Below are 572159 nucleotides of genomic sequence, written 5' to 3'. Positions count from 1 at the left end.
CATTTCAAAATTTGTTGGGATGAGAGAGTTGTAGTCCGTTTTATAAAGAGTGTGCGAAACGTCATCCAAAATTAAAACCTCTGTAACTCTCTGACTTTAAGTTCAAAAGGGGTGAAATTTCTACCAATCTTCAAATTCTCTTTCCGGAAAAAGAAATCTTCTTTTAAAAATCGTTGGGGTGAGAGAGTTGTTATCCGTTTTAGAAACAGTGTGTGAAACGTCACCCAAAATTAAAACCTCTATAACTCTCTCACTTTAAGTCCAAAAGTGGGGAAATTTCTACCAATCGGAGGTCTTCTAATTCTCTTTCATGGGAAAGAAATCTCGTTTCAAAATCCGTTGGGGTTACAGAGTTATAGTCCGTTTCATAAAGAGTGTGTTAAACGTCACCCAAAATTAAAACCTCCATAACTCTCTCATTTCAAGTCAAAAAGTGAGGAAATTTCTACCAATCGGAGGTCCTAAGATTCTTTTTCTTGGGAAAGAAATCTCATTTCAAAATTTGTTGGGATGAGAGAGTTGTAGTCCGTTTTATAAAGAGTGTGCGAAACGTCATCCAAAATTAAAACCTCTGTAACTCTCTGACTTTCAGTTCAAAAGGGGTGAAATATCTACCAATCTTCAAATTCTCTTTCCGAAAAAAGAAATCTTCTTTTAAAAATCGTTGGGGTGAGAGAGTTGTTATCCGTTTTAGAAACAGTGTGTGAAACGTCACCCAAAATTAAAACCTCTATAACTCTCAAACTTTAAGTCCAAAAGTGGTGAAATTTCTACCAATCGGAGGTCTTCTAATTCTCTTTCATGGGAAAGAAATCTCGTTTCAAAATTCGTTGGCGTGACAGAGTTATAGTCCGTTTCATAAAGAGTGTGTTAAACGTCACCCAAAATTAAAACCTCCATAACTCTCTCATTTTAAGTCAAAAAGTGAGGAAATTTCTACCAATCGGAGGTCCTAAGATTCTTTTTCTTGGGAAAGAAATCTCATTTCAAAATTTGTTGGGATGAGAGAGTTGTAGTCCGTTTTATAAAGAGTGTGCGAAACGTCATCCAAAATTAAAACCTCTGTAACTCTCTGACTTTAAGTTCAAAAGGGGTGAAATTTCTACCAATCTTCAAATTCTCTTTCCGGAAAAAGAAATCTTCTTTTAAAAATCGTTGGGGTGAGAGAGTTGTTATCCGTTTTAGAAACAGTGTGTGAAACGTCTCCCAAAATTAAAACCTCTATAACTCTCTCACTTTAAGTCCAAAAGTGGGGAAATTTCTACCAATCGGAGGTCTTCTAATTCTCTTTCATGGGAAAGAAATCTCGTTTCAAAATCCGTTGGGGTTACAGAGTTATAGTCCGTTTCATAAAGAATGTGTTAAACGTCACCCAAAATTAAAACCTCCATAACTCTCTCATTTTAAGTCAAAAAGTGAGGAAATTTCTACCAATCGGAGGTCCTAAGATTCTTTTTCTTGGGAAAGAAATCTCATTTCAAAATTTGTTGAGATGAGAGAGTTGTAGTCCGTTTTATAAAGAGTGTGCGAAACGTCATCCAAAATTAAAACCTCTGTAACTCTCTGACTTTAAGTTCAAAGGGGTGAAATATCTACCAATCTTCAAATTCTCTTTCCGAAAAAAGAAATCTTCTTTTAAAAATCGTTGGGGTGAGAGAGTTGTTATCCGTTTTAGAAACAGTGTGTGAAACGTCACCCAAAATTAAAACCTCTATAACTCTCAAACTTTAAGTCCAAAAGTGGTGAAATTTCTACCAATCGGAGGTCTTCTAATTCTCTTTCATGGGAAAGAAATCTCGTTTCAAAATTCGTTGGCGTGACAGAGTTATAGTCCGTTTCATAAAGAGTGTGTTAAACGTCACCCAAAATTAAAACATCCATAACTCTCTCATTTTAAGTCAAAAAGTGAGGAAATTTCTACCAATCGGAGGTCCTAAGATTCTTTTTCTTGGGAAAGAAATCTCATTTCAAAATTTGTTGGGATGAGAGAGTTGTAGTCCGTTTTATAAAGAGTGTGCGAAACGTCATCCAAAATTAAAACCTCTGTAACTCTCTGACTTTAAGTTCAAAAGGGGTGAAATTTCTACCAATCTTCAAATTCTCTTTCCGGAAAAAGAAATCTTCTTTTAAAAATCGTTGGGGTGAGAGAGTTGTTATCCGTTTTAGAAACAGTGTGTGAAACGTCACCCAAAATTAAAACCTCTATAACTCTCTCACTTTAAGTCCAAAAGTGGGGAAATTTCTACCAATCGGAGGTCTTCTAATCCTCTTTCATGGGAAAGAAATCTCGTTTCAAAATTCGTTGGGGTGACAGAGTTATAGTCCGTTTCATAAAGAGTGTGTTAAACGTCACCCAAAATTAAAACCTCCATAACTCTCTCATTTTAAGTCAAAAAGTGAGGAAATTTCTACCAATCGGAGGTCCTAAGATTCTTTTTCTTGGGAAAGAAATCTCATTTCAAAATTTGTTGGGATGAGAGAGTTGTAGTCCGTTTTATAAGGAGTGTGCGAAACGTCATCCAAAATTAAAACCTCTGTAACTCTCTGACTTTAAGTTCAAAAGGGGTGAAATTTCTACCAATCTTCAAATTCTCTTTCCGGAAAAAGAAATCTTCTTTTAAAAATCGTTGGGGTGAGAGAGTTGTTATCCGTTTTAGAAACAGTGTGTGTAACGTCACCCAAAATTAAAACCTCTATAACTCTCTCACTTTAAGTCCAAAAGTGGTGAAATTTCTACCAATCGGAGGTCTTCTAATTCTCTTTCATGGGAAAGAAATCTCATTTCAAAATCCGTTGGGGTTACAGAGTTATAGTCCGTTTCATAAAGAGTGTGTTAAACGTCACCCAAAATTAAAACCTCCATAACTCTCTCATTTTAAGTCAAAAAGTGAGGAAATTTCTACCAATCGGAGGTCCTAAGATTCTTTTTCTTGGGAAAGAAATCTCATTTCAAAATTTGTTGGGATGAGAGAGTTGTAGTCCGTTTTATAAAGAGTGTGCGAAACGTCATCCAAAATTAAAACCTCTGTAACTCTCTGACTTTAAGTTCAAAAGGGGTGAAATATCTACCAATCTTCAAATTCTCTTTCCGAAAAAAGAAATCTTCTTTTAAAAATCGTTGGGGTGAGAGAGTTGTTATCCGTTTTAGAAACAGTGTGTGAAACGTCACCCAAAATTAAAACCTCTATAACTCTCAAACTTTAAGTCCAAAAGTGGTGAAATTTCTACCAATCGGAGGTCTTCTAATTCTCTTTCATGGGAAAGAAATCTCGTTTCAAAATTCGTTGGCGTGACAGAGTTATAGTCCGTTTCATAAAGAGTGTGTTAAACGTCACCCAAAATTAAAACCTCCATAACTCTCTCATTTTAAGTCAAAAAGTGAGGAAATTTCTACCAATCGGAGGTCCTAAGATTCTTTTTCTTGGGAAAGAAATCTCATTTCAAAATTTGTTGGGATGAGAGAGTTGTAGTCCGTTTTATAAAGAGTGTGCGAAACGTCATCCAAAATTAAAACCTCTGTAACTCTCTGACTTTAAGTTCAAAAGGGGTGAAATTTCTACCAATCTTCAAATTCTCTTTCCGGAAAAAGAAATCTTCTTTTAAAAATCGTTGGGGTGAGAGAGTTGTTATCCGTTTTAGAAACAGTGTGTGAAACGTCACCCAAAATTAAAACCTCTATAACTCTCTCACTTTAAGTCCAAAAGTGGTGAAATTTCTACCAATCGGAGGTCTTCTAATTCTCTTTCATGGGAAAGAAATCTCGTTTCAAAATTCGTTGGGGTGACAGAGTTATAGTCCGTTTCATAAAGAGTGTGTTAAACGTCACCCAAAATTAAAACCTCCATAACTCTCTCATTTTAAGTCAAAAAGTGAGGAAATTTCTACCAATCGGAGGTCCTAAGATTCTTTTTCTTGGGAAAGAAATCTCATTTCAAAATTTGTTGGGATGAGAGAGTTGTAGTCCGTTTTATAAAGAGTGTGCGAAACGTCATCCAAAATTAAAACCTCTGTAACTCTCTGACTTTAAGTTCAAAAGGGGTGAAATTTCTACCAATCTTCAAATTCTCTTTCCGGAAAAAGAAATCTTCTTTTAAAAATCGTTGAGGTGAGAGAGTTGTTATCCGTTTTAGAAACAGTGTGTGAAACGTCACCCAAAATTAAAACCTCTATAACTCTCTCACTTTAAGTCCAAAAGTGGGGAAATTTCTACCAATCGGAGGTCTTCTAATTCTCTTTCATGGGAAAGAAATCTCGTTTCAAAATTCGTTGGGGTGACAGAGTTATAGTCCGTTTCATAAAGAGTGTGTTAAACGTCACCCAAAATTAAAACCTCCATAACTCTCTCATTTTAAGTCAAAAAGTGAGGAAATTTCTACCAATCGGAGGTCCTAAGATTCTTTTTCTTGGGAAAGAAATCTCATTTCAAAATTTGTTGGGATGAGAGAGTTGTAGTCCGTTTTATAAGGAGTGTGCGAAACGTCATCCAAAATTAAAACCTCTGTAACTCTCTGACTTTAAGTTCAAAAGGGGTGAAATTTCTACCAATCTTCAAATTCTCTTTCCGGAAAAAGAAATCTTCTTTTAAAAATCGTTGGGGTGAGAGAGTTGTTATCCGTTTTAGAAACAGTGTGTTAAACGTCACCCAAAATTAAAACCTCTATAACTCTCTCACTTTAAGTCCAAAAGTGGTGAAATTTCTACCAATCGGAGGTCTTCTAATTCTCTTTCATGGGAAAGAAATCTCGTTTCAAAATTCGTTGGGGTGACAGAGTTATAGTCCGTTTCATAAAGAGTGTGTTAAACGTCACCCAAAATTAAAACCTCCATAACTCTCTCATTTTAAGTCAAAAAGTGAGGAAATTTCTACCAATCGGAGGTCCTAAGATTCTTTTTCTTGGGAAAGAAATCTCATTTCAAAATTTGTTGGGATGAGAGAGTTGTAGTCCGTTTTATAAAGAGTGTGCGAAACGTCATCCAAAATTAAAACCTCTGTAACTCTCTGACTTTAAGTTCAAAAGGGGTGAAATTTCTACCAATCTTCAAATTCTCTTTCCGGAAAAAGAAATCTTCTTTTAAAAATCGTTGGGGTGAGAGAGTTGTTATCCGTTTTAGAAACAGTGTGTGAAACGTCACCCAAAATTAAAACCTCTATAACTCTCTCACTTTAAGTCCAAAAGTGGGGAAATTTCTACCAATCGGAGGTCTTCTAATTCTCTTTCATGGGAAAGAAATCTCGTTTCAAAATCCGTTGGGGTTACAGAGTTATAGTCCGTTTCATAAAGAGTGTGTTAAACGTCACCCAAAATTAAAACCTCCATAACTCTCTCATTTTAAGTCAAAAAGTGAGGAAATTTCTACCAATCGGAGGTCCTAAGATTCTTTTTCTTGGGAAAGAAATCTCATTTCAAAATTTGTTAGGATGAGAGAGTTGTAGTCCGTTTTATAAAGAGTGTGCGAAACGTCATCCAAAATTAAAACCTCTGTAACTCTCTGACTTTAAGTTCAAAAGGGGTGAAATATCTACCAATCTTCAAATTCTCTTTCCGAAAAAAGAAATCTTCTTTTAAAAATCGTTGGGGTGAGAGAGTTGTTATCCGTTTTAGAAACAGTGTGTGAAACGTCACCCAAAATTAAAACCTCTATAACTCTCAAACTTTAAGTCCAAAAGTGGTGAAATTTCTACCAATCGGAGGTCTTCTAATTCTCTTTCATGGGAAAGAAATCTCGTTTCAAAATTCGTTGGCGTGACAGAGTTATAGTCCGTTTCATAAAGAGTGTGTTAAACGTCACCCAAAATTAAAACCTCCATAACTCTCTCATTTTAAGTCAAAAAGTGAGGAAATTTCTACCAATCGGAGGTCCTAAGATTCTTTTTCTTGGGAAAGAAATCTCATTTCAAAATTTGTTGGGATGAGAGAGTTGTAGTCCGTTTTATAAAGAGTGTGCGAAACGTCATCCAAAATTAAAACCTCTGTAACTCTCTGACTTTAAGTTCAAAAGGGGTGAAATTTCTACCAATCTTCAAATTCTCTTTCCGGAAAAAGAAATCTTCTTTTAAAAATCGTTGGGGTGAGAGAGTTGTTATCCGTTTTAGAAACAGTGTGTGAAACGTCACCCAAAATTAAAACCTCTATAACTCTCTCACTTTAAGTCCAAAAGTGGGGAAATTTCTACCAATCGGAGGTCTTCTAATTCTCTTTCATGGGAAAGAAATCTCGTTTCAAAATCCGTTGGGGTTACAGAGTTATAGTCCGTTTCATAAAGAGTGTGTTAAACGTCACCCAAAATTAAAACCTCCATAACTCTCTCATTTTAAGTCAAAAAGTGAGGAAATTTCTACCAATCGGAGGTCCTAAGATTCTTTTTCTTGGGAAAGAAATCTCATTTCAAAATTTGTTGGGATGAGAGAGTTGTAGTCCGTTTTATAAAGAGTGTGCGAAACGTCATCCAAAATTAAAACCTCTGTAACTCTCTGACTTTAAGTTCAAAAGGGGTGAAATATCTACCAATCTTCAAATTCTCTTTCCGAAAAAAGAAATCTTCTTTTAAAAATCGTTGGGGTGAGAGAGTTGTTATCCGTTTTAGAAACAGTGTGTGAAACGTCACCCAAAATTAAAACCTCTATAACTCTCAAACTTTAAGTCCAAAAGTGGTGAAATTTCTACCAATCGGAGGTCTTCTAATTCTCTTTCATGGGAAAGAAATCTCGTTTCAAAATTCGTTGGCGTGACAGAGTTATAGTCCGTTTCATAAAGAGTGTGTTAAACGTCACCCAAAATTAAAACCTCCATAACTCTCTCATTTTAAGTCAAAAAGTGAGGAAATTTCTACCAATCGGAGGTCCTAAGATTCTTTTTCTTGGGAAAGAAATCTCATTTCAAAATTTGTTGGGATGAGAGAGTTGTAGTCCGTTTTATAAAGAGTGTGCGAAACGTCATCCAAAATTAAAACCTCTGTAACTCTCTGACTTTAAGTTCAAAAGGGGTGAAATTTCTACCAATCTTCAAATTCTCTTTCCGGAAAAAGAAATCTTCTTTTAAAAATCGTTGGGGTGAGAGAGTTGTTATCCGTTTTAGAAACAGTGTGTGAAACGTCACCCAAAATTAAAACCTCTATAACTCTCTCACTTTAAGTCCAAAAGTGGGGAAATTTCTACCAATCGGAGGTCTTCTAATTCTCTTTCATGGGAAAGAAATCTCGTTTCAAAATCCGTTGGGGTTACAGAGTTATAGTCCGTTTCATAAAGAGTGTGTTAAACGTCACCCAAAATTAAAACCTCCATAACTCTCTCATTTTAAGTCAAAAAGTGAGGAAATTTCTACCAATCGGAGGTCCTAAGATTCTTTTTCTTGGGAAAGAAATCTCATTTCAAAATTTGTTGGGATGAGAGAGTTGTAGTCCGTTTTATAAAGAGTGTGCGAAACGTCATCCAAAATTAAAACCTCTGTAACTCTCTGACTTTAAGTTCAAAAGGGGTGAAATATCTACCAATCTTCAAATTCTCTTTCCGAAAAAAGAAATCTTCTTTTAAAAATCGTTGGGGTGAGAGAGTTGTTATCCGTTTTAGAAACAGTGTGTGAAACGTCACCCAAAATTAAAACCTCTATAACTCTCAAACTTTAAGTCCAAAAGTGGTGAAATTTCTACCAATCGGAGGTCTTCTAATTCTCTTTCATGGGAAAGAAATCTCGTTTCAAAATTCGTTGGCGTGACAGAGTTATAGTCCGTTTAATAAAGAGTGTGTTACCCCAAAATTAAAACATCCATAACTCTCTCATTTTAAGTCAAAAAGTGAGGAAATTTCTACCAATCGGAGGTCCTAAGATTCTTTTTCTTGGGAAAGAAATCTCATTTCAAAATTTGTTGGGATGAGAGAGTTGTAGTCCGTTTTATAAAGAGTGTGCGAAACGTCATCCAAAATTAAAACCTCTGTAACTCTCTGACTTTAAGTTCAAAAGGGGTGAAATTTCTACCAATCTTCAAATTCTCTTTCCGGAAAAAGAAATCTTCTTTTAAAAATCGTTGGGGTGAGAGAGTTGTTATCCGTTTTAGAAACAGTGTGTGAAACGTCACCCAAAATTAAAACCTCTATAACTCTCTCACTTTAAGTCCAAAAGTGGGGAAATTTCTACCAATCGGAGGTCTTCTAATTCTCTTTCATGGGAAAGAAATCTCGTTTCAAAATCCGTTGGGGTTACAGAGTTATAGTCCGTTTCATAAAGAGTGTGTTAAACGTCACCCAAAATTAAAACCTCCATAACTCTCTCATTTTAAGTCAAAAAGTGAGGAAATTTCTACCAATCGGAGGTCCTAAGATTCTTTTTCTTGGGAAAGAAATCTCATTTCAAAATTTGTTGGGATGAGAGAGTTGTAGTCCGTTTTATAAAGAGTGTGCGAAACGTCATCCAAAATTAAAACCTCTGTAACTCTCTGACTTTAAGTTCAAAAGGGGTGAAATATCTACCAATCTTCAAATTCTCTTTCCGAAAAAGAAATCTTCTTTTAAAAATCGTTGGGGTGAGAGAGTTGTTATCCGTTTTAGAAACAGTGTGTGAAACGTCACCCAAAATTAAAACCTCTATAACTCTCAAACTTTAAGTCCAAAAGTGGTGAAATTTCTACCAATCGGAGGTCTTCTAATTCTCTTTCATGGGAAAGAAATCTCGTTTCAAAATTCGTTGGCGTGACAGAGTTATAGTCCGTTTCATAAAGAGTGTGTTACCCCAAAATTAAAACATCCATAACTCTCTCATTTTAAGTCAAAAAGTGAGGAAATTTCTACCAATCGGAGGTCCTAAGATTCTTTTTCTTGGGAAAGAAATCTCATTTCAAAATTTGTTGGGATGAGAGAGTTGTAGTCCGTTTTATAAAGAGTGTGCGAAACGTCATCCAAAATTAAAACCTCTGTAACTCTCTGACTTTAAGTTCAAAAGGGGTGAAATTTCTACCAATCTTCAAATTCTCTTTCCGGAAAAAGAAATCTTCTTTTAAAAATCGTTGGGGTGAGAGAGTTGTTATCCATTTTAGAAACAGTGTGTGAAACGTCACCCAAAATTAAAACCTCTATAACTCTCTCACTTTAAGTCCAAAAGTGGTGAAATTTCTACCAATCGGAGGTCTTCTAATTCTCTTTCATGGGAAAGAAATCTCGTTTCAAAATCCGTTGGGGTTACAGAGTTATAGTCCGTTTCATAAAGAGTGTGTTAAACGTCACCCAAAATTAAAACCTCCATAACTCTCTCATTTTAAGTCAAAAAGTGAGGAAATTTCTACCAATCGGAGGTCCTAAGATTCTTTTTCTTGGGAAAGAAATCTCATTTCAAAATTTGTTGGGATGAGAGAGTTGTAGTCCGTTTTATAAAGAGTGTGCGAAACGTCATCCAAAATTAAAACCTCTGTAACTCTCTGACTTTAAGTTCAAAAGGGGTGAAATATCTACCAATCTTCAAATTCTCTTTCCGAAAAAGAAATCTTCTTTTAAAAATCGTTGGGGTGAGAGAGTTGTTATCCGTTTTAGAAACAGTGTGTGAAACGTCACCCAAAATTAAAACCTCTATAACTCTCTCACTTTAAGTCCAAAAGTGGGGAAATTTCTACCAATCGGAGGTCTTCTAATTCTCTTTCATGGGAAAGAAATCTCGTTTCAAAATCCGTTGGGGTTACAGAGTTATAGTCCGTTTCATAAAGAGTGTGTTAAACGTCACCCAAAATTAAAACCTCCATAACTCTCTCATTTTAAGTCAAAAAGTGAGGAAATTTCTACCAATCGGAGGTCCTAAGATTCTTTTTCTTTGGAAAGAAATCTCATTTCAAAATTTGTTGGGATGAGAGAGTTGTAGTCCGTTTTATAAAGAGTGTGCGAAACGTCATCCAAAATTAAAACCTCTGTAACTCTCTGACTTTAAGTTCAAAAGGGGTGAAATTTCTACCAATCTTCAAATTCTCTTTCCGGAAAAAGAAATCTTCTTTTAAAAATCGTTGGGGTGAGAGAGTTGTTATCCGTTTTAGAAACAGTGTGTGAAACGTCACCCAAAATTAAAACCTCTATAACTCTCTCACTTTAAGTCCAAAAGTGGTGAAATTTCTACCAATCGGAGGTCTTCTAATTCTCTTTCATGGGAAAGAAATCTCGTTTCAAAATTCGTTGGGGTGACAGAGTTATAGTCCGTTTCATAAAGAGTGTGTTAAACGTCACCCAAAATTAAAACCTCCATAACTCTCTCATTTTAAGTCAAAAAGTGAGGAAATTTCTACCAATCGAAGGTCCTAAGATTCTTTTTCTTGGGAAAGAAATCTCATTTCAAAATTTGTTGGGATGAGAGAGTTGTAGTCCGTTTTATAAAGAGTGTGCGAAACGTCATCCAAAATTAAAACCTCTGTAACTCTCTGACTTTAAGTTCAAAAGGGGTGAAATATCTACCAATCTTCAAATTCTCTTTCCGAAAAAAGAAATCTTCTTTTAAAAATCGTTGGGGTGAGAGAGTTGTTATCCGTTTTAGAAACAGTGTGTGAAACGTCACCCAAAATTAAAACCTCTATAACTCTCAAACTTTAAGTCCAAAAGTGGTGAAATTTCTACCAATCGGAGGTCTTCTAATTCTCTTTCATGGGAAAGAAATCTCGTTTCAAAATTCGTTGGCGTGACAGAGTTATAGTCCGTTTCATAAAGAGTGTGTTAAACGTCACCCAAAATTAAAACCTCCATAACTCTCTCATTTTAAGTCAAAAAGTGAGGAAATTTCTACCAATCGGAGGTCCTAAGATTCTTTTTCTTGGGAAAGAAATCTCATTTCAAAATTTGTTGGGATGAGAGAGTTGTAGTCCGTTTTATAAAGAGTGTGCGAAACGTCATCCAAAATTAAAACCTCTGTAACTCTCTGACTTTAAGTTCAAAAGGGGTGAAATATCTACCAATCTTCAAATTCTCTTTCCGAAAAAAGAAATCTTCTTTTAAAAATCGTTGGGGTGAGAGAGTTGTTATCCGTTTTAGAAACAGTGTGTGAAACGTCACCCAAAATTAAAACCTCTATAACTCTCTCACTTTAAGTCCAAAAGTGGGGAAATTTCTACCAATCGGAGGTCTTCTAATTCTCTTTCATGGGAAAGAAATCTCGTTTCAAAATCCGTTGGGGTTACAGAGTTATAGTCCGTTTCATAAAGAGTGTGTTAAACGTCACCCAAAATTAAAACCTCCATAACTCTCTCATTTTAAGTCAAAAAGTGAGGAAATTTCTACCAATCGGAGGTCCTAAGATTCTTTTTCTTGGGAAAGAAATCTCATTTCAAAATTTGTTGAGATGAGAGAGTTGTAGTCCGTTTTATAAAGAGTGTGCGAAACGTCATCCAAAATTAAAACCTCTGTAACTCTCTGACTTTAAGTTCAAAAGGGGTGAAATATCTACCAATCTTCAAATTCTCTTTCCGAAAAAAGAAATCTTCTTTTAAAAATCGTTGGGGTGAGAGAGTTGTTATCCGTTTTAGAAACAGTGTGTGAAACGTCACCCAAAATTAAAACCTCTATAACTCTCAAACTTTAAGTCCAAAAGTGGTGAAATTTCTACCAATCGGAGGTCTTCTAATTCTATTTCATGGGAAAGAAATCTCGTTTCAAAATTCGTTGGCGTGACAGAGTTATAGTCCGTTTCATAAAGAGTGTGTTAAACGTCACCCAAAATTAAAACATCCATAACTCTCTCATTTTAAGTCAAAAAGTGAGGAAATTTCTACCAATCGGAGGTCCTAAGATTCTTTTTCTTGGGAAAGAAATCTCATTTCAAAATTTGTTGGGATGAGAGAGTTGTAGTCCGTTTTATAAAGAGTGTGCGAAACGTCATCCAAAATTAAAACCTCTGTAACTCTCTGACTTTAAGTTCAAAAGGGGTGAAATTTCTACCAATCTTCAAATTCTCTTTCCGGAAAAAGAAATCTTCTTTTAAAAATCGTTGGGGTGAGAGAGTTGTTATCCGTTTTAGAAACAGTGTGTGAAACGTCACCCAAAATTAAAACCTCTATAACTCTCTCACTTTAAGTCCAAAAGTGGTGAAATTTCTACCAATCGGAGGTCTTCTAATTCTCTTTCATGTGAAAGAAATCTCGTTTCAAAATTCGTTGGGGTGACAGAGTTATAGTCCGTTTCATAAAGAGTGTGTTAAACGTCACCCAAAATTAAAACCTCCATAACTCTCTCATTTTAAGTCAAAAAGTGAGGAAATTTCTACCAATCGGAGGTCCTAAGATTCTTTTTCTTGGGAAAGAAATCTCATTTCAAAATTTGTTGGGATGAGAGAGTTGTAGTCCGTTTTATAAAGAGTGTGGGAAACGTCATCCAAAATTAAAACCTCTGTAACTCTCTGACTTTAAGTTCAAAAGGGGTGAAATTTCTACCAATCTTCAAATTCTCTTTCCGGAAAAAGAAATCTTCTTTTAAAAATCGTTGGGGTGAGAGAGTTGTTATCCGTTTTAGAAACACTGTGTGAAACGTCACCCAAAATTAAAACCTCTATAACTCTCTCACTTTAAGTCCAAAAGTGGTGAAATTTCTACCAATCGGAGGTCTTCTAATTCTCTTTCATGGGAAAGAAATCTCGTTTCAAAATCCGTTGGGGTTACAGAGTTATAGTCCGTTTCATAAAGAGTGTGTTAAACGTCACCCAAAATTAAAACCTCCATAACTCTCTCATTTTAAGTCAAAAAGTGAGGAAATTTCTACCAATCGGAGGTCCTAAGATTCTTTTTCTTGGGAAAGAAATCTCATTTCAAAATTTGTTGGGATGAGAGAGTTGTAGTCCGTTTTATAAAGAGTGTGCGAAACGTCATCCAAAATTAAAACCTCTGTAACTCTCTGACTTTAAGTTCAAAAGGGGTGAAATATCTACCAATCTTCAAATTCTCTTTCCGAAAAAGAAATCTTCTTTTAAAAATCGTTGGGGTGAGAGAGTTGTTATCCGTTTTAGAAACAGTGTGTGAAACGTCACCCAAAATTAAAACCTCTATAACTCTCTCACTTTAAGTCCAAAAGTGGTGAAATTTCTACCAATCGGAGGTCTTCTAATTCTCTTTCATGGGAAAGAAATCTCGTTTCAAAATCCGTTGGGGTTACAGAGTTATAGTCCGTTTCATAAAGAGTGAGTTAAACGTCACCCAAAATTAAAACCTCCATAACTCTCTCATTTTAAGTCAAAAAGTGAGGAAATTTCTACCAATCGGAGGTCCTAAGATTCTTTTTCTTGGGAAAGAAATCTCATTTCAAAATTTGTTGGGATGAGAGAGTTGTAGTCCGTTTTATAAAGAGTGTGCGAAACGTCATCCAAAATTAAAACCTCTGTAACTCTCTGACTTTAAGTTCAAAAGGGGTGAAATATCTACCAATCTTCAAATTCTCTTTCCGAAAAAAGAAATCTTCTTTTAAAAATCGTTGGGGTGAGAGAGTTGTTATCCGTTTTAGAAACAGTGTGTGAAACGTCACCCAAAATTAAAACCTCTATAACTCTCAAACTTTAAGTCCAAAAGTGGTGAAATTTCTACCAATCGGAGGTCTTCTAATTCTCTTTCATGGGAAAGAAATCTCGTTTCAAAATTCGTTGGCGTGACAGAGTTATAGTCCGTTTCATAAAGAGTGTGTTAAACGTCACCCAAAATTAAAACCTCCATAACTCTCTCATTTTAAGTCAAAAAGTGAGGAAATTTCTACCAATCGGAGGTCCTAAGATTCTTTTTCTTGGGAAAGAAATCTCATTTCAAAATTTGTTGGGATGAGAGAGTTGTAGTCCGTTTTATAAAGAGTATGCGAAACGTCATCCAAAATTAAAACCTCTGTAACTCTCTGACTTTAAGTTCAAAAGGGGTGAAATTTCTACCAATCTTCAAATTCTCTTTCCGGAAAAAGAAATCTTCTTTTAAAAATCGTTGGGGTGAGAGAGTTGTTATCCGTTTTAGAAACAGTGTGTGAAACGTCACCCAAAATTAAAACCTCTATAACTCTCTCACTTTAAGTCCAAAAGTGGTGAAATTTCTACCAATCGGAGGTCTTCTAATTCTCTTTCATGGGAAAGAAATCTCGTTTCAAAATTCGTTGGCGTGACAGAGTTATAGTCCGTTTCATAAAGAGTGTGTTAAACGTCACCCAAAATTAAAACCTCCATAACTCTCTCATTTTAAGTCAAAAAGTGAGGAAATTTCTACCAATCGGAGGTCCTAAGATTCTTTTTCTTGGGAAAGAAATCTCATTTCAAAATTTGTTGGGATGAGAGAGTTGTAGTCCGTTTTATAAAGAGTGTGCGAAACGTCATCCAAAATTAAAACCTCTGTAACTCTCTGACTTTAAGTTCAAAAGGGGTGAAATTTCTACCAATCTTCAAATTCTCTTTCCGGAAAAAGAAATCTTCTTTTAAAAATCGTTGGGGTGAGAGAGTTGTTATCCGTTTTAGAAACAGTGTGTGAAACGTCACCCAAAATTAAAACCTCTATAACTCTCTCACTTTAAGTCCAAAAGTGGTGAAATTTCTACCAATCGGAGGTCTTCTAATTCTCTTTCATGGGAAAGAAATCTCGTTTCAAAATCCGTTGGGGTTACAGAGTTATAGTCCGTTTCATAAAGAGTGTGTTAAACGTCACCCAAAATTAAAACCTCCATAACTCTCTCATTTTAAGTCAAAAAGTGAGGAAATTTCTACCAATCGGAGGTCCTAAGATTCTTTTTCTTGGGAAAGAAATCTCATTTCAAAATTTGTTGGGATGAGAGAGTTGTAGTCCGTTTTATAAAGAGTGTGCGAAACGTCATCCAAAATTAAAACCTCTGTAACTCTCTGACTTTAAGTTCAAAAGGGGTGAAATATCTACCAATCTTCAAATTCTCTTTCCGAAAAAGAAATCTTCTTTTAAAAATCGTTGGGGTGAGAGAGTTGTTATCCGTTTTAGAAACAGTGTGTGAAACGTCACCCAAAATTAAAACCTCTATAACTCTCTCACTTTAAGTCCAAAAGTGGGGAAATTTCTACCAATCGGAGGTCTTCTAATTCTCTTTCATGGGAAGGAAATCTCGTTTCAAAATCCGTTGGGGTTACAGAGTTATAGTCCGTTTCATAAAGAGTGTGTTAAACGTCACCCAAAATTAAAACCTCCATAACTCTCTCATTTTAAGTCAAAAAGTGAGGAAATTTCTACCAATCGGAGGTCCTAAGATTCTTTTTCTTGGGAAAGAAATCTCATTTCAAAATTTGTTGGGATGAGAGAGTTGTAGTCCGTTTTATAAAGAGTGTGCGAAACGTCATCCAAAATTAAAACCTCTGTAACTCTCTGACTTTAAGTTCAAAAGGGGTGAAATATCTACCAATCTTCAAATTCTCTTTCCGAAAAAGAAATCTTCTTTTAAAAATCGTTGGGGTGAGAGAGTTGTTATCCGTTTTAGAAACAGTGTGTGAAACGTCACCCAAAATTAAAACCTCTATAACTCTCTCACTTTAAGTCCAAAAGTGGTGAAATTTCTACCAATCGGAGGTCTTCTAATTCTCTTTCATGGGAAAGAAATCTCGTTTCAAAATCCGTTGGGGTTACAGAGTTATAGTCCGTTTCATAAAGAGTGAGTTAAACGTCACCCAAAATTAAAACCTCCATAACTCTCTCATTTTAAGTCAAAAAGTGAGGAAATTTCTACCAATCGGAGGTCCTAAGATTCTTTTTCTTGGGAAAGAAATCTCATTTCAAAATTTGTTGGGATGAGAGAGTTGTAGTCCGTTTTATAAAGAGTGTGCGAAACGTCATCCAAAATTAAAACCTCTGTAACTCTCTGACTTTAAGTTCAAAAGGGGTGAAATATCTACCAATCTTCAAATTCTCTTTCCGAAAAAAGAAATCTTCTTTTAAAAATCGTTGGGGTGAGAGAGTTGTTATCCGTTTTAGAAACAGTGTGTGAAACGTCACCCAAAATTAAAACCTCTATAACTCTCAAACTTTAAGTCCAAAAGTGGTGAAATTTCTACCAATCGGAGGTCTTCTAATTCTCTTTCATGGGAAAGAAATCTCGTTTCAAAATTCGTTGGCGAGACAGAGTTATAGTCCGTTTCATAAAGAGTGTGTTAAACGTCACCCAAAATTAAAACCTCCATAACTCTCTCATTTTAAGTCAAAAAGTGAGGAAATTTCTACCAATCGGAGGTCCTAAGATTCTTTTTCTTGGGAAAGAAATCTCATTTCAAAATTTGTTGGGATGAGAGAGTTGTAGTCCGTTTTATAAAGAGTATGCGAAACGTCATCCAAAATTAAAACCTCTGTAACTCTCTGACTTTAAGTTCAAAAGGGGTGAAATTTCTACCAATCTTCAAATTCTCTTTCCGGAAAAAGAAATCTTCTTTTAAAAATCGTTGGGGTGAGAGAGTTGTTATCCGTTTTAGAAACAGTGTGTGAAACGTCACCCAAAATTAAAACCTCTATAACTCTCTCACTTTAAGTCCAAAAGTGGTGAAATTTCTACCAATCGGAGGTCTTCTAATTCTCTTTCATGGGAAAGAAATCTCGTTTCAAAATTCGTTGGCGTGACAGAGTTATAGTCCGTTTCATAAAGAGTGTGTTAAACGTCACCCAAAATTAAAACCTCCATAACTCTCTCATTTTAAGTCAAAAAGTGAGGAAATTTCTACCAATCGGAGGTCCTAAGATTCTTTTTCTTGGGAAAGAAATCTCATTTCAAAATTTGTTGGGATGAGAGAGTTGTAGTCCGTTTTATAAAGAGTGTGCGAAACGTCATCCAAAATTAAAACCTCTGTAACTCTCTGACTTTAAGTTCAAAAGGGGTGAAATTTCTACCAATCTTCAAATTCTCTTTCCGGAAAAAGAAATCTTCTTTTAAAAATCGTTGGGGTGAGAGAGTTGTTATCCGTTTTAGAAACAGTGTGTGAAACGTCACCCAAAATTAAAACCTCTATAACTCTCTCACTTTAAGTCCAAAAGTGGTGAAATTTCTACCAATCGGAGGTCTTCTAATTCTCTTTCATGGGAAAGAAATCTCGTTTCAAAATCCGTTGGGGTTACAGAGTTATAGTCCGTTTCATAAAGAGTGTGTTAAACGTCACCCAAAATTAAAACCTCCATAACTCTCTCATTTTAAGTCAAAAAGTGAGGAAATTTCTACCAATCGGAGGTCCTAAGATTCTTTTTCTTGGGAAAGAAATCTCATTTCAAAATTTGTTGGGATGAGAGAGTTGTAGTCCGTTTTATAAAGAGTGTGCGAAACGTCATCCAAAATTAAAACCTCTGTAACTCTCTGACTTTAAGTTCAAAAGGGGTGAAATATCTACCAATCTTCAAATTCTCTTTCCGGAAAAGAAATCTTCTTTTAAAAATCGTTGGGGTGAGAGAGTTGTTATCCGTTTTAGAAACAGTGTGTGAAACGTCACCCAAAATTAAAACCTCTATAACTCTCTCACTTTAAGTCCAAAAGTGGGGAAATTTCTACCAATCGGAGGTCTTCTAATTCTCTTTCATGGGAAGGAAATCTCGTTTCAAAATCCGTTGGGGTTACAGAGTTATAGTCCGTTTCATAAAGAGTGTGTTAAACGTCACCCAAAATTAAAACCTCCATAACTCTCTCATTTTAAGTCAAAAAGTGAGGAAATTTCTACCAATCGGAGGTCCTAAGATTCTTTTTCTTGGGAAAGAAATCTCATTTCAAAATTTGTTGGGATGAGAGAGTTGTAGTCCGTTTTATAAAGAGTGTGCGAAACGTCATCCAAAATTAAAACCTCTGTAACTCTCTGACTTTAAGTTCAAAAGGGGTGAAATATCTACCAATCTTCAAATTCTCTTTCCGAAAAAAGAAATCTTCTTTTAAAAATTGTTGGGGTGAGAGAGTTGTTATCCGTTTTAGAAACAGTGTGTGAAACGTCACCCAAAATTAAAACCTCTATAACTCTCAAACTTTAAGTCCAAAAGTGGTGAAATTTCTACCAATCGGAGGTCTTCTAATTCTCTTTCATGGGAAAGAAATCTCGTTTCAAAATTCGTTGGCGTGACAGAGTTATAGTCTGTTTCATAAAGAGTGTGTTAAACGTCACCCAAAATTAAAACCTCCATAACTCTCTCATTTTAAGTCAAAAAGTGAGGAAATTTCTACCAATCGGAGGTCCTAAGATTCTTTTTCTTGGGAAAGAAATCTCATTTCAAAATTTGTTGGGATGAGAGAGTTGTAGTCCGTTTTATAAAGAGTGTGCGAAACGTCATCCAAAATTAAAACCTCTGTAACTCTCTGACTTTAAGTTCAAAAGGGGTGAAATTTCTACCAATCTTCAAATTCTCTTTCCGGAAAAAGAAATCTTCTTTTAAAAATCGTTGGGGTGAGAGAGTTGTTATCCGTTTTAGAAACAGTGTGTGAAACGTCACCCAAAATTAAAACCTCTATAACTCTCTCACTTTAAGTCCAAAAGTGGTGAAATTTCTACCAATCGGAGGTCTTCTAATTCTCTTTCATGGGAAAGAAATCTCGTTTCAAAATCCGTTGGAGTTACAGAGTTATAGTCCGTTTCATAAAGAGTGTGTTAAACGTCACCCAAAATTAAAACCTCCATAACTCTCTCATTTTAAGTCAAAAAGTGAGGAAATTTCTACCAATCGGAGGTCCTAAGATTCTTTTTCTTGGGAAAGAAATCTCATTTCAAAATTTGTTGGGATGAGAGAGTTGTAGTCCGTTTTATAAAGAGTGTGCGAAACGTCATCCAAAATTAAAACCTCTGTAACTCTCTGACTTTAAGTTCAAAAGGGGTGAAATATCTACCAATCTTCAAATTCTCTTTCCGAAAAAGAAATCTTCTTTTAAAAATCGTTGGGGTGAGAGAGTTGTTATCCGTTTTAGAAACAGTGTGTGAAACGTCACCCAAAATTAAAACCTCTATAACTCTCTCACTTTAAGTCCAAAAGTGGGGAAATTTCTACCAATCGGAGGTCTTCTAATTCTCTTTCATGGGAAGGAAATCTCGTTTCAAAATCCGTTGGGGTTACAGAGTTATAGTCCGTTTCATAAAGAGTGTGTTAAACGTCACCCAAAATTAAAACCTCCATAACTCTCTCATTTTAAGTCAAAAAGTGAGGAAATTTCTACCAATCGGAGGTCCTAAGATTCTTTTTCTTGGGAAAGAAATCTCATTTCAAAATTTGTTGGGATGAGAGAGTTGTAGTCCGTTTTATAAAGAGTGTGCGAAACGTCATCCAAAATTAAAACCTCTGTAACTCTCTGACTTTAAGTTCAAAAGGGGTGAAATATCTACCAATCTTCAAATTCTCTTTCCGAAAAAGAAATCTTCTTTTAAAAATCGTTGGGGTGAGAGAGTTGTTATCCGTTTTAGAAACAATGTGTGAAACGTCACCCAAAATTAAAACCTCTATAACTCTCTCACTTTAAGTCCAAAAGTGGTGAAATTTCTACCAATCGGAGGTCTTCTAATTCTCTTTCATGGGAAAGAAATCTCGTTTCAAAATCCGTTGGGGTTACAGAGTTATAGTCCGTTTCATAAAGAGTGAGTTAAACGTCACCCAAAATTAAAACCTCCATAACTCTCTCATTTTAAGTCAAAAAGTGAGGAAATTTCTACCAATCGGAGGTCCTAAGATTCTTTTTCTTGGGAAAGAAATCTCATTTCAAAATTTGTTGGGATGAGAGAGTTGTAGTCCGTTTTATAAAGAGTGTGCGAAACGTCATCCAAAATTAAAACCTCTGTAACTCTCTGACTTTAAGTTCAAAAGGGGTGAAATATCTACCAATCTTCAAATTCTCTTTCCGAAAAAAGAAATCTTCTTTTAAAAATCGTTGGGGTGAGAGAGTTGTTATCCGTTTTAGAAACAGTGTGTGAAACGTCACCCAAAATTAAAACCTCTATAACTCTCAAACTTTAAGTCCAAAAGTGGTGAAATTTCTACCAATCGGAGGTCTTCTAATTCTCTTTCATGGGAAAGAAATCTCGTTTCAAAATTCGTTGGCGTGACAGAGTTATAGTCCGTTTCATAAAGAGTGTGTTAAACGTCACCCAAAATTAAAACCTCCATAACTCTCTCATTTTAAGTCAAAAAGTGAGGAAATTTCTACCAATCGGAGGTCCTAAGATTCTTTTTCTTGGGAAAGAAATCTCATTTCAAAATTTGTTGGGATGAGAGAGTTGTAGTCCGTTTTATAAAGAGTATGCGAAACGTCATCCAAAATTAAAACCTCTGTAACTCTCTGACTTTAAGTTCAAAAGGGGTGAAATTTCTACCAATCTTCAAATTCTCTTTCCGGAAAAAGAAATCTTCTTTTAAAAATCGTTGGGGTGAGAGAGTTGTTATCCGTTTTAGAAACAGTGTGTGAAACGTCACCCAAAATTAAAACCTCTATAACTCTCTCACTTTAAGTCCAAAAGTGGTGAAATTTCTACCAATCGGAGGTCTTCTAATTCTCTTTCATGGGAAAGAAATCTCGTTTCAAAATTCGTTGGCGTGACAGAGTTATAGTCCGTTTCATAAAGAGTGTGTTAAACGTCACCCAAAATTAAAACCTCCATAACTCTCTCATTTTAAGTCAAAAAGTGAGGAAATTTCTACCAATCGGAGGTCCTAAGATTCTTTTTCTTGGGAAAGAAATCTCATTTCAAAATTTGTTGGGATGAGAGAGTTGTAGTCCGTTTTATAAAGAGTGTGCGAAACGTCATCCAAAATTAAAACCTCTGTAACTCTCTGACTTTAAGTTCAAAAGGGGTGAAATTTCTACCAATCTTCAAATTCTCTTTCCGGAAAAAGAAATCTTCTTTTAAAAATCGTTGGGGTGAGAGAGTTGTTATCCGTTTTAGAAACAGTGTGTAAAACGTCACCCAAAATTAAAACCTCTATAACTCTCTCACTTTAAGTCCAAAAGTGGTGAAATTTCTACCAATCGGAGGTCTTCTAATTCTCTTTCATGGGAAAGAAATCTCGTTTCAAAATCCGTTGGGGTTACAGAGTTATAGTCCGTTTCATAAAGAGTGTGTTAAACGTCACCCAAAATTAAAACCTCCATAACTCTCTCATTTTAAGTCAAAAAGTGAGGAAATTTCTACCAATCGGAGGTCCTAAGATTCTTTTTCTTGGGAAAGAAATCTCATTTCAAAATTTGTTGGGATGAGAGAGTTGTAGTCCGTTTTATAAAGAGTGTGCGAAACGTCATCCAAAATTAAAACCTCTGTAACTCTCTGACTTTAAGTTCAAAAGGGGTGAAATATCTACCAATCTTCAAATTCTCTTTCCGAAAAAGAAATCTTCTTTTAAAAATCGTTGGGGTGAGAGAGTTGTTATCCGTTTTAGAAACAGTGTGTGAAACGTCACCCAAAATTAAAACCTCTATAACTCTCTCACTTTAAGTCCAAAAGTGGGGAAATTTCTACCAATCGGAGGTCTTCTAATTCTCTTTCATGGGAAGGAAATCTCGTTTCAAAATCCGTTGGGGTTACAGAGTTATAGTCCGTTTCATAAAGAGTGTGTTAAACGTCACCCAAAATTAAAACCTCCATAACTCTCTCATTTTAAGTCAAAAAGTGAGGAAATTTCTACCAATCGGAGTTCCTAAGATTCTTTTTCTTGGGAAAGAAATCTCATTTCAAAATTTGTTGGGATGAGAGAGTTGTAGTCCGTTTTATAAAGAGTGTGCGAAACGTCATCCAAAATTAAAACCTCTGTAACTCTCTGACTTTAAGTTCAAAAGGGGTGAAATATCTACCAATCTTCAAATTCTCTTTCCGAAAAAAGAAATCTTCTTTTAAAAATCGTTGGGGTGAGAGAGTTGTTATCCGTTTTAGAAACAGTGTGTGAAACGTCACCCAAAATTAAAACCTCTATAACTCTCAAACTTTAAGTCCAAAAGTGGTGAAATTTCTACCAATCGGAGGTCTTCTAATTCTCTTTCATGGGAAAGAAATCTCGTTTCAAAATTCGTTGGCGTGACAGAGTTATAGTCCGTTTCATAAAGAGTGTGTTAAACGTCACCCAAAATTAAAACCTCCATAACTCTCTCATTTTAAGTCAAAAAGTGAGGAAATTTCTACCAATCGGAGGTCCTAAGATTCTTTTTCTTGGGAAAGAAATCTCATTTCAAAATTTGTTGGGATGAGAGAGTTGTAGTCCGTTTTATAAAGAGTATGCGAAACCTCATCCAAAATTAAAACCTCTGTAACTCTCTGACTTTAAGTTCAAAAGGGGTGAAATTTCTACCAATCTTCAAATTCTCTTTCCGGAAAAAGAAATCTTCTTTTAAAAATCGTTGGGGTGAGAGAGTTGTTATCCGTTTTAGAAACAGTGTGTGAAACGTCACCCAAAATTAAAACCTCTATAACTCTCTCACTTTAAGTCCAAAAGTGGGGAAATTTCTACCAATCGGAGGTCTTCTAATTCTCTTTCATGGGAAAGAAATCTCGTTTCAAAATCCGTTGGGGTTACAGAGTTATAGTCCGTTTCATAAAGAGTGTGTTAAACGTCACCCAAAATTAAAACCTCCATAACTCTCTCATTTTAAGTCAAAAAGTGAGGAAATTTCTACCAATCGGAGGTCCTAAGATTCTTTTTCTTGGGAAAGAAATCTCATTTCAAAATTTGTTGAGATGAGAGAGTTGTAGTCCGTTTTATAAAGAGTGTGCGAAACGTCATCCAAAATTAAAACCTCTGTAACTCTCTGACTTTAAGTTCAAAAGGGGTGAAATATCTACCAATCTTCAAATTCTCTTTCCGAAAAAAGAAATCTTCTTTTAAAAATCGTTGGGGTGAGAGAGTTGTTATCCGTTTTAGAAACAGTGTGTGAAACGTCACCCAAAATTAAAACCTCTATAACTCTCTCACTTTAAGTCCAAAAGTGGTGAAATTTCTACCAATCGGAGGTCTTCTAATTCTCTTTCATGTGAAAGAAATCTCGTTTCAAAATTCGTTGGGGTGACAGAGTTATAGTCCGTTTCATAAAGAATGTGTTAAACGTCACCCAAAATTAAAACCTCCATAACTCTCTCATTTTAAGTCAAAAAGTGAGGAAATTTCTACCAATCGGAGGTCCTAAGATTCTTTTTCTTGGGAAAGAAATCTCATTTCAAAATTTGTTGGGATGAGAGAGTTGTAGTCCGTTTTATAAAGAGTGTGCGAAACGTCATCCAAAATTAAAACCTCTGTAACTCTCTGACTTTAAGTTCAAAAGGGGTGAAATTTCTACCAATCTTCAAATTCTCTTTCCGGAAAAAGAAATCTTCTTTTAAAAATCGTTGGGGTGAGAGAGTTGTTATCCGTTTTAGAAACAGTGTGTGAAACGTCACCCAAAATTAAAACCTCTATAACTCTCTCACTTTAAGTCCAAAAGTGGTGAAATTTCTACCAATCGGAGGTCTTCTAATTCTCTTTCATGGGAAAGAAATCTCGTTTCAAAATCCGTTGGGGTTACAGAGTTATAGTCCGTTTCATAAAGAGTGTGTTAAACGTCACCCAAAATTAAAACCTCCATAACTCTCTCATTTTAAGTCAAAAAGTGAGGAAATTTCTACCAATCGGAGGTCCTAAGATTCTTTTTCTTGGGAAAGAAATCTCATTTCAAAATTTGTTGGGATGAGAGAGTTGTAGTCCGTTTTATAAAGAGTGTGCGAAACGTCATCCAAAATTAAAACCTCTGTAACTCTCTGACTTTAAGTTCAAAAGGGGTGAAATATCTACCAATCTTCAAATTCTCTTTCCGAAAAAGAAATCTTCTTTTAAAAATCGTTGGGGTGAGAGAGTTGTTATCCGTTTTAGAAACAGTGTGTGAAACGTCACCCAAAATTAAAACCTCTATAACTCTCTCACTTTAAGTCCAAAAGTGGGGAAATTTCTACCAATCGGAGGTCTTCTAATTCTCTTTCATGGGAAAGAAATCTCGTTTCAAAATCCGTTGGGGTTACAGAGTTATAGTCCGTTTCATAAAGAGTGTGTTAAACGTCACCCAAAATTAAAACCTCCATAACTCTCTCATTTTAAGTCAAAAAGTGAGGAAATTTCTACCAATCGGAGGTCCTAAGATTCTTTTTCTTGGGAAAGAAATCTCATTTCAAAATTTGTTGGGATGAGAGAGTTGTAGTCCGTTTTATAAAGAGTGTGCGAAACGTCATCCAAAATTAAAACCTCTGTAACTCTCTGACTTTAAGTTCAAAAGGGGTGAAATTTCTACCAATCTTCAAATTCTCTTTCCGGAAAAAGAAATCTTCTTTTAAAAATCGTTGGGGTGAGAGAGTTGTTATCCGTTTTAGAAACAGTGTGTGAAACGTCACCCAAAATTAAAACCTCTATAACTCTCTCACTTTAAGTCCAAAAGTGGTGAAATTTCTACCAATCGGAGGTCTTCTAATTCTCTTTCATGGGAAAGAAATCTCGTTTCAAAATTCGTTGGGGTGACAGAGTTATAGTCCGTTTCATAAAGAGTGTGTTAAACGTCACCCAAAATTAAAACCTCCATAACTCTCTCATTTTAAGTCAAAAAGTGAGGAAATTTCTACCAATCGAAGGTCCTAAGATTCTTTTTCTTGGGAAAGAAATCTCATTTCAAAATTTGTTGGGATGAGAGAGTTGTAGTCCGTTTTATAAGGAGTGTGCGAAACGTCATCCAAAATTAAAACCTCTGTAACTCTCTGACTTTAAGTTCAAAAGGGGTGAAATTTCTACCAATCTTCAAATTCTCTTTCCGGAAAAAGAAATCTTCTTTTAAAAATCGTTGGGGTGAGAGAGTTGTTATCCGTTTTAGAAACAGTGTGTGAAACGTCACCCAAAATTAAAACCTCTATAACTCTCTCACTTTAAGTCCAAAAGTGGTGAAATTTCTACCAATCGGAGGTCTTCTAATTCTCTTTCATGGGAAAGAAATCTCGTTTCAAAATCCGTTGGGGTTACAGAGTTATAGTCCGTTTCATAAAGAGTGTGTTAAACGTCACCCAAAATTAAAACCTCCATAACTCTCTCATTTTAAGTCAAAAAGTGAGGAAATTTCTACCAATCGGAGGTCCTAAGATTCTTTTTCTTGGGAAAGAAATCTCATTTCAAAATTTGTTGGGATGAGAGAGTTGTAGTCCGTTTTATAAAGAGTGTGCGAAACGTCATCCAAAATTAAAACCTCTGTAACTCTCTGACTTTAAGTTCAAAAGGGGTGAAATATCTACCAATCTTCAAATTCTCTTTCCGAAAAAAGAAATCTTCTTTTAAAAATCGTTGGGGTGAGAGAGTTGTTATCCGTTTTAGAAACAGTGTGTGAAACGTCACCCAAAATTAAAACCTCTATAACTCTCAAACTTTAAGTCCAAAAGTGGTGAAATTTCTACCAATCGGAGGTCTTCTAATTCTCTTTCATGGGAAAGAAATCTCGTTTCAAAATTCGTTGGCGTGACAGAGTTATAGTCCGTTTCATAAAGAGTGTGTTAAACGTCACCCAAAATTAAAACCTCCATAACTCTCTCATTTTAAGTCAAAAAGTGAGGAAATTTCTACCAATCGGAGGTCCTAAGATTCTTTTTCTTGGGAAAGAAATCTCATTTCAAAATTTGTTGGGATGAGAGAGTTGTAGTCCGTTTTATAAAGAGTGTGCGAAACGTCATCCAAAATTAAAACCTCTGTAACTCTCTGACTTTAAGTTCAAAAGGGGTGAAATTTCTACCAATCTTCAAATTCTCTTTCCGGAAAAAGAAATTAAAACCTCTATAACTCTCTCACTTTAAGTCCAAAAGTTGTGAAATTTCTACCAATCGGAGGTCTTTTAATTCTCTTTCATGTGAAAGAAATCTTGTTTCAAAATTCGTTGGGGTGACAGAGTTATAGTCCGTTTCATAAAGAGTGTGTTAAACGTCACCCAAAATTAAAACCTCCATAACTCTCTCATTTTAAGTCAAAAAGTGAGGAAATTTCTACCAATCGGAGGTCCTAAGATTCTTTTTCTTGGGAAAGAAATCTCATTTCAAAATTTGTTGGGATGAGAGAGTTGTAGTCCGTTTTATAAAGAGTGTGCGAAACGTCATCCAAAATTAAAACCTCTGTAACTCTCGGACTTTAAGTTCAAAAGGGGTGAAATTTCTACCAATCTTCAAATTCTCTTTCCGGAAAAAGAAATCTTCTTTTAAAAATCGTTGGGGTGAGAGAGTTGTTATCCGTTTTAGAAACAGTGTGTGAAACGTCACCCAAAATTAAAACCTCTATAACTCTCTCACTTTAAGTCCAAAAGTGGTGAAATTTCTACCAATCGGAGGTCTTCTAATTCTCTTTCATGGGAAAGAAATCTCGTTTCAAAATCCGTTGGGGTTACAGAGTTATAGTCCGTTTCATAAAGAGTGTGTTAAACGTCACCCAAAATTAAAACCTCCATAACTCTCTCATTTTAAGTAAAAAAGTGAGGAAATTTCTACCAATCGGAGGTCCTAAGATTCTTTTTCTTGGGAAAGAAATCTCATTTCAAAATTTGTTGGGATGAGAGAGTTGTAGTCCGTTTTATAAGGAGTGTGCGAAACGTCATCCAAAATTAAAACCTCTGTAACACTCTGACTTTAAGTTCAAAAGGGGTGAAATTTCTACCAATCTTCAAATTCTCTTTCCGGAAAAAGAAATCTTCTTTTAAAAATCGTTGGGGTGAGAGAGTTGTTATCCGTTTTAGAAACAGTGTGTGAAACGTCACCCAAAATTAAAACCTCTATAACTCTCTCACTTTAAGTCCAAAAGTGGTGAAATTTCTACCAATCGGAGGTCTTCTAATTCTCTTTCATGGGAAAGAAATCTCGTTTCAAAATCCGTTGGGGCTACAGAGTTATAGTCCGTTTCATAAAGAGTGTGTTAAACGTCACCCAAAATTAAAACCTCCCTAACTCTCTCATTTTAAGTCAAAAAGTGAGGAAATTTCTACCAATCGGAGGTCCTAAGATTCTTTTTCTTGGGAAAGAAATCTCATTTCAAAATTTGTTGGGATGAGAGAGTTGTAGTCCGTTTTATAAGGAGTGTGCGAAACGTCATCCAAAATTAAAACCTCTGTAACTCTCTGACTTTAAGTTCAAAAGGGGTGAAATTTCTACCAATCTTCAAATTCTCTTTCCGGAAAAAGAAATCTTCTTTTAAAAATCGTTGGGGTGAGAGAGTTGTTATCCGTTTTAGAAACAGTGTGTGAAACGTCACCCAAAATTAAAACCTCTATAACTCTCTCACTTTAAGTCCAAAAGTGGTGAAATTTCTACCAATCGGAGGTCTTCTAATTCTCTTTCATGGGAAAGAAATCTCGTTTCAAAATCCGTTGGGGTTACAGAGTTATAGTCTGTTTCATAAAGACTGTGTTAAACGTCACCCAAAATTAAAACCTCCATAACTCTCTCATTTTAAGTCAAAAAGTGAGGAAATTTCTACCAATCGGAGGTCCTAAGATTCTTTTTCTTGGGAAAGAAATCTCATTTCAAAATTTGTTGGGATGAGAGAGTTGTAGTCCGTTTTATAAGGAGTGTGCGAAACGTCATCCAAAATTAAAACCTCTGTAACTCTCTGACTTTAAGTTCAAAAGGGGTGAAATTTCTACCAATCTTCAAATTCTCTTTCCGGAAAAAGAAATCTTCTTTTAAAAATCGTTGGGGTGAGAGAGTTGTTATCCGTTTTAGAAACAGTGTGTGAAACGTCACCCAAAATTAAAACCTCTATAACTCTCTCACTTTAAGTCCAAAAGTGGTGAAATTTCTACCAATCGGAGGTCTTCTAATTCTCTTTCATGGGAAAGAAATCTCGTTTCAAAATCCGTTGGGGTTACAGAGTTATAGTCTGTTTCATAAAGACTGTGTTAAACGTCACCCAAAATTAAAACCTCCATAACTCTCTCATTTTAAGTCAAAAAGTGAGGAAATTTCTACCAATCGGAGGTCCTAAGATTCTTTTTCTTGGGAAAGAAATCTCATTTCAAAATTTGTTGGGATGAGAGAGTTGTAGTCCGTTTTATAAAGAGTGTGCGAAACGTCATCCAAAATTAAAACCTCTGTAACTCTCTGACTTTAAGTTCAATAGGGGTGAAATTTCTACCAATCTTCAAATTCTCTTTCCGGAAAAAGAAATCTTCTTTTAGAAATCGTTGGGGTGAGAGAGTTGTTATCCGTTTTAGAAACAGTGTGTGAAACGTCACCCAAAATTAAAACCTCTATAACTCTCTCACTTTAAGTCCAAAAGTGGTGAAATTTCTACCAATCGGAGGTCTTCTAATTCTCTTTCATGGGAAAGAAATCTCGTTTCAAAATTCGTTGGGGTGACAGAGTTATAGTCCGTTTCATAAAGAGTGTGTTAAACGTCACCCAAAATTAAAACCTCAATAACTCTCTCATTTTAAGTCAAAAAGTGAGGAAATTTCTACCAATCGGAGGTCCTAAGATTCTTTTTCTTGGGAAAGAAATCTCATTTCAAAATTTGTTGGGATGAGAGAGTTGTAGTCCGTTTTATAAAGAGTGTGCGAAACGTCATCCAAAATTAAAACCTCTGTAACTCTCTGACTTTAAGTTCAAAAGGGGTGAAATTTCTACCAATCTTCAAATTCTCTTTCCGGAAAAAGAAATCTTCTTTTAAAAATCGTTGGGGTGAGAGAGTTGTTATCCGTTTTAGAAACAGTGTGTGAAACGTCACCCAAAATTAAAACCTCTATAACTCTCTCACTTTAAGTCCAAAAGTGGGGAAATTTCTACCAATCGGAGGTCTTCTAATTCTCTTTCATGGGAAAGAAATCTCGTTTCAAAATTCGTTGGGGTGACAGAGTTATAGTCCGTTTCATAAAGAGTGTGTTAAACGTCACCCAAAATTAAAACCTCCATAACTCTCTCATTTTAAGTCAAAAAGTGAGGAAATTTCTACCAATCGGAGGTCCTAAGATTCTTTTCTTGGGAAAGAAATCTCATTTCAAAATTTGTTGGGATGAGAGAGTTGTAGTCCGTTTTATAAAGAGTGTGCGAAACGTCATCCAAAATTAAAACCTCTGTAACTCTCTGACTTTAAGTTCAATAGGGGTGAAATTTCTACCAATCTTCAAATTCTCTTTCCGGAAAAAGAAATCTTCTTTTAGAAATCGTTGGGGTGAGAGAGTTGTTATCCGTTTTAGAAACAGTGTGTGAAACGTCACCCAAAATTAAAACCTCTATAACTCTCTCACTTTAAGTCCAAAAGTGGTGAAATTTCAACCAATCGGAGGCCTTCTAATTCTCTTTCATGTGAAAGAAATCTCGTTTCAAAATTCGTTGGGGTGACAGAGTTATAGTCCGTTTCATAAAGAGTGTGTTAAACGTCACCCAAAATTAAAACCTCCATAACTCTCTCATTTTAAGTCAAAAAGTGAGGAAATTTCTACCAATCGGAGGTCCTAAGATTCTTTTTCTTGGGAAAGAAATCTCATTTCAAAATTTGTTGGGATGAGAGAGTTGTAGTCCGTTTTATAAAGAGTGTGCGAAACGTCATCCAAAATTAAAACCTCTGTAACTCTCTGACTTTAAGTTCAAAAGGGGTGAAATTTCTACCAATCTTCAAATTCTCTTTCCGGAAAAAGAAATCTTCTTTTAAAAATCGTTGGGGTGAGAGAGTTGTTATCCGTTTTAGAAACAGTGTGTGAAACGTCACCCAAAATTAAAACCTCTATAACTCTCTCACTGTAAGTCCAAAAGTGGGGAAATTTCTACCAATCGGAGGTCTTCTAATTCTCTTTCATGGGAAAGAAATCTCGTTTCAAAATTCGTTGGGGTGACAGAGTTATAGTCCGTTTCATAAAGAGTGTGTTAAACGTCACCCAAAATTAAAACCTCCATAACTCTCTCATTTTAAGTCAAAAAGTGAGGAAATTTCTACCAATCGGAGGTCCTAAGATTCTTTTTCTTGGGAAAGAAATCTCATTTCAAAATTTGTTGGGATGAGAGAGTTGTAGTCCGTTTTATAAGGAGTGTGCGAAACGTCATCAAAAATTAAAACCTCTGTAACTCTCTGACTTTAAGTTCAAAAGGGGTGAAATTTCTACCAATCTTCAAATTCTCTTTCCGGAAAAAGAAATCTTCTTTTAAAAATCGTTGGGGTGAGAGAGTTGTTATCCGTTTTAGAAACAGTGTGTGAAACGTCACCCAAAATTAAAACCTCTATAACTCTCTCACTTTAAGTCCAAAAGTGGTGAAATTTCTACCAATCGGAGGTCTTCTAATTCTCTTTCATGGGAAAGAAATCTCGTTTCAAAATCCGTTGGGGCTACAGAGTTATAGTCCGTTTCATAAAGAGTGTGTTAAACGTCACCCAAAATTAAAACCTCCATAACTCTCTCATTTTAAGTAAAAAAGTGAGGAAATTTCTACCAATCGGAGGTCCTAAGATTCTTTTTCTTGGGAAAGAAATCTCATTTCAAAATTTGTTGGGATGAGAGAGTTGTAGTCCGTTTTATAAAGAGTGTGCGAAACGTCATCCAAAATTAAAACCTCTGTAACTCTCTGACTTTAAGTTCAATAGGGGTGAAATTTCTACCAATCTTCAAATTCTCTTTCCGGAAAAAGAAATCTTCTTTTAAAAATCGTTGGGGTGAGAGAGTTGTTATCCGTTTTAGAAACAGTGTGTGAAACGTCACCCAAAATTAAAACCTCTATAACTCTCTCACTTTAAGTCCAAAAGTGGGGAAATTTCTACCAATCGGAGGTCTTCTAATTCTCTTTCATGGGAAAGAAATCTCGTTTCAAAATTCGTTGGGGTGACAGAGTTATAGTCCGTTTCATAAAGAGTGTGTTAAACGTCACCCAAAATTAAAACCTCCATAACTCTCTCATTTTAAGTCAAAAAGTGAGGAAATTTCTACCAATCGGAGGTCCTAAGATTCTTTTTCTTGGGAAAGAAATCTCATTTCAAAATTTGTTGGGATGAGAGAGTTGTAGTCCGTTTTATAAGGAGTGTGCGAAACGTCATCCAAAATTAAAACCCCTGTAACTCTCTGACTTTAAGTTCAAAAGGGGTAAAATTTCTACCAATCTTCAAATTCTCTTTCCGGAAAAAGAAATCTTCTTTTAAAAATCGTTGGGGTGAGAGAGTTGTTATCCGTTTTAGAAACAGTGTGTGAAACGTCACCCAAAATTAAAACCTCTATAACTCTCTCACTTTAAGTCCAAAAGTGGTGAAATTTCTACCAATCGGAGGTCTTCTAATTCTCTTTCATGGGAAAGAAATCTCGTTTCAAAATTCGTTGGGGTGACAGAGTTATAGTCCGTTTCATAAAGAGTGTGTTAAACGTCACCCAAAATTAAAACCTCCATAACTCTCTCATTTTAAGTCAAAAAGTGAAAAAATTTCTACCAATCGGAGGTCCTAAGATTCATTTTCTTGGGAAAGAAATCTCATTTCAAAATTTGTTGGGATGAGAGAGTTGTAGTCCGTTTTATAAAGAGTGTGCGAAACGTCATCCAAAATTAAAACCTCTGTAACTCTCTGACTTTAAGTTCAATTGGGGTGAAATTTCTACCAATCTTCAAATTCTCTTTCCGGAAAAAGAAATCTTCTTTTAAAAATTGTTGGGGTGAGAGAGTTGTTATCCGTTTTAGAAACAGTGTGTGAAACGTCACCCAAAATTAAAACCTCTATAACTCTCTCACTTTAAGTCCAAAAGTGGGGAAATTTCTACCAATCGGAGGTCTTCTAATTCTCTTTCATGGGAAAGAAATCTCGTTTCAAAATTCGTTGGGGTGACAGAGTTATAGTCCGTTTCATAAAGAGTGTGTTAAACGTCACCCAAAATTAAAACCTCCATAACTCTCTCATTTTAAGTCAAAAAGTGAGGAAATTTCTACCAATCGGAGGTCCTAAGATTCTTTTTCTTGGGAAAGAAATCTCATTTCAAAATTTGTTGGGATGAGAGAGTTGTAGTCCGTTTTATAAGGAGTGTGCGAAACGTCATCCAAAATTAAAACCTCTGTAACACTCTGACTTTAAGTTCAAAAGGGGTGAAATTTCTACCAATCTTCAAATTCTCTTTCCGGAAAAAGAAATCTTCTTTTAAAAATCGTTGGGGTGAGAGAGTTGTTATCCGTTTTAGAAACAGTGTGTGAAACGTCACCCAAAATTAAAACCTCTATAACTCTCTCACTTTAAGTCCAAAAGTGGTGAAATTTCTACCAATCGGAGGTCTTCTAATTCTCTTTCATGGGAAAGAAATCTCGTTTCAAAATCCGTTGGGGCTACAGAGTTATAGTCCGTTTCATAAAGAGTGTGTTAAACGTCACCCAAAATTAAAACCTCCATAACTCTCTCATTTTAAGTAAAAAAGTGAGGAAATTTCTACCAATCGGAGGTCCTAAGATTCTTTTTCTTGGGAAAGAAATCTCATTTCAAAATTTGTTGGGATGAGAGAGTTGTAGTCCGTTTTATAAAGAGTGTGCGAAACGTCATCCAAAATTAAAACCTCTGTAACTCTCTGACTTTAAGTTCAATAGGGGTGAAATTTCTACCAATCTTCAAATTCTCTTTCCGGAAAAAGAAATCTTCTTTTAAAAATCGTTGGGGTGAGAGAGTTGTTATCCGTTTTAGAAACAGTGTGTGAAACGTCACCCAAAATTAAAACCTCTATAACTCTCTCACTTTAAGTCCAAAAGTGGTGAAATTTCTACCAATCGGAGGTCTTTTAATTCTCTTTCATGTGAAAGAAATCTTGTTTCAAAATTCGTTGGGGTGACAGAGTTATAGTCCGTTTCATAAAGAGTGTGTTAAACGTCACCCAAAATTAAAACCTCCATAACTCTCTCATTTTAAGTCAAAAAGTGAGGAAATTTCTACCAATCGGAGGTCCTAAGATTCTTTTTCTTGGGAAAGAAATCTCATTTCAAAATTTGTTGGGATGAGAGAGTTGTAGTCCGTTTTATAAAGAGTGTGCGAAACGTCATCCAAAATTAAAACCTCTGTATCTCTCTGACTTTAAGTTCAAAAGGGGTGAAATTTCTACCAATCTTCAAATTCTCTTTCCGGAAAAAGAAATCTTCTTTTAAAAATCGTTGGGGTGAGAGAGTTGTTATCCGTTTTAGAAACAGTGTGTGAAACGTCACCCAAAATTAAAACCTCTATAACTCTCTCACTTTAAGTCCAAAAGTGGGGAAATTTCTACCAATCGGAGGTCTTCTAATTCTCTTTCATGGGAAAGAAATCTCGTTTCAAAATTCGTTGGGGTGACAGAGTTATAGTCCGTTTCATAAAGAGTGTGTTAAACGTCACCAAAAATTAAAACCTCCATAACTCTCTCATTTTAAGTCAAAAAGTGAGGAAATTACTACCAATCGGAGGTCCTAAGATTCTTTTTCTTGGGAAAGAAATCTCATTTCAAAATTTGTTGGGATGAGAGAGTTGTAGTCCGTTTTATAAGGAGTGTGCGAAACGTCATCCAAAATTAAAACCTCTGTAACTCTCTGACTTTAAGTTCAAAAGGGGTGAAATTTCTACCAATCTTCAAATTCTCTTTCCGGAAAAAGAAATCTTCTTTTAAAAATCGTTGGGGTGAGAGAGTTGTTATCCGTTTTAGAAACAGTGTGTGAAACGTCACCCAAAATTAAAACCTCTATAACTCTCTCACTTTAAGTCTAAAAGTGGGGAAATTTCTACCAATCGGAGGTCTTCTAATTCTCTTTCATGGGAAAGAAATCTCGTTTCAAAATTCGTTGGGGTGACAGAGTTATAGTCCGTTTCATAAAGAGTGTGTTAAACGTCACCCAAAATTAAAACCTCCATAACTCTCTCATTTTAAGTCAAAAAGTGAGGAAATTTCTACCAATCGGAGGTCCTAAGATTCTTTTTCTTGGGAAAGAAATCTCATTTCAAAATTTGTTGGGATGAGAGACTTGTAGTCCGTTTTATAAGGAGTGTGCGAAACGTCATCCAAAATTAAAACCTCTGTAACACTCTGACTTTAAGTTCAAAAGGGGTGAAATTTCTACCAATCTTCAAATTCTCTTTCCGGAAAAAGAAATCTTCTTTTAAAAATCGTTGGGGTGAGAGAGTTGTTATCCGTTTTAGAAACAGTGTGTGAAACGTCACCCAAAATTAAAACCTCTATAACTCTCTCACTTTAAGTCCAAAAGTGGTGAAATTTCTACCAATTGGAGGTCTTCTAATTCTCTTTCATGGGAAAGAAATCTCGTTTCAAAATCCGTTGGGGCTACAGAGTTATAGTCCGTTTCATAAAGAGTGTGTTAAACGTCACCCAAAATTAAAACCTCCATAACTCTCTCATTTTAAGTAAAAAAGTGAGGAAATTTCTACCAATCGGAGGTCTTAAGATTCTTTTTCTTGGGAAAGAAATCTCATTTTAAAATTTGTTGGGATGAGAGAGTTGTAGTCCGTTTTATAAAGAGTGTGCGAAACGTCATCCAAAATTAAAACCTCTGTAACTCTCTGACTTTAAGTTCAAAAGGGGTGAAATTTCTACCAATCTTCAAATTCTCTTTCCGGAAAAAGAAATCTTCTTTTAAAAATCGTTGGGGTGAGAGAGTTGTTATCCGTTTTAGAAACAGTGTGTGAAACGTCACCCAAAATTAAAACCTCTATAACTCTCTCACTTTAAGTCCAAAAGTGGGGAAATTTCTACCAATCGGAGGTCTTCTAATTCTCTTTCATGGGAAAGAAATCTCGTTTCAAAATTCGTTGGGGTGACAGAGTTATAGTCCGTTTCATAAAGAGTGTGTTAAACGTCACCCAAAATTAAAACCTCCATAACTCTCTCATTTTAAGTCAAAAAGTGAGGAAATTTCTACCAATCGGAGGTCCTAAGATTCTTTTTCTTGGGAAAGAAATCTCATTTCAAAATTTGTTGGGATGAGAGAGTTGTAGTCCGTTTTATAAAGAGTGTGCGAAACGTCATCCAAAATTAAAACCTCTGTAACTCTCTGACTTTAAGTTCAAAAGGGGTGAAATTTCTACCAATCTTCAAATTCTCTTTCCGGAAAAAGAAATCTTCTTTTAAAAATCGTTGGGGTGAGAGAGTTGTTATCCGTTTTAGAAACAGTGTGTGAAACGTCACCCAAAATTAAAACCTCTTTAACTCTCTCACTTTAAGTCCAAAAGTGGTGAAATTTCTACCAATCGGAGGTCTTCTAATTCTCTTTCATGGGAAAGAAATCTCGTTTCAAAATTCGTTGGGGTGACAGAGTTATAGTCCGTTTCATAAAGAGTGTGTTAAACGTCACCCAAAATTAAAACCTCCATAACTCTCTCATTTTAAGTCAAAAAGTGAGGAAATTTCTACCAATCGGAGGTCCTAAGATTCTTTTTCTTGGGAAAGAAATCTCATTTCAAAATTTGTTGGGATGAGAGAGTTGTAGTCCGTTTTATAAGGAGTGTGCGAAACGTCATCCAAAATTAAAACCTCTGTAACTCTCTGACTTTAAGTTCAAAAGGGGTGAAATTTCTACCAATCTTCAAATTCTCTTTCCGGAAAAAGAAATCTTCTTTTAAAAATCGTTGGGGTGAGAGAGTTGTTATCCGTTTTAGAAACAGTGTGTGAAACGTCACCCAAAATTAAAACCTCTATAACTCTCTCACTTTAAGTCTAAAAGTGGGGAAATTTCTACCAATCGGAGGTCTTCTAATTCTCTTTCATGGGAAAGAAATCTCGTTTCAAAATTCGTTAGGGTGACAGAGTTATAGTCCGTTTCATAAAGAGTGTGTTAAACGTCACCCAAAATTAAAACCTCCATAACTCTCTCATTTTAAGTCAAAAAGTGAGGAAATTTCTACCAATCGGAGGTCCTAAGATTCTTTTTCTTGGGAAAGAAATCTCATTTCAAAATTTGTTGGGATGAGAGACTTGTAGTCCGTTTTATAAGGAGTGTGCGAAACGTCATCCAAAATTAAAACCTCTGTAACACTCTGACTTTAAGTTCAAAAGGGGTGAAATTTCTACCAATCTTCAAATTCTCTTTCCGGAAAAAGAAATCTTCTTTTAAAAATCGTTGGGGTGAGAGAGTTGTTATCCGTTTTAGAAACAGTGTGTGAAACGTCACCCAAAATTAAAACCTCTATAACTCTCTCACTTTAAGTCCAAAAGTGGTGAAATTTCTACCAATTGGAGGTCTTCTAATTCTCTTTCATGGGAAAGAAATCTCGTTTCAAAATCCGTTGGGGCTACAGAGTTATAGTCCGTTTCATAAAGAGTGTGTTAAACGTCACCCAAAATTAAAACCTCCATAACTCTCTCATTTTAAGTAAAAAAGTGAGGAAATTTCTACCAATCGGAGGTCTTAAGATTCTTTTTCTTGGGAAAGAAATCTCATTTTAAAATTTGTTGGGATGAGAGAGTTGTAGTCCGTTTTATAAAGAGTGTGCGAAACGTCATCCAAAATTAAAACCTCTGTAACTCTCTGACTTTAAGTTCAAAAGGGGTGAAATTTCTACCAATCTTCAAATTCTCTTTCCGGAAAAAGAAATCTTCTTTTAAAAATCGTTGGGGTGAGAGAGTTGTTATCCGTTTTAGAAACAGTGTGTGAAACGTCACCCAAAATTAAAACCTCTATAACTCTCTCACTTTAAGTCCAAAAGTGGGGAAATTTCTACCAATCGGAGGTCTTCTAATTCTCTTTCATGGGAAAGAAATCTCGTTTCAAAATTCGTTGGGGTGACAGAGTTATAGTCCGTTTCATAAAGAGTGTGTTAAACGTCACCCAAAATTAAAACCTCCATAACTCTCTCATTTTAAGTCAAAAAGTGAGGAAATTTCTACCAATCGGAGGTCCTAAGATTCTTTTTCTTGGGAAAGAAATCTCATTTCAAAATTTGTTGGGATGAGAGAGTTGTAGTCCGTTTTATAAAGAGTGTGCGAAACGTCATCCAAAATTAAAACCTCTGTAACTCTCTGACTTTAAGTTCAAAAGGGGTGAAATTTCTACCAATCTTCAAATTCTCTTTCCGGAAAAAGAAATCTTCTTTTAAAAATCGTTGGGGTGAGAGAGTTGTTATCCGTTTTAGAAACAGTGTGTGAAACGTCACCCAAAATTAAAACCTCTTTAACTCTCTCACTTTAAGTCCAAAAGTGGTGAAATTTCTACCAATCGGAGGTCTTCTAATTCTCTTTCATGGGAAAGAAATCTCGTTTCAAAATTCGTTGGGGTGACAGAGTTATAGTCCGTTTCATAAAGAGTGTGTTAAACGTCACCCAAAATTAAAACCTCCATAACTCTCTCATTTTAAGTCAAAAAGTGAAAAAATTTCTACCAATCGGAGGTCCTAAGATTCATTTTCTTGGGAAAGAAATCTCATTTCAAAATTTGTTGGGATGAGAGAGTTGTAGTCCGTTTTATAAAGAGTGTGCGAAACGTCATCCAAAATTAAAACCTCTGTAACTCTCTGACTTTAAGTTCAATTGGGGTGAAATTTCTACCAATCTTCAAATTCTCTTTCCGGAAAAAGAAATCTTCTTTTAAAAATTGTTGGGGTGAGAGAGTTGTTATCCGTTTTAGAAACAGTGTGTGAAACGTCACCCAAAATTAAAACCTCTATAACTCTCTCACTTTAAGTCCAAAAGTGGGGAAATTTCTACCAATCGGAGGTCTTCTAATTCTCTTTCATGGGAAAGAAATCTCGTTTCAAAATTCGTTGGGGTGACAGAGTTATAGTCCGTTTCATAAAGAGTGTGTTAAACGTCACCCAAAATTAAAACCTCCATAACTCTCTCATTTTAAGTCAAAAAGTGAGGAAATTTCTACCAATCGGAGGTCCTAAGATTCTTTTTCTTGGGAAAGAAATCTCATTTCAAAATTTGTTGGGATGAGAGAGTTGTAGTCCGTTTTATAAGGAGTGTGCGAAACGTCATCCAAAATTAAAACCTCTGTAACACTCTGACTTTAAGTTCAAAAGGGGTGAAATTTCTACCAATCTTCAAATTCTCTTTCCGGAAAAAGAAATCTTCTTTTAAAAATCGTTGGGGTGAGAGAGTTGTTATCCGTTTTAGAAACAGTGTGTGAAACGTCACCCAAAATTAAAACCTCTATAACTCTCTCACTTTAAGTCCAAAAGTGGTGAAATTTCTACCAATCGGAGGTCTTCTAATTCTCTTTCATGGGAAAGAAATCTCGTTTCAAAATCCGTTGGGGCTACAGAGTTATAGTCCGTTTCATAAAGAGTGTGTTAAACGTCACCCAAAATTAAAACCTCCATAACTCTCTCATTTTAAGTAAAAAAGTGAGGAAATTTCTACCAATCGGAGGTCCTAAGATTCTTTTTCTTGGGAAAGAAATCTCATTTCAAAATTTGTTGGGATGAGAGAGTTGTAGTCCGTTTTATAAAGAGTGTGCGAAACGTCATCCAAAATTAAAACCTCTGTAACTCTCTGACTTTAAGTTCAATAGGGGTGAAATTTCTACCAATCTTCAAATTCTCTTTCCGGAAAAAGAAATCTTCTTTTAAAAATCGTTGGGGTGAGAGAGTTGTTATCCGTTTTAGAAACAGTGTGTGAAACGTCACCCAAAATTAAAACCTCTATAACTCTCTCACTTTAAGTCCAAAAGTGGTGAAATTTCTACCAATCGGAGGTCTTTTAATTCTCTTTCATGTGAAAGAAATCTTGTTTCAAAATTCGTTGGGGTGACAGAGTTATAGTCCGTTTCATAAAGAGTGTGTTAAACGTCACCCAAAATTAAAACCTCAATAACTCTCTCATTTTAAGTCAAAAAGTGAGGAAATTTCTACCAATCGGAGGTCCTAAGATTCTTTTTCTTGGGAAAGAAATCTCATTTCAAAATTTGTTGGGATGAGAGAGTTGTAGTCCGTTTTATAAAGAGTGTGCGAAACGTCATCCAAAATTAAAACCTCTGTATCTCTCTGACTTTAAGTTCAAAAGGGGTGAAATTTCTACCAATCTTCAAATTCTCTTTCCGGAAAAAGAAATCTTCTTTTAAAAATCGTTGGGGTGAGAGAGTTGTTATCCGTTTTAGAAACAGTGTGTGAAACGTCACCCAAAATTAAAACCTCTATAACTCTCTCACTTTAAGTCCAAAAGTGGGGAAATTTCTACCAATCGGAGGTCTTCTAATTCTCTTTCATGGGAAAGAAATCTCGTTTCAAAATTCGTTGGGGTGACAGAGTTATAGTCCGTTTCATAAAGAGTGTGTTAAACGTCACCAAAAATTAAAACCTCCATAACTCTCTCATTTTAAGTCAAAAAGTGAGGAAATTTCTACCAATCGGAGGTCCTAAGATTCTTTTTCTTGGGAAAGAAATCTCATTTCAAAATTTGTTGGGATGAGAGAGTTGTAGTCCGTTTTATAAGGAGTGTGCGAAACGTCATCCAAAATTAAAACCTCTGTAACTCTCTGACTTTAAGTTCAAAAGGGGTGAAATTTCTACCAATCTTCAAATTCTCTTTCCGGAAAAAGAAATCTTCTTTTAAAAATCGTTGGGGTGAGAGAGTTGTTATCCGTTTTAGAAACAGTGTGTGAAACGTCACCCAAAATTAAAACCTCTATAACTCTCTCACTTTAAGTCTAAAAGTGGGGAAATTTCTACCAATCGGAGGTCTTCTAATTCTCTTTCATGGGAAAGAAATCTCGTTTCAAAATTCGTTGGGGTGACAGAGTTATAGTCCGTTTCATAAAGAGTGTGTTAAACGTCACCCAAAATTAAAACCTCCATAACTCTCTCATTTTAAGTCAAAAAGTGAGGAAATTTCTACCAATCGGAGGTCCTAAGATTCTTTTTCTTGGGAAAGAAATCTCATTTCAAAATTTGTTGGGATGAGAGACTTGTAGTCCGTTTTATAAGGAGTGTGCGAAACGTCATCCAAAATTAAAACCTCTGTAACACTCTGACTTTAAGTTCAAAAGGGGTGAAATTTCTACCAATCTTCAAATTCTCTTTCCGGAAAAAGAAATCTTCTTTTAAAAATCGTTGGGGTGAGAGAGTTGTTATCCGTTTTAGAAACAGTGTGTGAAACGTCACCCAAAATTAAAACCTCTATAACTCTCTCACTTTAAGTCCAAAAGTGGTGAAATTTCTACCAATTGGAGGTCTTCTAATTCTCTTTCATGGGAAAGAAATCTCGTTTCAAAATCCGTTGGGGCTACAGAGTTATAGTCCGTTTCATAAAGAGTGTGTTAAACGTCACCCAAAATTAAAACCTCCATAACTCTCTCATTTTAAGTAAAAAAGTGAGGAAATTTCTACCAATCGGAGGTCTTAAGATTCTTTTTCTTGGGAAAGAAATCTCATTTTAAAATTTGTTGGGATGAGAGAGTTGTAGTCCGTTTTATAAAGAGTGTGCGAAACGTCATCCAAAATTAAAACCTCTGTAACTCTCTGACTTTAAGTTCAAAAGGGGTGAAATTTCTACCAATCTTCAAATTCTCTTTCCGGAAAAAGAAATCTTCTTTTAAAAATCGTTGGGGTGAGAGAGTTGTTATCCGTTTTAGAAACAGTGTGTGAAACGTCACCCAAAATTAAAACCTCTATAACTCTCTCACTTTAAGTCCAAAAGTGGGGAAATTTCTACCAATCGGAGGTCTTCTAATTCTCTTTCATGGGAAAGAAATCTCGTTTCAAAATTCGTTGGGGTGACAGAGTTATAGTCCGTTTCATAAAGAGTGTGTTAAACGTCACCCAAAATTAAAACCTCCATAACTCTCTCATTTTAAGTCAAAAAGTGAGGAAATTTCTACCAATCGGAGGTCCTAAGATTCTTTTTCTTGGGAAAGAAATCTCATTTCAAAATTTGTTGGGATGAGAGAGTTGTAGTCCGTTTTATAAAGAGTGTGCGAAACGTCATCCAAAATTAAAACCTCTGTAACTCTCTGACTTTAAGTTCAAAAGGGGTGAAATTTCTACCAATCTTCAAATTCTCTTTCCGGAAAAAGAAATCTTCTTTTAAAAATCGTTGGGGTGAGAGAGTTGTTATCCGTTTTAGAAACAGTGTGTGAAACGTCACCCAAAATTAAAACCTCTTTAACTCTCTCACTTTAAGTCCAAAAGTGGTGAAATTTCTACCAATCGGAGGTCTTCTAATTCTCTTTCATGGGAAAGAAATCTCGTTTCAAAATTCGTTGGGGTGACAGAGTTATAGTCCGTTTCATAAAGAGTGTGTTAAACGTCACCCAAAATTAAAACCTCCATAACTCTCTCATTTTAAGTCAAAAAGTGAGGAAATTTCTACCAATCGGAAGTCCTAAGATTCTTTTTCTTGGGAAAGAAATCTCATTTCAAAATTTGTTGGGATGAGAGAGTTGTAGTCCGTTTTATAAGGAGTGTGCGAAACGTCATCCAAAATTAAAACCTCTGTAACTCTCTGACTTTAAGTTCAAAAGGGGTGAAATTTCTACCAATCTTCAAATTCTCTTTCCGGAAAAAGAAATCTTCTTTTATAAATCGTTGGGGTGAGAGAGTTGTTATCCGTTTTAGAAACAGTGTGTGAAACGTCACCCAAAATTAAAACCTCTATAACTCTCTCACTTTAAGTCCAAAAGTGGGGAAATTTCTACCAATCGGAGGTCTTCTAATTCTCTTTCATGGGAAAGAAATCTCGTTTCAAAATTCGTTGGGGTGACAGAGTTATAGTCCGTTTCATAAAGAGTGTGTTAAACGTCACCCAAAATTAAAACCTCCATAACTCTCTCATTTTAAGTCAAAAAGTGAGGAAATTTCTACCAATCGGAGGTCCTAAGATTCTTTTTCTTCGGAAAGAAATCTCATTTCAAAATTTGTTGGGATGAGAGAGTTGTAGTCCGTTTTATAAGGAGTGTGCGAAACGTCATCCAAAATTAAAACCTCTGTAACACTCTGACTTTAAGTTCAAAAGGGGTGAAATTTCTACCAATCTTCAAATTCTCTTTCCGGAAAAAGAAATCTTCTTTTAAAAATCGTTGGGGTGAGAGAGTTGTTATCCGTTTTAGAAACAGTGTGTGAAACGTCACCCAAAATTAAAACCTCTATAACTCTCTCACTTTAAGTCCAAAAGTGGTGAAATTTCTACCAATCGGAGGTCTTCTAATTCTCTTTCATGCGAAAGAAATCTCGTTTCAAAATCCGTTGGGGCTACAGAGTTATAGTCCGTTTCATAAAGAGTGTGTTAAACGTCACCCAAAATTAAAACCTCCATAACTCTCTCATTTTAAGTAAAAAAGTGAGGAAATTTCTACCAATCGGAGGTCTTAAGATTCTTTTTCTTGGGAAAGAAATCTCATTTCAAAATTTGTTGGGATGAGAGAGTTGTAGTCCGTTTTATAAAGAGTGTGCGAAACGTCATCCAAAATTAAAACCTCTGTAACTCTCTGACTTTAAGTTCAAAAGGGGTGAAATTTCTACCAATCTTCAAATTCTCTTTCCGGAAAAAGAAATCTTCTTTTAAAAATCGTTGGGGTGAGAGAGTTGTTATCCGTTTTAGAAACAGTGTGTGAAACGTCACCCAAAATTAAAACCTCTATAACTCTCTCACTTTAAGTCCAAAAGTGGGGAAATTTCTACCAATCGGAGGTCTTCTAATTCTCTTTCATGGGAAAGAAATCTCGTTTCAAAATTCGTTGGGGTGACAGAGTTATAGTCCATTTCATAAAGAGTGTGTTAAACGTCACCCAAAATTAAAACCTCCATAACTCTCTCATTTTAAGTCAAAAAGTGAGGAAATTTCTACCAATCGGAGGTCCTAAGATTCTTTTTCTTGGGAAAGAAATCTCATTTCAAAATTTGTTGGGATGAGAGAGTTGTAGTCCGTTTTATAAGGAGTGTGCGAAACGTCATCCAAAATTAAAACCCCTGTAACTCTCTGACTTTAAGTTCAAAAGGGGTAAAATTTCTACCAATCTTCAAATTCTCTTTCCGGAAAAAGAAATCTTCTTTTAAAAATCGTTGGGGTGAGAGAGTTGTTATCCGTTTTAGAAACAGTGTGTGAAACGTCACCCAAAATTAAAACCTCTATAACTCTCTCACTTTAAGTCCAAAAGTGGTGAAATTTCTACCAATCGGAGGTCTTCTAATTCTCTTTCATGGGAAAGAAATCTCGTTTCAAAATTCGTTGGGGTGACAGAGTTATAGTCCGTTTCATTAAGAGTGTGTTAAACGTCACTTAAAATTAAAACCTCCATAACTCTCTCATTTTAAGTCAAAAAGTGAGGAAATTTCTACCAATCGGAGGTCCTAAGATTCTTTTTCTTGGGAAAGAAATCTCATTTCAAAATTTGTTGGGATGAGAGAGTTGTAGTCCGTTTTATAAAGAGTGTGCGAAACGTCATCCAAAATTAAAACCTCTGTAACTCTCTGACTTTAAGTTCAATAGGGGTGAAATTTCTACCAATCTTCAAATTCTCTTTCCGGAAAAAGAAATCTTCTTTTAAAAATTGTTGGGGTGAGAGAGTTGTTATCCGTTTTAGAAACAGTGTGTGAAACGTCACCCAAAATTAAAACCTCTATAACTCTCTCACTTTAAGTCCAAAAGTGGGGAAATTTCTACCAATCGGAGGTCTTCTAATTCTCTTTCATGGGAAAGAAATCTCGTTTCAAAATTCGTTGGGGTGACAGAGTTATAGTCCGTTTCATAAAGAGTGTGTTAAACGTCACCCAAAATTAAAACCTCCATAACTCTCTCATTTTAAGTCAAAAAGTGAGGAAATTTCTACCAATCGGAGGTCCTAAGATTCTTTTTCTTGGGAAAGAAATCTCATTTCAAAATTTGTTGGGATGAGAGAGTTGTAGTCCGTTTTATAAAGAGTGTGCGAAACGTCATCCAAAATTAAAACCTCTGTAACTCTCTGACTTTAAGTTCAAAAGGGGTGAAATATCTACCAATCTTCAAATTCTCTTTCCGAAAAAAGAAATCTTCTTTTAAAAATCGTTGGGGTGAGAGAGTTGTTATCCGTTTTAGAAACAGTGTGTGAAACGTCACCCAAAATTAAAACCTCTATAACTCTCAAACTTTAAGTCCAAAAGTGGTGAAATTTCTACCAATCGGAGGTCTTCTAATTCTCTTTCATGGGAAAGAAATCTCGTTTCAAAATTCGTTGGCGTGACAGAGTTATAGTCCGTTTCATAAAGAGTGTGTTAAACGTCACCCAAAATTAAAACCTCCATAACTCTCTCATTTTAAGTCAAAAAGTGAGGAAATTTCTACCAATCGGAGGTCCTAAGATTCTTTTTCTTGGGAAAGAAATCTCATTTCAAAATTTGTTGGGATGAGAGAGTTGTAGTCCGTTTTATAAAGAGTGTGCGAAACGTCATCCAAAATTAAAACCTCTGTAACTCTCTGACTTTAAGTTCAAAAGGGGTGAAATTTCTACCAATCTTCAAATTCTCTTTCCGGAAAAAGAAATTAAAACCTCTATAACTCTCTCACTTTAAGTCCAAAAGTTGTGAAATTTCTACCAATCGGAGGTCTTTTAATTCTCTTTCATGTGAAAGAAATCTTGTTTCAAAATTCGTTGGGGTGACAGAGTTATAGTCCGTTTCATAAAGAGTGTGTTAAACGTCACCCAAAATTAAAACCTCCATAACTCTCTCATTTTAAGTCAAAAAGTGAGGAAATTTCTACCAATCGGAGGTCCTAAGATTCTTTTTCTTGGGAAAGAAATCTCATTTCAAAATTTGTTGGGATGAGAGAGTTGTAGTCCGTTTTATAAAGAGTGTGCGAAACGTCATCCAAAATTAAAACCTCTGTAACTCTCTGACTTTAAGTTCAAAAGGGGTGAAATTTCTACCAATCTTCAAATTCTCTTTCCGGAAAAAGAAATCTTCTTTTAAAAATCGTTGGGGTAAGAGAGTTGTTATCCGTTTTAGAAACAGTGTGTGAAACGTCACCCAAAATTAAAACCTCTATAACTCTCTCACTTTAAGTCCAAAAGTGGTGAAATTTCTACCAATCGGAGGTCTTCTAATTCTCTTTCATGGGAAAGAAATCTCGTTTCAAAATCCGTTGGGGTTACAGAGTTATAGTCCGTTTCATAAAGAGTGTGTTAAACGTCACCCAAAATTAAAACCTCCATAACTCTCTCATTTTAAGTCAAAAAGTGAGGAAATTTCTACCAATCGGAGGTCCTAAGATTCTTTTTCTTGGGAAAGAAATCTCATTTCAAAATTTGTTAGGATGAGAGAGTTGTAGTCTGTTTTATAAGGAGTGTGCGAAACGTCATCCAAAATTAAAACCTCTGTAACTCTCTGACTTTAAGTTCAAAAGGGGTGAAATTTCTACCAATCTTCAAATTCTCTTTCCGGAAAAAGAAATCTTCTTTTAAAAATCGTTGGGGTGAGAGAGTTGTTATCCGTTTTAGAAACAGTGTGTGAAACGTCACCCAAAATTAAAACCTCTATAACTCTCTCACTTTAATTCCAAAAGTGGGGAAATTTCTACCAATCGGAGGTCTTCTAATTCTCTTTCATGGGAAAGAAATCTCGTTTCAAAATTCGTTGGGGTGACAGAGTTATAGTCCGTTTCATAAAGAGTGTGTTAAACGTCACCCAAAATTAAAACCTCCATAACTCTCTCATTTTAAGTAAAAAAGTGAGGAAATTTCTACCAATCGGAGGTCCTAAGATTCTTTTTCTTGGGAAAGAAATCTCATTTCAAAATTTGTTGGGATGAGAGAGTTGTAGTCCGTTTTATAAGGAGTGTGCGAAACGTCATCCAAAATTAAAACCTCTGTAACACTCTGACTTTAAGTTCAAAAGGGGTGAAATTTCTACCAATCTTCAAATTCTCTTTCCGGAAAAAGAAATCTTCTTTTAAAAATCGTTGGGGTGAGAGAGTTGTTATCCGTTTTAGAAACAGTGTGTGAAACGTCACCCAAAATTAAAACCTCTATAACTCTCTCACTTTAAGTCCAAAAGTGGTGAAATTTCTACCAATCGGAGGTCTTCTAATTCTCTTTCATGGGAAAGAAATCTAGTTTCAAAATCCGTTGGGGCTACAGAGTTATAGTCCGTTTCATAAAGAGTGTGTTAAACGTCACCCAAAATTAAAACCTCCATAACTCTCTCATTTTAAGTCAAAAAGTGAGGAAATTTCTACCAATCGGAGGTCCTAAGATTCTTTTTCTTGGGAAAGAAATCTCATTTCAAAATTTGTTGGGATGAGAGAGTTGTAGTCCGTTTTATAAGGAGTGTGCGAAACGTCATCCAAAATTAAAACCTCTGTAACTCTCTGACTTTAAGTTCAAAAGGGGTGAAATTTCTACCAATCTTCAAATTCTCTTTCCGGAAAAAGAAATCTTCTTTTAAAAATCGTTGGGGTGAGAGAGTTGTTATCCGTTTTAGAAACAGTGTGTGAAACGTCACCCAAAATTAAAACCTCTATAACTCTCTCACTTTAAGTCCAAAAGTGGGGAAATTTCTACCAATCGGAGGTCTTCTAATTCTCTTTCATGGGAAAGAAATCTCGTTTCAAAATTCGTTGGGGTGACAGAGTTATAGTCCGTTTCATAAAGAGTGTGTTAAACGTCACCCAAAATTAAAACCTCCATAACTCTCTCATTTTAAGTCAAAAAGTGAGGAAATTTCTACCAATCGGAGGTCCTAAGATTCTTTTTCTTGGGAAAGAAATCTCATTTCAAAATTTGTTGGGATGAGAGAGTTGTAGTCCGTTTTATAAAGAGTGTGCGAAACGTCATCCAAAATTAAAACCTCTGTAACTCTCTGACTTTAAGTTCAAAAGGGGTGAAATTTCTACCAATCTTCAAATTCTCTTTCCGGAAAAAGAAATCTTCTTTTAAAAATCGTTGGGGTGAGAGAGTTGTTATCCGTTTTAGAAACAGTGTGTGAAACGTCACCCAAAATTAAAACCTCTATAACTCTCTCACTTTAAGTCCAAAAGTGGGGAAATTTCTACCAATCGGAGGTCTTCTAATTCTCTTTCATGGCAAAGAAATCTCGTTTCAAAATCCGTTGGGGTGACAGAGTTATAGTCCGTTTCATAAAGAGTGTGTTAAACGTCACCCAAAATTAAAACCTCCATAACTCTCTCATTTTAAGTAAAAAAGTGAGGAAATTTCTACCAATCGGAGGTCCTAAGATTCTTTTTCTTGGGAAAGAAATCTCATTTCAAAATTTGTTGGGATGAGAGAGTTGTAGTCCGTTTTATAAGGAGTGTGCGAAACGTCATCCAAAATTAAAACCTCTGTAACACTCTGACTTTAAGTTCAAAAGGGGTGAAATTTCTACCAATCTTCAAATTCTCTTTCCGGAAAAAGAAATCTTCTTTTAAAAATCGTTGGGGTGAGAGAGTTGTTATCCGTTTTAGAAACAGTGTGTGAAACGTCACCCAAAATTAAAACCTCTATAACTCTCTCACTTTAAGTCCAAAAGTGGTGAAATTTCTACCAATCGGAGGTCTTCTAATTCTCTTTCATGGGAAAGAAATCTAGTTTCAAAATCCGTTGGGGCTACAGAGTTATAGTCCGTTTCATAAAGAGTGTGTTAAACGTCACCCAAAATTAAAACCTCCATAACTCTCTCATTTTAAGTCAAAAAGTGAGGAAATTTCTACCAATCGGAGGTCCTAAGATTCTTTTTCTTGGGAAAGAAATCTCATTTCAAAATTTGTTGGGATGAGAGAGTTGTAGTCCGTTTTATAAGGAGTGTGCGAAACGTCATCCAAAATTAAAACCTCTGTAACTCTCTGACTTTAAGTTCAAAAGGGGTGAAATTTCTACCAATCTTCAAATTCTCTTTCCGGAAAAAGAAATCTTCTTTTAAAAATCGTTGGGGTGAGAGAGTTGTTATCCGTTTTAGAAACAGTGTGTGAAACGTCACCCAAAATTAAAACCTCTATAACTCTCTCACTTTAAGTCCAAAAGTGGGGAAATTTCTACCAATCGGAGGTCTTCTAATTCTCTTTCATGGGAAAGAAATCTCGTTTCAAAATTCGTTGGGGTGACAGAGTTATAGTCCGTTTCATAAAGAGTGTGTTAAACGTCACCCAAAATTAAAACCTCCATAACTCTCTCATTTTAAGTCAAAAAGTGAGGAAATTTCTACCAATCGGAGGTCCTAAGATTCTTTTTCTTGGGAAAGAAATCTCATTTCAAAATTTGTTGGGATGAGAGAGTTGTAGTCCGTTTTATAAAGAGTGTGCGAAACGTCATCCAAAATTAAAACCTCTGTAACTCTCTGACTTTAAGTTCAAAAGGGGTGAAATTTCTACCAATCTTCAAATTCTCTTTCCGAAAAAAGAAATCTTCTTTTAAAAATCGTTGGGGTGAGAGAGTTGTTATCCGTTTTAGAAACAGTGTGTGAAACGTCACCCAAAATTAAAACCTCTATAACTCTCTCACTTTAAGTCCAAAAGTGGGGAAATTTCTACCAATCGGAGGTCTTCTAATTCTCTTTCATGGCAAAGAAATCTCGTTTCAAAATCCGTTGGGGTGACAGAGTTATAGTCCGTTTCATAAAGAGTGTGTTAAACGTCACCCAAAATTAAAACCTCCATAACTCTCTCATTTTAAGTAAAAAAGTGAGGAAATTTCTACCAATCGGAGGTCCTAAGATTCTTTTTCTTGGGAAAGAAATCTCATTTCAAAATTTGTTGGGATGAGAGAGTTGTAGTCCGTTTTATAAGGAGTGTGCGAAACGTCATCCAAAATTAAAACCTCTGTAACTCTCTGACTTTAAGTTCAAAAGGGGTGAAATTTCTACCAATCTTCAAATTCTCTTTCCGGAAAAAGAAATCTTCTTTTAAAAATCGTTGGGGTGAGAGAGTTGTTATCCGTTTTAGAAACAGTGTGTGAAACGTCACCCAAAATTAAAACCTCTATAACTCTCTCACTTTAAGTCCAAAAGTGGTGAAATTTCTACCAATCGGAGGTCTTCTAATTCTCTTTCATGGGAAAGAAATCTCGTTTCAAAATTCGTTGGGGTGACAGAGTTATAGTCCGTTTCATAAAGAGTGTGTTAAACGTCACCCAAAATTAAAACCTCCATAACTCTCTCATTTTAAGTCAAAAAGTGAGGAAATTTCTACCAATCGGAGGTCCTAAGATTCTTTTTCTTGGGAAAGAAATCTCATTTCAAAATTTGTTGGGATGAGAGAGTTCTAGTCCGTTTTATAAGGAGTGTGCGAAACGTCATCCAAAATTAAAACCTCTGTAACTCTCTGACTTTAAGTTCAAAAGGGGTGAAATTTCTACCAATCTTCAAATTCTCTTTCCGGAAAAAGAAATCTTCTTTTAAAAATCGTTGGGGTGAGAGAGTTGTTATCCGTTTTAGAAACAGTGTGTGAAACGTCACCCAAAATTAAAACCTCTATAACTCTCTCACTTTAAGTCCAAAAGTGGTGAAATTTCTACCAATCGGAGGTCTTCTAATTCTCTTTCATGGGAAAGAAATCTCGTTTCAAAATCCGTTGGGGTTACAGAGTTATAGTCTGTTTCATAAAGACTGTGTTAAACGTCACCCAAAATTAAAACCTCCATAACTCTCTCATTTTAAGTCAAAAAGTGAGGAAATTTCTACCAATCGGAGGTCCTAAGATTCTTTTTCTTGGGAAAGAAATCTCATTTCAAAATTTGTTGGGATGAGAGAGTTGTAGTCCGTTTTATAAAGAGTGTGCGAAACGTCATCCAAAATTAAAACCTCTGTAACTCTCTGACTTTAAGTTCAATAGGGGTGAAATTTCTACCAATCTTCAAATTCTCTTTCCGGAAAAAGAAATCTTCTTTTAGAAATCGTTGGGGTGAGAGAGTTGTTATCCGTTTTAGAAACAGTGTGTGAAACGTCACCCAAAATTAAAACCTCTATAACTCTCTCACTTTAAGTCCAAAAGTGGTGAAATTTCTACCAATCGGAGGTCTTCTAATTCTCTTTCATGGGAAAGAAATCTCGTTTCAAAATTCGTTGGGGTGACAGAGTTATAGTCCGTTTCATAAAGAGTGTGTTAAACGTCACCCAAAATTAAAACCTCCATAACTCTCTCATTTTAAGTCAAAAAGTGAGGAAATTTCTACCAATCGGAGGTCCTAAGATTCTTTTTCTTGGGAAAGAAATCTCATTTCAAAATTTGTTGGGATGAGAGAGTTGTAGTCCGTTTTATAAAGAGTGTGCGAAACGTCACCCAAAATTAAAACCTCTATAACTCTCTCACTTTAAGTCCAAAAGTGGGGAAATTTCTACCAATCGGAGGTCTTCTAATTCTCTTTCATGGGAAAGAAATCTCGTTTCAAAATTCGTTGGGGTGACAGAGTTATAGTCCGTTTCATAAAGAGTGTGTTAAACGTCACCCAAAATTAAAACCTCCATAACTCTCTCATTTTAAGTCAAAAAGTGAGGAAATTTCTACCAATCGGAGGTCCTAAGATTCTTTTCTTGGGAAAGAAATCTCATTTCAAAATTTGTTGGGATGAGAGAGTTGTAGTCCGTTTTATAAAGAGTGTGCGAAACGTCATCCGAAATTAAAACCTCTGTAACTCTCTGACTTTAAGTTCAAAAGGGGTGAAATTTCTACCAATCTTCAAATTCTCTTTCCGGAAAAAGAAATCTTCTTTTAAAAATCGTTGGGGTGAGAGAGTTGTTATCCGTTTTAGAAACAGTGTGTGAAACGTCACCCAAAATTAAAACCTCTATAACTCTCTCACTTTAAGTCCAAAAGTGGGGAAATTTCTACCAATCGGAGGTCTTCTAATTCTCTTTCATGGGAAAGAAATCTCGTTTCAAAATTCGTTGGGGTGACAGAGTTATAGTCCGTTTCATAAAGAGTGTGTTAAACGTCACCCAAAATTAAAACCTCCATAACTCTCTCATTTTAAGTCAAAAAGTGAGGAAATTTCTACCAATCGGAGGTCCTAAGATTCTTTTTCTTGGGAAAGAAATCTCATTTCAAAATTTGTTGGGATGAGAGAGTTGTAGTCCGTTTTATAAGGAGTGTGCGAAACGTCATCCAAAATTAAAACCTCTGTAACTCTCTGACTTTAAGTTCAAAAGGGGTGAAATTTCTACCAATCTTCAAATTCTCTTTCCGGAAAAAGAAATCTTCTTTTAAAAATCGTTGGGGTGAGAGAGTTGTTATCCGTTTTAGAAACAGTGTGTGAAACGTCACCCAAAATTAAAACCTCTATAACTCTCTCACTTTAAGTCCAAAAGTGGTGAAATTTCTACCAATCGGAGGTCTTCTAATTCTCTTTCATGGGAAAGAAATCTCGTTTCAAAATCCGTTGGGGTTACAGAGTTATAGTCTGTTTCATAAAGACTGTGTTAAACGTCACCCAAAATTAAAACCTCCATAACTCTCTCATTTTAAGTCAAAAAGTGAGGAAATTTCTACCAATCGGAGGTCCTAAGATTCTTTTTCTTGGGAAAGAAATCTCATTTCAAAATTTGTTGGGATGAGAGAGTTGTAGTCCGTTTTATAAAGAGTGTGCGAAACGTCATCCAAAATTAAAACCTCTGTAACTCTCTGACTTTAAGTTCAATAGGGGTGAAATTTCTACCAATCTTCAAATTCTCTTTCCGGAAAAAGAAATCTTCTTTTAGAAATCGTTGGGGTGAGAGAGTTGTTATCCGTTTTAGAAACAGTGTGTGAAACGTCACCCAAAATTAAAACCTCTATAACTCTCTCACTTTAAGTCCAAAAGTGGTGAAATTTCTACCAATCGGAGGTCTTCTAATTCTCTTTCATGGGAAAGAAATCTCGTTTCAAAATTCGTTGGGGTGACAGAGTTATAGTCCGTTTCATAAAGAGTGTGTTAAACGTCACCCAAAATTAAAACCTCCATAACTCTCTCATTTTAAGTCAAAAAGTGAGGAAATTTCTACCAATCGGAGGTCCTAAGATTCTTTTTCTTGGGAAAGAAATCTCATTTCAAAATTTGTTGGGATGAGAGAGTTGTAGTCCGTTTTATAAAGAGTGTGCGAAACGTCATCCAAAATTAAAACCTCTGTAACTCTCTGACTTTAAGTTCAAAAGGGGTGAAATTTCTACCAATCTTCAAATTCTCTTTCCGGAAAAAGAAATCTTCTTTTAAAAATCGTTGGGGTGAGAGAGTTGTTATCCGTTTTAGAAACAGTGTGTGAAACGTCACCCAAAATTAAAACCTCTATAACTCTCTCACTTTAAGTCCAAAAGTGGGGAAATTTCTACCAATCGGAGGTCTTCTAATTCTCTTTCATGGGAAAGAAATCTCGTTTCAAAATTCGTTGGGGTGACAGAGTTATAGTCCGTTTCATAAAGAGTGTGTTAAACGTCACCCAAAATTAAAACCTCCATAACTCTCTCATTTTAAGTCAAAAAGTGAGGAAATTTCTACCAATCGGAGGTCCTAAGATTCTTTTCTTGGGAAAGAAATCTCATTTCAAAATTTGTTGGGATGAGAGAGTTGTAGTCCGTTTTATAAAGAGTGTGCGAAACGTCATCCAAAATTAAAACCTCTGTAACTCTCTGACTTTAAGTTCAATAGGGGTGAAATTTCTACCAATCTTCAAATTCTCTTTCCGGAAAAAGAAATCTTCTTTTAGAAATCGTTGGGGTGAGAGAGTTGTTATCCGTTTTAGAAACAGTGTGTGAAACGTCACCCAAAATTAAAACCTCTATAACTCTCTCACTTTAAGTCCAAAAGTGGTGAAATTTCAACCAATCGGAGGTCTTCTAATTCTCTTTCATGTGAAAGAAATCTCGTTTCAAAATTCGTTGGGGTGACAGAGTTATAGTCCGTTTCATAAAGAGTGTGTTAAACGTCACCCAAAATTAAAACCTCCATAACTCTCTCATTTTAAGTCAAAAAGTGAGGAAATTTCTACCAATCGGAGGTCCTAAGATTCTTTTTCTTGGGAAAGAAATCTCATTTCAAAATTTGTTGGGATGAGAGAGTTGTAGTCCGTTTTATAAAGAGTGTGCGAAACGTCATCCAAAATTAAAACCTCTGTAACTCTCTGACTTTAAGTTCAAAAGGGGTGAAATTTCTACCAATCTTCAAATTCTCTTTCCGGAAAAAGAAATCTTCTTTTAAAAATCGTTGGGGTGAGAGAGTTGTTATCCGTTTTAGAAACAGTGTGTGAAACGTCACCCAAAATTAAAACCTCTATAACTCTCTCACTTTAAGTCCAAAAGTGGGGAAATTTCTACCAATCGGAGGTCTTCTAATTCTCTTTCATGGGAAAGAAATCTCGTTTCAAAATTCGTTGGGGTGACAGAGTTATAGTCCGTTTCATAAAGAGTGTGTTAAACGTCACCCAAAATTAAAACCTCCATAACTCTCTCATTTTAAGTCAAAAAGTGAGGAAATTTCTACCAATCGGAGGTCCTAAGATTCTTTTTCTTGGGAAAGAAATCTCATTTCAAAATTTGTTGGGATGAGAGAGTTGTAGTCCGTTTTATAAGGAGTGTGCGAAACGTCATCCAAAATTAAAACCTCTGTAACTCTCTGACTTTAAGTTCAAAAGGGGTGAAATTTCTACCAATCTTCAAATTCTCTTTCCGGAAAAAGAAATCTTCTTTTAAAAATCGTTGGGGTGAGAGAGTTGTTATCCGTTTTAGAAACAGTGTGTGAAACGTCACCCAAAATTAAAACCTCTATAACTCTCTCACTTTAAGTCCAAAAGTGGGGAAATTTCTACCAATCGGAGGTCTTCTAATTCTCTTTCATGGGAAAGAAATCTCGTTTCAAAATTCGTTGGGGTGACAGAGTTATAGTCCGTTTCATAAAGAGTGTGTTAAACGTCACCCAAAATTAAAACCTCCATAACTCTCTCATTTTAAGTCAAAAAGTGAGGAAATTTCTACCAATCGGAGGTCCTAAGATTCTTTTTCTTGGGAAAGAAATCTCATTTCAAAATTTGTTGGGATGAGAGAGTTGTAGTCCGTTTTATAAGGAGTGTGCGAAACGTCATCCAAAATTAAAACCTCTGTAACACTCTGACTTTAAGTTCAAAAGGGGTGAAATTTCTACCAATCTTCAAATTCTCTTTCCGGAAAAAGAAATCTTCTTTTAAAAATCGTTGGGGTGAGAGAGTTGTTATCCGTTTTAGAAACAGTGTGTGAAACGTCACCCAAAATTAAAACCTCTATAACTCTCTCACTTTAAGTCCAAAAGTGGTGAAATTTCTACCAATCGGAGGTCTTCTAATTCTCTTTCATGGGAAAGAAATCTCGTTTCAAAATCCGTTGGGGCTACAGAGTTATAGTCCGTTTCATAAAGAGTGTGTTAAACGTCACCCAAAATTAAAACCTCCATAACTCTCTCATTTTAAGTAAAAAAGTGAGGAAATTTCTACCAATCGGAGGTCCTAAGATTCTTTTTCTTGGGAAAGAAATCTCATTTCAAAATTTGTTGGGATGAGAGAGTTGTAGTCCGTTTTATAAAGAGTGTGCGAAACGTCATCCAAAATTAAAACCTCTGTAACTCTCTGACTTTAAGTTCAATAGGGGTGAAATTTCTACCAATCTTCAAATTCTCTTTCCGGAAAAAGAAATCTTCTTCTAAAAATCGTTGGCGTGAGAGAGTTGTTATCCGTTTTAGAAACAGTGTGTGAAACGTCACCCAAAATTAAAACCTCTATAACTCTCTCACTTTAAGTCCAAAAGTGGTGAAATTTCTACCAATCGGAGGTCTTTTAATTCTCTTTCATGTGAAAGAAATCTTGTTTCAAAATTCGTTGGGGTGACAGAGTTATAGTCCGTTTCATAAAGAGTGTGTTAAACGTCAGCCAAAATTAAAACCTCCATAACTCTCTCATTTTAAGTCAAAAAGTGAGGAAATTTCTACCAATCGGAGGTCCTAAGATTCTTTTTCTTGGGAAAGAAATCCCATTTCAAAATTTGTTGGGATGAGAGAGTTGTAGTCCGTTTTATAAAGAGTGTGCGAAACGTCATCCAAAATTAAAACCTCTGTAACTCTCTGACTTTAAGTTCAAAAGGGGTGAAATTTCTACCAATCTTCAAATTCTCTTTCCGGAAAAAGAAATCTTCTTTTAAAAATCGTTGGGGTGAGAGAGTTGTTATCCGTTTTAGAAACAGTGTGTGAAACGTCACCCAAAATTAAAACCTCTATAACTCTCTCACTTTAAGTCCAAAAGTGGGGAAATTTCTACCAATCGGAGGTCTTCTAATTCTCTTTCATGGGAAAGAAATCTCGTTTCAAAATTCGTTGGGGTGACAGAGTTATAGTCCGTTTCATAAAGAGTGTGTTAAACGTCACCCAAAATTAAAACCTCCATAACTCTCTCATTTTAAGTCAAAAACTGAGGAAATTTCTACCAATCGGAGGTCCTAAGATTCTTTTTCTTGGGAAAGAAATCTCATTTCAAAATTTGTTGGGATGAGAGAGTTGTAGTCCGTTTTATAAGGAGTGTGCGAAACGTCATCAAAAATTAAAACCTCTGTAACTCTCTGACTTTAAGTTCAAAAGGGGTGAAATTTCTACCAATCTTCAAATTCTCTTTCCGGAAAAAGAAATCTTCTTTTAAAAATCGTTGGGGTGAGAGAGTTGTTATCCGTTTTAGAAACAGTGTGTGAAACGTCACCCAAAATTAAAACCTCTATAACTCTCTCACTTTAAGTCCAAAAGTGGGGAAATTTCTACCAATCGGAGGTCTTCTAATTCTCTTTCATGGGAAAGAAATCTCGTTTCAAAATTCGTTGGGGTGACAGAGCTATAGTCCGTTTCATAAAGAGTGTGTTAAACGTCACCCAAAATTAAAACCTCCATAACTCTCTCATTTTAAGTCAAAAAGTGAGGAAATTTCTACCAATCGGAGGTCCTAAGATTCTTTTTCTTGGGAAAGAAATCTCATTTCAAAATTTGTTGGGATGAGAGAGTTGTAGTCCGTTTTATAAGGAGTGTGCGAAACGTCATCCAAAATTAAAACCTCTGTAACACTCTGACTTTAAGTTCAAAAGGGGTGAAATTTCTACCAATCTTCAAATTCTCTTTCCGGAAAAAGAAATCTTCTTTTAAAAATCGTTGGGGTGAGAGAGTTGTTATCCGTTTTAGAAACAGTGTGTGAAACGTCACCCAAAATTAAAACCTCTATAACTCTCTCACTTTAAGTCCAAAAGTGGTGAAATTTCTACCAATCGGAGGTCTTCTAATTCTCTTTCATGGGAAAGAAATCTCGTTTCAAAATCCGTTGGGGCTACAGAGTTATAGTCCGTTTCATAAAGAGTGTGTTAAACGTCACCCAAAATTAAAACCTCCATAACTCTCTCATTTTAAGTAAAAAAGTGAGGAAATTTCTACCAATCGGAGGTCCTAAGATTCTTTTTCTTGGGAAAGAAACCTCATTTCAAAATTTGTTGGGATGAGAGAGTTGTAGTCCGTTTTATAAAGAGTGTGCGAAACGTCATCCAAAATTAAAACCTCTGTAACTCTCTGACTTTAAGTTCAATAGGGGTGAAATTTCTTCCAATCTTCAAATTCTCTTTCCGGAAAAAGAAATCTTCTTTTAAAAATCGTTGGGGTGAGAGAGTTGTTATCCGTTTTAGAAACAGTGTGTGAAACGTCACCCAAAATTAAAACCTCTATAACTCTCTCACTTTAAGTCCAAAAGTGGTGAAATTTCTACCAATCGGAGGTCTTTTAATTCTCTTTCATGTGAAAGAAATCTTGTTTCAAAATTCGTTGGGGTGACAGAGTTATAGTCCGTTTCATAAAGAGTGTGTTAAACGTCACCCAAAATTAAAACCTCCATAACTCTCTCATTTTAAGTCAAAAAGTGAGGAAATTTCTACCAATCGGAGGTCCTAAGATTCTTTTTCTTGGGAAAGAAATCTCATTTCAAAATTTGTTGGGATGAGAGAGTTGTAGTCCGTTTTATAAAGAGTGTGCGAAACGTCATCCAAAATTAAAACCTCTGTAACTCTCTGACTTTAAGTTCAAAAGGGGTGAAATTTCTACCAATCTTCAAATTCTCTTTCCGGAAAAAGAAATCTTCTTTTAAAAATCGTTGGGGTGAGAGAGTTGTTATCCGTTTTAGAAACAGTGTGTGAAACGTCACCCAAAATTAAAACCTCTATAACTCTCTCACTTTAAGTCCAAAAGTGGGGAAATTTCTACCAATCGGAGGTCTTCTAATTCTCTTTCATGGGAAAGAAATCTCGTTTCAAAATTCGTTGGGGTGACAGAGTTATAGTCCGTTTCATAAAGAGTGTGTTAAACGTCACCCAAAATTAAAACCTCCATAACTCTCTCATTTTAAGTCAAAAAGTGAGGAAATTTCTACCAATCGGAGGTCCTAAGATTCTTTTTCTTGGGAAAGAAATCTCATTTCAAAATTTGTTGGGATGAGAGAGTTGTAGTCCGTTTTATAAGGAGTGTGCGAAACGTCATCCAAAATTAAAACCTCTGTAACTCTCTGACTTTAAGTTCAAAAGGGGTGAAATTTCTACCAATCTTCAAATTCTCTTTCCGGAAAAAGAAATCTTCTTTTAAAAATCGTTGGGGTGAGAGAGTTGTTATCCGTTTTAGAAACAGTGTGTGAAACGTCACCCAAAATTAAAACCTCTATAACTCTCTCACTTTAAGTCCAAAAGTGGGGAAATTTCTACCAATCGGAGGTCTTCTAATTCTCTTTCATGGGAAAGAAATCTCGTTTCAAAATTCGTTGGGGTGACAGAGTTATAGTCCGTTTCATAAAGAGTGTGTTAAACGTCACCCAAAATTAAAACCTCCATAACTCTCTCATTTTAAGTCAAAAAGTGAGGAAATTTCTACCAATCGGAGGTCCTAAGATTCTTTTTCTTGGGAAAGAAATCTCATTTCAAAATTTGTTGGGATGAGAGAGTTGTAGTCCGTTTTATAAGGAGTGTGCGAAACGTCATCCAAAATTAAAACCTCTGTAACACTCTGACTTTAAGTTCAAAAGGGGTGAAATTTCTACCAATCTTCAAATTCTCTTTCCGGAAAAAGAAATCTTCTTTTAAAAATCGTTGGGGTGAGAGAGTTGTTATCCGTTTTAGAAACAGTGTGTGAAACGTCACCCAAAATTAAAACCTCTATAACTCTCTCACTTTAAGTCCAAAAGTGGTGAAATTTCTACCAATCGGAGGTCTTCTAATTCTCTTTCATGGGAAAGAAATCTCGTTTCAAAATCCGTTGGGGCTACAGAGTTATAGTCCGTTTCATAAAGAGTGTGTTAAACGTCACCCAAAATTAAAACCTCCATAACTCTCTCATTTTAAGTAAAAAAGTGAGGAAATTTCTACCAATCGGAGGTCCTAAGATTCTTTTTCTTGGGAAAGAAATCTCATTTCAAAATTTGTTGGGATGAGAGAGTTGTAGTCCGTTTTATAAAGAGTGTGCGAAACGTCATCCAAAATTAAAACCTCTGTAACTCTCTGACTTTAAGTTCAATAGGGGTGAAATTTCTACCAATCTTCAAATTCTCTTTCCGGAAAAAGAAATCTTCTTTTAAAAATCGTTGGGGTGAGAGAGTTGTTATCCGTTTTAGAAACAGTGTGTGAAACGTCACCCAAAATTAAAACCTCTATAACTCTCTCACTTTAAGTCCAAAAGTGGTGAAATTTCTACCAATCGGAGGTCTTTTAATTCTCTTTCATGTGAAAGAAATCTTGTTTCAAAATTCGTTGGGGTGACAGAGTTATAGTCCGTTTCATAAAGAGTGTGTTAAACGTCACCCAAAATTAAAACCTCCATAACTCTCTCATTTTAAGTCAAAAAGTGAGGAAATTTCTACCAATCGGAGGTCCTAAGATTCTTTTTCTTGGGAAAGAAATCTCATTTCAAAATTTGTTGGGATGAGAGAGTTGTAGTCCGTTTTATAAAGAGTGTGCGAAACGTCATCCAAAATTAAAACCTCTGTAACTCTCTGACTTTAAGTTCAAAAGGGGTGAAATTTCTACCAATCTTCAAATTCTCTTTCCGGAAAAAGAAATCTTCTTTTAAAAATCGTTGGGGTGAGAGAGTTGTTATCCGTTTTAGAAACAGTGTGTGAAACGTCACCCAAAATTAAAACCTCTATAACTCTCTCACTTTAAGTCCAAAAGTGGGGAAATTTCTACCAATCGGAGGTCTTCTAATTCTCTTTCATGGGAAAGAAATCTCGTTTCAAAATTCGTTGGGGTGACAGAGTTATAGTCCGTTTCATAAAGAGTGTGTTAAACGTCACCCAAAATTAAAACCTCCATAACTCTCTCATTTTAAGTCAAAAAGTGAGGAAATTTCTACCAATCGGAGGTCCTAAGATTCTTTTTCTTGGGAAAGAAATCTCATTTCAAAATTTGTTGGGATGAGAGAGTTGTAGTCCGTTTTATAAGGAGTGTGCGAAACGTCATCCAAAATTAAAACCTCTGTAACTCTCTGACTTTAAGTTCAAAAGGGGTGAAATTTCTACCAATCTTCAAATTCTCTTTCCGGAAAAAGAAATCTTCTTTTAAAAATCGTTGGGGTGAGAGAGTTGTTATCCGTTTTAGAAACAGTGTGTGAAACGTCACCCAAAATTAAAACCTCTATAACTCTCTCACTTTAAGTCCAAAAGTGGGGAAATTTCTACCAATCGGAGGTCTTCTAATTCTCTTTCATGGGAAAGAAATCTCGTTTCAAAATTCGTTGGGGTGACAGAGTTATAGTCCGTTTCATAAAGAGTGTGTTAAACGTCACCCAAAATTAAAACCTCCATAACTCTCTCATTTTAAGTCAAAAAGTGAGGAAATTTCTACCAATCGGAGGTCCTAAGATTCTTTTTCTTGGGAAAGAAATCTCATTTCAAAATTTGTTGGGATGAGAGAGTTGTAGTCCGTTTTATAAGGAGTGTGCGAAACGTCATCCAAATTTAAAACCTCTGTAACACTCTGACTTTAAGTTCAAAAGGGGTGAAATTTCTACCAATCTTCAAATTCTCTTTCCGGAAAAAGAAATCTTCTTTTAAAAATCGTTGGGGTGAGAGAGTTGTTATCCGTTTTAGAAACAGTGTGTGAAACGTCACCCAAAATTAAAACCTCTATAACTCTCTCACTTTAAGTCCAAAAGTGGGGAAATTTCTACCAATCGGAGGTCTTCTAATTCTCTTTCATGGGAAAGAAATCTCGTTTCAAAATTCGTTGGGGTGACAGAGTTATAGTCCGTTTCATAAAGAGTGTGTTAAACGTCACCCAAAATTAAAACCTCCATAACTCTCTCATTTTAAGTCAAAAACTGAGGAAATTTCTACCAATCGGAGGTCCTAAGATTCTTTTTCTTGGGAAAGAAATCTCATTTCAAAATTTGTTGGGATGAGAGAGTTGTAGTCCGTTTTATAAGGAGTGTGCGAAACGTCATCAAAAATTAAAACCTCTGTAACTCTCTGACTTTAAGTTCAAAAGGGGTGAAATTTCTACCAATCTTCAAATTCTCTTTCCGGAAAAAGAAATCTTCTTTTAAAAATCGTTGGGGTGAGAGAGTTGTTATCCGTTTTAGAAACAGTGTGTGAAACGTCACCCAAAATTAAAACCTCTATAACTCTCTCACTTTAAGTCCAAAAGTGGGGAAATTTCTACCAATCGGAGGTCTTCTAATTCTCTTTCATGGGAAAGAAATCTCGTTTCAAAATTCGTTGGGGTGACAGAGCTATAGTCCGTTTCATAAAGAGTGTGTTAAACGTCACCCAAAATTAAAACCTCCATAACTCTCTCATTTTAAGTCAAAAAGTGAGGAAATTTCTACCAATCGGAGGTCCTAAGATTCTTTTTCTTGGGAAAGAAATCTCATTTCAAAATTTGTTGGGATGAGAGAGTTGTAGTCCGTTTTATAAGGAGTGTGCGAAACGTCATCCAAAATTAAAACCTCTGTAACACTCTGACTTTAAGTTCAAAAGGGGTGAAATTTCTACCAATCTTCAAATTCTCTTTCCGGAAAAAGAAATCTTCTTTTAAAAATCGTTGGGGTGAGAGAGTTGTTATCCGTTTTAGAAACAGTGTGTGAAACGTCACCCAAAATTAAAACCTCTATAACTCTCTCACTTTAAGTCCAAAAGTGGTGAAATTTCTACCAATCGGAGGTCTTCTAATTCTCTTTCATGGGAAAGAAATCTCGTTTCAAAATCCGTTGGGGCTACAGAGTTATAGTCCGTTTCATAAAGAGTGTGTTAAACGTCACCCAAAATTAAAACCTCCATAACTCTCTCATTTTAAGTAAAAAAGTGAGGAAATTTCTACCAATCGGAGGTCCTAAGATTCTTTTTCTTGGGAAAGAAACCTCATTTCAAAATTTGTTGGGATGAGAGAGTTGTAGTCCGTTTTATAAAGAGTGTGCGAAACGTCATCCAAAATTAAAACCTCTGTAACTCTCTGACTTTAAGTTCAATAGGGGTGAAATTTCTACCAATCTTCAAATTCTCTTTCCGGAAAAAGAAATCTTCTTTTAAAAATCGTTGGGGTGAGAGAGTTGTTATCCGTTTTAGAAACAGTGTGTGAAACGTCACCCAAAATTAAAACCTCTATAACTCTCTCACTTTAAGTCCAAAAGTGGTGAAATTTCTACCAATCGGAGGTCTTTTAATTCTCTTTCATGTGAAAGAAATCTTGTTTCAAAATTCGTTGGGGTGACAGAGTTATAGTCCGTTTCATAAAGAGTGTGTTAAACGTCACCCAAAATTAAAACCTCCATAACTCTCTCATTTTAAGTCAAAAAGTGAGGAAATTTCTACCAATCGGAGGTCCTAAGATTCTTTTTCTTGGGAAAGAAATCTCATTTCAAAATTTGTTGGGATGAGAGAGTTGTAGTCCGTTTTATAAAGAGTGTGCGAAACGTCATCCAAAATTAAAACCTCTGTAACTCTCTGACTTTAAGTTCAAAAGGGGTGAAATTTCTACCAATCTTCAAATTCTCTTTCCGGAAAAAGAAATCTTCTTTTAAAAATCGTTGGGGTGAGAGAGTTGTTATCCGTTTTAGAAACAGTGTGTGAAACGTCACCCAAAATTAAAACCTCTATAACTCTCTCACTTTAAGTCCAAAAGTGGGGAAATTTCTACCAATCGGAGGTCTTCTAATTCTCTTTCATGGGAAAGAAATCTCGTTTCAAAATTCGTTGGGGTGACAGAGTTATAGTCCGTTTCAAAAAGAGTGTGTTAAACGTCACCCAAAATTAAAACCTCCATAACTCTCTCATTTTAAGTCAAAAAGTGAGGAAATTTCTACCAATCGGAGGTCCTAAGATTCTTTTTCTTGGGAAAGAAATCTCATTTCAAAATTTGTTGGGATGAGAGAGTTGTAGTCCGTTTTATAAGGAGTGTGCGAAACGTCATCCAAAATTAAAACCTCTGTAACTCTCTGACTTTAAGTTCAAAAGGGGTGAAATTTCTACCAATCTTCAAATTCTCTTTCCGGAAAAAGAAATCTTCTTTTAAAAATCGTTGGGGTGAGAGAGTTGTTATCCGTTTTAGAAACAGTGTGTGAAACGTCACCCAAAATTAAAACCTCTATAACTCTCTCACTTTAAGTCCAAAAGTGGGGAAATTTCTACCAATCGGAGGTCTTCTAATTCTCTTTCATGGGAAAGAAATCTCGTTTCAAAATTCGTTGGGGTGACAGAGTTATAGTCCGTTTCATAAAGAGTGTGTTAAACGTCACCCAAAATTAAAACCTCCATAACTCTCTCATTTTAAGTCAAAAAGTGAGGAAATTTCTACCAATCGGAGGTCCTAAGATTCTTTTTCTTGGGAAAGAAATCTCATTTCAAAATTTGTTGGGATGAGAGAGTTGTAGTCCGTTTTATAAGGAGTGTGCGAAACGTCATCCAAAATTAAAACCTCTGTAACACTCTGACTTTAAGTTCAAAAGGGGTGAAATTTCTACCAATCTTCAAATTCTCTTTCCGGAAAAAGAAATCTTCTTTTAAAAATCGTTGGGGTGAGAGAGTTGTTATCCGTTTTAGAAACAGTGTGTGAAACGTCACCCAAAATTAAAACCTCTATAACTCTCTCACTTTAAGTCCAAAAGTGGTGAAATTTCTACCAATCGGAGGTCTTCTAATTCTCTTTCATGGGAAAGAAATCTCGTTTCAAAATCCGTTGGGGCTACAGAGTTATAGTCCGTTTCATAAAGAGTGTGTTAAACGTCACCCAAAATTAAAACCTCCATAACTCTCTCATTTTAAGTAAAAAAGTGAGGAAATTTCTACCAATCGGAGGTCCTAAGATTCTTTTTCTTGGGAAAGAAATCTCATTTCAAAATTTGTTGGGATGAGAGAGTTGTAGTCCGTTTTATAAAGAGTGTGCGAAACGTCATCCAAAATTAAAACCTCTGTAACTCTCTGACTTTAAGTTCAATAGGGGTGAAATTTCTACCAATCTTCAAATTCTCTTTCCGGAAAAAGAAATCTTCTTTTAAAAATCGTTGGGGTGAGAGAGTTGTTATCCGTTTTAGAAACAGTGTGTGAAACGTCACCCAAAATTAAAACCTCTATAACTCTCTCACTTTAAGTCCAAAAGTGGTGAAATTTCTACCAATCGGAGGTCTTTTAATTCTCTTTCATGTGAAAGAAATCTTGTTTCAAAATTCGTTGGGGTGACAGAGTTATAGTCCGTTTCATAAAGAGTGTGTTAAACGTCACCCAAAATTAAAACCTCCATAACTCTCTCATTTTAAGTCAAAAAGTGAGGAAATTTCTACCAATCGGAGGTCCTAAGATTCTTTTTCTTGGGAAAGAAATCTCATTTCAAAATTTGTTGGGATGAGAGAGTTGTAGTCCGTTTTATAAAGAGTGTGCGAAACGTCATCCAAAATTAAAACCTCTGTAACTCTCTGACTTTAAGTTCAAAAGGGGTGAAATTTCTACCAATCTTCAAATTCTCTTTCCGGAAAAAGAAATCTTCTTTTAAAAATCGTTGGGGTGAGAGAGTTGTTATCCGTTTTAGAAACAGTGTGTGAAACGTCACCCAAAATTAAAACCTCTATAACTCTCTCACTTTAAGTCCAAAAGTGGGGAAATTTCTACCAATCGGAGGTCTTCTAATTCTCTTTCATGGGAAAGAAATCTCGTTTCAAAATTCGTTGGGGTGACAGAGTTATAGTCCGTTTCATAAAGAGTGTGTTAAACGTCACCCAAAATTAAAACCTCCATAACTCTCTCATTTTAAGTCAAAAAGTGAGGAAATTTCTACCAATCGGAGGTCCTAAGATTCTTTTTCTTGGGAAAGAAATCTCATTTCAAAATTTGTTGGGATGAGAGAGTTGTAGTCCGTTTTATAAGGAGTGTGCGAAACGTCATCCAAAATTAAAACCTCTGTAACTCTCTGACTTTAAGTTCAAAAGGGGTGAAATTTCTACCAATCTTCAAATTCTCTTTCCGGAAAAAGAAATCTTCTTTTAAAAATCGTTGGGGTGAGAGAGTTGTTATCCGTTTTAGAAACAGTGTGTGAAACGTCACCCAAAATTAAAACCTCTATAACTCTCTCACTTTAAGTCCAAAAGTGGGGAAATTTCTACCAATCGGAGGTCTTCTAATTCTCTTTCATGGGAAAGAAATCTCGTTTCAAAATTCGTTGGGGTGACAGAGTTATAGTCCGTTTCATAAAGAGTGTGTTAAACGTCACCCAAAATTAAAACCTCCATAACTCTCTCATTTTAAGTCAAAAAGTGAGGAAATTTCTACCAATCGGAGGTCCTAAGATTCTTTTTCTTGGGAAAGAAATCTCATTTCAAAATTTGTTGGGATGAGAGAGTTGTAGTCCGTTTTATAAGGAGTGTGCGAAACGTCATCCAAATTTAAAACCTCTGTAACACTCTGACTTTAAGTTCAAAAGGGGTGAAATTTCTACCAATCTTCAAATTCTCTTTCCGGAAAAAGAAATCTTCTTTTAAAAATCGTTGGGGTGAGAGAGTTGTTATCCGTTTTAGAAACAGTGTGTGAAACGTCACCCAAAATTAAAACATCTATAACTCTCTCACTTTAAGTCCAAAAGTGGTGAAATTTCTACCAATCGGAGGTCTTCTAATTCTCTTTCATGGGAAAGAAATCTCGTTTCAAAATCCGTTGGGGCTACAGAGTTATAGTCCGTTTCATAAAGAGTGTGTTAAACGTCACCCAAAATTAAAACCTCCATAACTCTCTCATTTTAAGTAAAAAAGTGAGGAAATTTCTACCAATCGGAGGTCTTAAGATTCTTTTTCTTGGGAAAGAAATCTCATTTCAAAATTTGTTGGGATGAGAGAGTTGTAGTCCGTTTTATAAAGAGTGTGCGAAACGTCATCCAAAATTAAAACCTCTGTAACTCTCTGACTTTAAGTTCAAAAGGGGTGAAATTTCTACCAATCTTCAAATTCTCTTTCCGGAAAAAGAAATCTTCTTTTAAAAATCGTTGGGGTGAGAGAGTTGTTATCCGTTTTAGAAACAGTGTGTGAAACGTCACCCAAAATTAAAACCTCTATAACTCTCTCACTTTAAGTCCAAAAGTGGGGAAATTTCTACCAATCGGAGGTCTTCTAATTCTCTTTCATGGGAAAGAAATCTCGTTTCAAAATTCGTTGGGGTGACAGAGTTATAGTCCGTTTCATAAAGAGTGTGTTAAACGTCACCCAAAATTAAAACCTCCATAACTCTCTCATTTTAAGTCAAAAAGTGAGGAAATTTCTACCAATCGGAGGTCTTAAGATTCTTTTTCTTGGGAAAGAAATCTCATTTCAAAATTTGTTGGGATGAGAGAGTTGTAGTCCGTTTTATAAGGAGTGTGCGAAACGTCATCCAAAATTAAAACCCCTGTAACTCTCTGACTTTAAGTTCAAAAGGGGTAAAATTTCTACCAATCTTCAAATTCTCTTTCCGGAAAAAGAAATCTTCTTTTAAAAATCGTTGGGGTGAGAGAGTTGTTATCCGTTTTAGAAACAGTGTGTGAAACGTCACCCAAAATTAAAACCTCTATAACTCTCTCACTTTAAGTCCAAAAGTGGTGAAATTTCTACCAATCGGAGGTCTTCTAATTCTCTTTCATGGGAAAGAAATCTCGTTTCAAAATTCGTTGGGGTGACAGAGTTATAGTCCGTTTCATAAAGAGTGTGTTAAACGTCACCCAAAATTAAAACCTCCATAACTCTCTCATTTTAAGTCAAAAAGTGAAAAAATTTCTACCAATCGGAGGTCCTAAGATTCTTTTTCTTGGGAAAGAAATCTCATTTCAAAATTTGTTGGGATGAGAGAGTTGTAGTCCGTTTTATAAAGAGTGTGCGAAACGTCATCCAAAATTAAAACCTCTGTAACTCTCTGACTTTAAGTTCAATTGGGGTGAAATTTCTACCAATCTTCAAATTCTCTTTCCGGAAAAAGAAATCTTCTTTTAAAAATTGTTGGGGTGAGAGAGTTGTTATCTGTTTTAGAAACAGTGTGTGAAACGTCACCCAAAATTAAAACCTCTATAACTCTCTCACTTTAAGTCCAAAAGTGGGGAAATTTCTACCAATCGGAGGTCTTCTAATTCTCTTTCATGGGAAAGAAATCTCGTTTCAAAATTCGTTGGGGTGACAGAGTTATAGTCCGTTTCATAAAGAGTGTGTTAAACGTCACCCAAAATTAAAACCTCCATAACTCTCTCATTTTAAGTCAAAAAGTGAGGAAATTTCTACCAATCGGAGGTCCTAAGATTCTTTTTCTTGGGAAAGAAATCTCATTTCAAAATTTGTTGGGATGAGAGAGTTGTAGTCCGTTTTATAAGGAGTGTGCGAAACGTCATCCAAAATTAAAACCTCTGTAACACTCTGACTTTAAGTTCAAAAGGGGTGAAATTTCTACCAATCTTCAAATTCTCTTTCCGGAAAAAGAAATCTTCTTTTAAAAATCGTTGGGGTGAGAGAGTTGTTATCCGTTTTAGAAACAGTGTGTGAAACGTCACCCAAAATTAAAACCTCTATAACTCTCTCACTTTAAGTCCAAAAGTGGTGAAATTTCTACCAATCGGAGGTCTTCTAATTCTCTTTCATGGGAAAGAAATCTCGTTTCAAAATCCGTTGGGGCTACAGAGTTATAGTCCGTTTCATAAAGAGTGTGTTAAACGTCACCCAAAATTAAAACCTCCATAACTCTCTCATTTTAAGTAAAAAAGTGAGGAAATTTCTACCAATCGGAGGTCCTAAGATTCTTTTTCTTGGGAAAGAAATCTCATTTCAAAATTTGTTGGGATGAGAGAGTTGTAGTCCGTTTTATAAAGAGTGTGCGAAACGTCATCCAAAATTAAAACCTCTGTAACTCTCTGACTTTAAGTTCAATAGGGGTGAAATTTCTACCAATCTTCAAATTCTCTTTCCGGAAAAAGAAATCTTCTTTTAAAAATCGTTGGGGTGAGAGAGTTGTTATCCGTTTTAGAAACAGTGTGTGAAACGTCACCCAAAATTAAAACCTCTATAACTCTCTCACTTTAAGTCCAAAAGTGGTGAAATTTCTACCAATCGGAGGTCTTTTAATTCTCTTTCATGTGAAAGAAATCTTGTTTCAAAATTCGTTGGGGTGACAGAGTTATAGTCCGTTTCATAAAGAGTGTGTTAAACGTCACCCAAAATTAAAACCTCCATAACTCTCTCATTTTAAGTCAAAAAGTGAGGAAATTTCTACCAATCGGAGGTCCTAAGATTCTTTTTCTTGGGAAAGAAATCTCATTTCAAAATTTGTTGGGATGAGAGAGTTGTAGTCCGTTTTATAAAGAGTGTGCGAAACGTCATCCAAAATTAAAACCTCTGTAACTCTCTGACTTTAAGTTCAAAAGGGGTGAAATTTCTACCAATCTTCAAATTCTCTTTCCGGAAAAAGAAATCTTCTTTTAAAAATCGTTGGGGTGAGAGAGTTGTTATCCGTTTTAGAAACAGTGTGTGAAACGTCACCCAAAATTAAAACCACTTTAACTCTCTCACTTTAAGTCCAAAAGTGGTGAAATTTCTACCAATCGGAGGTCTTCTAATTCTCTTTCATGGGAAAGAAATCTCGTTTCAAAATTCGTTGGGGTGACAGAGTTATAGTCCGTTTCATAAAGAGTGTGTTAAACGTCACCCAAAATTAAAACCTCCATAACTCTCTCATTTTAAGTCAAAAAGTGAGGAAATTTCTACCAATCGGAAGTCCTAAGATTCTTTTTCTTGGGAAAGAAATCTCATTTCAAAATTTGTTGGGATGAGAGAGTTGTAGTCCGTTTTATAAGTAGTGTGCGAAACGTCATCCAAAATTAAAACCTCTGTAACTCTCTGACTTTAAGTTCAAAAGGGGTGAAATTTCTACCAATCTTCAAATTCTCTTTCCGGAAAAAGAAATCTTCTTTTAAAAATCGTTGGGGTGAGAGAGTTGTTATCCGTTTTAGAAACAGTGTGTGAAACGTCACCCAAAATTAAAACCTCTATAACTCTCTCACTTTAAGTCCAAAAGTGGGGAAATTTCTACCAATCGGAGGTCTTCTAATTCTCTTTCATGGGAAAGAAATCTCGTTTCAAAATTCGTTGGGGTGACAGAGTTATAGTCCGTTTCATAAAGAGTGTGTTAAACGTCACCCAAAATTAAAACCTCCATAACTCTCTCATTTTAAGTCAAAAAGTGAGGAAATTTCTACCAATCGGAGGTCCTAAGATTCTTTTTCTTGGGAAAGAAATCTCATTTCAAAATTTGTTGGGATGAGAGAGTTGTAGTCCGTTTTATAAGGAGTGTGCGAAACGTCATCCAAAATTAAAACCTCTGTAACACTCTGACTTTAAGTTCAAAAGGGGTGAAATTTCTACCAATCTTCAAATTCTCTTTCCGGAAAAAGAAATCTTCTTTTAAAAATCGTTGGGGTGAGAGAGTTGTTATCCGTTTTAGAAACAGTGTGTGAAACGTCACCCAAAATTAAAACCTCTATAACTCTCTCACTTTAAGTCCAAAAGTGGTGAAATTTCTACCAATCGGAGGTCTTCTAATTCTCTTTCATGCGAAAGAAATCTCGTTTCAAAATCCGTTGGGGCTACAGAGTTATAGTCCGTTTCATAAAGAGTGTGTTAAACGTCACCCAAAATTAAAACCTCCATAACTCTCTCATTTTAAGTAAAAAAGTGAGGAAATTTCTACCAATCGGAGGTCTTAAGATTCTTTTTCTTGGGAAAGAAATCTCATTTCAAAATTTGTTGGGATGAGAGAGTTGTAGTCCGTTTTATAAAGAGTGTGCGAAACGTCATCCAAAATTAAAACCTCTGTAACTCTCTGACTTTAAGTTCAAAAGGGGTGAAATTTCTACCAATCTTCAAATTCTCTTTCCGGAAAAAGAAATCTTCTTTTAAAAATCGTTGGGGTGAGAGAGTTGTTATCCGTTTTAGAAACAGTGTGTGAAACGTCACCCAAAATTAAAACCTCTATAACTCTCTCACTTTAAGTCCAAAAGTGGGGAAATTTCTACCAATCGGAGGTCTTCTAATTCTCTTTCATGGGAAAGAAATCTCGTTTCAAAATTCGTTGGGGTGACAGAGTTATAGTCCATTTCATAAAGAGTGTGTTAAACGTCACCCAAAATTAAAACCTCCATAACTCTCTCATTTTAAGTCAAAAAGTGAGGAAATTTCTACCAATCGGAGGTCCTAAGATTCTTTTTCTTGGGAAAGAAATCTCATTTCAAAATTTGTTGGGATGAGAGAGTTGTAGTCCGTTTTATAAGGAGTGTGCGAAACGTCATCCAAAATTAAAACCCCTGTAACTCTCTGACTTTAAGTTCAAAAGGGGTAAAATTTCTACCAATCTTCAAATTCTCTTTCCGGAAAAAGAAATCTTCTTTTAAAAATCGTTGGGGTGAGAGAGTTGTTATCCGTTTTAGAAACAGTGTGTGAAACGTCACCCAAAATTAAAACCTCTATAACTCTCTCACTTTAAGTCCAAAAGTGGGGAAATTTCTACCAATCGGAGGTCTTCTAATTCTCTTTCATGGGAAAGAAATCTCGTTTCAAAATTCGTTGGGGTGACAGAGTTATAGTCCGTTTCATAAAGAGTGTGTTAAACGTCACCCAAAATTAAAACCTCCATAACTCTCTCATTTTAAGTCAAAAAGTGAGGAAATTTCTACCAATCGGAGGTCCTAAGATTCTTTTTCTTGGGAAAGAAATCTCATTTCAAAATTTGTTGGGATGAGAGAGTTGTAGTCCGTTTTATAAGGAGTGTGCGAAACGTCATCCAAAATTAAAACCTCTGTAACACTCTGACTTTAAGTTCAAAAGGGGTGAAATTTCTACCAATCTTCAAATTCTCTTTCCGGAAAAAGAAATCTTCTTTTAAAAATCGTTGGGGTGAGAGAGTTGTTATCCGTTTTAGAAACAGTGTGTGAAACGTCACCCAAAATTAAAACCTCTATAACTCTCTCACTTTAAGTCCAAAAGTGGTGAAATTTCTACCAATCGGAGGTCTTCTAATTCTCTTTCATGGGAAAGAAATCTTGTTTCAAAATTCGTTGGGGTGACAGAGTTATAGTCCGTTTCATAAAGAGTGTGTTAAACGTCACCCAAAATTAAAACCTCCATAACTCTCTCATTTTAAGTCAAAAAGTGAGGAAATTTCTACCAATCGGAGGTCCTAAGATTCTTTTTCTTGGGAAAGAAATCTCATTTCAAAATTTGTTGGGATGAGAGAGTTGTAGTCCGTTTTATAAAGAGTGTGCGAAACGTCATCCAAAATTAAAACCTCCATAACTCTCTCATTTTAAGTCAAAAAGTGAGGAAATTTCTACCAATCGGAGGTCCTAAGATTCTTTTTCTTGGGAAAGAAATCTCATTTCAAAATTTGTTGGGATGAGAGAGTTGTAGTCCGTTTTATAAAGAGTGTGCGAAACGTCATCCAAAATTAAAACCTCTGTAACTCTCTGACTTTAAGTTCAAAAGGGGTGAAATTTCTACCAATCTTCAAATTCTCTTTCCGGAAAAAGAAATCTTCTTTTAAAAATCGTTGGGGTGAGAGAGTTGTTATCCGTTTTAGAAACAGTGTGTGAAACGTCACCCAAAATTAAAACCTCTATAACTCTCTCACTTTAAGTCCAAAAGTGGTGAAATTTCTACCAATCGGAGGTCTTCTAATTCTCTTTCATGGGAAAGAAATCTCGTTTCAAAATTCGTTGGGGTGACAGAGTTATAGTCCGTTTCATAAAGAGTGTGTTAAACGTCACCCAAAATTAAAACCTCCATAACTCTCTCATTTTAAGTCAAAAAGTGAAAAAATTTCTACCAATCGGAGGTCCTAAGATTCTTTTTCTTGGGAAAGAAATCTCATTTCAAAATTTGTTGGGATGAGAGAGTTGTAGTCCGTTTTATAAAGAGTGTGCGAAACGTCATCCAAAATTAAAACCTCTGTAACTCTCTGACTTTAAGTTCAATTGGGGTGAAATTTCTACCAATCTTCAAATTCTCTTTCCGGAAAAAGAAATCTTCTTTTAAAAATTGTTGGGGTGAGAGAGTTGTTATCCGTTTTAGAAACAGTGTGTGAAACGTCACCCAAAATTAAAACCTCTATAACTCTCTCACTTTAAGTCCAAAAGTGGGGAAATTTCTACCAATCGGAGGTCTTCTAATTCTCTTTCATGGGAAAGAAATCTCGTTTCAAAATTCGTTGGGGTGACAGAGTTATAGTCCGTTTCATAAAGAGTGTGTTAAACGTCACCCAAAATTAAAACCTCCATAACTCTCTCATTTTAAGTCAAAAAGTGAGGAAATTTCTACCAATCGGAGGTCTTAAGATTCTTTTTCTTGGGAAAGAAATCTCATTTCAAAATTTGTTGGGATGAGAGAGTTGTAGTCCGTTTTATAAGGAGTGTGCGAAACGTCATCCAAAATTAAAACCCCTGTAACTCTCTGACTTTAAGTTCAAAAGGGGTAAAATTTCTACCAATCTTCAAATTCTCTTTCCGGAAAAAGAAATCTTCTTTTAAAAATCGTTGGGGTGAGAGAGTTGTTATCCGTTTTAGAAACAGTGTGTGAAACGTCACCCAAAATTAAAACCTCTATAACTCTCTCACTTTAAGTCCAAAAGTGGTGAAATTTCTACCAATCGGAGGTCTTCTAATTCTCTTTCATGGGAAAGAAATCTCGTTTCAAAATTCGTTGGGGTGACAGAGTTATAGTCCGTTTCATAAAGAGTGTGTTAAACGTCACCCAAAATTAAAACCTCCATAACTCTCTCATTTTAAGTCAAAAAGTGAAAAAATTTCTACCAATCGGAGGTCCTAAGATTCTTTTTCTTGGGAAAGAAATCTCATTTCAAAATTTGTTGGGATGAGAGAGTTGTAGTCCGTTTTATAAAGAGTGTGCGAAACGTCATCCAAAATTAAAACCTCTGTAACTCTCTGACTTTAAGTTCAATTGGGGTGAAATTTCTACCAATCTTCAAATTCTCTTTCCGGAAAAAGAAATCTTCTTTTAAAAATTGTTGGGGTGAGAGAGTTGTTATCTGTTTTAGAAACAGTGTGTGAAACGTCACCCAAAATTAAAACCTCTATAACTCTCTCACTTTAAGTCCAAAAGTGGGGAAATTTCTACCAATCGGAGGTCTTCTAATTCTCTTTCATGGGAAAGAAATCTCGTTTCAAAATTCGTTGGGGTGACAGAGTTATAGTCCGTTTCATAAAGAGTGTGTTAAACGTCACCCAAAATTAAAACCTCCATAACTCTCTCATTTTAAGTCAAAAAGTGAGGAAATTTCTACCAATCGGAGGTCCTAAGATTCTTTTTCTTGGGAAAGAAATCTCATTTCAAAATTTGTTGGGATGAGAGAGTTGTAGTCCGTTTTATAAGGAGTGTGCGAAACGTCATCCAAAATTAAAACCTCTGTAACACTCTGACTTTAAGTTCAAAAGGGGTGAAATTTCTACCAATCTTCAAATTCTCTTTCCGGAAAAAGAAATCTTCTTTTAAAAATCGTTGGGGTGAGAGAGTTGTTATCCGTTTTAGAAACAGTGTGTGAAACGTCACCCAAAATTAAAACCTCTATAACTCTCTCACTTTAAGTCCAAAAGTGGTGAAATTTCTACCAATCGGAGGTCTTCTAATTCTCTTTCATGGGAAAGAAATCTCGTTTCAAAATCCGTTGGGGCTACAGAGTTATAGTCCGTTTCATAAAGAGTGTGTTAAACGTCACCCAAAATTAAAACCTCCATAACTCTCTCATTTTAAGTAAAAAAGTGAGGAAATTTCTACCAATCGGAGGTCCTAAGATTCTTTTTCTTGGGAAAGAAATCTCATTTCAAAATTTGTTGGGATGAGAGAGTTGTAGTCCGTTTTATAAAGAGTGTGCGAAACGTCATCCAAAATTAAAACCTCTGTAACTCTCTGACTTTAAGTTCAATAGGGGTGAAATTTCTACCAATCTTCAAATTCTCTTTCCGGAAAAAGAAATCTTCTTTTAAAAATCGTTGGGGTGAGAGAGTTGTTATCCGTTTTAGAAACAGTGTGTGAAACGTCACCCAAAATTAAAACCTCTATAACTCTCTCACTTTAAGTCCAAAAGTGGTGAAATTTCTACCAATCGGAGGTCTTTTAATTCTCTTTCATGTGAAAGAAATCTTGTTTCAAAATTCGTTGGGGTGACAGAGTTATAGTCCGTTTCATAAAGAGTGTGTTAAACGTCACCCAAAATTAAAACCTCCATAACTCTCTCATTTTAAGTCAAAAAGTGAGGAAATTTCTACCAATCGGAGGTCCTAAGATTCTTTTTCTTGGGAAAGAAATCTCATTTCAAAATTTGTTGGGATGAGAGAGTTGTAGTCCGTTTTATAAAGAGTGTGCGAAACGTCATCCAAAATTAAAACCTCTGTAACTCTCTGACTTTAAGTTCAAAAGGGGTGAAATTTCTACCAATCTTCAAATTCTCTTTCCGGAAAAAGAAATCTTCTTTTAAAAATCGTTGGGGTGAGAGAGTTGTTATCCGTTTTAGAAACAGTGTGTGAAACGTCACCCAAAATTAAAACCACTTTAACTCTCTCACTTTAAGTCCAAAAGTGGTGAAATTTCTACCAATCGGAGGTCTTCTAATTCTCTTTCATGGGAAAGAAATCTCGTTTCAAAATTCGTTGGGGTGACAGAGTTATAGTCCGTTTCATAAAGAGTGTGTTAAACGTCACCCAAAATTAAAACCTCCATAACTCTCTCATTTTAAGTCAAAAAGTGAGGAAATTTCTACCAATCGGAAGTCCTAAGATTCTTTTTCTTGGGAAAGAAATCTCATTTCAAAATTTGTTGGGATGAGAGAGTTGTAGTCCGTTTTATAAGTAGTGTGCGAAACGTCATCCAAAATTAAAACCTCTGTAACTCTCTGACTTTAAGTTCAAAAGGGGTGAAATTTCTACCAATCTTCAAATTCTCTTTCCGGAAAAAGAAATCTTCTTTTAAAAATCGTTGGGGTGAGAGAGTTGTTATCCGTTTTAGAAACAGTGTGTGAAACGTCACCCAAAATTAAAACCTCTATAACTCTCTCACTTTAAGTCCAAAAGTGGGGAAATTTCTACCAATCGGAGGTCTTCTAATTCTCTTTCATGGGAAAGAAATCTCGTTTCAAAATTCGTTGGGGTGACAGAGTTATAGTCCGTTTCATAAAGAGTGTGTTAAACGTCACCCAAAATTAAAACCTCCATAACTCTCTCATTTTAAGTCAAAAAGTGAGGAAATTTCTACCAATCGGAGGTCCTAAGATTCTTTTTCTTGGGAAAGAAATCTCATTTCAAAATTTGTTGGGATGAGAGAGTTGTAGTCCGTTTTATAAGGAGTGTGCGAAACGTCATCCAAAATTAAAACCTCTGTAACACTCTGACTTTAAGTTCAAAAGGGGTGAAATTTCTACCAATCTTCAAATTCTCTTTCCGGAAAAAGAAATCTTCTTTTAAAAATCGTTGGGGTGAGAGAGTTGTTATCCGTTTTAGAAACAGTGTGTGAAACGTCACCCAAAATTAAAACCTCTATAACTCTCTCACTTTAAGTCCAAAAGTGGTGAAATTTCTACCAATCGGAGGTCTTCTAATTCTCTTTCATGCGAAAGAAATCTCGTTTCAAAATCCGTTGGGGCTACAGAGTTATAGTCCGTTTCATAAAGAGTGTGTTAAACGTCACCCAAAATTAAAACCTCCATAACTCTCTCATTTTAAGTAAAAAAGTGAGGAAATTTCTACCAATCGGAGGTCTTAAGATTCTTTTTCTTGGGAAAGAAATCTCATTTCAAAATTTGTTGGGATGAGAGAGTTGTAGTCCGTTTTATAAAGAGTGTGCGAAACGTCATCCAAAATTAAAACCTCTGTAACTCTCTGACTTTAAGTTCAAAAGGGGTGAAATTTCTACCAATCTTCAAATTCTCTTTCCGGAAAAAGAAATCTTCTTTTAAAAATCGTTGGGGTGAGAGAGTTGTTATCCGTTTTAGAAACAGTGTGTGAAACGTCACCCAAAATTAAAACCTCTATAACTCTCTCACTTTAAGTCCAAAAGTGGGGAAATTTCTACCAATCGGAGGTCTTCTAATTCTCTTTCATGGGAAAGAAATCTCGTTTCAAAATTCGTTGGGGTGACAGAGTTATAGTCCATTTCATAAAGAGTGTGTTAAACGTCACCCAAAATTAAAACCTCCATAACTCTCTCATTTTAAGTCAAAAAGTGAGGAAATTTCTACCAATCGGAGGTCCTAAGATTCTTTTTCTTGGGAAAGAAATCTCATTTCAAAATTTGTTGGGATGAGAGAGTTGTAGTCCGTTTTATAAGGAGTGTGCGAAACGTCATCCAAAATTAAAACCCCTGTAACTCTCTGACTTTAAGTTCAAAAGGGGTAAAATTTCTACCAATCTTCAAATTCTCTTTCCGGAAAAAGAAATCTTCTTTTAAAAATCGTTGGGGTGAGAGAGTTGTTATCCGTTTTAGAAACAGTGTGTGAAACGTCACCCAAAATTAAAACCTCTATAACTCTCTCACTTTAAGTCCAAAAGTGGGGAAATTTCTACCAATCGGAGGTCTTCTAATTCTCTTTCATGGGAAAGAAATCTCGTTTCAAAATTCGTTGGGGTGACAGAGTTATAGTCCGTTTCATAAAGAGTGTGTTAAACGTCACCCAAAATTAAAACCTCCATAACTCTCTCATTTTAAGTCAAAAAGTGAGGAAATTTCTACCAATCGGAGGTCCTAAGATTCTTTTTCTTGGGAAAGAAATCTCATTTCAAAATTTGTTGGGATGAGAGAGTTGTAGTCCGTTTTATAAGGAGTGTGCGAAACGTCATCCAAAATTAAAACCTCTGTAACACTCTGACTTTAAGTTCAAAAGGGGTGAAATTTCTACCAATCTTCAAATTCTCTTTCCGGAAAAAGAAATCTTCTTTTAAAAATCGTTGGGGTGAGAGAGTTGTTATCCGTTTTAGAAACAGTGTGTGAAACGTCACCCAAAATTAAAACCTCTATAACTCTCTCACTTTAAGTCCAAAAGTGGTGAAATTTCTACCAATCGGAGGTCTTCTAATTCTCTTTCATGGGAAAGAAATCTTGTTTCAAAATTCGTTGGGGTGACAGAGTTATAGTCCGTTTCATAAAGAGTGTGTTAAACGTCACCCAAAATTAAAACCTCCATAACTCTCTCATTTTAAGTCAAAAAGTGAGGAAATTTCTACCAATCGGAGGTCCTAAGATTCTTTTTCTTGGGAAAGAAATCTCATTTCAAAATTTGTTGGGATGAGAGAGTTGTAGTCCGTTTTATAAAGAGTGTGCGAAACGTCATCCAAAATTAAAACCTCCATAACTCTCTCATTTTAAGTCAAAAAGTGAGGAAATTTCTACCAATCGGAGGTCTTAAGATTCTTTTTCTTGGGAAAGAAATCTCATTTCAAAATTTGTTGGGATGAGAGAGTTGTAGTCCGTTTTATAAAGAGTGTGCGAAACGTCATCCAAAATTAAAACCTCTGTAACTCTCTGACTTTAAGTTCAAAAGGGGTGAAATTTCTACCAATCTTCAAATTCTCTTTCCGGAAAAAGAAATCTTCTTTTAAAAATCGTTGGGGTGAGAGAGTTGTTATCCGTTTTAGAAACAGTGTGTGAAACGTCACCCAAAATTAAAACCTCTATAACTCTCTCACTTTAAGTCCAAAAGTGGTGAAATTTCTACCAATCGGAGGTCTTCTAATTCTCTTTCATGGGAAAGAAATCTCGTTTCAAAATTCGTTGGGGTGACAGAGTTATAGTCCGTTTCATAAAGAGTGTGTTAAACGTCACCCAAAATTAAAACCTCCATAACTCTCTCATTTTAAGTCAAAAAGTGAAAAAATTTCTACCAATCGGAGGTCCTAAGATTCTTTTTCTTGGGAAAGAAATCTCATTTCAAAATTTGTTGGGATGAGAGAGTTGTAGTCCGTTTTATAAAGAGTGTGCGAAACGTCATCCAAAATTAAAACCTCTGTAACTCTCTGACTTTAAGTTCAATTGGGGTGAAATTTCTACCAATCTTCAAATTCTCTTTCCGGAAAAAGAAATCTTCTTTTAAAAATTGTTGGGGTGAGAGAGTTGTTATCCGTTTTAGAAACAGTGTGTGAAACGTCACCCAAAATTAAAACCTCTATAACTCTCTCACTTTAAGTCCAAAAGTGGGGAAATTTCTACCAATCGGAGGTCTTCTAATTCTCTTTAATGGGAAAGAAATCTCGTTTCAAAATTCGTTGGGGTGACAGAGTTATAGTCCGTTTCATAAAGAGTGTGTTAAACGTCACCCAAAATTAAAACCTCCATAACTCTCTCATTTTAAGTCAAAAAGTGAGGAAATTTCTACCAATCGGAGGTCCTAAGATTCTTTTTCTTGGGAAAGAAATCTCATTTCAAAATTTGTTGGGATGAGAGAGTTGTAGTCCGTTTTATAAGGAGTGTGCGAAACGTCATCCAAAATTAAAACCTCTGTAACACTCTGACTTTAAGTTCAAAAGGGGTGAAATTTCTACCAATCTTCAAATTCTCTTTCCGGAAAAAGAAATCTTCTTTTAAAAATCGTTGGGGTGAGAGAGTTGTTATCCGTTTTAGAAACAGTGTGTGAAACGTCACCCAAAATTAAAACCTCTATAACTCTCTCACTTTAAGTCCAAAAGTGGTGAAATTTCTACCAATCCGTTGGGGCTAAGAAATCTCGTTTCAAAATCCGTTGGGGCTACAGAGTTATAGTCCGTTTCATAAAGAGTGTGTTAAACGTCACCCAAAATTAAAACCTCCATAACTCTCTCATTTTAAGTAAAAAAGTGAGGAAATTTCTACCAATCGGAGGTCCTAAGATTCTTTTTCTTGGGAAAGAAATCTCATTTCAAAATTTGTTGGGATGAGAGAGTTGTAGTCCGTTTTATAAAGAGTGTGCGAAACGTCATCCAAAATTAAAACCTCTGTAACTCTCTGACTTTAAGTTCAATAGGGGTGAAATTTCTACCAATCTTCAAATTCTCTTTCCGGAAAAAGAAATCTTCTTTTAAAAATCGTTGGGGTGAGAGAGTTGTTATCCGTTTTAGAAACAGTGTGTGAAACGTCACCCAAAATTAAAACCTCTATAACTCTCTCACTTTAAGTCCAAAAGTGGTGAAATTTCTACCAATCGGAGGTCTTTTAATTCTCTTTCATGTGAAAGAAATCTTGTTTCAAAATTCGTTGGGGTGACAGAGTTATAGTCCGTTTCATAAAGAGTGTGTTAAACGTCACCCAAAATTAAAACCTCCATAACTCTCTCATTTTAAGTCAAAAAGTGAGGAAATTTCTACCAATCGGAGGTCCTAAGATTCTTTTTCTTGGGAAAGAAATCTCATTTCAAAATTTGTTGGGATGAGAGAGTTGTAGTCCGTTTTATAAAGAGTGTGCGAAACGTCATCCAAAATTAAAACCTCTGTAACTCTCTGACTTTAAGTTCAAAAGGGGTGAAATTTCTACCAATCTTCAAATTCTCTTTCCGGAAAAAGAAATCTTCTTTTAAAAATCGTTGGGGTGAGAGAGTTGTTATCCGTTTTAGAAACAGTGTGTGAAACGTCACCCAAAATTAAAACCTCTTTAACTCTCTCACTTTAAGTCCAAAAGTGGTGAAATTTCTACCAATCGGAGGTCTTCTAATTCTCTTTCATGGGAAAGAAATCTCGTTTCAAAATTCGTTGGGGTGACAGAGTTATAGTCCGTTTCATAAAGAGTGTGTTAAACGTCACCCAAAATTAAAACCTCCATAACTCTCTCATTTTAAGTCAAAAAGTGAGGAAATTTCTACCAATCGGAAGTCCTAAGATTCTTTTTCTTGGGAAAGAAATCTCATTTCAAAATTTGTTGGGATGAGAGAGTTGTAGTCCGTTTTATAAGTAGTGTGCGAAACGTCATCCAAAATTAAAACCTCTGTAACTCTCTGACTTTAAGTTCAAAAGGGGTGAAATTTCTACCAATCTTCAAATTCTCTTTCCGGAAAAAGAAATCTTCTTTTAAAAATCGTTGGGGTGAGAGAGTTGTTATCCGTTTTAGAAACAGTGTGTGAAACGTCACCCAAAATTAAAACCTCTATAACTCTCTCACTTTAAGTCCAAAAGTGGGGAAATTTCTACCAATCGGAGGTCTTCTAATTCTCTTTCATGGGAAAGAAATCTCGTTTCAAAATTCGTTGGGGTGACAGAGTTATAGTCCGTTTCATAAAGAGTGTGTTAAACGTCACCCAAAATTAAAACCTCCATAACTCTCTCATTTAAAGTCAAAAAGTGAGGAAATTTCTACCAATCGGAGGTCCTAAGATTCTTTTTCTTGGGAAAGAAATCTCATTTCAAAATTTGTTGGGATGAGAGAGTTGTAGTCCGTTTTATAAGGAGTGTGCGAAACGTCATCCAAAATTAAAACCTCTGTAACACTCTGACTTTAAGTTCAAAAGGGGTGAAATTTCTACCAATCTTCAAATTCTCTTTCCGGAAAAAGAAATCTTCTTTTAAAAATCGTTGGGGTGAGAGAGTTGTTATCCGTTTTAGAAACAGTGTGTGAAACGTCACCCAAAATTAAAACCTCTATAACTCTCTCACTTTAAGTCCAAAAGTGGTGAAATTTCTACCAATCGGAGGTCTTCTAATTCTCTTTCATGCGAAAGAAATCTCGTTTCAAAATCCGTTGGGGCTACAGAGTTATAGTCCGTTTCATAAAGAGTGTGTTAAACGTCACCCAAAATTAAAACCTCCATAACTCTCTCATTTTAAGTAAAAAAGTGAGGAAATTTCTACCAATCGGAGGTCTTAAGATTCTTTTTCTTGGGAAAGAAATCTCATTTCAAAATTTGTTGGGATGAGAGAGTTGTAGTCCGTTTTATAAAGAGTGTGCGAAACGTCATCCAAAATTAAAACCTCTGTAACTCTCTGACTTTAAGTTCAAAAGGGGTGAAATTTCTACCAATCTTCAAATTCTCTTTCCGGAAAAAGAAATCTTCTTTTAAAAATCGTTGGGGTGAGAGAGTTGTTATCCGTTTTAGAAACAGTGTGTGAAACGTCACCCAAAATTAAAACCTCTATAACTCTCTCACTTTAAGTCCAAAAGTGGGGAAATTTCTACCAATCGGAGGTCTTCTAATTCTCTTTCATGGGAAAGAAATCTCGTTTCAAAATTCGTTGGGGTGACAGAGTTATAGTCCATTTCATAAAGAGTGTGTTAAACGTCACCCAAAATTAAAACCTCCATAACTCTCTCATTTTAAGTCAAAAAGTGAGGAAATTTCTACCAATCGGAGGTCCTAAGATTCTTTTTCTTGGGAAAGAAATCTCATTTCAAAATTTGTTGGGATGAGAGAGTTGTAGTCCGTTTTATAAGGAGTGTGCGAAACGTCATCCAAAATTAAAACCCCTGTAACTCTCTGACTTTAAGTTCAAAAGGGGTAAAATTTCTACCAATCTTCAAATTCTCTTTCCGGAAAAAGAAATCTTCTTTTAAAAATCGTTGGGGTGAGAGAGTTGTTATCCGTTTTAGAAACAGTGTGTGAAACGTCACCCAAAATTAAAACCTCTATAACTCTCTCACTTTAAGTCCAAAAGTGGTGAAATTTCTACCAATCGGAGGTCTTCTAATTCTCTTTCATGGGAAAGAAATCTCGTTTCAAAATTCGTTGGGGTGACAGAGTTATAGTCCGTTTCATAAAGAGTGTGTTAAACGTCACTTAAAATTAAAACCTCCATAACTCTCTCATTTTAAGTCAAAAAGTGAGGAAATTTCTACCAATCGGAGGTCCTAAGATTCTTTTTCTTGGGAAAGAAATCTCATTTCAAAATTTGTTGGGATGAGAGAGTTGTAGTCCGTTTTATAAAGAGTGTGCGAAACGTCATCCAAAATTAAAACCTCTGTAACTCTCTGACTTTAAGTTCAATAGGGGTGAAATTTCTACCAATCTTCAAATTCTCTTTCCGGAAAAAGAAATCTTCTTTTAAAAATTGTTGGGGTGAGAGAGTTGTTATCCGTTTTAGAAACAGTGTGTGAAACGTCACCCAAAATTAAAACCTCTATAACTCTCTCACTTTAAGTCCAAAAGTGGGGAAATTTCTACCAATCGGAGGTCTTCTAATTCTCTTTCATGGGAAAGAAATCTCGTTTCAAAATTCGTTGGGGTGACAGAGTTATAGTCCGTTTCATAAAGAGTGTGTTAAACGTCACCCAAAATTAAAACCTCCATAACTCTCTCGTTTTAAGTCAAAAAGTGAGGAAATTTCTACCAATCGGAGGTCCTAAGATTCTTTTTCTTGGGAAAGAAATCTCATTTCAAAATTTGTTGTGATGAGAGAGTTGTAGTCCGTTTTATAAGGAGTGTGCGAAACGTCATCCAAAATTAAAACCTCTGTAACACTCTGACTTTAAGTTCAAAAGGGGTGAAATTTCTACCAATCTTCAAATTCTCTTTCCGGAAAAAGAAATCTTCTTTTAAAAATCGTTGGGGTGAGAGAGTTGTTATCCGTTTTAGAAACAGTGTGTGAAACGTCACCCAAAATTAAAACCTCTATAACTCTCTCACTTTAAGTCCAAAAGTGGTGAAATTTCTACCAATCGGAGGTCTTCTAATTCTCTTTCATGGGAAAGAAATCTCGTTTCAAAATCCGTTGGGGCTACAGAGTTATAGTCCGTTTCATAAAGAGTGTGTTAAACGTCACCCAAAATTAAAACCTCCATAACTCTCTCATTTTAAGTAAAAAAGTGAGGAAATTTCTACCAATCGGAGGTCCTAAGATTCTTTTTCTTGGGAAAGAAATCTCATTTGAAAATTTGTTGGGATGAGAGAGTTGTAGTCCGTTTTATAAAGAGTGTGCGAAACGTCATCCAAAATTAAAACCTCTGTAACTCTCTGACTTTAAGTTCAATAGGGGTGAAATTTCTACCAATCTTCAAATTCTCTTTCCGGAAAAAGAAATCTTCTTTTAAAAATCGTTGGGGTGAGAGAGTTGTTATCCGTTTTAGAAACAGTGTGTGAAACGTCACCCAAAATTAAAACCTCTATAACTCTCTCACTTTAAGTCCAAAAGTTGTGAAATTTCTACCAATCGGAGGTCTTGTAATTCTCTTTCATGTGAAAGAAATCTTGTTTCAAAATTCGTTGGGGTGACAGAGTTATAGTCCGTTTCATAAAGAGTGTGTTAAACGTCACCCAAAATTAAAACCTCCATAACTCTCTCATTTTAAGTCAAAAAGTGAGGAAATTTCTACCAATCGGAGGTCCTAAGATTCTTTTTCTTGGGAAAGAAATCTCATTTCAAAATTTGTTGGGATGAGAGAGTTGTAGTCCGTTTTATAAAGAGTGTGCGAAACGTCATCCAAAATTAAAACCTCTGTAACTCTCTGACTTTAAGTTCAAAAGGGGTGAAATTTCTACCAATCTTCAAATTCTCTTTCCGGAAAAAGAAATCTTCTTTTAAAAATCGTTGGGGTGAGAGAGTTGTTATCCGTTTTAGAAACAGTGTGTGAAACGTCACCCAAAATTAAAACCTCTATAACTCTCTCACTTTAAGTCCAAAAGTGGGGAAATTTCTACCAATCGGAGGTCTTCTAATTCTCTTTCATGGGAAAGAAATCTCGTTTCAAAATTCGTTGGGGTGACAGAGTTATAGTCCGTTTCATAAAGAGTGTGTTAAACGTCACCCAAAATTAAAACCTCCATAACTCTCTCATTTTAAGTCAAAAAGTGAGGAAATTTCTACCAATCGGAGGTCCTAAGATTCTTTTTCTTGGGAAAGAAATCTCATTTCAAAATTTGTTGGGATGAGAGAGTTGTAGTCCGTTTTATAAGGAGTGTGCGAAACGTCATCCAAAATTAAAACCTCTGTAACTCTCTGACTTTAAGTTCAAAAGGGGTGAAATTTCTACCAATCTTCAAATTCTCTTTCCGGAAAAAGAAATCTTCTTTTAAAAATCGTTGGGGTGAGAGAGTTGTTATCCGTTTTAGAAACAGTGTGTGAAACGTCACCCAAAATTAAAACCTCTATAACTCTCTCACTTTAAGTCCAAAAGTGGGGAAATTTCTACCAATCGGAGGTCTTCTAATTCTCTTTCATGGGAAAGAAATCTCGTTTCAAAATTCGTTGGGGTGACAGAGTTATAGTCCGTTTCATAAAGAGTGTGTTAAACGTCACCCAAAATTAAAACCTCCATAACTCTCTCATTTTAAGTCAAAAAGTGAGGAAATTTCTACCAATCGGAGGTCCTAAGATTCTTTTTCTTGGGAAAGAAATCTCATTTCAAAATTTGTTGGGATGAGAGAGTTGTAGTCCGTTTTATAAGGAGTGTGCGAAACGTCATCCAAAATTAAAACCTCTGTAACACTCTGACTTTAAGTTCAAAAGGGGTGAAATTTCTACCAATCTTCAAATTCTCTTTCCGGAAAAAGAAATCTTCTTTTAAAAATCGTTGGGGTGAGAGAGTTGTTATCCGTTTTAGAAACAGTGTGTGAAACGTCACCCAAAATTAAAACCTCTATAACTCTCTCACTTTAAGTCCAAAAGTGGTGAAATTTCTACCAATCGGAGGTCTTCTAATTCTCTTTCATGGGAAAGAAATCTCGTTTCAAAATCCGTTGGGGCTACAGAGTTATAGTCCGTTTCATAAAGAGTGTGTTAAACGTCACCCAAAATTAAAACCTCCATAACTCTCTCATTTTAAGTAAAAAAGTGAGGAAATTTCTACCAATCGGAGGTCCTAAGATTCTTTTTCTTGGGAAAGAAATCTCATTTCAAAATTTGTTGCGATGAGAGAGTTGTAGTCCGTTTTATAAAGAGTGTGCGAAACGTCATCCAAAATTAAAACCTCTGTAACTCTCTGACTTTAAGTTCAATAGGGGTGAAATTTCTACCAATCTTCAAATTCTCTTTCCGGAAAAAGAAATCTTCTTTTAAAAATCGTTGGGGTGAGAGAGTTGTTATCCGTTTTAGAAACAGTGTGTAAAACGTCACCCAAAATTAAAACCTCTATAACTCTCTCACTTTAAGTCCAAAAGTGGTGAAATTTCTACCAATCGGAGGTCTTCTAATTCTCTTTCATGGGAAAGAAATCTCGTTTCAAAATCCGTTGGGGCTACAGAGTTATAATCCGTTTCATAAAGAGTGTGTTAAACGTCACCCAAAATTAAAACCTCCATAACTCTCTCATTTAAAGTAAAAAAGTGAGGAAATTTCTACCAATCGGAGGTCTTAAGATTCTTTTTCTTGGGAAAGAAATCTCATTTCAAAATTTGTTGGGATGAGAGAGTTGTAGTCCGTTTTATAATGAGTGTGCGAAACGTCATCCAAAATTAAAACCTCTGTAACTCTCTGACTTTAAGTTCAAAAGGGGTGAAATTTCTACCAATCTTCAAATTCTCTTTCCGGAAAAAGAAATCTTCTTTTAAAAATCGTTGGGGTGAGAGAGTTGTTATCCGTTTTAGAAACAGTGTGTGAAACGTCACCCAAAATTAAAACCTCTATAACTCTCTCACTTTAAGTCCAAAAGTGGGGAAATTTCTACCAATCGGAGGTCTTCTAATTCTCTTTCATGGGAAAGAAATCTCGTTTCAAAATTCGTTGGGGTGACAGAGTTATAGTCCGTTTCATAAAGAGTGTGTTAAACGTCACCCAAAATTAAAACCTCCATAACTCTCTCATTTTAAGTCAAAAAGTGAGGAAATTTCTACCAATCGGAGGTCCTAAGATTCTTTTTCTTGGGAAAGAAATCTCATTTCAAAATTTGTTGGGATGAGAGAGTTGTAGTCCGTTTTATAAGGAGTGTGCGAAACGTCATCCAAAATTAAAACCCCTGTAACTCTCTGACTTTAAGTTCAAAAGGGGTGAAATTTCTACCAATCTTCAAATTCTCTTTCCGGAAAAAGAAATCTTCTTTTAAAAATCGTTGGGGTGAGAGAGTTGTTATCCGTTTTAGAAACAGTGTGTGAAACGTCACCCAAAATTAAAACCTCTATAACTCTCTCACTTTAAGTCCAAAAGTGGTGAAATTTCTACCAATCGGAGGTCTTCTAATTCTCTTTCATGGGAAAGAAATCTCGTTTCAAAATTCATTGGGGTGACAGAGTTATAGTCCGTTTCATAAAGAGTGTGTTAAACGTCACCCAAAATTAAAACCTCCATAACTCTCTCATTTTAAGTCAAAAAGTGAGGAAATTTCTACCAATCGGAGGTCCTAAGATTCTTTTTCTTGGGAAAGAAATCTCATTTCAAAATTTGTTGGGATGAGAGAGTTGTAGTCCGTTTTATAAAGAGTGTGCGAAACGTCATCCAAAATTAAAACCTCTGTAACTCTCTGACTTTAAGTTCAATAGGGGTGAAATTTCTACCAATCTTCAAATTCTCTTTCCGGAAAAAGAAATCTTCTTTTAAAAATTGTTGGGGTGAGAGAGTTGTTATCCGTTTTAGAAACAGTGTGTGAAACGTCACCCAAAATTAAAACCTCTATAACTCTCTCACTTTAAGTCTAAAAGTGGTGAAATTTCTACCAATCGGAGGTCTTCTAATTCTCTTTCATGGGAAAGAAATCTCGTTTTAAAATTCGTTGGGGTGACAGAGTTATAGTCCGTTTCATAAAGAGTGTGTTAAACGTCACCCAAAATTAAAACCTCCATAACTCTCTCATTTTAAGTCAAAAAGTGAGGAAATTTCTACCAATCGGAGATCCTAAGATTCTTTTTCTTGGGAAAGAAATCTCATTTCAAAATTTGTTGGGATGAGAGAGTTGTAGTCCGTTTTATAAAGAGTGTGCGAAACGTCATCCAAAATTAAAACCTCTGTAACTCTCTGACTTTAAGTTCAAAAGGGGTGAAATTTCTACCAATCTTCAAATTCTCTTTCCGGAAAAAGAAATCTTCTTTTCAAAATCGTTGGGGTGAGAGAGTTGTTATCCGTTTTAGAAACAGTGTGTGAAACGTCACCCAAAATTAAAACCTCTATAACTCTCTCACTTTAAGTCCAAAAGTGGGGAAATTTCTACCAATCGGAGGTCTTCTAATTCTCTTTCATGGGAAAGAAATCTCGTTTCAAAATTCGTTGGGGTGACAGAGTTATAGTCCGTTTCATAAAGAGTGTGTTAAACGTCACCCAAAATTAAAACCTCCATAACTCTCTCATTTTAAGTCAAAAAGTGAGGAAATTTCTACCAATCGGAGGTCCTAAGATTCTTTTTCTTGGGAAAGAAATCTCATTTCAAAATTTGTTGGGATGAGAGAGTTGTAGTCCGTTTTATAAGGAGTGTGCGAAACGTCATCCAAAATTAAAACCTCTGTAACTCTCTGACTTTAAATTCAAAAGGGGTGAAATTTCTACCAATCTTCAAATTCTCTTTCCGGAAAAAGAAATCTTCTTTTAAAAATCGTTGGGGTGAGAGTTGTTATCCGTTTTAGAAACAGTGTGTGAAACGTCACCCAAAATTAAAACCTCTATAACTCTCTCACTTTAAGCCCAAAAGTGGGGAAATTTCTACCAATCGGAGGTCCTAAGATTCTTTTTCTTGGGAAAGAAATCTCATTTCAAAATTTGTTGGAATGAGAGAGTTGTAGTCCGTTTTATAAAGAGTGTGCAAAACGTCATCCAAAATTAAAACCTCTGCAACTCTCTGACTTTAAGTTCAAAAGGGGTGAAATTTCTACCAGTCTTCAAATTCTCTTTGCGGGGAAAGAAATCTTGTTTTAAAAATCGTTGGGGTGAGAGAGTTGTTGTCCGTCTTATAAAGAGTGTGCGAAACGTCACTCAAAATTAAAACCTCATAAATCTCTCACTTTAAGTCCAAAAGTGGTGAAATTTCTACCAATCGGAGGTCTTCTAATTCTCTTTCATGGGAAAGAAATCTCGTTTCAAAATTCGTTGGGGTGACAGAGTTATAGTCCGTTTCATAAAGAGTGTGTTAAACGTCACCCAAAATTAAAACCTCCATAACTCTCTCATTTTAAGTCAAAAAGTGAGGAAATTTCTACCAATCGGAGGTCCTAAGATTCTTTTTCTTGGGAAAGAAATCTCATTTCAAAATTTGTTGGGATGAGAGAGTTGTAGTCCGTTTTATAAAGAGTGTGCGAAACGTCATCCAAAATTAAAACCTCTGTAACTCTCTGACTTTAAGTTCAAAAGGGGTGAAATTTCTACCAATCTTCAAATTCTCTTTCCGGAAAAAGAAATCTTCTTTTAAAAATCGTTGGGGTGAGAGAGTTGTTATCCGTTTTAGAAACAGTGTGTGAAACGTCACCCAAAATTAAAACCTCTATAACTCTCTCACTTTAAGTCCAAAAGTGGTGAAATTTCTACCAATCGGAGGTCTTCTAATTCTCTTTCATGGGAAAGAAATCTCGTTTCAAAATTCGTTGGGGTGACAGAGTTATAGTCCGTTTCATAAAGAGTGTGTTAAACGTCACCCAAAATTAAAACCTCCATAACTCTCTCATTTTAAGTCAAAAAGTGAGGAAATTTCTACCAATCGGAGGTCCTAAGATTCTTTTTCTTGGGAAAGAAATCTCATTTCAAAATTTGTTGGGATGAGAGAGTTGTAGTCCGTTTTATAAGGAGTGTGCGAAACGTCATCCAAAATTAAAACCTCTGTAACTCTCTGACTTTAAGTTCAAAAGGGGTGAAATTTCTACCAATCTTCAAATTCTCTTTCCGGAAAAAGAAATCTTCTTTTAAAAATCGTTGGGGTGAGAGAGTTGTTATCCGTTTTAGAAACAGTGTGTGAAACGTCACCCAAAATTAAAACCTCTATAACTCTCTCACTTTAAGTCCAAAAGTGGGGAAATTTCTACCAATCGGAGGTCTTCTAATTCTCTTTCATGGGAAAGAAATCTCGTTTCAAAATTCGTTGGGGTGACAGAGTTATAGTCCGTTTCATAAAGAGTGTGTTAAACGTCACCCAAAATTAAAACGTCCATAACTCTCTCATTTTAAGTCAAAAAGTGAGGAAATTTCTACCAATCGGAGGTCCTAAGATTCTTTTTCTTGGGAAAGAAATCTCATTTCAAAATTTGTTGGGATAAGAGAGTTGTAGTCCGTTTTATAAGGAGTGTGCGAAACGTCATCCAAAATTAAAACCTCTGTAACTCTCTGACTTTAAATTCAAAAGGGGTGAAATTTCTACCAATCTTCAAATTCTCTTTCCGGAAAAAGAAATCTTCTTCTAAAAATCGTTGGGGTGAGAGTTGTTATCCGTTTTAGAAACAGTGTGTGAAACGTCACCCAAAATTAAAACCTCTATAACTCTCTCACTTTAAGCCCAAAAGTGGGGAAATTTCTACCAATCGGAGGTCCTAAGATTCTTTTTCTTGGGAAAGAAATCTCATTTCAAAATTTGTTGGAATGAGAGAGTTGTAGTCCGTTTTATAAAGAGTGTGCAAAACGTCATCCAAAATTGAAACCTCTGCAACTCTCTGACTTTAAGTTCAAAAGGGGTGAAATTTCTACCAGTCTTCAAATTCTCTTTCCGGGGAAAGAAATCTTGTTTTAAAAATCGTTGGGGTGAGAGAGTTGTTGTCCGTCTTATAAAGAGTGTGCGAAACGTCACTCAAAATTAAAACCTCATAAATCTCTCACTTTAAGTCCAAAAGTGGTGAAATTTCTACCAATCGGAGGTCTTCTAATTCTCTTTCATGGGAAAGAAATCTCGTTTCAAAATTCGTTGGGGTGACAGAGTTATAGTCCGTTTCATAAAGAGTGTGTTAAACGTCACCCAAAATTAAAACCTCCATAACTCTCTCATTTTAAGTCAAAAAGTGAGGAAATTTCTACCAATCGGAGGTCCTAAGATTCTTTTTCTTGGGAAAGAAATCTCATTTCAAAATTTGTTGGGATGAGAGAGTTGTAGTCCGTTTTATAAAGAGTGGGCGAAACGTCATCCAAAATTAAAACCTCTGTAACTCTCTGACTTTAAGTTCAAAAGGGGTGAAATTTCTACCAATCTTCAAATTCTCTTTCCGGAAAAGAAATCTTCTTTTAAAAATCGTTGGTGTGAGAGAGTTGTTGTCCGTTTTAGAAACAGTGTGCGAAACGTCACCCAAAATTAAAACCTCTATAACTCTCTCACTTTAAGCCCAAAAGTGGGGAAATTTCTACCAATCGGAGGTCCTAAGATTCTTTTTCTTGGGAAAGAAATCTCATTTCAAAATTTGTTGGAATGAGAGAGTTGTAGTCCGTTTTATAAAGAGTGTGCGAAACGTCATCCAAAATTAAAACCTCTGTAACTCTCTGACTTTAAGTTCAAAAGGGGTAAAATATTTACCAATCTTCAAATTCTCTTTCCGGAAAAATAAATCTTCTTTTAAAAATCGTTGGGGTGAGAGAGTTGTTATCCGTTTTAGGAACAGTGTGTGAAACGTCACCCAAAATTAAAACCTCTATAACTCTCTCACTTTAAGTCCAAAAGTGGTGAAATTTCTACCAATCGGAGGTCTTCTAATTCTCTTTCATGGGAAAGAAATCTCGTTTCAAAATTCGTTGGGGTGACAGAGTTATAGTCCGTTTCATAAAGAGTGTGTTAAACGTCACCCAAAATTAAAACCTCCATAACTCTCTCATTTTAAGTCAAAAAGTGAGGAAATTTCTACCAATCGGAGGTCCTAAGATTCTTTTTCTTGGGAAAGAAATCTCATTTCAAAATTTGTTGGGATGAGAGAGTTGTAGTCCGTTTTATAAGGAGTGTGCGAAACGTCATCCAAAATTAAAACCTCTGTAACTCTCTGACTTTAAGTTCAAAAGGGGTGAAATTTCTACCAATCTTCAAATTCTCTTTCCGGAAAAAGAAATCTTCTTTTAAAAATCGTTGGGGTGAGAGAGTTGTTATCCGTTTTAGAAACAGTGTGTGAAACGTCACCCAAAATTAAAACCTCTATAACTCTCTCACTTTAAGTCTAAAAGTGGTGAAATTTCTACCAATCGGAGGTCTTCTAATTCTCTTTCATGGGAAAGAAATCTCGTTTCAAAATTCGTTGGGGTGACAGAGTTATAGTCCGTTTCATAAAGAGTGTGTTAAACGTCACCCAAAATTAAAACCTCCATAACTCTCTCATTTTAAGTCAAAAAGTGAGGAAATTTCTACCAATCGGAGGTCCTAAGATTCTTTTTCTTGGGAAAGAAATCTCATTTCAAAATTTGTTGGGATGAGAGAGTTGTAGTCCGTTTTATAAGGAGTGTGCGAAACGTCATCCAAAATTAAAACCTCTGTAACTCTCTGACTTTAAATTCAAAAGGGGTGAAATTTCTACCAATCTTCAAATTCTCTTTCCGGAAAAAGAAATCTTCTTTTAAAAATCGTTGGGGTGAGAGTTGTTATCCGTTTTAGAAACAGTGTGTGAAACGTCACCCAAAATTAAAACCTCTATAACTCTCTCACTTTAAGCCCAAAAGTGGGGAAATTTCTACCAATCGGAGGTCCTAAGATTCTTTTTCTTGGGAAAGAAATCTCATTTCAAAATTTGTTGGAATGAGAGAGTTGTAGTCCGTTTTATAAAGAGTGTGCAAAACGTCATCCAAAATTAAAACCTCTGCAACTCTCTGACTTTAAGTTCAAAAGGGGTGAAATTTCTACCAGTCTTCAAATTCTCTTTGCGGGGAAAGAAATCTTGTTTTAAAAATCGTTGGGGTGAGAGAGTTGTTGTCCGTCTTATAAAGAGTGTGCGAAACGTCACTCAAAATTAAAACCTCATAAATCTCTCACTTTAAGTCCAAAAGTGGTGAAATTTCTACCAATCGGAGGTCTTCTAATTCTCTTTCATGGGAAAGAAATCTCGTTTCAAAATTCGTTGGGGTGACAGAGTTATAGTCCGTTTCATAAAGAGTGTGTTAAACGTCACCCAAAATTAAAACCTCCATAACTCTCTCATTTTAAGTCAAAAAGTGAGGAAATTTCTACCAATCGGAGGTCCTAAGATTCTTTTTCTTGGGAAAGAAATCTCATTTCAAAATTTGTTGGGATGAGAGAGTTGTAGTCCGTTTTATAAAGAGTGTGCGAAACGTCATCCAAAATTAAAACCTCTGTAACTCTCTGACTTTAAGTTCAAAAGGGGTGAAATTTCTACCAATCTTCAAATTCTCTTTCCGGAAAAAGAAATCTTCTTTTAAAAATCGTTGGGGTGAGAGAGTTGTTATCCGTTTTAGAAACAGTGTGTGAAACGTCACCCAAAATTAAAACCTCTATAACTCTCTCACTTTAAGTCCAAAAGTAGGGAAATTTCTACCAATCGGAGGTCTTCTAATTCTCTTTCATGGGAAAGAAATCTCGTTTCAAAATTCGTTGGGGTGACAGAGTTATAGTCCGTTTCATAAAGAGTGTGTTAAACGTCACCCAAAATTAAAACCTCCATAACTCTCTCATTTTAAGTCAAAAAGTGAGGAAATTTCTACCAATCGGAGGTCCTAAGATTCTTTTTCTTGGGAAAGAAATCTCATTTCAAAATTTGTTGGGATGAGAGAGTTGTAGTCCGTTTTATAAGGAGTGTGCGAAACGTCATCCAAAATTAAAACCTCTGTAACTCTCTGACTTTAAATTCAAAAGGGGTGAAATTTCTACCAATCTTCAAATTCTCTTTCCGGAAAAAGAAATCTTCTTTTAAAAATCGTTGGGGTGAGAGTTGTTATCCGTTTTAGAAACAGTGTGTGAAACGTCACCCAAAATTAAAACCTCTATAACTCTCTCACTTTAAGCCCAAAAGTGGGGAAATTTCTACCAATCGGAGGTCCTAAGATTCTTTTTCTTGGGAAAGAAATCTCATTTCAAAATTTGTTGGAATGAGAGAGTTGTAGTCCGTTTTATAAAGAGTGTGCAAAACGTCATCCAAAATTAAAACCTCTGCAACTCTCTGACTTTAAGTTCAAAAGGGGTGAAATTTCTACCAGTCTTCAAATTCTCTTTGCGGGGAAAGAAATCTTGTTTTAAAAATCGTTGGGGTGAGAGAGTTGTTGTCCGTCTTATAAAGAGTGTGCGAAACGTCACTCAAAATTAAAACCTCATAAATCTCTCACTTTAAGTCCAAAAGTGGTGAAATTTCTACCAATCGGAGGTCTTCTAATTCTCTTTCATGGGAAAGAAATCTCGTTTCAAAATTCGTTGGGGTGACAGAGTTATAGTCCGTTTCATAAAGAGTGTGTTAAACGTCACCCAAAATTAAAACCTCCATAACTCTCTCATTTTAAGTCAAAAAGTGAGGAAATTTCTACCAATCGGAGGTCCTAAGATTCTTTTTCTTGGGAAAGAAATCTCATTTCAAAATTTGTTGGGATGAGAGAGTTGTAGTCCGTTTTATAAAGAGTGTGCGAAACGTCATCAAAAATTAAAACCTCTGTAACTCTCTGACTTTAAGTTCAAAAGGGGTGAAATTTCTACCAATCTTCAAATTCTCTTTCCGGAAAAAGAAATCTTCTTTTAAAAATCGTTGGGGTGAGAGAGTTGTTATCCGTTTTAGAAACAGTGTGTGAAACGTCACCCAAAATTAAAACCTCTATAACTCTCTCACTTTAAGTCCAAAAGTGGTGAAATTTCTACCAATCGGAGGTCTTCTAATTCTCTTTCATGGGAAAGAAATCTCGTTTCAAAATTCGTTGGGGTGACAGAGTTATAGTCCGTTTCATAAAGAGTGTGTTAAACGTCACCCAAAATTAAAACCTCCATAACTCTCTCATTTTAAGTCAAAAAGTGAGGAAATTTCTACCAATCGGAGGTCCTAAGATTCTTTTTCTTGGGAAAGAAATCTCATTTCAAAATTTGTTGGGATGAGAGAGTTGTAGTCCGTTTTATAAAGAGTGGGCGAAACGTCATCCAAAATTAAAACCTCTGTAACTCTCTGACTTTAAGTTCAAAAGGGGTGAAATTTCTACCAATCTTCAAATTCTCTTTCCGGAAAAGAAATCTTCTTTTAAAAATCGTTGGGGTGAGAGAGTTGTTGTCCGTTTTAGAAACAGTGTGCGAAACGTCACCCAAAATTAAAACCTCTATAACTCTCTCACTTTAAGCCCAAAAGTGGGGAAATTTCTACCAATCGGAGGTCCTAAGATTCTTTTTCTTGGGAAAGAAATCTCATTTCAAAATTTGTTGGAATGAGAGAGTTGTAGTCCGTTTTATAAAGAGTGTGCAAAACGTCATCCAAAATTAAAACCTCTGCAACTCTCTGACTTTAAGTTCAAAAGGCGTGAAATTTCTACCAGTCTTCAAATTCTCTTTCCGGGGAAAGAAATCTTGTTTTAAAAATCGTTGGGGTGAGAGAGTTGTTGTCCGTCTTATAAAGAGTGTGCGAAACGTCACTCAAAATTAAAACCTCATAACTCTCTCACTTTAAGTCCAAAAGTGGTGAAATTTCTACCAATCGGAGGTCTTCTAATTCTCTTTCATGGGAAAGAAATCTCGTTTCAAAATTTGATGGGGTGAGAGAGATGTAGTCCATTTCATAAAGAGTGTGTTAAACGTCACCCAAATTAAAACCTCAATAACTCCCTCATATTAAGTGCGAAAGTGGTGAGATTTCTACCAATTGGAGGTCTTCATCAAATTTTCTTTCAACGGAAAAAATTTCATTTAACATTAGGTGGGGTGAGAGCGTTTTGGTCCATTTTGTAAAGAGTGGGCGAAACGTCACCCAAAATTAAAACCTCCATAACTCTCTCATTTAAGGTCCAAAAGTTTGAGATTTCTACCAATTGAAGGTCTTCAAATTCTCCTTTAACGGAAAAAATCTCATTTAAAAATTCGGTGGGATGAGAGAGTTTTGGTCCATTTTATAAAGAGTGTGTGAAACGTCACCCAAAAATAAAACTTCCATAACCCTCTCATTTTAAGTCAAAACGTTGTAAAATTTCTACCAATCGGAGGTCCTAAGCTTCTTTTTCTTGGGAAGAAATCTCAATTCAAAATTTGTTGGGATGAGAGAGTTGTAGTCCGTTTTATAAAGAGTGTGCGAAACGTCATCCAAAATTAAAACCTCTGCAACTCTCTCACCTTAAGTTCAAAAGTGGTGAAATTTCTACCAATCTTCATATTATCTTTACGGGGAAAAAAATCTTGTTTTAAAAATCGTTGGGGTGAGAGAGTTGTTGTCCGTCTTAAAAAGAGTGTGCGAAACGTCATCCAAAATTAAAACCTCTGTAACTCTCTGACTTTAAGTTCAATAGGGGTGAAATTTCTACCAATCTTCAAATTCTCTTTCCGGAAAAAGAAATCTTCTTTTAAAAATCGTTGGGGTGAGAGAGTTGTTATCCGTTTTAGAAACAGTGTGTGAAACGTCACCCAAAATTAAAATCTCTATAACTCTCTCACTTTAAGTCCAAAAGTGGTGAAATTTCTACCAATCGGAGGTCTTCTAATTCTCTTTCATGGGAAAGAAATCTCGTTTCAAAATTCGTTGGGGTGACAGAGTTATAGTCCGTTTCATAAAGAGTGTGTTAAACGTCGCCCAAAATTAAAACCTCCATAACTCTCTCATTTTAAGTCAAAAAGTGAGGAAATTTCTACCAATCAGAGGTCCTAAGATTCTTTTTCTTGGGAAAGAAATCTCATTTCAAAATTTGTTGGGATGAGAGAGTTGTAGTCCGTTTTATAAGGAGTGTGCGAAACGTCATCCAAAATTAAAACCTCTGTAACTCTCTGACTTTAAGTTCAAAAGGGGTGAAATTTCAACCAATCTTCAAATTCTCTTTCCGGAAAAAGAAATCTTCTTTTAAAAATCGTTGGGGTGAGAGAGTTGTTATCCGTTTTAGAAACAGTGCGAGAAACGTCACCCAAAATTAAAACCTCTATAACTCTCTCACTTTAAGCTCAAAAGTGGGGAAATTTCTACCAATCGGAGGTCCTAAGATTCTTTTTCTTGGGAAAGAAATCTCATTTCAAAATTTGTTGGAAAGAGAGAGTTGTAGTCCGTTTTATAAAGAGTGTGCAAAATGTCATCCAAAATTATAACCTCTGCAACTCTCTGACTTTAAGTTCAAAAGGGGTGAAATTTCTACCAGTCTTCAAATTCTCTTTCCGGGGAAAGAAATCTTGTTTTAAAAATCGTTGGGGTGAGAGAGTTGTTGTCCGTCTTAGAAACAGTGTGCGAAACGTCACCCAAAATTAAAACCTCTATAACTCTCTCACTTTAAGCCCAAAAGTGGGGAAATTTCTACCAATCGGAGGTCCTAAGATTCTTTTTCTTGAGAAAGAAATCTCATTTCAAAATTTGTTGGAATGAGAGAGTTGTCGTCCGTTTTATAAAGAGTGTGCAAAACGTCATCCAAAATTAAAACCTCTGCAACTCTCTGACTTTAAGTTCAAAAGGGGTGAAATTTCTACCAGTCTTCAAATTCTCTTTCCGGGGAAAGAAATCTTGTTTTAAAAATCGTTGGGGTGAGAGAGTTGTTGTCCGTCTTATAAAGAGTGTGCGAAACGTCACTCAAAATTAAAACCTCATAAATCTCTCACTTTAAGTCCAAAAGTGGTGAAATTTCTACCAATCGGAGGTCTTCTAATTCTATTTCATGTGAAAGAAATCTCGTTTCAAAATTCGTTGGGGTGACAGAGTTATAGTCCGTTTCATAAAGAGTGTGTTAAACGTCACCCAAAATTAAAACCTCCATAACTCTCTCATTTTAAGTCAAAAAGTGAGGAAATTTCTACCAATCGGAGGTCCTAAGATTCTTTTTCTTGGGAAAGAAATCTCATTTCAAAATTTGTTGGGATGAGAGAGTTGTAGTCCGTTTTATAAAGAGTGTGCGAAACGTCATCCAAAATTAAAACCTCTGTTACTCTCTGACTTTAAGTTCAAAAGGGGTGAAATTTCTACCAATCTTCAAATTCTCTTTCCGGAAAAAGAAATCTTCTTTTAAAAATCGTTGGGGTAAGAGAGTTGTTGTCCGTTTTAGAAATAGTGTGCGAAACGTCACCCAAAATTAAAACCTCTATAACTCTCTCACTTTAAGCCCAAAAGTGGGGAAATTTCTACCAATCGGAGGTCCTAAGATTCTTTTTCTTGGGAAAGAAATCTCATTTCAAAACTTGTTGGAATGAGAGAGTTGTAGTCCGTTTTATAAAGAGTGTGCAAAACGTCATCCAAAATTAAAACCTCTGCAACTCTCTGACTTTAAGTTCAAAAGGGGTGAAATTTCTACCAGTCTTCAAATTCTTTTTCCGGGAAAATAAATCTTGTTTTAAAAATCGTTGGGGTGAGAGAGTTGTTGTCCGTCTTATAAAGAGTGTGCGAAACGTCACTCAAAATTAAAACCTCATAACTCTCTCACTTTAAGTCCAAAAGTGGTGAAATTTCTACCAATCGGAGGTCTTCTAATTCTCTTTAATGGGAAAGAAATCTCGTTTCAAAATTTGATGGGGTGAGAGAGATGTAGTCCGTTTCATAAAGAGTGTGTTAAACGTCACCCAAATTAAAACCTCAATAACTCCCTCATATTAAGTGCGAAAGTGGTGAGATTTCTACCAATTGGAGGTCTTCATCAAATTTTCTTTCAACGGAAAAAATTTCAATTAACATTAGGTGGGGTGAGAGCGTTTTGGTCCATTTTGTAAAGAGTGGGCGAAACGTCACCCAAAATTAAAACCTCCATAACTCTCTCATTTAAGGTCCAAAAGTTTGAGATTTCTACCAATTGAAGGTCTTCAAATTCTCCTTTAACGGAAAAAATCTCATTTAAAAATTCGGTGGGATGAGAGAGTTTTGGTCCATTTTATAAAGAGTGTGTGAAACGTCACCCAAAATTAAAACTTCCATAACCCTCTCATTTTAAGTCAAAAAGTTGTGAAATTTCTACCAATCGGAGGTCCTAAGCTTCTTTTTCTTGGGAAAGAAATCTCAATTCAAAATTTGTTGGGATGAGAGAGTTGTAGTCCGTTTTATAAAGAGTGTGCGAAACGTCATCCAAAATTAAAACCTCTGTAACTCTCTGACTTTAAGTTCAAAAGGGGTGAAATTTCTACCAATCTTCAAATTCTCTTTCCGGAAAAAGAAATCATCTTTTAAAAATCGTTGGGGTGAGAGAGTTGTTATCCGTTTTAGAAACAGTGTGTGAAACGTCACCCAAAATTAAAACCTCTATAACTCTCTCACTTTAAGTCCAAAAGTAGGGAAATTTCTACCAATCGGAGGTCTTCTAATTCTCTTTCATGGGAAAGAAATCTCGTTTCAAAATTCGTTGGGGTGACAGAGTTATAGTCCGTTTCATAAAGAGTGTGTTAAACGTCACCCAAAATTAAAATCTCCATAACTCTCTCATTTTAAGTCAAAAAGTGAGGAAATTTCTACCAATCGGAGGTCCTAAGATTCTTTTTCTTGGGAAAGAAATCTCATTTCAAAATTTGTTGGAATGAGAGAGTTGTAGTCCGTTTTATAAAGAGTGTGCAAAACGTCATCCAAAATTAAAACCTCTGCAACTCTCTGACTTTAAGTTCAAAAGAGGTGAAATTTCTACCAGTCTTCAAATTCTCTTTCCGGGGAAAGAAATCTTGTTTTAAAAATCGTTGGGGTGAGAGAGTTGTTGTCCGTCTTATAAAGAGTGTGCGAAACGTCACTCAAAATTAAAACCTCATAAATCTCTCACTTTAAGTCCAAAAGTGGTGAAATTTCTACCAATCGGAGGTCTTCTAATTCTCTTTCATGGGAAAGAAATCTCGTTTCAAAATTCGTTGGGGTGACAGAGTTATAGTCCTTTTCATAAAGAGTGTGTTAAACGTCACCCAAAATTAAAACCTCCATAACTCTCTCATTTTAAGTCAAAAAGTGAGGAAATTTCTACCAATCAGAGGTCCTAAGATTCTTTTTCTTGGGAAAGAAATCTCATTTTAAAATTTGTTGGGATGAGAGAGTTGTAGTCCGTTTTATAAAGAGTGGGCGAAACGTCATCCAAAATTAAAACCTCTGTAACTCTCTGACTTTAAGTTCAAAAGGGCTGAAATTTCTACCAATCTTCAAATTCTCTTTCCGGAAAAAGAAATGTTCTTTTAAAAATCGTTAAGGTGAGAGAGTTGTTGTCCGTTTTAGAAACAGTGTGCGAAACGTCACCCAAAATTAAAACCTCTATAACTCTCTCACTTTAAGCCCAAAAGTGGGGAAATTTCTACCAATCGGAGGTCTTAAGATTCTTTTTCTTGGGAAAGAAATCTCATTTCAAAATTTGTTGGAATGAGAGAGTTGTAGTCCGTTTTATAAAGAGTGTGCAAAACGTCATCCAAAATTAAAACCTCTGCAACTCTCTGACTTTAAGTTCAAAAGGGGTGAAATTTCTACCAGTCTTCAAATTCTCTTTCCGGGGAAAGAAATCTTGTTTTAAAAATTGTTGGGGTGAGAGAGAAGTTGTCCGTCTTATAAAGAGTGTGCGAAACGTCACTCAAAATTAAAACCTCATAACTCTCTCACTTTAAGTCCAAAAGTGGTGAAATTTCTACCAATCGGAGGTCTTCTAATTCTCTTTAATGGGAAAGAAATCTCGTTTCAAAATTCGTTGGGGTGACAGAGTTATAGTCCGTTTCATAAAGAGTGTGTTAAACGTCACCCAAAATTAAAACCTCCATAACTCTCTCATTTTAAGTCAAAAAGTGAGGAAATTTCTACCAATCGGAGGTCCTAAGATTCTTTTTCTTGGGAAAGAAATCTCATTTCAAAATTTGTTGGGATGAGAGAGAGTTGTAGTCCGTTTTATAAGGAGTGTGCGAAACGTCATCCAAAATTAAAACCTCTGTAACTCTCTGACTTTAACTTCAAAAGGGGTGAAATTTCTACCAATCTTCAAATTCTCTTTCCGGAAAAAGAAATCTTCTTTTAAAAATCGTTGGGGTGAGAGTTGTTATCCGTTTTAGAGTCAGTGTGTGAAACGTCATCCAAAATTAAAACCTCCATAACTCTCTCACTTTAAGCCCAAAAGTGGGGAAATTTCTACCAATCGGAGGTCCTAAGATTCTTTTTCTTGGGAAAGAAATCTCATTTCAAAATTTGTTGGAATGAGAGAGTTGTAGTCCGTTTTATAAAGAGTGTGCAAAACGTCATCCAAAATTAAAACCTCTGCAACTCTCTGACTTTAAGTTCAAAAGGGGTGAAATTTCTACCAGTCTTCAAATTCTCTTTCCGGGGAAAGAAATCTTGTTTTAAAAATCGTTGGGGTGAGAGAGTTGTTGTCCGTCTTATAAAGAGTGTGCGAAACGTCACTCAAAATTAAAACCTCATAACTCTCTCACTTTAAGTCCAAAAGTGGTGAAATTTCTACCAATCGGAGGTCTTCTAATTCTCTTTAATGGGAAAGAAATCTCGTTTCAAAATTCGTTGGGGTGACAGAGTTATAGTCCGTTTCGTAAAGAATGTGTTAAACGTCACCCAAAATTAAAACCTCCATAACTCTCTCATTTTAAGTCAAAAAGTGAGGAAATTTCTACCAATCGGAGGTCCTAAGATTCTTTTTCTTGGGAAAGAAATCTCATTTCAAAATTTGTTGGGATGAGAGAGTTGTAGTCCGTTTTATAAAGAGTGTGCGAAACGTCATCCAAAATTAAAACCTCTGTAACTCTCTGACTTTAAGTTCAATAGGGGTGAAATTTCTACCAATCTTCAAATTCTCTTTCCGGAAAAAGAAATCTTCTTTTAAAAATCGTTGGGGTGAGAGAGTTGTTATCCGTTTTAGAAACAGTGTGTGAAACGTCACCCAAAATTAAAACCTCTATAACTCTCTCACTTTAAGTCCAAAAGTGGTGAAATTTCTACCAATCGGAGGTCTTCTAATTCTCTTTCATGGGAAAGAAATCTCGTTTCAAAATTCGTTGGGGTGACAGAGTTATAGTCCGTTTCATAAAGAGTGTGTTAAACGTCACCCAAAATTAAAACCTCCATAACTCTCTCATTTTAAGTCAAAAAGTGAGGAAATTTCTACCAATCGGAGGTCCTAAGATTCTTTTTCTTGGGAAAGAAATCTCATTTCAAAATTTGTTGGAATGAGAGAGTTGTAGTCCGTTTTATAAAGAGTGTGCAAAACGTCATCCAAAATTAAAACCTCTGCAACTCTCTGACTTTAAGTTCAAAAGGGGTGAAATTTCTACCAGTCTTCAAATTCTCTTTCCGGGGAAAGAAATCTTGTTTTAAAAATCGTTGGGGTGAGAGAGTTGTTGTCCGTCTTATAAAGAGTGTGCGAAACGTCACTCAAAATTAAAACCTCATAACTCTCTCACTTTAAGTCCAAAAGTGGTGAAATTTCTACCAATCGGAGGTCTTCTAATTCTCTTTCATGGGAAAGAAATCTCGTTTCAAAATTTGATGGGGTGAGAGAGATGTAGTCCGTTTCATAAAGAGTGTGTTAAACGTCACCCAAATTAAAACCTCAATAACTCCCCCATATTTAGTGCGAAAGTGGTGAGATTTCTACCAATTGGAGGTCTTCATCAAATTTTCTTTCAACGGAAAAAATTTCATTTAACATTAGGTGGGGTGAGAGCGTTTTGGTCCATTTTGTAAAGAGTGGGCGGTACGTCACCCAAAATTAAAACCTCCATAACTCTCTCATTTAAGGTCCAAAAGTTTGAGATTTCTACCAATTGAAGGTCTTCAAATTCTCCTTTAACGGAAAAAATCTCATTTAAAAATTCGGTAGGATGAGAGAGTTTTGGTCCATTTTATAAAGAGTGTGTGAAACGTCACCCAAAATTAAAACTTCCATAACCCTCTCATTTTAAGTCAAAAAGTTGTGAAATTTCTATCAATCGGAGGTCCTAAGATTCTTTTTCCTGGGAAAGAAATCTCAATTCAAAATTTGTTGGGATGAGAGAGTTGTAGTCCGTTTTATAAAGAGTGTGCGAAACGTCATCCAAAATTAAAACATCTGCAACTCTCTCACTTTAAGTTCAAAAGTGGTGAAATTTCTACCAATCTTCAAATTCTCTTTCCGGGGAAAAAAATCTCGTTTTAAAAATCGTTGGGGTGAGAGAGTTGTTGTCCGTCTTAAAAAGAGTGTGCGAAACGTCACCCAAAATTAAAACCACCATAAGTCTCTCTTTTCAAGTCCAAATGTGGTGAAATTTCTAACAAATTAGTGGACTTCAAATTCTCTTTCAACGAAAAAAATCCCATTTAAAAAGTGGTGAAATTTCTACCAATCGGAGGTCTTCTAATTCTCTTTCATGGGAAAGAAATCTCGTTTCAAAATTTGATGGGGTGAGAGAGATGTAGTCCGTTTCATAAAGAGTGTGTTAAACGTCACCCAAATTAAAACCTCCATAACTCTCTCATTTTAAGTCAAAAAGTGAGGAAATTTCTACCAATCGGAGGTCCTAAGATTCTTTTTCTTAGGAAAGAAATCTCATTTCAAAATTTGTTGGGATGAGAGAGTTGTAGTCCGTTTTATAAAGAGTGTGCGAAACGTCATCCAAAATTAAAACCTCTGTAACTCTTTGACTTTAAGTTCAAAAGGGGTGAAATTTCTACCAATCTTCAAATTCTCTTTCCGGAAAAAGAAATCTTCTTTTAAAAATCGTTGGGGTGAGAGAGTTGTTATCCGTTTTAGAAACAGTGTGTGAAACGTCACCCAAAATTAAAACCTCTATAAGTCTCTCACTTTAAGTCCAAAAGTGGTGAAATTTCTACCAATCGGTCTTCTAATTCTCTTTCATGGGAAAGAAATCTCGTTTCAAAATTCGTTGGGGTGACAGAGTTATAGTCCGTTTCATAAAGAGTGTGTTAAACGTCACCCAAAATTAAAACCTCCATAACTCTCTCATTTTAAGTCAAAAAGTGAGGAAATTTCTACCAATCGGAGGTCCTAAGATTCTTTTTCTTGGGAAAGAAATCTCATTTCAAAATTTGTTGGAATGAGAGAGTTGTAGTCCGTTTTATAAAGAGTGTGCAAAACGTCATCCAAAATTAAAACCTCTGCAACTCTCTGACTTTAAGTTCAAAAGGGGTGAAATTTCTACCAGTCTTCAAATTCTCTTTCCGGGGAAAGAAATCTTGTTTTAAAAATCGTTGGGGTGAGAGAGTTGTTGTCCGTCTTATAAAGAGTGTGCGAAACGTCACTCAAAATTAAAACCTCATAACTCTCTCACTTTAAGTCCAAAAGTGGTGAAATTTCTACCAATCGGAGGTCTTCTAATTCTCTTTCATGGGAAAGAAATCTCGTTTCAAAATTCGTTGGGGTGACAGAGTTATAGTCCGTTTCATAAAGAGTGTGTTAAACGTCACCCAAAATTAAAACCTCCATAACTCTCTCATTTTAAGTCAAAAAGTGAGGAAATTTCTACCAATCGGAGGTCCTAAGATTCTTTTTCTTGGGAAAGAAATCTCATTTTAAAATTTGTTGGGATGAGAGAGTTGTAGTCCGTTTTATAAAGAGTGGGCGAAACGTCATCCAAAATTAAAACCTCTGTAACTCTCTGACTTTAAGTTCAAAAGGGCTGAAATTTCTACCAATCTTCAAATTCTCTTTCCGGAAAAAGAAATGTTCTTTTAAAAATCGTTGGGGTGAGAGAGTTGTTGTCCGTTTTAGAAACAGTGTGCGAAACGTCACCCAAAATTAAAACCTCTATAACTCTCTCACTTTAAGCCCAAAAGTGGGGAAATTTCTACCAATCGGAGGTCCTAAGATTCTTTTTCTTGGGAAAGAAATCTCATTTCAAAATTTGTTGGAATGAGAGAGTTGTAGTCCGTTTTATAAAGAGTGTGCAAAACGTCATCCAAAATTAAAACCTCTGCAACTCTCTGACTTTAAGTTCAAAAGGGGTGAAATTTCTACCAGTCTTCAAATTCTCTTTCCGGGGAAAGAAATCTTGTTTTAAAAATCGTTGGGGTGAGAGAGTTGTTGTCCGTCTTATAAAGAGTGTGCGAAACGTCACTCAAAATTAAAACCTCATAACTCTCTCACTTTAAGTCCAAAAGTGGTGAAATTTCTACCAATCGGAGGTCTTCTAATTCTCTTTCATGGGAAAGAAATCTCGTTTCAAAATTTGATGGGGTGAGAGAGATGTAGTCCGTTTCATAAAGAGTGTGTTAAACGTCACCCAAATTAAAACCTCAATAACTCCCCCATATTTAGTGCGAAAGTGGTGAGATTTCTACCAATTGGAGGTCTTCATCAAATTTTCTTTCAACGGAAAAAATTTCATTTAACATTAGGTGGGGTGAGAGCGTTTTGGTCCATTTTGTAAAGAGTGGGCGAAACGTCACCCAAAATTAAAACCTCCATAACTCTCTCATTTAAGGTCCAAAAGTTTGAGATTTCTACCAATTGAAGGTCTTCAAATTCTCCTTTAACGGAAAAAATCTCATTTAAAAATTCGGTAGGATGAGAGAGTTTTGGTCCATTTTATAAAGAGTGTGTGAAACGTCACCCAAAATTAAAACTTCCATAACCCTCTCATTTTAAGTCAAAAAGTTGTGAAATTTCTATCAATCGGAGGTCCTAAGATTCTTTTTCCTGGGAAAGAAATCTCAATTCAAAATTTGTTGGGATGAGAGAGTTGTAGTCCGTTTTATAAAGAGTGTGCGAAACGTAATCCAAAATTAAAACATCTGCAACTCTCTCACTTTAAGTTCAAAAGTGGTGAAATTTCTACCAATCTTCAAATTCTCTTTCCGGGGAAAAAAATCTCGTTTTAAAAATCGTTGGGGTGAGAGAGTTGTTGTCCGTCTTAAAAAGAGTGTGCGAAACGTCACCCAAAATTAAAACCACCATAAGTCTCTCTTTTCAAGTCCAAATGTGGTGAAATTTCTAACAAATTAGTGGACTTCAAATTCTCTTTCAACGAAAAAAATCCCATTTAAAAAGTGGTGAAATTTCTACCAATCGGAGGTCTTCTAATTCTCTTTCATGGGAAAGAAATCTCGTTTCAAAATTTGATGGGGTGAGAGAGATGTAGTCCGTTTCATAAAGAGTGTGTTAAACGTCACCCAAATTAAAACCTCCATAACTCTCTCATTTTAAGTCAAAAAGTGAGGAAATTTCTACCAATCGGAGGTCCTAAGATTCTTTTTCTTAGGAAAGAAATCTCATTTCAAAATTTGTTGGGATGAGAGAGTTGTAGTCCGTTTTATAAAGAGTGTGCGAAACGTCATCCAAAATTAAAACCTCTGTAACTCTTTGACTTTAAGTTCAAAAGGGGTGAAATTTCTACCAATCTTCAAATTCTCTTTCCGGAAAAAGAAATCTTCTTTTAAAAATCGTTGGGGTGAGAGAGTTGTTATCCGTTTTAGAAACAGTGTGTGAAACGTCACCCAAAATTAAAACCTCTATAAGTCTCTCACTTTAAGTCCAAAAGTGGTGAAATTTCTACCAATCGGTCTTCTAATTCTCTTTCATGGGAAAGAAATCTCGTTTCAAAATTCGTTGGGGTGACAGAGTTATAGTCCGTTTCATAAAGAGTGTGTTAAACGTCACCCAAAATTAAAACCTCCATAACTCTCTCATTTTAAGTCAAAAAGTGAGGAAATTTCTACCAATCGGAGGTCCTAAGATTCTTTTTCTTGGGAAAGAAATCTCATTTCAAAATTTGTTGGAATGAGAGAGTTGTAGTCCGTTTTATAAAGAGTGTGCAAAACGTCATCCAAAATTAAAACCTCTGCAACTCTCTGACTTTAAGTTCAAAAGGGGTGAAATTTCTACCAGTCTTCAAATTCTCTTTCCGGGGAAAGAAATCTTGTTTTAAAAATCGTTAGGGTGAGAGAGTTGTTGTCCGTCTTATAAAGAGTGTGCGAAACGTCACTCAAAATTAAAACCTCATAACTCTCTCACTTTAAGTCCAAAAGTGGTGAAATTTCTACCAATCGGAGGTCTTCTAATTCTCTTTCATGGGAAAGAAATCTCGTTTCAAAATTCGTTGGGGTGACAGAGTTATAGTCCGTTTCATAAAGAGTGTGTTAAACGTCACCCAAAATTAAAACCTCCATAACTCTCTCATTTTAAGTCAAAAAGTGAGGAAATTTCTACCAATCGGAGGTCCTAAGATTCTTTTTCTTGGGAAAGAAATCTCATTTTAAAATTTGTTGGGATGAGAGAGTTGTAGTCCGTTTTATAAAGAGTGGGCGAAACGTCATCCAAAATTAAAACCTCTGTAACTCTCTGACTTTAAGTTCAGAAGGGCTGAAATTTCTACCAATCTTCAAATTCTCTTTCCGGAAAAAGAAATGTTCTTTTAAAAATCGTTGGGGTGAGAGAGTTGTTGTCCGTTTTAGAAACAGTGTGCGAAACGTCACCCAAAATTAAAACCTCTATAACTCTCTCACTTTAAGCCCAAAAGTGGGGAAATTTCTACCAATCGGAGGTCCTAAGATTCTTTTTCTTGGGAAAGAAATCTCATTTCAAAATTTGTTGGAATGAGAGAGTTGTAGTCCGTTTTATAAAGAGTGTGCAAAACGTCATCCAAAATTAAAACCTCTGCAACTCTCTGACTTTAAGTTCAAAAGGGGTGAAATTTCTACCAGTCTTCAAATTCTCTTTCCGGGGAAAGAAATCTTGTTTTAAAAATCGTTGGGGTGAGAGAGTTGTTGTCCGTCTTATAAAGAGTGTGCGAAACGTCACTCAAAATTAAAACCTCATAACTCTCTCACTTTAAGTCCAAAAGTGGTGAAATTTCTACCAATCGGAGGTCTTCTAATTCTCTTTCATGGGAAAGAAATCTCGTTTCAAAATTTGATGGGGTGAGAGAGATGTAGTCCGTTTCATAAAGAGTGTGTTAAACGTCACCCAAATTAAAACCTCAATAACTCCCCCATATTTAGTGCGAAAGTGGTGAGATTTCTACCAATTGGAGGTTTTCATCAAATTTTCTTTCAACGGAAAAAATTTCATTTAACATTAGGTGGGGTGAGAGCGTTTTGGTCCATTTTGTAAAGAGTAGGCGAAACGTCACCCAAAATTAAAACCTCCATAACTCTCTCATTTAAGGTCCAAAAGTTTGAGATTTCTACCAATTGAAGGTCTTCAAATTCTCCTTTAACGGAAAAAATCTCATTTAAAAATTCGGTAGGATGAGAGAGTTTTGGTCCATTTTATAAAGAGTGTGTGAAACGTCACCCAAAATTAAAACTTCCATAACCCTCTCATTTTAAGTCAAAAAGTTGTGAAATTTCTATCAATCGGAGGTCCTAAGATTCTTTTTCCTGGGAAAGAAATCTCAATTCAAAATTTGTTGGGATGAGAGAGTTGTAGTCCGTTTTATAAAGAGTGTGCGAAACGTCATCCAAAATTAAAACATCTGCAACTCTCTCACTTTAAGTTCAAAAGTGGTGAAATTTCTACCAATCTTCAAATTCTCTTTCCGGGGAAAAAAATCTCGTTTTAAAAATCGTTGGGGTGAGAGAGTTGTTGTCCGTCTTAAAAAGAGTGTGCGAAACGTCACCCAAAATTAAAACCACCATAAGTCTCTCTTTTCAAGTCCAAATGTGGTGAAATTTCTAACAAATTAGTGGACTTCAAATTCTCTTTCAACGAAAAAAATCCCATTTAAAAAGTGGTGAAATTTCTACCAATCGGAGGTCTTCTAATTCTCTTTCATGGGAAAGAAATCTCGTTTCAAAATTTGATGGGGTGAGAGAGATGTAGTCCGTTTCATAAAGAGTGTGTTAAACGTCACCCAAATTAAAACCTCCATAACTCTCTCATTTTAAGTCAAAAAGTGAGGAAATTTCTACCAATCGGAGGTCCTAAGATTCTTTTTCTTAGGAAAGAAATCTCATTTCAAAATTTGTTGGGATGAGAGAGTTGTAGTCCGTTTTATAAAGAGTGTGCGAAACGTCATCCAAAATTAAAACCTCTGTAACTCTTTGACTTTAAGTTCAAAAGGGGTGAAATTTCTACCAATCTTCAAATTCTCTTTCCGGAAAAAGAAATCTTCTTTTAAAAATCGTTGGGGTGAGAGAGTTGTTATCCGTTTTAGAAACAGTGTTTGAAACGTCACCCAAAATTAAAACCTCTATAAGTCTCTCACTTTAAGTCCAAAAGTGGTGAAATTTCTACCAATCGGTCTTCTAATTCTCTTTCATGGGAAAGAAATCTCGTTTCAAAATTCGTTGGGGTGACAGAGTTATAGTCCGTTTCATAAAGAGTGTGTTAAATGTCACCCAAAATTAAAACCTCCATAACTCTCTCATTTTAAGTCAAAAAGTGAGGAAATTTCTACCAATCGGAGGTCCTAAGATTCTTTTTCTTGGGAAAGAAATCTCATTTCAAAATTTGTTGGAATGAGAGAGTTGTAGTCCGTTTTATAAAGAGTGTGCAAAACGTCATCCAAAATTAAAACCTCTGCAACTCTCTGACTTTAAGTTCAAAAGGGGTGAAATTTCTACCAGTCTTCAAATTCTCTTTCCGGGGAAAGAAATCTTGTTTTAAAAATCGTTAGGGTGAGAGAGTTGTTGTCCGTCTTATAAAGAGTGTGCGAAACGTTACTCAAAATTAAAACCTCATAACTCTCTCACTTTAAGTCCAAAAGTGGTGAAATTTCTACCAATCGGAGGTCTTCTAATTCTCTTTCATGGGAAAGAAATCTCGTTTCAAAATTCGTTGGGGTGACAGAGTTATAGTCCGTTTCATAAAGAGTGTGTTAAACGTCACCCAAAATTAAAACCTCCATAACTCTCTCATTTTAAGTCAAAAAGTGAGGAAATTTCTACCAATCGGAGGTCCTAAGATTCTTTTTCTTGGGAAAGAAATCTCATTTTAAAATTTGTTGGGATGAGAGAGTTGTAGTCCGTTTTATAAAGAGTGGGCGAAACGTCATCCAAAATTAAAACCTCTGTAACTCTCTGACTTTAAGTTCAGAAGGGCTGAAATTTCTACCAATCTTCAAATTCTCTTTCCGGAAAAAGAAATGTTCTTTTAAAAATCGTTGGGGTGAGAGAGTTGTTGTCCGTTTTAGAAACAGTGTGCGAAACGTCACCCAAAATTAAAACCTCTATAACTCTCTCACTTTAAGCCCAAAAGTGGGGAAATTTCTACCAATCGGAGGTCCTAAGATTCTTTTTCTTGGGAAAGAAATCTCATTTCAAAATTTGTTGGAATGAGAGAGTTGTAGTCCGTTTTATAAAGAGTGTGCAAAACGTCATCCAAAATTAAAACCTCTGCAACTCTCTGACTTTAAGTTCAAAAGGGGTGAAATTTCTACCAGTCTTCAAATTCTCTTTCCGGGGAAAGAAATCTTGTTTTAAAAATCGTTGGGGTGAGAGAGTTGTTGTCCGTCTTATAAAGAGTGTGCGAAACGTCACTCAAAATTAAAACCTCATAACTCTCTCACTTTAAGTCCAAAAGTGGTGAAATTTCTACCAATCGGAGGTCTTCTAATTCTCTTTCATGGGAAAGAAATCTCGTTTCAAAATTTGATGGGGTGAGAGAGATGTAGTCCGTTTCATAAAGAGTGTGTTAAACGTCACCCAAATTAAAACCTCAATAACTCCCCCATATTTAGTGCGAAAGTGGTGAGATTTCTACCAATTGGAGGTCTTCATCAAATTTTCTTTCAACGGAAAAAATTTCATTTAACATTAGGTGGGGTGAGAGCGTTTTGGTCCATTTTGTAAAGAGTAGGCGAAACGTCACCCAAAATTAAAACCTCCATAACTCTCTCATTTAAGGTCCAAAAGTTTGAGATTTCTACCAATTGAAGGTCTTCAAATTCTCCTTTAACGGAAAAAATCTCATTTAAAAATTCGGTAGGATGAGAGAGTTTTGGTCCATTTTATAAAGAGTGTGTGAAACGTCACCCAAAATTAAAACTTCCATAACCCTCTCATTTTAAGTCAAAAAGTTGTGAAATTTCTATCAATCGGAGGTCCTAAGATTCTTTTTCCTGGGAAAGAAATCTCAATTCAAAATTTGTTGGGATGAGAGAGTTGTAGTCCGTTTTATAAAGAGTGTGCGAAACGTCATCCAAAATTAAAACATCTGCAACTCTCTCACTTTAAGTTCAAAAGTGGTGAAATTTCTACCAATCTTCAAATTCTCTTTCCGGGTAAAAAAATCTCGTTTTAAAAATCGTTGGGGTGAGAGAGTTGTTGTCCGTCTTAAAAAGAGTGTGCGAAACGTCACCCAAAATTAAAACCACCATAAGTCTCTCTTTTCAAGTCCAAATGTGGTGAAATTTCTAACAAATTAGTGGACTTCAAATTCTCTTTCAACGAAAAAAATCCCATTTAAAAAGTGGTGAAATTTCTACCAATCGGAGGTCTTCTTATTCTCTTTCATGGGAAAGAAATCTCGTTTCAAAATTTGATGGGGTGAGAGAGATGTAGTCCGTTTCATAAAGAGTGTGTTAAACGTCACCCAAATTAAAACCTCCATAACTCTCTCATTTTAAGTCAAAAAGTGAGGAAATTTCTACCAATCGGAGGTCCTAAGATTCTTTTTCTTAGGAAAGAAATCTCATTTCAAAATTTGTTGGGATGAGAGAGTTGTAGTCCGTTTTATAAAGAGTGTGCGAAACGTCATCCAAAATTAAAACCTCTGTAACTCTTTGACTTTAAGTTCAAAAGGGGTGAAATTTCTACCAATCTTCAAATTCTCTTTCCGGAAAAAGAAATCTTCTTTTAAAAATCGTTGGGGTGAGAGAGTTGTTATCCGTTTTAGAAACAGTGTGTGAAACGTCACCCAAAATTAAAACCTCTATAAGTCTCTCACTTTAAGTCCAAAAGTGGTGAAATTTCTTCCAATCGGAGGTCTTCTAATTCTCTTTCATGGGAAAGAAATCTCGTTTCAAAATTCGTTGGGGTGACAGAGTTATAGTCCGTTTCATAAAGAGTGTGTTAAACGTCACCCAAAATTAAAACCTCCATAACTCTCTCATTTTAAGTCAAAAAGTGAGGAAATTTCTACCAATCGGAGGTCCTAAGATTCTTTTTCTTGGGAAAGAAATCTCATTTCAAAATTTGTTGGGATGAGAGAGTTGTAGTCCGTTTTATAAAGAGTGTGCGAAACGTCATCCAAAATTAAAACCTCTGTAACTCTCTGACTTTAAGTTCAAAAGGGGTGAAATTTCTACCAATCTTCAAATTCTCTTTCCGGAAAAAGAAATCTTCTTTTAAAAATCGTTGGGGTGAGAGAGTTGTTGTCCGTTTTAGAAACAGTGTGCGAAACGTCACCCAAAATTAAAACCTCTATAACTCTCTCACTTTATGCCCAAAAGTGGGGAAATTTCTACCAATCGGAGGTCCTAAGATTCTTTTTCTTGGGAAAGAAATCTCATTTCAAAATTTGTTGGAATGAGAGAGTTGTAGTCCGTTTTATAAAGAGTGTGCAAAACGTCATCCAAAATTAAAACCTCTGCAACTCTCTGACTTTAAGTTCAAAAGGGGTGAAATTTCTACCAGTCTTCAAATTCTCTTTCCGGGGAAAGAAATCTTGTTTTAAAAATCGTTAGGGTAAGAGAGTTGTTGTCCGTCTTATAAAGAGTGTGCGAAACGTCACTCAAAATTAAAACCTCATAACTCTCTCACTTTAAGTCCAAGAGTGAGGAAATTTCTACCAATCGGAGGTCCTAAGATTCTTTTTCTTAGGAAAGAAATCTCATTTCAAAATTTGTTGGGATGAGAGAGTTGTAGTCCGTTTTATAAAGAGTGTGCGAAACGTCATCCAAAATTAAAACCTCTGTAACTCTTTGACTTTAAGTTCAAAAGGGGTGAAATTTCTACCAATCTTCAAATTCTCTTTCCGGAAAAAGAAATCTTCTTTTAAAAATCGTTGGGGTGAGAGAGTTGTTGTCCGTTTTAGAAACAGTGTGCGAAACGTCACCCAAAATTAAAACCTCTATAACTCTCTCACTTTAAGCCCAAAAGTGGGGAAATTTCTACCAATCGGAGGTCCTAAGATTCTTTTTCTTGGGAAAGAAATCTCATTTCAAAATTTGTTGGAATGAGAGAGTTGTAGTCCGTTTTATAAAGAGTGTGCAAAACGTCATCCAAAATTAAAACCTCTGCAACTCTCTGACTTTAAGTTCAAAAGGGGTGAAATTTCTACCAGTCTTCAAATTCTCTTTCCGGGGAAAGAAATCTTGTTTTAAAAATCGTTAGGGTGAGAGAGTTGTTGTCCGTCTTATAAAGAGTGTGCGAAACGTCACTAAAAATTAAAACCTCATAACTCTCTCACTTTAAGTCCAAAAGTGGTGAAATTTCTACCAATCGGAGGTCTTCTAATTCTCTTTCATGGGAAAGAAATCTCGTTTCAAAATTCGTTGGGGTGACAGAGTTATAGTCCGTTTCATAAAGAGTGTGTTAAACGTCACCCAAAATTAAAACCTCCATAACTCTCTCATTTTAAGTCAAAAAGTGAGGAAATTTCTACCAATCGGAGGTCCTAAGATTCTTTTTCTTGGGAAAGAAATCTCATTTTAAAATTTGTTGGGATGAGAGAGTTGTAGTCCGTTTTATAAAGAGTGGGCGAAACGTCATCCAAAATTAAAACCTCTGTAACTCTCTGACTTTAAGTTCAAAAGGGCTGAAATTTCTACCAATCTTCAAATTCTCTTTCCGGAAAAAGAAATGTTCTTTTAAAAATCGTTGGGGTGAGAGAGTTGTTGTCCGTTTTAGAAACAGTGTGCGAAACGTCACCCAAAATTAAAACCTCTATAACTCTCTCACTTTAAGCCCAAAAGTGGGGAAATTTCTACCAATCGGAGGTCCTAAGATTCTTTTTCTTGGGAAAGAAATCTCATTTTAAAATTTGTTGGAATGAGAGAGTTGTAGTCCGTTTTATAAAGAGTGTGCAAAACGTCATCCAAAATTAAAACCTCTGCAACTCTCTGACTTTAAGTTCAAAAGGGGTGAAATTTCTACCAGTCTTCAAATTCTCTTTCCGGGGAAAGAAATCTTGTTTTAAAAATCGTTGGGGTGAGAGAGTTGTTGTCCGTCTTATAAAGAGTGTGCGAAACGTCACTCAAAATTAAAACCTCATAACTCTCTCACTTTAAGTCCAAAAGTGGTGAAATTTCTACCAATCGGAGGTCTTCTAATTCTCTTTCATGGGAAAGAAATCTCGTTTCAAAATTTGATGGGGTGAGAGAGATGTAGTCCGTTTCATAAAGAGTGTGTTAAACGTCACCCAAATTAAAACCTCAATAACTCCCCCATATTTAGTGCGAAAGTGGTGAGATTTCTACCAATTGGAGGTCTTCATCAAATTTTCTTTCAACGGAAAAAATTTCATTTAACATTAGGTGGGGTGAGAGCGTTTTGGTCCATTTTGTAAAGAGTGGGCGAAACGTCACCCAAAATTAAAACCTCCATAACTCTCTCATTTAAGGTCCAAAAGTTTGAGATTTCTACCAATTGAAGGTCTTCAAATTCTCCTTTAACGAAAAAAATCTCATTTAAAAATTCGGTAGGATAAGAGAGTTTTGGTCCATTTTATAAAGAGTGTGTGAAACGTCACCCAAAATTAAAACTTCCATAACCCTCTCATTTTAAGTCAAAAAGTTGTGAAATTTCTATCAATCGGAGGTCCTAAGATTCTTTTTCCTGGGAAAGAAATCTCAATTCAAAATTTGTTGGGATGAGAGAGTTGTAGTCCGTTTTATAAAGAGTGTGCGAAACGTCATCCAAAATTAAAACATCTGCAACTCTCTCACTTTAAGTTCAAAAGTGGTGAAATTTCTACCAATCTTCAAATTCTCTTTCCGGGGAAAAAAATCTCGTTTTAAAAATCGTTGGGGTGAGAGAGTTGTTGTCCGTCTTAAAAAGAGTGTGCGAAACGTCACCCAAAATTAAAACCACCATAAGTCTCTCTTTTCAAGTCCAAATGTGGTGAAATTTCTAACAAATTAGTGGACTTCAAATTCTCTTTCAACGAAAAAAATCCAATTTAAAAAGTGGTGAAATTTCTACCAATCGGAGGTCTTCTAATTCTCTTTCATGGGAAAGAAATCTCGTTTCAAAATTTGATGGGGTGAGAGAGATGTAGTCCGTTTCATAAAGAGTGTGTTAAACGTCACCCAAATTAAAACCTCCATAACTCTCTCATTTTAAGTCAAAAAGTGAGGAAATTTCTACCAATCGGAGGTCCTAAGATTCTTTTTCTTAGGAAAGAAATCTCATTTCAAAATTTGTTGGGATGAGAGAGTTGTAGTCCGTTTTATAAAGAGTGTGCGAAACGTCATCCAAAATTAAAACCTCTGTAACTCTTTGACTTTAAGTTCAAAAGGGGTGAAATTTCTACCAATCTTCAAATTCTCTTTCCGGAAAAAGAAATCTTCTTTTAAAAATCGTTGGGGTGAGAGAGTTGTTATCCGTTTTAGAAACAGTGTGTGAAACGTCACCCAAAATTAAAACCTCTATAAGTCTCTCACTTTAAGTCCAAAAGTGGTGAAATTTCTACCAATCGGTCTTCTAATTCTCTTTCATGGGAAAGAAATCTCGTTTCAAAATTCGTTGGGGTGACAGAGTTATAGTCCGTTTCATAAAGAGTGTGTTAAACGTCACCCAAAATTAAAACCTCCATAACTCTCTCATTTTAAGTCAAAAAGTGAGGAAATTTCTACCAATCGGAGGTCCTAAGATTCTTTTTCTTGGGAAAGAAATCTCATTTCAAAATTTGTTGGAATGAGAGAGTTGTAGTCCGTTTTATAAAGAGTGTGCAAAACGTCATCCAAAATTAAAACCTCTGCAACTCTCTGACTTTAAGTTCAAAAGGGGTGAAATTTCTACCAGTCTTCAAATTCTCTTTCCGGGGAAAGAAATCTTGTTTTAAAAATCGTTAGGGTGAGAGAGTTGTTGTCCGTCTTATAAAGAGTGTGCGAAACGTCACTCAAAATTAAAACCTCATAACTCTCTCACTTTAAGTCCAAAAGTGGTGAAATTTCTACCAATCGGAGGTCTTCTAATTCTCTTTCATGGGAAAGAAATCTCGTTTCAAAATTCGTTGGGGTGACAGAGTTATAGTCCGTTTCATAAAGAGTGTGTTAAACGTCACCCAAAATTAAAACCTCCATAACTCTCTCATTTTAAGTCAAAAAGTGAGGAAATTTCTACCAATCGGAGGTCCTAAGATTCTTTTTCTTGGGAAAGAAATCTCATTTTAAAATTTGTTGGGATGAGAGAGTTGTAGTCCGTTTTATAAAGAGTGGGCGAAACGTCATCCAAAATTAAAACCTCTGTAACTCTCTGACTTTAAGTTCAAAAGGGCTGAAATTTCTACCAATCTTCAAATTCTCTTTCCGGAAAAAGAAATGTTCTTTTAAAAATCGTTGGGGTGAGAGAGTTGTTGTCCGTTTTAGAAACAGTGTGCGAAACGTCACCCAAAATTAAAACCTCTATAACTCTCTCACTTTAAGCCCAAAAGTGGGGAAATTTCTACCAATCGGAGGTCCTAAGATTCTTTTTCTTGGGAAAGAAATCTCATTTCAAAATTTGTTGGAATGAGAGAGTTGTAGTCCGTTTTATAAAGAGTGTGCAAAACGTCATCCAAAATTAAAACCTCTGCAACTCTCTGACTTTAAGTTCAAAAGGGGTGAAATTTCTACCAGTCTTCAAATTCTCTTTCCGGGGAAAGAAATCTTGTTTTAAAAATCGTTGGGGTGAGAGAGTTGTTGTCCGTCTTATAAAGAGTGTGCGAAACGTCACTCAAAATTAAAACCTCATAACTCTCTCACTTTAAGTCCAAAAGTGGTGAAATTTCTACCAATCGGAGGTCTTCTAATTCTCTTTCATGGGAAAGAAATCTCGTTTCAAAATTTGATGGGGTGAGAGAGATGTAGTCCGTTTCATAAAGAGTGTGTTAAACGTCACCCAAATTAAAACCTCAATAACTCCCCCATATTTAGTGCGAAAGTGGTGAGATTTCTACCAATTGGAGGTCTTCATCAAATTTTCTTTCAACGGAAAAAATTTCATTTAACATTAGGTGGGGTGAGAGCGTTTTGGTCCATTTTGTAAAGAGTAGGCGAAACGTCACCCAAAATTAAAACCTCCATAACTCTCTCATTTAAGGTCCAAAAGTTTGAGATTTCTACCAATTGAAGGTCTTCAAATTCTCCTTTAACGGAAAAAATCTCATTTAAAAATTCGGTAGGATGAGAGAGTTTTGGTCCATTTTATAAAGAGTGTGTGAAACGTCACCCAAAATTAAAACTTCCATAACCCTCTCATTTTAAGTCAAAAAGTTGTGAAATTTCTATCAATTGGAGGTCCTAAGATTCTTTTTCCTGGGAAAGAAATCTCAATTCAAAATTTGTTGGGATGAGAGAGTTGTAGTCCGTTTTATAAAGAGTGTGCGAAACGTCATCCAAAATTAAAACATCTGCAACTCTCTCACTTTAAGTTCAAAAGTGGTGAAATTTCTACCAATCTTCAAATTCTCTTTCCGGGGAAAAAAATCTCGTTTTAAAAATCGTTGGGGTGAGAGAGTTGTTGTCCGTCTTAAAAAGAGTGTGCGAAACGTCACCCAAAATTAAAACCACCATAAGTCTCTCTTTTCAAGTCCAAATGTGGTGAAATTTCTAACAAATTAGTGGACTTCAAATTCTCTTTCAACGAAAAAAATCCCATTTAAAAAGTGGTGAAATTTCTACCAATCGGAGGTCTTCTAATTCTCTTTCATGGGAAAGAAATCTCGTTTCAAAATTTGATGGGGTGAGAGAGATGTAGTCCGTTTCATAAAGAGTGTGTTAAACGTCACCCAAATTAAAACCTCCATAACTCTCTCATTTTAAGTCAAAAAGTGAGGAAATTTCTACCAATCGGAGGTCCTAAGATTCTTTTTCTTAGGAAAGAAATCTCATTTCAAAATTTGTTGGGATGAGAGAGTTGTAGTCCGTTTTATAAATAGTGTGCGAAACGTCATCCAAAATTAAAACCTCTGTAACTCTTTGACTTTAAGTTCAAAAGGGGTGAAATTTCTACCAATCTTCAAATTCTCTTTCCGGAAAAAGAAATCTTCTTTTAAAAATCGTTGGGGTGAGAGAGTTGTTATCCGTTTTAGAAACAGTGTGTGAAACGTCACCCAAAATTAAAACCTCTATAAGTCTCTCACTTTAAGTCCAAAAGTGGTGAAATTTCTTCCAATCGGAGGTCTTCTAATTCTCTTTCATGGGAAAGAAATCTCGTTTCAAAATTCGTTGGGGTGACAGAGTTATAGTCCGTTTCATAAAGAGTGTGTTAAACGTCACCCAAAATTAAAACCTCCATAACTCTCTCATTTTAAGTCAAAAAGTGAGGAAATTTCTACCAATCGGAGGTCCTAAGATTCTTTTTCTTGGGAAAGAAATCTCATTTCAAAATTTGTTGGGATGAGAGAGTTGTAGTCCGTTTTATAAAGAGTGTGCGAAACGTCATCTAAAATTAAAACCTCTGTAACTCTCTGACTTTAAGTTCAAAAGGGGTGAAATTTCTACCAATCTTCAAATTCTCTTTCCGGAAAAAGAAATCTTCTTTTAAAAATCGTTGGGGTGAGAGAGTTGTTGTCCGTTTTAGAAACAGTGTGCGAAACGTCACCCAAAATTAAAACCTCTATAACTCTCTCACTTTATGCCCAAAAGTGGGGAAATTTCTACCAATCGGAGGTCCTAAGATTCTTTTTCTTGGGAAAGAAATCTCATTTCAAAATTTGTTGGAATGAGAGAGTTGTAGTCCGTTTTATAAAGAGTGTGCAAAACGTCATCCAAAATTAAAACCTCTGCAACTCTCTGACTTTAAGTTCAAAAGGGGTGAAATTTCTACCAGTCTTCAAATTCTCTTTCCGGGGAAAGAAATCTTGTTTTAAAAATCGTTAGGGTAAGAGAGTTGTTGTCCGTCTTATAAAGAGTGTGCGAAACGTCACTCAAAATTAAAACCTCATAACTCTCTCACTTTAAGTCCAAGAGTGAGGAAATTTCTACCAATCGGAGGTCCTAAGATTCTTTTTCTTAGGAAAGAAATCTCATTTCAAAATTTGTTGGGATGAGAGAGTTGTAGTCCGTTTTATAAAGAGTGTGCGAAACGTCATCCAAAATTAAAACCTCTGTAACTCTTTGACTTTAAGTTCAAAAGGGGTGAAATTTCTACCAATCTTCAAATTCTCTTTCCGGAAAAAGAAATCTTCTTTTAAAAATCGTTGGGGTGAGAAAGTTGTTGTCCGTTTTAGAAACAGTGTGCGAAACGTCACCCAAAATTAAAACCTCTATAACTCTCTCACTTTAAGCCCAAAAGTGGGGAAATTTCTACCAATCGGAGGTCCTAAGATTCTTTTTCTTGGGAAAGAAATCTCATTTCAAAATTTGTTGGAATGAGAGAGTTGTAGTCCGTTTTATAAAGAGTGTGCAAAACGTCATCCAAAATTAAAACCTCTGCAACTCTCTGACTTTAAGTTCAAAAGGGGTGAAATTTCTACCAGTCTTCAAATTCTCTTTCCGGGAAAGAAATCTTGTTTTAAAAATCGTTAGGGTGAGAGAGTTGTTGTCCGTCTTATAAAGAGTGTGCGAAACGTCACTAAAAATTAAAACCTCATAACTCTCTCACTTTAAGTCCAAAAGTGGTGAAATTTCTACCAATCGGAGGTCTTCTAATTCTCTTTCATGGGAAAGAAATCTCGTTTCAAAATTCGTTGGGGTGACAGAGTTATAGTCCGTTTCATAAAGAGTGTGTTAAACGTCACCCAAAATTAAAACCTCCATAACTCTCTCATTTTAAGTCAAAAAGTGAGGAAATTTCTACCAATCGGAGGTCCTAAGATTCTTTTTCTTGGGAAAGAAATCTCATTTTAAAATTTGTTGGGATGAGAGAGTTGTAGTCCGTTTTATAAAGAGTGGGCGAAACGTCATCCAAAATTAAAACCTCTGTAACTCTCTGACTTTAAGTTCAAAAGGGCTGAAATTTCTACCAATCTTCAAATTCTCTTTCCGGAAAAAGAAATGTTCTTTTAAAAATCGTTGGGGTGAGAGAGTTGTTGTCCGTTTTAGAAACAGTGTGCGAAACGTCACCCAAAATTAAAACCTCTATAACTCTCTCACTTTAAGCCCAAAAGTGGGGAAATTTCTACCAATCGGAGGTCCTAAGATTCTTTTTCTTGGGAAAGAAATCTCATTTCAAAATTTGTTGGGATGAGAGAGTTGTAGTCCGTTTTATAAAGAGTGTGCGAAACGTCATCCAAAATTAAAACCTCTGTAACTCTTTGACTTTAAGTTCAAAAGGGGTGAAATTTCTACCAATCTTCAAATTCTCTTTCCGGAAAAAGAAATCTTCTTTTAAAAATCGTTGGGGTGAGAGAGTTGTTATCCGTTTTAGAAACAGTGTGTGAAACGTCACCCAAAATTAAAACCTCTATAAGTCTCTCACTTTAAGTCCAAAAGTGGTTAAATTTCTACCAATCGGTCTTCTAATTCTCTTTCATGGGAAAGAAATCTCGTTTCAAAATTCGTTGGGGTGACAGAGTTATAGTCCGTTTCATAAAGAGTGTGTTAAACGTCACCCAAAATTAAAACCTCCATAACTCTCTCATTTTAAGTCAAAAAGTGAGGAAATTTCTACCAATCGGAGGTCCTAAGATTCTTTTTCTTGGGAAAGAAATCTCATTTCAAAATTTGTTGGAATGAGAGAGTTGTAGTCCGTTTTATAAAGAGTGTGCAAAACGTCATCCAAAATTAAAACCTCTGCAACTCTCTGACTTTAAGTTCAAAAGGGGTGAAATTTCTACCAGTCTTCAAATTCTCTTTCCGGGGAAAGAAATCTTGTTTTAAAAATCGTTAGGGTGAGAGAGTTGTTGTCCGTCTTATAAAGAGTGTGCGAAACGTCACTCAAAATTAAAACCTCATAACTCTCTCACTTTAAGTCCAAAAGTGGTGAAATTTCTACCAATCGGAGGTCTTCTAATTCTCTTTCATGGGAAAGAAATCTCGTTTCAAAATTCGTTGGGGTGACAGAGTTATAGTCCGTTTCATAAAGAGTGTGTTAAACGTCACCCAAAATTAAAACCTCCATAACTCTCTCATTTTAAGTCAAAAAGTGAGGAAATTTCTACCAATCGGAGGTCCTAAGATTCTTTTTCTTGGGAAAGAAATCTCATTTTAAAATTTGTTGGGATGAGAGAGTTGTAGTCCGTTTTATAAAGAGTGGGCGAAACGTCATCCAAAATTAAAACCTCTGTAACTCTCTGACTTTAAGTTCAAAAGGGCTGAAATTTCTACCAATCTTCAAATTCTCTTTCCGGAAAAAGAAATGTTCTTTTAAAAATCGTTGGGGTGAGAGAGTTGTTGTCCGTTTTAGAAACAGTGTGCGAAACGTCACCCAAAATTAAAACCTCTATAACTCTCTCACTTTAAGCCCAAAAGTGGGGAAATTTCTACCAATCGGAGGTCCTAAGATTCTTTTTCTTGGGAAAGAAATCTCATTTCAAAATTTGTTGGAATGAGAGAGTTGTAGTCCGTTTTATAAAGAGTGTACAAAACGTCATCCAAAATTAAAACCTCTGCAACTCTCTGACTTTAAGTTCAAAAGGGGTGAAATTTCTACCAGTCTTCAAATTCTCTTTCCGGGGAAAGAAATCTTGTTTTAAAAATCGTTGGGGTGAGAGAGTTGTTGTCCGTCTTATAAAGAGTGTGCGAAACGTCACTCAAAATTAAAACCTCATAACTCTCTCACTTTAAGTCCAAAAGTGGTGAAATTTCTACCAATCGGAGGTCTTCTAATTCTCTTTCATGGGAAAGAAATCTCGTTTCAAAATTTGATGGGGTGAGAGAGATGTAGTCCGTTTCATAAAGAGTGTGTTAAACGTCACCCAAATTAAAACCTCAATAACTCCCCCATATTTAGTGCGAAAGTGGTGAGATTTCTACCAATTGGAGGTCTTCATCAAATTTTCTTTCAACGGAAAAAATTTCATTTAACATTAGGTGGGGTGAGAGCGTTTTGGTCCATTTTGTAAAGAGTGGGCGAAACGTCACCCAAAATTAAAACCTCCATAACTCTCTCATTTAAGGTCCAAAAGTTTGAGATTTCTACCAATTGAAGGTCTTCAAATTCTCCTTTAACGAAAAAAATCTCATTTAAAAATTCGGTAGGATAAGAGAGTTTTGGTCCATTTTATAAAGAGTGTGTGAAACGTCACCCAAAATTAAAACTTCCATAACCCTCTCATTTTAAGTCAAAAAGTTGTGAAATTTCTATCAATCGGAGGTCCTAAGATTCTTTTTCCTGGGAAAGAAATCTCAATTCAAAATTTGTTGGGATGAGAGAGTTGTAGTCCGTTTTATAAAGAGTGTGCGAAACGTCATCCAAAATTAAAACATCTGCAACTCTCTCACTTTAAGTTCAAAAGTGGTGAAATTTCTACCAATCTTCAAATTCTCTTTCCGGGGAAAAAAATCTCGTTTTAAAAATCGTTGGGGTGAGAGAGTTGTTGTCCGTCTTAAAAAGAGTGTGCGAAACGTCACCCAAAATTAAAACCACCATAAGTCTCTCTTTTCAAGTCCAAATGTGGTGAAATTTCTAACAAATTAGTGGACTTCAAATTCTCTTTCAACGAAAAAAATCCAATTTAAAAAGTGGTGAAATTTCTACCAATCGGAGGTCTTCTAATTCTATTTCATTTGAAAGAAATCTCGTTTCAAAATTTGATGGGGTGAGAGAGATGTAGTCCGTTTCATAAAGAGTGTGTTAAACGTCACTCAAATTAAAACCTCCATAACTCTCTCATTTTAAGTCAAAAAGTGAGGAAATTTCTACCAATCGGAGGTCATAAGATTCTTTTTCTTAGGAAAGAAATCTCATTTCAAAATTTGTTGGGATGAGAGAGTTGTAGTCCGTTTTATAAAGAGTGTGCGAAACGTCATCCAAAATTAAAACCTCTGTAACTCTTTGACTTTAAGTTCAAAAGGGGTGAAATTTCTACCAATCTTCAAATTCTCTTTCCGGAAAAAGAAATCTTCTTTTAAAAATCGTTGGGGTGAGAGAGTTGTTATCCGTTTTAGAAACAGTGTGTGAAACGTCACCCAAAATTAAAACCTCTATAAGTCTCTCACTTTAAGTCCAAAAGTGCTGAAATTTCTACCAATCGGAGGTCTTCTAATTCTCTTTCATGAGAAAGAAATCTCGTTTCAAAATTCGTTGGGGTGACAGAGTTATAGTCCGTTTCATAAAGAGTGTGTTAAACGTCACCCAAAATTAAAACCTCCATAACTCTCTCATTTTAAGTCAAAAAGTGAGGAAATTTCTACCAATCGGAGGTCCTAAGATTCTTTTTCTTGGGAAAGAAATCTCATTTTAAAATTTGTTGGGATGAGAGAGTTGTAGTCCGTTTTATAAAGAGTGGGCGAAACGTCATCCAAAATTAAAACCTCTGTAACTCTCTGACTTTAAGTTCAAAAGGGCTGAAATTTCTACCAATCTTCAAATTCTCTTTCCGGAAAAAGAAATGTTCTTTTAAAAATCGTTGGGGTGAGAGAGTTGTTGTCCGTTTTAGAAACAGTGTGCGAAACGTCACCCAAAATTAAAACCTCTATAACTCTCTCACTTTAAGCCCAAAAGTGGGGAAATTTCTACCAATCGGAGGTCCTAAGATTCTTTTTCTTGGGAAAGAAATCTCATTTCAAAATTTGTTGGAATGAGAGAGTTGTAGTCCGTTTTATAAAGAGTGTGCAAAACGTCATCCAAAATTAAAACCTCTGCAACTCTCTGACTTTAAGTTCAAAAGGGGTGAAATTTCTACCAGTCTTCAAATTCTCTTTCCGGGGAAAGAAATCTTGTTTTAAAAATCGTTAGGGTAAGAGAGTTGTTGTCCGTCTTATAAAGAGTGTGCGAAACGTCACTCAAAATTAAAACCTCATAACTCTCTCACTTTAAGTCCAAGAGTGAGGAAATTTCTACCAATCGGAGGTCCTAAGATTCTTTTTCTTAGGAAAGAAATCTCATTTCAAAATTTGTTGGGATGAGAGAGTTGTAGTCCGTTTTATAAAGAGTGTGCGAAACGTCATCCAAAATTAAAACCTCTGTAACTCTTTGACTTTAAGTTCAAAAGGGGTGAAATTTCTACCAATCTTCAAATTCTCTTTCCGGAAAAAGAAATCTTCTTTTAAAAATCGTTGGGGTGAGAGAGTTGTTGTCCGTTTTAGAAACAGTGTGCGAAACGTCACCCAAAATTAAAACCTCTATAACTCTCTCACTTTAAGCCCAAAAGTGGGGAAATTTCTACCAATCGGAGGTCCTAAGATTCTTTTTCTTGGGAAAGAAATCTCATTTCAAAATTTGTTGGAATGAGAGAGTTGTAGTCCGTTTTATAAAGAGTGTGCAAAACGTCATCCAAAATTAAAACCTCTGCAACTCTCTGACTTTAAGTTCAAAAGGGGTGAAATTTCTACCAGTCTTCAAATTCTCTTTCCGGGGAAAGAAATCTTGTTTTAAAAATCGTTAGGGTGAGAGAGTTGTTGTCCGTCTTATAAAGAGTGTGCGAAACGTCACTAAAAATTAAAACCTCATAACTCTCTCACTTTAAGTCCAAAAGTGGTGAAATTTCTACCAATCGGAGGTCTTCTAATTCTCTTTCATGGGAAAGAAATCTCGTTTCAAAATTCGTTGGGGTGACAGAGTTATAGTCCGTTTCATAAAGAGTGTGTTAAACGTCACCCAAAATTAAAACCTCCATAACTCTCTCATTTTAAGTCAAAAAGTGAGGAAATTTCTACCAATCGGAGGTCCTAAGATTCTTTTTCTTGGGAAAGAAATCTCATTTTAAAATTTGTTGGGATGAGAGAGTTGGAGTCCGTTTTATAAAGAGTGGGCGAAACGTCATCCAAAATTAAAACCTCTGTAACTCTCTGACTTTAAGTTCAAAAGGGCTGAAATTTCTACCAATCTTCAAATTCTCTTTCCGGAAAAAGAAATGTTCTTTTAAAAATCGTTGGGGTGAGAGAGTTGTTGTCCGTTTTAGAAACAGTGTGCGAAACGTCACCCAAAATTAAAACCTCTATAACTCTCTCACTTTAAGCCCAAAAGTGGGGAAATTTCTACCAATCGGAGGTCCTAAGATTCTTTTTCTTGGGAAAGAAATCTCATTTCAAAATTTGTTGGAATGAGAGAGTTGTAGTCCGTTTTATAAAGAGTGTGCAAAACGTCATCCAAAATTAAAACCTCTGCAACTCTCTGACTTTAAGTTCAAAAGGGGTGAAATTTCTACCAGTCTTCAAATTCTCTTTCCGGGGAAAGAAATCTTGTTTTAAAAATCGTTAGGGTAAGAGAGTTGTTGTCCGTCTTATAAAGAGTGTGCGAAACGTCACTCAAAATTAAAACCTCATAACTCTCTCACTTTAAGTCCAAGAGTGAGGAAATTTCTACCAATCGGAGGTCCTAAGATTCTTTTTCTTAGGAAAGAAATCTCATTTCAAAATTTGTTGGGATGAGAGAGTTGTAGTCCGTTTTATAAAGAGTGTGCGAAACGTCATCCAAAATTAAAACCTCTGTAACTCTTTGACTTTAAGTTCAAAAGGGGTGAAATTTCTACCAATCTTCAAATTCTCTTTCCGGAAAAAGAAATCTTCTTTTAAAAATCGTTGGGGTGAGAGAGTTGTTGTCCGTTTTAGAAACAGTGTGCGAAACGTCACCCAAAATTAAAACCTCTATAACTCTCTCACTTTAAGCCCAAAAGTGGGGAAATTTCTACCAATCGGAGGTCCTAAGATTCTTTTTCTTGGGAAAGAAATCTCATTTCAAAATTTGTTGGAATGAGAGAGTTGTAGTCCGTTTTATAAAGAGTGTGCAAAACGTCATCCAAAATTAAAACCTCTGCAACTCTCTGACTTTAAGTTCAAAAGGGGTGAAATTTCTACCAGTCTTCAAATTCTCTTTCCGGGGAAAGAAATCTTGTTTTAAAAATCGTTAGGGTGAGAGAGTTGTTGTCCGTCTTATAAAGAGTGTGCGAAACGTCACTAAAAATTAAAACCTCATAACTCTCTCACTTTAAGTCCAAAAGTGGTGAAATTTCTACCAATCGGAGGTCTTCTAATTCTCTTTCATGGGAAAGAAATCTCGTTTCAAAATTCGTTGGGGTGACAGAGTTATAGTCCGTTTCATAAAGAGTGTGTTAAACGTCACCCAAAATTAAAACCTCCATAACTCTCTCATTTTAAGTCAAAAAGTGAGGAAATTTCTACCAATCGGAGGTCCTAAGATTCTTTTTCTTGGGAAAGAAATCTCATTTTAAAATTTGTTGGGATGAGAGAGTTGTAGTCCGTTTTATAAAGAGTGGGCGAAACGTCATCCAAAATTAAAACCTCTGTAACTCTCTGACTTTAAGTTCAAAAGGGCTGAAATTTCTACCAATCTTCAAATTCTCTTTCCGGAAAAAGAAATGTTCTTTTAAAAATCGTTGGGGTGAGAGAGTTGTTGTCCGTTTTAGAAACAGTGTGCGAAACGTCACCCAAAATTAAAACCTCTATAACTCTCTCACTTTAAGCCCAAAAGTGGGGAAATTTCTACCAATCGGAGGTCCTAAGATTCTTTTTCTTGGGAAAGAAATCTCATTTCAAAATTTGTTGGAATGAGAGAGTTGTAGTCCGTTTTATAAAGAGTGTGCAAAACGTCATCCAAAATTAAAACCTCTGCAACTCTCTGACTTTAAGTTCAAAAGGGGTGAAATTTCTACCAGTCTTCAAATTCTCTTTCCGGGGAAAGAAATCTTGTTTTAAAAATCGTTGGGGTGAGAGAGTTGTTGTCCGTCTTATAAAGAGTGTGCGAAACGTCACTCAAAATTAAAACCTCATAACTCTCTCACTTTAAGTCCAAAAGTGGTGAAATTTCTACCAATCGGAGGTCTTCTAATTCTCTTTCATGGGAAAGAAATCTCGTTTCAAAATTTGATGGGGTGAGAGAGATGTAGTCCGTTTCATAAAGAGTGTGTTAAACGTCACCCAAATTAAAACCTCAATAACTCCCCCATATTTAGTGCGAAAGTGGTGAGATTTCTACCAATTGGAGGTCTTCATCAAATTTTCTTTCAACGGAAAAAATTTCATTTAACATTAGGTGGGGTGAGAGCGTTTTGGTCCATTTTGTAAAGAGTGGGCGAAACGTCACCCAAAATTAAAACCTCCATAACTCTCTCATTTAAGGTCCAAAAGTTTGAGATTTCTACCAATTGAAGGTCTTCAAATTCTCCTTTAACGAAAAAAATCTCATTTAAAAATTCGGTAGGATAAGAGAGTTTTGGTCCATTTTATAAAGAGTGTGTGAAACGTCACCCAAAATTAAAACTTCCATAACCCTCTCATTTTAAGTCAAAAAGTTGTGAAATTTCTATCAATCGGAGGTCCTAAGATTCTTTTTCCTGGGAAAGAAATCTCAATTCAAAATTTGTTGGGATGAGAGAGTTGTAGTCCGTTTTATAAAGAGTGTGCGAAACGTCATCCAAAATTAAAACATCTGCAACTCTCTCACTTTAAGTTCAAAAGTGGTGAAATTTCTACCAATCTTCAAATTCTCTTTCCGGGGAAAAAAATCTCGTTTTAAAAATCGTTGGGGTGAGAGAGTTGTTGTCCGTCTTAAAAAGAGTGTGCGAAACGTCACCCAAAATTAAAACCACCATAAGTCTCTCTTTTCAAGTCCAAATGTGGTGAAATTTCTAACAAATTAGTGGACTTCAAATTCTCTTTCAACGAAAAAAATCCCATTTAAAAAGTGGTGAAATTTCTACCAATCGGAGGTCTTCTAATTCTCTTTCATGGGAAAGAAATCTCGTTTCAAAATTTGATGGGGTGAGAGAGATGTAGTCCGTTTCATAAAGAGTGTGTTAAACGTCACCCAAATTAAAACCTCCATAACTCTCTCATTTTAAGTCAAAAAGTGAGGAAATTTCTACCAATCGGAGGTCCTAAGATTCTTTTTCTTAGGAAAGAAATCTCATTTCAAAATTTGTTGGGATGAGAGAGTTGTAGTCCGTTTTATAAAGAGTGTGCGAAACGTCATCCAAAATTAAAACCTCTGTAACTCTTTGACTTTAAGTTCAAAAGGGGTGAAATTTCTACCAATCTTCAAATTCTCTTTCCGGAAAAAGAAATCTTCTTTTAAAAATCGTTGGGGTGAGAGAGTTGTTATCCGTTTTAGAAACAGTGTGTGAAACGTCACCCAAAATTAAAACCTCTATAAGTCTCTCACTTTAAGTCCAAAAGTGGTGAAATTTCTACCAATCGAAGGTCTTCTAATTCTCTTTCATGGGAAAGAAATCTCGTTTCAAAATTCGTTGGGGTGACAGAGTTATAGTCCGTTTCATAAAGAGTGTGTTAAACGTCACCCAAAATTAAAACCTCCATAACTCTCTCATTTTAAGTCAAAAAGTGAGGAAATTTCTACCAATCGGAGGTCCTAAGATTCTTTTTCTTGGGAAAGAAATCTCATTTCAAAATTTGTTGGGATGAGAGAGTTGTAGTCCGTTTTATAAAGAGTGTGCGAAACGTCATCCAAAATTAAAACCTCTGTAACTCTCTGACTTTAAGTTCAAAAGGGGTGAAATTTCTACCAATCTTCAAATTGTCTTTCCGGAAAAAGAAATCTTCTTTTAAAAATCGTTGGGGTGAGAGAGTTGTTGGCCGTTTTAGAAACAGTGTGCGAAACGTCACCCAAAATTAAAACCTCTATAACTCTCTCACTTTAAGCCCAAAAGTGGGGAAATTTCTACCAATCGGAGGTCCTAAGATTCTTTTTCTTGGGAAAGAAATCTCATTTCAAAATTTGTTGGAATGAGAGAGTTGTAGTCCATTTTATAAAGAGTGTGCAAAACGTCATCCAAAATTAAAACCTCTGCAACTCTCTGACTTTAAGTTCAAAAGGGGTGAAATTTCTACTAGTCTTCAAATTCTCTTTCCGGGGAAAGAAATCTTGTTTTAAAAATCGTTAGGGTGAGAGAGTTGTTGTCCGTCTAATAAAGAGTGTGCGAAACGTCACTCTAAATTAAAACCTCATAACTCTCTCACTTTAAGTCCAAAAGTGGTGAAATTTCTACCAATCGGAGGTCTTCTAATTCTCTTTCATGGGAAAGAAATCTCGTTTCAAAATTCGTTGGGGTGACAGAGTTATAGTCCTTTTCATAAAGAGTGTGTTAAACGTCACCCAAAATTAAAACCTCCATAACTCTCTCATTTTAAGTCAAAAAGTGAGGAAATTTCTACCAATCGGAGGTCCTAAGATTCTTTTTCTTGGGAAAGAAATCTCATTTTAAAATTTGTTGGGATGAGAGAGTTGTAGTCCGTTTTATAAAGAGTGGGCGAAACGTCATCCAAAATTAAAACCTCTGTAACTCTCTGACTTTAAGTTCAAAAGGGCTGAAATTTCTACCAATCTTCAAATTCTTTTTCCGGAAAAAGAAATGTTCTTTTAAAAATCGTTGGGGTGAGAGAGTTGTTGTCCGTTTTAGAAACAGTGTGCGAAACGTCACCCAAAATTAAAACCTCTATAACTCTCTCACTTTAAGCCCAAAAGTGGGGAAATTTCTACCAATCGGAGGTCCTAAGATTCTTTTTCTTGGGAAAGAAATCTCATTTCAAAATTTGTTGGAATGAGAGAGTTGTAGTCCGTTTTATAATGAGTGTGCAAAACGTCATCCAAAATTAAAACCTCTGCAACTCTCTGACTTTAAGTTCAAAAGGGGTGAAATTTCTACCAGTCTTCAAATTCTCTTTCCGGGGAAAGAAATCTTGTTTTAAAAATCGTTGGGGTGAGAGAGTTGTTGTCCGTCTTATAAAGAGTGTGCGAAACGTCACTCAAAATTAAAACCTCATAACTCTCTCACTTTAAGTCCAAAAGTGGTGAAATTTCTACCAATCGGAGGTCTTCTAATTCTCTTTCATGGGAAAGAAATCCCGTTTCAAAATTTGATGGGGTGAGAGAGATGTAGTCCGTTTCATAAAGAGTGTGTTAAACGTCACCCAAATTAAAACCTCAATAACTCCCCCATATTAAGTGCGAAAGTGGTGAGATTTCTACCAATTGGAGGTCTTCATCAAATTTTCTTTCAACGGAAAAAATTTCATTTAACATTAGGTGGGGTGAGAGCGTTTTGGTCCATTTTGTAAAGAGTGGGCGAAACGTCACCCAAAATTAAAACCTCCATAACTCTCTCATTTAAGGTCCAAAAGTTTGAGATTTCTACCAATTGAAGGTCTTCAAATTCTCCTTTAACGGAAAAAATCTCATTTAAAAATTCGGTGGGATGAGAGAGTTTTGGTCCATTTTATAAAGAGTGTGTGAAACGTCACCCAAAATTAAAACTTCCATAACCCTCTTATTTTAAGTCAAAAAGTTGTGAAATTTCTATCAATCGGAGGTCCTAAGATTCTTTTTCCTGGGAAAGAAATCTCAATTCAAAATTTGTTGGGATGAGAGAGTTGTAGTCCGTTTTATAAAGAGTGTGCGAAACGTCATCCAAAATTAAAACATCTGCAACTCTCTCACTTTAAGTTCAAAAGTGGTGAAATTTCTACCAATCTTCAAATTCTCTTTCCGGGGAAAAAAATCTCGTTTTAAAAATCGTTGGGGTGAGAGAGTTGTTGTCCGTCTTAAAAAGAGTGTGCGAAACGTCACCCAAAATTAAAACCACCATAAGTCTCTCTTTTCAAGTCCAAATGTGGTGAAATTTCTAACAAATTAGTGGAATTCAAATTCTCTTTCAACGAAAAAAATCCAATTTAAAAAGTGGTGAAATTTCTACCAATCGGAGGTCTTCTAATTCTCTTTCATGGGAAAGAAATCTCGTTTCAAAATTCGTTGGGGTGACAGAGTTATAGTCCGTTTCATAAAGAGTGTGTTAAACGTCACCCAAAATTAAAACCTCCATAACTCTCTCATTTTAAGTCAAAAAGTGAGGAAATTTCTACCAATCGGAGGTCCTAAGATTCTTTTTCTTGGGAAAGAAATCTCATTTCAAAATTTGTTGGGATGAGAGAGTTGTAGTCCGTTTTATAAAGAGTGTGCGAAACGTCATCCAAAATTAAAACCTCTGTAACTCTCTGACTTTAAGTTCAAAAGGGGTGAAATTTCTACCAATCTTCAAATTCTCTTTCCGGAAAAAGAAATCTTCTTTTAAAAATCGTTGGGGTGAGAGAGTTGTTGTCCGTTTTAGAAACAGTGTGCGAAACGTCACCCAAAATTAAAACCTCTATAACTCTCTCACTTTAAGCCCAAAAGTGGGGAAATTTCTACCAATCGGAAGTCCTAAGATTCTTTTTATTGGGAAAGAAATCTCATTTCAAAATTTGTTGGAATGAGAGAGTTGTAGTCCGTTTTATAAAGAGTGTGCAAAACGTCATCCAAAATTAAAACCTCTGCAACTCTCTGACTTTAAGTTCAAAAGGGGTGAAATTTCTACCAGTCTTCAAATTCTCTTTCCGGGGAAAGAAATCTTGTTTTAAAAATCGTTAGGGTGAGAGAGTTGTTGTACGTCTTATAAAGAGTGTGCGAAACGTCACTCAAAATTAAAACCTCATAACTCTCTCACTTTAAGTCCAAAAGTGAGGAAATTTCTACCAATCGGAGGTCCTAAGATTCTTTTTCTTAGGAAAGAAATCTCATTTCAAAATTTGTTGGGATGAGAGAGTTGTAGTCCGTTTTATAAAGAGTGTGGGAAACGTCATCCAAAATTAAAACCTCTGTAACTCTCTGACTTTAAGTTCAAAAGGGGTGAAATTTCTACCAATCTTCAAATTCTCTTTCCGGAAAAAGAAATCTTCTTTTAAAAATCGTTGGGGTGAGAGAGTTGTTATCCGTTTTAGAAACAGTGTGTGAAACGTCACCCAAAATTAAAACCTCTATAAGTCTCTCACTTTAAGTCCAAAAGTGGTTAAATTTCTAACAATCGGAGGTCTTCTAATTCTCTTTCATGGGAAAGAAATCTCGTTTCAAAATTCGTTGGGGTGACAGAGTTATAGTCCGTTTCATAAAAAGTGTGTTAAACGTCACCCAAAATTAAAACCTCCATAACTCTCTCATTTTAAGTCAAAAAGTGAGGAAATTTCTACCAATCGGAGGTCCTAAGATTCTTTTTCTTGGGAAAGAAATCTCATTTCAAAATTTGTTGGAATGAGAGAGTTGTAGTCCGTTTTATAAAGAGTGTGCAAAACGTCATCCAAAATTAAAACCTCTGCAACTCTCTGACTTTAAGTTCAAAAGGGGTGAAATTTCTACCAGTCTTCAAATTCTCTTTCCGGGGAAAGAAATCTTGTTTTAAAAATCGTTAGGGTGAGAGAGTTGTTGTCCGTCTTATAAAGAGTGTGCGAAACGTCACTAAAAATTAAAACCTCATAACTCTCTCACTTTAAGTCCAAAAGTGGTGAAATTTCTACCAATCGGAGGTCTTCTAATTCTCTTTCATGGGAAAGAAATCTCGTTTCAAAATTCGTTGGGGTGACAGAGTTATAGTCCGTTTCATAAAGAGTGTGTTAAACGTCACCCAAAATTAAAACCTCCATAACTCTCTCATTTTAAGTCAAAAAGTGAGGAAATTTCTACCAATCGGAGGTCCTAAGATTCTTTTTCTTGGGAAAGAAATCTCATTTTAAAATTTGTTGGGATGAGAGAGTTGGAGTCCGTTTTATAAAGAGTGGGCGAAACGTCATCCAAAATTAAAACCTCTGTAACTCTCTCATTTAAGGTCCAAAAGTTTGAGATTTCTACCAATTGAAGGTCTTCAAATTCTCCTTTAACGAAAAAAATCTCATTTAAAAATTCGGTAGGATAAGAGAGTTTTGGTCCATTTTATAAAGAGTGTGTGAAACGTCACCCAAAATTAAAACTTCCATAACCCTCTCATTTTAAGTCAAAAAGTTGTGAAATTTCTATCAATCGGAGGTCCTAAGATTCTTTTTCCTGGGAAAGAAATCTCAATTCAAAATTTGTTGGGATGAGAGAGTTGTAGTCCGTTTTATAAAGAGTGTGCGAAACGTCATCCAAAATTAAAACATCTGCAACTCTCTCACTTTAAGTTCAAAAGTGGTGAAATTTCTACCAATCTTCAAATTCTCTTTCCGGGGAAAAAAATCTCGTTTTAAAAATCGTTGGGGTGAGAGAGTTGTTGTCCGTCTTAAAAAGAGTGTGCGAAACGTCACCCAAAATTAAAACCACCATAAGTCTCTCTTTTCAAGTCCAAATGTGGTGAAATTTCTAACAAATTAGTGGACTTCAAATTCTCTTTCAACGAAAAAAATCCCATTTAAAAAGTGGTGAAATTTCTACCAATCGGAGGTCTTCTAATTCTCTTTCATGGGAAAGAAATCTCGTTTCAAAATTTGATGGGGTGAGAGAGATGTAGTCCGTTTCATAAAGAGTGTGTTAAACGTCACCCAAATTAAAACCTCCATAACTCTCTCATTTTAAGTCAAAAAGTGAGGAAATTTCTACCAATCGGAGGTCCTAAGATTCTTTTTCTTAGGAAAGAAATCTCATTTCAAAATTTGTTGGGATGAGAGAGTTGTAGTCCGTTTTATAAAGAGTGTGCGAAACGTCATCCAAAATTAAAACCTCTGTAACTCTTTGACTTTAAGTTCAAAAGGGGTGAAATTTCTACCAATCTTCAAATTCTCTTTCCGGAAAAAGAAATCTTCTTTTAAAAATCGTTGGGGTGAGAGAGTTGTTATCCGTTTTAGAAACAGTGTGTGAAACGTCACCCAAAATTAAAACCTCTATAAGTCTCTCACTTTAAGTCCAAAAGTGGTGAAATTTCTACCAATCGAAGGTCTTCTAATTCTCTTTCATGGGAAAGAAATCTCGTTTCAAAATTCGTTGGGGTGACAGAGTTATAGTCCGTTTCATAAAGAGTGTGTTAAACGTCACCCAAAATTAAAACCTCCATAACTCTCTCATTTTAAGTCAAAAAGTGAGGAAATTTCTACCAATCGGAGGTCCTAAGATTCTTTTTCTTGGGAAAGAAATCTCATTTCAAAATTTGTTGGGATGAGAGAGTTGTAGTCCGTTTTATAAAGAGTGTGCGAAACGTCATCCAAAATTAAAACCTCTGTAACTCTCTGACTTTAAGTTCAAAAGGGGTGAAATTTCTACCAATCTTCAAATTGTCTTTCCGGAAAAAGAAATCTTCTTTTAAAAATCGTTGGGGTGAGAGAGTTGTTGTCCGTTTTAGAAACAGTGTGCGAAACGTCACCCAAAATTAAAACCTCTATAACTCTCTCACTTTAAGCCCAAAAGTGGGGAAATTTCTACCAATCGGAGGTCCTAAGATTCTTTTTCTTGGGAAAGAAATCTCATTTCAAAATTTGTTGGAATGAGAGAGTTGTAGTCCATTTTATAAAGAGTGTGCAAAACGTCATCCAAAATTAAAACCTCTGCAACTCTCTGACTTTAAGTTCAAAAGGGGTGAAATTTCTACCAGTCTTCAAATTCTCTTTCCGGGGAAAGAAATCTTGTTTTAAAAATCGTTAGGGTGAGAGAGTTGTTGTCCGTCTAATAAAGAGTGTGCGAAACGTCACTCTAAATTAAAACCTCATAACTCTCTCACTTTAAGTCCAAAAGTGGTGAAATTTCTACCAATCGGAGGTCTTCTAATTCTCTTTCATGGGAAAGAAATCTCGTTTCAAAATTTGTTGGGGTGACAGAGTTATAGTCCTTTTCATAAAGAGTGTGTTAAACGTCACCCAAAATTAAAACCTCCATAACTCTCTCATTTTAAGTCAAAAAGTGAGGAAATTTCTACCAATCGGAGGTCCTAAGATTCTTTTTCTTGGGAAAGAAATCTCATTTTAAAATTTGTTGGGATGAGAGAGTTGTAGTCCGTTTTATAAAGAGTGGGCGAAACGTCATCCAAAATTAAAACCTCTGTAACTCTCTGACTTTAAGTTCAAAAGGGCTGAAATTTCTACCAATCTTCAAATTCTTTTTCCGGAAAAAGAAATGTTCTTTTAAAAATCGTTGGGGTGAGAGAGTTGTTGTCCGTTTTAGAAACAGTGTGCGAAACGTCACCCAAAATTAAAACCTCTATAACTCTCTCACTTTAAGCCCAAAAGTGGGGAAATTTCTACCAATCGGAGGTCCTAAGATTCTTTTTCTTGGGAAAGAAATCTCATTTCAAAATTTGTTGGAATGAGAGAGTTGTAGTCCGTTTTATAATGAGTGTGCAAAACGTCATCCAAAATTAAAACCTCTGCAACTCTCTGACTTTAAGTTCAAAAGGGGTGAAATTTCTACCAGTCTTCAAATTCTCTTTCCGGGGAAAGAAATCTTGTTTTAAAAATCGTTGGGGTGAGAGAGTTGTTGTCCGTCTTATAAAGAGTGTGCGAAACGTCACTCAAAATTAAAACCTCATAACTCTCTCACTTTAAGTCCAAAAGTGGTGAAATTTCTACCAATCGGAGGTCTTCTAATTCTCTTTCATGGGAAAGAAATCCCGTTTCAAAATTTGATGGGGTGAGAGAGATGTAGTCCGTTTCATAAAGAGTGTGTTAAACGTCACCCAAATTAAAACCTCAATAACTCCCCCATATTAAGTGCGAAAGTGGTGAGATTTCTACCAATTGGAGGTCTTCATCAAATTTTCTTTCAACGGAAAAAATTTCATTTAACATTAGGTGGGGTGAGAGCGTTTTGGTCCATTTTGTAAAGAGTGGGCGAAACGTCACCCAAAATTAAAATCTCCATAACTCTCTCATTTAAGGTCCAAAAGTTTGAGATTTCTACCAATTGAAGGTCTTCAAATTCTCCTTTAACGGAAAAAATCTCATTTAAAAATTCGGTGGGATGAGAGAGTTTTGGTCCATTTTATAAAGAGTGTGTGAAACGTCACCCAAAATTAAAACTTCCATAACCCTCTTATTTTAAGTCAAAAAGTTGTGAAATTTCTATCAATCGGAGGTCCTAAGATTCTTTTTCCTGGGAAAGAAATCTCAATTCAAAATTTGTTGGGATGAGAGAGTTGTAGTCCGTTTTATAAAGAGTGTGCGAAACGTCATCCAAAATTAAAACATCTGCAACTCTCTCACTTTAAGTTCAAAAGTGGTGAAATTTCTACCAATCTTCAAATTCTCTTTCCGGGGAAAAAAATCTCGTTTTAAAAATCGTTGGGGTGAGAGAGTTGTTGTCCGTCTTAAAAAGAGTGTGCGAAACGTCACCCAAAATTAAAACCACCATAAGTCTCTCTTTTCAAGTCCAAATGTGGTGAAATTTCTAACAAATTAGTGGAATTCAAATTCTCTTTCAACGAAAAAAATCCAATTTAAAAAGTGGTGAAATTTCTACCAATCGGAGGTCTTCTAATTCTCTTTCATGGGAAAGAAATCTCGTTTCAAAATTCGTTGGGGTGACAGAGTTATAGTCCGTTTCATAAAGAGTGTGTTAAACGTCACCCAAAATTAAAACCTCCATAACTCTCTCATTTTAAGTCAAAAAGTGAGGAAATTTCTACCAATCGGAGGTCCTAAGATTCTTTTTCTTGGGAAAGAAATCTCATTTCAAAATTTGTTGGGATGAGAGAGTTGTAGTCCGTTTTATAAAGAGTGTGCGAAACGTCATCCAAAATTAAAACCTCTGTAACTCTCTGACTTTAAGTTCAAAAGGGGTGAAATTTCTACCAATCTTCAAATTCTCTTTCCGGAAAAAGAAATCTTCTTTTAAAAATCGTTGGGGTGAGAGAGTTGTTGTCCGTTTTAGAAACAGTGTGCGAAACGTCACCCAAAATTAAAACCTCTATAACTCTCTCACTTTAAGCCCAAAAGTGGGGAAATTTCTACCAATCGGAAGTCGTAAGATTCTTTTTCTTGGGAAAGAAATCTCATTTCAAAATTTGTTGGAATGAGAGAGTTGTAGTCCGTTTTATAAAGAGTGTGCAAAACGTCATCCAAAATTAAAACCTCTGCAACTCTCTGACTTTAAGTTCAAAAGGGGTGAAATTTCTACCAGTCTTCAAATTCTCTTTCCGGGGAAAGAAATCTTGTTTTAAAAATCGTTAGGGTGAGAGAGTTGTTGTACGTCTTATAAAGAGTGTGCGAAACGTCACTCAAAATTAAAACCTCATAACTCTCTCACTTTAAGTCCAAAAGTGAGGAAATTTCTACCAATCGGAGGTCCTAAGATTCTTTTTCTTAGGAAAGAAATCTCATTTCAAAATTTGTTGGGATGAGAGAGTTGTAGTCCGTTTTATAAAGAGTGTGGGAAACGTCATCCAAAATTAAAACCTCTGTAACTCTCTGACTTTAAGTTCAAAAGGGGTGAAATTTCTACCAATCTTCAAATTCTCTTTCCGGAAAAAGAAATCTTCTTTTAAAAATCGTTGGGGTGAGAGAGTTGTTATCCGTTTTAGAAACAGTGTGTGAAACGTCACCCAAAATTAAAACCTCTATAAGTCTCTCACTTTAAGTCCAAAAGTGGTTAAATTTCTAACAATCGGAGGTCTTATAATTCTCTTTCATGGGAAAGAAATCTCGTTTCAAAATTCGTTGGGGTGACAGAGTTATAGTCCGTTTCATAAAGAGTGTGTTAAACGTCACCCAAAATTAAAACCTCCATAACTCTCTCATTTTAAGTCAAAAAGTGAGGAAATTTCTACCAATCGGAGGTCCTAAGATTCTTTTTCTTGGGAAAGAAATCTCATTTCAAAATTTGTTGGAATGAGAGAGTTGTAGTCCGTTTTATAAAGAGTGTGCAAAACGTCATCCAAAATTAAAACCTCTGCAACTCTCTGACTTTAAGTTCAAAAGGGGTGAAATTTCTACCAGTCTTCAAATTCTCTTTCCGGGGAAAGAAATCTTGTTTTAAAAATCGTTAGGGTGAGAGAGTTGTTGTCCGTCTTATAAAGAGTGTGCGAAACGTCACTAAAAATTAAAACCTCATAACTCTCTCACTTTAAGTCCAAAAGTGGTGAAATTTCTACCAATCGGAGGTCTTCTAATTCTCTTTCATGGGAAAGAAATCTCGTTTCAAAATTCGTTGGGGTGACAGAGTTATAGTCCGTTTCATAAAGAGTGTGTTAAACGTCACCCAAAATTAAAACCTCCATAACTCTCTCATTTTAAGTCAAAAAGTGAGGAAATTTCTACCAATCGGAGGTCCTAAGATTCTTTTTCTTGGGAAAGAAATCTCATTTTAAAATTTGTTGGGATGAGAGAGTTGTAGTCCGTTTTATAAAGAGTGGGCGAAACGTCATCCAAAATTAAAACCTCTGTAACTCTCTGACTTTATGTTCAAAAGGGCTGAAATTTCTACCAATCTTCAAATTCTCTTTCCGGAAAAAGAAATGTTCTTTTAAAAATCGTTGGGGTGAGAGAGTTGTTGTCCGTTTTAGAAACAGTGTGCGAAACGTCACCCAAAATTAAAACCTCTATAACTCTCTCACTTTAAGCCCAAAAGTGGGGAAATTTCTACCAATCGGAGGTCCTAAGATTCTTTTTCTTGGGAAAGAAATCTCATTTCAAAATTTGTTGGAATGAGAGAGTTGTAGTCCGTTTTATAAAGAGTGTGCAAAACGTCATCCAAAATTAAAACCTCTGCAACTCTCTGACTTTAAGTTCAAAAGGGGTGAAATTTCTACCAGTCTTCAAATTCTCTTTCCGGGGAAAGAAATCTTGTTTTAAAAATCGTTGGGGTGAGAGAGTTGTTGTCCGTCTTATAAAGAGTGTGCGAAACGTCACTCAAAATTAAAACCTCATAACTCTCTCACTTTAAGTCCAAAAGTGGTGAAATTTCTACCAATCGGAGGTCTTCTAATTCTCTTTCATGGGAAAGAAATCTCGTTTCAAAATTTGATGGGGTGAGAGAGATGTAGTCCGTTTCATAAAGAGTGTGTTAAACGTCACCCAAATTAAAACCTCAATAACTCCCCCATATTTAGTGCGAAAGTGGTGAGATTTTTACCAATTGGAGGTCTTCATCAAATTTTCTTTCAACGGAAAAAATTTCATTTAACATTAGGTGGGGTGAGAGCGTTTTGGTCCATTTTGTAAAGAGTTGGCGAAACGTCACCCAAAATTAAAACCTCCATAACTCTCTCATTTAAGGTCCAAAAGTTTGAGATTTCTACCAATTGAAGGTCTTCAAATTCTCCTTTAACGAAAAAAATCTCATTTAAAAATTCGGTAGGATAAGAGAGTTTTGGTCCATTTTATAAAGAGTGTGTGAAACGTCACCCAAAATTAAAACTTCCATAACCCTCTCATTTTAAGTCAAAAAGTTGTGAAATTTCTATCAATCGGAGGTCCTAAGATTCTTTTTCCTGGGAAAGAAATCTCAATTCAAAATTTGTTGGGATGAGAGAGTTGTAGTCCGTTTTATAAAGAGTGTGCGAAACGTCATCCAAAATTAAAACATCTGCAACTCTCTCACTTTAAGTTCAAAAGTGGTGAAATTTCTACCAATCTTCAAATTCTCTTTTCGGGGAAAAAAATCTCGTTTTAAAAATCGTTGGGGTGAGAGAGTTGTTGTCCGTCTTAAAAAGAGTGTGCGAAACGTCACCCAAAATTAAAACCACCATAAGTCTCTCTTTTCAAGTCCAAATGTGGTGAAATTTCTAACAAATTAGTGGACTTCAAATTCTCTTTCAACGAAAAAAATCCAATTTAAAAAGTGGTGAAATTTCTACCAATCGGAGGTCTTCTAATTCTATTTCATTTGAAAGAAATCTCGTTTCAAAATTTGATGGGGTGAGAGAGATGTAGTCCGTTTCATAAAGAGTGTGTTAAACGTCACCCAAATTAAAACCTCCATAACTCTCTCATTTTAAGTCAAAAAGTGAGGAAATTTCTACCAATCGGAGGTCATAAGATTCTTTTTCTTAGGAAAGAAATCTCATTTCAAAATTTGTTGGGATGAGAGAGTTGTAGTCCGTTTTATAAAGAGTGTGCGAAACGTCATCCAAAATTAAAACCTCTGTAACTCTTTGACTTTAAGTTCAAAAGGGGTGAAATTTCTACCAATCTTCAAATTCTCTTTCCGGAAAAAGAAATCTTCTTTTAAAAATCGTTGGGGTGAGAGAGTTGTTATCCGTTTTAGAAACAGTGTGTGAAACGTCACCCAAAATTAAAACCTCTATAAGTCTCTCACTTTAAGTCCAAAAGTGCTGAAATTTCTACCAATCGGAGGTCTTCTAATTCTCTTTCATGGGAAAGAAATCTCGTTTCAAAATTCGTTGGGGTGACAGAGTTATAGTCCGTTTCATAAAGAGTGTGTTAAACGTCACCCAAAATTAAAACCTCCATAACTCTCTCATTTTAAGTCAAAAAGTGAGGAAATTTCTACCAATCGGAGGTCCTAAGATTCTTTTTCTTGGGAAAGAAATCTCATTTCAAAATTTGTTGGAATGAGAGAGTTGTAGTCCGTTTTATAAAGAGTGTGCAAAACGTCATCCAAAATTAAAACCTCTGCAACTCTCTGACTTTAAGTTCAAAAGGGGTGAAATTTCTACCAGTCTTCAAATTCTCTTTCCGGGGAAAGAAATCTTGTTTTAAAAATCGTTAGGGTGAGAGAGTTGTTGTCCGTCTTATAAAGAGTGTGCGAAACGTCACTAAAAATTAAAACCTCATAACTCTCTCACTTTAAGTCCAAAAGTGGTGAAATTTCTACCAATCGGAGGTCTTCTAATTCTCTTTCATGGGAAAGAAATCTCGTTTCAAAATTCGTTGGGGTGACAGAGTTATAGTCCGTTTCATAAAGAGTGTGTTAAACGTCACCCAAAATTAAAACCTCCATAACTCTCTCATTTTAAGTCAAAAAGTGAGGAAATTTCTACCAATCGGAGGTCCTAAGATTCTTTTTCTTGGGAAAGAAATCTCATTTTAAAATTTGTTGGGATGAGAGAGTTGGAGTCCGTTTTATAAAGAGTGGGCGAAACGTCATCCAAAATTAAAACCTCTGTAACTCTCTCATTTAAGGTCCAAAAGTTTGAGATTTCTACCAATTGAAGGTCTTCAAATTCTCCTTTAACGAAAAAAATCTCATTTAAAAATTCGGTAGGATAAGAGAGTTTTGGTCCATTTGTAGACACCCCATTTTGTTTTGTTTTAATCAACAAATAAATTAGTGTGTTAAATCCATGTGAGAACCCCCTCTATCATTGATTTATATGTTTTAGGTCATTAATATCTTGATCTGACTTTACGGATCATCAATCGGGACAAAATAAGCTAGGGTCACTTCATAGCCCGGACCCTGATTCCATTCCGAGACCCGATTTCCGTAAATCGTTAGATCAATGGCAGATCATGACCTGGGTCTAACCATCCAAAACCACCTAACCTCTCCTCTCATCCTAACCATTCAAACCTCACCTAACCTCACCTAACCTCTCCTCCCATCATAACCATCCAAACCTCACCTAACCTCACCTAACCTCACCTAACATCACCTAACCTCACCTAACCTTACCTAACCTCACCTAACCTCACCTAACCTCCTATCCCATTCTCCTATAAATACCCTCTCATCTCACCAAAGAAAAGAAGGAAAAAAAAAAGAAGAAAAAGAACCCCTCTCTTAGAAAATTCATCCCTCTCCCTCATCTCTTCAAGGGTTCGGCCATCCTTGCCGGATCGGGTGATTTTATACGTTGGGTGATATATATCAAAAGCAGTCATTATCAAGCAAGGAATCATCTTCAAGGAATTACCATCAAAGAAAAATCAAACACAAAGTGGGTTTCCAAAGAGGTAGGCATTTATTTCAATTCTATGTAGGGTCTGTTTTCATGCATATCTTTTACTTTAAAAGAAAAACCATGTTAGGAAGCATGTAGGGTCTGTTTTCCCCCTGGTTAGCCTCTGGTTAGACCCTGGTTGCACCCAGGTTCGCTGCTGGTTGCACCCAGGTTCGATGCTGGTTGCACCCTGGTTCCCTACTGATTCGCACCCTGGTTCCCTGCTGGTTGCACCCTGGTTCCCTACTGGTTCGCACCCTGGTTCCCTACTGGTTCGCACCCTGCTTCCCTGCTGGTTGCACCCTGGTTCCCTACTGGTTCGCACCCTGGTTCGATATTGGTTCGCACCCTGGTTCCCTGCTGGTTCGCACTCTGGTTAGACCCTGGTTGCACCCAGGTTCGCTGCTGGTTGCACCCAGGTTCCCTGCTGGTTGCACCCTGGTTCCCCTGCTGGTTCGCACCCTGGTTCCCTGCTGGTTCGCACCCTGGTTCCCTGCTGGTTCGCACCCTGGTGCACCCTGGTCCGCACCCTGGTTTGTACCCTGCTTCCTCCTAGTTAGACCATGGCTAGTCTCGGGTTTGCTCCTAACTTAGACCCGACTCACTTGACCCTAACCATTAACCCAATCCAACCAAGTCATATCCCAACACAATCCGAGTCGCATGTCTGAATCCATTTGGCCGAATCTCATAAGCCCGCCCACTTTGAATTCCGAAAATTCAAACCCTTGATGATTCCAATATGCTCAATTCTTTGATGCAAATTCCCAATTCCAAAATCCCATTGCTATATCAATGTTTTTGAATCTCAAGTCCAATGCTCAAATACAAACCCGATTCCTGATCCAAATACCAAACCTGTTTTCCAAAATCCAAGCAACCTCCCCAGCGGAACTACGTGTGGCTTGATCCCCATCGCGGGGTACGTAGGCAATTTGGCACTCCCAAGTTCAGTCGCACCTTTCTCTATCTTTCTCATTCCCTCACACTATTTCATCATCTCTTCCATCCCTTTTTTCACTAACCTCAAGAACTGAAATCGATTCACCTCGTGTCTCTCGGAACCGTTGGATTACGGTTTCCGTCGTAAGGACCCTTAGAGCCCAATTTAGGAACACCGGTGTCGTGTCGTGTCCTAAGTTTTAGGGAGTCTTAGGTTTTAGGGAGTCCTAGAGTTAGGAGTCCAGCCTCATCACGGACGTTTGCTATGTATAGCAACCGTGCCATAGGTCTAGTTACACTAGTCACCCAATCTTTCCCTAGGACAAGCCTAGTAAACTAGGATGTAGGCAAACCTGCATTAGTCTAAGGGACCATTTGCATTTAGATGAGAATCATATAGCATCTTAGATGAAATCTTAAGATAATAAAATCCTCAACTTGAATTAAATAACTTCTCCTAAAACTGTTGAAACAGTCAATCCCGTCTAGGTCGGTGTCCTAGTTGAGTTAGGCATAAGTAGCTTAGCTTAGGTGCACCGAACTACGTCGACTCTGATCCCAGTGAGGCTTGGGTACGTAGGCAGCTTGGATGTCTGACGGCATACCACCCGCGAGTCGGCACCACAACAAATTGTGGTGTTTTGTATATTAATTTTCTTGTAAATACTTAATCAAATCAGTTAGGGTTTTCCATGAAATTAGAATTCTAGGAGAACTTTCACTTAGAATGAATCCAGACAAATTAATAAATCAAGATACACATCTAGGATTCACATTGAAATTAGATTCTAGGATGCATGTCACTTAATTCGCACATTAACATAGAGTTGAATGAGCCATTTAAAATAAATTTAAAAGAGTTAGCTTTTGGAATCGAAGACCGATTATCGGACAAGAATGGTGCATGTGGTGGATAACTCCCCATACCTTCCATTCTCGTAACCAGGTAGCGAGTCTAGATTTCTGGTTAATTATGGGTCCTAGATCCCACATCTAGGTGGCGACTCTGTCAGTCTCTTTCGTGTGGAATTCGGATTGCCTTAGTGATCCCAAGTCCACAGGAAAGACGAATTCAAATCAATATTAAAATGCACACGCCAATCGCGTGGGAACGAGAGACCAAAGGAGAGCGCGCGGCGGCTCGCGCCCCACGCCCCTCTCGCGGGATCATGTCCCACACCATTTTATAAAGAGTGTGTGAAACGTCACCCAAAATTAAAACTTCCATAACCCTCTCATTTTAAGTCAAAAAGTTGTGAAATTTCTATCAATCGGAGGTCCTAAGATTCTTTTTCCTGGGAAAGAAATCTCAATTCAAAATTTGTTGGGATGAGAGAGTTGTAGTCCGTTTTATAAAGAGTGTGCGAAACGTCATCCAAAATTAAAACATCTGCAACTCTCTCACTTTAAGTTCAAAAGTGGTGAAATTTCTACCAATCTTCAAATTCTCTTTCCGGGGAAAAAAATCTCGTTTTAAAAATCGTTGGGGTGAGAGAGTTGTTGTCCGTCTTAAAAAGAGTGTGCGAAACGTCACCCAAAATTAAAACCACCATAAGTCTCTCTTTTCAAGTCCAAATGTGGTGAAATTTCTAACAAATTAGTGGACTTCAAATTCTCTTTCAACGAAAAAAATCCCATTTAAAAAGTGGTGAAATTTCTACCAATCGGAGGTCTTCTAATTCTCTTTCATGGGAAAGAAATCTCGTTTCAAAATTTGATGGGGTGAGAGAGATGTAGTCCGTTTCATAAAGAGTGTGTTAAACGTCACCCAAATTAAAACCTCCATAACTCTCTCATTTTAAGTCAAAAAGTGAGGAAATTTCTACCAATCGGAGGTCCTAAGATTCTTTTTCTTAGGAAAGAAATCTCATTTCAAAATTTGTTGGGATGAGAGAGTTGTAGTCCGTTTTATAAAGAGTGTGCGAAACGTCATCCAAAATTAAAACCTCTGTAACTCTTTGACTTTAAGTTCAAAAGGGGTGAAATTTCTACCAATCTTCAAATTCTCTTTCCGGAAAAAGAAATCTTCTTTTAAAAATCGTTGGGGTGAGAGAGTTGTTATCCGTTTTAGAAACAGTGTGTGAAACGTCACCCAAAATTAAAACCTCTATAAGTCTCTCACTTTAAGTCCAAAAGTGGTGAAATTTCTACCAATCGAAGGTCTTCTAATTCTCTTTCATGGGAAAGAAATCTCGTTTCAAAATTCGTTGGGGTGACAGAGTTATAGTCCGTTTCATAAAGAGTGTGTTAAACGTCACCCAAAATTAAAACCTCCATAACTCTCTCATTTTAAGTCAAAAAGTGAGGAAATTTCTACCAATCGGAGGTCCTAAGATTCTTTTTCTTGGGAAAGAAATCTCATTTCAAAATTTGTTGGGATGAGAGAGTTGTAGTCCGTTTTATAAAGAGTGTGCGAAACGTCATCCAAAATTAAAACCTCTGTAACTCTCTGACTTTAAGTTCAAAAGGGGTGAAATTTCTACCAATCTTCAAATTGTCTTTCCGGAAAAAGAAATCTTCTTTTAAAAATCGTTGGGGTGAGAGAGTTGTTGTCCGTTTTAGAAACAGTGTGCGAAACGTCACCCAAAATTAAAACCTCTATAACTCTCTCACTTTAAGCCCAAAAGTGGGGAAATTTCTACCAATCGGAGGTCCTAAGATTCTTTTTCTTGGGAAAGAAATCTCATTTCAAAATTTGTTGGAATGAGAGAGTTGTAGTCCATTTTATAAAGAGTGTGCAAAACGTCATCCAAAATTAAAACCTCTGCAACTCTCTGACTTTAAGTTCAAAAGGGGTGAAATTTCTACCAGTCTTCAAATTCTCTTTCCGGGGAAAGAAATCTTGTTTTAAAAATCGTTAGGGTGAGAGAGTTGTTGTCCGTCTAATAAAGAGTGTGCGAAACGTCACTCTAAATTAAAACCTCATAACTCTCTCACTTTAAGTCCAAAAGTGGTGAAATTTCTACCAATCGGAGGTCTTCTAATTCTCTTTCATGGGAAAGAAATCTCGTTTCAAAATTCGTTGGGGTGACAGAGTTATAGTCCTTTTCATAAAGAGTGTGTTAAACGTCACCCAAAATTAAAACCTCCATAACTCTCTCATTTTAAGTCAAAAAGTGAGGAAATTTCTACCAATCGGAGGTCCTAAGATTCTTTTTCTTGGGAAAGAAATCTCATTTTAAAATTTGTTGGGATGAGAGAGTTGTAGTCCGTTTTATAAAGAGTGGGCGAAACGTCATCCAAAATTAAAACCTCTGTAACTCTCTGACTTTAAGTTCAAAAGGGCTGAAATTTCTACCAATCTTCAAATTCTTTTTCCGGAAAAAGAAATGTTCTTTTAAAAATCGTTGGGGTGAGAGAGTTGTTGTCCGTTTTAGAAACAGTGTGCGAAACGTCACCCAAAATTAAAACCTCTATAACTCTCTCACTTTAAGCCCAAAAGTGGGGAAATTTCTACCAATCGGAGGTCCTAAGATTCTTTTTCTTGGGAAAGAAATCTCATTTCAAAATTTGTTGGAATGAGAGAGTTGTAGTCCGTTTTATAATGAGTGTGCAAAACGTCATCCAAAATTAAAACCTCTGCAACTCTCTGACTTTAAGTTCAAAAGGGGTGAAATTTCTACCAGTCTTCAAATTCTCTTTCCGGGGAAAGAAATCTTGTTTTAAAAATCGTTGGGGTGAGAGAGTTGTTGTCCGTCTTATAAAGAGTGTGCGAAACGTCACTCAAAATTAAAACCTCATAACTCTCTCACTTTAAGTCCAAAAGTGGTGAAATTTCTACCAATCGGAGGTCTTCTAATTCTCTTTCATGGGAAAGAAATCCCGTTTCAAAATTTGATGGGGTGAGAGAGATGTAGTCCGTTTCATAAAGAGTGTGTTAAACGTCACCCAAATTAAAACCTCAATAACTCCCCCATATTAAGTGCGAAAGTGGTGAGATTTCTACCAATTGGAGGTCTTCATCAAATTTTCTTTCAACGGAAAAAATTTCATTTAACATTAGGTGGGGTGAGAGCGTTTTGGTCCATTTTGTAAAGAGTGGGCGAAACGTCACCCAAAATTAAAACCTCCATAACTCTCTCATTTAAGGTCCAAAAGTTTGAGATTTCTACCAATTGAAGGTCTTCAAATTCTCCTTTAACGGAAAAAATCTCATTTAAAAATTCGGTGGGATGAGAGAGTTTTGGTCCATTTTATAAAGAGTGTGTGAAACGTCACCCAAAATTAAAACTTCCATAACCCTCTTATTTTAAGTCAAAAAGTTGTGAAATTTCTATCAATCGGAGGTCCTAAGATTCTTTTTCCTGGGAAAGAAATCTCAATTCAAAATTTGTTGGGATGAGAGAGTTGTAGTCCGTTTTATAAAGAGTGTGCGAAACGTCATCCAAAATTAAAACATCTGCAACTCTCTCACTTTAAGTTCAAAAGTGGTGAAATTTCTACCAATCTTCAAATTCTCTTTCCGGGGAAAAAAATCTCGTTTTAAAAATCGTTGGGGTGAGAGAGTTGTTGTCCGTCTTAAAAAGAGTGTGCGAAACGTCACCCAAAATTAAAACCACCATAAGTCTCTCTTTTCAAGTCCAAATGTGGTGAAATTTCTAACAAATTAGTGGAATTCAAATTCTCTTTCAACGAAAAAAATCCAATTTAAAAAGTGGTGAAATTTCTACCAATCGGAGGTCTTCTAATTCTCTTTCATGGGAAAGAAATCTCGTTTCAAAATTCGTTGGGGTGACAGAGTTATAGTCCGTTTCATAAAGAGTGTGTTAAACGTCACCCAAAATTAAAACCTCCATAACTCTCTCATTTTAAGTCAAAAAGTGAGGAAATTTCTACCAATCGGAGGTCCTAAGATTCTTTTTCTTGGGAAAGAAATCTCATTTCAAAATTTGTTGGGATGAGAGAGTTGTAGTCCGTTTTATAAAGAGTGTGCGAAACGTCATCCAAAATTAAAACCTCTGTAACTCTCTGACTTTAAGTTCAAAAGGGGTGAAATTTCTACCAATCTTCAAATTCTCTTTCCGGAAAAAGAAATCTTCTTTTAAAAATCGTTGGGGTGAGAGAGTTGTTGTCCGTTTTAGAAACAGTGTGCGAAACGTCACCCAAAATTAAAACCTCTATAACTCTCTCACTTTAAGCCCAAAAGTGGGGAAATTTCTACCAATCGGAAGTCGTAAGATTCTTTTTCTTGGGAAAGAAATCTCATTTCAAAATTTGTTGGAATGAGAGAGTTGTAGTCCGTTTTATAAAGAGTGTGCAAAACGTCATCCAAAATTAAAACCTCTGCAACTCTCTGACTTTAAGTTCAAAAGGGGTGAAATTTCTACCAGTCTTCAAATTCTCTTTCCGGGGAAAGAAATCTTGTTTTAAAAATCGTTAGGGTGAGAGAGTTGTTGTACGTCTTATAAAGAGTGTGCGAAACGTCACTCAAAATTAAAACCTCATAACTCTCTCACTTTAAGTCCAAAAGTGAGGAAATTTCTACCAATCGGAGGTCCTAAGATTCTTTTTCTTAGGAAAGAAATCTCATTTCAAAATTTGTTGGGATGAGAGAGTTGTAGTCCGTTTTATAAAGAGTGTGGGAAACGTCATCCAAAATTAAAACCTCTGTAACTCTCTGACTTTAAGTTCAAAAGGGGTGAAATTTCTACCAATCTTCAAATTCTCTTTCCGGAAAAAGAAATCTTCTTTTAAAAATCGTTGGGGTGAGAGAGTTGTTATCCGTTTTAGAAACAGTGTGTGAAACGTCACCCAAAATTAAAACCTCTATAAGTCTCTCACTTTAAGTCCAAAAGTGGTTAAATTTCTAACAATCGGAGGTCTTATAATTCTCTTTCATGGGAAAGAAATCTCGTTTCAAAATTCGTTGGGGTGACAGAGTTATAGTCCGTTTCATAAAGAGTGTGTTAAACGTCACCCAAAATTAAAACCTCCATAACTCTCTCATTTTAAGTCAAAAAGTGAGGAAATTTCTACCAATCGGAGGTCCTAAGATTCTTTTTCTTGGGAAAGAAATCTCATTTCAAAATTTGTTGGAATGAGAGAGTTGTAGTCCGTTTTATAAAGAGTGTGCAAAACGTCATCCAAAATTAAAACCTCTGCAACTCTCTGACTTTAAGTTCAAAAGGGGTGAAATTTCTACCAGTCTTCAAATTCTCTTTCCGGGGAAAGAAATCTTGTTTTAAAAATCGTTAGGGTGAGAGAGTTGTTGTCCGTCTTATAAAGAGTGTGCGAAACGTCACTAAAAATTAAAACCTCATAACTCTCTCACTTTAAGTCCAAAAGTGGTGAAATTTCTACCAATCGGAGGTCTTCTAATTCTCTTTCATGGGAAAGAAATCTCGTTTCAAAATTCGTTGGGGTGACAGAGTTATAGTCCGTTTCATAAAGAGTGTGTTAAACGTCACCCAAAATTAAAACCTCCATAACTCTCTCATTTTAAGTCAAAAAGTGAGGAAATTTCTACCAATCGGAGGTCCTAAGATTGTTTTTCTTGGGAAAGAAATCTCATTTTAAAATTTGTTGGGATGAGAGAGTTGTAGTCCGTTTTATAAAGAGTGGGCGAAACGTCATCCAAAATTAAAACCTCTGTAACTCTCTGACTTTATGTTCAAAAGGGCTGAAATTTCTACCAATCTTCAAATTCTCTTTCCGGAAAAAGAAATGTTCTTTTAAAAATCGTTGGGGTGAGAGAGTTGTTGTCCGTTTTAGAAACAGTGTGCGAAACGTCACCCAAAATTAAAACCTCTATAACTCTCTCACTTTAAGCCCAAAAGTGGGGAAATTTCTACCAATCGGAGGTCCTAAGATTCTTTTTCTTGGGAAAGAAATCTCATTTCAAAATTTGTTGGAATGAGAGAGTTGTAGTCCGTTTTATAAAGAGTGTGCAAAACGTCATCCAAAATTAAAACCTCTGCAACTCTCTGACTTTAAGTTCAAAAGGGGTGAAATTTCTACCAGTCTTCAAATTCTCTTTCCGGGGAAAGAAATCTTGTTTTAAAAATCGTTGGGGTGAGAGAGTTGTTGTCCGTCTTATAAAGAGTGTGCGAAACGTCACTCAAAATTAAAACCTCATAACTCTCTCACTTTAAGTCCAAAAGTGGTGAAATTTCTACCAATCGGAGGTCTTCTAATTCTCTTTCATGGGAAAGAAATCTCGTTTCAAAATTTGATGGGGTGAGAGAGATGTAGTCCGTTTCATAAAGAGTGTGTTAAACGTCACCCAAATTAAAACCTCAATAACTCCCCCATATTTAGTGCGAAAGTGGTGAGATTTTTACCAATTGGAGGTCTTCATCAAATTTTCTTTCAACGGAAAAAATTTCATTTAACATTAGGTGGGGTGAGAGCGTTTTGGTCCATTTTGTAAAGAGTTGGCGAAACGTCACCCAAAATTAAAACCTCCATAACTCTCTCATTTAAGGTCCAAAAGTTTGAGATTTCTACCAATTGAAGGTCTTCAAATTCTCCTTTAACGAAAAAAATCTCATTTAAAAATTCGGTAGGATAAGAGAGTTTTGGTCCATTTTATAAAGAGTGTGTGAAACGTCACCCAAAATTAAAACTTCCATAACCCTCTCATTTTAAGTCAAAAAGTTGTGAAATTTCTATCAATCGGAGGTCCTAAGATTCTTTTTCCTGGGAAAGAAATCTCAATTCAAAATTTGTTGGGATGAGAGAGTTGTAGTCCGTTTTATAAAGAGTGTGCGAAACGTCATCCAAAATTAAAACATCTGCAACTCTCTCACTTTAAGTTCAAAAGTGGTGAAATTTCTACCAATCTTCAAATTCTCTTTTCGGGGAAAAAAATCTCGTTTTAAAAATCGTTGGGGTGAGAGAGTTGTTGTCCGTCTTAAAAAGAGTGTGCGAAACGTCACCCAAAATTAAAACCACCATAAGTCTCTCTTTTCAAGTCCAAATGTGGTGAAATTTCTAACAAATTAGTGGACTTCAAATTCTCTTTCAACGAAAAAAATCCAATTTAAAAAGTGGTGAAATTTCTACCAATCGGAGGTCTTCTAATTCTATTTCATTTGAAAGAAATCTCGTTTCAAAATTTGATGGGGTGAGAGAGATGTAGTCCGTTTCATAAAGAGTGTGTTAAACGTCACCCAAATTAAAACCTCCATAACTCTCTCATTTTAAGTCAAAAAGTGAGGAAATTTCTACCAATCGGAGGTCATAAGATTCTTTTTCTTAGGAAAGAAATCTCATTTCAAAATTTGTTGGGATGAGAGAGTTGTAGTCCGTTTTATAAAGAGTGTGCGAAACGTCATCCAAAATTAAAACCTCTGTAACTCTTTGACTTTAAGTTCAAAAGGGGTGAAATTTCTACCAATCTTCAAATTCTCTTTCCGGAAAAAGAAATCTTCTTTTAAAAATCGTTGGGGTGAGAGAGTTGTTATCCGTTTTAGAAACAGTGTGTGAAACGTCACCCAAAATTAAAACCTCTATAAGTCTCTCACTTTAAGTCCAAAAGTGCTGAAATTTCTACCAATCGGAGGTCTTCTAATTCTCTTTCATGGGAAAGAAATCTCGTTTCAAAATTCGTTGGGGTGACAGAGTTATAGTCCGTTTCATAAAGAGTGTGTTAAACGTCACCCAAAATTAAAACCTCCATAACTCTCTCATTTTAAGTCAAAAAGTGAGGAAATTTCTACCAATCGGAGGTCCTAAGATTCTTTTTCTTGGGAAAGAAATCTCATTTTAAAATTTGTTGGGATGAGAGAGTTGTAGTCCGTTTTATAAAGAGTGGGCGAAACGTCATCCAAAATTAAAACCTCTGCAACTCTCTGACTTTAAGTTCAAAAGGGGTGAAATTTCTACCAGTCTTCAAATTCTCTTTCCGGGGAAAGAAATCTTGTTTTAAAAATCGTTAGGGTGAGAGAGTTGTTGTCCGTCTTATAAAGAGTGTGCGAAACGTCACTAAAAATTAAAACCTCATAACTCTCTCACTTTAAGTCCAAAAGTGGTGAAATTTCTACCAATCGGAGGTCTTCTAATTCTCTTTCATGGGAAAGAAATCTCGTTTCAAAATTCGTTGGGGTGACAGAGTTATAGTCCGTTTCATAAAGAGTGTGTTAAACGTCACCCAAAATTAAAACCTCCATAACTCTCTCATTTTAAGTCAAAAAGTGAGGAAATTTCTACCAATCGGAGGTCCTAAGATTCTTTTTCTTGGGAAAGAAATCTCATTTTAAAATTTGTTGGGATGAGAGAGTTGTAGTCCGTTTTATAAAGAGTGGGCGAAACGTCATCCAAAATTAAAACCTCTGTAACTCTCTGACTTTAAGTTCAAAAGGGCTGAAATTTCTACCAATCTTCAAATTCTCTTTCCGAAAAAAGAAATCTTCTTTTAAAAATCGTTGGGGTGAGAGAGTTGTTATCCGTTTTAGAAACAGTGTGTGAAACGTCACCCAAAATTAAAACATCTATAACTCTCAAACTTTAAGTCCAAAAGTGGTGAAATTTCTACCAATCGGAGGTCTTCTAATTCTCTTTCATGGGAAAGAAATCTCGTTTCAAAATTTGATGGGGTGAGAGAGATGTAGTCCGTTTCATAAAGAGTGTGTTAAACGTCACCCAAATTAAAACCTCAATAACTCCCCCATATTTAGTGCGAAAGTGGTGAGATTTTTACCAATTGGAGGTCTTCATCAAATTTTCTTTCAACGGAAAAAATTTCATTTAACATTAGGTGGGGTGAGAGCGTTTTGGTCCATTTTGTAAAGAGTTGGCGAAACGTCACCCAAAATTAAAACCTCCATAACTCTCTCATTTAAGGTCCAAAAGTTTGAGATTTCTACCAATTGAAGGTCTTCAAATTCTCCTTTAACGAAAAAAATCTCATTTAAAAATTCGGTAGGATAAGAGAGTTTTGGTCCATTTTATAAAGAGTGTGTGAAACGTCACCCAAAATTAAAACTTCCATAACCCTCTCATTTTAAGTCAAAAAGTTGTGAAATTTCTATCAATCGGAGGTCCTAAGATTCTTTTTCCTGGGAAAGAAATCTCAATTCAAAATTTGTTGGGATGAGAGAGTTGTAGTCCGTTTTATAAAGAGTGTGCGAAACGTCATCCAAAATTAAAACATCTGCAACTCTCTCACTTTAAGTTCAAAAGTGGTGAAATTTCTACCAATCTTCAAATTCTCTTTTCGGGGAAAAAAATCTCGTTTTAAAAATCGTTGGGGTGAGAGAGTTGTTGTCCGTCTTAAAAAGAGTGTGCGAAACGTCACCCAAAATTAAAACCACCATAAGTCTCTCTTTTCAAGTCCAAATGTGGTGAAATTTCTAACAAATTAGTGGACTTCAAATTCTCTTTCAACGAAAAAAATCCAATTTAAAAAGTGGTGAAATTTCTACCAATCGGAGGTCTTCTAATTCTATTTCATTTGAAAGAAATCTCGTTTCAAAATTTGATGGGGTGAGAGAGATGTAGTCCGTTTCATAAAGAGTGTGTTAAACGTCACCCAAATTAAAACCTCCATAACTCTCTCATTTTAAGTCAAAAAGTGAGGAAATTTCTACCAATCGGAGGTCATAAGATTCTTTTTCTTAGGAAAGAAATCTCATTTCAAAATTTGTTGGGATGAGAGAGTTGTAGTCCGTTTTATAAAGAGTGTGCGAAACGTCATCCAAAATTAAAACCTCTGTAACTCTTTGACTTTAAGTTCAAAAGGGGTGAAATTTCTACCAATCTTCAAATTCTCTTTCCGGAAAAAGAAATCTTCTTTTAAAAATCGTTGGGGTGAGAGAGTTGTTATCCGTTTTAGAAACAGTGTGTGAAACGTCACCCAAAATTAAAACCTCTATAAGTCTCTCACTTTAAGTCCAAAAGTGCTGAAATTTCTACCAATCGGAGGTCTTCTAATTCTCTTTCATGGGAAAGAAATCTCGTTTCAAAATTCGTTGGGGTGACAGAGTTATAGTCCGTTTCATAAAGAGTGTGTTAAACGTCACCCAAAATTAAAACCTCCATAACTCTCTCATTTTAAGTCAAAAAGTGAGGAAATTTCTACCAATCGGAGGTCCTAAGATTCTTTTTCTTGGGAAAGAAATCTCATTTTAAAATTTGTTGGGATGAGAGAGTTGTAGTCCGTTTTATAAAGAGTGGGCGAAACGTCATCCAAAATTAAAACCTCTGCAACTCTCTGACTTTAAGTTCAAAAGGGGTGAAATTTCTACCAGTCTTCAAATTCTCTTTCCGGGGAAAGAAATCTTGTTTTAAAAATCGTTAGGGTGAGAGAGTTGTTGTCCGTCTTATAAAGAGTGTGCGAAACGTCACTAAAAATTAAAACCTCATAACTCTCTCACTTTAAGTCCAAAAGTGGTGAAATTTCTACCAATCGGAGGTCTTCTAATTCTCTTTCATGGGAAAGAAATCTCGTTTCAAAATTCGTTGGGGTGACAGAGTTATAGTCCGTTTCATAAAGAGTGTGTTAAACGTCACCCAAAATTAAAACCTCCATAACTCTCTCATTTTAAGTCAAAAAGTGAGGAAATTTCTACCAATCGGAGGTCCTAAGATTCTTTTTCTTGGGAAAGAAATCTCATTTTAAAATTTGTTGGGATGAGAGAGTTGTAGTCCGTTTTATAAAGAGTGGGCGAAACGTCATCCAAAATTAAAACCTCTGTAACTCTCTGACTTTAAGTTCAAAAGGGCTGAAATTTCTACCAATCTTCAAATTCTCTTTCCGGAAAAAGAAATGTTCTTTTAAAAATCGTTGGGGTGAGAGAGTTGTTGTCCGTTTTAGAAACAGTGTGCGAAACGTCACCCAAAATTAAAACCTCTATAACTCTCTCACTTTAAGCCCAAAAGTGGGGAAATTTCTACCAATCGGAGGTCCTAAGATTCTTTTTCTTGGGAAAGAAATCTCATTTCAAAATTTGTTGGAATGAGAGAGTTGTAGTCCGTTTTATAAAGAGTGTGCAAAACGTCATCCAAAATTAAAACCTCTGCAACTCTCTGACTTTAAGTTCAAAAGGGGTGAAATTTCTACCAGTCTTCAAATTCTCTTTCCGGGGAAAGAAATCTTGTTTTAAAAATCGTTGGGGTGAGAGAGTTGTTGTCCGTCTTATAAAGAGTGTGCGAAACGTCACTCAAAATTAAAACCTCATAACTCTCTCACTTTAAGTCCAAAAGTGGTGAAATTTCTACCAATCGGAGGTCTTCTAATTCTCTTTCATGGGAAAGAAATCTCGTTTCAAAATTTGATGGGGTGAGAGAGATGTAGTCCGTTTCATAAAGAGTGTGTTAAACGTCACCCAAATTAAAACCTCAATAACTCCCCCATATTTAGTGCGAAAGTGGTGAGATTTCTACCAATTGGAGGTCTTCATCAAATTTTCTTTCAACGGAAAAAATTTCATTTAACATTAGGTGGGGTGAGAGCGTTTTGGTCCATTTTGTAAAGAGTGGGCGAAACGTCACCCAAAATTAAAACCTCCATAACTCTCTCATTTAAGGTCCAAAAGTTTGAGATTTCTACCAATTGAAGGTCTTCAAATTCTCCTTTAACGAAAAAAATCTCATTTAAAAATCGTTGGGGTGAGAGAGTTGTTGTCCGTTTTAGAAACAGTGTGCGAAACGTCACCCAAAATTAAAACCTCTATAACTCTCTCACTTTAAGCCCAAAAGTGGGGAAATTTCTACCAATCGGAGGTCCTAAGATTCTTTTTCTTGGGAAAGAAATCTCATTTCAAAATTTGTTGGGATGAGAGAGTTGGAGTCCGTTTTATAAAGAGTGGGCGAAACGTCATCCAAAATTAAAACCTCTGTAACTCTCTGACTTTAAGTTCAAAAGGGCTGAAATTTCTACCAATCTTCAAATTCTCTTTCCGGAAAAAGAAATGTTCTTTTAAAAATCGTTGGGGTGAGAGAGTTGTTGTCCGTTTTAGAAACAGTGTGCGAAACGTCACCCAAAATTAAAACCTCTATAACTCTCTCACTTTAAGCCCAAAAGTGGGGAAATTTCTACCAATCGGAGGTCCTAAGATTCTTTTTCTTGGGAAAGAAATCTCATTTCAAAATTTGTTGGAATGAGAGAGTTGTAGTCCGTTTTATAAAGAGTGTGCAAAACGTCATCCAAAATTAAAACCTCTGCAACTCTCTGACTTTAAGTTCAAAAGGGGTGAAATTTCTACCAGTCTTCAAATTCTCTTTCCGGGGAAAGAAATCTTGTTTTAAAAATCGTTAGGGTAAGAGAGTTGTTGTCCGTCTTATAAAGAGTGTGCGAAACGTCACTCAAAATTAAAACCTCATAACTCTCTCACTTTAAGTCCAAGAGTGAGGAAATTTCTACCAATCGGAGGTCCTAAGATTCTTTTTCTTAGGAAAGAAATCTCATTTCAAAATTTGTTGGGATGAGAGAGTTGTAGTCCGTTTTATAAAGAGTGTGCGAAACGTCATCCAAAATTAAAACCTCTGTAACTCTTTGACTTTAAGTTCAAAAGGGGTGAAATTTCTACCAATCTCCAAATTCTCTTTCCGGAAAAAGAAATCTTCTTTTAAAAATCGTTGGGGTGAGAGAGTTGTTGTCCGTTTTAGAAACAGTGTGCGAAACGTCACCCAAAATTAAAACCTCTATAACTCTCTCACTTTAAGCCCAAAAGTGGGGAAATTTCTACCAATCGGAGGTCCTAAGATTCTTTTTCTTGGGAAAGAAATCTCATTTCAAAATTTGTTGGAATGAGAGAGTTGTAGTCCGTTTTATAAAGAGTGTGCAAAACGTCATCCAAAATTAAAACCTCTGCAACTCTCTGACTTTAAGTTCAAAAGGGGTGAAATTTCTACCAGTCTTCAAATTCTCTTTCCGGGGAAAGAAATCTTGTTTTAAAAATCGTTAGGGTGAGAGAGTTGTTGTCCGTCTTATAAAGAGTGTGCGAAACGTCACTAAAAATTAAAACCTCATAACTCTCTCACTTTAAGTCCAAAAGTGGTGAAATTTCTACCAATCGGAGGTCTTCTAATTCTCTTTCATGGGAAAGAAATCTCGTTTCAAAATTCGTTGGGGTGACAGAGTTATAGTCCGTTTCATAAAGAGTGTGTTAAACGTCACCCAAAATTAAAACCTCCATAACTCTCTCATTTTAAGTCAAAAAGTGAGGAAATTTCTACCAATCGGAGGTCCTAAGATTCTTTTTCTTGGGAAAGAAATCTCATTTTAAAATTTGTTGGGATGAGAGAGTTGTAGTCCGTTTTATAAAGAGTGGGCGAAACGTCATCCAAAATTAAAACCTCTGTAACTCTCTGACTTTAAGTTCAAAAGGGCTGAAATTTCTACCAATCTTCAAATTCTCTTTCCGGAAAAAGAAATGTTCTTTTAAAAATCGTTGGGGTGAGAGAGTTGTTGTCCGTTTTAGAAACAGTGTGCGAAACGTCACCCAAAATTAAAACCTCTATAACTCTCTCACTTTAAGCCCAAAAGTGGGGAAATTTCTACCAATCGGAGGTCCTAAGATTCTTTTTCTTGGGAAAGAAATCTCATTTCAAAATTTGTTGGAATGAGAGAGTTGTAGTCCGTTTTATAAAGAGTGTGCAAAACGTCATCCAAAATTAAAACCTCTGCAACTCTCTGACTTTAAGTTCAAAAGGGGTGAAATTTCTACCAGTCTTCAAATTCTCTTTCCGGGGAAAGAAATCTTGTTTTAAAAATCGTTGGGGTGAGAGAGTTGTTGTCCGTCTTATAAAGAGTGTGCGAAACGTCACTCAAAATTAAAACCTCATAACTCTCTCACTTTAAGTCCAAAAGTGGTGAAATTTCTACCAATCGGAGGTCTTCTAATTCTCTTTCATGGGAAAGAAATCTCGTTTCAAAATTTGATGGGGTGAGAGAGATGTAGTCCGTTTCATAAAGAGTGTGTTAAACGTCACCCAAATTAAAACCTCAATAACTCCCCCATATTTAGTGCGAAAGTGGTGAGATTTCTACCAATTGGAGGTCTTCATCAAATTTTCTTTCAACGGAAAAAATTTCATTTAACATTAGGTGGGGTGAGAGCGTTTTGGTCCATTTTGTAAAGAGTGGGCGAAACGTCACCCAAAATTAAAACCTCCATAACTCTCTCATTTAAGGTCCAAAAGTTTGAGATTTCTACCAATTGAAGGTCTTCAAATTCTCCTTTAACGAAAAAAATCTCATTTAAAAATCGTTGGGGTGAGAGAGTTGTTGTCCGTTTTAGAAACAGTGTGCGAAACGTCACCCAAAATTAAAACCTCTATAACTCTCTCACTTTAAGCCCAAAAGTGGGGAAATTTCTACCAATCGGAGGTCCTAAGATTCTTTTTCTTGGGAAAGAAATCTCATTTCAAAATTTGTTGGAATGAGAGAGTTGTAGTCCGTTTTATAAAGAGTGTGCAAAACGTCATCCAAAATTAAAACCTCTGCAACTCTCTGACTTTAAGTTCAAAAGGGGTGAAATTTCTACCAGTCTTCAAATTCTCTTTCCGGGAAAAGAAATCTTGTTTTAAAAATCGTTGGGGTGAGAGAGTTGTTGTCCGTCTTATAAAGAGTGTGCGAAACGTCACTCAAAATTAAAACCTCATAACTCTCTCACTTTAAGTCCAAAAGTGGTGAAATTTCTACCAATCGGAGGTCTTCTAATTCTCTTTCATGGGAAAGAAATCTCGTTTCAAAATTTGATGGGGTGAGAGAGATGTAGTCCGTTTCATAAAGAGTGTGTTAAACGTCACCCAAATTAAAACCTCAATAACTCCCCCATATTTAGTGCGAAAGTGGTGAGATTTCTACCAATTGGAGGTCTTCATCAAATTTTCTTTCAACGGAAAAAATTTCATTTAACATTAGGTGGGGTGAGAGCGTTTTGGTCCATTTTGTAAAGAGTGGGCGAAACGTCACCCAAAATTAAAACCTCCATAACTCTCTCATTTAAGGTCCAAAAGTTTGAGATTTCTACCAATTGAAGGTCTTCAAATTCTCCTTTAACGAAAAAAATCTCATTTAAAAATTCGGTAGGATAAGAGAGTTTTGGTCCATTTTATAAAGAGTGTGTGAAACGTCACCCAAAATTAAAACTTCCATAACCCTCTCATTTTAAGTCAAAAAGTTGTGAAATTTCTATCAATCGGAGGTCCTAAGATTCTTTTTCCTGGGAAAGAAATCTCAATTCAAAATTTGTTGGGATGAGAGAGTTGTAGTCCGTTTTATAAAGAGTGTGCGAAACGTCATCCAAAATTAAAACATCTGCAACTCTCTCACTTTAAGTTCAAAAGTGGTGAAATTTCTACCAATCTTCAAATTCTCTTTCCGGGGAAAAAAATCTCGTTTTAAAAATCGTTGGGGTGAGAGAGTTGTTGTCCGTCTTAAAAAGAGTGTGCGAAACGTCACCCAAAATTAAAACCACCATAAGTCTCTCTTTTCAAGTCCAAATGTGGTGAAATTTCTAACAAATTAGTGGACTTCAAATTCTCTTTCAACGAAAAAAATCCCATTTAAAAAGTGGTGAAATTTCTACCAATCGGAGGTCTTCTAATTCTCTTTCATGGGAAAGAAATCTCGTTTCAAAATTTGATGGGGTGAGAGAGATGTAGTCCGTTTCATAAAGAGTGTGTTAAACGTCACCCAAATTAAAACCTCCATAACTCTCTCATTTTAAGTCAAAAAGTGAGGAAATTTCTACCAATCGGAGGTCCTAAGATTCTTTTTCTTAGGAAAGAAATCTCATTTCAAAATTTGTTGGGATGAGAGAGTTGTAGTCCGTTTTATAAAGAGTGTGCGAAACGTCATCCAAAATTAAAACCTCTGTAACTCTTTGACTTTAAGTTCAAAAGGGGTGAAATTTCTACCAATCTTCAAATTCTCTTTCCGGAAAAAGAAATCTTCTTTTAAAAATCGTTGGGGTGAGAGAGTTGTTATCCGTTTTAGAAACAGTGTGTGAAACGTCACCCAAAATTAAAACCTCTATAAGTCTCTCACTTTAAGTCCAAAAGTGGTGAAATTTCTACCAATCGAAGGTCTTCTAATTCTCTTTCATGGGAAAGAAATCTCGTTTCAAAATTCGTTGGGGTGACAGAGTTATAGTCCGTTTCATAAAGAGTGTGTTAAACGTCACCCAAAATTAAAACCTCCATAACTCTCTCATTTTAAGTCAAAAAGTGAGGAAATTTCTACCAATCGGAGGTCCTAAGATTCTTTTTCTTGGGAAAGAAATCTCATTTCAAAATTTGTTGGGATGAGAGAGTTGTAGTCCGTTTTATAAAGAGTGTGCGAAACGTCATCCAAAATTAAAACCTCTGTAACTCTCTGACTTTAAGTTCAAAAGGGGTGAAATTTCTACCAATCTTCAAATTGTCTTTCCGGAAAAAGAAATCTTCTTTTAAAAATCGTTGGGGTGAGAGAGTTGTTGTCCGTTTTAGAAACAGTGTGCGAAACGTCACCCAAAATTAAAACCTCTATAACTCTCTCACTTTAAGCCCAAAAGTGGGGAAATTTCTACCAATCGGAGGTCCTAAGATTCTTTTTCTTGGGAAAGAAATCTCATTTCAAAATTTGTTGGAATGAGAGAGTTGTAGTCCATTTTATAAAGAGTGTGCAAAACGTCATCCAAAATTAAAACCTCTGCAACTCTCTGACTTTAAGTTCAAAAGGGGTGAAATTTCTACCAGTCTTCAAATTCTCTTTCCGGGGAAAGAAATCTTGTTTTAAAAATCGTTAGGGTGAGAGAGTTGTTGTCCGTCTAATAAAGAGTGTGCGAAACGTCACTCTAAATTAAAACCTCATAACTCTCTCACTTTAAGTCCAAAAGTGGTGAAATTTCTACCAATCGGAGGTCTTCTAATTCTCTTTCATGGGAAAGAAATCTCGTTTCAAAATTCGTTGGGGTGACAGAGTTATAGTCCTTTTCATAAAGAGTGTGTTAAACGTCACCCAAAATTAAAACCTCCATAACTCTCTCATTTTAAGTCAAAAAGTGAGGAAATTTCTACCAATCGGAGGTCCTAAGATTCTTTTTCTTGGGAAAGAAATCTCATTTTAAAATTTGTTGGGATGAGAGAGTTGTAGTCCGTTTTATAAAGAGTGGGCGAAACGTCATCCAAAATTAAAACCTCTGTAACTCTCTGACTTTAAGTTCAAAAGGGCTGAAATTTCTACCAATCTTCAAATTCTTTTTCCGGAAAAAGAAATGTTCTTTTAAAAATCGTTGGGGTGAGAGAGTTGTTGTCCGTTTTAGAAACAGTGTGCGAAACGTCACCCAAAATTAAAACCTCTATAACTCTCTCACTTTAAGCCCAAAAGTGGGGAAATTTCTACCAATCGGAGGTCCTAAGATTCTTTTTCTTGGGAAAGAAATCTCATTTCAAAATTTGTTGGAATGAGAGAGTTGTAGTCCGTTTTATAATGAGTGTGCAAAACGTCATCCAAAATTAAAACCTCTGCAACTCTCTGACTTTAAGTTCAAAAGGGGTGAAATTTCTACCAGTCTTCAAATTCTCTTTCCGGGGAAAGAAATCTTGTTTTAAAAATCGTTGGGGTGAGAGAGTTGTTGTCCGTCTTATAAAGAGTGTGCGAAACGTCACTCAAAATTAAAACCTCATAACTCTCTCACTTTAAGTCCAAAAGTGGTGAAATTTCTACCAATCGGAGGTCTTCTAATTCTCTTTCATGGGAAAGAAATCCCGTTTCAAAATTTGATGGGGTGAGAGAGATGTAGTCCGTTTCATAAAGAGTGTGTTAAACGTCACCCAAATTAAAACCTCAATAACTCCCCCATATTAAGTGCGAAAGTGGTGAGATTTCTACCAATTGGAGGTCTTCATCAAATTTTCTTTCAACGGAAAAAATTTCATTTAACATTAGGTGGGGTGAGAGCGTTTTGGTCCATTTTGTAAAGAGTGGGCGAAACGTCACCCAAAATTAAAACCTCCATAACTCTCTCATTTAAGGTCCAAAAGTTTGAGATTTCTACCAATTGAAGGTCTTCAAATTCTCCTTTAACGGAAAAAATCTCATTTAAAAATTCGGTGGGATGAGAGAGTTTTGGTCCATTTTATAAAGAGTGTGTGAAACGTCACCCAAAATTAAAACTTCCATAACCCTCTTATTTTAAGTCAAAAAGTTGTGAAATTTCTATCAATCGGAGGTCCTAAGATTCTTTTTCCTGGGAAAGAAATCTCAATTCAAAATTTGTTGGGATGAGAGAGTTGTAGTCCGTTTTATAAAGAGTGTGCGAAACGTCATCCAAAATTAAAACATCTGCAACTCTCTCACTTTAAGTTCAAAAGTGGTGAAATTTCTACCAATCTTCAAATTCTCTTTCCGGGGAAAAAAATCTCGTTTTAAAAATCGTTGGGGTGAGAGAGTTGTTGTCCGTCTTAAAAAGAGTGTGCGAAACGTCACCCAAAATTAAAACCACCATAAGTCTCTCTTTTCAAGTCCAAATGTGGTGAAATTTCTAACAAATTAGTGGAATTCAAATTCTCTTTCAACGAAAAAAATCCAATTTAAAAAGTGGTGAAATTTCTACCAATCGGAGGTCTTCTAATTCTCTTTCATGGGAAAGAAATCTCGTTTCAAAATTCGTTGGGGTGACAGAGTTATAGTCCGTTTCATAAAGAGTGTGTTAAACGTCACCCAAAATTAAAACCTCCATAACTCTCTCATTTTAAGTCAAAAAGTGAGGAAATTTCTACCAATCGGAGGTCCTAAGATTCTTTTTCTTGGGAAAGAAATCTCATTTCAAAATTTGTTGGGATGAGAGAGTTGTAGTCCGTTTTATAAAGAGTGTGCGAAACGTCATCCAAAATTAAAACCTCTGTAACTCTCTGACTTTAAGTTCAAAAGGGGTGAAATTTCTACCAATCTTCAAATTCTCTTTCCGGAAAAAGAAATCTTCTTTTAAAAATCGTTGGGGTGAGAGAGTTGTTGTCCGTTTTAGAAACAGTGTGCGAAACGTCACCCAAAATTAAAACCTCTATAACTCTCTCACTTTAAGCCCAAAAGTGGGGAAATTTCTACCAATCGGAAGTCGTAAGATTCTTTTTCTTGGGAAAGAAATCTCATTTCAAAATTTGTTGGAATGAGAGAGTTGTAGTCCGTTTTATAAAGAGTGTGCAAAACGTCATCCAAAATTAAAACCTCTGCAACTCTCTGACTTTAAGTTCAAAAGGGGTGAAATTTCTACCAGTCTTCAAATTCTCTTTCCGGGGAAAGAAATCTTGTTTTAAAAATCGTTAGGGTGAGAGAGTTGTTGTACGTCTTATAAAGAGTGTGCGAAACGTCACTCAAAATTAAAACCTCATAACTCTCTCACTTTAAGTCCAAAAGTGAGGAAATTTCTACCAATCGGAGGTCCTAAGATTCTTTTTCTTAGGAAAGAAATCTCATTTCAAAATTTGTTGGGATGAGAGAGTTGTAGTCCGTTTTATAAAGAGTGTGGGAAACGTCATCCAAAATTAAAACCTCTGTAACTCTCTGACTTTAAGTTCAAAAGGGGTGAAATTTCTACCAATCTTCAAATTCTCTTTCCGGAAAAAGAAATCTTCTTTTAAAAATCGTTGGGGTGAGAGAGTTGTTATCCGTTTTAGAAACAGTGTGTGAAACGTCACCCAAAATTAAAACCTCTATAAGTCTCTCACTTTAAGTCCAAAAGTGGTTAAATTTCTAACAATCGGAGGTCTTCTAATTCTCTTTCATGGGAAAGAAATCTCGTTTCAAAATTCGTTGGGGTGACAGAGTTATAGTCCGTTTCATAAAGAGTGTGTTAAACGTCACCCAAAATTAAAACCTCCATAACTCTCTCACTTTAAGCCCAAAAGTGGGGAGATTTCTACCAATCGGAGCTCCTAAGATTCTTTTTCTTGGGAAAGAAATCTCATTTCAAAATTTGTTGGAATGAGAGAGTTGTAGTCCGTTTTATAAAGAGTGTGCAAAACGTCATCCAAAATTAAAACCTCTGCAACTCTCTGACTTTAAGTTCAAAAGGGCTGAAATTTCTACCAATCTTCAAATTCTCTTTCCGGAAAAGAAATCTTCTTTTAAAAATCGTTGGGGTGAGAGAGTTGTTGTCCGTTTTAGAAACAGTGTGCGAAACGTCACCCAAAATTAAAACCTCTATAACTCTCTCACTTTAAGCCCAAAAGTGGGGAAATTTCTACCAATCGGAGGTCCTAAGATTCTTTTTCTTGGGAAAGAAATCTCATTTCAAAATTTGTTGGAATGAGAGAGTTGTAGTCCGTTTTATAAAGAGTGTGCAAAACGTCATCCAAAATTAAAACCTCTGCAACCCTTTAAGTTCAAAAGGGGTGAAATTTCTACCAGTCTTCAAATTCTCTTTCCGGGGAAAGAAATCTTGTTTTAAAAATCGTTGGGGTGAGAGAGTTGTTGTCCGTCTTATAAAGAGTGTGCGAAACGTCACTCAAAATTAAAACCTCATAACTGTCTCACTTTAAGTCCAAAAGTGGTGAAATTTCTACCAATCGGAGGTCTTCTAATTTCTTTCATGGGAAAGAAATCTCGTTTCAAAATTCGTTGGGGTGACAGAGTTATAGTCCGTTTCATAAAGAGTGTGTTAAACGTCATCCAAAATTAAAACCTCCATAACTCTCTCATTTTAAGTCAAAAAGTGAGGAAATTTCTACCAATCGGAGGTCCTAAGATTCTTTTTCTTAGGAAAGAAATCTCATTTCAAAATTTGTTGGGATGAGAGAGTTGTAGTCCGTTTTATAAAGAGTGTGCGAAACGTCATCCAAAATTAAAACCTCTGTAACTCTCTGACTTTAAGTTCAAAAGGGGTGAAATTTCTACCAATCTTCAAATTCGCTTTCCGGAAAAAGAAATCTTCTTTTAAAAATCGTTGGGGTGAGAGAGTTGTTGTCCGTTTTAGAAACAGTGTGCGAAACGTCACCCAAAATTAAAACCTCTATAACTCTCTCACTTTAAGTCCAAAAGTGGTGAAATTTCTACCAATCGGAGGTCTTCTAATTCTCTTTCATGGGAAAGAAATCTCGTTTCAAAATTCGTTGGGGTGACAGAGTTATAGTCCGTTTCATAAAGAGTGTGTTAAACGTCACCCAAAATTAAAACCTCCATAACTCTCTCATTTTAAGTCAAAAAGTGAGGAAATTTCTACCAATCGGAGGTCCTAAGATTCTTTTTCTTGGGAAAGAAATCTCATTTCAAAATTTGTTGGAATGAGAGAGTTGTAGTCCGTTTTATAAAGAGTGTGCGAAACGTCATCCAAAATTAAAACCTCTGTAACTCTTTGACTTTAAGTTCAAAAGGGGTGAAATTTCTACCAATCTTCAAATTCTCTTTCCGGAAAAAGAAATCTTCTTTTAAAAATCGTTGGGGTGAGAGAGTTGTTATCCGTTTTAGAAACAGTGTGTGAAACGTCACCCAAAATTAAAACCTCTATAAGTCTCTCACTTTAAGTCCAAAAGTGGTGAAATTTCTACCAATCGGAGGTCTTCTAATTCTCTTTCATGGGAAAGAAATCTCGTTTCAAAATTCGTTGGGGTGACAGAGTTATAGTCCGTTTCATAAAGAGTGTGTTAAACGTCACCCAAAATGAAAACCTCAATAACTCTCTCATTTTAAGTCAAAAAGTGAGGAAATTTCTACCAATCGGAGGTCCTAAGATTCTTTTTCTTAGGAAAGAAATCTCATTTCAAAATTTGTTGGGATGAGAGAGTTGTAGTCCGTTTTACAAAGAGTGTGCGAAACGTCATCCAAAATTAAAACCTCTGTAACTCTTTGACTTTAAGTTCAAAAGTGGTGAAATTTCTACCAATCTTCAAATTCTCTTTCCGGAAAAAGAAATCTTCTTTTAAAAATCGTTGGGGTGAGAGAGTTGTTATCCGTTTTAGAAACAGTGTGTGAAACGTCACCCAAAATTAAAACCTCTATAAGTCTCTCACTTTAAGTCCAAAAGTGGTGAAATTTCTACCAATCGGAGGTCTTCTAATTCTCTTTCATGGGAAAGAAATCTCGTTTCAAAATTCGTTGGGGTGACAGAGTTATAGTCCGTTTCATAAAGAGTGTGTTAAACGTCACCCAAAATTAAAACCTCCATAACTCTCTCATTTTAAGTCAAAAAGTGAGGAAATTTCTACCAATCGGAGGTCCTAAGATTCTTTTTCTTGGGAAAGAAATCTCATTTCAAAATTTGTTGGGATGAGAGAGTTGTAGTCCGTTTTATAAGGAGTGTGCGAAACGTCATCCAAAATTAAAACCTCTGTAACTCTCTGACTTTAAGTTCAAAAGGGGTGAAATTTCTACCAATCTTCAAATTCTCTTTCCGGAAAAAGAAATCTTCTTTTAAAAATCGTTGGGGTGAGAGAGTTGTTTTCCGTTTTAGAAACAGTGTGTGAAACGTCACCCAAAATTAAAACCTCTATAACTCTCTCACTTTAAACCCAAAAGTGGGGAAATTTCTACCAATCGGAGGTCCTAAGATTCTTTTTCTTGGGAAAGAAATCTCATTTCAAAATTTGTTGGAATGAGAGAGTTGTAGTCCGTTTTATAAAGAGTGTGCAAAACGTCATCCAAAATTAAAACCTCTGCAACTCTTTAAGTTCAAAAGGGGTGAAATTTCTACCAGTCTTCAAATTCTCTTTCCGGGGAAAGAAATCTTGTTTTAAAAATCGTTGGGGTGAGAGAGTTGTTGTCCGTCTTATAAAGAGTGTGCGAAACGTCACTCAAAATTAAAACCTCATAACTCTCTCACTTTAAGTCCAAAAGTGGTGAAATTTCTACGAATCGGAGGTCTTCTAATTCTCTTTCATGGGAAAGAAATCTCGTTTCAAAATTCGTTGGGGTGACAGAGTTATAGTCCGTTTCATAAAGAGTGTGTTAAACGTCACCCAAAATTAAAACCTCCATAACTCTCTCATTTTAAGTCAAAAAGTGATGAAATTTCTACCAATCGGAGGTCCTAAGATTCTTTTTCTTGGGAAAGAAATCTCATTTCAAACTTTGTTGGGATGAGAGAGTTGTAGTCCGTTTTATAAAGAGTGTGCGAAACGTCATCCAAAATTAAAACCTCTGTAACTCTCTGACTTTAAGTTCAATAGGGGTGAAATTTCTACCAATCTTCAAATTCTCTTTCCGGAAAAAGAAATCTTCTTTTAAAAATCGTTGGGGTGAGAGAGTTGTTATCCGTTTTAGAAACAGTGTGTGAAACGTCACCCAAAATTAAAACCTCTATAACTCTCTCACTTTAAGTCCAAAAGTGGTGAAATTTCTACCAATCGGAGGTCTTCTAATTCTCTTTCATGGGAAAGAAATCTCGTTTCAGAATTCGTTGGGGTGACAGAGTTATAGTCCGTTTCATGAAGAGTGTGTTAAACGTCACCCAAAATTAAAACCTCCATAACTCTCTCATTTTAAGTCAAAAAGTGAGGAAATTTCTATCAATCGGAGGTCCTAAGATTCTTTTTCTTAGGAAAGAAATCTCATTTCAAAATTTGTTGGGATGAGAGAGTTGTAGTCCGTTTTATAAAGAGTGTGCGAGACGTCATCCAAAATTAAAACCTGTGTAACTCTCTGACTTTAAGTTCAAAAGTGGTAAAATTTCTACCAATCTTCAAATTCTCTTTCCGGGAAAAGAAATCTTGTTTTAAAAATCATTGGGGTGAGAGAGTTGTTGTCCGTTTTTCAAAGAGTATGCGAAACGTCACCCAAAATTAAAACCTCTATAACTATCTCACTTTAAGTCCAAAAGTGGTGAAATTTCTACCAATCGGAGGTCTTCTAATTCTCTTTCATGGGAAAGAAATCTCGTTTCAAAATTCGTTGGGGTGACAGAGTTATAGTCCGTTTCATAAAGAGTGTGTTAAACGTCACCCAAAATTAAAACCTCCATAACTCTCTCATTTTAAGTCAAAAAGTGAGGAAATTTCTACCAATCGGAGGTCCTAAGATTCTTTTTCTTAGGAAAGAAATCTCATTTCAAAATTTGTTGGGATGAGAGAGTTGTAGTCCGTTTTATAAAGAGTGTGCGAGACGTCATCCAAAATTAAAACCTGTGTAACTCTCTGACTTTAAGTTCAAAAGTGGTAAAATTTCTACCAATTTTCAAATTCTCTTTCCGGGAAAAGAAATCTTGTTTTAAAAATCATTGGGGTGAGAGAGTTGTTGTCCGTTTTTCAAAGAGTATGCGAAACGTCACCCAAAATTAAAACCTCTATAACTATCTCACTTTAAGTCCAAAAGTGGTGAAATTTCTACCAATCGGAGGTCTTCTAATTCTCTTTCATGGGAAAGAAATCTCGTTTCAAAATTCGTTGGGGTGACAGAGTTATAGTCCGTTTCATAAAGAGTGTGTTAAACGTCACCCAAAATTAAAACCTCCATAACTCTCTCATTTTAAGTCAAAAAGTGAGGAAATTTCTACCAATCGGAGGTCCTAAGATTCTTTTTCTTGGGAAAGAAATCTCATTTCAAACTTTGTTGGGATGAGAGAGTTGTAGTCCGTTTTATAAAGAGTGTGCGAAACGTCATCCAAAATTAAAACCTCTGTAACTCTCTGACTTTAAGTTCAAAAGGGGTGAAATTTCTACCAGTCTTCAAATTCTCTTTCCGGGGAAAGAAATCTTGTTTTAAAAATCGTTGGGGTGAGAGAGTTGTTGTCCGTCTTATAAAGAGTGTGCGAAACGTCACTCAAAATTAAAACCTCATAAATCTCTCACTTTAAGTCCAAAAGTGGTGAAATTTCTACCAATCGGAGGTCTTCTAATTTTCTTTCATGGGAAGGAAATCTCGTTTCAAAATTCGTTGGGGTGACAGAGTTATAGTCCGTTTCATAAAGAGTGTGTTAAACGTCACCCAAAATTAAAACCTCCATAACTCTCTCATTTTAAGTCAAAAAGTGAGGAAATTTCTACCAATCGGAGGTCCTAAGATTCTTTTTCTTGGGAAAGAAATCTCATTTCAAAATTTGTTGGGATGAGAGAGTTGTAGTCCGTTTTATAAAGAGTGTGCGAAACGTCATCCAAATTTAAAACCTCTGTAACTCTCTGACTTTAAGTTCAAAAGGGGTGAAATTTCTACCAATCTTCAAATTCTCTTTCCGGAAAAAGAAATCTTCTTTTAAAAATCGTTGGGGTGAGAGAGTTGTTGTCCGTTTTAGAAACAGTGTGCGAAACGTCACCCAAAATTAAAACCTCTATAAATCTCTAACTTTAAGCCCAAAAGTGGGGAAATTTCTACCAATCGGAGGTCCTAAGATTCTTTTTCTTGGGAAAGAAATCTCATTTCAAAATTTGTTGGAATGAGAGAGTTGTAGTCCGTTTTATAAAGAGTGTGCAAAACGTCATCCAAAATTAAAACCTCTGCAACTCTTTAAGTTCAAAAGGGGTGAAATTTCTACCAGTCTTCAAATTCTCTTTCCGGGGAAAGAAATCTTGTTTTAAAAATCGTTGGGGTGAGAGAGTTGTTGTCCATCTTATAAAGAGTGTGTGAAACGTCACTCAAAATTAAAACCTCATAACTCTCTCACTTTAAGTCCAAAAGTGGTGAAATTTCTACCAATCGGAGGTCTTCTAATTCTCTTTCATGGGAAAGAAATCTCGTTTCAAAATTCGTTGGGGTGACAGAGTTATAGTCCGTTTCATGAAGAGTGTGTTAAACGTCACCCAAAATTAAAACCTCCATAACTCTCTCATTTTAAGTCAAAAAGTGAGGAAATTTCAATCAATCGAAGGTCCTAAGATTCTTTTTCTTAAGAAAGAAATCTCATTTCAAAATTTGTTGGGATGAGAGAGTTGTAGTCCGTTTTATAAAGAGTGTGCGAGACGTCATCCAAAATTAAAACCTCTGTAACTCTCTGACTTTAAGTTCAATAGGGGTGAAATTTCTACCAATCTTCAAATTCTCTTTCCGGAAAAAGAAATCTTCTTTTAAAAATCGTTGGGGTGAGAGAGTTGTTATCCGTTTTAGAAACAGTGTGTGAAACGTCACCCAAAATTAAAACCTCTATAACTCTCTCACTTTAAGTCCAAAAGTGGTGAAATTTCTACCAATCGGAGGTCTTCTAATTCTCTTTCATGGGAAAGAAATCTCGTTTCAAAATTCGTTGGGGTGACAGAGTTATAGTCCGTTTCATAAAAAGTGTGTTAAACGTCACCCAAAATTAAAACCTCCATAACTCTCTCATTTTAAGTCAAAAAGTGAGGAAATTTCTACCAATCGGAGGTCCTAAGATTCTTTTTCTTGGGAAAGAAATCTCATTTCAAAATTTGTTGGGATGAGAGAGTTGTAGTCCGTTTTATAAAGAGTGTGCGAAACGTCATCCAAAATTAAAACCTCTGTAACTCTCTGACTTTAAGTTCAAAAGGGGTGAAATTTCTACCAATCTTCAAATTCTCTTTCCGGAAAAAGAAATCTTCTTTTAAAAATCGTTGGGGTGAGAGAGTTGTTATCCGTTTTAGAAACAGTGTGTGAAACGTCACCCAAAATTAAAACCTCTATAACTCTCTCACTTTAAGTCCAAAAGTGGGGAAATTTCTACCAATCGGAGGTCTTCTAATTCTCTTTCATGGGAAAGAAATCTCGTTTCAAAATTCGTTGGGGTGACAGAGTTATAGTCCGTTTCATAAAGAGTGTGTTAAACATCACCCAAAATTAAAACCTCCATAACTCTCTCATTTTAAGTCAAAAAGTGAGGAAATTTCTACCAATCGGAGGTCCTAAGATTCTTTTTCTTGGGAAAGAAATCTCATTTCAAAATTTGTTGGGATGAGAGAGTTGTAGTCCGTTTTATAAAGAGTGTGGGAAACGTCATCCAAAATTAAAACCTCTGTAACTCTCTGACTTTAAGTTCAAAAGGGGTGAAATTTCTACCAATCTTCAAATTCTCTTTCCGGAAAAAGAAATCTTCTTTTAAAAATCGTTGGGGTGAGAGAGTTGTTGTCCGTTTTAGAAACAGTGTGCGAAACGTCACCCAAAATTAAAACCTCTATAACTCTCTAACTTTAAGCCCAAAAGTGGGGAAATTTCAACCAATCGGAGGTCCTAAGATTCTTTTTCTTGGGAAAGAAATCTCATTTCAAAATTTGTTAGAATGAGAGAGTTGTAGTCCGTTTTATAAAGAGTGTGCAAAACGTCATCCAAAATTAAAACCTCTGCAACTCTCTGACTTTAAGTTCAAAAGGGGTGAAATTTCTACCAGTCTTCAAATTCTCTTTCCGGGGAAAGAAATCTTGTTTTAAAAATCGTTGGGGTGAGAGAGTTGTTGTCCATCTTATAAAGAGTGTGCGAGACGTCATCCAAAATTAAAACCTGTGTAACTCTCTGACTTTAAGTTCAAAAGTGGTAAAATTTCTACCAATCTTCAAATTCTCTTTCCGGGAAAAGAAATCTTGTTTTAAAAATCATTGGGGTGAGAGAGTTGTTGTCCGTTTTTCAAAGAGTATGCGAAACGTCAGCCAAAATTAAAACCTCTATAACTATCTCACTTTAAGTCCAAAAGTGGTGAAATTTCTACCAATCGGAGGTCTTCTAATTCTCTTTCATGGGAAAGAAATCTCGTTTCAAAATTCGTTGGGGTGACAGAGTTATAGTCCGTTTCATAAAGAGTGTGTTAAACGTCACCCAAAATTAAAACCTCCATAACTCTCTCATTTTAAGTCAAAAAGTGGGGAAATTTCTACCAATCGGAGGTCCTAAGATTCTTTTTCTTGGGAAAGAAATCTCATTTCAAACTTTGTTGGGATGAGAGAGTTGTAAGCCGTTTTATAAAGAGTGTGCGAAACGTCATCCAAAATTAAAACCTCTGTAACTCTCTGACTTTAAGTTCAATAGGGGTGAAATTTCTACCAATCTTCAAATTCTCTTTCCGGAAAAAGAAATCTTCTTTTAAAAATCGTTGGGGTGAGAGAGTTGTTATCCGTTTTAGAAACAGTGTGTGAAACGTCACCCAAAATTAAAACCTCTATAACTCTCTCACTTTAAGTCCAAAAGTGGTGAAATTTCTACCAATCGGAGGTCTTCTAATTCTCTTTCATGGGAAAGAAATCTCGTTTCAAAATTCGTTGGGGTGACAGAGTTATAGTCCGTTTCATAAAGAGTGTGTTAAACGTCACCCAAAATTAAAACCTCCATAACTCTCTCATTTTAAGTCAAAAAGTGAGGAAATTTCTACCAATCGGAGGTCCTAAGATTCTTTTTCTTGGGAAAGAAATCTCATTTCAAAATTTGTTGGGATGAGAGAGTTGTAGTCCGTTTTATAAAGAGTGTGCGAAACGTCATCCAAAATTAAAACCTCTGTAACTCTCTGACTTTAAGTTCAAAAGGGGTGAAATTTCTACCAATATTCAAATTCTCTTTCCGGAAAAAGAAATCTTGTTTTAAAAATCGTTGGGGTGAGAGAGTTGTTGTCCGTCTTATAAAGAGTGTGCGAAACGTCACTCAAAATTAAAACCTCATAAATCTCTCACTTTAAGTCCAAAAGTGGTGAAATTTCTACCAATCGGAGGTCTTCTAATTCTCTTTTATGGGAAAGAAATCTCGTTTCAAAATTCGTTGGGGTGACAGAGTTATAGTCCGTTTCATAAAGAGTGTGTTAAACGTCACCCAAAATTAAAACCTCCATAACTCTCTCATTTTAAGTCAAAAAGTGAGGAAATTTCTACCAATCGGAGGTCCTAAGATTCTTTTTCTTGGGAAAGAAATCTCATTTCAAAATTTGTTGGGATGAGAGAGTTGTAGTCCGTTTTATAAAGAGGGTGCGAAACGTCATCCAAAATTAAAACCTCTGTAACTCTCTGACTTTAAGTTCAAAAGGGGTGAAATTTCTACCAATCTTCAAATTCTCTTTCCGGAAAAAGAAATCTTCTTTTAAAAATCGTTGGGGTGAGAGAGTTGTTGTCCGTTTTAGAAACAGTGTGCGAAACGTCACCCAAAATTAAAACCTCTATAACTCTCTCACTTTAAGCCCAAAAGTTGGGAAATTTCAACCAATCGGAGGTCCTAAGATTCTTTTTCTTGGGAAAGAAATCTCATTTCAAAATTTGTTAGAATGAGAGAGTTGTAGTCCGTTTTATAAAGAGTGTGCAAAACGTCATCCAAAATTAAAACCTCTGCAACTCTCTGACTTTAAGTTCAAAAGTGGTAAAATTTCTACCAATCTTCAAATTCTCTTTCCGGGGAAAGAAATCTTGTTTTAAAAATCGTTGGGGTGAGAGAGTTGTTGTCCGTCTTATAAAGAGTGTGCGAAACGTCACTCAAAATTAAAACCTCATAACTCTCTCACTTTAAGTCCAAAAGTTGTGAAATTTCTACCAATCGGAGGTCTTCTAATTCTCTTTCATGGGAAAGAAATCTCGTTTCAAAATTCGTTGGGGTGACAGAGTTATAGTCCGTTTCATGAAGAGTGTGTTAAACGTCACCCAAAATTAAAACCTCCATAACTCTCTCATTTTAAGTCAAAAAGTGAGGAAATTTCTATCAATCGGAGGTCCTAAGATTCTTTTTCTTAGGAAAGAAATCTCATTTCAAAATTTGTTGGGATGAGAGAGTTGTAGTCCGTTTTATAAAGAGTGTGCGAGACGTCATCCAAAATTAAAACCTGTGTAACTCTCTGACTTTAAGTTCAAAAGTGGTAAAATTTCTACCAATCTTCAAATTCTCTTTCCGGGAAAAGAAATCTTGTTTTAAAAATCATTGGGGTGAGAGAGTTGTTGTCCGTTTTTCAAAGAGTATGCGAAACGTCAGCCAAAATTAAAACCTCTATAACTATCTCACTTTAAGCCCAAAAGTGGGGAAATTTCAACCAATCGGAGGTCCTAAGATTCTTTTTCTTGGGAAAGAAATCTCATTTCAAAATTTGTTAGAATGAGAGAGTTGTAGTCCGTTTTATAAAGAGTGTGCAAAACGTCATCCAAAATTAAAACCTCTGCAACTCTCTGACTTTAAGTTCAAAAGTGGTAAAATTTCTACCAATCTTCAAATTCTCTTTCCGGGGAAAGAAATCTTGTTTTAAAAATCGTTGGGGTGAGAGAGTTGTTGTCCGTCTTATAAAGAGTGTGCGAAACGTCACTCAAAATTAAAACCTCATAACTCTCTCACTTTAAGTCCAAAAGTTGTGAAATTTCTACCAATCGGAGGTCTTCTAATTCTCTTTCATGGGAAAGAAATCTCGTTTCAAAATTCGTTGGGGTGACAGAGTTATAGTCCGTTTCATAAAGAGTGTGTTAAACGTCACCCAAAATTAAAACCTCCATAACTCTCTCATTTTAAGTCAAAAAGTGGGGAAATTTCTACCAATCGGAGGTCCTAAGATTCTTTTTCTTGGGAAAGAAATCTCATTTCAAACTTTGTTGGGATGAGAGAGTTGTAGTCCGTTTTATAAAGAGTGTGCGAAACGTCATCCAAAATTAAAACCTCTGTAACTCTCTGACTTTAAGTTCAATAGGGGTGAAATTTCTACCAATCTTCAAATTCTCTTTCCGGAAAAAGAAATCTTCTTTTAAAAATCGTTGGGGTGAGAGAGTTGTTATCCGTTTTAGAAACAGTGTGTGAAACGTCACCCAAAATTAAAACCTCTATAACTCTCTCACTTTAAGTCCAAAAGTGGTGAAATTTCTACCAATCGGAGGTCTTCTAATTCTCTTTCATGGGAAAGAAATCTCGTTTCAAAATTCGTTGGGGTGACAGAGTTATAGTCCGTTTCATAAAGAGTGTGTTAAACGTCACCCAAAATTAAAACCTCCATAACTCTCTCATTTTAAGTCAAAAAGTGAGGAAATTTCTACCAATCGGAGGTCCTAAGAGTCTTTTTCTTGGGAAAGAAATCTCATTTCAAAATTTGTTGGGATGAGAGAGTTGTAGTCCGTTTTATAAAGAGTGTGCGAAACGTCATCCAAAATTAAAACCTCTGTAACTCTCTGACTTTAAGTTCAAAAGGGGTGAAATTTCTACCAATATTCAAATTCTCTTTCCGGAAAAAGAAATCTTCTTTTAAAAATCGTTGGGGTGAGAGAGTTGTTATCCGTTTTAGAAACAGTGTGTGAAACGTCACCCAAAATTAAAACCTCTATAACTCTCTCACTTTAAGTCCAAAAGTGGGGAAATTTCTACCAATCGGAGGTCTTCTAATTCTCTTTCATGGGAAAGAAATCTCGTTTCAAAATTCGTTGGGGTGACAGAGTTATAGTCCGTTTCATAAAGAGTGTGTTAAACGTCACCCAAAATTAAAACCTCCATAACTCTCTCATTTTAAGTCAAAAAGTGAGGAAATTTCTACCAATCAGAGGTCCTAAGATTCTTTTTCTTGGGAAAGAAATCTCATTTCAAAATTTGTTGGGATGAGAGAGAGTTGTAGTCCGTTTTATAAGGAGTGTGCGAAACGTCATCCAAAATTAAAACCTCTGTAACTCTCTGACTTTAACTTCAAAAGGGGTGAAATTTCTACCAATCTTCAAATTCTCTTTCCGGAAAAAGAAATCTTCTTTTAAAAATCGTTGGGGTGAGAGTTGTTATCCGTTTTAGAGTCAGTGTGTGAAACGTCACCCAAAATTAAAACCTCTATAACTCTCTCACTTTAAGCCCAAAAGTGGGGAAATTTCTACCAATCGGAGGTCCTAAGATTCTTTTTCTTGGGAAAGAAATCTCATTTCAAAATTTGTTAGAATGAGAGAGTTGTAGTCCGTTTTATAAAGAGTGTGCAAAACGTCATCCAAAATTAAAACCTCTGCAACTCTCTGACTTTAAGTTCAAAAGGGGTGAAATTTCTACCAGTCTTCAAATTCTCTTTCCGGGGAAAGAAATCTTGTTTTAAAAATCGTTGGGGTGAGAGAGTTGTTGTCCGTCTTATAAAGAGTGTGCAAAACGTCACTCAAAATTAAAACCTCATAAATCTCTCACTTTAAGTCCAAAAGTGGTGAAATTTCTACCAATCGGAGGTCTTCTAATTCTCTTTTATGGGAAAGAAATCTCGTTACAAAATTCGTTGGGGTGACAGAGTTATAGTCCGTTTCATAAAGAGTGTGTTAAACGTCACCCAAAATTAAAACCTCCATAACTCTCTCATTTTAAGTCAAAAATTGAGGAAATTTCTACCAATCGGAGGTCCTAAGATTCTTTTTCTTGGGAAAGAAATCTCATTTCAAAATTTGTTGGGATGAGAGAGTTGTAGTCCGTTTTATAAAGAGGGTGCGAAACGTCATCCAAAATTAAAACCTCTGTAACTCTCTGACTTTAAGTTCAAAAGGGGTGAAATTTCTACCAATCTTCAAATTCTCTTTCCGGAAAAAGAAATCTTCTTTTAAAAATCGTTGGGGTGAGAGAGTTGTTGTCCGTTTTAGAAACAGTGTGCGAAACGTCACCCAAAATTAAAACCTCTATAACTCTCTAACTTTAAGCCCAAAAGTGGGGAAATTTCAACCAATCGGAGGTCCTAAGATTCTTTTTCTTGGGAAAGAAATCTCATTTCAAAATTTGTTAGAATGAGAGAGTTGTAGTCCGTTTTATAAAGAGTGTGCAAAACGTCATCCAAAATTAAAACCTCTGCAACTCTCTGACTTTAAGTTCAAAAGGGCTGAAATTTCTACCAATCTTCAAATTCTCTTTCCGGAAAAAAAATCTTCTTTTAAAAATCGTTGGGGTGAGAGAGTTGTTGTCCGTTTTAGAAACAGTGTGCGAAACGTCACCCAAAATTAAAACCTCTATAACTCTCTCACTTTAAGCCCAAAAGTGGGGAAATTTCTACTAATCGGAGGTCCTAAGATTCTTTTTCTTGGGAAAGAAATCTCATTTCAAAATTTGTTAGAATGAGAGAGTTGTAGTCCGTTTTATAAAGAGTGTCCAAAACGTCATCCAAAATTAAAACCTCTGCAACTCTTTAAGTTCAAAAGGGGTGAAATTTCTACCAGTCTTCAAATTCTCTTTCCGGGGAAAGAAATCTTGTTTTAAAAATCGTTGGGGTGAGAGAGTTGTTGTCCGTCTTATAAAGAGTGTGTGAAACGTCACTCAAAATTAAAACCTCATAACTCTCTCACTTTAAGTCCAAAAGTGGTGAAATTTCTACCAATCGGAGGTCTTCTAATTCTCTTTCATGGGAAAGAAATCTCGTTTCAAAATTCGTTGGGTTGACAGAGTTATAGTCCGTTTCATAAAGAGTGTGTTAAACGTCACCCAAAATTAAAACCTCCATAACTCTCTCATTTTAAGTCAAAAAGTGAGGAAATTTCTACCAATCGGAGGTCCTAAGATTCTTTTTCTTAGGAAAGAAATCTCATTTCAAAATTTATTGGGATGAGAGAGTTGTAGTCCGTTTTATAAAGAGTGTGCGAAATGTCATCCAAAATTAAAACCTCTGTAACTCTCTGACTTTAAGTTCAAAAGGGGTGAAATTTCTACCAATCTTCAAATTCTCTTTCCGGAAAAAGAAATCTTCTTTTAAAAATCGTTGGGGTGAGAGAGTTGTTTTCAGTTTTAGAAACAGTGTGTGAAACGTCACCCAAAATTAAAACCTCTATAACTCTCTCACTTTAAGTCCAAAAGTGGTGAAATTTCTACCAATCGGAGGTCTTCTAATTCTCTTTCATGGGAAAGAAATCTCGTTTCAAAATTCGTTGGGGTGACAGAGTTATAGTCCGTTTCATAAAGAGTGTGTTAAACGTCACCCAAAATTAAAACCTCCATAACTCTCTCATTTTAAGTCAAAAAGTGAGGAAATTTCTACCAATCGGAGGTCTTAAGATTCTTTTTCTTGGGAAAGAAATCTCATTTCAAAATTTGTTGGGATGAGAGAGAGTTGTAGTCCGTTTTATAAGGAGTGTGCGGAACGTCATCCAAAATTAAAACCTCTGTAACTCTCTGACTTTAACTTCAAAAGGGGTGAAATTTCTACCAATCTTCAAATTCTCTTTCCGGAAAAAGAAATCTTCTTTTAAAAATCGTTGGGGTGAGAGTTGTTATCCGTTTTAGAGTCAGTGTGTGAAACGTCACCCAAAATTAAAACCTCTATAACTCTCTCACTTTAAGCCCAAAAGTGGGGAAATTTCTACCAATCGGAGGTCTTAAGATTCTTTTTCTTGGGAAAGAAATCTCATTTCAAAATTTGTTGGAATGAGAGAGTTGTAGTCCGTTTTATAAAGAGTGTGCAAAACGTCATCCAAAATTAAAACCTCTGCAACTCTCTGACTTTAAGTTCAAAAGGGGTGAAATTTCTACCAGTCTTCAAATTCTCTTTCCGAGGAAAGAAATCTTGTTTTAAAAATCATTGGGGTGAGAGAGTTGTTGTCCGTCTTATAAAGAGTGTGCGAAACGTCACTCAAAATTAAAACCTCATAAATCTCTCACTTTAAGTCCAAAAGTGGTGAAATTTCTACCAATCGGAGGTCTTCTAATTCTCTTTTATGGGAAAGAAATCTCGTTTCAAAATTCGTTGGGGTGACAGAGTTATAGTCCGTTTCATAAAGAGTGTGTTAAACGTCACCCAAAATTAAAGCCTCCATAACTCTCTCATTTTAAGTCAAAAAGTGAGGAAATTTCTACCAATCGGAGGTCTTAAGATTCTTTTTCTTGGGAAAGAAATCTCATATCAAAATTTGTTGGGATGAGAGAGTTGTAGTCCGTTTTGTAAAGAGGGTGCGAAACGTCATCCAAAATTAAAACCTCTGTAACTCTCTGACTTTAAGTTCAAAAGGGGTGAAATTTCTACCAATCTTCAAATTATCTTTCCGGAAAAAGAAATCTTCTTTTAAAAATCGTTGGGGTGAGAGAGTTGTTGTCCGTTTTAGAAACAGTGTGCGAAACGTCACCCAAAATTAAAACCTCTATAACTCTCTCACTTTAAGCCCAAAGGTGGGGAAATTTCTACCAATCGGAGGTCCTAAGATTCTTTTTCTTGGGAAAGAAATCTCATTTCAAAATTTGTTAGAATGAGAGAGTTGTAGTCCGTTTTATAAAGAGTGTGCAAAATGTCATCCAAAATTAAAACCTCTGCAACTCTCTGACTTTAAGTTCAAAAGGGCTGAAATTTCTACCAATCTTCAAATTCTCTTTCCGGAAAAAAAATCTTCTTTTAAAAATCGTTGGGGTGAGAGAGTTGTTGTCCGTTTTAGAAACAGTGTGCGAAACGTCACCCAAAATTAAAACCTCTATAACTCTCTCACATTAAGCCCAAAAGTGGGGAAATTTCTACCAATCGGAGGTCCTAAGATTCTTTTTCTTGGGAAAGAAATCTCATTTCAAAATTTGTTGGAATGAGAGAGTTGTAGTCCGTTTTATAAAGAGTGTGCAAAACGTCATCCAAAATTAAAACCTCTGCAACTCTTTAAGTTCAAAAGGGGTGAAATTTCTACCAGTCTTCAAATTCTCTTTCCAGGGAAAGAAATCTTGTTTTAAAAATCGTTGGGGTGAGAGAGTTGTTGTCCGTCTTATAAAGAGTGTGTGAAACGTCACTCAAAATTAAAACCTCATAACTCTCTCACTTTAAGTCCAAAAGTGGTGAAATTTCTACCAATCGGAGGTCTTCTAATTCTCTTTCATGGGAAAGAAATCTCGTTTCAAAATTCGTTGGGGTGACAGAGTTATAGTCCGTTTCATAAAGAGTGTGTTAAACGTCACCCAAAATTAAAACCTCCATAACTCTCTCATTTTAAGTCAAAAAGTGAGGAAATTTCTACCAATCGGAGGTCCTAAGATTCTTTTTCTTGGGAAAGAAATCTCATATCAAAATTTGTTGGGATGAGAGAGTTGTAGTCCGTTTTGTAAAGAGGGTGCGAAACGTCATCCAAAATTAAAACCTCTGTAACTCTCTGACTTTAAGTTCAAAAGGGGTGAAATTTCTACCAATCTTCAAATTATCTTTCCGGAAAAAGAAATCTTCTTTTAAAAATCGTTGGGGTGAGAGAGTTGTTGTCCGTTTTAGAAACAGTGTGCGAAACGTCACCCAAAATTAAAACCTCTATAACTCTCTCACTTTAAGCCCAAAAGTGGGGAAATTTGTACCAATCGGAGGTCCTAAGATTCTTTTTCTTGGGAAAGAAATCTCATTTCAAAATTTGTTGGAATGAGAGAGTTGTAGTCCGTTTTATAAAGAGTGTGGGAAACGTCATCCAAAATTAAAACCTCTGTAACTCTCTGACTTTAAGTTCAAAAGGGGTGAAATTTCTACCAATCTTCAAATTCTCTTTCCGGAAAAAGAAATCTTCTTTTAAAAATCGTTGGGGTGAGAGAGTTGTTTTCAGTTTTAGAAACAGTGTGTGAAACGTCACCCAAAATTAAAACCTCTATAACTCTCTCACTTTAAGTCCAAAAGTGGTGAAATTTCTACCAATCGGAGGTCTTCTAATTCTCTTTCATGGGAAAGAAATCTCGTTTCAAAATTCGTTGGGGTGACAGAGTTATAGTCCGTTTCATAAAGAGTGTGTTAAACGTCACCCAAAATTAAAACCTCCATAACTCTCTCATTTTAAGTCAAAAAGTGAGGAAATTTCTACCAATCGGAGGTCCTAAGATTCTTTTTCTTGGGAAAGAAATCTCATTTCAAAATTTGTTGGGATGAGAGAGTTGTAGTCCGTTTTATAAAGAGTGTGGGAAACGTCATCCAAAATTAAAACCTCTGTAACTCTCTGACTTTAAGTTCAAAAGGGGTGAAATTTCTACCAATCTTCAAATTATCTTTCCGGAAAAAGAAATCTTCTTTTAAAAATCGTTGGGGTGAGAGAGTTGTTGGCCGTTTTAGAAACAGTGTGCGAAACGTCACCCAAAATTAAAACCTCTATAACTCTCTCACTTTAAGCCCAAAGGTGGGGAAATTTCTACCAATCGGAGGTCCAAAGATTCTTTTTCTTGGGAAAGAAATCTCATTTCAAAATTTGTTAGAATGAGAGAGTTGTAGTCCGTTTTATAAAGAGTGTGCAAAACGTCATCCAAAATTAAAACCTCTGCAACTCTCTGACTTTAAGTTCAAAAGGGCTGAAATTTCTACCAATCTTCAAATTCTCTTTCCGGAAAAAGAAATCTTCTTTTAAAAATCGTTGGGGTGAGAGAGTTGTTGTCCGTTTTAGAAACAGTGTGCGAAACGTCACCCAAAATTAAAACCTCTATAACTCTCTCACTTTAAGCCCAAAAGTGGGGAAATTTCTACCAATCGGAGGTCCTAAGATTCTTTTTCTTGGGAAAGAAATCTCATTTCAAAATTTGTTGGAATGAGAGAGTTGTAGTCCGTTTTATAAAGAGTGTGGGAAACGTCATCCAAAATTAAAACCTCTGTAACTCTCTGACTTTAAGTTCAAAAGGGGTGAAATTTCTACCAATCTTCAAATTCTCTTTCCGGAAAAAGAAATCTTCTTTTAAAAATCGTTGGGGTGAGAGAGTTGTTTTCAGTTTTAGAAACAGTGTGTGAAACGTCACCCAAAATTAAAACCTCTATAACTCTCTCACTTTAAGTCCAAAAGTGGTGAAATTTCTACCAATCGGAAGTCTTCTAATTCTCTTTCATGGGAAAGAAATCTCGTTTCAAAATTCGTTGGGGTGACAGAGTTATAGTCCGTTTCATAAAGAGTGTGTTAAACGTCACCCAAAATTAAAACCTCCATAACTCTCTCATTTTAAGTCAAAAAGTGAGGAAATTTCTACCAATCGGAGGTCCTAAGATTCTTTTTCTTGGGAAAGAAATCTCATTTCAAAATTTGTTGGGATGAGAGAGTTGTAGTCCGTTTTATAAAGAGTGTGGGAAACGTCATCCAAAATTAAAACCTCTGTAACTCTCTGACTTTAAGTTCAAAAGGGGTGAAATTTCTACCAATCTTCAAATTATCTTTCCGGAAAAAGAAATCTTCTTTTAAAAATCGTTGGGGTGAGAGAGTTGTTGTCCGTTTTAGAAACAGTGTGCGAAACGTCACCCAAAATTAAAACCTCTATAACTCTCTCACTTTAAGCCCAAAGGTGGGGAAATTTCTACCAATCGGAGGTCCTAAGATTCTTTTTCTTGGGAAAGAAATCTCATTTCAAAATTTGTTAGAATGAGAGAGTTGTAGTCCGTTTTATAAAGAGTGTGCAATACGTCATCCAAAATTAAAACCTCTGCAACTCTCTGACTTTAAGTTCAAAAGGGCTGAAATTTCTACCAATCTTCAAATTCTCTTTCCGGAAAAAAAATCTTCTTTTAAAAATCGTTGGGGTGAGAGAGTTGTTGTCCGTTTTAGAAACAGTGTGCGAAACGTCACCCAAAATTAAAACCTCTATAACTCTCTCACTTTAAGCCCAAAAGTGGGGAAATTTCTACCAATCGGAGGTCCTAAGATTCTTTTTCTTGGGAAAGAAATCTCATTTCAAAATTTGTTGGAATGAGAGAGTTGTAGTCCGTTTTATAAAGAGTGTGGGAAACGTCATCCAAAATTAAAACCTCTGTAACTCTCTGACTTTAAGTTCAAAAGGGGTGAAATTTCTACCAATCTTCAAATTCTCTTTCCGGAAAAAGAAATCTTCTTTTAAAAATCGTTGGGGTGAGAGAGTTGTTTTCAGTTTTAGAAACAATGTGTGAAACGTCACCCAAAATTAAAACCTCTATAACTCTCTCACTTTAAGTCCAAAAGTGGTGAAATTTCTACCAATCGGAGATCTTCTAATTCTCTTTCATGGGAAAGAAATCTCGTTTCAAAATTCGTTGGAGTGACAGAGTTATAGTCCGTTTCATAAAGAGTGTGTTAAACGTCACCCAAAATTAAAACCTCCATAACTCTCTCATTTTAAGTCAAAAAGTAAGGAAATTTCTACCAATCGGAGGTCCTAAGATTCTTTTTCTTGGGAAAGAAATCTCATTTCAAAATTTGTTGGGATGAGAGAGTTGTAGTCCGTTTTATAAAGAGTGTGGGAAACGTCATCCAAAATTAAAACCTCTGTAACTCTCTGACTTTAAGTTCAAAAGGGGTGAAATTTCTACCAATCTTCAAATTATCTTTCCGGAAAAAGAAATCTTCTTTTAAAAATCGTTGGGGTGAGAGAGTTGTTGGCCGTTTTAGAAACAGTGTGCGAAACGTCACCCAAAATTAAAACCTCTATAACTCTCTCACTTTAAGCCCAAAGGTGGGGAAATTTCTACCAATCGGAGGTCCTAAGATTCTTTTTCTTGGGAAAGAAATCTCATTTCAAAATTTGTTAGAATGAGAGAGTTGTAGTCCGTTTTATAAAGAGTGTGCAAAACGTCATCCAAAATTAAAACCTCTGCAACTCTCTGACTTTAAGTTCAAAAGGGCTGAAATTTCTACCAATCTTCAAATTCTCTTTCCGGAAAAAAAATCTTCTTTTAAAAATCGTTGGGGTGAGAGAGTTGTTGTCCGTTTTAGAAACAGTGTGCGAAACGTCACCCAAAATTAAAACCTCTATAACTCTCTCACTTTAAGCCCAAAAGTGGGGAAATTTCTACCAATCGGAGGTCTTAAGATTCTTTTTCTTGGGAAAGAAATCTCATTTCAAAATTTGTTGGAATGAGAGAGTTGTAGTCCGTTTTATAAAGAGTGTGCAAAACGTCATCCAAAATTAAAACCTCTGCAACTCTCTGACTTTAAGTTCAAAAGGGGTGAAATTTCTACCAGTCTTCAAATTCTCTTTCCGAGGAAAGAAATCTTGTTTTAAAAATCATTGGGGTGAGAGAGTTGTTGTCCGTCTTATAAAGAGTGTGCGAAACGTCACTCAAAATTAAAACCTCATAAATCTCTCACTTTAAGTCCAAAAGTGGTGAAATTTCTACCAATCGGAGGTCTTCTAATTCTCTTTTATGGGAAAGAAATCTCGTTTCAAAATTCGTTGGGGTGACAGAGTTATAGTCCGTTTCATAAAGAGTGTGTTAAACGTCACCCAAAATTAAAGCCTCCATAACTCTCTCATTTTAAGTCAAAAAGTGAGGAAATTTCTACCAATCGGAGGTCTTAAGATTCTTTTTCTTGGGAAAGAAATCTCATATCAAAATTTGTTGGGATGAGAGAGTTGTAGTCCGTTTTGTAAAGAGGGTGCGAAACGTCATCCAAAATTAAAACCTCTGTAACTCTCTGACTTTAAGTTCAAAAGGGGTGAAATTTCTACCAATCTTCAAATTATCTTTCCGGAAAAAGAAATCTTCTTTTAAAAATCGTTGGGGTGAGAGAGTTGTTGTCCGTTTTAGAAACAGTGTGCGAAACGTCACCCAAAATTAAAACCTCTATAACTCTCTCACTTTAAGCCCAAAGGTGGGGAAATTTCTACCAATCGGAGGTCCTAAGATTCTTTTTCTTGGGAAAGAAATCTCATTTCAAAATTTGTTAGAATGAGAGAGTTGTAGTCCGTTTTATAAAGAGTGTGCAAAACGTCATCCAAAATTAAAACCTCTGCAACTCTCTGACTTTAAGTTCAAAAGGGCTGAAATTTCTACCAATCTTCAAATTCTCTTTCCGGAAAAAAAATCTTCTTTTAAAAATCGTTGGGGTGAGAGAGTTGTTGTCCGTTTTAGAAACAGTGTGCGAAACGTCACCCAAAATTAAAACCTCTATAACTCTCTCACTTTAAGCCCAAAAGTGGGAAAATTTCTACCAATCGGAGGTCCTAAGATTCTTTTTCTTGGGAAAGAAATCTCATTTCAAAATTTGTTGGAATGAGAGAGTTGTAGTCCGTTTTATAAAGAGTGTGCAAAACGTCATCCAAAATTAAAACCTCTGCAACTCTTTAAGTTCAAAAGGGGTGAAATTTCTACCAGTCTTCAAATTCTCTTTCCAGGGAAAGAAATCTTGTTTTAAAAATCGTTGGGGTGAGAGAGTTGTTGTCCGTCTTATAAAGAGTGTGTGAAACGTCACTCAAAATTAAAACCTCATAACTCTCTCACTTTAAGTCCAAAAGTGGTGAAATTTCTACCAATCGGAGGTCTTCTAATTCTCTTTCATGGGAAAGAAATCTCGTTTCAAAATTCGTTGGGGTGACAGAGTTATAGTCCGTTTCATAAAGAGTGTGTTAAACGTCACCCAAAATTAAAACCTCCATAACTCTCTCATTTTAAGTCAAAAAGTGAGGAAATTTCTACCAATCGGAGGTCCTAAGATTCTTTTTCTTGGGAAAGAAATCTCATATCAAAATTTGTTGGGATGAGAGAGTTGTAGTCCGTTTTGTAAAGAGGGTGCGAAACGTCATCCAAAATTAAAACCTCTGTAACTCTCTGACTTTAAGTTCAAAAGGGGTGAAATTTCTACCAATCTTCAAATTATCTTTCCGGAAAAAGAAATCTTCTTTTAAAAATCGTTGGGGTGAGAGAGTTGTTGTCCGTTTTAGAAACAGTGTGCGAAACGTCACCCAAAATTAAAACCTCTATAACTCTCTCACTTTAAGCCCAAAAGTGGGGAAATTTCTACCAATCGGAGGTCCTAAGATTCTTTTTCTTGGGAAAGAAATCTCATTTCAAAATTTGTTGGAATGAGAGAGTTGTAGTCCGTTTTATAAAGAGTGTGGGAAACGTCATCCAAAATTAAAACCTCTGTAACTCTCTGACTTTAAGTTCAAAAGGGGTGAAATTTCTACCAATCTTCAAATTCTCTTTCCGGAAAAAGAAATCTTCTTTTAAAAATCGTTGGGGTGAGAGAGTTGTTTTCAGTTTTAGAAACAGTGTGTGAAACGTCACCCAAAATTAAAACCTCTATAACTCTCTCACTTTAAGTCCAAAAGTGGTGAAATTTCTACCAATCGGAGGTCTTCTAATTCTCTTTCATGGGAAAGAAATCTCGTTTCAAAATTCGTTGGGGTGACAGAGTTATAGTCCGTTTCATAAAGAGTGTGTTAAACGTCACCCAAAATTAAAACCTCCATAACTCTCTCATTTTAAGTCAAAAAGTGAGGAAATTTCTACCAATCGGAGGTCCTAAGATTCTTTTTCTTGGGAAAGAAATCTCATTTCAAAATTTGTTGGGATGAGAGAGTTGTAGTCCGTTTTATAAAGAGTGTGGGAAACGTCATCCAAAATTAAAACCTCTGTAACTCTCTGACTTTAAGTTCAAAAGGGGTGAAATTTCTACCAATCTTCAAATTATCTTTCCGGAAAAAGAAATCTTCTTTTAAAAATCGTTGGGGTGAGAGAGTTGTTGGCCGTTTTAGAAACAGTGTGCGAAACGTCACCCAAAATTAAAACCTCTATAACTCTCTCACTTTAAGCCCAAAGGTGGGGAAATTTCTACCAATCGGAGGTCCAAAGATTCTTTTTCTTGGGAAAGAAATCTCATTTCAAAATTTGTTAGAATGAGAGAGTTGTAGTCCGTTTTATAAAGAGTGTGCAAAACGTCATCCAAAATTAAAACCTCTGCAACTCTCTGACTTTAAGTTCAAAAGGGCTGAAATTTCTACCAATCTTCAAATTCTCTTTCCGGAAAAAGAAATCTTCTTTTAAAAATCGTTGGGGTGAGAGAGTTGTTGTCCGTTTTAGAAACAGTGTGCGAAACGTCACCCAAAATTAAAACCTCTATAACTCTCTCACTTTAAGCCCAAAAGTGGGGAAATTTCTACCAATCGGAGGTCCTAAGATTCTTTTTCTTGGGAAAGAAATCTCATTTCAAAATTTGTTGGAATGAGAGAGTTGTAGTCCGTTTTATAAAGAGTGTGGGAAACGTCATCCAAAATTAAAACCTCTGTAACTCTCTGACTTTAAGTTCAAAAGGGGTGAAATTTCTACCAATCTTCAAATTCTCTTTCCGGAAAAAGAAATCTTCTTTTAAAAATCGTTGGGGTGAGAGAGTTGTTTTCAGTTTTAGAAACAGTGTGTGAAACGTCACCCAAAATTAAAACCTCTATAACTCTCTCACTTTAAGTCCAAAAGTGGTGAAATTTCTACCAATCGGAGGTCTTCTAATTCTCTTTCATGGGAAAGAAATCTCGTTTCAAAATTCGTTGGGGTGACAGAGTTATAGTCCGTTTCATAAAGAGTGTGTTAAACGTCACCCAAAATTAAAACCTCCATAACTCTCTCATTTTAAGTTAAAAAGTGAGGAAATTTCTACCAATCGGAGGTCCTAAGATTCTTTTTCTTGGGAAAGAAATCTCATTTCAAAATTTGTTGGGATGAGAGAGTTGTAGTCCGTTTTATAAAGAGTGTGGGAAACGTCATCCAAAATTAAAACCTCTGTAACTCTCTGACTTTAAGTTCAAAAGGGGTGAAATTTCTACCAATCTTCAAATTATCTTTCCGGAAAAAGAAATCTTCTTTTAAAAATCGTTGGGGTGAGAGAGTTGTTGTCCGTTTTAGAAACAGTGTGCGAAACGTCACCCAAAATTAAAACCTCTATAACTCTCTCACTTTAAGCCCAAAGGTGGGGAAATTTCTACCAATCGGAGGTCCTAAGATTCTTTTTCTTGGGAAAGAAATCTCATTTCAAAATTTGTTAGAATGAGAGAGTTGTAGTCCGTTTTATAAAGAGTGTGCAAAACGTCATCCAAAATTAAAACCTCTGCAACTCTCTGACTTTAAGTTCAAAAGTGCTGAAATTTCTACCAATCTTCAAATTCTCTTTCCGGAAAAAAAATCTTCTTTTAAAAATCGTTGGGGTGAGAGAGTTGTTGTCCGTTTTAGAAACAGTGTGCGAAACGTCACCCAAAATTAAAACCTCTATAACTCTCTCACTTTAAGCCCAAAAGTGGGGAAATTTCTACCAATCGGAGGTCCTAAGATTCTTTTTCTTGGGAAAGAAATCTCATTTCAAAATTTGTTGGAATGAGAGAGTTGTAGTCCGTTTTATAAAGAGTGTGGGAAACGTCATCCAAAATTAAAACCTCTGTAACTCTCTGACTTTAAGTTCAAAAGGGGTGAAATTTCTACCAATCTTCAAATTCTCTTTCCGGAAAAAGAAATCTTCTTTTAAAAATCGTTGGGGTGAGAGAGTTGTTTTCAGTTTTAGAAACAGTGTGTGAAACGTCACCCAAAATTAAAACCTCTATAACTCTCTCACTTTAAGTCCAAAAGTGGTGAAATTTCTACCAATCGGAGATCTTCTAATTCTCTTTCATGGGAAAGAAATCTCGTTTCAAAATTCGTTGGGGTGACAGAGTTATAGTCCGTTTCATAAAGAGTGTGTTAAACGTCACCCAAAATTAAAACCTCCATAACTCTCTCATTTTAAGTCAAAAAGTGAGGAAATTTCTACCAATCGGAGGTCCTAAGATTCTTTTTCTTGGGAAAGAAATCTCATTTCAAAATTTGTTGGGATGAGAGAGTTGTAGTCCGTTTTATAAAGAGTGTGGGAAACGTCATCCAAAATTAAAACCTCTGTAACTCTCTGACTTTAAGTTCAAAAGGGGTGAAATTTCTACCAATCTTCAAATTATCTTTCCGGAAAAAGAAATCTTCTTTTAAAAATCGTTGGGGTGAGAGAGTTGTTGGCCGTTTTAGAAACAGTGTGCGAAACGTCACCCAAAATTAAAACCTCTATAACTCTCTCACTTTAAGCCCAAAGGTGGGGAAATTTCTACCAATCGGAGGTCCTAAGATTCTTTTTCTTGGGAAAGAAATCTCATTTCAAAATTTGTTAGAATGAGAGAGTTGTAGTCCGTTTTATAAAGAGTGTGCAAAACGTCATCCAAAATTAAAACCTCTGCAACTCTCTGACTTTAAGTTCAAAAGGGCTGAAATTTCTACCAATCTTCAAATTCTCTTTCCGGAAAAAAAATCTTCTTTTAAAAATCGTTGGGGTGAGAGAGTTGTTGTCCGTTTTAGAAACAGTGTGCGAAACGTCACCCAAAATTAAAACCTCTATAACTCTCTCACTTTAAGCCCAAAAGTGGGGAAATTTCTACCAATCGGAGGTCCTAAGATTCTTTTTCTTGGGAAAGAAATCTCATTTCAAAATTTGTTGGAATGAGAGAGTTGTAGTCCGTTTTATAAAGAGTGTGCAAAACGTCATCCAAAATTAAAACCTCTGCAACTCTTTAAGTTCAAAAGGGGTGAAATTTCTACCAGTCTTCAAATTCTCTTTCCGGGGAAAGAAATCTTGTTTTAAAAATCGTTGGGGTGAGAGAGTTGTTGTCCGTCTTATAAAGAGTGTGTGAAACGTCACTCAAAATTAAAACCTCATAACTCTCTCACTTTAAGTCCAAAAGTGGTGAAATTTCTACCAATCGGAGGTCTTCTAATTCTCTTTCATGGGAAAGAAATCTCGTTTCAAAATTCGTTGGGGTGACAGAGTTATAGTCCGTTTCATAAAGAGTGTGTTAAACGTCACCCAAAATTAAAACCTCCATAACTCTCTCATTTTAAGTCAAAAAGTGAGGAAATTTCTACCAATCGGAGGTCCTAAGATTCTTTTTCTTGGGAAAGAAATCTCATATCAAAATTTGTTGGGATGAGAGAGTTGTAGTCCGTTTTGTAAAGAGGGTGCGAAACGTCATCCAAAATTAAAACCTCTGTAACTCTCTGACTTTAAGTTCAAAAGGGGTGAAATTTCTACCAATCTTCAAATTATCTTTCCGGAAAAAGAAATCTTCTTTTAAAAATCGTTGGGGTGAGAGAGTTGTTGTCCGTTTTAGAAACAGTGTGCGAAACGTCACCCAAAATTAAAACCTCTATAACTCTCTCACTTTAAGCCCAAAAGTGGGGAAATTTCTACCAATCGGAGGTCCTAAGATTCTTTTTCTTGGGAAAGAAATCTCATTTCAAAATTTGTTGGAATGAGAGAGTTGTAGTCCGTTTTATAAAGAGTGTGGGAAACGTCATCCAAAATTAAAACCTCTGTAACTCTCTGACTTTAAGTTCAAAAGGGGTGAAATTTCTACCAATCTTCAAATTCTCTTTCCGGAAAAAGAAATCTTCTTTTAAAAATCGTTGGGGTGAGAGAGTTGTTTTCAGTTTTAGAAACAGTGTGTGAAACGTCACCCAAAATTAAAACCTCTATAACTCTCTCACTTTAAGTCCAAAAGTGGTGAAATTTCTACCAATCGGAGGTCTTCTAATTCTCTTTCATGGGAAAGAAATCTCGTTTCAAAATTTGTTGGGGTGACAGAGTTATAGTCCGTTTCATAAAGAGTGTGTTAAACGTCACCCAAAATTAAAACCTCCATAACTCTCTCATTTTAAGTCAAAAAGTGAGGAAATTTCTACCAATCGGAGGTCCTAAGATTCTTTTTCTTGGGAAAGAAATCTCATTTCAAAATTTGTTGGGATGAGAGAGTTGTAGTCCGTTTTATAAAGAGTGTGGGAAACGTCATCCAAAATTAAAACCTCTGTAACTCTCTGACTTTAAGTTCAAAAGGGGTGAAATTTCTACCAATCTTGAAATTCTCTTTCCGGAAAAAGAAATCTTCTTTTAAAAATCGTTGGGGTGAGAGAGTTGTTTTCCGTTTTAGAAACAGTGTGTGAAACGTCACCCAAAATTAAAACCTCTATAACTCTCTCACTTTAAGCCCAAAAGTGGGGAAATTTCTACCAATCGGAGGTCCTAAGATTCTTTTTCTTGGGAAAGAAATCTCATTTCAAAATTTGTTGGAATGAGAGAGTTGTAGTCCGTTTTATAAAGAGTGTGCAAAACGTCATCCAAAATTAAAACCTCTGCAACTCTCTGACTTTAAGTTCAAAAGGGGTGAAATTTCTACCAGTCTTCAAATTCTCTTTCCGGGGAAAGAAATCTTGTTTTAAAAATCGTTGGGGTGAGAGAGTTGTTGTCCGTCTTATAAAGAGTGTGCGAAACGTCACTCAAAATTAAAACCTCATAAATCTCTCACTTTAAGTCCAAAAGTGGTGAAATTTCTACCAATCGGAGGTCTTCTAATTCTCTTTCATGGGAAAGAAATCTCGTTTCAAAATTCGTTGGGGTGACAGAGTTATAGTCCGTTTCATAAAGAGTGTGTTAAACGTCACCCAAAATTAAAACCTCCATAACTCTCTCATTTTAAGTCAAAAAGTGAGGAAATTTCTACCAATCGGAGGTCCTAAGATTCTTTTTCTTGGGAAAGAAATCTCATTTCAAAATTTGTTGGGATGAGAGAGTTGTAGTCCGTTTTATAAAGAGTGTGCGAAACGTCATCCAAAATTAAAACCTCTGTAACTCTCTGACTTTAAGTTCAAAAGGGGTGAAATTTCTACCAATCTTCAAATTCTCTTTCCGGAAAAAGAAATCTTCTTTTAAAAATCGTTGGGGTGAGAGAGTTGTTTTCCGTTTTAGAAACAGTGTGTGAAACGTCACCCAAAATTAAAACCTCTATAACTCTCTCACTTTAAGCCCAAAAGTGGGGAAATTTCTACCAATCGGAGGTCCTAAGATTCTTTTTCTTGGGAAAGAAATCTCATTTCAAAATTTGTTGGAATGAGAGAGTTGTAGTCCGTTTTATAAAGAGTGTGCAAAACGTCATCCAAAATTAAAACCTCTGCAACTCTCTGACTTTAAGTTCAAAAGGGGTGAAATTTCTACCAGTCTTCAAATTCTCTTTCCGGGGAAAGAAATCTTGTTTTAAAAATCGTTGGGGTGAGAGAGTTGTTGTCCGTCTTATAAAGAGTGTGCGAAACGTCACTCAAAATTAAAACCTCATAAATCTCTCACTTTAAGTCCAAAAGTGGTGAAATTTCTACCAATCGGAGGTCTTCTAATTTTCTTTCATGGGAAGGAAATCTCGTTTCAAAATTCGTTGGGGTGACAGAGTTATAGTCCGTTTCATAAAGAGTGTGTTAAACGTCACCCAAAATTAAAACCTCCATAACTCTCTCATTTTAAGTCAAAAAGTGAGGAAATTTCTACCAATCGGAGGTCCTAAGATTCTTTTTCTTAGGAAAGAAATCTCATTCCAAAATTTGTTGGGTTGAGAGAGTTGTAGTTTTATTTATAAAGAGTGTGCGAGACGTCATCCAAAATTAAAACCTGTGTAACTCTCTGACTTTAAGTTCAAAAGTGGTAAAATTTCTACCAATCTTCAAATTCTCTTTCCGGGAAAAGAAATCTTGTTTTAAAAATCATTGGGGTGAAAGAGTTGTTGTCCGTTTTTCAAAGAGTATGCGAGACGTCACCCAAAATTAAAACCTCTATAACTATCTCACTTTAAGTCCAAAAGTGGTGAAATTTCTACCAATCGGAGGTCTTCTAATTCTCTTTCATGGGAAAGAAATCTCGTTTCAAAATTCGTTGGGGTGACAGAGTTATAGTCCGTTTCATAAAGAGTGTGTTAAACGTCACCCAAAATTAAAACCTCCATAACTCTCTCATTTTAAGTCAAAAAGTGAGGAAATTTCTACCAATCGGAGGTCCTAAGATTCTTTTTCTTGGGAAAGAAATCTCATTTCAAAATTTGTTGGGATGAGAGAGTTGTAGTCCGTTTTATAAAGAGTGTGCGAAACGTCATCCAAAATTAAAACCTCTGTAACTCTCTGACTTTAAGTTCAAAAGGGGTGAAATTTCTACCAATCTTCAAATTCTCTTTCCGGAAAAAGAAATCTTCTTTTAAAAATCGTTGGGGTGAGAGAGTTGTTTTCCGTTTTAGAAACAGTGTGTGAAACGTCACCCAAAATTAAAACCTCTATAACTCTCTCACTTTAAGCCCAAAAGTGGGGAAATTTCTACCAATCGGAGGTCCTAAGATTCTTTTTCTTGGGAAAGAAATCTCATTTCAAAATTTGTTGGAATGAGAGAGTTGTAGTCCGTTTTATAAAGAGTGTGCAAAACGTCATCCAAAATTAAAACCTCTGCAACTCTCTGACTTTAAGTTCAAAAGGGGTGAAATTTCTACCAGTCTTCAAATTCTCTTTCCGGGGAAAGAAATCTTGTTTTAAAAATCGTTGGGGTGAGAGAGTTGTTGTCCGTCTTATAAAGAGTGTGCGAAACGTCACTCAAAATTAAAACCTCATAAATCTCTCACTTTAAGTCCAAAAGTGGTGAAATTTCTACCAATCGGAGGTCTTCTAATTTTCTTTCATGGGAAGGAAATCTCGTTTCAAAATTCGTTGGGGTGACAGAGTTATAGTCCGTTTCATAAAGAGTGTGTTAAACGTCACCCAAAATTAAAACCTCCATAACTCTCTCATTTTAAGTCAAAAAGTGAGGAAATTTCTACCAATCGGAGGTCCTAAGATTCTTTTTCTTGGGAAAGAAATCTCATTTCAAAATTTGTTGGGATGAGAGAGTTGTAGTCCGTTTTATAAAGAGTGTGCGAAACGTCATCCAAATTTAAAACCTCTGTAACTCTCTGACTTTAAGTTCAAAAGGGGTGAAATTTCTACCAATCTTCAAATTCTCTTTCCGGAAAAAGAAATCTTCTTTTAAAAATCGTTGGGGTGAGAGAGTTGTTGTCCGTTTTAGAAACAGTGTGCGAAACGTCACCCAAAATTAAAACCTCTATAACTCTCTCACTTTAAGCCCAAAAGTGGGGAAATTTCTACCAATCGGAGGTCCTAAGATTCTTTTTCTTGGGAAAGAAATCTCATTTCAAAATTTGTTGGAATGAGAGAGTTGTAGTCCGTTTTATAAAGAGTGTGCAAAACGTCATCCAAAATTAAAACCTCTGCAACTCTTTAAGTTCAAAAGGGGTGAAATTTCTACCAGTCTTCAAATTCTCTTTCCGGGGAAAGAAATCTTGTTTTAAAAATCGTTGGGGTGAGAGAGTTGTTGTCCGTCTTATAAAGAGTTTGCGAAACGTCACTCAAAATTAAAACCTCATAACTCTCTCACTTTAAGTCCAAAAGTGGTGAAATTTCTACCAATCGGAGGTCTTCTAATTCTCTTTCATGGGAAAGAAATCTCGTTTCAAAATTCGTTGGGGTGACAGAGTTATAGTCTGTTTCATAAAGAGTGTGTTAAACGTCACCCAAAATTAAAACCTCCATAACTCTCTCATTTTAAGTCAAAAAGTGAGGAAATTTCTACCAATCGGAGGTCCTAAGATTCTTTTTCTTAGGAAAGAAATCTCATTTCAAAATTTGTTGGGTTGAGAGAGTTGTAGTTTTATTTATAAAGAGTGTGCGAGACGTCATCCAAAATTAAAACCTGTGTAACTCTCTGACTTTAAGTTCAAAAGTGGTAAAATTTCTACCAATCTTCAAATTCTCTTTCCGGGAAAAGAAATCTTGTTTTAAAAATCATTGGGGTGAAAGAGTTGTTGTCCGTTTTTCAAAGAGTATGCGAGACGTCACCCAAAATTAAAACCTCTATAACTATCTCACTTTAAGTCCAAAAGTGGTGAAATTTCTACCAATCGGAGGTCTTCTAATTCTCTTTCATGGGAAAGAAATCTCGTTTCAAAATTCGTTGGGGTGACAGAGTTATAGTCCGTTTCATAAAGAGTGTGTTAAACGTCACCCAAAATTAAAACCTCCATAACTCTCTCATTTTAAGTCAAAAAGTGAGGAAATTTCTACCAATCGGAGGTCCTAAGATTCTTTTTCTTGGGAAAGAAATCTCATTTCAAAATTTGTTGGGATGAGAGAGTTGTAGTCCGTTTTATAAAGAGTGTGCGAAACGTCATCCAAAATTAAAACCTCTGTAACTCTCTGACTTTAAGTTCAAAAGGGGTGAAATTTCTACCAATCTTCAAATTCTCTTTCCGGAAAAAGAAATCTTCTTTTAAAAATCGTTGGGGTGAGAGAGTTGTTTTCCGTTTTAGAAACAGTGTGTGAAACGTCACCCAAAATTAAAACCTCTATAACTCTCTCACTTTAAGCCCAAAAGTGGGGAAATTTCTACCAATCGGAGGTCCTAAGATTCTTTTTCTTGGGAAAGAAATCTCATTTCAAAATTTGTTGGAATGAGAGAGTTGTAGTCCGTTTTATAAAGAGTGTGCAAAACGTCATCCAAAATTAAAACCTCTGCAACTCTCTGACTTTAAGTTCAAAAGGGGTGAAATTTCTACCAGTCTTCAAATTCTCTTTCCGGGGAATGAAATCTTGTTTTAAAAATCGTTGGGGTGAGAGAGTTGTTGTCCGTCTTATAAAGAGTGTGCGAAACGTCACTCAAAATTAAAACCTCATAAATCTCTCACTTTAAGTCCAAAAGTGGTGAAATTTCTACCAATCGGAGGTCTTCTAATTTTCTTTCATGGGAAGGAAATCTCGTTTCAAAATTCGTTGGGGTGACAGAGTTATAGTCCGTTTCATAAAGAGTGTGTTAAACGTCACCCAAAATTAAAACCTCCATAACTCTCTCATTTTAAGTCAAAAAGTGAGGAAATTTCTACCAATCGGAGGTCCTAAGATTCTTTTTCTTGGGAAAGAAATCTCATTTCAAAATTTGTTGGGATGAGAGAGTTGTAGTCCGTTTTATAAAGAGTGTGCGAAACGTCATCCAAATTTAAAACCTCTGTAACTCTCTGACTTTAAGTTCAAAAGGGGTGAAATTTCTACCAATCTTCAAATTCTCTTTCCGGAAAAAGAAATCTTCTTTTAAAAATCGTTGGGGTGAGAGTTGTTATCCGTTTTAGAGTCAGTGTGTGAAACGTCACCCAAAATTAAAACCTCTATAACTCTCTCACTTTAAGCCCAAAAGTGGGGAAATTTCTACCAATCGGAGGTCCTAAGATTCTTTTTCTTGGGAAAGAAATCTCATTTCAAAATTTGTTGGAATGAGAGAGTTGTAGTCCGTTTTATAAAGAGTGTGCAAAACGTCATCCAAAATTAAAACCTCTGCAACTCTCTGACTTTAAGTTCAAAAGGGGTGAAATTTCTACCAGTCTTCAAATTCTCTTTCCGGGGAAAGAAATCTTGTTTTAAAAATCGTTGGGGTGAGAGAGTTGTTGTCCGTCTTATAAAGAGTGTGCGAAACGTCACTCAAAATTAAAACCTCATAAATCTCTCACTTTAAGTCCAAAAGTGGTGAAATTTCTACCAATCGGAGGTCTTCTAATTCTCTTTCATGGGAAAGAAATCTCGTTTCAAAATTCGTTGGGGTGACAGAGTTATAGTCCTTTTCATAAAGAGTGTGTTAAACGTCACCCAAAATTAAAACCTCCATAACTCTCTCATTTTAAGTTAAAAAGTGAGGAAATTTCTACCAATCGGAGGTCCTAAGATTCTTTTTCTTGGGAAAGAAATCTCATTTTAAAATTTGTTGGGATGAGAGAGTTGTAGTCCGTTTTATAAAGAGTGGGCGAAACGTCATCCAAAATTAAAACCTCTGTAACTCTCTGACTTTAAGTTCAAAAGGGCTGAAATTTCTACCAGTCTTCAAATTCTCTTTCCGGGGAAAGAAATCTTGTTTTAAAAATCGTTGGGGTGAGAGAGTTGTTGTCCGTCTTATAAAGAGTGTGCGAAACGTCACTCAAAATTAAAACCTCATAACTCTCTCACTTTAAGTCCAAAAGTGGTGAAATTTCTACCAATCGGAGGTCTTCTAATTCTCTTTCATGGGAAAGAAATCTCGTTTCAAAATTTGATGGGGTGAGAGAGATGTAGTCCGTTTCATAAAGAGTGTGTTAAACGTCACCCAAATTAAAACCTCAATAACTCCCCCATATTAAGTGCGAAAGTGGTGAGATTTCTACCAATTGGAGGTCTTCATCAAATTTTCTTTCAACGGAAAAAATTTCATTTAACATTAGGTGGGGTGAGAGCGTTTTGGTCCATTTTGTAAAGAGTGGGCGAAACGTCACCCAAAATTAAAACCTCCATAACTCTCTCATTTAAGGTCCAAAAGTTTGAGATTTCTACCAATTGAAGGTCTTCAAATTCTCCTTTAACGGAAAAAATCTCATTTAAAAATTCGGTGGGATGAGAGAGTTTTGGTCCATTTTATAAAGAGTGTGTGAAACGTCACCCAAAATTAAAACTTCCATAACCCTCTCATTTTAAGTCAAAAAGTTGTGAAATTTCTATCAATCGGAGGTCCTAAGATTCTTTTTCTTGGGAAAGAAATCTCATTTCAAAATTTGTTGGAATGAGAGAGTTGTAGTCCGTTTTATAAAGAGTGTGCAAAACGTCATCCAAAATTAAAACCTCTGCAACTCTCTGACTTTAAGTTCAAAAGGGGTGAAATTTCTACCAGTCTTCAAATTCTCTTTCAGGGGAAAGAAATCTTGTTTTAAAAATCGTTAGGGTGAGAGAGTTGTTGTCCGTCTTATAAAGAGTGTGCGAAACGTCACTCAAAATTAAAACCTCATAACTCTCTCACTTTAAGTCCAAAAGTGGTGAAATTTCTACCAATCGGAGGTCTTCTAATTCTCTTTCATGGGAAAGAAATCTCGTTTCAAAATTCGTTGGGGTGACAGAGTTATAGTCCGTTTCATAAAGAGTGTGTTAAACGTCACCCAAAATTAAAACCTCCATAACTCTCTCATTTTAAGTCAAAAAGTGAGGAAATTTCTACCAATCGGAGGTCCTAAGATTCTTTTTCTTAGGGAAGAAATCTCATTTCAAAATTTGTTGGGATGAGAGAGTTGTAATCCGTTTTATAAAGAGTGTGCGAAACGTCATCCAAAATTAAAACCTCTGTAACTCTCTGACTTTAAGTTCAAAAGGGGTGAAATTTCTACCAATCTTCAAATTCTTTTTCCGGAAAAAGAAATCTTCTTTTAAAAATCGTTGGGGTGAGAGAGTTGTTATCCGTTTTAGAAACAGTGTGCGAAACGTCACCCAAAATTAAAACCTCTATAACTCTCTCACTTTAAGCCCAAAAGTGGGGAAATTTCTACCAATCGGAGGTCCTAAGATTCTTTTTCTTGGGAAAGAAATCTCATTTCAAAATTTGTTGGAATGAGAGAGTTGTAGTCCGTTTTATAAAGAGTGTGCAAAACGTCATCCAAAATTAAAACCTCTGCAACTCTTTAAGTTCAAAAGGGGTGAAATTTCTACCAGTCTTCAAATTCTCTTTCCGGGGAAAGAAATCTTGTTTTAAAAATCGTTGGGGTGAGGGAGTTGTTGTCCGTCTTATAAAGAGTGTGCGAAACGTCACTCAAAATTAAAACCTCATAACTCTCTCACTTTAAGTCCAAAAGTGGTGAAATTTCTACCAATCGGAGGTCTTCTAATTCTCTTTCATGGGAAAGAAATCTCGTTTCAAAATTCGTTGGGGTGACAGAGTTATAGTCCGTTTCATAAAGAGTGTGTTAAACGTCACCCAAAATTAAAACCTCCATAACTCTCTCATTTTAAGTCAAAAAGTGAGGAAATTTCTACCAATCGGAGGTCCTAAGATTCTTTTTCTTAGGAAAGAAATCTCATTTCAAAATTTGTTGGGTTGAGAGAGTTGTAGTTTTATTTATAAAGAGTGTGCGAGACGTCATCCAAAATTAAAACCTGTGTAACTCTCTGACTTTAAGTTCAAAAGTGGTAAAATTTCTACCAATCTTCAAATTCTCTTTCCGGGAAAAGAAATCTTGTTTTAAAAATCATTGGGGTGAGAGAGTTGTTGCCCGTTTTTCAAAGAGTATGCGAAACGTCACCCAAAATTAAAACCTCTATAACTATCTCACTTTAAGTCCAAAAGTGGTGAAATTTCTACCAATCGGAGGTCTTCTAATTCTCTTTCATGGGAAAGAAATCTCGTTTCAAAATTCGTTGGGGTGACAGAGTTATAGTCCGTTTCATAAAGAGTGTGTTAAACGTCACCCAAAATTAAAACCTCCATAACTCTCTCATTTTAAGTCAAAAAGTGAGGAAATTTCTACCAATCGGAGGTCCTAAGATTCTTTTTCTTGGGAAAGAAATCTCATTTCAAAATTTGTTGGGATGAGAGAGTTGTAGTCCGTTTTATAAGGAGTGTGCGAAACGTCATCCAAAATTAAAACCTCTGTAACTCTCTGACTTTAAGTTCAAAAGGGGTGAAATTTCTACCAATCTTCAAATTCTCTTTCCGGAAAAAGAAATCTTCTTTTAAAAATCGTTGGGGTGAGAGAGTTGTTTTCCGTTTTAGAAACAGTGTGTGAAACGTCACCCAAAATTAAAACCTCTATAACTCTCTCACTTTAAGCCCAAAAGTGGGGAAATTTCTACCAATCGGAGGTCCTAAGATTCTTTTTCTTGGGAAAGAAATCTCATTTCAAAATTTGTTGGAATGAGAGAGTTGTAGTCCGTTTTATAAAGAGTGTGCAAAACGTCATCCAAAATTAAAACCTCTGCAACTCTCTGACTTTAAGTTCAAAAGGGGTGAAATTTCTACGAGTCTTCAAATTCTCTTTCCGGGGAAAGAAATCTTGTTTTAAAAATCGTTGGGGTGAGAGAGTTGTTGTCCGTCTTATAAAGAGTGTGCGAAACGTCACTCAAAATTAAAACCTCATAAATCTCTCACTTTAAGTCCAAAAGTGGTGAAATTTCTTCCAATCGGAGGTCTTCTAATTCTCTTTCATGGGAAGGAAATCTCGTTTCAAAATTCGTTGGGGTGACAGAGTTATAGTCCGTTTCATAAAGAGTGTGTTAAACGTCACCCAAAATAAAAACCTCCATAACTCTCTCATTTTAAGTCAAAAAGTGAGGAAATTTCTACCAATCGGAGGTCCTAAGATTCTTTTTCTTGGGAAAGAAATCTCATTTCAAAATTTGTTGGGATGAGAGAGTTGTAGTCCGTTTTATAAAGAGTATGCGAAACGTCATCCAAATTTAAAACCTCTGTAACTCTCTGACTTTAAGTTCAAAAGGGGTGAAATTTCTACCAATCTTCAAATTCTCTTTCCGGAAAAAGAAATCTTCTTTTAAAAATCGTTGGGGTGAGAGAGTTGTTGTCCGTTTTAGAAACAGTGTGCGAAACGTCACCCAAAATTAAAACCTCTATAACTCTCTCACTTTAAGCCCAAAAGTGGGGAAATTTCTACCAATCGGAGGTCCTAAGATTCTTTTTCTTGGGAAAGAAATCTCATTTCAAAATTTGTTGGAATGAGAGAGTTGTAGTCCGTTTTATAAAGAGTGTGCAAAACGTCATCCAAAATTAAAACCTCTGCAACTCTTTAAGTTCAAAAGGGGTGAAATTTCTACCAGTCTTCAAATTCTCTTTCCGGGGAAAGAAATCTTGTTTTAAAAATCGTTGGGGTGAGAGAGTTGTTGTCCGTCTTATAAAGAGTGTGCGAAACGTCACTCAAAATTAAAACCTCATAACTCTCTCACTTTAAGTCCAAAAGTGGTGAAATTTCTACCAATCGGAGGTCTTCTAATTCTCTTTCATGGGAAAGAAATCTCGTTTCAAAATTCGTTGGGGTGACAGAGTTATAGTCCGTTTCATAAAGAGTGTGTTAAACGTCACCCAAAATTAAAACCTCCATAACTCTCTCATTTTAAGTCAAAAAGTGAGGAAATTTCTACCAATCGGAGGTCCTAAGATTCTTTTTCTTAGGAAAGAAATCTCATTTCAAAATTTGTTGGGTTGAGAGAGTTGTAGTTTTATTTATAAAGAGTGTGCGAGACGTCATCCAAAATTAAAACCTGTGTAACTCTCTGACTTTAAGTTCAAAAGTGGTAAAATTTCTACCAATCTTCAAATTCTCTTTCCGGGAAAAGAAATCTTGTTTTAAAAATCATTGGGGTGAGAGAGTTGTTGTCCGTTTTTCAAAGAGTGCGAAACGTCACCCAAAATTAAAACCTCTATAACTATCTCACTTTAAGTCCAAAAGTGGTGAAATTTCTACCAATCGGAGGTCTTCTAATTCTCTTTCATGGGAAAGAAATCTCGTTTCAAAATTCGTTGGGGTGACAGAGTTATAGTCCGTTTCATAAAGAGTGTGTTAAACGTCACCCAAAATTAAAACCTCCATAACTCTCTCATTTTAAGTCAAAAAGTGAGGAAATTTCTACCAATCGGAGGTCCTAAGATTCTTTTTCTTGGGAAAGAAATCTCATTTCAAAATTTGTTGGGATGAGAGAGTTGTAGTCCGTTTTATAAAGAGTGTGCGAAACGTCATCCAAAATTAAAACCTCTGTAACTCTCTGACTTTAAGTTCAAAAGGGGTGAAATTTCTACCAATCTTCAAATTCTCTTTCCGGAAAAAGAAATCTTCTTTTAAAAATCGTTGGGGTGAGAGAGTTGTTTTCCGTTTTAGAAACAGTGTGTGAAACGTCACCCAAAATTAAAACCTCTATAACTCTCTCACTTTAAGCCCAAAAGTGGGGAAATTTCTACCAATCGGAGGTCCTAAGATTCTTTTTCTTGGGAAAGAAATCTCATTTCAAAATTTGTTGGAATGAGAGAGTTGTAGTCCGTTTTATAAAGAGTGTGCAAAACGTCATCCAAAATTAAAACCTCTGCAACTCTCTGACTTTAAGTTCAAAAGGGGTGAAATTTCTACCAGTCTTCAAATTCTCTTTCCGGGGAAAGAAATCTTGTTTTAAAAATCGTTGGGGTGAGAGAGTTGTTGTCCGTCTTATAAAGAGTGTGCGAAACGTCACTCAAAATTAAAACCTCATAAATCTCTCACTTTAAGTCCAAAAGTGGTGAAATTTCTACCAATCGGAGGTCTTCTAATTTTCTTTCATGGGAAGGAAATCTCGTTTCAAAATTCGTTGGGGTGACAGAGTTATAGTCCGTTTCATAAAGAGTGTGTTAAACGTCACCCAAAATTAAAACCTACATAACTCTCTCATTTTAAGTCAAAAAGTGAGGAAATTTCTACCAATCGGAGGTCCTAAGATTCTTTTTCTTGGGAAAGAAATCTCATTTCAAAATTTGTTGGGATGAGAGAGTTGTAGTCCGTTTTATAAAGAGTGTGCGAAACGTCATCCAAATTTAAAACCTCTGTAACTCTCTGACTTTAAGTTCAAAAGGGGTGAAATTTCTACCAATCTTCAAATTCTCTTTCCGGAAAAAGAAATCTTCTTTTAAAAATCGTTGGGGTGAGAGAGTTGTTGTCCGTTTTAGAAACAGTGTGCGAAACGTCACCCAAAATTAAAACCTCTATAACTCTCTCACTTTACGCCCAAAAGTGGGGAAATTTCTACCAATCGGAGGTCCTAAGATTCTTTTTCTTGGGAAAGAAATCTCATTTCAAAATTTGTTGGAATGAGAGAGTTGTAGTCCGTTTTATAAAGAGTGTGCAAAACGTCATCCAAAATTAAAACCTCTGCAACTCTTTAAGTTCAAAAGGGGTGAAATTTCTACCAGTCTTCAAATTCTCTTTCCGGGGAAAGAAATCTTGTTTTAAAAATCGTTGGGGTGAGAGAGTTGTTGTCCGTCTTATAAAGAGTGTGCGAAACGTCACTCAAAATTAAAACCTCATAACTCTCTCACTTTAAGTCCAAAAGTGGTGAAATTTCTACCAATCGGAGGTCTTCTAATTCTCTTTCATGGGAAAGAAATCTCGTTTCAAAATTCGTTGGGGTGACAGAGTTATAGTCCGTTTCATAAAGAGTGTGTTAAACGTCACCCAAAATTAAAACCTCCATAACTCTCTCATTTTAAGTCAAAAAGTGAGGAAATTTCTACCAATCGGAGGTCCTAAGATTCTTTTTCTTAGGAAAGAAATCTCATTTCAAAATTTGTTGGGTTGAGAGAGTTGTAGTTTTATTTATAAAGAGTGTGCGAGACGTCATCCAAAATTAAAACCTGTGTAACTCTCTGACTTTAAGTTCAAAAGTGGTAAAATTTCTACCAATCTTCAAATTCTCTTTCCGGGAAAAGAAATCTTGTTTTAATAATCATTGGGGTGAGAGAGTTGTTGTCCGTTTTTCAAAGAGTATGCGAAACGTCACCCAAAATTAAAACCTCTATAACTATCTCACTTTAAGTCCAAAAGTGGTGAAATTTCTACCAATCGGAGGTCTTCTAATTCTCTTTCATGGGAAAGAAATCTCGTTTCAAAATTCGTTGGGGTGACAGAGTTATAGTCCGTTTCATAAAGAGTGTGTTAAACGTCACCCAAAATTAAAACCTCCATAACTCTCTCATTTTAAGTCAAAAAGTGAGGAAATTTCTACCAATCGGAGGTCCTAAGATTCTTTTTCTTGGGAACGAAATCTCATTTCAAAATTTGTTGGGATGAGAGAGTTGTAGTCCGTTTTATAAAGAGTGTGCGAAACGTCATCCAAAATTAAAACCTCTGTAACTCTCTGACTTTAAGTTCAAAAGGGGTGAAATTTCTACCAATCTTCAAATTCTCTTTCCGGAAAAAGAAATCTTCTTTTAAAAATCGTTGGGGTGAGAGAGTTGTTATCCGTTTTAGAAACAGTGTGTGAAACGTCACCCAAAATTAAAACCTCTATAACTCTCTCACTTTAAGTCCAAAAGTGGTGAAATTTCTACCAATCGGAGGTCTTCTAATTCTCTTTCATGGGAAAGAAATCTCGTTTCAAAATTCGTTGGGGTGACAGAGTTATAGTCCGTTTCATAAAGAGTGTGTTAAACGTCACCCAAAATTAAAACCTCCATAACTCTCTCATTTTAAGTTAAAAAGTGAGGAAATTTCTACCAATCGGAGGTCCTAAGATTCTTTTTCTTGGGAAAGAAATCTCATTTCAAAATTTGTTGGGATGAGAGAGAGTTGTAGTCCGTTTTATAAAGAGTGTGCGAAACGTCATCCAAAATTAAAACCTCTGTAACTCTCTGACTTTAAGTTCAAAAGGGGTGAAATTTCTACCAATCTTCAAATTCTCTTTCCGGAAAAAGAAATCTTCTTTTAAAAATCGTTGGGGTGAGAGAGTTGTTTTCCGTTTTAGAAACAGTGTGTGAAACGTCACCCAAAATTAAAACCTCTATAACTCTCTCACTTTAAGCCCAAAAGTGGGGAATTTTCTACCAATCGGAGGTCCTAAGATTCTTTTTCTTGGGAAAGAAATCTCATTTCAAAATTTGTTGGAATGAGAGAGTTGTAGTCCGTTTTATAAAGAGTGTGCAAAACGTCATCCAAAATTAAAACCTCTGCAACTCTCTGACTTTAAGTTCAAAAGGGGTGAAATTTCTACCAGTTTTCAAATTCTCTTTCCGGGGAAAGAAATCTTGTTTTAAAAATCGTTGGGGTGAGAGAGTTGTTGTCCGTCTTATAAAGAGTGTGCGAAACGTCACTCAAAATTAAAACCTCATAAATCTCTCACTTTAAGTCCAAAAGTGGTGAAATTTCTACCAATCGGAGGTCTTCTAATTTTCTTTCATGGGAAGGAAATCTCGTTTCAAAATTCGTTGGGGTGACAGAGTTATAGTCCGTTTCATAAAGAGTGTGTTAAACGTCACCCAAAATTAAAACCTCCATAACTCTCTCATTTTAAGTCAAAAAGTGAGGAAATTTCTACCAATCGGAGGTCCTAAGATTCTTTTTCTTGGGAAAGAAATCTCATTTCAAAATTTGTTGGGATGAGAGAGTTGTAGTCCGTTTTATAAAGAGTGTGCGAAACGTCATCCAAATTTAAAACCTCTGTAACTCTGTGACTTTAAGTTCAAAAGGGGTGAAATTTCTACCAATCTTCAAATTCTCTTTCCGGAAAAAGAAATCTTCTTTTAAAAATCGTTGGGGTGAGAGAGTTGTTGTCCGTTTTAGAAACAGTGTGCGAAACGTCACCCAAAATTAAAACCTCTATAACTCTCTCACTTTAAGCCCAAAAGTGGGGAAATTTCTACCAATCGGAGGTCCTAAGATTCTTTTTCTTGGGAAAGAAATCTCATTTCAAAATTTGTTGGAATGAGAGAGTTGTAGTCCGTTTTATAAAGAGTGTGCAAAACGTCATCCAAAATTAAAACCTCTGCAACTCTTTAAGTTCAAAAGGGGTGAAATTTCTACCAGTCTTCAAATTCTCTTTCCGGGGAAAGAAATCTTGTTTTAAAAATCGTTGGGGTGAGAGAGTTGTTGTCCGTCTTATAAAGAGTGTGCGAAACGTCACTCAAAATTAAAACCTCATAACTCTCTCACTTTAAGTCCAAAAGTGGTGAAATTTCTACCAATCGGAGGTCTTCTAATTCTCTTTCATGGGAAAGAAATCTCGTTTCAAAATTCGTTGGGGTGACAGAGTTATAGTCCGTTTCATAAAGAGTGTGTTAAACGTCACCCAAAATTAAAACCTCCATAACTCTCTCATTTTAAGTCAAAAAGTGAGGAAATTTCTACCAATCGGAGGTCCTAAGATTCTTTTTCTTAGGAAAGAAATCTCATTTCAAAATTTGTTGGGTTGAGAGAGTTGTAGTTTTATTTATAAAAAGTGTGCGAGACGTCATCCAAAATTAAAACCTGTGTAACTCTCTGACTTTAAGTTCAAAAGTGGTAAAATTTCTACCAATCTTCAAATTCTCTTTCCGGGAAAAGAAATCTTGTTTTAAAAATCATTGGGGTGAGAGAGTTGTTGTCCGTTTTTCAAAGAGTATGCGAAACGTCACCCAAAATTAAAACCACTATAACTATCTCACTTTAAGTCCAAAAGTGGTGAAATTTCTACCAATCGGAGGTCTTCTAATTCTCTTTCATGGGAAAGAAATCTCGTTTCAAAATTCGTTGGGGTGACAGAGTTATAGTCCGTTTCATAAAGAGTGTGTTAAACGTCACCCAAAATTAAAACCTCCATAACTCTCTCATTTTAAGTCAAAAAGTGAGGAAATTTCTACCAATCGGAGGTCCTAAGATTCTTTTTCTTGGGAAAGAAATCTCATTTCAAAATTTGTTGGGATGAGAGAGTTGTAGTCCGTTTTATAAAGAGTGTGCGAAACGTCATCCAAAATTAAAACCTCTGTAACTCTCTGACTTTAACTTCAAAAGGGGTGAAATTTCTACCAATCTTCAAATTCTCTTTCCGGAAAAAGAAATCTTCTTTTAAAAATCGTTGGGGTGAGAGTTGTTATCCGTTTTAGAGTCAGTGTGTGAAACGTCACCCAAAATTAAAACCTCTATAACTCTCTCACTTTAAGCCCAAAAGTGGGGAAATTTCTACCAATCGGAGGTCCTAAGATTCTTTTTCTTGGGAAAGAAATCTCATTTCAAAATTTGTTGGAATGAGAGAGTTGTAGTCCGTTTTATAAAGAGTGTGCAAAACGTCATCCAAAATTAAAACCTCTGCAACTCTCTGACTTTAAGTTCAAAAGGGGTGAAATTTCTACCAGTCTTCAAATTCTCTTTCCGGGGAAAGAAATCTTGTTTTAAAAATCGTTGGGGTGAGAGAGTTGTTGTCCGTCTTATAAAGAGTGTGCGAAACGTCACTCAAAATTAAAACCTCATAAATCTCTCACTTTAAGTCCAAAAGTGGTGAAATTTCTACCAATCGGAGGTCTTCTAATTCTCTTTCATGGGAAAGAAATCTCGTTTCAAAATTCGTTGGGGTGACAGAGTTATAGTCCTTTTCATAAAGAGTGTGTTAAACGTCACCCAAAATTAAAACCTCCATAACTCTCTCATTTTAAGTTAAAAAGTGAGGAAATTTCTACCAATCGGAGGTCCTAAGATTCTTTTTCTTGGGAAAGAAATCTCATTTTAAAATTTGTTGGGATGAGAGAGTTGTAGTCCGTTTTATAAAGAGTGGGCGAAACGTCATCCAAAATTAAAACCTCTGTAACTCTCTGACTTTAAGTTCAAAAGGGCTGAAATTTCTACCAGTCTTCAAATTCTCTTTCCGGGGAAAGAAATCTTGTTTTAAAAATCGTTGGGGTGAGAGAGTTGTTGTCCGTCTTATAAAGAGTGTGCGAAACGTCACTCAAAATTAAAACCTCATAACTCTCTCACTTTAAGTCCAAAAGTGGTGAAATTTCTACCAATCGGAGGTCTTCTAATTCTCTTTCATGGGAAAGAAATCTCGTTTCAAAATTTGATGGGGTGAGAGAGATGTAGTCCGTTTCATAAAGAGTGTGTTAAACGTCACCCAAATTAAAACCTCAATAACTCCCCCATATTAAGTGCGAAAGTGGTGAGATTTCTACCAATTGGAGGTCTTCATCAAATTTTCTTTCAACGGAAAAAATTTCATTTAACATTAGGTGGGGTGAGAGCGTTTTGGTCCATTTTGTAAAGAGTGGGCGAAACGTCACCCAAAATTAAAACCTCCATAACTCTCTCATTTAAGGTCCAAAAGTTTGAGATTTCTACCAATTGAAGGTCTTCAAATTCTCCTTTAACGGAAAAAATCTCATTTAAAAATTCGGTGGGATGAGAGAGTTTTGGTCCATTTTATAAAGAGTGTGTGAAACGTCACCCAAAATTAAAACTTCCATAACCCTCTCATTTTAAGTCAAAAAGTTGTGAAATTTCTATCAATCGGAGGTCCTAAGATTCTTTTTCTTGGGAAAGAAATCTCATTTCAAAATTTGTTGGAATGAGAGAGTTGTAGTCCGTTTTATAAAGAGTGTGCAAAACGTCATCCAAAATTAAAACCTCTGCAACTCTCTGACTTTAAGTTCAAAAGGGGTGAAATTTCTACCAGTCTTCAAATTCTCTTTCAGGGGAAAGAAATCTTGTTTTAAAAATCGTTAGGGTCAGAGAGTTGTTGTCCGTCTTATAAAGAGTGTGCGAAACGTCACTCAAAATTAAAACCTCATAACTCTCTCACTTTAAGTCCAAAAGTGGTGAAATTTCTACCAATCGGAGGTCTTCTAATTCTCTTTCATGGGAAAGAAATCTCGTTTCAAAATTCGTTGGGGTGACAGAGTTATAGTCCGTTTCATAAAGAGTGTGTTAAACGTCACCCAAAATTAAAACCTCCATAACTCTCTCATTTTAAGTCAAAAAGTGAGGAAATTTCTACCAATCGGAGGTCCTAAGATTCTTTTTCTTAGGAAAGAAATCTCATTTCAAAATTTGTTGGGATGAGAGAGTTGTAGTCCGTTTTATAAAGAGTGTGCGAAACGTCATCCAAAATTAAAACCTCTGTAACTCTCTGACTTTAAGTTCAAAAGGGGTGAAATTTCTACCAATCTTCAAATTCTCTTTCCGGAAAAAGAAATCTTCTTTTAAAAATCGTTGGGGTGAGAGAGTTGTTATCCGTTTTAGAAACAGTGTGTGAAACGTCACCCAAAATTAAAACCTCTATAACTCTCTCACTTTAAGTCCAAAAGTGGTGAAATTTCTACCAATCGGAGGTCTTCTAATTCTCTTTCATGGGAAAGAAATCTCGTTTCAAAATTCGTTGGGGTGACAGAGTTATAGTCCGTTTCATAAAGAGTGTGTTAAACGTCACCCAAAATTAAAACCTCCATAACTCTCTCATTTTAAGTCAAAAAGTGAGGAAATTTCTACCAATCGGAGGTCCTAAGATTCTTTTTCTTGGGAAAGAAATCTCATTTCAAAATTTGTTGGGATGAGAGAGTTGTAGTCCGTTTTATAAGGAGTGTGCGAAACGTCATCCAAAATTAAAACCTCTGTAACTCTCTGACTTTAAGTTCAAAAGGGGTGAAATTTCTACCAATCTTCAAATTCTCTTTCCGGAAAAAGAAATCTTCTTTTAAAAATCGTTGGGGTGAGAGAGTTGTTTTCCGTTTTAGAAACAGTGTGTGAAACGTCACCCAAAATTAAAACCTCTATAACTCTCTCACTTTAAGTGGGGAAATTTCTACCAATCGGAGGTCCTAAGATTCTTTTTCTTGGGAAAGAAATCTCATTTCAAAATTTGTTGGAATGAGAGAGCTGTAGTCCGTTTTATAAAGAGTGTGCAAAACGTCATCCAAAATTAAAACCTCTGCAACTCTCTGACTTTAAGTTCAAAAGGGGTGAAATTTCTACCAGTCTTCAAATTCTCTTTCCGGGGAAAGAAATCTTGTTTTAAAAATCGTTGGGGTGAGAGAGTTGTTGTCCGTCTTATAAAGAGTGTGCGAAACGTCACTCAAAATTAAAACCTCATAAATCTCTCACTTTAAGTCCAAAAGTGGTGAAATTTCTACCAATCGGAGGTCTTCTAATTCTCTTTCATGGGAAGGAAATCTCGTTTCAAAATTCGTTGGGGTGACAGAGTTATAGTCCGTTTCATAAAGAGTGTGTTAAACGTCACCCAAAATAAAAACCTCCATAACTCTCTCATTTTAAGTCAAAAAGTGAGGAAATTTCTACCAATCGGAGGTCCTAAGATTCTTTTTCTTGGGAAAGAAATCTCATTTCAAAATTTGTTGGGATGAGAGAGTTGTAGTCCGTTTTATAAAGAGTGTGCGAAACGTCATCCAAAATTAAAACCTCGTAACTCTCTGACTTTAAGTTCAAAAGGGGTGAAATTTCTACCAGTCTTCAAATTCTCTTTCCGGGGAAAGAAATCTTGTTTTAAAAATCGTTGGGGTGAGAGAGTTGTTGTCCATCTTATAAAGAGTGTGCGAAACGTCACTCAAAATTAAAACCTCATAACTCTCTCACTTTAAGTCCAAAAGTGGTGAAATTTCTACCAATCGGAGGTCTTCTAATTCTCTTTCATGGGAAAGAAATCTCGTTTCAAAATTCGTTGGGGTGACAGAGTTATAGTCCGTTTCATAAAGAGTGTGTTAAACGTCACCCAAAATTAAAACCTCCATAACTCTCTCATTTTAAGTCAAAAAGTGAGGAAATTTCTACCAATCGGAGGTCCTAAGATTCTTTTTCTTAGGAAAGAAATCTCATTTCAAAATTTGTTGGGATGAGAGAGTTGTAGTCCGTTTTATAAAGAGTGTGCGAAACGTCATCCAAAATTAAAACCTCTGTAACTCTCTGACTTTAAGTTCAAAAGGGGTGAAATTTCTACCAATCTTCAAATTCTCTTTCCGGAAAAAGAAATCTTCTTTTAAAAATCGTTGGGGTGAGAGAGTTGTTTTCAGTTTTAGAAACAGTGTGTGAAACGTCACCCAAAATTAAAACCTCTATAACTCTCTCACTTTAAGTCCAAAAGTGGTGAAATTTCTACCAATCGGAGGTCTTCTAATTCTCTTTCATGGGAAAGAAATCTCGTTTCAAAATTCGTTGGGGTGACAGAGTTATAGTTCGTTTCATAAAGAGTGTGTTAAACGTCACCCAAAATTAAAACCTCCATAACTCTCTCATTTTAAGTCAAAAAGTGAGGAAATTTCTACCAATCGGAGGTCCTAAGATTCTTTTTCTTGGGAAAGAAATCTCATTTCAAAATTTGTTGGGATGAGAGAGTTGCAGTCCGTTTTATAAAGAGTGTGGGAAACGTCATCCAAAATTAAAACCTCTGTAACTCTCTGACTTTAAGTTCAAAAGGGGTGAAATTTCTACCAATCTTCAAATTCTCTTTCCGGAAAAAGAAATCTTCTTTTAAAAATCGTTGGGGTGAGAGAGTTGTTTTCCGTTTTAGAAACAGTGTGTGAAACGTCACCCAAAATTAAAACCTCTATAACTCTCTCACTTTAAGCCCAAAAGTGGGGAAATTTCTACCAATCGGAGGTCCTAAGATTCTTTTTCTTGGGAAAGAAATCTCATTTCAAAATTTGTTGGAATGAGAGAGTTGTAGTCCGTTTTATAAAGAGTGTGGGAAACGTCATCCAAAATTAAAACCTCTGTAACTCTCTGACTTTAAGTTCAAAAGGGGTGAAATTTCTACCAATCTTCAAATTCTCTTTCCGGAAAAAGAAATCTTCTTTTAAAAATCGTTGGGGTGAGAGAGTTGTTTTCAGTTTTAGAAACAGTGTGTGAAACGTCACCCAAAATTAAAACCTCTATAACTCTCTCACTTTAAGTCCAAAAGTGGTGAAATTTCTACCAATCGGAGGTCTTCTAATTCTCTTTCATGGGAAAGAAATCTCGTTTCAAAATTCGTTGGGGTGACAGAGTTATAGTTCGTTTCATAAAGAGTGTGTTAAACGTCACCCAAAATTAAAACCTCCATAACTCTCTCATTTTAAGTCAAAAAGTGTGGAAATTTCTACCAATCGGAGGTCTTAAGATTCTTTTTCTTGGGAAAGAAATCTCATTTCAAAATTTGTTGGGATGAGAGAGTTGTAGTCCGTTTTATAAAGAGTGTGCGAAACGTCATCCAAAATTAAAACCTCTGTAACTCTCTGACTTTAAGTTCAAAAGGGGTGAAATTTCTACCAATCTTCAAATTCTCTTTCCGGAAAAAGAAATCTTCTTTTAAAAATCGTTGGGTTGAGAGAGTTGTTGTCCGTTTTAGAAACAGTGTGCGAAACGTCACCCAAAATTAAAACCTCTATAACTCTCTCACTTTAAGCCCAAAAGTGGGGAAATTTCTACCAATCGGAGGTCCTAAGATTCTTTTTCTTGGGAAAGAAATCTCATTTCAAAATTTGTTGGAATGAGAGAGTTGTAGTCCGTTTTATAAAGAGTGTGCAAAACGTCATCCAAAATTAAAACCTCTGCAACTCTTTAAGTTCAAAAGGGGTGAAATTTCTACCAGTCTTCAAATTCTCTTTCCGGGGAAAGAAATCTTGTTTTAAAAATCGTTGGGGTGAGAGAGTTGTTGTCCGTCTTATAAAGAGTGTGCGAAACGTCACTCAAAATTAAAACCTCATAACTCTCTCACTTTAAGTCCAAAAGTGGTGAAATTTCTACCAATCGGAGGTCTTCTAATTCTCTTTCATGGGAAAGAAATCTCGTTTCAAAATTCGTTGGGGTGACAGAGTTATAGTCCGTTTCATAAAGAGTGTGTAAAACGTCACCCAAAATTAAAACCTCCATAACTCTCTCATTTTAAGTCAAAAAGTGAGGAAATTTCTACCAATCGGAGGTCCTAAGATTCTTTTTCTTGGGAAAGAAATCTCATTTCAAAATTTGTTGGGATGAGAGAGTTGCAGTCCGTTTTATAAAGAGTGTGGGAAACGTCATCCAAAATTAAAACCTCTGTAACTCTCTGACTTTAAGTTCAAAAGGGGTGAAATTTCTACCAATCTTCAAATTCTCTTTCCGGAAAAAGAAATCTTCTTTTAAAAATCGTTGGGGTGAGAGAGTTGTTTTCAGTTTTAGAAACAGTGTGTGAAACGTCACCCAAAATTAAAACCTCTATAACTCTCTCACTTTAAGTCCAAAAGTGGTGAAATTTCTACCAATCGGAGGTCTTCTAATTCGCTTTCATGGGAAAGAAATCTCGTTTCAAAATTCGTTGGGGTGACAGAGTTATAGTTCGTTTCATAAAGAGTGTGTTAAACGTCACCCAAAATTAAAACCTCCATAACTCTCTCATTTTAAGTCAAAAAGTGAGGAAATTTCTACCAATCGGAGGTCCTAAGATTCTTTTTCTTGGGAAAGAAATCTCATTTCAAAATTTGTTGGGATGAGAGAGTTGCAGTCCGTTTTATAAAGAGTGTGGGAAACGTCATCCAAAATTAAAACCTCTGTAACTCTCTGACTTTAAGTTCAAAAGGGGTGAAATTTCTACCAATCTTCAAATTCTCTTTCCGGAAAAAGAAATCTTCTTTTAAAAATCGTTGGGGTGAGAGAGTTGTTTTCCGTTTTAGAAACAGTGTGTGAAACGTCACCCAAAATTAAAACCTCTATAACTCTCTCACTTTAAGCCCAAAAGTGGGGAAATTTCTACCAATCGGAGGTCCTAAGATTCTTTTTCTTGGGAAAGAAATCTCATTTCAAAATTTGTTGGAATGAGAGAGTTGTAGTCCGTTTTATAAAGAGTGTGGGAAACGTCATCCAAAATTAAAACCTCTGTAACTCTCTGACTTTAAGTTCAAAAGGGGTGAAATTTCTACCAATCTTCAAATTCTCTTTCCGGAAAAAGAAATCTTCTTTTAAAAATCGTTGGGGTGAGAGAGTTGTTTTCAGTTTTAGAAACAGTGTGTGAAACGTCACCCAAAATTAAAACCTCTATAACTCTCTCACTTTAAGTCCAAAAGTGGTGAAATTTCTACCAATCGGAGGTCTTCTAATTCTCTTTCATGGGAAAGAAATCTCGTTTCAAAATTCGTTGGGGTGACAGAGTTATAGTTCGTTTCATAAAGAGTGTGTTAAACGTCACCCAAAATTAAAACCTCCATAACTCTCTCATTTTAAGTCAAAAAGTGAGGAAATTTCTACCAATCGGAGGTCTTAAGATTCTTTTTCTTGGGAAAGAAATCTCATTTCAAAATTTGTTGGGATGAGAGAGTTGTAGTCCGTTTTATAAAGAGTGTGCGAAACGTCATCCAAAATTAAAACCTCTGTAACTCTCTGACTTTAAGTTCAAAAGGGGTGAAATTTCTACCAATCTTCAAATTCTCTTTCCGGAAAAAGAAATCTTCTTTTAAAAATCGTTGGGGTGAGAGAGTTGTTGTCCGTTTTAGAAACAGTGTGCGAAACGTCACCCAAAATTAAAACCTCTATAACTCTCTCACTTTAAGCCCAAAAGTGGGGAAATTTCTACCAATCGGAGGTCCTAAGATTCTTTTTCTTGGGAAAGAAATCTCATTTCAAAATTTGTTGGAATGAGAGAGTTGTAGTCCGTTTTATAAAGAGTGTGCAAAACGTCATCCAAAATTAAAACCTCTGCAACTCTTTAAGTTCAAAAGGGGTGAAATTTCTACCAGTCTTCAAATTCTCTTTCCGGGGAAAGAAATCTTGTTTTAAAAATCGTTCGGGTGAGAGAGTTGTTGTCCGTCTTATAACGAGTGTGCGAAACGTCACTCAAAATTAAAACCTCATAACTCTCTCACTTTAAGTCCAAAAGTGGTGAAATTTCTACCAATCGGAGGTCTTCTAATTCTCTTTCATGGGAAAGAAATCTCGTTTCAAAATTCGTTGGGGTGACAGAGTTATAGTCCGTTTCATAAAGAGTGTGTTAAACGTCACCCAAAATTAAAACCTCCATAACTCTCTCATTTTAAGTCAAAAAGTGAGGAAATTTCTACCAATCGGAGGTCCTAAGATTCTTTTTCTTAGGAAAGAAATCTCATTTCAAAATTTGTTGGGATGAGAGAGTTGTAGTCTGTTTTATAAAGAGTGTGCGAAACGTCATCCAAAATTAAAACCTCTGGAACTCTCTGACTTTAAGTTCAAAAGGGGTGAAATTTCTACCAATCTTCAAATTCTCTTTCCGGAAAAAGAAATCTTCTTTTAAAAATCGTTGGCGTGAGAGAGTTGTTATCCGTTTTAAAAACAGTGTGTGAAACGTCACCCAAAATTAAAACCTTTATAACTCTCTCACTTTAAGTCCAAAAGTGGTGAAATTTCTACCAATCGGAGGTCTTCTAATTCTCTTTCATGGGAAAGAAATCTCGTTTCAAAATTCGTTGGGGTGACAGAGTTATAGTCCGTTTCATAAAGAGTGTGTTAAACGTCACCCAAAATTAAAACCTCCATAACTCTCTCATTTTAAGTCAAAAAGTGAGGAAATTTCTACCAATCGGAGGTCCTAAGATTCTTTTTCTTGGGAAAGAAATCTCATTTCAAAATTTGTTGGGATGAGAGAGTTGCAGTCCGTTTTATAAAGAGTGTGGGAAACGTCATCCAAAATTAAAACCTCTGTAACTCTCTGACTTTAAGTTCAAAAGGGGTGAAATTTCTACCAATCTTCAAATTCTCTTTCCGGAAAAAGAAATCTTCTTTTAAAAATCGTTGGGGTGAGAGAGTTGTTTTCCGTTTTAGAAACAGTGTGTGAAACGTCACCCAAAATTAAAACCTCTATAACTCTCTCACTTTAAGCCCAAAAGTGGGGAAATTTCTACCAATCGGAGGTCCTAAGATTCTTTTTCTTGGGAAAGAAATCTCATTTCAAAATTTGTTGGAATGAGAGAGTTGTAGTCCGTTTTATAAAGAGTGTGCAAAACGTCATCCAAAATTAAAACCTCTGCAACTCTTTAAGTTCAAAAGGGGTGAAATTTCTACCAGTCTTCAAATTCTCTTTCCGGGGAAAGAAATCTTGTTTTAAAAATCGTTGGGGTGAGAGAGTTGTTGTCCGTCTTATAAAGAGTGTGCGAAACGTCACTCAAAATTAAAACCTCATAACTCTCTCACTTTAAGTCCAAAAGTGGTGAAATTTCTACCAATCGGAGGTCTTCTAATTCTCTTTCATGGGAAAGAAATCTCGTTTCAAAATTCGTTGGGGTGACAGAGTTATAGTCCGTTTCATAAAGAGTGTGTTAAACGTCACCCAAAATTAAAACCTCCATAACTCTCTCATTTTAAGTCAAAAAGTGAGGAAATTTCTACCAATCGGAGGTCCTAAGATTCTTTTTCTTAGGAAAGAAATCTCATTTCAAAATTTGTTGGGATGAGAGAGTTGTAGTCCGTTTTATAAAGAGTGTGCGAAACGTCAACTAAAATTAAAACCTCTGTAACTCTCTGACTTTAAGTTCAAAAGGAGTGAAATTTCTACCAATCTTCAAATTCTCTTTCCGGAAAAAGAAATCTTCTTTTAAAAATCGTTGGGGTGAGAGAGTTGTTTTCAGTTTTAGAAACAATGTGTGAAACGTCACCCAAAATTAAAACCTCTATAACTCTCTCACTTTAAGTCCAAAAGTGGTGAAATTTCTACCAATCGGAGGTCTTCTAATTCTCTTTCATGGGAAAGAAATCTCGTTTCAAAATTCGTTGGGGTGACAGAGTTATAGTCCGTTTCATAAAGAGTGTGTTAAACGTCACCCAAAATTAAAACCTCCATAACTCTCTCATTTTAAGTTAAAAAGTGAGGAAATTTCTACCAATCGGAGGTCCTAAGATTCTTTTTCTTGGGAAATAAATCTCATTTCAAAATTTGTTGGGATGAGAGAGTTGTAGTCCGTTTTATAAAGAGTGTGGGAAACGTCATCCAAAATTAAAACCTCTGTAACTCTCTGACTTTAAGTTCAAAAGGGGTGAAATTTCTACCAATCTTCAAATTCTCTTTCCGGAAAAAGAAATCTTCTTTTAAAAATCGTTGGGGTGAGAGAGTTGTTTTCCGTTTTAGAAACAGTGTGTGAAACGTCACCCAAAATTAAAACCTCTATAACTCTCTCACTTTAAGCCCAAAAGTGGGGAAATTTCTACCAATCGGAGGTCCTAAGATTCTTTTTCTTGGGAAAGAAATCTCATTTCAAAATTTGTTGGAATGAGAGAGTTGTAGTCCGTTTTATAAAGAGTGTGCAAAACGTCATCCAAAATTAAAACCTCTGCAACTCTTTAAGTTCAAAAGGGGTGAAATTTCTACCAGTCTTCAAATTCTCTTTCCGGGGAAAGAAATCTTGTTTTAAAAATCGTTGGGGTGAGAGAGTTGTTGTCCGTCTTATAAAGAGTGTGCGAAACGTCACTCAAAATTAAAACCTCATAACTCTCTCACTTTAATTCCAAAAGTGGTGAAATTTCTACCAATCGGAGGTCTTCTAATTCTCTTTCATGGGAAAGAAATCTCGTTTCAAAATTCGTTGGGGTGACAGAGTTATAGTCCGTTTCATAAAGAGTGTGTTAAACGTCACCCAAAATTAAAACCTCCATAACTCTCTCATTTTAAGTCAAAAAGTGAGGAAATTTCTACCAATCGGAGGTCCTAAGATCCTTTTTCTTAGGAAAGAAATCTCATTTCAAAATTTGTTGGGATGAGAGAGTTGTAGTCCGTTTTATAAAGAGTGTGCGAAACGTCATCCAAAATTAAAACCTCTGTAACTCTCTGACTTTAAGTTCAAAATGGGTGAAATTTCTACCAATCTTCAAATTCTCTTTCCGGAAAAAGAAATCTTCTTTTAAAAATCGTTGGGGTGAGAGAGTTGTTATCCGTTTTAGAAACAGTGTGTGAAACGTCACCCAAAATTAAAACCTCTATAACTCTCTCACTTTAAGTCCAAAAGTGGGGAAATTTCTACCAATCGGAGGTCTTCTAATTCTCTTTCATGGGAAAGAAATCTCGTTTCAAAATTCGTTGGGGTGACAGAGTTATAGTCCGTTTCATAAAGAGTGTGTTAAACGTCACCCAAAATTAAAACCTCCATAACTCTCTCATTTTAAGTCAAAAAGTGAGGAAATTTCTACCAATCGGAGGTCCTAAGATTCTTTTTCTTGGGAAAGAAATCTCATTTCAAAATTTGTTGGGATGAGAGAGAGTTGTAGTCCGTTTTATAAGGAGTGTGCGAAACGTCATCCAAAATTAAAACCTCTGTAACTCTCTGACTTTAACTTCAAAAGGGGTGAAATTTCTACCAATCTTCAAATTCTCTTTCCGGAAAAAGAAATCTTCTTTTAAAAATCGTTGGGGTGAGAGTTGTTATCCGTTTTAGAGTCAGTGTGTGAAACGTCACCCAAAATTAAAACCTCTATAACTCTCTCACTTTAAGCCCAAAAGTGGGGAAATTTCTACCAATCGGAGGTCCTAAGATTCTTTTTCTAAGGAAAGAAATCTCATTTCAAAATTTGTTGGAATGAGGGAGTTGTAGTCCGTTTTATAAAGAGTGTGCAAAACGTCATCCAAAATTAAAACCTCTGCAACTCTCTGACTTTAAGTTCAAAAGGGGTGAATCTTCTACCAGTCTTCAAATTCTATTTCCGAGGAAAGAAATCTTGTTTTAAAAATCATTGGGGTGAGAGAGTTGTTGTCCGTCTTATAAAGAGTGTGCGAAACGTCACTCAAAATTAAAACCTCATAAATCTCTCACTTTAAGTCCAAAAGTGGTGAAATTTCTACCAATCGGAGGTCTTCTAATTCTCTTTTATGGGAAAGAAATCTCGTTTCAAAATTCGTTGGGGTGACAGAGATATAGTCCGTTTCATAAAGAGTGTGTTAAACGTCACCCAAAATTAAAACCTCCATAACTCTCTCATTTTAAGTCAAAAAGTGAGGAAATTTCTACCAATCGGAGGTCCTAAGATTCTTTTTCTTGGGAAAGAAATCTCATATCAAAATTTGTTGCGATGAGAGAGTTGTAGTCCGTTTTATAAAGAGGGTGCGAAACGTCATCCAAAATTAAAACCTCTGTAACTCTCTGACTTTAAGTTCAAAAGGGGTGAAATTTCTACCAATCTTCAAATTCTCTTTCCGGAAAAAGAAATCATCTTTTAAAAATCGTTGGGGTGAGAGAGTTGTTTTCTGTTTTAGAAACAGTGTGTGAAACGTCACCCAAAATTAAAACCTCTATAACTCTCTCACTTTAAGTCCAAAAGTGGTGAAATTTCTACCAATCGGAGGTCTTCTAATTCTCTTTCATGGGAAAGAAATCTCGTTTCAAAATTCGTTGGGGTGACAGAGTTATAGTCCGTTTCATAAAGAGTGTGTTAAACGTCACCCAAAATTAAAACCTCCATAACTCTCTCATTTTAAGTCAAAAAGTGAGGAAATTTCTACCAATCGGAGGTCCTAAGATTCTTTTTCTTGGGAAAGAAATCTCATTTCAAAATTTGTTGGGATGAGAGAGTTGTAGTCCGTTTTATAAAGAGTGTGGGAAACGTCATCCAAAATTAAAACCTCTGTAACTCTCTGACTTTAAGTTCAAAAGGGGTGAAATTTCTACCAATCTTCAAATTCTCTTTCCGGAAAAAGAAATCTTCTTTTAAAAATCGTTGGGGTGAGAGAGTTGTTTTCCGTTTTAGAAACAGTGTGTGAAACGTCACCCAAAATTAAAACCTCTATAACTCTCTCACTTTAAGCCCAAAAGTGGGGAAATTTCTACCAATCGGAGGTCCTAAGATTCTTTTTCTTGGGAAAGAAATCTCATTTCAAAATTTGTTGGAATGAGAGAGTTGTAGTCCGTTTTATAAAGAGTGTGCAAAACGTCATCCAAAATTAAAACCTCTGCAACTCTTTAAGTTCAAAAGGGGTGAAATTTCTACCAGTCTTCAAATTCTCTTTCCGGGGAAAGAAATCTTGTTTTAAAAATCGTTGGGGTGAGAGAGTTGTTGTCCGTCTTATAAAGAGTGTGCGAAACGTCACTCAAAATTAAAACCTCATAACTCTCTCACTTTAAGTCCAAAAGTGGTGAAATTTCTACCAATCGGAGGTCTTCTAATTCTCTTTCATGGGAAAGAAATCTCGTTTCAAAATTCGTTGGGGTGACAGAGTTATAGTCCGTTTCATAAAGAGTGTGTTAAACGTCACCCAAAATTAAAACCTCCATAACTCTCTCATTTTAAGTCAAAAAGTGAGGAAATTTCTACCAATCGGAGGTCCTAAGATTCTTTTTCTTAGGAAAGAAATCTCATTTCAAAATTTGTTGGGATGAGAGAGTTGTAGTCCGTTTTATAAAGAGTGTGCGAAACGTCATCCAAAATTAAAACCTCTGTAACTCTCTGACTTTAAGTTCAAAAGGGGTGAAATTTCTACCAATCTTCAAATTCTCTTTCCGGAAAAAGAAATCTTCTTTTAAAAATCGTTGGGGTGAGAGAGTTGTTTTCAGTTTTAGAAACAGTGTGTGAAACGTCACCCAAAATTAAAACCTCTATAACTCTCTCACTTTAAGTCCAAAAGTGGTGAAATTTCTACCAATCGGAGGTCTTCTAATTCTCTTTCATGGGAAAGAAATCTCGTTTCAAAATTCGTTGGGGTGACAGAGTTATAGTCCGTTTCATAAAGAGTGTGTTAAACGTCACCCAAAATTAAAACCTCCATAACTCTCTCATTTTAAGTCAAAAAGTGAGGAAATTTCTACCAATCGGAGGTCCTAAGATTCTTTTTCTTGGGAAAGAAATCTCATTTCAAAATTTGTTGGGATGAGAGAGTTGTAGTCCGTTTTATAAAGAGTGTGGGAAACGTCATCCAAAATTAAAACCTCTGTAACTCTCTGACTTTAAGTTCAAAAGGGGTGAAATTTCTACCAATCTTCAAATTCTCTTTCCGGAAAAAGAAATCTTCTTTTAAAAATCGTTGGGGTGAGAGAGTTGTTTTCCGTTTTAGAAAAAGTGTGTGAAACGTCACCCAAAATTAAAACCTCTATAACTCTCTCACTTTAAGCCCAAAAGTGGGGAAATTTCTACCAATCGGAGGTCCTAAGATTCTTTTTCTTGGGAAAGAAATCTCATTTCAAAATTTGTTGGAATGAGAGAGTTGTAGTCCGTTTTATAAAGAGTGTGCAAAACGTCATCCAAAATTAAAACCTCTGCAACTCTTTAAGTTCAAAAGGGGTGAAATTTCTACCAGTCTTCAAATTCTCTTTCCGGGGAAAGAAATCTTGTTTTAAAAATCGTTGGGGTGAGAGAGTTGTTGTCCGTCTTATAAAGAGTGTGCGAAACGTCACTCAAAATTAAAACCTCATAACTCTCTCACTTTAAGTCCAAAAGTGGTGAAATTTCTACCAATCGGAGGTCTTCTAATTCTCTTTCATGGGAAAGAAATCTCGTTTCAAAATTCGTTGGGGTGACAGAGTTATAGTCCGTTTCATAAAGAGTGTGTTAAACGTCACCCAAAATTAAAACCTCCATAACTCTCTCATTTTATGTCAAAAAGTGAGGAAATTTCTACCAATCGGAGGTCCTAAGATTCTTTTTCTTAGGAAAGAAATCTCATTTCAAAATTTGTTGGGATGAGAGAGTTGTAGTCCGTTTTATAAAGAGTGTGCGAAACGTCATCCAAAATTAAAACCTCTGTAACTCTCTGACTTTAAGTTCAAAAGGGGTGAAATTTCTACCAATCTTCAAATTCTCTTTCCGGAAAAAGAAATCTTCTTTTAAAAATCGTTGGGGTGAGAGAGTTGTTTTCAGTTTTAGAAACAGTGTGTGAAACGTCACCCAAAATTAAAACCTCTATAACTCTCTCACTTTAAGTCCAAAAGTGGTGAAATTTCTACCAATCGGAGGTCTTCTAATTCTCTTTCATGGGAAAGAAATCTCGTTTCAAAATTCGTTGGGGTGACAGAGTTATAGTTCGTTTCATAAAGAGTGTGTTAAACGTCACCCAAAATTAAAACCTCCATAACTCTCTCATTTTAAGTCAAAAAGTGAGGAAATTTCTACCAATCGGAGGTCCTAAGATTCTTTTTCTTGGGAAAGAAATCTCATTTCAAAATTTGTTGGGATGAGAGAGTTGCAGTCCGTTTTATAAAGAGTGTGGGAAACGTCATCCAAAATTAAAACCTCTGTAACTCTCTGACTTTAAGTTCAAAAGGGGTGAAATTTCTACCAATCTTCAAATTCTCTTTCCGGAAAAAGAAATCTTCTTTTAAAAATCGTTGGGGTGAGAGAGTTGTTTTCCGTTTTAGAAACAGTGTGTGAAACGTCACCCAAAATTAAAACCTCTATAACTCTCTCACTTTAAGCCCAAAAGAGGGGAAATTTCTACCAATCGGAGGTCCTAAGATTCTTTTTCTTGGGAAAGAAATCTCATTTCAAAATTTGTTGGAATGAGAGAGTTGTAGTCCGTTTTATAAAGAGTGTGGGAAACGTCATCCAAAATTAAAACCTCTGTAACTCTCTGACTTTAAGTTCAAAAGGGGTGAAATTTCTACCAATCTTCAAATTCTCTTTCCGGAAAAAGAAATCTTCTTTTAAAAATCGTTGGGGTGAGAGAGTTGTTTTCAGTTTTAGAAACAGTGTGTGAAACGTCACCCAAAATTAAAACCTCTATAACTCTCTCACTTTAAGTCCAAAAGTGGTGAAATTTCTACCAATCGGAGGTCTTCTAATTCTCTTTCATGGGAAAGAAATCTCGTTTCAAAATTCGTTGGGGTGACAGAGTTATAGTTCGTTTCATAAAGAGTGTGTTAAACGTCACCCAAAATTAAAACCTCCATAACTCTCTCATTTTAAGTCAAAAAGTGAGGAAATTTCTACCAATCGGAGGTCTTAAGATTCTTTTTCTTGGGAAAGAAATCTCATTTCAAAATTTGTTGGGATGAGAGAGTTGTAGTCCGTTTTATAAAGAGTGTGCGAAACGTCATCCAAAATTAAAACCTCTGTAACTCTCTGACTTTAAGTTCAAAAGGGGTGAAATTTCTACCAATCTTCAAATTCTCTTTCCGGAAAAAGAAATCTTCTTTTAAAAATCGTTGGGGTGAGAGAGTTGTTGTCCGTTTTAGAAACAGTGTGCGAAACGTCACCCAAAATTAAAACCTCTATAACTCTCTCACTTTAAGCCCAAAAGTGGGGAAATTTCTACCAATCGGAGGTCCTAAGATTCTTTTTCTTGGGAAAGAAATCTCATTTCAAAATTTGTTGGAATGAGAGAGTTGTAGTCCGTTTTATAAAGAGTGTGCAAAACGTCATCCAAAATTAAAACCTCTGCAACTCTTTAAGTTCAAAAGGGGTGAAATTTCTACCAGTCTTCAAATTCTCTTTCCGGGGAAAGAAATCTTGTTTTAAAAATCGTTCGGGTGAGAGAGTTGTTGTCCGTCTTATAACGAGTGTGCGAAACGTCACTCAAAATTAAAACCTCATAACTCTCTCACTTTAAGTCCAAAAGTGGTGAAATTTCTACCAATCGGAGGTCTTCTAATTCTCTTTCATGGGAAAGAAATCTCGTTTCAAAATTCGTTGGGGTGACAGAGTTATAGTCCGTTTCATAAAGAGTGTGTTAAACGTCACCCAAAATTAAAACCTCCATAACTCTCTCATTTTAAGTCAAAAAGTGAGGAAATTTCTACCAATCGGAGGTCCTAAGATTCTTTTTCTTAGGAAAGAAATCTCATTTCAAAATTTGTTGGGATGAGAGAGTTGTAGTCTGTTTTATAAAGAGTGTGCGAAACGTCATCCAAAATTAAAACCTCTGGAACTCTCTGACTTTAAGTTCAAAAGGGGTGAAATTTCTACCAATCTTCAAATTCTCTTTCCGGAAAAAGAAATCTTCTTTTAAAAATCGTTGGCGTGAGAGAGTTGTTATCCGTTTTAAAAACAGTGTGTGAAACGTCACCCAAAATTAAAACCTTTATAACTCTCTCACTTTAAGTCCAAAAGTGGTGAAATTTCTACCAATCGGAGGTCTTCTAATTCTCTTTCATGGGAAAGAAATCTCGTTTCAAAATTCGTTGGGGTGACAGAGTTATAGTCCGTTTCATAAAGAGTGTGTTAAACGTCACCCAAAATTAAAACCTCCATAACTCTCTCATTTTAAGTCAAAAAGTGAGGAAATTTCTACCAATCGGAGGTCCTAAGATTCTTTTTCTTGGGAAAGAAATCTCATTTCAAAATTTGTTGGGATGAGAGAGTTGCAGTCCGTTTTATAAAGAGTGTGGGAAACGTCATCCAAAATTAAAACCTCTGTAACTCTCTGACTTTAAGTTCAAAAGGGGTGAAATTTCTACCAATCTTCAAATTCTCTTTCCGGAAAAAGAAATCTTCTTTTAAAAATCGTTGGGGTGAGAGAGTTGTTTTCCGTTTTAGAAACAGTGTGTGAAACGTCACCCAAAATTAAAACCTCTATAACTCTCTCACTTTAAGCCCAAAAGTGGGGAAATTTCTACCAATCGGAGGTCCTAAGATTCTTTTTCTTGGGAAAGAAATCTCATTTCAAAATTTGTTGGAATGAGAGAGTTGTAGTCCGTTTTATAAAGAGTGTGCAAAACGTCATCCAAAATTAAAACCTCTGCAACTCTTTAAGTTCAAAAGGGGTGAAATTTCTACCAGTCTTCAAATTCTCTTTCCGGGGAAAGAAATCTTGTTTTAAAAATCGTTGGGGTGAGAGAGTTGTTGTCCGTCTTATAAAGAGTGTGCGAAACGTCACTCAAAATTAAAACCTCATAACTCTCTCACTTTAAGTCCAAAAGTGGTGAAATTTCTACCAATCGGAGGTCTTCTAATTCTCTTTCATGGGAAAGAAATCTCGTTTCAAAATTCGTTGGGGTGACAGAGTTATAGTCCGTTTCATAAAGAGTGTGTTAAACGTCACCCAAAATTAAAACCTCCATAACTCTCTCATTTTAAGTCAAAAAGTGAGGAAATTTCTACCAATCGGAGGTCCTAAGATTCTTTTTCTTAGGAAAGAAATCTCATTTCAAAATTTGTTGGGATGAGAGAGTTGTAGTCCGTTTTATAAAGAGTGTGCGAAACGTCATCCAAAATTAAAACCTCTGTAACTCTCTGACTTTAAGTTCAAAAGGGGTGAAATTTCTACCAATCTTCAAATTCTCTTTCCGGAAAAAGAAATCTTCTTTTAAAAATCGTTGGGGTGAGAGAGTTGTTTTCAGTTTTAGAAACAGTGTGTGAAACGTCACCCAAAATTAAAACCTCTATAACTCTCTCACTTTAAGTCCAAAAGTGGTGAAATTTCTACCAATCGGAGGTCTTCTAATTCTCTTTCATGGGAAAGAAATCTCGTTTCAAAATTCGTTGGGGTGACAGAGTTATAGTCCGTTTCATAAAGAGTGTGTTAAACGTCACCCAAAATTAAAACCTCCATAACTCTCTCATTTTAAGTTAAAAAGTGAGGAAATTTCTACCAATCGGAGGTCCTAAGATTCTTTTTCTTGGGAAAGAAATCTCATTTCAAAATTTGTTGGGATGAGAGAGTTGTAGTCCGTTTTATAAAGAGTGTGGGAAACGTCATCCAAAATTAAAACCTCTGTAACTCTCTGACTTTAAGTTCAAAAGGGGTGAAATTTCTACCAATCTTCAAATTCTCTTTCCGGAAAAAGAAATCTTCTTTTAAAAATCGTTGGGGTGAGAGAGTTGTTTTCCGTTTTAGAAACAGTGTGTGAAACGTCACCCAAAATTAAAACCTCTATAACTCTCTCACTTTAAGCCCAAAAGTGGGGAAATTTCTACCAATCGGAGGTCCTAAGATTCTTTTTCTTGGGAAAGAAATCTCATTTCAAAATTTGTTGGAATGAGAGAGTTGTAGTCCGTTTTATAAAGAGTGTGCAAAACGTCATCCAAAATTAAAACCTCTGCAACTCTTTAAGTTCAAAAGGGGTGAAATTTCTACCAGTCTTCAAATTCTCTTTCCGGGGAAAGAAATCTTGTTTTAAAAATCGTTGGGGTGAGAGAGTTGTTGTCCGTCTTATAAAGAGTGTGCGAAACGTCACTCAAAATTAAAACCTCATAACTCTCTCACTTTAATTCCAAAAGTGGTGAAATTTCTACCAATCGGAGGTCTTCTAATTCTCTTTCATGGGAAAGAAATCTCGTTTCAAAATTCGTTGGGGTGACAGAGTTATAGTCCGTTTCATAAAGAGTGTGTTAAACGTCACCCAAAATTAAAACCTCCATAACTCTCTCATTTTAAGTCAAAAAGTGAGGAAATTTCTACCAATCGGAGGTCCTAAGATTCTTTTTCTTAGGAAAGAAATCTCATTTCAAAATTTGTTGGGATGAGAGAGTTGTAGTCCGTTTTATAAAGAGTGTGCGAAACGTCATCCAAAATTAAAACCTCTGTAACTCTCTGACTTTAAGTTCAAAATGGGTGAAATTTCTACCAATCTTCAAATTCTCTTTCCGGAAAAAGAAATCTTCTTTTAAAAATCGTTGGGGTGAGAGAGTTGTTATCCGTTTTAGAAACAGTGTGTGAAACGTCACCCAAAATTAAAACCTCTATAACTCTCTCACTTTAAGTCCAAAAGTGGGGAAATTTCTACCAATCGGAGGTCTTCTAATTCTCTTTCATGGGAAAGAAATCTCGTTTCAAAATTCGTTGGGGTGACAGAGTTATAGTCCGTTTCATAAAGAGTGTGTTAAACGTCACCCAAAATTAAAACCTCCATAACTCTCTCATTTTAAGTCAAAAAGTGAGGAAATTTCTACCAATCGGAGGTCCTAAGATTCTTTTTCTTGGGAAAGAAATCTCATTTCAAAATTTGTTGGGATGAGAGAGAGTTGTAGTCCGTTTTATAAGGAGTGTGCGAAACGTCATCCAAAATTAAAACCTCTGTAACTCTCTGACTTTAACTTCAAAAGGGGTGAAATTTCTACCAATCTTCAAATTCTCTTTCCGGAAAAAGAAATCTTCTTTTAAAAATCGTTGGGGTGAGAGTTGTTATCCGTTTTAGAGTCAGTGTGTGAAACGTCACCCAAAATTAAAACCTCTATAACTCTCTCACTTTAAGCCCAAAAGTGGGGAAATTTCTACCAATCGGAGGTCCTAAGATTCTTTTTCTAAGGAAAGAAATCTCATTTCAAAATTTGTTGGAATGAGAGAGTTGTAGTCCGTTTTATAAAGAGTGTGCAAAACGTCATCCAAAATTAAAACCTCTGCAACTCTCTGACTTTAAGTTCAAAAGGGGTGAATCTTCTACCAGTCTTCAAATTCTATTTCCGAGGAAAGAAATCTTGTTTTAAAAATCATTGGGGTGAGAGAGTTGTTGTCCGTCTTATAAAGAGTGTGCGAAACGTCACTCAAAATTAAAACCTCATAAATCTCTCACTTTAAGTCCAAAAGTGGTGAAATTTCTACCAATCGGAGGTCTTCTAATTCTCTTTTATGGGAAAGAAATCTCGTTTCAAAATTCGTTGGGGTGACAGAGATATAGTCCGTTTCATAAAGAGTGTGTTAAACGTCACCCAAAATTAAAACCTCCATAACTCTCTCATTTTAAGTCAAAAAGTGAGGAAATTTCTACCAATCGGAGGTCCTAAGATTCTTTTTCTTGGGAAAGAAATCTCATATCAAAATTTGTTGCGATGAGAGAGTTGTAGTCCGTTTTATAAAGAGGGTGCGAAACGTCATCCAAAATTAAAACCTCTGTAACTCTCTGACTTTAAGTTCAAAAGGGGTGAAATTTCTACCAATCTTCAAATTCTCTTTCCGGAAAAAGAAATCATCTTTTAAAAATCGTTGGGGTGAGAGAGTTGTTTTCTGTTTTAGAAACAGTGTGTGAAACGTCACCCAAAATTAAAACCTCTATAACTCTCTCACTTTAAGTCCAAAAGTGGTGAAATTTCTACCAATCGGAGGTCTTCTAATTCTCTTTCATGGGAAAGAAATCTCGTTTCAAAATTCGTTGGGGTGACAGAGTTATAGTCCGTTTCATAAAGAGTGTGTTAAACGTCACCCAAAATTAAAACCTCCATAACTCTCTCATTTTAAGTCAAAAAGTGAGGAAATTTCTACCAATCGGAGGTCCTAAGATTCTTTTTCTTGGGAAAGAAATCTCATTTCAAAATTTGTTGGGATGAGAGAGTTGTAGTCCGTTTTATAAAGAGTGTGGGAAACGTCATCCAAAATTAAAACCTCTGTAACTCTCTGACTTTAAGTTCAAAAGGGGTGAAATTTCTACCAATCTTCAAATTCTCTTTCCGGAAAAAGAAATCTTCTTTTAAAAATCGTTGGGGTGAGAGAGTTGTTTTCCGTTTTAGAAACAGTGTGTGAAACGTCACCCAAAATTAAAACCTCTATAACTCTCTCACTTTAAGCCCAAAAGTGGGGAAATTTCTACCAATCGGAGGTCCTAAGATTCTTTTTCTTGGGAAAGAAATCTCATTTCAAAATTTGTTGGAATGAGAGAGTTGTAGTCCGTTTTATAAAGAGTGTGCAAAACGTCATCCAAAATTAAAACCTCTGCAACTCTTTAAGTTCAAAAGGGGTGAAATTTCTACCAGTCTTCAAATTCTCTTTCCGGGGAAAGAAATCTTGTTTTAAAAATCGTTGGGGTGAGAGAGTTGTTGTCCGTCTTATAAAGAGTGTGCGAAACGTCACTCAAAATTAAAACCTCATAACTCTCTCACTTTAAGTCCAAAAGTGGTGAAATTTCTACCAATCGGAGGTCTTCTAATTCTCTTTCATGGGAAAGAAATCTCGTTTCAAAATTCGTTGGGGTGACAGAGTTATAGTCCGTTTCATAAAGAGTGTGTTAAACGTCACCCAAAATTAAAACCTCCATAACTCTCTCATTTTAAGTCAAAAAGTGAGGAAATTTCTACCAATCGGAGGTCCTAAGATTCTTTTTCTTAGGAAAGAAATCTCATTTTAAAATTTGTTGGGATGAGAGAGTTGTAGTCCGTTTTATAAAGAGTGTGCGAAACGTCATCCAAAATTAAAACCTCTGTAACTCTCTGACTTTAAGTTCAAAAGGGGTGAAATTTCTACCAATCTTCAAATTCTCTTTCCGGAAAAAGAAATCTTCTTTTAAAAATCGTTGGGGTGAGAGAGTTGTTTTCAGTTTTAGAAACAGTGTGTGAAACGTCACCCAAAATTAAAACCTCTATAACTCTCTCACTTTAAGTCCAAAAGTGGTGAAATTTCTACCAATCGGAGGTCTTCTAATTCTCTTTCATGGGAAAGAAATCTCGTTTCAAAATTCGTTGGGGTGACAGAGTTATAGTCCGTTTCATAAAGAGTGTGTTAAACGTCACCCAAAATTAAAACCTCCATAACTCTCTCATTTTAAGTCAAAAAGTGAGGAAATTTCTACCAATCGGAGGTCCTAAGATTCTTTTTCTTGGGAAAGAAATCTCATTTCAAAATTTGTTGGGATGAGAGAGTTGTAGTCCGTTTTATAAAGAGTGTGGGAAACGTCATCCAAAATTAAAACCTCTGTAACTCTCTGACTTTAAGTTCAAAAGGGGTGAAATTTCTACCAATCTTCAAATTCTCTTTCCGGAAAAAGAAATCTTCTTTTAAAAATCGTTGGGGTGAGAGAGTTGTTTTCCGTTTTAGAAAAAGTGTGTGAAACGTCACCCAAAATTAAAACCTCTATAACTCTCTCACTTTAAGCCCAAAAGTGGGGAAATTTCTACCAATCGGAGGTCCTAAGATTCTTTTTCTTGGGAAAGAAATCTCATTTCAAAATTTGTTGGAATGAGAGAGTTGTAGTCCGTTTTATAAAGAGTGTGCAAAACGTCATCCAAAATTAAAACCTCTGCAACTCTTTAAGTTCAAAAGGGGTGAAATTTCTACCAGTCTTCAAATTCTCTTTCCGGGGAAAGAAATCTTGTTTTAAAAATCGTTGGGGTGAGAGAGTTGTTGTCCGTCTTATAAAGAGTGTGCGAAACGTCACTCAAAATTAAAACCTCATAACTCTCTCACTTTAAGTCCAAAAGTGGTGAAATTTCTACCAATCGGAGGTCTTCTAATTCTCTTTCATGGGAAAGAAATCTCGTTTCAAAATTCGTTGGGGTGACAGAGTTATAGTCCGTTTCATAAAGAGTGTGTTAAACGTCACCCAAAATTAAAACCTCCATAACTCTCTCATTTTATGTCAAAAAGTGAGGAAATTTCTACCAATCGGAGGTCCTAAGATTCTTTTTCTTAGGAAAGAAATCTCATTTCAAAATTTGTTGGGATGAGAGAGTTGTAGTCCGTTTTATAAAGAGTGTGCGAAACGTCATCCAAAATTAAAACCTCTGTAACTCTCTGACTTTAAGTTCAAAAGGGGTGAAATTTCTACCAATCTTCAAATTCTCTTTCCGGAAAAAGAAATCTTCTTTTAAAAATCGTTGGGGTGAGAGAGTTGTTTTCAGTTTTAGAAACAGTGTGTGAAACGTCACCCAAAATTAAAACCTCTATAACTCTCTCACTTTAAGTCCAAAAGTGGTGAAATTTCTACCAATCGGAGGTCTTCTAATTCTCTTTCATGGGAAAGAAATCTCGTTTCAAAATTCGTTGGGGTGACAGAGTTATAGTCCGTTTCATAAAGAGTGTGTTAAACGTCACCCAAAATTAAAACCTCCATAACTCTCTCATTTTAAGTCAAAAAGTGAGGAAATTTCTACCAATCGGAGGTCCTAAGATTCTTTTTCTTGGGAAAGAAATCTCATTTCAAAATTTGTTGGGATGAGAGAGTTGTAGTCCGTTTTATAAAGAGTGTGGGAAACGTCATCCAAAATTAAAACCTCTGTAACTCTCTGACTTTAAGTTCAAAAGGGGTGAAATTTCTACCAATCTTCAAATTCTCTTTCCGGAAAAAGAAATCTTCTTTTAAAAATCGTTGGGGTGAGAGAGTTGTTTTCCGTTTTAGAAAAAGTGTGTGAAACGTCACCCAAAATTAAAACCTCTATAACTCTCTCACTTTAAGCCCAAAAGTGGGGAAATTTCTACCAATCGGAGGTCCTAAGATTCTTTTTCTTGGGAAAGAAATCTCATTTCAAAATTTGTTGGAATGAGAGAGTTGTAGTCCGTTTTATAAAGAGTGTGCAAAACGTCATCCAAAATTAAAACCTCTGCAACTCTCTGACTTTAAGTTCAAAAGGGGTGAAATTTCTACCAGTCTTCAAATTCTCTTTCCGGGGAAAGAAATCTTGTTTTAAAAATCATTGGGGTGAGAGAGTTGTTGTCCGTCTTATAAAGAGTGTGCGAAACGTCACTCAAAATTAAAACCTCATAAATCTCTCACTTTAAGTCCAAAAGTGGTGAAATTTCTACCAATCGGAGGTCTTCTAATTTTCTTTCATGGGAAGAAAATCTCGTTTCAAAATTCGTTGGGGTGACAGAGTTATAGTCCGTTTCATAAAGAGTGTGTTAAACGTCACCCAAAATTAAAACCTCCATAACTCTCTCATTTTAAGTCAAAAAGTGAGGAAATTTCTACCAATCGGAGGTCCTAAGATTCTTTTTCTTGGGAAAGAAATCTCATTTCAAAATTTGTTGGGATGAGAGAGTTGTAGTCCGTTTTATAAAGAGTGTGCGAAACGTCATCCAAAATTAAAACCTCTGTAACTCTCTGACTTTAAGTTCAAAAGGGGTGAAATTTCTACCAATCTTCAAATTCTCTTTCCGGAAAAAGAAATCTTCTTTTAAAAATCGTTGGGGTGAGAGAGTTGTTGTCCGTTTTAGAAACAGTGTGCGAAACGTCACCCAAAATTAAAACCTCTATAACTCTCTCACTTTAAGCCCAAAAGTGGGGAAATTTCTTCCAATCGGAGGTCCTAAGATTCTTTTTCTTGGGAAAGAAATCTCATTTCAAAATTTGTTGGAATGAGAGAGTTGTAGTCCGTTTTATAAAGAGTGTGCAAAACGTCATCCAAAATTAAAACCTCTGCAACTCTTTAAGTTCAAAAGGGGTGAAATTTCTACCAGTCTTCAAATTCTCTTTCCGGGGAAAGAAATCTTGTTTTAAAAATCGTTGGGGTGAGAGAGTTGTTGTCCATCTTATAAAGAGTGTGCGAAACGTCACTCAAAATTAAAACCTCATAACTCTCTCACTTTAAGTCCAAAAGTGGTGAAATTTCTACCAATCGGAGGTCTTCTAATTCTCTTTCATGGGAAAGAAATCTCGTTTCAAAATTCGTTGGGGTGACAGAGTTATAGTCCGTTTCATAAAGAGTGTGTTAAACGTCACCCAAAATTAAAACCTCCATAACTCTCTCATTTTAAGTCAAAAAGTGAGGAAATTTCTACCAATCGGAGGTCCTAAGATTCTTTTTCTTAGGAAAGAAATCTCATTTCAAAATTTGTTGGGATGAGAGAGTTGTAGTCCGTTTTATAAAGAGTGTGCGAGACGTCATCCAAAATTAAAACCTGTGTAACTCTCTGACTTTAAGTTCAAAAGTGGTAAAATTTCTACCAATCTTCAAATTCTTTTTCCGGGAAAAGAAATCTTGTTTTAAAAATCATTGGGGTGAGAGAGTTGTTGTCCGTTTTTCAAAGAGTATGCGAAACGTCACCCAAAATTAAAACCTCTATAACTATCTCACTTTAAGTCCAAAAGTGGTGAAATTTCTACCAATCGGAGGTCTTCTAATTCTCTTTCATGGGAAAGAAATCTCGTTTCAAAATTCGTTGGGGTGACAGAGTTATAGTCCGTTTCATAATGAGTGTGTTAAACGTCACCCAAAATTAAAACCTCCATAACTCTCTCATTTTAAGTCAAAAAGGGAGGAAATTTCTACCAATCGGAGGTCCTAAGATTCTTTTTCTTGGGAAAGAAATCTCATTTCAAAATTTGTTGGGATGAGAGAGTTGTAGTCCGTTTTATAAAGAGTGTGCGAAACGTCATCCAAAATTAAAACCTCTGTAACTCTCTGACTTTAAGTTCAAAAGGGGTGAAATTTCTACAAATCTTCAAATTCTCTTTCCGGAAAAAGAAATCTTCTTTTAAAAATCGTTGGGGTGAGAGAGTTGTTTTCAGTTTTAGAAACAGTGTGTGAAACGTCACCCAAAATTAAAACCTCTATAACTCTCTCACTTTAAGTCCAAAAGTGGTGAAATTTCTACCAATCGGAGGTCTTCTAATTCTCTTTCATGGGAAAGAAATCTCGTTTCAAAATTCGTTGGGGTGACAGAGTTATAGTCCGTTTCATAAAGAGTGTGTTAAACGTCACCCAAAATTAAAACCTCCATAACTCTCTCATTTTAAGTCAAAAAGTGAGGAAATTTCTACCAATCGGAGGTCCTAAGATTCTTTTTCTTAGGAAAGAAATCTCATTTCAAAATTTGTTGGGATGAGAGAGTTGTAGTTCGTTTTATAAAGAGTGTGCGAAACGTCATCCAAAATTAAAACCTCTGTAACTCTCTGACTTTAAGTTCAAAAGGGGTGAAATTTCTACCAATCTTCAAATTCTCTTTCCGGAAAAAGAAATCTTCTTTTAAAAATCGTTGGGGTGAGAGAGTTGTTTTCAGTTTTAGAAACAGTGTGTGAAACGTCACCCAAAATTAAAACCTCTATAACTCTCTCACTTTAAGTCCAAAAGTGGTGAAATTTCTACCAATCGGAGGTCTTCTAATTCTCTTTCATGGGAAAGAAATCTCGTTTCAAAATTCGTTGGGGTGACAGAGTTATAGTCCGTTTCATAAAGAGTGTGTTAAACGTCACCCAAAATTAAAACCTCCATAACTCTCTCATTTTAAGTCAAAAAGTGAGGAAATTTCTACCAATCGGAGGTCCTAATATTCTTTTTCTTGGGAAAGAAATCTCATTTCAAAATTTGTTGGGATGAGAGAGTTGTAGTCCGTTTTATAAAGAGTGTGGGAAACGTCATCCAAAATTAAAACCTCTGTAACTCTCTGACTTTAAGTTCAAAAGGGGTGAAATTTCTACCAATCTTCAAATTCTCTTTCCGGAAAAAGAAATCTTCTTTTAAAAATCGTTGGGGTGAGAGAGTTGTTTTCAGTTTTAGAAACAGTGTGTGAAACGTCACCCAAAATTAAAACCTCTATAACTCTCTCACTTTAAGTCCAAAAGTGGTGAAATTTCTACCAATCGGAGGTCTTCTAATTCTCTTTCATGGGAAAGAAATCTCGTTTCAAAATTCGTTGGGGTGACAGAGTTATAGTCCGTTTCATAAAGAGTGTGTTAAACGTCACCCAAAATTAAAACCTCCATAACTCTCTCATTTTAAGTCAAAAAGTGAGGAAATTTCTACCAATCGGAGGTCCTAAGATTCTTTTTCTTGGGAAAGAAATCTCATTTCAAAATTTGTTGGGATGAGAGAGTTGTAGTCCGTTTTATAAAGAGTGTGGGAAACGTCATCCAAAATTAAAACCTCTGTAACTCTCTGACTTTAAGTTCAAAAGGGGTGAAATTTCTACCAATCTTCAAATTCTCTTTCCGGAAAAAGAAATCTTCTTTTAAAAATCGTTGGGGTGAGAGAGTTGTTTTCCGTTTTAGAAAAAGTGTGTGAAACGTCACCCAAAATTAAAACCTCTATAACTCTCTCACTTTAAGCCCAAAAGTGGGGAAATTTCTACCAATCGGAGGTCCTAAGATTCTTTTTCTTGGGAAAGAAATCTCATTTCAAAATTTGTTGGAATGAGAGAGTTGTAGTCCGTTTTATAAAGAGTGTGCAAAACGTCATCCAAAATTAAAACCTCTGCAACTCTTTAAGTTCAAAAGGGGTGAAATTTCTACCAGTCTTCAAATTCTCTTTCCGGGGAAAGAAATCTTGTTTTAAAAATCGTTGGGGTGAGAGAGTTGTTGTCCGTCTTATAAAGAGTGTGCGAAACGTCACTCAAAATTAAAACCTCATAACTCTCTCACTTTAAGTCCAAAAGTGGTGAAATTTCTACCAATCGGAGGTCTTCTAATTCTCTTTCATGGGAAGGAAATCTCGTTTCAAAATTCGTTGGGGTGACAGAGTTATAGTCCGTTTCATAAAGAGTGTGTTAAACGTCACCCAAAATTAAAACCTCCATAACTCTCTCATTTTAAGTCAAAAAGTGAGGAAATTTCTACCAATCGGAGGTCCTAAGATTCTTTTTCTTGGGAAAGAAATCTCATTTCAAAATTTGTTGGGATGAGAGAGTTGTAGTCCGTTTTATAAAGAGTGTGCGAAACGTCATCCAAAATTAAAACCTCTGTAACTCTCTGACTTTAAGTTCAAAATGGGTGAAATTTCTACCAATCTTCAAATTCTCTTTCCGGAAAAAGAAATCTTCTTTTAAAAATCGTTGGGGTGAGAGAGTTGTTGTCCGTTTTAGAAACAGTGTGCGAAACGTCACCCAAAATTAAAACCTCTATAACTCTCTCACTTTAAGCCCAAAAGTGGGGAAATTTCTACCAATCGGAGGTCCTAAGATTCTTTTTCTTGGGAAAGAAATCTCATTTCAAAATTTGTTGGAATGAGAGAGTTGTAGTCCGTTTTATAAAGAGTGTGCAAAACGTCATCCAAAATTAAAACCTCTGCAACTCTTTAAGTTCAAAAGGGGTGAAATTTCTACCAGTCTTCAAATTCTCTTTCCGGGGAAAGAAATCTTGTTTTAAAAATCGTTGGGGTGAGAGAGTTGTTGTCCATCTTATAAAGAGTGTGCGAAACGTCACTCAAAATTAAAACCTCATAACTCTCTCACTTTAAGTCCAAAAGTGGTGAAATTTCTACCAATCGGAGGTCTTCTAATTCTCTTTCATGGGAAAGAAATCTCGTTTCAAAATTCGTTGGGGTGACAGAGTTATAGTCCGTTTCATAAAGAGTGTGTTAAACGTCACCCAAAATTAAAACCTCCATAACTCTCTCATTTTAAGTCAAAAAGTGAGGAAATTTCTACCAATCGGAGGTCCTAAGATTCTTTTTCTTAGGAAAGAAATCTCATTTCAAAATTTGTTGGGATGAGAGAGTTGTAGTCCGTTTTATAAAGAGTGTGCGAGACGTCATCCAAAATTAAAACCTGTGTAACTCTCTGACTTTAAGTTCAAAAGTGGTAAAATTTCTACCAATCTTCAAATTCTCTTTCCGGGAAAAGAAATCTTGTTTTAAAAATCATTGGGGTGAGAGAGTTGTTGTCCGTTTTTCAAAGAGTATGCGAAACGTCACCCAAAATTAAAACCTCTATAACTATCTCACTTTAAGTCCAAAAGTGGTGAAATTTCTACCAATCGGAGGTCTTCTAATTCTCTTTCATGGGAAAGAAATCTCGTTTCAAAATTCGTTGGGGTGACAGAGTTATAGTCCGTTTCATAATGAGTGTGTTAAACGTCACCCAAAATTAAAACCTCCATAACTCTCTCATTTTAAGTCAAAAAGGGAGGAAATTTCTACCAATCGGAGGTCCTAAGATTCTTTTTCTTGGGAAAGAAATCTCATTTCAAAATTTGTTGGGATGAGAGAGTTGTAGTCCGTTTTATAAAGAGTGTGCGAAACGTCATCCAAAATTAAAACCTCTGTAACTCTCTGACTTTAAGTTCAAAAGGGGTGAAATTTCTACAAATCTTCAAATTCTCTTTCCGGAAAAAGAAATCTTCTTTTAAAAATCGTTGGGGTGAGAGAGTTGTTTTCAGTTTTAGAAACAGTGTGTGAAACGTCACCCAAAATTAAAACCTCTATAACTCTCTCACTTTAAGTCCAAAAGTGGTGAAATTTCTACCAATCGGAGGTCTTCTAATTCTCTTTCATGGGAAAGAAATCTCGTTTCAAAATTCGTTGGGGTGACAGAGTTATAGTCCGTTTCATAAAGAGTGTGTTAAACGTCACCCAAAATTAAAACCTCCATAACTCTCTCATTTTAAGTCAAAAAGTGAGGAAATTTCTACCAATCGGAGGTCTTAAGATTCTTTTTCTTAGGAAAGAAATCTCATTTCAAAATTTGTTGGGATGAGAGAGTTGTAGTTCGTTTTATAAAGAGTGTGCGAAACGTCATCCAAAATTAAAACCTCTGTAACTCTCTGACTTTAAGTTCAAAAGGGGTGAAATTTCTACCAATCTTCAAATTCTCTTTCCGGAAAAAGAAATCTTCTTTTAAAAATCGTTGGGGTGAGAGAGTTGTTTTCAGTTTTAGAAACAGTGTGTGAAACGTCACCCAAAATTAAAACCTCTATAACTCTCTCACTTTAAGTCCAAAAGTGGTGAAATTTCTACCAATCGGAGGTCTTCTAATTCTCTTTCATGGGAAAGAAATCTCGTTTCAAAATTCGTTGGGGTGACAGAGTTATAGTCCGTTTCATAAAGAGTGTGTTAAACGTCACCCAAAATTAAAACCTCCATAACTCTCTCATTTTAAGTCAAAAAGTGAGGAAATTTCTACCAATCGGAGGTCCTAATATTCTTTTTCTTGGGAAAGAAATCTCATTTCAAAATTTGTTGGGATGAGAGAGTTGTAGTCCGTTTTATAAAGAGTGTGGGAAACGTCATCCAAAATTAAAACCTCTGTAACTCTCTGACTTTAAGTTCAAAAGGGGTGAAATTTCTACCAATCTTCAAATTCTCTTTCCGGAAAAAGAAATCTTCTTTTAAAAATCGTTGGGGTGAGAGAGTTGTTTTCCGTTTTAGAAACAGTGTGTGAAACGTCACCCAAAATTAAAACCTCTATAACTCTCTCACTTTAAGCCCAAAAGTGGGGAAATTTCTACCAATCGGAGGTCCTAAGATTCTTTTTCTTGGGAAAGAAATCTCATTTCAAAATTTGTTGGAATGAGAGAGTTGTAGTCCGTTTTATAAAGAGTGTGCAAATCGTCATCCAAAATTAAAACCTCTGCAACTCTCTGACTTTAAGTTCAAAAGGGGTGAAATTTCTACCAGTCTTCAAATTCTCTTTCCGGGGAAAGAAATCTTGTTTTAAAAATCGTTGGGGTGAGAGAGTTGTTGTCCGTCTTATAAAGAGTGTGCGAAACGTCACTCAAAATTAAAACCTCATAAATCTCTCACTTTAAGTCCAAAAGTGGTGAAATTTCTACCAATCGGAGGTCTTCTAATTTTCTTTCATGGGAAGGAAATCTCGTTTCAAAATTCGTTGGGGTGACAGAGTTATAGTCCGTTTCATAAAGAGTGTGTTAAACGTCACCCAAAATTAAAACCTCCATAACTCTCTCATTTTAAGTCAAAAAGTGAGGAAATTTCTACCAATCGGAGGTCCTAAGATTCTTTTTCTTGGGAAAGAAATCTCATTTCAAAATTTGTTGGGATGAGAGAGTTGTAGTCCGTTTTATAAAGAGTGTGCGAAACGTCATCCAAAATTAAAACCTCTGTAACTCTCTGACTTTAAGTTCAAAAGGGGTGAAATTTCTACCAATCTTCAAATTCTCTTTCCGGAAAAAGAAATCTTCTTTTAAAAATCGTTGGGGTGAGAGAGTTGTTGTCCGTTTTAGAAACAGTGTGCGAAACGTCACCCAAAATTAAAACCTCTATAACTCTCTCACTTTAAGCCCAAAAGTGGGGAAATTTCTACCAATCGGAGGTCCTAAGATTCTTTTTCTTGGGAAAGAAATCTCATTTCAAAATTTGTTGGAATGAGAGAGTTGTAGTCCGTTTTATAAAGAGTGTGCAAAACGTCATCCAAAATTAAAACCTCTGCAACTCTTTAAGTTCAAAAGGGGTGAAATTTCTACCAGTCTTCAAATTCTCTTTCCGGGGAAAGAAATCTTGTTTTAAAAATCGTTGGGGTGAGAGAGTTGTTGTCCATCTTATAAAGAGTGTGCGAAACGTCACTCAAAATTAAAACCTCATAACTCTCTCACTTTAAGTCCAAAAGTGGTGAAATTTCTACCAATCGGAGGTCTTCTAATTCTCTTTCATGGGAAAGAAATCTCGTTTCAAAATTCGTTGGGGTGACAGAGTTATAGTCCGTTTCATAAAGAGTGTGTTAAACGTCACCCAAAATTAAAACCTCCATAACTCTCTCATTTTAAGTCAAAAAGTGAGGAAATTTCTACCAATCGGAGGTCCTAAGATTCTTTTTCTTAGGAAAGAAATCTCATTTCAAAATTTGTTGGGATGAGAGAGTTGTAGTCCGTTTTATAAAGAGTGTGCGAGACGTCATCCAAAATTAAAACCTGTGTAACTCTCTGACTTTAAGTTCAAAAGTGGTAAAATTTCTACCAATCTTCAAATTATCTTTCCGGGAAAAGAAATCTTGTTTTAAAAATCATTGGGGTGAGAGAGTTGTTGTCCGTTTTTCAAAGAGTATGCGAAACGTCACCCAAAATTAAAACCTCTATAACTATCTCACTTTAAGTCCAAAAGTGGGGAAATTTCTACCAATCGGAGGTCTTCTAATTCTCTTTCATGGGAAAGAAATCTCGTTTCAAAATTCGTTGGGGTGACAGAGTTATAGTCCGTTTCATAAAGAGTGTGTTAAACGTCACCCAAAATTAAAACCTCCATAACTCTCTCATTTTAAGTCAAAAAGGGAGGAAATTTCTACCAATCGGAGGTCCTAAGATTCTTTTTCTTGGGAAAGAAATCTCATTTCAAAATTTGTTGGGATGAGAGAGTTGTAGTCCGTTTTATAAAGAGTGTGCGAAACGTCATCCAAAATTTAAACCTCTGTAACTCTCTGACTTTAAGTTCAAAAGGGGTGAAATTTCTACCAATCTTCAAATTCTCTTTCCGGAAAAAGAAATCTTCTTTTAAAAATCGTTGGGGTGAGAGAGTTGTTATCCGTTTTAGAAACAGTGTGTGAAACGTCACCCAAAATTAAAACCTCTATAACTCTCTCACTTTAAGTCCAAAAGTGAGGAAATTTCTACCAATCGGAGGTCTTCTAATTCTCTTTCATGGGAAAGAAATCTCGTTTCAAAATTCGTTGGGGTGACAGAGTTATAGTCCGTTTCATAAAGAGTGTGTTAAACGTCACCCAAAATTAAAACCTCCATAACTCTCTCAGTTTAATTCAAAAAGTGAGGAAATTTCTACCAATCGGAGGTCCTAAGATTCTTTTTCTTGGGAAAGAAATCTCATTTCAAAATTTGTTGGGATGAGAGAGAGTTGTAGTCCGTTTTATAAGGAGTGTGCGAAACGTCATCCAAAATTAAAACCTCTGTAACTCTCTGACTTTAACTTCAAAAGGGGTGAAATTTCTACCAATCTTCAAATTCTCTTTCCGAAAAAAGAAATCTTCTTTTAAAAATCGTTGGGGTGAGAGTTGTTATCCGTTTTAGAGTCAGTGTGTGAAACGTCACCCAAAATTAAAACCTCTATAACTCTCTCACTTTAAGCCCAAAAGTGGGGAAATTTCTACCAATCGGAGGTCCTCAGATTCTTTTTCTTGGGAAAGAAATCTCATTTCAAAATTTGTTGGAATGAGAGAGTTGTAGTCCGTTTTATAAAGAGTGTGCAAAACGTCATCCAAAATTAAAACCTCTGCAACTCTCTGACTTTAAGTTCAAAAGGGGTGAAATTTCTACCAGTCTTCAAATTCTCTTTCCGGGGAAAGAAATCTTGTTTTAAAAATCGTTGGGGTGAGAGAGTTGTTGTCCGTCTTATAAAGAGTGTGCGAAACGTCACTCAAAATTAAAACCTCATAAATCTCTCACTTTAAGTCCAAAAGTGGTGAAATTTCTACCAATCGGAGGTCTTCTAATTCTCTTTCACGGGAAAGAAATCTCGTTTCAAAATTGGTTGGGGTGACAGAGTTATAGTCCTTTTCATAAAGAGTGTGTTAAACGTCACCCAAAATTAAAACCTCCATAACTCTCTCATTTTAAGTCAAAAAGTGAGGAAATTTCTACCAATCGAAGGTCCTAAGATTCTTTTTCTTGGGAAAGAAATCTCATTTCAAAATTTGTTGGAATGAGAGAGTTGTAGTCCGTTTTATAAAGAGTGTGCAAAACGTCATCCAAAATTAAAACCTCTGCAACTCTCTGACTTTAAGTTCAAAAGGGGTGAAATTTCTACCAGTCTTCAAATTCTCTTTCCGGGGAAAGAAATCTTGTTTTAAAAATCGTTGGGGTGAGAGAGTTGTTATCCGTTTTAGAAACAGTGTGTGAAACGTCACCCAAAATTAAAACCTCTATAACTCTCTCACTTTAAATCCAAAAGTGGTGAAATTTCTACCAATCGGAGGTCTTCTAATTCTCTTTCATGGGAAAGAAATCTCGTTTCAAAATTCGTTGGGGTGACAGAGTTATAGTCCGTTTCATAAAGAGTGTGTTAAACGTCACCCAAAATTTAAACCTCCATAACTCTCTCATTTTAAGTCAAAAAGTGAGGAAATTTCTACCCATCGGAGGTCCTAAGATTCTTTTTCTTGGGAAAGAAATCTCATTTCAAAATTTGTTGGGATGAGAGAGTTGTAGTCCGTTTTATAAGGAGTGTGCGAAACGTCATCCAAAATTAAAACCTCTGTAACTCTCTGACTTTAAGTTCAAAATGGGTGAAATTTCTACCAATCTTCAAATTCTCTTTCCGGAAAAAGAAATCTTCTTTTAAAAATCGTTGGGGTGAGAGAGTTGTTTTCCGTTTTAGAAACAGTGTGTGAAACGTCACCCAAAATTAAAACCTCTATAACTCTCTCACTTTAAGCCCAAAAGTGGGGAAATTTCTACCAATCGGAGGTCCTAAGATTCTTTTTCTTGGGAAAGAAATCTCATTTCAAAATTTGTTGGAATGAGAGAGTTGTAGTCCGTTTTATAAAGAGTGTGCAAAACGTCATCCAAAATTAAAACCTCTGCAACTCTCTGACTTTAAGTTCAAAAGGGAGTGAAATTTCTACCAGTCTTCAAATTCTCTTTCCGGGGAAAGAAATCTTGTTTTAAAAATCGTTGGGGTGAGAGAGTTGTTGTCCGTCTTATAAAGAGTGTGCGAAACGTCACTCAAAATTAAAACCTCATAAATCTCTCACTTTAAGTCCAAAAGTGGTGAAATTTCTACCAATCGGAGGTCTTCTAATTCTCTTTCATGGGAAGGAAATCTCGTTTCAAAATTCGTTGGGGTGACAGAGTTATAGTCCGTTTCATAAAGAGTGTGTTAAACGTCACCCAAAATAAAAACCTCCATAACTCTCTCATTTTAAGTCAAAAAGTGAGGAAATTTCTACCAATCGGAGGTCCTAAGATTCTTTTTCTTGGGAAAGAAATCTCATTTCAAAATTTGTTGGGATGAGAGAGTTGTAGTCCGTTTTATAAAGAGTGTGCGAAACGTCATCCAAAATTAAAACCTCTGTAACTCTCTGACTTTAAGTTCAAAAGGGGTGAAATTTCTACCAATCTTCAAATTCTCTTTCCGGAAAAAGAAATCTTCTTTTAAAAATCGTTGGGGTGAGAGAGTTGTTATCCGTTTTAGAAACAGTGTGTGAAACGTCACCCAAAATTAAAACCTCTATAACTCTCTCACTTTAAGTCCAAAAGTGGTGAAATTTCTACCAATCGGAGGTCTTCTAATTCTCTTTCATGGGAAAGAAATCTCGTTTCAAAATTCGTTGGGGTGACAGAGTTATAGTCCGTTTCATAAAGAGTGTGTTAAACGTCACCCAAGATTAAAACCTCCATAACTCTCTCATTTTAAGTCAAAAAGTGAGGAAATTTCTACCAATCGGAGGTCCTAAGATTCTATTTCTAGGGAAAGAAATCTCATTTCAAAATTTGTTGGGATGAGAGAGTTGTAGTCCGTTTTATAAGGAGTGTGCGAAACGTCATCCAAAATTAAAACCTCTGTAACTCTCTGACTTTAAGTTCAAAAGGGGTGAAATTTCTACCAATCTTCAAATTCTCTTTCCGGAAAAAGAAATCTTCTTTTAAAAATCGTTGGGGTGAGAGAGTTGTTTTCCGTTTTAGAAACAGTGTGTGAAACGTCACCCAAAATTAAAACCTCTATAACTCTCTCACTTTAAGTCCAAAAGTGGTGAAATTTCTACCAATCGGAGGTCTTCTAATTCTCTTTCATGGGAAAGAAATCTCGTTTCAAAATTTGATGGGGTGAGAGAGATGTAGTCCGTTTCATAAAGCGTGTGTTAAACGTCACCCAAATTAAAACCTCAATAACTCCCCCATATTAAGTGCGAAAGTGGTGAGATTTCTACCAATTGGAGGTCTTCATCAAATTTTCTTTCAACGGAAAAAATTTCATTTAACATTAGGTGGGGTGAGAGCGTTTTGGTCCATTTTGTAAAGAGTGGGCGAAACGTCACCCAAAATTAAAACCTCCATAACTCTCTCATTTAAGGTCCAAAAGTTTGAGATTTCTACCAATTGAAGGTCTTCAAATTCTCCTTTAACGGAAAAAATCTCATTTAAAAATTCGGTGGGATGAGAGAGTTTTGGTCCATTTTATAAAGAGTGTGTGAAACGTCACCCAAAATTAAAACTTCCATAACCCTCTCATTTTAAGTCAAAAAGTTGTGAAATTTCTATCAATCGGAGGTCCTAAGATTCTTTTTCTTGGGAAAGAAATCTCATTTCAAAATTTGTTGGAATGAGAGAGTTGTAGTCCGTTTTATAAAGAGTGTGCAAAACGTCATCCAAAATTAAAACCTCTGCAACTCTCTGACTTTAAGTTCAAAAGGGGTGAAATTTCTACCAGTCTTCAAATTCTCTTTCCGGGGAAAGAAATCTTGTTTTAAAAATCGTTAGGGTGAGAGAGTTGTTGTCCGTCTTATAAAGAGTGTGCGAAACGTCACTCAAAATTAAAACCTCATAACTCTCTCACTTTAAGTCCAAAAGTGGTGAAATTTCTACCAATCGGAGGTCTTCTAATTCTCTTTCATGGGAAAGAAATCTCGTTTCAAAATTCGTTGGGGTGACAGAGTTATAGTCCGTTTCATAAAGAGTGTGTTAAACGTCACCCAAAATTAAAACCTCCATAACTCTCTCATTTTAAGTCAAAAAGTGAGGAAATTTCTACCAATCGGAGGTCCTAAGATTCTTTTTCTTGGGAAAGAAATCTCATTTCAAAATTTGTTGGGATGAGAGAGTTGTAGTCCGTTTTATAAAGAGTGTGCGAAACGTCATCCAAAATTAAAACCTCTGTAACTCTCTGACTTTAAGTTCAAAAGGGGTGAAATTTCTACCAATCTTCAAATTCTCTTTCCGGAAAAAGAAATCTTCTTTTAAAAATCGTTGGGGTGAGAGAGTTGTTATCCGTTTTAGAAACAGTGTGTGAAACGTCACCCAAAATTAAAACCTCTATAACTCTCTCACTTTAAATCCAAAAGTGGTGAAATTTCTACCAATCGGAGGTCTTCTAATTCTCTTTCATGGGAAAGAAATCTCGTTTCAAAATTCGTTGGGGTGACAGAGTTATAGTCCGTTTCATAAAGAGTGTGTTAAACGTCTCCCAAAATTAAAACCTCCATAACTCTCTCATTTTAAGTCAAAAAGTGAGGAAATTTCTACCAATCGGAGGTCCTAAGATTCTTTTTCTTGGGAAAGAAATCTCATTTCAAAATTTGTTGGGATGAGAGAGTTGTAGTCCGTTTTATAAGGAGTGTGCGAAACGTCATCCAAAATTAAAACCTCTGTAACTCTCTGACTTTAAGTTCAAAAGGGGTGAAATTTCTACCAATCTTCAAATTCTCTTTCCGGAAAAAGAAATCTTCTTTTAAAAATCGTTGGGGTGAGAGAGTTGTTTTCCGTTTTAGAAACAGTGTGTGAAACGTCACCCAAAATTAAAACCTCTATAACTCTCTCACTTTAAGCCCAAAAGTGGGGAAATTTCTACCAATCGGAGGTCCTAAGATTCTTTTTCTTGGGAAAGAAATCTCATTTCAAAATTTGTTGGAATGAGAGAGTTGTAGTCCGTTTTATAAAGAGTGTGCAAAACGTCATCCAAAATTAAAACCTCTGCAACTCTCTGACTTTAAGTTCAAAAGGGAGTGAAATTTCTACCAGTCTTCAAATTCTCTTTCCGGGGAAAGAAATCTTGTTTTAAAAATCGTTGGGGTGAGAGAGTTGTTGTCCGTCTTATAAAGAGTGTGCGAAACGTCACTCAAAATTAAAACCTCATAAATCTCACTTTAAGTCCAAAAGTGGTCAAATTTCTACCAATCGGAGGTCTTCTAATTCTCTTTCATGGGAAGGAAATCTCGTTTCAAAATTCGTTAGGGTGACAGAGTTATAGTCCGTTTCATAAAGAGTGTGTTAAACGTCACCCAAAATAAAAAACTCCATAACTCTCTCATTTTAAGTCAAAAAGTGAGGAAATTTCTACCAATCGGAGGTCTTCTAATTCTCTTTCATGGGAAAGAAATCTCGTTTCAAAATTCGTTGGGGTGACAGAGTTATAGTCCGTTTCATAAAGAGTGTGTTAAACGTCACCCAAAATTAAAACCTCCATAACTCTCTCAGTTTAATTCAAAAAGTGAGGAAATTTCTACCAATCGGAGGTCCTAAGATTCTTTTTCTTGGGAAAGAAATCTCATTTCAAAATTTGTTGGGATGAGAGAGAGTTGTAGTCCGTTTTATAAGGAGTGTGCGAAACGTCATCCAAAATTAAAACCTCTGTAACTCTCTGACTTTAACTTCAAAAGGGGTGAAATTTCTACCAATCTTCAAATTCTCTTTCCGAAAAAAGAAATCTTCTTTTAAAAATCGTTGGGGTGAGAGTTGTTATCCGTTTTAGAGTCAGTGTGTGAAACGTCACCCAAAATTAAAACCTCTATAACTCTCTCACTTTAAGCCCAAAAGTGGGGAAATTTCTACCAATCGGAGGTCCTCAGATTCTTTTTCTTGGGAAAGAAATCTCATTTCAAAATTTGTTGGAATGAGAGAGTTGTAGTCCGTTTTATAAAGAGTGTGCAAAACGTCATCCAAAATTAAAACCTCTGCAACTCTCTGACTTTAAGTTCAAAAGGGGTGAAATTTCTACCAGTCTTCAAATTCTCTTTCCGGGGAAAGAAATCTTGTTTTAAAAATCGTTGGGGTGAGAGAGTTGTTGTCCGTCTTATAAAGAGTGTGCGAAACGTCACTCAAAATTAAAACCTCATAAATCTCTCACTTTAAGTCCAAAAGTGGTGAAATTTCTACCAATCGGAGGTCTTCTAATTCTCTTTCACGGGAAAGAAATCTCGTTTCAAAATTGGTTGGGGTGACAGAGTTATAGTCCTTTTCATAAAGAGTGTGTTAAACGTCACCCAAAATTAAAACCTCCATAACTCTCTCATTTTAAGTCAAAAAGTGAGGAAATTTCTACCAATCGAAGGTCCTAAGATTCTTTTTCTTGGGAAAGAAATCTCATTTCAAAATTTGTTGGAATGAGAGAGTTGTAGTCCGTTTTATAAAGAGTGTGCAAAACGTCATCCAAAATTAAAACCTCTGCAACTCTCTGACTTTAAGTTCAAAAGGGGTGAAATTTCTACCAGTCTTCAAATTCTCTTTCCGGGGAAAGAAATCTTGTTTTAAAAATCGTTGGGGTGAGAGAGTTGTTATCCGTTTTAGAAACAGTGTGTGAAACGTCACCCAAAATTAAAACCTCTATAACTCTCTCACTTTAAATCCAAAAGTGGTGAAATTTCTACCAATCGGAGGTCTTCTAATTCTCTTTCATGGGAAAGAAATCTCGTTTCAAAATTCGTTGGGGTGACAGAGTTATAGTCCGTTTCATAAAGAGTGTGTTAAACGTCACCCAAAATTTAAACCTCCATAACTCTCTCATTTTAAGTCAAAAAGTGAGGAAATTTCTACCCATCGGAGGTCCTAAGATTCTTTTTCTTGGGAAAGAAATCTCATTTCAAAATTTGTTGGGATGAGAGAGTTGTAGTCCGTTTTATAAGGAGTGTGCGAAACGTCATCCAAAATTAAAACCTCTGTAACTCTCTGACTTTAAGTTCAAAATGGGTGAAATTTCTACCAATCTTCAAATTCTCTTTCCGGAAAAAGAAATCTTCTTTTAAAAATCGTTGGGGTGAGAGAGTTGTTTTCCGTTTTAGAAACAGTGTGTGAAACGTCACCCAAAATTAAAACCTCTATAACTCTCTCACTTTAAGCCCAAAAGTGGGGAAATTTCTACCAATCGGAGGTCCTAAGATTCTTTTTCTTGGGAAAGAAATCTCATTTCAAAATTTGTTGGAATGAGAGAGTTGTAGTCCGTTTTATAAAGAGTGTGCAAAACGTCATCCAAAATTAAAACCTCTGCAACTCTCTGACTTTAAGTTCAAAAGGGAGTGAAATTTCTACCAGTCTTCAAATTCTCTTTCCGGGGAAAGAAATCTTGTTTTAAAAATCGTTGGGGTGAGAGAGTTGTTGTCCGTCTTATAAAGAGTGTGCGAAACGTCACTCAAAATTAAAACCTCATAAATCTCTCACTTTAAGTCCAAAAGTGGTGAAATTTCTACCAATCGGAGGTCTTCTAATTCTCTTTCATGGGAAGGAAATCTCGTTTCAAAATTCGTTGGGGTGACAGAGTTATAGTCCGTTTCATAAAGAGTGTGTTAAACGTCACCCAAAATAAAAACCTCCATAACTCTCTCATTTTAAGTCAAAAAGTGAGGAAATTTCTACCAATCGGAGGTCCTAAGATTCTTTTTCTTGGGAAAGAAATCTCATTTCAAAATTTGTTGGGATGAGAGAGTTGTAGTCCGTTTTATAAAGAGTGTGCGAAACGTCATCCAAAATTAAAACCTCTGTAACTCTCTGACTTTAAGTTCAAAAGGGGTGAAATTTCTACCAATCTTCAAATTCTCTTTCCGGAAAAAGAAATCTTCTTTTAAAAATCGTTGGGGTGAGAGAGTTGTTATCCGTTTTAGAAACAGTGTGTGAAACGTCACCCAAAATTAAAACCTCTATAACTCTCTCACTTTAAGTCCAAAAGTGGTGAAATTTCTACCAATCGGAGGTCTTCTAATTCTCTTTCATGGGAAAGAAATCTCGTTTCAAAATTCGTTGGGGTGACAGAGTTATAGTCCGTTTCATAAAGAGTGTGTTAAACGTCACCCAAGATTAAAACCTCCATAACTCTCTCATTTTAAGTCAAAAAGTGAGGAAATTTCTACCAATCGGAGGTCCTAAGATTCTATTTCTTGGGAAAGAAATCTCATTTCAAAATTTGTTGGGATGAGAGAGTTGTAGTCCGTTTTATAAGGAGTGTGCGAAACGTCATCCAAAATTAAAACCTCTGTAACTCTCTGACTTTAAGTTCAAAAGGGGTGAAATTTCTACCAATCTTCAAATTCTCTTTCCGGAAAAAGAAATCTTCTTTTAAAAATCGTTGGGGTGAGAGAGTTGTTTTCCGTTTTAGAAACAGTGTGTGAAACGTCACCCAAAATTAAAACCTCTATAACTCTCTCACTTTAAGTCCAAAAGTGGTGAAATTTCTACCAATCGGAGGTCTTCTAATTCTCTTTCATGGGAAAGAAATCTCGTTTCAAAATTTGATGGGGTGAGAGAGATGTAGTCCGTTTCATAAAGCGTGTGTTAAACGTACCCAAATTAAAACCTCAATAACTCCCCCATATTAAGTGCGAAAGTGGTGAGATTTCTACCAATTGGAGGTCTTCATCAAATTTTCTTTCAACGGAAAAAATTTCATTTAACATTAGGTGGGGTGAGAGCGTTTTGGTCCATTTTGTAAAGAGTGGGCGAAACGTCACCCAAAATTAAAACCTCCATAACTCTCTCATTTAAGGTCCAAAAGTTTGAGATTTCTACCAATTGAAGGTCTTCAAATTCTCCTTTAACGGAAAAAATCTCATTTAAAAATTCGGTGGGATGAGAGAGTTTTGGTCCATTTTATAAAGAGTGTGTGAAACGTCACCCAAAATTAAAACTTCCATAACCCTCTCATTTTAAGTCAAAAAGTTGTGAAATTTCTATCAATCGGAGGTCCTAAGATTCTTTTTCTTGGGAAAGAAATCTCATTTCAAAATTTGTTGGAATGAGAGAGTTGTAGTCCGTTTTATAAAGAGTGTGCAAAACGTCATCCAAAATTAAAACCTCTGCAACTCTCTGACTTTAAGTTCAAAAGGGGTGAAATTTCTACCAGTCTTCAAATTCTCTTTCAGGGGAAAGAAATCTTGTTTTAAAAATCGTTAGGGTGAGAGAGTTGTTGTCCGTCTTATAAAGAGTGTGCGAAACGTCACTCAAAATTAAAACCTCATAACTCTCTCACTTTAAGTCCAAAAGTGGTGAAATTTCTACCAATCGGAGGTCTTCTAATTCTCTTTCATGGGAAAGAAATCTCGTTTCAAAATTCGTTGGGGTGACAGAGTTATAGTCCGTTTCATAAAGAGTGTGTTAAACGTCACCCAAAATTAAAACCTCCATAACTCTCTCATTTTAAGTCAAAAAGTGAGGAAATTTCTACCAATCGGAGGTCCTAAGATTCTTTTTCTTGGGAAAGAAATCTCATTTCAAAATTTGTTGGGATGAGAGAGTTGTAGTCCGTTTTATAAAGAGTGTGCGAAACGTCATCCAAAATTAAAACCTCTGTAACTCTCTGACTTTAAGTTCAAAAGGGGTGAAATTTCTACCAATCTTCAAATTCTCTTTCCGGAAAAAGAAATCTTCTTTTAAAAATCGTTGGGGTGAGAGAGTTGTTATCCGTTTTAGAAACAGTGTGTGAAACGTCACCCAAAATTAAAACCTCTATAACTCTCTCACTTTAAATCCAAAAGTGGTGAAATTTCTACCAATCGGAGGTCTTCTAATTCTCTTTCATGGGAAAGAAATCTCGTTTCAAAATTCGTTGGGGTGACAGAGTTATAGTCCGTTTCATAAAGAGTGTGTTAAACGTCTCCCAAAATTAAAACCTCCATAACTCTCTCATTTTAAGTCAAAAAGTGAGGAAATTTCTACCAATCGGAGGTCCTAAGATTCTTTTTCTTGGGAAAGAAATCTCATTTCAAAATTTGTTGGGATGAGAGAGTTGTAGTCCGTTTTATAAGGAGTGTGCGAAACGTCATCCAAAATTAAAACCTCTGTAACTCTCTGACTTTAAGTTCAAAAGGGGTGAAATTTCTACCAATCTTCAAATTCTCTTTCCGGAAAAAGAAATCTTCTTTTAAAAATCGTTGGGGTGAGAGAGTTGTTTTCCGTTTTAGAAACAGTGTGTGAAACGTCACCCAAAATTAAAACCTCTATAACTCTCTCACTTTAAGCCCAAAAGTGGGGAAATTTCTACCAATCGGAGGTCCTAAGATTCTTTTTCTTGGGAAAGAAATCTCATTTCAAAATTTGTTGGAATGAGAGAGTTGTAGTCCGTTTTATAAAGAGTGTGCAAAACGTCATCCAAAATTAAAACCTCTGCAACTCTCTGACTTTAAGTTCAAAAGGGAGTGAAATTTCTACCAGTCTTCAAATTCTCTTTCCGGGGAAAGAAATCTTGTTTTAAAAATCGTTGGGGTGAGAGAGTTGTTGTCCGTCTTATAAAGAGTGTGCGAAACGTCACTCAAAATTAAAACCTCATAAATCTCACTTTAAGTCCAAAAGTGGTCAAATTTCTACCAATCGGAGGTCTTCTAATTCTCTTTCATGGGAAGGAAATCTCGTTTCAAAATTCGTTAGGGTGACAGAGTTATAGTCCGTTTCATAAAGAGTGTGTTAAACGTCACCCAAAATAAAAAACTCCATAACTCTCTCATTTTAAGTCAAAAAGTGAGGAAATTTCTACCAATCGGAGGTCCTAAGATTCTTTTTGTTGGGAAAGAAATCTCATTTCAAAATTTGTTGGGATGAGAGAGTTGTAGTCCGTTTTATAAAGAGTGTGCGAAACGTCATCCAAAATTAAAACCTCTGTAACTCTCTGACTTTAAGTTCAAAAGGGGTGAAATTTCTACCAATCTTCAAATTCTCTTTCCGGAAAAAGAAATCTTCTTTTAAAAATCGTTGGGGTGAGAGAGTTGTTATCCGTTTTAGAAACAGTGTGTGAAACGTCACCCAAAATTAAAACCTCTATAACTCTCTCACTTTAAGTCCAAAAGTGGTGAAATTTCTACCAATCGGAGGTCTTCTAATTCTCTTTCATGGGAAGGAAATCTCGTTTCAAAATTCGTTAGGGTGACAGAGTTATAGTCCGTTTCATAAAGAGTGTGTTAAACGTCACCCAAAATAAAAACCTCCATAACTCTCTCATTTTAAGTCAAAAAGTGAGGAAATTTCTACCAATCGGAGGTCCTAAGATTCTTTTTCTTGGGAAAGAAATCTCATTTCAAAATTTGTTGGGATGAGAGAGTTGTAGTCCGTTTTATAAAGAGTGTGCGAAACGTCATCCAAAATTAAAACCTCTGTAACTCTCTGACTTTAACTTCAAAAGGGGTGAAATTTCTACCAATCTTCAAATTCTCTTTCCGAAAAAAGAAATCTTCTTTTAAAAATCGTTGGGGTGAGAGTTGTTATCCGTTTTAGAGTCAGTGTGTGAAACGTCACCCAAAATTAAAACCTCTATAACTCTCTCACTTTAAGCCCAAAAGTGGGGAAATTTCTACCAATCGGAGGTCCTCAGATTCTTTTTCTTGGGAAAGAAATCTCATTTCAAAATTTGTTGGAATGAGAGAGTTGTAGTCTGTTTTATAAAGAGTGTGCAAAACGTCATCCAAAATTAAAACCTCTGCAACTCTCTGACTTTAAGTTCAAAAGGGGTGAAATTTCTACCAGTCTTCAAATTCTCTTTCCGGGGAAAGAAATCTTGTTTTAAAAATCGTTGGGGTGAGAGAGTTGTTGTCCGTCTTATAAAGAGTGTGCGAAACGTCACTCAAAATTAAAACCTCATAAATCTCTCACTTTAAGTCCAAAAGTGGTGAAATTTCTACCAATCGGAGGTCTTCTAATTCTCTTTCATGGGAAAGAAATCTCGTTTCAAAATTGGTTGGGGTGACAGAGTTATAGTCCTTTTCATAAAGAGTGTGTTAAACGTCACCCAAAATTAAAACCTCCATAACTCTCTCATTTTAAGTCAAAAAGTGAGGAAATTTCTACCAATCGGAGGTCCTAAGATTCTTTTTCTTGGGAAAGAAATCTCATTTCAAAATTTGTTGGAATGAGAGAGTTGTAGTCCGTTTTATAAAGAGTGTGCAAAACGTCATCCAAAATTAAAACCTCTGCAACTCTCTGACTTTAAGTTCAAAAGGGGTGAAATTTCTACCAGTCTTCAAATTCTCTTTCCGGGGAAAGAAATCTTGTTTTAAAAATCGTTGGGGTGAGAGAGTTGTTATCCGTTTTAGAAACAGTGTGTGAAACGTCACCCAAAATTAAAACCTCTATAACTCTCTCACTTTAAATCCAAAAGTGGTGAAATTTCTACCAATCGGAGGTCTTCTAATTCTCTTTCATGGGAAAGAAATCTCGTTTCAAAATTCGTTGGGGTGACAGAGTTATAGTCCGTTTCATAAAGAGTGAGTTAAACGTCACCCAAAATTAAAACCTCCATAACTCTCTCATTTTAAGTCAAAAAGTGAGGAAATTTCTACCAATCGGAGGTCCTAAGATTCTTTTTCTTGGGAAAGAAATCTCATTTCAAAATTTGTTGGGATGAGAGAGTTGTAGTCCGTTTTATAAGGAGTGTGCGAAACGTCATCCAAAATTAAAACCTCTGTAACTCTCTGACTTTAAGTTCAAAAGGGGTGAAATTTCTACCAATCTTCAAATTCTCTTTCCGGAAAAAGAAATCTTCTTTTAAAAATCGTTGGGGTGAGAGAGTTGTTTTCCGTTTTAGAAACAGTGTGTGAAACGTCACCCAAAATTAAAACCTCTATAACTCTCTCACTTTAAGCCCAAAAGTGGGGAAATTTCTACCAATCGGAGGTCTTAAGATTCTTTTTCTTGGGAAAGAAATCTCATTTCAAAATTTGTTGGAATGAGAGAGTTGTAGTCCGTTTTATAAAGAGTGTGCAAAACGTCATCCAAAATTAAAACCTCTGCAACTCTCTGACTTTAAGTTCAAAAGGGAGTGAAATTTCTACCAGTCTTCAAATTCTCTTTCCGGGGAAAGAAATCTTGTTTTAAAAATCGTTGGGGTGAGAGAGTTGTTGTCCGTCTTATAAAGAGTGTGCGAAACGTCACTCAAAATTAAAACCTCATAAATCTCTCACTTTAAGTCCAAAAGTGGTGAAATTTCTACCAATCGGAGGTCTTCTAATTCTCTTTCATGGGAAGGAAATCTCGTTTCAAAATTCGTTGGGGTGACAGAGTTATAGTCCGTTTCATAAAGAGTGTGTTAAACGTCACCCAAAATAAAAACCTCCATAACTCTCTCATTTTAAGTCAAAAAGTGAGGAAATTTCTACCAATCGGAGGTTCTAAGATTCTTTTTCTTGGGAAAGAAATCTCATTTCAAAATTTGTTGGGATGAGAGAGTTGTAGTCCGTTTTATAAAGAGTGTGCGAAACGTCATCCAAAATTAAAACCTCTGTAACTCTCTGACTTTAAGTTCAAAAGGGGTGAAATTTCTACCAATCTTCAAATTCTCTTTCCGGAAAAAGAAATCTTCTTTTAAAAATCGTTGGGGTGAGAGAGTTGTTATCCGTTTTAGAAACAGTGTGTGAAACGTCACCCAAAATTAAAACCTCTATAACTCTCTCACTTTAAGTCCAAAAGTGGTGAAATTTCTACCAATCGGAGGTCTTCTAATTCTCTTTCATGGGAAAGAAATCTCGTTTCAAAATTCGTTGGGGTGACAGAGTTATAGTCCGTTTCATAAAGAGTGTGTTAAACGTCACCCAAGATTAAAACCTCCATAACTCTCTCATTTTAAGTCAAAAAGTGAGGAAATTTCTACCAATCGGAGGTCCTAAGATTCTATTTCTTGGGAAAGAAATCTCATTTCAAAATTTGTTGGGATGAGAGAGTTGTAGTCCGTTTTATAAGGAGTGTGCGAAACGTCATCCAAAATTAAAACCTCTGTAACTCTCTGACTTTAAGTTCAAAAGGGGTGAAATTTCTACCAATCTTCAAATTCTCTTTCCGGAAAAAGAAATCTTCTTTTAAAAATCGTTGGGGTGAGAGAGTTGTTTTCCGTTTTAGAAACAGTGTGTGAAACGTCACCCAAAATTAAAACCTCTATAACTCTCTCACTTTAAGTCCAAAAGTGGTGAAATTTCTACCAATCGGAGGTCTTCTAATTCTCTTTCATGGGAAAGAAATCTCGTTTCAAAATTTGATGGGGTGAGAGAGATGTAGTCCGTTTCATAAAGAGTGTGTTAAACGTCACCCAAATTAAAACCTCAATAACTCCCCCATATTAAGTGCGAAAGTGGTGAGATTTCTACCAATTGGAGGTCTTCATCAAATTTTCTTTCAACGGAAAAAATTTCATTTAACATTAGGTGGGGTGAGAGCGTTTTGGTCCATTTTGTAAAGAGTGGGCGAAACGTCACCCAAAATTAAAACCTCCATAACTCTCTCATTTAAGGTCCAAAAGTTTGAGATTTCTACCAATTGAAGGTCTTCAAATTCTCCTTTAACGGAAAAAAATCTCATTTAAAAATTCGGTGGGATGAGAGAGTTTTGGTCCATTTTATAAAGAGTGTGTGAAACGTCACCCAAAATTAAAACTTCCATAACCCTCTCATTTTAAGTCAAAAAGTTGTGAAATTTCTATCAATCGGAGGTCCTAAGATTCTTTTTCTTGGGAAAGAAATCTCATTTCAAAATTTGTTGGAATGAGAGAGTTGTAGTCCGTTTTATAAAGAGTGTGCAAAACGTCATCCAAAATTAAAACCTCTGCAACTCTCTGACTTTAAGTTCAAAAGGGGTGAAATTTCTACCAGTCTTCAAATTCTCTTTCCGGGGAAAGAAATCTTGTTTTAAAAATCGTTAGGGTGAGAGAGTTGTTGTCCGTCTTATAAAGAGTGTGCGAAACGTCACTCAAAATTAAAACCTCATAACTCTCTCACTTTAAGTCCAAAAGTGGTGAAATTTCTACCAATCGGAGGTCTTCTAATTCTCTTTCATGGGAAAGAAATCTCGTTTCAAAATTCGTTGGGGTGACAGAGTTATAGTCCGTTTCATAAAGAGTGTGTTAAACGTCACCCAAAATTAAAACCTCCATAACTCTCTCATTTTAAGTCAAAAAGTGAGGAAATTTCTACCAATCGGAGGTCCTAAGATTCTTTTTCTTGGGAAAGAAATCTCATTTCAAAATTTGTTGGGATGAGAGAGTTGTAGTCCGTTTTATAAGGAGTGTGCGAAACGTCATCCAAAATTAAAACCTCTGTAACTCTCTGACTTTAAGTTCAAAAGGGGTGAAATTTCTACCAATCTTCAAATTCTCTTTCCGGAAAAAGAAATCTTCTTTTAAAAATCGTTGGGGTGAGAGAGTTGTTTTCCGTTTTAGAAACAGTGTGTGAAACGTCACCCAAAATTAAAACCTCTATAACTCTCTCACTTTAAGCCCAAAAGTGGGGAAATTTCTACCAATCGGAGGTCCTAAGATTCTTTTTCTTGGGAAAGAAATCTCATTTCAAAATTTGTTGGAATGAGAGAGTTGTAGTCCGTTTTATAAAGAGTGTGCAAAACGTCATCCAAAATTAAAACCTCTGCAACTCTCTGACTTTAAGTTCAAAAGGGAGTGAAATTTCTACCAGTCTTCAAATTCTCTTTCCGGGGAAAGAAATCTTGTTTTAAAAATCGTTGGGGTGAGAGAGTTGTTGTCCGTCTTATAAAGAGTGTGCGAAACGTCACTCAAAATTAAAACCTCATAAATCTCTCACTTTAAGTCCAAAAGTGGTGAAATTTCTACCCATCGGAGGTCTTCTAATTCTCTTTCATGGGAAGGAAATCTCGTTTCAAAATTCGTTGGGGTGACAGAGTTATAGTCCGTTTCATAAAGAGTGTGTTAAACGTCACCCAAAATAAAAACCTCCATAACTCTCTCATTTTAAGTCAAAAAGTGAGGAAATTTCTACCAATCGGAGGTCCTAAGATTCTTTTTCTTGGGAAAGAAATCTCATTTCAAAATTTGTTGGGATGAGAGAGTTGTAGTCCGTTTTATAAAGAGTGTGCGAAACGTCATCCAAAATTAAAACCTCTGTAACTCTCTGACTTTAAGTTCAAAAGGGGTGAAATTTCTACCAATCTTCAAATTCTCTTTCCGGAAAAAGAAATCTTCTTTTAAAAATCGTTGGGGTGAGAGAGTTGTTATCCGTTTTATAAACAGTGTGTGAAACGTCACCCAAAATTAAAACCTCTATAACTCTCTCACTTTAAGTCCAAAAGTGGTGAAATTTCTACCAATCGGAGGTCTTCTAATTCTCTTTCATGGGAAAGAAATCTCGTTTCAAAATTCGTTGGGGTGACAGAGTTATAGTCCGTTTCATAAAGAGTGTGTTAAACGTCACCCAAGATTAAAACCTCCATAACTCTCTCATTTTAAGTCAAAAAGTGAGGAAATTTCTACCAATCGGAGGTCCTAAGATTCTTTTTCTTGGGAAAGAAATCTCATTTCAAAATTTGTTGGGATGAGAGAGTTGTAGTCCGTTTTATAAGGAGTGTGCGAAACGTCATCCAAAATTAAAACCTCTGTAACTCTCTGACTTTAAGTTCAAAAGGGGTGAAATTTCTACCAATCTTCAAATTCTCTTTCCGGAAAAAGAAATCTTCTTTTAAAAATCGTTGGGGTGAGAGAGTTGTTTTCCGTTTTAGAAACAGTGTGTGAAACGTCACCCAAAATTAAAACCTCTATAACTCTCTCACTTTAAGTCCAAAAGTGGTGAAATTTCTACCAATCGGAGGTCTTCTAATTCTCTTTCATGGGAAAGAAATCTCGTTTCAAAATTTGATGGGGTGAGAGAGATGTAGTCCGTTTCATAAAGAGTGTGTTAAACGTCACCCAAATTAAAACCTCAATAACTCCCCCATATTAAGTGCGAAAGTGGTGAGATTTCTACCAATTGGAGGTCTTCATCAAATTTTCTTTCAACGGAAAAAATTTCATTTAACATTAGGTGGGGTGAGAGCGTTTTGGTCCATTTTGTAAAGAGTGGGCGAAACGTCACCCAAAATTAAAACCTCCATAACTCTCTCATTTAAGGTCCAAAAGTTTGAGATTTCTACCAATTGAAGGTCTTCAAATTCTCCTTTAACGGAAAAAAATCTCATTTAAAAATTCGGTGGGATGAGAGAGTTTTGGTCCATTTTATAAAGAGTGTGTGAAACGTCACCCAAAATTAAAACTTCCATAACCCTCTCATTTTAAGTCAAAAAGTTGTGAAATTTCTATCAATCGGAGGTCCTAAGATTCTTTTTCTTGGGAAAGAAATCTCATTTCAAAATTTGTTGGAATGAGAGAGTTGTAGTCCGTTTTATAAAGAGTGTGCAAAACGTCATCCAAAATTAAAACCTCTGCAACTCTCTGACTTTAAGTTCAAAAGGGGTGAAATTTCTACCAGTCTTCAAATTCTCTTTCCGGGGAAAGAAATCTTGTTTTAAAAATCGTTAGGGTGAGAGAGTTGTTGTCCGTCTTATAAAGAGTGTGCGAAACGTCACTCAAAATTAAAACCTCATAACTCTCTCACTTTAAGTCCAAAAGTGGTGAAATTTCTACCAATCGGAGGTCTTCTAATTCTCTTTCATGGGAAAGAAATCTCGTTTCAAAATTCGTTGGGGTGACAGAGTTATAGTCCGTTTCATAAAGAGTGTGTTAAACGTCACCCAAAATTAAAACCTCCATAACTCTCTCATTTTAAGTCAAAAAGTGAGGAAATTTCTACCAATCGGAGGTCCTAAGATTCTTTTTCTTGGGAAAGAAATCTCATTTCAAAATTTGTTGGGATGAGAGAGTTGTAGTCCGTTTTATAAAGAGTGTGCGAAACGTCATCCAAAATTAAAACCTCTGTAACTCTCTGACTTTAAGTTCAAAAGGGGTGAAATTTCTACCAATCTTCAAATTCTCTTTCCGGAAAAAGAAATCTTCTTTTAAAAATCGTTGGGGTGAGAGAGTTGTTATCCGTTTTAGAAACAGTGTGTGAAACGTCACCCAAAATTAAAACCTCTATAACTCTCTCACTTTAAATCCAAAAGTGGTGAAATTTCTACCAATCGGAGGTCTTCTAATTCTCTTTCATGGGAAAGAAATCTCGTTTCAAAATTCGTTGGGGTGACAGAGTTATAGTCCGTTTCATAAAGAGTGTGTTAAACGTCTCCCAAAATTAAAACCTCCATAACTCTCTCATTTTAAGTCAAAAAGTGAGGAAATTTCTACCAATCGGAGGTCCTAAGATTCTTTTTCTTGGGAAAGAAATCTCATTTCAAAATTTGTTGGGATGAGAGAGTTGTAGTCCGTTTTATAAGGAGTGTGCGAAACGTCATCCAAAATTAAAACCTCTGTAACTCTCTGACTTTAAGTTCAAAAGGGGTGAAATTTCTACCAATCTTCAAATTCTCTTTCCGGAAAAAGAAATCTTCTTTTAAAAATCGTTGGGGTGAGAGAGTTGTTTTCCGTTTTAGAAACAGTGTGTGAAACGTCACCCAAAATTAAAACCTCTATAACTCTCTCACTTTAAGCCCAAAAGTGGGGAAATTTCTACCAATCGGAGGTCCTAAGATTCTTTTTCTTGGGAAAGAAATCTCATTTCAAAATTTGTTGGAATGAGAGAGTTGTAGTCCGTTTTATAAAGAGTGTGCAAAACGTCATCCAAAATTAAAACCTCTGCAACTCTCTGACTTTAAGTTCAAAAGGGAGTGAAATTTCTACCAGTCTTCAAATTCTCTTTCCGGGGAAAGAAATCTTGTTTTAAAAATCGTTGGGGTGAGAGAGTTGTTGTCCGTCTTATAAAGAGTGTGCGAAACGTCACTCAAAATTAAAACCTCATAAATCTCTCACTTTAAGTCCAAAAGTGGTGAAATTTCTACCAATCGGAGGTCTTCTAATTCTCTTTCATGGGAAGGAAATCTCGTTTCAAAATTCGTTGGGGTGACAGAGTTATAGTCCGTTTCATAAAGAGTGTGTTAAACGTCACCCAAAATAAAAACCTCCATAACTCTCTCATTTTAAGTCAAAAAGTGAGGAAATTTCTACCAATCGGAGGTCCTAAGATTCTTTTTCTTGGGAAAGAAATCTCATTTCAAAATTTGTTGGGATGAGAGAGTTGTAGTCCGTTTTATAAAGAGTGTGCGAAACGTCATCCAAAATTAAAACCTCTGTAACTCTCTGACTTTAAGTTCAAAATGGGTGAAATTTCTACCAATCTTCAAATTCTCTTTCCGGAAAAAGAAATCTTCTTTTAAAAATCGTTGGGGTGAGAGAGTTGTTATCCGTTTTAGAAACAGTGTGTGAAACGTCACCCAAAATTAAAACCTCTATAACTCTCTCACTTTAAGTCCAAAAGTGGTGAAATTTCTACCAATCGGAGGTCTTCTAATTCTCTTTCATGGGAAAGAAATCTCGTTTCAAAATTCGTTGGGGTGACAGAGTTATAGTCCGTTTCATAAAGAGTGTGTTAAACGTCACCCAAGATTAAAACCTCCATAACTCTCTCATTTTAAGTCAAAAAGTGAGGAAATTTCTACCAATCGGAGGTCCTAAGATTCTTTTTCTTGGGAAAGAAATCTCATTTCAAAATTTGTTGGGATGAGAGAGTTGTAGTCCGTTTTATAAGGAGTGTGCGAAACGTCATCCAAAATTAAAACCTCTGTAACTCTCTGACTTTAAGTTCAAAAGGGGTGAAATTTCTACCAATCTTCAAATTCTCTTTCCGGAAAAAGAAATCTTCTTTTAAAAATCGTTGGGGTGAGAGAGTTGTTTTCCGTTTTAGAAACAGTGTGTGAAACGTCACCCAAAATTAAAACCTCTATAACTCTCTCACTTTAAGTCCAAAAGTGGTGAAATTTCTACCAATCGGAGGTCTTCTAATTCTCTTTCATGGGAAAGAAATCTCGTTTCAAAATTTGATGGGGTGAGAGAGATGTAGTCCGTTTCATAAAGAGTGTGTTAAACGTCACCCAAATTAAAACCTCAATAACTCCCCCATATTAAGTGCGAAAGTGGTGAGATTTCTACCAATTGGAGGTCTTCATCAAATTTTCTTTCAACGGAAAAAATTTCATTTAACATTAGGTGGGGTGAGAGCGTTTTGGTCCATTTTGTAAAGAGTGGGCGAAACGTCACCCAAAATTAAAACCTCCATAACTCTCTCATTTAAGGTCCAAAAGTTTGAGATTTCTACCAATTGAAGGTCTTCAAATTCTCCTTTAACGGAAAAAAATCTCATTTAAAAATTCGGTGGGATGAGAGAGTTTTGGTCCATTTTATAAAGAGTGTGTGAAACGTCACCCAAAATTAAAACTTCCATAACCCTCTCATTTTAAGTCAAAAAGTTGTGAAATTTCTATCAATCGGAGGTCCTAAGATTCTTTTTCTTGGGAAAGAAATCTCATTTCAAAATTTGTTGGAATGAGAGAGTTGTAGTCCGTTTTATAAAGAGTGTGCAAAACGTCATCCAAAATTAAAACCTCTGCAACTCTCTGACTTTAAGTTCAAAAGGGGTGAAATTTCTACCAGTCTTCAAATTCTCTTTCCGAGGAAAGAAATCTTGTTTTAAAAATCGTTAGGGTGAGAGAGTTGTTGTCCGTCTTATAAAGAGTGTGCGAAACGTCACTCAAAATTAAAACCTCATAACTCTCTCACTTTAAGTCCAAAAGTGGTGAAATTTCTACCAATCGGAGGTCTTCTAATTCTCTTTCATGGGAAAGAAATCTCGTTTCAAAATTCGTTGGGGTGACAGAGTTATAGTCCGTTTCATAAAGAGTGTGTTAAACGTCACCCAAAATTAAAACCTCCATAACTCTCTCATTTTAAGTCAAAAAGTGAGGAAATTTCTACCAATCGGAGGTCCTAAGATTCTTTTTCTTGGGAAAGAAATCTCATTTCAAAATTTGTTGGGATGAGAGAGTTGTAGTCCGTTTTATAAAGAGTGTGCGAAACGTCATCCAAAATTAAAACCTCTGTAACTCTCTGACTTTAAGTTCAAAAGGGGTGAAATTTCTACCAATCTTCAAATTCTCTTTCCGGAAAAAGAAATCTTCTTTTAAAAATCGTTGGGGTGAGAGAGTTGTTATCCGTTTTAGAAACAGTGTGTGAAACGTCACCCAAAATTAAAACCTCTATAACTCTCTCACTTTAAATCCAAAAGTGGTGAAATTTCTACCAATCGGAGGTCTTCTAATTCTCTTTCATGGGAAAGAAATCTCGTTTCAAAATTCGTTGGGGTGACAGAGTTATAGTCCGTTTCATAAAGAGTGTGTTAAACGTCTCCCAAAATTAAAACCTCCATAACTCTCTCATTTTAAGTCAAAAAGTGAGGAAATTTCTACCAATCGGAGGTCCTAAGATTCTTTTTCTTGGGAAAGAAATCTCATTTCAAAATTTGTTGGGATGAGAGAGTTGTAGTCCGTTTTATAAAGAGTGTGCGAAACGTCATCCAAAATTAAAACCTCTGTAACTCTCTGACTTTAAGTTCAAAAGGGGTGAAATTTCTACCAATCTTCAAATTCTCTTTCCGGAAAAAGAAATCTTCTTTTAAAAATCGTTGGGGTGAGAGAGTTGTTTTCCGTTTTAGAAACAGTGTGTGAAACGTCACCCAAAATTAAAACCTCTATAACTCTCTCACTTTAAGCCCAAAAGTGGGGAAATTTCTACCAATCGGAGGTCCTAAGATTCTTTTTCTTGGGAAAGAAATCTCATTTCAAAATTTGTTGGAATGAGAGAGTTGTAGTCCGTTTTATAAAGAGTGTGCAAAACGTCATCCAAAATTAAAACCTCTGCAACTCTCTGACTTTAAGTTCAAAAGGGAGTGAAATTTCTACCAGTCTTCAAATTCTCTTTCCGGGGAAAGAAATCTTGTTTTAAAAATCGTTGGGGTGAGAGAGTTGTTGTCCGTCTTATAAAGAGTGTGCGAAACGTCACTCAAAATTAAAACCTCATAAATCTCTTACTTTAAGTCCAAAAGTGGTGAAATTTCTACCAATCGGAGGTCTTCTAATTCTCTTTCATGGGAAGGAAATCTCGTTTCAAAATTCGTTGGGGTGACAGAGTTATAGTCCGTTTCATAAAGAGTGTGTTAAACGTCACCCAAAATAAAAACCTCCATAACTCTCTCATTTTAAGTCAAAAAGTGAGGAAATTTCTACCAATCGGAGGTCCTAAGATTCTTTTTCTTGGGAAAGAAATCTCATTTCAAAATTTGTTGGGATGAGAGAGTTGTAGTCCGTTTTATAAAGAGTGTGCGAAACGTCATCCAAAATTAAAACCTCTGTAACTCTCTGACTTTAAGTTCAAAAGGGGTGAAATTTCTACCAATCTTCAAATTCTCTTTCCGGAAAAAGAAATCTTCTTTTAAAAATCGTTGGGGTGAGAGAGTTGTTATCCGTTTTAGAAACAGTGTGTGAAACGTCACCCAAAATTAAAACCTCTATAACTCTCTCACTTTAAGTCCAAAAGTGGTGAAATTTCTACCAATCGGAGGTCTTCTAATTCTCTTTCATGGGAAAGAAATCTCGTTTCAAAATTCGTTGGGGTGACAGAGTTATAGTCCGTTTCATAAAGAGTGTGTTAAACGTCACCCAAAATTAAAACCTCCATAAATCTCTCATTTTAAGTCAAAAAGTGAGGAAATTTCTACCAATCGGAGGTCCTAAGATTCTTTTTCTTGGGAAAGAAATCTCATTTCAAAATTTGTTGGGATGAGAGAGTTGTAGTCCGTTTTATAAGGAGTGTGCGAAACGTCATCCAAAATTAAAACCTCTGTAACTCTCTGACTTTAAGTTCAAAAGGGGTGAAATTTCTACCAATCTTCAAATTCTCTTTCCGGAAAAAGAAATCTTCTTTTAAAAATCGTTGGGGTGAGAGAGTTGTTTTCCGTTTTAGAAACAGTGTGTGAAACGTCACCCAAAATTAAAACCTCTATAACTCTCTCACTTTAAGCCCAAAAGTGGGGAAATTTCTACCAATCGGAGGTCCTAAGATTCTTTTTCTTGGGAAAGAAATCTCATTTCAAAATTTGTTGGAATGAGAGAGTTGTAGTCCGTTTTATAAAGAGTGTGCAAAACGTTATCCAAAATTAAAACCTCTGCAACTCTCTGACTTTAAGTTCAAAAGGGGTGAAATTTCTACCAGTCTTCAAATTCTCTTTCCGGGGAAAGAAATCTTGTTTTAAAAATCGTTGGGGTGAGAGAGTTGTTGTCCGTCTTATAAAGAGTGTGCGAAACGTCACTCAAAATTAAAACCTCATAACTCTCTCACTTTAAGTCCAAAAGTGGTGAAATTTCTACCAATCGGAGGTCTTCTAATTCTCTTTCATGGGAAAGAAATCTCGTTTCAAAATTCGTTGGGGTGACAGAGTTATAGTCCGTTTCATAAAGAGTGTGTTAAACGTCACCCAAAATTAAAACCTCCGCAACTCTTTAAGTTCAAAAGGGGTGAAATTTCTACCAGTCTTCAAATTCTCTTTCCGGGGAAAGAAATCTTGTTTTAAAAATCGTTGGGGTGAGAGAGTTGTTGTCCGTCTAATAAAGAGTGTGCGAAACGTCACTCAAAATTAAAACCTCATAACTCTCTCACTTTAAGTCCAAAAGTGGTGAAATTTCTACCAATCGGAGGTCTTCTAATTGTCTTTCATAGGAAAGAAATCTCGTTTCAAAATTCGTTGGGGTGACAGAGTTATAGTCCGTTTCATAAAGAGTGTGTTAAACGTCACCCAAAATTAAAACCTCCATAACTCTCTCATTTTAAGTCAAAAAGTGAGGAAATTTCTACCAATCGGAGGTCCTAAGATTCTTTTTCTTAGGAAAGAAATCTCATTTCAAAATTTGTTGGGATGAGAGAGTTGTAGTCCGTTTTATAAAGAGTGTGCGAAACGTCATCCAAAATTAAAACCTCTGTAACTCTCTGACTTTAAGTTCAAAATGGGTGAAATTTCTACCAATCTTCAAATTCTCTTTCCGGAAAAAGAAATCTTCTTTTAAAAATCGTTGGGGTGAGAGAGTTGTTATCCGTTTTAGAAACAGAGTGTGAAACGTCACCCAAAATTAAAACCTCTATAAGTCTCTCACTTCAAGTCCAAAAGTGGTGAAATTTCTACCAATCGGAGGTCTTCTAATTCTCTTTCATGGGAAAGAAATCTCGTTTCAAAATTCGTTGGTGTGACAGAGTTATAGTCCGTTTCATAAAGAGTGTGTTAAACGTCACCCAAAATTAAAACCTCCATAACTCTCCCATTTTAAGTCAAAAAGTGAGGAAATTTCTACCAATCGGAGGTTCTAAGATTCTTTTTCTTGGGAAAGAAATCTCATTTCAAAATTTGCTGGATGAGAGAGTTGTAGTCTGTTTTATAAAGAGTGTGCGAAACGTCATCCAAAATTAAAACCTCTGTAACTCTCTGACTTTAAGTTCAAAAGGGGTGAAATTTCTACCAATCTTCAAATTCTCTTTCCGGAAAAAGAAATCTTCTTTTAAAAATCGTTGGGGTGAGAGAGTTGTTGTCCGTTTTAGAAACAGTGTGCGAAACGTCACCCAAAATAAAAACCTCCATAACTCTCTCATTTTAAGTTAAAAAGTGAGGAAATTTCTACCAATCGGAGGTCCTAAGATTCTTTTTCTTGGGAAAGAAATCTCATTTCAAAATTTGTTGGGATGAGAGAGTTGTAGTCCGTTTTATAAAGAGTGTGCGAAACGTCATCCAAAATTAAAACCTCTGTAACTCTCTGACTTTAAGTTCAAAAGGGGTGAAATTTCTACCAATCTTCAAATTCTCTTTCCGGAAAAAGAAATCTTCTTTTAAAAATCGTTGGGGTGAGAGAGTTGTTGTCCGTTTTAGAAACAGTGTGCGAAACGTCACCCAAAATTAAAACCTCTATAACTCTCTCACTTTAAGCCCAAAAGTGGTGAAATTTCTACCAATCGGAGGTCTTCTAATTCTCTTTCATGGGAAAGAAATCTCGTTTCAAAATTCGTTGGGGTGACAGAGTTATAGTCCGTTTCATAAAGAGTGTGTTAAACGTCACCCAAAATTAAAACCTCCATAAATCTCTCATTTTAAGTCAAAAAGTGAGGAAATTTCTACCAATCGGAGGTCCTAAGATTCTTTTTCTTGGGAAAGAAATCTCATTTCAAAATTTGTTGGGATGAGAGAGTTGTAGTCCGTTTTATAAGGAGTGTGCGAAACGTCATCCAAAATTAAAACCTCTGTAACTCTCTGACTTTAAGTTCAAAAGGGGTGAAATTTCTACCAATCTTCAAATTCTCTTTCCGGAAAAAGAAATCTTCTTTTAAAAATCGTTGGGGTGAGAGAGTTGTTTTCCGTTTTAGAAACAGTGTGTGAAACGTCACCCAAAATTAAAACCTCTATAACTCTCTCACTTTAAGCCCAAAAGTGGGGAAATTTCTACCAATCGGAGGTCCTAAGATTCTTTTTCTTGGGAAAGAAATCTCATTTCAAAATTTGTTGGAATGAGAGAGTTGTAGTCCGTTTTATAAAGAGTGTGCAAAACGTTATCCAAAATTAAAACCTCTGCAACTCTCTGACTTTAAGTTCAAAAGGGGTGAAATTTCTACCAGTCTTCAAATTCTCTTTCCGGGGAAAGAAATCTTGTTTTAAAAATCGTTGGGGTGAGAGAGTTGTTGTCCGTCTTATAAAGAGTGTGCGAAACGTCACTCAAAATTAAAACCTCATAACTCTCTCACTTTAAGTCCAAAAGTGGTGAAATTTCTACCAATCGGAGGTCTTCTAATTCTCTTTCATGGGAAAGAAATCTCGTTTCAAAATTCGTTGGGGTGACAGAGTTATAGTCCGTTTCATAAAGAGTGTGTTAAACGTCACCCAAAATTAAAACCTCCGCAACTCTTTAAGTTCAAAAGGGGTGAAATTTCTACCAGTCTTCAAATTCTCTTTCCGGGGAAAGAAATCTTGTTTTAAAAATCGTTGGGGTGAGAGAGTTGTTGTCCGTCTAATAAAGAGTGTGCGAAACGTCACTCAAAATTAAAACCTCATAACTCTCTCACTTTAAGTCCAAAAGTGGTGAAATTTCTACCAATCGGAGGTCTTCTAATTGTCTTTCATAGGAAAGAAATCTCGTTTCAAAATTCGTTGGGGTGACAGAGTTATAGTCCGTTTCATAAAGAGTGTGTTAAACGTCACCCAAAATTAAAACCTCCATAACTCTCTCATTTTAAGTCAAAAAGTGAGGAAATTTCTACCAATCGGAGGTCCTAAGATTCTTTTTCTTAGGAAAGAAATCTCATTTCAAAATTTGTTGGGATGAGAGAGTTGTAGTCCGTTTTATAAAGAGTGTGCGAAACGTCATCCAAAATTAAAACCTCTGTAACTCTCTGACTTTAAGTTCAAAATGGGTGAAATTTCTACCAATCTTCAAATTCTCTTTCCGGAAAAAGAAATCTTCTTTTAAAAATCGTTGGGGTGAGAGAGTTGTTATCCGTTTTAGAAACAGTGTGTGAAACGTCACCCAAAATTAAAACCTCTATAAGTCTCTCACTTTAAGTCCAAAAGTGGTGAAATTTCTACCAATCGGAGGTCTTCTAATTCTCTTTCATGGGAAAGAAATCTCGTTTCAAAATTCGTTGGGGTGACAGAGTTATAGTCCGTTTCATAAAGAGTGTGTTAAACGTCACCCAAAATTAAAACCTCCATAACTCTCCCATTTTAAGTCAAAAAGTGAGGAAATTTCTACCAATCGGAGGTCCTAAGATTCTTTTTCTTGGGAAAGAAATCTCATTTCAAAATTTGTTGGGATGAGAGAGTTGTAGTCCGTTTTATAAGGAGTGTGCGAAACGTCATCCAAAATTAAAACCTCTGTAACTCTCTGACTTTAAGTTCAAAAGGGGTGAAATTTCTACCAATCTTCAAATTCTCTTTCCGGAAAAAGAAATCTTCTTTTAAAAATCGTTGGGGTGAGAGAGTTGTTGTCCGTTTTAGAAACAGTGTGCGAAACGTCACCCAAAATAAAAACCTCCATAACTCTCTCATTTTAAGTCAAAAAGTGAGGAAATTTCTACCAATCGGAGGTCCTAAGATTCTTTTTCTTGGGAAAGAAATCTCATTTCAAAATTTGTTGGGATGAGAGAGTTGTAGTCCGTTTTATAAAGAGTGTGCGAAACGTCATCCAAAATTAAAACCTCTGTAACTCTCTGACTTTAAGTTCAAAAGGGGTGAAATTTCTACCAATCTTCAAATTCTCTTTCCGGAAAAAGAAATCTTCTTTTAAAAATCGTTGGGGTGAGAGAGTTGTTGTCCGTTTTAGAAACAGTGTGCGAAACGTCACCCAAAATTAAAACCTCTATAACTCTCTCACTTTAAGCCCAAAAGTGGGGAAATTTCTACCAATCGGAGGTCCTAAGATTCTTTTTCTTGGGAAAGAAATCTCATTTCAAAATTTGTTGGAATGAGAGAGTTGTAGTCCGTTTTATAAAGAGTGTGCAAAACGTCATCCAAAATTAAAACCTCCGCAACTCTTTAAGTTCAAAAGGGGTGAAATTTCTACCAGTCTTCAAATTCTCTTTCCGGGGAAAGAAATCTTGTTTAAAAAATCGTTGGGGTGAGAGAGTTGTTGTCCGTCTAATAAAGAGTGTGCGAAACGTCACTCAAAATTAAAACCTCATAACTCTCTCACTTTAAATCCAAAAGTGGTGAAATTTCTACCAATCGGAGGTCTTCTAATTCTCTTTCATGGGAAAGAAATCTCGTTTCAAAATTCGTTGGGGTGACAGAGTTATAGTCCGTTTCATAAAGAGTGTGTTAAACGTCACCCAAAATTAAAACCTCCATAACTCTCTCATTTTAAGTCAAAAAGTGAGGAAATTTCTACCAATCGGAGGTCCTAAGATTCTTTTTCTTAGGAAAGAAATCTCATTTCAAAATTTGTTGGGATGAGAGAGTTGTAGTCCGTTTTATAAAGAGTGTGCGAAACGTCATCCAAAATTAAAACCTCTGTAACTCTCTGACTTTAAGTTCAAAAGGGGTGAAATTTCTACCAATCTTCAAATTCTCTTTCCGGAAAAAGAAATCTTCTTTTAAAAATCGTTGGGGTGAGAGAGTTGTTATCCGTTTTAGAAACAGTGTGTGAAACGTCACCCAAAATTAAAACCTCTATAAGTCTCTCACTTTAAGTCCAAAAGTGGTGAAATTTCTACCAATCGGAGGTCTTCTAATTCTCTTTCATGGGAAAGAAATCTCGTTTCAAAATTGGTTGGGGTGACAGAGTTATAGTCCTTTTCATAAAGAGTGTGTTAAACGTCACCCAAAATTAAAACCTCCATAACTCTCTCATTTTAAGTCAAAAAGTGAGGAAATTTATACCAATCGGAGGTCCTAAGATTCTTTTTCTTGGGAAAGAAATCTCATTTCAAAATTTGTTGGAATGAGAGAGTTGTAGTCCGTTTTATAAAGAGTGTGCAAAACGTCATCCAAAATTAAAACCTCTGCAACTCTCTGACTTTAAGTTCAAAAGGGGTGAAATTTCTACCAGTCTTCAAATTCTCTTTCCGGGGAAAGAAATCTTGTTTTAAAAATCGTTGGGGTGAGAGAGTTGTTATCCGTTTTAGAAACAGTGTGTGAAACGTCACCCAAAATTAAAACCTCTATAACTCTCTCACTTTAAATCCAAAAGTGGTGAAATTTCTACCAATCGGAGGTCTTCTAATTCTCTTTCATGGGAAAGAAATCTCGTTTCAAAATTCGTTGGGGTGACAGAGTTATAGTCCGTTTCATAAAGAGTGTGTTAAACGTCACCCAAAATTAAAACCTCCATAACTCTCTCATTTTAAGTCAAAAAGTGAGGAAATTTCTACCAATCGGAGGTCCTAAGATTCTTTTTCTTGGGAAAGAAATCTCATTTCAAAATTTGTTGGGATGAGAGAGTTGTAGTCCGTTTTATAAGGAGTGTGCGAAACGTCATCCAAAATTAAAACCTCTGTAACTCTCTGACTTTAAGTTCAAAAGGGGTGAAATTTCTACCAATCTTCAAATTCTCTTTCCGGAAAAAGAAATCTTCTTTTAAAAATCGTTGGGGTGAGAGAGTTGTTTTCCGTTTTAGAAACAGTGTGTGAAACCTCACCCAAAATTAAAACCTCTATAACTCTCTCACTTTAAGCCCAAAAGTGGGGAAATTTCTACCAATCGGAGGTCCTAAGATTCTTTTTCTTGGGAAAGAAATCTCATTTCAAAATTTGTTGGAATGAGAGAGTTGTAGTCCGTTTTATAAAGAGTGTGCAAAACATCATCCAAAATTAAAACCTCTGCAACTCTCTGACTTTAAGTTCAAAAGGGAGTGAAATTTCTACCAGTCTTCAAATTCTCTTTCCGGGGAAAGAAATCTTGTTTTAAAAATCGTTGGGGTGAGAGAGTTGTTGTCCGTCTTATAAAGAGTGTGCGAAACGTCACTCAAAATTAAAACCTCATAAATCTCTCACTTTAAGTCCAAAAGTGGTGAAATTTCTACCAATCGGAGGTCTTCTAATTCTCTTTCATGGGAAGGAAATCTCGTTTCAAAATTCGTTGGGGTGACAGAGTTATAGTCCGTTTCATAAAGAGTGTGTTAAACGTCACCCAAAATAAAAACCTCCATAACTCTCTCATTTTAAGTCAAAAAGTGAGGAAATTTCTACCAATCGGAGGTCCTAAGATTCTTTTTCTTGGGAAAGAAATCTCATTTCAAAATTTGTTGGGATGAGAGAGTTGTAGTCCGTTTTATAAAGAGTGTGCGAAACGTCATCCAAAATTAAAACCTCTGTAACTCTCTGACTTTAAGTTCAAAAGGGGTGAAATTTCTACCAATCTTCAAATTCTCTTTCCGGAAAAAGTAATCTTCTTTTAAAAATCGTTGGGGTGAGAGAGTTGTTATCCGTTTTAGAAACAGTGTGTGAAACGTCACCCAAAATTAAAACCTCTATAACTCTCTCACTTTAAGTCCAAAAGTGGTGAAATTTCTACCAATCGGAGGTCTTCTAATTCTCTTTCATGGGAAAGAAATCTCGTTTCAAAATTCGTTGGGGTGACAGAGTTATAGTCCGTTTCATAAAGAGTGTGTTAAACGTCACCCAAGATTAAAACCTCCATAACTCTCTCATTTTAAGTCAAAAAGTGAGGAAATTTCTACCAATCGGAGGTCCTAAGATTCTTTTTCTTGGGAAAGAAATCTCATTTCAAAATTTGTTGGGATGAGAGAGTTGTAGTCCGTTTTATAAGGAGTGTGCGAAACGTCATCCAAAATTAAAACCTCTGTAACTCTCTGACTTTAAGTTCAAAAGGGGTGAAATTTCTACCAATCTTCAAATTCTCTTTCCGGAAAAAGAAATCTTCTTTTAAAAATCGTTGGGGTGAGAGAGTTGTTTTCCGTTTTAGAAACAGTGTGTGAAACGTCACCCAAAATTAAAACCTCTATAACTCTCTCACTTTAAGTCCAAAAGTGGTGAAATTTCTACCAATCGGAGGTCTTCTAATTCTCTTTCATGGGAAAGAAATCTCGTTTCAAAATTTGATGGGGTGAGAGAGATGTAGTCCGTTTCATAAAGAGTGTGTTAAACGTCACCCAAATTAAAACCTCAATAACTCCCCCATATTAAGTGCGAAAGTGGTGAGATTTCTACCAATTGGAGGTCTTCATCAAATTTTCTTTCAACGGAAAAAATTTCATTTAACATTAGGTGGGGTGAGAGCGTTTTGGTCCATTTTGTAAAGAGTGGGCGAAACGTCACCCAAAATTAAAACCTCCATAACTCTCTCATTTAAGGTCCAAAAGTTTGAGATTTCTACCAATTGAAGGTCTTCAAATTCTCCTTTAACGGAAAAAAATCTCATTTAAAAATTCGGTGGGATGAGAGAGTTTTGGTCCATTTTATAAAGAGTGTGTGAAACGTCACCCAAAATTAAAACTTCCATAACCCTCTCATTTTAAGTCAAAAAGTTGTGAAATTTCTATCAATCGGAGGTCCTAAGATTCTTTTTCTTGGGAAAGAAATCTCATTTCAAAATTTGTTGGAATGAGAGAGTTGTAGTCCGTTTTATAAAGAGTGTGCAAAACGTCATCCAAAATTAAAACCTCTGCAACTCTCTGACTTTAAGTTCAAAAGGGGTGAAATTTCTACCAGTCTTCAAATTCTCTTTCCGGGGAAAGAAATCTTGTTTTAAAAATCGTTAGGGTGAGAGAGTTGTTGTCCGTCTTATAAAGAGTGTGCGAAACGTCACTCAAAATTAAAACCTCATAACTCTCTCACTTTAAGTCCAAAAGTGGTGAAATTTCTACCAATCGGAGGTCTTCTAATTCTCTTTCATGGGAAAGAAATCTCGTTTCAAAATTCGTTGGGGTGACAGAGTTATAGTCCGTTTCATAAAGAGTGTGTTAAACGTCACCCAAAATTAAAACCTCCATAACTCTCTCATTTTAAGTCAAAAAGTGAGGAAATTTCTACCAATCGGAGGTCCTAAGATTCTTTTTCTTGGGAAAGAAATCTCATTTCAAAATTTGTTGGGATGAGAGAGTTGTAGTCCGTTTTATAAAGAGTGTGCGAAACGTCATCCAAAATTAAAACCTCTGTAACTCTCTGACTTTAAGTTCAAAAGGGGTGAAATTTCTACCAATCTTCAAATTCTCTTTCCGGAAAAAGAAATCTTCTTTTAAAAATCGTTGGGGTGAGAGAGTTGTTATCCGTTTTAGAAACAGTGTGTGAAACGTCACCCAAAATTAAAACCTCTATAACTCTCTCACTTTAAATCCAAAAGTGGTGAAATTTCTACCAATCGGAGGCCTTCTAATTCTCTTTCATGGGAAAGAAATCTCGTTTCAAAATTCGTTGGGGTGACAGAGTTATAGTCCGTTTCATAAAGAGTGTGTTAAACGTCTCCCAAAATTAAAACCTCCATAACTCTCTCATTTTAAGTCAAAAAGTGAGAAAATTTCTACCAATCGGAGGTCCTAAGATTCTTTTTCTTGGGAAAGAAATCTCATTTCAAAATTTGTTGGGATGAGAGAGTTGTAGTCCGTTTTATAAGGAGTGTGCGAAACGTCATCCAAAATTAAAACCTCTGTAACTCTCTGACTTTAAGTTCAAAAGGGGTGAAATTTCTACCAATCTTCAAATTCTCTTTCCGGAAAAAGAAATCTTCTTTTAAAAATCGTTGGGGTGAGAGAGTTGTTTTCCGTTTTAGAAACAGTGTGTGAAACGTCACCCAAAATTAAAACCTCTATAACTCTCTCACTTTAAGCCCAAAAGTGGGGAAATTTCTACCAATCGGAGGTCCTAAGATTCTTTTTCTTGGGAAAGAAATCTCATTTCAAAATTTGTTGGAATGAGAGAGTTGTAGTCCGTTTTATAAAGAGTGTGCAAAACGTCATCCAAAATTAAAACCTCTGCAACTCTCTGACTTTAAGTTCAAAAGGGAGTGAAATTTCTACCAGTCTTCAAATTCTCTTTCCGGGGAAAGAAATCTTGTTTTAAAAATCGTTGGGGTGAGAGAGTTGTTGTCCGTCTTATAAAGAGTGTGCGAAACGTCACTCAAAATTAAAACCTCATAAATCTCTCACTTTAAGTCCAAAAGAGGTGAAATTTCTACCAATCGGAGGTCTTCTAATTCTCTTTCATGGGAAGGAAATCTCGTTTCAAAATTCGTTGGGGTGACAGAGTTATAGTCCGTTTCATAAAGAGTGTGTTAAACGTCACCCAAAATAAAAACCTCCATAACTCTCTCATTTTAAGTCAAAAAGTGAGGAAATTTCTACCAATCGGAGGTCCTAAGATTCTTTTTCTTGGGAAAGAAATCTCATTTCAAAATTTGTTGGGATGAGAGAGTTGTAGTCCGTTTTATAAAGAGTGTGCGAAACGTCATCCAAAATTAAAACCTCTGTAACTCTCTGACTTTAAGTTCAAAAGGGGTGAAATTTCTACCAATCTTCAAATTCTCTTTCCGGAAAAAGAAATCTTCTTTTAAAAATCGTTGGGGTGAGAGAGTTGTTATCCGTTTTAGAAACAGTGTGTGAAACGTCACCCAAAATTAAAACCTCTATAACTCTCTCACTTTAAGTCCAAAAGTGGTGAAATTTCTACCAATCGGAGGTCTTCTAATTCTCTTTCATGGGAAAGAAATCTCGTTTCAAAATTCGTTGGGGTGACAGAGTTATAGTCCGTTTCATAAAGAGTGTGTTAAACGTCACCCAAGATTAAAACCTCCATAACTCTCTCATTTTAAGTCAAAAAGTGAGGAAATTTCTACCAATCGGAGATCCTAAGATTCTTTTTCTTGGGAAAGAAATCTCATTTCAAAATTTGTTGGGATGAGAGAGTTGTAGTCCGTTTTATAAGGAGTGTGCGAAACGTCATCCAAAATTAAAACCTCTGTAACTCTCTGACTTTAAGTTCAAAAGGGGTGAAATTTCTACCAATCTTCAAATTCTCTTTCCGGAAAAAGAAATCTTCTTTTAAAAATCGTTGGGGTGAGAGAGTTGTTTTCCGTTTTAGAAACAGTGTGTGAAACGTCACCCAAAATTAAAACCTCTATAACTCTCTCACTTTAAGTCCAAAAGTGGTGAAATTTCTACCAATCGGAGGTCTTCTAATTCTCTTTCATGGGAAAGAAATCTCGTTTCAAAATTTGATGGGGTGAGAGAGATGTAGTCCGTTTCATAAAGAGTGTGTTAAACGTCACCCAAATTAAAACCTCAATAACTCCCCCATATTAAGTGCGAAAGTGGTGAGATTTCTACCAATTGGAGGTCTTCATCAAATTTTCTTTCAACGGAAAAAATTTCATTTAACATTAGGTGGGGTGAGAGCGTTTTGGTCCATTTTGTAAAGAGTGGGCGAAACGTCACCCAAAATTAAAACCTCCATAACTCTCTCATTTAAGGTCCAAAAGTTTGAGATTTCTCCCAATTGAAGGTCTTCAAATTCTCCTTTAACGGAAAAAAATCTCATTTAAAAATTCGGTGGGATGAGAGAGTTTTGGTCCATTTTATAAAGAGTGTGTGAAACGTCACCCAAAATTAAAACTTCCATAACCCTCTCATTTTAAGTCAAAAAGTTGTGAAATTTCTATCAATCGGAGGTCCTAAGATTCTTTTTCTTGGGAAAGAAATCTCATTTCAAAATTTGTTGGAATGAGAGAGTTGTAGTCCGTTTTATAAAGAGTGTGCAAAACGTCATCCAAAATTAAAACCTCTGCAACTCTCTGACTTTAAGTTCAAAAGGGGTGAAATTTCTACCAGTCTTCAAATTCTCTTTCCGGGGAAAGAAATCTTGTTTTAAAAATCGTTAGGGTGAGAGAGTTGTTGTCCGTCTTATAAAGAGTGTGCGAAACGTCACTCAAAATTAAAACCTCATAACTCTCTCACTTTAAGTCCAAAAGTGGTGAAATTTCTACCAATCGGAGGTCTTCTAATTCTCTTTCATGGGAAAGAAATCTCGTTTCAAAATTCGTTGGGGTGACAGAGTTATAGTCCGTTTCATAAAGAGTGTGTTAAACGTCACCCAAAATTAAAACCTCCATAACTCTCTCATTTTAAGTCAAAAAGTGAGGAAATTTCTACCAATCGGAGGTCCTAAGATTCTTTTTCTTGGGAAAGAAATCTCATTTCAAAATTTGTTGGGATGAGAGAGTTGTAGTCCGTTTTATAAAGAGTGTGCGAAACGTCATCCAAAATTAAAACCTCTGTAACTCTCTGACTTTAAGTTCAAAAGGGGTGAAATTTCTACCAATCTTCAAATTCTCTTTCCGGAAAAAGAAATCTTCTTTTAAAAATCGTTGGGGTGAGAGAGTTGTTATCCGTTTTAGAAACAGTGTGTGAAACGTCACCCAAAATTAAAACCTCTATAACTCTCTCACTTTAAATCCAAAAGTGGTGAAATTTCTACCAATCGGAGGCCTTCTAATTCTCTTTCATGGGAAAGAAATCTCGTTTCAAAATTCGTTGGGGTGACAGAGTTATAGTCCGTTTCATAAAGAGTGTGTTAAACGTCTCCCAAAATTAAAACCTCCATAACTCTCTCATTTTAAGTCAAAAAGTGAGGAAATTTCTACCAATCGGAGGTCCTAAGATTCTTTTTCTTGGGAAAGAAATCTCATTTCAAAATTTGTTGGGATGAGAGAGTTGTAGTCCGTTTTATAAGGAGTGTGCGAAACGTCATCCAAAATTAAAACCTCTGTAACTCTCTGACTTTAAGTTCAAAAGGGGTGAAATTTCTACCAATCTTCAAATTCTCTTTCCGGAAAAAGAAATCTTCTTTTAAAAATCGTTGGGGTGAGAGAGTTGTTTTCCGTTTTAGAAACAGTGTGTGAAACGTCACCCAAAATTAAAACCTCTATAACTCTCTCACTTTAAGCCCAAAAGTGGGGAAATTTCTACCAATCGGAGGTCCTAAGATTCTTTTTCTTGGGAAAGAAATCTCATTTCAAAATTTGTTGGAATGAGAGAGTTGTAGTCCGTTTTATAAAGAGTGTGCAAAACGTCATCCAAAATTAAAACCTCTGCAACTCTCTGACTTTAAGTTCAAAAGGGAGTGAAATTTCTACCAGTCTTCAAATTCTCTTTCCGGGGAAAGAAATCTTGTTTAAAAAATCGTTGGGGTGAGAGAGTTGTTGTCCGTCTTATAAAGAGTGTGCGAAACGTCACTCAAAATTAAAACCTCATAAATCTCTCACTTTAAGTCCAAAAGAGGTGAAATTTCTACCAATCGGAGGTCTTCTAATTCTCTTTCATGGGAAGGAAATCTCGTTTCAAAATTCGTTGGGGTGACAGAGTTATAGTCCGTTTCATAAAGAGTGTGTTAAACGTCACCCAAAATAAAAACCTCCATAACTCTCTCATTTTAAGTCAAAAAGTGAGGAAATTTCTACCAATCGGAGGTCCTAAGATTCTTTTTCTTGGGAAAGAAATCTCATTTCAAAATTTGTTGGGATGAGAGAGTTGTAGTCCGTTTTATAAAGAGTGTGCGAAACGTCATCCAAAATTAAAACCTCTGTAACTCTCTGACTTTAAGTTCAAAAGGGGTGAAATTTCTACCAATCTTCAAATTCTCTTTCCGGAAAAAGAAATCTTCTTTTAAAAATCGTTGGGGTGAGAGAGTTGTTATCCGTTTTAGAAACAGTGTGTGAAACGTCACCCAAAATTAAAACCTCTATAACTCTCTCACTTTAAGTCCAAAAGTGGTGAAATTTCTACCAATCGGAGGTCTTCTAATTCTCTTTCATGGGAAAGAAATCTCGTTTCAAAATTCGTTGGGGTGACAGAGTTATAGTCCGTTTCATAAAGAGTGTGTTAAACGTCACCCAAGATTAAAACCTCCATAACTCTCTCATTTTAAGTCAAAAAGTGAGGAAATTTCTACCAATCGGAGGTCCTAAGATTCTTTTTCTTGGGAAAGAAATCTCATTTCAAAATTTGTTGGGATGAGAGAGTTGTAGTCCGTTTTATAAGGAGTGTGCGAAACGTCATCCAAAATTAAAACCTCTGTAACTCTCTGACTTTAAGTTCAAAAGGGGTGAAATTTCTACCAATCTTCAAATTCTCTTTCCGGAAAAAGAAATCTTCTTTTAAAAATCGTTGGGGTGAGAGAGTTGTTTTCCGTTTTAGAAACAGTGTGTGAAACGTCACCCAAAATTAAAACCTCTATAACTCTCTCACTTTAAGTCCAAAAGTGGTGAAATTTCTACCAATCGGAGGTCTTCTAATTCTCTTTCATGGGAAAGAAATCTCGTTTCAAAATTTGATGGGGTGAGAGAGATGTAGTCCGTTTCATAAAGAGTGTGTTAAACGTCACCCAAATTAAAACCTCAATAACTCCCCCATATTAAGTGCGAAAGTGGTGAGATTTCTACCAATTGGAGGTCTTCATCAAATTTTCTTTCAACGGAAAAAATTTCATTTAACATTAGGTGGGGTGAGAGCGTTTTGGTCCATTTTGTAAAGAGTGGGCGAAACGTCACCCAAAATTAAAACCTCCATAACTCTCTCATTTAAGGTCCAAAAGTTTGAGATTTCTACCAATTGAAGGTCTTCAAATTCTCCTTTAACGGAAAAAAATCTCATTTAAAAATTCGGTGGGATGAGAGAGTTTTGGTCCATTTTATAAAGAGTGTGTGAAACGTCACCCAAAATTAAAACTTCCATAACCCTCTCATTTTAAGTCAAAAAGTTGTGAAATTTCTATCAATCGGAGGTCCTAAGATTCTTTTTCTTGGGAAAGAAATCTCATTTCAAAATTTGTTGGAATGAGAGAGTTGTAGTCCGTTTTATAAAGAGTGTGCAAAACGTCATCCAAAATTAAAACCTCTGCAACTCTCTGACTTTAAGTTCAAAAGGGGTGAAATTTCTACCAGTCTTCAAATTCTCTTTCCGGGGAAAGAAATCTTGTTTTAAAAATCGTTAGGGTGAGAGAGTTGTTGTCCGTCTTATAAAGAGTGTGCGAAACGTCACTCAAAATTAAAACCTCATAACTCTCTCACTTTAAGTCCAAAAGTGGTGAAATTTCTACCAATCGGAGGTCTTCTAATTCTCTTTCATGGGAAAGAAATCTCGTTTCAAAATTCGTCGGGGTGACAGAGTTATAGTCCGTTTCATAAAGAGTGTGTTAAACGTCACCCAAAATTAAAACCTCCATAACTCTCTCATTTTAAGTCAAAAAGTGAGGAAATTTCTACCAATCGGAGGTCCTAAGATTCTTTTTCTTGGGAAAGAAATCTCATTTCAAAATTTGTTGGGATGAGAGAGTTGTAGTCCGTTTTATAAAGAGTGTGCGAAACGTCATCCAAAATTAAAACCTCTGTAACTCTCTGACTTTAAGTTCAAAAGGGGTGAAATTTCTACCAATCTTCAAATTCTCTTTCCGGAAAAAGAAATCTTCTTTTAAAAATCGTTGGGGTGAGAGAGTTGTTATCCGTTTTAGAAACAGTGTGTGAAACGTCACCCAAAATTAAAACCTCTATAACTCTCTCACTTTAAATCCAAAAGTGGTGAAATTTCTACCAATCGGAGGCCTTCTAATTCTCTTTCATGGGAAAGAAATCTCGTTTCAAAATTCGTTGGGGTGACAGAGTTATAGTCCGTTTCATAAAGAGTGTGTTAAACGTCTCCCAAAATTAAAACCTCCATAACTCTCTCATTTTAAGTCAAAAAGTGAGAAAATTTCTACCAATCGGAGGTCCTAAGATTCTTTTTCTTGGGAAAGAAATCTCATTTCAAAATTTGTTGGGATGAGAGAGTTGTAGTCCGTTTTATAAGGAGTGTGCGAAACGTCATCCAAAATTAAAACCTCTGTAACTCTCTGACTTTAAGTTCAAAAGGGGTGAAATTTCTACCAATCTTCAAATTCTCTTTCCGGAAAAAGAAATCTTCTTTTAAAAATCGTTGGGGTGAGAGAGTTGTTTTCCGTTTTAGAAACAGTGTGTGAAACGTCACCCAAAATTAAAACCTCTATAACTCTCTCACTTTAAGCCCAAAAGTGGGGAAATTTCTACCAATCGGAGGTCCTAAGATTCTTTTTCTTGGGAAAGAAATCTCATTTCAAAATTTGTTGGAATGAGAGAGTTGTAGTCCGTTTTATAAAGAGTGTGCAAAACGTCATCCAAAATTAAAACCTCTGCAACTCTCTGACTTTAAGTTCAAAAGGGAGTGAAATTTCTACCAGTCTTCAAATTCTCTTTCCGGGGAAAGAAATCTTGTTTTAAAAATCGTTGGGGTGAGAGAGTTGTTGTCCGTCTTATAAAGAGTGTGCGAAACGTCACTCAAAATTAAAACCTCATAAATCTCTCACTTTAAGTCCAAAAGAGGTGAAATTTCTACCAATCGGAGGTCTTCTAATTCTCTTTCATGGGAAGGAAATCTCGTTTCAAAATTCGTTGGGGTGACAGAGTTATAGTCCGTTTCATAAAGAGTGTGTTAAACGTCACCCAAAATAAAAACCTCCATAACTCTCTCATTTTAAGTCAAAAAGTGAGGAAATTTCTACCAATCGGAGGTCCTAAGATTCTTTTTCTTGGGAAAGAAATCTCATTTCAAAATTTGTTGGGATGAGAGAGTTGTAGTCCGTTTTATAAAGAGTGTGCGAAACGTCATCCAAAATTAAAACCTCTGTAACTCTCTGACTTTAAGTTCAAAAGGGGTGAAATTTCTACCAATCTTCAAATTCTCTTTCCGGAAAAAGAAATCTTCTTTTAAAAATCGTTGGGGTGAGAGAGTTGTTATCCGTTTTAGAAACAGTGTGTGAAACGTCACCCAAAATTAAAACCTCTATAACTCTCTCACTTTAAGTCCAAAAGTGGTGAAATTTCTACCAATCGGAGGTCTTCTAATTCTCTTTCATGGGAAAGAAATCTCGTTTCAAAATTCGTTGGGGTGACAGAGTTATAGTCCGTTTCATAAAGAGTGTGTTAAACGTCACCCAAGATTAAAACCTCCATAACTCTCTCATTTTAAGTCAAAAAGTGAGGAAATTTCTACCAATCGGAGGTCCTAAGATTCTTTTTCTTGGGAAAGAAATCTCATTTCAAAATTTGTTGGGATGAGAGAGTTGTAGTCCGTTTTATAAGGAGTGTGCGAAACGTCATCCAAAATTAAAACCTCTGTAACTCTCTGACTTTAAGTTCAAAAGGGGTGAAATTTCTACCAATCTTCAAATTCTCTTTCCGGAAAAAGAAATCTTCTTTTAAAAATCGTTGGGGTGAGAGAGTTGTTTTCCGTTTTAGAAACAGTGTGTGAAACGTCACCCAAAATTAAAACCTCTATAACTCTCTCACTTTAAGTCCAAAAGTGGTGAAATTTCTACCAATCGGAGGTCTTCTAATTCTCTTTCATGGGAAAGAAATCTCGTTTCAAAATTTGATGGGGTGAGAGAGATGTAGTCCGTTTCATAAAGAGTGTGTTAAACGTCACCCAAATTAAAAGCTCAATAACTCCCCCATATTAAGTGCGAAAGTGGTGAGATTTCTACCAATTGGAGGTCTTCATCAAATTTTCTTTCAACGGAAAAAATTTCATTTAACATTAGGTGGGGTGAGAGCGTTTTGGTCCATTTTGTAAAGAGTGGGCGAAACGTCACCCAAAATTAAAACCTCCATAACTCTCTCATTTAAGGTCCAAAAGTTTGAGATTTCTACCAATTGAAGGTCTTCAAATTCTCCTTTAACGGAAAAAAATCTCATTTAAAAATTCGGTGGGATGAGAGAGTTTTGGTCCATTTTATAAAGAGTGTGTGAAACGTCACCCAAAATTAAAACTTCCATAACCCTCTCATTTTAAGTCAAAAAGTTGTGAAATTTCTATCAATCGGAGGTCCTAAGATTCTTTTTCTTGGGAAAGAAATCTCATTTCAAAATTTGTTGGAATGAGAGAGTTGTAGTCCGTTTTATAAAGAGTGTGCAAAACGTCATCCAAAATTAAAACCTCTGCAACTCTCTGACTTTAAGTTCAAAAGGGGTGAAATTTCTACCAGTCTTCAAATTCTCTTTCCGGGGAAAGAAATCTTGTTTTAAAAATCGTTAGGGTGAGAGAGTTGTTGTCCGTCTTATAAAGAGTGTGCGAAACGTCACTCAAAATTAAAACCTCATAACTCTCTCACTTTAAGTCCAAAAGTGGTGAAATTTCTACCAATCGGAGGTCTTCTAATTCTCTTTCATGGGAAAGAAATCTCGTTTCAAAATTCGTCGGGGTGACAGAGTTATAGTCCGTTTCATAAAGAGTGTGTTAAACGTCACCCAAAATTAAAACCTCCATAACTCTCTCATTTTAAGTCAAAAAGTGAGGAAATTTCTACCAATCGGAGGTCCTAAGATTCTTTTTCTTGGGAAAGAAATCTCATTTCAAAATTTGTTGGGATGAGAGAGTTGTAGTCCGTTTTATAAAGAGTGTGCGAAACGTCATCCAAAATTAAAACCTCTGTAACTCTCTGACTTTAAGTTCAAAAGGGGTGAAATTTCTACCAATCTTCAAATTCTCTTTCCGGAAAAAGAAATCTTCTTTTAAAAATCGTTGGGGTGAGAGAGTTGTTATCCGTTTTAGAAACAGTGTGTGAAACGTCACCCAAAATTAAAACCTCTATAACTCTCTCACTTTAAATCCAAAAGTGGTGAAATTTCTACCAATCGGAGGCCTTCTAATTCTCTTTCATGGGAAAGAAATCTCGTTTCAAAATTCGTTGGGGTGACAGAGTTATAGTCCGTTTCATAAAGAGTGTGTTAAACGTCTCCCAAAATTAAAACCTCCATAACTCTCTCATTTTAAGTCAAAAAGTGAGGAAATTTCTACCAATCGGAGGTCCTAAGATTCTTTTTCTTGGGAAAGAAATCTCATTTCAAAATTTGTTGGGATGAGAGAGTTGTAGTCCGTTTTATAAGGAGTGTGCGAAACGTCATCCAAAATTAAAACCTCTGTAACTCTCTGACTTTAAGTTCAAAAGGGGTGAAATTTCTACCAATCTTCAAATTCTCTTTCCGGAAAAAGAAATCTTCTTTTAAAAATCGTTGGGGTGAGAGAGTTGTTTTCCGTTTTAGAAACAGTGTGTGAAACGTCACCCAAAATTAAAACCTCTATAACTCTCTCACTTTAAGCCCAAAAGTGGGGAAATTTCTACCAATCGGAGGTCCTAAGATTCTTTTTCTTGGGAAAGAAATCTCATTTCAAAATTTGTTGGAATGAGAGAGTTGTAGTCCGTTTTATAAAGAGTGTGCAAAACGTCATCCAAAATTAAAACCTCTGCAACTCTCTGACTTTAAGTTCAAAAGGGAGTGAAATTTCTACCAGTCTTCAAATTCTCTTTCCGGGGAAAGAAATCTTGTTTAAAAAATCGTTGGGGTGAGAGAGTTGTTGTCCGTCTTATAAAGAGTGTGCGAAACGTCACTCAAAATTAAAACCTCATAAATCTCTCACTTTAAGTCCAAAAGAGGTGAAATTTCTACCAATCGGAGGTCTTCTAATTCTCTTTCATGGGAAGGAAATCTCGTTTCAAAATTCGTTGGGGTGACAGAGTTATAGTCCGTTTCATAAAGAGTGTGTTAAACGTCACCCAAAATAAAAACCTCCATAACTCTCTCATTTTAAGTCAAAAAGTGAGGAAATTTCTACCAATCGGAGGTCCTAAGATTCTTTTTCTTGGGAAAGAAATCTCATTTCAAAATTTGTTGGGATGAGAGAGTTGTAGTCCGTTTTATAAAGAGTGTGCGAAACGTCATCCAAAATTAAAACCTCTGTAACTCTCTGACTTTAAGTTCAAAAGGGGTGAAATTTCTACCAATCTTCAAATTCTCTTTCCGGAAAAAGAAATCTTCTTTTAAAAATCGTTGGGGTGAGAGAGTTGTTATCCGTTTTAGAAACAGTGTGTGAAACGTCACCCAAAATTAAAACCTCTATAACTCTCTCACTTTAAGTCCAAAAGTGGTGAAATTTCTACCAATCGGAGGTCTTCTAATTCTCTTTCATGGGAAAGAAATCTCGTTTCAAAATTCGTTGGGGTGACAGAGTTATAGTCCGTTTCATAAAGAGTGTGTTAAACGTCACCCAAGATTAAAACCTCCATAACTCTCTCATTTTAAGTCAAAAAGTGAGGAAATTTCTACCAATCGGAGGTCCTAAGATTCTTTTTCTTGGGAAAGAAATCTCATTTCAAAATTTGTTGGGATGAGAGAGTTGTAGTCCGTTTTATAAGGAGTGTGCGAAACGTCATCCAAAATTAAAACCTCTGTAACTCTCTGACTTTAAGTTCAAAAGGGGTGAAATTTCTACCAATCTTCAAATTCTCTTTCCGGAAAAAGAAATCTTCTTTTAAAAATCGTTGGGGTGAGAGAGTTGTTTTCCGTTTTAGAAACAGTGTGTGAAACGTCACCCAAAATTAAAACCTCTATAACTCTCTCACTTTAAGTCCAAAAGTGGTGAAATTTCTACCAATCGGAGGTCTTCTAATTCTCTTTCATGGGAAAGAAATCTCGTTTCAAAATTTGATGGGGTGAGAGAGATGTAGTCCGTTTCATAAAGAGTGTGTTAAACGTCACCCAAATTAAAAGCTCAATAACTCCCCCATATTAAGTGCGAAAGTGGTGAGATTTCTACCAATTGGAGGTCTTCATCAAATTTTCTTTCAACGGAAAAAATTTCATTTAACATTAGGTGGGGTGAGAGCGTTTTGGTCCATTTTGTAAAGAGTGGGCGAAACGTCACCCAAAATTAAAACCTCCATAACTCTCTCATTTAAGGTCCAAAAGTTTGAGATTTCTACCAATTGAAGGTCTTCAAATTCTCCTTTAACGGAAAAAAATCTCATTTAAAAATTCGGTGGGATGAGAGAGTTTTGGTCCATTTTATAAAGAGTGTGTGAAACGTCACCCAAAATTAAAACTTCCATAACCCTCTCATTTTAAGTCAAAAAGTTGTGAAATTTCTATCAATCGGAGGTCCTAAGATTCTTTTTCTTGGGAAAGAAATCTCATTTCAAAATTTGTTGGAATGAGAGAGTTGTAGTCCGTTTTATAAAGAGTGTGCAAAACGTCATCCAAAATTAAAACCTCTGCAACTCTCTGACTTTAAGTTCAAAAGGGGTGAAATTTCTACCAGTCTTCAAATTCTCTTTCCGGGGAAAGAAATCTTGTTTTAAAAATCGTTAGGGTGAGAGAGTTGTTGTCCGTCTTATAAAGAGTGTGCGAAACGTCACTCAAAATTAAAACCTCATAACTCTCTCACTTTAAGTCCAAAAGTGGTGAAATTTCTACCAATCGGAGGTCTTCTAATTCTCTTTCATGGGAAAGAAATCTCGTTTCAAAATTCGTTGGGGTGACAGAGTTATAGTCCGTTTCATAAAGAGTGTGTTAAACGTCACCCAAAATTAAAACCTCCATAACTCTCTCATTTTAAGTCAAAAAGTGAGGAAATTTCTACCAATCGGAGGTCCTAAGATTCTTTTTCTTGGGAAAGAAATCTCATTTCAAAATTTGTTGGGATGAGAGAGTTGTAGTCCGTTTTATAAAGAGTGTGCGAAACGTCATCCAAAATTAAAACCTCTGTAACTCTCTGACTTTAAGTTCAAAAGGGGTGAAATTTCTACCAATCTTCAAATTCTCTTTCCGGAAAAAGAAATCTTCTTTTAAAAATCGTTGGGGTGAGAGAGTTGTTATCCGTTTTAGAAACAGTGTGTGAAACGTCACCCAAAATTAAAACCTCTATAACTCTCTCACTTTAAATCCAAAAGTGGTGAAATTTCTACCAATCGGAGGCCTTCTAATTCTCTTTCATGGGAAAGAAATCTCGTTTCAAAATTCGTTGGGGTGACAGAGTTATAGTCCGTTTCATAAAGAGTGTGTTAAACGTCTCCCAAAATTAAAACCTCCATAACTCTCTCATTTTAAGTCAAAAAGTGAGGAAATTTCTACCAATCGGAGGTCCTAAGATTCTTTTTCTTGGGAAAGAAATCTCATTTCAAAATTTGTTGGGATGAGAGAGTTGTAGTCCGTTTTATAAGGAGTGTGCGAAACGTCATCCAAAATTAAAACCTCTGTAACTCTCTGACTTTAAGTTCAAAAGGGGTGAAATTTCTACCAATCTTCAAATTCTCTTTCCGGAAAAAGAAATCTTCTTTTAAAAATCGTTGGGGTGAGAGAGTTGTTTTCCGTTTTAGAAACAGTGTGTGAAACGTCACCCAAAATTAAAACCTCTATAACTCTCTCACTTTAAGCCCAAAAGTGGGGAAATTTCTACCAATCGGAGGTCCTAAGATTCTTTTTCTTGGGAAAGAAATCTCATTTCAAAATTTGTTGGAATGAGAGAGTTGTAGTCCGTTTTATAAAGAGTGTGCAAAACGTCATCCAAAATTAAAACCTCTGCAACTCTCTGACTTTAAGTTCAAAAGGGAGTGAAATTTCTACCAGTCTTCAAATTCTCTTTCCGGGGAAAGAAATCTTGTTTAAAAAATCGTTGGGGTGAGAGAGTTGTTGTCCGTCTTATAAAGAGTGTGCGAAACGTCACTCAAAATTAAAACCTCATAAATCTCTCACTTTAAGTCCAAAAGAGGTGAAATTTCTACCAATCGGAGGTCTTCTAATTCTCTTTCATGGGAAGGAAATCTCGTTTCAAAATTCGTTGGGGTGACAGAGTTATAGTCCGTTTCATAAAGAGTGTGTTAAACGTCACCCAAAATAAAAACCTCCATAACTCTCTCATTTTAAGTCAAAAAGTGAGGAAATTTCTACCAATCGGAGGTCCTAAGATTCTTTTTCTTGGGAAAGAAATCTCATTTCAAAATTTGTTGGGATGAGAGAGTTGTAGTCCGTTTTATAAAGAGTGTGCGAAACGTCATCCAAAATTAAAACCTCTGTAACTCTCTGACTTTAAGTTCAAAAGGGGTGAAATTTCTACCAATCTTCAAATTCTCTTTCCGGAAAAAGAAATCTTCTTTTAAAAATCGTTGGGGTGAGAGAGTTGTTATCCGTTTTAGAAACAGTGTGTGAAACGTCACCCAAAATTAAAACCTCTATAACTCTCTCACTTTAAGTCCAAAAGTGGTGAAATTTCTACCAATCGGAGGTCTTCTAATTCTCTTTCATGGGAAAGAAATCTCGTTTCAAAATTCGTTGGGGTGACAGAGTTATAGTCCGTTTCATAAAGAGTGTGTTAAACGTCACCCAAGATTAAAACCTCCATAACTCTCTCATTTTAAGTCAAAAAGTGAGGAAATTTCTACCAATCGGAGGTCCTAAGATTCTTTTTCTTGGGAAAGAAATCTCATTTCAAAATTTGTTGGGATGAGAGAGTTGTAGTCCGTTTTATAAGGAGTGTGCGAAACGTCATCCAAAATTAAAACCTCTGTAACTCTCTGACTTTAAGTTCAAAAGGGGTGAAATTTCTACCAATCTTCAAATTCTCTTTCCGGAAAAAGAAATCTTCTTTTAAAAATCGTTGGGGTGAGAGAGTTGTTTTCCGTTTTAGAAACAGTGTGTGAAACGTCACCCAAAATTAAAACCTCTATAACTCTCTCACTTTAAGTCCAAAAGTGGTGAAATTTCTACCAATCGGAGGTCTTCTAATTCTCTTTCATGGGAAAGAAATCTCGTTTCAAAATTTGATGGGGTGAGAGAGATGTAGTCCGTTTCATAAAGAGTGTGTTAAACGTCACCCAAATTAAAACCTCAATAACTCCCCCATATTAAGTGCGAAAGTGGTGAGATTTCTACCAATTGGAGGTCTTCATCAAATTTTCTTTCAACGGAAAAAATTTCATTTAACATTAGGTGGGGTGAGAGCGTTTTGGTCCATTTTGTAAAGAGTGGGCGAAACGTCACCCAAAATTAAAACCTCCATAACTCTCTCATTTAAGGTCCAAAAGTTTGAGATTTCTACCAATTGAAGGTCTTCAAATTCTCCTTTAACGGAAAAAAATCTCATTTAAAAATTCGGTGGGATGAGAGAGTTTTGGTCCATTTTATAAAGAGTGTGTGAAACGTCACCCAAAATTAAAACTTCCATAACCCTCTCATTTTAAGTCAAAAAGTTGTGAAATTTCTATCAATCGGAGGTCCTAAGATTCTTTTTCTTGGGAAAGAAATCTCATTTCAAAATTTGTTGGAATGAGAGAGTTGTAGTCCGTTTTATAAAGAGTGTGCAAAACGTCATCCAAAATTAAAACCTCTGCAACTCTCTGACTTTAAGTTCAAAAGGGGTGAAATTTCTACCAGTCTTCAAATTCTCTTTCCGGGGAAAGAAATCTTGTTTTAAAAATCGTTAGGGTGAGAGAGTTGTTGTCCGTCTTATAAAGAGTGTGCGAAACGTCACTCAAAATTAAAACCTCATAACTCTCTCACTTTAAGTCCAAAAGTGGTGAAATTTCTACCAATCGGAGGTCTTCTAATTCTCTTTCATGGGAAAGAAATCTCGTTTCAAAATTCGTTGGGGTGACAGAGTTATAGTCCGTTTCATAAAGAGTGTGTTAAACGTCACCCAAAATTAAAACCTCCATAACTCTCTCATTTTAAGTCAAAAAGTGAGGAAATTTCTACCAATCGGAGGTCCTAAGATTCTTTTTCTTGGGAAAGAAATCTCATTTCAAAATTTGTTGGGATGAGAGAGTTGTAGTCCGTTTTATAAAGAGTGTGCGAAACGTCATCCAAAATTAAAACCTCTGTAACTCTCTGACTTTAAGTTCAAAAGGGGTGAAATTTCTACCAATCTTCAAATTCTCTTTCCGGAAAAAGAAATCTTCTTTTAAAAATCGTTGGGGTGAGAGAGTTGTTATCCGTTTTAGAAACAGTGTGTGAAACGTCACCCAAAATTAAAACCTCTATAACTCTCTCACTTTAAATCCAAAAGTGGTGAAATTTCTACCAATCGGAGGCCTTCTAATTCTCTTTCATGGGAAAGAAATCTCGTTTCAAAATTCGTTGGGGTGACAGAGTTATAGTCCGTTTCATAAAGAGTGTGTTAAACGTCTCCCAAAATTAAAACCTCCATAACTCTCTCATTTTAAGTCAAAAAGTGAGAAAATTTCTACCAATCGGAGGTCCTAAGATTCTTTTTCTTGGGAAAGAAATCTCATTTCAAAATTTGTTGGGATGAGAGAGTTGTAGTCCGTTTTATAAGGAGTGTGCGAAACGTCATCCAAAATTAAAACCTCTGTAACTCTCTGACTTTAAGTTCAAAAGGGGTGAAATTTCTACCAATCTTCAAATTCTCTTTCCGGAAAAAGAAATCTTCTTTTAAAAATCGTTGGGGTGAGAGAGTTGTTTTCCGTTTTAGAAACAGTGTGTGAAACGTCACCCAAAATTAAAACCTCTATAACTCTCTCACTTTAAGCCCAAAAGTGGGGAAATTTCTACCAATCGGAGGTCCTAAGATTCTTTTTCTTGGGAAAGAAATCTCATTTCAAAATTTGTTGGAATGAGAGAGTTGTAGTCCGTTTTATAAAGAGTGTGCAAAACGTCATCCAAAATTAAAACCTCTGCAACTCTCTGACTTTAAGTTCAAAAGGGAGTGAAATTTCTACCAGTCTTCAAATTCTCTTTCCGGGGAAAGAAATCTTGTTTTAAAAATCGTTGGGGTGAGAGAGTTGTTGTCCGTCTTATAAAGAGTGTGCGAAACGTCACTCAAAATTAAAACCTCATAAATCTCTCACTTTAAGTCCAAAAGAGGTGAAATTTCTACCAATCGGAGGTCTTCTAATTCTCTTTCATGGGAAGGAAATCTCGTTTCAAAATTCGTTGGGGTGACAGAGTTATAGTCCGTTTCATAAAGAGTGTGTTAAACGTCACCCAAAATAAAAACCTCCATAACTCTCTCATTTTAAGTCAAAAAGTGAGGAAATTTCTACCAATCGGAGGTCCTAAGATTCTTTTTCTTGGGAAAGAAATCTCATTTCAAAATTTGTTGGGATGAGAGAGTTGTAGTCCGTTTTATAAAGAGTGTGCGAAACGTCATCCAAAATTAAAACCTCTGTAACTCTCTGACTTTAAGTTCAAAAGGGGTGAAATTTCTACCAATCTTCAAATTCTCTTTCCGGAAAAAGAAATCTTCTTTTAAAAATCGTTGGGGTGAGAGAGTTGTTATCCGTTTTAGAAACAGTGTGTGAAACGTCACCCAAAATTAAAACCTCTATAACTCTCTCACTTTAAGTCCAAAAGTGGTGAAATTTCTACCAATCGGAGGTCTTCTAATTCTCTTTCATGGGAAAGAAATCTCGTTTCAAAATTCGTTGGGGTGACAGAGTTATAGTCCGTTTCATAAAGAGTGTGTTAAACGTCACCCAAGATTAAAACCTCCATAACTCTCTCATTTTAAGTCAAAAAGTGAGGAAATTTCTACCAATCGGAGGTCCTAAGATTCTTTTTCTTGGGAAAGAAATCTCATTTCAAAATTTGTTGGGATGAGAGAGTTGTAGTCCGTTTTATAAGGAGTGTGCGAAACGTCATCCAAAATTAAAACCTCTGTAACTCTCTGACTTTAAGTTCAAAAGGGGTGAAATTTCTACCAATCTTCAAATTCTCTTTCCGGAAAAAGAAATCTTCTTTTAAAAATCGTTGGGGTGAGAGAGTTGTTTTCCGTTTTAGAAACAGTGTGTGAAACGTCACCCAAAATTAAAACCTCTATAACTCTCTCACTTTAAGTCCAAAAGTGGTGAAATTTCTACCAATCGGAGGTCTTCTAATTCTCTTTCATGGGAAAGAAATCTCGTTTCAAAATTTGATGGGGTGAGAGAGATGTAGTCCGTTTCATAAAGAGTGTGTTAAACGTCACCCAAATTAAAAGCTCAATAACTCCCCCATATTAAGTGCGAAAGTGGTGAGATTTCTACCAATTGGAGGTCTTCATCAAATTTTCTTTCAACGGAAAAAATTTCATTTAACATTAGGTGGGGTGAGAGCGTTTTGGTCCATTTTGTAAAGAGTGGGCGAAACGTCACCCAAAATTAAAACCTCCATAACTCTCTCATTTAAGGTCCAAAAGTTTGAGATTTCTACCAATTGAAGGTCTTCAAATTCTCCTTTAACGGAAAAAAATCTCATTTAAAAATTCGGTGGGATGAGAGAGTTTTGGTCCATTTTATAAAGAGTGTGTGAAACGTCACCCAAAATTAAAACTTCCATAACCCTCTCATTTTAAGTCAAAAAGTTGTGAAATTTCTATCAATCGGAGGTCCTAAGATTCTTTTTCTTGGGAAAGAAATCTCATTTCAAAATTTGTTGGAATGAGAGAGTTGTAGTCCGTTTTATAAAGAGTGTGCAAAACGTCATCCAAAATTAAAACCTCTGCAACTCTCTGACTTTAAGTTCAAAAGGGGTGAAATTTCTACCAGTCTTCAAATTCTCTTTCCGGGGAAAGAAATCTTGTTTTAAAAATCGTTAGGGTGAGAGAGTTGTTGTCCGTCTTATAAAGAGTGTGCGAAACGTCACTCAAAATTAAAACCTCATAACTCTCTCACTTTAAGTCCAAAAGTGGTGAAATTTCTACCAATCGGAGGTCTTCTAATTCTCTTTCATGGGAAAGAAATCTCGTTTCAAAATTCGTTGGGGTGACAGAGTTATAGTCCGTTTCATAAAGAGTGTGTTAAACGTCACCCAAAATTAAAACCTCCATAACTCTCTCATTTTAAGTCAAAAAGTGAGGAAATTTCTACCAATCGGAGGTCCTAAGATTCTTTTTCTTGGGAAAGAAATCTCATTTCAAAATTTGTTGGGATGAGAGAGTTGTAGTCCGTTTTATAAAGAGTGTGCGAAACGTCATCCAAAATTAAAACCTCTGTAACTCTCTGACTTTAAGTTCAAAAGGGGTGAAATTTCTACCAATCTTCAAATTCTCTTTCCGGAAAAAGAAATCTTCTTTTAAAAATCGTTGGGGTGAGAGAGTTGTTATCCGTTTTAGAAACAGTGTGTGAAACGTCACCCAAAATTAAAACCTCTATAACTCTCTCACTTTAAATCCAAAAGTGGTGAAATTTCTACCAATCGGAGGTCTTCTAATTCTCTTTCATGGGAAAGAAATCTCGTTTCAAAATTCGTTGGGGTGACAGAGTTATAGTCCGTTTCATAAAGAGTGTGTTAAACGTCTCCCAAAATTAAAACCTCCATAACTCTCTCATTTTAAGTCAAAAAGTGAGGAAATTTCTACCAATCGGAGGTCCTAAGATTCTTTTTCTTGGGAAAGAAATCTCATTTCAAAATTTGTTGGGATGAGAGAGTTGTAGTCCGTTTTATAAGGAGTGTGCGAAACGTCATCCAAAATTAAAACCTCTGTAACTCTCTGACTTTAAGTTCAAAAGGGGTGAAATTTCTACCAATCTTCAAATTCTCTTTCCGGAAAAAGAAATCTTCTTTTAAAAATCGTTGGGGTGAGAGAGTTGTTTTCCGTTTTAGAAACAGTGTGTGAAACGTCACCCAAAATTAAAACCTCTATAACTCTCTCACTTTAAGCCCAAAAGTGGGGAAATTTCTACCAATCGGAGGTCCTAAGATTCTTTTTCTTGGGAAAGAAATCTCATTTCAAAATTTGTTGGAATGAGAGAGTTGTAGTCCGTTTTATAAAGAGTGTGCAAAACGTCATCCAAAATTAAAACCTCTGCAACTCTCTGACTTTAAGTTCAAAAGGGAGTGAAATTTCTACCAGTCTTCAAATTCTCTTTCCGGGGAAAGAAATCTTGTTTTAAAAATCGTTGGGGTGAGAGAGTTGTTGTCCGTCTTATAAAGAGTGTGCGAAACGTCACTCAAAATTAAAACCTCATAAATCTCTCACTTTAAGTCCAAAAGAGGTGAAATTTCTACCAATCGGAGGTCTTCTAATTCTCTTTCATGGGAAGGAAATCTCGTTTCAAAATTCGTTGGGGTGACAGAGTTATAGTCCGTTTCATAAAGAGTGTGTTAAACGTCACCCAAAATAAAAACCTCCATAACTCTCTCATTTTAAGTCAAAAAGTGAGGAAATTTCTACCAATCGGAGGTCCTAAGATTCTTTTTCTTGGGAAAGAAATCTCATTTCAAAATTTGTTGGGATGAGAGAGTTGTAGTCCGTTTTATAAAGAGTGTGCGAAACGTCATCCAAAATTAAAACCTCTGTAACTCTCTGACTTTAAGTTCAAAAGGGGTGAAATTTCTACCAATCTTCAAATTCTCTTTCCGGAAAAAGAAATCTTCTTTTAAAAATCGTTGGGGTGAGAGAGTTGTTATCCGTTTTAGAAACAGTGTGTGAAACGTCACCCAAAATTAAAACCTCTATAACTCTCTCACTTTAAGTCCAAAAGTGGTGAAATTTCTACCAATCGGAGGTCTTCTAATTCTCTTTCATGGGAAAGAAATCTCGTTTCAAAATTCGTTGGGGTGACAGAGTTATAGTCCGTTTCATAAAGAGTGTGTTAAACGTCACCCAAGATTAAAACCTCCATAACTCTCTCATTTTAAGTCAAAAAGTGAGGAAATTTCTACCAATCGGAGGTCCTAAGATTCTTTTTCTTGGGAAAGAAATCTCATTTCAAAATTTGTTGGGATGAGAGAGTTGTAGTCCGTTTTATAAGGAGTGTGCGAAACGTCATCCAAAATTAAAACCTCTGTAACTCTCTGACTTTAAGTTCAAAAGGGGTGAAATTTCTACCAATCTTCAAATTCTCTTTCCGGAAAAAGAAATCTTCTTTTAAAAATCGTTGGGGTGAGAGAGTTGTTTTCCGTTTTAGAAACAGTGTGTGAAACGTCACCCAAAATTAAAACCTCTATAACTCTCTCACTTTAAGTCCAAAAGTGGTGAAATTTCTACCAATCGGAGGTCTTCTAATTCTCTTTCATGGGAAAGAAATCTCGTTTCAAAATTTGATGGGGTGAGAGAGATGTAGTCCGTTTCATAAAGAGTGTGTTAAACGTCACCCAAATTAAAACCTCAATAACTCCCCCATATTAAGTGCGAAAGTGGTGAGATTTCTACCAATTGGAGGTCTTCATCAAATTTTCTTTCAACGGAAAAAATTTCATTTAACATTAGGTGGGGTGAGAGCGTTTTGGTCCATTTTGTAAAGAGTGGGCGAAACGTCACCCAAAATTAAAACCTCCATAACTCTCTCATTTAAGGTCCAAAAGTTTGAGATTTCTACCAATTGAAGGTCTTCAAATTCTCCTTTAACGGAAAAAAATCTCATTTAAAAATTCGGTGGGATGAGAGAGTTTTGGTCCATTTTATAAAGAGTGTGTGAAACGTCACCCAAAATTAAAACTTCCATAACCCTCTCATTTTAAGTCAAAAAGTTGTGAAATTTCTATCAATCGGAGGTCCTAAGATTCTTTTTCTTGGGAAAGAAATCTCATTTCAAAATTTGTTGGAATGAGAGAGTTGTAGTCCGTTTTATAAAGAGTGTGCAAAACGTCATCCAAAATTAAAACCTCTGCAACTCTCTGACTTTAAGTTCAAAAGGGGTGAAATTTCTACCAGTCTTCAAATTCTCTTTCCGGGGAAAGAAATCTTGTTTTAAAAATCGTTAGGGTGAGAGAGTTGTTGTCCGTCTTATAAAGAGTGTGCGAAACGTCACTCAAAATTAAAACCTCATAACTCTCTCACTTTAAGTCCAAAAGTGGTGAAATTTCTACCAATCGGAGGTCTTCTAATTCTCTTTCATGGGAAAGAAATCTCGTTTCAAAATTCGTTGGGGTGACAGAGTTATAGTCCGTTTCATAAAGAGTGTGTTAAACGTCACCCAAAATTAAAACCTCCATAACTCTCTCATTTTAAGTCAAAAAGTGAGGAAATTTCTACCAATCGGAGGTCCTAAGATTCTTTTTCTTGGGAAAGAAATCTCATTTCAAAATTTGTTGGGATGAGAGAGTTGTAGTCCGTTTTATAAAGAGTGTGCGAAACGTCATCCAAAATTAAAACCTCTGTAACTCTCTGACTTTAAGTTCAAAAGGGGTGAAATTTCTACCAATCTTCAAATTCTCTTTCCGGAAAAAGAAATCTTCTTTTAAAAATCGTTGGGGTGAGAGAGTTGTTATCCGTTTTAGAAACAGTGTGTGAAACGTCACCCAAAATTAAAACCTCTATAACTCTCTCACTTTAAATCCAAAAGTGGTGAAATTTCTACCAATCGGAGGTCTTCTAATTCTCTTTCATGGGAAAGAAATCTCGTTTCAAAATTCGTTGGGGTGACAGAGTTATAGTCCGTTTCATAAAGAGTGTGTTAAACGTCTCCCAAAATTAAAACCTCCATAACTCTCTCATTTTAAGTCAAAAAGTGAGGAAATTTCTACCAATCGGAGGTCCTAAGATTCTTTTTCTTGGGAAAGAAATCTCATTTCAAAATTTGTTGGGATGAGAGAGTTGTAGTCCGTTTTATAAGGAGTGTGCGAAACGTCATCCAAAATTAAAACCTCTGTAACTCTCTGACTTTAAGTTCAAAAGGGGTGAAATTTCTACCAATCTTCAAATTCTCTTTCCGGAAAAAGAAATCTTCTTTTAAAAATCGTTGGGGTGAGAGAGTTGTTTTCCGTTTTAGAAACAGTGTGTGAAACGTCACCCAAAATTAGAACCTCTATAACTCTCTCACTTTAAGCCCAAAAGTGGGGAAATTTCTACCAATCGGAGGTCCTAAGATTCTTTTTCTTGGGAAAGAAATCTCATTTCAAAATTTGTTGGAATGAGAGAGTTGTAGTCCGTTTTATAAAGAGTGTGCAAAACGTCATCCAAAATTAAAACCTCTGCAACTCTCTGACTTTAAGTTCAAAAGGGAGTGAAATTTCTACCAGTCTTCAAATTCTCTTTCCGGGGAAAGAAATCTTGTTTTAAAAATCGTTGGGGTGAGAGAGTTGTTGTCCGTCTTATAAAGAGTGTGCGAAACGTCACTCAAAATTAAAACCTCATAAATCTCTCACTTTAAGTCCAAAAGAGGTGAAATTTCTACCAATCGGAGGTCTTCTAATTCTCTTTCATGGGAAGGAAATCTCGTTTCAAAATTCGTTGGGGTGACAGAGTTATAGTCCGTTTCATAAAGAGTGTGTTAAACGTCACCCAAAATAAAAACCTCCATAACTCTCTCATTTTATGTCAAAAAGTGAGGAAATTTCTACCAATCGGAGGTCCTAAGATTCTTTTTCTTGGGAAAGAAATCTCATTTCAAAATTTGTTGGGATGAGAGAGTTGTAGTCCGTTTTATAAAGAGTGTGCGAAACGTCATCCAAAATTAAAACCTCTGTAACTCTCTGACTTTAAGTTCAAAAGGGGTGAAATTTCTACCAATCTTCAAATTCTCTTTCCGGAAAAAGAAATCTTCTTTTAAAAATCGTTGGGGTGAGAGAGTTGTTATCCGTTTTAGAAACAGTGTGTGAAACGTCACCCAAAATTAAAACCTCTATAACTCTCTCACTTTAAGTCCAAAAGTGGTGAAATTTCTACCAATCGGAGGTCTTCTAATTCTCTTTCATGGGAAAGAAATCTCGTTTCAAAATTCGTTGGGGTGACAGAGTTATAGTCCGTTTCATAAAGAGTGTGTTAAACGTCACCCAAGATTAAAACCTCCATAACTCTCTCATTTTAAGTCAAAAAGTGAGGAAATTTCTACCAATCGGAGGTCCTAAGATTCTTTTTCTTGGGAAAGAAATCTCATTTCAAAATTTGTTGGGATGAGAGAGTTGTAGTCCGTTTTATAAGGAGTGTGCGAAACGTCATCCAAAATTAAAACCTCTGTAACTCTCTGACTTTAAGTTCAAAAGGGGTGAAATTTCTACCAATCTTCAAATTCTCTTTCCGGAAAAAGAAATCTTCTTTTAAAAATCGTTGGGGTGAGAGAGTTGTTTTCCGTTTTAGAAACAGTGTGTGAAACGTCACCCAAAATTAAAACCTCTATAACTCTCTCACTTTAAGTCCAAAAGTGGTGAAATTTCTACCAATCGGAGGTCTTCTAATTCTCTTTCATGGGAAAGAAATCTCGTTTCAAAATTTGATGGGGTGAGAGAGATGTAGTCCGTTTCATAAAGAGTGTGTTAAACGTCACCCAAATTAAAACCTCAATAACTCCCCCATATTAAGTGCGAAAGTGGTGAGATTTCTACCAATTGGAGGTCTTCATCAAATTTTCTTTCAACGGAAAAAATTTCATTTAACATTAGGTGGGGTGAGAGCGTTTTGGTCCATTTTGTAAAGAGTGGGCGAAACGTCACCCAAAATTAAAACCTCCATAACTCTCTCATTTAAGGTCCAAAAGTTTGAGATTTCTACCAATTGAAGGTCTTCAAATTCTCCTTTAACGGAAAAAAATCTCATTTAAAAATTCGGTGGGATGAGAGAGTTTTGGTCCATTTTATAAAGAGTGTGTGAAACGTCACCCAAAATTAAAACTTCCATAACCCTCTCATTTTAAGTCAAAAAGTTGTGAAATTTCTATCAATCGGAGGTCCTAAGATTCTTTTTCTTGGGAAAGAAATCTCATTTCAAAATTTGTTGGAATGAGAGAGTTGTAGTCCGTTTTATAAAGAGTGTGCAAAACGTCATCCAAAATTAAAACCTCTGCAACTCTCTGACTTTAAGTTCAAAAGGGGTGAAATTTCTACCAGTCTTCAAATTCTCTTTCCGGGGAAAGAAATCTTGTTTTAAAAATCGTTAGGGTGAGAGAGTTGTTGTCCGTCTTATAAAGAGTGTGCGAAACGTCACTCAAAATTAAAACCTCATAACTCTCTCACTTTAAGTCCAAAAGTGGTGAAATTTCTACCAATCGGAGGTCTTCTAATTCTCTTTCATGGGAAAGAAATCTCGTTTCAAAATTCGTTGGGGTGACAGAGTTATAGTCCGTTTCATAAAGAGTGTGTTAAACGTCACCCAAAATTAAAACCTCCATAACTCTCTCATTTTAAGTCAAAAAGTGAGGAAATTTCTACCAATCGGAGGTCCTAAGATTCTTTTTCTTGGGAAAGAAATCTCATTTCAAAATTTGTTGGGATGAGAGAGTTGTAGTCCGTTTTATAAAGAGTGTGCGAAACGTCATCCAAAATTAAAACCTCTGTAACTCTCTGACTTTAAGTTCAAAAGGGGTGAAATTTCTACCAATCTTCAAATTCTCTTTCCGGAAAAAGAAATCTTCTTTTAAAAATCGTTGGGGTGAGAGAGTTGTTATCCGTTTTAGAAACAGTGTGTGAAACGTCACCCAAAATTAAAACCTCTATAACTCTCTCACTTTAAATCCAAAAGTGGTGAAATTTCTACCAATCGGAGGTCTTCTAATTCTCTTTCATGGGAAAGAAATCTCGTTTCAAAATTCGTTGGGGTGACAGAGTTATAGTCCGTTTCATAAAGAGTGTGTTAAACGTCTCCCAAAATTAAAACCTCCATAACTCTCTCATTTTAAGTCAAAAAGTGAGGAAATTTCTACCAATCGGAGGTCCTAAGATTCTTTTTCTTGGGAAAGAAATCTCATTTCAAAATTTGTTGGGATGAGAGAGTTGTAGTCCGTTTTATAAGGAGTGTGCGAAACGTCATCCAAAATTAAAACCTCTGTAACTCTCTGACTTTAAGTTCAAAAGGGGTGAAATTTCTACCAATCTTCAAATTCTCTTTCCGGAAAAAGAAATCTTCTTTTAAAAATCGTTGGGGTGAGAGAGTTGTTTTCCGTTTTAGAAACAGTGTGTGAAACGTCACCCAAAATTAGAACCTCTATAACTCTCTCACTTTAAGCCCAAAAGTGGGGAAATTTCTACCAATCGGAGGTCCTAAGATTCTTTTTCTTGGGAAAGAAATCTCATTTCAAAATTTGTTGGAATGAGAGAGTTGTAGTCCGTTTTATAAAGAGTGTGCAAAACGTCATCCAAAATTAAAACCTCTGCAACTCTCTGACTTTAAGTTCAAAAGGGAGTGAAATTTCTACCAGTCTTCAAATTCTCTTTCCGGGGAAAGAAATCTTGTTTTAAAAATCGTTGGGGTGAGAGAGTTGTTGTCCGTCTTATAAAGAGTGTGCGAAACGTCACTCAAAATTAAAACCTCATAAATCTCTCACTTTAAGTCCAAAAGAGGTGAAATTTCTACCAATCGGAGGTCTTCTAATTCTCTTTCATGGGAAGGAAATCTCGTTTCAAAATTCGTTGGGGTGACAGAGTTATAGTCCGTTTCATAAAGAGTGTGTTAAACGTCACCCAAAATAAAAACCTCCATAACTCTCTCATTTTATGTCAAAAAGTGAGGAAATTTCTACCAATCGGAGGTCCTAAGATTCTTTTTCTTGGGAAAGAAATCTCATTTCAAAATTTGTTGGGATGAGAGAGTTGTAGTCCGTTTTATAAAGAGTGTGCGAAACGTCATCCAAAATTAAAACCTCTGTAACTCTCTGACTTTAAGTTCAAAAGGGGTGAAATTTCTACCAATCTTCAAATTCTCTTTCCGGAAAAAGAAATCTTCTTTTAAAAATCGTTGGGGTGAGAGAGTTGTTATCCGTTTTAGAAACAGTGTGTGAAACGTCACCCAAAATTAAAACCTCTATAACTCTCTCACTTTAAGTCCAAAAGTGGTGAAATTTCTACCAATCGGAGGTCTTCTAATTCTCTTTCATGGGAAAGAGATCTCGTTTCAAAATTCGTTGGGGTGACAGAGTTATAGTCCGTTTCATAAAGAGTGTGTTAAACGTCACCCAAGATTAAAACCTCCATAACTCTCTCATTTTAAGTCAAAAAGTGAGGAAATTTCTACCAATCGGAGGTCCTAAGATTCTTTTTCTTGGGAAAGAAATCTCATTTCAAAATTTGTTGGGATGAGAGAGTTGTAGTCCGTTTTATAAGGAGTGTGCGAAACGTCATCCAAAATTAAAACCTCTGTAACTCTCTGACTTTAAGTTCAAAAGGGGTGAAATTTCTACCAATCTTCAAATTCTCTTTCCGGAAAAAGAAATCTTCTTTTAAAAATCGTTGGGGTGAGAGAGTTGTTTTCCGTTTTAGAAACAGTGTGTGAAACGTCACCCAAAATTAAAACCTCTATAACTCTCTCACTTTAAGTCCAAAAGTGGTGAAATTTCTACCAATCGGAGGTCTTCTAATTCTCTTTCATGGGAAAGAAATCTCGTTTCAAAATTTGATGGGGTGAGAGAGATGTAGTCCGTTTCATAAAGAGTGTGTTAAACGTCACCCAAATTAAAACCTCAATAACTCCCCCATATTAAGTGCGAAAGTGGTGAGATTTCTACCAATTGGAGGTCTTCATCAAATTTTCTTTCAACGGAAAAAATTTCATTTAACATTAGGTGGGGTGAGAGCGTTTTGGTCCATTTTGTAAAGAGTGGGCGAAACGTCACCCAAAATTAAAACCTCCATAACTCTCTCATTTAAGGTCCAAAAGTTTGAGATTTCTACCAATTGAAGGTCTTCAAATTCTCCTTTAACGGAAAAAAATCTCATTTAAAAATTCGGTGGGATGAGAGAGTTTTGGTCCATTTTATAAAGAGTGTGTGAAACGTCACCCAAAATTAAAACTTCCATAACCCTCTCATTTTAAGTCAAAAAGTTGTGAAATTTCTATCAATCGGAGGTCCTAAGATTCTTTTTCTTGGGAAAGAAATCTCATTTCAAAATTTGTTGGAATGAGAGAGTTGTAGTCCGTTTTATAAAGAGTGTGCAAAACGTCATCCAAAATTAAAACCTCTGCAACTCTCTGACTTTAAGTTCAAAAGGGGTGAAATTTCTACCAGTCTTCAAATTCTCTTTCCGGGGAAAGAAATCTTGTTTTAAAAATCGTTAGGGTGAGAGAGTTGTTGTCCGTCTTATAAAGAGTGTGCGAAACGTCACTCAAAATTAAAACCTCATAACTCTCTCACTTTAAGTCCAAAAGTGGTGAAATTTCTACCAATCGGAGGTCTTCTAATTCTCTTTCATGGGAAAGAAATCTCGTTTCAAAATTCGTTGGGGTGACAGAGTTATAGTCCGTTTCATAAAGAGTGTGTTAAACGTCACCCAAAATTAAAACCTCCATAACTCTCTCATTTTAAGTCAAAAAGTGAGGAAATTTCTACCAATCGGAGGTCCTAAGATTCTTTTTCTTGGGAAAGAAATCTCATTTCAAAATTTGTTGGGATGAGAGAGTTGTAGTCCGTTTTATAAAGAGTGTGCGAAACGTCATCCAAAATTAAAACCTCTGTAACTCTCTGACTTTAAGTTCAAAAGGGGTGAAATTTCTACCAATCTTCAAATTCTCTTTCCGGAAAAAGAAATCTTCTTTTAAAAATCGTTGGGGTGAGAGAGTTGTTATCCGTTTTAGAAACAGTGTGTGAAACGTCACCCAAAATTAAAACCTCTATAACTCTCTCACTTTAAATCCAAAAGTGGTGAAATTTCTACCAATCGGAGGTCTTCTAATTCTCTTTCATGGGAAAGAAATCTCGTTTCAAAATTCGTTGGGGTGACAGAGTTATAGTCCGTTTCATAAAGAGTGTGTTAAACGTCTCCCAAAATTAAAACCTCCATAACTCTCTCATTTTAAGTCAAAAAGTGAGGAAATTTCTACCAATCGGAGGTCCTAAGATTCTTTTTCTTGGGAAAGAAATCTCATTTCAAAATTTGTTGGGATGAGAGAGTTGTAGTCCGTTTTATAAGGAGTGTGCGAAACGTCATCCAAAATTAAAACCTCTGTAACTCTCTGACTTTAAGTTCAAAAGGGGTGAAATTTCTACCAATCTTCAAATTCTCTTTCCGGAAAAAGAAATCTTCTTTTAAAAATCGTTGGGGTGAGAGAGTTGTTTTCCGTTTTAGAAACAGTGTGTGAAACGTCACCCAAAATTAAAACCTCTATAACTCTCTCACTTTAAGCCCAAAAGTGGGGAAATTTCTACCAATCGGAGGTCCTAAGATTCTTTTTCTTGGGAAAGAAATCTCATTTCAAAATTTGTTGGAATGAGAGAGTTGTAGTCCGTTTTATAAAGAGTGTGCAAAACGTCATCCAAAATTAAAACCTCTGCAACTCTCTGACTTTAAGTTCAAAAGGGAGTGAAATTTCTACCAGTCTTCAAATTCTCTTTCCGGGGAAAGAAATCTTGTTTTAAAAATCGTTGGGGTGAGAGAGTTGTTGTCCGTCTTATAAAGAGTGTGCGAAACGTCACTCAAAATTAAAACCTCATAAATCTCTCACTTTAAGTCCAAAAGAGGTGAAATTTCTACCAATCGGAGGTCTTCTAATTCTCTTTCATGGGAAGGAAATCTCGTTTCAAAATTCGTTGGGGTGACAGAGTTATAGTCCGTTTCATAAAGAGTGTGTTAAACGTCACCCAAAATAAAAACCTCCATAACTCTCTCATTTTAAGTCAAAAAGTGAGGAAATTTCTACCAATCGGAGGTCCTAAGATTCTTTTTCTTGGGAAAGAAATCTCATTTCAAAATTTGTTGGGATGAGAGAGTTGTAGTCCGTTTTATAAAGAGTGTGCGAAACGTCATCCAAAATTAAAACCTCTGTAACTCTCTGACTTTAAGTTCAAAAGGGGTGAAATTTCTACCAATCTTCAAATTCTCTTTCCGGAAAAAGAAATCTTCTTTTAAAAATCGTTGGGGTGAGAGAGTTGTTATCCGTTTTAGAAACAGTGTGTGAAACGTCACCCAAAATTAAAACCTCTATAACTCTCTCACTTTAAGTCCAAAAGTGGTGAAATTTCTACCAATCGGAGGTCTTCTAATTCTCTTTCATGGGAAAGAAATCTCGTTTCAAAATTCGTTGGGGTGACAGAGTTATAGTCCGTTTCATAAAGAGTGTGTTAAACGTCACCCAAGATTAAAACCTCCATAACTCTCTCATTTTAAGTCAAAAAGTGAGGAAATTTCTACCAATCGGAGGTCCTAAGATTCTTTTTCTTGGGAAAGAAATCTCATTTCAAAATTTGTTGGGATGAGAGAGTTGTAGTCCGTTTTATAAGGAGTGTGCGAAACGTCATCCAAAATTAAAACCTCTGTAACTCTCTGACTTTAAGTTCAAAAGGGGTGAAATTTCTACCAATCTTCAAATTCTCTTTCCGGAAAAAGAAATCTTCTTTTAAAAATCGTTGGGGTGAGAGAGTTGTTTTCCGTTTTAGAAACAGTGTGTGAAACGTCACCCAAAATTAAAACCTCTATAACTCTCTCACTTTAAGTCCAAAAGTGGTGAAATTTCTACCAATCGGAGGTCTTCTAATTCTCTTTCATGGGAAAGAAATCTCGTTTCAAAATTTGATGGGGTGAGAGAGATGTAGTCCGTTTCATAAAGAGTGTGTTAAACGTCACCCAAATTAAAACCTCAATAACTCCCCCATATTAAGTGCGAAAGTGGTGAGATTTCTACCAATTGGAGGTCTTCATCAAATTTTCTTTCAACGGAAAAAATTTCATTTAACATTAGGTGGGGTGAGAGCGTTTTGGTCCATTTTGTAAAGAGTGGGCGAAACGTCACCCAAAATTAAAACCTCCATAACTCTCTCATTTAAGGTCCAAAAGTTTGAGATTTCTACCAATTGAAGGTCTTCAAATTCTCCTTTAACGGAAAAAAATCTCATTTAAAAATTCGGTGGGATGAGAGAGTTTTGGTCCATTTTATAAAGAGTGTGTGAAACGTCACCCAAAATTAAAACTTCCATAACCCTCTCATTTTAAGTCAAAAAGTTGTGAAATTTCTATCAATCGGAGGTCCTAAGATTCTTTTTCTTGGGAAAGAAATCTCATTTCAAAATTTGTTGGAATGAGAGAGTTGTAGTCCGTTTTATAAAGAGTGTGCAAAACGTCATCCAAAATTAAAACCTCTGCAACTCTCTGACTTTAAGTTCAAAAGGGGTGAAATTTCTACCAGTCTTCAAATTCTCTTTCCGGGGAAAGAAATCTTGTTTTAAAAATCGTTGGGGTGAGAGAGTTGTTGTCCGTCTTATAAAGAGTGTGCGAAACGTCACTCAAAATTAAAACCTCATAACTCTCTCACTTTAAGTCCAAAAGTGGTGAAATTTCTACCAATCGGAGGTCTTCTAATTCTCTTTCATGGGAAAGAAATCTCGTTTCAAAATTCGTTGGGGTGACAGAGTTATAGTCCGTTTCATAAAGAGTGTGTTAAACGTCACCCAAAATTAAAACCTCCATAACTCTCTCATTTTAAGTCAAAAAGTGAGGAAATTTCTACCAATCGGAGGTCCTAAGATTCTTTTTCTTGGGAAAGAAATCTCATTTCAAAATTTGTTGGGATGAGAGAGTTGTAGTCCGTTTTATAAAGAGTGTGCGAAACGTCATCCAAAATTAAAACCTCTGTAACTCTCTGACTTTAAGTTCAAAAGGGGTGAAATTTCTACCAATCTTCAAATTCTCTTTCCGGAAAAAGAAATCTTCTTTTAAAAATCGTTGGGGTGAGAGAGTTGTTATCCGTTTTAGAAACAGTGTGTGAAACGTCACCCAAAATTAAAACCTCTATAACTCTCTCACTTTAAATCCAAAAGTGGTGAAATTTCTACCAATCGGAGGTCTTCTAATTCTCTTTCATGGGAAAGAAATCTCGTTTCAAAATTCGTTGGGGTGACAGAGTTATAGTCCGTTTCATAAAGAGTGTGTTAAACGTCTCCCAAAATTAAAACCTCCATAACTCTCTCATTTTAAGTCAAAAAGTGAGGAAATTTCTACCAATCGGAGGTCCTAAGATTCTTTTTCTTGGGAAAGAAATCTCATTTCAAAATTTGTTGGGATGAGAGAGTTGTAGTCCGTTTTATAAGGAGTGTGCGAAACGTCATCCAAAATTAAAACCTCTGTAACTCTCTGACTTTAAGTTCAAAAGGGGTGAAATTTCTACCAATCTTCAAATTCTCTTTCCGGAAAAAGAAATCTTCTTTTAAAAATCGTTGGGGTGAGAGAGTTGTTTTCCGTTTTAGAAACAGTGTGTGAAACGTCACCCAAAATTAAAACCTCTATAACTCTCTCACTTTAAGCCCAAAAGTGGGGAAATTTCTACCAATCGGAGGTCCTAAGATTCTTTTTCTTGGGAAAGAAATCTCATTTCAAAATTTGTTGGAATGAGAGAGTTGTAGTCCGTTTTATAAAGAGTGTGCAAAACGTCATCCAAAATTAAAACCTCTGCAACTCTCTGACTTTAAGTTCAAAAGGGAGTGAAATTTCTACCAGTCTTCAAATTCTCTTTCCGGGGAAAGAAATCTTGTTTTAAAAATCGTTGGGGTGAGAGAGTTGTTGTCCGTCTTATAAAGAGTGTGCGAAACGTCACTCAAAATTAAAACCTCATAAATCTCTCACTTTAAGTCCAAAAGTGGTGAAATTTCTACCAATCGGAGGTCTTCTAATTCTCTTTCATGGGAAGGAAATCTCGTTTCAAAATTCGTTAGGGTGACAGAGTTATAGTCCGTTTCATAAAGAGTGTGTTAAACGTCACCCAAAATAAAAACCTCCATAACTCTCTCATTTTAAGTCAAAAAGTGAGGAAATTTCTACCAATCGGAGGTCCTAAGATTCTTTTTCTTGGAAAAGAAATCTCATTTCAAAATTTGTTGGGATGAGAGAGTTGTAGTCCGTTTTATAAAGAGTGTGCGAAACGTCATCCAAAATTAAAACCTCTGTAACTCTCTGACTTTAAGTTCAAAAGGGGTGAAATTTCTACCAATCTTCAAATTCTCTTTCCGGAAAAAGAAATCTTCTTTTAAAAATCGTTGGGGTGAGAGAGTTGTTATCCGTTTTAGAAACAGTGTGTGAAACGTCACCCAAAATTAAAACCTCTATAACTCTCTCACTTTAAGTCCAAAAGTGGTGAAATTTCTACCAATCGGAGGTCTTCTAATTCTCTTTCATGGGAAAGAAATCTCGTTTCAAAATTCGTTGGGGTGACAGAGTTATAGTCCGTTTCATAAAGAGTGTGTTAAACGTCACCCAAAATTAAAACCTCCATAAATCTCTCATTTTAAGTCAAAAAGTGAGGAAATTTCTACCAATCGGAGGTCCTAAGATTCTTTTTCTTGGGAAAGAAATCTCATTTCAAAATTTGTTGGGATGAGAGAGTTGTAGTCCGTTTTATAAGGAGTGTGCGAAACGTCATCCAAAATTAAAACCTCTGTAACTCTCTGACTTTAAGTTCAACAGGGGTGAAATTTCTACCAATCTTCAAATTCTCTTTCCGGAAAAAGAAATCTTCTTTTAAAAATCGTTGGGGTAAGAGAGTTGTTTTCCGTTTTAGAAACAGTGTGTGAAACGTCACCCAAAATTAAAACCTCTATAACTCTCTCACTTTAAGCCCAAAAGTGGGGAAATTTCTACCAATCGGAGGTCCTAAGATTCTTTTTCTTGGGAAAGAAATCTCATTTCAAAATTTGTTGGAATGAGAGAGTTGTAGTCCGTTTTATAAAGAGTGTGCAAAACGTTATCCAAAATTAAAACCTCTGCAACTCTCTGACTTTAAGTTCAAAAGGGGTGAAATTTCTACCAGTCTTCAAATTCTCTTTCCGGGGAAAGAAATCTTGTTTTAAAAATCGTTGGGGTGAGAGAGTTGTTGTCCGTCTTATAAAGAGTGTGCGAAACGTCACTCAAAATTAAAACCTCATAACTCTCTCACTTTAAGTCCAAAAGTGGTGAAATTTCTACCAATCGGAGGTCTTCTAATTCTCTTTCATGGGAAAGAAATCTCGTTTCAAAATTCGTTGGGGTGACAGAGTTATAGTCCGTTTCATAAAGAGTGTGTTAAACGTCACCCAAAATTAAAACCTCCATAACTCTCTCATTTTAAGTCAAAAAGTGAGGAAATTTCTACCAATCGGAGGTCCTAAGATTCTTTTTCTTGAGAAAGAAATCTCATTTCAAAATTTGTTGGGATGAGAGAGTTGTAGTCCGTTTTATAAAGAGTGTGCGAAACGTCATCCAAAATTAAAACCTCTGTAACTCTCTGACTTTAAGTTCAAAAGGGGTGAAATTTCTACCAATCTTCAAATTCTCTTTCCGGAAAAAGAAATCTTCTTTTAAAAATCGTTGGGGTGAGAGAGTTATTATCCGTTTTAGAAACAGTGTGTGAAACGTCACCCAAAATTAAAACCTCTATAACTCTCTCACTTTAAGTCCAAAAGTGGTGAAATTTCTACCAATCGGAGGTCTTCTAATTCTCTTTCATGGGAAAGAAATCTCGTTTCAAAATTCGTTGGGGTGACAGAGTTATAGTCCGTTTCATAAAGAGTGTGTTAAACGTCACCCAAAATTAAAACCTCCATAACTCTCTCATTTTAAGTCAAAAAGTGAGGAAATTTCTACTAATCGGAGGTCCTAAGATTCTTTTTCTTGGGAAAGAAATCTCATTTCAAAATTTGTTGGGATGAGAGAGTTGTAGTCCGTTTTATAAGGAGTGTGCGAAACGTCATCCAAAATTAAAACCTCTGTAACTCAATGACTTTAAGTTCAAAAGGGGTGAAATTTCTACCAATCTTCAAATTCTCTTTCCGGAAAAAGAAATCTTCTTTTAAAAATCGTTGGGGTGAGAGAGTTGTTTTCCGTTTTAGAAACAGTGTGCGAAACGTCACCCAAAATTAAAACCTCTATAACTCTCTCACTTTAAGCCCAAAAGTGGGGAAATTTCTACCAATCGGAGGTCCTAAGATTCTTTTTCTTGGGAAAGAAATCTCATTTCAAAATTTGTTGGAATGAGAGAGTTGTAGTCCGTTTTATAAAGAGTGTGCAAAACGTCATCCAAAATTAAAACCTCTGCAACTCTCTGACTTTAAGTTCAAAAGGGGTGAAATTTCTACCAGTCTTCAAATTCTCTTTCCGGGGAAAGAAATCTTGTTTTAAAAATCGTTGGGGTGAGAGAGTTGTTGTCCGTCTTATAAAGAGTGTGCGAAACGTCACTCAAAATTAAAACCTCATAAATCTCTCACTTTAAGTCCAAAAAGTGGTGAAATTTCTACCAATCGGAGGTCTTCTAATTCTCTTTCATGGGAAGGAAATCTCGTTTCAAAATTCGTTGGGGTGACAGAGTTATAGTCCGTTTCATAAAGAGTGTGTTAAACGTCACCCAAAATTAAAACCTCCATAACTCTCTCATTTTAAGTCAAAAAGTGAGGAAATTTCTACCAATCGGAGGTCCTAAGATTCTTTTTCTTGGGAAAGAAATCTCATTTCAAAATTTGTTGGGATGAGAGAGTTGTAGTCCGTTTTATAAAGAGTGTGCGAAACGTCATCCAAAATTAAAACCTCTGTAACTCTCTGACTTTAAGTTCAAAAGGGGTGAAATTTCTACCAATCTTCAAATTCTCTTTCCGGAAAAAGAAATCTTCTTTTAAAAATCGTTGGGGTGAGAGAGTTGTTGTCCGTTTTAGAAACAGTGTGCGAAACGTCACCCAAAATTAAAACCTCTATAACTCTCTCACTTTAAGCCCAAAAGTGGGGAAATTTCTACCAATCGGAGGTCCTAAGATTCTTTTTCTTGGGAAAGAAATCTCATTTCAAAATTTGTTGGAATGAGAGAGTTGTAGTCCGTTTTATAAAGAGTTTGCAAAACGTCATCCAAAATTAAAACCTCTGCAACTCTTTAAGTTAAAAAGGGGTGAAATTTCTACCAGTCTTCAAATTCTCTTTCCGGGGAAAGAAATCTTGTTTTAAAAATCGTTGGGGTGAGAGAGTTGTTCTCCGTCTTATAAAGAGTGTGCGAAACGTCATTCAAAATTAAAACCTTATAACTCTCTCACTTTAAGTCCAAAAGTGGTGAAATTTCTACCAATCGGAGGTCTTCTAATTCTCTTTCATGGGAAACAAATCTCGTTTCAAAATTCGTTGGGGTGACAGAGTTATAGTCCGTTTCATAAAGAGTGTGTTAAACGTCACCCAAAATTAAAAGCTCCATAACTCTCTCATTTTAAGTCAAAAAGTGAGGAAATTTCTACCAATCGGAGTTCCTAAGATTCTTTTTCTTGAGAAAGAAATCTCATTTCAAAATTTGTTGGGATGAGAGAGTTGTAGTCCGTTTTATAAAGAGTGTGCGAAACGTCATCCAAAATTAAAACCTCTGTAACTCTCTGACTTTAAGTTCAAAAGGGGTGAAATTTCTACCAATCTTCAAATTCTCTTTCCGGAAAAAGAAATCTTCTTTTAAAAATCGTTGGGGTGAGAGAGTTGTTGTCCGTTTTAGAAACAGTGTGCGAAACGTCACCCAAAATTAAAACCTCTATAACTCTCTGACTTTAAGCCCAAAAGTGGGGAAATTTCTACCAATCGGAGGTCCTAAGATTCTTTTTCTTAGGAAAGAAATCTCATTTCCAAATTTGTTGGAATGAGAGAGTTGTAGTCCGTTTTATAAAGAGTGTGCAAAACGTCATCCAAAATTAAAACCTCTGCAACTCTCTGACTTTAAGTTCAAAAGGGGTGAAATTTCTACCAGTCTTCAAATTCTCTTTCCGGGGAAAGAAATCTTGTTTTAAAAATCGTTAGGGTGAGAGAGTTGTTGTCCGTCTTATAAAGAGTGTGCGAAACGTCACTCAAAATTAAAACCTCATAACTCTCTCACTTTAAGTCCAAAAGTGGTGAAATTTCTACCAATCGGAGGTCTTCTAATTCTCTTTCATGTGAAAGAAATCTCGTTTCAAAATTCGTTGGGGTGACAGAGTTATAGTCCGTTTCATAAAGAGTGTGTTAAACGTCACCCAAAATTAAAACCTCCATAACTCTCTCATTTTAAGTCAAAAAGTGAGGAAATTTCTACCAATCGGAGGTCCTAAGATTCTTTTTCTTGAGAAAGAAATCTCATTTCAAAATTTGTTGGGATGAGAGAGTTGTAGTCCGTTTTATAAAGAGTGTGCGAAACGTCATCCAAAATTAAAACCTCTGTAACTCTCTGACTTTAAGTTCAAAAGGGGTGAAATTTCTACCAATCTTCAAATTCTCTTTCCGGAAAAAGAAATCTTCTTTTAAAAATCGTTGGGGTGAGAGAGTTATTATCCGTTTTAGAAACAGTGTGTGAAACGTCACCCAAAATTAAAACCTCTATAACTCTCTCACTTTAAGTCCAAAAGTGGTGAAATTTCTACCAATCGGAGGTCTTCTAATTCTCTTTCATGGGAAAGAAATCTCGTTTCAAAATTCGTTGGGGTGACAGAGTTATAGTCCGTTTCATAAAGAGTATGTTAAACGTCACCCAAAATTAAAACCTCCATAACTCTCTCATTTTAAGTCAAAAAGTGAGGAAATTTCTACCAATCGGAGGTCTTAAGATTCTTTTTCTTGGGAAAGAAATCTCATTTCAAAATTTGTTGGGATGAGAGAGTTGTAGTCCGTTTTATAAGGAGTGTGCGAAACGTCATCCAAAATTAAAACCTCTGTAACTCAATGACTTTAAGTTCAAAAGGGGTGAAATTTCTACCAATCTTCAAATTCTCTTTCCGGAAAAAGAAATCTTCTTTTAAAAATCGTTGGGGTGAGAGAGTTGTTTTCCGTTTTAGAAACAGTGTGTGAAACGTCACCCAAAATTAAAACCTCTATAACTCTCTCACTTTAAGCCCAAAAGTGGGGAAATTTCTACCAATCGGAGGTCATAAGATTCTTTTTCTTGGGAAAGAAATCTCATTTCAAAATTTGTTGGAATGAGAGAGTTGTAGTCCGTTTTATAAAGAGTGTGCAAAACGTCATCCAAAATTAAAACCTCTGCAACTCTCTGACTTTAAGTTCAAAAGGGGTGAAATTTCTACCAGTCTTCAAATTCTCTTTCCGGGGAAAGAAATCTTGTTTTAAAAATCGTTGGGGTGAGAGAGTTGTTGTCCGTCTTATAAAGAGTGTGCGAAACGTCACTCAAAATTAAAACCTCATAAATCTCTCATTTTAAGTCCAAAAAGTGGTGAAATTTCTACCAATCGGAGGTCTTCTAATTCTCTTTCATGGGAAAGAAATCTCGTTTCAAAATTCGTTGGGGTGACAGAGTTATAGTCCGTTTCATAAAGAGTGTGTTAAACGTCACCCAAAATTAAAACCTCCATAACTCTCTCATTTTAAGTCAAAAAGTGAGGAAATTTCTACCAATCGGAGCTTCTAAGATTCTTTTTCTTGGGAAAGAAATCTCATTTCAAAATTTGTTGGGATGAGAGAGTTGTAGTCCGTTTTATAAAGAGTGTGCGAAACGTCATCCAAAATTAAAACCTCTGTAACTCTCTGACTTTAAGTTCAAAAGGGGTGAAATTTCTACCAATCTTCAAATTCTCTTTCCGGAAAAAGAAATCTTCTTTTAGAAATCGTTGGGGTGAGAGAGTTGTTGTCCGTTTTAGAAACAGTGTGCGAAACGTCACCCAAAATTAAAACCTCTATAACTCTCTCACTTTAAGCCCAAAAGTGGGGAAATTTCTACCAATCGGAGGTCCTAAGATTCTTTTTCTTGGGAAAGAAATCTCATTTCAAAATTTGTTGGAATGAGAGAGTTGTAGTCCGTTTTATAAAGAGTTTGCAAAACGTCATCCAAAATTAAAACCTCTGCAACTCTTTAAGTTCAAAAGGGGTGAAATTTCTACCAGTCTTCAAATTCTCTTTCCGGGGAAAGAAATCTTGTTTTAAAAATCGTTGGGGTGAGAGAGTTGTTGTCCGTCTTATAAAGAGTGTGCGAAACGTCACTCAAAATTAAAACCTCATAACTCTCTCACTTTAAGTCCACAAGTGGTGAAATTTCTACCAATCGGAGGTCTTCTAATTCTCTTTCATGGGAAAGAAATCTCGTTTCAAAATTCGTTGGGGTGACAGAGTTATAGTCCGTTTCATAAAGAGTGTGTTAAACGTCACCCAAAATTAAAACCTCCATAACTCTCTCATTTTAAGTCAAAAAGTGAGGAAATTTCTACCAATCGGAGGTCCTAAGATTCTTTTTCTTGAGAAAGAAATCTCATTTCAAAATTTGTTGGGATGAGAGAGTTGTAGTCCGTTTTATAAAGAGTGTGCGAAACGTCATCCAAAATTAAAACCTCTGTAACTCTCTGACTTTAAGTTCAAAAGGGGTGAAATTTCTACCAATCTTCAAATTCTCTTTCCGGAAAAAGAAATATTCTTTTAAAAATCGTTGGGGTGAGAGAGTTGTTGTCCGTTTTAGAAACAGTGTGCGAAACGTCACCCAAAATTAAAACCTCTATAACTCTCTGACTTTAAGCCCAAAAGTGGGGAAATTTCTACCAATCGGAGGTCCTAAGATTCTTTTTCTTGGGAAAGAAATCTCATTTCCAAATTTGTTGGAATGAGAGAGTTGTAGTCCGTTTTATAAAGAGTGTGCAAAACGTCATCCAAAATTAAAACCTCTGCAACTCTCTGACTTTAAGTTCAAAAGGGGTGAAATTTCTACCAGTCTTCAAATTCTCTTTCCGGGGAAAGAAATCTTGTTTTAAAAATCGTTAGGGTGAGAGAGTTGTTGTCCGTCTTATAAAGAGTGTGCGAAACGTCACTCAAAATTAAAACCTCATAACTCTCTCACTTTAAGTCCAAAAGTGGTGAAATTTCTACAAATCGGAGGTCTTCTAATTCTCTTTCATGGGAAAGAAATCTCGTTTCAAAATTCGTTGGGGTGACAGAGTTATAGTCCGTTTCATAAAGAGTGTGTTAAACGTCACCCAAAATTAAAACCTCCATAACTCTCTCATTTTAAGTCAAAAAGTGAGGAAATTTCTACCAATCGGAGGTCCTAAGATTCTTTTTCTTGGGAAAGAAATCTCATTTCAAAATTTGTTGGGATGAGAGAGTTGTAGTCCGTTTTATAAGGAGTGTGCGAAACGTCATCCAAAATTAAAACCTCTGTAACTCAATGACTTTAAGTTCAAAAGGGGTGAAATTTCTACCAATCTTCAAATTCTCTTTCCGGAAAAAGAAATCTTCTTTTAAAAATCGTTGGGGTGAGAGAGTTGTTTTCCGTTTTAGAAACAGTGTGTGAAACGTCACCCAAAATTAAAACCTCTATAACTCTCTCACTTTAAGCCCAAAAGTGGGGAAATTTCTACCAATCGGAGGTCCTAAGATTCTTTTTCTTGGGAAAGAAATCTCATTTCAAAATTTGTTGGAATGAGAGAGTTGTAGTCCGTTTTATAAAGAGTGTGCAAAACGTCATCCAAAATTAAAACCTCTGCAACTCTCTGACTTTAAGTTCAAAAGGGGTGAAATTTCTACCAGTCTTCAAATTCTCTTTCCGGGGAAAGAAATCTTGTTTTAAAAATCGTTGGGGTGAGAGAGTTGTTGTCCGTCTTATAAAGAGTGTGCGAAACGTCACTCAAAATTAAAACCTCATAAATCTCTCATTTTAAGTCCAAAAAGTGGTGAAATTTCTACCAATCGGAGGTCTTCTAATTCTCTTTCATGGGAAAGAAATCTCGTTTCAAAATTCGTTGGGGTGACAGAGTTATAGTCCGTTTCATAAAGAGTGTGTTAAACGTCACCCAAAATTAAAACCTCCATAACTCTCTCATTTTAAGTCAAAAAGTGAGGAAATTTCTACCAATCGGAGGTCCTAAGATTCTTTTTCTTGGGAAAGAAATCTCATTTCAAAATTTGTTGGGATGAGAGAGTTGTAGTCCGTTTTATAAGGAGTGTGCGAAACGTCATCCAAAATTAAAACCTCTGTAACTCAATGACTTTAAGTTCAAAAGGGGTGAAATTTCTACCAATCTTCAAATTCTCTTTCCGGAAAAAGAAATCTTCTTTTAAAAATCGTTGGGGTGAGAGAGTTGTTTTCCGTTTTAGAAACAGTGTGTGAAACGTCACCCAAAATTAAAACCTCTATAACTCTCTCACTTTAAGCCCAAAAGTGGGGAAATTTCTACCAATCGGAGGTCCTAAGATTCTTTTTCTTGGGAAAGAAATCTCATTTCAAAATTTGTTGGAATGAGAGAGTTGTAGTCCGTTTTATAAAGAGTGTGCAAAACGTCATCCAAAATTAAAACCTCTGCAACTCTCTGACTTTAAGTTCAAAAGGGGTGAAATTTCTACCAGTCTTCAAATTCTCTTTCCGGGGAAAGAAATCTTGTTTTAAAAATCGTTGGGGTGAGAGAGTTGTTGTCCGTCTTATAAAGAGTGTGCGAAACGTCACTCAAAATTAAAACCTCATAAATCTCTCATTTTAAGTCCAAAAAGTGGTGAAATTTCTACCAATCGGAGGTCTTCTAATTCTCTTTCATGGGAAAGAAATCTCGTTTCAAAATTCGTTGGGGTGACAGAGTTATAGTCCGTTTCATAAAGAGTGTGTTAAACGTCACCCAAAATTAAAACCTCCATAACTCTCTCATTTTAAGTCAAAAAGTGAGGAAATTTCTACCAATCGGAGCTCCTAAGATTCTTTTTCTTGGGAAAGAAATCTCATTTCAAAATTTGTTGGGATGAGAGAGTTGTAGTCCGTTTTATAAAGAGTGTGCGAAACGTCATCCAAAATTAAAACCTCTGTAACTCTCTGACTTTAAGTTCAAAAGGGGTGAAATTTCTACCAATCTTCAAATTCTCTTTCCGGAAAAAGAAATCTTCTTTTAAAAATCGTTGGGGTGAGAGAGTTGTTGTCCGTTTTAGAAACAGTGTGCGAAACGTCACCCAAAATTAAAACCTCTATAACTCTCTCACTTTAAGCCCAAAAGTGGGGAAATTTCTACCAATCGGAGGTCCTAAGATTCTTTTTCTTGGGAAAGAAATCTCATTTCAAAATTTGTTGGAATGAGAGAGTTGTAGTCCGTTTTATAAAGAGTTTGCAAAACGTCATCCAAAATTAAAACCTCTGCAACTCTTTAAGTTCAAAAGGGGTGAAATTTCTACCAGTCTTCAAATTCTCTTTCCGGGGAAAGAAATCTTGTTTTAAAAATCGTTGGGGTGAGAGAGTTGTTGTCCGTCTTATAAAGAGTGTGCGAAACGTCACTCAAAATTAAAACCTCATAAGTCTCTCACTTTAAGTCCAAAAGTGGTGAAATTTCTACCAATCGGAGGTCTTCTAATTCTCTTTCATGGGAAAGAAATCTCGTTTCAAAATTCGTTGGGGTGACAGAGTTATAGTCCGTTTCATAAAGAGTGTGTTAAACGTCACCCAAAATTAAAACCTCCATAACTCTCTCATTTTAAGTCAAAAAGTGAGGAAATTTCTACCAATCGGAGGTCCTAAGATTCTTTTTCTTGAGAAAGAAATCTCATTTCAAAATTTGTTGGGATGAGAGAGTTGTAGTCCGTTTTATAAAGAGTGTGCGAAACGTCATCCAAAATTAAAACCTCTGTAACTCTCTGACTTTAAGTTCAAAAGGGGTGAAATTTCTACCAATCTTCAAATTCTCTTTCCGGAAAAAGAAATATTCTTTTAAAAATCGTTGGGGTGAGAGAGTTGTTATCCGTTTTAGAAACAGTGTGTGAAACGTCACCCAAAATTAAAACCTCTATAAGTCTCTCACTTTAAGTCCAAAAGTGGTGAAATTTCTACCAATCGGAGGTCTTCTAATTCTCTTTCATGGGAAAGAAATCTCGTTTCAAAATTCGTTGGGGTGACAGAGTTATAGTCCGTTTCATAAAGAGTGTGTTAAACGTCACCCAAAATTAAAACCTCCATAACTCTCTCATTTTAAGTCAAAAAGTGAGGAAATTTCTACCAATCGGAGGTCCTAAGATTCTTTTTCTTGGGAAAGAAATCTCATTTCAAAATTTGTTGGGATGAGAGAGTTGTAGTCCGTTTTATAAAGAGTGTGCAAAACGTCATCCAAAATTAAAACCTCTGCAACTCTCTGACTTTAAGTTCAAAAGGGGTGAAATTTCTACCAGTCTTCAAATTCTCTTTCCGGGGAAAGAAATCTTGTTTTAAAAATCGTTAGGGTGAGAGAGTTGTTGTCCGTCTTATAAAGAGTGTGCGAAACGTCACTCAAAATTAAAACCTCATAACTCTCTCACTTTAAGTCCAAAAGTGGTGAAATTTCTACCAATCGGAGGTCTTCTACTTCTCTTTCATGGGAAAGAAATCTCGTTTCAAAATTCGTTGGGGTGACAGAGTTATAGTCCGTTTCATAAAGAGTGTGTTAAACGTCACCCAAAATTAAAACCTCCATAACTCTCTCATTTTAAGTCAAAAAGTGAGGAAATTTCTACCAATCGGAGGTCCTAAGATTCTTTTTCTTGGGAAAGAAATCTCATTTCAAAATTTGTTGGGATGAGAGAGTTGTAGTCCGTTTTATAAAGAGTGTGCAAAACGTCATCCAAAATTAAAACCTCTGCAACTCTCTGACTTTAAGTTCAAAAGGGGTGAAATTTCTACCAGTCTTCAAATTCTCTTTCCGGGGAAAGAAATCTTGTTTTAAAAATCGTTAGGGTGAGAGAGTTGTTGTCCGTCTTATAAAGAGTGTGCGAAACGTCACTCAAAATTAAAACCTCATAACTCTCTCACTTTAAGTCCAAAAGTGGTGAAATTTCTACCAATCGGAGGTCTTCTAATTCTCTTTCATGGGAAAGAAATCTCGTTTCAAAATTCGTTGGGGTGACAGAGTTATAGTCCGTTTCATAAAGAGTGTGTTAAACGTCACCCAAAATTAAGACCTCCATAACTCTCTCATTTTAAGTCAAAAAGTGAGGAAATTTCTACCAATCGGAGGTCCTAAGATTCTTTTTCTTAGGAAAGAAATCTCATTTCAAAATTTGTTGGGATGAGAGAGTTGTAGTCCGTTTTATAAAGAGTGTGCGAAACGTCATCCAAAATTAAAACCTCTGTAACTCTCTGACTTTAAGTTCAAAAGGGGTGAAATTTCTACCAATCTTCAAATTCTCTTTCCGGAAAAAGAAATCTTCTTTTAAAAATCGTTGTGGTGAGAGAGTTGTTATCCGTTTTAGAAACAGTGTGTGAAACGTCACCCAAAATTAAAACCTCTATAAGTCTCTCACTTTAAGTCCAAAAGTGGTGAAATTTCTACCAATCGGAGGTCTTCTAATTCTCTTTCATGGGAAAGAAATCTCGTTTCAAAATTCGTTGGGGTGACAGAGTTATAGTCCGTTTCATAAAGAGTGTGTTAAACGTCACCCAAAATTAAAACCTCCATAACTCTCTCATTTTAAGTCAAAAAGTGAGGAAATTTCTACCAATCGGAGGTCCTAAGATTCTTTTTCTTGGGAAAGAAATCTCATTTCAAAATTTGTTGGGATGAGAGAGTTGTAGTCCGTTTTATAAAGAGTGTGCGAAACGTCATCCAAAATTAAAACCTCTGTAACTCTCTGACTTTAAGTTCAATAGGGGTGAAATTTCTACCAATCTTCAAATTCTCTTTCCGGAAAAAGAAATCTTCTTTTAAAAATCGTTGGGGTGAGAGAGTTGTTATCCGTTTTAGAAACAGTGTGTGAAACGTCACCCAAAATTAAAACCTCTATAACTCTCTCACTTTAAGTCCAAAAGTGGTGAAATTTCTACCAATCGGAGGTCTTCTAATTCTCTTTCATGGGAAAGAAATCTCGTTTCAAAATTCGTTGGGGTGACAGAGTTATAGTCCGTTTCATAAAGAGTGTGTTAAACGTCACCCAAAATTAAAACCTCCATAACTCTCTCACTTTAAGCCCAAAAGTGGGGAAATTTCTACCAATCGGAGGTCCTAAGATTCTTTTTCTTGGGAAAGAAATCTCATTTCAAAATTTGTTGGAATGAGAGAGTTGTAGTCCGTTTTATAAAGAGTTTGCAAAACGTCATCCAAAATTAAAACCTCTGCAACTCTTTAAGTTCAAAAGGGGTGAAATATCTACCAGTCTTCAAATTCTCTTTCCGGGGAAAGAAATCTTGTTTTAAAAATCGTTGGGGTGAGAGAGTTGTTGTCCGTCTTATAAAGAGTGTGCGAAACGTCATTCAAAATTAAAACCTCATAACTCTCTCACTTTAAGTCCAAAAGTGGTGAAATTTCTACCAATCGGAGGTCTTCTAATTCTCTTTCATGGGAAAGAAATCTCGTTTCAAAATTCGTTGGGGTGACAGAGTTATAGTCCGTTTCATAAAGAGTGTGTTAAACGTCACCCAAAATTAAAACCTCCATAACTCTCTCATTTTAAGTCAAAAAGTGAGGAAATTTCTACCAATCGGAGTTCCTAAGATTCTTTTTCTTGAGAAAGAAATCTCATTTCAAAATTTGTTGGGATGAGAGAGTTGTAGTCCGTTTTATAAAGAGTGTGCGAAACGTCATCCAAAATTAAAACCTCTGTAACTCTCTGACTTTAAGTTCAAAAGGGGTGAAATTTCTACCAATCTTCAAATTCTCTTTCCGGAAAAAGAAATCTTCTTTTAAAAATCGTTGGGGTGAGAGAGTTGTTGTCCGTTTTAGAAACAGTGTGCGAAACGTCACCCAAAATTAAAACCTCTATAACTCTCTGACTTTAAGCCCAAAAGTGGGGAAATTTCTACCAATCGGAGGTCCTAAGATTCTTTTTCTTGGGAAAGAAATCTCATTTCCAAATTTGTTGGAATGAGAGAGTTGTAGTCCGTTTTATAAAGAGTGTGCAAAACGTCATCCAAAATTAAAACCTCTGCAACTCTCTGACTTTAAGTTCAAAAGGGGTGAAATTTCTACCAGTCTTCAAATTCTCTTTCCGGGGAAAGAAATCTTGTTTTAAAAATCGTTAGGGTGAGAGAGGTGTTGTCCGTCTTATAAAGAGTGTGCGAAACATCACTCAAAATTAAAACCTCATAACTCTCTCACTTTAAGTCCAAAAGTGGTGAAATTTCTACCAATCGGAGGTCTTCCAATTCTCTTTCATGGGAAAGAAATCTCGTTTCAAAATTCGTTGGGGTGACAGAGTTATAGTCCGTTTCATAAAGAGTGTGTTAAACGTCACCCAAAATTAAAACCTCCATAACTCTCTCATTTTAAGTCAAAAAGTGAGGAAATTTCTACCAATCGGAGGTCCTAAGATTCTTTTTCTTGAGAAAGAAATCTCATTTCAAAATTTGTTGGGATGAGAGAGTTGTAGTCCGCTTTATAAAGAGTGTGCGAAACGTCATCCAAAATTAAAACCTCTGTAACTCTCTGACTTTAAGTTCAAAAGGGGTGAAATTTCTACCAATCTTCAAATTCTCTTTCCGGAAAAAGAAATCTTCTTTTAAAAATCGTTGGGGTGAGAGAGTTATTATCCGTTTTAGAAACAGTGTGTGAAACGTCACCCAAAATTAAAACCTCTATAACTCTCTCACTTTAAGTCCAAAAGTGGTGAAATTTCTACCAATCGGAGGTCTTCTAATTCTCTTTCATGGGAAAGAAATCTCGTTTCAAAATTCGTTGGGGTGACAGAGTTATAGTCCGTTTCATAAAGAGTGTGTTAAACGTCACCCAAAATTAAAACCTCCATAACTCTCTCATTTTAAGTCAAAAAGTGAGGAAATTTCTACCAATCGGAGGTCCTAAGATTCTTTTTCTTAGGAAAGAAATCTCATTTCAAAATTTGTTGGGATGAGAGAGTTGTAGTCCGTTTTATAAAGAGTGTGCGAAACGTCATCCAAAATTAAAACCTCTGTAACTCTCTGACTTTAAGTTCAAAAGGGGTGAAATTTCTACCAATCTTCAAATTCTCTTTCCGGAAAAAGAAATCTTCTTTTAAAAATCGTTGGGGTGAGAGAGTTGTTATCCGTTTTAGAAACAGTGTGTGAAACGTCACCCAAAATTAAAACCTCTATAACTCTCTCACTTTAAGTCCAAAAGTGGTGAAATTTCTACCAATCGGAGGTCTTCTAATTCTCTTTCATGGGAAAGAAATCTCGTTTCAAAATTCGTTGGGGTGACAGAGTTATAGTCCGTTTCATAAAGAGTGTGTTAAACGTCACCCAAAATTAAAACCTCCATAACTCTCTCATTTTAAGTCAAAAAGTGAGGAAATTTCTACCAATCGGAGGTCCTAAGATTCTTTTTCTTGGGAAAGAAATCTCATTTCAAAATTTGTTGGGATGAGAGAGTTGTAGTCCGTTTTATAAGGAGTGTGCGAAACGTCATCCAAAATTAAAACCTCTGTAACTCTCTGACTTTAAGTTCAAAAGGGGTGAAATTTCTACCAATCTTCAAATTCTCTTTCCGGAAAAAGAAATCTTCTTTTAAAAATCGTTGGGGTGAGAGAGTTGTTTTCCGTTTTAGAAACAGTGTGTGAAACGTCACCCAAAATTAAAACCTCTATAACTCTCTCACTTTAAGCCCAAAAGTGGGGAAATTTCTACCAATCGGAGGTCCTAAGATTCTTTTTCTTGGGAAAGAAATCTCATTTCAAAATTTGTTGGAATGAGAGAGTTGTAGTCCGTTTTATAAAGAGTGTGCAAAACGTCATCCAAAATTAAAACCTCTGCAACTCTCTGACTTTAAGTTCAAAAGGGGTGAAATTTCTACCAGTCTTCAAATTCTCTTTCCGGGGAAAGAAATCTTGTTTTAAAAATCGTTGGGGTGAGAGAGTTGTTGTCCGTCTTATAAAGAGTGTGCGAAACGTCACTCAAAATTAAAACCTCATAAATCTCTCATTTTAAGTCCAAAAAGTGGTGAAATTTCTACCAATCGGAGGTCTTCTAATTCTCTTTCATGGGAAGGAAATCTCGTTTCAAAATTCGTTGGGGTGACAGAGTTATAGTCCGTTTCATAAAGAGTGTGTTAAACGTCACCCAAAATTAAAACCTCCATAACTCTCTCATTTTAAGTCAAAAAGTGAGGAAATTTCTACCAATCGGAGGTCCTAAGATTCTTTTTCTTGGGAAAGAAATCTCATTTCAAAATTTGTTGGGATGAGAGAGTTGTAGTCCGTTTTGTAAAGAGTGTGCGAAACGTCATCCAAAATTAAAACCTCTGTAACTCTCTGACTTTAAGTTCAAAAGGGGTGAAATTTCTACCAATCTTCAAATTCTCTTTCCGGAAAAAGAAATCTTCTTTTAAAAATCGTTGGGGTGAGAGAGTTGTTGTCCGTTTTAGAAACAGGGTGCGAAACGTCACCCAAAATTAAAACCTCTATAACTCTCTCACTTTAAGCCCAAAAGTGGGGAAATTTCTACCAATCGGAGGTCCTAAGATTCTTTTTCTTGGGAAAGAAATCTCATTTCAAAATTTGTTGGAATGAGAGAGTTGTAGTCCGTTTTATACAGAGTTTGCAAAACGTCATCCAAAATTAAAACCTCTGCAACTCTTTAAGTTCAAAAGGGGTGAAATTTCTACCAGTCTTCAAATTCTCTTTCCGGGGAAAGAAATCTTGTTTTAAAAATCGTTGGGGTGAGAGAGTTGTTGTCCGTCTTATAAATAGTGTGCGAAACGTCACTCAAAATTAAAACCTCATAACTCTCTCACTTTAAGTCCAAAAGTGGTGAAATTTCTACCAATCGGAGGTCTTCTAATTCTCTTTCATGGGAAAGAAATCTCATTTCAAAATTCGTTGGGGTGACAGAGTTATAGTCCGTTTCATAAAGAGTGTGTTAAACGTCACCCAAAATTAAAACCTCCATAACTCTCTCATTTTAAGTCAAAAAGTTAGGAAATTTCTACCAATCGGAGGTCCTAAGATTCTTTTTCTTGAGAAAGAAATCTCATTTCAAAATTTGTTGGGATGAGAGAGTTGTAGTCCGTTTTATAAAGAGTGTGCTAACGTCATCCAAAATTAAAACCTCTGTAACTCTCTGACTTTAAGTTCAAAAGGGGTGAAATTTCTACCAATCTTCAAATTCTCTTTCCGGAAAAAGAAATATTCTTTTAAAAATCGTTGGGGTGAGAGAGTTGTTGTCCGTTTTAGAAACAGTGTGCGAAACGTCACCCAAAATTAAAACCTCTATAACTCTCTGACTTTAAGCCCAAAAGTGGGGAAATTTCTACCAATCGGAGGTCCTAAGATTCTTTTTCTTGGGAAAGAAATCTCATTTCCAAATTTGTTGGAATGAGAGAGTTGTAGTCCGTTTTATAAAGAGTGTGCAAAACGTCATCCAAAATTAAAACCTCTGCAACTCTCTGACTTTAAGTTCAAAAGGGGTGAAATTTCTACCAGTCTTCAAATTCTCTTTCCGGGGAAAGAAATCTTGTTTTAAAAATCGTTAGGGTGAGAGAGTTGTTGTCCGTCTTATAAAGAGTGTGCGAAACGTCACTCAAAATTAAAACCTCATAACTCTCTCACTTTAAGTCCAAAAGTGGTGAAATTTCTACCAATCGGAGGTCTTCTAATTCTCTTTCATGGGAAAGAAATCTCGTTTCAAAATTCGTTGGGGTGACAGAGTTATAGTCCGTTTCATAAAGAGTGTGTTAAACGTCACCCAAAATTAAAACCTCCATAACTCTCTCATTTTAAGTCAAAAAGTGAGGAAATTTCTACCAATCGGAGGTCCTAAGATTCTTTTTCTTGAGAAAGAAATCTCATTTCAAAATTTGTTGGGATGAGAGAGTTGTAGTCCGTTTTATAAAGAGTGTGCGAAACGTCATCCAAAATTAAAACCTCTGTAACTCTCTGACTTTAAGTTCAAAAGGGGTGAAATTTCTACCAATCTTCAAATTCTCTTTCCGGAAAAAGAAATCTTCTTTTAAAAATCGTTGGGGTGAGAGAGTTATTATCCGTTTTAGAAACAGTGTGTGAAACGTCACCCAAAATTAAAACCTCTATAACTCTCTCACTTTAAGCCCAAAAGTGGGGAAATTTCTACCAATCGGAGGTCCTAAGATTCTTTTTCTTGGGAAAGAAATCTCATTTCCAAATTTGTTGGAATGAGAGAGTTGTAGTCCGTTTTATAAAGAGTGTGCAAAACGTCATCCAAAATTAAAACATCTGCAACTCTCTGACTTTAAGTTCAAAAGGGGTGAAATTTCTACCAGTCTTCAAATTCTCTTTCCGGGGAAAGAAATCTTGTTTTAAAAATCGTTAGGGTGAGAGAGTTGTTGTCCGTCTTATAAAGAGTGTGCGAAACGTCACTCAAAATTAAAACCTCATAACTCTCTCACTTTAAGTCCAAAAGTGGTGAAATTTCTACCAATCGGAGGTCTTCTAATTCTCTTTCATGGGAAAGAAATCTCGTTTCAAAATTCGTTGGGGTGACAGAGTTATAGTCCGTTTCATAAAGAGTGTGTTAAACGTCACCCAAAATTAAAACCTCCATAACTCTCTCATTTTAAGTCAAAAAGTGAGGAAATTTCTACCAATCGGAGGTCCTAAGATTCTTTTTCTTGAGAAAGAAATCTCATTTCAAAATTTGTTGGGATGAGAGAGTTGTAGTCCGTTTTATAAAGAGTGTGCGAAACGTCATCCAAAATTAAAACCTCTGTAACTCTCTGACTTTAAGTTCAAAAGGGGTGAAATTTCTACCAATCTTCAAATTCTCTTTCCGGAAAAAGAAATCTTCTTTTAAAAATCGTTGGGGTGAGAGAGTTATTATCCGTTTTAGAAACAGTGTGTGAAACGTCACCCAAAATTAAAACCTCTATAACTCTCTCACTTTAAGTCCAAAAGTGGTGAAATTTCTACCAATCGGAGGTCTTCTAATTCTCTTTCATGGGAAAGAAATCTCGTTTCAAAATTCGTTGGGGTGACAGAGTTATAGTCCGTTTCATAAAGAGTGTTTTAAACGTCACCCAAAATTAAAACCTCCATAACTCTCTCATTTTAAGTCAAAAAGTGAGGAAATTTCTACCAATCGGAGGTCCTAAGATTCTTTTTCTTGGGAAAGAAATCTCATTTCAAAATTTGTTGGGATGAGAGAGTTGTAGTCCGTTTTATAAGGAGTGTGCGAAACGTCATCCAAAATTAAAACCTCTGTAACTCAATGACTTTAAGTTCAAAAGGGGTGAAATTTCTACCAATCTTCAAATTCTCTTTCCGGAAAAAGAAATCTTCTTTTAAAAATCGTTGGGGTGAGAGAGTTGTTTTCCGTTTTAGAAACAGTGTGTGAAACGTCACCCAAAATTAAAACCTCTATAACTCTCTCACTTTAAGCCCAAAAGTGGGGAAATTTCTACCAATCGGAGGTCCTAAGATTCTTTTTCTTGGGAAAGAAATCTCATTTCAAAATTTGTTGGAATGAGAGAGTTGTAGTCCGTTTTATAAAGAGTGTGCAAAACGTCATCCAAAATTAAAACCTCTGCAACTCTCTGACTTTAAGTTCAAAAGGGGTGAAATTTCTACCAGTCTTCAAATTCTCTTTCCGGGGAAAGAAATCTTGTTTTAAAAATCGTTGGGGTGAGAGAGTTGTTGTCCGTCTTATAAAGAGTGTGCGAAACGTCACTCAAAATTAAAACCTCATAAATCTCTCACTTTAAGTCCAAAAAGTGGTGAAATTTCTACCAATCGGAGGTCTTCTAATTCTCTTTCATGGGAAGGAAATCTCGTTTCAAAATTCGTTGGGGTGACAGAGTTATAGTCCGTTTCATAAAGAGTGTGTTAAACGTCACCCAAAATTAAAACCTCCATAACTCTCTCATTTTAAGTCAAAAAGTGAGGAAATTTCTACCAATCGGAGGTCCTAAGATTCTTTTTCTTGGGAAAGAAATCTCATTTCAAAATTTGTTGGGATGAGAGAGTTGTAGTCCGTTTTATAAAGAGTGTGCGAAACGTCATCCAAAATTAAAACCTCTGTAACTCTCTGACTTTAAGTTCAAAAGGGGTGAAATTTCTACCAATCTTCAAATTCTCTTTCCGGAAAAAGAAATCTTCTTTTAAAAATCGTTGGGGTGAGAGAGTTGTTGTCCGTTTTAGAAACAGTGTGCGAAACGTCACCCAAAATTAAAACCTCTATAACTCTCTCACTTTAAGCCCAAAAGTGGGGAAATTTCTACCAATCGGAGGTCCTAAGATTCTTTTTCTTGGGAAAGAAATCTCATTTCAAAATTTGTTGGAATGAGAGAGTTGTAGTCCGTTTTATAAAGAGTTTGCAAAACGTCATCCAAAATTAAAACCTTTGCAACTCTTTAAGTTCAAAAGGGGTGAAATTTCTACCAGTCTTCAAATTCTCTTTCCGGGGAAAGAAATCTTGTTTTAAAAATCGTTGGGGTGAGAGAGTTGTTGTCCGTCTTATAAAGAGTTTGCGAAACGTCACTCAAAATTAAAACCTCATAACTCTCTCACTTTAAGTCCAAAAGTGGTGAAATTTCTACCAATCGGAGGTCTTCTAATTCTCTTTCATGGGAAAGAAATCTCGTTTCAAAATTCGTTGGGGTGACAGAGTTATAGTCCGTTTCATAAAGAGTGTGTTAAACGTCACCCAAAATTAAAACCTCCATAACTCTCTCATTTTAAGTCAAAAAGTGAGGAAATTTCTACCAATCGGAGGTCCTAAGATTCTTTTTCTTGGGAAAGAAATCTCATTTCAAAATTTGTTGGGATGAGAGAGTTGTAGTCCGTTTTATAAAGAGTGTGCGAAACGTCATCCAAAATTAAAACCTCTGTAACTCTCTGACTTTAAGTTCAAAAGGGGTGAAATTTCTACCAATCTTCAAATTCTCTTTCCGGAAAAAGAAATCTTCTTTGAAAAATCGTTGGGGTGAGAGAGTTATTATCCGTTTTATAAACAGTGTGTGGAACGTCACCCAAAATTAAAACCTCTATAACTCTCTCACTTTAAGTCCAAAAGTGGTGAAATTTCTACCAATCGGAGGTCTTCTAATTCTCTTTCATGGGAAAGAAATCTCGTTTCAAAATTCGTTGGGGTGACAGAGTTATAGTCCGTTTCATAAAGAGTGTGTTAAACGTCACCCAAAATTAAAACCTCCATAACTCTCTCATTTTAAGTCAAAAAGTGAGGAAATTTCTACCAATCGGAGGTCCTAAGATTCTTTTTCTTGGGAAAGAAATCTCATTTCAAAATTTGTTGGGATGAGAGAGTTGTAGTCCGTTTTATAAGGAGTGTGCGAAACGTCATCCAAAATTAAAACCTCTGTAACTCAATGACTTTAAGTTCAAAAGGGGTGAAATTTCTACCAATCTTCAAATTCTCTTTCCGGAAAAAGAAATCTTCTTTTAAAAATCGTTGGGGTGAGAGAGTTGTTTTCCGTTTTAGAAACAGTGTGTGAAACGTCACCCAAAATTAAAACCTCTATAACTCTCTCACTTTAAGCCCAAAAGTGGGGAAATTTCTACCAATCGGAGGTCCTAAGATTCTTTTTCTTGGGAAAGAAATCTCATTTCAAAATTTGTTGGAATGAGAGAGTTGTAGTCCGTTTTATAAAGAGTGTGCAAAACGTCATCCAAAATTAAAACCTCTGCAACTCTCTGACTTTAAGTTCAAAAGGGGTGAAATTTCTACCAGTCTTCAAATTCTCTTTCCGGGGAAAGAAATCTTGTTTTAAAAATCGTTGGGGTGAGAGAGTTGTTGTCCGTCTTATAAAGAGTGTGCGAAACGTCACTCAAAATTAAAACCTCATAAATCTCTCACTTTAAGTCCAAAAAGTGGTGAAATTTCTACCAATCGGAGGTCTTCTAATTCTCTTTCATGGGAAGGAAATCTCGTTTCAAAATTCGTTGGGGTGACAGAGTTATAGTCCGTTTCATAAAGAGTGTGTTAAACGTCACCCAAAATTAAAACCTCCATAACTCTCTCATTTTAAGTCAAAAAGTGAGGAAATTTCTACCAATCGGAGGTCCTAAGATTCTTTTTCTTGGGAAAGAAATCTCATTTCAAAATTTGTTGGGATGAGAGAGTTGTAGTCCGTTTTATAAAGAGTGTGCGAAACGTCATCCAAAATTAAAACCTCTGTAACTCTCTGACTTTAAGTTCAAAAGGGGTGAAATTTCTACCAATCTTCAAATTCTCTTTCCGGAAAAAGAAATCTTCTTTTAAAAATCGTTGGGGTGAGAGAGTTGTTGTCCGTTTTAGAAACAGTGTGCGAAACGTCACCCAAAATTAAAACCTCTATAACTCTCTCACTTTAAGCCCAAAAGTGGGGAAATTTCTACCAATCGGAGGTCCTAAGATTCTTTTTCTTGGGAAAGAAATCTCATTTCAAAATTTGTTGGAATGAGAGAGTTGTAGTCCGTTTTATAAAGAGTTTGCAAAACGTCATCCAAAATTAAAACCTTTGCAACTCTTTAAGTTCAAAAGGGGTGAAATTTCTACAAGTCTTCAAATTCTCTTTCCGGGGAAAGAAATCTTGTTTTAAAAATCGTTGGGGTGAGAGAGTTGTTGTCCGTCTTATAAAGAGTTTGCGAAACGTCACTCAAAATTAAAACCTCATAACTCTCTCACTTTAAGTCCAAAAGTGGTGAAATTTCTACCAATCGGAGGTCTTCTAATTCTCTTTCATGGGAAAGAAATCTCGTTTCAAAATTCGTTGGGGTGACAGAGTTATAGTCCGTTTCATAAAGAGTGTGTTAAACGTCACCCAAAATTAAAACCTCCATAACTCTCTCATTTTAAGTCAAAAAGTGAGGAAATTTCTACCAATCGGAGGTCCTAAGATTCTTTTTCTTGGGAAAGAAATCTCATTTCAAAATTTGTTGGGATGAGAGAGTTGTAGTCCGTTTTATAAAGAGTGTGCGAAACGTCATCCAAAATTAAAACCTCTGTAACTCTCTGACTTTAAGTTCAAAAGGGGTGAAATTTCTACCAATCTTCAAATTCTCTTTCCGGAAAAAGAAATCTTCTTTGAAAAATCGTTGGGGTGAGAGAGTTATTATCCGTTTTATAAACAGTGTGTGGAACGTCACCCAAAATTAAAACCTCTATAACTCTCTCACTTTAAGTCCAAAAGTGGTGAAATTTCTACCAATCGGAGGTCTTCTAATTCTCTTTCATGGGAAAGAAATCTCGTTTCAAAATTCGTTGGGGTGACAGAGTTATAGTCCGTTTCATAAAGAGTGTGTTAAACGTCACCCAAAATTAAAACCTCCATAACTCTCTCATTTTAAGTCAAAAAGTGAGGAAATTTCTACCAATCGGAGGTCCTAAGATTCTTTTTCTTGGGAAAGAAATCTCATTTGAAAATTTGTTGGGATGAGAGAGTTGTAGTCCGTTTTATAAGGAGTGTAGGAAACGTCATCCAAAATTAAAACCTCTGTAACTCTCTGACTTTAAGTTCAAAAGGGGTGAAATTTCTACCAATCTTCAAATTCTCTTTCCGGAAAAAGAAATCTTCTTTTAAAAATCGTTGGGGTGAGAGAGTTGTTTTCCGTTTTAGAAACAGTGTGTGAAACGGCACCCAAATTTAAAACCTCCATAACTCTCTCATTTTAAGTCAAAAAGTGAGGAAATTTCTACCAATCGGAGGTCCTAAGATTCTTTTTCTTGGGAAAGAAATCTCATTTCAAAATTTGTTGGGATGAGAGAGTTGTAGTCCGTTTTATAAAGAGTGTGCGAAACGTCATCCAAAATTAAAACCTCTGTAACTCTCTGACTTTAAGTTCAAAAGGGGTGAAATTTCTACCAATCTTCAAATTCTCTTTCCGGAAAAAGAAATCTTCTTTGAAAAATCGTTGGGGTGAGAGAGTTATTATCCGTTTTATAAACAGTGTGTGGAACGTCACCCAAAATTAAAACCTCTATAACTCTCTCACTTTAAGTCCAAAAGTGGTGAAATTTCTACCAATCGGAGGTCTTCTAATTCTCTTTCATGGGAAAGAAATCTCGTTTCAAAATTCGTTGGGGTGACAGAGTTATAGTCCGTTTCATAAAGAGTGTGTTAAACGTCACCCAAAATTAAAACCTCCATAACTCTCTCATTTTAAGTCAAAAAGTGAGGAAATTTCTACCAATCGGAGGTCCTAAGATTCTTTTTCTTGGGAAAGAAATCTCATTTGAAAATTTGTTGGGATGAGAGAGTTGTAGTCCGTTTTATAAGGAGTGTAGGAAACGTCATCCAAAATTAAAACCTCTGTAACTCTCTGACTTTAAGTTCAAAAGGGGTGAAATTTCTACCAATCTTCAAATTCTCTTTCCGGAAAAAGAAATCTTCTTTTAAAAATCGTTGGGGTGAGAGAGTTGTTTTCCGTTTTAGAAACAGTGTGTGAAACGTCACCCAAAATTAAAACCTCTATAACTCTCTCACTTTAAGTCCAAAAGTGGTGAAATTTCTACCAATCGGAGGTCTTCTAATTCTCTTTCATGGGAAAGAAATCTCGTTTCAAAATTCGTTGGGGTGACAGAGTTATAGTCCGTTTCATAAAGAGTGTGTTAAACGTCACCCAAAATTAAAACCTCCATAACTCTCTCATTTTAAGTCAAAAAGTGAGGAAATTTCTACCAGTTGGAGGTCCTAAGATTCTTTTTCTTGGGAAAGAAATCTCATTTCAAAATTTGTTGGGATGAGAGAGTTGTAGTCCGTTTTATAAAGAGTGTGCGAAACGTCATCCAAAATTAAAACCTCTGTAACTCTCTGATTTTAAATTCAAAAGGGGTGAAATTTCTACCAATCTTCAAATTCTCTTTCCCGAAAAAGAAATCTTCTTTTAAAAATCGTTGGGGTGAGAGAGTTGTTTTCCGTTTTAGAAACAGTGTGTGAAACGTCACCCAAAATTAAAACCTCTATAACTCTCTCACTTTAAGCCCAAAAGTGGGGAAATTTCTACCAATCGGAGGTCCTAAGATTCTTTTTCTTGGGAAAGAAATCTCATTTCAAAATTTGTTGGAATGAGAGAGTTGTAGTCCGTTTTATAAAGAGTGTGCAAAACGTCATCCAAAATTAAAACCTCTGCAACTCTCTGACTTTAAGTTCAAAAGGGGTGAAATTTCTACCAGTCTTCAAATTCTCTTTCCGGGGAAAGAAATCTTGTTTTAAAAATCGTTGGGGTGAGAGAGTTGTTGTCCGTCTTATAAAGAGTGTGCGAAACGTCACTCAAAATTAAAACCTCATAACTCTCTCACTTTAAGTCCAAAAGTGGTGAAATTTCTACCAATCGGAGGTCTTCTAATTCTCTTTCATGGGAAAGAAATCTCGTTTCAAAATTCGTTGGGTTGACAGAGTTATAGTCCGTTTCATAAAGAGTGTGTTAAACGTCACCCAAAATTAAAACCTCCATAACTCTCTCATTTTAAGTCAAAAAGTGAGGAAATTTCTACCAATCGGAGGTCCTAAGATTCTTTTTCTTGGGAAAGAAATCTCATTTCAAAATTTGTTGGGATGAGAGAGTTGTAGTCCGTTTTATAAAGAGTGTGCGAAACGTCATCCAAAATTAAAACCTCTGTAACTCTCTGACTTTAAGTTCAAAAGGGGTGAAATTTCTACCAATCTTCAAATTCTCTTTCCGGAAAAAGAAATCTTCTTTTAAAAATCGTTGGGGTGAGAGAGTTATTATCCGTTTTAGAAACAGTGTGTGAAACGTCACCCAAAATTAAAACCTCTATAACTCTCTCAGTTTAAGTCCAAAAGTGGTGAAATTTCTACCAATCGGAGGTCTTCTAATTCTCTTTCATGGGAAAGAAATCTCGTTTCAAAATTCGTTGGGGTGACAGAGTTATAGTCCGTTTCATAAAGAGTGTGTTAAACGTCACCCAAAATTAAAACCTCCATAACTCTCTCATTTTAAGTCAAAAAGTGAGGAAATTTCTACCAATCGGAGGTCCTAAGATTCTTTTTCTTGGGAAAGAAATCTCATTTCAAAATTTGTTGGGATGAGAGAGTTGTAGTCCGTTTTATAAGGAGTGTGCGAAACGTCATCCAAAATTAAAACCTCTGTAACTCTCTGACTTTAAGTTCAAAAGGGGTGAAATTTCTACCAATCTTCAAATTCTCTTTCCGGAAAAAGAAATCTTCTTTTAAAAATCGTTGGGGTGAGAGAGTTGTTTTCCGTTTTAGAAACAGTGTGTGAAACGTCACCCAAAATTAAAACCTCTATAACTCTCTCACTTTAAGCCCAAAAGTGGGGAAATTTCTACCAATCGGAGGTCCTAAGATTCTTTTTCTTGGGAAAGAAATCTCATTTCAAAATTTGTTGGAATGAGAGAGTTGTAGTCCGTTTTATAAAGAGTGTGCAAAACGTCATCCAAAATTAAAACCTCTGCAACTCTTTAAGTTCAAAAGGGGTGAAATTTCTACCAGTCTTCAAATTCTCTTTCCGGGGAAAGAAATCTTGTTTTAAAAATCGTTGGGGTGAGAGAGTTGTTGTCCGTCTAATAAAGAGTTTGCGAAACGTCACTCAAAATTAAAACCTCATAACTCTCTCACTTTAAGTCCAAAAGTGGGGAAATTTCTACCAATCGGAGGTCTTCTAATTCTCTTTCATGGGAAAGAAATCTCGTTTCAAAATTCGTTGGGGTGACAGAGTTATAGTCCGTTTCATAAAGAGTGTGCGAAACGTCATCCAAAATTAAAACCTCTGTAACTCTCTGACTTTAAGTTCAAAAGGGGTGAAATTTCTACCAATCTTCAAATTCTCTTTCCGGAAAAAGAAATCTTCTTTTAAAAATCGTTGGGGTGAGAGAGTTGTTTTCCGTTTTAGAAACAGTGTATGAAACGTCACCCAAAATTAAAACCTCTATAACTCTCTTACTTTAAGCCCAAAAGTGGGGAAATTTCTACCAATCGGAGGTCCTAAGATTCTTTTTCTTGGGAAAGAAATCTCATTTCAAAATTTGTTGGAATGAGAGAGTTGTAGTCCGTTTTATAAAGAGTGTGCAAAACGTCATCCAAAATTAAAACCTCTGCAACTCTTTAAGTTCAAAAGGGGTGAAATTTCTACCAGTCTTCAAATTCTCTTTCCGGGGAAAGAAATCTTGTTTTAAAAATCGTTGGGGTGAGAGAGTTGTTGTCCGTCTAATAAAGAGTGTGCGAAACGTCACTCAAAATTAAAACCTCATAACTCTCTCAACTTAAGTCCAAAAGTGGTGAAATTTCTACCAATCGGAGGTCTTCTAATTCTCTTTCATGGGAAAGAAATCTCGTTTCAAAATTCGTTGGGGTGACAGAGTTATAGTCCGTTTCATAAAGAGTGTGTTAAACGTCACCCAAAATTAAAACCTCCATAACTCTCTCATTTTAAGTCAAAAAGTGAGGAAATTTCTACCAATCGGAGGTCCTAAGATTCTTTTTCTTGGGAAAGAAATCTCATTTCAAAATTTGTTGGGATGAGAGAGTAGTAGTCCGTTTTATAAAGAGTGTGCGAAACGTCATCCAAAATTAAAACCTCTGTAACTCTCTGACTTTAAGTTCAAAAGGGGTGAAATTTCTACCAATCTTCAAATTCTCTTTCCGGAAAAAGAAATCTTCTTTTAAAAATCGTTGGGGTGAGAGAGTTGTTATCCGTATTAGAAACAGTGTGTGAAACGTCACCCAAAATTAAAACCTCTATAACTCTCTCACTTTAAGTCCAAAAGTGGTGAAATTTCTACCAATCGGAGGTCTTCTAATTCTCTTTCATGGGAAAGAAATCTCGTTTCAAAATTCGTTGGGGTGACAGAGTTATAGTCCGTTTCATAAAGAGTGTGTTAAACGTCACCCAAAATTAAAACCTCCATAACTCTCTCATTTTAAGTCAAAAAGTGAGGAAATTTCTACCAATCGGAGGTCCTAAGATTCTTTTTCTTGGGAAAGAAATCTCATTTCAAAATTTGTTGGGATGAGAGAGTTGTAGTCCGTTTTATAAAGAGTGTGCGAAACGTCATCCAAAATTAAAACCTCTGTAACTCTCTGACTTTAAGTTCAATAGGGGTGAAATTTCTACCAATCTTCAAATTCTCTTTCCGGAAAAAGAAATCTTCTTTTAAAAATCGTTGGGGTGAGAGAGTTGTTATCCGTTTTAGAAACAGTGTGTGAAACGTCACCCAAAATTAAAACCTCTATAACTCTCTCACTTTAAGTCCAAAAGTGGTGAAATTTCTACCAATCGGAGGTCTTCTAATTCTCTTTCATGGGAAAGAAATCTCGTTTCAAAATTCGTTGGTGTGACAGAGTTATAGTCCGTTTCATAAAAAGTGTGTTAAACGTCACCCAAAATTAAAACCTCCATAACTCTCCCATTTTAAGTCAAAAAGTGAGGAAATTTCTACCAATCGGAGGTCCTAAGATTCTTTTTCTTGGGAAAGAAATATCATTTCAAAATTTGTTGGGATGAGAGAGTTGTAGTCCGTTTTATAAGGAGTGTGCGAAACGTCATCCAAAATTAAAACCTCTGTAACTCTCTGACTTTAAGTTCAAAAGGGGTGAAATTTCTACCAATCTTCAAATTCTCTTTCCGAAAAAAGAAATCTTCTTTTAAAAATCGTTGGGGTGAGAGAGTTGTTTTCCGTTTTAGAAACAGTGTGTGAAACGGCACCCAAATTTAAAACCTCTATAACTCTCTCACTTTAAGCCCAAAAGTGGGGAAATTTCTACCAATCGGAGGTCCTAAGATTCTTTTTCTTGGGAAAGAAATCTCATTTCAAAATTTGTTAGAATGAGAGAGTTGTAGTCCGTTTTATAAAGAGTGTGCAAAACGTCATCCAAAATTAAAACCTCTGCAACTCTTTAAGTTCAAAAGTGGTCAAATTTCTACCAGTCTTCAAATTCTCTTTCCGGGGAAAGAAATCTTGTTTTAAAAATCGTTGGGGTGGGAGAGTTGTTGTCCGTGTTATAAAGAGTGTGCGAAACGTCACTCAAAATTAAAACCTCATAACTCTCTCACTTTAAGTCCAAAAGTGGTGAAATTTCTACCAATCGGAGGTCTTCTAATTCTCTTTCATGGGAAAGAAATCTCGTTTCAAAATTCGTTGGGGTGACAGAGTTATAGTCCGTTTCATAAAGAGTGTGTTAAACGTCACCCAAAATTAAAACCTCCATAACTCTCTCATTTTAAGTCAAAAAGTGAGGAAATTTCTACCAATCGGAGGTCCTAAGATTCTTTTTCTTGGGAAAGAAATCTCATTTCAAAATTTGTTGGGATGAGAGAGTAGTAGTCCGTTTTATAAAGAGTGTGCGAAACGTCATCCAAAATTAAAACCTCTGTAACTCTCTGACTTTAAGTTCAAAAGGGGTGAAATTTCTACCAATCTTCAAATTCTCTTTCCGGAAAAAGAAATCTTCTTTTAAAAATCGTTGGGGTGAGAGAGTTGTTATCCGTTTTAGAAACAGTGTGTGAAACGTCACCCAAAATTAAAACCTCTATAACTCTCTCACTTTAAGTCCAAAAGTGGTGAAATTTCTACCAATCGGAGGTCTTCTAATTCTCTTTCATGGGAAAGAAATCTCGTTTCAAAATTCGTTGGGGTGACAGAGTTATAGTCCGTTTCATAAAGAGTGTGTTAAACGTCACCCAAAATTAAAACCTCCATAACTCTCTCATTTTAAGTCAAAAAGTGAGGAAATTTCTACCAATCGGAGGTCCTAAGATTCTTTTTCTTGGGAAAGAAATCTCATTTCAAAATTTGTTGGGATGAGAGAGTTGTAGTCCGTTTTATAAGGAGTGTGCGAAACGTCATCCAAAATTAAAACCTCTGTAACTCTCTGACTTTAAGTTCAAAAGGGGTGAAATTTCTACCAATCTTCAAATTCTCTTTCCGGAAAAAGAAATCTTCTTTTAAAAATCGTTGGGGTGAGAGAGTTGTTTTCCGTTTTAGAAACAGTGTGTGAAACGGCACCCAAATTTAAAACCTCTATAACTCTCTCACTTTAAGCCCAAAAGTGGGGAAATTTCTACCAATCGGAGGTCCTAAGATTCTTTTTCTTGGGAAAGAAATCTCATTTCAAAATTTGTTAGAATGAGAGAGTTGTAGTCCGTTTTATAAAGAGTGTGCAAAACGTCATCCAAAATTAAAACCTCTGCAACTCTCTGACTTTAAGTTCAAAAGGGGTGAAATTTCTACCAGTCTTCAAATTCTCTTTCCGGGGAAAGAAATCTTGTTTTAAAAATCGTTGGGGTGAGAGAGTTGTTGTCCGTCTTATAAAGAGTGTGCGAAACGTCACTCAAAATTAAAACCTCATAAATCTCTCACTTTAAGTCCAAAAGTGGTGAAATTTCTACCAATCGGAGGTCTTCTAATTCTCTTTCATGGGAAGGAAATCTCGTTTCAAAATTCGTTGGGGTGACAGAGTTATAGTCCGTTTCATAAAGAGTGTGTTAAACATCACCGAAAATTAAAACCTCCATAACTCTCTCATTTTAAGTCAAAAAGTGAGGAAATTTCTACCAATCGGAGGTCCTAAGATTCTTTTTCTTGGGAAAGAAATCTCATTTCAAAATTTGTTGGGATGAGAGAGTAGTAGTCCGTTTTATAAAGAGTGTGCGAAACGTCATCCAAAATTAAAACCTCTGTAACTCTCTGACTTTAAGTTCAAAAGGGGTGAAATTTCTACCAATCTTCAAATTCTCTTTCCGGAAAAAGAAATCTTCTTTTAAAAATCGTTGGGGTGAGAGAGTTGTTATCCGTTTTAGAAACAGTGTGTGAAACGTCACCCAAAATTAAAACCTCTATAACTCTCTCACTTTAAGTCCAAAAGTGGTGAAATTTCTACCAATCGGAGGTCTTCTAATTCTCTTTCATGGGAAAGAAATCTCGTTTCAAAATTCGTTGGGGTGACAGAGTTATAGTCCGTTTCATAAAGAGTGTGTTAAACGTCACCCAAAATTAAAACCTCCATAACTCTCTCATTTTAAGTCAAAAAGTGAGGAAATTTCTACCAATCGGAGGTCCTAAGATTCTTTTTCTTGGGAAAGAAATATCATTTCAAAATTTGTTGGGATGAGAGAGTTGTAGTCCGTTTTATAAGGAGTGTGCGAAACGTCATCCAAAATTAAAACCTCTGTAACTCTCTGACTTTAAGTTCAAAAGGGGTGAAATTTCTACCAATCTTCAAATTCTCTTTCCGGAAAAAGAAATCTTCTTTTAAAAATCATTGGGGTGAGAGAGTTGTTTTCCGTTTTAGAAACAGTGTGTGAAACGGCACCCAAATTTAAAACCTCTATAACTCTCTCACTTTAAGCCCAAAAGTGGGGAAATTTCTACCAATCGGAGGTCCTAAGATTCTTTTTCTTGGGAAAGAAATCTCATTTCAAAATTTGTTAGAATGAGAGAGTTGTAGTCCGTTTTATAAAGAGAACAAAACGTCATCCAAAATTAAAACCTCTGCAACTCTCTGACTTTAAGTTCAAAAGGGGTGAAATTTCTACCAGTCTTCAAATTCTCTTTCCGGGGAAAGAAATCTTGTTTTAAAAATCGTTGGGGTGAGAGAGTTGTTGTCCGTCTTATAAAGAGTGTGCGAAACGTCACTCAAAATTAAAACCTCATAAATCTCTCACTTTAAGTCCAAAAGTGGTGAAATTTCTACCAATCGGAGGTCTTCTAATTCTCTTTCATGGGAAGGAAATCTCGTTTCAAAATTCGTTGGGGTGACAGAGTTATAGTCCGTTTCATAAAGAGTGTGTTAAACGTCACCGAAAATTAAAACCTCCATAACTCTCTCATTTTAAGTCAAAAAGTGAGGAAATTTCTACCAATCGGAGGTCCTAAGATTCTTTTTCTTGGGAAAGAAATCTCATTTCAAAATTTGTTGGGATGAGAGAGTAGTAGTCCGTTTTATAAAGAGTGTGCGAAACGTCATCCAAAATTAAAACCTCTGTAACTCTCTGACTTTAAGTTCAAAAGGGGTGAAATTTCTACCAATCTTCAAATTCTCTTTCCGGAAAAAGAAATCTTCTTTTAAAAATCGTTGGGGTGAGAGAGTTGTTATCCGTTTTAGAAACAGTGTGTGAAACGTCACCCAAAATTAAAACCTCTATAACTCTCTCACTTTAAGTCCAAAAGTGGTGAAATTTCTACCAATCGGAGGTCTTCTAATTCTCTTTCATGGGAAAGAAATCTCGTTTCAAAATTCGTTGGGGTGACAGAGTTATAGTCCGTTTCATAAAGAGTGTGTTAAACGTCACCCAAAATTAAAACCTCCATAACTCTCTCATTTTAAGTCAAAAAGTGAGGAAATTTCTACCAATCGGAGGTCCTAAGATTCTTTTTCTTGGGAAAGAAATCTCATTTCAAAATTTGTTGGGATGAGAGAGTTGTAGTCCGTTTTATAAGGAGTGTGCGAAACGTCATCCAAAATTAAAACCTCTGTAACTCTCTGACTTTAAGTTCAAAAGGGGTGAAATTTCTACCAATCTTCAAATTCTCTTTCCGGAAAAAGAAATCTTCTTTTAAAAATCGTTGGGGTGAGAGAGTTGTTTTCCGTTTTAGAAACAGTGTGTTAAACGGCACCCAAATTTAAAACCTCTATAACTCTCTCACTTTAAGCCCAAAAGTGGGGAAATTTCTACCAATCGGAGGTCCTAAGATTCTTTTTCTTGGGAAAGAAATCTCATTTCAAAATTTGTTAGAATGAGAGAGTTGTAGTCCGTTTTATAAAGAGTGTGCAAAACGTCATCCAAAATTAAAACCTCTGCAACTCTCTGACTTTAAGTTCAAAAGGGGTGAAATTTCTACCAGTCTTCAAATTCTCTTTCCGGGGAAAGAAATCTTGTTTTAAAAATCGTTGGGGTGAGAGAGTTGTTGTCCGTCTTATAAAGAGTGTGCGAAACGTCACTCAAAATTAAAACCTCATAAATCTCTCACTTTAAGTCCAAAAGTGGTGAAATTTCTACCAATCGGAGGTCTTCTAATTATCTTTCATGGGAAGGAAATCTCGTTTCAAAATTCGTTGGGGTGACAGAGTTATAGTCCGTTTCATAAAGAGTGTGTTAAACGTCACCGAAAATTAAAACCTCCATAACTCTCTCATTTTAAGTCAAAAAGTGAGGAAATTTCTACCAATCGGAGGTCCTAAGATTCTTTTTCTTGGGAAAGAAATCTCATTTCAAAATTTGTTGGGATGAGAGAGTAGTAGTCCGTTTTATAAAGAGTGTGCGAAACGTCATCCAAAATTAAAACCTCTGTAACTCTCTGACTTTAAGTTCAAAAGGGGTGAAATTTCTACCAATCTTCAAATTCTCTTTCCGGAAAAAGAAATCTTCTTTTAAAAATCATTGGGGTGAGAGAGTTGTTTTCCGTTTTAGAAACAGTGTGTGAAACGGCACCCAAATTTAAAACCTCTATAACTCTCTCACTTTAAGCCCAAAAGTGGGGAAATTTCTACCAATCGGAGGTCCTAAGATTCTTTTTCTTGGGAAAGAAATCTCATTTCAAAATTTGTTAGAATGAGAGAGTTGTAGTCCGTTTTATAAAGAGAACAAAACGTCATCCAAAATTAAAACCTCTGCAACTCTCTGACTTTAAGTTCAAAAGGGGTGAAATTTCTACCAGTCTTCAAATTCTCTTTCCGGGGAAAGAAATCTTGTTTTAAAAATCGTTGGGGTGAGAGAGTTGTTGTCCGTCTTATAAAGAGTGTGCGAAACGTCACTCAAAATTAAAACCTCATAAATCTCTCACTTTAAGTCCAAAAGTGGTGAAATTTCTACCAATCGGAGGTCTTCTAATTCTCTTTCATGGGAAGGAAATCTCGTTTCAAAATTCGTTGGGGTGACAGAGTTATAGTCCGTTTCATAAAGAGTGTGTTAAACGTCACCGAAAATTAAAACCTCCATAACTCTCTCATTTTAAGTCAAAAAGTGAGGAAATTTCTACCAATCGGAGGTCCTAAGATTCTTTTTCTTGGGAAAGAAATCTCATTTCAAAATTTGTTGGGATGAGAGAGTAGTAGTCCGTTTTATAAAGAGTGTGCGAAACGTCATCCAAAATTAAAACCTCTGTAACTCTCTGACTTTAAGTTCAAAAGGGGTGAAATTTCTACCAATCTTCAAATTCTCTTTCCGGAAAAAGAAATCTTCTTTTAAAAATCGTTGGGGTGAGAGAGTTGTTATCCGTTTTAGAAACAGTGTGTGAAACGTCACCCAAAATTAAAACCTCTATAACTCTCTCACTTTAAGTCCAAAAGTGGTGAAATTTCTACCAATCGGAGGTCTTCTAATTCTCTTTCATGGGAAAGAAATCTCGTTTCAAAATTCGTTGGGGTGACAGAGTTATAGTCCGTTTCATAAAGAGTGTGTTAAACGTCACCCAAAATTAAAACCTCCATAACTCTCTCATTTTAAGTCAAAAAGTGAGGAAATTTCTACCAATCGGAGGTCCTAAGATTCTTTTTCTTGGGAAAGAAATCTCATTTCAAAATTTGTTGGGATGAGAGAGTTGTAGTCCGTTTTATAAGGAGTGTGCGAAACGTCATCCAAAATTAAAACCTCTGTAACTCTCTGACTTTAAGTTCAAAAGGGGTGAAATTTCTACCAATCTTCAAATTCTCTTTCCGGAAAAAGAAATCTTCTTTTAAAAATCGTTGGGGTGAGAGAGTTGTTTTCCGTTTTAGAAACAGTGTGTTAAACGGCACCCAAATTTAAAACCTCTATAACTCTCTCACTTTAAGCCCAAAAGTGGGGAAATTTCTACCAATCGGAGGTCCTAAGATTCTTTTTCTTGGGAAAGAAATCTCATTTCAAAATTTGTTAGAATGAGAGAGTTGTAGTCCGTTTTATAAAGAGTGTGCAAAACGTCATCCAAAATTAAAACCTCTGCAACTCTCTGACTTTAAGTTCAAAAGGGGTGAAATTTCTACCAGTCTTCAAATTCTCTTTCCGGGGAAAGAAATCTTGTTTTAAAAATCGTTGGGGTGAGAGAGTTGTTGTCCGTCTTATAAAGAGTGTGCGAAACGTCACTCAAAATTAAAACCTCATAAATCTCTCACTTTAAGTCCAAAAGTGGTGAAATTTCTACCAATCGGAGGTCTTCTAATTATCTTTCATGGGAAGGAAATCTCGTTTCAAAATTCGTTGGGGTGACAGAGTTATAGTCCGTTTCATAAAGAGTGTGTTAAACGTCACCGAAAATTAAAACCTCCATAACTCTCTTATTTTAAGTCAAAAAGTAAGGAAATTTCTACCAATCGGAGGTCTTAAGATTCTTTTTCTTGGGAAAGAAATCTCATTTCAAAATTTGTTGGGATGAGAGAGTAGTAGTCCGTTTTATAAAGAGTGTGCGAAACGTCATCCAAAATTAAAACCTCTGTAACTCTCTGACTTTAAGTTCAAAAGGGGTGAAATTTCTACCAATCTTCAAATTCTCTTTCCGGAAAAAGAAATCTTCTTTTAAAAATCGTTGGGGTGAGAGAGTTGTTATCCGTTTTAGAAACAGTGTGTGAAACGTCACCCAAAATTAAAACCTCTATAACTCTCTCACTTTAAGTCCAAAAGTGGTGAAATTTCTACCAATCGGAGGTCTTCTAATTCTCTTTCATGGGAAAGAAATCTCGTTTCAAAATTCGTTGGGGTGACAGAGTTATAGTCCGTTTCATAAAGAGTGTGTTAAACGTCACCGAAAATTAAAACCTCCATAACTCTCTCATTTTAAGTCAAAAAGTGAGGAAATTTCTACCAATCGGAGGTCCTAAGATTCTTTTTCTTGGGAAAGAAATCTCATTTCAAAATTTGTTGGGATGAGAGAGTTGTAGTCCGTTTTATAAAGAGTGTGGGAAACGTCATCCAAAATTAAAACCTCTGTAACTCTCTGACTTTAAGTTCAAAAGGGGTGAAATTTCTACCAGTCTTCAAATTCTCTTTCCGGGGAAAGAAATCTTGTTTTAAAAATCGTTGGGGTGAGAGAGTTGTTGTCCGTCTTATAAAGAGTGTGCGAAACATCACTCAAAATTAAAACCTCATAAATCTCTCACTTTAAGTCCAAAAGTGGTGAAATTTTTACCAATCGGAGGTCTTCTAATTCTCTTTCATGGGAAGGAAATCTCGTTTCAAAATTCGTTGGGGTGACAGAGTTATAGTCCGTTTCATAAAGAGTGTGTTAAACGTCACCGAAAATTAAAACCTCCATAACTCTCTCATTTTAAGTCAAAAAGTGAGGAAATTTCTACCAATCGGAGGTCCTAAGATTCTTTTTCTTGGGAAAGAAATCTCATTTCAAAATTTGTTGGGATGAGAGAGTTGTAGTCCGTTTTATAAAGAGTGTGGGAAACGTCATCCAAAATTAAAACCTCTGTAACTCTCTGACTTTAAGTTCAAAAGGGGTGAAATTTCTACCAATCTTCAAATTCTCTTTCCGGAAAAAGAAATCTTCTTTTAAAAATCGTTGGGGTGAGAGAGTTGTTGTCCGTTTTAGAAACAGTGTGCGAAACGTCACCCAAAATTAAAACCTCTGTAACTCTCTCACTTTAAGCCCAAAAGTGGGGAAATTTCTACCAATCGGAGGTTCTAAGATTCTTTTTCTTGGGAAAGAAATCTCATTTCAAAATTTTTTGGAATGAGAGAGTTGTAGTCCGTTTTATAAAGAGTGTGCAAAACGTCATCCAAAATTAAAACCTCTGCAACTCTTTAAGTTCAAAAGGGGTCAAATTTCTACCAGTCTTCAAATTCTCTTTCCGGGGAAAGAAATCTTGTTTTAAAAATCGTTGGGGTGGGAGAGTTGTTGTCCGTGTTATAAAGAGTGTGCGAAACGTCACTCAAAATTAAAACCTCATAACTCTCTCACTTTAAGTCCAAAAGTGGTGAAATTTCTACCAATCGGAGGTCTTCTAATTCTCTTTCATGGGAAAGAAATCTCGTTTCAAAATTCGTTGGGGTGACAGAGTTATAGTCCGTTTCATAAAGAGTGTGTTAAACGTCACCCAAAATTAAAACCTCCATAACTCTCTCATTTTAAGTCAAAAAGTGAGGAAATTTCTACCAATCGGAGGTCCTAAGATTCTTTTTCTTGGGAAAGAAATCTCATTTCAAAATTTGTTGGGATGAGAGAGTAGTAGTCCGTTTTATAAAGAGTGTGCGAAACGTCATCCAAAATTAAAACCTCTGTAACTCTCTGACTTTAAGTTCAAAAGGGGTGAAATTTCTACCAATCTTCAAATTCTCTTTCCGGAAAAAGAAATCTTCTTTTAAAAATCGTTGGGGTGAGAGAGTTGTTATCCGTTTTAGAAACAGTGTGTGAAACGTCACCCAAAATTAAAACCTCTATAACTCTCTCACTTTAAGTCCAAAAGTGGTGAAATTTCTACCAATCGGAGGTCTTCTAATTCTCTTTCATGGGAAAGAAATCTCGTTTCAAAATTCGTTGGGGTGACAGAGTTATAGTCCGTTTCATAAAGAGTGTGTTAAACGTCACCCAAAATTAAAACCTCCATAACTCTCTCATTTTAAGTCAAAAAGTGAGGAAATTTCTACCAATCGGAGGTCCTAAGATTCTTTTTCTTGGGAAAGAAATCTCATTTCAAAATTTGTTGGGATGAGAGAGTTGTAGTCCGTTTTATAAAGAGTGTGGGAAACGTCATCCAAAATTAAAACCTCTGTAACTCTCTGACTTTAAGTTCAAAAGGGGTGAAATTTCTACCAGTCTTCAAATTCTCTTTCCGGGGAAAGAAATCTTGTTTTAAAAATCGTTGGGGTGAGAGAGTTGTTGTCCGTCTTATAAAGAGTGTGCGAAACGTCACTCAAAATTAAAACCTCATAAATCTCTCACTTTAAGTCCAAAAGTGGTGAAATTTCTACCAATCGGAGGTCTTCTAATTCTCTTTCATGGGAAGGAAATCTCGTTTCAAAATTCGTTGGGGTGACAGAGTTATAGTCCGTTTCATAAAGAGTGTGTTAAACGTCACCGAAAATTAAAACCTCCATAACTCTCTCATTTTAAGTCAAAAATTGAGGAAATTTCTACCAATCGGAGGTCCTAAGATTCTTTTTCTTGGGAAAGAAATCTCATTTCAAAATTTGTTGGGATGAGAGAGTTGTAGTCCGTTTTATAAAGAGTGTGGGAAACGTCATCCAAAATTAAAACCTCTGTAACTCTCTGACTTTAAGTTCAAAAGGGGTGAAATTTCTACCAATCTTCAAATTCTCTTTCCGGAAAAAGAAATCTTCTTTTAAAAATCGTTGGGGTGAGAGAGTTGTTGTCCGTTTTAGAAACAGTGTGCGAAACGTCACCCAAAATTAAAACCTCTATAACTCTCTCACTTTAAGCCCAAAAGTGGGGAAATTTCTACCAATCGGAGGTCCTAAGATTCTTTTTCTTGGGAAAGAAATCTCATTTCAAAATTTTTTGGAATGAGAGAGTTGTAGTCCGTTTTATAAAGAGTGTGCAAAACGTCATCCAAAATTAAAACCTCTGCAACTCTTTAAGTTCAAAAGGGGTCAAATTTCTACCAGTCTTCAAATTCTCTTTCCGGGGAAAGAAATCTTGTTTTAAAAATCGTTGGGGTGGGAGAGTTGTTGTCCGTGTTATAAAGAGTGTGCGAAACGTCACTCAAAATTAAAACCTCATAACTCTCTCACTTTAAGTCCAAAAGTGGTGAAATTTCTACCAATCGGAGGTCTTCTAATTCTCTTTCATGGGAAAGAAATCTCGTTTCAAAATTCGTTGGGGTGACAGAGTTATAGTCCGTTTCATAAAGAGTGTGCTAAACGTCACCCAAAATTAAAACCTCCATAACTCTCTCATTTTAAGTCAGAAAGTGAGGAAATTTCTACCAATCGGAGGTCCTAAGATTCTTTTTCTTAGGAAAGAAATCTCATTTCAAAATTTGTTGGGATGAGAGAGTTGTAGTCCGTTTTATAAAGAGTGTGCGAAACGTCATCCAAAATTAAAACCTCTGCAACTCTCTGACTTTAAGTTCAAAAGGGGTGAAATTTCTACCAGTCTTCAAATTCTCTTTCCGGAAAAAGAAATCTTCTTTTAAAAATCGTTGGGGTGAGAGAGTTGTTTTCCGTTTTAGAAACAGTGTGTGAAACGTCACCCAAAATTAAAACCTCTATAACTCTCTCACTTTAAGCCCAAAAGTGGGGAAATTTCTACCAATCGGAGGTCCTAAGATTCTTTTTCTTGGGAAAGAAATCTCATTTCAAAATTTGTTGGAATGAGAGAGTTGTACTCCGTTTTATAAAGAGTGTGCAAAACATCATCCAAAATTAAAACCTCTGCAACTCTCTGACTTTAAGTTCAAAAGGGGTGAAATTTCTACCAGTCTTCAAATTCTCTTTCCGGGGAAAGAAATCTTGTTTTAAAAATCGTTGGGGTGAGAGAGTTGTTGTCCGTCTTATAAAGAGTGTGCGAAACGTCACTCAAAATTAAAACCTCATAAATCTCTCACTTTAAGTCCAAAAGTGGTGAAATTTCTACCAATCGGAGGTCTTCTAATTCTCTTTCATGGGAAAGAAATCTCGTTTCAAAATTCGTTAGGGTGACAGAGTTATAGTCCGTTTCATAAAGAGTGTGTTAAACGTCACCCAAAATTAAAACCTCCATAACTCTCTCATTTTAAGTCAAAAAGTGAGGAAATTTCTACCAATTGGAGGTCCTAAGATTCTTTTTCTTGGGAAAGAAATCTCATTTCAAAATTTGTTGGGATGAGAGAGTTGTAGTCCGTTTTATAAGGAGTGTGCGAAACGTCATCCAAAATTAAAACCTCTGTAACTCTCTGACTTTAAGTTCAAAAGGGGTGAAATTTCTACCAATCTTCAAATTCTCTTTCCGGAAAAAGAAATCTTCTTTTAAAAATCGTTGGGGTGAGAGAGTTGTTTTCCGTTTTAGAAACAGTGTGTGAAACGTCACCCAAAATTAAAACCTCTATAACTCTCTCACTTTAAGCCCAAAAGTGGGGAAATTTCTACCAATCGGAGGTCCTAAGATTCTTTTTCTTGGGAAAGAAATCTCATTTCAAAATTTGTTGGAATGAGAGAGTTGTAGTCCGTTTTATAAAGAGTGTGCAAAACGTCATCCAAAATTAAAACCTCTGCAACTCTCTGACTTTAAGTTCAAAAGGGGTGAAATTTCTACCAGTCTTCAAATTCTCTTTCCGGGGAAAGAAATCTTGTTTTAAAAATCGTTGGGGTGAGAGAGTTGTTGTCCGTCTTATAAAGAGTGTGCGAAACGTCACTCAAAATTAAAACCTCATAAATCTCTCACTTTAAGTCCAAAAGTGGTGAAATTTCTACCAATCGGAGGTCTTCTAATTCTCTTTCATGGGATAGAAATCTCGTTTCAAAATTCGTTGGGGTGACAGAGTTATAGTCCGTTTCATAAAGAGTGTGTTAAACGTCACCCAAAATTAAAACCTCCATAACTCTCTCATTTTAAGTCAAAAAGTGAGGAAATTTCTACCAATTGGAGGTCCTAAGATTCTTTTTCTTGGGAAAGAAATCTCATTTCAAAATTTGTTGGAATGAGAGAGTTGTAGTCCGTTTTATAAAGAGTGTGCAAAACGTCATCCAAAATTAAAACCTCTGCAACTCTTTAAGTTCAAAAGGGGTGAAATTTCTACCAGTCTTCAAATTCTCTTTCCGGGGAAAGAAATCTTGTTTTAAAAATCGTTTGGGTGAGAGATTTGTTGTCCGTCTAATAAAGAGTGTGCGAAACGTCACTCAAAATTAAAACCTCATAACTCTCTCAACTTAAGTCCAAAAGTGGTGAAATTTCTACCAATCGGAGGTCTTCTAATTCTCTTTCATGGGAAAGAAATCTCGTTTCAAAATTCGTTGGGGTGACAGAGTTATAGTCCGTTTCATAAAGAGTGTGTTAAACGTCACCCAAAATTAAAACCTCCATAACTCTCTCATTTTAAGTCAAAAAGTGAGGAAATTTCTACCAATCGGAGGTCCTAAGATTCTTTTTCTTGTGAAAGAAATCTCATTTCAAAATTTGTTGGGATGAGAGAGTAGTAGTCCGTTTTATAAAGAGTGTGCGAAACGTCATCCAAAATTAAAACCTCTGTAACTCTCTGACTTTAAGTTCAAAAGGGGTGAAATTTCTACCAATCTTCAAATTCTCTTTCCGGAAAAAGAAATCTTCTTTTAAAAATCGTTGGGGTGAGAGAGTTGTTATCCGTTTTAGAAACAGTGTGTGAAACGTCACCCAAAATTAAAACCTCCATAACTCTCTCATTTTAAGTCAAAAAGTGAGGAAATTTCTACCAATCGGAGGTCCTAAGATTCTTTTTCTTAGGAAAGAATTCTCATTTCAAAATTTGTTGGGATGAGAGAGTTGTAGTCCGTTTTATAAACAGTGTGCGAAACGTCATCCAAAATTAAAACCTCTGTAACTCTCTGACTTTAAGTTCCAAAGGGGTGAAATTTCTACCAATCTTCAAATTCTCTTTCCGGAAAAAGAAATCTTCTTTTAAAAATCGTTGGGGTGAGAGAGTTGTTATCCGTTTTAGAAACAGTGTGTGAAACGTCACCCAAAATTAAAACCTCTATAAGTCTCTCACTTTAAGTCCAAAAGTGGTGAAATTTCTACCAATCGGAGGTCTTCTAATTCTCTTTCATGGGAAAGAAATCTCGTTTCAAAATTCGTTGGGGTGACAGAGTTATAGTCCGTTTCATAAAGAGTGTGTTAAACGTCACCCAAAATTAAAACCTCCATAACTCTCTCATTTTAAGTCAAAAAGTGAGGAAATTTCTACCAATCGGAGGTCCTAAGATTCTTTTTCTTGGGAAAGAAATCTCATTTCAAAATTTGTTGGGATGAGAGAGTTGTAGTCCGTTTTATAAAGAGTGTGGGAAACGTCATCCAAAATTAAAACCTCTGTAACTCTCTGACTTTAAGTTCAAAAGGGGTGAAATTTCTACCAATCTTCAAATTCTCTTTCCGGAAAAAGAAATCTTCTTTTAAAAATCGTTGGGGTGAGAGAGTTGTTGTCCGTTTTAGAAACAGTGTGCGAAACGTCACCCAAAATTAAAACCTCTATAACTCTCTCACTTTAAGCCCAAAAGTGGGGAAATTTCTACCAATCGGATGTCCTAAGATTCTTTTTCTTGGGAAAGAAATCTCATTTCAAAATTTTTTGGAATGAGAGAGTTGTAGTCCGTTTTATAAAGAGTGTGCAAAACGTCATCCAAAATTAAAACCTCTGCAACTCTTTAAGTTCAAAAGGGGTGAAATTTCTACCAGTCTTCAAGTTCTCTTTCCGGGGAAAGAAATCTTGTTTTAAAAATCGTTGGGGTGGGAGAGTTGTTGTCCGTGTTATAAAGAGTGTGCGAAACGTCACTCAAAATTAAAACCTCATAACTCTCTCACTTTAAGTCCAAAAGTGGTGAAATTTCTACCAATCGGAGGTCTTCTAATTCTCTTTCATGGGAAAGAAATCTCGTTTCAAAATTCGTTGGGGTGACAGAGTTATAGTCCGTTTCATAAAGAGTGTGCTAAACGTCACCCAAAATTAAAACCTCCATAACTCTCTCATTTTAAGTCAGAAAGTGAGGAAATTTCTACCAATCGGAGGTCCTAAGATTCTTTTTCTTAGGAAAGAAATCTCATTTCAAAATTTGTTGGGATGAGAGAGTTGTAGTCCGTTTTATAAAGAGTGTGCGAAACGTCATCCAAAATTAAAACCTCTGTAACTCTCTGACTTTAAGTTCAAAAGGGGTGAAATTTCTACCAATCTTCAAATTCTCTTTCCGGAAAAAGAAATCTTCTTTTAAAAATCGTTGGGGTGAGAGAGTTATTATCCGTTTTAGAAACAGTGTGTGAAACGTCACCCAAAATTAAAACCTGTATAACTCTCTCACTTTAAGTCCAAAAGTGGTGAAATTTCTACCAATCGGAGGTCTTCTAATTCTCTTTCATGGGAAAGAAATCTCGTTTCAAAATTCGTTGGGGTGACAGAGTTATAGTCCGTTTCATAAAGAGTGTGTTAAACGTCACCCAAAATTAAAACCTCCATAACTCTCTCATTTTAAGTCAAAAAGTGAGGAAATTTCTACCAATCGGAGGTCCTAAGATTCTTTTTCTTGGGAAAGAAATCTCATTTCAAAATTTGTTGGGATGAGAGAGTTGTAGTCCGTTTTATAAGGAGTGTGCGAAACGTCATCCAAAATTAAAACCTCTGTAACTCTCTGACTTTAAGTTCAAAAGGGGTGAAATTTCTACCAATCTTCAAATTCTCTTTCCGGAAAAAGAAATCTTCTTTTAAAAATCGTTGGGGTGAGAGAGTTGTTTTCCGTTTTAGAAACAGTGTGTGAAACGTCACCCAAAATTAAAACCTCTATAACTCTCTCACTTTAAGCCCAAAAGTGGGGAAATTTCTACCAATCGGAGGTCCTAAGATTCTTTTTCTTGGGAAAGAAATCTCATTTCAAAATTTGTTGGAATGAGAGAGTTGTAGTCCGTTTTATAAAGAGTGTGCAAAACGTCATCCAAAATTAAAACCTCTGCAACTCTCTGACTTTAAGTTCAAAAGGGGTGAAATTTCTACCAGTCTTCAAATTCTCTTTCCGGGGAAAGAAATCTTGTTTTAAAAATCGTTGGGGTGAGAGATTTGTTGTCCGTCTAATAAAGAGTGTGCGAAACGTCACTCAAAATTAAAACCTCATAACTCTCTCAACTTAAGTCCAAAAGTGGTGAAATTTCTACCAATCGGAGGTCTTCTAATTCTCTTTCATGGGAAAGAAATCTCGTTTCAAAATTCGTTGGGGTGACAGAGTTATAGTCCGTTTCATAAAGAGTGTGTTAAACGTCACCCAAAATTAAAACCTCCATAACTCTCTCATTTTAAGTCAAAAAGTGAGGAAATTTCTACCAATCGGAGGTCCTAAGATTCTTTTTCTTGGGAAAGAAATCTCATTTCAAAATTTGTTGGGATGAGAGAGTTGTAGTCCGTTTTATAAAGAGTGTGGGAAACGTCATCCAAAATTAAAACCTCTGTAACTCTCTGACTTTAAGTTCAAAAGGGGTGAAATTTCTACCAATCTTCAAATTCTCTTTCCGGAAAAAGAAATCTTCTTTTAAAAATCGTTGGGGTGAGAGAGTTGTTGTCCGTTTTAGAAACAGTGTGCGAAACGTCACCCAAAATTAAAACCTCTATAACTCTCTCACTTTAAGCCCAAAAGTGGGGAAATTTCTACCAATCGGAGGTCCTAAGATTCTTTTTCTTGGGAAAGAAATCTCATTTCAAAATTTTTTGGAATGAGAGAGTTGTAGTCCGTTTTATAAAGAGTGTGCAAAACGTCATCCAAAATTAAAACCTCTGCAACTCTTTAAGTTCAAAAGGGGTGAAATTTCTACCAGTCTTCAAGTTCTCTTTCCGGGGAAAGAAATCTTGTTTTAAAAATCGTTGGGGTGGGAGAATTGTTGTCCGTCTTATAAAGAGTGTGCGAAACGTCACTCAAAATTAAAACCTCATAACTCTCTCACTTTAAGTCCAAAAGTGGTGAAATTTCTACCAATCGGAGGTCTTCTAATTCTCTTTCATGGGAAAGAAATCTCGTTTCAAAATTCGTTGGGGTGACAGAGTTATAGTCCGTTTCATAAAGAGTGTGTTAAACGTCACCCAAAATTAAAACCTCCATAACTCTCTCATTTTAAGTCAAAAAGTGAGGAAATTTCTACCAATCGGAGGTCCTAAGATTCTTTTTCTTAGGAAAGAAATCTCATTTCAAAATTTGTTGGGATGAGAGAGTTGTAGTCCGTTTTATAAAGAGTGTGCGAAACGTCATCCAAAATTAAAACCTCTGTAACTCTCTGACTTTAAGTTCAAAAGGGGTGAAATTTCTACCAATCTTCAAATTCTCTTTCCGGAAAAAGAAATCTTCTTTTAAAAATCGTTGGGGTGAGAGAGTTGTTATCCGTTTTAGAAACAGTGTGTGAAACGTCACCCAAAATTAAAACCTCTATAACTCTCTCACTTTAAGTCCAAAAGTGGTGAAATTTCTACCAATTGGAGGTCTTCTAATTCTCTTTCATGGGAAAGAAATCTCGTTTCAAAATTCGTTGGGGTGACAGAGTTATAGTCTGTTTCATAAAGAGTGTGTTAAATGTCACCCAAAATTAAAACCTCCATAACTCTCTCATTTTAAGTCAAAAAGTGAGGAAATTTCTACCAATCGGAGGTCCTAAGATTCTTTTTCTTGGGAAAGAAATCTCATTTCAAAATTTGTTGGGATGAGAGAGTTGTAGTCCGTTTTATAAAGAGTGTGCGAAACGTCCTCCAAAATTAAAACCTCTGTAACTCTCTGACTTTAAGTTCAAAAGGGGTGAAATTTCTACCAATCTTCAAATTCTCTTTCCGGAAAAAGAAATCTTCTTTTAAAAATCGTTGGGGTGAGAGAGTTGTTGTCCGTTTTAGAAACAGTGTGCGAAACGTCACCCAAAATTAAAACCTCTATAACTCTCTCACTTTAAGCCCAAAAGTGGGGAAATTTCTACCAATCGGAGGTCCTAAGATTCTTTTTCTTGGGAAAGAAATCTCATTTCAAAATTTGTTAGAATGAGAGAGTTGTAGTCCGTTTTATAAAGAGTGTGCAAAACGTCATCCAAAATTAAAACCTCTGCAACTCTTTAAGTTCAAAAGGGGTGAAATTTCTACCAGTCTTCAAATTCTCTTTCCGGGGAAAGAAATCTTGTTTTAAAAATCGTTGGGGTGAGAGAGTTGTTGTCCATCTTATAAAGAGTGTGCGAAACGTCACTCAAAATTAAAACCTCATAACTCTCTCACTTTAAGTCCAAAAGTGGTGAAATTTCTACCAATCGGAGGTCTTCTAATTCTCTTTCATGGGAAAGAAATCTCGTTTCAAAATTCGTTGGGGTGACAGAGTTATAGTCCGTTTCATAAAGAGTGTGTTAAACGTCATCCAAAATTAAAACCTCCATAACTCTCTCATTTTAAGTCAAAAAGTGAGGAAATTTCTACCAATCGGAGGTCCTAAGATTCTTTTTCTTGGGAAAGAAATCTCATTTCAAAATTTGTTGGGGTGAGAGAGTTGTAGTCCGTTTTATAAAGAGTGTGCGAAACGTCTTCCAAAATTAAAACCTCTGTAACTCTCTGACTTTAAGTTCAAAAGGGGTGAAATTTCTACCAATCTTCAAATTCTCTTTCCGGAAAAATAAAAAATCTTCTTTTAAAAATCGTTGGGGTGAGAGAGTTGTTGTCCGTTTTAGAAACAGTGTGCGAAACGTCACCCAAAATTAAAACCTCTATAACTCTCTCACTTTAAGCCCAAAAGTGGGGAAATTTCTACCAATCGGAGGTCGTAAGATTCTTTTCCTTGGGAAAGAAATCTCATTTCAAAATTTGTTGGAATGAGAGAGTTGTAGTCCGTTTTATAAAGAGTGTGTAAAACGTCATCCAAAATTAAAACCACTGCAACTCTCTGACTTTAAGTTCAAAAGGGGTGAAATTTCTACCAGTCTTCAAATTCTCTTTCCGGGGAAAGAAATCTTGTTTTAAAAATCGTTAGGGTGAGAGAGTTGTTGTCCGTCTTATAAAGAGTGTGCGAAACGTCACTCAAAATTAAAACCTCATAACTCTCTCACTTTAAGTCCAAAAGTGGTGAAATTTCTACCAATCGGAGGTCTTCTAATTCTCTTTCATGGGAAAGAAATCTCGTTTCAAAATTCGTTGGGGTGACAGAGTTATAGTCCGTTTCATAAAGAGTGTGTTAAACGTCACCCAAAATTAAAACCTCCATAACTCTCTCATTTTAAGTCAAAAAGTGAGGAAATTTCTACCAATCGGAGGTCCTAAGATTCTTTTTCTTAGGAAAGAAATCTCATTTCAAAATTTGTTGGGATGAGAGAGTTGTAGTCCGTTTTATAAAGAGTGTGCGAAACGTCATCCAAAATTAAAACCTCTGTAACTCTCTGACTTTAAGTTCAAAAGGGGTGAAATTTCTACCAATCTTCAAATTCTCTTTCCGGAAAAAGAAATCTTCTTTTAAAAATCGTTGGGGTGAGAGAGTTGTTTTCCGTTTTAGAAACAGTGTGTGAAACGTCACCCAAAATTAAAACCTCTATAAGTCTCTCACTTTAGGTCCAAAAGTGGTGAAATTTCTACCAATCGGAGGTCTTCTAATTCTCTTTCATGGGAAAGAAATCTCGTTTCAAAATTCGTTGGGGTGACAGAGTTATAGTGCGTTTCATAAAGAGTGTGTTAAACGTCACCCAAAATTAAAACCTCCATAACTCTCTCATTTTAAGTCAAAAAGTGAGGAAATTTCTACCAATCGGAGGTCCTAAGATTCTTTTTCTTGGGAAAGAAATCTCATTTCAAAATTTGTTGGGATGAGAGAGTTGTAGTCCGTTTTATAAAGAGTGTGCGAAACGTCATCCAAAATTAAAACCTCTGTAACTCTCTGACTTTAAGTTCAAAAGGGGTGAAATTTCTACCAATCTTCAAATTCTCTTTCCGGAAAAAGAAATCTTCTTTTAAAAATTGTTGGGGTGAGAGAGTTGTTGTCCGTTTTAGAAACAGTGTGCGAAACGTCACCCAAAATTAAAACCTCTATAACTCTCTCACTTTAAGCCCAAAAGTGGGGAAATTTCTACCAATCGGAGGTCCTAAGATTCTTTTTCTTGGGAAAGAAATCTCATTTCAAAATTTGTTGGAATGAGAGAGTTGTAGTCCGTTTTATAAAGAGTGTGCAAAACGTCATCCAAAATTAAAACCTCTGCAACTCTTTAAGTTCAAAAGGGGTGAAATTTCTACCAGTCTTCAAATTCTCTTTCTGGGGAAAGAAATCTTGTTTTAAAAATCGTTGGGGTGAGAGAGTTGTTGTCCATGTTATAAAGAGTGTGCGAAACGTCACTCAAAATTAAAACCTCATAACTCTCTCACTTTAAGTCCAAAAGTGGTGAAATTTCTACCAATCGGAGGTCTTCTAATTCTCTTTCATGGGAAAGAAATCTCGTTTCAAAATTCGTTGGGGTGACAGAGTTATAGTCCGTTTCATAAAGAGTGTGTTAAACGTCACCCAAAATTAAAACCTCCATAACTCTCTCATTTTAAGTCAAAAAGTGAGGAAATTTCTACCAATCGGAGGTCCTAAGATTCTTTTTCTTAGGAAAGAAATCTCATTTCAAAATTTGTTGGGATGAGAGAGTTGTAGTCCGTTTTATAAAGAGTGTGCGAAACGTCATCCAAAATTAAAACCTCTGTAACTCTCTGACTTTAAGTTCAAAATGGGTGAAATTTCTACCAATCTTCAAATTCTCTTTCCGGAAAAAGAAATCTTCTTTTAAAAATCGTTGGGGTGAGAGAGTTGTTGTCCGTTTTAGAAACAGTGTGCGAAACGTCACCCAAAATTAAAACCTCTATAACTCTCTCACTTTAAGCCCAAAAGTGGGGAAATTTCTACCAATCGGAGGTCCTAAGATTCTTTTTCTTGGGAAAGAAATCTCATTTCAAAATTAGTTGGAATGAGAGAGTTGTAGTCCGTTTTATAAAGAGTGTGCAAAACGTCATCCAAAATTAAAACCTCTGCAACTCTTTAAGTTCAAAAGTGGTGAAATTTCTACCAGTCTTCAAATTCTCTTTCCAGGGAAAGAAATCTTGTTTTAAAAATCGTTGGGGTGAGAGAGTTGTTGTCCGTCTTATAAAGAGTGTGCGAAACGTCACTCAAAATTAAAACCTCATAACTCTCTCACTTTAAGTCCAAAAGTGGTGAAATTTCTACCAATCGGAGGTCTTCTAATTCTCTTTCATGGGAAAGAAATCTCGTTTCAAAATTCGTTGGGGTGACAGAGTTATAGTCCGTTTCATAAAGAGTGTGTTAAACGTCACCCAAAATTAAAACCTCCATAACTCTCTCATTTTAAGTCAAAAAGTGAGGAAATTTCTACCAATCGGAGGTCCTAAGATTCTTTTTCTTAGGAAAGAAATCTCATTTCAAAATTTGTTGGGATGAGAGAGTTGTAGTCTGTTTTATAAAGAGTGTGCGAAACGTCATCCAAAATTAAAACCTCTGGAACTCTCTGACTTTAAGTTCAAAAGGGGTGAAATTTCTACCAATCTTCAAATTCTCTTTCCGGAAAAAGAAATCTTCTTTTAAAAATCGTTGGGGTGAGAGAGTTGTTATCCGTTTTACAAACAGTGTGTGAAACGTCACCCAAAATTAAAACCTCTATAACTCTCTCACTTTAAGTCCAAAAGTGATGAAATTTTTACCAATCGGAGGTCTTCTAATTCTCTTTCATGGGAAAGAAATCTCGTTTCAAAATTCGTTGGGGTGACAGAGTTATAGTCCGTTTCATAAAGAGTGTGTTAAACGTCACCCAAAATTAAAACCTCCATAACTCTCTCATTTTAAGTCAAAAAGTGAGGAAATTTCTACCAATCGGAGGTCCTAAGATTCTTTTTCTTGGGAAAGAAATCTCATTTCAAAATTTGTTGGGATGAGAGAGTTGTAGTCCGTTTTATAAAGAGTGTGGGAAACGTCATCCAAAATTAAAACCTCTGTAACTCTCTGACTTTAAGTTCAAAAGGGGTGAAATTTCTACCAATCTTCAAATTCTCTTTCCGGAAAAAGAAATCTTCTTTTAAAAATCGTTGGGGTGAGAGAGTTGTTTTCCGTTTTAGAAACAGTGTGTGAAACGTCACCCAAAATTAAAACCTCTATAACTCTCTCACTTTAAGCCCAAAAGTGGGGAAATTTCTACCAATCGGAGGTCGTAAGATTCTTTTTCTTGGGAAAGAAATCTCATTTCAAAATTTGTTGGAATGAGAGAGTTGTAGTCCGTTTTATAAAGAGTGTGCAAAACGTCATCCAAAATTAAAACCTCTGCAACTCTCTGACTTTAAGTTCTAAAGGGGTGAAATTTCTACCAGTCTTCAAATTCTCTTTCCGGGGAAAGAAATCTTGTTTTAAAAATCGTTGGGGTGAGAGAGTTGTTGTCCGTCTTATAAAGAGTGTGCGAAACGTCACTCAAAATTAAAACCTCATAAATCTCTCACTTTAAGTCCAAAAGTGGTGAAATTTCTACCAATCGGAGGTCTTCTAATTCTCTTTCGTGGGAAGGAAATCTCGTTTCAAAATTCGTTGGGGTGACAGAGTTATAGTCCGTTTCATAAAGAGTGTGTTAAACGTCACCCAAAATTAAAACCTCCATAACTCTCTCATTTTAAGTCAAAAAGTGAGGAAATTTCTACCAATCGGAGGTCTTAAGATTCTTTTTCTTGGGAAAGAAATCTCATTTCAAAATTTGTTGGGATGAGAGAGTTGTAGTCCGTTTTATAAAGAGTGTGCGAAACGTCATCCAAAATTAAAACCTCTGTAACTCTCTGACTTTAAGTTCAAAAGGGGTGAAATTTCTACCAATCTTCAAATTCTCTTTCCGGAAAAAGAAATCTTCTTTTAAAAATCGTTGGGGTGAGAGAGTTGTTGTCCGTTTTAGAAACAGTGTGCGAAACGTCACCCAAAATTAAAACCTCTATAACTCTCTCACTTTAAGCCCAAAAGTGGGGAAATTTCTACCAATCGGAGGTCCTAAGATTCTTTTTCTTGGGAAAGAAATCTCATTTCAAAATTTGTTGGAATGAGAGAGTTGTAGTCCGTTTTATAAAGAGTGTGCAAAACGTCATCCAAAATTAAAACCTCTGCAACTCTTTAAGTTCAAAAGGGGTGAAATTTCTACCAGTCTTCAAATTCTCTTTCCGGGGAAAGAAATCTTGTTTTAAAAATCGTTGGGGTGAGAGAGTTGTTGTCCGTCTTATAAAGAGTGTGCGAAACGTCACTCAAAATTAAAACCTCATAACTCTCTCACTTTAAGTCCAAAAGTGGTGAAATTTCTACCAATCGGAGGTCTTCTAATTCTCTTTCATGGGAAAGAAATCTCGTTTCAAAATTCGTTGGGGTGACAGAGTTATAGTCCGTTTCATAAAGAGTGTGTTAAACGTCACCCAAAATTAAAACCTCCATAACTCTCTCATTTTAAGTCAAAAAGTGAGGAAATTTCTACCAATCGGAGGTCCTAAGATTCTTTTTCTTAGGAAAGAAATCTCATTTCAAAAGTTGTTGGGATGAGAGAGTTGTAGTCCGTTTTATAAAGAGTGTGCGAAACGTCATCCAAAATTAAAACCTCTGTAACTCTCTGACTTTAAGTTCAAAAGGGGTGAAATTTCTACCAATCTTCAAATTCTCTTTCCGGAAAAAGAAATCTTCTTTTAAAAATCGTTGGGGTGAGAGAGTTGTTGTCCGTTTTAGAAACAGTGTGCGAAACGTCACCCAAAATTAAAACCTCTATAACTCTCTCACTTTAAGCCCAAAAGTGGGGAAATTTCTACCAATCGGAGGTCCTAAGATTCTTTTTCTTGGGAAAGAAATCTCATTTCAAAATTTGTTGGAATGAGAGAGTTGTAGTCCGTTTTATAAAGAGTGTGCAAAACGTCATCCAAAATTAAAACCTCTGCAACTCTTTAAGTTCAAAAGGGGTGAAATTTCTACCAGTCTTCAAATTCTCTTTCCGGGGAAAGAAATCTTGTTTTAAAAATCGTTGGGGTGAGAGAGTTGTTGTCCGTCTTATAAAGAGTGTGCGAAACGTCACTCAAAATTAAAACCTCATAACTCTCTCACTTTAAGTCCAAAAGTGGTGAAATTTCTACCAATCGGAGGTCTTCTAATTCTCTTTCATGGGAAAGAAATCTCGGTTCAAAATTCGTTGGGGTGACAGAGTTATAGTCCGTTTCATAAAGAGTGTGTTAAACGTCACCCAAAATTAAAACCTCCATAACTCTCTCATTTTAAGTCAAAAAGTGAGGAAATTTCTACCAATCGGAGGTCTTAAGATTCTTTTTCTTGGGAAAGAAATCTCATTTCAAAATTTGTTGGGATGAGAGAGTTGTAGTCCGTTTTATAAAGAGTGTGCGAAACGTCATCCAAAATTAAAACCTCTGTAACTCTCTGACTTTAAGTTCAAAGGGGGTGAAATTTCTACCAATCTTCAAATTCTCTTTCCGGAAAAAGAAATCTTCTTTTAAAAATCGTTGGGGTGAGAGAGTTGTTGTCCGTTTTAGAAACAGTGTGCGAAACGTCACCCAAAATTAAAACCTCTATAACTCTCTCACTTTAAGCCCAAAAGTGGGGAAATTTCTACCAATCGGAGGTCCTAAGATTCTTTTTCTTGGGAAAGAAATCTCATTTCAAAATTTGTTGGAATGAGAGAGTTGTAGTCCGTTTTATAAAGAGTGTGCAAAACGTCATCCAAAATTAAAACCTCTGCAACTCTTTAAGTTCAAAAGGGGTGAAATTTCTACCAGTCTTCAAATTCTCTTTCCGGGGAAAGAAATCTTGTTTTAAAAATCGTTGGGGTGAGAGAGTTGTTGTCCGTCTTATAAAGAGTGTGCGAAACGTCACTCAAAATTAAAACCTCATAACTCTCTCACTTTAAGTCCAAAAGTGGTGAAATTTCTACCAATCGGAGGTCTTCTAATTCTCTTTCATGGGAAAGAAATCTCGTTTCAAAATTCGTTGGGGTGACAGAGTTATAGTCCGTTTCATAAAGAGTGTGTTAAACGTCACCCAAAATTAAAACCTCCATAACTCTCTCATTTTAAGTCAAAAAGTGAGGAAATTTCTACCAATCGGAGGTCCTAAGATTCTTTTTCTTAGGAAAGAAATCTCATTTCAAAAGTTGTTGGGATGAGAGAGTTGTAGTCCGTTTTATAAAGAGTGTGCGAAACGTCATCCAAAATTAAAACCTCTGTAACTCTCTGACTTTAAGTTCAAAAGGGGTGAAATTTCTACCAATCTTCAAATTCTCTTTCCGGAAAAAGAAATCTTCTTTTAAAAATCGTTGGGGTGAGAGAGTTGTTGTCCGTTTTAGAAACAGTGTGCGAAACGTCACCCAAAATTAAAACCTCTATAACTCTCTCACTTTAAGCCCAAAAGTGGGGAAATTTCTACCAATCGGAGGTCCTAAGATTCTTTTTCTTGGGAAAGAAATCTCATTTCAAAATTTGTTGGAATGAGAGAGTTGTAGTCCGTTTTATAAAGAGTGTGCAAAACGTCATCCAAAATTAAAACCTCTGCAACTCTTTAAGTTCAAAAGGGGTGAAATTTCTACCAGTCTTCAAATTCTCTTTCCGGGGAAAGAAATCTTGTTTTAAAAATCGTTGGGGTGAGAGAGTTGTTGTCCGTCTTATAAAGAGTGTGCGAAACGTCACTCAAAATTAAAACCTCATAACTCTCTCACTTTAAGTCCAAAAGTGGTGAAATTTCTACCAATCGGAGGTCTTCTAATTCTCTTTCATGGGAAAGAAATCTCGGTTCAAAATTCGTTGGGGTGACAGAGTTATAGTCCGTTTCATAAAGAGTGTGTTAAACGTCACCCAAAATTAAAACCTCCATAACTCTCTCATTTTAAGTCAAAAAGTGAGGAAATTTCTACCAATCGGAGGTCTTAAGATTCTTTTTCTTGGGAAAGAAATCTCATTTCAAAATTTGTTGGGATGAGAGAGTTGTAGTCCGTTTTATAAAGAGTGTGCGAAACGTCATCCAAAATTAAAACCTCTGTAACTCTCTGACTTTAAGTTCAAAAGGGGTGAAATTTCTACCAATCTTCAAATTCTCTTTCCGGAAAAAGAAATCTTCTTTTAAAAATCGTTGGGGTGAGAGAGTTGTTGTCCGTTTTAGAAACAGTGTGCGAAACGTCACCCAAAATTAAAACCTCTATAACTCTCTCACTTTAAGCCCAAAAGTGGGGAAATTTCTACCAATCGGAGGTCCTAAGATTCTTTTTCTTGGGAAAGAAATCTCATTTCAAAATTTGTTGGAATGAGAGAGTTGTAGTCCGTTTTATAAAGAGTGTGCAAAACGTCATCCAAAATTAAAACCTCTGCAACTCTTTAAGTTCAAAAGGGGTGAAATTTCTACCAGTCTTCAAATTCTCTTTCCGGGGAAAGAAATCTTGTTTTAAAAATCGTTGTGGTGAGAGAGTTGTTGTCCGTCTTATAAAGAGTGTGCGAAACGTCACTCAAAATTAAAACCTCATAACTCTCTCACTTTAAGTCCAAAAGTGGTGAAATTTCTACCAATCGGAGGTCTTCTAATTCTCTTTCATGGGAAAGAAATCTCGTTTCAAAATTCGTTGGGGTGACAGAGTTATAGTCCGTTTCATAAAGAGTGTGTTAAACGTCACCCAAAATTAAAACCTCCATAACTCTCTCATTTTAAGTCAAAAAGTGAGGAAATTTCTACCAATCGGAGGTCCTAAGATTCTTTTTCTTAGGAAAGAAATCTCATTTCAAAAGTTGTTGGGATGAGAGAGTTGTAGTCCGTTTTATAAAGAGTGTGCGAAACGTCATCCAAAATTAAAACCTCTGTAACTCTCTGACTTTAAGTTCAAAAGGGGTGAAATTTCTACCAATCTTCAAATTCTCTTTCCGGAAAAAGAAATCTTCTTTTAAAAATCGTTGGGGTGAGAGAGTTGTTATCCGTTTTAGAAACAGTGTGTGAAACGTCACCCAAAATTAAAACCTCTATAAGTCTCTCACTTTAGGTCCAAAAGTGGTGAAATTTCTACCAATCGGAGGTCTTCTAATTCTCTTTCATGGGAAAGAAATCTCGTTTCAAAATTCGTTGGGGTGACAGAGTTATAGTGCGTTTCATAAAGAGTGTGTTAAACGTCACCCAAAATTAAAACCTCCATAACTCTCTCATTTTAAGTCAAAAAGTGAGGAAATTTCTACCAATCGGAGGTCCTAAGATTCTTTTTCTTGGGAAAGAAATCTCATTTCAAAATTTGTTGGGATGAGAGAGTTGTAGTCCGTTTTATAAAGAGTGTGCGAAACGTCATCCAAAATTAAAACCTCTGTAACTCTCTGACTTTAAGTTCAAAAGGGGTGAAATTTCTACCAATCTTCAAATTCTCTTTCCGGAAAAAGAAATCTTCTTTTAAAAATCGTTGGGGTGAGAGAGTTGTTGTCCGTTTTAGAAACAGTGTGCGAAACGTCACCCAAAATTAAAACCTCTATAACTCTCTCACTTTAAGCCCAAAAGTGGGGAAATTTCTACCAATCGGAGGTCCTAAGATTCTTTTTCTTGGGAAAGAAATCTCATTTCAAAATTTGTTGGAATGAGAGAGTTGTAGTCCGTTTTATAAAGAGTGTGCAAAACGTCATCAAAAATTAAAACCTCTGCAACTCTTTAAGTTCAAAAGGGGTGAAATTTCTACCAGTCTTCAAATTCTCTTTCTGGGCAAAGAAATCTTGTTTTAAAAATCGTTGGGGTGAGAGAGTTGTTGTCATTCTTATAAAGAGTGTGCGAAACGTCACTCAAAATTAAAACCTCATAACTCTCTCACTTTAAGTCCAAAAGTGGTGAAATTTCTACCAATCGGAGGTCTTCTAATTCTCTTTCATGGGAAAGAAATCTCGTTTCAAAATTCGTTGGGGTGACAGAGTTATAGTCCGTTTCATAAAGAGTGTGTTAAACGTCACCCAAAATTAAAACCTCCATAACTCTCTCATTTTAAGTCAAAAAGTGAGGAAATTTCTACCAATCGGAGGTCCTAAGATTCTTTTTCTTAGGAAAGAAATCTCATTTCAAAATTTGTTGGGATGAGAGAGTTGTAGTCCGTTTTATAAAGAGTGTGCGAAACGTCATCCAAAATTAAAACCTCTGTAACTCTCTGACTTTAAGTTCAAAATGGGTGAAATTTCTACCAATCTTCAAATTCTCTTTCCGGAAAAAGAAATCTTCTTTTAAAAATCGTTGGGGTGAGAGAGTTGTTGTCCGTTTTAGAAACAGTGTGCGAAACGTCACCCAAAATTAAAACCTCTATAACTCTCTCACTTTAAGCCCAAAAGTGGGGAAATTTCTACCAATCGGAGGTCCTAAGATTCTTTTTCTTGGGAAAGAAATCTCATTTCAAAATTTGTTGGAATGAGAGAGTTGTAGTCCGTTTTATAAAGAGTGTGCAAAACGTCATCTAAAATTAAAACCTCTGCAACTCTTTAAGTTCAAAAGTGGTGAAATTTCTACCAGTCTTCAAATTCTCTTTCCAGGGAAAGAAATCTTGTTTTAAAAATCGTTGGGGTGAGAGAGTTGTTGTCCGTCTTATAAAGAGTGTGCGAAACGTCACTCAAAATTAAAACCTCATAACTCTCTCACTTTAAGTCCAAAAGTGGTGAAATTTCTACCAATCGGAGGTCTTCTAATTCTCTTTCATGGGAAAGAAATCTCGTTTCAAAATTCGTTGGGGTGACAGAGTTATAGTCCGTTTCATAAAGAGTGTGTTAAACGTCACCCAAAATTAAAACCTCCATAACTCTCTCATTTTAAGTCAAAAAGTGAGGAAATTTCTACCAATCGGAGGTCCTAAGATTCTTTTTCTTAGGAAAGAAATCTCATTTCAAAATTTGTTGGGATGAGAGAGTTGTAGTCTGTTTTATAAAGAGTGTGCGAAACGTCATCCAAAATTAAAACCTCTGGAACTCTCTGACTTTAAGTTCAAAAGGGGTGAAATTTCTACCAATCTTCAAATTCTCTTTCCGGAAAAAGAAATCTTCTTTTAAAAATCGTTGGGGTGAGAGAGTTGTTATCCGTTTTAAAAACAGTGTGTGAAACGTCACCCAAAATTAAAACCTCTATAACTCTCTCACTTTAAGTCCAAAAGTGATGAAATTTCTACCAATCGGAGGTCTTCTAATTCTCTTTCATGGGAAAGAAATCTCGTTTCAAAATTCGTTGGGGTGACAGAGTTATAGTCCGTTTCATAAAGAGTGTGTTAAACGTCACCCAAAATTAAAACCTCCATAACTCTCTCATTTTAAGTCAAAAAGTGAGGAAATTTCTACCAATCGGAGGTCCTAAGATTCTTTTTCTTGGGAAAGAAATCTCATTTCAAAATTTGTTGGAATGAGAGAGTTGTAGTCCGTTTTATAAAGAGTGTGCAAAACGTCATCCAAAATTAAAACCTCTGCAACTCTCTGACTTTAAGTTCTAAAGGGGTGAAATTTCTACCAGTCTTCAAATTCTCTTTCCGGGGAAAGAAATCTTGTTTTAAAAATCGTTGGGGTGAGAGAGTTGTTGTCCGTCTTATAAAGAGTGTGCGAAACGTCACTCAAAATTAAAACCTCATAAATCTCTCACTTTAAATCCAAAAGTGGTGAAATATCTACCAATTCCGTCTTCTAATTCTCTTTCATGGGAAGGAAATCTCGTTTCAAAATTCGTTGGGGTGACAGAGTTATAGTCCGTTTCATAAAGAGTGTGTTAAACGTCACCCAAAATTAAAACCTCCATAACTCTCTCATTTTAAGTCAAAAAGTGTGGAAATTTCTACCAATCGGAGGTCCTAAGATTCTTTTTCTTGGGAAAGAAATCTCATTTCAAAATTTGTTGGGATGAGAGAGTTGTAGTCCGTTTTATAAAGAGTGTGCGAAACGTCATCCAAAATTAAAACCTCTGTAACTCTCTGACTTTAAGTTCAAAAGGGGTGAAATTTCTACCAATCTTCAAATTCTCTTTCCGGAAAAAGAAATCTTCTTTTAAAAATCGTTGGGGTGAGAGAGTTGTTGTCCGTTTTAGAAACAGTGTGCGAAACGTCACCCAAAATTAAAACCTCTATAACTCTCTCACTTTAAGCCCAAAAGTGGGGAAATTTCTACCAATCGGAGGTCGTAAGATTCTTTTTCTTGGGAAAGAAATCTCATTTCAAAATTTGTTGGAATGAGAGAGTTGTAGTCCGTTTTATAAAGAGTGTGCAAAACGTCATCCAAAATTAAAACCTCTGCAACTCTCTGACTTTAAGTTCTAAAGGGGTGAAATTTCTACCAGTCTTCAAATTCTCTTTCCGGGGAAAGAAATCTTGTTTTAAAAATCGTTGGGGTGAGAGAGTTGTTGTCCGTCTTATAAAGAGTGTGCGAAACGTCACTCAAAATTAAAACCTCATAAATCTCTCACTTTAAGGCCAAAAGTGGTGAAATTTCTACCAATCGGAGGTCTTGTAATTCTCTTTCGTGGGAAGGAAATCTCGTTTCAAAATTCGTTGGGGTGACAGAGTTATAGTCCGTTTCATAAAGAGTGTGTTAAACGTCACCCAAAATTAAAACCTCCATAACTCTCTCATTTTAAGTCAAAAAGTGAGGAAATTTCTACCAATCGGAGGTCTTAAGATTCTTTTTCTTGGGAAAGAAATCTCATTTCAAAATTTGTTGGGATGAGAGAGTTGTAGTCCGTTTTATAAAGAGTGTGCGAAACGTCATCCAAAATTAAAACCTCTGTAACTCTCTGACTTTAAGTTCAAAAGGGGTGAAATTTCTACCAATCTTCAAATTCTCTTTCCGGAAAAAGAAATCTTCTTTTAAAAATCGTTGGGGTGAGAGAGTTGTTGTCCGTTTTAGAAACAGTGTGCGAAACGTCACCCAAAATTAAAACCTCTATAACTCTCTCACTTTAAGCCCAAAAGTGGGGAAATTTCTACCAATCGGAGGTCCTAAGATTCTTTTTCTTGGGAAAGAAATCTCATTTCAAAATTTGTTGGGATGAGAGAGTTGTAGTCTGTTTTATAAAGAGTGTGCGAAACGTCATCCAAAATTAAAACCTCTGTAACTCTCTGACTTTAAGTTCAAAAGGGGTGAAATTTCTACCAATCTTCAAATTCTCTTTCCGGAAAAAGAAATCTTCTTTTAAAAATCGTTGGGGTGAGAGAGTTGTTGTCCGTTTTAGAAACAGTGTGCGAAACGTCACCCAAAATTAAAACCTCTATAACTCTCTCACTTTAAGCCCAAAAGTGGGGAAATTTCTACCAATCGGAGGTCGTAAGATTCTTTTTCTTGGGAAAGAAATCTCATTTCAAAATTTGTTGGAATGAGAGAGTTGTAGTCCGTTTTATAAAGAGTGTGCAAAACGTCATCCAAAATTAAAACCTCTGCAACTCTTTAAGTTCAAAAGGGGTGAAATTTCTACCAGTCTTCAAATTCTCTTTCCGGGGAAAGAAATCTTGTTTTAAAAATCGTTGGGGTGAGAGAGTTGTTGTCCGTCTTATAAAGAGTGTGCGAAACGTCACTCAAAATTAAAACCTCATAACTCTCTCACTTTAAGTCCAAAAGTGGTGAAATTTCTACCAATCGGAGGTCTTCTAATTCTCTTTCATGGGAAAGAAATCTCGTTTCAAAATTCGTTGGGGTGACAGAGTTATAGTCCGTTTCATAAAGAGTGTGTTAAACGTCACCCAAAATTAAAACCTCCATAACTCTCTCATTTTAAGTCAAAAAGTGAGGAAATTTCTACCAATCGGAGGTCCTAAGATTCTTTTTCTTAGGAAAGAAATCTCATTTCAAAATTTGTTGGGATGAGAGAGTTGTAGTCTGTTTTATAAAGAGTGTGCGAAACGTCATCCAAAATTAAAACCTCTGGAACTCTCTGACTTTAAGTTCAAAAGGGGTGAAATTTCTACCAATCTTCAAATTCTCTTTCCGGAAAAAGAAATCTTCTTTTAAAAATCGTTGGGGTGAGAGAGTTGTTATCCGTTTTAAAAACAGTGTGTGAAACGTCACCCAAAATTAAAACCTTTATAACTCTCTCACTTTAAGTCCAAAAGTGGTGAAATTTCTACCAATCGGAGGTCTTCTAATTCTCTTTCATGGGAAAGAAATCTCGTTTCAAAATTCGTTGGGGTGACAGAGTTATAGTCCGTTTCATAAAGAGTGTGTTAAACGTCACCCAAAATTAAAACCTCCATAACTCTCTCATTTTAAGTCAAAAAGTGAGGAAATTTCTACCAATCGGAGGTCCTAAGATTCTTTTTCTTGGGAAAGAAATCTCATTTCAAAATTTGTTGGGATGAGAGAGTTGCAGTCCGTTTTATAAAGAGTGTGGGAAACGTCATCCAAAATTAAAACCTCTGTAACTCTCTGACTTTAAGTTCAAAAGGGGTGAAATTTCTACCAATCTTCAAATTCTCTTTCCGGAAAAAGAAATCTTCTTTTAAAAATCGTTGGGGTGAGAGAGTTGTTTTCCGTTTTAGAAACAGTGTGTGAAACGTCACCCAAAATTAAAACCTCTATAACTCTCTCACTTTAAGCCCAAAAGTGGGAAAATTTCTACCAATCGGAGGTCCTAAGATTCTTTTTCTTGGGAAAGAAATCTCATTTCAAAATTTGTTGGAATGAGAGAGTTGTAGTCCGTTTTATAAAGAGTGTGCAAAACGTCATCCAAAATTAAAACCTCTGCAACTCTCTGACTTTAAGTTCAAAAGGGGTGAAATTTCTACCAATCTTCAAATTCTCTTTCCGGAAAAAGAAATCTTCTTTTAAAAATCGTTGGGGTGAGAGAGTTGTTATCCGTTTTAAAAACAGTGTGTGAAACGTCACCCAAAATTAAAACCTTTATAACTCTCTCACTTTAAGTCCAAAAGTGGTGAAATTTCTACCAATCGGAGGTCTTCTAATTCTCTTTCATGGGAAAGAAATCTCGTTTCAAAATTCGTTGGGGTGACAGAGTTATAGTCCGTTTCATAAAGAGTGTGTTAAACGTCACCCAAAATTAAAACCTCCATAACTCTCTCATTTTAAGTCAAAAAGTGAGGAAATTTCTACCAATCGGAGGTCCTAAGATTCTTTTTCTTGGGAAAGAAATCTCATTTCAAAATTTGTTGGGATGAGAGAGTTGCAGTCCGTTTTATAAAGAGTGTGGGAAACGTCATCCAAAATTAAAACCTCTGTAACTCTCTGACTTTAAGTTCAAAAGGGGTGAAATTTCTACCAATCTTCAAATTCTCTTTCCGGAAAAAGAAATCTTCTTTTAAAAATCGTTGGGGTGAGAGAGTTGTTTTCCGTTTTAGAAACAGTGTGTGAAACGTCACCCAAAATTAAAACCTCTATAACTCTCTCACTTTAAGCCCAAAAGTGGGAAAATTTCTACCAATCGGAGGTCCTAAGATTCTTTTTCTTGGGAAAGAAATCTCATTTCAAAATTTGTTGGAATGAGAGAGTTGTAGTCCGTTTTATAAAGAGTGTGCAAAACGTCATCCAAAATTAAAACCTCTGCAACTCTCTGACTTTAAGTTCTAAAGGGGTGAAATTTCTACCAGTCTTCAAATTCTCTTTCCGGGGAAAGAAATCTTGTTTTAAAAATCGTTGGGGTGAGAGAGTTGTTGTCCGTCTTATAAAGAGTGTGCGAAACGTCACTCAAAATTAAAACCTCATAAATCTCTCACTTTAAATCCAAAAGTGGTGAAATATCTACCAATTCCGTCTTCTAATTCTCTTTCATGGGAAGGAAATCTCGTTTCAAAATTCGTTGGGGTGACAGAGTTATAGTCCGTTTCATAAAGAGTGTGTTAAACGTCACCCAAAATTAAAACCTCCATAACTCTCTCATTTTAAGTCAAAAAGTGTGGAAATTTCTACCAATCGGAGGTCCTAAGATTCTTTTTCTTGGGAAAGAAATCTCATTTCAAAATTTGTTGGGATGAGAGAGTTGTAGTCCGTTTTATAAAGAGTGTGCGAAACGTCATCCAAAATTAAAACCTCTGTAACTCTCTGACTTTAAGTTCAAAAGGGGTGAAATTTCTACCAATCTTCAAATTCTCTTTCCGGAAAAAGAAATCTTCTTTTAAAAATCGTTGGGGTGAGAGAGTTGTTGTCCGTTTTAGAAACAGTGTGCGAAACGTCACCCAAAATTAAAACCTCTATAACTCTCTCACTTTAAGCCCAAAAGTGGGGAAATTTCTACCAATCGGAGGTCGTAAGATTCTTTTTCTTGGGAAAGAAATCTCATTTCAAAATTTGTTGGAATGAGAGAGTTGTAGTCCGTTTTATAAAGAGTGTGCAAAACGTCATCCAAAATTAAAACCTCTGCAACTCTCTGACTTTAAGTTCTAAAGGGGTGAAATTTCTACCAGTCTTCAAATTCTCTTTCCGGGGAAAGAAATCTTGTTTTAAAAATCGTTGGGGTGAGAGAGTTGTTGTCCGTCTTATAAAGAGTGTGCGAAACGTCACTCAAAATTAAAACCTCATAAATCTCTCACTTTAAGGCCAAAAGTGGTGAAATTTCTACCAATCGGAGGTCTTGTAATTCTCTTTCGTGGGAAGGAAATCTCGTTTCAAAATTCGTTGGGGTGACAGAGTTATAGTCCGTTTCATAAAGAGTGTGTTAAACGTCACCCAAAATTAAAACCTCCATAACTCTCTCATTTTAAGTCAAAAAGTGAGGAAATTTCTACCAATCGGAGGTCTTAAGATTCTTTTTCTTGGGAAAGAAATCTCATTTCAAAATTTGTTGGGATGAGAGAGTTGTAGTCCGTTTTATAAAGAGTGTGCGAAACGTCATCCAAAATTAAAACCTCTGTAACTCTCTGACTTTAAGTTCAAAAGGGGTGAAATTTCTACCAATCTTCAAATTCTCTTTCCGGAAAAAGAAATCTTCTTTTAAAAATCGTTGGGGTGAGAGAGTTGTTGTCCGTTTTAGAAACAGTGTGCGAAACGTCACCCAAAATTAAAACCTCTATAACTCTCTCACTTTAAGCCCAAAAGTGGGGAAATTTCTACCAATCGGAGGTCCTAAGATTCTTTTTCTTGGGAAAGAAATCTCATTTCAAAATTTGTTGGGATGAGAGAGTTGTAGTCTGTTTTATAAAGAGTGTGCGAAACGTCATCCAAAATTAAAACCTCTGTAACTCTCTGACTTTAAGTTCAAAAGGGGTGAAATTTCTACCAATCTTCAAATTCTCTTTCCGGAAAAAGAAATCTTCTTTTAAAAATCGTTGGGGTGAGAGAGTTGTTGTCCGTTTTAGAAACAGTGTGCGAAACGTCACCCAAAATTAAAACCTCTATAACTCTCTCACTTTAAGCCCAAAAGTGGGGAAATTTCTACCAATCGGAGGTCGTAAGATTCTTTTTCTTGGGAAAGAAATCTCATTTCAAAATTTGTTGGAATGAGAGAGTTGTAGTCCGTTTTATAAAGAGTGTGCAAAACGTCATCCAAAATTAAAACCTCTGCAACTCTTTAAGTTCAAAAGGGGTGAAATTTCTACCAGTCTTCAAATTCTCTTTCCGGGGAAAGAAATCTTGTTTTAAAAATCGTTGGGGTGAGAGAGTTGTTGTCCGTCTTATAAAGAGTGTGCGAAACGTCACTCAAAATTAAAACCTCATAACTCTCTCACTTTAAGTCCAAAAGTGGTGAAATTTCTACCAATCGGAGGTCTTCTAATTCTCTTTCATGGGAAAGAAATCTCGTTTCAAAATTCGTTGGGGTGACAGAGTTATAGTCCGTTTCATAAAGAGTGTGTTAAACGTCACCCAAAATTAAAACCTCCATAACTCTCTCATTTTAAGTCAAAAAGTGAGGAAATTTCTACCAATCGGAGGTCCTAAGATTCTTTTTCTTAGGAAAGAAATCTCATTTCAAAATTTGTTGGGATGAGAGAGTTGTAGTCTGTTTTATAAAGAGTGTGCGAAACGTCATCCAAAATTAAAACCTCTGGAACTCTCTGACTTTAAGTTCAAAAGGGGTGAAATTTCTACCAATCTTCAAATTCTCTTTCCGGAAAAAGAAATCTTCTTTTAAAAATCGTTGGGGTGAGAGAGTTGTTATCCGTTTTAAAAACAGTGTGTGAAACGTCACCCAAAATTAAAACCTTTATAACTCTCTCACTTTAAGTCCAAAAGTGGTGAAATTTCTACCAATCGGAGGTCTTCTAATTCTCTTTCATGGGAAAGAAATCTCGTTTCAAAATTCGTTGGGGTGACAGAGTTATAGTCCGTTTCATAAAGAGTGTGTTAAACGTCACCCAAAATTAAAACCTCCATAACTCTCTCATTTTAAGTCAAAAAGTGAGGAAATTTCTACCAATCGGAGGTCCTAAGATTCTTTTTCTTGGGAAAGAAATCTCATTTCAAAATTTGTTGGGATGAGAGAGTTGCAGTCCGTTTTATAAAGAGTGTGGGAAACGTCATCCAAAATTAAAACCTCTGTAACTCTCTGACTTTAAGTTCAAAAGGGGTGAAATTTCTACCAATCTTCAAATTCTCTTTCCGGAAAAAGAAATCTTCTTTTAAAAATCGTTGGGGTGAGAGAGTTGTTTTCCGTTTTAGAAACAGTGTGTGAAACGTCACCCAAAATTAAAACCTCTATAACTCTCTCACTTTAAGCCCAAAAGTGGGAAAATTTCTACCAATCGGAGGTCCTAAGATTCTTTTTCTTGGGAAAGAAATCTCATTTCAAAATTTGTTGGAATGAGAGAGTTGTAGTCCGTTTTATAAAGAGTGTGCAAAACGTCATCCAAAATTAAAACCTCTGCAACTCTCTGACTTTAAGTTCAAAAGGGGTGAAATTTCTACCAATCTTCAAATTCTCTTTCCGGAAAAAGAAATCTTCTTTTAAAAATCGTTGGGGTGAGAGAGTTGTTATCCGTTTTAAAAACAGTGTGTGAAACGTCACCCAAAATTAAAACCTTTATAACTCTCTCACTTTAAGTCCAAAAGTGGTGAAATTTCTACCAATCGGAGGTCTTCTAATTCTCTTTCATGGGAAAGAAATCTCGTTTCAAAATTCGTTGGGGTGACAGAGTTATAGTCCGTTTCATAAAGAGTGTGTTAAACGTCACCCAAAATTAAAACCTCCATAACTCTCTCATTTTAAGTCAAAAAGTGAGGAAATTTCTACCAATCGGAGGTCCTAAGATTCTTTTTCTTGGGAAAGAAATCTCATTTCAAAATTTGTTGGGATGAGAGAGTTGCAGTCCGTTTTATAAAGAGTGTGGGAAACGTCATCCAAAATTAAAACCTCTGTAACTCTCTGACTTTAAGTTCAAAAGGGGTGAAATTTCTACCAATCTTCAAATTCTCTTTCCGGAAAAAGAAATCTTCTTTTAAAAATCGTTGGGGTGAGAGAGTTGTTTTCCGTTTTAGAAACAGTGTGTGAAACGTCACCCAAAATTAAAACCTCTATAACTCTCTCACTTTAAGCCCAAAAGTGGGAAAATTTCTACCAATCGGAGGTCCTAAGATTCTTTTTCTTGGGAAAGAAATCTCATTTCAAAATTTGTTGGAATGAGAGAGTTGTAGTCCGTTTTATAAAGAGTGTGCAAAACGTCATCCAAAATTAAAACCTCTGCAACTCTCTGACTTTAAGTTCTAAAGGGGTGAAATTTCTACCAGTCTTCAAATTCTCTTTCCGGGGAAAGAAATCTTGTTTTAAAAATCGTTGGGGTGAGAGAGTTGTTGTCCGTCTTATAAAGAGTGTGCGAAACGTCACTCAAAATTAAAACCTCATAACTCTCTCACTTTAAGTCCAAAAGTGGTGAAATTTCTACCAATCGGAGGTCTTCTAATTCTCTTTCATGGGAAAGAAATCTCGTTTCAAAATTCGTTGGGGTGACAGAGTTATAGTCCGTTTCATAAAGAGTGTGTTAAACGTCACCCAAAATTAAAACCTCCATAACTCTCTCATTTTAAGTCAAAAAGTGAGGAAATTTCTACCAATCGGAGGTCCTAAGATTCTTTTTCTTAGGAAAGAAATCTCATTTCAAAATTTGTTGGGATGAGAGAGTTGTAGTCTGTTTTATAAAGAGTGTGCGAAACGTCATCCAAAATTAAAACCTCTGGAACTCTCTGACTTTAAGTTCAAAAGGGGTGAAATTTCTACCAATCTTCAAATTCTCTTTCCGGAAAAAGAAATCTTCTTTTAAAAATCGTTGGGGTGAGAGAGTTGTTATCCGTTTTAAAAACAGTGTGTGAAACGTCACCCAAAATTAAAACCTTTATAACTCTCTCACTTTAAGTCCAAAAGTGGTGAAATTTCTACCAATCGGAGGTCTTCTAATTCTCTTTCATGGGAAAGAAATCTCGTTTCAAAATTCGTTGGGGTGACAGAGTTATAGTCCGTTTCATAAAGAGTGTGTTAAACGTCACCCAAAATTAAAACCTCCATAACTCTCTCATTTTAAGTCAAAAAGTGAGGAAATTTCTACCAATCGGAGGTCCTAAGATTCTTTTTCTTGGGAAAGAAATCTCATTTCAAAATTTGTTGGGATGAGAGAGTTGCAGTCCGTTTTATAAAGAGTGTGGGAAACGTCATCCAAAATTAAAACCTCTGTAACTCTCTGACTTTAAGTTCAAAAGGGGTGAAATTTCTACCAATCTTCAAATTCTCTTTCCGGAAAAAGAAATCTTCTTTTAAAAATCGTTGGGGTGAGAGAGTTGTTTTCCGTTTTAGAAACAGTGTGTGAAACGTCACCCAAAATTAAAACCTCTATAACTCTCTCACTTTAAGCCCAAAAGTGGGAAAATTTCTACCAATCGGAGGTCCTAAGATTCTTTTTCTTGGGAAAGAAATCTCATTTCAAAATTTGTTGGAATGAGAGAGTTGTAGTCCGTTTTATAAAGAGTGTGCAAAACGTCATCCAAAATTAAAACCTCTGCAACTCTCTGACTTTAAGTTCTAAAGGGGTGAAATTTCTACCAGTCTTCAAATTCTCTTTCCGGGGAAAGAAATCTTGTTTTAAAAATCGTTGGGGTGAGAGAGTTGTTGTCCGTCTTATAAAGAGTGTGCGAAACGTCACTCAAAATTAAAACCTCATAAATCTCTCACTTTAAGTCCAAAAGTGGTGAAATTTCTACCAATCGGAGGTCTTCTAATTCTCTTTCATGGGAAGGAAATCTCGTTTCAAAATTCGTTGGGGTGACAGAGTTATAGTCCGTTTCATAAAGAGTGTGTTAAACGTCACCCAAAATTAAAACCTCCAAAACTCTCTCATTTTAAGTCAAAAAGTGAGGAAATTTCTACCAATCGGAGGTCCTAAGATTCTTTTTCTTGGGAAAGAAATCTCATTTCAAAATTTGTTGGGATGAGAGAGTTGTAGTCCGTTTTATAAAGAGTGTGCGAAACGTCATCCAAAATTAAAACCTCTGTAACTCTCTGACTTTAAGTTCAAAAGGGGTGAAATTTCTACCAATCTTCAAATTCTCTTTCCGGAAAAAGAAATCTTCTTTTAAAAATCGTTGGGGTGAGAGAGTTGTTGTCCGTTTTAGAAACAGTGTGCGAAACGTCACCCAAAATTAAAACCTCTATAACTCTCTCACTTTAAGCCCAAAAGTGGGGAAATTTCTACCAATCGGAGGTCGTAAGATTCTTTTTCTTGGGAAAGAAATCTCATTTCAAAATTTGTTAGAATGAGAGAGTTGTAGTCCGTTTTATAAAGAGTGTGCAAAACGTCATCCAAAATTAAAACCTCTGCAACTCTCTGACTTTAAGTTCTAAAGGGGTGAAATTTCTACCAGTCTTCAAATTCTCTTTCCGGGGAAAGAAATCTTGTTTTAAAAATCGTTGGGGTGAGAGAGTTGTTGTCCGTCTTATAAAGAGTGTGCGAAACGTCACTCAAAATTAAAACCTCATAAATCTCTGACTTTAAGTCCAAAAGTGGTGAAATTTCTACCAATCGGAGGTCTTGTAATTCTCTTTCGTGGGAAGGAAATCTCGTTTCAAAATTCGTTGGGGTGACAGAGTTATAGTCCGTTTCATAAAGAGTGTGTTAAACGTCACCCAAAATTAAAACCTCCATAACTCTCTCATTTTAAGTCAAAAAGTGAGGAAATTTCTACCAATCGGAGGTCTTAAGATTCTTTTTCTTGGGAAAGAAATCTCATTTCAAAATTTGTTGGGATGAGAGAGTTGTAGTCCGTTTTATAAAGAGTGTGCGAAACGTCATCCAAAATTAAAACCTCTGTAACTCTCTGACTTTAAGTTCAAAAGGGGTGAAATTTCTACCAATCTTCAAATTCTCTTTCCGGAAAAAGAAATCTTCTTTTAAAAATCGTTGGGGTGAGAGAGTAATTGTCCGTTTTAGAAACAGTGTGCGAAACGTCACCCAAAATTAAAACCTCTATAACTCTCTCACTTTAAGCCCAAAAGTGGGGAAATTTCTACCAATCGGAGGTCCTAAGATTCTTTTTCTTGGGAAAGAAATCTCATTTCAAAATTTGTTGGAATGAGAGAGTTGTAGTCCGTTTTATAAAGAGTGTGCAAAACGTCATCCAAAATTAAAACCTCTGCAACTCTTTAAGTTCAAAAGGGGTGAAATTTCTACCAGTCTTCAAATTCTCTTTCCGGGGAAAGAAATCATGTTTTAAAAATCGTTGGGGTGAGAGAGTTGTTGTCCGTCTTATAAAGAGTGTGCGAAACGTCACTCAAAATTAAAACCTCATAACTCTCTCACTTTAAGTCCAAAAGTGGTGAAATTTCTACCAATCGGAGGTCTTCTAATTCTCTTTCATGGGAAAGAAATCTCGTTTCAAAATTCGTTGGGGTGACAGAGTTATAGTCCGTTTCATAAAGAGTGTGTTAAACGTCACCCAAAATTAAAACCTCCATAACTCTCTCATTTTAAGTCAAAAAGTGAGGAAATTTCTACCAATCGGAGGTCCTAAGATTCTTTTTCTTAGGAAAGAAATCTCATTTCAAAATTTGTTGGGATGAGAGAGTTGTAGTCTGTTTTATAAAGAGTGTGCGAAACGTCATCCAAAATTAAAACCTCTGGAACTCTCTGACTTTAAGTTCAAAAGGGGTGAAATTTCTACCAATCTTCAAATTCTCTTTCCGGAAAAAGAAATCTTCTTTTAAAAATCGTTGGGGTGAGAGAGTTGTTATCCGTTTTAAAAACAGTGTGTGAAACGTCACCCAAAATTAAAACCTTTATAACTCTCTCACTTTAAGTCCAAAAGTGGTGAAATTTCTACCAATCGGAGGTCTTCTAATTCTCTTTCATGGGAAAGAAATCTCGTTTCAAAATTCGTTGGGGTGACAGAGTTATAGTCCGTTTCATAAAGAGTGTGTTAAACGTCACCCAAAATTAAAACCTCCATAACTCTCTCATTTTAAGTCAAAAAGTGAGGAAATTTCTACCAATCGGAGGTCCTAAGATTCTTTTTCTTGGGAAAGAAATCTCATTTCAAAATTTGTTGGGATGAGAGAGTTGCAGTCCGTTTTATAAAGAGTGTGGGAAACGTCATCCAAAATTAAAACCTCTGTAACTCTCTGACTTTAAGTTCAAAAGGGGTGAAATTTCTACCAATCTTCAAATTCTCTTTCCGGAAAAAGAAATCTTCTTTTAAAAATCGTTGGGGTGAGAGAGTTGTTTTCCGTTTTAGAAACAGTGTGTGAAACGTCACCCAAAATTAAAACCTCTATAACTCTCTCACTTTAAGCCCAAAAGTGGGGAAATTTCTACCAATCGGAGGTCCTAAGATTCTTTTTCTTGGGAAAGAAATCTCATTTCAAAATTTGTTGGAATGAGAGAGTTGTAGTCCGTTTTATAAAGAGTGTGCAAAACGTCATCCAAAATTAAAACCTCTGCAACTCTTTAAGTTCTAAAGGGGTGAAATTTCTACCAGTCTTCAAATTCTCTTTCCGGGGAAAGAAATCTTGTTTTAAAAATCGTTGGGGTGAGAGAGTTGTTGTCCGTCTAATAAAGAGTGTGCGAAACGTCACTCAAAATTAAAACCTCATAACTCTCTCACTTTAAGTCCAAAACTGGTGAAATTTCTACCAATCGGAGGTCTTCTAATTCTCTTTCATGGGAAAGAAATCTCGTTTCAAAATTCGTTGGGGTGACAGAGTTATAGTCCGTTTCATAAAGAGTGTGTTAAACGTCACCCAAAATTACAACCTCCATAACTCTCTCATTTTAAGTTAAAAAGTGAGGAAATTTCTACCAATCGGAGGTCCTAAGATTCTTTTTCTTAGGAAAGAAATCTCATTTCAAAATTTGTTGGGATGAGAGAGTTGTAGTCCGTTTTATAAAGAGTGTGCGAAACGTCATCCAAAATTAAAACCTCTGTAACTCTCTGACTTTAAGTTCAAAAGGGGTGAATTTTCTACCAATCTTCAAATTCTCTTTCCGGAAAAAGAAATCTTCTTTTAAAAATCGTTGGGGTGAGAGAGTTGTTCTCCGTTTTAGAAACAGTGTGTGAAACGTCAGCCAAAATTAAAACCTCTATAACTCTCTCACTTTAAGTCCAAAAGTGGTGAAATTTCTACCAATCGGAGGTCTTCTAATTCTCTTTCATGGGAAAGAAATCTCGTTTCAAAATTCGTTGGGGTGACAGAGTTATAGTCTGTTTCATAAAGAGTGTGTTAAATGTCACCCAAAATTAAAACCTCCATAACTCTCTCATTTTAAGTCAAAAAGTGAGGAAATTTCTACCAATCGGAGGTCCTAAGATTCTTTTTCTTGGGAAAGAAATCTCATTTCAAAATTTGTTGGGATGAGAGAGTTGTAGTCCGTTTTATAAAGAGTGTGCGAAACGTCTTCCAAAATTAAAACCTCTGTAACTCTCTGACTTTAAGTTCAAAAGGGGTGAAATTTCTACCAGTCTTCAAATTCTCTTTCCGGGGAAAGAAATCTTGTTTTAAAAATCGTTGGGGTGAGAGAGTTGTTGTCCGTCTTATAAAGAGTGTGCGAAACGTCACTCAAAATTAAAACCTCATAAATCTCTCACTTTAAGTCCAAAAGTGGTGAAATTTCTACCAATTGGAGGTCTTCTAATTCTCTTTCATGGGAAGGAAATCTCGTTTCAAAATTCGTTGGGGTGACAGAGTTATAGTCCGTTTCATAAAGAGTGTGTTAAACGTCACCCAAAATTAAAACCTCCATAACTCTCTCATTTTAAGTCAAAAAGTGAGGAAATTTCTACCAATCGGAGGTCCTAAGATTCTTTTTCTTTGGAAAGAAATCTCATTTCAAAATTTGTTGGGATGAGAGAGTTGTAGTCCGTTTTATAAAGAGTGTGTGAAACGTCATCCAAAATTAAAACCTCTGTAACTCTCTGACTTTAAGTTCAAAAGGGGTGAAATTTCTACCAATCTTCAAATTCTCTTTCCGGAAAAAGAAATCTTCTTTTAAAAATCGTTGGGGTGAGAGAGTTGTTGTCCGTTTTAGAAACAGTGTGCGAAACGTCACGCAAAATTAAAACCTCTATAACTCTCTCACTTTAAGCCCAAAAGTGGGGAAATTTCTACCAATCGGAGGTCCTAAGATTCTTTTTCTTGGGAAAGAAATCTCATTTCAAAATTTGTTGGAATGAGAGAGTTGTAGTCCGTTTTATAAAGAGTGTGCAAAATGTCATCCAAAATTAAAACCTCTGCAACTCTTTAAGTTCAAAAGGGGTGAAATTTCTACCAGTCTTCAAATTCTCTTTCCAGGGAAAGAAATCTTGTTTTAAAAATCGTTGGGGTGAGAGAGTTGTTGTCCGTCTTATGAAGAGTGTGCGAAACGTCACTCAAAATTAAAACCTCATAACTCTCTCACTTTAAGTCCAAAAGTGGTGAAATTTCTACCAATCGGAGGTCTTCTAATTCTCTTTCATGGGAAAGAAATCTCGTTTCAAAATTCGTTGGGGTGACAGAGTTATAGTCCGTTTCATAAAGAGTGTGTTAAACGTCACCCAAAATTAAAACCTCCATAACTCTCTCATTTTAAGTCAAAAAGTGAGGAAATTTCTACCAATCGGAGGTCCTAAGATTCTTTTTCTTAGGAAAGAAATCTCATTTCAAAATTTGTTGGAATGAGAGAGTTGTAGTCCGTTTTATAAAGAGTGTGCGAAACGTCATCCAAAATTAAAACCTCTGGAACTCTCTGACTTTAAGTTGAAAAGGGGTGAAATTTCTACCAATCTTCAAATTCTCTTTCCGGAAAAAGAAATCTTCTTTTAAAAATCGTTGGGGTGAGAGAGTTGTTATCCGTTTTAGAAACAGTGTGTGAAACGTCACCCAAAATTAAAACCTCTAAAACTCTCTCACTTTAAGTCCAAAAGTGGTGAAATTTCTACCAATCGGAGGTCTTCTAATTCTCTTTCATGGGAAAGAAATCTCGTTTCAAAATTCGTTGGGGTGACAGAGTTATAGTCCGTTTCATAAAGAGTGTGTTAAACGTCACCCAAAATTAAAACCTCCATAACTCTCTCATTTTAAGTCAAAAAGTGAGGAAATTTCTACCAATCGGAGGTCCTAAGATTCTTTTTCTTAGGAAAGAAATCTCATTTCAAAATTTGTTGGGATGAGAGAGTTGTAGTCCGTTTTATAAAGAGTGTGCGAAATGTCATCCAAAATTAAAACCTCTGTAACTCTCTGACTTTAAGTTCAAAAGGGGTGAAATTTCTACCAATCTTCAAATTCTCTTTCCGGAAAAAGAAATCTTCTTTTAAAAATCGTTGGGGTGAGAGAGTTGTTGTCCGTTTTAGAAACAGTGTGCGAAACGTCACCCAAAATTAAAACCTCTATAAGTCTCTCACTTTAAGTCCAAAAGTGGTGAAATTTCTACCATTCGGAGGTCTTCTAATTATCTTTCATGGGAAAGAAATCTCGTTTCAAAACTCGTTAGGGTGACAGAGTTATAGTCCGTTTCATAAAGAGTGTGTTAAACGTCACCCAAAATTAAAACCTCCATAACTCTCTCATTTTAAGTCAAAAAGTGAGGAAATTTCTACCAATCGGAGGTCCTAAGATTCTTTTTCTTGGGAAAGAAATCTCATTTCAAAATTTGTTGGGATGAGAGAGTTGTAGTCCGTTTTATAAAGAGTGTGCGAAACGTCTTCCAAAATTAAAACCTCTGTAAGTCTCTGACTTTAAGTTCAAAAGGGGTGAAATTTCTACCAATCTTCAAATTCTCTTTCCGGAAAAATAAAAAATCTTCTTTTAAAAATCGTTGGGGTGAGAGAGTTGTTGTCCGTTTTAGAAACAGTGTGCGAAACGTCACCCAAAATTAAAACCTCTATAACTCTCTCACTTTAAGCCCAAAAGTGGGGAAATTTCTACCAATCGGAGGTCCTAAGATTCTTTTTCTTGGGAAAGAAATCTCATTTCAAAATTTGTTGGAATGAGAGAGTTGTAGTCCGTTTTATAAAGAGTGTGCAAAACGTCATCCAAAATTAAAACCTCTGCAACTCTCTGACTTTAAGTTCTAAAGGGGTGAAATTTCTACCAGTCTTCAAATTCTCTTTCCGGGGAAAGAAATCTTGTTTTAAAAATCGTTGGGGTGAGAGAGTTGTTGTCCGTCTTATAAAGAGTGTGCGAAATGTCACTCAAAATTAAAACCTCATAAATCTCTCACTTTAAGTCCAAAAGTGGTGAAATTTCTACCAATCGGAGGTCTTCTAATTCTCTTTCATTGGAAGGAAATCTCGTTTCAAAATTCGTTGGGGTGACAGAGTTATAGTCCGTTTCATAAAGAGTGTGTTAAACGTCACCCAAAATTAAAACCTCCATAACTCTCTCATTTTAAGTCAAAAAGTCAGGAAATTTCTACCAATCGGAGGTCCTAAGATTCTTTTTCTTGGGAAAGAAATCTCATTTCAAAATTTGTTGGGATGAGAGAGTTGTAGTCCGTTTTATAAAGAGTGTGCGAAACGTCATCCAAAATTAAAACCTCTGTAACTCTCTGACTTTAAGTTCAAAAGGGGTGAAATTTCTACCAATCTTCAAATTCTCTTTCCGGAAAAAGAAATCTTCTTTTAAAAATCGTTGGGGTGAGAGAGTTGTTGTCCGTTTTAGAAACAGTGTGCGAAACGTCACCCAAAATTAAAACCTCTATAAGTCTCTCACTTTAAGTCCAAAAGTGGTGAAATTTCTACCATTCGGAGGTCTTCTAATTCTCTTTCATGGGAAAGAAATCTCGTTTCAAAACTCGTTAGGGTGACAGAGTTATAGTCCGTTTCATAAAGAGTGTGTTAAACGTCACCCAAAATTAAAACCTCCATAACTCTCTCATTTTAAGTCAAAAAGTGAGGAAATTTCTACCAATCGGAGGTCCTAAGATTCTTTTTCTTGGGAAAGAAATCTCATTTCAAAATTTGTTGGGATGAGAGAGTTGTAGTCCGTTTTATAAAAAGTGTGTGAAACGTCATCCAAAATTAAAACCTCTGTAACTCTCTGACTTTAAGTTCAAAAGGGGTGAAATTTCTACCAATCTTCAAATTCTCTTTCCGGAAAAAGAAATCTTCTTTTAAAAATCGTTGGGGTGAGAGAGTTGTTTTCCGTTTTAGAAACAGTGTGTGAAACGACACCCAAAATTAAAACCTCTATAACTCTCTCACTTTAAGCCCAAAAGTGGGGAAATTTCTACCAATCGGAGGTCCTAAGATTCTTTTTCTTGGGAAAGAAATCTCATTTCAAAATTTGTTGGAATGAGAGAGTTGTAGTCCGTTTTATAAAGAGTGTGCAAAACGTCATCCAAAATTAAAACCTCTGCAACTCTCTGACTTTAAGTTCTAAAGGGGTGAAATTTCTACCAGTCTTCAAATTCTCTTTCCGGGGAAAGAAATCTTGTTTTAAAAATCGTTGGGGTGAGAGAGTTGTTGTCCGTCTTATAAAGAGTGTGCGAAACGTCACTCAAAATTAAAACCTCATAAATCTCTCACTTTAAGTCCAAAAGTGGTGAAATTTCTACCAATCGGAGGTCTTCTAATTCTCTTTCATTGGAAGGAAATCTCGTTTCAAAATTCGTTGGGGTGACAGAGTTATAGTCCGTTTCATAAAGAGTGTGTTAAACGTCACCCAAAATTAAAACCTTCATAACTCTCTCATTTTAAGTCAAAAAGTGAGGAAATTTCTACCAATCGGAGGTCCTAAGATTCTTTTTCTTGGGAAAGAAATCTCATTTCAAAATTTGTTGGGATGAGAGAGTTGTAGTCCGTTTTATAAAGAGTGTGCGAAACGTCATCCAAAATTAAAACCTCTGTAACTCTCTGACTTTAAGTTCAAAAGGGGTGAAATTTCTACCAATCTTCAAATTCTCTTTCCGGAAAAAGAAATCTTCTTTTAAAAATCGTTGGGGTGAGAGAGTTGTTGTCCGTTTTAGAAACAGTGTGCGAAACGTCACCCAAAATTAAAACCTCTATAACTCTCTCACTTTAAGCCCAAAAGTGGGGAAATTTCTACCAATCGGAGGTCCTAAGATTCTTTTTCTTGGGAAAGAAATCTCATTTCAAAATTTGTTGGAATGAGAGAGTTGTAGTCCGTTTTATAAAGAGTGTGCAAAACGTCATCCAAAATTAAAACCTCTGCAACTCTTTAAGTTCAAAAGGGGTGAAATTTCTACCAGTCTTCAAATTCTCTTTCCGGGGAAAGAAATCTTGTTTTAAAAATCGTTGGGGTGAGAGAGTTGTTGTCCGTCTAATAAAGAGTGTGCGAAACGTCACTCAAAATTAAAACCTCATAACTCTCTCACTTTAAGTCCAAAACTGGTGAAATTTCTACCAATCGGAGGTCTTCTAATTCTCTTTCATGGGAAAGAAATCTCGTTTCAAAATTCGTTGGGGTGACAGAGTTATAGTCCGTTTCATAAAGAGTGTGTTAAACGTCACCCAAAATTACAACCTCCATAACTCTCTCATTTTAAGTTAAAAAGTGAGGAAATTTCTACCAATCGGAGGTCCTAAGATTCTTTTTCTTAGGAAAGAAATCTCATTTCAAAATTTGTTGGGATGAGAGAGTTGTAGTCCGTTTTATAAAGAGTGTGCGAAACGTCATCCAAAATTAAAACCTCTGTAACTCTCTGACTTTAAGTTCAAAAGGGGTGAATTTTCTACCAATCTTCAAATTCTCTTTCCGGAAAAAGAAATCTTCTTTTAAAAATCGTTGGGGTGAGAGAGTTGTTCTCCGTTTTAGAAACAGTGTGTGAAACGTCAGCCAAAATTAAAACCTCTATAACTCTCTCACTTTAAGTCCAAAAGTGGTGAAATTTCTACCAATCGGAGGTCTTCTAATTCTCTTTCATGGGAAAGAAATCTCGTTTCAAAATTCGTTGGGGTGACAGAGTTATAGTCTGTTTCATAAAGAGTGTGTTAAATGTCACCCAAAATTAAAACCTCCATAACTCTCTCATTTTAAGTCAAAAAGTGAGGAAATTTCTACCAATCGGAGGTCCTAAGATTCTTTTTCTTGGGAAAGAAATCTCATTTCAAAATTTGTTGGGATGAGAGAGTTGTAGTCCGTTTTATAAAGAGTGTGCGAAACGTCTTCCAAAATTAAAACCTCTGTAACTCTCTGACTTTAAGTTCAAAAGGGGTGAAATTTCTACCAGTCTTCAAATTCTCTTTCCGGGGAAAGAAATCTTGTTTTAAAAATCGTTGGGGTGAGAGAGTTGTTGTCCGTCTTATAAAGAGTGTGCGAAACGTCACTCAAAATTAAAACCTCATAAATCTCTCACTTTAAGTCCAAAAGTGGTGAAATTTCTACCAATCGGAGGTCTTCTAATTCTCTTTCATTGGAAGGAAATCTCGTTTCAAAATTCGTTGGGGTGACAGAGTTATAGTCCGTTTCATAAAGAGTGTGTTAAACGTCACCCAAAATTAAAACCTTCATAACTCTCTCATTTTAAGTCAAAAAGTGAGGAAATTTCTACCAATCGGAGGTCCTAAGATTCTTTTTCTTGGGAAAGAAATCTCATTTCAAAATTTGTTGGGATGAGAGAGTTGTAGTCCGTTTTATAAAGAGTGTGCGAAACGTCATCCAAAATTAAAACCTCTGTAACTCTCTGACTTTAAGTTCAAAAGGGGTGAAATTTCTACCAATCTTCAAATTCTCTTTCCGGAAAAAGAAATCTTCTTTTAAAAATCGTTGGGGTGAGAGAGTTGTTGTCCGTTTTAGAAACAGTGTGCGAAACGTCACCCAAAATTAAAACCTCTATAACTCTCTCACTTTAAGCCCAAAAGTGGGGAAATTTCTACCAATCGGAGGTCCTAAGATTCTTTTTCTTGGGAAAGAAATCTCATTTCAAAATTTGTTGGAATGAGAGAGTTGTAGTCCGTTTTATAAAGAGTGTGCAAAACGTCATCCAAAATTAAAACCTCTGCAACTCTTTAAGTTCAAAAGGGGTGAAATTTCTACCAGTCTTCAAATTCTCTTTCCGGGGAAAGAAATCTTGTTTTAAAAATCGTTGGGGTGAGAGAGTTGTTGTCCGTCTAATAAAGAGTGTGCGAAACGTCACTCAAAATTAAAACCTCATAACTCTCTCACTTTAAGTCCAAAACTGGTGAAATTTCTACCAATCGGAGGTCTTCTAATTCTCTTTCATGGGAAAGAAATCTCGTTTCAAAATTCGTTGGGGTGACAGAGTTATAGTCCGTTTCATAAAGAGTGTGTTAAACGTCACCCAAAATTACAACCTCCATAACTCTCTCATTTTAAGTTAAAAAGTGAGGAAATTTCTACCAATCGGAGGTCCTAAGATTCTTTTTCTTAGGAAAGAAATCTCATTTCAAAATTTGTTGGGATGAGAGAGTTGTAGTCCGTTTTATAAAGAGTGTGCGAAACGTCATCCAAAATTAAAACCTCTGTAACTCTCTGACTTTAAGTTCAAAAGGGGTGAATTTTCTACCAATCTTCAAATTCTCTTTCCGGAAAAAGAAATCTTCTTTTAAAAATCGTTGGGGTGAGAGAGTTGTTCTCCGTTTTAGAAACAGTGTGTGAAACGTCAGCCAAAATTAAAACCTCTATAACTCTCTCACTTTAAGTCCAAAAGTGGTGAAATTTCTACCAATCGGAGGTCTTCTAATTCTCTTTCATGGGAAAGAAATCTCGTTTCAAAATTCGTTGGGGTGACAGAGTTATAGTCTGTTTCATAAAGAGTGTGTTAAATGTCACCCAAAATTAAAACCTCCATAACTCTCTCATTTTAAGTCAAAAAGTGAGGAAATTTCTACCAATCGGAGGTCCTAAGATTCTTTTTCTTGGGAAAGAAATCTCATTTCAAAATTTGTTGGGATGAGAGAGTTGTAGTCCGTTTTATAAAGAGTGCGCGAAACGTCTTCCAAAATTAAAACCTCTGTAACTCTCTGACTTTAAGTTCAAAAGGGGTGAAATTTCTACCAGTCTTCAAATTCTCTTTCCGGGGAAAGAAATCTTGTTTTAAAAATCGTTGGGGTGAGAGAGTTGTTGTCCGTCTTATAAAGAGTGTGCGAAACGTCACTCAAAATTAAAACCTCATAAATCTCTCACTTTAAGTCCAAAAGTGGTGAAATTTCTACCAATTGGAGGTCTTCTAATTCTCTTTCATGGGAAGGAAATCTCGTTTCAAAATTCGTTGGGGTGACAGAGTTATAGTTCGTTTCATAAAGAGTGTGTTAAACGTCACCCAAAATTAAAACCTCCATAACTCTTTCATTTTAAGTCAAAAAGTGAGGAAATTTCTACAAATCGGAGGTCCTAAGATTCTTTTTCTTTGGAAAGAAATCTCATTTCAAAATTTGTTGGGATGAGAGAGTTGTAGTCCGTTTTATAAAGAGTGTGTGAAACGTCATCCAAAATTAAAACCTCTGTAACTCTCTGACTTTAAGTTCAAAAGGGGTGAAATTTCTACCAATCTTCAAATTCTCTTTCCGGAAAAAGAAATCTTCTTTTAAAAATCGTTGGGGTGAGAGAGTTGTTGTCCGTTTTAGAAACAGTGTGCGAAACGTCACGCAAAATTAAAACCTCTATAACTCTCTCACTTTAAGCCCAAAAGTGGGGAAATTTCTACCAATCGGAGGTCCTAAGATTCTTTTTCTTGGGAAAGAAATCTCATTTCAAAATTTGTTGGAATGAGAGAGTTGTAGTCCGTTTTATAAAGAGTGTGCAAAATGTCATCCAAAATTAAAACCTCTGCAACTCTTTAAGTTCAAAAGGGGTGAAATTTCTACCAGTCTTCAAATTCTCTTTCCAGGGAAAGAAATCTTGTTTTAAAAATCGTTGGGGTGAGAGAGTTGTTGTCCGTCTTATGAAGAGTGTGCGAAACGTCACTCAAAATTAAAACCTCATAACTCTCTCACTTTAAGTCCAAAAGTGGTGAAATTTCTACCAATCGGAGGTCTTCTAATTCTCTTTCATGGGAAAGAAATCTCGTTTCAAAATTCGTTGGGGTGACAGAGTTATAGTCCGTTTCATAAAGAGTGTGTTAAACGTCACCCAAAATTAAAACCTCCATAACTCTCTCATTTTAAGTCAAAAAGTGAGGAAATTTCTACCAATCGGAGGTCCTAAGATTCTTTTTCTTAGGAAAGAAATCTCATTTCAAAATTTGTTGGAATGAGAGAGTTGTAGTCCGTTTTATAAAGAGTGTGCGAAACGTCATCCAAAATTAAAACCTCTGGAACTCTCTGACTTTAAGTTCAAAAGGGGTGAAATTTCTACCAATCTTCAAATTCTCTTTCCGGAAAAAGAAATCTTCTTTTAAAAATCGTTGGGGTGAGAGAGTTGTTATCCGTTTTAGAAACAGTGTGTGAAACGTCACCCAAAATTAAAACCTCTATAACTCTCTCACTTTAAGTCCAAAAGTGGTGAAATTTCTACCAATCGGAGGTCTTCTAATTCTCTTTCATGGGAAAGAAATCTCGTTTCAAAATTCGTTGGGGTGACAGAGTTATAGTCCGTTTCATAAAGAGTGTGTTAAACGTCACCCAAAATTAAAACCTCCATAACTCTCTCATTTTAAGTCAAAAAGTGAGGAAATTTCTACCAATCGGAGGTCCTAAGATTCTTTTTCTTAGGAAAGAAATCTCATTTCAAAATTTGTTGGGATGAGAGAGTTGTAGTCCGTTTTATAAAGAGTGTGCGAAATGTCATCCAAAATTAAAACCTCTGTAACTCTCTGACTTTAAGTTCAAAAGGGGTGAAATTTCTACCAATCTTCAAATTCTCTTTCCGGAAAAAGAAATCTTCTTTTAAAAATCGTTGGGGTGAGAGAGTTGTTGTCCGTTTTAGAAACAGTGTGCGAAACGTCACCCAAAATTAAAACCTCTATAAGTCTCTCACTTTAAGTCCAAAAGTGGTGAAATTTCTACCATTCGGAGGTCTTCTAATTCTCTTTCATGGGAAAGAAATCTCGTTTCAAAACTCGTTCGGGTGACAGAGTTATAGTCCGTTTCATAAAGAGTGTGTTAAACGTCACCCAAAATTAAAACCTCCATAACTCTCTCATTTTAAGTCAAAAAGTGAGGAAATTTCTACCAATCGGAGGTCCTAAGATTCTTTTTCTTGGGAAAGAAATCTCATTTCAAAATTTGTTGGGATGAGAGAGTTGTAGTCCGTTTTATAAAGAGTGTGCGAAACGTCTTCCAAAATTAAAACCTCTGTAAGTCTCTGACTTTAAGTTCAAAAGGGGTGAAATTTCTACCAATCTTCAAATTCTCTTTCCGGAAAAATAAAAAATCTTCTTTTAAAAATCGTTGGGGTGAGAGAGTTGTTGTCCGTTTTAGAAACAGTGTGCGAAACGTCACCCAAAATTAAAACCTCTATAACTCTCTCACTTTAAGCCCAAAAGTGGGGAAATTTCTACCAATCGGAGGTCCTAAGATTCTTTTTCTTGGGAAAGAAATCTCATTTCAAAATTTGTTGGAATGAGAGAGTTGTAGTCCGTTTTATAAAGAGTGTGCAAAACGTCATCCAAAATTAAAACCACTGCAACTCTCTGACTTTAAGTTCAAAAGGGGCTGAAATTTCTACCAGTCTTCAAATTCTCTTTCCGGGGAAAGAAATCTTGTTTTAAAAATCGTTAGGGTGAGAGAGTTGTTGTCCGTCTTATAAAGAGTGTGCGAAACGTCACTCAAAATTAAAACCTCATAACTCTCTCACTTTAAGTCCAAAAGTGGTGAAATTTCTACCAATCGGAGGTCTTCTAATTCTCTTTCATGGGAAAGAAATCTCGTTTCAAAATTCGTTGGGGTGACAGAGTTATAGTCCGTTTCATAAAGAGTGTGTTAAACGTCACCCAAAATTAAAACCTCCATAACTCTCTCATTTTAAGTCAAAAAGTGAGGAAATTTCTACCAATCGGAGGTCCTAAGATTCTTTTTCTTGGGAAAGAAATCTCATTTCAAAATTTGTTGGGATGAGAGAGTTGTAGTCCGTTTTATAAAGAGTGTGCGAAACGTCATCCAAAATTAAAACCTCTGTAACTCTCTGACTTTAAGTTCAAAAGGGGTGAAATTTCTACCAATCTTCAAATTCTCTTTCCGGAAAAAGAAATCTTCTTTTAAAAATCGTTGGGGTGAGAGAGTTGTTATCCGTTTTAGAAACAGTGTGTGAAACGTCACCCAAAATTAAAACCTCTATAACTCTCTCACTTTAAGTCAAAAAGTGGTGAAATTTCTACCAATCGGAGGTCTTCTAATTCTCTTTCATGGGAAAGAAATCTCGTTTCAAAATTCGTTGGGGTGACATAGTTATAGTGCGTTTCATAAAGAGTGTGTTAAACGTCACCCAAAATTAAAACCTCCATAACTCTCTCATTTTAAGTCAAAAAGTGAGGAAATTTCTACCAATCGGAGGTCCTAAGATTCTTTTTCTTGGGAAAGAAATCTCATTTCAAAATTTGTTGGGATGAGAGAGTTGTAGTCCGTTTTATAAAGAGTGTGCGAAACGTCATCCAAAATTAAAACCTCTGTAACTCTCTGACTTTAAGTTCAAAAGGGGTGAAATTTCTACCAATCTTCAAATTCTCTTTCCGGAAAAAGAAATCTTCTTTTAAAAATCGTTGGGGTGAGAGAGTTGTTTTCCGTTTTAGAAACAGTGTGTGAAACGTCACCCAAAATTAAAACCTCTATAACTCTCTCACTTTAAGCCCAAAAGTGGGGAAATTTCTACCAATCGGAGGTCCTAAGATTCTTTTTCTTGGGAAAGAAATCTCATTTCAAAATTTGTTGGAATGAGAGAGTTGTAGTCCGTTTTATAAAGAGTGTGCAAAACGTCATCCAAAATTAAAACCTCTGCAACTCTCTGACTTTAAGTTCTAAAGGGGTGAAATTTCTACCAGTCTTCAAATTCTCTTTCCGGGGAAAGAAATCTTGTTTTAAAAATCGTTGGGGTGAGAGAGTTGTTGTCCGTCTTATAAAGAGTGTGCGAAACGTCACTCAAAATTAAAACCTCATAAATCTCTCACTTTAAGTCCAAAAGTGGTGAAATTTCTACCAATCGGAGGTCTTCTAATTCTCTTTCATTGGAAGGAAATCTCGTTTCAAAATTCGTTGGGGTGACAGAGTTATAGTCCGTTTCATAAAGAGTGTGTTAAACGTCACCCAAAATTAAAACCTCCATAACTCTCTCATTTTAAGTCAAAAAGTGAGGAAATTTCTACCAATCGGAGGTCCTAAGATTCTTTTTCTTGGGAAAGAAATCTCATTTCAAAATTTGTTGGGATGAGAGAGTTGTAGTCCGTTTTATAAAGAGTGTGCGAAACGTCATCCAAAATTAAAACCTCTGTAACTCTCTGACTTTAAGTTCAAAATGGGTGAAATTTCTACCAATCTTCAAATTCTCTTTCCGGAAAAAGAAATCTTCTTTTAAAAATCGTTGGGGTGAGAGAGTTGTTGTCCGTTTTAGAAACAGTGTGCGAAACGTCACCCAAAATTAAAACCTCTATAACTCTCTCACTTTAAGCCCAAAAGTGGGGAAATTTCTACCAATCGGAGGTCCTAAGATTCTTTTTCTTGGGAAAGAAATCTCATTTCAAAATTTGTTGGAATGAGAGAGTTGTAGTCCGTTTTATAAAGAGTGTGCAAAACGTCATCCAAAATTAAAACCTCTGCAACTCTTTAAGTTCAAAAGGGGTGAAATTTCTACCAGTCTTCAAATTCTCTTTCCGGGGAAAGAAATCTTGTTTTAAAAATCGTTGGGGTGACAGAGTTGTTGTCCGTCTAATAAAGAGTGTGCGAAACGTCACTCAAAATTAAAACCTCATAAGTCTCTCACTTTAAGTCCAAAACTGGTGAAATTTCTACCAATCGGAGGTCTTCTAATTCTCTTTCATGGGAAAGAAATCTCGTTTCAAAATTCGTTGGGGTGACAGAGTTATAGTCCGTTTCATAAAGAGTGTGTTAAACGTCACCCAAAATTACAACCTCCATAACTCTCTCATTTTAAGTTAAAAAGTGAGGAAATTTCTACCAATCGGAGGTCCTAAGATTCTTTTTCTTAGGAAAGAAATCTCATTTCAAAATTTGTTGGGATGAGAGAGTTGTAGTCCGTTTTATAAAGAGTGTGCGAAACGTCATCCAAAATTAAAACCTCTGTAACTCTCTGACTTTAAGTTCAAAAGGGGTGAATTTTCTACCAATCTTCAAATTCTCTTTCCGGAAAAAGAAATCTTCTTTTAAAAATCGTTGGGGTGAGAGAGTTGTTCTCCGTTTTAGAAACAGTGTGTGAAACGTCAGCCAAAATTAAAACCTCTATAACTCTCTCACTTTAAGTCCAAAAGTGGTGAAATTTCTACCAATCGGAGGTCTTCTAATTCTCTTTCATGGGAAAGAAATCTCGTTTCAAAATTCGTTGGGGTGACAGAGTTATAGTCTGTTTCATAAAGAGTGTGTTAAATGTCACCCAAAATTAAAACCTCCATAACTCTCTCATTTTAAGTCAAAAAGTGAGGAAATTTCTACCAATCGGAGGTCCTAAGATTCTTTTTCTTGGGAAAGAAATCTCATTTCAAAATTTGTTGGGATGAGAGAGTTGTAGTCCGTTTTATAAAGAGTGTGCGAAACGTCTTCCAAAATTAAAACCTCTGTAACTCTCTGACTTTAAGTTCAAAAGGGGTGAAATTTCTACCAGTCTTCAAATTCTCTTTCCGGGGAAAGAAATCTTGTTTTAAAAATCGTTGGGGTGAGAGAGTTGTTGTCCGTCTTATAAAGAGTGTGCGAAACGTCACTCAAAATTAAAACCTCATAAATCTCTCACTTTAAGTCCAAAAGTGGTGAAATTTCTACCAATTGGAGGTCTTCTAATTCTCTTTCATGGGAAGGAAATCTCGTTTCAAAATTCGTTGGGGTGACAGAGTTATAGTCCGTTTCATAAAGAGTGTGTTAAACGTCACCCAAAATTAAAACCTCCATAACTCTCTCATTTTAAGTCAAAAAGTGAGGAAATTTCTACCAATCGGAGGTCCTAAGATTCTTTTTCTTTGGAAAGAAATCTCATTTCAAAATTTGTTGGGATGAGAGAGTTGTAGTCCGTTTTATAAAGAGTGTGTGAAACGTCATCCAAAATTAAAACCTCTGTAACTCTCTGACTTTAAGTTCAAAAGGGGTGAAATTTCTACCAATCTTCAAATTCTCTTTCCGGAAAAAGAAATCTTCTTTTAAAAATCGTTGGGGTGAGAGAGTTGTTGTCCGTTTTAGAAACAGTGTGCGAAACGTCACGCAAAATTAAAACCTCTATAAATCTCTCACTTTAAGCCCAAAAGTGGGGAAATTTCTACCAATCGGAGGTCCTAAGATTCTTTTTCTTGGGAAAGAAATCTCATTTCAAAATTTGTTGGAATGAGAGAGTTGTAGTCCGTTTTATAAAGAGTGTGCAAAATGTCATCCAAAATTAAAACCTCTGCAACTCTTTAAGTTCAAAAGGGGTGAAATTTCTACCAGTCTTCAAATTCTCTTTCCAGGGAAAGAAATCTTGTTTTAAAAATCGTTGGGGTGAGAGAGTTGTTGTCCGTCTTATGAAGAGTGTGCGAAACGTCACTCAAAATTAAAACCTCATAACTCTCTCACTTTAAGTCCAAAAGTGGTGAAATTTCTACCAATCGGAGGTCTTCTAATTCTCTTTCATGGGAAAGAAATCTCGTTTCAAAATTCGTTGGGGTGACAGAGTTATAGTCCGTTTCATAAAGAGTGTGTTAAACGTCACCCAAAATTAAAACCGCCATAACTCTCTCATTTTAAGTCAAAAAGTGAGGAAATTTCTACCAATCGGAGGTCCTAAGATTCTTTTTCTTAGGAAAGAAATCTCATTTCAAAATTTGTTGGAATGAGAGAGTTGTAGTCCGTTTTATAAAGAGTGTGCGAAACGTCATCCAAAATTAAAACCTCTGGAACTCTCTGACTTTAAGTTGAAAAGGGGTGAAATTTCTACCAATCTTCAAATTCTCTTTCCGGAAAAAGAAATCTTCTTTTAAAAATCGTTGGGGTGAGAGAGTTGTTATCCGTTTTAGAAACAGTGTGTGAAACGTCACCCAAAATTAAAACCTCTATAACTCTCTCACTTTAAGTCCAAAAGTGGTGAAATTTCTACCAATCGGAGGTCTTCTAATTCTCTTTCATGGGAAAGAAATCTCGTTTCAAAATTCGTTGGGGTGACAGAGTTATAGTCCGTTTCATAAAGAGTGTGTTAAACGTCACCCAAAATTAAAACCTCCATAACTCTCTCATTTTAAGTCAAAAAGTGAGGAAATTTCTACCAATCGGAGGTCCTAAGATTCTTTTTCTTATGAAAGAAATCTCATTTCAAAATTTGTTGGGATGAGAGAGTTGTAGTCCGTTTTATAAAGAGTGTGCGAAATGTCATCCAAAATTAAAACCTCTGTAACTCTCTGACTTTAAGTTCAAAAGGGGTGAAATTTCTACCAATCTTCAAATTCTCTTTCCGGAAAAAGAAATCTTCTTTTAAAAATCGTTGGGGTGAGAGAGTTGTTGTCCGTTTTAGAAACAGTGTGCGAAACGTCACCCAAAATTAAAACCTCTATAAGTCTCTCACTTTAAGTCCAAAAGTGGTGAAATTTCTACCATTCGGAGGTCTTCTAATTCTCTTTCATGGGAAAGAAATCTCGTTTCAAAACTCGTTAGGGTGACAGAGTTATAGTCCGTTTCATAAAGAGTGTGTTAAACGTCACCCAAAATTAAAACCTCCATAACTCTCTCATTTTAAGTCAAAAAGTGAGGAAATTTCTACCAATCGGAGGTCCTAAGATTCTTTTTCTTGGGAAAGAAATCTCATTTCAAAATTTGTTGGGATGAGAGAGTTGTAGTCCGTTTTATAAAGAGTGTGCGAAACGTCTTCCAAAATTAAAACCTCTGTAAGTCTCTGACTTTAAGTTCAAAAAGGGTGAAATTTCTACCAATCTTCAAATTCTCTTTCCGGAAAAATAAAAAATCTTCTTTTAAAAATCGTTGGGGTGAGAGAGTTGTTGTCCGTTTTAGAAACAGTGTGCGAAACGTCACCCAAAATTAAAACCTCTATAACTCTCTCACTTTAAGCCCAAAAGTGGGGAAATTTCTACCAATCGGAGGTCCTAAGATTCTTTTTCTTGGGAAAGAAATCTCATTTCAAAATTTGTTGGAATGAGAGAGTTGTAGTCCGTTTTATAAAGAGTGTGCAAAACGTCATCCAAAATTAAAACCACTGCAACTCTCTGACTTTAAGTTCAAAAGGGGCTGAAATTTCTACCAGTCTTCAAATTCTCTTTCCGGGGAAAGAAATCTTGTTTTAAAAATCGTTAGGGTGAGAGAGTTGTTGTCCGTCTTATAAAGAGTGTGCGAAACGTCACTCAAAATTAAAACCTCATAACTCTCTCACTTTAAGTCCAAAAGTGGTGAAATTTCTACCAATCGGAGGTCTTCTAATTCTCTTTCATGGGAAAGAAATCTCGTTTCAAAATTCGTTGGGGTGACAGAGTTATAGTCCGTTTCATAAAGAGTGTGTTAAACGTCACCCAAAATTAAAACCTCCATAACTCTCTCATTTTAAGTCAAAAAGTGAGGAAATTTCTACCAATCGGAGGTCCTAAGATTCTTTTTCTTGGGAAAGAAATCTCATTTCAAAATTTGTTGGGATGAGAGAGTTGTAGTCCGTTTTATAAAGTGTGTGCGAAACGTCATCCAAAATTAAAACCTCTGTAACTCTCTGACTTTAAGTTCAAAAGGGGTGAAATTTCTACCAATCTTCAAATTCTCTTTCCGGAAAAAGAAATCTTCTTTTAAAAATCGTTGGGGTGAGAGAGTTGTTATCCGTTTTAGAAACAGTGTGTGAAACGTCACCCAAAATTAAAACCTCTATAACTCTCTCACTTTAAGTCAAAAAGTGGTGAAATTTCTACCAATCGGAGGTCTTCTAATTCTCTTTCATGGGAAAGAAATCTCGTTTCAAAATTCGTTGGGGTGACATAGTTATAGTGCGTTTCATAAAGAGTGTGTTAAACGTCACCCAAAATTAAAACCTCCATAACTCTCTCATTTTAAGTCAAAAAGTGAGGAAATTTCTACCAATCGGAGGTCCTAAGATTCTTTTTCTTTGGAAAGAAATCTCATTTCAAAATTTGTTGGGATGAGAGAGTTGTAGTCCGTTTTATAAAGAGTGTGTGAAACGTCATCCAAAATTAAAACCTCTGTAACTCTCTGACTTTAAGTTCAAAAGGGGTGAAATTTCTACCAATCTTCAAATTCTCTGTCCGGAAAAAGAAATCTTCTTTTAAAAATCGTTGGGGTGAGAGAGTTGTTTTCCGTTTTAGAAACAGTGTGTGAAACGTCACCCAAAATTAAAACCTCTATAACTCTCTCACTTTAAGTCCAAAAGTGGGGAAATTTCTACCAATCGGAGGTCCTAAGATTCTTTTTCTTGGGAAAGAAATCTCATTTCAAAATTTGTTGGAATGAGAGAGTTGTAGTCCTTTTTATAAAGAGTGTGCAAAACGTCATCCAAAATTAAAACCTCTGCAACTCTCTGACTTTAAGTTCAAAAGGGGTGAAATTTCTACCAGTCTTCAAATTCTCTTTCCGGGGAAAGAAATCTTGTTTTAAAAATCGTTGGGGTGAGAGAGTTGTTGTCCGTCTTATAAAGAGTGTGCGAAACGTCACTCAAAATTAAAACCTCATAAATCTCTCACTTTAAGTCCAAAAGTGGTGAAATTTCTACCAATTGGAGGTCTTCTAATTCTCTTTCATGGGAAGGAAATCTCGTTTCAAAATTCGTTGGGGTGACAGAGTTATAGTCCGTTTCATAAAGAGTGTGTTAAACGTCACCCAAAATTAAAACCTCCATAACTCTCTCATTTTAAGTCAAAAAGTGAGGAAATTTCTACCAATCGGAGGTCCTAAGATTCTTTTTCTTGGGAAAGAAATCTCATTTCAAAATTTGTTGGGATGAGAGAGTTGTAGTCCGTTTTATAAAGAGTGTGCGAAACGTCATCCAAAATTAAAACCTCTGTAACTCTCTGACTTTAAGTTCAAAAGGGGTGAAATTTCTACCAATCTTCAAATTCTCTTTCCGGAAAAAGAAATCTTCTTTTAAAAATCGTTGGGGTGAGAGAGTTGTTATCCGTTTTAGAAACAGTGTGTGAAACGTCACCCAAAATTAAAACCTCTATAACTCTCTCACTTTAAGTCAAAAAGTGGTGAAATTTCTACCAATCGGAGGTCTTCTAATTCTCTTTCATGGGAAAGAAATCTCGTTTCAAAATTCGTTGGGGTGACATAGTTATAGTGCGTTTCATAAAGAGTGTGTTAAACGTCACCCAAAATTAAAACCTCCATAACTCTCTCATTTTAAGTCAAAAAGTGAGGAAATTTCTACCAATCGGAGGTCCTAAGATTCTTTTTCTTTGGAAAGAAATCTCATTTCAAAATTTGTTGGGATGAGAGAGTTGTAGTCCGTTTTATAAAGGGTGTGTGAAACGTCATCCAAAATTAAAACCTCTGTAACTCTCTGACTTTAAGTTCAAAAGGGGTGAAATTTCTACCAGTCTTCAAATTCTCTTTCCGGGGAAAGAAATCTTGTTTTAAAAATCGTTGGGGTGAGAGAGTTGTTGTCCGTCTTATAAAGAGTGTGCGAAACGTCACTCAAAATTAAAACCTCATAAATCTCTCACTTTAAGTCCAAAAGTGGTGAAATTTCTACCAATTGGAGGTCTTCTAATTCTCTTTCATGGGAAGGAAATCTCGTTTCAAAATTCGTTGGGGTGACAGAGTTATAGTCCGTTTCATAAAGAGTGTGTTAAACGTCACCCAAAATTAAAACCTCCATAACTCTCTCATTTTAAGTCAAAAAGTGAGGAAATTTCTACCAATCGGAGGTCCTAAGATTCTTTTTCTTTGGAAAGAAATCTCATTTCAAAATTTGTTGGGATGAGAGAGTTGTAGTCCGTTTTATAAAGAGTGTGTGAAACGTCATCCAAAATTAAAACCTCTGTAACTCTCTGACTTTAAGTTCAAAAGGGGTGAAATTTCTACCAATCTTCAAATTCTCTGTCCGGAAAAAGAAATCTTCTTTTAAAAATCGTTGGGGTGAGAGTGTTGTTTTCCGTTTTAGAAACAGTGTGTGAAACGTCACCCAAAATTAAAACCTCTATAACTCTCTCACTTTAAGCCCAAAAGTGGGGAAATTTCTACCAATCGGAGGTCTTAAGATTCTTTTTCTTGGGAAAGAAATCTCATTTCAAAATTTGTTGGAATGAGAGAGTTGTAGTCCTTTTTATAAAGAGTGTGCAAAACGTCATCCAAAATTAAAACCTCTGCAACTCTCTGACTTTAAGTTCAAAAGGGGTGAAATTTCTACCAGTCTTCAAATTCTCTTTCCGGGGAAAGAAATCTTGTTTTAAAAATCGTTGGGGTGAGAGAGTTGTTGTCCGTCTTATAAAGAGTGTGCGAAACGTCACTCAAAATTAAAACCTCATAAATCTCTCACTTTAAGTCCAAAAGTGGTGAAATTTCTACCAATCGGAGGTCCTAAGATTCTTTTTCTTTGGAAAGAAATCTCATTTCAAAATTTGTTGGGATGAGAGAGTTGTAGTCCGTTTTATAAAGGGTGTGTGAAACGTCATCCAAAATTAAAACCTCTGTAACTCTCTGACTTTAAGTTCAAAAGGGGTGAAATTTCTACCAATCTTCAAATTCTCTGTCCGGAAAAAGAAATCTTCTTTTAAAAATCGTTGGGGTGAGAGTGTTGTTTTCCGTTTTAGAAACAGTGTGTGAAACGTCACCCAAAATTAAAACCTCTATAACTCTCTCACTTTAAGCCCAAAAGTGGGGAAATTTCTACCAATCGGAGGTCCTAAGATTCTTTTTCTTGGGAAAGAAATCTCATTTCAAAATTTGTTGGAATGAGAGAGTTGTAGTCCTTTTTATAAAGAGTGTGCAAAACGTCATCCAAAATTAAAACCTCTGCAACTCTCTGACTTTAAGTTCAAAAGGGGTGAAATTTCTACCAGTCTTCAAATTCTCTTTCCGGGGAAAGAAATCTTGTTTTAAAAATCGTTGGGGTGAGAGAGTTGTTGTCCGTCTTATAAAGAGTGTGCGAAACGTCACTCAAAATTAAAACCTCATAAATCTCTCACTTTAAGTCCAAAAGTGGTGAAATTTCTACCAATTGGAGGTCTTCTAATTCTCTTTCATGGGAAGGAAATCTCGTTTCAAAATTCGTTGGGGTGACAGAGTTATAGTCCGTTTCATAAAGAGTGTGTTAAACGTCACCCAAAATTAAAACCTCCATAACTCTCTCATTTTAAGTCAAAAAGTGAGGAAATTTCTACCAATCGGAGGTCCTAAGATTCTTTTTCTTTGGAAAGAAATCTCATTTCAAAATTTGTTGGGATGAGAGAGTTGTAGTCCGTTTTATAAAGAGTGTGTGAAACGTCATCCAAAATTAAAACCTCTGTAACTCTCTGACTTTAAGTTCAAAAGGGGTGAAATTTCTACCAATCTTCAAATTCTCTGTCCGGAAAAAGAAATCTTCTTTTAAAAATCGTTGGGGTGAGAGTGTTGTTTTCCGTTTTAGAAACAGTGTGTGAAACGTCACCCAAAATTAAAACCTCTATAACTCTCTCACTTTAAGCCCAAAAGTGGGGAAATTTCTACCAATCGGAGGTCCTAAGATTCTTTTTCTTGGGAAAGAAATCTCATTTCAAAATTTGTTGGAATGAGAGAGTTGTAGTCCTTTTTATAAAGAGTGTGCAAAACGTCATCCAAAATTAAAACCTCTGCAACTCTCTGACTTTAAGTTCAAAAGGGGTGAAATTTCTACCAGTCTTCAAATTCTCTTTCCGGGGAAAGAAATCTTGTTTTAAAAATCGTTGGGGTGAGAGAGTTGTTGTCCGTCTTATAAAGAGTGTGCGAAACGTCACTCAAAATTAAAACCTCATAAATCTCTCACTTTAAGTCCAAAAGTGGTGAAATTTCTACCAATCGGAGGTCTTCTAATTCTCTTTCATGGGAAGGAAATCTCGTTTCAAAATTCGTTGGGGTGACAGAGTTATAGTCCGTTTCATAAAGAGTGTGTTAAACGTCACCCAAAATTAAAACCTCCATAACTCTCTCATTTTAAGTCAAAAAGTGAGGAAATTTCTACCAATCGGAGGTCCTAAGATTCTTTTTCTTGGGAAAGAAATCTCATTTCAAAATTTGTTGGGATGAGAGAGTTGTAGTCCGTTTTATAAAGAGTGTGCAAAACGTCATCCAAAATTAAAACCTCTGTAACTCTCTGACTTTAGGTTCAAAAGGGGTGAAATTTCTACCAATTTTCAAATTCTCTTTCCGGAAAAAGAAATCTTCTTTTAAAAATCGTTGGGGTGAGAGAGTTGTTGTCCGTTTTAGAAACAGTGTGCGAAACGTCACCCAAAATTAAAACCTCTATAACTCTCTCACTTTAAGCCCAAAAGTGGGAAAATTTCTACCAATCGGAGGTCGTAAGATTCTTTTTCTTGAGAAAGAAATCTCATTTCAAAATTTGTTGGAATGAGAGAGTTATAGTCCGTTTCATAAAGAGTGTGTTAAACGTCACCCAAAATTAAAACCTCCATAACTCTCTCATTTTAAGTCAAAAAGTGAGGAAATTTCTACCAATCGGAGGTCTTAAGATTCTTTTTCTTGGAAAAGAAATCTCATTTCAAAATTTGTTGGGATGAGAGAGTTGTAGTCCGTTTTATAAAGAGTGTGCGAAACGTCATCCAAAATTAAAACCTCTGTAACTCTCTGACTTTAAGTTCAAAAGGGGTGAAATTTCTACCAATCTTCAAATTCTCTTTCCGGAAAAAGAAATCTTCTTTTAAAAATCGTTGGAGTGAGAGAGTTGTTGTCCGTTTTAGAAACAGTGTGCGAAACGTCACCCAAAATTAAAACCTCTATAACTCTCTCACTTTAAGCCCAAAAGTGGGGAAATTTCTACCAATCGGAGGTCCTAAGATTCTTTTTCTTGGGAAAGAAATCTCATTTCAAAATTTGTTGGAATGAGAGAGTTGTAGTCCGTTTTATAAAGAGTGTATAAAACGTCATCCAAAATTAAAACCTCTGCAACTCTTTAAGTTCAAAAGGGGTGAAATTTCTACCAGTCTTCAAATTCTCTTTCCGGGGAAAGAAATCTTGTTTTAAAAATCGTTGGGGTGAGAGAGTTGTTGTCCGTCTTATAAAGAGTGTGCGAAACGTCACTCAAAATTAAAACCTCATAACTCTCTCACTTTAAGTCCAAAAGTGGTGAAATTTCTACCAATCGGAGGTCTTCTAATTCTCTTTCATGGGAAAGAAATCTCGTTTCAAAATTCGTTGGGGTGACAGAGTTATAGTCCGTTTCATAAAGAGTGTGTTAAACGTCACCCAAAATTAAAACCTCCATAACTCTCTCATTTTAAGTCAAAAAGTGAGGAAATTTCTACCAATCGGAGGTCCTAAGATTCTTTTTCTTAGGAAAGAAATCTCATTTCAAAATTTGTTGGGATGAGAGAGTTGTAGTCCGTTTTATAAAGAGAGTGCGAAACGTCATCCAAAATTAAAACCTCTGGAACTCTCTGACTTTAAGTTGAAAAGGGGTGAAATTTCTACCAATCTTCAAATTCTCTTTCCGGAAAAAGAAATCTTCTTTTAAAAATCGTTGGGGTGAGAGAGTTGTTATCCGTTTTAGAAACAGTGTGTGAAACGTCACCCAAAATTAAAACCTCTATAACTCTCTCACTTTAAGTCCAAAAGTGGTGAAATTTCTACCAATCGGAGGTCTTCTAATTCTCTTTCATGGGAAAGAAATCTCGTTTCAAAATTCGTTGGGGTGACAGAGTTATAGTCCGTTTCATAAAGAGTGTGTTAAACGTCACCCAAAATTAAAACCTCCATAACTCTCTCATTTTAAGTCAAAAAGTGAGGAAATTTCTACCAATCGGAGGTCCTAAGATTCTTTTTCTTAGGAAAGAAATCTCATTTCAAAATTTGTTGGGATGAGAGAGTTGTAGTCCGTTTTATAAAGAGTGTGCGAAACGTCATCCAAAATTAAAACCTCTGTAACTCTCTGACTTTAAGTTCAAAAGGGGTGAAATTTCTACCAATCTTCAAATTCTCTTTACGGAAAAAGAAATCTTCTTTTAAAAATCGTTGGGGTGAGAGAGTTGTTGTCCGTTTTAGAAACAGTGTGCGAAACGTCACCCAAAATTAAAACCTCTATAACTCTCTCACTTTAAGCCCAAAAGTGGGGAAATTTCTACCAATCGGAGGTCCTAAGATTCTTTTTCTTGGGAAAGAAATCTCATTTCAAAATTTGTTGGAATGAGAGAGTTGTAGTCCGTTTTATAAAGAGTGTGCAAAACGTCATCCAAAATTAAAACCACTGCAACTCTCTGACTTTAAGTTCAAAAGGGGCTGAAATTTCTACCAGTCTTCAAATTCTCTTTCCGGGGAAAGAAATCTTGTTTTAAAAATCGTTAGGGTGAGAGAGTTGTTGTCCGTCTTATAAAGAGTGTGCGAAACGTCACTCAAAATTAAAACCTCATAACTCTCTCACTTTAAGTCCAAAAGTGGTGAAATTTCTACCAATCGGAGGTCTTCTAATTCTCTTTCATGGGAAAGAAATCTCGTTTCAAAATTCGTTGGGGTGACAGAGTTATAGTCCGTTTCATAAAGAGTGTGTTAAACGTCACCCAAAATTAAAACCTCCATAACTCTCTCATTTTAAGTCAAAAAGTGAGGAAATTTCTACCAATCGGAGGTCCTAAGATTCTTTTTCTTGGGAAAGAAATCTCATTTCAAAATTTGTTGGGATGAGAGAGTTGTAGTCCGTTTTATAAAGAGTGTGCGAAACGTCATCCAAAATTAAAACCTCTGTAACTCTCTGACTTTAAGTTCAAAAGGGGTGAAATTTCTACCAATCTTCAAATTCTCTTTCCGGAAAAAGAAATCTTCTTTTAAAAATCGTTGGGGTGAGAGAGTTTTTATCCGTTTTAGAAACAGTGTGTGAAACGTCACCCAAAATTAAAACCTCTATAACTCTCTCACTTTAAGTCAAAAAGTGGTGAAATTTCTACCAATCGGAGGTCTTCTAATTCTCTTTCATGGGAAAGAAATCTCGTTTCAAAATTCGTTGGGGTGACATAGTTATAGTGCGTTTCATAAAGAGTGTGTTAAACGTCACCCAAAATTAAAACCTCCATAACTCTCTCATTTTAAGTCAAAAAGTGAGGAAATTTCTACCAATCGGAGGTCCTAAGATTCTTTTTCTTGGGAAAGAAATCTCATTTCAAAATTTGTTGAGATGAGAGAGTTGTAGTCCGTTTTATAAGGAGTGTGCGAAACGTCATCCAAAATTAAAACCTCTGTAACTCTCTGACTTTAAGTTCAAAAGGGGTGAAATTTCTACCAATCTTCAAATTCTCTGTCCGGAAAAAGAAATCTTCTTTTAAAAATCGTTGGGGTGAGAGAGTTGTTTTCCGTTTTAGAAACAGTGTGTGAAACGTCACCCAAAATTAAAACCTCTATAACTCTCTCACTTTAAGCCCAAAAGTGAGGAAATTTCTACCAATCGGAGGTCCTAAGATTCTTTTTCTTGGGAAAGAAATCTCATTTCAAAATTTGTTGGAATGAGAGAGTTGTAGTCCTTTTTATAAAGAGTGTGCAAAACGTCATCCAAAATTAAAACCTCTGCAACTCTCTGACTTTAAGTTCAAAAGGGGTGAAATTTCTACCAATCTTCAAATTCTCTTTCCGGAAAAAGAAATCTTCTTTTAAAAATCGTTGGGGTGAGAGAGTTGTTATCCGTTTTAGAAACAGTGTGTGAAACGTCACCCAAAATTAAAACCTCTATAACTCTCTCACTTTAAGTCCAAAAGTGGTGAAATTTCTACCAATCGGAGGTCTTCTAATTCTCTTTCATGGGAAAGAAATCTCGTTTCAAAATTCGTTGGGGTGACAGAGTTATAGTCCGTTTCATAAAAAGTGTGTTAAACGTCACCCAAAATTAAAACCTCCATAACTCTCTCATTTTAAGTCAAAAAGGGAGGAAATTTCTACCAATCGGAGGTCCTAAGATTCTTTTTCTTGGGAAAGAAATCTCATTTCAAAATTTGTTGGGATGAGAGAGTTGTAGTCCGTTTTATAAAGAGTGTGGGAAACGTCATCCAAAATTAAAACCTCTGTAACTCTCTGACTTTAAGTTCAAAAGGGGTGAAATTTCTACCAATCTTCAAATTCTCTTTCCGGAAAAAGAAATCTTCTTTTAAAAATCGTTGGGGTGAGAGAGTTGTTTTCCGTTTTAGAAACAGTGTGTGAAACATCACCCAAAATTAAAACCTCTATAACTCTCTCACTTTAAGCCCAAAAGTGGGGAAATTTCTACCAATCGGAGGTCCTAAGATTCTTTTTCTTGGGAAAGAAATCTCATTTCAAAATTTGTTGGAATGAGAGAGTTGTAGTCCGTTTTATAAAGAGTGTGCAAAACGTCATCCAAAATTAAAACCTCTGCAACTCTCTGACTTTAAGTTCTAAAGGGGTGAAATTTCTACCAGTCTTCAAATTCTCTTTCCGGGGAAAGAAATCTTGTTTTAAAAATCGTTGGGGTGAGAGAGTTGTTGTCCGTCTTATAAAGAGTGTGCGAAACGTCACTCAAAATTAAAACCTCATAAATCTCTCACTTTAAGTCCAAAAGTGGTGAAATTTCTACCAATCGGAGGTCCTAAGATTCTTTTTCTTGGGAAAGAAATCTCATTTCAAAATTTGTTGGAATGAGAGAGTTGTAGTCCTTTTTATAAAGAGTGTGCAAAACGTCATCCAAAATTAAAACCTCTGCAACTCTCTGACTTTAAGTTCAAAAGGGGTGAAATTTCTACCAATCTTCAAATTCTCTTTCCGGAAAAAGAAATCTTCTTTTAAAAATCGTTGGGGTGAGAGAGTTGTTATCCGTTTTAGAAACAGTGTGTGAAACGTCACCCAAAATTAAAACCTCTATAACTCTCTCACTTTAAGTCCAAAAGTGGTGAAATTTCTACCAATCGGAGGTCTTCTAATTCTCTTTCATGGGAAAGAAATCTCGTTTCAAAATTCGTTGGGATGACAGAGTTATAGTCCGTTTCATAAAAAGTGTGTTAAACGTCACCCAAAATTAAAACCTCCATAACTCTCTCATTTTAAGTCAAAAAGGGAGGAAATTTCTACCAATCGGAGGTCCTAAGATTCTTTTTCTTGGGAAAGAAATCTCATTTCAAAATTTGTTGGGATGAGAGAGTTGTAGTCCGTTTTATAAAGAGTGTGGGAAACGTCATCCAAAATTAAAACCTCTGTAACTCTCTGACTTTAAGTTCAAAAGGGGTGAAATTTCTACCAATCTTCAAATTCTCTTTCCGGAAAAAGAAATCTTCTTTTAAAAATCGTTGGGGTGAGAGAGTTGTTTTCCGTTTTAGAAACAGTGTGAGAAACGTCACCCAAAATTAAAACCTCTATAACTCTCTCACTTTAAGCCCAAAAGTGGGGAAATTTCTACCAATCGGAGGTCCTAAGATTCTTTTTCTTGGGAAAGAAATCTCATTTCAAAATTTGTTGGAATGAGAGAGTTGTAGTCCGTTTTATAAAGAGTGTGCAAAACGTCATCCAAAATTAAAACCTCTGCAACTCTCTGACTTTAAGTTCTAAAGGGGTGAAATTTCTACCAGTCTTCAAATTCTCTTTCCGGGGAAAGAAATCTTGTTTTAAAAATCGTTGGGGTGAGAGAGTTGTTGTCCATCTTATAAAGAGTGTGCGAAACGTCACTCAAAATTAAAACCTCATAAATCTCTCACTTTAAGTCCAAAAGTGGTGAAATTTCTACCAATCGGAGGTCTTCTAATTCTCTTTCATGGGAAGGAAATCTCGTTTCAAAATTCGTTGGGGTGACAGAGTTATAGTCCGTTTCATAAAGAGTGTGTTAAACGTCACCCAAAATTAAAACCTCCATAACTCTCTCATTTTAAGTCAAAAAGTGAGGAAATTTCTACCAATCGGAGGTCCTAAGATTCTTTTTCTTGGGAAAGAAATCTCATTTCAAAATTTGTTGGGATGAGAGAGTTGTAGTCCGTTTTATAAAGAGTGTGCGAAACGTCATCCAAAATTAAAACCTCTGTAACTCTCTGACTTTAAGTTCAAAAGGGGTGAAATTTCTACCAATCTTCAAATTCTCTTTCCGGAAAAAGAAATCTTCTTTTAAAAATCGTTGGGGTGAGAGAGTTGTTGTCCGTTTTAGAAACAGTGTGCGAAACGTCACCCAAAATTAAAACCTCTATAACTCTCTCACTTTAAGCCCAAAAGTGGGGAAATTTCTACCAATCGGAGGTCGTAAGATTCTTTTTCTTGGGAAAGAAATCTCATTTCAAAATTTGTTGGAATGAGAGAGTTGTAGTCCGTTTTATAAAGAGTGTGCAAAACGTCATCCAAAATTAAAACCTCTGCAACTCTATTACTTTAAGTTCTAAAGGGGTGAAATTTCTACCAGTCTTCAAATTCTCTTTCCGGGGAAAGAAATCTTGTTTTAAAAATCGTTGGGGTGAGAGAGTTGTTGTCCGTCTTATAAAGAGTGTGCGAAACGTCACTCAAAATTAAAACCTCATAAATCTCTCACTTTAAGTCCAAAAGTGGTGAAATTTCTACCAATCGGAGGTCTTCTAATTCTCTTTCGTGGGAAGGAAATCTCGTTTCAAAATTCGTTGGGGTGACAGAGTTATAGTCCGTTTCATAAAGAGTGTGTTAAACGTCACCCAAAATTAAAACCTCCATAACTCTCTCATTTTAAGTCAAAAAGTGAGGAAATTTCTACCAATCGGAGGTCTTAAGATTCTTTTTCTTGGAAAAGAAATCTCATTTCAAAATTTGTTGGGATGAGAGAGTTGTAGTCCGTTTTATAAAGAGTGTGCAAAACGTCATCCAAAATTAAAACCTCTGTAACTCTCTGACTTTAAGTTCAAAAGGGGTGAAATTTCTACCAATCTTCAAATTCTCTTTCCGGAAAAAGAAATCTTCTTTTAAAAATCGTTGGGGTGAGAGAGTTGTTGTCCGTTTTAGAAACAGTGTGCGAAACGTCACCCAAAATTAAAACCTCTATAACTCTCTCACTTTAAGCCCAAAAGTGGGGAAATTTCTACCAATCGGAGGTCCTAAGATTCTTTTTCTTGGGAAAGAAATCTCATTTCAAAATTTGTTGGAATGAGAGAGTTGTAGTCCGTTTTATAAAGAGTGTATAAAACGTCATCCAAAATTAAAACCTCTGCAACTCTTTAAGTTCAAAAGGGGTGAAATTTCTACCAGTCTTCAAATTCTCTTTCCGGGGAAAGAAATCTTGTTTTAAAAATCGTTGGGGTGAGAGAGTTGTTGTCCGTCTTATAAAGAGTGTGCGAAACGTCACTCAAAATTAAAACCTCATAACTCTCTCACTTTAAGTCCAAAAGTGGTGAAATTTCTACCAATCGGAGGTCTTCTAATTCTCTTTCATGGGAAAGAAATCTCGTTTCAAAATTCGTTGGGGTGACAGAGTTATAGTCCGTTTCATAAAGAGTGTGTTAAACGTCACCCAAAATTAAAACCTCCATAACTCTCTCATTTTAAGTCAAAAAGTGAGGAAATTTCTACCAATCGGAGGTCCTAAGATTCTTTTTCTTAGGAAAGAAATCTCATTTCAAAATTTGTTGGGATGAGAGAGTTGTAGTCCGTTTTATAAAGAGTGTGCGAAACGTCATCCAAAATTAAAACCTCTGGAACTCTCTGACTTTAAGTTGAAAAGGGGTGAAATTTCTACCAATCTTCAAATTCTCTTTCCGGAAAAAGAAATCTTCTTTTAAAAATCGTTGGGGTGAGAGAGTTGTTTTCCGTTTTAGAAACAGTGTGAGAAACGTCACCCAAAATTAAAACCTCTATAACTCTCTCACTTTAAGCCCAAAAGTGGGGAAATTTCTACCAATCGGAGGTCCTAAGATTCTTTTTCTTGGGAAAGAAATCTCATTTCAAAATTTGTTGGAATGAGAGAGTTGTAGTCCGTTTTATAAAGAGTGTGCAAAACGTCATCCAAAATTAAAACCTCTGCAACTCTCTGACTTTAAGTTCTAAAGGGGTGAAATTTCTACCAGTCTTCAAATTCTCTTTCCGGGGAAAGAAATCTTGTTTTAAAAATCGTTGGGGTGAGAGAGTTGTTGTCCATCTTATAAAGAGTGTGCGAAACGTCACTCAAAATTAAAACCTCATAAATCTCTCACTTTAAGTCCAAAAGTGGTGAAATTTCTACCAATCGGAGGTCTTCTAATTCTCTTTCATGGGAAGGAAATCTCGTTTCAAAATTCGTTGGGGTGACAGAGTTATAGTCCGTTTCATAAAGAGTGTGTTAAACGTCACCCAAAATTAAAACCTCCATAACTCTCTCATTTTAAGTCAAAAAGTGAGGAAATTTCTACCAATCGGAGGTCCTAAGATTCTTTTTCTTGGGAAAGAAATCTCATTTCAAAATTTGTTGGGATGAGAGAGTTGTAGTCCGTTTTATAAAGAGTGTGCGAAACGTCATCCAAAATTAAAACCTCTGTAACTCTCTGACTTTAAGTTCAAAAGGGGTGAAATTTCTACCAATCTTCAAATTCTCTTTCCGGAAAAAGAAATCTTCTTTTAAAAATCGTTGGGGTGAGAGAGTTGTTGTCCGTTTTAGAAACAGTGTGCGAAACGTCACCCAAAATTAAAACCTCTATAACTCTCTCACTTTAAGCCCAAAAGTGGGGAAATTTCTACCAATCGGAGGTCGTAAGATTCTTTTTCTTGGGAAAGAAATCTCATTTCAAAATTTGTTGGAATGAGAGAGTTGTAGTCCGTTTTATAAAGAGTGTGCAAAACGTCATCCAAAATTAAAACCTCTGCAACTCTATTACTTTAAGTTCTAAAGGGGTGAAATTTCTACCAGTCTTCAAATTCTCTTTCCGGGGAAAGAAATCTTGTTTTAAAAATCGTTGGGGTGAGAGAGTTGTTGTCCGTCTTATAAAGAGTGTGCGAAACGTCACTCAAAATTAAAACCTCATAAATCTCTCACTTTAAGTCCAAAAGTGGTGAAATTTCTACCAATCGGAGGTCTTCTAATTCTCTTTCGTGGGAAGGAAATCTCGTTTCAAAATTCGTTGGGGTGACAGAGTTATAGTCCGTTTCATAAAGAGTGTGTTAAACGTCACCCAAAATTAAAACCTCCATAACTCTCTCATTTTAAGTCAAAAAGTGAGGAAATTTCTACCAATCGGAGGTCTTAAGATTCTTTTTCTTGGAAAAGAAATCTCATTTCAAAATTTGTTGGGATGAGAGAGTTGTAGTCCGTTTTATAAAGAGTGTGCAAAACGTCATCCAAAATTAAAACCTCTGTAACTCTCTGACTTTAAGTTGAAAAGGGGTGAAATTTCTACCAATCTTCAAATTCTCTTTCCGGAAAAAGAAATCTTCTTTTAAAAATCGTTGGGGTGAGAGAGTTGTTGTCCGTTTTAGAAACAGTGTGCGAAACGTCACCCAAAATTAAAACCTCTATAACTCTCTCACTTTAAGCCCAAAAGTGGGGAAATTTCTACCAATCGGAGGTCCTAAGATTCTTTTTCTTGGGAAAGAAATCTCATTTCAAAATTTGTTGGAATGAGAGAGTTGTAGTCCGTTTTATAAAGAGTGTATAAAACGTCATCCAAAATTAAAACCTCTGCAACTCTTTAAGTTCAAAAGGGGTGAAATTTCTACCAGTCTTCAAATTCTCTTTCCGGGGAAAGAAATCTTGTTTTAAAAATCGTTGGGGTGAGAGAGTTGTTGTCCGTCTTATAAAGAGTGTGCGAAACGTCACTCAAAATTAAAACCTCATAACTCTCTCACTTTAAGTCCAAAAGTGGTGAAATTTCTACCAATCGGAGGTCTTCTAATTCTCTTTCATGGGAAAGAAATCTCGTTTCAAAATTCGTTGGGGTGACAGAGTTATAGTCCGTTTCATAAAGAGTGTGTTAAACGTCACCCAAAATTAAAACCTCCATAACTCTCTCATTTTAAGTCAAAAAGTGAGGAAATTTCTACCAATCGGAGGTCCTAAGATTCTTTTTCTTAGGAAAGAAATCTCATTTCAAAATTTGTTGGGATGAGAGAGTTGTAGTCCGTTTTATAAAGAGTGTGCGAAACGTCATCCAAAATTAAAACCTCTGGAACTCTCTGACTTTAAGTTGAAAAGGGGTGAAATTTCTACCAATCTTCAAATTCTCTTTCCGGAAAAAGAAATCTTCTTTTAAAAATCGTTGGGGTGAGAGAGTTGTTATCCGTTTTAGAAACAGTGTGTGAAACGTCACCCAAAATTAAAACCTCTATAACTCTCTCACTTTAAGTCCAAAAGTGGTGAAATTTCTACCAATCGGAGGTCTTCTAATTCTCTTTCATGGGAAAGAAATCTCGTTTCAAAATTCGTTGGGGTGACAGAGTTATAGTCCGTTTCATAAAGAGTGTGTTAAACGTCACCCAAAATTAAAACCTCCATAACTCTCTCATTTTAAGTCAAAAAGTGAGGAAATTTCTACCAATCGGAGGTCCTAAGATTCTTTTTCTTAGGAAAGAAATCTCATTTCAAAATTTGTTGGGATGAGAGAGTTGTAGTCCGTTTTATAAAGAGTGTGCGAAACGTCATCCAAAATTAAAACCTCTGTAACTCTCTGACTTTAAGTTCAAAAGGGGTGAAATTTCTACCAATCTTCAAATTCTCTTTACGGAAAAAGAAATCTTCTTTTAAAAATCGTTGGGGTGAGAGAGTTGTTGTCCGTTTTAGAAATAGTGTGCGAAACGTCACCCAAAATTAAAACCTCTATAAGTCTCTCACTTTAAGTCCAAAAGTGGTGAAATTTCTACCAATTGGAGGTCTTCTAATTCTCTTTCATGGGAAAGAAATCTCGTTTCAAAACTCGTTAGGGTGACAGAGTTATAGTCCGTTTCATAAAGAGTGTGTTAAACGTCACCCAAAATTAAAACCTCCATAACTCTCTCATTTTAAGTCAAAAAGTGAGGAAATTTCTACCAATCGGAGGTCTTAAGATTCTTTTTCTTGGGAAAGAAATCTCATTTCAAAATTTGTTGGGATGAGAGAGTTGTAGTCCGTTTTATAAAGAGTGTGCGAAACGTCTTCCAAAATTAAAACCTCTGTAACTCTCTGACTTTAAGTTCAAAAGGGGTGAAATTTCTACCAATCTTCAAATTCTCTTTCCGGAAAAATAAAAAATCTTCTTTTAAAAATCGTTGGGGTGAGAGAGTTGTTGTCCGTTTTAGAAACAGTGTGCGAAACGTCACCCAAAATTAAAACCTCTATAACTCTCTCACTTTAAGCCCAAAAGTGGGGAAATTTCTACCAATCGGAGGTCCTAAGATTCTTTTTCTTGGGAAAGAAATCTCATTTCAAAATTTGTTGGAATGAGAGAGTTGTAGTCCGTTTTATAAAGAGTGTGCAAAACGTCATCCAAAATTAAAACCACTGCAACTCTCTGACTTTAAGTTCAAAAGGGGCTGAAATTTCTACCAGTCTTCAAATTCTCTTTCCGGGGAAAGAAATCTTGTTTTAAAAATCGTTAGGGTGAGAGAGTTGTTGTCCGTCTTATAAAGAGTGTGCGAAACGTCACTCAAAATTAAAACCTCATAACTCTCTCACTTTAAGTCCAAAAGTGGTGAAATTTCTACCAATCGGAGGTCTTCTAATTCTCTTTCATGGGAAAGAAATCTCGTTTCAAAATTCGTTGGGGTGACAGAGTTATAGTCCGTTTCATAAATAGTGTGTTAAACGTCACCCAAAATTAAAACCTCCATAACTCTCTCATTTTAAGTCAAAAAGTGAGGAAATTTCTACCAATCGGAGGTCCTAAGATTCTTTTTCTTGGGAAAGAAATCTCATTTCAAAATTTGTTGGGATGAGAGAGTTGTAGTCCGTTTTATAAAGAGTGTGCGAAACGTCATCCAAAATTAAAACCTCTGTAACTCTCTGACTTTAAGTTCAAAAGGGGTGAAATTTCTACCAATCTTCAAATTCTCTTTCCGGAAAAAGAAATCTTCTTTTAAAAATCGTTGGGGTGAGAGAGTTGTTATCCGTTTTAGAAACAGTGTGTGAAACGTCACCCAAAATTAAAACCTCTATAACTCTCTCACTTTAAGTCAAAAAGTGGTGAAATTTCTACCAATCGGAGGTCTTCTAATTCTCTTTCATGGGAAAGAAATCTCGTTTCAAAATTCGTTGGGGTGACATAGTTATAGTGCGTTTCATAAAGAGTGTGTTAAACGTCACCCAAAATTAAAACCTCCATAACTCTCTCATTTTAAGTCAAAAAGTGAGGAAATTTCTACCAATCGGAGGTCCTAAGATTCTTTTTCTTGGGAAAGAAATCTCATTTCAAAATTTGTTGAGATGAGAGAGTTGTAGTCCGTTTTATAAGGAGTGTGCGAAACGTCATCCAAAATTAAAACCTCTGTAACTCTCTGACTTTAAGTTCAAAAGGGGTGAAATTTCTACCAATCTTCAAATTCTCTGTCCGGAAAAAGAAATCTTCTTTTAAAAATCGTTGGGGTGAGAGAGTTGTTTTCCGTTTTAGAAACAGTGTGTGAAACGTCACCCAAAATTAAAACCTCTATAACTCTCTCACTTTAAGCCCAAAAGTGAGGAAATTTCTACCAATCGGAGGTCCTAAGATTCTTTTTCTTGGGAAAGAAATCTCATTTCAAAATTTGTTGGAATGAGAGAGTTGTAGTCCTTTTTATAAAGAGTGTGCAAAACGTCATCCAAAATTAAAACCTCTGCAACTCTCTGACTTTAAGTTCAAAAGGGGTGAAATTTCTACCAATCTTCAAATTCTCTTTCCGGAAAAAGAAATCTTCTTTTAAAAATCGTTGGGGTGAGAGAGTTGTTATCCGTTTTAGAAACAGTGTGTGAAACGTCACCCAAAATTAAAACATCTATAACTCTCTCACTTTAAGTCCAAAAGTGGTGAAATTTCTACCAATCGGAGGTCTTCTAATTCTCTTTCATGGGAAAGAAATCTCGTTTCAAAATTCGTTGGGGTGACAGAGTTATAGTCCGTTTCATAAAAAGTGTGTTAAACGTCACCCAAAATTAAAACCTCCATAACTCTCTCATTTTAAGTCAAAAAGGGAGGAAATTTCTACCAATCGGAGGTCCTAAGATTCTTTTTCTTGGGAAAGAAATCTCATTTCAAAATTTGTTGGGATGAGAGAGTTGTAGTCCGTTTTATAAAGAGTGTGGGAAACGTCATCCAAAATTAAAACCTCTGTAACTCTCTGACTTTAAGTTCAAAAGGGGTGAAATTTCTACCAATCTTCAAATTCTCTTTCCGGAAAAAGAAATCTTCTTTTAAAAATCGTTGGGGTGAGAGAGTTGTTTTCCGTTTTAGAAACAGTGTGTGAAACGTCACCCAAAATTAAAACCTCTATAACTCTCTCACTTTAAGCCCAAAAGTGGGGAAATTTCTACCAATCGGAGGTCCTAAGATTCTTTTTCTTGGGAAAGAAATCTCATTTCAAAATTTGTTGGAATGAGAGAGTTGTAGTCCGTTTTATAAAGAGTGTGCAAAACGTCATCCAAAATTAAAACCTCTGCAACTCTCTGACTTTAAGTTCTAAAGGGGTGAAATTTCTACCAGTCTTCAAATTCTCTTTCCGGGGAAAGAAATCTTGTTTTAAAAATCGTTGGGGTGAGAGAGTTGTTGTCCGTCTTATAAAGAGTGTGCGAAACGTCACTCAAAATTAAAACCTCATAAATCTCTCACTTTAAGCCCAAAAGTGGGGAAATTTCTACCAATCGGAGGTCCTAAGATTCTTTTTCTTGGGAAAGAAATCTCATTTCAAAATTTGTTGGAATGAGAGAGTTGTAGTCCGTTTTATAAAGAGTGTATAAAACGTCATCCAAAATTAAAACCTCTGCAACTCTTTAAGTTCAAAAGGGGTGAAATTTCTACCAGTCTTCAAATTCTCTTTCCGGGGAAAGAAATCTTGTTTTAAAAATCGTTGGGGTGAGAGAGTTGTTGTCCGTCTTATAAAGAGTGTGCGAAACGTCACTCAAAATTAAAACCTCATAACTCTCTCACTTTAAGTCCAAAAGTGGTGAAATTTCTACCAATCGGAGGTCTTCTAATTCTCTTTCATGGGAAAGAAATCTCGTTTCAAAATTCGTTGGGGTGACAGAGTTATAGTCCGTTTCATAAAGAGTGTGTTAAACGTCACCCAAAATTAAAACCTCCATAACTCTCTCATTTTAAGTCAAAAAGTGAGGAAATTTCTACGAATCGGAGGTCCTAAGATTCTTTTTCTTAGGGAAGAAATCTCATTTCAAAATTTGTTGGGATGAGAGAGTTGTAGTCCGTTTTATAAAGAGTGTGCGAAACGTCATCCAAAATTAAAACCTCTGGAACTCTCTGACTTTAAGTTGAAAAGGGGTGAAATTTCTACCAATCTTCAAATTCTCTTTCCGGAAAAAGAAATCTTCTTTTAAAAATCGTTGGGGTGAGAGAGTTGTTATCCGTTTTAGAAACAGTGTGTGAAACGTCACCCAAAATTAAAACCTCTATAACTCTCTCACTTTAAGTCCAAAAGTGGTGAAATTTCTACCAATCGGAGGTCTTCTAATTCTCTTTCATGGGAAAGAAATCTCGTTTCAAAATTCGTTGGGGTGACAGAGTTATAGTCCGTTTCATAAAGAGTGTGTTAAACGTCACCCAAAATTAAAACCTCCATAACTCTCTCATTTTAAGTCAAAAAGTGAGGAAATTTCTACCAATCGGAGGTCCTAAGATTCTTTTTCTTAGGAAAGAAATCTCATTTCAAAATTTGTTGGGATGAGAGAGTTGTAGTCCGTTTTATAAAGAGTGTGCGAAACGTCATCCAAAATTAAAACCTCTGTAACTCTCTGACTTTAAGTTCAAAAGGGGTGAAATTTCTACCAATCTTCAAATTCTCTTTACGGAAAAAGAAATCTTCTTTTAAAAATCGTTGGGGTGAGAGAGTTGTTGTCCGTTTTAGAAATAGTGTGCGAAACGTCACCCAAAATTAAAACCTCTATAAGTCTCTCACTTTAAGTCCAAAAGTGGTGAAATTTCTACCAATTGGAGGTCTTCTAATTCTCTTTCATGGGAAAGAAATCTCGTTTCAAAACTCGTTAGGGTGACAGAGTTATAGTCCGTTTCATAAAGAGTGTGTTAAACGTCACCCAAAATTAAAACCTCCATAACTCTCTCATTTTAAGTCAAAAAGTGAGGAAATTTCTACCAATCGGAGGTCTTAAGATTCTTTTTCTTGGGAAAGAAATCTCATTTCAAAATTTGTTGGGATGAGAGAGTTGTAGTCCGTTTTATAAAGAGTGTGCGAAACGTCTTCCAAAATTAAAACCTCTGTAACTCTCTGACTTTAAGTTCAAAAGGGGTGAAATTTCTACCAATCTTCAAATTCTCTTTCCGGAAAAATAAAAAATCTTCTTTTAAAAATCGTTGGGGTGAGAGAGTTGTTGTCCGTTTTAGAAACAGTGTGCGAAACGTCACCCAAAATTAAAACCTCTATAACTCTCTCACTTTAAGCCCAAAAGTGGGGAAATTTCTACCAATCGGAGGTCCTAAGATTCTTTTTCTTGGGAAAGAAATCTCATTTCAAAATTTGTTGGAATGAGAGAGTTGTAGTCCGTTTTATAAAGAGTGTGCAAAACGTCATCCAAAATTAAAACCACTGCAACTCTCTGACTTTAAGTTCAAAAGGGGCTGAAATTTCTACCAGTCTTCAAATTCTCTTTCCGGGGAAAGAAATCTTGTTTTAAAAATCGTTAGGGTGAGAGAGTTGTTGTCCGTCTTATAAAGAGTGTGCGAAACGTCACTCAAAATTAAAACCTCATAACTCTCTCACTTTAAGTCCAAAAGTGGTGAAATTTCTACCAATCGGAGGTCTTCTAATTCTCTTTCATGGGAAAGAAATCTCGTTTCAAAATTCGTTGGGGTGACAGAGTTATAGTCCGTTTCATAAATAGTGTGTTAAACGTCACCCAAAATTAAAACCTCCATAACTCTCTCATTTTAAGTCAAAAAGTGAGGAAATTTCTACCAATCGGAGGTCCTAAGATTCTTTTTCTTGGGAAAGAAATCTCATTTCAAAATTTGTTGGGATGAGAGAGTTGTAGTCCGTTTTATAAAGAGTGTGCGAAACGTCATCCAAAATTAAAACCTCTGTAACTCTCTGACTTTAAGTTCAAAAGGGGTGAAATTTCTACCAATCTTCAAATTCTCTTTCCGGAAAAAGAAATCTTCTTTTAAAAATCGTTGGGGTGAGAGAGTTGTTATCCGTTTTAGAAACAGTGTGTGAAACGTCACCCAAAATTAAAACCTCTATAACTCTCTCACTTTAAGTCAAAAAGTGGTGAAATTTCTACCAATCGGAGGTCTTCTAATTCTCTTTCATGGGAAAGAAATCTCGTTTCAAAATTCGTTGGGGTGACATAGTTATAGTGCGTTTCATAAAGAGTGTGTTAAACGTCACCCAAAATTAAAACCTCCATAACTCTCTCATTTTAAGTCAAAAAGTGAGGAAATTTCTACCAATCGGAGGTCCTAAGATTCTTTTTCTTGGGAAAGAAATCTCATTTCAAAATTTGTTGAGATGAGAGAGTTGTAGTCCGTTTTATAAGGAGTGTGCGAAACGTCATCCAAAATTAAAACCTCTGTAACTCTCTGACTTTAAGTTCAAAAGGGGTGAAATTTCTACCAATCTTCAAATTCTCTGTCCGGAAAAAGAAATCTTCTTTTAAAAATCGTTGGGGTGAGAGAGTTGTTTTCCGTTTTAGAAACAGTGTGTGAAACGTCACCCAAAATTAAAACCTCTATAACTCTCTCACTTTAAGCCCAAAAGTGAGGAAATTTCTACCAATCGGAGGTCCTAAGATTCTTTTTCTTGGGAAAGAAATCTCATTTCAAAATTTGTTGGAATGAGAGAGTTGTAGTCCTTTTTATAAAGAGTGTGCAAAACGTCATCCAAAATTAAAACCTCTGCAACTCTCTGACTTTAAGTTCAAAAGGGGTGAAATTTCTACCAATCTTCAAATTCTCTTTCCGGAAAAAGAAATCTTCTTTTAAAAATCGTTGGGGTGAGAGAGTTGTTATCCGTTTTAGAAACAGTGTGTGAAACGTCACCCAAAATTAAAACATCTATAACTCTCTCACTTTAAGTCCAAAAGTGGTGAAATTTCTACCAATCGGAGGTCTTCTAATTCTCTTTCATGGGAAAGAAATCTCGTTTCAAAATTCGTTGGGGTGACAGAGTTATAGTCCGTTTCATAAAAAGTGTGTTAAACGTCACCCAAAATTAAAACCTCCATAACTCTCTCATTTTAAGTCAAAAAGGGAGGAAATTTCTACCAATCGGAGGTCCTAAGATTCTTTTTCTTGGGAAAGAAATCTCATTTCAAAATTTGTTGGGATGAGAGAGTTGTAGTCCGTTTTATAAAGAGTGTGGGAAACGTCATCCAAAATTAAAACCTCTGTAACTCTCTGACTTTAAGTTCAAAAGGGGTGAAATTTCTACCAATCTTCAAATTCTCTTTCCGGAAAAAGAAATCTTCTTTTAAAAATCGTTGGGGTGAGAGAGTTGTTTTCCGTTTTAGAAACAGTGTGTGAAACGTCACCCAAAATTAAAACCTCTATAACTCTCTCACTTTAAGCCCAAAAGTGGGGAAATTTCTACCAATCGGAGGTCCTAAGATTCTTTTTCTTGGGAAAGAAATCTCATTTCAAAATTTGTTGGAATGAGAGAGTTGTAGTCCGTTTTATAAAGAGTGTGCAAAACGTCATCCAAAATTAAAACCTCTGCAACTCTCTGACTTTAAGTTCTAAAGGGGTGAAATTTCTACCAGTCTTCAAATTCTCTTTCCGGGGAAAGAAATCTTGTTTTAAAAATCGTTGGGGTGAGAGAGTTGTTGTCCGTCTTATAAAGAGTGTGCGAAACGTCACTCAAAATTAAAACCTCATAAATCTCTCACTTTAAGCCCAAAAGTGGGGAAATTTCTACCAATCGGAGGTCCTAAGATTCTTTTTCTTGGGAAAGAAATCTCATTTCAAAATTTGTTGGAATGAGAGAGTTGTAGTCCGTTTTATAAAGAGTGTATAAAACGTCATCCAAAATTAAAACCTCTGCAACTCTTTAAGTTCAAAAGGGGTGAAATTTCTACCAGTCTTCAAATTCTCTTTCCGGGGAAAGAAATCTTGTTTTAAAAATCGTTGGGGTGAGAGAGTTGTTGTCCGTCTTATAAAGAGTGTGCGAAACGTCACTCAAAATTAAAACCTCATAACTCTCTCACTTTAAGTCCAAAAGTGGTGAAATTTCTACCAATCGGAGGTCTTCTAATTCTCTTTCATGGGAAAGAAATCTCGTTTCAAAATTCGTTGGGGTGACAGAGTTATAGTCCGTTTCATAAAGAGTGTGTTAAACGTCACCCAAAATTAAAACCTCCATAACTCTCTCATTTTAAGTCAAAAAGTGAGGAAATTTCTACGAATCGGAGGTCCTAAGATTCTTTTTCTTAGGAAAGAAATCTCATTTCAAAATTTGTTGGGATGAGAGAGTTGTAGTCCGTTTTATAAAGAGTGTGCGAAACGTCATCCAAAATTAAAACCTCTGGAACTCTCTGACTTTAAGTTGAAAAGGGGTGAAATTTCTACCAATCTTCAAATTCTCTTTCCGGAAAAAGAAATCTTCTTTTAAAAATCGTTGGGGTGAGAGAGTTGTTATCCGTTTTAGAAACAGTGTGTGAAACGTCACCCAAAATTAAAACCTCTATAACTCTCTCACTTTAAGTTCAAAAGTGGTGAAATTTCTACCAATCGGAGGTCTTCTAATTCTCTTTCATGGGAAAGAAATCTCGTTTCAAAATTCGTTGGGGTGACAGAGTTATAGTCCGTTTCATAAAGAGTGTGCGAAACGTCATCCAAAATTAAAACCTCTGTAACTCTCTGACTTTAAGTTCAAAATGGGTGAAATTTCTACCAATCTTCAAATTCTCTTTACGGAAAAAGAAATCTTCTTTTAAAAATCGTTGGGGTGAGAGAGTTGTTGTCCGTTTTAGAAATAGTGTGCGAAACGTCACCCAAAATTAAAACCTCTATAAGTCTCTCACTTTAAGTCCAAAAGTGGTGAAATTTCTACCAATTGGAGGTCTTCTAATTCTCTTTCATGGGAAAGAAATCTCGTTTCAAAACTCGTTGGGGTGACAGAGTTATAGTCCGTTTCATAAAGAGTGTGTTAAACGTCACCCAAAATTAAAACCTCCATAACTCTCTCATTTTAAGTCAAAAAGTGAGGAAATTTCTACCAATCGGAGGTCCTAAGATTCTTTTTCTTAGGAAAGAAATCTCATTTCAAAATTTGTTGGGATGAGAGAGTTGTAGTCCGTTTTATAAAGAGTGTGCGAAACGTCATCCAAAATTAAAACCTCTGTAACTCTCTGACTTTAAGTTCAAAATGGGTGAAATTTCTACCAATCTTCAAATTCTCTTTACGGAAAAAGAAATCTTCTTTTAAAAATCGTTGGGGTGAGAGAGTTGTTGTCCGTTTTAGAAATAGTGTGCGAAACGTCACCCAAAATTAAAACCTCTATAAGTCTCTCACTTTAAGTCCAAAAGTGGTGAAATTTCTACCAATTGGAGGTCTTCTAATTCTCTTTCATGGGAAAGAAATCTCGTTTCAAAACTCGTTAGGGTGACAGAGTTATAGTCCGTTTCATAAAGAGTGTGTTAAACGTCACCCAAAATTAAAACCTCCATAACTCTCTCATTTTAAGTCAAAAAGTGAGGAAATTTCTACCAATCGGAGGTCCTAAGATTCTTTTTCTTGGGAAAGAAATCTCATTTCAAAATTTGTTGGGATGAGAGAGTTGTAGTCCGTTTTATAAAGAGTGTGCGAAACGTCTTCCAAAATTAAAACCTCTGTAACTCTCTGACTTTAAGTTCAAAAGGGGTGAAATTTCTACCAATCTTCAAATTCTCTTTCCGGAAAAAGAAATCTTCTTTTAAAAATCGTTGGGGTGAGAGAGTTGTTATCCGTTTTAGAAACAGTGTGTGAAACGTCACCCAAAATTAAAACCTCTATAACTCTCTCACTTTAAGTCAAAAAGTGGTGAAATTTCTACCAATCGGAGGTCTTCTAATTCTCTTTCATGGGAAAGAAATCTCGTTTCAAAATTCGTTGGGGTGACATAGTTATAGTGCGTTTCATAAAGAGTGTGTTAAACGTCACCCAAAATTAAAACCTCCATAACTCTCTCATTTTAAGTCAAAAAGTGAGGAAATTTCTACCAATCGGAGGTCCTAAGATTCTTTTTCTTGGGAAAGAAATCTCATTTCAAAATTTGTTGAGATGAGAGAGTTGTAGTCCGTTTTATAAGGAGTGTGCGAAACGTCATCCAAAATTAAAACCTCTGTAACTCTCTGACTTTAAGTTCAAAAGGGGTGAAATTTCTACCAATCTTCAAATTCTCTGTCCGGAAAAAGAAATCTTCTTTTAAAAATCGTTGGGGTGAGAGAGTTGTTTTCCGTTTTAGAAACAGTGTGTGAAACGTCACCCAAAATTAAAACCTCTATAACTCTCTCACTTTAAGCCCAAAAGTGAGGAAATTTCTACCAATCGGAGGTCCTAAGATTCTTTTTCTTGGGAAAGAAATCTCATTTCAAAATTTGTTGGAATGAGAGAGTTGTAGTCCTTTTTATAAAGAGTGTGCAAAACGTCATCCAAAATTAAAACCTCTGCAACTCTCTGACTTTAAGTTCAAAAGGGGTGAAATTTCTACCAATCTTCAAATTCTCTTTCCGGAAAAAGAAATCTTCTTTTAAAAATCGTTGGGGTGAGAGAGTTGTTATCCGTTTTAGAAACAGTGTGTGAAACGTCACCCAAAATTAAAACATCTATAACTCTCTCACTTTAAGTCCAAAAGTGGTGAAATTTCTACCAATCGGAGGTCTTCTAATTCTCTTTCATGGGAAAGAAATCTCGTTTCAAAATTCGTTGGGGTGACAGAGTTATAGTCCGTTTCATAAAAAGTGTGTTAAACGTCACCCAAAATTAAAACCTCCATAACTCTCTCATTTTAAGTCAAAAAGGGAGGAAATTTCTACCAATCGGAGGTCCTAAGATTCTTTTTCTTGGGAAAGAAATCTCATTTCAAAATTTGTTGGGATGAGAGAGTTGTAGTCCGTTTTATAAAGAGTGTGGGAAACGTCATCCAAAATTAAAACCTCTGTAACTCTCTGACTTTAAGTTCAAAAGGGGTGAAATTTCTACCAATCTTCAAATTCTCTTTCCGGAAAAAGAAATCTTCTTTTAAAAATCGTTGGGGTGAGAGAGTTGTTTTCCGTTTTAGAAACAGTGTGTGAAACGTCACCCAAAATTAAAACCTCTATAACTCTCTCACTTTAAGCCCAAAAGTGGGGAAATTTCTACCAATCGGAGGTCCTAAGATTCTTTTTCTTGGGAAAGAAATCTCATTTCAAAATTTGTTGGAATGAGAGAGTTGTAGTCCGTTTTATAAAGAGTGTGCGAAACGTCATCCAAAATTAAAACCTCTGGAACTCTCTGACTTTAAGTTGAAAAGGGGTGAAATTTCTACCAATCTTCAAATTCTCTTTCCGGAAAAAGAAATCTTCTTTTAAAAATCGTTGGGGTGAGAGAGTTGTTATCCGTTTTAGAAACAGTGTGTGAAACGTCACCCAAAATTAAAACCTCTATAACTCTCTCACTTTAAGTTCAAAAGTGGTGAAATTTCTACCAATCGGAGGTCTTCTAATTCTCTTTCATGGGAAAGAAATCTCGTTTCAAAATTCGTTGGGGTGACAGAGTTATAGTCCGTTTCATAAAGAGTGTGTTAAACGTCACCCAAAATTAAAACCTCCATAACTCTCTCATTTTAAGTCAAAAAGTGAGGAAATTTCTACCAATCGGAGGTCCTAAGATTCTTTTTCTTAGGAAAGAAATCTCATTTCAAAATTTGTTGGGATGAGAGAGTTGTAGTCCGTTTTATAAAGAGTGTGCGAAACGTCATCCAAAATTAAAACCTCTGTAACTCTCTGACTTTAAGTTCAAAATGGGTGAAATTTCTACCAATCTTCAAATTCTCTTTACGGAAAAAGAAATCTTCTTTTAAAAATCGTTGGGGTGAGAGAGTTGTTGTCCGTTTTAGAAATAGTGTGCGAAACGTCACCCAAAATTAAAACCTCTATAAGTCTCTCACTTTAAGTCCAAAAGTGGTGAAATTTCTACCAATTGGAGGTCTTCTAATTCTCTTTCATGGGAAAGAAATCTCGTTTCAAAACTCGTTAGGGTGACAGAGTTATAGTCCGTTTCATAAAGAGTGTGTTAAACGTCACCCAAAATTAAAACCTCCATAACTCTCTCATTTTAAGTCAAAAAGTGAGGAAATTTCTACCAATCGGAGGTCCTAAGATTCTTTTTCTTGGGAAAGAAATCTCATTTCAAAATTTGTTGGGATGAGAGAGTTGTAGTCCGTTTTATAAAGAGTGTGCGAAACGTCTTCCAAAATTAAAACCTCTGTAACTCTCTGACTTTAAGTTCAAAAGGGGTGAAATTTCTACCAATCTTCAAATTCTCTTTCCGGAAAAAGAAATCTTCTTTTAAAAATCGTTGGGGTGAGAGAGTTGTTATCCGTTTTAGAAACAGTGTGTGAAACGTCACCCAAAATTAAAACCTCTATAACTCTCTCACTTTAAGTCAAAAAGTGGTGAAATTTCTACCAATCGGAGGTCTTCTAATTCTCTTTCATGGGAAAGAAATCTCGTTTCAAAATTCGTTGGGGTGACATAGTTATAGTGCGTTTCATAAAGAGTGTGTTAAACGTCACCCAAAATTAAAACCTCCATAACTCTCTCATTTTAAGTCAAAAAGTGAGGAAATTTCTACCAATCGGAGGTCTTAAGATTCTTTTTCTTGGGAAAGAAATCTCATTTCAAAATTTGTTGGGATGAGAGAGTTGTAGTCCGTTTTATAAGGAGTGTGCGAAACGTCATCCAAAATTAAAACCTCTGTAACTCTCTGACTTTAAGTTCAAAAGGGGTGAAATTTCTACCAATCTTCAAATTCTCTGTCCGGAAAAAGAAATCTTCTTTTAAAAATCGTTGGGGTGAGAGAGTTGTTTTCCGTTTTAGAAACAGTGTGTGAAACGTCACCCAAAATTAAAACCTCTATAACTCTCTCACTTTAAGCCCAAAAGTGAGGAAATTTCTACCAATCGGAGGTCCTAAGATTCTTTTTCTTGGGAAAGAAATCTCATTTCAAAATTTGTTGGAATGAGAGAGTTGTAGTCCTTTTTATAAAGAGTGTGCAAAACGTCATCCAAAATTAAAACCTCTGCAACTCTCTGACTTTAAGTTCAAAAGGGGTGAAATTTCTACCAATCTTCAAATTCTCTTTCCGGAAAAAGAAATCTTCTTTTAAAAATCGTTGGGGTGAGAGAGTTGTTATCCGTTTTAGAAACAGTGTGTGAAACGTCACCCAAAATTAAAACATCTATAACTCTCTCACTTTAAGTCCAAAAGTGGTGAAATTTCTACCAATCGGAGGTCTTCTAATTCTCTTTCATGGGAAAGAAATCTCGTTTCAAAATTCGTTGGGGTGACAGAGTTATAGTCCGTTTCATAAAAAGTGTGTTAAACGTCACCCAAAATTAAAACCTCCATAACTCTCTCATTTTAAGTCAAAAAGGGAGGAAATTTCTACCAATCGGAGGTCCTAAGATTCTTTTTCTTGGGAAAGAAATCTCATTTCAAAATTTGTTGGGATGAGAGAGTTGTAGTCCGTTTTATAAAGAGTGTGGGAAACGTCATCCAAAATTAAAACCTCTGTAACTCTCTGACTTTAAGTTCAAAAGGGGTGAAATTTCTACCAATCTTCAAATTCTCTTTCCGGAAAAAGAAATCTTCTTTTAAAAATCGTTGGGGTGAGAGAGTTGTTTTCCGTTTTAGAAACAGTGTGTGAAACGTCACCCAAAATTAAAACCTCTATAACTCTCTCACTTTAAGCCCAAAAGTGGGGAAATTTCTACCAATCGGAGGTCCTAAGATTCTTTTTCTTGGGAAAGAAATCTCATTTCAAAATTTGTTGGAATGAGAGAGTTGTAGTCCGTTTTATAAAGAGTGTGCGAAACGTCATCCAAAATTAAAACCTCTGGAACTCTCTGACTTTAAGTTGAAAAGGGGTGAAATTTCTACCAATCTTCAAATTCTCTTTCCGGAAAAAGAAATCTTCTTTTAAAAATCGTTGGGGTGAGAGAGTTGTTATCCGTTTTAGAAACAGTGTGTGAAACGTCACCCAAAATTAAAACCTCTATAACTCTCTCACTTTAAGTTCAAAAGTGGTGAAATTTCTACCAATCGGAGGTCTTCTAATTCTCTTTCATGGGAAAGAAATCTCGTTTCAAAATTCGTTGGGGTGACAGAGTTATAGTCCGTTTCATAAAGAGTGTGTTAAACGTCACCCAAAATTAAAACCTCCATAACTCTCTCATTTTAAGTCAAAAAGTGAGGAAATTTCTACCAATCGGAGGTCCTAAGATTCTTTTTCTTAGGAAAGAAATCTCATTTCAAAATTTGTTGGGATGAGAGAGTTGTAGTCCGTTTTATAAAGAGTGTGCGAAACGTCATCCAAAATTAAAACCTCTGTAACTCTCTGACTTTAAGTTCAAAATGGGTGAAATTTCTACCAATCTTCAAATTCTCTTTACGGAAAAAGAAATCTTCTTTTAAAAATCGTTGGGGTGAGAGAGTTGTTGTCCGTTTTAGAAATAGTGTGCGAAACGTCACCCAAAATTAAAACCTCTATAAGTCTCTCACTTTAAGTCCAAAAGTGGTGAAATTTCTACCAATTGGAGGTCTTCTAATTCTCTTTCATGGGAAAGAAATCTCGTTTCAAAACTCGTTAGGGTGACAGAGTTATAGTCCGTTTCATAAAGAGTGTGTTAAACGTCACCCAAAATTAAAACCTCCATAACTCTCTCATTTTAAGTCAAAAAGTGAGGAAATTTCTACCAATCGGAGGTCCTAAGATTCTTTTTCTTGGGAAAGAAATCTCATTTCAAAATTTGTTGGGATGAGAGAGTTGTAGTCCGTTTTATAAAGAGTGTGCGAAACGTCTTCCAAAATTAAAACCTCTGTAACTCTCTGACTTTAAGTTCAAAAGGGGTGAAATTTCTACCAATCTTCAAATTCTCTTTCCGGAAAAAGAAATCTTCTTTTAAAAATCGTTGGGGTGAGAGAGTTGTTATCCGTTTTAGAAACAGTGTGTGAAACGTCACCCAAAATTAAAACCTCTATAACTCTCTCACTTTAAGTCAAAAAGTGGTGAAATTTCTACCAATCGGAGGTCTTCTAATTCTCTTTCATGGGAAAGAAATCTCGTTTCAAAATTCGTTGGGGTGACATAGTTATAGTGCGTTTCATAAAGAGTGTGTTAAACGTCACCCAAAATTAAAACCTCCATAACTCTCTCATTTTAAGTCAAAAAGTGAGGAAATTTCTACCAATCGGAGGTCTTAAGATTCTTTTTCTTGGGAAAGAAATCTCATTTCAAAATTTGTTGGGATGAGAGAGTTGTAGTCCGTTTTATAAGGAGTGTGCGAAACGTCATCCAAAATTAAAACCTCTGTAACTCTCTGACTTTAAGTTCAAAAGGGGTGAAATTTCTACCAATCTTCAAATTCTCTGTCCGGAAAAAGAAATCTTCTTTTAAAAATCGTTGGGGTGAGAGAGTTGTTTTCCGTTTTAGAAACAGTGTGTGAAACGTCACCCAAAATTAAAACCTCTATAACTCTCTCACTTTAAGCCCAAAAGTGAGGAAATTTCTACCAATCGGAGGTCCTAAGATTCTTTTTCTTGGGAAAGAAATCTCATTTCAAAATTTGTTGGAATGAGAGAGTTGTAGTCCTTTTTATAAAGAGTGTGCAAAACGTCATCCAAAATTAAAACCTCTGCAACTCTCTGACTTTAAGTTCAAAAGGGGTGAAATTTCTACCAATCTTCAAATTCTCTTTCCGGAAAAAGAAATCTTCTTTTAAAAATCGTTGGGGTGAGAGAGTTGTTATCCGTTTTAGAAACAGTGTGTGAAACGTCACCCAAAATTAAAACATCTATAACTCTCTCACTTTAAGTCCAAAAGTGGTGAAATTTCTACCAATCGGAGGTCTTCTAATTCTCTTTCATGGGAAAGAAATCTCGTTTCAAAATTCGTTGGGGTGACAGAGTTATAGTCCGTTTCATAAAAAGTGTGTTAAACGTCACCCAAAATTAAAACCTCCATAACTCTCTCATTTTAAGTCAAAAAGGGAGGAAATTTCTACCAATCGGAGGTCCTAAGATTCTTTTTCTTGGGAAAGAAATCTCATTTCAAAATTTGTTGGGATGAGAGAGTTGTAGTCCGTTTTATAAAGAGTGTGGGAAACGTCATCCAAAATTAAAACCTCTGTAACTCTCTGACTTTAAGTTCAAAAGGGGTGAAATTTCTACCAATCTTCAAATTCTCTTTCCGGAAAAAGAAATCTTCTTTTAAAAATCGTTGGGGTGAGAGAGTTGTTTTCCGTTTTAGAAACAGTGTGTGAAACGTCACCCAAAATTAAAACCTCTATAACTCTCTCACTTTAAGCCCAAAAGTGGGGAAATTTCTACCAATCGGAGGTCCTAAGATTCTTTTTCTTGGGAAAGAAATCTCATTTCAAAATTTGTTGGAATGAGAGAGTTGTAGTCCGTTTTATAAAGAGTGTGCGAAACGTCATCCAAAATTAAAACCTCTGGAACTCTCTGACTTTAAGTTGAAAAGGGGTGAAATTTCTACCAATCTTCAAATTCTCTTTCCGGAAAAAGAAATCTTCTTTTAAAAATCGTTGGGGTGAGAGAGTTGTTATCCGTTTTAGAAACAGTGTGTGAAACGTCACCCAAAATTAAAACCTCTATAACTCTCTCACTTTAAGTTCAAAAGTGGTGAAATTTCTACCAATCGGAGGTCTTCTAATTCTCTTTCATGGGAAAGAAATCTCGTTTCAAAATTCGTTGGGGTGACAGAGTTATAGTCCGTTTCATAAAGAGTGTGTTAAACGTCACCCAAAATTAAAACCTCCATAACTCTCTCATTTTAAGTCAAAAAGTGAGGAAATTTCTACCAATCGGAGGTCCTAAGATTCTTTTTCTTAGGAAAGAAATCTCATTTCAAAATTTGTTGGGATGAGAGAGTTGTAGTCCGTTTTATAAAGAGTGTGCGAAACGTCATCCAAAATTAAAACCTCTGTAACTCTCTGACTTTAAGTTCAAAATGGGTGAAATTTCTACCAATCTTCAAATTCTCTTTACGGAAAAAGAAATCTTCTTTTAAAAATCGTTGGGGTGAGAGAGTTGTTGTCCGTTTTAGAAATAGTGTGCGAAACGTCACCCAAAATTAAAACCTCTATAAGTCTCTCACTTTAAGTCCAAAAGTGGTGAAATTTCTACCAATTGGAGGTCTTCTAATTCTCTTTCATGGGAAAGAAATCTCGTTTCAAAACTCGTTAGGGTGACAGAGTTATAGTCCGTTTCATAAAGAGTGTGTTAAACGTCACCCAAAATTAAAACCTCCATAACTCTCTCATTTTAAGTCAAAAAGTGAGGAAATTTCTACCAATCGGAGGTCCTAAGATTCTTTTTCTTGGGAAAGAAATCTCATTTCAAAATTTGTTGGGATGAGAGAGTTGTAGTCCGTTTTATAAAGAGTGTGCGAAACGTCTTCCAAAATTAAAACCTCTGTAACTCTCTGACTTTAAGTTCAAAAGGGGTGAAATTTCTACCAATCTTCAAATTCTCTTTCCGGAAAAAGAAATCTTCTTTTAAAAATCGTTGGGGTGAGAGAGTTGTTATCCGTTTTAGAAACAGTGTGTGAAACGTCACCCAAAATTAAAACCTCTATAACTCTCTCACTTTAAGTCAAAAAGTGGTGAAATTTCTACCAATCGGAGGTCTTCTAATTCTCTTTCATGGGAAAGAAATCTCGTTTCAAAATTCGTTGGGGTGACATAGTTATAGTGCGTTTCATAAAGAGTGTGTTAAACGTCACCCAAAATTAAAACCTCCATAACTCTCTCATTTTAAGTCAAAAAGTGAGGAAATTTCTACCAATCGGAGGTCCTAAGATTCTTTTTCTTGGGAAAGAAATCTCATTTCAAAATTTGTTGAGATGAGAGAGTTGTAGTCCGTTTTATAAGGAGTGTGCGAAACGTCATCCAAAATTAAAACCTCTGTAACTCTCTGACTTTAAGTTCAAAAGGGGTGAAATTTCTACCAATCTTCAAATTCTCTGTCCGGAAAAAGAAATCTTCTTTTAAAAATCGTTGGGGTGAGAGAGTTGTTTTCCGTTTTAGAAACAGTGTGTGAAACGTCACCCAAAATTAAAACCTCTATAACTCTCTCACTTTAAGCCCAAAAGTGAGGAAATTTCTACCAATCGGAGGTCCTAAGATTCTTTTTCTTGGGAAAGAAATCTCATTTCAAAATTTGTTGGAATGAGAGAGTTGTAGTCCTTTTTATAAAGAGTGTGCAAAACGTCATCCAAAATTAAAACCTCTGCAACTCTCTGACTTTAAGTTCAAAAGGGGTGAAATTTCTACCAATCTTCAAATTCTCTTTCCGGAAAAAGAAATCTTCTTTTAAAAATCGTTGGGGTGAGAGAGTTGTTATCCGTTTTAGAAACAGTGTGTGAAACGTCACCCAAAATTAAAACATCTATAACTCTCTCACTTTAAGTCCAAAAGTGGTGAAATTTCTACCAATCGGAGGTCTTCTAATTCTCTTTCATGGGAAAGAAATCTCGTTTCAAAATTCGTTGGGGTGACAGAGTTATAGTCCGTTTCATAAAAAGTGTGTTAAACGTCACCCAAAATTAAAACCTCCATAACTCTCTCATTTTAAGTCAAAAAGGGAGGAAATTTCTACCAATCGGAGGTCCTAAGATTCTTTTTCTTGGGAAAGAAATCTCATTTCAAAATTTGTTGGGATGAGAGAGTTGTAGTCCGTTTTATAAAGAGTGTGGGAAACGTCATCCAAAATTAAAACCTCTGTAACTCTCTGACTTTAAGTTCAAAAGGGGTGAAATTTCTACCAATCTTCAAATTCTCTTTCCGGAAAAAGAAATCTTCTTTTAAAAATCGTTGGGGTGAGAGAGTTGTTTTCCGTTTTAGAAACAGTGTGTGAAACGTCACCCAAAATTAAAACCTCTATAACTCTCTCACTTTAAGCCCAAAAGTGGGGAAATTTCTACCAATCGGAGGTCCTAAGATTCTTTTTCTTGGGAAAGAAATCTCATTTCAAAATTTGTTGGAATGAGAGAGTTGTAGTCCGTTTTATAAAGAGTGTGCAAAACGTCATCCAAAATTAAAACCTCTGCAACTCTCTGACTTTAAGTTCTAAAGGGGTGAAATTTCTACCAGTCTTCAAATTCTCTTTCCGGGGAAAGAAATCTTGTTTTAAAAATCGTTGGGGTGAGAGAGTTGTTGTCCGTCTTATAAAGAGTGTGCGAAACGTCACTCAAAATTAAAACCTCATAAATCTCTCACTTTAAGCCCAAAAGTGGGGAAATTTCTACCAATCGGAGGTCCTAAGATTCTTTTTCTTGGGAAAGAAATCTCATTTCAAAATTTGTTGGAATGAGAGAGTTGTAGTCCGTTTTATAAAGAGTGTATAAAACGTCATCCAAAATTAAAACCTCTGCAACTCTTTAAGTTCAAAAGGGGTGAAATTTCTACCAGTCTTCAAATTCTCTTTCCGGGGAAAGAAATCTTGTTTTAAAAATCGTTGGGGTGAGAGAGTTGTTGTCCGTCTTATAAAGAGTGTGCGAAACGTCACTCAAAATTAAAACCTCATAACTCTCTCACTTTAAGTCCAAAAGTGGTGAAATTTCTACCAATCGGAGGTCTTCTAATTCTCTTTCATGGGAAAGAAATCTCGTTTCAAAATTCGTTGGGGTGACAGAGTTATAGTCCGTTTCATAAAGAGTGTGTTAAACGTCACCCAAAATTAAAACCTCCATAACTCTCTCATTTTAAGTCAAAAAGTGAGGAAATTTCTACGAATCGGAGGTCCTAAGATTCTTTTTCTTAGGGAAGAAATCTCATTTCAAAATTTGTTGGGATGAGAGAGTTGTAGTCCGTTTTATAAAGAGTGTGCGAAACGTCATCCAAAATTAAAACCTCTGGAACTCTCTGACTTTAAGTTGAAAATGGGTGAAATTTCTACCAATCTTCAAATTCTCTTTCCGGAAAAAGAAATCTTCTTTTAAAAATCGTTGGGGTGAGAGAGTTGTTATCCGTTTTAGAAACAGTGTGTGAAACGTCACCCAAAATTAAAACCTCTATAACTCTCTCACTTTAAGTCCAAAAGTGGTGAAATTTCTACCAATCGGAGGTCTTCTAATTCTCTTTCATGGGAAAGAAATCTCGTTTCAAAATTCGTTGGGGTGACAGAGTTATAGTCCGTTTCATAAAGAGTGTGTTAAACGTCACCCAAAATTAAAACCTCCATAACTCTCTCATTTTAAGTCAAAAAGTGAGGAAATTTCTACCAATCGGAGGTCCTAAGATTCTTTTTCTTAGGAAAGAAATCTCATTTCAAAATTTGTTGGGATGAGAGAGTTGTAGTCCGTTTTATAAAGAGTGTGCGAAACGTCATCCAAAATTAAAACCTCTGTAACTCTCTGACTTTAAGTTCAAAAGGGGTGAAATTTCTACCAATCTTCAAATTCTCTTTACGGAAAAAGAAATCTTCTTTTAAAAATCGTTGGGGTGAGAGAGTTGTTGTCCGTTTTAGAAATAGTGTGCGAAACGTCACCCAAAATTAAAACCTCTATAAGTCTCTCACTTTAAGTCCAAAAGTGGTGAAATTTCTACCAATTGGAGGTCTTCTAATTCTCTTTCATGGGAAAGAAATCTCGTTTCAAAACTCGTTAGGGTGACAGAGTTATAGTCCGTTTCATAAAGAGTGTGTTAAACGTCACCCAAAATTAAAACCTCCATAACTCTCTCATTTTAAGTCAAAAAGTGAGGAAATTTCTACCAATCGGAGGTCTTAAGATTCTTTTTCTTGGGAAAGAAATCTCATTTCAAAATTTGTTGGGATGAGAGAGTTGTAGTCCGTTTTATAAAGAGTGTGCGAAACGTCTTCCAAAATTAAAACCTCTGTAACTCTCTGACTTTAAGTTCAAAAGGGGTGAAATTTCTACCAATCTTCAAATTCTCTTTCCGGAAAAATAAAAAATCTTCTTTTAAAAATCGTTGGGGTGAGAGAGTTGTTGTCCGTTTTAGAAACAGTGTGCGAAACGTCACCCAAAATTAAAACCTCTATAACTCTCTCACTTTAAGCCCAAAAGTGGGGAAATTTCTACCAATCGGAGGTCCTAAGATTCTTTTTCTTGGGAAAGAAATCTCATTTCAAAATTTGTTGGAATGAGAGAGTTGTAGTCCGTTTTATAAAGAGTGTGCAAAACGTCATCCAAAATTAAAACCACTGCAACTCTCTGACTTTAAGTTCAAAAGGGGCTGAAATTTCTACCAGTCTTCAAATTCTCTTTCCGGGGAAAGAAATCTTGTTTTAAAAATCGTTAGGGTGAGAGAGTTGTTGTCCGTCTTATAAAGAGTGTGCGAAACGTCACTCAAAATTAAAACCTCATAACTCTCTCACTTTAAGTCCAAAAGTGGTGAAATTTCTACCAATCGGAGGTCTTCTAATTCTCTTTCATGGGAAAGAAATCTCGTTTCAAAATTCGTTGGGGTGACAGAGTTATAGTCCGTTTCATAAATAGTGTGTTAAACGTCACCCAAAATTAAAACCTCCATAACTCTCTCATTTTAAGTCAAAAAGTGAGGAAATTTCTACCAATCGGAGGTCCTAAGATTCTTTTTCTTGGGAAAGAAATCTCATTTCAAAATTTGTTGGGATGAGAGAGTTGTAGTCCGTTTTATAAAGAGTGTGCGAAACGTCATCCAAAATTAAAACCTCTGTAACTCTCTGACTTTAAGTTCAAAAGGGGTGAAATTTCTACCAATCTTCAAATTCTCTTTCCGGAAAAAGAAATCTTCTTTTAAAAATCGTTGGGGTGAGAGAGTTGTTATCCGTTTTAGAAACAGTGTGTGAAACGTCACCCAAAATTAAAACCTCTATAACTCTCTCACTTTAAGTCAAAAAGTGGTGAAATTTCTACCAATCGGAGGTCTTCTAATTCTCTTTCATGGGAAAGAAATCTCGTTTCAAAATTCGTTGGGGTGACATAGTTATAGTGCGTTTCATAAAGAGTGTGTTAAACGTCACCCAAAATTAAAACCTCCATAACTCTCTCATTTTAAGTCAAAAAGTGAGGAAATTTCTACCAATCGGAGGTCCTAAGATTCTTTTTCTTGGGAAAGAAATCTCATTTCAAAATTTGTTGAGATGAGAGAGTTGTAGTCCGTTTTATAAGGAGTGTGCGAAACGTCATCCAAAATTAAAACCTCTGTAACTCTCTGACTTTAAGTTCAAAAGGGGTGAAATTTCTACCAATCTTCAAATTCTCTGTCCGGAAAAAGAAATCTTCTTTTAAAAATCGTTGGGGTGAGAGAGTTGTTTTCCGTTTTAGAAACAGTGTGTGAAACGTCACCCAAAATTAAAACCTCTATAACTCTCTCACTTTAAGCCCAAAAGTGAGGAAATTTCTACCAATCGGAGGTCCTAAGATTCTTTTTCTTGGGAAAGAAATCTCATTTCAAAATTTGTTGGAATGAGAGAGTTGTAGTCCTTTTTATAAAGAGTGTGCAAAACGTCATCCAAAATTAAAACCTCTGCAACTCTCTGACTTTAAGTTCAAAAGGGGTGAAATTTCTACCAATCTTCAAATTCTCTTTCCGGAAAAAGAAATCTTCTTTTAAAAATCGTTGGGGTGAGAGAGTTGTTATCCGTTTTAGAAACAGTGTGTGAAACGTCACCCAAAATTAAAACATCTATAACTCTCTCACTTTAAGTCCAAAAGTGGTGAAATTTCTACCAATCGGAGGTCTTCTAATTCTCTTTCATGGGAAAGAAATCTCGTTTCAAAATTCGTTGGGGTGACAGAGTTATAGTCCGTTTCATAAAAAGTGTGTTAAACGTCACCCAAAATTAAAACCTCCATAACTCTCTCATTTTAAGTCAAAAAGGGAGGAAATTTCTACCAATCGGAGGTCCTAAGATTCTTTTTCTTGGGAAAGAAATCTCATTTCAAAATTTGTTGGGATGAGAGAGTTGTAGTCCGTTTTATAAAGAGTGTGGGAAACGTCATCCAAAATTAAAACCTCTGTAACTCTCTGACTTTAAGTTCAAAAGGGGTGAAATTTCTACCAATCTTCAAATTCTCTTTCCGGAAAAAGAAATCTTCTTTTAAAAATCGTTGGGGTGAGAGAGTTGTTTTCCGTTTTAGAAACAGTGTGTGAAACGTCACCCAAAATTAAAACCTCTATAACTCTCTCACTTTAAGCCCAAAAGTGGGGAAATTTCTACCAATCGGAGGTCCTAAGATTCTTTTTCTTGGGAAAGAAATCTCATTTCAAAATTTGTTGGAATGAGAGAGTTGTAGTCCGTTTTATAAAGAGTGTGCAAAACGTCATCCAAAATTAAAACCTCTGCAACTCTCTGACTTTAAGTTCTAAAGGGGTGAAATTTCTACCAGTCTTCAAATTCTCTTTCCGGGGAAAGAAATCTTGTTTTAAAAATCGTTGGGGTGAGAGAGTTGTTGTCCGTCTTATAAAGAGTGTGCGAAACGTCACTCAAAATTAAAACCTCATAAATCTCTCACTTTAAGCCCAAAAGTGGGGAAATTTCTACCAATCGGAGGTCCTAAGATTCTTTTTCTTGGGAAAGAAATCTCATTTCAAAATTTGTTGGAATGAGAGAGTTGTAGTCCGTTTTATAAAGAGTGTATAAAACGTCATCCAAAATTAAAACCTCTGCAACTCTTTAAGTTCAAAAGGGGTGAAATTTCTACCAGTCTTCAAATTCTCTTTCCGGGGAAAGAAATCTTGTTTTAAAAATCGTTGGGGTGAGAGAGTTGTTGTCCGTCTTATAAAGAGTGTGCGAAACGTCACTCAAAATTAAAACCTCATAACTCTCTCACTTTAAGTCCAAAAGTGGTGAAATTTCTACCAATCGGAGGTCTTCTAATTCTCTTTCATGGGAAAGAAATCTCGTTTCAAAATTCGTTGGGGTGACAGAGTTATAGTCCGTTTCATAAAGAGTGTGTTAAACGTCACCCAAAATTAAAACCTCCATAACTCTCTCATTTTAAGTCAAAAAGTGAGGAAATTTCTACGAATCGGAGGTCCTAAGATTCTTTTTCTTAGGAAAGAAATCTCATTTCAAAATTTGTTGGGATGAGAGAGTTGTAGTCCGTTTTATAAAGAGTGTGCGAAACGTCATCCAAAATTAAAACCTCTGGAACTCTCTGACTTTAAGTTGAAAAGGGGTGAAATTTCTACCAATCTTCAAATTCTCTTTCCGGAAAAAGAAATCTTCTTTTAAAAATCGTTGGGGTGAGAGAGTTGTTATCCGTTTTAGAAACAGTGTGTGAAACGTCACCCAAAATTAAAACCTCTATAACTCTCTCACTTTAAGTTCAAAAGTGGTGAAATTTCTACCAATCGGAGGTCTTCTAATTCTCTTTCATGGGAAAGAAATCTCGTTTCAAAATTCGTTGGGGTGACAGAGTTATAGTCCGTTTCATAAAGAGTGTGTTAAACGTCACCCAAAATTAAAACCTCCATAACTCTCTCATTTTAAGTCAAAAAGTGAGGAAATTTCTACCAATCGGAGGTCCTAAGATTCTTTTTCTTAGGAAAGAAATCTCATTTCAAAATTTGTTGGGATGAGAGAGTTGTAGTCCGTTTTATAAAGAGTGTGCGAAACGTCATCCAAAATTAAAACCTCTGTAACTCTCTGACTTTAAGTTCAAAATGGGTGAAATTTCTACCAATCTTCAAATTCTCTTTACGGAAAAAGAAATCTTCTTTTAAAAATCGTTGGGGTGAGAGAGTTGTTGTCCGTTTTAGAAATAGTGTGCGAAACGTCACCCAAAATTAAAACCTCTATAAGTCTCTCACTTTAAGTCCAAAAGTGGTGAAATTTCTACCAATTGGAGGTCTTCTAATTCTCTTTCATGGGAAAGAAATCTCGTTTCAAAACTCGTTAGGGTGACAGAGTTATAGTCCGTTTCATAAAGAGTGTGTTAAACGTCACCCAAAATTAAAACCTCCATAACTCTCTCATTTTAAGTCAAAAAGTGAGGAAATTTCTACCAATCGGAGGTCCTAAGATTCTTTTTCTTGGGAAAGAAATCTCATTTCAAAATTTGTTGGGATGAGAGAGTTGTAGTCCGTTTTATAAAGAGTGTGCGAAACGTCTTCCAAAATTAAAACCTCTGTAACTCTCTGACTTTAAGTTCAAAAGGGGTGAAATTTCTACCAATCTTCAAATTCTCTTTCCGGAAAAATAAAAAATCTTCTTTTAAAAATCGTTGGGGTGAGAGAGTTGTTGTCCGTTTTAGAAACAGTGTGCGAAACGTCACCCAAAATTAAAACCTCTATAACTCTCTCACTTTAAGCCCAAAAGTGGGGAAATTTCTACCAATCGGAGGTCCTAAGATTCTTTTTCTTGGGAAAGAAATCTCATTTCAAAATTTGTTGGAATGAGAGAGTTGTAGTCCGTTTTATAAAGAGTGTGCAAAACGTCATCCAAAATTAAAACCACTGCAACTCTCTGACTTTAAGTTCAAAAGGGGCTGAAATTTCTACCAGTCTTCAAATTCTCTTTCCGGGGAAAGAAATCTTGTTTTAAAAATCGTTAGGGTGAGAGAGTTGTTGTCCGTCTTATAAAGAGTGTGCGAAACGTCACTCAAAATTAAAACCTCATAACTCTCTCACTTTAAGTCCAAAAGTGGTGAAATTTCTACCAATCGGAGGTCTTCTAATTCTCTTTCATGGGAAAGAAATCTCGTTTCAAAATTCGTTGGGGTGACAGAGTTATAGTCCGTTTCATAAAGAGTGTGTTAAACGTCACCCAAAATTAAAACCTCCATAACTCTCTCATTTTAAGTCAAAAAGTGAGGAAATTTCTACCAATCGGAGGTCCTAAGATTCTTTTTCTTGGGAAAGAAATCTCATTTCAAAATTTGTTGGGATGAGAGAGTTGTAGTCCGTTTTATAAAGAGTGTGCGAAACGTCATCCAAAATTAAAACCTCTGTAACTCTCTGACTTTAAGTTCAAAAGGGGTGAAATTTCTACCAATCTTCAAATTCTCTTTCCGGAAAAAGAAATCTTCTTTTAAAAATCGTTGGGGTGAGAGAGTTGTTATCCGTTTTAGAAACAGTGTGTGAAACGTCACCCAAAATTAAAACCTCTATAACTCTCTCACTTTAAGTCAAAAAGTGGTGAAATTTCTACCAATCGGAGGTCTTCTAATTCTCTTTCATGGGAAAGAAATCTCGTTTCAAAATTCGTTGGGGTGACATAGTTATAGTGCGTTTCATAAAGAGTGTGTTAAACGTCACCCAAAATTAAAACCTCCATAACTCTCTCATTTTAAGTCAAAAAGTGAGGAAATTTCTACCAATCGGAGGTCCTAAGATTCTTTTTCTTGGGAAAGAAATCTCATTTCAAAATTTGTTGAGATGAGAGAGTTGTAGTCCGTTTTATAAAGAGTGTGCAAAACGTCATCCAAAATTAAAACCTCTGCAACTCTCTGACTTTAAGTTCTAAAGGGGTGAAATTTCTACCAGTCTTCAAATTCTCTTTCCGGGGAAAGAAATCTTGTTTTAAAAATCGTTGGGGTGAGAGAGTTGTTGTCCGTCTTATAAAGAGTGTGCGAAACGTCACTCAAAATTAAAACCTCATAAATCTCTCACTTTAAGTCCAAAAGTGGTGAAATTTCTACCAATCGGAGGTCCTAAGATTCTTTTTCTTGGGAAAGAAATCTCATTTCAAAATTTGTTGGAATGAGAGAGTTGTAGTCCTTTTTATAAAGAGTGTGCAAAACGTCATCCAAAATTAAAACCTCTGCAACTCTCTGACTTTAAGTTCAAAAGGGGTGAAATTTCTACCAATCTTCAAATTCTCTTTCCGGAAAAAGAAATCTTCTTTTAAAAATCGTTGGGGTGAGAGAGTTGTTATCCGTTTTAGAAACAGTGTGTGAAACGTCACCCAAAATTAAAACCTCTATAACTCTCTCACTTTAAGTCCAAAAGTGGTGAAATTTCTACCAATCGGAGGTCTTCTAATTCTCTTTCATGGGAAAGAAATCTCGTTTCAAAATTCGTTGGGATGACAGAGTTATAGTCCGTTTCATAAAAAGTGTGTTAAACGTCACCCAAAATTAAAACCTCCATAACTCTCTCATTTTAAGTCAAAAAGGGAGGAAATTTCTACCAATCGGAGGTCCTAAGATTCTTTTTCTTGGGAAAGAAATCTCATTTCAAAATTTGTTGGGATGAGAGAGTTGTAGTCCGTTTTATAAAGAGTGTGGGAAACGTCATCCAAAATTAAAACCTCTGTAACTCTCTGACTTTAAGTTCAAAAGGGGTGAAATTTCTACCAATCTTCAAATTCTCTTTCCGGAAAAAGAAATCTTCTTTTAAAAATCGTTGGGGTGAGAGAGTTGTTTTCCGTTTTAGAAACAGTGTGAGAAACGTCACCCAAAATTAAAACCTCTATAACTCTCTCACTTTAAGCCCAAAAGTGGGGAAATTTCTACCAATCGGAGGTCCTAAGATTCTTTTTCTTGGGAAAGAAATCTCATTTCAAAATTTGTTGGAATGAGAGAGTTGTAGTTCGTTTTATAAAGAGTGTGCAAAACGTCATCCAAAATTAAAACCTCTGCAACTCTCTGACTTTAAGTTCTAAAGGGGTGAAATTTCTACCAGTCTTCAAATTCTCTTTCCGGGGAAAGAAATCTTGTTTTAAAAATCGTTGGGGTGAGAGAGTTGTTGTCCGTCTTATAAAGAGTGTGCGAAACGTCACTCAAAATTAAAACCTCATAAATCTCTCACTTTAAGTCCAAAAGTGGTGAAATTTCTACCAATCGGAGGTCTTCTAATTCTCTTTCATGGGAAGGAAATCTCGTTTCAAAATTCGTTGGGGTGACAGAGTTATAGTCCGTTTCATAAAGAGTGTGTTAAACGTCACCCAAAATTAAAACCTCCATAACTCTCTCATTTTAAGTCAAAAAGTGAGGAAATTTCTACCAATCGGAGGTCCTAAGATTCTTTTTCTTGGGAAAGAAATCTCATTTCAAAATTTGTTGGGATGAGAGAGTTGTAGTCCGTTTTATAAAGAGTGTGCGAAACGTCATCCAAAATTAAAACCTCTGTAACTCTCTGACTTTAAGTTCAAAAGGGGTGAAATTTCTACCAATCTTCAAATTCTCTTTCCGGAAAAAGAAATCTTCTTTTAAAAATCGTTGGGGTGAGAGAGTTGTTGTCCGTTTTAGAAACAGTGTGCGAAACGTCACCCAAAATTAAAACCTCTATAACTCTCTCACTTTAAGCCCAAAAGTGGGGAAATTTCTACCAATCGGAGGTCGTAAGATTCTTTTTCTTGGGAAAGAAATCTCATTTCAAAATTTGTTGGAATGAGAGAGTTGTAGTCCGTTTTATAAAGAGTGTGCAAAACGTCATCCAAAATTAAAACCTCTGCAACTCTATTACTTTAAGTTCTAAAGGGGTGAAATTTCTACCAGTCTTCAAATTCTCTTTCCGGGGAAAGAAATCTTGTTTTAAAAATCGTTGGGGTGAGAGAGTTGTTGTCCGTCTTATAAAGAGTGTGCGAAACGTCACTCAAAATTAAAACCTCATAAATCTCTCACTTTAAGTCCAAAAGTGGTGAAATTTCTACCAATCGGAGGTCTTCTAATTCTCTTTCGTGGGAAGGAAATCTCGTTTCAAAATTCGTTGGGGTGACAGAGTTATAGTCCGTTTCATAAAGAGTGTGTTAAACGTCACCCAAAATTAAAACCTCCATAACTCTCTCATTTTAAGTCAAAAAGTGAGGAAATTTCTACCAATCGGAGGTCTTAAGATTCTTTTTCTTGGAAAAGAAATCTCATTTCAAAATTTGTTGGGATGAGAGAGTTGTAGTCCGTTTTATAAAGAGTGTGCAAAACGTCATCCAAAATTAAAACCTCTGTAACTCTCTGACTTTAAGTTCAAAAGGGGTGAAATTTCTACCAATCTTCAAATTCTCTTTCCGGAAAAAGAAATCTTCTTTTAAAAATCGTTGGGGTGAGAGAGTTGTTGTCCGTTTTAGAAACAGTGTGCGAAACGTCACCCAAAATTAAAACCTCTATAACTCTCTCACTTTAAGCCCAAAAGTGGGGAAATTTCTACCAATCGGAGGTCCTAAGATTCTTTTTCTTGGGAAAGAAATCTCATTTCAAAATTTGTTGGAATGAGAGAGTTGTAGTCCGTTTTATAAAGAGTGTATAAAACGTCATCCAAAATTAAAACCTCTGCAACTCTTTAAGTTCAAAAGGGGTGAAATTTCTACCAGTCTTCAAATTCTCTTTCCGGGGAAAGAAATCTTGTTTTAAAAATCGTTGGGGTGAGAGAGTTGTTGTCCGTCTTATAAAGAGTGTGCGAAACGTCACTCAAAATTAAAACCTCATAACTCTCTCACTTTAAGTCCAAAAGTGGTGAAATTTCTACCAATCGGAGGTCTTCTAATTCTCTTTCATGGGAAAGAAATCTCGTTTCAAAATTCGTTGGGGTGACAGAGTTATAGTCCGTTTCATAAAGAGTGTGTTAAACGTCACCCAAAATTAAAACCTCCATAACTCTCTCATTTTAAGTCAAAAAGTGAGGAAATTTCTACCAATCGGAGGTCCTAAGATTCTTTTTCTTAGGAAAGAAATCTCATTTCAAAATTTGTTGGGATGAGAGAGTTGTAGTCCGTTTTATAAAGAGTGTGCGAAACGTCATCCAAAATTAAAACCTCTGTAACTCTCTGACTTTAAGTTCAAAAGGGGTGAAATTTCTACCAATCTTCAAATTCTCTTTCCGGGGAAAGAAATCTTGTTTTAAAAATCGTTGGGGTGAGAGAGTTGTTGTCCGTCTTATAAAGAGTGTGCGAAACGTCACTCAAAATTAAAACCTCATAAATCTCTCACTTTAAGTCCAAAAGTGGTGAAATTTCTACCAATCGGAGGTCTTCTAATTCTCTTTCATGGGAAGGAAATCTCGTTTCAAAATTCGTTGGGGTGACAGAGTTATAGTCCGTTTCATAAAGAGTGTGTTAAACGTCACCCAAAATTAAAACCTCCATAACTCTCTCATTTTAAGTCAAAAAGTGAGGAAATTTCTACCAATCGGAGGTCTTAAGATTCTTTTTCTTGGAAAAGAAATCTCATTTCAAAATTTGTTGGGATGAGAGAGTTGTAGTCCGTTTTATAAAGAGTGTGCAAAACGTCATCCAAAATTAAAACCTCTGTAACTCTCTGACTTTAAGTTCAAAAGGGGTGAAATTTCTACCAATCTTCAAATTCTCTTTCCGGAAAAAGAAATCTTCTTTTAAAAATCGTTGGGGTGAGAGAGTTGTTGTCCGTTTTAGAAACAGTGTGCGAAACGTCACCCAAAATTAAAACCTCTATAACTCTCTCACTTTAAGCCCAAAAGTGGGGAAATTTCTACCAATCGGAGGTCCTAAGATTCTTTTTCTTGGGAAAGAAATCTCATTTCAAAATTTGTTGGAATGAGAGAGTTGTAGTCCGTTTTATAAAGAGTGTATAAAACGTCATCCAAAATTAAAACCTCTGCAACTCTTTAAGTTCAAAAGGGGTGAAATTTCTACCAGTCTTCAAATTCTCTTTCCGGGGAAAGAAATCTTGTTTTAAAAATCGTTGGGGTGAGAGAGTTGTTGTCCGTCTTATAAAGAGTGTGCGAAACGTCACTCAAAATTAAAACCTCATAACTCTCTCACTTTAAGTCCAAAAGTGGTGAAATTTCTACCAATCGGAGGTCTTCTAATTCTCTTTCATGGGAAAGAAATCTCGTTTCAAAATTCGTTGGGGTGACAGAGTTATAGTCCGTTTCATAAAGAGTGTGTTAAACGTCACCCAAAATTAAAACCTCCATAACTCTCTCATTTTAAGTCAAAAAGTGAGGAAATTTCTACCAATCGGAGGTCCTAAGATTCTTTTTCTTAGGAAAGAAATCTCATTTCAAAATTTGTTGGGATGAGAGAGTTGTAGTCCGTTTTATAAAGAGTGTGCGAAACGTCATCCAAAATTAAAACCTCTGTAACTCTCTGACTTTAAGTTCAAAAGGGGTGAAATTTCTACCAATCTTCAAATTCTCTTTCCGGGGAAAGAAATCTTGTTTTAAAAATCGTTGGGGTGAGAGAGTTGTTGTCCGTCTTATAAAGAGTGTGCGAAACGTCACTCAAAATTAAAACCTCATAAATCTCTCACTTTAAGTCCAAAAGTGGTGAAATTTCTACCAATCGGAGGTCTTCTAATTCTCTTTCATGGGAAGGAAATCTCGTTTCAAAATTCGTTGGGGTGACAGAGTTATAGTCCGTTTCATAAAGAGTGTGTTAAACGTCACCCAAAATTAAAACCTCCATAACTCTCTCATTTTAAGTCAAAAAGTGAGGAAATTTCTACCAATCGGAGGTCCTAAGATTCTTTTTCTTGGGAAAGAAATCTCATTTCAAAATTTGTTGGGATGAGAGAGTTGTAGTCCGTTTTATAAAGAGTGTGCGAAACGTCATCCAAAATTAAAACCTCTGTAACTCTCTGACTTTAAGTTCAAAAGGGGTGAAATTTCTACCAATCTTCAAATTCTCTTTCCGGAAAAAGAAATCTTCTTTTAAAAATCGTTGGGGTGAGAGAGTTGTTGTCCGTTTTAGAAACAGTGTGCGAAACGTCACCCAAAATTAAAACCTCTATAACTCTCTCACTTTAAGCCCAAAAGTGGGGAAATTTCTACCAATCGGAGGTCGTAAGATTCTTTTTCTTGGGAAAGAAATCTCATTTCAAAATTTGTTGGAATGAGAGAGTTGTAGTCCGTTTTATAAAGAGTGTGCAAAACGTCATCCAAAATTAAAACCTCTGCAACTCTATTACTTTAAGTTCTAAAGGGGTGAAATTTCTACCAGTCTTCAAATTCTCTTTCCGGGGAAAGAAATCTTGTTTTAAAAATCGTTGGGGTGAGAGAGATGTTGTCCGTCTTATAAAGAGTGTGCGAAACGTCACTCAAAATTAAAACCTCATAAATCTCTCACTTTAAGTCCAAAAGTGGTGAAATTTCTACCAATCGGAGGTCTTCTAATTCTCTTTCGTGGGAAGGAAATCTCGTTTCAAAATTCGTTGGGGTGACAGAGTTATAGTCCGTTTCATAAAGAGTGTGTTAAACGTCACCCAAAATTAAAACCTCCATAACTCTCTCATTTTAAGTCAAAAAGTGAGGAAATTTCTACCAATCGGAGGTCCTAAGATTCTTTTTCTTAGGAAAGAAATCTCATTTCAAAATTTGTTGGGATGAGAGAGTTGTAGTCCGTTTTATAAAGAGTGTGCGAAACGTCATCCAAAATTAAAACCTCTGGAACTCTCTGACTTTAAGTTGAAAAGGGGTGAAATTTCTACCAATCTTCAAATTCTCTTTCCGGAAAAAGAAATCTTCTTTTAAAAATCGTTGGGGTGAGAGAGTTGTTATCCGTTTTAGAAACAGTGTGTGAAATGTCACCCAAAATTAAAACCTCTATAACTCTCTTACTTTAAGTCCAAAAGTGGTGAAATTTCTACCAATCGGAGGTCTTCTAATTCTCTTTCATGGGAAAGAAATCTCGTTTCAAAATTCGTTGGGGTGACAGAGTTATAGTCCGTTTCATAAAGAGTGTGTTAAACGTCACCCAAAATTAAAACCTCCATAACTCTCTCATTTTAAGTCAAAAAGTGAGGAAATTTCTACCAATCGAAGGTCCTAAGATTCTTTTTCTTAGGAAAGAAATCTCATTTCAAAATTTGTTGGGATGAGAGAGTTGTAGTCCGTTTTATAAAGAGTGTGCGAAACGTCATCCAAAATTAAAACCTCTGTAACTCTCTGACTTTAAGTTCAAAAGGGGTGAAATTTCTACCAATCTTCAAATTCTCTTTCCGGAAAAATAAAAAATCTTCTTTTAAAAATCGTTGGGGTGAGAGAGTTGTTGTCCGTTTTAGAAACAGTGTGCGAAACGTCACCCAAAATTAAAACCTCTATAACTCTCTCACTTTAAGCCCAAAAGTGGGGAAATTTCTACCAATCGGAGGTCCTAAGATTCTTTTTCTTGGGAAAGAAATCTCATTTCAAAATTTGTTGGAATGAGAGAGTTGTAGTCCGTTTTATAAAGAGTGTGCAAAACGTCATCCAAAATTAAAACCACTGCAACTCTCTGACTTTAAGTTCAAAAGGGGCTGAAATTTCTACCAGTCTTCAAATTCTCTTTCCGGGGAAAGAAATCTTGTTTTAAAAATCGTTAGGGTGAGAGAGTTGTTGTCCGTCTTATAAAGAGTGTGCGTAACGTCACTCAAAATTAAAACCTCATAACTCTCTCACTTTAAGTCCAAAAGTGGTGAAATTTCTACCAATCGGAGGTCTTCTAATTCTCTTTCATGGGAAAGAAATCTCGTTTCAAAATTCGTTGGGGTGACAGAGTTATAGTCCGTTTCATAAAGAGTGTGTTAAACGTCACCCAAAATTAAAACCTCCATAACTCTCTCATTTTAAGTCAAAAAGTGAGGAAATTTCTACCAATCGGAGGTCCTAAGATTCTTTTTCTTGGGAAAGAAATCTCATTTCAAAATTTGTTGGGATGAGAGAGTTGTAGTCCGTTTTATAAAGAGTGTGCGAAACGTCATCCAAAATTAAAACCTCTGTAACTCTCTGACTTTAAGTTCAAAAGGGGTGAAATTTCTACCAATCTTCAAATTCTCTTTCCGGAAAAAGAAATCTTCTTTTAAAAATCGTTGGGGTGAGAGAGTTGTTATCCGTTTTAGAAACAGTGTGTGAAACGTCACCCAAAATTAAAACCTCTATAACTCACTTACTTTAAGTCCAAAAGTGGTGAAATTTCTACCAATCGGAGGTCTTCTAATTCTCTTTCATGGGAAAGAAATCTCGTTTCAAAATTCGTTGGGGTGACAGAGTTATAGTCCGTTTCATAAAGAGTGTGTTAAACGTCACCCAAAATTAAAACCTCCATAACTCTCTCATTTTAAGTCAAAAAGTGAGGAAATTTCTACCAATCGAAGGTCCTAAGATTCTTTTTCTTAGGAAAGAAATCTCATTTCAAAATTTGTTGGGATGAGAGAGTTGTAGTCCGTTTTATAAAGAGTGTGCGAAACGTCATCCAAAATTAAAACCTCTGTAACTTTCTGACTTTAAGTTCAAAAGGGGTGAAATTTCTACCAATCTTCAAATTCTCTTTCCGGAAAAAGAAATCTTCTTTTAAAAATCGTTGGGGTGAGAGAGTTGTTGTCCGTTTTAGAAACAGTGTGCGAAACGTCACCCAAAATTAAAACCTCTATAAGTCTCTCACTTTAAGTCCAAAAGTGGTGAAATTTCTACCAATTGGAGGTCTTCTAATTCTCTTTCATGGGAAAGAAATCTCGTTTCAAAACTCGTTAGGGTGACAGAGTTATAGTCCGTTTCATAAAGAGTGTGTTAAACGTCACCCAAAATTAAAACCTCCATAACTCTCTCATTTTAAGTCAAAAAGTGAGGAAATTTCTACCAATCGGAGGTCCTAAGATTCTTTTTCTTGGGAAAGAAATCTCATTTCAAAATTTGTTGGGATGAGAGAGTTGTAGTCCGTTTTATAAAGAGTGTGCGAAACGTCTTCCAAAATTAAAACCTCTGTAACTCTCTGACTTTAAGTTCAAAAGGGGTGAAATTTCTACCAATCTTCAAATTCTCTTTCCGGAAAAATAAAAAATCTTCTTTTAAAAATCGTTGGGGTGAGAGAGTTGTTGTCCGTTTTAGAAACAGTGTGCGAAACGTCACCCAAAATTAAAACCTCTATAACTCTCTCACTTTAAGCCCAAAAGTGGGGAAATTTCTACCAATCGGAGGTCCTAAGATTCTTTTTCTTGGGAAAGAAATCTCATTTCAAAATTTGTTGGAATGAGAGAGTTGTAGTCCGTTTTATAAAGAGTGTGCAAAACGTCATCCAAAATTAAAACCACTGCAACTCTCTGACTTTAAGTTCAAAAGGGGCTGAAATTTCTACCAGTCTTCAAATTCTCTTTCCGGGGAAAGAAATCTTGTTTTAAAAATCGTTAGGGTGAGAGAGTTGTTGTCCGTCTTATAAAGAGTGTGCGAAACGTCACTCAAAATTAAAACCTCATAACTCTCTCACTTTAAGTCCAAAAGTGGTGAAATTTCTACCAATCGGAGGTCTTCTAATTCTCTTTCATGGGAAAGAAATCTCGTTTCAAAATTCGTTGGGGTGACAGAGTTATAGTCCGTTTCATAAAGAGTGTGTTAAACGTCACCCAAAATTAAAACCTCCATAACTCTCTCATTTTAAGTCAAAAAGTGAGGAAATTTCTACCAATCGAAGGTCCTAAGATTCTTTTTCTTAGGAAAGAAATCTCATTTCAAAATTTGTTGGGATGAGAGAGTTGTAGTCCGTTTTATAAAGAGTGTGCGAAACGTCATCCAAAATTAAAACCTCTGTAACTTTCTGACTTTAAGTTCAAAAGGGGTGAAATTTCTACCAATCTTCAAATTCTCTTTCCGGAAAAAGAAATCTTCTTTTAAAAATCGTTGGGGTGAGAGAGTTGTTGTCCGTTTTAGAAACAGTGTGCGAAACGTCACCCAAAATTAAAACCTCTATAAGTCTCTCACTTTAAGTCCAAAAGTGGTGAAATTTCTACCAATTGGAGGTCTTCTAATTCTCTTTCATGGGAAAGAAATCTCGTTTCAAAACTCGTTAGGGTGACAGAGTTATAGTCCGTTTCATAAAGAGTGTGTTAAACGTCACCCAAAATTAAAACCTCCATAACTCTCTCATTTTAAGTCAAAAAGTGAGGAAATTTCTACCAATCGGAGGTCCTAAGATTCTTTTTCTTGGGAAAGAAATCTCATTTCAAAATTTGTTGGGATGAGAGAGTTGTAGTCCGTTTTATAAAGAGTGTGCGAAACGTCTTCCAAAATTAAAACCTCTGTAACTCTCTGACTTTAAGTTCAAAAGGGGTGAAATTTCTACCAATCTTCAAATTCTCTTTCCGGAAAAATAAAAAATCTTCTTTTAAAAATCGTTGGGGTGAGAGAGTTGTTGTCCGTTTTAGAAACAGTGTGCGAAACGTCACCCAAAATTAAAACCTCTATAACTCTCTCACTTTAAGCCCAAAAGTGGGGAAATTTCTACCAATCGGAGGTCCTAAGATTCTTTTTCTTGGGAAAGAAATCTCATTTCAAAATTTGTTGGAATGAGAGAGTTGTAGTCCGTTTTATAAAGAGTGTGCAAAACGCCATCCAAAATTAAAACCACTGCAACTCTCTGACTTTAAGTTCAAAAGGGGCTGAAATTTCTACCAGTCTTCAAATTCTCTTTCCGGGGAAAGAAATCTTGTTTTAAAAATCGTTAGGGTGAGAGAGTTGTTGTCCGTCTTATAAAGAGTGTGCGAAACGTCACTCAAAATTAAAACCTCATAACTCTCTCACTTTAAGTCCAAAAGTGGTGAAATTTCTACCAATCGGAGGTCTTCTAATTCTCTTTCATGGGAAAGAAATCTCGTTTCAAAATTCGTTGGGGTGACAGAGTTATAGTCCGTTTCATAAAGAGTGTGTTAAACGTCACCCAAAATTAAAACCTCCATAACTCTCTCATTTTAAGTCAAAAAGTGAGGAAATTTCTACCAATCGGAGGTCCTAAGATTCTTTTTCTTGGGAAAGAAATCTCATTTCAAAATTTGTTGGGATGAGAGAGTTGTAGTCCGTTTTATAAAGAGTGTGCGAAACGTCATCCAAAATTAAAACCTCTGTAACTCTCTGACTTTAAGTTCAAAAGGGGTGAAATTTCTACCAATCTTCAAATTCTCTTTCCGGAAAAAGAAATCTTCTTTTAAAAATCGTTGGGGTGAGAGAGTTGTTATCCGTTTTAGAAACAGTGTGTGAAACGTCACCCAAAATTAAAACCTCTATAACTCTCTTACTTTAAGTCCAAAAGTGGTGAAATTTCTACCAATCGGAGGTCTTCTAATTCTCTTTCATGGGAAAGAAATCTCGTTTCAAAATTCGTTGGGGTGACAGAGTTATAGTCCGTTTCATAAAGAGTGTGTTAAACGTCACCCAAAATTAAAACCTCCATAACTCTCTCATTTTAAGTCAAAAAGTGAGGAAATTTCTACCAATCGAAGGTCCTAAGATTCTTTTTCTTAGGAAAGAAATCTCCTTTCAAAATTTGTTGGGATGAGAGAGTTGTAGTCCGTTTTATAAAGAGTGTGCGAAACGTCATCCAAAATTAAAACCTCTGTAACTCTCTGACTTTAAGTTCAAAAGGGGTGAAATTTCTACCAATCTTCAAATTCTCTTTCCGGAAAAAGAAATCTTCTTTTAAAAATCGTTGGGGTGAGAGAGTTGTTGTCCGTTTTAGAAACAGTGTGCGAAACGTCACCCAAAATTAAAACCTCTATAAGTCTCTCACTTTAAGTCCAAAAGTGGTGAAATTTCTACCAATTGGAGGTCTTCTAATTCTCTTTCATGGGAAAGAAATCTCGTTTCAAAACTCGTTAGGGTGACAGAGTTATAGTCCGTTTCATAAAGAGTGTGTTAAACGTCACCCAAAATTAAAACCTCCATAACTCTCTCATTTTAAGTCAAAAAGTGAGGAAATTTCTACCAATCGGAGGTCCTAAGATTCTTTTTCTTGGGAAAGAAATCTCATTTCAAAATTTGTTGGGATGAGAGAGTTGTAGTCCGTTTTATAAAGAGTGTGCGAAACGTCTTCCAAAATTAAAACCTCTGTAACTCTCTGACTTTAAGTTCAAAAGGGGTGAAATTTCTACCAATCTTCAAATTCTCTTTCCGGAAAAATAAAAAATCTTCTTTTAAAAATCGTTGGGGTGAGAGAGTTGTTGTCCGTTTTAGAAACAGTGTGCGAAACGTCACCCAAAATTAAAACCTCTATAACTCTCTCACTTTAAGCCCAAAAGTGGGGAAATTTCTACCAATCGGAGGTCCTAAGATTCTTTTTCTTGGGAAAGAAATCTCATTTCAAAATTTGTTGGAATGAGAGAGTTGTAGTCCGTTTTATAAAGAGTGTGCAAAACGTCATCCAAAATTAAAACCACTGCAACTCTCTGACTTTAAGTTCAAAAGGGGCTGAAATTTCTACCAGTCTTCAAATTCTCTTTCCGGGGAAAGAAATCTTGTTTTAAAAATCGTTAGGGTGAGAGAGTTGTTGTCCGTCTTATAAAGAGTGTGCGAAACGTCACTCAAAATTAAAACCTCATAACTCTCTCACTTTAAGTCCAAAAGTGGTGAAATTTCTACCAATCGGAGGTCTTCTAATTCTCTTTCATGGGAAAGAAATCTCGTTTCAAAATTCGTTGGGGTGACAGAGTTATAGTCCGTTTCATAAAGAGTGTGTTAAACGTCACCCAAAATTAAAACCTCCATAACTCTCTCATTTTAAGTCAAAAAGTGAGGAAATTTCTACCAATCGGAGGTCCTAAGATTCTTTTTCTTGGGAAAGAAATCTCATTTCAAAATTTGTTGGGATGAGAGAGTTGTAGTCCGTTTTATAAAGAGTGTGCGAAACGTCATCCAAAATTAAAACCTCTGTAACTCTCTGACTTTAAGTTCAAAAGGGGTGAAATTTCTACCAATCTTCAAATTCTCTTTCCGGAAAAAGAAATCTTCTTTTAAAAATCGTTGGGGTGAGAGAGTTGTTATCCGTTTTAGAAACAGTGTGTGAAACGTCACCCAAAATTAAAACCTCTATAACTCTCTCACTTTAAGTCAAAAAGTGGTGAAATTTCTACCAATCGGAGGTCTTCTAATTCTCTTTCATGGGAAAGAAATCTCGTTTCAAAATTCATTGGGGTGACATAGTTATAGTGCGTTTCATAAAGAGTGTGTTAAACGTCACCCAAAATTAAAACCTCCATAACTCTCTCATTTTAAGTCAAAAAGTGAGGAAATTTCTACCAATCGGAGGTCCTAAGATTCTTTTTCTTGGGAAAGAAATCTCATTTCAAAATTTGTTGAGATGAGAGAGTTGTAGTCCGTTTTATAAGGAGTGTGCGAAACGTCATCCAAAATTAAAACCTCTGTAACTCTCTGACTTTAAGTTCAAAAGGGGTGAAATTTCTACCAATCTTCAAATTCTCTGTCCGGAAAAAGAAATCTTCTTTTAAAAATCGTTGGGGTGAGAGAGTTGTTTTCCGTTTTAGAAACAGTGTGTGAAACGTCACCCAAAATTAAAACCTCTATAACTCTCTCACTTTAAGCCCAAAAGTGGGGAAATTTCTACCAATCGGAGGTCCTAAGATTCTTTTTCTTGGGAAAGAAATCTCATTTCAAAATTTGTTGGAATGAGAGAGTTGTAGTCCTTTTTATAAAGAGTGTGCAAAACGTCATCCAAAATTAAAACCTCTGCAACTCTCTGACTTTAAGTTCAAAAGGGGTGAAATTTCTACCAGTCTTCAAATTCTCTTTCCGGGGAAAGAAATCTTGTTTTAAAAATCGTTGGGGTGAGAGAGTTGTTGTCCGTCTTATAAAGAGTGTGCGAAACGTCACTCAAAATTAAAACCTCATAAATCTCTCACTTTAAGTCCAAAAGTGGTGAAATTTCTACCAATTGGAGGTCTTCTAATTCTCTTTCATGGGAAGGAAATCTCGTTTCAAAATTCGTTGGGGTGACAGAGTTATAGTCCGTTTCATAAAGAGTGTTTTAAACGTCACCCAAAATTAAAACCTCCATAACTCTCTCATTTTAAGTCAAAAAGTGAGGAAATTTCTACCAATCGGAGGTCCTAAGATTCTTTTTCTTTGGAAAGAAATCTCATTTCAAAATTTGTTGGGATGAGAGAGTTGTAGTCCGTTTTATAAAGAGTGTGTGAAACGTCATCCAAAATTAAAACCTCTGTAACTCTCTGACTTTAAGTTCAAAAGGGGTGAAATTTCTACCAATCTTCAAATTCTCTTTCCGGAAAAAGAAATCTTCTTTTAAAAATCGTTGGGGTGAGAGAGTTGTTGTCCGTTTTAGAAACAGTGTGCGAAACGTCACGCAAAATTAAAACCTCTATAACTCTCTCACTTTAAGCCCAAAAGTGGGGAAATTTCTACCAATCGGAGGTCCTAAGATTCTTTTTCTTGGGAAAGAAATCTGATTTCAAAATTTGTTGGAATGAGAGAGTTGTAGTCCGTTTTATAAAGAGTGTGCAAAATGTCATCCAAAATTAAAACCTCTGCAACTCTTTAAGTTCAAAAGGGGTGAAATTTCTACCAGTCTTCAAATTCTCTTTCCAGGGAAAGAAATCTTGTTTTAAAAATCGTTGGGGTGAGAGAGTTGTTGTCCGTCTTATGAAGAGTGTGCGAAACGTCACTCAAAATTAAAACCTCATAACTCTCTCACTTTAAGTCCAAAAGTGGTGAAATTTCTACCAATCGGAGGTCTTCTAATTCTCTTTCATGGGAAAGAAATCTCGTTTCAAAATTCGTTGGGGTGACAGAGTTATAGTCCGTTTCATAAAGAGTGTGTTAAACGTCACCCAAAATTAAAACCTCCATAACTCTCTCATTTTAAGTCAAAAAGTGAGGAAATTTCTACCAATCGGAGGTCCTAAGATTTTTTTTCTTAGGAAAGAAATCTCATTTCAAAATTTGTTGGGATGAGAAAGTTGTAGTCCGTTTTATAAAGAGTGTGCGAAACGTCATCCAAAATTAAAACCTCTGGAACTCTCTGACTTTAAGTTCAAAAGGGGTGAAATTTCTACCAATCTTCAAATTCTCTTTCCGGAAAAAGAAATCTTCTTTTAAAAATCGTTGGGGTGAGAGAGTTGTTATCCGTTTTAGAAACAGTGTGTGAAACGTCACCCAAAATTAAAACCTCTATAACTCTCTCACTTTAAGTCCAAAAGTGGTGAAATTTCTACCAATCGGAGGTCTTCTAATTCTCTTTCATGGGAAAGAAATCTCGTTTCAAAATTCGTTGGGGTGACAGAGTTATAGTCCGTTTCATAAAAAGTGTGTTAAACGTCACCCAAAATTAAAACCTCCATAACTCTCTCATTTTAAGTCAAAAAGGGAGGAAATTTCTACCAATCGGAGGTCCTAAGATTCTTTTTCTTGGGAAAGAAATCTCATTTCAAAATTTGTTGGGATGAGAGAGTTGTAGTCCGTTTTATAAAGAGTGTGGGAAACGTCATCCAAAATTAAAACCTCTGTAACTCTCTGACTTTAAGTTCAAAAGGGGTGAAATTTCTACCAATCTTCAAATTCTCTTTCCGGAAAAAGAAATCTTCTTTTAAAAATCGTTGGGGTGAGAGAGTTGTTTTCCGTTTTAGAAACAGTGTGTGAAACGTCACCCAAAATTAAAACCTCTATAACTCTCTCACTTTAAGCCCAAAAGTGGGGAAATTTCTACCAATCGGAGGTCCTAAGATTCTTTTTCTTGGGAAAGAAATCTCATTTCAAAATTTGTTGGGATGAGAGAGTTGTAGTCCGTTTTATAAAGAGTGTGCGAAACGTCATCCAAAATTAAAACCTCTGTAACTCTCTGACTTTAAGTTCAAAAGGGGTGAAATTTCTACCAATCTTTAAATTCTCTTTGTTGGGGTGAGAGAGTTGTTATCCGTTTTAGAAACAGTGTGCGAAACGTCACCCAAAATTAAAACCTCTATAACTCTCTCACTTTAAGCCCAAAAGTGGGGAAATTTCTACCAATCGGAGGTCCTAAGATTCTTTTTCTTGGGAAAGAAATCTCATTTCAAAATTTGTTGGAATGAGAGAGTTGTAGTCCGTTTTATAAAGTGTGTGGAAAACGTCATCCAAAATTAAAACCTCTGCAACTCTTTCAGTTCAAAAGGGGTGAAATTTCTACCAGTCTTCAAATTCTCTTTCCGGGGAAAGAAATCTTGTTTTAAAAATCGTTGGGGTGAGAGAGTTGTTGTCCGTCTTATAAAGAGTGTGCGAAACGTCACTCAAAATTAAAACCTCATAACTCTCTCACTTTAAGTCCAAAAGTGGTGAAATTTCTACCAATCGGAGGTCTTCTAATTCTCTTTCATGGGAAAGAAATCTCGTTTCAAAATTCGTTGGGGTGACAGAGTTATAGTCCGTTTCATAAAGAGTGTGTTAAACGTCACCCAAAATTAAAACCTCCATAACTCTCTCATTTTAAGTCAAAAAGTGAGGAAATTTCTACCAATCGGAGGTCCTAAGATTCTTTTTCTTAGGAAAGAAATCTCATTTCAAAATTTGTTGGGATGAGAGAGTTGTAGTCCGTTTTATAAAGAGTGTGCGAAACGTCATCCAAAATTAAAACCTCTGGAACTCTCTGACTTTAAGTTCAAAAGGGGTGAAATTTCTACCAATCTTCAAATTCTCTTTCCGGAAAAAGAAATCTTCTTTTAAAAATCGTTGGGGTGAGAGAGTTGTTATCCGTTTTAGAAACAGTGTGTGAAACGTCACCCAAAATTAAAACCTCTATAACTCTCTCACTTTAAGTCCAAAAGTGGTGAAATTTCTACCAATCGGAGGTCTTCTAATTCTCTTTCATGGGAAAGAAATCTCGTTTCAAAATTCGTTGGGGTGACAGAGTTATAGTCCGTTTCATAAAGAGTGTGTTAAACGTCACCCAAAATTAAAACCTCCATAACTCTCTCATTTTAAGTCAAAAAGTGAGGAAATTTCTACCAATCGGAGGTCCTAAGATTCTTTTTCTTGGGAAAGAAATCTCATTTCAAAATTTGTTGGGATGAGAGAGTTGTAGTCCGTTTTATAAAGAGTGTGCGAAACGTCATCCAAAATTAAAACCTCTGTAACTCTCTGACTTTAAGTTCAAAAGGGGTGAAATTTCTACCAATCTTCAAATTCTCTTTCCGGAAAAAGAAATCTTCTTTTAAAAATCGTTGGGGTGAGAGAGTTGTTATCCGTTTTAGAAACAGTGTGTGAAACGTCACCCAAAATTAAAACCTCTATAACTCTCTCACTTTAAGTCAAAAAGTGGTGAAATTTCTACCAATCGGAGGTCTTCTAATTCTCTTTCATGGGAAAGAAATCTCGTTTCAAAATTCATTGGGGTGACATAGTTATAGTGCGTTTCATAAAGAGTGTGTTAAACGTCACCCAAAATTAAAACCTCCATAACTCTCTCATTTTAAGTCAAAAAGTGAGGAAATTTCTACCAATCGGAGGTCCTAAGATTCTTTTTCTTGGGAAAGAAATCTCATTTCAAAATTTGTTGAGATGAGAGAGTTGTAGTCCGTTTTATAAGGAGTGTGCGAAACGTCATCCAAAATTAAAACCTCTGTAACTCTCTGACTTTAAGTTCAAAAGGGGTGAAATTTCTACCAATCTTCAAATTCTCTGTCCGGAAAAAGAAATCTTCTTTTAAAAATCGTTGGGGTGAGAGAGTTGTTTTCCGTTTTAGAAACAGTGTGTGAAACGTCACCCAAAATTAAAACCTCTATAACTCTCTCACTTTAAGCCCAAAAGTGGGGAAATTTCTACCAATCGGAGGTCCTAAGATTCTTTTTCTTGGGAAAGAAATCTCATTTCAAAATTTGTTGGAATGAGAGAGTTGTAGTCCTTTTTATAAAGAGTGTGCAAAACGTCATCCAAAATTAAAACCTCTGCAACTCTCTGACTTTAAGTTCAAAAGGGGTGAAATTTCTACCAGTCTTCAAATTCTCTTTCCGGGGAAAGAAATCTTGTTTTAAAAATCGTTGGGGTGAGAGAGTTGTTGTCCGTCTTATAAAGAGTGTGCGAAACGTCACTCAAAATTAAAACCTCATAAATCTCTCACTTTAAGTCCAAAAGTGGTGAAATTTCTACCAATCGGAGGTCTTCTAATTCTCTTTCATGGGAAAGAAATCTCGTTTCAAAATTCGTTGGGGTGACAGAGTTATAGTCCGTTTCATAAAAAGTGTGTTAAACGTCACCCAAAATTAAAACCTCCATAACTCTCTCATTTTAAGTCAAAAAGGGAGGAAATTTCTACCAATCGGAGGTCCTAAGATTCTTTTTCTTGGGAAAGAAATCTCATTTCAAAATTTGTTGGGATGAGAGAGTTGTAGTCCGTTTTATAAAGAGTGTGGGAAACGTCATCCAAAATTAAAACCTCTGTAACTCTCTGACTTTAAGTTCAAAAGGGGTGAAATTTCTACCAATCTTCAAATTCTCTTTCCGGAAAAAGAAATCTTCTTTTAAAAATCGTTGGGGTGAGAGAGTTGTTTTCCGTTTTAGAAACAGTGTGTGAAACGTCACCCAAAATTAAAACCTCTATAACTCTCTCACTTTAAGCCCAAAAGTGGGGAAATTTCTACCAATCGGAGGTCCTAAGATTCTTTTTCTTGGGAAAGAAATCTCATTTCAAAATTTGTTGGGATGAGAGAGTTGTAGTCCGTTTTATAAAGAGTGTGCGAAACGTCATCCAAAATTAAAACCTCTGTAACTCTCTGACTTTAAGTTCAAAAGGGGTGAAATTTCTACCAATCTTTAAATTCTCTTTGTTGGGGTGAGAGAGTTGTTATCCGTTTTAGAAACAGTGTGCGAAACGTCACCCAAAATTAAAACCTCTATAACTCTCTCACTTTAAGCCCAAAAGTGGGGAAATTTCTACCAATCGGAGGTCCTAAGATTCTTTTTCTTGGGAAAGAAATCTCATTTCAAAATTTGTTGGAATGAGAGAGTTGTAGTCCGTTTTATAAAGTGTGTGGAAAACGTCATCCAAAATTAAAACCTCTGCAACTCTTTCAGTTCAAAAGGGGTGAAATTTCTACCAGTCTTCAAATTCTCTTTCCGGGGAAAGAAATCTTGTTTTAAAAATCGTTGGGGTGAGAGAGTTGTTGTCCGTCTTATAAAGAGTGTGCGAAACGTCACTCAAAATTAAAACCTCATAACTCTCTCACTTTAAGTCCAAAAGTGGTGAAATTTCTACCAATCGGAGGTCTTCTAATTCTCTTTCATGGGAAAGAAATCTCGTTTCAAAATTCGTTGGGGTGACAGAGTTATAGTCCGTTTCATAAAGAGTGTGTTAAACGTCACCCAAAATTAAAACCTCCATAACTCTCTCATTTTAAGTCAAAAAGTGAGGAAATTTCTACCAATCGGAGGTCCTAAGATTCTTTTTCTTAGGAAAGAAATCTCATTTCAAAATTTGTTGGGATGAGAGAGTTGTAGTCCGTTTTATAAAGAGTGTGCGAAACGTCATCCAAAATTAAAACCTCTGGAACTCTCTGACTTTAAGTTCAAAAGGGGTGAAATTTCTACCAATCTTCAAATTCTCTTTCCGGAAAAAGAAATCTTCTTTTAAAAATCGTTGGGGTGAGAGAGTTGTTATCCGTTTTAGAAACAGTGTGTGAAACGTCACCCAAAATTAAAACCTCTATAACTCTCTCACTTTAAGTCCAAAAGTGGTGAAATTTCTACCAATCGGAGGTCTTCTAATTCTCTTTCATGGGAAAGAAATCTCGTTTCAAAATTCGTTGGGGTGACAGAGTTATAGTCCGTTTCATAAAGAGTGTGTTAAACGTCACCCAAAATTAAAACCTCCATAACTCTCTCATTTTAAGTCAAAAAGTGAGGAAATTTCTACCAATCGGAGGTCCTAAGATTCTTTTTCTTGGGAAAGAAATCTCATTTCAAAATTTGTTGGGATGAGAGAGTTGTAGTCCGTTTTATAAAGAGTGTGCGAAACGTCATCCAAAATTAAAACCTCTGTAACTCTCTGACTTTAAGTTCAAAAGGGGTGAAATTTCTACCAATCTTCAAATTCTCTTTCCGGAAAAAGAAATCTTCTTTTAAAAATCGTTGGGGTGAGAGAGTTGTTATCCGTTTTAGAAACAGTGTGTGAAACGTCACCCAAAATTAAAACCTCTATAACTCTCTCACTTTAAGTCAAAAAGTGGTGAAATTTCTACCAATCGGAGGTCTTCTAATTCTCTTTCATGGGAAAGAAATCTCGTTTCAAAATTCATTGGGGTGACATAGTTATAGTGCGTTTCATAAAGAGTGTGTTAAACGTCACCCAAAATTAAAACCTCCATAACTCTCTCATTTTAAGTCAAAAAGTGAGGAAATTTCTACCAATCGGAGGTCCTAAGATTCTTTTTCTTGGGAAAGAAATCTCATTTCAAAATTTGTTGAGATGAGAGAGTTGTAGTCCGTTTTATAAGGAGTGTGCGAAACGTCATCCAAAATTAAAACCTCTGTAACTCTCTGACTTTAAGTTCAAAAGGGGTGAAATTTCTACCAATCTTCAAATTCTCTGTCCGGAAAAAGAAATCTTCTTTTAAAAATCGTTGGGGTGAGAGAGTTGTTTTCCGTTTTAGAAACAGTGTGTGAAACGTCACCCAAAATTAAAACCTCTATAACTCTCTCACTTTAAGCCCAAAAGTGGGGAAATTTCTACCAATCGGAGGTCCTAAGATTCTTTTTCTTGGGAAAGAAATCTCATTTCAAAATTTGTTGGAATGAGAGAGTTGTAGTCCTTTTTATAAAGAGTGTGCAAAACGTCATCCAAAATTAAAACCTCTGCAACTCTCTGACTTTAAGTTCAAAAGGGGTGAAATTTCTACCAGTCTTCAAATTCTCTTTCCGGGGAAAGAAATCTTGTTTTAAAAATCGTTGGGGTGAGAGAGTTGTTGTCCGTCTTATAAAGAGTGTGCGAAACGTCACTCAAAATTAAAACCTCATAAATCTCTCACTTTAAGTCCAAAAGTGGTGAAATTTCTACCAATTGGAGGTCTTCTAATTCTCTTTCATGGGAAGGAAATCTCGTTTCAAAATTCGTTGGGGTGACAGAGTTATAGTCCGTTTCATAAAGAGTGTTTTAAACGTCACCCAAAATTAAAACCTCCATAACTCTCTCATTTTAAGTCAAAAAGTGAGGAAATTTCTACCAATCGGAGGTCCTAAGATTCTTTTTCTTTGGAAAGAAATCTCATTTCAAAATTTGTTGGGATGAGAGAGTTGTAGTCCGTTTTATAAAGAGTGTGTGAAACGTCATCCAAAATTAAAACCTCTGTAACTCTCTGACTTTAAGTTCAAAAGGGGTGAAATTTCTACCAATCTTCAAATTCTCTTTCCGGAAAAAGAAATCTTCTTTTAAAAATCGTTGGGGTGAGAGAGTTGTTGTCCGTTTTAGAAACAGTGTGCGAAACGTCACGCAAAATTAAAACCTCTATAACTCTCTCACTTTAAGCCCAAAAGTGGGGAAATTTCTACCAATCGGAGGTCCTAAGATTCTTTTTCTTGGGAAAGAAATCTGATTTCAAAATTTGTTGGAATGAGAGAGTTGTAGTCCGTTTTATAAAGAGTGTGCAAAATGTCATCCAAAATTAAAACCTCTGCAACTCTTTAAGTTCAAAAGGGGTGAAATTTCTACCAGTCTTCAAATTCTCTTTCCAGGGAAAGAAATCTTGTTTTAAAAATCGTTGGGGTGAGAGAGTTGTTGTCCGTCTTATGAAGAGTGTGCGAAACGTCACTCAAAATTAAAACCTCATAACTCTCTCACTTTAAGTCCAAAAGTGGTGAAATTTCTACCAATCGGAGGTCTTCTAATTCTCTTTCATGGGAAAGAAATCTCGTTTCAAAATTCGTTGGGGTGACAGAGTTATAGTCCGTTTCATAAAGAGTGTGTTAAACGTCACCCAAAATTAAAACCTCCATAACTCTCTCATTTTAAGTCAAAAAGTGAGGAAATTTCTACCAATCGGAGGTCCTAAGATTTTTTTTCTTAGGAAAGAAATCTCATTTCAAAATTTGTTGGGATGAGAAAGTTGTAGTCCGTTTTATAAAGAGTGTGCGAAACGTCATCCAAAATTAAAACCTCTGGAACTCTCTGACTTTAAGTTCAAAAGGGGTGAAATTTCTACCAATCTTCAAATTCTCTTTCCGGAAAAAGAAATCTTCTTTTAAAAATCGTTGGGGTGAGAGAGTTGTTATCCGTTTTAGAAACAGTGTGTGAAACGTCACCCAAAATTAAAACCTCTATAACTCTCTCACTTTAAGTCCAAAAGTGGTGAAATTTCTACCAATCGGAGGTCTTCTAATTCTCTTTCATGGGAAAGAAATCTCGTTTCAAAATTCGTTGGGGTGACAGAGTTATAGTCCGTTTCATAAAAAGTGTGTTAAACGTCACCCAAAATTAAAACCTCCATAACTCTCTCATTTTAAGTCAAAAAGGGAGGAAATTTCTACCAATCGGAGGTCCTAAGATTCTTTTTCTTGGGAAAGAAATCTCATTTCAAAATTTGTTGGGATGAGAGAGTTGTAGTCCGTTTTATAAAGAGTGTGGGAAACGTCATCCAAAATTAAAACCTCTGTAACTCTCTGACTTTAAGTTCAAAAGGGGTGAAATTTCTACCAATCTTCAAATTCTCTTTCCGGAAAAAGAAATCTTCTTTTAAAAATCGTTGGGGTGAGAGAGTTGTTTTCCGTTTTAGAAACAGTGTGTGAAACGTCACCCAAAATTAAAACCTCTATAACTCTCTCACTTTAAGCCCAAAAGTGGGGAAATTTCTACCAATCGGAGGTCCTAAGATTCTTTTTCTTGGGAAAGAAATCTCATTTCAAAATTTGTTGGGATGAGAGAGTTGTAGTCCGTTTTATAAAGAGTGTGCGAAACGTCATCCAAAATTAAAACCTCTGTAACTCTCTGACTTTAAGTTCAAAAGGGTTGAAATTTCTACCAATCTTTAAATTCTCTTTGTTGGGGTGAGAGAGTTGTTATCCGTTTTAGAAACAGTGTGCGAAACGTCACCCAAAATTAAAACCTCTATAACTCTCTCACTTTAAGCCCAAAAGTGGGGAAATTTCTACCAATCGGAGGTCCTAAGATTCTTTTTCTTGGGAAAGAAATCTCATTTCAAAATTTGTTGGAATGAGAGAGTTGTAGTCCGTTTTATAAAGTGTGTGGAAAACGTCATCCAAAATTAAAACCTCTGCAACTCTTTCAGTTCAAAAGGGGTGAAATTTCTACCAGTCTTCAAATTCTCTTTCCGGGGAAAGAAATCTTGTTTTAAAAATCGTTGGGGTGAGAGAGTTGTTGTCCGTCTTATAAAGAGTGTGCGAAACGTCACTCAAAATTAAAACCTCATAACTCTCTCACTTTAAGTCCAAAAGTGGTGAAATTTCTACCAATCGGAGGTCTTCTAATTCTCTTTCATGGGAAAGAAATCTCGTTTCAAAATTCGTTGGGGTGACAGAGTTATAGTCCGTTTCATAAAGAGTGTGTTAAACGTCACCCAAAATTAAAACCTCCATAACTCTCTCATTTTAAGTCAAAAAGTGAGGAAATTTCTACCAATCGGAGGTCCTAAGATTCTTTTTCTTAGGAAAGAAATCTCATTTCAAAATTTGTTGGGATGAGAGAGTTGTAGTCCGTTTTATAAAGAGTGTGCGAAACGTCATCCAAAATTAAAACCTCTGGAACTCTCTGACTTTAAGTTCAAAAGGGGTGAAATTTCTACCAATCTTCAAATTCTCTTTCCGGAAAAAGAAATCTTCTTTTAAAAATCGTTGGGGTGAGAGAGTTGTTATCCGTTTTAGAAACAGTGTGTGAAACGTCACCCAAAATTAAAACCTCTATAACTCTCTCACTTTAAGTCCAAAAGTGGTGAAATTTCTACCAATCGGAGGTCTTCTAATTCTCTTTCATGGGAAAGAAATCTCGTTTCAAAATTCGTTGGGGTGACAGAGTTATAGTCCGTTTCATAAAGAGTGTGTTAAACGTCACCCAAAATTAAAACCTCCATAACTCTCTCATTTTAAGTCAAAAAGTGAGGAAATTTCTACCAATCGGAGGTCCTAAGATTCTTTTTCTTGGGAAAGAAATCTCATTTCAAAATTTGTTGGGATGAGAGAGTTGTAGTCCGTTTTATAAAGAGTGTGGGAAACGTCATCCAAAATTAAAACCTCTGTAACTCTCTGACTTTAAGTTCAAAAGGGGTGAAATTTCTACCAATCTTCAAATTCTCTTTCCGGAAAAAGAAATCTTCTTTTAAAAATCGTTGGGGTGAGAGAGTTGTTTTCCGTTTTAGAAACAGTGTGTGAAACATCACCCAAAATTAAAACCTCTATAACTCTCTCACTTTAAGCCCAAAAGTGGGGAAATTTCTACCAATCGGAGGTCCTAAGATTCTTTTTCTTGGGAAAGAAATCTCATTTCAAAATTTGTTGGAATGAGAGAGTTGTAGTCCGTTTTATAAAGAGTGTGCAAAACGTCATCCAAAATTAAAACCTCTGCAACTCTCTGACTTTAAGTTCTAAAGGGGTGAAATTTCTACCAGTCTTCAAATTCTCTTTCCGGGGAAAGAAATCTTGTTTTAAAAATCGTTGGGGTGAGAGAGTTGTTGTCCGTCTTATAAAGAGTGTGCGAAACGTCACTCAAAATTAAAACCTCATAAATCTCTCACTTTAAGTCCAAAAGTGGTGAAATTTCTACCAATCGGAGGTCTTCTAATTCTCTTTCATGGGAAGGAAATCTCGTTTCAAAATTCGTTGGGGTGACAGAGTTATAGTCCGTTTCATAAAGAGTGTGTTAAACGTCACCCAAAATTAAAACCTCCATAACTCTCTCATTTTAAGTCAAAAAGTGAGGAAATTTCTACCAATCGGAGGTCCTAAGATTCTTTTTCTTGGGAAAGAAATCTCATTTCAAAATTTGTTGGGATGAGAGAGTTGTAGTCCGTTTTATAAAGAGTGTGCGAAACGTCATCCAAAATTAAAACCTCTGTAACTCTCTGACTTTAAGTTCAAAAGGGGTGAAATTTCTACCAATCTTCAAATTCTCTTTGTTGGGGTGAGAGAGTTGTTTTCCGTTTTAGAAACAGTGTGCGAAACGTCACCCAAAATTAAAACCTCTATAACTCTCTCACTTTAAGCCCAAAAGTGGGGAAATTTCTACCAATCGGAGGTCTTAAGATTCTTTTTCTTGGGAAAGAAATCTCATTTCAAAATTTGTTGGAATGAGAGAGTTGTAGTCCGTTTTATAAAGTGTGTGGAAAACGTCATCCAAAATTAAAACCTCTGCAACTCTTTCAGTTCAAAAGAGGTGAAATTTCTACCAGTCTTCCAATTCTCTTTCCGGGGAAAGAAATCTTGTTTTAAAAATCGTTGGGGTGAGAGAGTTGTTGTCCGTCTTATAAAGAGTGTGCGAAACGTCACTCAAAATTAAAACCTCATAACTCTCTCACTTTAAGTCCAAAAGTGGTGAAATTTCTACCAATCGGAGGTCTTCTAATTCTCTTTCATGGGAAAGAAATCTCGTTTCAAAATTCGTTGGGGTGACAGAGTTATAGTCCGTTTCATAAAGAGTGTGTTAAACGTCACCCAAAATTAAAACCTCCATAACTCTCTCATTTTAAGTCAAAAAGTGAGGAAATTTCTACCAATCGGAGGTCCTAAGATTCTTTTTCTTAGGAAAGAAATCTCATTTCAAAATTTGTTGGGATGAGAGAGTTGTAGTCCGTTTTATAAAGAGTGTGCGAAACGTCATCCAAAATTAAAACCTCTGGAACTCTCTGACTTTAAGTTCAAAAGGGGTGAAATTTCTACCAATCTTCAAATTCTCTTTCCGGAAAAAGAAATCTTCTTTTAAAAATCGTTGGGGTGAGAGAGTTGTTATCCGTTTTAGAAACAGTGTGTGAAACGTCACCCAAAATTAAAACCTCTATAACTCTCTCACTTTAAGTCCAAAAGTGGTGAAATTTCTACCAATCGGAGGTCTTCTAATTCTCTTTCATGGGAAAGAAATCTCGTTTCAAAATTCGTTGGGGTGACAGAGTTATAGTCCGTTTCATAAAGAGTGTGTTAAACGTCACCCAAAATTAAAACCTCCATAACTCTCTCATTTTAAGTCAAAAAGTGAGGAAATTTCTACCAATCGGAGGTCCTAAGATTCTTTTTCTTGGGAAAGAAATCTCATTTCAAAATTTGTTGGGATGAGAGAGTTGTAGTCCGTTTTATAAAGAGTGTGGGAAACGTCATCCAAAATTAAAACCTCTGTAACTCTCTGACTTTAAGTTCAAAAGGGGTGAAATTTCTACCAATCTTCAAATTCTCTTTCCGGAAAAAGAAATCTTCTTTTAAAAATCGTTGGGGTGAGAGAGTTGTTTTCCGTTTTAGAAACAGTGTGTGAAACGTCACCCAAAATTAAAACCTCTATAACTCTCTCACTTTAAGCCCAAAAGTGGGGAAATTTCTACCAATCGGAGGTCCTAAGATTCTTTTTCTTGGGAAAGAAATCTCATTTCAAAATTTGTTGGAATGAGAGAGTTGTAGTCCGTTTTATAAAGAGTGTGCAAAACGTCATCCAAAATTAAAACCTCTGCAACTCTCTGACTTTAAGTTCTAAAGGGGTGAAATTTCTACCAGTCTTCAAATTCTCTTTCCGGGGAAAGAAATCTTGTTTTAAAAATCGTTGGGGTGAGAGAGTTGTTGTCCGTCTTATAAAGAGTGTGCGAAACGTCACTCAAAATTAAAACCTCATAAATCTCTCACTTTAAGTCCAAAAGTGGTGAAATTTCTACCAATCGGAGGTCTTCTAATTCTCTTTCATGGGAAGGAAATCTCGTTTCAAAATTCGTTGGGGTGACAGAGTTATAGTCCGTTTCATAAAGAGTGTGTTAAACGTCACCCAAAATTAAAACCTCCATAACTCTCTCATTTTAAGTCAAAAAGTGAGGAAATTTCTACCAATCGGAGGTCCTAAGATTCTTTTTCTTGGGAAAGAAATCTCATTTCAAAATTTGTTGGGATGAGAGAGTTGTAGTCCGTTTTATAAAGAGTGTGCGAAACGTCATCCAAAATTAAAACCTCTGTAACTCTCTGACTTTAAGTTCAAAAGGGGTGAAATTTCTACCAATCTTCAAATTCTCTTTGTTGGGGTGAGAGAGTTGTTGTCCGTTTTAGAAACAGTGTGCGAAACGTCACCCAAAATTAAAACCTCTATAACTCTCTCACTTTAAGCCCAAAAGTGGGGAAATTTCTACCAATCGGAGGTCCTAAGATTCTTTTTCTTGGGAAAGAAATCTCATTTCAAAATTTGTTGGAATGAGAGAGTTGTAGTCCGTTTTATAAAGTGTGTGGAAAACGTCATCCAAAATTAAAACCTCTGCAACTCTTTCAGTTCAAAAGGGGTGAAATTTCTACCAGTCTTCAAATTCTCTTTCCGGGGAAAGAAATCTTGTTTTAAAAATCGTTGGGGTGAGAGAGTTGTTGTCCGTCTTATAAAGAGTGTGCGAAACGTCACTCAAAATTAAAACCTCATAACTCTCTCACTTTAAGTCCAAAAGTGGTGAAATTTCTACCAATCGGAGGTCTTCTAATTCTCTTTCATGGGAAAGAAATCTCGTTTCAAAATTCGTTGGGGTGACAGAGTTATAGTCCGTTTCATAAAGAGTGTGTTAAACGTCACCCAAAATTAAAACCTCCATAACTCTCTCATTTTAAGTCAAAAAGTGAGGAAATTTCTACCAATCGGAGGTCCTAAGATTCTTTTTCTTAGGAAAGAAATCTCATTTCAAAATTTGTTGGGATGAGAGAGTTGTAGTCCGTTTTATAAAGAGTGTGCGAAACGTCATCCAAAATTAAAACCTCTGGAACTCTCTGACTTTAAGTTCAAAAGGGGTGAAATTTCTACCAATCTTCAAATTCTCTTTCCGGAAAAAGAAATCTTCTTTTAAAAATCGTTGGGGTGAGAGAGTTGTTATCCGTTTTAGAAACAGTGTGTGAAACGTCACCCAAAATTAAAACCTCTATAACTCTCTCACTTTAAGTCCAAAAGTGGTGAAATTTCTACCAATCGGAGGTCTTCTAATTCTCTTTCATGGGAAAGAAATCTCGTTTCAAAATTCGTTGGGGTGACAGAGTTATAGTCCGTTTCATAAAGAGTGTGTTAAATGTCACCCAAAATTAAAACCTCCATAACTCTCTCATTTTAAGTCAAAAAGTGAGGAAATTTCTACCAATCGGAGGTCCTAAGATTCTTTTTCTTGGGAAAGAAATCTCATTTCAAAATTTGTTGGGATGAGAGAGTTGTAGTCCGTTTTATAAAGAGTGTGGGAAACGTCATCCAAAATTAAAACCTCTGTAACTCTCTGACTTTAAGTTCAAAAGGGGTGAAATTTCTACCAATCTTCAAATTCTCTTTCCGGAAAAAGAAATCTTCTTTTAAAAATCGTTGGGGTGAGAGAGTTGTTTTCCGTTTTAGAAACAGTGTGTGAAACGTCACCCAAAATTAAAACCTCTATAACTCTCTCACTTTAAGCCCAAAAGTGGGGAAATTTCTACCAATCGGAGGTCCTAAGATTCTTTTTCTTGGGAAAGAAATCTCATTTCAAAATTTGTTGGAATGAGAGAGTTGTAGTCCGTTTTATAAAGAGTGTGCAAAACGTCATCCAAAATTAAAACCTCTGCAACTCTCTGACTTTAAGTTCTAAAGGGGTGAAATTTCTACCAGTCTTCAAATTCTCTTTCCGGGGAAAGAAATCTTGTTTTAAAAATCGTTGGGGTGAGAGAGTTGTTGTCCGTCTTATAAAGAGTGTGCGAAACGTCACTCAAAATTAAAACCTCATAAATCTCTCACTTTAAGTCCAAAAGTGGTGAAATTTCTACCAATCGGAGGTCTTCTAATTCTCTTTCATGGGAAGGAAATCTCGTTTCAAAATTCGTTGGGGTGACAGAGTTATAGTCCGTTTCATAAAGAGTGTGTTAAACGTCACCCAAAATTAAAACCTCCATAACTCTCTCATTTTAAGTCAAAAAGTGAGGAAATTTCTACCAATCGGAGGTCCTAAGATTCTTTTTCTTGGGAAAGAAATCTCATTTCAAAATTTGTTGGAATGAGAGAGTTGTAGTCCGTTTTATAAAGTGTGTGGAAAACGTCATCCAAAATTAAAACCTCTGCAACTCTTTCAGTTCAAAAGGGGTGAAATTTCTACCAGTCTTCAAATTCTCTTTCCGGGGAAAGAAATCTTGTTTTAAAAATCGTTGGGGTGAGAGAGTTGTTGTCCGTCTTATAAAGAGTGTGCGAAACGTCACTCAAAATTAAAACCTCATAACTCTCTCACTTTAAGTCCAAAAGTGGTGAAATTTCTACCAATCGGAGGTCTTCTAATTCTCTTTCATGGGAAAGAAATCTCGTTTCAAAATTCGTTGGGGTGACAGAGTTATAGTCCGTTTCATAAAGAGTGTGTTAAACGTCACCCAAAATTAAAACCTCCATAACTCTCTCATTTTAAGTCAAAAAGTGAGGAAATTTCTACCAATCGGAGGTCCTAAGATTCTTTTTCTTAGGAAAGAAATCTCATTTCAAAATTTGTTGGGATGAGAGAGTTGTAGTCCGTTTTATAAAGAGTGTGCGAAACGTCATCCAAAATTAAAACCTCTGGAACTCTCTGACTTTAAGTTCAAAAGGGGTGAAATTTCTACCAATCTTCAAATTCTCTTTCCGGAAAAAGAAATCTTCTTTTAAAAATCGTTGGGGTGAGAGAGTTGTTATCCGTTTTAGAAACAGTGTGTGAAACGTCACCCAAAATTAAAACCTCTATAACTCTCTCACTTTAAGTCCAAAAGTGGTGAAATTTCTACCAATCGGAGGTCTTCTAATTCTCTTTCATGGGAAAGAAATCTCGTTTCAAAATTCGTTGGGGTGACAGAGTTATAGTCCGTTTCATAAAGAGTGTGTTAAACGTCACCCAAAATTAAAACCTCCATAACTCTCTCATTTTAAGTCAAAAAGTGAGGAAATTTCTACCAATCGGAGGTCCTAAGATTCTTTTTCTTGGGAAAGAAATCTCATTTCAAAATTTGTTGGGATGAGAGAGTTGTAGTCCGTTTTATAAAGAGTGTGGGAAACGTCATCCAAAATTAAAACCTCTGTAACTCTCTGACTTTAAGTTCAAAAGGGGTGAAATTTCTACCAATCTTCAAATTCTCTTTCCGGAAAAAGAAATCTTCTTTTAAAAATCGTTGGGGTGAGAGAGTTGTTTTCCGTTTTAGAAACAGTGTGTGAAACGTCACCCAAAATTAAAACCTCTATAACTCTCTCACTTTAAGCCCAAAAGTGGGGAAATTTCTACCAATCGGAGGTCCTAAGATTCTTTTTCTTGGGAAAGAAATCTCATTTCAAAATTTGTTGGAATGAGAGAGTTGTAGTCCGTTTTATAAAGAGTGTGCAAAACGTCATCCAAAATTAAAACCTCTGCAACTCTCTGACTTTAAGTTCTAAAGGGGTGAAATTTCTACCAGTCTTCAAATTCTCTTTCCGGGGAAAGAAATCTTGTTTTAAAAATCGTTGGGGTGAGAGAGTTGTTGTCCGTCTTATAAAGAGTGTGCGAAACGTCACTCAAAATTAAAACCTCATAAATCTCTCACTTTAAGTCCAAAAGTGGTGAAATTTCTACCAATCGGAGGTCTTCTAATTCTCTTTCATGGGAAGGAAATCTCGTTTCAAAATTCGTTGGGGTGACAGAGTTATAGTCCGTTTCATAAAGAGTGTGTTAAACGTCACCCAAAATTAAAACCTCCATAACTCTCTCATTTTAAGTCAAAAAGTGAGGAAATTTCTACCAATCGGAGGTCCTAAGATTCTTTTTCTTGGGAAAGAAATCTCATTTCAAAATTTGTTGGGATGAGAGAGTTGTAGTCCGTTTTATAAAGAGTGTGCGAAACGTCATCCAAAATTAAAACCTCTGTAACTCTCTGACTTTAAGTTCAAAAGGGGTGAAATTTCTACCAATCTTCAAATTCTCTTTGTTGGGGTGAGAGAGTTGTTTTCCGTTTTAGAAACAGTGTGCGAAACGTCACCCAAAATTAAAACCTCTATAACTCTCTCACTTTAAGCCCAAAAGTGGGGAAATTTCTACCAATCGGAGGTCTTAAGATTCTTTTTCTTGGGAAAGAAATCTCATTTCAAAATTTGTTGGAATGAGAGAGTTGTAGTCCGTTTTATAAAGTGTGTGGAAAACGTCATCCAAAATTAAAACCTCTGCAACTCTTTCAGTTCAAAAGAGGTGAAATTTCTACCAGTCTTCCAATTCTCTTTCCGGGGAAAGAAATCTTGTTTTAAAAATCGTTGGGGTGAGAGAGTTGTTGTCCGTCTTATAAAGAGTGTGCGAAACGTCACTCAAAATTAAAACCTCATAACTCTCTCACTTTAAGTCCAAAAGTGGTGAAATTTCTACCAATCGGAGGTCTTCTAATTCTCTTTCATGGGAAAGAAATCTCGTTTCAAAATTCGTTGGGGTGACAGAGTTATAGTCCGTTTCATAAAGAGTGTGTTAAACGTCACCCAAAATTAAAACCTCCATAACTCTCTCATTTTAAGTCAAAAAGTGAGGAAATTTCTACCAATCGGAGGTCCTAAGATTCTTTTTCTTAGGAAAGAAATCTCATTTCAAAATTTGTTGGGATGAGAGAGTTGTAGTCCGTTTTATAAAGAGTGTGCGAAACGTCATCCAAAATTAAAACCTCTGGAACTCTCTGACTTTAAGTTCAAAAGGGGTGAAATTTCTACCAATCTTCAAATTCTCTTTCCGGAAAAAGAAATCTTCTTTTAAAAATCGTTGGGGTGAGAGAGTTGTTATCCGTTTTAGAAACAGTGTGTGAAACGTCACCCAAAATTAAAACCTCTATAACTCTCTCACTTTAAGTCCAAAAGTGGTGAAATTTCTACCAATCGGAGGTCTTCTAATTCTCTTTCATGGGAAAGAAATCTCGTTTCAAAATTCGTTGGGGTGACAGAGTTATAGTCCGTTTCATAAAGAGTGTGTTAAACGTCACCCAAAATTAAAACCTCCATAACTCTCTCATTTTAAGTCAAAAAGTGAGGAAATTTCTACCAATCGGAGGTCCTAAGATTCTTTTTCTTGGGAAAGAAATCTCATTTCAAAATTTGTTGGGATGAGAGAGTTGTAGTCCGTTTTATAAAGAGTGTGGGAAACGTCATCCAAAATTAAAACCTCTGTAACTCTCTGACTTTAAGTTCAAAAGGGGTGAAATTTCTACCAATCTTCAAATTCTCTTTCCGGAAAAAGAAATCTTCTTTTAAAAATCGTTGGGGTGAGAGAGTTGTTTTCCGTTTTAGAAACAGTGTGTGAAACGTCACCCAAAATTAAAACCTCTATAACTCTCTCACTTTAAGCCCAAAAGTGGGGAAATTTCTACCAATCGGAGGTCCTAAGATTCTTTTTCTTGGGAAAGAAATCTCATTTCAAAATTTGTTGGAATGAGAGAGTTGTAGTCCGTTTTATAAAGAGTGTGCAAAACGTCATCCAAAATTAAAACCTCTGCAACTCTCTGACTTTAAGTTCTAAAGGGGTGAAATTTCTACCAGTCTTCAAATTCTCTTTCCGGGGAAAGAAATCTTGTTTTAAAAATCGTTGGGGTGAGAGAGTTGTTGTCCGTCTTATAAAGAGTGTGCGAAACGTCACTCAAAATTAAAACCTCATAAATCTCTCACTTTAAGTCCAAAAGTGGTGAAATTTCTACCAATCGGAGGTCTTCTAATTCTCTTTCATGGGAAGGAAATCTCGTTTCAAAATTCGTTGGGGTGACAGAGTTATAGTCCGTTTCATAAAGAGTGTGTTAAACGTCACCCAAAATTAAAACCTCCATAACTCTCTCATTTTAAGTCAAAAAGTGAGGAAATTTCTACCAATCGGAGGTCCTAAGATTCTTTTTCTTGGGAAAGAAATCTCATTTCAAAATTTGTTGGGATGAGAGAGTTGTAGTCCGTTTTATAAAGAGTGTGCGAAACGTCATCCAAAATTAAAACCTCTGTAACTCTCTGACTTTAAGTTCAAAAGGGGTGAAATTTCTACCAATCTTCAAATTCTCTTTGTTGGGGTGAGAGAGTTGTTTTCCGTTTTAGAAACAGTGTGCGAAACGTCACCCAAAATTAAAACCTCTATAACTCTCTCACTTTAAGCCCAAAAGTGGGGAAATTTCTACCAATCGGAGGTCTTAAGATTCTTTTTCTTGGGAAAGAAATCTCATTTCAAAATTTGTTGGAATGAGAGAGTTGTAGTCCGTTTTATAAAGTGTGTGGAAAACGTCATCCAAAATTAAAACCTCTGCAACTCTTTCAGTTCAAAAGAGGTGAAATTTCTACCAGTCTTCCAATTCTCTTTCCGGGGAAAGAAATCTTGTTTTAAAAATCGTTGGGGTGAGAGAGTTGTTGTCCGTCTTATAAAGAGTGTGCGAAACGTCACTCAAAATTAAAACCTCATAACTCTCTCACTTTAAGTCCAAAAGTGGTGAAATTTCTACCAATCGGAGGTCTTCTAATTCTCTTTCATGGGAAAGAAATCTCGTTTCAAAATTCGTTGGGGTGACAGAGTTATAGTCCGTTTCATAAAGAGTGTGTTAAACGTCACCCAAAATTAAAACCTCCATAACTCTCTCATTTTAAGTCAAAAAGTGAGGAAATTTCTACCAATCGGAGGTCCTAAGATTCTTTTTCTTAGGAAAGAAATCTCATTTCAAAATTTGTTGGGATGAGAGAGTTGTAGTCCGTTTTATAAAGAGTGTGCGAAACGTCATCCAAAATTAAAACCTCTGGAACTCTCTGACTTTAAGTTCAAAAGGGGTGAAATTTCTACCAATCTTCAAATTCTCTTTCCGGAAAAAGAAATCTTCTTTTAAAAATCGTTGGGGTGAGAGAGTTGTTATCCGTTTTAGAAACAGTGTGTGAAACGTCACCCAAAATTAAAACCTCTATAACTCTCTCACTTTAAGTCCAAAAGTGGTGAAATTTCTACCAATCGGAGGTCTTCTAATTCTCTTTCATGGGAAAGAAATCTCGTTTCAAAATTCGTTGGGGTGACAGAGTTATAGTCCGTTTCATAAAGAGTGTGTTAAACGTCACCCAAAATTAAAACCTCCATAACTCTCTCATTTTAAGTCAAAAAGTGAGGAAATTTCTACCAATCGGAGGTCCTAAGATTCTTTTTCTTGGGAAAGAAATCTCATTTCAAAATTTGTTGGGATGAGAGAGTTGTAGTCCGTTTTATAAAGAGTGTGGGAAACGTCATCCAAAATTAAAACCTCTGTAACTCTCTGACTTTAAGTTCAAAAGGGGTGAAATTTCTACCAATCTTCAAATTCTCTTTCCGGAAAAAGAAATCTTCTTTTAAAAATCGTTGGGGTGAGAGAGTTGTTTTCCGTTTTAGAAACAGTGTGTGAAACGTCACCCAAAATTAAAACCTCTATAACTCTCTCACTTTAAGCCCAAAAGTGGGGAAATTTCTACCAATCGGAGGTCCTAAGATTCTTTTTCTTGGGAAAGAAATCTCATTTCAAAATTTGTTGGAATGAGAGAGTTGTAGTCCGTTTTATAAAGAGTGTGCAAAACGTCATCCAAAATTAAAACCTCTGCAACTCTCTGACTTTAAGTTCTAAAGGGGTGAAATTTCTACCAGTCTTCAAATTCTCTTTCCGGGGAAAGAAATCTTGTTTTAAAAATCGTTGGGGTGAGAGAGTTGTTGTCCGTCTTATAAAGAGTGTGCGAAACGTCACTCAAAATTAAAACCTCATAAATCTCTCACTTTAAGTCCAAAAGTGGTGAAATTTCTACCAATCGGAGGTCTTCTAATTCTCTTTCATGGGAAGGAAATCTCGTTTCAAAATTCGTTGGGGTGACAGAGTTATAGTCCGTTTCATAAAGAGTGTGTTAAACGTCACCCAAAATTAAAACCTCCATAACTCTCTCATTTTAAGTCAAAAAGTGAGGAAATTTCTACCAATCGGAGGTCCTAAGATTCTTTTTCTTGGGAAAGAAATCTCATTTCAAAATTTGTTGGGATGAGAGAGTTGTAGTCCGTTTTATAAAGAGTGTGCGAAACGTCATCCAAAATTAAAACCTCTGCAACTCTTTCAGTTCAAAAGAGGTGAAATTTCTACCAGTCTTCCAATTCTCTTTCCGGGGAAAGAAATCTTGTTTTAAAAATCGTTGGGGTGAGAGAGTTGTTGTCCGTCTTATAAAGAGTGTGCGAAACGTCACTCAAAATTAAAACCTCATAACTCTCTCACTTTAAGTCCAAAAGTGGTGAAATTTCTACCAATCGGAGGTCTTCTAATTCTCTTTCATGGGAAAGAAATCTCGTTTCAAAATTCGTTGGGGTGACAGAGTTATAGTCCGTTTCATAAAGAGTGTGTTAAACGTCACCCAAAATTAAAACCTCCATAACTCTCTCATTTTAAGTCAAAAAGTGAGGAAATTTCTACCAATCGGAGGTCCTAAGATTCTTTTTCTTAGGAAAGAAATCTCATTTCAAAATTTGTTGGGATGAGAGAGTTGTAGTCCGTTTTATAAAGAGTGTGCGAAACGTCATCCAAAATTAAAACCTCTGGAACTCTCTGACTTTAAGTTCAAAAGGGGTGAAATTTCTACCAATCTTCAAATTCTCTTTCCGGAAAAAGAAATCTTCTTTTAAAAATCGTTGGGGTGAGAGAGTTGTTATCCGTTTTAGAAACAGTGTGTGAAACGTCACCCAAAATTAAAACCTCTATAACTCTCTCACTTTAAGTCCAAAAGTGGTGAAATTTCTACCAATCGGAGGTCTTCTAATTCTCTTTCATGGGAAAGAAATCTCGTTTCAAAATTCGTTGGGGTGACAGAGTTATAGTCCGTTTCATAAAGAGTGTGTTAAACGTCACCCAAAATTAAAACCTCCATAACTCTCTCATTTTAAGTCAAAAAGTGAGGAAATTTCTACCAATCGGAGGTCCTAAGATTCTTTTTCTTGGGAAAGAAATCTCATTTCAAAATTTGTTGGGATGAGAGAGTTGTAGTCCGTTTTATAAAGAGTGTGGGAAACGTCATCCAAAATTAAAACCTCTGTAACTCTCTGACTTTAAGTTCAAAAGGGGTGAAATTTCTACCAATCTTCAAATTCTCTTTCCGGAAAAAGAAATCTTCTTTTAAAAATCGTTGGGGTGAGAGAGTTGTTTTCCGTTTTAGAAACAGTGTGTGAAACGTCACCCAAAATTAAAACCTCTATAACTCTCTCACTTTAAGCCCAAAAGTGGGGAAATTTCTACCAATCGGAGGTCCTAAGATTCTTTTTCTTGGGAAAGAAATCTCATTTCAAAATTTGTTGGAATGAGAGAGTTGTAGTCCGTTTTATAAAGAGTGTGCAAAACGTCATCCAAAATTAAAACCTCTGCAACTCTCTGACTTTAAGTTCTAAAGGGGTGAAATTTCTACCAGTCTTCAAATTCTCTTTCCGGGGAAAGAAATCTTGTTTTAAAAATCGTTGGGGTGAGAGAGTTGTTGTCCGTCTTATAAAGAGTGTGCGAAACGTCACTCAAAATTAAAACCTCATAAATCTCTCACTTTAAGTCCAAAAGTGGTGAAATTTCTACCAATCGGAGGTCTTCTAATTCTCTTTCATGGGAAGGAAATCTCGTTTCAAAATTCGTTGGGGTGACAGAGTTATAGTCCGTTTCATAAAGAGTGTGTTAAACGTCACCCAAAATTAAAACCTCCATAACTCTCTCATTTTAAGTCAAAAAGTGAGGAAATTTCTACCAATCGGAGGTCCTAAGATTCTTTTTCTTGGGAAAGAAATCTCATTTCAAAATTTGTTGGGATGAGAGAGTTGTAGTCCGTTTTATAAAGAGTGTGCGAAACGTCATCCAAAATTAAAACCTCTGTAACTCTCTGACTTTAAGTTCAAAAGGGGTGAAATTTCTACCAATCTTCAAATTCTCTTTGTTGGGGTGAGAGAGTTGTTGTCCGTTTTAGAAACAGTGTGCGAAACGTCACCCAAAATTAAAACCTCTATAACTCTCTCACTTTAAGCCCAAAAGTGGGGAAATTTCTACCAATCGGAGGTCCTAAGATTCTTTTTCTTGGGAAAGAAATCTCATTTCAAAATTTGTTGGAATGAGAGAGTTGTAGTCCGTTTTATAAAGTGTGTGGAAAACGTCATCCAAAATTAAAACCTCTGCAACTCTTTCAGTTCAAAAGGGGTGAAATTTCTACCAGTCTTCAAATTCTCTTTCCGGGGAAAGAAATCTTGTTTTAAAAATCGTTGGGGTGAGAGAGTTGTTGTCCGTCTTATAAAGAGTGTGCGAAACGTCACTCAAAATTAAAACCTCATAACTCTCTCACTTTAAGTCCAAAAGTGGTGAAATTTCTACCAATCGGAGGTCTTCTAATTCTCTTTCATGGGAAAGAAATCTCGTTTCAAAATTCGTTGGGGTGACAGAGTTATAGTCCGTTTCATAAAGAGTGTGTTAAACGTCACCCAAAATTAAAACCTCCATAACTCTCTCATTTTAAGTCAAAAAGTGAGGAAATTTCTACCAATCGGAGGTCCTAAGATTCTTTTTCTTAGGAAAGAAATCTCATTTCAAAATTTGTTGGGATGAGAGAGTTGTAGTCCGTTTTATAAAGAGTGTGCGAAACGTCATCCAAAATTAAAACCTCTGGAACTCTCTGACTTTAAGTTCAAAAGGGGTGAAATTTCTACCAATCTTCAAATTCTCTTTCCGGAAAAAGAAATCTTCTTTTAAAAATCGTTGGGGTGAGAGAGTTGTTATCCGTTTTAGAAACAGTGTGTGAAACGTCACCCAAAATTAAAACCTCTATAACTCTCTCACTTTAAGTCCAAAAGTGGTGAAATTTCTACCAATCGGAGGTCTTCTAATTCTCTTTCATGGGAAAGAAATCTCGTTTCAAAATTCGTTGGGGTGACAGAGTTATAGTCCGTTTCATAAAGAGTGTGTTAAACGTCACCCAAAATTAAAACCTCCATAACTCTCTCATTTTAAGTCAAAAAGTGAGGAAATTTCTACCAATCGGAGGTCCTAAGATTCTTTTTCTTGGGAAAGAAATCTCATTTCAAAATTTGTTGGGATGAGAGAGTTGTAGTCCGTTTTATAAAGAGTGTGGGAAACGTCATCCAAAATTAAAACCTCTGTAACTCTCTGACTTTAAGTTCAAAAGGGGTGAAATTTCTACCAATCTTCAAATTATCTTTCCGGAAAAAGAAATCTTCTTTTAAAAATCGTTGGGGTGAGAGAGTTGTTTTCCGTTTTAGAAACAGTGTGTGAAACGTCACCCAAAATTAAAACCTCTATAACTCTCTCACTTTAAGCCCAAAAGTGGGGAAATTTCTACCAATCGGAGGTCCTAAGATTCTTTTTCTTGGGAAAGAAATCTCATTTCAAAATTTGTTGGAATGAGAGAGTTGTAGTCCGTTTTATAAAGAGTGTGCAAAACGTCATCCAAAATTAAAACCTCTGCAACTCTCTGACTTTAAGTTCTAAAGGGGTGAAATTTCTACCAGTCTTCAAATTCTCTTTCCGGGGAAAGAAATCTTGTTTTAAAAATCGTTGGGGTGAGAGAGTTGTTGTCCGTCTTATAAAGAGTGTGCGAAACGTCACTCAAAATTAAAACCTCATAAATCTCTCACTTTAAGTCCAAAAGTGGTGAAATTTCTACCAATCGGAGGTCTTCTAATTCTCTTTCATGGGAAGGAAATCTCGTTTCAAAATTCGTTGGGGTGACAGAGTTATAGTCCGTTTCATAAAGAGTGTGTTAAACGTCACCTAAAATTAAAACCTCCATAACTCTCTCATTTTAAGTCAAAAAGTGAGGAAATTTCTACCAATCGGAGGTCCTAAGATTCTTTTTCTTGGGAAAGAAATCTCATTTCAAAATTTGTTGGGATGAGAGAGTTGTAGTCCGTTTTATAAAGAGTGTGCGAAACGTCATCCAAAATTAAAACCTCTGTAACTCTCTGACTTTAAGTTCAAAAGGGGTGAAATTTCTACCAATCTTCAAATTCTCTTTGTTGGGGTGAGAGAGTTGTTGTCCGTTTTAGAAACAGTGTGCGAAACGTCACCCAAAATTAAAACCTCTATAACTCTCTCACTTTAAGCCCAAAAGTGGGGAAATTTCTACCAATCGGAGGTCCTAAGATTCTTTTTCTTGGGAAAGAAATCTCATTTCAAAATTTGTTGGAATGAGAGAGTTGTAGTCTGTTTTATAAAGTGTGTGGAAAACGTCATCCAAAATTAAAACCTCTGCAACTCTTTCAGTTCAAAAGGGGTGAAATTTCTACCAGTCTTCAAATTCTCTTTCCGGGGAAAGAAATCTTGTTTTAAAAATCGTTGGGGTGAGAGAGTTGTTGTCCGTCTTATAAAGAGTGTGCGAAACGTCACTCAAAATTAAAACCTCATAACTCTCTCACTTTAAGTCCAAAAGTGGTGAAATTTCTACCAATCGGAGGTCTTCTAATTCTCTTTCATGGGAAAGAAATCTCGTTTCAAAATTCGTTGGGGTGACAGAGTTATAGTCCGTTTCATAAAGAGTGTGTTAAACGTCACCCAAAATTAAAACCTCCATAACTCTCTCATTTTAAGTCAAAAAGTGAGGAAATTTCTACCAATCGGAGGTCCTAAGATTCTTTTTCTTAGGAAAGAAATCTCATTTCAAAATTTGTTGGGATGAGAGAGTTGTAGTCCGTTTTATAAAGAGTGTGCGAAACGTCATCCAAAATTAAAACCTCTGGAACTCTCTGACTTTAAGTTCAAAAGGGGTGAAATTTCTACCAATCTTCAAATTCTCTTTCCGGAAAAAGAAATCTTCTTTTAAAAATCGTTGGGGTGAGAGAGTTGTTATCCGTTTTAGAAACAGTGTGTGAAACGTCACCCAAAATTAAAACCTCTATAACTCTCTCACTTTAAGTCCAAAAGTGGTGAAATTTCTACCAATCGGAGGTCTTCTAATTCTCTTTCATGGGAAAGAAATCTCGTTTCAAAATTCGTTGGGGTGACAGAGTTATAGTCCGTTTCATAAAGAGTGTGTTAAACGTCACCCAAAATTAAAACCTCCATAACTCTCTCATTTTAAGTCAAAAAGTGAGGAAATTTCTACCAATCGGAGGTCCTAAGATTCTTTTTCTTGGGAAAGAAATCTCATTTCAAAATTTGTTGGGATGAGAGAGTTGTAGTCCGTTTTATAAAGAGTGTGGGAAACGTCATCCAAAATTAAAACCTCTGTAACTCTCTGACTTTAAGTTCAAAAGGGGTGAAATTTCTACCAATCTTCAAATTCTCTTTCCGGAAAAAGAAATCTTCTTTTAAAAATCGTTGGGGTGAGAGAGTTGTTTTCCGTTTTAGAAACAGTGTGTGAAACGTCACCCAAAATTAAAACCTCTATAACTCTCTCACTTTAAGCCCAAAAGTGGGGAAATTTCTACCAATCGGAGGTCCTAAGATTCTTTTTCTTGGGAAAGAAATCTCATTTCAAAATTTGTTGGAATGAGAGAGTTGTAGTCCGTTTTATAAAGAGTGTGCAAAACGTCATCCAAAATTAAAACCTCTGCAACTCTCTGACTTTAAGTTCTAAAGGGGTGAAATTTCTACCAGTCTTCAAATTCTCTTTCCGGGGAAAGAAATCTTGTTTTAAAAATCGTTGGGGTGAGAGAGTTGTTGTCCGTCTTATAAAGAGTGTGCGAAACGTCACTCAAAATTAAAACCTCATAAATCTCTCACTTTAAGTCCAAAAGTGGTGAAATTTCTACCAATCGGAGGTCTTCTAATTCTCTTTCATGGGAAGGAAATCTCGTTTCAAAATTCGTTGGGGTGACAGAGTTATAGTCCGTTTCATAAAGAGTGTGTTAAACGTCACCCAAAATTAAAACCTCCATAACTCTCTCATTTTAAGTCAAAAAGTGAGGAAATTTCTACCAATCGGAGGTCCTAAGATTCTTTTTCTTGGGAAAGAAATCTCATTTCAAAATTTGTTGGGATGAGAGAGTTGTAGTCCGTTTTATAAAGAGTGTGCGAAACGTCATCCAAAATTAAAACCTCTGTAACTCTCTGACTTTAAGTTCAAAAGGGGTGAAATTTCTACCAATCTTCAAATTCTCTTTGTTGGGGTGAGAGAGTTGTTGTCCGTTTTAGAAACAGTGTGCGAAACGTCACCCAAAATTAAAACCTCTATAACTCTCTCACTTTAAGCCCAAAAGTGGGGAAATTTCTACCAATCGGAGGTCCTAAGATTCTTTTTCTTGGGAAAGAAATCTCATTTCAAAATTTGTTGGAATGAGAGAGTTGTAGTCCGTTTTATAAAGTGTGTGGAAAACGTCATCCAAAATTAAAACCTCTGCAACTCTTTCAGTTCAAAAGGGGTGAAATTTCTACCAGTCTTCAAATTCTCTTTCCGGGGAAAGAAATCTTGTTTTAAAAATCGTTGGGGTGAGAGAGTTGTTGTCCGTCTTATAAAGAGTGTGCGAAACGTCACTCAAAATTAAAACCTCATAACTCTCTCACTTTAAGTCCAAAAGTGGTGAAATTTCTACCAATCGGAGGTCTTCTAATTCTCTTTCATGGGAAAGAAATCTCGTTTCAAAATTCGTTGGGGTGACAGAGTTATAGTCCGTTTCATAAAGAGTGTGTTAAACGTCACCCAAAATTAAAACCTCCATAACTCTCTCATTTTAAGTCAAAAAGTGAGGAAATTTCTACCAATCGGAGGTCCTAAGATTCTTTTTCTTAGGAAAGAAATCTCATTTCAAAATTTGTTGGGATGAGAGAGTTGTAGTCCGTTTTATAAAGAGTGTGCGAAACGTCATCCAAAATTAAAACCTCTGGAACTCTCTGACTTTAAGTTCAAAAGGGGTGAAATTTCTACCAATCTTCAAATTCTCTTTCCGGAAAAAGAAATCTTCTTTTAAAAATTGTTGGGGTGAGAGAGTTGTTATCCGTTTTAGAAACAGTGTGTGAAACGTCACCCAAAATTAAAACCTCTATAACTCTCTCACTTTAAGTCCAAAAGTGGTGAAATTTCTACCAATCGGAGGTCTTCTAATTCTCTTTCATGGGAAAGAAATCTCGTTTCAAAATTCGTTGGGGTGACAGAGTTATAGTCCGTTTCATAAAGAGTGTGTTAAACGTCACCCAAAATTAAAACCTCCATAACTCTCTCATTTTAAGTCAAAAAGTGAGGAAATTTCTACCAATCGGAGGTCCTAAGATTCTTTTTCTTGGGAAAGAAATCTCATTTCAAAATTTGTTGGGATGAGAGAGTTGTAGTCCGTTTTATAAAGAGTGTGGGAAACGTCATCCAAAATTAAAACCTCTGTAACTCTCTGACTTTAAGTTCAAAAGGGGTGAAATTTCTACCAATCTTCAAATTCTCTTTCCGGAAAAAGAAATCTTCTTTTAAAAATCGTTGGGGTGAGAGAGTTGTTTTCCGTTTTAGAAACAGTGTGTGAAACGTCACCCAAAATTAAAACCTCTATAACTCTCTCACTTTAAGCCCAAAAGTGGGGAAATTTCTACCAATCGGAGGTCCTAAGATTCTTTTTCTTGGGAAAGAAATCTCATTTCAAAATTTGTTGGAATGAGAGAGTTGTAGTCCGTTTTATAAAGAGTGTGCAAAACGTCATCCAAAATTAAAACCTCTGCAACTCTCTGACTTTAAGTTCTAAAGGGGTGAAATTTCTACCAGTCTTCAAATTCTCTTTCCGGGGAAAGAAATCTTGTTTTAAAAATCGTTGGGGTGAGAGAGTTGTTGTCCGTCTTATAAAGAGTGTGCGAAACGTCACTCAAAATTAAAACCTCATAAATCTCTCACTTTAAGTCCAAAAGTGGTGAAATTTCTACCAATCGGAGGTCTTCTAATTCTCTTTCATGGGAAGGAAATCTCGTTTCAAAATTCGTTGGGGTGACAGAGTTATAGTCCGTTTCATAAAGAGTGTGTTAAACGTCACCCAAAATTAAAACCTCCATAACTCTCTCATTTTAAGTCAAAAAGTGAGGAAATTTCTACCAATCGGAGGTCCTAAGATTCTTTTTCTTGGGAAAGAAATCTCATTTCAAAATTTGTTGGGATGAGAGAGTTGTAGTCCGTTTTATAAAGAGTGTGCGAAACGTCATCCAAAATTAAAACCTCTGTAACTCTCTGACTTTAAGTTCAAAAGGGGTGAAATTTCTACCAATCTTCAAATTCTCTTTGTTGGGGTGAGAGAGTTGTTGTCCGTTTTAGAAACAGTGTGCGAAACGTCACCCAAAATTAAAACCTCTATAACTCTCTCACTTTAAGCCCAAAAGTGGGGAAATTTCTACCAATCGGAGGTCCTAAGATTCTTTTTCTTGGGAAAGAAATCTCATTTCAAAATTTGTTGGAATGAGAGAGTTGTAGTCCGTTTTATAAAGTGTGTGGAAAACGTCATCCAAAATTAAAACCTCTGCAACTCTTTCAGTTCAAAAGGGGTGAAATTTCTACCAGTCTTCAAATTCTCTTTCCGGGGAAAGAAATCTTGTTTTAAAAATCGTTGGGGTGAGAGAGTTGTTGTCCGTCTTATAAAGAGTGTGCGAAACGTCACTCAAAATTAAAACCTCATAACTCTCTCACTTTAAGTCCAAAAGTGGTGAAATTTCTACCAATCGGAGGTCTTCTAATTCTCTTTCATGGGAAAGAAATCTCGTTTCAAAATTCGTTGGGGTGACAGAGTTATAGTCCGTTTCATAAAGAGTGTGTTAAACGTCACCCAAAATTAAAACCTCCATAACTCTCTCATTTTAAGTCAAAAAGTGAGGAAATTTCTACCAATCGGAGGTCCTAAGATTCTTTTTCTTAGGAAAGAAATCTCATTTCAAAATTTGTTGGGATGAGAGAGTTGTAGTCCGTTTTATAAAGAGTGTGCGAAACGTCATCCAAAATTAAAACCTCTGTAACTCTCTGACTTTAAGTTCAAAAGGGGTGAAATTTCTACCAATCTTCAAATTCTCTTTCCGGAAAAAGAAATCTTCTTTTAAAAATCGTTGGGGTGAGAGAGTTGTTATCCGTTTTAGAAACAGTGTGTGAAACGTCACCCAAAATTAAAACCTCTATAAGTCTCTCACTTTAAGTCCAAAAGTGGTGAAGTTTCTACCAATCGGAGGTCTTCTAATTCTCTTTCATGGGAAAGAAATCTCGTTTCAAAATTCGTTGGGGTGACAGAGTTATAGTCCGTTTCATAAAGAGTGTGTTAAACGTCACCCAAAATTAAAACCTCCATAACTCTCTCATTTTAAGTCAAAAAGTGAGGAAATTTCTACCAATCGGAGGTCCTAAGATTCTTTTTCTTGGGAAAGAAATCTCATTTCAAAATTTGTTGGGATGAGAGAGTTGTAGTCCGTTTTATACAGAGTGTGCGAAACGTCATCCTAAATTAAAACCTCTGTAACTCTCTGACTTTAAGTTCAAAAGGGGTGAAATTTCTACCAATCTTCAAATTCTCTTTCCGGAAAAAGAAATCTTCTTTTAAAAATTGTTGGGGTGAGAGAGTTGTTGTCCGTTTTAGAAACAGTGTGCGAAACGTCACCCAAAATTAAAACCTCTATAACTCTCTCACTTTGAGCCCAAAAGTGGGGAAATTTCTACCAATCGGAGGTCTTAAGATTCTTTTTCTTGGGAAAGAAATCTCATTTCAAAATTTGTTGGAATGAGAGAGTTGTAGTCCGTTTTATAAAGAGTGTGCAAAACGTCATCCAAAATTAAAACCTCTGCAACTCTCTGACTTTAAGTTCTAAAGGGGTTAAATTTCTACCAGTCTTCAAATTCTCTTTCCGGGGAAAGAAATCTTGTTTTAAAAATCGTTCGGGTGAGAGAGTTGTTGTCCGTCTTATAAAGAGTGTGCGAAACGTCACTCAAAATTAAAACCTCATAAATCTCTCACTTTAAGTCCAAAAGTGGTGAAATTTCTACCAATCGGAGGTCTTCTAATTCTCTTTCATGGGAAGGAAATCTCATTTCAAAATTCGTTGGGGTGACAGAGTTATAGTCCGTTTCATAAAGAGTGTGTTAAACGTCACCCAAAATTAAAACCTCCATAACTCTCTCATTTTAAGTCAAAAAGTGAGGAAATTTCTACCAATCGGAGGTCCTAAGATTCTTTTTCTTGGGAAAGAAATCTCATTTCAAAATTTGTTGGGATGAGAGAGTTGTAGTCCGTTTTATAAAGAGTGTGTGAAACGTCATCCAAAATTAAAACCTCTGTAACTCTCTGACTTTAAGTTCAAAAGGGGTGAAATTTCTACCAATCTTCAAATTCTCTTTCCGGAAAAAGAAATCTTCTTTTAAAAATCGTTGGGGTGAGAGAGTTGTTGTCCGTTTTAGAAACAGTGTGCGAAACGTCACCAGAAATTAAAACCTCTATAACTCTCTCACTTTAAGCCCAAAAGTGGGGAAATTTCTACCAATCGGAGGTCCTAAGTTTCTTTTTCTTTGGAAAGAAATCTCATTTCAAAATTTGTTGGAATGAGAGAGTTGTAGTCCGTTTTATAAAGAGTGTGCAAAACGTCATCCAAAATTAAAACCTCTGCAACTCTTTAAGTTCAAAAGGGGTGAAATTTCTACCAGTCTTCAAATTCTCTTTCCGGGGAAAGATATCTTGTTTTAAAAATCGTTGGGGTGAGAGAGTTGTTGTCCGTCTTATAAAGAGTGTGCGAAACGTCACTCAAAATTAAAACCTCATAACTCTCTCACTTTAAGTCCAAAAGTGGTGAAATTTCTACCAATCGGAGGTCTTCTAATTCTCTTTCATGGGAAAGAAATCTCGTTTCAAAATTCGTTGGGGTGACAGAGTTATAATCCGTTTCATAAAGAGTGTGTTAAACGTCACCCAAAATTAAAACCTCCATAACTCTCTCATTTTAAGTCAAAAAGTGAGGAAATTTCTACCAATCGGAGGTCCTAAGATTCTTTTTCTTAGGAAAGAAATCTCATTTCAAAATTTGTTGGGATGAGAGAGTTGTAGTCCGTTTTATAAAGAGTGTGCGAAACGTCATCCAAAATTAAAACCTCTGTAACTCTCTGACTTTAAGTTCAAAAGGGGTGAAATTTCTACCAATCTTCAAATTCTCATTCCGGAAAACGAAATTTTCTTTTAAAAATCGTTGGGGTGAGAGAGTTGTTATCCGTTTTAGAAACAGTGTGTGAAACGTCACCCAAAATTAAAACCTCTATAAGTCTCTCACTTTAAGTCCAAAAGTGGTGAAATTTCTACCAATCGAAGGTCTTCTAATTCTCTTTCATGGGAAAGAAATCTCGTTTCAAAATTCGTTGGGGTGACAAAGTTATAGTCTGTTTCATAAAGAGTGTGTTAAACGTCACCCATAATTAAAACCTCCATAAGTCTCTCATTTTAAGTCAAAAAGTGAGGAAATTTCTACCAATCGGAGGTCCTAAGATTCTTTTTCTTGGGAAAGAAATCTCATTTCAAAATTTGTTGGGATGAGAGAGTTGTAGTCCGTTTTATAAAGAGTGTGGGAAACGTCATCCAAAATTAAAACATCTGTAACTCTCTGACTTTAAGTTCAAAAGGGGTGAAATTTCTACCAATCTTCAAATTCTATTTCCGGAAAAAGAAATCTTCTTTTAAAAATCGTTGGGGTGAGAGAGTTGTTTTCCGTTTTAGAAACAGTGTGTGAAACGTCACCCAAAATTAAAACCTCTATAACTCTCTCACTTTAAGCCCAAAAGTGGGGAAATTTCTACCAATCAGAGGTCCTAAGATTCTTTTTCTTGGGAAAGAAATCTCATTTCAAAATTTGTTGGAATGAGAGAGTTGTAGTCCGTTTTATAAAGAGTGTGCAAAACGTCATCCAAAATTAAAACCTCTGCAACTCTCTGACTTTAAGTTCAAAAGGGGTGAAATTTCTACCAGTCTTCAAATTCTCTTTCCGGGGAAAGAAATCTTGTTTTAAAAATCGTTGGGGTGAGAGAGTTGTTGTCCGTCTTATAAAGAGTGTGCGAAACGTCACTCAAAATTAAAACCTCATAAATCTCTCACTTTAAGTCCAAAAGTGGTGAAATTTCTACCAATCGGAGGTCTTCTAATTCTCTTTCATGGGAAGGAAATCTCGTTTCAAAATTCGTTGGGGTGACAGAGTTATAGTCCGTTTCATAAAGAGTGTGTTAAACGTCACCCAAAATTAAAACCTCCATAACTGTCTCATTTTAAGTCAAAAAGTGAGGAAATTTCTACCAATCGGAGGTCCTAAGATTCTTTTTCTTGGGAAAGAAATCTCATTTCAAAATTTGTTGGGATGAGAGAGTTGTAGTCCGTTTTATAAAGAGTGTGCGAAACGTCATCCAAAATTAAAACCTCTGTAACTCTCTGACTTTAAGTTCAAAATGGATGAAATTTCTACCAATCTTCAAATTCCCTTTCCGGAAAAAGAAATCTTCTTTTAAAAATCGTTGGGGTGAGAGAGTTGTTGTCCGTTTTAGAAACAGTGTGCGAAACGTCACCCAAAATTAAAACCTCTATAACTCTCTCACTTTAAGCCCAAAAGTGGGGAAATTTCTACCAATCGGGGGTCCTAAGATTCTTTTTCTTGGGAAAGAAATCTCATTTCAAAATTTGTTGGAATGAGAGAGTTGTAGTCCGTTTTATAAAGAGTGTGCAAAACGTCATCCAAAATTAAAACCTCTGCAACTCTTTAAGGTCAAAAGGGGTGAAATTTCTACCAGTCTTCAAATTCTCTTTCCAGGGAAAGAAATCTTGTTTTAAAAATCGTTGGGGTGAGAGAGTTGTTGTCCGTCTTATAAAGAGTGTGTGAAACGTCACTCAAAATTAAAACCTCATAACTCTCTCACTTTAAGTCCAAAAGTGGTGAAATTTCTACCAATCGGAGGTCTTCTAATTCTCTTTCATGGGAAAGAAATCTCGTTTCAAAATTCGTTGGGGTGACAGAGTTATAGTCCGTTTCATAAAGAGTGTGTTAAACGTCACCCAAAATTAAAACCTCCATAACTCTCTCATTTTAAGTCAAAAAGTGAGGAAATTTCTACCAATCAGAGGTCCTAAGATTCTTTTTCTTAGGAAAGAAATCTCATTTCAAAATTTGTTGGGATAAGAGAGTTGTAGTCCGTTTTATAAAGAGTGTACGAAACGTCATCCAAAATTAAAACCTCTGTAACTCTCTGACTTTAAGTTCAAAAGGGGTGAAATTTCTACCAATCTTCAAATTCTCTTTCCGGAAAAAGAAATCTTCTTTTAAAAATCGTTGGGGTGAGAGAGTTGTTATCCGTTTTAGAAACAGTGTGTGAAACGTCACCCAAAATTAAAACCTCTATAACTCTCTCACTTTAAGTCCAAAAGTGGTGAAATTTCTACCAATCGGAGGTCTTCTAATTCTCTTTCATGGGAAAGAAATCTCGTTTCAAAATTCGTTGGGGTGACAGAGTTATAGTCCGTTTCATAAAGAGTGTGTTAAACGTCACCCAAAATTAAAACCTCAATAACTCTCTCATTTTAAGTCAAAAAGTGAGGAAATTTCTACCAATCGGAGGTCCTAAGATTCTTTTTCTTGGGAAAGAAATCTCATTTCAAAATTTGTTGGAATGAGAGAGTTGTAGTCCGTTTTATAAAGAGTGTGCAAAACGTCATCCAAAATTAAAACCTCTGCAACTCTTTAAGTTCAAAAGGGGTGAAATTTCTACCAGTCTTCAAATTCTCTTTCCAGGGAAAGAAATCTTGTTTTAAAAATCGTTGGGGTGAGAGAGTTGTTGTCCGTCTTATAAAGAGTGTGCGAAACGTCACTCAAAATTAAAACCTCATAACTCTCTCACTTTATGTCCAAAAGTGGTGAAATTTCTACCAATCGGAGGTCTTCTAATTCTCTTTCATGGGAAAGAAATCTCGTTTCAAAATTCGTTGGGGTGACAGAGTTATAGTCCGTTTCATAAAGAGTGTGTTAAACATCACCCAAAATTAAAACCTCCATAACTCTCTCATTTTAAGTCAAAAAGTGAGGAAATTTCTACCAATCGGAGGTCCTAAGATTCTTTTTCTTAGGAAAGGAATCTCATTTCAAAATTTGTTGGGATAAGAGAGTTGTAGTCCGTTTTATAAAGAGTGTACAAAACGTCATCCAAAATTAAAACCTCTGTAACTCTCTGACTTTAAGTTCAAAAGGGGTGAAATTTCTACCAATCTTCAAATTCTCTTTCCGGAAAAAGAAATCTTCTTTTAAAAATCGTTGGGGTGAGAGAGTTGTTATCCGTTTTAGAAACAGTGTGTGAAACGTCACCCAAAATTAAAACCTCTATAACTCTCTCACTTTAAGTCCAAAAGTGGTGAAATTTCTACCAATCGGAGGTCTTCTAATTCTCTTTCATGGGAAAGAAATCTCGTTTCAAAATTCGTTGGGGTGACAGAGTTATAGTCCGTTTCATAAAGAGTGTGTTAAACGTCACCCAAAATTAAAACCTCAATAACTCTCTCATTTTAAGTCAAAAAGTGAGGAAATTTCTACCAATCGGAGGTCCTAAGATTCTTTTTCTTGGGAAAGAAATTTCATTTCAAAATTTGTTGGGATGAGAGAGTTGTAGTCCGTTTTATAAAGAGTGTGGGAAACGTCATCCAAAATTAAAACCTCTGTAACTCTCTGACTTTAAGTTCAAAAGGGGTGAAATTTCTACCAATCTTCAAATTCTCTTTCCGGAAAAAGAAATCTTCTTTTAAAAATCGTTGGGGTGAGAGAGTTGTTTTCCGTTTTAGAAACAGTGTGTGAAACGTCACCCAAAATTAAAACCTCTATAACTCTCTCACTTTAAGCCCAAAAGTGGGGAAATTTTTACCAATCGGAGGTCCTAAGATTCTTTTTCTTGGGAAAGAAATCTCATTTCAAAATTTGTTGGAATGAGAGAGTTGTAGTCCGTTTTATAAAGAGTGTGCAAAACGTCATCCAAAATTAAAACCTCTGCAACTCTTTAAGGTCAAAAGGGGTGAAATTTCTACCAGTCTTCAAATTCTCTTTCCGGGGAAAGAAATCTTGTTTTAAAAATCGTTGGGGTGAGAGAGTTGTTGTCCGTCTTATAAAGAGTGTGTGAAACGTCACTCAAAATTAAAACCTCATAACTCTCTCACTTTAAGTCCAAAAGTGGTGAAATTTCTACCAATCGGAGGTCTTCTAATTCTCTTTCATGGGAAAGAAATCTCGTTTCAAAATTCGTTGGGGTGACAGAGTTATAGTCCGTTTCATAAAGAGTGTGTTAAACGTCACCCAAAATTAAAACCTCCATAACTCTCTCATTTTAAGTCAAAAAGTGAGGAAATTTCTACCAATCAGAGGTCCTAAGATTCTTTTTCTTAGGAAAGAAATCTCATTTCAAAATTTGTTGGGATAAGAGAGTTGTAGTCCGTTTTATAAAGAGTGTACGAAACGTCATCCAAAATTAAAACCTCTGTAACTCTCTGACTTTAAGTTCAAAAGGGGTGAAATTTCTACCAATCTTCAAATTCTCTTTCCGGAAAAAGAAATCTTCTTTTAAAAATCGTTGGGGTGAGAGAGTTGTTATCCGTTTTAGAAACAGTGTGTGAAACGTCACCCAAAATTAAAACCTCTATAACTCTCTCACTTTAAGTCCAAAAGTGGTGAAATTTCTACCAATCGGAGGTCTTCTAATTATCTTTCATGGGAAAGAAATCTCGTTTCAAAATTCGTTGGGGTGAGAGAGTTATAGTCCGTTTCATAAAGAGTGTGTTAAACGTCACCCAAAATTAAAACCTCAATAACTCTCTCATTTTAAGTCAAAAAGTGAGGAAATTTCTACCAATCGGAGGTCCTAAGATTCTTTTTCTTGGGAAAGAAATCTCATTTCAAAATTTGTTGGAATGAGAGAGTTGTAGTCCGTTTTATAAAGAGTGTGCAAAACGTCATCCAAAATTAAAACCTCTGCAACTCTTTAAGTTCAAAAGGGGTGAAATTTCTACCAGTATTCAAATTCTCTTTCCAGGGAAAGAAATCTTGTTTTAAAAATCGTTGGGGTGAGAGAGTTGTTGTCCGTCTTATAAAGAGTGTGCGAAACGTCACTCAAAATTAAAACCTCATAACTCTCTCACTTTATGTCCAAAAGTGGTGAAATTTCTACCAATCGGAGGTCTTCTAATTCTCTTTCATGGGAAAGAAATCTCGTTTCAAAATTCGTTGGGGTGACAGAGTTATAGTCCGTTTCATAAAGAGTGTGTTAAACATCACCCAAAATTAAAACCTCCATAACTCTCTCATTTTAAGTCAAAAAGTGAGGAAATTTCTACCAATCGGAGGTCCTAAGATTCTTTTTCTTAGGAAAGAAATCTCATTTCAAAATTTGTTGGGATAAGAGAGTTGTAGTCCGTTTTATAAAGAGTGTACAAAACGTCATCCAAAATTAAAACCTCTGTAACTCTCTGACTTTAAGTTCAAAAGGGGTGAAATTTCTACCAATCTTCAAATTCTCTTTCCGGAAAAAGAAATCTTCTTTTAAAAATCGTTGTGGTGAGAGAGTTGTTATCCGTTTTAGAAACAGTGTGTGAAACGTCACCCAAAATTAAAACCTCTATAACTCTCTCACTTTAAGTCCAAAAGTGGTGAAATTTCTACCAATCGGAGGTCTTCTAATTCTCTTTAATGGGAAAGAAATCTCGTTTCAAAATTCGTTGGGGTGACAGAGTTATAGTCCGTTTCATAAAGAGTGTGTTAAACGTCACCCAAAATTAAAACCTCAATAACTCTCTCATTTTAAGTCAAAAAGTGAGGAAATTTCTACCAATCGGAGGTCCTAAGATTCTTTTTCTTGGGAAAGAAATTTCATTTCAAAATTTGTTGGGATGAGAGAGTTGTAGTCCGTTTTATAAAGAGTGTGGGAAACGTCATCCAAAATTAAAACCTCTGTAACTCTCGGACTTTAAGTTCAAAAGGGGTGAAATTTCTACCAATCTTCAAATTCTCTTTCCGGAAAAAGAAATCTTCTTTTAAAAATCGTTGGGGTGAGAGAGTTGTTTTCCGTTTTAGAAACAGTGTGTGAAACGTCACCCAAAATTAAAACCTCTATAACTCTCTCACTTTAAGCCCAAAAGTGGGGAAATTTTTACCAATCGGAGGTCCTAAGATTCTTTTTCTTGGGAAAGAAATCTCATTTCAAAATTTGTTGGAATGAGAGAGTTGTAGTCCGTTTTATAAAGAGTGTGCAAAACGTCATCCAAAATTAAAACCTCTGCAACTCTCTGACTTTAAGTTCAAAAGGGGTGAAATTTCTACCAGTCTTCAAATTCTCTTTCCGGGGAAAGAAATCTTGTTTTAAAAATCGTTGGGGTGAGAGAGTTGTTGTCCGTCTTATAAAGAGTGTGCGAAACGTCACTCAAAATTAAAACCTCATAAATCTCTCACTTTAAGTCCAAAAGTGGTGAAATTTCTACCAATCGGAGGTCTTCTAATTCTCTTTCATGGGAAAGAAATCTCGTTTCAAAATTCGTTGGGGTGACAGAGTTATAGTCCGTTTCATAAAGAGTGTGTTAAACGTCACCCAAAATTAAAACCTCCATAACTCTCTCATTTTAAGTCAAAAAGTGAGGAAATTTCTACCAATCGGAGGTCCTAAGATTCTTTTTCTTGTGAAAGAAATCTCATTTCAAAATTTGTTGGGATGAGAGAGTTGTAGTCCGTTTTATAAAGAGTGTGCGAAACGTCATCCAAAATTAAAATCTCTGTAACTCTCTGACTTTAAGTTCAAAAGGGGTGAAATTTCTACCAATCTTCAAATTCTCTTTCCGGAAAAAAAAATCTTCTTTTAAAAATCGTTGGGGTGAGAGAGTTGTTATCCGTTTTAGAAACAGTGTGTGAAACGTCACCCAAAATTAAAACCTCTATAACTCTCTCACTTTAAGTCCAAAAGTGGTGAAATTTCTACCAATCGGAGGTCTTCTAATTCTCTTTCATGGGAAAGAAATCTCGTTTCAAAATTCGTTGGGGTGACAGAGTTATAGTCCGTTTCATAAAGAGTGTGTTAAACGTCACCCAAAATTAAAACCTCAATAACTCTCTCATTTTAAGTCAAAAAGTGAGGAAATTTCTACCAATCGGAGGTCCTAAGATTCTTTTTCTTGGGAAAGAAATCTCATTTCAAAATTTGTTGGAATGAGAGAGTTGTAGTCCGTTTTATAAAGAGTGTGCAAAACGTCATCCAAAATTAAAACCTCTGCAACTCTTTAAGTTCAAAAGGGGTGAAATTTCTACCAGTCTTCAAATTCTCTTTCCAGGGAAAGAAATCTTGTTTTAAAAATCGTTGGGGTGAGAGAGTTGTTGTCCGTCTTATAAAGAGTGTGCGAAACGTCACTCAAAATTAAAACCTCATAACTCTCTCACTTTATGTCCAAAAGTGGTGAAATTTCTACCAATCGGAGGTCTTCTAATTCTCTTTCATGGGAAAGAAATCTCGTTTCAAAATTCGTTGGGGTGACAGAGTTATAGTCCGTTTCATAAAGAGTGTGTTAAACGTCACCCAAAATTAAAACCTCCATAACTCTCTCATTTTAAGTCAAAAAGTGAGGAAATTTCTACCAATCGGAGGTCCTAAGATTCTTTTTCTTAGGAAAGAAATCTCATTTCAAAATTTGTTGGGATAAGAGAGTTGTAGTCCGTTTTATAAAGAGTGTACGAAACGTCATCCAAAATTAAAACCTCTGTAACTCTCTGACTTTAAGTTCAAAAGGGGTGAAATTTCTACCAATCTTCAAATTCTCTTTCCGGAAAAAGAAATCTTCTTTTAAAAATCGTTGGGGTGAGAGAGTTGTTATCCGTTTTAGAAACAGTGTGTGAAACGTCACCCAAAATTAAAACCTCTATAACTCTCTCACTTTAAGTCCAAAAGTGGTGAAATTTCTACCAATCGGAGGTCTTCTAATTCTCTTTCATGGGAAAGAAATCTCGTTTCAAAATTCGTTGGGGTGACAGAGTTATAGTCCGTTTCATAAAGAGTGTGTTAAACGTCACCCAAAATTAAAACCTCAATAACTCTCTCATTTTAAGTCAAAAAGTGAGGAAATTTCTACCAATCGGAGGTCCTAAGATTCTTTTTCTTGGGAAAGAAATCTCATTTCAAAATTTGTTGGGATGAGAGAGTTGTAGTCCGTTTTATAAAGAGTGTGGGAAACGTCATCCAAAATTAAAACCTCTGTAACTCTCTGACTTTAAGTTCAAAAGGGGTGAAATTTCTACCAATCTTCAAATTCTCTTTCCGGAAAAAGAAATCTTCTTTTAAAAATCGTTGGGGTGAGAGAGTTGTTTTCCGTTTTAGAAACAGTGTGTGAAACGTCACCCAAAATTAAAACCTCTATAACTCTCTCACTTTAAGCCCAAAAGTGGGGAAATTTTTACCAATCGGAGGTCCTAAGATTCTTTTTCTTGGGAAAGAAATCTCATTTCAAAATTTGTTGGAATGAGAGAGTTGTAGTCCGTTTTATAAAGAGTGTGCAAAACGTCATCCAAAATTAAAACCTCTGCAACTCTCTGACTTTAAGTTCAAAAGGGGTGAAATTTCTACCAGTCTTCAAATTCTCTTTCCGGGGAAAGAAATCTTGTTTTAAAAATCGTTGGGGTGAGAGAGTTGTTGTCCGTCTTATAAAGAGTGTGCGAAACGTCACTCAAAATTAAAACCTCATAAATCTCTCACTTTAAGTCCAAAAGTGGTGAAATTTCTACCAATCGGAGGTCTTCTAATTCTCTTTCATGGGAAAGAAATCTCGTTTCAAAATTCGTTGGGGTGACAGAGTTATAGTCCGTTTCATAAAGAGTGTGTTAAACGTCACCCAAAATTAAAACCTCCATAACTGTCTCATTTTAAGTCAAAAAGTGAGGAAATTTCTACCAATCGGAGGTCCTAAGATTCTTTTTCTTGGGAAAGAAATCTCATTTCAAAATTTGTTGGGATGAGAGAGTTGTAGTCCGTTTTATAAAGAGTGTGGGAAACGTCATCCAAAATTAAAACCTCTGTAACTCTCTGACTTTAAGTTCAAAAGGGGTGAAATTTCTACCAATCTTCAAATTCTCTTTCCGGAAAAAGAAATCTTCTTTTAAAAATCGTTGGGGTGAGAGAGTTGTTTTCCGTTTTAGAAACAGTGTGCGAAACGTCACCCAAAATTAAAACCTCTATAACTCTCTCACTTTAAGCCCAAAAGTGGGGAAATTTCTACCAATCGGAGGTCCTAAGATTCTTTTTCTTGGGAAAGAAATCTCATTTCAAAATTTGTTGGAATGAGAGAGTTGTAGTCCGTTTTATAAAGAGTGTGCAAAACGTCATCCAAAATTAAAACCTCTGCAACTCTCTGACTTTAAGTTCAAAAGGGGTGAAATTTCTACCAGTCTTCAAATTCTCTTTCCGGGGAAAGAAATCTTGTTTTAAAAATCGTTGGGGTGAGAGAGTTGTTGTCCGTCTTATAAAGAGTGTGCGAAACGTCACTTAAAATTAAAACCTCATAACTCTCTCACTTTAAGTCCAAAAGTGGTGAAATTTCTACCTATCGGAGGTCTTCTAATTCTCTTTCATGGGAAAGAAATCTCGTTTCAAAATTTGATGGGGTGAGAGAGATGTAGTCCATTTCATAAAGAGTGTGTTAAACGTCACCCAAATTAAAACCTCAATAACTCCCTCATATTAAGTGCGAAAGTGGTGAGATTTCTACCAATTGGAGGTCTTCATCAAATTTTCTTTCAACGGAAAAAATTTCATTTAACATTAGGTGGGGTGAGAGCGTTTTGGTCCATTTTGTAAAGAGTGGGCGAAACGTCACCCAAAATTAAAACCTCCATAACTCTCTCATTTAAGGTCCAAAAGTTTGAGATTTCTACCAATTGAAGGTCTTCAAATTCTCCTTTAACGGAAAAAATCTCATTTAAAAATTCGGTGGGATGAGAGAGTTTTGGTCCATTTTATAAAGAGTGTGTGAAACGTCACCCAAAATTAAAACTTCCATAACCCTCTCATTTTAAGTCAAAAAGTTGTGAAATATCTACCAATCGGAGGTCCTAAGCTTCTTTTTCTTGGGAAAGAAATCTCAATTCAAAATTTGTTGGGATGAGAGAGTTGTAGTCCGTTTTATAAAGAGTGTGCGAAACGTCATCCAAAATTAAAACCTCTGCAACTCTCTCACCTTAAGTTCAAAAGTGGTGAAATTTCTACCAATCTTCATATTCTCTTTACGTGGAAAAAAATCTTGTTTTAAAAATCGTTGGGGTGAGAGAGTTGTTGTCCGTCTTAAAAAGAGTGTGCGAAACGTCACCCAAAATTAAAACCACCATAAGTCTCTCTTTTCAAGTCCAAATGTGGTGAAATTTCTAACAAATTAGTGGACTTCAAATTCTCTTTCAACGAAAAAAATCCCATTTAAAAATTCGGTAGGGCGAGCGAGTTTTGGACCATTTTATAATGAGTGTGTGAAACGTCACCCAAAATTAAAACGTCCACAACTCACTCATTTTAAGTCGAAAAGTGGAGAAATTTCTATCAATTAGATGTCTTCAAATTCTCTTTCAAGTAAAAAAATCTCATTTAAAAATTCGGTGGGCGGAGAGAGTTTTGGTCCATTTTAAAAAGAGTGTGTGAAACGTCACCCAAAATTAAAACTTCCATAACTCTCTCATTTGAAGTCAAAAAGTTGTGAAATTTCTACCAATCAGATGTCCTAAGATTCTTTTTCTTCGGAAAGGAATCTCATTTCAAATTTTGTTGGGATGAGAGAGTTGTAGTCCGTTTTATAAAGAGTCTGCGAGACGTCATCCAAAATTAAAACCTGTGTAACTCTCTGACTTTAAGTTCAAAAGTGGTAAAATTTCTACCAATCTTCAAATTCTCTTTCCGGGAAAAGAAATCTTGTTTTAAAAATCATTGGGGTGAGAGAGTTGTTGTCCGTTTTTCAAAGAGTATGCGAAACGTCACCCAATATTAAAACCTCTATAACTCTCTCACTTTAAGTCCAAAAGTGGTGAAATTTCTACCAATCGGAGGTCTTCTAATTCTCTTTCATGGGAAAGAAATCTCGTTTCAAAATTCGTTGGGGTGACAGAGTTATAGTCCGTTTCATAAAGAGTGTGTTAAACGTCACCCAAAATTAAAACCTCCATAACTCTCTCATTTTAAGTCAAAAAGTGAGGAAATTTCTACCAATCGGAGGTCCTAAGATTCTTTTTCTTGGGAAAGAAATCTCATTTCAAAATTTGTTGGGATGAGAGAGTTGTAGTCCGTTTTATAAAGAGTGTGCGAAACGTCATCCAAAATTAAAACCTCTGTAACTCTCTGACTTTAAGTTCAAAAGGGGTGAAATTTCTACCAATCTTCAAATTCTCTTTCCGGAAAAAGAAATCTTCTTTTAAAAATCGTTGGGGTGAGAGAGTTGTTGTCCGTTTTAGAAACAGTGTGCGAAACGTCACCCAAAATTAAAACCTCTATAACTCTCTCACTTTAAGCCCAAAAGTGGGGAAATTTCTACCAATCGGAGGTCCTAAGATTCTTTTTCTTGGGAAAGAAATCTCATTTCAAAATTTGTTGGAATGAGAGAGTTGTAGTCCGTTTTATAAAGAGTGTGCAAAACGTCATCCAAAATTAAAACCTCTGCAACTCTCTGACTTTAAGTTCAAAAGGGGTGAAATTTCTACCAGCCTTCAAATTCTCTTTCCGGGGAAAGAAATCTTGTTTTAAAAATCGTTGGGGTGAGAGAGTTGTTGTCCGTCTTATAAAGAGTGTGCGAAACGTCACTCAAAATTAAAACCTCATAACTCTCTCACTTTAAGTCCAAAAGTGGTGAAATTTCTACCAATCGGAGGTCTTCTAATTCTCTTTCATGGGAAAGAAATCTCGTTTCAAAATTTGATGGGGTGAGAGAGATGTAGTCCATTTCATAAAGAGTGTGTTAAACGTCACCCAAATTAAAACCTCAATAACTCCCCCATATTAAGTGCGAAAGTGGTGAGATTTCTACCAATTGGAGGTCTTCATCAAATTTTCTTTCAACGGAAAAAATTTCATTTAACATTAGGTGGGGTGAGAGCGTTTTGGTCCATTTTGTAAAGAGTGGGCGAAACGTCACCCAAAATTAAAACCTCCATAACTCTCTCATTTAAGGTCCAAAAGTTTGAGATTTGTACCAATTGAAGGTCTTCAAATTCTCCTTTAACGGAAAAAATCTCATTTAAAAATTCGGTGGGATGAGAGAGTTTTGGTCCATTTTATAAAGAGTGTGTGAAACGTCACCCAAAATTAAAACTTCCATAACCCTCTCATTTTAAGTCAAAAAGTTGTGAAATATCTACCAATCGGAGGTCCTAAGCTTCTTTTTCTTGGGAAAGAAATCTCAATTCAAAATTTGTTGGAATGAGAGAGTTGTAGTCCGTTTTATAAAGAGTGTGCAAAACGTCAACCAAAATTAAAACCTCTGCAACTCTTTAAGTTCAAAAGGGGTGAAATTTCTACCAGTCTTCAAATTCTCTTTCCGGGGAAAGAAATCTTGTTTTAAAAATCGTTGGGGTGAGAGAGTTGTTGTCCATCTTATAAAGAGTGTGCGAAACGTCACTCAAAATTAAAACCTCATAACTCTCTCACTTTAAGTCCAAAAGTGGTGAAATTTCTACCAATCGGAGGTCTTCTAATTCTCTTTCATGGGAAAGAAATCTCGTTTCAAAATTCGTTGGGGTGACAGAGTTATAGTCCGTTTCATAAAGAGTGTGTTAAACGTCACCCAAAATTAAAACCTCCATAACTCTCTCATTTTAAGTCAAAAAGTGAGGAAATTTCTATCAATCGGAGGTCCTAAGATTCTTTTTCTTAGGAAAGAAATCTCATTTCAAAATTTGTTGGGATGAGAGAGTTGTAGTCCGTTTTATAAAGAGTGTGCGAGACGTCATCCAAAATTAAAACCTGTGTAACTCTCTGACTTTAAGTTCAAAAGTGGTCAAATTTCTACCAATCTTCAAATTCTCTTTCCGGGAAAAGAAATCTTGTTTTAAAAATCATTGGGGTGAGAGAGTTGTTGTCCGTTTTTCAAAGAGTATGCGAAACGTCACCCAAAATTAAAACCTCTATAACTATCTCACTTTAAGTCCAAAAGTGGTGAAATTTCTACCAATCGGAGGTCTTCGAATTCTCTTTCTTGGGAAAGAAATCTCGTTTCAAAATTCGTTGGGGTGACAAAGTTATAGTCTGTTTCATAAAGAGTGTGTTAAACGTCACCCATAATTAAAACCTCCATAACTCTCTCATTTTAAGTCAAAAAGTGAGGAAATTTCTACCAATCGGAGGTCCTAAGATTCTTTTTCTTGGGAAAGAAATCTCATTTCAAAATTTGTTGGGATGAGAGAGTTGTAGTCCGTTTTATAAAGAGTGTGGGAAACGTCATCCAAAATTAAAACATCTGTAACTCTCTGACTTTAAGTTCAAAAGGGGTGAAATTTCTACCAATCTTCAAATTCTATTTCCGGAAAAAGAAATCTTCTTTTAAAAATCGTTGGGGTGAGAGAGTTGTTTTCCGTTTTAGAAACAGTGTGTGAAACGTCACCCAAAATTAAAACCTCTATAACTCTCTCACTTTAAGCCCAAAAGTGGGGAAATTTCTACCAATCCGAGGTCCTAAGATTCTTTTTCTTGGGAAAGAAATCTCATTTCAAAATTTGTTGGAATGAGAGAGTTGTAGTCCGTTTTATAAAGAGTGTGCAAAACGTCATCCAAAATTAAAACCTCTGCAACTCTCTGACTTTAAGTTCAAAAGGGGTGAAATTTCTACCAGTCTTCAAATTCTCTTTCCGGGGAAAGAAATCTTGTTTTAAAAATCGTTGGGGTGAGAGAGTTGTTGTCCGTCTTATAAAGAGTGTGCGAAACGTCACTCAAAATTAAAACCTCATAAATCTCTCACTTTAAGTCCAAAAGTGGTGAAATTTCTACCAATCGGAGGTCTTCTAATTCTCTTTCATGGGAAGGAAATCTCGTTTCAAAATTCGTTGGGGTGACAGAGTTATAGTCCGTTTCATAAAGAGTGTGTTAAACGTCACCCAAAATTAAAACCTCCATAACTGTCTCATTTTAAGTCAAAAAGTGAGGAAATTTCTACCAATCGGAGGTCCTAAGATTCTTTTTCTTGGGAAAGAAATCTCATTTCAAAATTTGTTGGGATGAGAGAGTTGTAGTCCGTTTTATAAAGAGTGTGCGAAACGTCATCCAAAATTAAAACCTCTGTAACTCTCTGACTTTAAGTTCAAAATGGATGAAATTTCTACCAATCTTCAAATTCCCTTTCCGGAAAAAGAAATCTTCTTTTAAAAATCGTTGGGGTGAGAGAGTTGTTGTCCGTTTTAGAAACAGTGTGCGAAACGTCACCCAAAATTAAAACCTCTATAACTCTCTCACTTTAAGCCCAAAAGTGGGGAAATTTCTACCAATCGGAGGTCCTAAGATTCTTTTTCTTGGGAAAGAAATCTCATTTCAAATTTGTTGGAATGAGAGAGTTGTAGTCCGTTTTATAAAGAGTGTGCAAAACGTCATCCAAAATTAAAACCTCTGCAACTCTTTAAGGTCAAAAGGGGTGAAATTTCTACCAGTCTTCAAATTCTCTTTCCAGGGAAAGAAATCTTGTTTTAAAAATCGTTGGGGTGAGAGAGTTGTTGTCCGTCTTATAAAGAGTGTGTGAAACGTCACTCAAAATTAAAACCTCATAACTCTCTCACTTTAAGTCCAAAAGTGGTGAAATTTCTACCAATCGGAGGTCTTCTAATTCTCTTTCATGGGAAAGAAATCTCGTTTCAAAATTCGTTGGGGTGACAGAGTTATAGTCCGTTTCATAAAGAGTGTGTTAAACGTCACCCAAAATTAAAACCTCCATAACTCTCTCATTTTAAGTCAAAAAGTGAGGAAATTTCTACCAATCAGAGGTCCTAAGATTCTTTTTCTTAGGAAAGAAATCTCATTTCAAAATTTGTTGGGATAAGAGAGTTGTAGTCCGTTTTATAAAGAGTGTACGAAACGTCATCCAAAATTAAAACCTCTGTAACTCTCTGACTTTAAGTTCAAAAGGGGTGAAATTTCTACCAATCTTCAAATTCTCTTTCCGGAAAAAGAAATCTTCTTTTAAAAATCGTTGGGGTGAGAGAGTTGTTATCCGTTTTAGAAACAGTGTGTGAAACGTCACCCAAAATTAAAACCTCTATAACTCTCTCACTTTAAGTCCAAAAGTGGTGAAATTTCTACCAATCGGAGGTCTTCTAATTCTCTTTCATGGGAAAGAAATCTCGTTTCAAAATTCGTTGGGGTGACAGAGTTATAGTCCGTTTCATAAAGAGTGTGTTAAACGTCACCCAAAATTAAAACCTCAATAACTCTCTCATTTTAAGTCAAAAAGTGAGGAAATTTCTACCAATCGGAGGTCCTAAGATTCTTTTTCTTGGGAAAGAAATCTCATTTCAAAATTTGTTGGAATGAGAGAGTTGTAGTCCGTTTTATAAAGAGTGTGCAAAACGTCATCCAAAATTAAAACCTCTGCAACTCTCTGACTTTAAGTTCAAAAGGGGTGAAATTTCTACCAGTCTTCAAATTCTCTTTCCGGGGAAAGAAATCTTGTTTTAAAAATCGTTGGGGTGAGAGAGTTGTTGTCCGTCTTATAAAGAGTGTGCGAAACGTCACTTAAAATTAAAACCTCATAACTCTCTCACTTTAAGTCCAAAAGTGGTGAAATTTCTACCAATCGGAGGTCTTCTAATTCTCTTTCATGGGAAAGAAATCTCGTTTCAAAATTTGATGGGGTGAGAGAGATGTAGTCCATTTCATAAAGAGTGTGTTAAACGTCACCCAAATTAAAACCTCAATAACTCCCTCATATTAAGTGCGAAAGTGGTGAGATTTCTACCAATTGGAGGTCTTCATCAAATTTTCTTTCAACGGAAAAAATTTCATTTAACATTAGGTGGGGTGAGAGCGTTTTGGTCCATTTTGTAAAGAGTGGGCGAAACGTCACCCAAAATTAAAACCTCCATAACTCTCTCATTTAAGGTCCAAAAGTTTGAGATTTCTACCAATTGAAGGTCTTCAAATTCTCCTTTAACGGAAAAAATCTCATTTAAAAATTCGGTGGGATGAGAGAGTTTTGGTCCATTTTATAAAGAGTGTGTGAAACGTCACCCAAAATTAAAACTTCCATAACCCTCTCATTTTAAGTCAAAAAGTTGTGAAATATCTACCAATCGGAGGTCCTAAGCTTCTTTTTCTTGGGAAAGAAATCTCAATTCAAAATTTGTTGGGATGAGAGAGTTGTAGTCCGTTTTATAAAGAGTGTGCGAAACGTCATCCAAAATTAAAACCTCTGCAACTCTCTCACCTTAAGTTCAAAAGTGGTGAAATTTCTACCAATCTTCATATTCTCTTTACGTGGAAAAAAATCTTGTTTTAAAAATCGTTGGGGTGAGAGAGTTGTTGTCCGTCTTAAAAAGAGTGTGCGAAACGTCACCCAAAATTAAAACCACCATAAGTCTCTCTTTTCAAGTCCAAATGTGGTGAAATTTCTAACAAATTAGTGGACTTCAAATTCTCTTTCAACGAAAAAAATCCCATTTAAAAATTCGGTAGGGCGAGCGAGTTTTGGACCATTTTATAATGAGTGTGTGAAACGTCACCCAAAATTAAAACGTCCACAACTCACTCATTTTAAGTCGAAAAGTGGAGAAATTTCTATCAATTAGATGTCTTCAAATTCTCTTTCAAGTAAAAAAATCTCATTTAAAAATTCGGTGGGCGGAGAGAGTTTTGGTCCATTTTAAAAAGAGTGTGTGAAACGTCACCCAAAATTAAAACTTCCATAACTCTCTCATTTGAAGTCAAAAAGTTGTGAAATTTCTACCAATCAGATGTCCTAAGATTCTTTTTCTTCGGAAAGGAATCTCATTTCAAATTTTGTTGGGATGAGAGAGTTGTAGTCCGTTTTATAAAGAGTCTGCGAGACGTCATCCAAAATTAAAACCTGTGTAACTCTCTGACTTTAAGTTCAAAAGTGGTAAAATTTCTACCAATCTTCAAATTCTCTTTCCGGGAAAAGAAATCTTGTTTTAAAAATCATTGGGGTGAGAGAGTTGTTGTCCGTTTTTCAAAGAGTATGCGAAACGTCACCCAAAATTAAAACCTCTATAACTCTCTCACTTTAAGTCCAAAAGTGGTGAAATTTCTACCAATCGGAGGTCTTCTAATTCTCTTTCATGGGAAAGAAATCTCGTTTCAAAATTCGTTGGGGTGACAGAGTTATAGTCCGTTTCATAAAGAGTGTGTTAAACGTCACCCAAAATTAAAACCTCCATAACTCTCTCATTTTAAGTCAAAAAGTGAGGAAATTTCTACCAATCGGAGGTCCTAAGATTCTTTTTCTTGGGAAAGAAATCTCATTTCAAAATTTGTTGGGATGAGAGAGTTGTAGTCCGTTTTATAAAGAGTGTGCGAAACGTCATCCAAAATTAAAACCTCTGTAACTCTCTGACTTTAAGTTCAAAAGGGGTGAAATTTCTACCAATCTTCAAATTCTCTTTCCGGAAAAAGAAATCTTCTTTTAAAAATCGTTGGGGTGAGAGAGTTGTTGTCCGTTTTAGAAACAGTGTGCGAAACGTCACCCAAAATTAAAACCTCTATAACTCTCTCACTTTAAGCCCAAAAGTGGGGAAATTTCTACCAATCGGAGGTCCTAAGATTCTTTTTCTTGGGAAAGAAATCTCATTTCAAAATTTGTTGGAATGAGAGAGTTGTAGTCCGTTTTATAAAGAGTGTGCAAAACGTCATCCAAAATTAAAACCTCTGCAACTCTCTGACTTTAAGTTCAAAAGGGGTGAAATTTCTACCAGTCTTCAAATTCTCTTTCCGGGGAAAGAAATCTTGTTTTAAAAATCGTTGGGGTGAGAGAGTTGTTGTCCGTCTTATAAAGAGTGTGCGAAACGTCACTTAAAATTAAAACCTCATAACTCTCTCACTTTAAGTCCAAAAGTGGTGAAATTTCTACCAATCGGAGGTCTTCTAATTCTCTTTCATGGGAAAGAAATCTCGTTTCAAAATTTGATGGGGTGAGAGAGATGTAGTCCATTTCATAAAGAGTGTGTTAAACGTCACCCAAATTAAAACCTCAATAACTCCCTCATATTAAGTGCGAAAGTGGTGAGATTTCTACCAATTGGAGGTCTTCATCAAATTTTCTTTCAACGGAAAAAATTTCATTTAACATTAGGTGGGGTGAGAGCGTTTTGGTCCATTTTGTAAAGAGTGGGCGAAACGTCACCCAAAATTAAAACCTCCATAACTCTCTCATTTAAGGTCCAAAAGTTTGAGATTTCTACCAATTGAAGGTCTTCAAATTCTCCTTTAACGGAAAAAATCTCATTTAAAAATTCGGTGGGATGAGAGAGTTTTGGTCCATTTTATAAAGAGTGTGTGAAACGTCACCCAAAATTAAAACTTCCATAACCCTCTCATTTTAAGTCAAAAAGTTGTGAAATATCTACCAATCGGAGGTCCTAAGCTTCTTTTTCTTGGGAAAGAAATCTCAATTCAAAATTTGTTGGGATGAGAGAGTTGTAGTCCGTTTTATAAAGAGTGTGCGAAACGTCATCCAAAATTAAAACCTCTGCAACTCTCTCACCTTAAGTTCAAAAGTGGTGAAATTTCTACCAATCTTCATATTCTCTTTACGTGGAAAAAAATCTTGTTTTAAAAATCGTTGGGGTGAGAGAGTTGTTGTCCGTCTTAAAAAGAGTGTGCGAAACGTCACCCAAAATTAAAACCACCATAAGTCTCTCTTTTCAAGTCCAAATGTGGTGAAATTTCTAACAAATTAGTGGACTTCAAATTCTCTTTCAACGAAAAAAATCCCATTTAAAAATTCGGTAGGGCGAGCGAGTTTTGGACCATTTTATAATGAGTGTGTGAAACGTCACCCAAAATTAAAACGTCCACAACTCACTCATTTTAAGTCGAAAAGTGGAGAAATTTCTATCAATTAGATGTCTTCAAATTCTCTTTCAAGTAAAAAAATCTCATTTAAAAATTCGGTGGGCGGAGAGAGTTTTGGTCCATTTTAAAAAGAGTGTGTGAAACGTCACCCAAAATTAAAACTTCCATAACTCTCTCATTTGAAGTCAAAAAGTTGTGAAATTTCTACCAATCAGATGTCCTAAGATTCTTTTTCTTCGGAAAGGAATCTCATTTCAAATTTTGTTGGGATGAGAGAGTTGTAGTCCGTTTTATAAAGAGTCTGCGAGACGTCATCCAAAATTAAAACCTGTGTAACTCTCTGACTTTAAGTTCAAAAGTGGTAAAATTTCTACCAATCTTCAAATTCTCTTTCCGGGAAAAGAAATCTTGTTTTAAAAATCATTGGGGTGAGAGAGTTGTTGTCCGTTTTTCAAAGAGTATGCGAAACGTCACCCAAAATTAAAACCTCTATAACTCTCTCACTTTAAGTCCAAAAGTGGTGAAATTTCTACCAATCGGAGGTCTTCTAATTCTCTTTCATGGGAAAGAAATCTCGTTTCAAAATTCGTTGGGGTGACAGAGTTATAGTCCGTTTCATAAAGAGTGTGTTAAACGTCACCCAAAATTAAAACCTCCATAACTCTCTCATTTTAAGTCAAAAAGTGAGGAAATTTCTACCAATCGGAGGTCCTAAGATTCTTTTTCTTGGGAAAGAAATCTCATTTCAAAATTTGTTGGGATGAGAGAGTTGTAGTCCGTTTTATAAAGAGTGTGCGAAACGTCATCCAAAATTAAAACCTCTGTAACTCTCTGACTTTAAGTTCAAAAGGGGTGAAATTTCTACCAATCTTCAAATTCTCTTTCCGGAAAAAGAAATCTTCTTTTAAAAATCGTTGGGGTGAGAGAGTTGTTGTCCGTTTTAGAAACAGTGTGCGAAACGTCACCCAAAATTAAAACCTCTATAACTCTCTCACTTTAAGCCCAAAAGTGGGGAAATTTCTACCAATCGGAGGTCCTAAGATTCTTTTTCTTGGGAAAGAAATCTCATTTCAAAATTTGTTGGAATGAGAGAGTTGTAGTCCGTTTTATAAAGAGTGTGCAAAACGTCATCCAAAATTAAAACCTCTGCAACTCTCTGACTTTAAGTTCAAAAGGGGTGAAATTTCTACCAGTCTTCAAATTCTCTTTCCGGGGAAAGAAATCTTGTTTTAAAAATCGTTGGGGTGAGAGAGTTGTTGTCCGTCTTATAAAGAGTGTGCGAAACGTCACTTAAAATTAAAACCTCATAACTCTCTCACTTTAAGTCCAAAAGTGGTGAAATTTCTACCAATCGGAGGTCTTCTAATTCTCTTTCATGGGAAAGAAATCTCGTTTCAAAATTTGATGGGGTGAGAGAGATGTAGTCCATTTCATAAAGAGTGTGTTAAACGTCACCCAAATTAAAACCTCAATAACTCCCTCATATTAAGTGCGAAAGTGGTGAGATTTCTACCAATTGGAGGTCTTCATCAAATTTTCTTTCAACGGAAAAAATTTCATTTAACATTAGGTGGGGTGAGAGCGTTTTGGTCCATTTTGTAAAGAGTGGGCGAAACGTCACCCAAAATTAAAACCTCCATAACTCTCTCATTTAAGGTCCAAAAGTTTGAGATTTCTACCAATTGAAGGTCTTCAAATTCTCCTTTAACGGAAAAAATCTCATTTAAAAATTCGGTGGGATGAGAGAGTTTTGGTCCATTTTATAAAGAGTGTGTGAAACGTCACCCAAAATTAAAACTTCCATAACCCTCTCATTTTAAGTCAAAAAGTTGTGAAATATCTACCAATCGGAGGTCCTAAGCTTCTTTTTCTTGGGAAAGAAATCTCAATTCAAAATTTGTTGGGATGAGAGAGTTGTAGTCCGTTTTATAAAGAGTGTGCGAAACGTCATCCAAAATTAAAACCTCTGCAACTCTCTCACCTTAAGTTCAAAAGTGGTGAAATTTCTACCAATCTTCATATTCTCTTTACGTGGAAAAAAATCTTGTTTTAAAAATCGTTGGGGTGAGAGAGTTGTTGTCCGTCTTAAAAAGAGTGTGCGAAACGTCACCCAAAATTAAAACCACCATAAGTCTCTCTTTTCAAGTCCAAATGTGGTGAAATTTCTAACAAATTAGTGGACTTCAAATTCTCTTTCAACGAAAAAAATCCCATTTAAAAATTCGGTAGGGCGAGCGAGTTTTGGACCATTTTATAATGAGTGTGTGAAACGTCACCCAAAATTAAAACGTCCACAACTCACTCATTTTAAGTCGAAAAGTGGAGAAATTTCTATCAATTAGATGTCTTCAAATTCTCTTTCAAGTAAAAAAATCTCATTTAAAAATTCGGTGGGCGGAGAGAGTTTTGGTCCATTTTAAAAAGAGTGTGTGAAACGTCACCCAAAATTAAAACTTCCATAACTCTCTCATTTGAAGTCAAAAAGTTGTGAAATTTCTACCAATCAGATGTCCTAAGATTCTTTTTCTTCGGAAAGGAATCTCATTTCAAATTTTGTTGGGATGAGAGAGTTGTAGTCCGTTTTATAAAGAGTCTGCGAGACGTCATCCAAAATTAAAACCTGTGTAACTCTCTGACTTTAAGTTCAAAAGTGGTAAAATTTCTACCAATCTTCAAATTCTCTTTCCGGGAAAAGAAATCTTGTTTTAAAAATCATTGGGGTGAGAGAGTTGTTGTCCGTTTTTCAAAGAGTATGCGAAACGTCACCCAAAATTAAAACCTCTATAACTCTCTCACTTTAAGTCCAAAAGTGGTGAAATTTCTACCAATCGGAGGTCTTCTAATTCTCTTTCATGGGAAAGAAATCTCGTTTCAAAATTCGTTGGGGTGACAGAGTTATAGTCCGTTTCATAAAGAGTGTGTTAAACGTCACCCAAAATTAAAACCTCCATAACTCTCTCATTTTAAGTCAAAAAGTGAGGAAATTTCTACCAATCGGAGGTCCTAAGATTCTTTTTCTTGGGAAAGAAATCTCATTTCAAAATTTGTTGGGATGAGAGAGTTGTAGTCCGTTTTATAAAGAGTGTGCGAAACGTCATCCAAAATTAAAACCTCTGTAACTCTCTGACTTTAAGTTCAAAAGGGGTGAAATTTCTACCAATCTTCAAATTCTCTTTCCGGAAAAAGAAATCTTCTTTTAAAAATCGTTGGGGTGAGAGAGTTGTTGTCCGTTTTAGAAACAGTGTGCGAAACGTCACCCAAAATTAAAACCTCTATAACTCTCTCACTTTAAGCCCAAAAGTGGGGAAATTTCTACCAATCGGAGGTCCTAAGATTCTTTTTCTTGGGAAAGAAATCTCATTTCAAAATTTGTTGGAATGAGAGAGTTGTAGTCCGTTTTATAAAGAGTGTGCAAAACGTCATCCAAAATTAAAACCTCTGCAACTCTCTGACTTTAAGTTCAAAAGGGGTGAAATTTCTACCAGTCTTCAAATTCTCTTTCCGGGGAAAGAAATCTTGTTTTAAAAATCGTTGGGGTGAGAGAGTTGTTGTCCGTCTTATAAAGAGTGTGCGAAACGTCACTTAAAATTAAAACCTCATAACTCTCTCACTTTAAGTCCAAAAGTGGTGAAATTTCTACCAATCGGAGGTCTTCTAATTCTCTTTCATGGGAAAGAAATCTCGTTTCAAAATTTGATGGGGTGAGAGAGATGTAGTCCATTTCATAAAGAGTGTGTTAAACGTCACCCAAATTAAAACCTCAATAACTCCCTCATATTAAGTGCGAAAGTGGTGAGATTTCTACCAATTGGAGGTCTTCATCAAATTTTCTTTCAACGGAAAAAATTTCATTTAACATTAGGTGGGGTGAGAGCGTTTTGGTCCATTTTGTAAAGAGTGGGCGAAACGTCACCCAAAATTAAAACCTCCATAACTCTCTCATTTAAGGTCCAAAAGTTTGAGATTTCTACCAATTGAAGGTCTTCAAATTCTCCTTTAACGGAAAAAATCTCATTTAAAAATTCGGTGGGATGAGAGAGTTTTGGTCCATTTTATAAAGAGTGTGTGAAACGTCACCCAAAATTAAAACTTCCATAACCCTCTCATTTTAAGTCAAAAAGTTGTGAAATATCTACCAATCGGAGGTCCTAAGCTTCTTTTTCTTGGGAAAGAAATCTCAATTCAAAATTTGTTGGGATGAGAGAGTTGTAGTCCGTTTTATAAAGAGTGTGCGAAACGTCATCCAAAATTAAAACCTCTGCAACTCTCTCACCTTAAGTTCAAAAGTGGTGAAATTTCTACCAATCTTCATATTCTCTTTACGTGGAAAAAAATCTTGTTTTAAAAATCGTTGGGGTGAGAGAGTTGTTGTCCGTCTTAAAAAGAGTGTGCGAAACGTCACCCAAAATTAAAACCACCATAAGTCTCTCTTTTCAAGTCCAAATGTGGTGAAATTTCTAACAAATTAGTGGACTTCAAATTCTCTTTCAACGAAAAAAATCCCATTTAAAAATTCGGTAGGGCGAGCGAGTTTTGGACCATTTTATAATGAGTGTGTGAAACGTCACCCAAAATTAAAACGTCCACAACTCACTCATTTTAAGTCGAAAAGTGGAGAAATTTCTATCAATTAGATGTCTTCAAATTCTCTTTCAAGTAAAAAAATCTCATTTAAAAATTCGGTGGGCGGAGAGAGTTTTGGTCCATTTTAAAAAGAGTGTGTGAAACGTCACCCAAAATTAAAACTTCCATAACTCTCTCATTTGAAGTCAAAAAGTTGTGAAATTTCTACCAATCAGATGTCCTAAGATTCTTTTTCTTCGGAAAGGAATCTCATTTCAAATTTTGTTGGGATGAGAGAGTTGTAGTCCGTTTTATAAAGAGTCTGCGAGACGTCATCCAAAATTAAAACCTGTGTAACTCTCTGACTTTAAGTTCAAAAGTGGTAAAATTTCTACCAATCTTCAAATTCTCTTTCCGGGAAAAGAAATCTTGTTTTAAAAATCATTGGGGTGAGAGAGTTGTTGTCCGTTTTTCAAAGAGTATGCGAAACGTCACCCAAAATTAAAACCTCTATAACTCTCTCACTTTAAGTCCAAAAGTGGTGAAATTTCTACCAATCGGAGGTCTTCTAATTCTCTTTCATGGGAAAGAAATCTCGTTTCAAAATTCGTTGGGGTGACAGAGTTATAGTCCGTTTCATAAAGAGTGTGTTAAACGTCACCCAAAATTAAAACCTCCATAACTCTCTCATTTTAAGTCAAAAAGTGAGGAAATTTCTACCAATCGGAGGTCCTAAGATTCTTTTTCTTGGGAAAGAAATCTCATTTCAAAATTTGTTGGGATGAGAGAGTTGTAGTCCGTTTTATAAAGAGTGTGCGAAACGTCATCCAAAATTAAAACCTCTGTAACTCTCTGACTTTAAGTTCAAAAGGGGTGAAATTTCTACCAATCTTCAAATTCTCTTTCCGGAAAAAGAAATCTTCTTTTAAAAATCGTTGGGGTGAGAGAGTTGTTGTCCGTTTTAGAAACAGTGTGCGAAACGTCACCCAAAATTAAAACCTCTATAACTCTCTCACTTTAAGCCCAAAAGTGGGGAAATTTCTACCAATCGGAGGTCCTAAGATTCTTTTTCTTGGGAAAGAAATCTCATTTCAAAATTTGTTGGAATGAGAGAGTTGTAGTCCGTTTTATAAAGAGTGTGCAAAACGTCATCCAAAATTAAAACCTCTGCAACTCTCTGACTTTAAGTTCAAAAGGGGTGAAATTTCTACCAGTCTTCAAATTCTCTTTCCGGGGAAAGAAATCTTGTTTTAAAAATCGTTGGGGTGAGAGAGTTGTTGTCCGTCTTATAAAGAGTGTGCGAAACGTCACTTAAAATTAAAACCTCATAACTCTCTCACTTTAAGTCCAAAAGTGGTGAAATTTCTACCAATCGGAGGTCTTCTAATTCTCTTTCATGGGAAAGAAATCTCGTTTCAAAATTTGATGGGGTGAGAGAGATGTAGTCCATTTCATAAAGAGTGTGTTAAACGTCACCCAAATTAAAACCTCAATAACTCCCTCATATTAAGTGCGAAAGTGGTGAGATTTCTACCAATTGGAGGTCTTCATCAAATTTTCTTTCAACGGAAAAAATTTCATTTAACATTAGGTGGGGTGAGAGCGTTTTGGTCCATTTTGTAAAGAGTGGGCGAAACGTCACCCAAAATTAAAACCTCCATAACTCTCTCATTTAAGGTCCAAAAGTTTGAGATTTCTACCAATTGAAGGTCTTCAAATTCTCCTTTAACGGAAAAAATCTCATTTAAAAATTCGGTGGGATGAGAGAGTTTTGGTCCATTTTATAAAGAGTGTGTGAAACGTCACCCAAAATTAAAACTTCCATAACCCTCTCATTTTAAGTCAAAAAGTTGTGAAATATCTACCAATCGGAGGTCCTAAGCTTCTTTTTCTTGGGAAAGAAATCTCAATTCAAAATTTGTTGGGATGAGAGAGTTGTAGTCCGTTTTATAAAGAGTGTGCGAAACGTCATCCAAAATTAAAACCTCTGCAACTCTCTCACCTTAAGTTCAAAAGTGGTGAAATTTCTACCAATCTTCATATTCTCTTTACGTGGAAAAAAATCTTGTTTTAAAAATCGTTGGGGTGAGAGAGTTGTTGTCCGTCTTAAAAAGAGTGTGCGAAACGTCACCCAAAATTAAAACCACCATAAGTCTCTCTTTTCAAGTCCAAATGTGGTGAAATTTCTAACAAATTAGTGGACTTCAAATTCTCTTTCAACGAAAAAAATCCCATTTAAAAATTCGGTAGGGCGAGCGAGTTTTGGACCATTTTATAATGAGTGTGTGAAACGTCACCCAAAATTAAAACGTCCACAACTCACTCATTTTAAGTCGAAAAGTGGAGAAATTTCTATCAATTAGATGTCTTCAAATTCTCTTTCAAGTAAAAAAATCTCATTTAAAAATTCGGTGGGCGGAGAGAGTTTTGGTCCATTTTAAAAAGAGTGTGTGAAACGTCACCCAAAATTAAAACTTCCATAACTCTCTCATTTGAAGTCAAAAAGTTGTGAAATTTCTACCAATCAGATGTCCTAAGATTCTTTTTCTTCGGAAAGGAATCTCATTTCAAATTTTGTTGGGATGAGAGAGTTGTAGTCCGTTTTATAAAGAGTCTGCGAGACGTCATCCAAAATTAAAACCTGTGTAACTCTCTGACTTTAAGTTCAAAAGTGGTAAAATTTCTACCAATCTTCAAATTCTCTTTCCGGGAAAAGAAATCTTGTTTTAAAAATCATTGGGGTGAGAGAGTTGTTGTCCGTTTTTCAAAGAGTATGCGAAACGTCACCCAAAATTAAAACCTCTATAACTCTCTCACTTTAAGTCCAAAAGTGGTGAAATTTCTACCAATCGGAGGTCTTCTAATTCTCTTTCATGGGAAAGAAATCTCGTTTCAAAATTCGTTGGGGTGACAGAGTTATAGTCCGTTTCATAAAGAGTGTGTTAAACGTCACCCAAAATTAAAACCTCCATAACTCTCTCATTTTAAGTCAAAAAGTGAGGAAATTTCTACCAATCGGAGGTCCTAAGATTCTTTTTCTTGGGAAAGAAATCTCATTTCAAAATTTGTTGGGATGAGAGAGTTGTAGTCCGTTTTATAAAGAGTGTGCGAAACGTCATCCAAAATTAAAACCTCTGTAACTCTCTGACTTTAAGTTCAAAAGGGGTGAAATTTCTACCAATCTTCAAATTCTCTTTCCGGAAAAAGAAATCTTCTTTTAAAAATCGTTGGGGTGAGAGAGTTGTTGTCCGTTTTAGAAACAGTGTGCGAAACGTCACCCAAAATTAAAACCTCTATAACTCTCTCACTTTAAGCCCAAAAGTGGGGAAATTTCTACCAATCGGAGGTCCTAAGATTCTTTTTCTTGGGAAAGAAATCTCATTTCAAAATTTGTTGGAATGAGAGAGTTGTAGTCCGTTTTATAAAGAGTGTGCAAAACGTCATCCAAAATTAAAACCTCTGCAACTCTCTGACTTTAAGTTCAAAAGGGGTGAAATTTCTACCAGTCTTCAAATTCTCTTTCCGGGGAAAGAAATCTTGTTTTAAAAATCGTTGGGGTGAGAGAGTTGTTGTCCGTCTTATAAAGAGTGTGCGAAACGTCACTTAAAATTAAAACCTCATAACTCTCTCACTTTAAGTCCAAAAGTGGTGAAATTTCTACCAATCGGAGGTCTTCTAATTCTCTTTCATGGGAAAGAAATCTCGTTTCAAAATTTGATGGGGTGAGAGAGATGTAGTCCATTTCATAAAGAGTGTGTTAAACGTCACCCAAATTAAAACCTCAATAACTCCCTCATATTAAGTGCGAAAGTGGTGAGATTTCTACCAATTGGAGGTCTTCATCAAATTTTCTTTCAACGGAAAAAATTTCATTTAACATTAGGTGGGGTGAGAGCGTTTTGGTCCATTTTGTAAAGAGTGGGCGAAACGTCACCCAAAATTAAAACCTCCATAACTCTCTCATTTAAGGTCCAAAAGTTTGAGATTTCTACCAATTGAAGGTCTTCAAATTCTCCTTTAACGGAAAAAATCTCATTTAAAAATTCGGTGGGATGAGAGAGTTTTGGTCCATTTTATAAAGAGTGTGTGAAACGTCACCCAAAATTAAAACTTCCATAACCCTCTCATTTTAAGTCAAAAAGTTGTGAAATATCTACCAATCGGAGGTCCTAAGCTTCTTTTTCTTGGGAAAGAAATCTCAATTCAAAATTTGTTGGGATGAGAGAGTTGTAGTCCGTTTTATAAAGAGTGTGCGAAACGTCATCCAAAATTAAAACCTCTGCAACTCTCTCACCTTAAGTTCAAAAGTGGTGAAATTTCTACCAATCTTCATATTCTCTTTACGTGGAAAAAAATCTTGTTTTAAAAATCGTTGGGGTGAGAGAGTTGTTGTCCGTCTTAAAAAGAGTGTGCGAAACGTCACCCAAAATTAAAACCACCATAAGTCTCTCTTTTCAAGTCCAAATGTGGTGAAATTTCTAACAAATTAGTGGACTTCAAATTCTCTTTCAACGAAAAAAATCCCATTTAAAAATTCGGTAGGGCGAGCGAGTTTTGGACCATTTTATAATGAGTGTGTGAAACGTCACCCAAAATTAAAACGTCCACAACTCACTCATTTTAAGTCGAAAAGTGGAGAAATTTCTATCAATTAGATGTCTTCAAATTCTCTTTCAAGTAAAAAAATCTCATTTAAAAATTCGGTGGGCGGAGAGAGTTTTGGTCCATTTTAAAAAGAGTGTGTGAAACGTCACCCAAAATTAAAACTTCCATAACTCTCTCATTTGAAGTCAAAAAGTTGTGAAATTTCTACCAATCAGATGTCCTAAGATTCTTTTTCTTCGGAAAGGAATCTCATTTCAAATTTTGTTGGGATGAGAGAGTTGTAGTCCGTTTTATAAAGAGTCTGCGAGACGTCATCCAAAATTAAAACCTGTGTAACTCTCTGACTTTAAGTTCAAAAGTGGTAAAATTTCTACCAATCTTCAAATTCTCTTTCCGGGAAAAGAAATCTTGTTTTAAAAATCATTGGGGTGAGAGAGTTGTTGTCCGTTTTTCAAAGAGTATGCGAAACGTCACCCAAAATTAAAACCTCTATAACTCTCTCACTTTAAGTCCAAAAGTGGTGAAATTTCTACCAATCGGAGGTCTTCTAATTCTCTTTCATGGGAAAGAAATCTCGTTTCAAAATTCGTTGGGGTGACAGAGTTATAGTCCGTTTCATAAAGAGTGTGTTAAACGTCACCCAAAATTAAAACCTCCATAACTCTCTCATTTTAAGTCAAAAAGTGAGGAAATTTCTACCAATCGGAGGTCCTAAGATTCTTTTTCTTGGGAAAGAAATCTCATTTCAAAATTTGTTGGGATGAGAGAGTTGTAGTCCGTTTTATAAAGAGTGTGCGAAACGTCATCCAAAATTAAAACCTCTGTAACTCTCTGACTTTAAGTTCAAAAGGGGTGAAATTTCTACCAATCTTCAAATTCTCTTTCCGGAAAAAGAAATCTTCTTTTAAAAATCGTTGGGGTGAGAGAGTTGTTGTCCGTTTTAGAAACAGTGTGCGAAACGTCACCCAAAATTAAAACCTCTATAACTCTCTCACTTTAAGCCCAAAAGTGGGGAAATTTCTACCAATCGGAGGTCCTAAGATTCTTTTTCTTGGGAAAGAAATCTCATTTCAAAATTTGTTGGAATGAGAGAGTTGTAGTCCGTTTTATAAAGAGTGTGCAAAACGTCATCCAAAATTAAAACCTCTGCAACTCTCTGACTTTAAGTTCAAAAGGGGTGAAATTTCTACCAGTCTTCAAATTCTCTTTCCGGGGAAAGAAATCTTGTTTTAAAAATCGTTGGGGTGAGAGAGTTGTTGTCCGTCTTATAAAGAGTGTGCGAAACGTCACTTAAAATTAAAACCTCATAACTCTCTCACTTTAAGTCCAAAAGTGGTGAAATTTCTACCAATCGGAGGTCTTCTAATTCTCTTTCATGGGAAAGAAATCTCGTTTCAAAATTTGATGGGGTGAGAGAGATGTAGTCCATTTCATAAAGAGTGTGTTAAACGTCACCCAAATTAAAACCTCAATAACTCCCTCATATTAAGTGCGAAAGTGGTGAGATTTCTACCAATTGGAGGTCTTCATCAAATTTTCTTTCAACGGAAAAAATTTCATTTAACATTAGGTGGGGTGAGAGCGTTTTGGTCCATTTTGTAAAGAGTGGGCGAAACGTCACCCAAAATTAAAACCTCCATAACTCTCTCATTTAAGGTCCAAAAGTTTGAGATTTCTACCAATTGAAGGTCTTCAAATTCTCCTTTAACGGAAAAAATCTCATTTAAAAATTCGGTGGGATGAGAGAGTTTTGGTCCATTTTATAAAGAGTGTGTGAAACGTCACCCAAAATTAAAACTTCCATAACCCTCTCATTTTAAGTCAAAAAGTTGTGAAATATCTACCAATCGGAGGTCCTAAGCTTCTTTTTCTTGGGAAAGAAATCTCAATTCAAAATTTGTTGGGATGAGAGAGTTGTAGTCCGTTTTATAAAGAGTGTGCGAAACGTCATCCAAAATTAAAACCTCTGCAACTCTCTCACCTTACGTTCAAAAGTGGTGAAATTTCTACCAATCTTCATATTCTCTTTACGGGGAAAAAAATCTTGTTTTAAAAATCGTTGGGGTGAGAGAGTTGTTGTCCGTCTTAAAAAGAGTGTGCGAAACGTCACCCAAAATTAAAACCACCATAAGTCTCTCTTTTCAAGTCCAAATGTGGTGAAATTTCTAACAAATTAGTGGACTTCAAATTCTCTTTCAACGAAAAAAATCCCATTTAAAAATTCGGTAGGGCGAGCGAGTTTTGGACCATTTTATAATGAGTGTGTGAAACGTCACCCAAAATTAAAACGTCCACAACTCACTCATTTTAAGTCGAAAAGTGGAGAAATTTCTATCAATTAGATGTCTTCAAATTCTCTTTCAAGTAAAAAAATCTCATTTAAAAATTCGGTGGGCTGAGAGAGTTTTGGTCCATTTTAAAAAGAGTGTGTGAAACGTCACCCAAAATTAAAACTTCCATAACTCTCTCATTTGAAGTCAAAAAGTTGTGAAATTTCTACCAATCAGATGTCCTAAGATTCTTTTTCTTCGGAAAGAAATCTCATTTCAAATTTTGTTGGGATGAGAGAGTTGTAGTCCGTTTTATAAAGAGTCTGCGAGACGTCATCCAAAATTAAAACCTGTGTAACTCTCTGACTTTAAGTTCAAAAGTGGTAAAATTTCAACCAATCTTCAAATTCTCTTTCCGGGAAAAGAAATCTTGTTTTAAAAATCATTGGGGTGAGAGAGTTGTTGTCCGTTTTTCAAAGAGTATGCGAAACGTCACCCAAAATTAAAACCTCTATAACTCTCTCACTTTAAGTCCAAAAGTGGTGAAATTTCTACCAATCGGAGGTCTTCTAATTCTCTTTCATGGGAAAGAAATCTCGTTTCAAAATTCGTTGGGGTGACAGAGTTATAGTCCGTTTCATAAAGAGTGTGTTAAACGTCACCCAAAATTAAAACCTCCATAACTCTCTCATTTTAAGTCAAAAAGTGAGGAAATTTCTACCAATCGGAGGTCCTAAGATTCTTTTTCTTGGGAAAGAAATCTCATTTCAAAATTTGTTGGGATGAGAGAGTTGTAGTCCGTTTTATAACGAGTGTGCGAAACGTCATCCAAAATTAAAACCTCTGTAACTCTCTGACTTTAAGTTCAAAAGGGGTGAAATTTCTACCAATCTTCAAATTCTCTTTCCGGAAAAAGAAATCTTCTTTTAAAAATCGTTGGGGTGAGAGAGTTGTTGTCCGTTTTAGAAACAGTGTGCGAAACGTCACCCAAAATTAAAACCTCTATAACTCTCTCACTTTAAGCCCAAAAGTGGGGAAATTTCTACCAATCGGAGGTCCTAAGATTCTTTTTCTTGGGAAAGAAATCTCATTTCAAAATTTGTTGGAATGAGAGAGTTGTAGTCCGTTTTATAAAGAGTGTGCAAAACGTCATCCAAAATTAAAACCTCTGCAACTCTCTGACTTTAAGTTCAAAAGGGGTGAAATTTCTACCAGCCTTCAAATTCTCTTTCCGGGGAAAGAAATCTTGTTTTAAAAATCGTTGGGGTGAGAGAGTTGTTGTCCGTCTTATAAAGAGTGTGCGAAACGTCACTCAAAATTAAAACCTCATAACTCTCTCACTTTAAGTCCAAAAGTGGTGAAATTTCTACCAATCGGAGGTCTTCTAATTCTCTTTCATGGGAAAGAAATCTCGTTTCAAAATTTGATGGGGTGAGAGAGATGTAGTCCATTTCATAAAGAGTGTGTTAAACGTCACCCAAATTAAAACCTCAATAACTCCCCCATATTAAGTGCGAAAGTGGTGAGATTTCTACCAATTGGAGGTCTTCATCAAATTTTCTTTCAACGGAAAAAATTTCATTTAACATTAGGTGGGGTGAGAGCGTTTTGGTCCATTTTGTAAAGAGTGGGCGAAACGTCACCCAAAATTAAAACCTCCATAACTCTCTCATTTAAGGTCCAAAAGTTTGAGATTTGTACCAATTGAAGGTCTTCAAATTCTCCTTTAACGGAAAAAATCTCATTTAAAAATTCGGTGGGATGAGAGAGTTTTGGTCCATTTTATAAAGAGTGTGTGAAACGTCACCCAAAATTAAAACTTCCATAACCCTCTCATTTTAAGTCAAAAAGTTGTGAAATATCTACCAATCGGAGGTCCTAAGCTTCTTTTTCTTGGGAAAGAAATCTCAATTCAAAATTTGTTGGGATGAGAGAGTTGTAGTCCGTTTTATAAAGAGTGTGCGAAACGTCATCCAAAATTAAAACCACTACAACTCTCTCACCTTAAGTTCAAAAGTGGTGAAATTTCTACCAATCTTCATATTCTCTTTACGGGGAAAAAAATCTTGTTTTAAAGATCGTTGGGGTGAGAGAGTTGTTGTCCGTCTTAAAAAGAGTGTGCGAAACGTCACCCAAAATTAAAACCACCATAAGTCTCTCTTTTCAAGTCCAAATGTGGTGAAATTTCTAACTAATTAGTGGACTTCAAATTCTCTTTCAACGAAAAAAATCCCATTTAAAAATTCGGTAGGGCGATCGAGTTTTGGACCATTTTATAATGAGTGTGTGAAACGTCACCCAAAATTAAAACGTCCACAACTCACTCATTTTAAGTCGAAAAGTGGAGAAATTTCTATCAATTAGATGTCTTCAAATTCTCTTTCAAGTAAAAAAATCTCATTTAAAAATTCGGTGGGCTGAGAGAGTTTTGGTCCATTTTAAAAAGAGTGTGTGAAACGTCACCCAAAATTAAAACTTCCATAACTCTCTCATTTGAAGTCAAAAAGTTGTGAAATTTCTACCAATCAGATGTCCTAAGATTCTTTTTCTTCGGAAAGAAATCTCATTTCAAATTTTGTTGGGATGAGAGAGTTGTAGTCCGTTTTATAAAGAGTGTGCGAGACGTCATCCAAAATTAAAACCTGTGTAACTCTCTGACTTTAAGTTCAAAAGTGGTAAAATTTCTACCAATCTTCAAATTCTCTTTCCGGGAAAAGAAATCTTGTTTTAAAAATCATTGGGGTGAGAGAGTTGTTGTCCGTTTTTCAAAGAGTATGCGAAACGTCACCCAAAATTAAAACCTCTATAACTCTCTCACTTTAAGTCCAAAAGTGGTGAAATTTCTACCAATCGGAGGTCTTCTAATTCTCTTTCATGGGAAAGAAATCTCGTTTCAAAATTCGTTGGGGTGACAGAGTTATAGTCCGTTTCATAAAGAGTGTGTTAAACGTCACCCAAAATTAAAACCTCCATAACTCTCTCATTTTAAGTCAACAAGTGAGGAATTTCTACCAATCGGAGGTCCTAAGATTCTTTTTCTTGGGAAAGAATTCTCATTTCAAAATTTGTTGGGATGAGAGAGTTGTACTCCGTTTTATAAAGAGTTTGCGAAACGTCATCCAAAATTAAAACCTCTGTAACTCTCTGACTTTAAGTTCAAAAGGGGTGAAATTTCTACCAATCTTCAAATTCTCTTTCCGGAAAAAGAAATCTTCTTTTAAAAATCGTTGGGGTGAGAGAGTTGTTGTCCGTTTTAGAAACAGTGTCCGAAACGTCACCCAAAATTAAAACCACTATAACTCTCTCACTTTAAGTCCAAAAGTGGTGAAATTTCTACCAATCGGAGGTCTTCTAATTCTCTTTCATGGGAAAGAAATCTCGTTTCAAAATTCGTTGGGGTGACAGAGTTATAGTCCGTTTCATAAAGAGTGTGTTAAACGTCACCCAAAATTAAAACCTCCATAACTCTCTCATTTTAAGTCAAAAAGTGAGGAAATTTCTACCAATCGGAGGTCCTAAGATTCTTTTTCTTGGGAAGGAAATCTCATTTCAAAATTTGTTGGGATGAGAGAGTTGAAGTCCGTTTTATAAGGAGTGTGCGAAACGTCATCCAAAATTAAAACCTCTGTAACTCTCTGACTTTAAGTTCAAAAGCGGTGAAATTTCTACCAATCTTCAAATTCTCTTTCCGGAAAAAGAAATCTTCTTTTAAAAATCGTTGGGGTGAGAGAGTTGTTGTCCGTTTTAGAAACAGTGTGCGAAACGTCACCCAAAATTAAAACCTCTATAACTCTCTCACTTTAAGCCCAAAAGTGGGGAAATTTCTACCAATCGGAGGTCCTAAGATTCTTTTTCTTGGGAAAGAAATCTCATTTCAAAATTTGTTGGAATGAGAGAGTTGTAGTCCGTTTTATAAAGAGTGTGCAAAACGTCATCCAAAATTAAAACCTCTGCAACTCTCTGACTTTAAGTTCAAAAGGGGTGAAATTTCTACCAGTCTTCAAATTCTCTTTCCGGGGAAAGAAATCTTGTTTTAAAAATCGTTGGGGTGAGAGAGTTGTTGTCCGTCTTGTAAAGAGTGTGCGAAACGTCACTCAAAATTAAAACCTCATAAATCTCTCACTTTAAGTCCAAAAGTGGTGAAATTTCTACCAATCGGAGGTCTTCTAATTCTCTTTCATGGGAAAGAAATCTCGTTTCAAAATTCGTTGGGGTGACAGAGTTATAGTCCGTTTCATAAAGAGTGTGTTAAACGTCACCCAAAATTAAAACCTCCATAACTCTCTCATTTTAAGTCAACAAGTGAGGAAATTTCTACCAATCGGAGGTCCTAAGATTCTTTTTCTTGGGAAAGAATTCTCATTTCAAAATTTGTTGGGATGAGAGAGTTGTACTCCGTTTTATAAAGAGTTTGCGAAACGTCATCCAAAATTAAAACCTCTGTAACTCTCTGACTTTAAGTTCAAAAGGGGTGAAATTTCTACCAATCTTCAAATTCTCTTTCCGGAAAAAGAAATCTTCTTTTAAAAATCGTTGGGGTGAGAGAGTTGTTGTCCGTTTTAGAAACAGTGTCCGAAACGTCACCCAAAATTAAAACCTCTATAACTCTCTCACTTTAAGCCCAAAAGTGGGGAAATTTCAACCAATCGGAGGTCCTAAGATTCTTTTTCTTGGGAAAGAAATCTCATTTCAAAATTTGTTGGAATGAGAGAGTTGTAGTCCGTTTTATAAAGAGTGTGCAAAACGTCATCCAAAATTAAAACCTCTGCAACTCTCTGACTTTAAGTTCAAAAGGGGTGAAATTTCTACCAGTCTTCAAATTCTCTTTCCGGGGAAAGAAATCTTGTTTTAAAAATCGTTTGGGTGAAGAGTTGTTGTCCGTCTTATAAAGAGTGTGCGAAACGTCACTCAAAATTAAAACCTCATAACTCTCTCACTTTAAGTCCAAAAGTGGTGAAATTTCTACCTATCGGAGGTCTTCTAATTCTCTTCCATGGGAAAGAAATCTCGTTTCAAAATTTGATGGGTTGAGAGAGATGTAGTCCATTTCATAAAGAGTGTGTTAAACGTCACCCAAATTAAAACCTCAATAACTCCCTCATATTAAGTGCGAAAGTGGTGAGATTTCTACCAATTGGAGGTTCTAAGATTCTTTTTCTTGGGAAAGAAATCTCATTTCAAATTTTGTTGGGATGAGAGAGTTGTAGTCCGTTTTATAAAGAGTGTGCGACACGTCATCCAAAATTAAAACCTGTGTAACTCTCTGACTTTAAGTTCAAAAGGGGTGAAATTTCTACCAATCTTCAAATTCTCTTTCCGGGAAAAGAAATCTTCTTTTAAAAATCGTTGGGGTGAGAGAGTTGTTGTCCGTTTTAGAAAAAGTGTGCGAAACGTCACCAAAATTAAAACCTCTATAACTCTCTCACTTTAAGTCCAAAAGTGGTGAAATTTCTACCAATCGGGGGTCTTCTAATTCTCTTTCATGGGAAAGAAATCTCGTTTCAAAATTTGATGGGGTGAGAGAGATATAGTCCGTTTCATAAAGAGTGTGTTAAACGTCACCCAAATTAAAACCTCAATAACTCCCTCATATTAAGTGCGAAATCTCGTTTCAAAATTTGATGGGGTGAGAGAGTTGTTGTCCGTCTTAAAAAGAGTGTGCGAAACGTCACCCAAAATTAAAACTACCATAAGTCTCTCATTTCAAGTCGAAATGTGGTGAAATATCTGACAAATTAGAGGACTTCAAATTCTCTTTCAACGAAAAAAATCTCATTTAAAAATTCGGTAGGATGAGAGAGTTTTGGACCATTTTATAAAGAGTTTGTGAAACGTCACCCAAAATTATAACTTTCATAACTCACTTATTTTAAGTCGAAAACTGGAGAAATTTCTATCAATTAGATGTCTTCAAATTCTCTTTCAAGAAAAAAAATCTCATTTAAAAATTCGGTGGGATGAGAGAGTTTTGGTCCATTTTATAAAGAGTATGTGAAACGTCACCCAAAATTAAAACTTCCATAACTCTCTCATTTGAAGTCAAAAAGTTGTGAAATTTCTACCAATCGGATGTCCTAAGATTCTTTTTCTTGGGAAAGAAATCTCATTTCAAATTTTGTTGGGATAAGAGAGTTGTAGTCCGTTTTATAAAGAGTGTGCGAGACGTCATCCAAAATTAAAACCTGTGTAACTCTCTGACTTTAAGTTCAAAAGTGGTAAAATTTCTACCAATCTTCAAATTCTCTTTCCGGGAAAAGAAATCTTGTTTTAAAAATCATTGGGGTGAGAGAGTTGTTGTCCGTTTTTCAAAGAGTATGCGAAACGTCACCCAAAATTAAAACCTCTATAACTCTCTCACTTTAAGTCCAAAAGTGGTGAAATTTCTACCAATCGGAGGTCTTCTAATTCTCTTTCATGGGAAAGAAATCTCGTTTCAAAATTCGTTGGGGTGACAGAGTTATAGTCCGTTTCATAAAGAGTGTGTTAAACGTCACCCAAAATTAAAACCTCCATAACTCTCTCATTTTAAGTCAACAAGTGAGGAAATTTCTACCAATCGGAGGTCCTAAGATTCTTTTTCTTGGGAAAGAATTCTCATTTCAAAATTTGTTGGGATGAGAGAGTTGTACTCCGTTTTATAAAGAGTTTGCGAAACGTCATCCAAAATTAAAACCTCTGTAACTCTCTGACTTTAAGTTCAAAAGGGGTGAAATTTCTACCAATCTTCAAATTCTCTTTCCGGAAAAAGAAATCTTCTTTTAAAAATCGTTGGGGTGAGAGAGTTGTTGTCCGTTTTAGAAACAGTGTCCGAAACGTCACCCAAAATTAAAACCTCTATAACTCTCTCACTTTAAGCCCAAAAGTGGGGAAATTTCAACCAATCGGAGGTCCTAAGATTCTTTTTCTTGGGAAAGAAATCTCATTTCAAAATTTGTTGGAATGAGAGAGTTGTAGTCCGTTTTATAAAGAGTGTGCAAAACGTCATCCAAAATTAAAACCTCTGCAACTCTCTGACTTTAAGTTCAAAAGGGGTGAAATTTCTACCAGTCTTCAAATTCTCTTTCCGGGGAAAGAAATCTTCTTTTAAAAATCGTTGGGGTGAGAGAGTTGTTGTCCGTCTTATAAAGAGTGTGCGAAACGTCACTCAAAATTAAAACCTCATAACTCTCTCACTTTAAGTCCAAAAGTGGTGAAATTTCTACCAATCGGAGGTCTTCTAATTCTCTTTCATGGGAAAGAAATCTCGTTTCAAAATTTGATGGGTTGAGAGAGATGTAGTCCATTTCATAAAGAGTGTGTTAAACGTCACCCAAATTAAAACCTCAATAACTCCCTCATATTAAGTGCGAAAGTGGTGAGATTTCTACCAATTGGAGGTTCTAAGATTCTTTTTCTTGGGAAAGAAATCTCATTTCAAATTTTGTTGGGATGAGAGAGTTGTAGTCCGTTTTATAAAGAGTGTGCGACACGTCATCCAAAATTAAAACCTGTGTAACTCTCTGACTTTAAGTTCAAAAGTGGTGAAATTTCTACCAATCTTCAAATTCTCTTTCCGGGAAAAGAAATCTTCTTTTAAAAATCGTTGGGGTGAGAGAGTTGTTGTCCGTTTTAGAAAAAGTGTGCGAAACGTCACCAAAATTAAAACCTCTATAACTCTCTCACTTTAAGTCCAAAAGTGGTGAAATTTCTACCAATCGGGGGTCTTCTAATTCTCTTTCATGGGAAAGAAATCTCGTTTCAAAATTTGATGGGGTGAGAGAGATATAGTCCGTTTCATAAAGAGTGTGTTAAACGTCACCCAAATTAAAAGCTCAATAACTCCCTCATATTAAGTGCGAAATCTCGTTTCAAAATTTGATAGGGTGAGAGAGTTGTTGTCCGTCTTAAAAAGAGTGTGCGAAACGTCACCCAAAATTAAAACTACCATAAGTCTCTCATTTCAAGTCGAAATGTGGTGAAATATCTAACAAATTAGAGGACTTCAAATTCTCTTTCAACGAAAAAAATCTCATTTAAAAATTCGGTAGGATGAGAGAGTTTTGGACCATTTTATAAAGAGTTTGTGAAACGTCACCCAAAATTATAACTTTCATAACTCACTTATTTTAAGTCGAAAACTGGAGAAATTTCTATCAATTAGATGTCTTCAAATTCTCTTTCAAGAAAAAAAATCTCATTTAAAAACTCGGTGGGATGAGAGAGTTTTGGTCCATTTTATAAAGAGTATGTGAAACGTCACCCAAAATTAAAACTTCCATAACTCTCTCATTTGAAGTCAAAAAGTTGTGAAATTTCTACCAATCAGATGTCCTAAGATTCTTTTTCTTGGGAAAGAAATCTCATTTCAAATTTTGTTGGGATAAGAGAGTTGTAGTCCGTTTTATAAAGAGTGTGCGAGACGTCATCCAAAATTAAAACCTGTGTAACTCTCTGACTTTAAGTTCAAAAGTGGTAAAATTTCTACCAATCTTCAAATTCTCTTTCCGGGAAAAGAAATCTTGTTTTAAAAATCATTGGGGTGAGAGAGTTGTTGTCCGTTTTTCAAAGAGTATGCGAGACGTCACCCAAAATTAAAACCTCTATAACTCTCTCACTTTAAGTCCAAAAGTGGTGAAATTTCTACCAATCGGAGGTCTTCTAATTCTCTTTCATGGGAAAGAAATCTCGTTTCAAAATTCGTTGGGGTGACAGAGTTATAGTCCGTTTCATAAAGAGTGTGTTAAACGTCACCCAAAATTAAAACCTCCATAACTCTCTCATTTTAAGTCAACAAGTGAGGAAATTTCTACCAATCGGAGGTCTTAAGATTCTTTTTCTTGGGAAAGAATTCTCATTTCAAAATTTGTTGGGATGAGAGAGTTGTACTCCGTTTTATAAAGAGTTTGCGAAACGTCATCCAAAATTAAAACCTCTGTAACTCTCTGACTTTAAGTTCAAAAGGGGTGAAATTTCTACCAATCTTCAAATTCTCTTTCCGGAAAAAGAAATCTTCTTTTAAAAATCGTTGGGGTGAGAGAGTTGTTGTCCGTTTTAGAAACAGTGTCCGAAACGTCACCCAAAATTAAAACCTCTATAACTCTCTCACTTTAAGCCCAAAAGTGGGGAAATTTCAACCAATCGGAGGTCCTAAGATTCTTTTTCTTGGGAAAGAAATCTCATTTCAAAATTTGTTGGAATGAGAGAGTTGTAGTCCGTTTTATAAAGAGTGTGCAAAACGTCATCCAAAATTAAAACCTCTGCAACTCTCTGACTTTAAGTTCAAAAGGGGTGAAATTTCTACCAGTCTTCAAATTCTCTTTCCGGGGAAAGAAATCTTCTTTTAAAAATCGTTGGGGTGAGAGAGTTGTTGTCCGTCTTATAAAGAGTGTGCGAAACGTCACTCAAAATTAAAACCTCATAACTCTCTCACTTTAAGTCCAAAAGTGGTGAAATTTCTACCAATCGGAGGTCTTCTAATTCTCTTTCATGGGAAAGAAATCTCGTTTCAAAATTTGATGGGGTGAGAGAGATATAGTCCGTTTCATAAAGAGTGTGTTAAACGTCACCCAAATTAAAACCTCAATAACTCCCTCATATTAAGTGCGAAATCTCGTTTCAAAATTTGATGGGGTGAGAGAGTTGTTGTCCGTCTTAAAAAGAGTGTGCGAAACGTCACCCAAAATTAAAACTACCATAAGTCTCTCATTTCAAGTCGAAATGTGGTGAAATATCTAACAAATTAGAGGACTTCAAATTCTCTTTCAACGAAAAAAATCTCATTTAAAAATTCGGTAGGATGAGAGAGTTTTGGACCATTTTATAAAGAGTTTGTGAAACGTCACCCAAAATTATAACTTTCATAACTCACTTATTTTAAGTCGAAAACTGGAGAAATTTCTATCAATTAGATGTCTTCAAATTCTCTTTCAAGAAAAAAAATCTCATTTAAAAATTCGGTGGGATGAGAGAGTTTTGGTCCATTTTATAAAGAGTATGTGAAACGTCACCCAAAATTAAAACTTCCATAACTCTCTCATTTGAAGTCAAAAAGTTGTGAAATTTCTACCAATCGGATGTCCTAAGATTCTTTTTCTTGGGAAAGAAATCTCATTTCAAATTTTGTTGGGATAAGAGAGTTGTAGTCCGTTTTATAAAGAGTGTGCGAGACGTCATCCAAAATTAAAACCTGTGTAACTCTCTGACTTTAAGTTCAAAAGTGGTAAAATTTCTACCAATCTTCAAATTCTCTTTCCGGGAAAAGAAATCTTGTTTTAAAAATCATTGGGGTGAGAGAGTTGTTGTCCGTTTTTCAAAGAGTATGCGAGACGTCACCCAAAATTAAAACCTCTATAACTCTCTCACTTTAAGTCCAAAAGTGGTGAAATTTCTACCAATCGGAGGTCTTCTAATTCTCTTTCATGGGAAAGAAATCTCGTTTCAAAATTCGTTGGGGTGACAGAGTTATAGTCCGTTTCATAAAGAGTGTGTTAAACGTCACCCAAAATTAAAACCTCCATAACTCTCTCATTTTAAGTCAACAAGTGAGGAAATTTCTACCAATCGGAGGTCTTAAGATTCTTTTTCTTGGGAAAGAATTCTCATTTCAAAATTTGTTGGGATGAGAGAGTTGTACTCCGTTTTATAAAGAGTTTGCGAAACGTCATCCAAAATTAAAACCTCTGTAACTCTCTGACTTTAAGTTCAAAAGGGGTGAAATTTCTACCAATCTTCAAATTCTCTTTCCGGAAAAAGAAATCTTCTTTTAAAAATCGTTGGGGTGAGAGAGTTGTTGTCCGTTTTAGAAACAGTGTCCGAAACGTCACCCAAAATTAAAACCTCTATAACTCTCTCACTTTAAGCCCAAAAGTGGGGAAATTTCAACCAATCGGAGGTCCTAAGATTCTTTTTCTTGGGAAAGAAATCTCATTTCAAAATTTGTTGGAATGAGAGAGTTGTAGTCCGTTTTATAAAGAGTGTGCAAAACGTCATCCAAAATTAAAACCTCTGCAACTCTCTGACTTTAAGTTCAAAAGGGGTGAAATTTCTACCAGTCTTCAAATTCTCTTTCCGGGGAAAGAAATCTTCTTTTAAAAATCGTTGGGGTGAGAGAGTTGTTGTCCGTCTTATAAAGAGTGTGCGAAACGTCACTCAAAATTAAAACCTCATAACTCTCTCACTTTAAGTCCAAAAGTGGTGAAATTTCTACCAATCGGAGGTCTTCTAATTCTCTTTCATGGGAAAGAAATCTCGTTTCAAAATTTGATGGGTTGAGAGAGATGTAGTCCATTTCATAAAGAGTGTGTTAAACGTCACCCAAATTAAAACCTCAATAACTCCCTCATATTAAGTGCGAAAGTGGTGAGATTTCTACCAATTGGAGGTTCTAAGATTCTTTTTCTTGGGAAAGAAATCTCATTTCAAATTTTGTTGGGATGAGAGAGTTGTAGTCCGTTTTATAAAGAGTGTGCGACACGTCATCCAAAATTAAAACCTGTGTAACTCTCTGACTTTAAGTTCAAAAGTGGTGAAATTTCTACCAATCTTCAAATTCTCTTTCCGGGAAAAGAAATCTTCTTTTAAAAATCGTTGGGGTGAGAGAGTTGTTGTCCGTTTTAGAAAAAGTGTGCGAAACGTCACCAAAATTAAAACCTCTATAACTCTCTCACTTTAAGTCCAAAAGTGGTGAAATTTCTACCAATCGGGGGTCTTCTAATTCTCTTTCATGGGAAAGAAATCTCGTTTCAAAATTTGATGGGGTGAGAGAGATATAGTCCGTTTCATAAAGAGTGTGTTAAACGTCACCCAAATTAAAAGCTCAATAACTCCCTCATATTAAGTGCGAAATCTCGTTTCAAAATTTGATAGGGTGAGAGAGTTGTTGTCCGTCTTAAAAAGAGTGTGCGAAACGTCACCCAAAATTAAAACTACCATAAGTCTCTCATTTCAAGTCGAAATGTGGTGAAATATCTAACAAATTAGAGGACTTCAAATTCTCTTTCAACGAAAAAAATCTCATTTAAAAATTCGGTAGGATGAGAGAGTTTTGGACCATTTTATAAAGAGTTTGTGAAACGTCACCCAAAATTATAACTTTCATAACTCACTTATTTTAAGTCGAAAACTGGAGAAATTTCTATCAATTAGATGTCTTCAAATTCTCTTTCAAGAAAAAAAATCTCATTTAAAAACTCGGTGGGATGAGAGAGTTTTGGTCCATTTTATAAAGAGTATGTGAAACGTCACCCAAAATTAAAACTTCCATAACTCTCTCATTTGAAGTCAAAAAGTTGTGAAATTTCTACCAATCAGATGTCCTAAGATTCTTTTTCTTGGGAAAGAAATCTCATTTCAAATTTTGTTGGGATAAGAGAGTTGTAGTCCGTTTTATAAAGAGTGTGCGAGACGTCATCCAAAATTAAAACCTGTGTAACTCTCTGACTTTAAGTTCAAAAGTGGTAAAATTTCTACCAATCTTCAAATTCTCTTTCCGGGAAAAGAAATCTTGTTTTAAAAATCATTGGGGTGAGAGAGTTGTTGTCCGTTTTTCAAAGAGTATGCGAGACGTCACCCAAAATTAAAACCTCTATAACTCTCTCACTTTAAGTCCAAAAGTGGTGAAATTTCTACCAATCGGAGGTCTTCTAATTCTCTTTCATGGGAAAGAAATCTCGTTTCAAAATTCGTTGGGGTGACAGAGTTATAGTCCGTTTCATAAAGAGTGTGTTAAACGTCACCCAAAATTAAAACCTCCATAACTCTCTCATTTTAAGTCAACAAGTGAGGAAATTTCTACCAATCGGAGGTCTTAAGATTCTTTTTCTTGGGAAAGAATTCTCATTTCAAAATTTGTTGGGATGAGAGAGTTGTACTCCGTTTTATAAAGAGTTTGCGAAACGTCATCCAAAATTAAAACCTCTGTAACTCTCTGACTTTAAGTTCAAAAGGGGTGAAATTTCTACCAATCTTCAAATTCTCTTTCCGGAAAAAGAAATCTTCTTTTAAAAATCGTTGGGGTGAGAGAGTTGTTGTCCGTTTTAGAAACAGTGTCCGAAACGTCACCCAAAATTAAAACCTCTATAACTCTCTCACTTTAAGCCCAAAAGTGGGGAAATTTCAACCAATCGGAGGTCCTAAGATTCTTTTTCTTGGGAAAGAAATCTCATTTCAAAATTTGTTGGAATGAGAGAGTTGTAGTCCGTTTTATAAAGAGTGTGCAAAACGTCATCCAAAATTAAAACCTCTGCAACTCTCTGACTTTAAGTTCAAAAGGGGTGAAATTTCTACCAGTCTTCAAATTCTCTTTCCGGGGAAAGAAATCTTCTTTTAAAAATCGTTGGGGTGAGAGAGTTGTTGTCCGTCTTATAAAGAGTGTGCGAAACGTCACTCAAAATTAAAACCTCATAACTCTCTCACTTTAAGTCCAAAAGTGGTGAAATTTCTACCAATCGGAGGTCTTCTAATTCTCTTTCATGGGAAAGAAATCTCGTTTCAAAATTTGATGGGTTGAGAGAGATGTAGTCCATTTCATAAAGAGTGTGTTAAACGTCACCCAAATTAAAACCTCAATAACTCCCTCATATTAAGTGCGAAAGTGGTGAGATTTCTACCAATTGGAGGTTCTAAGATTCTTTTTCTTGGGAAAGAAATCTCATTTCAAATTTTGTTGGGATGAGAGAGTTGTAGTCCGTTTTATAAAGAGTGTGCGACACGTCATCCAAAATTAAAACCTCTGTAACTCTCTGACTTTAAGTTCAAAAGGGGTGAAATTTCTACCAATCTTCAAATTCTCTTTCCGGGAAAAGAAATCTTCTTTTAAAAATCGTTGGGGTGAGAGAGTTGTTGTCCGTTTTAGAAAAAGTGTGCGAAACGTCACCAAAATTAAAACCTCTATAACTCTCTCACTTTAAGTCCAAAAGTGGTGAAATTTCTACCAATCGGGGTCTTCTAATTCTCTTTCATGGGAAAGAAATCTCGTTTCAAAATTTGATGCGGTGAGAGAGATATAGTCCGTTTCATAAAGAGTGTGTTAAACGTCACCCAAATTAAAACCTCAATAACTCCCTCATATTAAGTGCGAAATCTCGTTTCAAAATTTGATGGGGTGAGAGAGTTGTTGTCCGTCTTAAAAAGAGTGTGCGAAACGTCACCCAAAATTAAAACTACCATAAGTCTCTCATTTCAAGTCGAAATGTGGTGAAATATCTAACAAATTAGAGGACTTCAAATTCTCTTTCAACGAAAAAATCTCATTTAAAAATTCGGTAGGATGAGAGAGTTTTGGACCATTTTATAAAGAGTTTGTGAAACGTCACCCAAAATTATAACTTTCATAACTCACTTATTTTAAGTCGAAAACTGGAGAAATTTCTATCAATTAGATGTCTTCAAATTCTCTTTCAAGAAAAAAAATCTCATTTAAAAATTCGGTGGGATGAGAGAGTTTTGGTCCATTTTATAAAGAGTATGTGAAACGTCACCCAAAATTAAAACTTCCATAACTCTCTCATTTGAAGTCAAAAAGTTGTGAAATTTCTACCAATCGGATGTCCTAAGATTCTTTTTCTTGGGAAAGAAATCTCATTTCAAATTTTGTTGGGATAAGAGAGTTGTAGTCCGTTTTATAAAGAGTGTGCGAGACGTCATCCAAAATTAAAACCTGTGTAACTCTCTGACTTTAAGTTCAAAAGTGGTAAAATTTCTACCAATCTTCAAATTCTCTTTCCGGGAAAAGAAATCTTGTTTTAAAAATCATTGGGGTGAGAGAGTTGTTGTCCGTTTTTCAAAGAGTATGCGAAACGTCACCCAAAATTAAAACCTCTATAACTCTCTCACTTTAAGTCCAAAAGTGGTGAAATTTCTACCAATCGGAGGTCTTCTAATTCTCTTTCATGGGAAAGAAATCTCGTTTCAAAATTCGTTGGGGTGACAGAGTTATAGTCCGTTTCATAAAGAGTGTGTTAAACGTCACCCAAAATTAAAACCTCCATAACTCTCTCATTTTAAGTCAAAAAGTGAGGAAATTTCTACCAATCGGAGGTCCTAAGATTCTTTTTCTTGGGAAGGAAATCTCATTTCAAAATTTGTTGGGATGAGAGAGTTGAAGTCCGTTTTATAAGGAGTGTGCGAAACGTCATCCAAAATTAAAACCTCTGTAACTCTCTGACTTTAAGTTCAAAAGCGGTGAAATTTCTACCAATCTTCAAATTCTCTTTCCGGAAAAAGAAATCTTCTTTTAAAAATCGTTGGGGTGAGAGAGTTGTTGTCCGTTTTAGAAACAGTGTGCGAAACGTCACCCAAAATTAAAACCTCTATAACTCTCTCACTTTAAGCCCAAAAGTGGGGAAATTTCTACCAATCGGAGGTCCTAAGATTCTTTTTCTTGGGAAAGAAATCTCATTTCAAAATTTGTTGGAATGAGAGAGTTGTAGTCCGTTTTATAAAGAGTGTGCAAAACGTCATCCAAAATTAAAACCTCTGCAACTCTCTGACTTTAAGTTCAAAAGGGGTGAAATTTCTACCAGTCTTCAAATTCTCTTTCCGGGGAAAGAAATCTTGTTTTAAAAATCGTTGGGGTGAGAGAGTTGTTGTCCGTCTTATAAAGAGTGTGCGAAACGTCACTCAAAATTAAAACCTCATAACTCTCTCACTTTAAGTCCAAAAGTGGTGAAATTTCTACCAATCGGAGGTCTTCTAATTCTCTTTCATGGGAAAGAAATCTCGTTTCAAAATTTGATGGGTTGAGAGAGATGTAGTCCATTTCATAAAGAGTGTGTTAAACGTCACCCAAATTAAAACCTCAATAACTCCCTCATATTAAGTGCGAAAGTGGTGAGATTTCTACCAATTGGAGGTTCTAAGATTCTTTTTCTTGGGAAAGAAATCTCATTTCAAATTTTGTTGGGATGAGAGAGTTGTAGTCCGTTTTATAAAGAGTGTGCGACACGTCATCCAAAATTAAAACCTGTGTAACTCTCTGACTTTAAGTTCAAAAGTGGTGAAATTTCTACCAATCTTCAAATTCTCTTTCCGGGAAAAGAAATCTTCTTTTAAAAATCGTTGGGGTGAGAGAGTTGTTGTCCGTTTTAGAAAAAGTGTGCGAAACGTCACCAAAATTAAAACCTCTATAACTCTCTCACTTTAAGTCCAAAAGTGGTGAAATTTCTACCAATCGGGGGTCTTCTAATTCTCTTTCATGGGAAAGAAATCTCGTTTCAAAATTTGATGGGGTGAGAGAGATATAGTCCGTTTCATAAAGAGTGTGTTAAACGTCACCCAAATTAAAACCTCAATAACTCCCTCATATTAAGTGCGAAATCTCGTTTCAAAATTTGGTGGGGTGAGAGAGTTGTTGTCCGTCTTAAAAAGAGTGTGCGAAACGTCACCCAAAATTAAAACTACCATAAGTCTCTCATTTCAAGTCGAAATGTGGTGAAATATCTAACAAATTAGAGGACTTCAAATTCTCTTTCAACGAAAAAAATCTCATTTAAAAATTCGGTAGGATGAGAGAGTTTTGGACCATTTCATAAAGAGTTTGTGAAACGTCACCCAAAATTATAACTTTCATAACTCACTTATTTTAAGTCGAAAACTGGAGAAATTTCTATCAATTAGATGTCTTCAAATTCTCTTTCAAGAAAAAAAATCTCATTTAAAAATTCGGTGGGATGAGAGAGTTTTGGTCCATTTTATAAAGAGTATGTGAAACGTCACCCAAAATTAAAACTTCCATAACTCTCTCATTTGAAGTCAAAAAGTTGTGAAATTTCTACCAATCGGATGTCCTAAGATTCTTTTTCTTGGGAAAGAAATCTCATTTCAAATTTTGTTGGGATAAGAGAGTTGTAGTCCGTTTTATAAAGAGTGTGCGAGACGTCATCCAAAATTAAAACCTGTGTAACTCTCTGACTTTAAGTTCAAAAGTGGTAAAATTTCTACCAATCTTCAAATTCTCTTTCCGGGAAAAGAAATCTTGTTTTAAAAATCATTGGGGTGAGAGAGTTGTTGTCCGTTTTTCAAAGAGTATGCGAAACGTCACCCAAAATTAAAACCTCTATAACTCTCTCACTTTAAGTCCAAAAGTGGTGAAATTTCTACCAATCGGAGGTCTTCTAATTCTCTTTCATGGGAAAGAAATCTCGTTTCAAAATTCGTTGGGGTGACAGAGTTATAGTCCGTTTCATAAAGAGTGTGTTAAACGTCACCCAAAATTAAAACCTCCATAACTCTCTCATTTTAAGTCAAAAAGTGAGGAAATTTCTACCAATCGGAGGTCCTAAGATTCTTTTTCTTGGGAAGGAAATCTCATTTCAAAATTTGTTGGGATGAGAGAGTTGAAGTCCGTTTTATAAGGAGTGTGCGAAACGTCATCCAAAATTAAAACCTCTGTAACTCTCTGACTTTAAGTTCAAAAGCGGTGAAATTTCTACCAATCTTCAAATTCTCTTTCCGGAAAAAGAAATCTTCTTTTAAAAATCGTTGGGGTGAGAGAGTTGTTGTCCGTTTTAGAAACAGTGTGCGAAACGTCACCCAAAATTAAAACCTCTATAACTCTCTCACTTTAAGCCCAAAAGTGGGGAAATTTCTACCAATCGGAGGTCCTAAGATTCTTTTTCTTGGGAAAGAAATCTCATTTCAAAATTTGTTGGAATGAGAGAGTTGTAGTCCGTTTTATAAAGAGTGTGCAAAACGTCATCCAAAATTAAAACCTCTGCAACTCTCTGACTTTAAGTTCAAAAGGGGTGAAATTTCTACCAGTCTTCAAATTCTCTTTCCGGGGAAAGAAATCTTGTTTTAAAAATCGTTGGGGTGAGAGAGTTGTTGTCCGTCTTATAAAGAGTGTGCGAAACGTCACTCAAAATTAAAACCTCATAACTCTCTCACTTTAAGTCCAAAAGTGGTGAAATTTCTACCAATCGGAGGTCTTCTAATTCTCTTTCATGGGAAAGAAATCTCGTTTCAAAATTTGATGGGTTGAGAGAGATGTAGTCCATTTCATAAAGAGTGTGTTAAACGTCACCCAAATTAAAACCTCAATAACTCCCTCATATTAAGTGCGAAAGTGGTGAGATTTCTACCAATTGGAGGTTCTAAGATTCTTTTTCTTGGGAAAGAAATCTCATTTCAAATTTTGTTGGGATGAGAGAGTTGTAGTCCGTTTTATAAAGAGTGTGCGACACGTCATCCAAAATTAAAACCTGTGTAACTCTCTGACTTTAAGTTCAAAAGTGGTGAAATTTCTACCAATCTTCAAATTCTCTTTCCGGGAAAAGAAATCTTCTTTTAAAAATCGTTGGGGTGAGAGAGTTGTTGTCCGTTTTAGAAAAAGTGTGCGAAACGTCACCAAAATTAAAACCTCTATAACTCTCTCACTTTAAGTCCAAAAGTGGTGAAATTTCTACCAATCGGGGGTCTTCTAATTCTCTTTCATGGGAAAGAAATCTCGTTTCAAAATTTGATGGGGTGAGAGAGATATAGTCCGTTTCAGAAAGAGTGTGTTAAACGTCACCCAAATTAAAACCTCAATAACTCCCTCATATTAAGTGCGAAATCTCGTTTCAAAATTTGATGGGGTGAGAGAGTTGTTGTCCGTCTTAAAAAGAGTGTGCGAAACGTCACCCAAAATTAAAACTACCATAAGTCTCTCATTTCAAGTCGAAATGTGGTGAAATATCTAACAAATTAGAGGACTTCAAATTCTCTTTCAACGAAAAAAATCTCATTTAAAAATTCGGTAGGATGAGAGAGTTTTGGACCATTTTATAAAGAGTTTGTGAAACGTCACCCAAAATTATAACTTTCATAACTCACTTATTTTAAGTCGAAAACTGGAGAAATTTCTATCAATTAGATGTCTTCAAATTCTCTTTCAAGAAAAAAAATCTCATTTAAAAATTCGGTGGGATGAGAGAGTTTTGGTCCATTTTATAAAGAGTATGTGAAACGTCACCCAAAATTAAAACTTCCATAACTCTCTCATTTGAAGTCAAAAAGTTGTGAAATTTCTACCAATCGGATGTCCTAAGATTCTTTTTCTTGGGAAAGAAATCTCATTTCAAATTTTGTTGGGATAAGAGAGTTGTAGTCCGTTTTATAAAGAGTGTGCGAGACGTCATCCAAAATTAAAACCTGTGTAACTCTCTGACTTTAAGTTCAAAAGTGGTAAAATTTCTACCAATCTTCAAATTCTCTTTCCGGGAAAAGAAATCTTGTTTTAAAAATCATTGGGGTGAGAGAGTTGTTGTCCGTTTTTCAAAGAGTATGCGAAACGTCACCCAAAATTAAAACCTCTATAACTCTCTCACTTTAAGTCCAAAAGTGGTGAAATTTCTACCAATCGGAGGTCTTCTAATTCTCTTTCATGGGAAAGAAATCTCGTTTCAAAATTCGTTGGGGTGACAGAGTTATAGTCTGTTTCATAAAGAGTGTGTTAAACGTCACCCAAAATTAAAACCTCCATAACTCTCTCATTTTAAGTCAAAAAGTGAGGAAATTTCTACCAATCGGAGGTCCTAAGATTCTTTTTCTTGGGAAGGAAATCTCATTTCAAAATTTGTTGGGATGAGAGAGTTGAAGTCCGTTTTATAAGGAGTGTGCGAAACGTCATCCAAAATTAAAACCTCTGTAACTCTCTGACTTTAAGTTCAAAAGCGGTGAAATTTCTACCAATCTTCAAATTCTCTTTCCGGAAAAAGAAATCTTCTTTTAAAAATCGTTGGGGTGAGAGAGTTGTTGTCCGTTTTAGAAACAGTGTGCGAAACGTCACCCAAAATTAAAACCTCTATAACTCTCTCACTTTAAGCCCAAAAGTGGGGAAATTTCTACCAATCGGAGGTCCTAAGATTCTTTTTCTTGGGAAAGAAATCTCATTTCAAAATTTGTTGGAATGAGAGAGTTGTAGTCCGTTTTATAAAGAGTGTGCAAAACGTCATCCAAAATTAAAACCTCTGCAACTCTCTGACTTTAAGTTCAAAAGGGGTGAAATTTCTACCAGTCTTCAAATTCTCTTTCCGGGGAAAGAAATCTTGTTTTAAAAATCGTTGGGGTGAGAGAGTTGTTGTCCGTCTTATAAAGAGTGTGCGAAACGTCACTCAAAATTAAAACCTCATAACTCTCTCACTTTAAGTCCAAAAGTGGTGAAATTTCTACCAATCGGAGGTCTTCTAATTCTCTTTCATGGGAAAGAAATCTCGTTTCAAAATTTGATGGGTTGAGAGAGATGTAGTCCATTTCATAAAGAGTGTGTTAAACGTCACCCAAATTAAAACCTCAATAACTCCCTCATATTAAGTGCGAAAGTGGTGAGATTTCTACCAATTGGAGGTTCTAAGATTCTTTTTCTTGGGAAGAAATCTCATTTCAAATTTTGTTGGGATGAGAGAGTTGTAGTCCGTTTTATAAAGAGTGTGCGACACGTCATCCAAAATTAAAACCTGTGTAACTCTCTGACTTTAAGTTCAAAAGTGGTGAAATTTCTACCAATCTTCAAATTCTCTTTCCGGGAAAAGAAATCTTCTTTTAAAAATCGTTGGGGTGAGAGAGTTGTTGTCCGTTTTAGAAAAAGTGTGCGAAACGTCACCAAAATTAAAACCTCTATAACTCTCTCACTTTAAGTCCAAAAGTGGTGAAATTTCTACCAATCGGGGGTCTTCTAATTCTCTTTCATGGGAAAGAAATCTCGTTTCAAAATTTGATGGGGTGAGAGAGATATAGTCCGTTTCATAAAGAGTGTGTTAAACGTCACCCAAATTAAAACCTCAATAACTCCCTCATATTAAGTGCGAAATCTCGTTTCAAAATTTGATGGGGTGAGAGAGTTGTTGTCCGTCTTAAAAAGAGTGTGCGAAACGTCACCCAAAATTAAAACTACCATAAGTCTCTCATTTCAAGTCGAAATGTGGTGAAATATCTAACAAATTAGAGGACTTCAAATTCTCTTTCAACGAAAAAAATCTCATTTAAAAATTCGGTAGGATGAGAGAGTTTTGGACCATTTTATAAAGAGTTTGTGAAACGTCACCCAAAATTATAACTTTCATAACTCACTTATTTTAAGTCGAAAACTGGAGAAATTTCTATCAATTAGATGTCTTCAAATTCTCTTTCAAGAAAAAAAATCTCATTTAAAAATTCGGTGGGATGAGAGAGTTTTGGTCCATTTTATAAAGAGTATGTGAAACGTCACCCAAAATTAAAACTTCCATAACTCTCTCATTTGAAGTCAAAAAGTTGTGAAATTTCTACCAATCGGATGTCCTAAGATTCTTTTTCTTGGGAAAGAAATCTCATTTCAAATTTTGTTGGGATAAGAGAGTTGTAGTCCGTTTTATAAAGAGTGTGCGAGACGTCATCCAAAATTAAAACCTGTGTAACTCTCTGACTTTAAGTTCAAAAGTGGTAAAATTTCTACCAATCTTCAAATTCTCTTTCCGGGAAAAGAAATCTTGTTTTAAAAATCATTGGGGTGAGAGAGTTGTTGTCCGTTTTTCAAAGAGTATGCGAAACGTCACCCAAAATTAAAACCTCTATAACTCTCTCACTTTAAGTCCAAAAGTGGTGAAATTTCTACCAATCGGAGGTCTTCTAATTCTCTTTCATGGGAAAGAAATCTCGTTTCAAAATTCGTTGGGGTGACAGAGTTATAGTCTGTTTCATAAAGAGTGTGTTAAACGTCACCCAAAATTAAAACCTCCATAACTCTCTCATTTTAAGTCAAAAAGTGAGGAAATTTCTACCAATCGGAGGTCCTAAGATTCTTTTTCTTGGGAAGGAAATCTCATTTCAAAATTTGTTGGGATGAGAGAGTTGAAGTCCGTTTTATAAGGAGTGTGCGAAACGTCATCCAAAATTAAAACCTCTGTAACTCTCTGACTTTAAGTTCAAAAGCGGTGAAATTTCTACCAATCTTCAAATTCTCTTTCCGGAAAAAGAAATCTTCTTTTAAAAATCGTTGGGGTGAGAGAGTTGTTGTCCGTTTTAGAAACAGTGTGCGAAACGTCACCCAAAATTAAAACCTCTATAACTCTCTCACTTTAAGCCCAAAAGTGGGGAAATTTCTACCAATCGGAGGTCCTAAGATTCTTTTTCTTGGGAAAGAAATCTCATTTCAAAATTTGTTGGAATGAGAGAGTTGTAGTCCGTTTTATAAAGAGTGTGCAAAACGTCATCCAAAATTAAAACCTCTGCAACTCTCTGACTTTAAGTTCAAAAGGGGTGAAATTTCTACCAGTCTTCAAATTCTCTTTCCGGGGAAAGAAATCTTGTTTTAAAAATCGTTGGGGTGAGAGAGTTGTTGTCCGTCTTATAAAGAGTGTGCGAAACGTCACTCAAAATTAAAACCTCATAACTCTCTCACTTTAAGTCCAAAAGTGGTGAAATTTCTACCAATCGGAGGTCTTCTAATTCTCTTTCATGGGAAAGAAATCTCGTTTCAAAATTTGATGGGTTGAGAGAGATGTAGTCCATTTCATAAAGAGTGTGTTAAACGTCACCCAAATTAAAACCTCAATAACTCCCTCATATTAAGTGCGAAAGTGGTGAGATTTCTACCAATTGGAGGTTCTAAGATTCTTTTTCTTGGGAAGAAATCTCATTTCAAATTTTGTTGGGATGAGAGAGTTGTAGTCCGTTTTATAAAGAGTGTGCGACACGTCATCCAAAATTAAAACCTGTGTAACTCTCTGACTTTAAGTTCAAAAGTGGTGAAATTTCTACCAATCTTCAAATTCTCTTTCCGGGAAAAGAAATCTTCTTTTAAAAATCGTTGGGGTGAGAGAGTTGTTGTCCGTTTTAGAAAAAGTGTGCGAAACGTCACCAAAATTAAAACCTCTATAACTCTCTCACTTTAAGTCCAAAAGTGGTGAAATTTCTACCAATCGGGGGTCTTCTAATTCTCTTTCATGGGAAAGAAATCTCGTTTCAAAATTTGATGGGGTGAGAGAGATATAGTCCGTTTCATAAAGAGTGTGTTAAACGTCACCCAAATTAAAACCTCAATAACTCCCTCATATTAAGTGCGAAATCTCGTTTCAAAATTTGATGGGGTGAGAGAGTTGTTGTCCGTCTTAAAAAGAGTGTGCGAAACGTCACCCAAAATTAAAACTACCATAAGTCTCTCATTTCAAGTCGAAATGTGGTGAAATATCTAACAAATTAGAGGACTTCAAATTCTCTTTCAACGAAAAAAATCTCATTTAAAAATTCGGTAGGATGAGAGAGTTTTGGACCATTTTATAAAGAGTTTGTGAAACGTCACCCAAAATTATAACTTTCATAACTCACTTATTTTAAGTCGAAAACTGGAGAAATTTCTATCAATTAGATGTCTTCAAATTCTCTTTCAAGAAAAAAAATCTCATTTAAAAATTCGGTGGGATGAGAGAGTTTTGGTCCATTTTATAAAGAGTATGTGAAACGTCACCCAAAATTAAAACTTCCATAACTCTCTCATTTGAAGTCAAAAAGTTGTGAAATTTCTACCAATCGGATGTCCTAAGATTCTTTTTCTTGGGAAAGAAATCTCATTTCAAATTTTGTTGGGATAAGAGAGTTGTAGTCCGTTTTATAAAGAGTGTGCGAGACGTCATCCAAAATTAAAACCTGTGTAACTCTCTGACTTTAAGTTCAAAAGTGGTAAAATTTCTACCAATCTTCAAATTCTCTTTCCGGGAAAAGAAATCTTGTTTTAAAAATCATTGGGGTGAGAGAGTTGTTGTCCGTTTTTCAAAGAGTATGCGAAACGTCACCCAAAATTAAAACCTCTATAACTCTCTCACTTTAAGTCCAAAAGTGGTGAAATTTCTACCAATCGGAGGTCTTCTAATTCTCTTTCATGGGAAAGAAATCTCGTTTCAAAATTCGTTGGGGTGACAGAGTTATAGTCCGTTTCATAAAGAGTGTGTTAAACGTCACCCAAAATTAAAACCTCCATAACTCTCTCATTTTAAGTCAAAAAGTGAGGAAATTTCTACCAATCGGAGGTCCTAAGATTCTTTTTCTTGGGAAGGAAATCTCATTTCAAAATTTGTTGGGATGAGAGAGTTGAAGTCCGTTTTATAAGGAGTGTGCGAAACGTCATCCAAAATTAAAACCTCTGTAACTCTCTGACTTTAAGTTCAAAAGCGGTGAAATTTCTACCAATCTTCAAATTCTCTTTCCGGAAAAAGAAATCTTCTTTTAAAAATCGTTGGGGTGAGAGAGTTGTTGTCCGTTTTAGAAACAGTGTGCGAAACGTCACCCAAAATTAAAACCTCTATAACTCTCTCACTTTAAGCCCAAAAGTGGGGAAATTTCTACCAATCGGAGGTCCTAAGATTCTTTTTCTTGGGAAAGAAATCTCATTTCAAAATTTGTTGGAATGAGAGAGTTGTAGTCCGTTTTATAAAGAGTGTGCAAAACGTCATCCAAAATTAAAACCTCTGCAACTCTCTGACTTTAAGTTCAAAAGGGGTGAAATTTCTACCAGTCTTCAAATTCTCTTTCCGGGGAAAGAAATCTTGTTTTAAAAATCGTTGGGGTGAGAGAGTTGTTGTCCGTCTTATAAAGAGTGTGCGAAACGTCACTCAAAATTAAAACCTCATAACTCTCTCACTTTAAGTCCAAAAGTGGTGAAATTTCTACCAATCGGAGGTCTTCTAATTCTCTTTCATGGGAAAGAAATCTCGTTTCAAAATTTGATGGGTTGAGAGAGATGTAGTCCATTTCATAAAGAGTGTGTTAAACGTCACCCAAATTAAAACCTCAATAACTCCCTCATATTAAGTGCGAAAGTGGTGAGATTTCTACCAATTGGAGGTTCTAAGATTCTTTTTCTTGGGAAAGAAATCTCATTTCAAATTTTGTTGGGATGAGAGAGTTGTAGTCCGTTTTATAAAGAGTGTGCGACACGTCATCCAAAATTAAAACCTGTGTAACTCTCTGACTTTAAGTTCAAAAGTGGTGAAATTTCTACCAATCTTCAAATTCTCTTTCCGGGAAAAGAAATCTTCTTTTAAAAATCGTTGGGGTGAGAGAGTTGTTGTCCGTTTTAGAAAAAGTGTGCGAAACGTCACCAAAATTAAAACCTCTATAACTCTCTCACTTTAAGTCCAAAAGTGGTGAAATTTCTACCAATCGGGGGTCTTCTAATTCTCTTTCATGGGAAAGAAATCTCGTTTCAAAATTTGATGGGGTGAGAGAGATATAGTCCGTTTCATAAAGAGTGTGTTAAACGTCACCCAAATTAAAACCTCAATAACTCCCTCATATTAAGTGCGAAATCTCGTTTCAAAATTTGATGGGGTGAGAGAGTTGTTGTCCGTCTTAAAAAGAGTGTGCGAAACGTCACCCAAAATTAAAACTACCATAAGTCTCTCATTTCAAGTCGAAATGTGGTGAAATATCTAACAAATTAGAGGACTTCAAATTCTCTTTCAACGAAAAAAATCTCATTTAAAAATTCGGTAGGATGAGAGAGTTTTGGACCATTTTATAAAGAGTTTGTGAAACGTCACCCAAAATTATAACTTTCATAACTCACTTATTTTAAGTCGAAAACTGGAGAAATTTCTATCAATTAGATGTCTTCAAATTCTCTTTCAAGAAAAAAAATCTCATTTAAAAATTCGGTGGGATGAGAGAGTTTTGGTCCATTTTATAAAGAGTATGTGAAACGTCACCCAAAATTAAAACTTCCATAACTCTCTCATTTGAAGTCAAAAAGTTGTGAAATTTCTACCAATCGGATGTCCTAAGATTCTTTTTCTTGGGAAAGAAATCTCATTTCAAATTTTGTTGGGATAAGAGAGTTGTAGTCCGTTTTATAAAGAGTGTGCGAGACGTCATCCAAAATTAAAACCTGTGTAACTCTCTGACTTTAAGTTCAAAAGTGGTAAAATTTCTACCAATCTTCAAATTCTCTTTCCGGGAAAAGAAATCTTGTTTTAAAAATCATTGGGGTGAGAGAGTTGTTGTCCGTTTTTCAAAGAGTATGCGAAACGTCACCCAAAATTAAAACCTCTATAACTCTCTCACTTTAAGTCCAAAAGTGGTGAAATTTCTACCAATCGGAGGTCTTCTAATTCTCTTTCATGGGAAAGAAATCTCGTTTCAAAATTCGTTGGGGTGACAGAGTTATAGTCCGTTTCATAAAGAGTGTGTTAAACGTCACCCAAAATTAAAACCTCCATAACTCTCTCATTTTAAGTCAAAAAGTGAGGAAATTTCTACCAATCGGAGGTCCTAAGATTCTTTTTCTTGGGAAGGAAATCTCATTTCAAAATTTGTTGGGATGAGAGAGTTGAAGTCCGTTTTATAAGGAGTGTGCGAAACGTCATCCAAAATTAAAACCTCTGTAACTCTCTGACTTTAAGTTCAAAAGCGGTGAAATTTCTACCAATCTTCAAATTCTCTTTCCGGAAAAAGAAATCTTCTTTTAAAAATCGTTGGGGTGAGAGAGTTGTTGTCCGTTTTAGAAACAGTGTGCGAAACGTCACCCAAAATTAAAACCTCTATAACTCTCTCACTTTAAGCCCAAAAGTGGGGAAATTTCTACCAATCGGAGGTCCTAAGATTCTTTTTCTTGGGAAAGAAATCTCATTTCAAAATTTGTTGGAATGAGAGAGTTGTAGTCCGTTTTATAAAGAGTGTGCAAAACGTCATCCAAAATTAAAACCTCTGCAACTCTCTGACTTTAAGTTCAAAAGGGGTGAAATTTCTACCAGTCTTCAAATTCTCTTTCCGGGGAAAGAAATCTTGTTTTAAAAATCGTTGGGGTGAGAGAGTTGTTGTCCGTCTTATAAAGAGTGTGCGAAACGTCACTCAAAATTAAAACCTCATAACTCTCTCACTTTAAGTCCAAAAGTGGTGAAATTTCTACCAATCGGAGGTCTTCTAATTCTCTTTCATGGGAAAGAAATCTCGTTTCAAAATTTGATGGGTTGAGAGAGATGTAGTCCATTTCATAAAGAGTGTGTTAAACGTCACCCAAATTAAAACCTCAATAACTCCCTCATATTAAGTGCGAAAGTGGTGAGATTTCTACCAATTGGAGGTTCTAAGATTCTTTTTCTTGGGAAAGAAATCTCATTTCAAATTTTGTTGGGATGAGAGAGTTGTAGTCCGTTTTATAAAGAGTGTGCGACACGTCATCCAAAATTAAAACCTGTGTAACTCTCTGACTTTAAGTTCAAAAGTGGTGAAATTTCTACCAATCTTCAAATTCTCTTTCCGGGAAAAGAAATCTTCTTTTAAAAATCGTTGGGGTGAGAGAGTTGTTGTCCGTTTTAGAAAAAGTGTGCGAAACGTCACCAAAATTAAAACCTCTATAACTCTCTCACTTTAAGTCCAAAAGTGGTGAAATTTCTACCAATCGGGGGTCTTCTAATTCTCTTTCATGGGAAAGAAATCTCGTTTCAAAATTTGATGGGGTGAGAGAGATATAGTCCGTTTCATAAAGAGTGTGTTAAACGTCACCCAAATTAAAACCTCAATAACTCCCTCATATTAAGTGCGAAATCTCGTTTCAAAATTTGATGGGGTGAGAGAGTTGTTGTCCGTCTTAAAAAGAGTGTGCGAAACGTCACCCAAAATTAAAACTACCATAAGTCTCTCATTTCAAGTCGAAATGTGGTGAAATATCTAACAAATTAGAGGACTTCAAATTCTCTTTCAACGAAAAAAATCTCATTTAAAAATTCGGTAGGATGAGAGAGTTTTGGACCATTTTATAAAGAGTTTGTGAAACGTCACCCAAAATTATAACTTTCATAACTCACTTATTTTAAGTCGAAAACTGGAGAAATTTCTATCAATTAGATGTCTTCAAATTCTCTTTCAAGAAAAAAAATCTCATTTAAAAATTCGGTGGGATGAGAGAGTTTTGGTCCATTTTATAAAGAGTATGTGAAACGTCACCCAAAATTAAAACTTCCATAACTCTCTCATTTGAAGTCAAAAAGTTTTGAAATTTCTACCAATCGGATGTCCTAAGATTCTTTTTCTTGGGAAAGAAATCTCATTTCAAATTTTGTTGGGATAAGAGAGTTGTAGTCCGTTTTATAAAGAGTGTGCGAGACGTCATCCAAAATTAAAACCTGTGTAACTCTCTGACTTTAAGTTCAAAAGTGGTAAAATTTCTACCAATCTTCAAATTCTCTTTCCGGGAAAAGAAATCTTGTTTTAAAAATCATTGGGGTGAGAGAGTTGTTGTCCGTTTTTCAAAGAGTATGCGAAACGTCACCCAAAATTAAAACCTCTATAACTCTCTCACTTTAAGTCCAAAAGTGGTGAAATTTCTACCAATCGGAGGTCTTCTAATTCTCTTTCATGGGAAAGAAATCTCGTTTCAAAATTCGTTGGGGTGACAGAGTTATAGTCCGTTTCATAAAGAGTGTGTTAAACGTCACCCAAAATTAAAACCTCCATAACTCTCTCATTTTAAGTCAAAAAGTGAGGAAATTTCTACCAATCGGAGGTCCTAAGATTCTTTTTCTTGGGAAGGAAATCTCATTTCAAAATTTGTTGGGATGAGAGAGTTGAAGTCCGTTTTATAAGGAGTGTGCGAAACGTCATCCAAAATTAAAACCTCTGTAACTCTCTGACTTTAAGTTCAAAAGCGGTGAAATTTCTACCAATCTTCAAATTCTCTTTCCGGAAAAAGAAATCTTCTTTTAAAAATCGTTGGGGTGAGAGAGTTGTTGTCCGTTTTAGAAACAGTGTGCGAAACGTCACCCAAAATTAAAACCTCTATAACTCTCTCACTTTAAGCCCAAAAGTGGGGAAATTTCTACCAATCGGAGGTCCTAAGATTCTTTTTCTTGGGAAAGAAATCTCATTTCAAAATTTGTTGGAATGAGAGAGTTGTAGTCCGTTTTATAAAGAGTGTGCAAAACGTCATCCAAAATTAAAACCTCTGCAACTCTCTGACTTTAAGTTCAAAAGGGGTGAAATTTCTACCAGTCTTCAAATTCTCTTTCCGGGGAAAGAAATCTTGTTTTAAAAATCGTTGGGGTGAGAGAGTTGTTGTCCGTCTTATAAAGAGTGTGCGAAACGTCACTCAAAATTAAAACCTCATAACTCTCTCACTTTAAGTCCAAAAGTGGTGAAATTTCTACCAATCGGAGGTCTTCTAATTCTCTTTCATGGGAAAGAAATCTCGTTTCAAAATTTGATGGGTTGAGAGAGATGTAGTCCATTTCATAAAGAGTGTGTTAAACGTCACCCAAATTAAAACCTCAATAACTCCCTCATATTAAGTGCGAAAGTGGTGAGATTTCTACCAATTGGAGGTTCTAAGATTCTTTTTCTTGGGAAAGAAATCTCATTTCAAATTTTGTTGGGATGAGAGAGTTGTAGTCCGTTTTATAAAGAGTGTGCGACACGTCATCCAAAATTAAAACCTGTGTAACTCTCTGACTTTAAGTTCAAAAGTGGTGAAATTTCTACCAATCTTCAAATTCTCTTTCCGGGAAAAGAAATCTTCTTTTAAAAATCGTTGGGGTGAGAGAGTTGTTGTCCGTTTTAGAAAAAGTGTGCGAAACGTCACCAAAATTAAAACCTCTATAACTCTCTCACTTTAAGTCCAAAAGTGGTGAAATTTCTACCAATCGGGGGTCTTCTAATTCTCTTTCATGGGAAAGAAATCTCGTTTCAAAATTTGATGGGGTGAGAGAGATATAGTCCGTTTCATAAAGAGTGTGTTAAACGTCACCCAAATTAAAACCTCAATAACTCCCTCATATTAAGTGCGAAATCTCGTTTCAAAATTTGATGGGGTGAGAGAGTTGTTGTCCGTCTTAAAAAGAGTGTGCGAAACGTCACCCAAAATTAAAACTACCATAAGTCTCTCATTTCAAGTCGAAATGTGGTGAAATATCTAACAAATTAGAGGACTTCAAATTCTCTTTCAACGAAAAAAATCTCATTTAAAAATTCGGTAGGATGAGAGAGTTTTGGACCATTTTATAAAGAGTTTGTGAAACGTCACCCAAAATTATAACTTTCATAACTCACTTATTTTAAGTCGAAAACTGGAGAAATTTCTATCAATTAGATGTCTTCAAATTCTCTTTCAAGAAAAAAAATCTCATTTAAAAATTCGGTGGGATGAGAGAGTTTTGGTCCATTTTATAAAGAGTATGTGAAACGTCACCCAAAATTAAAACTTCCATAACTCTCTCATTTGAAGTCAAAAAGTTGTGAAATTTCTACCAATCGGATGTCCTAAGATTCTTTTTCTTGGGAAAGAAATCTCATTTCAAATTTTGTTGGGATAAGAGAGTTGTAGTCCGTTTTATAAAGAGTGTGCGAGACGTCATCCAAAATTAAAACCTGTGTAACTCTCTGACTTTAAGTTCAAAAGTGGTAAAATTTCTACCAATCTTCAAATTCTCTTTCCGGGAAAAGAAATCTTGTTTTAAAAATCATTGGGGTGAGAGAGTTGTTGTCCGTTTTTCAAAGAGTATGCGAAACGTCACCCAAAATTAAAACCTCTATAACTCTCTCACTTTAAGTCCAAAAGTGGTGAAATTTCTACCAATCGGAGGTCTTCTAATTCTCTTTCATGGGAAAGAAATCTCGTTTCAAAATTCGTTGGGGTGACAGAGTTATAGTCCGTTTCATAAAGAGTGTGTTAAACGTCACCCAAAATTAAAACCTCCATAACTCTCTCATTTTAAGTCAAAAAGTGAGGAAATTTCTACCAATCGGAGGTCCTAAGATTCTTTTTCTTGGGAAGGAAATCTCATTTCAAAATTTGTTGGGATGAGAGAGTTGAAGTCCGTTTTATAAGGAGTGTGCGAAACGTCATCCAAAATTAAAACCTCTGTAACTCTCTGACTTTAAGTTCAAAAGCGGTGAAATTTCTACCAATCTTCAAATTCTCTTTCCGGAAAAAGAAATCTTCTTTTAAAAATCGTTGGGGTGAGAGAGTTGTTGTCCGTTTTAGAAACAGTGTGCGAAACGTCACCCAAAATTAAAACCTCTATAACTCTCTCACTTTAAGCCCAAAAGTGGGGAAATTTCTACCAATCGGAGGTCCTAAGATTCTTTTTCTTGGGAAAGAAATCTCATTTCAAAATTTGTTGGAATGAGAGAGTTGTAGTCCGTTTTATAAAGAGTGTGCAAAACGTCATCCAAAATTAAAACCTCTGCAACTCTCTGACTTTAAGTTCAAAAGGGGTGAAATTTCTACCAGTCTTCAAATTCTCTTTCCGGGGAAAGAAATCTTGTTTTAAAAATCGTTGGGGTGAGAGAGTTGTTGTCCGTCTTATAAAGAGTGTGCGAAACGTCACTCAAAATTAAAACCTCATAACTCTCTCACTTTAAGTCCAAAAGTGGTGAAATTTCTACCAATCGGAGGTCTTCTAATTCTCTTTCATGGGAAAGAAATCTCGTTTCAAAATTTGATGGGTTGAGAGAGATGTAGTCCATTTCATAAAGAGTGTGTTAAACGTCACCCAAATTAAAACCTCAATAACTCCCTCATATTAAGTGCGAAAGTGGTGAGATTTCTACCAATTGGAGGTTCTAAGATTCTTTTTCTTGGGAAAGAAATCTCATTTCAAATTTTGTTGGGATGAGAGAGTTGTAGTCCGTTTTATAAAGAGTGTGCGACACGTCATCCAAAATTAAAACCTGTGTAACTCTCTGACTTTAAGTTCAAAAGTGGTGAAATTTCTACCAATCTTCAAATTCTCTTTCCGGGAAAAGAAATCTTCTTTTAAAAATCGTTGGGGTGAGAGAGTTGTTGTCCGTTTTAGAAAAAGTGTGCGAAACGTCACCAAAATTAAAACCTCTATAACTCTCTCACTTTAAGTCCAAAAGTGGTGAAATTTCTACCAATCGGGGGTCTTCTAATTCTCTTTCATGGGAAAGAAATCTCGTTTCAAAATTTGATGGGGTGAGAGAGATATAGTCCGTTTCATAAAGAGTGTGTTAAACGTCACCCAAATTAAAACCTCAATAACTCCCTCATATTAAGTGCGAAATCTCGTTTCAAAATTTGATGGGGTGAGAGAGTTGTTGTCCGTCTTAAAAAGAGTGTGCGAAACGTCACCCAAAATTAAAACTACCATAAGTCTCTCATTTCAAGTCGAAATGTGGTGAAATATCTAACAAATTAGAGGACTTCAAATTCTCTTTCAACGAAAAAAATCTCATTTAAAAATTCGGTAGGATGAGAGAGTTTTGGACCATTTTATAAAGAGTTTGTGAAACGTCACCCAAAATTATAACTTTCATAACTCACTTATTTTAAGTCGAAAACTGGAGAAATTTCTATCAATTAGATGTCTTCAAATTCTCTTTCAAGAAAAAAAATCTCATTTAAAAATTCGGTGGGATGAGAGAGTTTTGGTCCATTTTATAAAGAGTATGTGAAACGTCACCCAAAATTAAAACTTCCATAACTCTCTCATTTGAAGTCAAAAAGTTGTGAAATTTCTACCAATCGGATGTCCTAAGATTCTTTTTCTTGGGAAAGAAATCTCATTTCAAATTTTGTTGGGATAAGAGAGTTGTAGTCCGTTTTATAAAGAGTGTGCGAGACGTCATCCAAAATTAAAACCTGTGTAACTCTCTGACTTTAAGTTCAAAAGTGGTAAAATTTCTACCAATCTTCAAATTCTCTTTCCGGGAAAAGAAATCTTGTTTTAAAAATCATTGGGGTGAGAGAGTTGTTGTCCGTTTTTCAAAGAGTATGCGAAACGTCACCCAAAATTAAAACCTCTATAACTCTCTCACTTTAAGTCCAAAAGTGGTGAAATTTCTACCAATCGGAGGTCTTCTAATTCTCTTTCATGGGAAAGAAATCTCGTTTCAAAATTCGTTGGGGTGACAGAGTTATAGTCCGTTTCATAAAGAGTGTGTTAAACGTCACCCAAAATTAAAACCTCCATAACTCTCTCATTTTAAGTCAAAAAGTGAGGAAATTTCTACCAATCGGAGGTCCTAAGATTCTTTTTCTTGGGAAGGAAATCTCATTTCAAAATTTGTTGGGATGAGAGAGTTGAAGTCCGTTTTATAAGGAGTGTGCGAAACGTCATCCAAAATTAAAACCTCTGTAACTCTCTGACTTTAAGTTCAAAAGCGGTGAAATTTCTACCAATCTTCAAATTCTCTTTCCGGAAAAAGAAATCTTCTTTTAAAAATCGTTGGGGTGAGAGAGTTGTTGTCCGTTTTAGAAACAGTGTGCGAAACGTCACCCAAAATTAAAACCTCTATAACTCTCTCACTTTAAGCCCAAAAGTGGGGAAATTTCTACCAATCGGAGGTCCTAAGATTCTTTTTCTTGGGAAAGAAATCTCATTTCAAAATTTGTTGGAATGAGAGAGTTGTAGTCCGTTTTATAAAGAGTGTGCAAAACGTCATCCAAAATTAAAACCTCTGCAACTCTCTGACTTTAAGTTCAAAAGGGGTGAAATTTCTACCAGTCTTCAAATTCTCTTTCCGGGGAAAGAAATCTTGTTTTAAAAATCGTTGGGGTGAGAGAGTTGTTGTCCGTCTTATAAAGAGTGTGCGAAACGTCACTCAAAATTAAAACCTCATAACTCTCTCACTTTAAGTCCAAAAGTGGTGAAATTTCTACCAATCGGAGGTCTTCTAATTCTCTTTCATGGGAAAGAAATCTCGTTTCAAAATTTGATGGGTTGAGAGAGATGTAGTCCATTTCATAAAGAGTGTGTTAAACGTCACCCAAATTAAAACCTCAATAACTCCCTCATATTAAGTGCGAAAGTGGTGAGATTTCTACCAATTGGAGGTTCTAAGATTCTTTTTCTTGGGAAAGAAATCTCATTTCAAATTTTGTTGGGATGAGAGAGTTGTAGTCCGTTTTATAAAGAGTGTGCGACACGTCATCCAAAATTAAAACCTGTGTAACTCTCTGACTTTAAGTTCAAAAGTGGTGAAATTTCTACCAATCTTCAAATTCTCTTTCCGGGAAAAGAAATCTTGTTTTAAAAATCGTTGGGGTGAGAGAGTTGTTGTCCGTTTTAGAAAAAGTGTGCGAAACGTCACCAAAATTAAAACCTCTATAACTCTCTCACTTTAAGTCCAAAAGTGGTGAAATTTCTACCAATCGGGGGTCTTCTAATTCTCTTTCATGGGAAAGAAATCTCGTTTCAAAATTTGATGGGGTGAGAGAGATATAGTCCGTTTCATAAAGAGTGTGTTAAACGTCACCCAAATTAAAACCTCAATAACTCCCTCATATTAAGTGCGAAATCTCGTTTCAAAATTTGATGGGGTGAGAGAGTTGTTGTCCGTCTTAAAAAGAGTGTGCGAAACGTCACCCAAAATTAAAACTACCATAAGTCTCTCATTTCAAGTCGAAATGTGGTGAAATATCTAACAAATTAGAGGACTTCAAATTCTCTTTCAACGAAAAAAATCTCATTTAAAAATTCGGTAGGATGAGAGAGTTTTGGACCATTTTATAAAGAGTTTGTGAAACGTCACCCAAAATTATAACTTTCATAACTCACTTATTTTAAGTCGAAAACTGGAGAAATTTCTATCAATTAGATGTCTTCAAATTCTCTTTCAAGAAAAAAAATCTCATTTAAAAATTCGGTGGGATGAGAGAGTTTTGGTCCATTTTATAAAGAGTATGTGAAACGTCACCCAAAATTAAAACTTCCATAACTCTCTCATTTGAAGTCAAAAAGTTGTGAAATTTCTACCAATCGGATGTCCTAAGATTCTTTTTCTTGGGAAAGAAATCTCATTTCAAATTTTGTTGGGATAAGAGAGTTGTAGTCCGTTTTATAAAGAGTGTGCGAGACGTCATCCAAAATTAAAACCTGTGTAACTCTCTGACTTTAAGTTCAAAAGTGGTAAAATTTCTACCAATCTTCAAATTCTCTTTCCGGGAAAAGAAATCTTGTTTTAAAAATCATTGGGGTGAGAGAGTTGTTGTCCGTTTTTCAAAGAGTATGCGAAACGTCACCCAAAATTAAAACCTCTATAACTCTCTCACTTTAAGTCCAAAAGTGGTGAAATTTCTACCAATCGGAGGTCTTCTAATTCTCTTTCATGGGAAAGAAATCTCGTTTCAAAATTCGTTGGGGTGACAGAGTTATAGTCCGTTTCATAAAGAGTGTGTTAAACGTCACCCAAAATTAAAACCTCCATAACTCTCTCATTTTAAGTCAAAAAGTGAGGAAATTTCTACCAATCGGAGGTCCTAAGATTCTTTTTCTTGGGAAGGAAATCTCATTTCAAAATTTGTTGGGATGAGAGAGTTGAAGTCCATTTTATAAGGAGTGTGCGAAACGTCATCCAAAATTAAAACCTCTGTAACTCTCTGACTTTAAGTTCAAAAGCGGTGAAATTTCTACCAATCTTCAAATTCTCTTTCCGGAAAAAGAAATCTTCTTTTAAAAATCGTTGGGGTGAGAGAGTTGTTGTCCGTTTTAGAAACAGTGTGCGAAACGTCACCCAAAATTAAAACCTCTATAACTCTCTCACTTTAAGCCCAAAAGTGGGGAAATTTCTACCAATCGGAGGTCCTAAGATTCTTTTTCTTGGGAAAGAAATCTCATTTCAAAATTTGTTGGAATGAGAGAGTTGTAGTCCGTTTTATAAAGAGTGTGCAAAACGTCATCCAAAATTAAAACCTCTGCAACTCTCTGACTTTAAGTTCAAAAGGGGTGAAATTTCTACCAGTCTTCAAATTCTCTTTCCGGGGAAAGAAATCTTGTTTTAAAAATCGTTGGGGTGAGAGAGTTGTTGTCCGTCTTATAAAGAGTGTGCGAAACGTCACTCAAAATTAAAACCTCATAACTCTCTCACTTTAAGTCCAAAAGTGGTGAAATTTCTACCAATCGGAGGTCTTCTAATTCTCTTTCATGGGAAAGAAATCTCGTTTCAAAATTTGATGGGTTGAGAGAGATGTAGTCCATTTCATAAAGAGTGTGTTAAACGTCACCCAAATTAAAACCTCAATAACTCCCTCATATTAAGTGCGAAAGTGGTGAGATTTCTACCAATTGGAGGTTCTAAGATTCTTTTTCTTGGGAAAGAAATCTCATTTCAAATTTTGTTGGGATGAGAGAGTTGTAGTCCGTTTTATAAAGAGTGTGCGACACGTCATCCAAAATTAAAACCTGTGTAACTCTCTGACTTTAAGTTCAAAAGTGGTGAAATTTCTACCAATCTTCAAATTCTCTTTCCGGGAAAAGAAATCTTCTTTTAAAAATCGTTGGGGTGAGAGAGTTGTTGTCCGTTTTAGAAAAAGTGTGCGAAACGTCACCAAAATTAAAACCTCTATAACTCTCTCACTTTAAGTCCAAAAGTGGTGAAATTTCTACCAATCGGGGGTCTTCTAATTCTCTTTCATGGGAAAGAAATCTCGTTTCAAAATTTGATGGGGTGAGAGAGATATAGTCCGTTTCAGAAAGAGTGTGTTAAACGTCACCCAAATTAAAACCTCAATAACTCCCTCATATTAAGTGCGAAATCTCGTTTCAAAATTTGATGGGGTGAGAGAGTTGTTGTCCGTCTTAAAAAGAGTGTGCGAAACGTCACCCAAAATTAAAACTACCATAAGTCTCTCATTTCAAGTCGAAATGTGGTGAAATATCTAACAAATTAGAGGACTTCAAATTCTCTTTCAACGAAAAAAATCTCATTTAAAAATTCGGTAGGATGAGAGAGTTTTGGACCATTTTATAAAGAGTTTGTGAAACGTCACCCAAAATTATAACTTTCATAACTCACTTATTTTAAGTCGAAAACTGGAGAAATTTCTATCAATTAGATGTCTTCAAATTCTCTTTCAAGAAAAAAAATCTCATTTAAAAATTCGGTGGGATGAGAGAGTTTTGGTCCATTTTATAAAGAGTATGTGAAACGTCACCCAAAATTAAAACTTCCATAACTCTCTCATTTGAAGTCAAAAAGTTGTGAAATTTCTACCAATCGGATGTCCTAAGATTCTTTTTCATGGGAAAGAAATCTCATTTCAAATTTTGTTGGGATAAGAGAGTTGTAGTCCGTTTTATAAAGAGTGTGCGAGACATCATCCAAAATTAAAACCTGTGTAACTCTCTGACTTTAAGTTCAAAAGTGGTAAAATTTCTACCAATCTTAAAATTCTCTTTCCGGGAAAAGAAATCTTGTTTTAAAAATCATTGGGGTGAGAGAGTTGTTGTCCGTTTTTCAAAGAGTATGCGAAACGTCACCCAAAATTAAAACCTCTATAACTCTCTCACTTTAAGTCCAAAAGTGGTGAAATTTCTACCAATCGGAGGTCTTCTAATTCTCTTTCATGGGAAAGAAATCTCGTTTCAAAATTCGTTGGGGTGACAGAGTTATAGTCCGTTTCATAAAGAGTGTGTTAAACGTCACCCAAAATTAAAACCTCCATAACTCTCTCATTTTAAGTCAACAAGTGAGGAAATTTCTACCAATCGGAGGTCCTAAGATTCTTTTTCTTGGGAAAGAATTCTCATTTCAAAATTTGTTGGGATGAGAGAGTTGTACTCCGTTTTATAAAGAGTTTGCGAAACGTCATCCAAAATTAAAACCTCTGTAACTCTCTGACTTTAAGTTCAAAAGAGGTGAAATTTCTACCAATCTTCAAATTCTCTTTCCGGAAAAAGAAATCTTCTTTTAAAAATCTTTGGGGTGAGAGAGTTGTTGTCCGTTTTAGAAACAGTGTCCGAAACGTCACCCAAAATTAAAACCTCTATAACTCTCTCACTTTAAGCCCAAAAGTGGGGAAATTTCAACCAATCGGAGGTCCTAAGATTCTTTTTCTTGGGAAAGAAATCTCATTTCAAAATTTGTTGGAATGAGAGAGTTGTAGTCCGTTTTATAAAGAGTGTGCAAAACGTCATCCAAAATTAAAACCTCTGCAACTCTCTGACTTTAAGTTCAAAAGGGGTGAAATTTCTACCAGTCTTCAAATTCTCTTTCCGGGGAAAGAAATCTTGTTTTAAAAATCGTTGGGGTGAGAGAGTTGTTGTCCGTCTTATAAAGAGTGTGCGAAACGTCACTCAAAATTAAAACCTCATAACTCTCTCACTTTAAGTCCAAAAGTGGTGAAATTTCTACCAATCGGAGGTCTTCTAATTCTCTTTCATGGGAAAGAAATCTCGTTTCAAAATTTGATGGGTTGAGAGAGATGTAGTCCATTTCATAAAGAGTGTGTTAAACGTCACCCAAATTAAAACCTCAATAACTCCCTCATATTAAGTGCGAAAGTGGTGAGATTTCTACCAATTAGAGGTTCTAAGATTCTTTTTCTTGGGAAAGAAATCTCATTTCAAATTTTGTTGGGATGAGAGAGTTGTAGTCCGTTTTATAAAGAGTGTGCGACACGTCATCCAAAATTAAAACCTCTGTAACTCTCTGACTTTAAGTTCAAAAGGGGTGAAATTTCTACCAATCTTCAAATTCTCTTTCCGGGAAAAGAAATCTTCTTTTAAAAATCGTTGGGGTGAGAGAGTTGTTGTCCGTTTTAGAAAAAGTGTGCGAAACGTCACCAAAATTAAAACCTCTATAACTCTCTCACTTTAAGTCCAAAAGTGGTGAAATTTCTACCAATCGGGGGTCTTCTAATTCTCTTTCATGGGAAAGAAATCTCGTTTCAAAATTTGATGGGGTGAGAGAGTTATAGTCCGTTTCATAAAGAGTGTGTTAAACGTCACCCAAATTAAAACCTCAATAACTCCCTCATATTAAGTGCGAAATCTCGTTTCAAAATTTGATGGGGTGAGAGAGTTGTTGTCCGTCTTAAAAAGAGTGTGCGAAACGTCACCCAAAATTAAAACTACCATAAGTCTCTAATTTCAAGTCGAAATGTTGTGAAATATCTAACAAATTAGAGGACTTCAAATTCTCTTTCAACGAAAAAAATCTCATTTAAAAATTCGGTAGGATGAGAGAGTTTTGGACCATTTTATAAAGAGTTTGTGAAACGTCACCCAAAATTATAACTTTCATAACTCACTTATTTTAAGTCGAAAACTGGAGAAATTTCTATCAAATAGATGTCTTCAAATTCTCTTTCAAGAAAAAAAATCTCATTTAAAAATTCGGTGGGATGAGAGAGTTTTGGTCCATTTTATAAAGAGTATGTGAAACGTCACCCAAAATTAAAACTTCCATAACTCTCTCATTTGAAGTCAAAAAGTTGTGAAATTTCTACCAATCAGATGTCCTAAGATTCTTTTTCTTGGGAAAGAAATCTCATTTCAAATTTTGTTGGGATAAGAGAGTTGTAGTCCGTTTTATAAAGAGTGTGCGAGACGTCATCCAAAATTAAAACCTGTGTAACTCTCTGACTTTAAGTTCAAAAGTGGTAAAATTTCTACCAATCTTCAAATTCTCTTTCCGGGAAAAGAAATCTTGTTTTAAAAATCATTGGGGTGAGAGAGTTGTTGTCCGTTTTTCAAAGAGTATGCGAAACGTCACCCAAAATTAAAACCTCTATAACTCTCTCACTTTAAGTCCAAAAGTGGTGAAATTTCTACCAATCGGAGGTCTTCTAATTCTCTTTCGTGGGAAAGAAATCTCGTTTCAAAATTCGTTGGGGTGACAGAGTTATAGTCCGTTTCATAAAGAGTGTGTTAAACGTCACCCAAAATTAAAACCTCCATAACTCTCTCATTTTAAGTCAACAAGTGAGGAAATTTCTACCAATCGGAGGTCCTAAGATTCTTTTTCTTGGGAAAGAATTCTCATTTCAAAATTTGTTGGGATGAGAGAGTTGTACTCCGTTTTATAAAGAGTTTGCGAAACGTCATCCAAAATTAAAACCTCTGTAACTCTCTGACTTTAAGTTCAAAAGGGGTGAAATTTCTACCAATCTTCAAATTCTCTTTCCGGAAAAAGAAATCTTCTTTTAAAAATCGTTGGGGTGAGAGAGTTGTTGTCCGTTTTAGAAACAGTGTGTGAAACGTCACCCAAAATTAAAACCTTTATAACTCTCTCACTTTAAGCCCAAAAGTGTGGAAATTTCTACCAATCGGAGTTCCTAAGATTCTTTTTCTTGGGAAAGAAATCTCATTTCAAAATTTGTTGGAATGAGAGAGTTGTAGTCCGTTTTATAAAGAGTGTGCAAAACGTCATCCAAAATTAAAACCTCTGCAACTCTCTGACTTTAAGTTCAAAAGGGGTGAAATTTCTACCAGTCTTCAAATTCTCTTTCCGGGGAAAGAAATCTTGTTTTCAAAATCATTGGGGTGAGAGAGTTGTTGTCCGTCTTATAAAGAGTGTGCGAAACGTCACTCAAATTTAAAACCTCATAAATCTCTCACTTTAAGTCCAAAAGTGGTGAAATTTCTACCAATCGGAGGTCTTCTAATTCTCTTTCATGGGAAAGAAATCTCGTTTCAAAATTCGTTGGGGTGACAGAGTTATAGTCCGTTTCATAAAGAGTGTGTTAAACGTCACCCAAAATTAAAACCTCCATAACTCTCTCATTTTAAGTCAAAACGTGAGGAAATTTCTACCAATCGGAGGTCCTAAGATTCTTTTTCTTGGGAAAGAAATCTCATTTCAAAATTTGTTGGGATGAGAGAGTTGTAGTCCGTTTTATAAAGAGTGTGTGAAACATCATCCAAAATTAAAACCTCTGTAACTCTCTGACTTTAAGTTCAAAAGGGGTGAAATTTCTACCAATCTTCAAATTCTCTTTCCGAAAAAAGAAATCTTCTTTTAAAAATCGTTGGGGTGAGAGAGTTGTTGTCCGTTTGAGAAACAGTGTGCGAAACGTCACCCAAAATTAAAACCTCTATAACTCTCTCACTTTAAGCCGAAAAGTGGGGAAATTTCTACCAATCGGAGGTCCTAAGATTCTTTTTCTTGGGAAAGAAATCTCATTTCAAAATTTGTTGGGATGAGAGAGTTGTAGTCCGTTTTATAAAGAGTGTGCGACACGTCATCCAAAATTAAAACCTGTGTAACTCTCGGACTTTAAGTTCAAAAGTGGTAAAATTTCTACCAATCTTCAAATTCTCTTTCCGGGAAAAGAAATCTTCTTTTAAAAATCGTTGGGGTGAGAGAGTTGTTGTCCGTTTTAGAAACAGTGTGCGAAACGTCACCCAAAATTAAAACCTCTATAACTCTCTCACTTTAAGTCCAAAAGTGGTGAAATTTCTACCAATCGGGGGTCTTCTAATTCTCTTTCATGGGAAAGAAATCTCGTTTCAAAATTTGATGGGGTGAGAGAGATATAGTCCGTTTCATAAAGAGTGTGTTAAACGTCACCCAAATTTAAACCTCAATAACTCCCTCATATTAAGTGGGAAATCTCGTTTCAAAATTTGATGGGGTGAGAGAGTTGTTGTCCGTCTTAAAAAGAGTGTGCGAAACGTCACCCAAAATTAAAACTACCATAAGTCTCTCATTTCAAGTCGAAATGTGGTTAAATATCTAACAAATTAGAGGACTTCAAATTCTCTTTCAACGAAAAAAATCTCATTAAAAAATTCAGTAGGATGAGAGAGTTTTGGACCATTTTATAAAGAGTTTGTGAAACGTCACCCAAAATTAAAACTTTCATATCTCACTTATTTTAAGTCGAAAACTGGATAAATTTCTATCAATTAGATGTCTTCAAATTCTCTTTCAAGAAAAAAAATCTCATTTAAAAATTCGGTGGGATGAGACAGTTTTGGTCCATTTTATAAAGAGTGTGTGAAACGTCACCCAAAATTAAAACTTCCATAACTCTCTCATTTGAAGTAAAAAAGTTGTGAAATTTCTACCAATCAGATGTCCTAAGATTCTTTTTCTTGGGAAAGAAATCTCATTTCAAATTTTGTTGGGATGAGAGAGTTGTAGTCCGTTTTATAAAGAGTGTGCGAGACGTCATCCAAAATTAAAACCTGTGTAACTCTCTGACTTTAAGTTCAAAAGTGGTAAAATTTCTACCAATCTTCAAATTCTCTTTCCGGGAAAAGAAATCTTGTTTTAAAAATCATTGGGGTGAGAGAGTTGTTGTCCGTTTTTCAAAGAGTATGCGAAACGTCACCCAAAATTAAAACCTCTATAACTCTCTCACTTTAAGTCCAAAAGTGGTGAAATTTCTACCAATCGGAGGTCTTCTAATTCTCTTTCATGGGTAAGAAATCTCGTTTCAAAATTTGATGGGGTGAGAGAGATATAGTCCGTTTCATAAAGAGTGTGTTAAACGTCACCCAAATTAAAACCTCAATAACTCCCTCATATTAAGTGCGAAATCTCGTTTCAAAATTTGATGGGGTGAGAGAGTTGTTGTCCGTCTTAAAAAGAGTGTGCGAAACGTCACCCAAAATTAAAACTACCATAAGTCTCTCATTTCAAGTCCAAATGTGGTGAAATATCTAATAAATTAGAGGACTTCAAATTCCCTTTCAACGAAAAAAATCTCATTTAAAAATTCGGTAGGATGAGAGAGTTTTGGACCATTTTATAAAGAGTTTGTGAAACGTCACCCAAAATTAAAACTTTCATAACTCACTTATTTTAAGTCGAAAACTGGAGAAATTTCTATCAATTAGATATCTTCAAATTCTCTTTCAAGAAAAAAAATCTCATTTAAAAATTCGGTGGGATGAGAGAGTTTTGATCCATTTTATAAAGAGTGTGTGAAACGTCACCCAAAATTAAAACTTCCATAACTCTCTCATTTGAAGTCAAAAAGTTATGAAATTTCTACCAATCAGATGTCCTAAGATTCTTTTTCGTCGGAAAGAAATCTCATTTCAAATTTTGTTGGGATGAGAGAGTTGTAGTCCGTTTTATAAAGAGTGTGCGAAACGTCATCCAAAATTAAAACCTCTGTAACTCTCTGACTTTAAGTTCAAAAGGGGTGAAATTTCTACCATTCTTCAAATTCTCTTTCCGGAAAAAGAAATCTTCTTTTAAAAATCGTTCAGGTGAGAGAGTTGTTGTCCGTTTTAGAAACAGTGTGCGAAACGTCACCCAAAATTAAAACCTCTATAACTCTCTCACTTTAAGCCGAAAAGTGGGGAAATTTCTACCAATCGGAGGTCCTAAGATTCTTTTTCTTGGGAAAGAAATCTCATTTCAAAATTTGTTGGAATGAGAGAGTTGTAGTCCGTTTTATAAAGAGTGTGCAAAACGTCATCCAAAATTAAAACCTCTGCAACTCTCTGACTTTAAGTTCAAAAGGGGTGAAATTTCTACCTGTCTTCAAATTCTCTTTCCGGGGAAAGAAATCTTGTTTTAAAAATCGTTGGGGTGAGAGAGTTGTTGTCCGTCTTATAAAGAGTGTGCGAAACGTCACTCAAAATTAAATCCTCATAACTGTCTCACTTTAAGTCCAAAAGTGGTGAAATTTCTACCAATCGGAGGTCTTCTAATTCTCTTTCATGGGAAGGAAATCTCGTTTCAAAATTTGATGGGGTGAGAGAGATGTAGTCCGTTTCATAAAGAGTGTGTTAAACGTCACCCAAATTAAAACCTCAATAACTCCCTCATATTAAGTGCGAAAGTGGTGAGATTTCTACCAATTGGAGGTCTTCATCAAATTTTCTTTCAACGGAAAAAATTTCATTTAACATTAGGTGGGGTGAGAGCGTTTTGGTCCATTTTGTAAAGAGTGGGCGAAACGTCACCCAAAATTAAAACCTCCATAACTCTCTCATTTAAGGTCCAAAAGTTTGAGATTTCTACCAATTGAAGGTCTTCAAATTCTCCTTTAACGGAAAAAATCTCATTTAAAAATTCGGTGGGATGAGAGAGTTTTGGTCCATTTTATAAAGAGTGTGTGAAACGTCTCCCAAAATTAAAACTTCCATAACCCTCTCTTTTTAAGTCAAAAAGTTGTGAAATTTCTACCAATCGGAGGTCCTAAGATTCTTTTTCCTGGGAAAGAAATCTCAATTCATAATTTGTTGGGATGAGAGAGTTGTAGTCCGTTTTATAAAGAGTGTGCGAAACGTCATCCAAAATTAAAACCTCTGCAACTCTCTCACTTTAAGTTCAAAAGTGGTGAAATTTCTACCAATTTTCAAATTCTCTTTCCGGGTAAAAAAATCTTGTTTTAAAAATCGTTGTGGTGAGAGAGTTGTTGTCCGTCTTAAAAAGAGTGTGCGAAACGTCACCCAAAATTAAAACCGCCATAAGTCTCTCTTTTCAACTCCAAATGTGGTGAAATTTCTAACAAATTAGTGGACTTCAAATTCTCTTTCAACGAAAAAAATCCCATTTAAAAATTCGGTAGGGCGAGCGAGTTTTGGACCATTTTATAATGAGTGTGTGAAACGTCACCCAAAATTAAAACGTCCACAACTCACTCATTTTAAGTCGAAAAGTGGAGAAATTTCTATCAATTAGATGTCTTCAAATTCTCTTTCAAGTAAAAAAATCTCATTTAAAAATTCGGTGGGCTGAGAGAGTTTTGGTCCATTTTAAAAAGAGTGTGTGAAACGTCACCCAAAATTAAAACTTCCATAACTCTCTCATTTGAAGTCAAAAAGTTGTGAAATTTCTACCAATCAGATGTCCTAAGATTCTTTTTCTTCGGAAAGAAATCTCATTTCAAATTTTGTTGGGATGAGAGAGTTGTAGTCCGTTTTATAAAGAGTGTGCGAGACGTCATCCAAAATTAAAACCTGTGTAACTCTCTGACTTTAAGTTTAAAAGTGGTAAAATTTCTACCAATCTTCAAATTCTCTTTCCGGAAAAAGAAATCTTCTTTTAAAAATCGTTGGGTTGAGAGAGTTGTTATCCGTTTTAGAAACAGTGTGTGAAACGTCACCCAAAATTAAAACCTCTATAACTCTCTCACTTTAAGTCCAAAAGTGGTGAAATTTCTACCAATCGGAGGTCTTCTAATTCTCTTTCATGGGAAAGAAATCTCGTTTCAAAATTCGTTGGGGTGACAGAGTTATAGTCCGTTTCATAAAGAGTGTGTTAAACGTCACCCAAAATTAAAACCTCCATAACTCTCTCATTTTAAGTCAAAAAGTGAGGAAATTTCTACCAATCGGAGGTCCTAAGATTCTTTTTCTTGGGAAGGAAATCTCATTTCAAAATTTGTTGGGAGGAGAGAGTTGAAGTCCGTTTTATAAGGAGTGTGCGAAACGTCATCCAAGATTAAAACCTCTGTAACTCTCTGACTTTAAGTTCAAAAGCGGTGAAATTTCTACCAATCTTCAAATTCTCTTTCCGGAAAAAGAAATCTTCTTTTAAAAATCGTTGGGGTGAGAGAGTTGTTGTCCGTTTTAGAAACAGTGTGCGAAACGTCACCCAAAATTAAAACCTCTATAACTCTCTCACTTTAAGCCCAAAAGTGGGGAAATTTCTACCAATCGGAGGTCCTAAGATTCTTTTTCTTGGGAAAGAAATCTCATTTCAAAATTTGTTGGAATGAGAGAGTTGTAGTCCGTTTTATAAAGAGTGTGCAAAACGTCATCCAAAATTAAAACCTCTGCAACTCTCTCACTTTAAGTTCAAAAGTGGTGAAATTTCTACCAATTTTCAAATTCTCTTTCCGGGTAAAAAAATCTTGTTTTAAAAATCGTTGTGGTGAGAGAGTTGTTGTCCGTCTTAAAAAGAGTGTGCGAAACGTCACCCAAAATTAAAACCGCCATAAGTCTCTCTTTTCAACTCCAAATGTGGTGAAATTTCTAACAAATTAGTGGACTTCAAATTCTCTTTCAACGAAAAAAATCCCATTTAAAAATTCGGTAGGGCGAGCGAGTTTTGGACCATTTTATAATGAGTGTGTGAAACGTCACCCAAAATTAAAACGTCCACAACTCACTCATTTTAAGTCGAAAAGTGGAGAAATTTCTATCAATTAGATGTCTTCAAATTCTCTTTCAAGTAAAAAAATCTCATTTAAAAATTCGGTGGGCTGAGAGAGTTTTGGTCCATTTTAAAAAGAGTGTGTGAAACGTCACCCAAAATTAAAACTTCCATAACTCTCTCATTTGAAGTCAAAAAGTTGTGAAATTTCTACCAATCAGATGTCCTAAGATTCTTTTTCTTCGGAAAGAAATCTCATTTCAAATTTTGTTGGGATGAGAGAGTTGTAGTCCGTTTTATAAAGAGTGTGCGAGACGTCATCCAAAATTAAAACCTGTGTAACTCTCTGACTTTAAGTTCAAAAGTGGTAAAATTTCTACCAATCTTCAAATTCTCTTTCCGGAAAAAGAAATCTTCTTTTAAAAATCGTTGGGGTGAGAGAGTTGTTATCCGTTTTAGCAACAGTGTGTGAAACGTCACCCAAAATTAAAACCTCTATAACTCTCTCACTTTAAGTCCAAAAGTGGTGAAATTTCTACCAATCGGAGGTCTTCTAATTCTCTTTCATGGGAAAGAAATCTCGTTTCAAAATTCGTTGGGGTGACAGAGTTATAGTCCGTTTCATAAAGAGTGTGTTAAACGTCACCCAAAATTAAAACCTCCATAACTCTCTCATTTTAAATCAAAAAGTGAGGAAATTTCTACCAATCGGAGGTCCTAAGATTCTTTTTCTTGGGAAGGAAATCTCATTTCAAAATTTGTTGGGAGGAGAGAGTTGAAGTCCGTTTTATAAGGAGTGTGCGAAACGTCATCCAAGATTAAAACCTCTGTAACTCTCTGACTTTAAGTTCAAAAGCGGTGAAATTTCTACCAATCTTCAAATTCTCTTTCCGGAAAAAGAAATCTTCTTTTAAAAATCGTTGGGGTGAGAGAGTTGTTGTCCGTTTTAGAAACAGTGTGCGAAACGTCACCCAAAATTAAAACCTCTATAACTCTCTCACTTTAAGCCCAAAAGTGGGGAAATTTCTACCAATCGGAGGTCCTAAGATTCTTTTTCTTGGGAAAGAAATCTCATTTCAAAATTTTTTGGAATGAGAGAGTTGTAGTCCGTTTTATAAAGAGTGTGCAAAACGTCATCAAAAATTAAAACCTCTGCAACTCTCTGACTTTAAGTTCAAAAGGGGTGAAATTTCTACCAGTCTTCAAATTCTCTTTCCGGGGAAAGAAATCTTGTTTTAAAAATCGTTGGAGTGAGAGAGTTGTTGTCCGTCTTGTAAAGAGTGTGCGAAACGTCACTCAAAATTAAAACCTCATAAATCTCTCACTTTAAGTCCAAAAGTGGTGAAATTTCTACCAATCGGAGGTCTTCTAATTCTCTTTCATGGGAAAGAAATCTCGTTTCAAAATTCGTTGGGGTGACAGAGTTATAGTCCGTTTCATAAAGAGTGTGTTAAACGTCACCCAAAATTAAAACCTCCATAACTCTCTCATTTTAAGTCAACAAGTGAGGAAATTTCTACCAATCGGAGGTCCTAAGATATTTTTTCTTGGGGAAGAAATCTCATTTCAAAATTTGTTGGGATGAGAGAGTTGTAGTCCGTTTTATAAAGAGTTTGCGAAACGTCATCCAAAATTAAAACCTCTGTAACTCTCTGACTTTAAGTTCAAAAGGGGTGAAATTTCTACCAATCTTCAAATTCTCTTTCCGGAAAAAGAAATATTCTTTTAAAAATTGTTGGGGTGAGAGAGTTGTTGTCCGTTTTAGAAACAGTGTCCGAAACGTCACCCAAAATTAAAACCTCTATAACTCTCTCACTTTAAGCCCAAAAGTGGGGAAATTTCAACCAATCGGAGGTCCTAAGATTCTTTTTCTAGGGAAAGAAATCTCATTTCAAAATTTGTTGGAATGAGAGAGTTGTAGTCCGTTTTATAAAGAGTGTGCAAAACGTCATCCAAAATTAAAACCTCTGCAACTCTCTGACTTTAAGTTCAAAAGGGGTGAAATTTCTACCAGTCTTCAAATTCTCTTTCCGGGGAAAGAAATCTTGTTTTAAAAATCGTTGGGGTGAGAGAGTTGTTGTCCGTCTTATAAAGAGTGTGCGAAACGTCACTCAAAATTAAAACCTCATAACTCTCTCACTTTAAGTCCAAAAGTGGTGAAATTTCTACCAATCGGAGGTCTTCTAATTCTCTTTCATGGGAAAGAAATCTCGTTTCAAAATTTGATTGGTTGAGAGAGATGTAGTCCATTTCATAAAGAGTGTGTTAAACGTCACCCAAATTAAAACCTCAATAACTCTCTCATTTGAAGTAAAAAAGTTGTGAAATTTCTACCAATCAGATGTCCTAAGATTCTTTTTCTTGGGAAAGAAATCTCATTTCAAATTTTGTTGGGATGAGAGAGTTGTAGTCCGTTTTATAAAGAGTGTGCGAGACGTCATCCAAAATTAAAACCTGTGTAACTCTCTGACTTTAAGTTCAAAAGTGGTAAAATTTCTACCAATCTTCAAATTCTCTTTCCGGGAAAAGAAATCTTGTTTTAAAAATCATTGGGGTGAGAGAGTTGTTGTCCGTTTTTCAAAGAGTATGCGAAACGTCACCCAAAATTAAAACCTCTATAACTCTCTCACTTTAAGTCCAAAAGTGGTGAAATTTCTACCAATCGGAGGTCTTCTAATTCTCTTTCATGGGTAAGAAATCTCGTTTCAAAATTTGATGGGGTGAGAGAGATATAGTCCGTTTCATAAAGAGTGTGTTAAACGTCACCCAAATTAAAACCTCAATAACTCCCTCATATTAAGTGCGAAATCTCGTTTCAAAATTTGATGGGGTGAGAGAGTTGTTGTCCGTCTTAAAAAGAGTGTGCGAAACGTCACCCAAAATTAAAACTACCATAAGTCTCTCATTTCAAGTCCAAATGTGGTGAAATATCTAATAAATTAGAGGACTTCAAATTCTCTTTCAACGAAAAAAATCTCATTTAAAAATTCGGTAGGATGAGAGAGTTTTGGACCATTTTATAAAGAGTTTGTGAAACGTCACCCAAAATTAAAACTCTCATAACTCACTTATTTTAAGTCGAAAACTGGAGAAATTTCTATCAATTAGATGTCTTCAAATTCTCTTTCAAGAAAAAAAATCTCATTTAAAAATTCGGTGGGATGAGAGAGTTTTGATCCATTTTATAGTGTGTGAAACGTCACCCAAAATTAAAACTTCCATAACTCTCTCATTTGAAGTCAAAAAGTTATGAAATTTCTACCAATCAGATGTCCTAAGATTCTTTTTCGTCGGAAAGAAATCTCATTTCAAATTTTGTTGGGATGAGAGAGTTGTGGTCCGTTTTATAAAGAGTGTGCGAAACGTCATCCAAAATTAAAACCTCTGTAACTCTCTGACTTTAAGTTCAAAAGGGGTGAAATTTCTACCATTCTTCAAATTCTCTTTCCGGAAAAAGAAATCTTCTTTTAAAAATCGTTGGGGTGAGAGAGTTGTTGTCCGTTTTAGAAACAGTGTGCGAAACGTCACCCAAAATTAAAACCTCTATAACTCTCTCACTTTAAGCCGAAAAGTGGGGAAATTTCTACCAATCGGAGGTCCTAAGATTCTTTTTCTTGGGAAAGAAATCTCATTTCAAAATTTGTTGGAATGAGAGAGTTGTAGTCCGTTTTATAAAGAGTGTGCAAAACGTCATCCAAAATTAAAACCTCTGCAACTCTCTGACTTTAAGTTCAAAAGGGGTGAAATTTCTACCTGTCTTCAAATTCTCTTTCCGGGGAAAGAAATCTTGTTTTAAAAATCGTTGGGGTGAGAGAGTTGTTGTCCGTCTTATAAAGAGTGTGCGAAACGTCACTCAAAATTAAATCCTCATAACTGTCTCACTTTAAGTCCAAAAGTGGTGAAATTTCTACCAATCGGAGGTCTTCTAATTCTCTTTCATGGGAAGGAAATCTCGTTTCAAAATTTGATGGGGTGAGAGAGATGTAGTCCGTTTCATAAAGAGTGTGTTAAACGTCACCCAAATTAAAACCTCAATAACTCCCTCATATTAAGTGCGAAAGTGGTGAGATTTCTACCAATTGGAGGTCTTCATCAAATTTTCTTTCAACGGAAAAAATTTCATTTAACATTAGGTGGGGTGAGAGCGTTTTGGTCCATTTTGTAAAGAGTGGGCGAAACGTCACCCAAAATTAAAACCTCCATAACTCTCTCATTTAAGGTCCAAAAGTTTGAGATTTCTACCAATTGAAGGTCTTCAAATTCTCCTTTAACGGAAAAAATCTCATTTAAAAATTCGGTGGGATGAGAGAGTTTTGGTCCATTTTATAAAGAGTGTGTGAAACGTCTCCCAAAATTAAAACTTCCATAACCCTCTCATTTTAAGTCAAAAAGTTGTGAAATTTCTACCAATCGGAGGTCCTAAGATTCTTTTTCCTGGGAAAGAAATCTCAATTCAAAATTTGTTGGGATGAGAGAGTTGTAGTCCGTTTTATAAAGAGTGTGCGAAACGTCATCCAAAATTAAAACCTCTGCAACTCTCTCACTTTAAGTTCAAAAGTGGTGAAATTTCTACCAATTTTCAAATTCTCTTTCCGGGTAAAAAAATCTTGTTTTAAAAATCGTTGTGGTGAGAGAGTTGTTGTCCGTCTTAAAAAGAGTGTGCGAAACGTCACCCAAAATTAAAACCGCCATAAGTCTCTCTTTTCAACTCCAAATGTGGTGAAATTTCTAACAAATTAGTGGACTTCAAATTCTCTTTCAACGAAAAAAATCCCATTTAAAAATTCGGTAGGGCGAGCGAGTTTTGGACCATTTTATAATGAGTGTGTGAAACGTCACCCAAAATTAAAACGTCCACAACTCACTCATTTTAAGTCGAAAAGTGGAGAAATTTCTATCAATTAGATGTCTTCAAATTCTCTTTCAAGTAAAAAAATCTCATTTAAAAATTCGGTGGGCTGAGAGAGTTTTGGTCCATTTTAAAAAGAGTGTGTGAAACGTCACCCAAAATTAAAACTTCCATAACTCTCTCATTTGAAGTCAAAAAGTTGTGAAATTTCTACCAATCAGATGTCCTAAGATTCTTTTTCTTCGGAAAGAAATCTCATTTCAAATTTTGTTGGGATGAGAGAGTTGTAGTCCGTTTTATAAAGAGTGTGCGAGACGTCATCCAAAATTAAAACCTGTGTAACTCTCTGACTTTAAGTTCAAAAGTGGTAAAATTTCTACCAATCTTCAAATTCTCTTTCCGGAAAAAGAAATCTTCTTTTAAAAATCGTTGGGGTGAGAGAGTTGTTATCCGTTTTAGAAACAGTGTGTGAAACGTCACCCAAAATTAAAACCTCTATAACTCTCTCACTTTAAGTCCAAAAGTGGTGAAATTTCTACCAATCGGAGGTCTTCTAATTCTCTTTCATGGGAAAGAAATCTCGTTTCAAAATTCATTGGGGTGACAGAGTTATAGTCCGTTTCATAAAGAGTGTGTTAAACGTCACCCAAAATTAAAACCTCCATAACTCTCTCATTTTAAGTCAAAAAGTGAGGAAATTTCTACCAATCGGAGGTCCTAAGATTCTTTTTCTTGGGAAGGAAATCTCATTTCAAAATTTGTTGGGAGGAGAGAGTTGAAGTCCGTTTTATAAGGAGTGTGCGAAACGTCATCCAAGATTAAAACCTCTGTAACTCTCTGACTTTAAGTTCAAAAGCGGTGAAATTTCTACCAATCTTCAAATTCTCTTTCCGGAAAAAGAAATCTTCTTTTAAAAATCGTTGGGGTGAGAGAGTTGTTGTCCGTTTTAGAAACAGTGTGCGAAACGTCACCCAAAATTAAAACATCTATAACTCTCTCACTTTAAGCCCAAAAGTGGGGAAATTTCTACCAATCCGGAGGTCCTAAGATTCTTTTTCTTGGGAAAGAAATCTCATTTCAAAATTTTTTGGAATGAGAGAGTTGTAGTCCGTTTTATAAAGAGTGTGCAAAACGTCATCCAAAATTAAAACCTCTGCAACTCTCTGACTTTAAGTTCAAAAGGGGTGAAATTTCTACCAGTCTTCAAATTCTCTTTCCGGGGAAAGAAATCTTGTTTTAAAAATCGTTGGAGTGAGAGAGTTGTTGTCCGTCTTGTAAAGAGTGTGCGAAACGTCACTCAAAATTAAAACCTCATAAATCTCTCACTTTAAGTCCAAAAGTGGTGAAATTTCTACCAATCGGAGGTCTTCTAATTCTCTTTCATGGGAAAGAAATCTCGTTTCAAAATTCGTTGGGGTGACAGAGTTATAGTCCGTTTCATAAAGAGTGTGTTAAACGTCACCCAAAATTAAAACCTCCATAACTCTCTCATTTTAAGTCAACAAGTGAGGAAATTTCTACCAATCGGAGGTCCTAAGATATTTTTTCTTGGGGAAGAAATCTCATTTCAAAATTTGTTGGGATGAGAGAGTTGTAGTCCGTTTTATAAAGAGTTTGCGAAACGTCATCCAAAATTAAAACCTCTGTAACTCTCTGACTTTAAGTTCAAAAGGGGTGAAGTTTCTACCAATCTTCAAATTCTCTTTCCGGAAAAAGAAATATTCTTTTAAAAATTGTTGGGGTGAGAGAGTTGTTGTCCGTTTTAGAAACAGTGTCCGAAACGTCACCCAAAATTAAAACCTCTATAACTCTCTCACTTTAAGCCCAAAAGTGGGGAAATTTCAACCAATCGGAGGTCCTAAGATTCTTTTTCTAGGGAAAGAAATCTCATTTCAAAATTTGTTGGAATGAGAGAGTTGTAGTCCGTTTTATAAAGAGTGTGCAAAACGTCATCCAAAATTAAAACCTCTGCAACTCTCTGACTTTAAGTTCAAAAGGGGTGAAATTTCTACCAGTCTTCAAATTCTCTTTCCGGGGAAAGAAATCTTGTTTTAAAAATCGTTGGGGTGAGAGAGTTGTTGTCCGTCTTATAAAGAGTGTGCGAAACGTCACTCAAAATTAAAACCTCATAACTCTCTCACTTTAAGTCCAAAAGTGGTGAAATTTCTACCAATCGGAGGTCTTCTAATTCTCTTTCATGGGAAAGAAATCTCGTTTCAAAATTTGATGGGTTGAGAGAGATGTAGTCCATTTCATAAAGAGTGTGTTAAACGTCACCCAAATTAAAACCTCAATAACTCTCTCATTTGAAGTAAAAAAGTTGTGAAATTTCTACCAATCAGATGTCCTAAGATTCTTTTTCTTGGGAAAGAAATCTCATTTCAAATTTTGTTGGGATGAGAGAGTTGTAGTCCGTTTTATAAAGAGTGTGCGAGACGTCATCCAAAATTAAAACCTGTGTAACTCTCTGACTTTAAGTTCAAAAGTGGTAAAATTTCTACCAATCTTCAAATTCTCTTTCCGGGAAAAGAAATCTTGTTTTAAAAATCATTGGGGTGAGAGAGTTGTTGTCCGTTTTTCAAAGAGTATGCGAAACGTCACCCAAAATTAAAACCTCTATAACTCTCTCACTTTAAGTCCAAAAGTGGTGAAATTTCTACCAATCGGAGGTCTTCTAATTCTCTTTCATGGGTAAGAAATCTCGTTTCAAAATTTGATGGGGTGAGAGAGATATAGTCCGTTTCATAAAGAGTGTGTTAAACGTCACCCAAATTAAAACCTCAATAACTCCCTCATATTAAGTGCGAAATCTCGTTTCAAAATTTGATGGGGTGAGAGAGTTGTTGTCCGTCTTAAAAAGAGTGTGCGAAACGTCACCCAAAATTAAAACTACCATAAGTCTCTCATTTCAAGTCCAAATGTGGTGAAATATCTAATAAATTAGAGGACTTCAAATTCTCTTTCAACGAAAAAAATCTCATTTAAAAATTCGGTAGGATGAGAGAGTTTTGGACCATTTTATAAAGAGTTTGTGAAACGTCACCCAAAATTAAAACTTTCATAACTCACTTATTTTAAGTCGAAAACTGGAGAAATTTCTATCAATTAGATGTCTTCAAATTCTCTTTCAAGAAAAAAAATCTCATTTAAAAATTCGGTGGGATGAGAGAGTTTTGATCCATTTTATAGTGTGTGAAACGTCACCCAAAATTAAAACTTCCATAACTCTCTCATTTGAAGTCAAAAAGTTATGAAATTTCTACCAATCAGATGCCCTAAGATTCTTTTTCGTCGGAAAGAAATCTCATTTCAAATTTTGTTGGGATGAGAGAGTTGTAGTCCGTTTTATAAAGAGTGTGCGAAACGTCTCCAAAATTAAAACCTCTGTAACTCTCTGACTTTAAGTTCAAAAGGGGTGAAATTTCTACCATTCTTCAAATTCTCTTTCCGGAAAAAGAAATCTTCTTTTAAAAATCGTTGGGGTGAGAGAGTTGTTGTCCGTTTTAGAAACAGTGTGCGAAACGTCACCCAAAATTAAAACCTCTATAACTCTCTCACTTTAAGCCGAAAAGTGGGGAAATTTCTACCAATCGGAGGTCCTAAGATTCTTTTTCTTGGGAAAGAAATCTCATTTCAAAATTTGTTGGAATGAGAGAGTTGTAGTCCGTTTTATAAAGAGTGTGCAAAACGTCATCCAAAATTAAAACCTCTGCAACTCTCTGACTTTAAGTTCAAAAGGGGTGAAATTTCTACCTGTCTTCAAATTCTCTTTCCGGGGAAAGAAATCTTGTTTTAAAAATCGTTGGGGTGAGAGAGTTGTTGTCCGTCTTATAAAGAGTGTGCGAAACGTCACTCAAAATTAAATCCTCATAACTGTCTCACTTTAAGTCCAAAAGTGGTGAAATTTCTACCAATCGGAGGTCTTCTAATTCTCTTTCATGGGAAGGAAATCTCGTTTCAAAATTTGATGGGGTGAGAGAGATGTAGTCCGTTTCATAAAGAGTGTGTTAAACGTCACCCAAATTAAAACCTCAATAACTCCCTCATATTAAGTGCGAAAGTGGTGAGATTTCTACCAATTGGAGGTCTTCATCAAATTTTCTTTCAACGGAAAAAATTTCATTTAACATTAGGTGGGGTGAGAGCGTTTTGGTCCATTTTGTAAAGAGTGGGCGAAACGTCACCCAAAATTAAAACCTCCATAACTCTCTCATTTAAGGTCCAAAAGTTTGAGATTTCTACCAATTGAAGGTCTTCAAATTCTCCTTTAACGGAAAATATCTCATTTAAAAATTCGGTGGGATGAGAGAGTTTTGGTCCATTTTATAAAGAGTGTGTGAAACGTCTCCCAAAATTAAAACTTCCATAACCCTCTCATTTTAAGTCAAAAAGTTGTGAAATTTCTACCAATCGGAGGTCCTAAGATTCTTTATCCTGGGAAAGAAATCTCAATTCAAAATTTGTTGGGATGAGAGAGTTGTAGTCCGTTTTATAAAGAGTGTGCGAAACGTCATCCAAAATTAAAACCTCTGCAACTCTCTCACTTTAAGTTCAAAAGTGGTGAAATTTCTACCAATTTTCAAATTCTCTTTCCGGGTAAAAAAATCTTGTTTTAAAAATCGTTGTGGTGAGAGAGTTGTTGTCCGTCTTAAAAAGAGTGTGCGAAACGTCACCCAAAATTAAAACCGCCATAAGTCTCTCTTTTCAACTCCAAATGTGGTGAAATTTCTAACAAATTAGTGGACTTCAAATTCTCTTTCAACGAAAAAAATCCCATTTAAAAATTCGGTAGGGCGAGCGAGTTTTGGACCATTTTATAATGAGTGTGTGAAACGTCACCCAAAATTAAAACGTCCACAACTCACTCATTTTAAGTCGAAAAGTGGAGAAATTTCTATCAATTAGATGTCTTCAAATTCTCTTTCAAGTAAAAAAATCTCATTTAAAAATTCGGTGGGCTGAGAGAGTTTTGGTCCATTTTAAAAAGAGTGTGTGAAACGTCACCCAAAATTAAAACTTCCATAACTCTCTCATTTGAAGTCAAAAAGTTGTGAAATTTCTACCAATCAGATGTCCTAAGATTCTTTTTCTTCGGAAAGAAATCTCATTTCAAATTTTGTTGGGATGAGAGAGTTGTAGTCCGTTTTATAAAGAGTGTGCGAGACGTCATCCAAAATTAAAACCTGTGTAACTCTCTGACTTTAAGTTCAAAAGTGGTAAAATTTCTACCAATCTTCAAATTCTCTTTCCGGAAAAAGAAATCTTCTTTTAAAAATCGTTGGGGTGAGAGAGTTGTTATCCGTTTTAGAAACAGTGTGTGAAACGTCACCCAAAATTAAAACCTCTATAACTCTCTCACTTTAAGTCCAAAAGTGGTGAAATTTCTACCAATCGGAGGTCTTCTAATTCTCTTTCATGGGAAAGAAATCTCGTTTCAAAATTCGTTGGGGTGACAGAGTTATAGTCCGTTTCATAAAGAGTGTGTTAAACGTCACCCAAAATTAAAACCTCCATAACTCTCTCATTTTAAGTCAAAAAGTGAGGAAATTTCTACCAATCGGAGGTCCTAAGATTCTTTTTCTTGGGAAGGAAATCTCATTTCAAAATTTGTTGGGAGGAGAGAGTTGAAGTCCGTTTTATAAGGAGTGTGCGAAACGTCATCCAAGATTAAAACCTCTGTAACTCTCTGACTTTAAGTTCAAAAGCGGTGAAATTTCTACCAATCTTCAAATTCTCTTTCCGGAAAAAGAAATCTTCTTTTAAAAATCGTTGGGGTGAGAGAGTTGTTGTCCGTTTTAGAAACAGTGTGTGAAACGTCACCCAAAATTAAAACCTCTATAACTCTCTCACTTTAAGTCCAAAAGTGGTGAAATTTCTACCAATCGGAGGTCTTCTAATTCTCTTTCATGGGAAAGAAATCTCGTTTCAAAATTCGTTGGGGTGACAGAGTTATAGTCCGTTTCATAAAGAGTGTGTTAAACGTCACCCAAAATTAAAACCTCCATAACTCTCTCATTTTAAGTCAAAAAGTGAGGAAATTTCTACCAATCGGAGGTCCTAAGATTCTTTTTCTTGGGAAGGAAATCTCATTTCAAAATTTGTTGGGATGAGAGAGTTGAAGTCCGTTTTATAAGGAGTGTGCGAAACGTCATCCAAAATTAAAACCTATGTAACTCTCTGACTTTAAGTTCAAAAGCGGTGAAATTTCTACCAATCTTCAAATTCTCTTTCCGGAAAAAGAAATCTTCTTTTAAAAATCGTTGGGGTGAGAAGTTGTTGTCCGTTTTAGAAACAGTGTGCGAAACGTCACCCAAAATTAAAACCTCTATAACTCTCTCACTTTAAGCCCAAAAGTGGGGAAATTTCTACCAATCGGAGGTCCTAAGATTCTTTTTCTTAGGAAAGAAATCTCATTTCAAAATTTGTTGGAATGAGAGAGCTGTAGTCCGTTTTATAAAGAGTGTGCAAAACGTCATCCAAAATTAAAACCTCTGCAACTCTCTGACTTTAAGTTCAAAAGGGGTGAAATTTCTACCAGTCTTCAAATTCTCTTTCCGGGGAAAGAAATCTTGTTTTAAAAATCGTTGGAGTGAGAGAGTTGTTGTCCGTCTTGTAAAGAGTGTGCGAAACGTCACTCAAAATTAAAACCTCATAAATCTCTCACTTTAAGTCCAAAAGTGGTGAAATTTCTACCAATCGGAGGTCTTCTAATTCTCTTTCATGGGAAAGAAATCTCGTTTCAAAATTCGTTGGGGTGACAGAGTTATAGTCCGTTTCATAAAGAGTGTGTTAAACGTCACCCAAAATTAAAACCTCCATAACTCTCTCATTTTAAGTCAACAAGTGAGGAAATTTCTACCAATCGGAGGTCCTAAGATATTTTTTCTTGGGAAAGAAATCTCATTTCAAAATTTGTTGGGATGAGAGAGTTGTAGTCCGTTTTATAAAGAGTTTGCGAAACGTCATCCAAAATTAAAACCTCTGTAACTCTCTGACTTTAAGTTCAAAAGGGGTGAAATTTCTACCAATCTTCAAATTCTCTTTCCGGAAAAAGAAATCTTCTTTTAAAAATCGTTGGGGTGAGAGAGTTGTTGTCCGTTTTAGAAACAGTGTCCGAAACGTCACCCAAAATTAAAACCTCTATAACTCTCTCACTTTAAGCCCAAAAGTGGGGAAATTTCTACCAATCGGAGGTCCGAAGATTCTTTTTCTAGGGAAAGAAATCTCATTTCAAAATTTGTTGGAATGAGAGAGTTGTAGTCCGTTTTATAAAGAGTGTGCAAAACGTCATCCAAAATTAAAACCTCTGCAACTCTCTGACTTTAAGTTCAAAAGGGGTGAAATTTCTACCAGTCTTCAAATTCTCTTTCCGGGGAAAGAAATCTTGTTTTAAAAATCGTTGGGGTGAGAGAGTTGTTGTCCGTCTTGTAAAGAGTGTGCGAAACGTCACTCAAAATTAAAACCTCATAAATCTCTCACTTTAAGTCCAAAAGTGGTGAAATTTCTACCAATCGGAGGTCTTCTAATTCTCTTTCATGGGAAAGAAATCTCGTTTCAAAATTCGTTGGGGTGACAGAGTTATAGTCCGTTTCATAAAGAGTGTGTTAAACGTCACCCAAAATTAAAACCTCCATAACTCTCTCATTTTAAGTCAACAAGTGAGGAAATTTCTACCAATCGGAGGTCCTAAGATATTTTTTCTTGGGGAAGAAATCTCATTTCAAAATTTGTTGGGATGAGAGAGTTGTAGTCCGTTTTATAAAGAGTTTGCGAAACGTCATCCAAAATTAAAACCTCTGTAACTCTCTGACTTTAAGTTCAAAAGGGGTGAAATTTCTACCAATCTTCAAATTCTCTTTCCGGAAAAAGAAATATTCTTTTAAAAATTGTTGGGGTGAGAGAGTTGTTGTCCGTTTTAGAAACAGTGTCCGAAACGTCACCCAAAATTAAAACCTCTATAACTCTCTCACTTTAAGCCCAAAAGTGGGGAAATTTCAACCAATCGGAGGTCCTAAGATTCTTTTTCTAGGGAAAGAAATCTCATTTCAAAATTTGTTGGAATGAGAGAGTTGTAGTCCGTTTTATAAAGAGTGTGCAAAACGTCATCCAAAATTAAAACCTCTGCAACTCTCTGACTTTAAGTTCAAAAGGGGTGAAATTTCTACCAGTCTTCAAATTCTCTTTCCGGGGAAAGAAATCTTGTTTTAAAAATCGTTGGGGTGAGAGAGTTGTTGTCCGTCTTATAAAGAGTGTGCGAAACGTCACTCAAAATTAAAACCTCATAACTCTCTCACTTTAAGTCCAAAAGTGGTGAAATTTCTACCAATCGGAGGTCTTCTAATTCTCTTTCATGGGAAAGAAATCTCGTTTCAAAATTTGATTGGTTGAGAGAGATGTAGTCCATTTCATAAAGAGTGTGTTAAACGTCACCCAAATTAAAACCTCAATAACTCTCTCATTTGAAGTAAAAAAGTTGTGAAATTTCTACCAATCAGATGTCCTAAGATTCTTTTTCTTGGGAAAGAAATCTCATTTCAAATTTTGTTGGGATGAGAGAGTTGTAGTCCGTTTTATAAAGAGTGTGCGAGACGTCATCCAAAATTAAAACCTGTGTAACTCTCTGACTTTAAGTTCAAAAGTGGTAAAATTTCTACCAATCTTCAAATTCTCTTTCCGGGAAAAGAAATCTTGTTTTAAAAATCATTGGGGTGAGAGAGTTGTTGTCCGTTTTTCAAAGAGTATGCGAAACGTCACCCAAAATTAAAACCTCTATAACTCTCTCACTTTAAGTCCAAAAGTGGTGAAATTTCTACCAATCGGAGGTCTTCTAATTCTCTTTCATGGGTAAGAAATCTCGTTTCAAAATTTGATGGGGTGAGAGAGATATAGTCCGTTTCATAAAGAGTGTGTTAAACGTCACCCAAATTAAAACCTCAATAACTCCCTCATATTAAGTGCGAAATCTCGTTTCAAAATTTGATGGGGTGAGAGAGTTGTTGTCCGTCTTAAAAAGAGTGTGCGAAACGTCACCCAAAATTAAAACTACCATAAGTCTCTCATTTCAAGTCCAAATGTGGTGAAATATCTAATAAATTAGAGGACTTCAAATTCTCTTTCAACGAAAAAAATCTCATTTAAAAATTCGGTAGGATGAGAGAGTTTTGGACCATTTTATAAAGAGTTTGTGAAACGTCACCCAAAATTAAAACTCTCATAACTCACTTATTTTAAGTCGAAAACTGGAGAAATTTCTATCAATTAGATGTCTTCAAATTCTCTTTCAAGAAAAAAAATCTCATTTAAAAATTCGGTGGGATGAGAGAGTTTTGATCCATTTTATAGTGTGTGAAACGTCACCCAAAATTAAAACTTCCATAACTCTCTCATTTGAAGTCAAAAAGTTATGAAATTTCTACCAATCAGATGTCCTAAGATTCTTTTTCGTCGGAAAGAAATCTCATTTCAAATTTTGTTGGGATGAGAGAGTTGTGGTCCGTTTTATAAAGAGTGTGCGAAACGTCATCCAAAATTAAAACCTCTGTAACTCTCTGACTTTAAGTTCAAAAGGGGTGAAATTTCTACCATTCTTCAAATTCTCTTTCCGGAAAAAGAAATCTTCTTTTAAAAATCGTTGGGGTGAGAGAGTTGTTGTCCGTTTTAGAAACAGTGTGCGAAACGTCACCCAAAATTAAAACCTCTATAACTCTCTCACTTTAAGCCGAAAAGTGGGGAAATTTCTACCAATCGGAGGTCCTAAGATTCTTTTTCTTGGGAAAGAAATCTCATTTCAAAATTTGTTGGAATGAGAGAGTTGTAGTCCGTTTTATAAAGAGTGTGCAAAACGTCATCCAAAATTAAAACCTCTGCAACTCTCTGACTTTAAGTTCAAAAGGGGTGAAATTTCTACCTGTCTTCAAATTCTCTTTCCGGGGAAAGAAATCTTGTTTTAAAAATCGTTGGGGTGAGAGAGTTGTTGTCCGTCTTATAAAGAGTGTGCGAAACGTCACTCAAAATTAAATCCTCATAACTGTCTCACTTTAAGTCCAAAAGTGGTGAAATTTCTACCAATCGGAGGTCTTCTAATTCTCTTTCATGGGAAGGAAATCTCGTTTCAAAATTTGATGGGGTGAGAGAGATGTAGTCCATTTCATAAAGAGTGTGTTAAACGTCACCCAAATTAAAACCTCAATAACTCCCTCATATTAAGTGCGAAAGTGGTGAGATTTCTACCAATTGGAGGTCTTCATCAAATTTTCTTTCAACGGAAAAAATTTCATTTAACATTAGGTGGGGTGAGAGCGTTTTGGTCCATTTTGTAAAGAGTGGGCGAAACGTCACCCAAAATTAAAACCTCCATAACTCTCTCATTTAAGGTCCAAAAGTTTGAGATTTCTACCAATTGAAGGTCTTCAAATTCTCCTTTAACGGAAAAAATCTCATTTAAAAATTCGGTGGGATGAGAGAGTTTTGGTCCATTTTATAAAGAGTGTGTGAAACGTCTCCCAAAATTAAAACTTCCATAACCCTCTCATTTTAAGTCAAAAAGTTGTGAAATTTCTACCAATCGGAGGTCCTAAGATTCTTTTTCTTGGGAAGGAAATCTCATTTCAAAATTTGTTGGGATGAGAGAGTTGAAGTCCGTTTTATAAGGAGTGTGCGAAACGTCATCCAAAATTAAAACCTATGTAACTCTCTGACTTTAAGTTCAAAAGCGGTGAAATTTCTACCAATCTTCAAATTCTCTTTCCGGAAAAAGAAATCTTCTTTTAAAAATCGTTGGGGTGAGAAGTTGTTGTCCGTTTTAGAAACAGTGTGCGAAACGTCACCCAAAATTAAAACCTCTATAACTCTCTCACTTTAAGCCCAAAAGTGGGGAAATTTCTACCAATCGGAGGTCCTAAGATTCTTTTTCTTAGGAAAGAAATCTCATTTCAAAATTTGTTGGAATGAGAGAGCTGTAGTCCGTTTTATAAAGAGTGTGCAAAACGTCATCCAAAATTAAAACCTCTGCAACTCTCTGACTTTAAGTTCAAAAGGGGTGAAATTTCTACCAGTCTTCAAATTCTCTTTCCGGGGAAAGAAATCTTGTTTTAAAAATCGTTGGAGTGAGAGAGTTGTTGTCCGTCTTGTAAAGAGTGTGCGAAACGTCACTCAAAATTAAAACCTCATAAATCTCTCACTTTAAGTCCAAAAGTGGTGAAATTTCTACCAATCGGAGGTCTTCTAATTCTCTTTCATGGGAAAGAAATCTCGTTTCAAAATTCGTTGGGGTGACAGAGTTATAGTCCGTTTCATAAAGAGTGTGTTAAACGTCACCCAAAATTAAAACCTCCATAACTCTCTCATTTTAAGTCAACAAGTGAGGAAATTTCTACCAATCGGAGGTCCTAAGATATTTTTTCTTGGGAAAGAAATCTCATTTCAAAATTTGTTGGGATGAGAGAGTTGTAGTCCGTTTTATAAAGAGTTTGCGAAACGTCATCCAAAATTAAAACCTCTGTAACTCTCTGACTTTAAGTTCAAAAGGGGTGAAATTTCTACCAATCTTCAAATTCTCTTTCCGGAAAAAGAAATCTTCTTTTAAAAATCGTTGGGGTGAGAGAGTTGTTGTCCGTTTTAGAAACAGTGTCCGAAACGTCACCCAAAATTAAAACCTCTATAACTCTCTCACTTTAAGCCCAAAAGTGGGGAAATTTCTACCAATCGGAGGTCCGAAGATTCTTTTTCTAGGGAAAGAAATCTCATTTCAAAATTTGTTGGAATGAGAGAGTTGTAGTCCGTTTTATAAAGAGTGTGCAAAACGTCATCCAAAATTAAAACCTCTGCAACTCTCTGACTTTAAGTTCAAAAGGGGTGAAATTTCTACCAGTCTTCAAATTCTCTTTCCGGGGAAAGAAATCTTGTTTTAAAAATCGTTGGGGTGAGAGAGTTGTTGTCCGTCTTGTAAAGAGTGTGCGAAACGTCACTCAAAATTAAAACCTCATAAATCTCTCACTTTAAGTCCAAAAGTGGTGAAATTTCTACCAATCGGAGGTCTTCTAATTCTCTTTCATGGGAAAGAAATCTCGTTTCAAAATTCGTTGGGGTGACAGAGTTATAGTCCGTTTCATAAAGAGTGTGTTAAACGTCACCCAAAATTAAAACCTCCATAACTCTCTCATTTTAAGTCAACAAGTGAGGAAATTTCTACCAATCGGAGGTCCTAAGATATTTTTTCTTGGGGAAGAAATCTCATTTCAAAATTTGTTGGGATGAGAGAGTTGTAGTCCGTTTTATAAAGAGTTTGCGAAACGTCATCCAAAATTAAAACCTCTGTAACTCTCTGACTTTAAGTTCAAAAGGGGTGAAATTTCTACCAATCTTCAAATTCTCTTTCCGGAAAAAGAAATATTCTTTTAAAAATTGTTGGGGTGAGAGAGTTGTTGTCCGTTTTAGAAACAGTGTCCGAAACGTCACCCAAAATTAAAACCTCTATAACTCTCTCACTTTAAGCCCAAAAGTGGGGAAATTTCAACCAATCGGAGGTCCTAAGATTCTTTTTCTAGGGAAAGAAATCTCATTTCAAAATTTGTTGGAATGAGAGAGTTGTAGTCCGTTTTATAAAGAGTGTGCAAAACGTCATCCAAAATTAAAACCTCTGCAACTCTCTGACTTTAAGTTCAAAAGGGGTGAAATTTCTACCAGTCTTCAAATTCTCTTTCCGGGGAAAGAAATCTTGTTTTAAAAATCGTTGGGGTGAGAGAGTTGTTGTCCGTCTTATAAAGAGTGTGCGAAACGTCACTCAAAATTAAAACCTCATAACTCTCTCACTTTAAGTCCAAAAGTGGTGAAATTTCTACCAATCGGAGGTCTTCTAATTCTCTTTCATGGGAAAGAAATCTCGTTTCAAAATTTGATTGGTTGAGAGAGATGTAGTCCATTTCATAAAGAGTGTGTTAAACGTCACCCAAATTAAAACCTCAATAACTCTCTCATTTGAAGTAAAAAAGTTGTGAAATTTCTACCAATCAGATGTCCTAAGATTCTTTTTCTTGGGAAAGAAATCTCATTTCAAATTTTGTTGGGATGAGAGAGTTGTAGTCCGTTTTATAAAGAGTGTGCGAGACGTCATCCAAAATTAAAACCTGTGTAACTCTCTGACTTTAAGTTCAAAAGTGGTAAAATTTCTACCAATCTTCAAATTCTCTTTCCGGGAAAAGAAATCTTGTTTTAAAAATCATTGGGGTGAGAGAGTTGTTGTCCGTTTTTCAAAGAGTATGCGAAACGTCACCCAAAATTAAAACCTCTATAACTCTCTCACTTTAAGTCCAAAAGTGGTGAAATTTCTACCAATCGGAGGTCTTCTAATTCTCTTTCATGGGTAAGAAATCTCGTTTCAAAATTTGATGGGGTGAGAGAGATATAGTCCGTTTCATAAAGAGTGTGTTAAACGTCACCCAAATTAAAACCTCAATAACTCCCTCATATTAAGTGCGAAATCTCGTTTCAAAATTTGATGGGGTGAGAGAGTTGTTGTCCGTCTTAAAAAGAGTGTGCGAAACGTCACCCAAAATTAAAACTACCATAAGTCTCTCATTTCAAGTCCAAATGTGGTGAAATATCTAATAAATTAGAGGACTTCAAATTCTCTTTCAACGAAAAAAATCTCATTTAAAAATTCGGTAGGATGAGAGAGTTTTGGACCATTTTATAAAGAGTTTGTGAAACGTCACCCAAAATTAAAACTCTCATAACTCACTTATTTTAAGTCGAAAACTGGAGAAATTTCTATCAATTAGATGTCTTCAAATTCTCTTTCAAGAAAAAAAATCTCATTTAAAAATTCGGTGGGATGAGAGAGTTTTGATCCATTTTATAGTGTGTGAAACGTCACCCAAAATTAAAACTTCCATAACTCTCTCATTTGAAGTCAAAAAGTTATGAAATTTCTACCAATCAGATGTCCTAAGATTCTTTTTCGTCGGAAAGAAATCTCATTTCAAATTTTGTTGGGATGAGAGAGTTGTGGTCCGTTTTATAAAGAGTGTGCGAAACGTCATCCAAAATTAAAACCTCTGTAACTCTCTGACTTTAAGTTCAAAAGGGGTGAAATTTCTACCATTCTTCAAATTCTCTTTCCGGAAAAAGAAATCTTCTTTTAAAAATCGTTGGGGTGAGAGAGTTGTTGTCCGTTTTAGAAACAGTGTGCGAAACGTCACCCAAAATTAAAACCTCTATAACTCTCTCACTTTAAGCCGAAAAGTGGGGAAATTTCTACCAATCGGAGGTCCTAAGATTCTTTTTCTTGGGAAAGAAATCTCATTTCAAAATTTGTTGGAATGAGAGAGTTGTAGTCCGTTTTATAAAGAGTGTGCAAAACGTCATCCAAAATTAAAACCTCTGCAACTCTCTGACTTTAAGTTCAAAAGGGGTGAAATTTCTACCTGTCTTCAAATTCTCTTTCCGGGGAAAGAAATCTTGTTTTAAAAATCGTTGGGGTGAGAGAGTTGTTGTCCGTCTTATAAAGAGTGTGCGAAACGTCACTCAAAATTAAATCCTCATAACTGTCTCACTTTAAGTCCAAAAGTGGTGAAATTTCTACCAATCGGAGGTCTTCTAATTCTCTTTCATGGGAAGGAAATCTCGTTTCAAAATTTGATGGGGTGAGAGAGATGTAGTCCGTTTCATAAAGAGTGTGTTAAACGTCACCCAAATTAAAACCTCAATAACTCCCTCATATTAAGTGCGAAAGTGGTGAGATTTCTACCAATTGGAGGTCTTCATCAAATTTTCTTTCAACGGAAAAAATTTCATTTAACATTAGGTGGGGTGAGAGCGTTTTGGTCCATTTTGTAAAGAGTGGGCGAAACGTCACCCAAAATTAAAACCTCCATAACTCTCTCATTTAAGGTCCAAAAGTTTGAGATTTCTACCAATTGAAGGTCTTCAAATTCTCCTTTAACGGAAAAAATCTCATTTAAAAATTCGGTGGGATGAGAGAGTTTTGGTCCATTTTATAAAGAGTGTGTGAAACGTCTCCCAAAATTAAAACTTCCATAACCCTCTCATTTTAAGTCAAAAAGTTGTGAAATTTCTACCAATCGGAGGTCCTAAGATTCTTTTTCCTGGGAAAGAAATCTCAATTCAAAATTTGTTGGGATGAGAGAGTTGTAGTCCGTTTTATAAAGAGTGTGCGAAACGTCATCCAAAATTAAAACCTCTGCAACTCTCTCACTTTAAGTTCAAAAGTGGTGAAATTTCTACCAATTTTCAAATTCTCTTTCCGGGTAAAAAAATCTTGTTTTAAAAATCGTTGTGGTGAGAGAGTTGTTGTCCGTCTTAAAAAGAGTGTGCGAAACGTCACCCAAAATTAAAACCGCCATAAGTCTCTCTTTTCAACTCCAAATGTGGTGAAATTTCTAACAAATTAGTGGACTTCAAATTCTCTTTCAACGAAAAAAATCCCATTTAAAAATTCGGTAGGGCGAGCGAGTTTTGGACCATTTTATAATGAGTGTGTGAAACGTCACCCAAAATTAAAACGTCCACAACTCACTCATTTTAAGTCGAAAAGTGGAGAAATTTCTATCAATTAGATGTCTTCAAATTCTCTTTCAAGTAAAAAAATCTCATTTAAAAATTCGGTGGGCTGAGAGAGTTTTGGTCCATTTTAAAAAGAGTGTGTGAAACGTCACCCAAAATTAAAACTTCCATAACTCTCTCATTTGAAGTCAAAAAGTTGTGAAATTTCTACCAATCAGATGTCCTAAGATTCTTTTTCTTCGGAAAGAAATCTCATTTCAAATTTTGTTGGGATGAGAGAGTTGTAGTCCGTTTTATAAAGAGTGTGCGAGACGTCATCCAAAATTAAAACCTGTGTAACTCTCTGACTTTAAGTTCAAAAGTGGTAAAATTTCTACCAATCTTCAAATTCTCTTTCCGGAAAAAGAAATCTTCTTTTAAAAATCGTTGGGGTGAGAGAGTTGTTATCCGTTTTAGAAACAGTGTGTGAAACGTCACCCAAAATTAAAACCTCTATAACTCTCTCACTTTAAGTCCAAAAGTGGTGAAATTTCTACCAATCGGAGGTCTTCTAATTCTCTTTCATGGGAAAGAAATCTCGTTTCAAAATTCGTTGGGGTGACAGAGTTATAGTCCGTTTCATAAAGAGTGTGTTAAACGTCACCCAAAATTAAAACCTCCATAACTCTCTCATTTTAAGTCAAAAAGTGAGGAAATTTCTACCAATCGGAGGTCCTAAGATTCTTTTTCTTGGGAAGGAAATCTCATTTCAAAATTTGTTGGGAGGAGAGAGTTGAAGTCCGTTTTATAAGGAGTGTGCGAAACGTCATCCAAGATTAAAACCTCTGTAACTCTCTGACTTTAAGTTCAAAAGCGGTGAAATTTCTACCAATCTTCAAATTCTCTTTCCGGAAAAAGAAATCTTCTTTTAAAAATCGTTGGGGTGAGAGAGTTGTTGTCCGTTTTAGAAACAGTGTGCGAAACGTCACCCAAAATTAAAACATCTATAACTCTCTCACTTTAAGCCCAAAAGTGGGGAAATTTCTACCAATCCGGAGGTCCTAAGATTCTTTTTCTTGGGAAAGAAATCTCATTTCAAAATTTTTTGGAATGAGAGAGTTGTAGTCCGTTTTATAAAGAGTGTGCAAAACGTCATCCAAAATTAAAACCTCTGCAACTCTCTGACTTTAAGTTCAAAAGGGGTGAAATTTCTACCAGTCTTCAAATTCTCTTTCCGGGGAAAGAAATCTTGTTTTAAAAATCGTTGGAGTGAGAGAGTTGTTGTCCGTCTTGTAAAGAGTGTGCGAAACGTCACTCAAAATTAAAACCTCATAAATCTCTCACTTTAAGTCCAAAAGTGGTGAAATTTCTACCAATCGGAGGTCTTCTAATTCTCTTTCATGGGAAAGAAATCTCGTTTCAAAATTCGTTGGGGTGACAGAGTTATAGTCCGTTTCATAAAGAGTGTGTTAAACGTCACCCAAAATTAAAACCTCCATAACTCTCTCATTTTAAGTCAACAAGTGAGGAAATTTCTACCAATCGGAGGTCCTAAGATATTTTTTCTTGGGGAAGAAATCTCATTTCAAAATTTGTTGGGATGAGAGAGTTGTAGTCCGTTTTATAAAGAGTTTGCGAAACGTCATCCAAAATTAAAACCTCTGTAACTCTCTGACTTTAAGTTCAAAAGGGGTGAAGTTTCTACCAATCTTCAAATTCTCTTTCCGGAAAAAGAAATATTCTTTTAAAAATTGTTGGGGTGAGAGAGTTGTTGTCCGTTTTAGAAACAGTGTCCGAAACGTCACCCAAAATTAAAACCTCTATAACTCTCTCACTTTAAGCCCAAAAGTGGGGAAATTTCAACCGATCGGAGGTCCTAAGATTCTTTTTCTAGGGAAAGAAATCTCATTTCAAAATTTGTTGGAATGAGAGAGTTGTAGTCCGTTTTATAAAGAGTGTGCAAAACGTCATCCAAAATTAAAACCTCTGCAACTCTCTGACTTTAAGTTCAAAAGGGGTGAAATTTCTACCAGTCTTCAAATTCTCTTTCCGGGGAAAGAAATCTTGTTTTAAAAATCGTTGGGGTGAGAGAGTTGTTGTCCGTCTTATAAAGAGTGTGCGAAACGTCACTCAAAATTAAAACCTCATAACTCTCTCACTTTAAGTCCAAAAGTGGTGAAATTTCTACCAATCGGAGGTCTTCTAATTCTCTTTCATGGGAAAGAAATCTCGTTTCAAAATTTGATGGGTTGAGAGAGATGTAGTCCATTTCATAAAGAGTGTGTTAAACGTCACCCAAATTAAAACCTCAATAACTCTCTCATTTGAAGTAAAAAAGTTGTGAAATTTCTACCAATCAGATGTCCTAAGATTCTTTTTCTTGGGAAAGAAATCTCATTTCAAATTTTGTTGGGATGAGAGAGTTGTAGTCCGTTTTATAAAGAGTGTGCGAGACGTCATCCAAAATTAAAACCTGTGTAACTCTCTGACTTTAAGTTCAAAAGTGGTAAAATTTCTACCAATCTTCAAATTCTCTTTCCGGGAAAAGAAATCTTGTTTTAAAAATCATTGGGGTGAGAGAGTTGTTGTCCGTTTTTCAAAGAGTATGCGAAACGTCACCCAAAATTAAAACCTCTATAACTCTCTCACTTTAAGTCCAAAAGTGGTGAAATTTCTACCAATCGGAGGTCTTCTAATTCTCTTTCATGGGTAAGAAATCTCGTTTCAAAATTTGATGGGGTGAGAGAGATATAGTCCGTTTCATAAAGAGTGTGTTAAACGTCACCCAAATTAAAACCTCAATAACTCCCTCATATTAAGTGCGAAATCTCGTTTCAAAATTTGATGGGGTGAGAGAGTTGTTGTCCGTCTTAAAAAGAGTGTGCGAAACGTCACCCAAAATTAAAACTACCATAAGTCTCTCATTTCAAGTCCAAATGTGGTGAAATATCTAATAAATTAGAGGACTTCAAATTCTCTTTCAACGAAAAAAATCTCATTTAAAAATTCGGTAGGATGAGAGAGTTTTGGACCATTTTATAAAGAGTTTGTGAAACGTCACCCAAAATTAAAACTTTCATAACTCACTTATTTTAAGTCGAAAACTGGAGAAATTTCTATCAATTAGATGTCTTCAAATTCTCTTTCAAGAAAAAAAATCTCATTTAAAAATTCGGTGGGATGAGAGAGTTTTGATCCATTTTATAGTGTGTGAAACGTCACCCAAAATTAAAACTTCCATAACTCTCTCATTTGAAGTCAAAAAGTTATGAAATTTCTACCAATCAGATGCCCTAAGATTCTTTTTCGTCGGAAAGAAATCTCATTTCAAATTTTGTTGGGATGAGAGAGTTGTAGTCCGTTTTATAAAGAGTGTGCGAAACGTCATCCAAAATTAAAACCTCTGTAACTCTCTGACTTTAAGTTCAAAAGGGGTGAAATTTCTACCATTCTTCAAATTCTCTTTCCGGAAAAAGAAATCTTCTTTTAAAAATCGTTGGGGTGAGAGAGTTGTTGTCCGTTTTAGAAACAGTGTGCGAAACGTCACCCAAAATTAAAACCTCTATAACTCTCTCACTTTAAGCCGAAAAGTGGGGAAATTTCTACCAATCGGAGGTCCTAAGATTCTTTTTCTTGGGAAAGAAATCTCATTTCAAAATTTGTTGGAATGAGAGAGTTGTAGTCCGTTTTATAAAGAGTGTGCAAAACGTCATCCAAAATTAAAACCTCTGCAACTCTCTGACTTTAAGTTCAAAAGGGGTGAAATTTCTACCTGTCTTCAAATTCTCTTTCCGGGGAAAGAAATCTTGTTTTAAAAATCGTTGGGGTGAGAGAGTTGTTGTCCGTCTTATAAAGAGTGTGCGAAACGTCACTCAAAATTAAATCCTCATAACTGTCTCACTTTAAGTCCAAAAGTGGTGAAATTTCTACCAATCGGAGGTCTTCTAATTCTCTTTCATGGGAAGGAAATCTCGTTTCAAAATTTGATGGGGTGAGAGAGATGTAGTCCGTTTCATAAAGAGTGTGTTAAACGTCACCCAAATTAAAACCTCAATAACTCCCTCATATTAAGTGCGAAAGTGGTGAGATTTCT

Source organism: Tasmannia lanceolata, unplaced genomic scaffold (genome assembly GCF_043159265.1).
Source record: "Tasmannia lanceolata isolate RefF3 unplaced genomic scaffold, GAP_Taslan_0.1 ptg000021l, whole genome shotgun sequence".
Classification (NCBI taxonomy): Eukaryota; Viridiplantae; Streptophyta; class Magnoliopsida; order Canellales; family Winteraceae; genus Tasmannia; species Tasmannia lanceolata.
The sequence above is the reverse complement of the archived record's forward strand: the minus strand, read 5'-3'. Positions refer to the sequence as shown.